The sequence below is a fragment of the Diabrotica virgifera genome, chromosome 5 (assembly GCF_917563875.1).
Source record: "Diabrotica virgifera virgifera chromosome 5, PGI_DIABVI_V3a".
Classification (NCBI taxonomy): domain Eukaryota; kingdom Metazoa; phylum Arthropoda; class Insecta; order Coleoptera; family Chrysomelidae; genus Diabrotica; species Diabrotica virgifera.
Genome location: NC_065447.1, coordinates 203,162,893 through 203,739,608, shown reverse-complemented (window position 1 = coordinate 203,739,608; position 576,716 = coordinate 203,162,893). Strand labels below are relative to the sequence as shown.

Sequence of the window (576,716 nt, the reverse complement as noted above, 5' to 3'; positions counted from 1 at the left end):
GGAATTAATAGCGATTGTTTATAACCTCAATCTTAAAATGTCAAATGTTGAAATTTAAACGTAAAAAATATACTAACCCATTGTTACAGTTAAAAATCCTTTAAACATTTTTCGAATTTAATTGTTGATATAAATTACAATGACTATTTTATTAAATAAACAAGTTTAAGTAATTTTATTTGCTAATAGGTATATTAAAAGTGCCATGCACCACTCGAATCAAACTTAAACCCGTGAGTAATGACCCGCGAGTAACTTCAGCCCGTGAGTAATGAACCATTACTCACGGGTAAAGTAATGGGTGTTATTATCTATTCAAAAACAGCGAATAATGAGCATATTATTAAACGGTCGTAGAAAAATTATATTAATTTTATAATAATCAATAAATTTTGTGGTTCGATCAGAAAAACACAATTTTATGGTTTGAGATATACTTATTTATTCAATATAGTCTCCCTGAACATCAACACACTTGTTCCAATGAGATTCCAATTTATGAATTCCATCCCTGTAGTAAGAATCTATAAGGGCTGCAAAATAAGTTTCCAAAGCTGTAATGGCCTCTCCAGTTAATGAAAAACGCTTTCCGCGTATGAAGTTTGTATGTATTGAAACAGATGAAAGTCGCTATGGGACAAATCTGGTGAATACGGCGGATGCTGCAACAATTCAAAGTTTATTTCATAGATTTTAGCCATTGTCAAAATGCTCATATGACACGGTGAATTGTCCTGATAAAAAATGATTTTTCCTTCTGCAAACCAGGTCTTTTTTCACGATTTTTTTTTCTTCAGCTGGTCCCAAAGTCTTCAGCCAGTCGTACCGTCATACCGTCGTACAAAAAATTGGCTTGTGTTAATTCTTACTTTAAATGTAGCTTAAGTGGACATACGACGTCGTTTGGTGTTCACGAATATAAAAAATATACCCTATTGTAGGATTAAAAAGAATTAGTAGGTATATTATAGGTCTGGATCCCGCGTATGAAAAAAAGTTGATTAATAGCAAGCTGAAAATTTGTTAATAGCTTAAGGGTGTCTAGTCGGACAAACTTTGATATATGGGAACACTGGAACAGGGGAAGTTTTAATTGTGGAACAGGTTAAAAATTTGGAACGGTCAGATCACGAAAACGGCACATGTTAATTTGTCCGACAGAACAGACTTAAACTCTCCGAACAGAGATTAAACTCTTATGCAAAAATCAGACTACTATTTATCACCAAATGGGCGTTTCAATGAGTGGAACATGTAGAATATGTCAAATGACAGGAATTATGACGGGTGATAAATAGCAGTCCGATTTTTGCATGAGAGTTTAATCTCTGTTCAGAGAGTTTAAGTCTGTTCTGTCGGACAAAATAAATGTGCCGTTTTCGTGGTCTGACCATTCCAAATTTTTAACTTGTTCCACAATTAAAACTGCCTCTGCTACAATGTTCCCATATATCAAAGTTTACCCGACTAGACACCCTTAATCTATTAACAAATTTTCAGCTTGCTATTAATCAACTTTTTTTTTCATACGCGCGATCCAGACCTATTACTTTTATCGCATACTTTTCATTTCGTTTTTATCACTAACAGCCTTAATAATATTAGTCTGGGCTGATTATCGGAGAATAGGCCATTTTTGGGAAAAGTTATTTACCAGCAATTTTATTGCTGGAATCGAATTATAAGATCCTATATATTAATAATGTAGGTATGCAAAGTCATCAGATAGTGTGCTACTTTTTTTATAAACAAAATGGCGCCCGAAAATCGTGTTTTTTTCAATTATTGCTCTAGAACTCCGAAGATTTTAACTTTACAACAAAAACACTCAGATAAAAATTCACCGTGATTAAATTCTGCATAGAGACGTGTTTTTCCCGATCTGCTCCGACGAAAATTTTCCTCGGAAAATGCGGGTTTTCCCAACAAAATCTTTAATTTTCAAATAAAGTTTTAGATAAGTGATTATTTACTAATAATTAAATAATTTGGTAACTTAAAAGCCTTCTTGGTTTAGATTATAGTTCCAGAAGCTGGTGAAAGTTAAACGAATATTTTAGCAACAATTGAATTGTTAATTAATAATTTACGGCCGCAATAATAACCAAAATAATTATGATGCACTGATCAAACTTTGAAATCTTATAAAGATGAGATGCTTATTTAACATTTTGTCGACAAAATATAAATTTTTTATTTTTTTGCATAATCTTTAAATGTTTAAAAAAAATAGTTATAAACAAATTAACGTTTCTCAGAAAGTTTTTATTATATTATAATTTTAAAAAATAGATAAAATGCGCATTTCAAATTTCTTGAAAATGAATGCTTTAAAACTTTTTTGCAACCATTTGCAAAAAAGTTATGAAACAGCAAAGTAAACATACTATTACTACGGTGTTAATAATTTTTTTTAATTCTTTCAAAGGGTAGAAGTGAGTTTAAAGTACAAGCTAATTATTTATAAAACAATATCGATTATCAGCTTAATGGTTATATTTTAATTAAAGATTATAAATATATTTTTTTGTAATTTACACGCGCGAAAGTAGAATAATACAGTACCGTAGCTACCCGCCCACATACACAACTCGCGCGAGTTTAAGCGTGTCAGTCGCTTCGAGTAAACATTTTATCTCCGGCTCTGCATCAAGCCCACTTCCGCGCAAAAAATTACAAAAAAAAGTATTTTTAATCTTTGATTAAAATATAACCATTGCACTAATTTTTGACATTCTTTGTGAGTAATTAGATTGTACCATAGACTCACTTTTAAGCTTTGAAACAATTAAAACAAATTAAAAACAATGGAGATATCGTATATTTATTTTGCTGTTTCCTAACTTTTTTGCAAATGGTTGGAAAATTGTTTTAAAGCATTCATTTTCAAGACCTATGAAATGCGCATTTTAAGTATTTTTTAAAATTAGAATATAATAAACATTTTTTAAGAAATGTAAATTTATTTATAACAATTTTTTTAAACATTTAAAGATTATGCAAAAAATGAAAAATTTATATTTTGACGACAAAATATTAAATAGGCATCACACCTTTATAATCTTTCTAAGTTTGATCAATGTCTCATGATTATTTTGGTTGTTATTGCGACTGTAAATTGTTAATTAACAATTGAATTGTTGCTAAGATATTCGTTTCATTTTAACGGGCTTCTGAATTTGTAATCTATACCAAGAAAGCTTTTATTTCACCAAGCTATATAATTATTGATAAATAATTACTGGCCCAAAAAATTTATTTGAAAATTCGAGATTTTGTTGGGAAAACTCACATTTTCCGAGGAAAATTTTCGTCGGAGCAAATCGGGAAAAACATGCCTCTATGTAGAATTAAATTGGGGTGAATTTTTACTTGAGTATTTTTGGTGTAAAGTTAAAATCTTCGGAGTTATAGAGCAATAATTGAAAAAAATACGATTTGTCGGCGCCATTTTGTTTATAAAAAAAGTAGCACACTATCTGTGGACTTTGCATACCTATATTAATAATATATAAGATCTTATAATTCGATTAAAGCAATAAAATTGCTGGTAAATAACCTTTCTTTGTACTTTACTAATTAGACCAACGTATTATAACTATTTTTTTTTTCAAAATTTAAAGATTATGCAAAAAAAAAGAAAAAATTATATTTTGTGGATAAAATATTAAACAAGCATCTCATCTTTATAATCTTTATAAGTTTGATCAATGTATCATGATTATTTTGGTTATTATTGCGATCGTAAATTGTTAATTAACAATTGAATTGTTGCTAAAATATTCATTTAATTTTCACCGGCTTCTGGAATTACAATCTATACCAAGAAATCTTTGATGTCACTAAGTTATTTAATTATTGATTAATAATTACTTACCTAAAACTTTATTTGAAAATTATAGTTTTTGTTAGGAAAACCCGCATTTTCCGAGGAAAATTTTCGTCGGAGCAAATCGTAAAAAACATATCTCTATGCAGAATTTAATTGTGGTGAATTTTTATTTGGGTGTTTTTGTTGTAAAGTTAAAATCTTCGGAGTTATAGAGCATAATTGAAAAAAATACGATTTGTCGGCGCCATTTTGTTTATAAAAAAAGTAGCACACTATCTGCGGACTTTGCATACCTATATTATTAATATATAGGATCTTATAATTCGATTCCAGCAATAAAATTGCTGGTAAATAACTTTTCCATGAATTTTAGCAGAGTTTGAATATTAGCAGTTTTGTACAGAATAACAAACAATAAAACATTGTTCTATGTATTTAAACAAACGCTTCTATACAGAACAACGTCTGAAAGCAATAAATATTAAACTGTTCATTTATTTACTGAATACTTTGTGTGAAACAATTATTCTACAAGAATGAATAGAAATAAAATATTCTATTTTATTTAGTTAGCACATTGTATTTATACTGAATAAAAGAAATATTATTGAAATCAAAACAAAATAAGTATCAATATTTACAGTTGAGTCCGCGAGTCTTTACCCGTGCGTCATCATTTAAAGCATACGAAATAAGTCGGAAATCTATTTCACGCAACAACATCTGACAGAAATTGGCTACTGTTCCGATTACGGGTTTTATTATAAAATTTGACGTTATCAAATATGTAGAATGTCAAATGTAAGTTTTGCTTCAAAATTTTTGTGCAGAATTACAGCTACATTTGAAGTAGCTTAATAAATTCTTTTATTATTATTGATTAATAAATAAATAAACAATTTATAAAAAAATTCAATAACATATTTTATTTTTTTGTTATTTTATTCACTTTGACGGAAATCTAAACACAATCATTTCTTTACTTTGTGAATGACGTTAGCTTGTATGTTTTAAATATTAATTGCCAAAATATAATTACAGTCGGAAAAATGAAAGAATAGGGCTTTTCATTCACAGTCATTTGTTTCGAGCGTCTGTCATGTGTCACATAATATTACTATATCTACGTCATACGTTATTGGTATATACCAATGATATAAACCAAAGACGTATGACGGAGATATATTAATATTATGTGGCACATGACAGAAGCTTGAAACAAATGACAATCGATGAAAAGCCCTATACGAATGAACGATCACATCAATCACTTATTTTGTATTTGCTGTCTTTTTCTATAAATAACAAACGTTTGATATAGAAAATGACAGCTAATACAAAATAAGTGATTGATGTGATCGTTCATGGGTATAGGGCTTTTCATCGATTGTCATTTGTTTCGAGCTTCTGTCATGTGTCACATAATATTAATATATCTACGTCATACGTCTTTGGTTTGTATCTTGTTTGTATCTTGGTATATATCAATAACGTATGACGTAGATATATTAACATTATGTGACACATGACAGAAGCTCGAAACAAATGACTGTGAATGAAAAGCCCTATTCTTTCATTTTTCCGACTGTATTTACCTTAACATTTCAAAGCCCAATATAAAACTAGTTGTGATAACAACTGTTTGTGTAATATAAAGAAACTTCAAAACGCAAAAATTCGACAAAAACCGCAAAAAATTCAATTGACTGACAGCCACAAAAGTAAACAAAGCAGAAACGTCAAACAAATTGTGCTTAAAATATGAAAACATACCGAATCGTCTTTTTTTTATACATATCTCTTTTCAATGCACTGAGTCTAGATGGTTCATAAAAATAACATGTGTTTTTACTTAATAACAAACGGCAGCTGGTTTGTCATGAGTTGCATGCGTGGAAGAGAATGATGCTAGATAAAAAGTATGTGTTTTATCTCGCCAGGTATTAAGGACGCACGGGTAAAGACTCGCGGACTCAACTGTATATGATGCAGTTAAGAAAGAGCAACTCCGATAAAAGTATTGTCTTTTGTCAAAAAAAGGTAATTAGTTGTACAGTGAATTGAGAGAAAAAAGTACGCGGATATTAATGAGCTACATAGTAATACTGATTTGGATACATTCGTAAATAAACTTTGATAGCTAACTTTAAAAAATCCAGAAATAACATGGAATTTAAAAAAAAGTCACTAAAAAGGGGGGGTCATGAGTTGCAGTTGCGACGTCGGTATGAGGGGGGTCAACTGTAAACGACGCTTTACGACGGAAGGGGGGAGGGTATTAAAAAGTCCAAAATTTTTACGACATATTGTATGGATGTTCTCCAATATGGAATAAATGAATGATTTTACAAATTGATATAGGATGTCCAACGATAAGTTATAGTTTATTAGGAATTTTTTTATTCTTTGAAAAGCGGACCTATATTCTGCGGACCCAGATACCAAGAACCAGGTGCTTTGTTTTGTGAAAATTTTATTATGAGGATTATATTTAATTAAACATGGTTCAAACGTTTCTATTTTATTTACGGATAAAAATGTCTCTCGCTAAAAGATTTAACATCTCGTGTACCTTCTTTATTACATTCTCGTTTGTTTTTTGAAAGATTGTTCATAGAAATATTTCATATAAATACTTTCGTCTTAAAATTCTAATTGGTTTGCAAAATTTAATAATTAAATTGGAATTTGGCGAGTTCATTAAAACTCTTAAACATCATTTAAAAGAAAATATATGAAAACTTTGTTAGCTACGTACAAAAGAGAAAAAACTGGGTAGAATTATTATTCTCTTCTGTTTCTACCATATTCTAATTATTTTGAACGAGACCATAAACTATTTTTTAATAATTAACAAAGAAAAAACACAAAACCCTTTCTTGATAATTTCTCAGAATTTATGAATACCTACAATGCCACAATAAAAAATACCATTCTCTCTTGTATAAATTAAATTAAGACGCTGCCGCTGTAGTTCTCGCCAGAGAAACCTAATTACAGAAATGTAGTAAAGTAATTAGAAATACGAGCTACTACATAAACTGCGAAGCACAAACATGTAATCGATAAATCCACGTACTAATCTATTTTACTGACTTGGCGAATAACAAAAATTTTCAAATCGGGAACCGATAAAGCACTTCCAATCAATTTAGAGAATAGAGTTCGACTGCTTTTCAAACTAAAATAAAATTCCCAACTTAACGTTTGCAGCACCAACCGATGACAGTTTAAGATGTCTTTTAAGATTAAAATCTTGTTTTCATCCGATGTAATTTGTGTCCGAGAGAAATTGTGTTATGTTTCCGGTCGATAGTCGTTTTTCTTGAATTAAGAAATGTGGCTGTTAAAGGAAAGTATTCATACGAATTATATAGGACACATTAATAGCACAGCTAACAAAACTAAAAACAGACAGATAAGTACATACTCAAAATATTGCTGGATATGGAGTGGTAGTTTCAACGAAAATATACAGGACTGTAATAGACGAACGGTTTACCTTTGAAAATATGCTTATTACCCACTATTTTTTTTTGTATTTCTACCGCGCTATCGCGCCAACTCTTTTTTATTCGATTCTATATTCTTCAAAGTTTCAATATACATATATTTTTTGTTGAAGTTATACTCCTTTAGGCACGAGGGTAAATTTTTACATTCCCTGGCGCATGCGCACACCGACAGTATGGTATTAGTCGCTCAAACGTTATACAGGATCTGATTGGGTGTTAAAATCATCTGTCAATAATTGTTCAATATGGAGATTATGGATAAAAAAATCTTGTGTATATTAGTTTTTAGTGTTGTGATGGCAGAGAAAAAGCAAGTTTATAATTGTAGTGACTTTAAATAGTTTTTAAAAGCGACCGGTACGTAATAATTGTAAATGTTTCAGTATCCTAATAAAAAATTACATAAAAAAGGTACTATTTGGAAAATTTAAAATGAATCTACCAAAATAGTATGTAATGCTTTGATTTACATAATTTGATTACCATCAAAATTTCTACCGATATTCACCTAATATATTGTTATTCCACAAAATATTCCTTTAATTCCACAAAAATAAAACTAATTTGATTAAATTCATAGAAGTAATAAACAACTGTCAAAAAGTTTATGGTGTAAACGTTCAGTTGGTGTATATTCCCACATGACAGATACGCGAAGGTGACGCAATGGGAAAGAACTTCGATTTTCGATCGGCGGGAAGCGTGTTCGATCCCCAATGCAAGTTACTATTTTATTTTTTTTTATATATATTTTATGATTGTAAGTATATTATTATATAATTTTTTTAGAAAATACGTATTTAGTTAAAATTTTTGGCAACAATTATTGTTCAAAAATCATTTCTTTGTGGCATTTTTCAATGTGTTTGTGTGTGTTTTATTCTTTTATTTTTTTAATTTTTGGTATCGTTTTAATAAAAAAATTTGGGAAAATAGTAAGTATTAAAATTAGTTTAATAGTTAAATTAAATATAAATAAACTGTTTAAAGTATATTGATTTCGTTGAAATCATATAATAGAAGTATTACATAAGTAGAACTTCTTACGTGCGTACAAAGTACACACATTCTTTTTTTTTATTTTCCAAGTGGGCCGGAAATTGTTATTAAGAGCATAGGCGCAAAATTGCGTGCCAATGCGTTTTAAATGCATTCATTTTTTTTTCGAATCCTGAGAAGACTAGTAAGTTTCTTTGGTAATAATGCAATTAAAGATTGCATTAGGTTGCCGAGGGTCTGGATATCTTGTAAATTTTCTGCAAGAACGGTTGTATCGTCAGCGTATCTGATGATGTTGATTACTTCTTCGCTTAGTATTTAGTCTTATTATTTAATATTTAGTCAATATTTAGTCCCTCTTGTCTGTCATTCAAAGTCTTCCTAAAGGTTTCTTCAAAAGTATATGTTAAAAAGACTGGGTGACGAAACACAACCCTGTCGAACTCCACGTTTGATGGGTGGGTTTTCATTACGACTATCTTCAATTTGGATAGAGGCTACTTGGTTGTAATATCGAAAGGTAATCGAAATGTGTATCGTCTTGTACTCGGACGAATTCTTTCTCTAAGTCGATGAATGACGTTTAAACATAAATGTTCTTTCGGAACTCACACATTTTTTGTAAGAGAACGCAGATACAAAATAGTGCCTCTCTGGTTCTTAGACCATTTTTAAATTCAAATTGCTCAATTACCCATACTACTTTTGCACAGAAGGAATACTCGGTTTTGTATAATTCATAAAAGTGTCTCAAGTGTGTGGCTCATCAAACTGATTATTCCAAAATTGCTGCATTTGGTGGGCTTTTCTTTGGTAATGTTATAGACACTAACTATAACCAATATTATATAACCAATGATCTGATATTTTTGTAGAGGTTTTTTATAGAGTTTTCTATTCGTTGATGGTTCTCTTTTCGTTTCATATATTCGTTATTTTATGTTTATCTGAGATGTTGCTAGAGAAGAGAAGAAAAAAGAAAATATGGTGAAAGTGGGTTATCAGAAAATGGATGTGAATGGGAGACAACTAAAATGGGATCACATGCAGCAAAAGCTAGTAGAAATGAAGGAGAAAGATAGCAATGCAAAAAACTAACAGCAGGACACGAAACTGGAACCAAGATGACGACTAAGCAAAGCAAACGAACAAATGAGAAGGAAAATGAACAGAAAGTTAACATGCATAAAATAGACTTGAACGAAATGCAACGAAAAGAAAACAGTGATAAAGAAAAGCAAGAAACAGAAGAGGAAGAAGAAGCAGAAAAAGAAGACGACGAAACGGACTCTCGGGTGCAGAGAGCTGATAACTCACTCACCTTAAATCTCAAAATCAAAGAAACTGAAACGAAGCAAACCAAGACCATAATAACCTTCCATCCCAAAAACCGCTGTAGAATTGGAGCCTGGAATGTCAGGACAATGCTCCAGACTGGCTCAAGTAGAAAAAGAAATGACAGTTAAATTTACATATATTGGGCTTATCTGAAATACGATGGCCTGGACAAGGAGAGAAGACAACATCAAATAAGAGTGTACTACTATTCTCAGGAAATGACATAACCAATCATAGAAAAAATGGAGTCGGAATACTTGTAAGCGAGGTGGCCAAAAGAGGCCGAATTAAATGGTATCCAGTGTCAGATAGAATAATAGTGGCTCAGTTCAACTCGCTTATATAAGGAAGGTAACCATCTGCAATGCTATGTACCTACAGAAGTAAGTGAAGAAGAGGATAAAGAAAAGTTTTATCAAGAGTTAAATGAAGTTATGAAGGTAAACAAAGGAGATATCATCATAGTTATAGATGATTTGAATGCGAAAGTAGGTCAGTATAATAATGAGGCAGAAGCAAGTATGGGAGTGCACGGGCCGGAGGAAAGAAATAAAAATGGAGAAAAACTCATAAAATTTAGTTTAGAAAACAATATGGTAATTGGAGGAACGATATTTCCACATAAAAAGTGTCACAAGATAGCCTGGGTATCACCTGATAAGAAAACAGAACATCAAATAGACCACATTCTGACTAGTAACAAATGGAGAAGCAGTCTACTGGATGTAAGGAAAAAACGATCAGCAGATGTAGGGAGTGACTACCACCTACTATTGCGGGAACTAAAAGTAAAAATTAAGGCGAAAAACAGCAATAAGCAACTCCACAGATGCAAGAAATACAACATACAACAATTGAAAGATAGCGAAACTCATAATGAATGGAGTAATAGAATAAAACTGAATTCAGAAACCATAAACAACATGCAGATAAGTGTAGAAGAGAAGTGGGAATCGATTAAACTTGCCGTACATCAAAATGCGCAGGAAATCTTAGGATATCATGAAGAAGAACGGAAAGAGTGGATAAGTGAAAAAACCTGGAAACTTATTAGAAAAAGAAAGGACCTCAAAGCCACATTAAATAGAGCACAAAGAAGTGACGACAAAATTAAAATAGCCCAAGAATATGAAGCTGCAAATAAACATGTAAAAAAGAGTGCTAGAGGAGACAAGAGAAAATGGGCAGAGGGAATGGCTTGAGCAATAGAAAAAGCAGCAGCAACAAATAACCAAAGAGAATTATATAGAAACACCAAGCGTTTGGCAAAGAGGAACACAAACAATAACAAACCACAAGATTTTTATATTCACCATTGGCGTGCATACGGGATGTATCTAAATTTTTTATACACGTATGCACACGCCAATGGTGAATATAAAATTCTTAATTGTATGTCAAAAAATGTGCAATAACCACGTCTTAAAACCCACCAAATTTCATTTGCATATCTTAACCGGTTTTACAGCGATAAATAAATCGTCAGTTTGTAAGAAAAAATTTAACATCCCGTATCTCGGAAAAGAAACATGTGCGGACATACGTTTATAAGCAAACTGTCATTATTTTTCATGCAGTATTACCCCTTAAAGTTTGTCGCACTTATTTAGAAACACCCTGTATTGATGAAGAACATGTCTAGTTGTTAAAGTACCTAACTTTTTTATTATCCAACATAAGCGAATAAATCACAAATCGGAATGTTAAGGCTAACTTGGGTTACAGTTGGGTTAAGGCTATGTTGGGTTTTAATTTCAGTATTGTATAAATGCTAGAATATTCCACAGGGTGATGCAAACTTTGAGAAAAAACACAGTTTAATTCGTACACCCGATATACAATGAAAATTTCCATTTTTATCATCAATATTAATACAGTGGAATTGTTAAAGAATCAGGCTATAAGATATTAAAAAATCACTTAAATCGGCCAACAGGTTTAGGAAATACGAGACAACAAAAATGATCAAATTTTTAAGTGGGCGGATTTCTATGCACGCAAGTTTATAAGCAACGAGCAAAAGTACGTGTTAACGATCAGCTGTCAAAGGAAATTAAAATCAGACGTGGGGTGAGACAGGGATGCGTGTTGTCGGCAATTCTTTTTAATGCCTACTCGGAAGAGATCTTGACAAAAGCTCTTGAGGTTGAAACAGCTGAAATAAAGGTAAATGGAGTTCCCATTAATAACATTAGAGATGCGGATAACACTGTCATCTTAGCCAAAAATATTGGGGATCTACAGAGGTTGGTGTCCAGAATACTTACGGCTTGGACAAGACGGAGAGTTTGGACAAGAATACGATCTAACAATGAATGCCAAGAAGACAAAATTTATGAGAATATCGAAAACTCTTAAGAGATAACGAGAATCTCTTCATAAACGGATTCAATGTCGAACGAGTCAACCAATATGCATGTGGATCTTGGAACAATGACCCACTCCACAGGTGATTACTTCCAGGAAATCAAAATCAGAATAGAAAAGGCTATAGCAAAGTTTAACAAAATGAGAAAAGTGCTCTGCACAAGACAAGAGATCTGAAGTTATGGCTAAGAGTTAGGTTGGCTAGGTGCTACGTTTTCCCGACTTTGGTTTATGGAATGGAAGTTTGGACCTTAAGTGCGGCATCAATTAAGAAACTAGAATAGTCCGAGCTGTGGGTGTACAGAAGAATTCTGAAAAAATCGTGGACAGAACACGTCCCAAACAAAGAGGTTCTGAGAAAGATGAATAAATAAATGGAAGTCTTAAATACAATCAAAACCACAAAATTGGAATATCTCGGACATATTATACATGGAGAGAGATACAACCTGCTCCAACTCATTATGAAGGGCAAGATCCAAGGAAAAAGAAGCATAGGGAGAAAAGAGAAGCAACCTCAGAGAATAGTACGGATGTACATTAAATAAACTTTTGAGAGCAGCCGTATCCAAAGTCCGAATAACTATGATGATTGCCAACCTCTGTTGCAGAGATGGCACTTGAAGACGAAAAAAGGCATAATTGAACTGAAAAAATGCCATTTTCAAAATCCTAACATAAAACTAATCAATTTTTAATTTTGCAAAAACAGAATTTATCGTTTGTTTCTACTCGCAAATGACATGAATGTATCTGCTCTGTGAATTCAGAGAGAATGCAGCTTTCCCCACTTTTTCGAATTTTGCCACTGCACACCCACAACTCGCGTCTCATCACTAATTTGGGTTAGTGTATATTGGTTTTAACTTATTAGAACATAACATAATGACTTGTTTTAGTTACATTTCTCATATGTAAAATTTACCTTCTATGAGGTCCCCAGATTCTCCATTAAACTCCAAATAATTTTATATATCCCACGACACCTCGAATGAGTGAGGCTGCGAAAAACCTGGCCATTTGGCAGTGTCCGTTGTCATAAGCGATTAACTCTGAATTTACGTGAAAAACATAAAAAGCGTTTTAAAGCTTCCACATGTTTTTCTTTTGTTAGCTGGCTTTTCCATGGACGTCGAATAAAAGCATTTATGAGATAAAGTGAAAAAATTCCACAAAATTATTCGAAACAAAAAGAGCAAGAGGGAGTTTTAAAATTGTTGAATTTTATGAACGTGTATGGCACCAATTTTTTATATTGTGCACCTAAAAGTCTTGTTTGCCGTGTGTTTTGTTGGTTACTTTATAAAGGGAAGTATGATGTTCGTGCATTTTTATCCATGATTTAACTAAATTCAAAATATATTTTTATATAAAACGAAAGTTGGGAATCAAAATGGTTTTCATGCGGAAAGAAAATATGCTAACATGCTTCATCTAAACCAAGGTATAAAAATAAACTGCCGGAAACCCAATTTACAATTTTTAAAAAGTATAATATCAAACCACTGAAAAATAAAACTTTATGAAAGCAGTTGTTATTGGGAATAAGCCATAATTTTATGAAATAAGCTTATTTAATGTTTCAATTTTCGTCTGGAGAAATAGTCCAGATTGTATCGCCGCCCCCGTTAGGTAAATTATTCCGATTTTTTTTTTCACAAACTTACCCAAAAAGAGTTCCTTAAAACAAATCCACAGGGTGCCAGGTGGTACCGTGGTCGAAAAATTGTACGTTTTGTATATTGTCAAATATACAATGCAGTACTTTTTATGTATACTGTCAGATACACAATTTAATCGTCACCAATACTTTCTAGGAACACAAAGATATTGATAAGTATACAAGGGAAGAACCTAGCAGAGGTGAAAAATCCCTAATAGACTATGTGCTGATAGAAAAAGAAAATAGAAGGAAAATCGCCGATGTAAGAGTAAAACGCGGTCCAGAGATAGGTAGTGATCATTATTTACTCGTGGCAACAATAAGAGACGAAGTAACAGAGGATTACAACCAAAGAGCAATAACAAAAGAATTTAGCACAATCAAATCATACAGATTAAGACACAAATCTTTAGCCAACAAATATGTAAATGTTTTGAACGAAGAATTAGGAAGGAAAAAATGGAAAAACTTACAAGTGGACCAGATGTGGTAAACATTCAAAAACACAATTATAAAAACAGCAGAGAGAGTTTGTGGAATACACAAAAGCAACAGTAAACAGAAGTTAACAGCATGGTGGTCAGAGGAAATCAGGAGACACACACGCAAGAAAAAGGAGATGTGGAGAAAATATTTAGGTAACCGAATAGAAGAAAATTATAAACAATATAAAGAGCAGCGGAAAAGAGTTAAAAATATAATAGTAGCAGCAAAACAAAAGTCCTGGAAAGATTTTGGAGACAAATTAGAACATGATAGCAGAAGCAATCAGAAATTATTTTATAAGGTCATAAAAGGAATAAGAGGTAATAAACATAAAGAAGTAACATCAATAAAAGATCAGAATGGAGATCTACTGACTGATGAAGTGAGCATTATGAGAAGATGGAAAGAGTATTTCCAGAAATTACTACAATACGAACCACACAGCACAAGTGGAGAAGGTGAGGAAAGAACGGGCGAGCAAGAAGTTGACTTTATACCAAACATTACAATGGATGAATTAACTGACGTGATTAGGAAGATAAAAAATGGAAAGGCACCAGGTCATGATAAAATTACGGCAGAAGTGATCAAAAACATGGGTGATATGGGATTACAAAAGTTATTAGAAATATTTTAAATGATTTGGAGAGACGAACAAATACCTACAGGCTGGGAAATTGGTCTGATTGTACCTATATATAAGAAGGGTGACAACAAGAATTGCAACAACTATAGAGGAATAACTCTGTTAAGTACAGTGATGAAAGTTTATGAGTTAATAGTAGAGAGTAGTCTGAGAAAAATAATAGAACCAACATTAGAAGAATCGCAAAGTGGTTTTAGACCTAGTAAATGTACACAAGATCACATTTTTACGTTAAACGATATAATAAATAAAAGATTATCTATGAAGAAAAAGACGTACCTCAGTTTTCTTGATATGGAAAAAGCATTCGATAAAGTACCTAGATCAAAAGTATGGAAAAATCTGAAGAACCGAAACATACCAGAGAAACTTATACGGGTAACTAAATCAATATACAGAGACACTAAAAACCGTGTGATAAGTAAAAATATGATATCCGACCAGTTCAAAACAACTGAAGGTGTAAGACAAGGGGGAAGCTTGAGCCCGTTACTGTTTATTACGTTTATGGACGAAATAATAAAAGAAACAAAAACAAAAATCAGACCACTACACATAGGGTATAGAAATCTGAAAAGCACAGATATAGCAGATTGTACATTTGCCGACGATGTAGTAATTTTAGCAGCGACTGAAGACGAGTTACAAAAAAGCGTAGAAACATGGAACACAGTTTTAAAAAAGTATGGTATGACTATGAACAAAGAAAAATCGAAGGTAATGGTAATAGCCAAAGAAAGAGAGGATGTACATGTTCAGATAGATGATACAGAGATTAGACAGGTACAAACATTTGAGTACTTGGCCACTTGGGAGTAACCGTTGAAGAAACAGGTAAACAGGGAGCTGAGATTAATAAAAGAATTGATAAAGTGAATAGACTGTACCACGCAATAGGAAAAACAATTATTAACAATAAAGAAGTATTGAAACGTACGAAAATAAAAGTATGTAAGGCTATATACAGACCAGTACTTACATACGGATGTGAATCCTGGGTACTAAATAGACAACACAAAAGTAAGATACAGGCAGCAGAAATGAGGTATCTACGCAGAGTTCAAGGAGTCACTAGAAGGGATAGGGTAAGGAATAACTACAGAAGAGAAGAACTGAAAATCGAGACAATGATGGAGTATGTTGAAAAAAGACAATTAAGTTGGTGGGGGCACTTACAACGACTACAGAAAGAAGTACCAGTTAAAAAGATATGGGAAACGAAGGTGCAGGGGAAAAGAAGTAGAGGAAGACCGAGAGAGAGATGGAACGAAGTGATGGCAAGGATTCTTGACAAAAAAGGAATATCATGTAATGAAGCAAAGGCTATGGCACAGGACAGGAAGCAATGGAAGATATTTGTGCACTGTTAACAGAGCACACGTTAATACCTACACCCAAGAGGGTAGAAAGTCTAAAGATTATATATAGTAAATTAAAAAGGTTTGAGTTGTGGTGTTACCGTGGTATACTCAGAATCCCGTGGACAGCACACATATCTAACAAACGTGCGCTGGAGACCATGCACAAAGAACGAGAATTAATCAACATCATCAAAAGAGAAAGCTCCAATACTTCATATATTGAAAGGACTTAAATATCGCTTACTCCATAAAGTCGAAGGAAAACGCTGGGCCTGAAGAAAATTCTGTCTGCATAACGTTAGACAATGGAAACATTTCATCAGCTTGTTAATACGACGATAGCCAATACTTAAAAACAATCACGGCACACAAAGAAGTTGTTTTCTACGACAATGCGTACAAAACTAACAATATGTACATAATCTTTTAACATACCAAATACCCATGCCACGTAATAAAAATAAATATTTCCGTACTTTTTCAAAGGTTACTGCACGTCAGACGTTTATCGGTCTGTGGAGATATAATATCTTTGAATTTTCTATCAAACCTCGACATCTTGGTTTAACACCTCCAAAACAGAAATAACTGACGGTATATATCGTGTTCAAAAGAGAGAATAGTTCAACCCAATTTTATTGAGATGTTTTATCCGTGACGTGTTTCCAGTCGTACTCAAAAATTGCATCTGCAGTAAATCTTCTTTGAATATTTTATTCAAATATTCATTTTTGAAAAATGTGAGTTAAGATGCAATCTGCAGATTCAATACAGCACTTGAAAATTTCGTGTAAGATGATTTCCGTTAGATAAAGAATGTATTGAACGGATGCTTTAAATTCTGCCTGTGCATTCTGGATTTGGTCTCCGCCAATATATAGGTATAGAGTGGCGCCTTGATTTTATAAAAGAAAATGGAACGTGGATATTGTATATTATATTATGTTACATAAATCTTATATGAAAAGTAGGCATTTGAAATAAGTATAGATTCAATGATTTTCCAACTTTTACTTCAATTAATAATTCCTAAGGTAAAATTATGATTCAATTGATCATCTAAAACTATGGAATGCAATGGTTGAGCTGGGCATCCCTAAGAAACTAGCTGCGGTAACGAAAATGTATGTAAGTAACCCCTTTGCACAAGTTAGAACGGAATGGGACGTTTCGATGCCGCCGGTTCATCGCCGTCATATCTCGCATTTCCTAGAATTCCTAATTAATACTAAAAATAACTAATAATTGTAACTGTCGAAAATTCGGAAATATATCAGATAGCGATAGCGATTAATTGACTGGCGATGAATCGGCCGGCATCGGCATCGAACTGGCGGCATCGAAACGGCGGCGATGAAACGTCCTAGACCCAGTTAGAATATGGGGAAAACACCAAATGCTTTCTGCGTAAATTTTGGACTGAGACAGGTAAATCCGTTGTTCGCATTGTTATTTAAACTGGCCTTAGAATGTGTCATGCGAAAATTTGATCCAAAAATCAAACCAGAGATAGCGAGCAAAGATCCTACACTCGTCTTTGCCGATGACGTAAATGCAGTAGCACAATGCACAACATTAGAAGTTAAACATATTTTCTCGAGCATTAAATATCGGTCTAAAAGTAAGTGAAGACAAATAAAATACATTAATGTTTCAAAACAAGAACGACGACGATAAGACAAAATATACTAGAACCGATAATAACTTAGAAGCGGTTAAAGAATTTAAATATACAGGAGCAACAATCACCAATGACAATAAATAAAAGTAAAACGAGAAGTTAACACACGAATAATGGTGGAAAACAGATCTTCTTTGAAGGAATGAAAAAGAGAAGAAAAATTTGCTGGTGTGGCAACGTAAAATCCTTCGAGTGATATATGGCCCTTGCAGAGATAGCGTGACAAACAAGTGGGGATGCAGACACAACAACGAGCTGTTCGGAAAGAGAAATTTAGTGAGAGATATAAAGGCCAACAGACTAAGATGGACATGATACGTGATTTGCAACAACGACAATAGCCTTATAAACAGTGTGTTTTGGGAAATATGTACCAGATGAAGGTCTGTAGGACCGTTTAGGAAAAGATGGAAAGATGCAGTCGGAGAGGATTTGGAGAAAGTGGGAGTGAGACAATGGGAAATAGTGGCAGAGAACCGACAAGTATGGAAGGCAATAGTAAACGCGGCAAAGACTCGTGAAGACTTGTAAAGTGATGTGATGCAGCAGTTAAAATCTTGGTTTAAAACTACTATTACCGGTGCTACAATGCTTATTTATGTTTCATTGACAACTGGCGGACCTTCGATAGCCAGTTATAGCCGTATGGATATAACATACAACTACATAATCTCAAATCTCTACCGGAATGAAGAAACAAAGTTCGCCACGGTTGTATCTGATCACCGACCCTATTCAACATAAACCATAAAATCCTTTATAAAAGGTATATTTGTTAGAATCCCTAAAAAGGGCTACATCACCGAACAGAACTAGTTTTCGATCGGATGACCGATGATCATCAGTTATTACGTGAATCTAGCGTAGTCTAGTAGTGAAAAAGCTATTCGTCATCCTAGCCCTCCAGAAAATTTGGTACAGTTATGGCCCTGGTAGAGGAATATCAGGCTATTCCCCAGATTGCGAGCAGTCGTTGCTGCAAGAGGTGGACATACCCGCTATTGAATTGTTTTGTTTTGTTGTTAATTTTGTTTTGTTTTGTTAATTTTAGTGCGTTTGATATTTCTAATTAAATAAACCTTCAAAGCAGTGTTTTTATTTACAGCTCTTACAAGAAAAGAGATATTCGGATAATTCAAAAAACAAAACCTTAGTGATACCTCCAGGATAATACAAAAGGAGTATGAAACAAAATCAGCCCTCCAATTTTTTCACAGAATTTTTTAAAGTTAGGAGAAAAAACAACGCTTTGATTCACCCCCGTATAATGCCATCTAAGCAAAAAAAAATTATTACCGGAATAGTGGAGTCGCTGAAGGTTTTCACCTCCGATTTCGTTGAACCTTCATCCATCTTCATGAAAGTTGGTGAGCAGTTAGAAGATGCTTCAGGGAACAAAGGTGACATGATGCCAACTTGCGCTTTTACCCTGGGGGTGGATGCCAGCCCTTCTCGGGGGTGAAATTTTTTTTTATTAAAAATAATACCAGAAATCGATAGAGATGCAACTTCTAAGCAAAATTTATTATATAGGGTGTCCCAAAAGTAGTGGAACGGTAGAATATTTCGCGAACTAAACATCGGATCGAAAAACGGAAAAATACGTGTTCAATCATTTTCAAAAATCTATCCAATGACACCAAACACCAACCCCCACTACACCCCCTGGAGGTGGGGTGGGGGGTAACTTTAAAATCTCAAATGGAAACCCCTAGTTTTTCTTGCAGATTTGGATTCGTTACGTAAAAGTAAGCAACTTTTATTCACGACATTTTTTTGAACTGTGGTTAGATGGCGCTATAATTGGAAAAAACGATTTATCCTGATACCATAGGTAAATTATAGAAACGGTCTAATTTCTCGAGAAATACAGTTCAAATGAGAAACCAAAAAACAGGTTTTTAATATTTTTCGAAAACCTATCGATAAACACCAAAAATGACCCGCCATCCCACCCCCTGGAGACGGGGGGGGGGGGTAAATTTAAAATCTTAAATAGCAACCCCCACTTTTTATTGCAGATTCGAATTCGTCATGAAAAATTAAGCAACATTTATTCGAAACATTTTTTAAAATTGCTGATAGATGGCGCTAATAAATCGTATTTTTACAATTAAAGCGCCATCTATCAACAATTCTAAAAAATGTTTCGAAGAAATGTTGCTTAATTTTTCATGACGAATCCGAATCTGTAATAAAAAGTGGGGGTTGCTATTTAAGAATTTAAAGTTACCCCCACCCCACCTCCAGGGGGTAAGTTGGAAGATCATGCTTTAGGTGTTATTCGATAGGTTTCCGAAAAGTATTAAAAACCTTTTTTTAGGTTTCTCATTTGGAAGTGTATTTCTCGAGATATTAGACCGTTTCTATAATTTACCTATGGTATCAGGATAAATCGTTTTTCTCAATTATAGCGCCATCTATCCACAGTTCGAAAAAATGTCTTGAATAAAAGTTGCTTACTTTTACGTAACGAATCCAAATCTGCAAGAAAAACTAGGGGTTTCCATTTGAGATTTTAAAGTTACCCTCCACCCCACCTCCAGGGGGTGTAGTTGGGGTTGGTGTTTAATGTCATTGGATAGATTTTTGAAAATGATTGAACACATATTTTTCAGTTTTTCGATCCGATGTTTAGTTCGCGAAATATTCGACCGTTCCACTACTTTTGGGACACCCTGTATAAAGTTATTAACATAAATCAATACTTTTTGAGTTATTAAATATCAAAGATTTTATTTTTTCTTTAAGAAAAAGCATGTTTTAAAGCTGTTTTTCACGTATTACTCAAAAACTATAACCTTTTGTAAAAAAGCTATTATTACCAAAATTAAAGATAATAAAAACTTTATTACACTCCCCACTTACAGAACTAAACTAATGTTATTTCAAAGTGAGTTATGGGTAATTGAATGTATATTTTTTTCGACTAGTACTCAAATCTAAGTATTCAAGCTTACATAACGGGAAACGATTCATTTTATATAATATACTTGTTAAGCACTTGTCAAAGCACAGAATACCTATCAAATGAGCTCCAGTAGAAGTTAATAGCATCAAAATTAAGCAAGTTATGATGAAAATTAGAGAACCCTTTCGATTTTAGGAAAAAGTGAAAAATAAAACATACGCCATTTCCACAAAAATTAAAATTTGTAGTAATCCTCACAAGAATTTTTTTAGGTTGACATAGTTAATGATTTCAACAATCTTGACCGGTTTAGATTGCATATTTTTGAAAAAAAAAAGATATAATTTAAAAAAATCAGAATTATTAAAATTATCGTACTTTTCATTTTCTTTTGATAATAACTCCAAAAATACTCAATATACGTAAAAAATCATATATAACCAAATTTTATTTTTTTCTGTTCCAAATAGTTTATCCATTTTACTATTTCCGTAGAGTAAAAAATAACCGAGATAGAAACGTTTAATATGTCAATTTTGCTGCGAGAACGATGTAACCGGAGCAATTTAACCTTTTATTTTTAAAAAAGTAAGAGGTTTAAAATACTAATTTTGACGTATTTTAATAGCTCTTGGAATCAACTTTTAACTAGTTTTTAGGTGAACCTTATATCTTGAAAATTAACAGAGTTATTTACAAAAAAAAAAACAATAACATTTTTTGGAAAAATTTTTAAAATTTTTCCAAATTTTTCCAATTTTTTTTTTTAATTTTGAAACATTTTTGGTGCATAAATTTTAATGTTATCAACTTGATCGAGGGCTTATTTGGATATTTCTATGAACTTTGACAAATGTTTAATAAGTTTATGTTATAAAATGCACCATTTTCCCGGTATTTAAGCTTGAATACTTAGATTTTTGTACTCGACGAAAGAAATATACATTCAATTACCTATAACTCACTTTTAGTTAACATTGAAAGGTTTTTCTAGTAAGGAGTCTACTTGATTTTTTATTGGCCTCAGTTTTGATAATAATAACTTTTTTGCAAAAACTTACAGTTTTTGAGTTATTTATGAAAAATCGGTTAAAAACATACATTTTTCTCACGAAAAATTAAAATCTTTGATCTTTAATAACTCAAAAAGTTTTGATTTATTTTAATAAATTTATATAACAAATTTTGCTTATAATTTGTCCCTGTATCGAATTGTGGGGTTATTTTTAATAACATAATTTTCACCCCCGAGGAGGGGTGCAATCCACCCCCAGGGTAAAAGCGCAAGTTGGCACCATGTCACCTTTGTTCCTTGAGATATCCTCTAACCACTCACCAATTTTCATGCAAATCGATGGAGGTTCAACGAAATCACAAATGCAGTCACCTTCAGTGACTGCACTAGAATAATAACAAACGACATCAATATATGTACAGCTGGTTCCTAAAAAAACTGATACGACTCTTAGTAAGATTTGATCATTGTGAGCAGTGTATGACTGGTCTGACATTATTTATATTTATTATGACAGACAAATAATAAAACAAACAAACAAACAGCCATTTTTTGAGGTTGAACACGAAAAGTTATGTGACAAATTTTAAGATTTGGCAGTGACAGTGACAGCATGTAAATAATAAGTATTTATTCTTCAAAATACACTGCTCAATTTTCTACAAAATACGCTTTAAGAGTCGTATCAGTTTTTTTTTGGAACCATCTGTACCTGCAAACTGATGCAAGAATCTTGAAAATCGGAGTACAAATACTAAAGTTATAGATTGTCAAACTTAATCAAAAATTTTGGGTAACGGAATTTTGTGCCGGTGAGTGTATTATAAAAACAATTATACAATTCTCTACATTTGGTTTATGTACAATTATTATGTTGGAAAGTTAATAATACACGAGATTCAATTCAATAATTGGAGTATCCCCGTATCAAAAATTTTGCCCCTTAACTCGGAAAATATCGACCGGACGAAAAAAATTGTGAAAAAGAAATTGCAGGAAGTGGCGAAGATATTAAGCAACACCGGTTCTCCTCTAAAATCAAGATGGCGTCTAACGCAACGGCGGAATTTAGTCGCGATTTTAAATTTACACTACTTGTGATCCCCCTAATGGTTAGAATAATAAAATTTCAGGCAGCTCGCCGTGCAAGGTCAAATGCTATCCCGACTAAACTATAATTTCAAAAATATTGTAAGCCACCTTTGTTAGTAAATATTTTTGATCCGATGCTTCTGCGGTAAACGGCTTGATCTCATTCGTGGAGAACGTGTTGGAATTGTAATTTACAATATTTTCTTAGGTATATCCACGTTATGTCCCATGGTCAATATCGATTCTAATATTGAGTAATGGGTCCATAAGGTAGATAGTAAGTGATTTGAATTTTCGGAAAGCTGTTTACTCTACTGTCAATTCCCCACTCCAAAAATAGCGAAAATACCTTTCCCTATGTTTTATTGCGATTTTTCCGTCGGTAACTTTCATGGAGTTAAATTTTCAATATACCTATCATCTTCAGACATTTTCTTAAAAAATATTTAAGGTCGCTGCATATTATCATGCACGTAGCGTTTCCAGCACGTAGCGTGTAGTTTCCGAAAAATATGATTAAACTGGTTTTAAATATGAAAAATTCACACCGTCTGGAACGTATCGTATCAGACACCTTTCAGTAAAATCAGATTTTTCGGAGACTACGCTACGTGCTGGAAACACTACGTACATGATAATATGCAGCGACTTTTACTGAACGAAAACGTAAGGTGTCTGATACGATACGTTTCAGACAGTGTGAATTGTTCATATTTAAAACCATTAAATTATATTTTTCGGAAACTAAACCCTACGTGCTGAAAACGCTACGTGCATGATAATATGCAGGTACCTTTAATCTTGCAGTTTGTCAGTTTGTTTAAATATTGTGAACTGTCAAAGCGTATGTATTTGACTTGACATTGTTCGTTGCGTATGTGCCACCTTCGACACAGAACGTCATCTCGCAATCCTATTGGTTCAAAATCTGTATCATAAGGAAGGTCATTATGATACAGGTATTGAAATTGTAATTGTTATATTAAAGTATGAGAGTAGAAAAAATTATTTATAAAATAACAATAGAACTCACAGTTCAAAATAATAATTCTGCCGGTCAATGAATATTAAAACATTGTAATAAGTTATTCAATGTATATTCCCTGTTCTAGTAAAATCCTAATTCTTAATGTAACTGAAAAGGAAACAAAATTTTGTCGCATTCGAGATTTTCATGCATAAGAATATATTTACATAAAAATGAAAAAGTTAGCATGTACCTATATTTTTCTTCGCCATTTAACGAATTTTCTGTCTTTGCAGGTATATCCTAAGAGAGACATAACAAACATCGTAGAAAGCAGCCATTACTTGAAGATCGGAGCTTGGTGTCGAGCTGGATCGTCAACGGGAGCTCAAACGAGGGGAAAATGTAAAACAGCGAGATGGGTGAAACCATTCAGATGTTTAGGTGAGTTGTTGCCGGGTTTTTAGATTGTTTGCTTAATGCCCGTTATAAACAATGATTTTAAACTGGAACAGTTTGTTTTAAGGGCGTATTATTTAACCATAATGTTTGAAAATAAAAAAAATAAGTCAATTATATAATCAACACTTCTATGAAATGTTGAATTATTGATAGGTTTGGTAATAGCTTCTGAACTAAATTAACGCATGTTAAATAACAAAATTCACCAAAAACTTGATACGTGATATTTTATAAGCAGTATTATTATATGTGGTTCCAAAGAAAACAGACTCTAACTATTGAAGTTATCTGAGTGATGTATGTACATTGTAGATTTCAAAGAGCTCATCTGACCTCGTAAATCTTTTCACACTGTGACCTGAAATACACTGCGGTGCAAAATAATCGATCCACTAAAAATTTGGTCATTTTGATGTTTCAAATTTCCTAAACCTGTTGTCCAATTTAAGCGATTTTTTATCACGTTATAGCCTTATTCATTGACAATATCGCTGTAATAATATTATTGCTTTACAGTCAAACTGTTATTCTATACCGGGTGTACGAATCAAACTGTGCTTTTTTCTCAAAGTTCGCGTCACCCTGTGGATTATTCTATCATTTATAAAATACTGAAATTAAAACCCAACTATAGCCTCAGGTTTTCTAAAACATTTTGTCTTTCGATTCATTCGCTTATGTTCTTCTTCTTCAGGTGCCATCTCCGCTACGGAGGTTGGCAATCATCATAGCTATTTTAATTTTTGAGGCAGTAGCTCTAAATAGTTGTTTTGAGCTACATCCAAACCATTCTCTCAGGTTCTTCAGCCATGAAATTCGTCTTCTTCCGATGCTTCGTTTGCCATCTATCTTTCCTTGCATTATGAGTCGTAGGATGCCATACTTCTCGCCCCGCATCACATGTCCGAGATACTGTAGCTTTCTTTCTTTAATTGTAAGTTCAACTTTCTTCTCTTTACCTATTCTTCTCAGTATTTCATTATTCGTAACTCTATCTACCCAGGAAACCCTCATAATTCTTCTATAGGTCCACATTTCAAAGGCGTTAAGTCGTCTTATTGTCTCTACATTTAACGTCCATGATTCCACTCCATAATATAGTACACTGTAGAGGTAACATTTTGTTAGGCGTACTTTAAGAGCTAATGTTAAATCTTTGCTACATAGGACCTTTTTCATTTTTATAAAATTAGAACGTGCTTTTTCGATTCTGACTTTTATTTCTGTAGTGTAGTCATTATTTTCTGTTATAAGTGTTCCTAGGTAAGTGTACTTTTTTACTCTTTCGATCTGCTGGCCCTCTACTATCAAGATTTCGTTAATATTATGGTTGTTTTTACTAATTTTCATAAACTTCGTCTTCGCTTATGTTGGATAATAAAAAAGTTAGGTACTTTAACAACTGGCCATGTTCGTCATCAGTACAGGGTGTTTTCTAAATAAGTGCGACAAACTTTAAAAAGTAATTTTACATGAGAAAATAATGACTATTTGCTTTATAATCATATGTCCGCAAACGCTTCGTTTCCGAGATAGGGGATGTTCAATTTTTTTTACAAACTGACGATTTATTTATTGCTTTAAAACCAGTTAAGATATGCAAACCAAATTTGGTGGGTTTTAAGACGTAGTTATTGCACATTTTTTAACATACACTTAAAAATTGTATATTCACCATTGGCGTGCGTACGGGTAATATTATCGGTCATAATACCCGTTTGGGCGCCAATGGTGAATATTAAATTCTTTCAAAAAATTTCTAAAATTTCTTGCCAATGTTGCACTTTGCTGGGATATCTTCCTAATTTGACGTAATGCCCCTGATGATGCTAAGTTAGCGAAAGTATACTTTGGCCAGATTTAATAAACTACACCTGAGAGCAAAATAATCGACTCACTTGCTGAATTGTACACGTTGGAAGTCTCAAATTTCCTAAACCTGTTGTCCGATTCGATTGGTTTTTTTAGTGTGTTACAGCCTTATTATTTAAGAAAATCGATGTAATATTATTATTGCTAGACAGGTAAAGGTCATTTTATACCGGTTGTAACAATCATAGGGTGTTTTTTCTTAAACGTACCTAACTTTTTTATTATCCAACATAAGCAAATGAGTCAAAAAAGAAAATGTTAATAAAGCCTAAGCCTACAATTGAATTTTAATTTAAATATTTTTTATATACTAGAATACTCCACAGGGTGTTCCGAACTTTAGGAAAAAACACAGTATGATTGTTACACCCGGTATAAAATGACCTTTACCTGTATAGCAACACTAATATTACATCGATTTTCTTAAATAAGAGGGCTATAACATACTAAAAAAATCACTCAAATCGGACAACAGGTTAAGGAAATTCCACGTGTACAATTATTCAGCAAGTGAGTCGATTATTTTGCTCTCAAGTGTAGATGCTCGAAACCTGCCTTTTATTCCTATAGATTCCAATATTACACATGATTGTTTTTCTTGATGGCTCCAATAGAAGTGATGTTGCAGGACTCGTTGAAGCTTGTGATTTTAATTTCGTCTTTATAACCAAACAATTCCTTTTCCAAAAAACTACACCATATACGCATTCAAGGCACTAATGTCGGTCATGTTGTAAAAAACAATCATAGGCCACCGTCGCGCGTCGGGTCATGCGTTATATGCTGTATGTTCTTACCATTTTATCCATAGTATCTACACCGATTACCTTCTGAAATTGTCCATTTTATAATTCTCAAGTGTTTCTCGAAAGTAAATTAAAATGATAATAATATGAAATCCCGATGAAAACGATGAAATCGTTTTTCCTAGTTTTGGAGACGTTTCAAGTGTAGACCAAATATTTCGCTATGACGAACTACCGCATTTATTATATTTTGTATTCTTGTGCATTGCTTTTTAATAGGACGGTATTAGTGTAGGAAACAAAGGTTGAACCTTGCAAAATGGACACAAGTCCGGTTTTATTTTTTTTCTGGTATATCAAGGGGTGCTTATTATAAGACTAACTTTTTCTGAAAAAATTTCGCCCCGGAACCTCCCTTTTCACCCCTTTAAAGGGGGTAATTTGTGGTTTTTGCGGAACGTAGCCCTTCCTGTAACTTTTACAAAAAATTTTTTTTATAGAAATATGAAGAGGACTATATTTTTTACGATTTATTTCCAACACCATCGCTCTATCATCCACCGTTTAGCGGGGGTGGCGCCCTAAAATTGACAAGTTTTTAAAAAAGATGTTTTAAAAAAATATATATTTTTCCCTAACTGTAACGGAAATTAAGAATAAATCCTGCGGCAATTATTCACAAATAATTGACTGATTTTTTCGTATAGGTTTTACTTAAGGGTAATTGCCCTTTTTTTAATTACAGGGTGTTACATTTTAAAAAACCTCTTTTTATACCATCTGAACCGTTTATGCTAGAGTAAAAAGACTTTCAGCGATTACCCATGTACTGGTGCTATTTACAAATTTGTATAATGCACCCCCATTTTTTCCCCGGAACCACCCCAAAAAAAAGAAGAATTAATAAATAAACTGATTTTCTTGGAATCCTTCACACACAATGCCCTTTATTAATATGCTTCATACATCATTTTGTGGACGTTATTATTACCCATGCATGGACACCAAAAGCAATTTCCTAGTGCAACCCCTGAAGCAAAAAAAAATAAATAAAATGGGGGGTTGAAAATTTTTTTCGTTTTTTGCTTTTTGATCCATATGGGCATATGCTTCATCAATAGTGCTTTTCAAAAATATATATGGTTATTGCAACATCTCTGCGAAAACCACCCCTATCCTTGAAAATATACTGCAGAAACTACCCCTATCCCTTGTCGAACATGTTTTTACGATTTTCTCATTACCTATGTATTCTTTTTAAACAAAACTTATACAAGGTTAAAGACCACTATTTACTCTAAAAATTATGTCCTATTCATTTTTTCGTATAAGCAACCGTTACGGCACAGTGGCGCCGTAAACCTCATATATGCTTAGGCGGGCTCCAGGTTTTGTTTTTTTTTTCATCTGTTCGTTTTATTGATAAAGTACTTATGCAAAATAAAACAACACAGTGTAACCTACAAATTATGACTTTTGCACATTTTACATTCTTTGCTCCCCAAAGCCACAGTGGTGGCCCAAAATAAATTTTTGCATATTTTCGCCACCTACATGCATTTTATTGCATTAATGCTACCTTAACAGCACAATATTTACCCTTAGGTGGTCGCTACGCAGTGGCGGATCCAGGGAGGGGTGATGGGGTGATCACCTCCCCCCTCTCAAACCAAGTGATATTATATTCAAAGATTATAAAAATATTCATTTATTTTTATAGAAATTTAACCAATTGGCACCCCCCTCTTAACGATGCTGGATCCGCCACTGTCGCTAAAGCATAAAAAGTCATTCTTATAAAAATAATATTAATATAGGTATTTCTATAAAAATAAATGAATATTTTTATAATCTTCAAATATAATATCACTTGGTTTGAGAGGGGTGGGGGTGATCGCCCCCATCACCCCTCCCTGGATCCGCCACTGCTTAGCGACCACTTAGGGGTGAATATTGTGCTATTAAGGTAGCATTAACGCAATAAAATGCGTGTAGGTGGCGAAAATATGAAAAAATTTATTTTGGGCCACCACTGTAGCTTTGGGGAGCAAAGAATGTAAAATGTGCATAGGTCATGATTTGTAGGTTACACTGTGTTCTTTTATTTTACATAAGTACTTTATCAATAAAACAAACAGATGACGAAAAAATAAACAAAAACTGGAGCCCGTCAAAGCATATATGAGGTTTACGGCGCCACTGTGCCGTAACGGTTGCTTAAACGAAAAAAATGAATAGGACCTAATTTTTAGAGTAAATAGTGGTATTTAACATTGTATAAGTTTTGTTTAAAAAAAAATGAATAGGTAATGAGAAAATCGTAAAAACATGCTGGATAAGGTATAGGGGTAGTTTCTGCAGTATATTTTCAAGGATAGGGGTGGTTTGCGCAAGGATGTTGCAATAACCATATATATTTTTGAAAAGCACTATTGATGAAGCATATGACCATATGGATCAAAAAGCAAAAAACAAAAAAAAAATTTCAACCCCCCATTTTATTTATTGTTTTTGGCTACAGGGGTTGCACTAGGAAATCGCTTTTAGTGTCCATGCATGGGTAATAATAACTTGCACAAAATGATATATGAAGCATTTTAATGAAGGGCATTGTGTGTGAAGGATTCCAGGAAAATCACTTTATTTATTAATTCTTCTTTTTTTTGGGTGGTTCCGGGGAAAAAATGGGGGTGCATTATACAAATTTGTAAATAACACCAATACATGGGTAATCGCTGAAAGTCATTTTACTCTAGCATAAATGGTTCAGATGGTATAAAAAGGGATTTTTTAAAATGTAACACCCTGTAATTAAAAAAAGCGCAATTACCCTTAAGTGAAACCTATACCATAAAATCAATCATCTATTTGTGAATAATCTCCGCAGCATTTCTTTTTAATTTACGTTACAGTTAGGGAAAAATATATATTTTTTAAAAACATCTTTTTTAAAAACTTGTCAACTTTGGGGCGCCACCCTTGCTAAACGGTGGATAATAGAGAGATGCTGTCGGAAATAAATCGTAGAAAATATAGTCCTCTTCATATTTCTATAAAAGAAATTTTTTGTAAAAGGTATAGGAAGGGCTACGTTCTGCAAAAACCATAAATTACCCCCTTTAAAGGGGTGAAAAGGGGGGTTCCGGGGCGAAATTTTTTCAGAAAAAGTTAGTCGTATAATAAGCACCCCTTGATATGCCAGAAAAAAAAATAAAACCGGACTTGTGTCCATTTTGCAAGGTTCAACCTCTGTTTCCTACACTAGTATCATATGCGTACCTGATGTTATCTATGCTGGTTCCGTTAATCTTGATTCCACTTTGGACCTCGTCTAGTGCTTCTCTGAATATAGACTCCGAATGCAGATTAAATAATAGCGGTGATAAGACGTAACCCGGTCGCACTCCTCGTCGGATTTGTATATCTTCGGAGGTTTTGTGATCTATTTCAATTGTTGATGTTTGGTGCCAATTCAGTTCTGAGATAATTCGCAGGTCTTGCTCGTCAATTCCAGTTGTTCTTAGAATTTCGATCATCTTTTGATGGTTAACGCAGTCAAATGCTTTTCGATAATCAATAGAACATGCATACACATCTACAACCATGTCTTTATATTGCTGTTTTAACACATTTAAGGCCAAAAGAGCTTCTCGTGCTCCCAATCCGTTTCAAAATCCGAACTAAGTATCACTCATCTTAGATAAGGCGAAAACGGCGGGTTCGTTGGAAAAAATATTCCCATGAGATTTTTTTGTATAATTACATTCGTGAGACATCCCAGAATAAGGTTCAAGAAGTCGCCCACGCGAAAAGTGGTCCAAATTTTTTTTAACAATTTTTTTAATCAAATTGCAAAAATCTATATTTTTGGCCAGTACAAATTTTTGATAGGTTTTTTGGACCATTCTGGATAAAAAAGATCTCTTGTAATTTTTCTCTAAAGTTGATGGTTTTCGCGTTATAAGCAATTTAAAATTTGAAAAACGCGAAAATGGCCATTTTTAAGACTTAATAACTCGGTTAAAAATTATTATTATGAAAGTCAGAAAATGACTAAATCAAAGTTTAAAGCCCCCCCCCCCTACATGGTCCTGAAGAAATTTGTGTCATTAATTTTTTACTAAGCCGTTATTTTTAATTATTAACAACAAGCCGTAAGATCATATTGACGCGGCTGTAAATGTGAGTGCGAGTAAGATTCCCCATTGGACTGCCGGAATGGCATCTCTCTCGCACTCACCACAGACGGCCGCCTAATACGTGCAGGGCTAATTATTATTACGTAAAAATAACAGCTTAGTAACAAAATAATGACAAAAGTTTCTTCAGGATCTTGTAGGGGGGGCTTTTAACTTTGATTTAGTCACTTTCTATATACATAACACCAGTTTATAGCGTCCTGCGCCTTCCGGTTCCTATTCTCCAGCCGCGTCGATCTGTCCAATCTCCTGGTCGGAGATCTCTCTCAGACATGGCTTTCTGGATTCCACTTACCCAGGTTGTTTTCGGTCTGCCCCTTTTCCTTCTTTCCGGGGGTTGCCATTCCATTATTAGCTTTGGGAGTCGATGTTCCTCCATTCTTTGTACATGGCCATACCAACAAAGTTGTTTTTGTTGGACTTCTTCAATTATGTTTGTTTTTCTATTCATAACATCTCGTACCCGTTCATTCGTTATATGTGAGACTCTGGAGATGCAGGCCGATCTTCGCCAGAAGTCCATTTCCAGTGCAAGCAACTTCTGTTCTGTTCGCTTATTCAGTTGCCAGGTTTCACATCCATACAGTACCACGCTTTTAAAGATGCTATTATAAAGCTGTGTTTTCTTTTCTTTTGATATGGTTTTTGACCAAAGTAGCGAGTTCAAAGCTCCTATTACCTTCTTTCCTTTCATAATTCTTTCCTTTATTTCGAATTCTGTCCTTCCACTTTGTTGGATTCTCGTTCCAAGGTATACATAATCAGAGCTTGGCTCGATAACCATATCATCCTCTAGATGTAACTCACTTTTCTGTCCTCCTATACACATATATTTGGTTTTCTTCATATTAACGTATAGGCCCCATTTTTTGTATTCTCGAAACAGCCGGTTTGTCATAAATATTAGATCATCTTTATCCTGGGCAATCACCACCTGATCGTCAGCAAAATGCATTGTGTATAATGTTGAGTCGTCGTATCCCCATTCCAGAACACGATTTGCGCCACTTATGCAAGACCTCATTTATATAGATTTTAAACAGTGTTGGCGATAAGCTGCATCCCTGTCGTAGTCCCTTATTCACCATGAAGCTATTGGATAGTCTGCTGTTGATTTTTATGTTTGCTTGGATATTGTTATAGAATTGTTGCACTGCTTCTATTAAAGTTATATTAATAGGGGATTTTTCCAGGACTTGCCATAATTTACAAAGTGGTACGGTATCATATGCCTTAGTTAGATCAACGAATAGTAGATGTATTTCTCTGTCTCTGGCTACTTTTTTTTCAGCTATTTAGTCACTTTCTGACTTTCATAATAATAGCTTCTAACGAATTAATTAAGCCTTGAAAATCGCCATTTTTTGTTTTTTTCAATTTTAAATTGTTTATAACTCGAAAACGATCAACTTTAGAGAAAAATTACAAGAGACTTTTTTTGTCCAGAATGGTCCAAAAAACCTAACAAAAATTTGTAAGGGCCAAAAATATTGATTTTTGCAATTAGATTAAAAAAAATGTTAAAAAAAATTTTTACCACTTTTTACGTAGGTGATTTCTTGAACCTTATTCTGGGATGTCTCACGAATGTGATTATGAAAAAAAATCTCATGGGAATATTTTTTCTAACGAACCCGTCGTTTCCGCCTTGCCTATCTGGAACTCACACTTCTTTTAAATTCGTGTGTGGATGATTCTGTGAAAAGTTTTCAGGACATGAGACATCAAGCTTAATATTTCGATAATCATCGCACTGTGAAGAATTGGATTTTTTCGGTAATGTTACGAATGTTGATTTTAGCCAGTCTGATGGTAATTTTCCTGTGTCATATAGATTATCAAAGAGTGCCGTTATCAAGTCAAGACTTTTATTTTTGTTGTTTGACGGTATAAAGAAAGTAAATCACTGGAATCATATTGAGTCTAAATCGAATAAGATAAAATAATTTTCTCGAGAAACATGTTTTCATTTCAAACTAGGTTACTTGTCGGACCATCTAGTATTGTAAAGTTTTCATTGCCATGATAAAAGCATTGTTATTGCATATCTAATTCATATGCACCACTTGAAAGGGTCGATTAATGTGTATTTTTCTGTCAGACGCAGATATCAGAGGTTATTTTAAAATTAAGTTTCGTAATAAATTACCTTTCCTTTTACATATTCCGCTGATGTTTGTGTAGAAAACTTCGTCTGTCAAAAACAGAAAACGTGAATGTGATCTGCATATGTTATCAAGATTTTATATAAAAATCAATACAAAGCCTAAATCACTGCCAATATAACAAAGATTTTCGTTTCTGTACAGATATATTTTTTATATCTTAAGAGCTTAGGCGCAAAATTTGGTTTCAATGCTTTTTAAATGCATTCATTTTTTTATTCATTTTTTTTTAACCATGAGAAAACTAATAATATGTATTTTTGAAAAATTTAAACGCTGAATGAAATATTACATATTGACCGAGGGTACAAAGTCCTTGAAAAGTTCTATCAGCAAAATTCAACTACATCTAGTTTTGAGAGATCAAATCTCAGACGACTGGACTAAGTAGTCAAAACTAATTAAGGATGTAATTTTTCAACAAAGGAAAGTTAGTTAGCACAATTTGTATAGTTTCATATTATAAGTAAAAAAAAAAGAGTGTGTGTACTTTGTATGCACGTAGAAGTTATACTTCTATTTTTATGATTTCAACGAGACAAATATATTTTAAACTAATTGTAATACTTAAAATAATACCAAAAATTAAAAATAACGTTAATACGTCATTTTTATGAACTGGAGCCAGTGGCGTAGCTGACAGGCCCGCAGGGCCCGACGTTGGGAGGGGCCCCTTAAAGCCTTCAAGCTTAATACTTCTACTTTCTTTAAATTGGAGACCAAAACATATTTTCCTAATAAGCATCAAAATAGGGAATTTGGAAGGAAGTAATGAAGCGGGTAATTGACGTAACTCTCACTCTTTTCGGGTGCAATTTAGCGTTTCGTAGACATGTTGGTAGTTTAGATGAAAGTGAATCACAAAAATTTAATTTTTTGTCGGTGGTTCTTTTACTTTACTAGCTAAATATGATTCTGTTTTGGCTAAATTAATCGATAAAAACGATAACTTAAAAACAAATTACTTGTGCCCCCAAATACAAAACGAAGTTATAAATTTGCTGGCTCAAGAAACTGAAAACAAATTGATGAATTTAATTAAAAAGAGTTCTTTTTATTCAGTAATTCTTGATACCACTCAGCACTCAAGATATTTCAAAGCACGATCAGTTTAGTTTTATTGTCCAATATTTAAAAATAACTTGAGATGAAAATAATAATTTACCTTCCAAAGAAGAAGTTGTTGAAAGTTTTTTGGGATTTATTTGCATATTAGACCAAAGTGCAGAAGGCCTTGTAAATGAAATTTTAAAATTTATACAATCAAAGCACCTTTCCGTACACAACTGCAGAGGAAGGGGTATGATGGGGAAGGAAATTCAGGCGTACAAAGGCGCATAACTGACATTGAAAAAACATCTTCCTATATTCATTGTGCATCCCATAATCTGAACCTTGTGTTGAATGATGCCGTTGCTGGTGTACAGGAGTTGGTTTTTGTAGGATATATTTAAAAGATTATGTTTTTTTTAGTGCGAGTATTAAAAGATGTGATGTACTATGTACTATTATGACTTTGGATTCATCGCATTTGCCAACACTAGAAAGGTTATGTGAAACCCCGTGGTCATCTAGACATGATGCTGTTGTGGCTTTGCGTCGAGCTTTCCGACAAGTAATGAAATCTTTAACTAAAATTTCATTGCTATCTAAAAAACGATGAAAAATTAGAAGCTAATGCATTATATTAGAGCATATGAATAATTTTGAATTTGTCGTTAACATTACTATTCAATCTACAATACTTAAATTTATTAATCTAATATCAAAACCCCCTCTGTGGCTCAGTGGTAAGAGCACCTACCTTTGGATCGAAAGGTCCGAATGGTCGTGAGTTCGAATCTCACCAGGGCAGGGATTTTTGGTTTATTATAAATTAATGAATGAAGATAGTTTCTGTCCTTGTGGGATCGGTACTCACCGGAGGGACCGCAGACGTTCGGATACAATTAGCGTCTCTTTGCAAAGACAATGACGTCGACTTTGCAAAGTAACAAGACACTTACTCAACACACACACTACACATGACACCAAGTACCTCATGTTGTGACTGGCTAAATGACATAAAGTCCATGCCATTAAAAAAACTTTTGCAATCTGAAACGGCAGAGTTAACGGACGACCTTCAACTTTTTGAAAAAAATCGTGATAATCTTCGAGAAATGAGAAATTCAGTTTCCGACACTTTAGAAAAAGCGGCAGGAATAGTGGGGTATTATACCGAAATTTAGAAATAAATGGATAAAACTTATAAAAAAAAATTACGATGAGCTCAGCTGAGACGAAAAAATAACTTGTAGCAAAAAAGTTTTGAAGTTAATGTTTTCAAACAACTTACTAATAGGTTTGTGGGATTAAGATACATGTTGGTATAATAGGTTTCCATGTCTATTCCCAAAAAATCTACTGATGAATCTACTAAACACTAACTGATGAAGACTTTAAAGAAATGTCAAATATTATCATTTACACATATTTTAGTAATTATACTGTTATTAGTTGTCGTTATGCTTATAATACGGGGGCCCACAAAAATTGTCGCGGGAGGGCCCACAAAAACTGTCGCGGGGGCCCCCAATCTTCAGCTACGCCACTGACTGGAGCGTCGCCGCAATTGCTTTTCTCGAAAAGAATCGTATAAACTCTAAAAAAACGTCGTTTTTCGGCCAAAAATGTATACTATAATTTTTTCATGGGCTGTATATAGCCTTTCGAGTTTCTGCTGTAGGTTGTAACAAAAGTAAGAAAACTTCTGTTGGAGTGAAAGTAAAAAGAAAGATATACTCCAACAGAAGTAAGGAAAAAGAAGAAAGAAAAGAACCGGTATAAAAATGAAGAGAGAATGTGGGGTGTGTAAAGAAAAGGGTGAAGTGACTTCTACGTTGAGAAGCCGCAATAGGAAAAATAAAAAAAAATACTACTAAAGTGCAGTAGTACTGAAGAAAGGGGAATTAGAAGGGATAGAAGTAGAAGTGGGACGAGACAGAGGCAAACTGAATAGAGTTGGCTAGCAAGAGATGCAAGAAAACCACTTGACACTCAAGGATGGATACGGCTCGTTTGCATGCCTGTCGAAGAACAGTAGCTCTATATAGATAGTAATGATGACTAAAAGATGAAATAATAAAATAAGAATAATGTACTGAAAATGAATGGAGATGAATAATGACTAAAAACGAACAAAATAAATAAAACTAACTAATCATGGGCGCCATGAAAATGATCTTCGATCATTTTCCCAGGTATCTTACACTGCATTCAAATATTAAATATATTAAACCTGTAATAGTGAACATAAAGGAATAATAAAATAATTGATATACAAAATAAATACATATTTATTAAAAATAACTACTAGATTTTTGACAATCTCTGAGTTACACAAAGTGTATATCATGTGACTCTAACATGACATAAGTTATACAAAAAGTTATCTCTAAGATAACAACAATAATGTTATCTGTTACAAAATTACAGGTATAAGTACCTCTCACTAACATATAGGGTACAAAATTACATAAGTCTTCTACCAAATGGTTATAGTACGCCCGCTACGTACAACTAAAGGAAACTGACAAAGATGAAAATACTACAAATAAATAGGCCCAAGCCTCACTAAGAGAAAATACCATAATGAATAAATAAAATTAAATATACAAATGAATAAAGTGATAGTAATGAAGTAATTAATACCGAAACGATGACCTAAATTAACCGAGAAAATTCAATGAAATAAAGTAACGACGAATTAACCGAACAATCGAAATAAAGCGAATAACAAGAAAATATTTGGGAAACAAGCAAGTAATATTACCAAAATGAATTTACCCGAATTACATAAACCAATATCAAAGCAATAATAAAGTATTAAAAACCTAATTTTCTCTAGGCTTATTCCTGTGCACAAGAAGTTACCGTAGATACAAAGTTTGGGAACCAAATAATCTAATATACAAATATGTCAAAAAAAACCAGAGGTAACCTAAATCTGGAAAAAAACATAGTGTATTTAACAGATAGTCTGAAATATAAAAAAACCAATAGTTACTAAAACACCTCACTAAATGTTCCCAAACGAGGTTGCGGTTGCATCCTAGAAAATGATGCACCAGGATGGTGCGACCCCATGACTCCTGTAGGCCCAGGTGCCAAGACGAAAATTGAGCTGGAACGCTCCCATAGCTTGCTCCCAAATAGACATACTCCCAATGGTGACTTGGCCGTGGCTGCAGTGGTTTCCCTAGGTGGTCAAAGGGCTACGGTTTCATGTTAGGGTTTCTTCCAAATGGCTAAAAACATTCCCAGTTTTATTTCCCATTTTAAACATGAGCAAAAAGTAAAGGGAAGAAGAAATACTTTTTAGAAGCAATAGTATAGAAAAACCGGCCATTAAAAATGGAACAAAAAACCAATCTCAGGTAACCTTGAACTATTTTAAGTGTGAAGACATGAATAAATGACATTGAAATGATTTATTTGAGAAAATATCTGTAAAAATATATTGAATTTATAAAATATTGGATGTTCAATAAATTTAAAACCTACAGAGAAATGGTAATTATTTCCAATATTAATTTGAGGTCTTCAAAAATGTTTGGTTATGTAAAACCAAAAACCCCATTAATATAAAGATCCATATAAAGATAATATAAAGATCGAAATCATCTACACCCTTCCCTTAATAGATTGACTAAGAAAGTTTAACAAAGGGACTAATATTTTAAATATTCCACAACAAAAAACACATGACGATGGCTAATAAAAAAATTATTACAAAAAAAAATAAATCTCACCGAATGATTCCTATTAGGCTCCAACAGGAGTTGTCACACACATGTCTCCCTAACTCCAGACAACCCTTGCTGGTAACTTTTTACTTTAAAAACTGGATCGATGTTATAAAATAGGGTGTATGGAACTCATCCGCCATTTCATGGTACCAGTACCAAGTACCAAACCAACCCACTTAGCAGCCACAAACCAAGTGACGAACGAGAGACGTTTCTCCGCCAAGGTGAACGTCAAATTCTCTCAGAACAGGAAATAATTCTCGATAAGTAGAGTACGTTCCATCACCGAGGTATGACGTCACCTCAGTAGTCCTATACGAGAAATTAGAGAATTTAAATGGAGACCGAGGGAAAATAATTATAATAATAATTAAAGAGCTAATTTCGTAACGTGACCGTTACAATGTATTTTCGTCAAATTTTAAATCACTAACCCTAGAAGGACCAAGGAGGGTTAAAAAGTGTCCACAACATTGCATTACATTCGATTTCCTAAATACCTTTGTTCCTAAAAATCTCAAATAATTAGTAGTTGTCGGCGTACTACTGTCCTATTAGATGGCATAATTAGAATTTGTGTAATTTAATTCATTTCCTCATACTTTTATAAAAACTTGACAGTGGACTCTAAATAATCCCCTTGAATACCTTCAACACCATCCCAAAATGGAAAGGGACGATATCATTCATGTGTCAAATTAGCAAAATCTAAAAGAAAAAAGGCCAATAAGTGGGCAAAAACAACCATAGTTTGTTCAAAATGCAAGTATGTATGCGGTAAGCACAGCAAGAAGCCAAAAATGTTTCTGTATCCTACGATGATGCCAATTCCACTGAAGCCGAAGACTCCGGGTAAATTATAAATTCGTATCTTTTAACTGTTCCACTAATGTCTAGGAATAATAAAAGTGTTATTTTTAAATCAGTTTAAATAAATAAACACGTTTTTGATTAATTTATGTGTGGACTTTTATTGACCCTCCTTGATCCTCGCTGTTTCTACTAAAAGGTTGGTCGTGCGAGGGTTAAAAATGGTAAATTCTCGATAAATAATGTTAATCCGTCATTTTTTTGACGAACTGGGGCGTCCCAGCAATTGCTTTTCCCTTGAGGAATCATAGAAAATCTAAAAAAACATCAGATTTTCTACACAATTTTAATAGAAGTATAACTTCTAACGTGCGTACAAAGTACACACACATTCTTTTTTTTTTTCTATATTTATAGGTCCAAAAATATATTTAAAAACTATTTAAAAAGTCAGTACAAGTATAAACTCACTTTTGTTTCGGTTCTGACAACTTTCAAAACACAACTTAACAACCATAACCATAATAATAAAAATTACTTCACACTTTTTAACCACCGCCACCATATTGAATAATTTTTGACATGTCATTGAAATACCCAATCAGAGCAAACGTCTAACGTATGTGCGCGTAGCACCAACAATTTTGATGAATTCGCGCACATTTACATTCAATCGCGCCTAAAGAATTATAACTTCAAAAATAAAAAGATGTAACCTTCAGTCAAGGAACTACTAATTTGTAAGCTACAATCAACATTGGGAGTCAATACTTAATCTACAGCAAACGTTTCCATTAACTCTAGCCAGCTCAGATATTTTCGAAGGTATATGCGATTTCAACCTACGCTGATACACTGAAACAAACTAAATAATTCAAAATATAGGTACAGCTGGTTTCAAATTCAGTGGCGAGCAGTACCTACCACGAAATATTTTATTGCGTAGGCTTAGACAATAGAAATGGCAAATGGCAGCTCTGCAATGGCATTGCAATATTAAACAATTTAAGCAGAACTAAAAATTTTATATTTGAAACTCCAACTACAATTTGTACAATAAATCAAATTTTCTTTTATAAAGATTGCGTCATCTTTAAAATAACAATTATATAGTCATTAGACGTATTAAAAACTATTTTATAGAATGGAGACCATTACGTGTAGTAGGAGTAAACAGATGAGATTGATACGAGAATCCAAAGGCAGAGTTTACCAAGTGTAAATATTTACAAACACTGTTTCCTGAAGATAATTTAACCAATATTAAACAGAGTGTGAGCGAAGCTACTGGAGTATCTGTAAGCATAGGATAGTTAAAAGGATAAAAAAATAATTAAGAAAGAATAATTTAAAAAATTTAACAATCGAATATTATGTTAACAATCGCAGATTCAAATAATTGACAAAAAATTCCAATTACAACATCTGCTAAACGGTAGGCAACTGTGACAGACTTGAGGGACTATAACAAGCATTTTATTAAAAAAACAATTTACCATGTTCATGAGACTGAAGGTTGTCGTGTATCATTGAAGCTTTTTCGAAAAAGGCTTGAAGGCATACGAAAGTATACGAATGGACTGGAAGTGTGAGTTCTTTCTACAGGATTATAAGTGATTTGTGCACTCGACCTCTACGTCTTAGACAATATTAAATACTACAGAATTGAAGGTAAGCCAATTGTTGATGAAGCCTATAATTACATGCAGGATACACCAGGCTGAACAGCTGTTCAAAATCATTTCAAATGGAAGTAGGTTGGTTATCAGTTGTCATACACGGTGTTGAGTATAGATAATTTTGCCCACTACCATGAATGCAGATGATTACGAAAAATGGTTAAAAGAACTTGAATCATTTGGAGCTTGCAGAATTTGTTGTAACTGACAATATTCCATACAATCATCATCATCATCATCAACCTGTACGCGTCCACTGCTGGACATCTCCCTCAGCTCTTTCTATCTGACCCTGTCTTGTGCGGCTTGCATCCAGTTACTGTTAACACGCTTCAGATCGTCGGTCCATCTGGTTGGTGTGCATCATCTGCTCCTTAATACGTTTTGACCATCGGATTTCTATAGTCAGTCTCACCTTGACGTTACAGTACAAGGAACATAGGCAATGCAGTCCTTTTGAGAGTTTTTAGCGCGGTGATACCGATTTTATCAAAAATAATTTGTATTCGAATATTAGAGAGATTAAATTAAAACGTTTTTAGAAAGGCAAAATACAATTTTAGGATTCATATGCGTTTAAGTTTATTTGATATACTATAGTTATTGCGCATATGAATCCTAAAATTGTAGATTGCCTTCTAAAACAGTTTTAATTTAATCTCTCTAATGTTTGATCAAAAATTCTTTTTGATAAAATGGGCATCGCCGCGCTAAAAATCTCATAAGGACTGCATTGCCTATGTTCCTAATACTGTAAAGTCAAGGTGACACGGACTATAATAATAATAATAACGGTCCTGCCAAATTCTTCTTCAGCGTTTCGATTATTTTGACAGCGTCTGTTGCCTTTTTTCTAAGACGTATTTCTTCGTTTGGAATTCGGTTTCTCAGGGAGACACCCAATCACCGCTCACCGACACCTCTCCAGAAGTGAGTCCATTTTGTACAAATTAATTGAGCACCTACTAGAGCTTTTTAGTATTATTGTACCGGGTGTCTCAATAAGAATGGCTCTCGCCCATATCTCAGGAACCGTTTATAGTACAGCCTTGAGAAAAAAATATTTATAACAAAAGTTGCCTCGGGAAATGCTTGGAAATTATTTTCATAATTGTAGGTCCACCGCTAGAGAGCGTAATTGAATAACAAAAATTTAAAAATCAAAATTTTACAAAATTTACCTAATGAAATGGCACTGGAAATCAAATCATTGTATTCTTCATAAAATTCTGCGCATATTTGATTTCACAAGTTTAAGTCTACCTTTGCAAATAAGAGGTGGGGGTGAGTGGGAACCTTCTTATGAAAAAATGGCTGTAAGTTCGGTTCTGCTAAATCGAATTTTGCTTACTTGGGCTTATTCAAAACAGCTCTTGTTCGTCAATGTAAGTGTCTTATTTTCGAAATAGCCTAATAAGTAATATGCAAGCTAGGAGGCGTTATTTAATTATTTTCAGAAACCTAGTTTTCTTTGGAAAATATTATATTCAAGTATGCATTTTAGTACTGTATTACAAAATTAGACCAAATTAGCAACATAATACCGAAAACCGCATATCGATACCTTTTTTCTATCTAGAGATATCTTAAGAAATGTGTAAATTTTAAACATAACTGTTACTGTCACCGGTAAACGAGATTAAGGAAGAGTAGTGTGCTATGGAAAAAACAAATAAACATTTTCCAGATGTAAACGTATGTAATTAATTAAAACAACAATAAGAAAAACAACACTATAAAATATAACAAAGAAAAGCAACTACTTACTTAGTGGCGACCTAAATGTTCAAATTGTTGCCCATCATTTTCGATGCAGGCATTTGCTCTTTCAAGAGTAGATTGAACAGCAGTCTCAATTTCTGCTTTCGCAATGCTTTGAATGGCGTTTCGTATTCTCTAGATTTTAGATCATGATGTTTTCTCGCGTAGTGGGCCTATGGCAAAAACAAGGTCTTTAATCCGTCCGCATAAATAAAAGTCTAAAACAGTTAAATATGTTGCTATTCAATCTACTCTTAAAAGAGTAAATGCTTGCATCGAAAATGATGGGCAACAATTTGAACATTTAGGCAGTCACTAAGACCAAGTAAGTAGTTGCTTTTATTTCTTTGTTATATTTTAGTGTTGTTTTTCTTATTGTTGTTTTAAGTAATTATATACGTTTACATCTGGAAAATGTTTATTTGTTTTTTTCCATAGCACACTACTTTTCCTTAATCTCGTTTACCGCTGACAGTAACAGTTATGTTTAAAATTTACACATTTCTTAAGATATCTCGAGGTAGAAAAAAGGTATCGACATGCGGTTTTCGGTATTATGTTGCTAATTTGGTATAATTTTGTAATACAGGATTAAAAATGCATACTTATATTTAATATTTTCCAAAGAAAACTAGATTTCTGAAAATAATTAAATAACGCCTCCTAGCTTGCATATTACTTACTAGGCTATTTCGAAAATAAGACACTTACATTGACGAAAAAGAGCTGTTTTCAACAAGACCAAGTATGCAAAATTCGATTTAGCAAAACCGGACTTACAGCCATTTTTTCATAAGAAGCTTCCCACTCACCCCCACCTCTTATTTGCAAAGGTAGACTTAAACTTGTCAAATCAAATATGCGGAGAATGTTATGAAGAATACGATGATTGGATTTCCAGTATCCTTTCATTAGGTAATTTTTGTAAAATTTTGATTTTTTAATTTTTTATATTCAATTACGCCCTCTAGCGGTGGACCTACAATTATGAAAATAATTTCCAGGCTTTTCCGAGGCAACTTTTGTTATAAATATTTTTTTCTCAAAGCTATACTATAAACGGTTCCTGAGATATGGCCGAGAGCCTTTCTTATTGGGACACCCGGTACATTAGAAATGTAATATTCAGATTCTTATTTCTGTATATTGTTTATATACAGCGATGATCGCGCTAATAACCGGCAAAATAACGCAAAAGATAGAAAACATAATACATTGTGCAATAAAAAGAGATGAAACTAGTATAGGTGTAAATTATTGATATAAACGTATAAGATTACATTAGATAGTTTTCACCTTTAGACGTCTGTGACAAGAGTATTTTATAAAATTCTTCTGTCACAGTGCCAGTTGTCATACTCCCCCGATATGTCTAAAGATGGGAAACTATGTAATGTAATGTTAATTTATACAATAATAAAAATGTGTACCATTTTTATTCGGCTGCAATACGAAGGAAAAACAATCTTACTTTTTAATTAGAATAAGGAGTGCAGCCAGTCCCTTTAACTGCAGTTTTCTGCTCTTATTGGAGCGTCATCAGAAGGAACGTAGGCACTGTTCTCCTTAATCCAATCAAATTGCATCGAAAGGTTTTCCCAAATATTGCAGCCAAAGTGATGGACCATCACTTTGGCTGCAATATTTGGGAAAACCTTTCGATGCAATTTGATTGGATTAAGGAGAACAGTGCCTACGTTCCTTCTGATGACGCTCCAATAAGAGCAGAAAACTGCAGTTAAAGGGACTGGCTGCACTCCTTATTCTAATTAAAAAGTAAGATTGTTTTTCCTTCGTATTGCAGCCGAATAAAAATGGTACACATTTTTATTATTTTATTTTCGTATTACTCAGTAGAGAAACTATGGTGCATCTTTCAGTTCCTAGCCGGCTGCAGACGGGGGATTTGAATTGCAAGGTTTAGAATTCCTTCCCTATCGTCTTTACTGCAGCATCCATATGACTTGCAAATTGTAGAAGTCTTGGAGGCGTATACATGGGGATGTACCAGTAAGTTTTCAATTTAAAAATCTTTTAGTGATTTTTGATATTTTTCAATATTAATTATTTGCTATTAGGATTGAAAACTTGCTTCGTATTATTGTTAATTTATACGTTTATATCGATAATTTTCACCTCTACAAGTTTCATCTCTTTTTACTTCACAATCTATTATGTTTTCCATTTTTGCGTTATTTTGCAGGCTATTGGCGCGTTCATCCCGGTATATTGATATTTACATTACCGTCAGTCTTTCTAATTGTGTTAATGGAAAGTACTATTAGACCAGTGCAGATAGCTCTAAAATGGACCAAAAAAATAAAAAATTAATAGCAGGATAAAACCAATTCCAAATGAAAGTACACATATTAGATAACATGTGAAACATTTTTCACCAAATCTGGATGAGAGGAACATGGGTTGGGGGAGCATTTTTAGGGGTGAAAACGATTAATTACGTTTTGCGGCAAAACGGCACATCCTATCGAAAAAAGTTAAATCGCAAAGTTGTAGGCAATAAAAAGATCTACAACTTTTGTAAATAAACATTTTTCACATAACCTCAAAATATCCGAGAAAATCGGAAAATTCAATGCTTTTGATTTTATTTTTTTTTCTCACTGAAAAAAAAATTATTTTTTACCAAATATGGTGGAAACTTACCTCTTTCTGTCCCAAACAGGCTGTAATTTTTCTGTATAAAAATTTTTTAAAACTCTTGTTTTTTATGTCTAAGGGAAAATGTAAGCATTTTTTCAATTGAAAAATCTCCCGAAATTTTTTTAGCTTTTTTAAAGAAGTTGGCATTTTTTTTGTTTATTGAAACCTCTATTTTCTGAGGGTGTAAAAAAATATATACGTTACTGTGGAAAATTTTGTCACGAAAGGCAAAAATCGGAAATTTATTTTCAACCTCTCACCATTTTCAGATTCTCAGACGTAATATAAGTTGCATAGCGAGCAGGAACCAACGAACCTCTGTTAAAAATTTACTACACTTAAGGACGTTGTCTGTGATTTTTAATTTTGTGAATAAATTATGGTTAAAAAAAATAAAAAACACGCTTTTAAAGCACTAAAAATTTAAAAATAAAATATTACTAGCTTTAATTTTAAAAGATATTTTTAAATTTTTAGTGCTTTAAAAGCGTGTTTTTTATTTTTTTAAACTATATTTTTTTTAAAGGTCGGCCTACTTACCTAGAAACTACATTTTTTTTAAAACTTTTTTCTCATGAACCAAATTAAAAGTCGCAACAACTTTTTTAACGAAAAAGTTTATTTAATACAAAAGAAAGTAATTATTATAATTTTAATGGCCAATTTTTCATCAATTAATTAAGTATTTGCTTCTTTGATGGCATTTCTTCATCACATTCGGTTATGCTTACAGATTCTGCAGTTTCCTCTAAATCTTCTAGACCATCATGGTCTTCGTCTACATTTTCTTCATTTGGCGTTGGCTTCTCATCCCTAATGGCATCATATTCATTAATATAAAAAAATATGGTTTTTCAACATTGGAGCATTTATCAGAAGTACAATTTGAACATAAATTGGTACATTTCAAACCATGCTTTCGGCACCCACATTTTTGACTATTGCATCCAGTCTCACAGCTGCAGCAAATACTTTTTAGTAATATTTCTGGAATTAATTCTGCATTTGTGAATATGGGCACAATGCCACGTTCATGTTGCTTCCAGCCCCAATTTGTTGCCGTCAGTTTGTTACCCATCCAAGATTGAATCTGATGGTATGCTCTGTAACAGTGTTGTTCTGCTGCGCCTTCAGTTGGTGGGAGATTAGCTAGTTTAAAAGAAGTTTTTACTCTTGCTAATTGGTATTTGTTAAATCTTAATTGATTCAAACTTATATTTTCATTTCTACATTTATAAATTGATAGAATTAATTGTAAACCATTTTTGGCCATATTTTCTTTATTTGCATCTTTTTTGTAGAAAATATTGGCTAAATGTGACAAGTTTTTATTGTCTAATAATGCTTTCACTATGTTTTTTGCCATAAATCAAGGTATTTAGTTATTAGAGCATCATCATTATAATTTTTCTGACAACTTTTATGAATGCATATTTGCAAATTTTTTGTGTCTACTGCCAAATCTTTTTTTACCAGACTCCACTAAACGTTTCAAAGAATTTTCTTTTATTTTATACAACTGCTTATTATCTGCCTCATTGCAGATTATACAAACAGATTCTTCCATATCCATAGTGATAATCTACAAATACAAAACCATGATTTTACAATTTTCTCTTTGAGTAAAACTAAATTTGCTTGTGCAAAAGAAAGAAATTATTGTTTGTTAATATTGTACTGAAGTACCTATTTCTAATTTATTTTGAATATATTGTATTAAATTATTATTAAAAATTTGTTAATTTAAACAAATAAAAAAATTTCAGGTTATTTTAGTCATACTATTTATGAAAGAAAATGATAATATTTCATTGGTTAATTGAGAATAAGACACAGGTAGTATTTACCTTTTTATGTAGATTCCACAATTTCCTTTAACCTTTAACTACCCGCGCATAAGTTATAACATAACTACACGCGTGGCGTACTTTGTACGCCACAAGAAAATACACTTAAACACAGCGGATTTGTTTAATTTTTTTTTAAATACACTTAGTTGTTTGTTATAAACCTTATTCGGCATCAGTGAATACTTGGAGTTCCTTTTCAGTAAGCCAATTGGGATTTATAACTGGAATCATGGAATAACTGGATTCCATGATAAATAAAATTACTAATAAAACATTTTTTTAAATGTGATTTTTTACAGGAGAAAAAGTATTGTTTACAAAGAAAAATATTTTTTTTGCCATAATGGGGTAATGCCATAATGCCGTAATATAATCCTGGGGTATATTGTCCACCACCGGAAACAACAAATAATAAAATGTAAATTACGATCTTTCCAGAACGCCGATTATAACAAAACTAAAACCAAATTGTAAAGCACATTCCAGTGATAGGTTAGAAAAATAAGCAAGGTCAAAAATTAAATTTTTAAATATATTTCCAGTAGAATTCTTATATCTGGCGTACAAAGTACGCCAGCGCGTGTAGTTAAAGGTTAAAATAAATAAATTTGTCACTAAATGGGCTGCACCTACTCGCTATACAACTTACATTACGTCTGAGAATCTGAAAATGGTGAGGGGTTGAAAATAAATTTCTGATTTTTGCCTTTTGTGACCAAATTTTCCACAGTAACGTATATATTTTTTTGCACCATCAGAAAAAAGAGGTTTCAATAAACAAAAAAAATGCCAACTTCTTTAAAAAAGCTAAAAAAATTTCGGGAGATTTTTCAATTGAAAAAATGCTTACATTTTCCCTTAAACATAAAAAACAAGAGTTTTAAAAAATATTTTTAAACAAAAAAATTACAGCGTATTTGGGACATAAAGGGGTAAGTTTCTACCATATTTGGTAAAAAAAATTTTTTTTTCAGTGAGAAAAAAAATAAAATCAAAAACATCTAATTTTTCAATTTTCTCGGATATTTTGAGGTTATGTGAAAAATGCTTATTTACAAAAGTTGTAGATCTTCTTATAACCTACAACTTTGCAATTTAACTTTTTTCGATAGGATGTGCCGTTTTGCCGCAAATCGTAATTAACCGTTTTCACCCTAAAAGCGCTCCCCCAACCCATGTTCTCCCCTCATCCATATTTGGTGAAAAATGTTCCACATGTTATCTAATATGTGTACTTTCATTTGGAATTGGTCTCATCCTGCTATTAATTTTTTATTTTTTTTTGCTATTTACACTGGTCTATATATACATACCCAAAAATTTAATAATAAATATATAGAATACAGAACCTTTCTATTTAGCTACCCATATAATAAAATATAATATTTTACCTAGCGTAAATGATATGTTTCATAATATAAAACAGCATTCATACTAAATAGCGCATTGCAATGTAATCAGAGCGGCACAATAAATTTATAAATTTGTCACATAAATAATCCAAAGCATCGACTACCCGGGCCTAAAAGGGATTAACGAATGGTTGATATCCCCGGGAATTCGAATAATGTGTCCCTGAAATTGTGAGTTTTGTGAAAGTGTGACGTGAACTAATGGAAAAGGCGACTCTAGGAATTAGTACAATCAAGAAGTAGCACTTGAAATTTGATATTTGTCCATGCATCGGATAAAGTATGTGATAAGAAATATGTGTATAGAGTTTTCCCTTTTTTTATCCTTTTTATATTATCGGTTAACTGTTACACACAAGCAGACTTATATGGAATCATCTGATATTTCTTATTTCAACCGAATTTAACAAAAACAACATACGAAATCAGACAATATTTATTTTAAAGCAATTTTGTTACCAATACAGAAAATTAACTATTTAGATGGGAAATAAGCCACAATTAAATTGAAAAAATAATTTTATTAACGTTTCGACGCCCAAATCGGGTGTCTTTGTCAAAATACAAAATACTACTGAATATTTAAATACACTCACCGGCACAAAAAACCGCCACCCCAAAAAATGGGTAATTTTTAATGTCTTGTATTTCCTAAACCTGATGTCCGATTTAAGTAATTTTTTTAATATGTTATAGCCTTATTCTTTAACAATATCGCTGTAATAATATTGTTGCTAGACAGGTACACTGTCATTGTATACAGGGTGTACGAATCAAACTGTGTTTTTTTCTCAAACTTTGGAACACCCTGTGGTATGTTCTAGCTTTTATAAAATACTTAAACTAAAACCCAACTATAGCTTCAGGTTTTCTTAACATTCTGTTTTTTGATTAATTCGCCTATGTTGGATAATAAAAAAGTTAACCACTTTAATAACTGCCCCTGTTATTCGTCAATATAGGGTGTTTTTAAATAAGTACGGCAAACTTTAAGGGGTAATTCTGCATGATAAAATAATGACAGTTTGCTTTATAAACGTATACCCGCAAATGCTTTGTTTCCGAGATAGGGGGTGTTGAAATTGTTCTTACAAACTGACGATTTATTTATTGCTCTAAAACGGTTTATGATATGCAAATGAAATTTGGTAGATTTTAAGAGGTAGTTATTGCGCATTTTTTGGCATACAATTAAGAATTTTATATTCACCATTGACGTGCATACGGGATATATCTCAAATGTTTATACCCGTATGCACGCCAATGGTGAATATAAAATTCTTAATTGTATGCCAAAAAATGCGCAATAACTACCTCTTAAAATTTACCAAATTTCATTTGCATATCACAAACCGTTTTGGAGCAATAAATAAATCGTCAGTTTGTAAGAACAATTTCAACACCCCCTATCTCGGAAACGAAGCATTTACGGGCATACGTTTATAAAGCAAACTGTCATTATTTTATCATGCAGAATTACCCCCTAAAGTTTGCCGTACTTATTTAAAAACACCCTGTATTGACGAAAAACAGGGATAGTTGTTAAAGTGCCTAACTTTTTTATTATCCAACATAAGCGAATGAAACAAAAAACATAATGTTAAGAAAACCTGAGGCTATAGTTGGGTTTTAAATTCAGTATTTTATAAAAGCTAGAACATTCCACAGGGTGTTCCAAAGTTTGAGAAAAAAACACAGTTTGATTCGTACACCCTGTTTACAATGACAATGTACCTGTCTAGCAACAATATTATTACAGCGAATTGTTAAAGAGTAAGGCTATAACATATTAAAAGAATTACTTAAATCGGACATCAGGTTTAGGAAATGCAAGATATTAAAAATGGCCCATTTTGGGGGGGGGGGGCGGTTTTTTGTGCCGGTGACTGTATATACTAAATTTCCCATCTAAATAGTTAATCATAAAAATGCCTCAAGGAAATAGCTTCAGAACAACAATACATAAAAATTATAGAAAACAATAAAGTCTTGAAACAACAATTTAAAACTATTAGGCCTGGATCCAGAGTACCAAAACAAAAAACTTGAACATACTACGAAACTATTTGGTCACATACTATGAAAACGTGCCATGTATTTTAGTCTAAGAGCTAGTGAACCCTCCGACTAACGGTCTTCCTGTAAGGCTAGAAATTTGTATAATATTGTATATTCATAGCACACCAAGCTAAAAACCGTGACCTGGCAGACATCAGCCCTGCACGTGTATTTACCAGGTACGTCGAAAAGTGCATAGTTTAGGGGAAAAATAAACTTTCTCCTGTAAAGTTTAAATTTAAGTATGTATATGTTTGAGTAAGTCATTTAGAAGAAATGTGTACAATGACAGGCGATTCTGAACAGCATAAGACCTTGCCAGGCGAGGGGAAAGATAGGGGTTTTTCCTAAAATTATTTTTTTTGCATCGAACAAAGTTTTTTTAGGGTTTTTGAATCATTCCGAACAGAAAAGGTCTTTAGTGACTTTTCTCTTAGGTTAATAGTTTGTGACATAATAAAAACGATTAAAAATTTACAAAATCGCGAAATCGGCCATTTTAACCCTGAATCGGACATTTAACTAAAAATTTAAAAGTTGCCAAGGTAGGTAGATATTCTTTAAACATCAATTGATGAAATCCCGAAGAGTTTTTTGCAATACAATATCGAAAACCCCTTTGTTTTTTAATTGTTAATCAAGTGGGCGCGACACTGTAGTATAAGTGAGGACGTTTGAGTTTTGCATAAATTCATTATCTCGAGAATGGGTTTGAAGAGAAATTCTCAGACAGGTCGATTTTTTTTTAATTAGGCTTTTTTGGCATATATATAATACTAGTGACGTCATCCATCTGGGAATGATGACGTAATCGATGATTTTTTTAAATGAGAGTAGGGATTGTGTGATAGCTCATTTGAAAGGATATTTAATTCTTTATTCAGTAATATAAACATTAACATACTTAAAAAAACTAAGTTTTCAATCTAATAGCACATAAAACATCATCCAAAAATGCTACTCTATATCCTACCAGATTGAAAACAATGGGAACCTTCTTGGTAACACCTCCAAGGCTTCTACAATTTCCAAGCCATAACGGATGCTGAGACTAAGGAAGATGGGGGGAATTTTACAATTTATAATTCACGTCCCATCTGTTCAGCGCGGTAAAGTTCCAACGAGAATGATTCCCTTCGTATCCAATCAGAGTAAACATGTAAATCAAAATGAATAACCTCGGTAGAGGTGCTTGCTGCACTCTCTGATTGAACTGGAATAATGATGCGGCTGTGGTTTTGTGTTGCAACGAAATTGAAAATGGTTATTCATTTTTGATTAACATACTTATTTATACAGGGTGTACAAAAAAATTTTTTATTAAATTAATTTACACAAAGAGAAGATTTTTTTTGGTACACCCTGTATAAATAATTAAATATAAATAATATAAATATAAAAATATAAATAATAAACTTTTTTTCATCTTTTGAAAAAAGTGTTTTTAATTATTAATTTACAAATTAATTAATTTGACTTGTTTGTATAAAAACAGTACGTGACGACGAATGCTAGTTCCGTAAGTTTTCATCAGTTTCCATGTTACATTAAACATTTTCAGTTTAGTTGTATTTAAGAAAGTTGAAACTTATGTGAATATATTAAAATGTAAACAGCGTATGTTTAATTTAAACAGCATAGGACTTTGTTACAACACCAGCTACATGCATGTGTGGCTTCTAATGCACAATCCCGAAATGTTGTGGTTCGGGTAAGGTGTATTACAGTAGAGATTTTGGGAAGTGTTGCAGAATATATTGCAAACTTTGTGGATTATAATGTTAAATCATAAATAAGACAACTTATGTATGTAAAACGGTGATTGTAAGTAATACAATAATTGAAGTACCTACAAATAGTATATTGTACAACAAGTGAGAAAAAAGACATATTTCTCACGAGCGCAGAAGTTTGTTGTTGCAATTCAAGCGAGGGAGAAATATGTCATTTTCTCATGTGTTGTACACTGTACTTTTTCTATGGATGCAGTTTTGTGAAAAGTTCAAACTTCAAAATTAAATCATTTAGGCGCTTTTGGGTATATTATATGCATAAATTGAAATAAAATACACAATATTCTTAAAATTTATATACGTTATTTATTTAAAATTCTAATTAACAGTTATTTTTGAACAGTTTTAAAAGGTAAGTCCTGATAAGTTTTGCTTCAATACCTTTTCTTTGACAACTTAAATTATTGTGTTTGCATTGTGTTTGTTACCATGGAAACGGCGATCACATTTAGGATAACCGGCGTAGAACCAGTGAGAAAAAATATTTCTCACTGCGATGGCCGACTTTTCTCACTGTCTGAGAAATTGTTCGTTTTAAATGTATGTAAGTAGTGAGAGAAGTTGCACATTGTATAGCATCCATAGAAAAACATATATATGTTCAATCACTGTCACAAAAAACGGACAAACCCATAATGTTATAAGTAGGTTATACAATTAAAATTATTTTTACTTTGACATTTCTGTTTATTGATTGTAATTAAAGTGCTTTATTTTATTGTTTCTGATTTTTCGTGTGGCTAAATTGTCATTTACACCAGGCGTTACGCGCTTCAAAAAATTATCACAAATGACAATTTCACTATGCTGACACATCAAAAGGTGAGCTAAATTTTTTATGAAATAATTTGTGAAAAAAATTAGAATTTTTTTTCCTATTCGTTGCGATATCTCTACAACTATGCATTAAAATAAATTTCGGAGACAATAAAAAAGTTTTGTGATTAAATTTTCTATTGCATTAATTACAAATTGCAAATTACAAAATAATTAGTATTTTTGCAAAATTAGCAAAAACCATTTAAAAAAGGTTGTCAAAAATCATTATTTTTCAATGATCTTTTTCGGATATTTAAAAGCATTATAGAATCCTCAAAATTTACCCAGAAAATATTTTTAATATAGAAAAACACTGCACAAAATTTCAGCATACTTAATCAACTAGTTAAAAATCGCAAAATAATTTTGCAATCTAAATTTTTGAAAAAAAGGTATTAATTTTCAAAATTAGGCAGAGTCAACAGAAAGATATTATACTTGATTTTTTTACACTTGTATAAAAGAGAATACTTTCAAATAAAATTGAAATCATTACAATCTGTTGAATAGCAGAGCCTGGGGAATTTTTAAACAACTGTAATAAACCTATACCGAAAGTTAAGTGAAAGACGCGTATTTAAAAAAAATGTTAGGATTGGTTAATTAGTTTCGAAGTATGATCGATTGAAGTTACAAAAAAAAATACAAAAAAATGTATACAGTTATTCTTCTTCTTTATTATCATCCTCAAAGTCTTCATCACCTATTGAAAACGCTATATCATATTCTAGAGTTTCATCATCTCGTATCAAAATTTATTTCAAAATCAGAATTGTTGGGAATATTTAGAAAAAAAATTATAAAATGTATTTAATTTTTTTGTTGGCAATGCATAATTTTGAAATTTAATTAACTTTTTTTCAAAAATTTCTATCGTAAAATTATTTTGCGAAAACTATGGGCACAACTACTTTCTCATGGGCACAACTCAATCGTATGAAGGATTTTCAAGATATAGAGGCACAAACTCGGAAAATTATAAGATTTACTGTGTATTCCAATTCCCTGAGTTACTGGTTATCTGGCAACATGTAGAAGTTTGGACCAAAGAAAAGTACTAGGAGTCTAGGATTTTTTCCTGGCTATCCAGTGGCGACCTTTTCTTTGACCTTGACCTTCAACGGACGTCATCTTCTAGAGTTTCGAGGGTTTTCGGCATTAAATTGATATAAACAGATAACTCATGGGTTTTTGGGATCGCTAAACACGAATATGCCATCAGAATTGACCTCCGTAGGACGTGGTGTCCAGGGTCACTCCAAGGGACGTCATCTTCTAGAGTTTCGATGGTTTTCGGCATTTAATCGATGCAAATGAATTACCGGAGGGTTTTTTGAGGTTGCTAAACACGAATATGCCACCAGAAGGTCAATGAAAGGCGCTCCTGGAGTTTCGAGAGTCTTTGGTACTGCATTAATGCAAACGGATTAGTTATAGGTTTTTGGAATTGCTGAACACGAATACGTGATCAGCACAGACTCAGCAGCACCTGGCGCCTAAGACAGGTTATCGTCTGGAGTTAAAAACCTAAGAGTAATCCATTTGATTCCTTCATTTGATTCCTCCGAAACTCCAGAAGATAACTCCTGAAGATAACTAATCCGTTTGCATTAATGTAGTGCCAAAGAGCCTCGAAACTCCAGGAGCGCCTTTCATTGACCTTGGAAACCAGCTGCTCCGGGAGTCGGTTCTGGTGGCATATTCGTGTTTAGCGACCTCAAAAAACCCTCCAGTAATTCATTTGCATCAATTAAATGCCGAACACCATCGAAACTCTAGAAGATGACGTCCGTTGAAGGTCAAGGTCAAAGTAAAGGTCACCATTGGATAGCCAGGAAAAAATCCTAGACTAGTAGTACTTTTTCTTGATCCAAATTTCTACATTTTGCCAGATAACCAGTAACTCAGGGAATTGGAATACCCAGTAAAGCTTATAATTTTCCGAGTTTGTGCCTCTATATCTTAAAAATGCTTCATACGATTGAGTTGTGCCCATGAGAACTTTTTATCAGGATGCTTCAAAGAGTATTTTCCCAAAGTATGAACGAAATCCACTGGGACCTAATTTCCATAAGGTTTGTGCGGGGTACTTTTGCATTAAAAATTTTTTATCAATTTATCTTTTTAAAATTTTACCAATAATAACTAAGAAATTGCTTCTTCTTCTTCCTGCTTCTCAGATATCCAGGTTGTCACTCCCATCTCTTCTTTGGTCTTCCTGTACTCCTTCGGCCGTCTGGTGATCTGTCTCGTGCTATCTTTACCAGTCTTTCTTCTCCCATTCTGCTTATATGACTATACCACTTTTTTAAAACGTTTTTATATACTTGGCTTGGTCTTTGTCACTATCTCCATAAATTTTGTAATCCATTTTAAACATAGTTCTATGTTTCCTAGGCACCTGAAATTTTCAGAATAACTCAGAACTAGCTAACAATGCAATATTATATCTATTCTATACTATTATATGGAAAAATCGATTTTTTTAATTTCAAACTATTTTAAAAATGTTACTAATGCAATGACATTTAAATACCATTTTAAAGTACGTTAACGAATCGATACATGGTAGCTCAGAGGCAGAGTGGTATACTGGATATCGAGAGGTCCTGGGGTCCTATTTTCGAATTCATTCGAGCATATTTCGCATACGAAATTAGAAGAATTTCGCTTGAAATCCGGTGTCTTGTATTTTCGAATACTTCGTGTACGAATTTTTTCGTATACGACGACTAGAATGGGTATGAACCATTCGAATCGTGATGCTCGTATACGAATTATTGTTGTCATTTCAAGGTCATTTCAGTTGTCATGATAGTTTTAGCAGATAATAGTGTTAATTGTGTTGTTGTATACAATATTTTTACATTGAAATTTATTTTCAATGGCTGGTTTAAATAATTCGTTAATAGAAAGAAAGATGTTGTACGATTATGTCTAGAAAATATAACCTAACCTAACTTTATGTATGCATTTTAGCATTGGATCTAAGCTCCAAACTTGACATATGACACCGTTGCCATATCCTCAATTTTTTCATACTATCACATTACATAAAGGTGCATTTAAAAAATCGCTTTGAAGTAAAGTTTTGAAAAGTAAATAGTAAAATATCAGTGTAAATTCTGGATACAAAAATAATATTAAACAAAATAGCACACTTTCTGCGGACTTTGCAAATCGATATTACTAATATGCCTATGCAATCTTAAGATTCGATTACACTTAAAATATCTGCTAACGCCCGGTTTCATAATCAACTTAAATAAAGGTTACTTTAAAGTTGACATTTACCCATATGATTTGCATTGATAAAAGTACCAACTTTAAATTTAAAGTCCACTTTAACTGATTATGAAACCGGGCGTAAATAACTTTTCCCAAAAATGGCCTTTTTTATACTTTGTTCAGACTATAAGTCGTTATCTTTATACACTAAACGTTCTTATACAATCTTATTCTTGTACATTATACCCCAGTATATATAACAAATATAACATTTTGTTTTTAATACTGCGATTATACCATTGATGGAAATTATACAAGAAATAGACAAAAAAAGTATGGCAACATCGTGACTCTTCAGATGACAAATAAGTTCAATGTTATATCGAATTTGCAGTGTTGCCGGTGCAAATTTTGCTCGTATACGTATAACATTTCGAAGGACGTTCAAAAATACACATTCACGTTAGTGTACGAAATTTTTCATTCGTGTTAACTCGTATGCGAAAATATTCGATTGAATTCGAAAATACGACCCCTGAGTTCGAAACCCGTCTGTTACGTATCTTCTTTTATTTTTTTTTAATAAATGATTAAAAGTTAATATAATTAAAATTCATGTTTTATAAGTTAATTATTATATATAAATATTATATATACCATTTTAAATATTTTCTTTGATTTATTTAAGTTTAAATCCGCTAGAGAAATAATTATGCCTCTAAAAAAGTCGATTACAAAATTCTTTTTTCTATTCTCATACTATAATATTATATTAAATATGATTTCACTACCTGTATCATAATGAACTTCAGGACGATACAGATTTTCATTACGATACAGATTTTTAACCAATAGAATCGCGATATGGCATTCGCGATGAAGGTGGCACACGCGAGGTGACCAAAATGGCGAGTCAAATACATACGCTTTGACAGTTCTCAATATCTAAACAAACTGACAAACTACTTAACTTATTTGCGTTACAAAATTAATAAATTTGAATATATTTTTTGTTGTGAATGATCATAGAAAAAATCGTGTACCTATACAACTTGCATTTAATTATCATTGTGAAGCTCGTACTCTGTACGAAACTCGCCGCTAGTCGGCTCGTTTCGTATCCCTCATATTTTTATTTAGCGTATGGCTTAAGTATATCACAGAATATATTTAGATTTATGCATTATACAATGCATCACAAACAGATGTCCAATTTTTTTATATATTCGATTGACCCTTCGGTTGCCATTACAAAGTCTATAGGGTCGCCTGTGTATGCTCTGCGTGGGCAGTCCTGAACAATGTGACTGATCGTCTGTCTTGCAGCGCCGCAGTCACAAGAAGGCGAGGGGAGTTTACCCCATCTGTGGAGGGAGTCGGCGCATCTTCCACAGTTTGTTCGAATTCGATTAAGGGCTGCCCAAATCTTACGGGGACGTTCAAATTCGCCAGGTTTCCCTATGATGTCCGGTAGACTATGGTAATGCGGATCTGTCCTACTTTCCCAATCTTCTCTCCATCGGGTATTTAAGTCAAAGTTGGATTGCTGCAGCGCTTGAGCAGATTGTAGAGGGGGTAACCTGGATCGGAGACGGTTTCCAAGAATATCGGGGATGTCGTTGTGGACTAGAAGCTGGCGACTGTCCATTATTTTGTTATATTCTTTAACCAATGCATGTTCGCGGCGTAGGTTGGGTGGTCCTATATTACTAAGGGTAGGTAGCCACATTGTAGGGGTGGGCTTAATTGTGCCTGTTATCATACGCATAGTACGGTTTCCCTCATAGTCGCTTCATAATGTCCATCATTAAATGCTCGTTGCATAATATACTATTATGACATAGAAATTGAAACAACAAAATAGTTTATAATTTTATAATGGGTCCTATAAATAATGAAAACGTTTTATTATAAAAAGTTCTTTTTTATAAAAGTGTAATTATTTTCTTTTCAGTGTCCAGTCATTTATGTTCTCTATATTACAGCTTTGCCTGAGGTCTGTGCTACGTTGACTGTCATATCTAATGATTTTCCTTTGATATCTCGTACTATTTTAATTTCGCACGTTTCGATCAGTCTTTTTGTCCTTGTGGTGTCAAGTTTTGTTTTCGCAGTGTAAGTCATAATTTGGCCTAAGGAATTTGAATAGCTTAAACATAAAATAGTGGATTAATAGTATATTATTCAACGAGCATGTAATGATGGCTATTACTCACGATGATGAAGTTTGCGACACGAGCCGTAGGCGAGTGGCGTAATTCATCAGAGTGAGTAATAGCCATTACATGCGAGTAGAATACTATACTTTTTCTACGACCTTTTTTTTTATTTTAATTAGTAAAAAAATTAATTATCAACTACTCGAGATTTAAATTATAATAATTTACAAAAATACCTAAATGCTATTTACCCCTAGTACATGGCTGAATAATTGGTTGCCTGCTATTACCAAATTCTTATTTATTGTAAAAATACAACTAGAAATAGTCAATATTAGTTCTATTCGTTTCCGAAAAATTATAAGCTTAAATTTGTACCTACTGTCAATGAATCTAATAAATAGGAAATGGCTGTTGTCGTTGGACGCATTTCATATATTATATAGTTATAATGTATATTTACATTTAACTATATTATAACTATACATAATATGTTATAAATAACATATTTAACACAATATAACTTAAAAAATAAACAAAATATTAGTTATAAATTCCAATTAACATAAACAAACTGCGCTAATGTCACTGTCACTAAAATAAATGATAAACGTCAAAATTTTTAGTAAACAAGATATAAACGTAAAAAATATACTGACATTTTTACAGTTAAAATTCCTTTAAAAATTTTTCGAAGTTAATTATTGATATAAATTACAATAATTATTGTAATAAATAAACAAGTCTAAGTAATTTCATGTCCAGTTTATACACGATTAATATTAAAAGTGGCATGCGCCACTTAAATCTAACTTCAGCCCGTGAGTAATGACCCGTGAGTAACTTCAGCCCGTGAGTAATGAATTATTACTCACGGGTACAGTAATGAGTGCTATTATCTATGAAAAAATAGCGAATAATGAGCATGTTATTAAACGGTCGTAGAAAAAGTATTTAAAAAGTTGTCAAGCTTTGTCAAGTTGTATTTCATGGTTGCTTTTAAACGATCTTCGTGCCATTTTGTGCTTTTTTAGTTTAAATCAATGGTGTATTTTATTTGTACTATTTTCTAAAATACACAATCCGGTCTACAGCCAAAACCGTGACACTGAGTTACTAATGGAAGAGACGACTAGATATATTGATTATAGGGACTCGAAATTCCCTTTCTAATATATTGTAGCTAGTTAGGGCTCTATAGACCCTTGAATAGAGTTTAGGATGTCCACACTAACCACTTCTCCAAAGTTAATCCTTTATCTCTCTATTTCCACTCATCCACTCATGGTCATTTAGTCGCCGTCAAATATCGTAGAAACTTACGGAGAACATTCCTACATATGCTTTTGAAGCTTCAGAAAGCTTAGTTATCATTGGTTTTTAAAACGATGTTGGTGGTATTGTTAAATCTTCTTTTAACATCTAAAAATTATAAAATTCACGTGAAATTTTAAAGTTGAAAATAATAGGCACGGGGTTTACCTCTAAAAAGACGTTTAGAAATCTTTTTATTCGATATTTTTAAAAGTTCTACTGTGTTTTTTTTTATTTTTCCAAGTGGGCCGAAAATTGTTACAAATTGTAACAAATAATATAAACAAAACACTTGGAAAACTTAAAAAAACACATTTGAACTTTGCAAAAACATTGTAACGAATAAAAAATGTTTGGTGCGATAGAAATGCAAAAAAATGTCGTTTTATGCTGTGCGGGGTAAACCGCTCGCATTTTTAGTTCAGATCATCTCTTCTTTTACAAACTGGACAAAGATTCCAAAAATTGAAATGTTAACATGTTTATGTAAAGTGCAAAGAATTCTAAATCGGAATGTATAAAAAAAATACCTACTTAATACTAAACCTGTTGTAGAATTTGTGGTAGAATTTGGCGATAGTGTTTTTGTACAATACTAAACCTGTAGGAGAATTTGGCGATTTGGCGAGAGTGTTCTTGGTGTTCAAATGAATTTCCGGTATTATCCTACTGGGTTTAAATTACAGTTTATAAGCATTGTGATATAAAAATATTTTAACTTATTTGAGCTTTTACAAACTCGATCTAAAGTTGCTGTTGTTTTAAATAGCACGATACAAGAACGGAATTCCTAAATTGTTGTTAAAACGCGTATTCCGGTGGTGTGGTTGACGGAATTAATAAAAAATAAGTGTAACAACGAACAGTAATATATTTATTTATTTTGGGTAAACAAGCGGTGTTTTGCTTATATCTCGAAAGAGGGTTGTTTGTTAGCGCGAGCGAGGGTGTGTCTGCATCGTTCGCATACTGTGTAGAGACTGACTTTCGGACCACCAACTATTGTGTCACCTGGTTTTGCGGTTTTGCGATAATGGCCAGAAAGGGCCATAAATTACTGCATCTGCCTTTTAAAAGATGAGAACCTTTTTGTATTTTAAGAAATTGACATAAAGAGTCTGGCGATATGACATCGTAATCCATTAGGGTTTCCTTGAAAAAAACATTAATTTTATACAATCTGTTTAGGGATACATTTTGGTTTCTCGAAATTAACGGCCCTTGTTGGCATATGCTTTGTATATTACATATAAGTTTTAAATGACTAATGTTGTTTCGTTTTGAGAAAAGTTATTAAAAATTAAGAAAATAAAATTAGCAAAAATAGTAATGAAAGGGTATCGCTATACGCGTTTTCCCGCTTTTTGCAAGTATGTATTTCACATGATTTTGAAAGATTATTCATAATATTAATTATACTGAACAATATTGGATATTCCGAGGCTTCACATGGTTTCTTTGAGCAGTATTGTACAATTTGTAGGTTGCTAATCTTGCCAATCACCCTCCAAATTTTACCCAGGTTTGGGACTGACTTTGGTAACCGCAAAGCTACTCGACCCACCCCGCAATTACCCTAAGTCTTACTCCCAAATACGGTCCAGAAAATAGTAAGTCCCAAACAACAAGAGAAACATTATAACGAATTACAACAAGTAGTAGACCAAGTCAGAGAGAAAATGATATGGGGAATTGTTCGAATAAGCAACCAAGTAATACGCTGAACAAGTAATTGGACTTCGTGAGTCGTAGGTTTTCACCCAAAGTAATCGAAAATAGAACCGAAAGTTGATATTTGAACTCTTCGTGTAACTTTGCGTCGATTGATATACGATTTTACTAATTTTGAGTCATTTTTACTAAACTTTGGGTCATCATTGTTTAAACAGAAACGACTTCAAAACCGGAACTAAAGATTCAAACTCAACTTTTTAATACGCTTCGATTGATGTGTTACATGTACTATTTCTGCGACTATAATGGCACTTCTGGTTAGAACTCTTTAACCGGAAATTATATAAAAACCAAAATTTTACATTTGTTCTCATCGTGCTAAGGTACGTCGAATGATATATTGCTTATACTACAGTGATGAACGCGCTAATAACCGCCAAAATAGCACAAAATATGGAAAACGTACTAAGTTGTGAGATAAAAAGAAATGAAACTAGTCGAGCTGGGAAATTTAGCGATATTAACCTAAAAATTTACATTATATTGATTGTTTTCCACCTTTAGACTTATCGGACGAGTTTAGCAACTGCCACTATCACAGTGACAGTTTAAGTTGACATACTCCACTGATACGTGTGAAGGTGGGAAACAGTCAATATAAATTTTTAGTTTAATATCGCTAAATTTACCAGCTCGACTAGTTTTATTTCTTTTTATCTCACAACTGAATACGTTTTCCATCTTTTGCGCTATTTTGACGGTTATTAGCACGCTCATCACTGTATTCTCGACTATAAAATAGTACTTACAGTTGCAACTCTAAAACGGGAAGTCTGATTTCTCCCGAATAAAACCGTCAAATTTCTCATCTTTAATACCATCTTTGGATTATAAGCTTTCATTCGACACCTCATTTGTCATTCTATCTGCATTAATAACGTATGAGTTGTATTCGCGGATGGACAAACAGACGGACAGACAGTCATGAAACCGGAAGTATATATCCGTTCTCGTCTTGCGAAAGCGCGTCGAATAATATACCACTTGTACTATTCCGCTGACTTCAAAACAGTACTTTTGGTCGCATTTCTAAAACCGGAAGTCCTAGGCCAAAATTCTCACCTTTAGTACCATCCTTGGAATATAAGCTTTCATTTGACACCTCATTTGTCATTCTACCTGATATAATGACCGAGGAGTTATATTCGCGGTCGGACGGACAGACAACCTAGGTCAAATTTCTCACCTTTAGTACCAGCCTCGGATTATAAGCTTTCATTTGACACTTTATTTATCATTCTACTTGGTATAATGACGGAGGAGTTATGTTCGCGATCGGGCGGACAGACAGCCTAGGGCAAATTTCTCACCTTTAGTACCATCCTTGGATTATAAGCTTTCATTTGATACCTCATTTGTCATTCTACCTGGTATAATGACGAAGGAGTTATATTCGCGGTCGGACGGACAGACAACGTAAGTCAAATTTCTCACCTTTAGTACCATCCTTGGATTATAAGCTTTCATTTGACACCTCATTTCCCATTCTACGTAGCATAATGACGGAGTAGTTGTGTTCACAGACAGACAGAACGACGTGGATAATTCCAAGTTTTCACATTTTTTAAAAATTGGGTGGAAACAATAATTAAGCAAAAATATAGCGAGAATGTTAAAAGCGGAAATACAGAACTGATGATAAACATCTGCACGAATGATTATCGTAGAATAAACAACACATTGACCAATACACATTTACATGCATAATAATATATTCAACAACACCCGTGTACGAAGATCTATGATAGATTATGTTATAACCAACAGAGATATACATCTATCGAAAATATTCGACGTAAGATGCTTTAACTCAGCAGATGTAAGAATCATCATGAAACACATCACACCCAAGAGAGGGACAGTAACATAAGCAACACTCGAGAGTCGAAGGAGTAAATACGAAATCTATGGAACAGTTATACAGAAAAGGAATAGAATAGCAGATAATATCAAATATAATATAACGTCGAGGAAAGCTGGCAAAACCACAAAAATAACATAATTAACGCAAAAACAAAAGCACTTGGAGAGGGGTAACACTAACATGTCAAAAAGAAAACCTCATGGTTTAAAAAGGAAGTGAAGACAAAAATGAAGAAAAGAAGTAAGCCTTTTTACAATATAAAACACAACAGGCCTACAACCACTACGAATCCGAAATAAAACCAATACTTTAGTAAGATGGAACACAACTTCTATGGAACACAAAGGGAAATATGAAGAATGATCAGAGGACAAAGAACGAAAGATGAGAACGAACTAATAAACACGAGATACATTCAGAAGGAAATATGGACATACTACTTTCCATCCTTATTTGCTGGAGATTACGATAATGAACCACCAACACCAGAAGTGACGATAAAAACGAAATAAACATTGATAGGGAACAGGTAAATAAGCTTTTTGGCACTTTCACGGGTGGCTCTGAACCATTAGCTCGTAGACCGAAGTATTTTGTAGCTGATGCTTTTGTGGCAAGTGCATCAGTTTCATAGAGTCCATACCATTGTAAAACTGATAGCCAGTCTGTCGAGTCCAGCATGAGGCTGTGAGAACCTCATGACTGTTTGGTTATCTGTGCGAGCCCCATGACTGCTTGTTTATCTGTGCATATATTGATCCACTTCAGTTTGTAAGCCCTCATGTTAATTCTTTTACACACTGCAAGATTGACAAAATCTCTGCCTGAAATAGGGAGATATATTAGTCTAGTGATAGTCTGATAGAAAAATTTAAATTTCCACCACTACCGAATATACCTGCACCTGACCTTTCTTCAGTTTTAGATCCGTCTGTATATCAGGTATAAACTTGCACTCTTGGATGAGTATTTCCTCTTTACCATCTCTTTCGTGAGCAAATAATGTCCATTTGGCTTTACTCACTGACTTCAGGCCTATATCGAGTCCCATATGGTCAGAAATAATCATCCATCCAGTATCCCCAATTTCATTTATAATGATACTATGTCATGGTCTAACTAGTAGGTTGCTCAGGTTTTCTTGAAGTCTATAATATCCCATTCCTTTCTTCCCCTTATAATTATTAAATTTAAAATCGCATGAACGGCACTTTGACAAAAAAAATCACTTTGAAAAACTTTGTTATAGTTCGTTTCTACGAAAAAATTCTTTGAGTTGAGCACTTCGTTAGTTTTTTTCTTTCCTTTCTCAATTTTCTTTTTTATTTCTTAACTTTTCACATTATTTTGTTAAAATGTATATCCGTTTTATAGCGCATATGAACTAACACATATGAAAATGACACTAAACTAAACAAAATGGTGTATTTATATGATTGTATAAACGAAATTTCAAGTATTTAAATTGAGTACCAATTAAAAACACTAGACCAACCAATAATTTGTAATGGATTTTATAATGAAAACAATGTTTTATTGGTTTTAAAATATATAAATTGCATTATTTCCCCAATTAACCGTTTATTAGTTCAAAAAACAAGCCAACGCAGTAGCGTTAAATTTTCAAATTATAGTAAATCTCAAACAATGTCGGTTTAGGAGGCACGAGCATTATTAAATATCAGCGCAAACAATGTAGGTTGTGCCGCAGGGAAGAGAAAACCACGAGATATGTTTTGTGCTATTGTAGTTCCAGCTAGATTGTGGTTTAACTCGATTTCGAGAAACTAATAGCAACAAGCCAGTGTCCTCGAAGTTTTGTTCCCTTGTGACCAGACATTGGCCTTTAGTGTTTAACACGAATTACAAAAGCAGATTTGATTCGAGGAATTATTGATCTATCTTTAAAAAATGGTTAAGTTATCTAAGATTGGTATTATTAAATTAACTAACCAGAGGCTTCTAAGTTTTTTGGCTACCCTGAAATTAAACGCACGAACTTTGACACTTTTTATAATAAATGTGTGTTATATTATATACCGAATGAACTAAAAGTGTGGAAACGAGTCTCTTGCTATTTACCACTTCAAATGGATAGCTACAAAAGTGTCATCTACTCTGATGGCCATAAACAAAACATGAGTCGATAGAATCGGTTTCTTACTTTTGAGCTGTCGAAATTAGCAACAACAACTTTGTTACAGCATATCTTTGCATCGTCAGAGGCTCGGTCTGAACTAACTCACACCCAGCCGGGCGAAGAATGCCTCCTACTATTTCCCACTTCAAGTGGATAGCCATAAAAGTGCCATGTACTCAGATGGCCATAAACGAAATATTGTAACAAATAGGATGCTTACTCAGAAGAAGGGGTTGGGGGGTCGATATGGGACTTAACAGAAGTTAGATAGAGCAAACAGTCAATCGGACTTTGCGAACGGCTCTCAGTGTTTTAGTCGGAAGCTGGACGTGGATACGTTTTAGGGGATAATGGAATGGGAAACGATAGATACTTACAGATGTCCTTTAACTTTTAGAAAACAGGAAGATCTCTGATAAATTTTTACATTGGCGCCTTTCAGGACCTTCATGGACTATTGGGCATAACACTTGATAAAGAATTCCTCTTGCTTCTAAGAGGTTGTGACTAATAAGGCTTTTATTCTGGCCTCTTCTCACTAAAACTTTTCGAGTGATTAAAACTTTACATAAGATAACCTATTTTATAGCAAATAAAACAAAACAAATCCATTTAAGTTGTTTATTGTTGTAAGACTTTATTGCCACCGATTCATAGACAGAAGGTTTGATGAATTGTGCTCTTGTGCCATATATTTCGCTTTAAATGCATGCAAGCGACAGCAAAGTTTTGCTAGAAATCTTAAACTTTCTTGCAAATTTTGATAGCTCAAAAGTACTGAAAACGTTTCTATAGAATCGTGTTTCGTTTATGGTTATCAGAGTAGACGGCACTTTTGTAGCTATCCGTTTGAAGTGGTAAATAGCAAGAGACATTCTTCGGTAGGCTGATGATGAGATATCAGGAACGAGCATTATTAAATATCAGAGCAAACAATGTAGGTTGTGCCGCAGGGAAGAGAAAACCACGAGATATGTTTTGTGCTATTGTAGTTCCAGCTAGATTGTGGTTTAACTCGATTTCGAGAAACTAATAGCAACAAGCCAGTGTCCTCGAAGTTTTGTTCCCTTGTGACCAGACATTGGCCTTTAGTGTTTAACACGAATTACAAAAGCAGATTTGATTCGAGAAATTATTGATCTATCTTAAAAGAATGATTCATTTATCTAAGATTGGTATTATTAAATGAACTAATCAGAGGCTTCTAAGTTTTTGGGCTATCCTGAAATTAAACGCACGAACTTTACGTGTCTCTTGCTATTTACCACTTCAAATGGATAGCTACAAAAGTGTCATCTACTCTGATGGCCATAAACAAAGCATAATTCGATAGAATCGGTTTCTGTACTTTTTAGCCCAATAAATGACCGTTTTGGAGAGTAATTTCCAGGGGCAACTTCGAATTGCATGAAAATTTGGATTTAGGTTCTACTTACCCTCCACTTCAAAGTTGAATTTGTGCCGTTGGTTGCTTTTACTTGGGTGGTGACATTTACCCCTTCTCGGGGGGTGAAAAACGCGTATATAAAATAAGGCCGGAAATAGATAAATTGACTTATTTTAAGCACCTTTTGTTCTATATAGTTTTTTACGTAAGTCAATACTTTTCGAGTTATTCGCGATTTAAAATGTTGATTTTTCGACAAAAAACTACGTTTTCAGACCGTTTTTCCAAAATAACTCAAAAAGTAAATATTTTATCAAAAAAATATATTTAGCAAAAGTGTAGCCTATAAAAAAACGAAAAAAATGGTGTACCACTAAAGTCTACAAATTGAGTAGAAGCAAAGTTGTAGCTCATGAAAAATACGTTCTTATTCGTCTAATTCCAAATCGAATAATTCAACGCGAAATCACCGAAAAAAGAAGCGTTTTTCGGGAAAACCTTATTAACATTTTTAAAGTATCGAAAAAAGCTTATTACTTGTTTTTACAAAAGTTGACAGCATCAAAAATAAACGAGTTACACTGAAAAAAAAAGTTGGCCCCTTTTTTTTGGTAAAAAAAATCGTGAAAACCTCCCTCTATTTAGCACCCTAAATGAAATTAATCGTTTGGCTTTACCATCTATTTTAACTGTATGTGTATTGTTTATATGATCTGTAAGTTTAATTGGTTTGAAGTGCTTATTTTTGAAAACATTTGGTTTTATAGTAAAAAAAATTTTCTAAAAATTTTTGAAAAATTTCATTTTTTCAAAATAACTTAAAAAGTATTAGTGATAAGAAAAATCTTAAAGAGTAAAAAAATGTAGGTTTTGCTATTATAAATATGCTATTTTCATTTTGTTTCTCCGTAAGACAAAAATTGGTTAAGATATGGCTGTTCAAAATTTGCATACACTCGTGATTAGTGACTCATTCAAGCTTTCTCAATTATAACCCTTTCAAAAATAAACACTTTAAACCGGTGAGACTGATAGATCATATAAAAAATAGATAGGTAAGTAAATTGTTTGTAAAGCGGTAGCGATTAGTTTCATTTGGGGAGCTAAGCAAGTCGAGATTTTCATGATTTTTTACAAAAAAAAAGAGGGCCAACTTTATTTTGAGCGTAACTCGCTTATTTTTAATGCTAAATCTTTTGTTAACAATTAAAACAAAGCTTTTTATAAACACTTTAAAAAAGTTTAAATGGGTTTTCCCGAAAGGTGCTTAAGTTTTCGGTGATTTCACCTTGAAATATTCGATTTGGAATTAGACGAATAAGAACGTATTTTTCATGAGCTACAACTTTGTTTTTGTTTGATTGATCGACTTTACCGATACACCATTTGTTTGGGTTTTTTATAAGCTACACTTTGGCTAAGGATATTTTTTTCGATAAAATATTTACTTTTTGAGTTATTTGCGAAAAACCGTCTGAAAACTTAGTTTTTTTGTCGAAAAATCAACATTTTCAATGGCAAATAACTCGAAAAGTATTGACTTACGTAAAAAACTCTATAGAACAAAAGTTGCTTAAAATCAGTCAATCTATCAATTTCGGGTCTTATCTTGAACGTATGTTTTTTCACCCCCGAGAAGGGGTGACTGTCAACCCCCAAGTAAAAGCAACCAACGGCACAATTTCGACTTTGAAGTGGAGGGTAAGTAGAACCTACATCCAAATTTTCATGCAATTCGGAGTTGCCCCTGAAAATTAGACGCTATCGCCGAATTTCCCGTTCATTTACTGGGCTATTTGAGCTGTCGAAATTAGCAACAATTTTAAGATTTCAGAAAAGCTTTGCTGTTGGCTAGGTGCATTTAAAGCAAAATATATGGCGCAAGAACACAATTTATTAAACCTTCTGTTTATGAATCGGTATCAATTCTTCTTCTTAAAGTTCCCTCTCCTATCGGAGGTTGGATATCATAATGGCTATGGTCACTTTGTTTGCTGCTACTCTGAACAGTTGTAATGAACTACAATTAAACCATTCTCTAAGGTTCCTCAGCCAGGGGATGCGTCTTCTTCCTATGCTTCTTCTTCCTTGGATCCTTCCTTGCATAATAATTCTCAGCAACTCGTATTTTTCTCCTCTGGTAATGTGACCCAAATATTCCAGTTTTCTAGTTTTTATACTCTTCATAATTTCTAACTCCTTATTTAAACGTCGTAGCACTTCAACATTGGTAATCCTTTGAACCCACTGAATTTTCAATATTCTTCTATAACACCACATTTCGAACGCTTCTATTCTTCTTATGTGTTGTCTCTTCAAAGTCCAAGCTTCCATTCCATATAGCAATATAGAAAATATGTAGCATCTTAGAGCCCTCAATCTGAGAGGTAACTGAAGGTCCTTGTTTGTAAGCAGTGTCTTCATTTTTATAAATGCTTGCCTTTCAAGCATTTATAAAAAGATACCTTTTCGGTATCAATAGAGTCTTACACCTTTGTTTCAGCATATCCTTGCATCGTCAGGTGCTCGGTCTGATACAAACTCACACCCAGCCGTTCGAAGAATGCCTCCTGCTATTTTCCACTTAAAGTGAATAGCTACACAAGTGCCATGTACTCAGATGGCCATAGACAAAACATTGTAACACATGGGATGCTTACTCAGAAAAAGGAGATATGGGGTCGATATAGGACTTAATAGAAGGTAGATAAAGTAAGCACTCAATCGTACCAGCGAACGACTCTCAGCGTTTTAGTCGGGAGCTGGGCGTGGACTTGATAACGAATTCCTCTTGCTTGTAGGAGGTTGTCACTGATAGAGCTTTTATTCTGGGCTCGTCTCACTAAAATCCATTTAGTTTGTTTATTAAAAAAAATCAACCTACTTATTGTTTAAAGCATCGAAAACAAAAATGGATAATATGCTTTTAAAACGTTGAATATAAATGGATAATTAATTTTATGATACTAGAAGTAGTGAATTAGAATCTATTTTACCTTTCTTTAGAACGAAATTAATAAAAACCACGAGATATGTTTTGTGCTATTGTAGTTCCAGCTAGATTGTGGTTTAACTCGATTTCGAGAAACTAATAGCAACAAGCCAGTGTCCTCGAAGTTTTGTTCCCTTGTGATCAGACATTGGCCTTTAGTGTTTAAAACACACATTAAAAAAGCAGATTTGATTCGAGGAATTATTGATCTATCTTAAAAGAGTGGTCAATTTATCTAAGATTGGTATTATTAAATAAACTAATCAGAGGCTTCAAAGTTTTTTGGCTGTCCTGGAATTAAACGCACGAACTTTGACACTTTTTATAATAAGTGTGTGTTATATTATATACAGAATGGACCAAAAGTGTGGAAAAATGTCTCTTTCCATTCCCCGCTTCAAGTGGATAGCTACAAAGTGCCATCTACTCTGATGGCCATAAACAAATCATGGTTCGATAGAATCATCTCACGCGATACTCATTTACATCTTAGTCTAAGAGCTAGTGAACCTTTTGACTAACGGTCGTCCTGTAAGGCTAAAAATTTGTAGAGTGATAATTCATAGCACACCAAAGCTAAAAACCATGACCTGGCAGGCCTCAGTGGTGCACGTGTATCTACCAGGTGAATCGAAAAGTGCAAATTTAGGGGGTAAAATAAACTTTCTCCTGTAAGGTTTAAATTTAAGTATGTGTTTGAGTAAGTCATTTAGAAGAAATGTGTACAATGACAGGCGATTCTGAAGAGCATAAGACCTTGCCAGGCGAGGGGAAAGATTAGGGGTTTTTCCTAAAATTATTCTTTTTGCATCGAACAAATTTTTTTTAGGCTTTTTGAATCATTCCAAACAGAAAAGGTCCTTAGTTATTTTTCTCTTAAGTTAATAGTTTTTGTTAATATAAGCGATTGAAAATTTTGAAAATTGCGAAATCGGCCATTTTTAACCCAAATCGGACATTTATCTAAAAATTTCAATATTGGCAAGGTACGCAGATATTCCTTAAACATTGATTGATGAAATCCCGAAGAGTTTTTTCAATAAAATATCGAAAACCGCTTTGTTTTTTTTAATTGCTAATCAAGCGGGCGCTACACTGTAGTATAATTGAGGACGTTTGAGCTTGCATAAATTCATTATCTCGAGAATGGGCAAATTTGAAGAGAAATCCTCAGACAGGTCGATTTTTATTTTTGAATTAGGACTTTTTGGTATATATATAATACTAGTGACGTCATCCATCTGGGCGTGATGACGTAATCGATTATTTTTTTAAATAAGAGTAGGGGTTGTGTGATAGCTCATTCGAAAGGTTATTTAATTCTCTATTCAGTAATATAAACATTAACATAATTATTTATACAGGGTGTACAAAAAAAATTTTTCTTCTATTTGTCAAATTTAATCAAAGTTAATTTAATAAAAAAAAATTTTTTGTACACCCTGTATAAATAATTATGTTATTGTTTATATTAGTGAATAGAGAATTAAATAACCTTTCAAATGAGCTATCACACAACCCCTACTCTCATTTAAAAAAATCATCGATTACGTCATCACGCTCAGATGGATGACGTCACTAGTATTATATATATGCCAAAAAGTCCTAATTTAAAAATAAAAATCGACCTGTCTGAAGATTGCTCTTGAAATTTGCCAATTCTCGAGATAATGAATTTATGCCAACTCAAACGTCCTCACTTATACTACAGTGAAGCGTTCGCTTGATTAGCAATTAAAAAACAAAGGGGTTTCCGATATTGTATTGCAAAAAACTCTTTGGGATTTCATCAATCAATGTTTAAAGAATATCTACCTACCTTGGCAACTTTGAGATTTTTAGATAAATATCCGATTTGGGGTTAAAAATGGTCGATTTCGCAATTTTCAAAATTTTCAATCGCTTATATAACAAAAACTATTAACTTAAGAGAAAAATCACCAAAGACCTTTTCTGTTTGGAATGATTCAAAAAACTTAAAAAAAATTTGTTCGATGCAAAAAAAATAAATTTAGGAAAAACCCCTAATCTTTCCCCTCGCCTGGCAAGGTCTTATGCTCTTCAGAATCGCCTGTCATTTTACACATTTCTTTTAAATGACTTACTCAAACACATACTTAAATTTAAACCTTACAGGAGAAAGTTTATTTTACCCCCTAAATTTGCACTTTTCGATTCACCTGGTAGATACACGTGCACCGCTGAGGCCTGCCAGGTCATGGTTTTTAGCTTTGATGTGCTATGAATTATCACTCTACAAATTTCTAGCCTTACAGGACGACCGTTAGTCAAAAGGTTCACTAGCTCTTAGACTATCTTGAATAGTGTTCATAAATGAAATAATATCTATTAAAAATATATGCCTTTTCATAGAGAAATATTTAAAAAAAACTGATACCGTTACTTAATTTTAAGTCGATGCTCGAACTAGAAGGATTCGTTTCTACTGCGATTTGTTTTCTTAGATGATATTAGCGGAATAAAGTACTTACTTGGGAAATTTTTACAGAAATTAAAGTTGTACGGAGTTATTCTATAAAATTTAATAAAATAGACGAAAATTAGATAAAGTATAGTTATATAAATGGTGATTAGACAAGATTGAAATAAATATATTAAAACCTTAGTGTAGTTGTGTTTGGGAGTATTCAATACGTATCTTCAACAAACGTTGATCATTGTTTTAAACAAGTTCAGGCAGAAAACTGCAGAATTTGGGAGAGTACGATAATGTTCTGCTTTCATAATTTAATGATTAAAATATTTTGTCGATAAAAGAATACTAATGAATATTTTTTATTAACATTTCAGAAGGTCCATTCCAATCAGACGCTCTTCTAGTACCTGAAAACTGCATGTTTGACCATATCCATAATCAAAGTAACTGTTGGACGTTCGGGCGCTGGAACTCCACAGCTGGAAATGCCTGTCAAGAGAAAGGACTTCAGCTAAGATCGTTCGCCATGCTCCTACCATGTGGTATCTCGTTATTCAGTGGTGTTGAGTTTGTCTGTTGCCCAAAGCATTTTAAAGGTGTGTACATAATAAAAGTCTTTTATATAATGAACTTATTTTATAAGAAAGTAATATTGATTCAATAAAATTGTGTTTTGACTAGGAAAGTTTTGGGGTAGTTCTGATTTCTTTCATTGTATATGGATTTTGGGCTGCTGAGGTATTGTATATGAGGTGAAGCGAAAAATTTCAGCTTTTTTCCGCTTTTTTGCTCAAATCTCGAAAACTATTAACTTTTAGTAAATGGTCTGTTAACAGAAATTAAAGTACTTAAAATTATCTACAAATATAACTATTTACTTTTTTGTTCAGACGAACCGTTCGGTCTAAAGTACAAGTTAAAAATTGCCAATTTGTAACGGTCTCGGCAAAACCCACTTTTTACATTCCAAAACTTTATTTTTTATTAGAATGCTGTCATTTGATAAATTTCTCCTAGTTTTCTGTACAAATAATAAATGTTAGTTCATAGGTATGGTATGTCTCTTCTGATAGCTTCCATGAGTCCATTCCGTCCTAAGAGGCCGGGAATGTCTCTGCTTTTCCTTTAGAGCCACAGAAGATTAGGCAAAGATGGAGTCACAGTTTCAGTTGGTGTGAACATTTCCTTCGGATCGGTTATCTTGATGTCTGATAAACCTTGAGGTTTTGTCCTTTAAAATGAATTAGTTGAACAGCTCCCTGACTTCCATAAACCTCAGGCGCCAGTTTTTTTTATCCGAGGAATGGATTGCTTAGGAGCTACTGCATGTTTTGGTGCAATACAAGAAATGCCACATGAAAAGTGTGGTATTTGTCGATTGTATGTACGTTAAAATCAGCGTTATCGTATACCTGCTGTGTAAAACACGGCAGGTCAATTTTCTGCGGATCGCCTGCGAATGCTGACACTTCCAGGCGAACAGCTTCTGTATAGGATGAACAAAACCACAAAGAGGAAACTACATCAACCTATTTTCTTGAGCCATACTTTTTGTAGAGAAACGGCCAACCCAACTATCTGGGCCTTACTGCCACTAAAAGACTTTAAGCAAGCGCGTTGCTTATCTGGAAGTGTCAGCAATCGCAGGCGATCCGCAGAAAATTGACCAACCGTGCTTTACACAACAGGTGTACGAAAACGCTGATTTTAACCCTTTCTATGCCAGGCCTTAATTTGCATGTTGGTTCCTCAATCCCAAAGGTTTTTCATGCTTAGAGTCCCATTGCCTTATGTATACGTCGCATATAAATAAACAAATAAATGATCAAAACATGTTTTTTAATGAGTTTTTTTTTAACCAACTTAAACGTTTTCTTTTCAAAAGTACTCATCAGAGAGCAACTTGAAAAATGTAACTAACTTAAAAAAAAAATAATGTAATGTAAATTAACATTAAAAGTTTTCTTTTGTGTCGTACTCCTCAAAACATGACGCTACGCAAAGGCCGACTCCGCATCTTGCACACATGTATCTCGACTCGCTTCTTTTTTTTCTGGTCTTTTCTGTGGCTACAAACGCTTCACCTTCTAGCAGCTACCTATGAGCGTTGCCACCAGTGCTACAATATAGCATATATCTAAAATATGTGACAAATATATACGGCAATGGGTCCGCATGACCTGTCTTAGGTGTCAATATTTTGAGGCTTTGGGAACAATAATGTAACATTTTCGGACATACTTCTACGGCATTGGGACACCAATAAGTCTAAAATTTTATAAGCAACGCATATTTTTGGGCTTTGGTAAATTGAGACCATAACACCTTGAACGTATAGGATACGGCGGCTGGGAATACAGACCCACTTTTTCAAAAACATATATTTGCAGCGTTGGGACAGAAAGGGATAACGTACATACAATCGACGGATACCACACTCTTTACGTCATGGGTGGCATTTCTTGTATTGCACCAAAACATGCAATAGCTCCTAACCAATCCATTCCTCGGCTAAAAACTAAACCCGCACCGCACCTGAGGTTTATGGAAGTCAGAGAACTGTTCAACTAATACATTTTGAAAGGACAAAACCTCAAGGTTTATCAGAAATCAAGATCCGAAGGAAATGTTCACACCAACTGAAACTGTGACTTTATCTGTGCCTGATCTTCTGTGGCTCTAAGGGAAAAGCAGAGACATTCTCGGTATTTTGGGATGGACTGGATTCATGGAAGCTGTGAGAAGAGATATACCATATTCATATTATGAACTAACATTTGTTATTTGTACAGAAAACTAAGAGAAATTTATCAAATGACAGCATTCTAATAAAAACGTAAAGTTTTGGAATGTAAAAAGTTGGTTTTACCAAGAGCGTTAAAAATTGGCAATTTTCAACTTGCACTTTAGACCGAACGGTTTGTCTGAAAACAAGTAAATGGTGATGTTTGTAGATAACTTTAAGTACTTTAATTTCTGTTAACAGACCATTTACTAAAAGTTAATAGTTTTCGAGATTTGAGCAAAAAAGCGGAGAAAAGCTGAAATTTTTTGATTTTCTCGCGATTTTTTCAATGTTCCGGCAAGAAATTTTGTCCGCGGGCCTTATATTCGGATTCAGCAGCCCAAAATCCATATATAATGAAAGAAATCAGAACTACCCCAAAACTTTCCCACTAGGGAGCTCGTAGAGTACAAATTGACTGAATCATATGATGAAATAATAGAGCAATGTTTAAAAAATTTTTCTACAAGTAATTAAAAAAAACATCAAATCTAATAGGCTTGGTCAATTGCAATATAATCTATACAGAAGTTAAACCGAAATTTTTTTATCAGAATAGAAGGGAGTACTTTTCATATATATTAGGGGAACTAAACAGCTAACCATTTTGGGCCAGCATTTTGCCGGTCTTGAGCGTTCTCTTTCTCCAAATTTCTGAGCCCTAATGCCTGATATTTCCACTGTAGAACAATATTGTCCTCTCTTTTGCGTTTTCCTTGCGGATTCCATTTAAATACTCTACTAGGTTATCAACTTTCTAGATGCCCAAACCACTTAAGGTCGCGCCTTAATATTCTAGCTCTGTCGAAGATAGTACAGGTCTACTACGTCTAACTTTCTCCTTTCTTGAGTTTTTAAAGTTCACACTTCAGTTCCAGACGTTACTACAGAGTCCTGGAATGCTCTTCCAATCCCAATCTTTGTTTTCTTGTTATATGTCATCCCCATCATACCGAATTTACTTTCATTTACTTTCTTTCCTTATCTTATTCGATTTCGTATTTAATTTCGTTTTTTCCTCGCACATATGTTGTTAAAATTTCTGCTAGATGTTTAAACCATTTTACCTTTACCTGTATAGCATTCCAGGTCATTGTCAAACACAACCTGAAAATTATCGTCAAAGTTGAACACTAAATAAATATTCTATTTTTAAAAATAAAATAAAAATTTTATTTTCAATTCAGTTGCAATGCGAAGGCAAAACAATCTTACTTTTCAATTAGAATACGGAGCGCAGTCCAGTCCCTTGAATCGCGATTTTCGGCTCTTATTGGAGCCTCATCGGAAAGAACGTAGACTTGTTCTCCATATCCCAATTGATCCGTACTGAGAGGTTTTCCCACCCATTGCAACTGAAGTGAAAATATTAGGTGACTAGCGTCATCTGGCAATTAAAAGATGAAGTTTTCGATCCTAATAGCATTATTAATAATATTTAGAAAATATTAAAATATTACTAAAAGATTTTTAAATCGAAAACTTATTGGTCCATTTCCTTGGTAACACCTCCAAGGCTTCTAAAATTTGCAAGCCAATTGGATGCTGAAGCGAACAAGACAAGAGGGAATTCAAAAAACTTACAATTCACGACCCCGTCTGTTCAGCTGGTAAATTCCAACAGAAAATTGACCTAGTTACTCGAAGGAGTAAAGACCAATATAAAAATAAAATAAAAATTTTATTTTCAATTCAGTTGCAATGCAGTTGTTTTTATTTTATTTTTATATTGGTCTTTACTCCTTCGAGTAACTAGGTCCATTTTCTGTTGGAATTTACCAGCTGAACAGACGGGGTCGTGAATTGTAAGTTTTTTGAATTCCCTCTTGTCTTCTTCGCTTCAGCATCCATTTGGCTTGCAAATTTTAGAAGCCTTGGAGGTGTTACCAAGGAAATGGACCAATAAGTTTTCGATTTAAAAATCTTTTAGTAATATTTTAATATTTTCTAAATATTATTAATAATGCTATTAGGATCGAAAACTTCATCTTTTTATTCTATTTTTTTTTTCAAACTTATGTTCAGTCCCTTTCTTTATATTATATGCTCTGGCATATGTAGCTTCTATTCTAATCTAATCATGGCTTGGCCATATACGAAGTAAATGCTGTTTAAGTAGCTGTCGCGCACTGGTATCCCCACCGGCACAGCTGCTTCTTCACAGATATAAAACTCTTTCTAAATAAAGATTAGATAATAGAGGGTGTAGGCTATATCCTTGTTTTAACCCTTTAGTTGGAAACATAACTTATTATTAACACGGATGTAGGTCTTGTTGTTGTTTTAAACTTCAAGTTCGTGTAAAGTTTTCTAATATAATTATAACCTTGATACTATTATATCAGACGCCTTTTTTAAATCTGTAAAGTGTCGTTTTCCTACGATATATTGTTTAATTAAGAGATTATCAACACAGGATCTCCCGGACCTGAAACCATTTTGGTCTTCACTTATTTTTAGTTCCCTTGCTATTTCAAGTATATTCTTGAAATTATTGTTCATTACATTGAAAAGTTCACAGGCTTCAAGTCTGTAGTTCACAGGATTCACAGGGAGTTATTTTTACGTATTATGTCCATCTCTTTAACTTTTCGTTAGTATTCAACACCAGTTTCCCATTTGCATTTTTCGATACTCCCGGTTTTCTTTTTCTATTGTGAGTTAATTAGTTAATTTTGTGTGTGCGTGTTAAAACTCTCATATCTTTTCTGGTATTCTTCTATTTCTGCGCATTGTTCTTTTAAACATTATTGTTTGGATTGCTTAATTTTGTATTTTATTTGTTTATCCACCTTTTTCTACATCTGATTATCTTAATTTTTATGTTGGCGGTTGTTTCATTAAATCTAAAATGTCCTCCGTCGTCCATTATTTGTTTTTGTACCTGGTTGGTGTCAGAAGTTCTTTTTGACTTTTATCAGTTTCTTTATTAATATTCATTTTGTATCCGTTTCAGTATTTTGCAGAGTTTATTCTTTAACATTAATTCTTTAGATACTTCATTTAGTTGTGTTTTATTTACTTTAGATAATCTCTTGATTTTTTACATTTCTCTTCTCTTGATCTGCTGATGACTTGTACGTGTATTGTATTCTCTTTGGCAGTTTAAACAATATATTAGCTTTAACAAAATTGTTGTTTTGGAAATTTGGAAATTCAATAAGCTTGTCCCTGTATCTGGCTCCCAAACCGTATCCTCCTCTGCATTCTTCTACTTTTTCTTCCCCAACCTTTGTATCCTTGATAAACTTTCATAGAAAGTTTCAATATTGCTCTCTGGTTTGTCCGCAGATGAAGCATAAACTTGTATATTTATTTTGGGTTTTTTCTGGTTCACTATTCACATATATACTGCCAAATGGTACCTATGGTTAAAATACTGTACACCTGTGACAACTAATCCATCCAAATCGCAATATATCTCACCTGAAACAATTAGCCACCATACACAAATCATTACTAAAGACATTTTAGTAGCAACTGTGTGTAAATCACTAACCGGGAATCGTTCCCGATTTACAAATGATTGCGGTCTCTCTATAAATACATCTGCCTATTGAAACACGAATTCGCTGGCTCGGAATACATGATTACTTTGAGTTTTGATTGATTTACGTCATTAGGGTGGATGCGTTTCTCGCTCCAAATACATCGTATCAATCTTAAATGGGTTATTTATTGAGGAACACTAGATTTTATGGCGCGTTAATCCCGATTTTGGGTATCAAAGGCGTTTATATTTATAAAGCTATCGATCCATCAAATTTATAATTTTACACATCTCAAAAATGCCAAAATTGTTTTATTAACTGTTATAGAGTTCCAAACGTGCTGTATATATTGAGTTGTGCATTATTGGTAAGATAATTTATATATGAATTTAAACAAGAAGAAAGCTTGCAAATGTACCAGTAAAATATATAAACCCAGACACAAAACATACAAGAAAATACAATAAAAATTATTTAATGGAATGCAACGCGCTATTGAAAATAAAGGTATTCTTAATAATATCAGAAAAAGAAGGAAATATCATGTGGGAAGTAGTGAAAATTTTCAAATCTTGATTAAATATGTAGAAGAATTTTATAACAACAAACTAGGCGGTCTGACAACTAACCCCCTTTGCCGATATTAGTTCAATCACAATAAATAAGTGTCGTTTCTAGAAAGTCTAACCTTTTTTAGGCATACATGTCAAATTTTAGCGCGATGCGACTATCAGTGTATTTTTGATAGATACATAAATTTGAAGTATTTGGAAAAATGACGCATATAGACTAAAACGATTTTCGATCTCTCACATTATTATGGATCTCTCACATTATTAAGCTATTCTGGATGACCCACCAATACAGTTACACCGGAAAATGTGAACAAACTGGCAGAGGCAACAAGAATTCGTAAAGAGTGCAGTAGTCATATTTTGAGCCAAGTTTTGTAGACTCACGTAATCATTTATATAAAAATAGTCTTCTCGCTAAAATTTTAGAAAACCTACTAAAACTGCTGAAAGAATATACTTCTGTAACTTTCGTTAGGATATAGGGATACCTTGGTATTTCCGGTAACATCAAGGCCTATTTTTCCTAAAGAGGAAATCTTAAATGGATCAAAAATAACTTGTCTAGATAGAAGTGATCTAACAGCTACACGCAAGAAAAGTCTAAAACAAAATTGTGATATTGCCGATTATGACTATGTTTTCTGCAATAGAAGCAACAATCCTGACTTATCTACTGAGCCTCTTGACCTCAGAAGTTACCCCAATAAATATAAAAATAAATTTCATGCTTATAGACGTCTCTAATCATGACACTGTTAAGATATACCTATACGCTGTGAGCTCGTACGTAGAGGGGATATTTACAAATTCGCGAGCGCCAGTAGTGACAAGTCTGTAAACGTTTACCGGAAATTTGACATAAATGTCAAAGTGATTAATTTAAAATTAAAATTAAAAACATTAATTATAAAAAATATTAGTTGGTCAAAGCTGTGGTATATATTTTTACCTTAAATATACTTACGTTTTAAATACTGGATTTAAGTTTTTTTACTGTTCCGTAATATGTAATTATAAATTAATCTTAGCGCCATCTATACGATAATTGTGAAAGTATCCGAAGTAAGAAATTCATATTTTATCAATAGAACGTCAAAATGATTAGCAAAATCTTAAAAAAAATCGATTATAATTTAATTACTTTTTTGCGTTGTAAATATTAAGCGATAACAATTAAATAATAAATTTAAAAATTACCGGTGAAAGTTGAATTAGTAATCTGCTAGGAGCGCCACCAGCGAAGCTCAGAGCGTATAGACTAAAACTATCCGAATCAGAACTTTGTAATTGCAATGGTTATGCTGATGATATTAATCATTGGCTTTTTGGATGCAAAAATAATGTTGCAATTAAGTATTTGATGCACACTCTGGAGCAAAAACAAATACCTTTTCCACCGAGTCAAGCTTCTATCTTATACTTGTCTCTACAATACTATAAAATAAAACAAACCATCTGGGAATTTTACTTAAAAGGTTATCGTCAGGTCACGTGATTTTGCTCTATCGAATAGAATCCCTGCGATCGAGGACGCAAACAGCTGTTGATATACACTCTTTCTCACACTGCAGCTTACAGCGCTCTTCATTCACATATACGCGTAATTTTTTTGATCACTTGGCAGGCAGAAAATCTCACCAAAAATCCTGTCTGTTTTAGAATACATTATATATTTTTAATATCAAAAAATACCCTCTCAAAATAGCAAGTTCACCTCCCTGTCCGGAAAGAAAGTACATAGGTATACATGTATAGTTGTATATTTTATACTGGTTAATAGTATGTATAGATTCAGATACAATCCACTGAAGTTCAGATGCACCCTCTGAAAATAATCTTGGGGCGCCCATGCAAGCATTTTGCAGAGTTAAAATCCCTCACAAATCGCCTCGCTTGTTTATTTTTTTTATATTTGAATATTTAAATTTACATTTAAGTCACCTCAAAGATATTTTTTTAATCACAATTTTTACCCTTCTTTAACTTTGGGGGGCATTTTTGGGGAAAATGACCACTGTCATCCAGCCAGACCGGCATTTTTGTACATATATGTTATCATCGAAGGGTTACCTGAAAATTTTTCAGATTGCCTCAAATACCTACGTAAAACTGTCTAAGATACCTCTCAGATCATAAAATTTTATATGCCTTTTTAGCATTTTTTCTTCTTTCATTCTTTTTTCTTTAAACAATATTTCAGGAAGTTCCTTTTTATTTTGTTAAGTTGACTTTGACAGAACAATTTTGAACGAAAAAAGTCAAAGACAAAATATCTACAGCGACCGCAATATCCGCTGAACAGTTACAACTCAAAGAGAACATACCGAAACTCAAATATTTGTCACTCTAATAGGAGCTACATATTATCAAGGAACAACGGACCATCTGAGGCCCCGTCTTTCGCTTGTCCTTTTATGTTTTCAATTGCTGGGGTTGTCGTTCTTTGGCTCGTCAAAATAAGTGAATTTTATTGAAGCAATAAAATAGTCTGGTGAGCTTAGACATAAAGATAGAGCAATTTCAGGAGAAGTTATATATTTTATGTGGGTCTGTTCCATTTACGAGTCGCTCTACTTAAAAATACACTGGGAGCGTGCAATCCTGGTTTTTTTGTTTTATCCCTTATTTTCAGAGACTATATTTAATGAAAATTGTAAAATCATGTCATATCGTTTACTTTATTCCAAGAGATGCATATAAATGTGCGAATTATGCATATAACATTTTTATTTACCACAGAATCCCTTATTTAGTCATTACATAAAAGAAGGTTGGTTTTAAACTAACCAAAATCCAAGAGGATTTGACAGAGATTTGATGTATCAGTGAATATACAGATAAGGGTGTATGTCGGATTAATTTTACTCGGCGGTTGAATAGATAGCAGTCGTTCGTTTGACTACGAAAATATTTTGTCGGACTGATGTGTCTTTAGTGTGTAAAGTTTTTAGCATAGCATTTTATTAAAAATACTTTTTTTTCGTAAAATTAATAATAAAAATGGTTTCAACTTAGCGGGACATATTGTATATCTTACATTGAATTTTCATTATTTTTCAAAACACTTTTTGAGGTTTGATTTGATTCAATGTCTTATTTTACTAATGAATCATTTTAATTTTAGATAATCTAAAACCAAAGAAGCCTGTGGATCTAACAATTTTGAAGAAGGAACAAGAGGCATTTGATACCGTAGATGATGATGACGATGAAGAGTCTGAAGAGGAAATCGATAAAGACGATCTCGAAGACCTTGCTGACGAAACTGAATTGTCTGATGATCCAACCATTGATGACGAAGATGATGATGACGACGATGATATTTATGATGAAGACATTGATTGGGATACTACTCCTTCCAGTACTACCGCTGGGTATAAATCTACAGTACCTTCGACTACTCCAAGTACTACCACCACTGAGAGAACTACTACTATTGCTACTCCTGATCCATACTTTACTCATTTTGATCCCAGGAATGAACATGAAAGCTACAAACAAGCACAGGTAGGGCTACTTTGGCTTAGTTTATACAGGGTGTAACAAAAATGCAGGTCATAAATTAAATCACATATTCTGGGACCAAAAATAGTTCGATTGAATCTAACTTACCTTAGTTCAAATGCGCATATAAAAAATGTTACAGCCCTTTATATTTACAAAATTAAAATCGTTTTTATTCAAAATATCGAAAAATATTAGGGATGTTTTATTGAAAATGGACATGTGGCATTCTTATGGCAGGAACATGTTAAAAAAAATAACAGTGAAAATTGTACATCCCATAAAAATTTTATGGGGGTTTGTTCCCTTAAACCCGCCCAAACTTTTGTGTAGTTCCATTTAAGTTATTATTGTGGTACTGTTAGTTAAACACAATGTTTTAAAAACTTTTTGCCTCTTAGTATTTTTTCGATAAGCCAGGTTTTATCGAGATGCGGCTTCTTTTTTAATATGTTTACATACAATTTTTATGGAGGTTTTGTTCCTTTAAACCCTCAAATGTCTGTATTCGTTCCAATTATACTATTATTGTGGTACCATTAGTATTTAAAACTTTTTTGTCTCTCAGTATTTTTTCGACTATTTCACTCATCTTAAAATTTTCACATAATCTGACCAATCACAAACCAAAGACAGCTTGTGTTATCGCGAAAACACCAACTGTCTTTCAATTCTGATTGGTCTATCAGCTTCGTGTTTTCAACGACGTAACCATGGATACCGATCGCAAAGCAAAGTTTGACGTTTGCCAAAAAAATTATTGTAGCTGTATACGTCAAAATGAGTCGTTTCGGTGGTACTTCAAACGAAGTTATAAACCAAAACATTGAAGAAAATATACCGAGTAACACAAGAAAATCTAAATCTTATATATGGAGACAATTTATGATATTCTGTGTGGATCGCAACTACAAATTAGATGCAGAAAATAACAACGAAAGACTAGCATTCATTCTAAAAGACTGGGCCTTCAACATGCGAAAAATTGATGGTAGTGATTACAAGGAGAGTGTTATTAAAACCATATGGAACACTACTGGAAAATTGGTACAAGAAAAATATTATTATTAAATTCCTTCCTCTCATTCTACTGAATTTTTGACCTATCACTTTGTTCGTGAAATAGTCTAATAAAATACCACTCGTGATTTAATTTATCTTATAAGTCTGTCTTTTATTTCTAAACTCAACTGAGTTGCTTAAAGAAAACACCACTCGTCCTACGGACTCGTGGTGTTTTCAAGCAACTCAGTTTCGTTTAGAAGTAAATCGACAGACTTATCGCGAAAATTGAATCACTAGTGGTATTACTATTGATAAGCGACAATTTATCAAGATGTGGCTTCTTTTTAGATATATTTCAAAATATACGTAAAAATGTAAATTATAAAGAAATTTTCAGATTATTAACAGGTCCCTATAATCATATTTAACCATATACAAATATGTGGTGGATTCGACAAATATTCAAAATATCTAGAAAAACACTGGCTTATCAAAAAAGTACTAAGAGGCATAAAAGTTTTAAAAACTCAATATAGAGTGCCTAACACGATCAAATTTCTTTTGGAAGTCAATAAAACAACAGTATCTACAGGTATATTACGACATCTTTGAGCAAATACGTTCATCCCAAACAATGCTTCTCTCGTTCCAAACCCGTTACGAAAACCAAACTGTGTGACAGAGCGAGGCCCCATTTTTCCGTTGCGCTGCGTTGCGTTACGACGTCGCAACGGAACAACGCATCGGGACGTGGCCCCATTAATGCGTTGCGCTGCGTTGCGTTGTCGCAACGGAACAACGCATTGGAACGAGGTCCCATCAGTGCGTTGCGCTGCGTCGCGTCGATCAGTTGCGATGTTTCAACGGATCGACGGACAATGGTGTTCTTGGATGGCAGGTGTGGCATACAATGCGTTGTTCCGTTGCGACGTCGCAACGCAACGGACTAATGGGGCCTCGCCTTAGGTATTCCCAACATTTATTATATAGGTATAAGGCCAAATATTACCTTTAGAAAAAATTTCAATAAATAGCTTAACAAAATGATGGTTCTATAATCAGCACAGATTTTTGCTGTTGTCTTCTTAAGCTCTCTAAACTTAAACTCTACTAAGTAATTGTATTAAATGAATCGAGTGTAAATTACAATAACCAAATGTTTAAGATAATAATTTCTTTTAAAATGATCCTTCTTACCGGAATATAAAGTTTTACTTTCCAATATTTTGATGGGCACGTGTAGCATACCTACTTGTTCAAATTCCTCATAAAGCAATTGCAATTAACAAGCGAATGTCTGAATATTCAGTTGAAGATATCTTCGTATGAATAAATTACTTCGAGAACTATCTACAAACATGGAGAAACGTAGATTAATTAGATATTGCACTTAGAATATAGATAACTAAGAACTGTCCAATTACCGGTGATTGCATGACATGTAATACTTTATAATTAGATGCATTGATAAGGAGTAGCCTGCTTACGTTCAATTTATAAGATTCCCTTGAACTATTTGGATAAATACTTATACATAAAGTCATAAAGGCAATAATTGGCATTTCATGTATACCTATGTGTTCTTAATAAATGCTTGATTTGATATATTTTTTTTAATCATGCTTGCCGGTCTTGTGTAATAATCTCCAATTGTTGTATCCCCATCTTAAGTAGATCACTCGTTACAGCATCCTTCCATTTTCTCTTGGATGACCAACTGACCTTCTGCAATCGGCCTTCTCTCCTAGAAGCTTATATTTAGTAGTGTAACATTCAAACCAGCGTTAGTATTTATATACGACTTTATTAATGTATTTATACAAATTTTCTTTACAAATCTCTAGCTTAAACTAAACTCAAATAAAAGAGCGCTCCGGTTAAATAGCAAATAACGTTATTCTCGATCATTCCAGACTACGCCACCTCTAGCTATTGTGTGACCTTCCACATACCGCACGTCTTTCTCCACCGATTCCACGTATATCGTGCTTCCGTCAGAATGTTCTGGAGATGGAACCGTTTGGAACTGCTACTTGCGGCCGGTGATTCATTCTTTTGCTACATTGCTCCCCTCTTAAGATCTGAGCGTCCCGATCAGCAACTCTAGATGAAGGCCCAGGATGGCGGAATCTACACGACCCTCCAGCTCTGCATACACCCTTTAAGAAGAAATAACAGTCTACTGTCTTTGAAGGGTACGACATCTTCGGGTTCATGCAACACACAGTAATTCGTACGCCAGTTTCTCTGAAGATCACTTCAAGCATGCTTCTCACAATCTTCCAATCCAGATTTTCTACTGCATGGCCTATTTTTGGTAAAGCAAAATCTTTTATGTCATAATTACACGCGATTTTCTTCAAATTAGTTCAAGCACGCCATATGTTCTCGTAGCTTGGCGTCTCCGTATATGACTCCCTGGTCACCATATACAGCAAAGATCGAGGACCATATTCCAATCCCAGTACTCTTCCAATTTTAGGCTGCTGATTTCTTAACTCGTCCAGGCGGCCGAACTTCCTATTGAATACGGACGAAATTGCTTTAGTCATCTCGAGGTCTTGGGCAACACAGTGGGCTAGAGAGACGTTTTCTGGAACACTAAATAGATCTTGCTGAACTTCTGTTGTCACGCCGAATCTAGCACTCTTTCTCTCTGCGTAATTTGACATACATTCCTTAAAACTTGGCCTGTGATGCATCTTTCATCTCCTGTTGGAGGACTCGGGCTTCTTCTGTTTCATTTGAGCCAGCATATGGTGCAAGACGATTTATGTGAATCACTTTTGGTTTACCGTTTGGCAACTTCTTAATTCTGTATATTACGTCATTTATTTTCCTCTTAACTTCATACGGACCTTCTTTTGTATCGGTTATCATGCTGTCTAATTCTTTGATCTTCTCTTCTACGGCTAAAACTACTGCATTAGCTGAGGCTAGAACTTCGTGTTGGTTACCATAGTCTCTAGTTGTTTGATCTTCTCTTCTAGTATTTCTTTATTGTCGTTTACACTTTTTTGTATCTTATCGAATGTTCCAGAAACTTCTTCGAATTTCTCGTTGTTCTGTCTACAAACTTCTTCAAGTTTTTCGTTGTTCTGTCTACAAACCTCTTTAATTACTTGAGAAGTCTCGTCAAATTTTTTAGCAACGTTTTCGAATTTCTCGTCGCTTTTTCTACTAACTTCTTCAAGTTTGTCGTTGTTCTTTATAGAAGTTTCGTCGATCTTTTGAGAAACGTCTTTAATTATTTGAGAAGTCTCGTCGAATTTCTCATTATTCTTTTTAGAAGTTTCATCGATCTTTTGAGAAACACTTTCGAATTTCGATAAGAGCTGACTGGAAGTGGAACGTTTTTGGGTCATCTCCATTCTTCTTGAGGACCTCCTCGAGTCGTGCTTTCAGGACTTTCTTGGACCCAGTGGCATCTAACTCGTACTCTTCTAATTGTTCACGGAGCTGTTTTACGAAAGTTCTTCTAGTAACATCTTTGGTCGGCACACACGTACTTTTCAAAATGTCTTAAAACTTTTTTCGAATACCGAACAATTTAATTATTCCCGACGAATAAAGTTCAAAAGTCTTTTAATTTATTTACACTCCACACCGACACCACTGTAACATTCAAACGAGCGTTCGTATTTATATACGACTTTATTAATTTATTTATACAAGTTTTCTTTACAAATCTCTAGCTTAAATTAAACTCAAATAAATGCGCTATCCGCTTAAATAGAAAATAACGTTATTCTCGATCATTCCAGACTTCGCCACCTCTAGCTATTGTGTGACCTTCCACATACCGTACGTCTTTCTCCACCGATTCCACATATATCGTGCTTCCGCCAGAATGTTCTGGAGATGGAACCGTTTGGAACTGCTATTTCACCATTTGATCTTAGTACATGTCCGGCCCATCTTATAGGCATGTTTTCACCCATCGTAGAATGGTTTCTACGACGGTCGCTAATTCAATACTTTTTTTCCATCTAAAAAGAGCACGACGTCTCTAAAGAAGTGTTCACTTCAAAAACTTATTTCGTTTAAGCAATGACGGTCGCTAATTTAATACTTTTTCCACATCGAAAAAGTGCAAAACGTCTCTAAAGCAGTTTTCACTTCAAAAATTAGTTCGTCGAAGCAATGACGGTCGCGATGACGATCGTTAATTCAATACTTTTTCTCCATCTAAAAAGGGCACAACGTCCCTAAAGAAGTTTTCACTTCAAAAATATCTATTTAAATTCCAAGACATCTTGAACAGAATCTACATTTTATTTATTTTGTAGGAACGACTTGAAGAAACCCACCGTGAGAAAGTCACCAGGGTGATGAAGGACTGGTCAGATCTGGAAGAACGATATCAAGATATGCGACAGACCGATCCAAGAGGTGCTGACGAATTCAAACAGAGAATGACTCAAAGGTTCCAACAGACTGTGCAAGCTCTCGAAGAAGAAGGTGATGCTGAGAAGCACCAATTGGCAGCCATGCATCAGCAAAGAGTATTAGCTCATATCAACCAAAGAAAGAAGGAAGCTATGTCATGTTATACCCAAGCTTTGAATGATGTACCACCAAATGTAAGTATAGTATACATTAATTATGAAATCAATATTGCATAGGATTGAAGATAATGAAATATTCTAAATATACACTCACCGGCAAAATTAACCGCCCACCTTGTATTTCTTTCAATTTGCAGAAATTGTCAATCTTGGACCACATTTTATGAAAGATAGGGTGAAAACTACATTTGAGGAAAAGAAAACAATAACATTATTGAAAAAAAGTCGTTTCTTAAGGGATGTTTAGCAAAAATCCAATGTTTAAAAATCTTAGAAGAAAATTTAAACAAACATAATTTTTTTTAGCCTATTCCTCGACAACTAATGGCCATTAGCATGGTACAGTGGATTTTTTTCCAATTAGGTACCTACTGTAATGTGTAGTGTGTTGAGTAAGTGTCTTGTTACTTTGCAAAGTCGACGTTATTGTCTTTGCAAAGAGACGCTAATAATTCAGTGGTCGTTTGCCAAAAGCAGATATGTCCATTTTTGGTACTTTTCAGGAGAGCAAATTCAAATTTCCACGGCGCGACGGCCATAAAATTACAGTTTTTTCTAATATGTGAACTCACATAAATAACGTGTGATCCAAAATTATTGTCATCATAGGTGGCTCTGAACGACATAGATAGCTATACATAAGGTTTGTTCCAACTAGATACAAAACCGTTCTTGAATCGTAATAACGAATAATTATGCGCAGTAACACATTTTTCGTTACTGCGCGGTTCACGAACTGTTCAAGAACGGTTTTGTATCGAGTTGGAACAAACCTAGTGCATGTCTATTATTAGCAAGAAAACTTAACTTAACAAGAAAAGTTAGGTTATGTAGAGATGTTGGTGGTGGACATAATATACAGTATCTTGTTTGATTTTTTTTTATTATTGTTACTTATAATTTTGTTAATTCTTTTTATTTTTGATTAAAGTTCTGTGTTAAAGGTTTTGACTGATTTTTTATGTTTTATAATTAATTGTGCCGGTGAGTGTACTACCTAATCAACAAAACTATAATTTTTAACTTACAATAATTGTTGGACTTTTAAAAACAATTTTTTTTATACTTACCTTTTTCATACTTTTAGACTCATCGTGTTCAGAAATGTCTTCAGAAACTACTCAGATCACTCCACAAAGACAGAGCTCACGCCATTAGCCACTACCGCCATCTTTTGGCTAACAGCATAGAAGCTGCCGCACGAGAACAACCAAGAACACTTGAACGTTTAACTGATATTGATAGAACCGTTAATCAAAGTATGCAGATGTTACAGAGGTATGTTTCATTCTATAATGGTTAAAATAACTTTATAACCTCATGTCCGTGTAACAATTTTATGTTCTCCTTCTTCCTGGACCTCGCTTTCCAAATATTTTCCTTGCAGGATGGCTCCAAGAGGGCATATCTTACAAGGATGAAGATGAGGCTTTTCCAATGCGCGCCCTTATCTCCTGGTTGTTGGTCCATTCTTCATTTATGGTGCCGAAACAGTTGTATGGCATCACTCTTTCTACTGATGTTTGATTGACGTAGAGTTGACATTCTGTTATCTTTTTCTTGCTAATTTTCGTGATGGTTGTCTTTTTTACGTTTATGTTGAGTCCATATTGTTGACTAATATGTCATTTTGTTCATAAGGACTGGTAGGTCTTCTAGGTTGTCCGCAAATACTGTGGTGCCATCTGCATATTTTATGTTATTTAGCCGGTACCCGTTTATTAGAATGCATTTTACAGTTGCCTGCAAAGCTTCGATAAATAGAGGAGGCAAGATACAGCCTTGTGTCACTCCACGCATGATTTTCACATATTCGGTGTGTTCGCCTTCAACTATGAGATTTATAGTCTGATTCCAGTAAAAGTTTCTAATTATTTTCAAATCTTGGTTAATTCCTGCTTCTTTTAGTATTGGAATCACTTTGGCTTGCTGTTCTCGATCAAACAGGATATGCGTACGCATTTGACATATCTGCATTTCTGGAACAAGACTTTTACTGAAAACAAAGTTAGTTCAGAAAGCCACTGCGCATTCGCTAGGAAAAATATTCTGATTCGGATTTTTTGCACAATCTTACTCAAAAAGGACTCCTTTTAACAAATTTGCATGTTGCCAGGACCAAAAGTGGTCAAAAATTTTTTAAACGTTTTTTTTTGTTTTTTTTTCTAAAATTATATTATTTGCATGGAAAAAAGTTTTTTTAGGTTTTTTGGATCATTCCAAACAGAAAAGGTCTTTAGTGACTTTTCTCTAAAAATGATAGTTTTTGACATATAAGCGATTACAAATTGAAAAATTGCGAAATCGGCCATTTTTAACCCTCAAAAACTATGTGAAAAACTGAAAATTTTAATGTTACCAAGGTAGGTAGATATTCTTAAAACATCGATTGATGAAATCCCGAAGAGTTTTTTGCAATACAATATCCAAAACTCCTTTGCTTTTTAATTGCTAATCAAGCGTGCGCGACACTATTTTCCACCGACAGTATGGTGCAAATGAAAGGAATAAATTCGTTATTTCGTAAACCGGCGACTTTAAGGAAAAATCCCGAAAAGGTCTATTTTTATTTTTAAGTTATGATATTGTGGCATATATGGTATACTAGTGACGTCATCCGTCTGGGCGTGATGACGTAATCGATGATTTTTTTAAATGAGAATAGGGGTCGTGTGGTAGCTCATTTGAAAGGTTCTTCAATTCTCTATTCAGTAATGTAAACATTTACATAATTATTTATGCAAGGTGTCCTTCTACCTCTTTTTTTGTCAAATAATTTAATTTAATAAAAAAATTTTGGACACCCTGTATAAATAATTATGTAAATGTTTATATTACTGAATAGAGAATTGAAGAACCTTTCAAATGAGCTAGCACACGACCCCTATTCTCATTTAAAAAAATCATCGATTACGTCATCACGTTCAGATGGATGATGTCACTAGTATACCGTATATGCCACAATATCATAACATAAAAATAAAAATCAACCTGTTTCGGGATTTTTCCTTAAAGTCGCCGGTTTACGAAATAACGAATTTATTCCTTTCATTTGCACCATACTGTTGGTGGAAAATAGTGTCGCGCACGCTTGATTAGCAATTAAAAATCAAAGGAGTTTTGAATATTGTATTGCAAAAAACTATTCGGGATTTCATCAATCGATGTTTAAAGAATATCTACCTACCTTGGCAACATTCAAATTTTCAGTTTTTTACATATTTTTTGAGGGTTAAAAATGGACGATTTCGCAATTTTTCAATTTTTAATCGCTTATATGTCAAAAACTCTCATTTTTAGAGAAAAGTCACTAAAGACCTTTTCTGTTTGGAATGATCCAAAAATCCTAAAAAAAACTTTTTTCCTGCAAAAAAAATAATTTTAGGAAAAAAACAAAAAAAAAAAAACGTTTAAAAAATTTTTGACCACCTTTTGGTCCTGCCAACATGCAAATTTGTTAAAAGGAGTTCTTTTTGAGTAAGATTGTGCAAAAAATCCGAATCAGAATATTTTTCCTAGCGGATGCGCAGTGGCTTTCTGGACTAAGTCCTTCTCGTACCAATAGCAGGTATGAACCCGAAGTGGTGGGGGGAAATTTTGCTTCATACACCTTGTAAATTTTCATGTGGACTGTCATTGGAAACAGTTGACTCTTAAGGCTTATCCTACGGTGTTCATTTCATTTTGGAAGTGCAATAAACTCAGACTTCAGCCATTCTGTTGGTATTTTTCCAGAGTTGTATTTATATTATCTTTGTGATTAATGCTATTGATTCGTTGTTCACTAGTTTGAGTATTTCTACTTGTATATTATCGCTACTTGCTACTTTACCATCCTTTACGTTATTGCGGAATAAAATTTCTGCTACAATATTCTCGGTCCATCATTTATCTCTTCTTCTAGCTCAAAGGTGTTACCTCATTGGTATTCAAACAGTTTCTTTAGGCACTTTTTCCATAATAATATTCTTATTTTACTCTTGTCCAAGCTGATGTTTCTTGCTCATTTAACGTGACTTGGATCCCTATTTTCGTGGTTTCCCTTGTGGTTTTCTTTTTGGTAATCTCTTTTGTAATCTGATTAAATTTCACTCGGACTACTCCAACCAGTGGACCGCGGTCCGTTTTCACGTCTGCTCCCCGATAAGTATTGGCAGATGTGAAGCTGATTTAGAAATTGTAGTATACTCGGTTCGCTAAACTCAGACACAACTGGTTAGTGACAACTAGCTAGTAACACAACTAGCAAGTGATTTTGCCAATTTCGTAAAATTGGCAAAAAAAAATTACTAAATAGTTAGTAATTGTGCGAATTTTGGCAAAATTGGCAAAAAACAAAAAAAAATACCTACTAAACTCATTAGCCAGTTGTGTTCGAGTTTAGCGAACTGACTATAGCATAATATATACCAATATGTGCTAATAGGGATCTGTGTATGAGGAATATTTTGTTTTATTTTACTTAAATGTGAATTTCTTCGTATGAATGTTATATTTCCCGTAATGTAACATAAAACGTCGTTTTTGTGGCATCTTTTGATTTGTCAGGTGCATCTACCTACATAATCTGATCAAACGAAAAAAATTAATTACAATATTTATGTTTTAGATACCCTGATTTGGCAGCCAAAATTGGGCAACTCATGGACGATTACATCCAGGCTTTAAGATCAAAAGATGAAACTCCTGGTTCTCTATTGGCTATGACATCTGATGCTGAACAGGCTATTTTGGACAAATACAAGTCGGAAGTTGCAACCAAACAAGCCGAACGAGAGCGTCAAAGAATCCAAGAAAAGGAAAGAAAAGAACAAAGAAAGAAGGAAAAATCAGAGCTAAAAGAAGAAAAGAAGCGAGTCGAAGAAGCTTTGGGTAAGAAAATCAGCAATTTTGATGATGAGGATATGGAAGATGAATCGTTGCCTGAGGAAAAAACATCCGTAAGTATAAAAATAAATTTTAAACCTCTTTCAAAGCAAAGCTGATTGTTATTTGTTATCAAAATTTTTAGACCACATCTCTACCTACGTCAGGAATTACTTTCTCTGAAATAATGAGCAACTCAATAACAGCAACTTCTGAGAACCACAATGTTGACGATGCTGCAGTGCAGGAAGCTGTAGAACAAGTCGCTAAAGCTGCCAGTCACAGACAAGACATCATAAGAGTAGCACATGTAATGAGCCACGATATTAGTCACGGTGAACCTGTAAGTATAAAATAAATATTTTATTTTTACCGAATTATGAATATTGTTAGAATTTAATATTTTTACTGGGAATAGTGTGACTAGCGCCAGTGAGTATGGCCTTGGCCTTCGATAGTTCGATTTGGCAACAAAGCACAAATATGTTTCTATATTAAACTTTCGGGATTCTTTATAATTTGACGAATATTAAGAATGTGTTCTCTTGTTCCCATATCTGAAACGAATCCGCATTGTTCTTGGGGAATCTGTGGTAAGAGAATTGATTTTAATCTTTCATTGATGATGGTGATAGGATATTATTGCTACTGCATGGTGCAAGGTAATTATTGCAATCTGTTATTGATCTCTTTTTTATATGGGAATAAAAGAGAGCGTATCCCAGTCATTTGGCCACTTTCCAATATTCGAGACTTCATTGCAGATTCTAACCATAACTTCCATCCCTGTCTCTCCCATTTCTTCGAGTGTCTCAGCTATTATTCCATCTTCCCCTTCCGCTTTTCTGAATTTTAGTCATTTTTAGCCTCAATTTCTGATTTCAGTAGTGGAGGTTCATTTTCATAATTTCTTTTCTCTGTATTATTGTCTGGGTCGATGTTAGAGAAAATAGTATTTCGCAATATTGTTTTTACACCGCTACGATACCTTTTGGGTTTGTTGTGGTATGTCCACTATTATCTTTGATTATTATCTGTGCCTGAGGTTTCAATTCTCTCTTTAGATATTTGACTTTTGGTCTCTAGATTCTTGGCGGGCAGCATGTTCTTCTAGTTGTGTACATGTTTTTAATATATTTATTTTTGTCCCCTCTGTACAAGTGATTTGTAGTTATGTTTAAAGTACCTATCTCTATTTCTCTTTTTGATTGAATTTGATGTGTCGCTTGTAAGTTTTCGTCTTTCTTCTACAAGGTTGAGGGTATCTTCAGTCATCCAATGTTTTTCCTTTGTATTTTTTCTTTGGGGTTTGTGTTATTGATGACTTCAATGATCCACTAATCCACTTCTTTATGTATTCCCACGTTTTGTACATTTTGTACATCCCATGTTATCAATTACAGTTTTATTAGAAATCTGGTTAATAATTTTCCAAAGGGTTACAGAAATAAAAATAGGTACGTTGTTAAAATATTTATTAAAACTTTAAAACTTTATTTTTATTAATCAGAAAAAACATTCTCAAACAGGAAATACAGACTTTACTACAGGAATGACAATAATAAAAAAATTATAACTTTTATATGACTTTTACGAATATGTACAAAAAATATTCAAACTTTATTGAGCAGTGTATTTCAAAACAAGATTGACCTACATATTTCAAAATTATGTAGCTGTCAGATGTCATTCCATATTATTTAATTTACACATTATTAGAGCTTTATTTTTAAACAAATAATACTTAGATAGCTAGAATAACAAAACAAGACAAAGGATATTCAGATATTAAACGTTTTACAATCATTATTTTTTCAAAATTTTTACCATATTGAAAGCAATCTATAAAAAATATTAAAAAATTTTCACCAACTGCAATTGTAAGTAAAAAAACATTTCCTGGTGACATCACACTAAACAAACATTTCCGTGTGTCATTCAATAGGTGGGCGGGGCAATCTTCAATTATTGACGACGACAAAAGGCTTTAGACAATGGGAAACAGGACAAAAGCTGAAACAAAACCAGACATCTCATCTGGGACTTCAAATAGAGGATAACATTTTACCAAACTTCAAAAAAAGGGAACAGAACATCCACACAAAGCCGGTCATTATCTAAGTCGAGGTATCCATTTCATGGGCTTTTCATTTTAAAAATCCAATAAAGGAAATTTGATTTCTCCTAACCAACTATGAACGAACAAACGAAATCACTACTTGAAACCAATTATCAAAACTAGTAACTACAGTCTGCCCGTAGTATCAGATCAAATCAAACAATTGCGCATCCATTTTAGATGTTTCTTTGATCGCAATCTGTCCGGAGTTCCTCTTGCGGTGGTAAAATTGAAACTGACTTTCCCCTTAGCGCTGCAACCTTCACCGAAAACTCTTAACTTGTCCTAACTGCGGACTTGCAAGCCAAATTCGTCCTTAACGCCGCAAAATCTACAAAAACTTATTTGTTGGGATCAGGCCAATGCATAATTTATAGGAGAAGTAGGTATTTGTATCTACGCGTTAATTAGACAAGAAAGGAAAGGTTTCAAGCTTATGTTAGTGGAATGTTTCTTTATGTTGTGAAATAATTTGTAATATTTAGAAGCAGAGGCGGTTCAGAACATTTACGATAGGATCAACTTCACAAAATAAATTAGAAAAATAGATATTCTCGGAGACAGGATATAAAACTAATGTTGGTTTTTTCAAACGTTACACAATAATAAATTTTAAATTTTTATTTTTTATTTTAGTCAAGTTTATTTTGTATAAATTGTTAGCATATGATTTAGTGTACTCATTATTCATATGTTTTATTTTTTAGACATATTCTGTACGACGAGAGATATTTGCTCGCAAAGACGGCAAGAGCGTGTACTTCACATTGGCGTTCGCAGGAATGGCATTAATGGCAGCCTTAGTGGTAGGAGTTGCGGTAGCTAGACGCAAAACAGCCAGATCTCCCCAGAGCCAAGGCTTCGTCGAGGTAGATCAAGCAGCTACACCAGAAGAAAGACACGTAGCCAACATGCAAATCAACGGCTACGAAAATCCGACTTACAAGTATTTTGAAGTTAAAGAGTAAATTGGTGTGTTAATTTCGATCTTTCGGAGCGTAATTTTTGCCTGGCAGCACATTTTAGGTATTATTTTCTAAAATGGCAATGTTGTTTCTCAGTAAGTAAATACATACTCAAGTTTCTGCTTTTGTTCACAACTAAAAATGTTTCTAAGGAAAATGATTGCAGTATTATTTGATATTAACTTTGATATTTTTTCTTTGTAAATAATTTGGCAGAATTGTAGTTTGTCAGTACGCGTTACTTGCTGGGAGCCACCATTGTACCTTTGTTAAGTTTGATATTATTTTGATGCTACTGGGAATCTAATCATTCCATTAATTGTGTGTTACTTGTACTTAAATAAGCAACTCGATAATAATTCTACATATGCAAAATGAGATATACATATTTTGAACAAAAAAAAATTATGAAAACTTAATAGGAAGTAATAATTTTTGCATATGACAGTCCAATGTTTAAACGTATTCATTTATATAGCGAAATATATCGGGACGATGCCCTAACAGACTAACGCGATACTAGGTAGACATTGAACAGGTGTATCGTCCGCGATATTTATATTAGTTGCTAGATGTATATGGTACCCTCCATATTTAATACCTAATGAAAAATTAGATTATAAAAAATGCATGTTAATCGACAAGCTTTTGTACAGTCGTTTTATTTTTGTTATTGAATTTATCAGCTTTATTCACTAATTATAATTTTATTACTGAGCTCACGAATATCACTGTCATAGCCATATTTAGCCCTAAGCATCATTCAACATTAAGTGCCATAATGACATATTTTTTCAACATAGTCCAATCTAAATCCTCTACATTTTACATTTAAATATTACTTTAGTTTTTGCAGTAAACCTAACCTAAAATAAACTACACAATTTGACACTAAATTGACACTTGACAACTGACACAAAAACTTCTTCCATATTTTGATAAAACAATTCCCTTCTGTAACTCAAAGCAATAACATGGTATTATAATTTTATATAGTAACTAGGTACATTGGCACTAATATTCTTGAGTCTCACTAACAGAAGAGGTCAATGGCCGTCTATATGTAGCACAATATTAAGTCACACCTTCCGAGGATAGAAGTTAGGGACAGATATGTTTAAAGATAAAGAGTAGATAGAGATGTATTCTGAAATGATGGAAAATGATAAGTGGTACTTTCTGGGAGGTTGTATCGGCGGCGATGGATGATTACTTACAAGTATTGTTATTTTCGTTAATTACTGAGTACCTATTCTTTTCTTTCTCTATCTTATTCAAGCAAGAGAAAATAAATAGTAAAACGCAGTGTTAGAGAATTATATAGTAGATGAAGTAACGGGATAAATAGTTTACAATTATGTGGGAATAATCCTTACCTAACCTAACATAACCTTAAATAGATAAAGTAAAGACTTTGATGGTATCGTTCCGCCAACACAAGGGAAACGGATCTCAAAATAAGCATAAAAATGACCAGATATCTATAAGAAAATCTATATAGAAGACAGGCTAGGTTATAGTAAATCGAAATCTTTCTAGAATAACAGAAGACTATGCAAAATAGACCAATTTATTGTTGACTTATTATAAATATTACTGATAACGGTTTGCCATCAAAGGTTCGATTTGTTAAGAAAGTTTTATTTTCAATATTCATAATAATAACATCGTATGGCATTTTTGTCGGAGAAATTCTTTCGGGCAGGTTCCAGCGCCACTGCATCTTTAACCCTGTTTGAAGTAACTAATAGTGTCGATGCACACTAGCCCAGGGGGACCAACGGCTTAACGTACCCTCCGAAGCACGGTGAACGGCTCGTATCATTTTTAGAAATGAAAATGTCGTTGTTTGTTCCGAGATTCGAACTCGTGCGCTCTGACTTATGAAGCCAGTAGCTTGCTGCTGAGCTATATGGTCGTTCACTTCAATATTGATATAATACCATAACCATAAATATTGTAAAACTTAGTTGAAGCACCAGCACCGAGTGAACATCATTTTAATGCCATATTTGTGAAACAATAATGATTGTGAAAAAATCTACTATTACTGAACCTAAAAGAATTGTAGAGACATCAGAAGGAATGATCAAATGTATGTGTTTAAAATTAGTAATAGTAAAAATCTGTTTACCGTTTTAGTGGGCTATTAAATTTTGTAAAAAACTGCAAATATGATATGCAGCTGTCAAATAATCGTACCCATACCCATACAAATAAATAGAACTATACTCCGCCCCACCTTGACTTTGCAGTATAAAGAACATAGGCAATGCAGTCCTTATGAGAGTTTTTAGCGCGGTGATGCCGATTTTATCAAAAAGAATTTGTAATCGAACATTAGAGAGATTAAATGAACACTGTTTTAGAAAGGCAAGCTACAATTTTAGGATTCATATGCTTTAAGTTTATTTGATATAACTATACTTATTACGCATATGAATCCTAAAATTGTAGATTGCCTTTCTAAAACAGTTTTAATTTAATCTCTCTAATGTTTGATTACAAATTCTTTTTGATAAAATCGGCATCACCGCGCTAAAAACTCTCATAAGGACTGCATTGCCTATGTTCCTTATACTGTAAAGTCAAGGTGGGACGTACTATAGAACAAAGTTATAGTGCAGGTCAACTGTCAGATTTTTTGGCTTTTTATAACTATCTTTTACAACTATAAGCCCCCTTCTATGGTCTTGGTACTTGCGATTAATGCCGTAAAGTATGTGCAAAAGAAAAGTGTGCTGATATTCTTTACTGCGCACTTTGGAGAGGGTTTGTCATTATAAAATGATTTAAAACTCATACCCACAAAATACCTATATTCCCACCTATGTATTTTATCTACTGGCATGAAAATATAACAAAAATGCATACATATACTAAATACAGAAATAAAACCATCAGAACAACCACAAATTGAGCATTTTTGGATTAATATATCAATAAAAGCAGCAAGGCGCTACATAATTTGTAGCGCCATCCATATACATACTGGAAATACAAATGCAAATATTGCATTTATCTCAAAACTTCGTTTTTGGGCTCAGGCCACTGTTGCTCTGATAGCCTCAAAGATAGTTACTGAAAAAGCAATTAAGGAATCAAAAGTGCTTTCAATGATGCTCTTAAGTCAAAGGTGAAATATTCGGTTGACCCAAATGATATACACATCAATTATATAATTAAGAACACGTTTTCCTGGACTTTATCAACTTATATTTCATATAAACTCTTTCAAACGAAACCTGATTATCCCAGATTTGTCCAAACTTATCTACAATTACATTGAGCTACCATAGGCTTAATCAATCATTTAGGTAAAAATTCTGAGTACAAATTGAAGTGAAACTAAATGAAACATATAGCGGAAAGCTATATATCGTAGACTAAAAGAATTTTAAAATTACAAAAAAAAACTAAGTCTACTATCAACTAGCAAAGAAGTAAAATATTTGATCAACACAAATATTGAAGTGTACATAAATAGCGTACATAAATATTGAAGTACATCGAGATAAACTATATGTCTTGTTTGAGCTAACTGAAGATTGGATAAATGATTAAGTAACAAGATATTGTATGGTAATATAGCACCGGTATTCTTTGTTGATTTGTTAAAATCAAAGATAATGTATTTGAATCCATGATATATACTCATACCCGTGCAAATGTTGGAGGGATTCAAAAAAGTGACAGGCATAATATTCAAACGACGTGGTTGTCGGTTTGAAATGTAAATATTCAACTTAACGAAAATAACAATACTGTATGTATATTCAAGGTTGATTGCAATAATCATATTCTGTTTAGTTAAGAGTCGATGTTTTATGTTTTACTCTAACCATTTGTAGATAAGACACCCATTCACATTATTAAAGCTTTTTACCCTCTAAGAGAAAATATGACCACAGTATTCTATGTGTTTTGATGACAACATTTGAAAGATGCACATAATTATGTACTGTATATTTGTAAGTTTTAAAAAGCGTGTTTTAAGTCTAAGCACTGTGTTGTGTCACTCGGAACTAGTGCTTAAAACATAAAGGAAATTACTTGGAATGTCTGAAGGTATAAGCACTAAATCTGCTACGATTCCAAAACAGTATAAATACTAATTTGAAATCAGAGAAGACATACAAAAGTTGCCAAGCGTAAACTAAACATTAATTACTAAACAACAATAACTTTATTTACTACATAATTTTTTACATTACTTATATCTAAATGGCCATCCTTTGCGAATGATAAGTTACATATAAATGCTGACCACTAATCACCCCAGGTAATTCAAATTAGCACAAAATTTATTGATTCCTATTAGAGATAAAAATTGATGCGGTCGGTCAGTGTATGCTGTTCTACCAATTATATTAGGACAAATGTGAATATTATTCAATAATCGCTCACAAGATCATCTAATGATCATCTATCGTCTATACCAGTATATTATTAACTATACCAGTATTTGCCAAAGGATCTTCAATTACAAAGCAACAATACAGCTTATACAGCAATACCAGGAATTCGAAACATAGGACGTGAGAAGATTCATTATAAACAGCATTGATTGATTCTCAAAAATTAATCTCAACAACAGAAATATCTTTAGAACAGTAAGGGAAAGATGATGATGCAGAAGTAAAAGACTTTTAGATTGGTGTTTATAAAGCTCATTATATAACTACAAGTAATATAGTTTGAACAGGTAAGCTATGAGGTTACCAAATGCAGCCAATGCAGAATTGAATGAAGGAAAGGTTTAAAAAAAGGTTGTAAAAGGATTCAAGCCAGTGTTGTTGTTGATTGATGTTAAACCATATAGTATTTATACTGAAAATTGGAATCCAAGTGTTGTAAAGGGTTTTTTCTTGGTGGGTAAGTCATCAGTGTTTAAGGGAGCTTTTCAATTGATAGCTTGAATCGATAAAGTACCTTTCTCTTTGTGTTTGCCACTGTTTAAAATCACTATCAGAAAGCTAGGATATACAAAAAGCGTGTTTGATGTGCATATTTAGTATTTTCCCAACAATTTTCATAAGAAAAAAATTGTAAAATATTTTTACCCAATATCATATGTAACTAACTGAATTTCCTATTATTCTCTTTTTTGAATAAAATGCTGTGTTATTTCTATTAGTACCTTTATCTACCTAATCTTGATAGATTAGTTCATTTAGGATAGTTATTATATGTTTTGTGGCCATGTAATTTTAAATTTAATGTAATAAAAACTAACTTATTATTTTATTGTGTCTTTTAACTCCTTATGCCAATTATTATCAATTAGGTATTTTAACAAAAGAATGGTTAGTATCCACATCGTAATTATTCCTAAGAAGCAAAATGTAAAAGAATGCTTAGAAAACCGTGAAATTGTAATGAGACATGCTTTGAAAGTATTCCTACGAGTAATCCATAATAGAATTTACAGAAAGCTGGACCATGAAATTAGTGATAACCAATTAGGCTTTAGAAACGGCATGGGAACCAGAGAAGCATTATTCGGTAAAAATGTGCTCATGCAAAGAAATCTAGACATGAACCAAGACATGTAGGTACACATACTTTATTGATTTTGAAAAAGCATTTGACAAGGTCCAGCGCGATAAACTAATTAATATATCATAAAACCTCTACTGGAACCAGAAAGTCGAAGTAAGAATTGAGAATCAAATGTAGGAAGAAATAGAAATTCTTCGGGTGTAAGACAGGGCTGTGTATTGTCATCACTGCTGTTTAATACATATAGCGAAGCCATCTTCCAAGAAGCTTTAGGAGAGTATAAGGATGGGATGATCATAAATGTTGAAATCCTTAAAGATATAAGATATGCATATGATACTGTCATATTGACTTCAACTCTACAAAGTCTGACAAACATATTGGAACGGCTGAACGAAAGTGTACCATATATGGTATTAAAATGAACTTTAAAGAAAACAAAATTCATGGTCACTACAAAACATCCAAAAGACGAGACACTCCGTATTAATAATATCCAGATAGAAAGATACATATTTATATATCTAGGAATATTGGTTAGTCAAAACGCAGAACAAATACAAGAGATTAAAAGCCGTATAGAAATAGCGAGGCAAAATTTGTGAAAATGAAACATCTATTATGTAGTAGAGACCTGATAGTCCAGAAAGCCACTGTGCATCCGCTAGGAAAAATATTGTGATTCGGATTTTTTGCACAATCTTACTCAAAAAGGACTCCTTTTAACAAATTTGCATGTTGCCAGGACCAAAAGGTGGTCAAAAATTTTTTAAACGTTTTTTTTTGTTTTTTTCCTAAAATTATTTTTTTTTGCATGGAAAAAAGTTTTAGGTTTTTGGATCATTCCAAACAGAAAAGGTCTTTAGTGACTTTTCTCTAAAAATGATAGTTTTTGACATATAAGCGATTAAAAATTGAAAAATTGCGAAATCGGCCATTTTTAACCATCAAAAACTATGTGAAAAACTGAAAATTTGAATGTTGCCAAGGTAGGTAGATATTCTTTAAACATCGATTGATGAAATCCCGAAGAGTTTTTTGCAATACAATATTCAAAACTCCTTTGTTTTTTAATTGCTAATCAAGCGTGCGCGACACTATTTTCCACCGACAGTATGGTGCAAATAAAAGGAATAAATTCGTTATTTCGTAAACCGGCGACTTTAAGGAAAAATCCCGAAACAGGTCGATTTTTTATTTTTAAGTTACGATATTGTGGCATATATGGTATACTAGTGACGTCATCCATCTGGACGTGATGACGTAATCGATGATTTTTTTAAATGAGAATAGGGGTCGTGTGCTAGCTCATTTGAAAGGTTCTTCAATTCTCTATTCAGTAATATAAACATTTACATAATTATTTATACAGGGTGTCCAAAATTTTTTTATTAAATTAAATTATTTGACAAAAAAGAAGTATGACACCCTGTATAAATAATTATGTAAATGTTTACATTACTGAATAGAGAATTGAAGAACCTTTCAAATGAGCTACCACACGACCCCTATTCTCATTTAAAAAAAATCATCGATTACGTCATCACGCTCAGACGGATGACGTCACTAGTATAACTTAAAATAAAAATTGACCTGTTTCGGGATTTCAAAGTCACCGGTTCATTTGCACCATACTGTCTCATGTCAGTGGAAAATAGTGTCGCGCACGCTTGATTAGCAATTAAAAAACAAAGGAGTATTGAATATTGTATTGCAAAAAATTCTTCGGGATTTCATCAATCGATGTTTAAAGAATATCTACCTATCTTGGTAACATTCAAATTTTCAGTTTTTCACATAGTTTTTGAGGGTTAAAAATGGCCGATTTCGCAATTTTTCAATTTTTAATCGGTTATATGTCAAAAACTATCATTTTTAGAGAAAAGTCACTAAAGATCTTTTCTGTTTGGAATGATCCACAAAAACCTAAAAAATCTTTTTTCCATGCAAAAAAAATAATTTTAGGAAAAAAACAAAAAAAAAACGTTTAAAAAATTTTTGAAGTTATACTTCTTTACCGGCGATAGAGGGTGATTTTTTATATGTTAAAACCTATCAGCCCGGCGCATGCGCATTATAACTTTGTTCTGATTGGATGTTCAAATGACATGTCAAAAATTATCCGATATGGCAGCTGTGGTTTGGAGGTAAAGGTAAAGGTAAACAAATGTATAATATATTAGTTTTATTGTTGTGAGGACAGAAACAAAAAAGTTTATAATATTGTAGTGACTTTTAAATAGTTTTTAAAAGCAACAGGTACGTAATAATTGTTAATGTATCATGGGTATAAACCTACCTATTTGATCTGCCAAAATACATAGTATGTAATACTTTTATTTATATAATTTGATTACCATCAAAATTTCTATCAATATTCACCTAATATATTGTTTTTTTACTCTATGTTTTGTTGTATTTTTTCAACTCTAAATCATTTCAATTCAAAATTAAAATAATTTGATCAATTTTCAAAATATCACAAGTTTAATCCGTTTAGTTAGTCGATCTTCGTAAATAATGACACATAGTGTCCGTGGCTAAGCGGAGAAGGCGAATGAATTCCAATACCAACCGCTCTTATCAGCGCTGGTTCGAGTCCCAATAGAAACTTTCTTTTTTGTTTTTTTTTAATACATTTTATGATTGTAAGTATATTTATTATATAATTGTATTTTCAAAAAATACGTATTTAGTTAAAAAAAATTTCGACAATTAATGTTCAGACATCATTTGTGGCTTGTTTAATGTGTTTGTGTGTGTTTTATTCTTTTATTATTTTAATTTTTGGCACTGTTCTAATAAAAAGGTTTGAGAAGTAGTAAGTATAAATTAGTTTAATATTTAAACAAAATATAAATAAAAAGTATATTAATTTCGTTTAAATCATATAATAGAAGTATAACTTCTTACGTGCGTACAAAGTACATACACATTCTTTTTTACCACCTTTTGCAGGGATGGTTTAGTCTCAGTTCTAACCAAGTATTTAGAGCTACTGTAAGTAAAATAAGAATCGCCATGTTGATATCCGCAACCTTCGATAGAAGATGCTACCTTAAGAAGAAGAGGCCAATTATTATAGGTAATGCCTAACGTAAACATCTACGAAAATCTAAATAGAATAACATGTAATCCAACATGGTTTAGATTCAACAAAGAGGTAAAAAATTTCTAAAGTTAAGAAATCCAGAGAAACTAAAAATAATGATCAAAGTACCTATTACTGAAACAACGAAGGTTTGAAAGGAAGAAAAATTAAACAGGTGGGCGGAATATTTCGAAGATCTCTTAAATACAGACCAATAAGAGGAACTAGAGGTAAATCAGAATTGGAAAGAAGATGAAGAAGGCACGTCTGAGGAACCAACTTTGAATGTAGTCAAAGAAATAATAAGACCTAAAAAATAACAAAAGAGCAGGAGAAAGTGCTATCCCAGCTGGGGTTTTTAAGGAAGGGGGCGAAAGATTGAAAGAAAGAATCTATTTCTAGATTTAGAAATATTGTTCTGAATTTCGGCAAATTGCAATTCTCATATCTTTCAATGGTCACGTACAAAGCAATATAGTTTATTGCCGTTACCATAAAAATTCGTCAGACTGGAAAATATTAAGTTTATAGATATGAGATGATTCACTTGCCGAACATGCCTATTTAGAAATTTACGTTCTTAAATTTAAACACACAACGTAAAAGAATATACCAATAACAGATTTTTACATAATATCAGACGACAAGTTGCCCCCCCCCCCCGCAAGCTTCATGCTGCGGGGGCCTTTGTTACGCCCCTGTTTACTATTGTTATGTCATCTCATCTCCGTATATTGCGTTTTTGTTTGGTTTATTGTTTATTGTATCTTTTCGCTTCTTCAAATTTCTGGAAAACTTTTTCTAGATGTTTTTGCGTTCTAACTAGTACATATCATCCCATTATCCCCGTACTGCTTCTTAATATAGAAAATAGGTAGCTATGTATTTGTGCTCATACTCGATTTGATTTTCTTACCATTTTTCCTAATAATAGTTTGAATAAATTCGTTGATTGCGGATCCCCTTATTTTAAACCTCTATTCACTTTGAACTGCTTGGAAAATCTGAGTATCACTAGCCTTATAAGCTTTTCTGGTATATAATATTCTCACGGTCTCATATAGCATTTTTATGGAGTCGTATTACACGTTTTGTAATTTTAAGTTTTGTTCGTAGTTATTATTTTGAAAAAATTTTAACATATTTTTTCAATGATCAGTAGATTTTCTTCCTGGTGTAAACCCTCCCTGGTATTTTCCGATCACTTTTTTATCATAATTCATTAAACTTTTCCTAATACTTTTTGCAAGTAGGTACCTATTTTATATGGACTCCTTCTAGTAATGCTGTATCTCTCATCCTACTTCTCGTACTCCGTTTTGTCGCCTTTTTTTATAGATAGGACAAATTATAAGAGCGCTATTTCATTTTTCGGCATCCCTTCCTTTTGCCAAACTGTTAATGTCAAGCGGAATATTAGGTTTTCTCTTTACATTTACAAATACATAGTATTTCTATACAATTATCGGCAATTGTTTTCAGAGGCGGAACAGAGGCCCCCGTAGCATGGGCTATCAATATTGCATCGTCTTCATAACAGAGTATTTTTACTTCTTTGTTTCCCACTCTGTATCCTCTTCCTTTGTTGATGCTGTTGGCGATTTTATTCATGGTTAAATTGAAGAGAATTGGGCTCAATGAGTCCCCGCCTTATTCCGTTGCCTATGTCTATAGATCCTGAAAGTTGCCAATCTATTCTACAGGAACTTCTCTATCATACAGAAGATTGATTACATGTTTGAGGCGGAAATCATCTTCCAAAACGGACGGTGTACGGTGGACTACAACTTTTGTTGAATATTTTTCGAGTTACTGCGAGTGAAATTGTTTATTTTTCAACAAAAAACACGTTTTTAGCCGGAGATTCGCAAATAACTCAAAAAATTTTAACAAATAAAATATTATTCAAAAAAACATTTTTAGCAAAAACTTAGCTTATAAAAAACAAAAAAAAATGGTCTATTCATGAAGTCAATCGACACAGTAAAAGCAAAGTTAAAGCTCATGAAAAATTGTTCTTATTCGTCCATTTCCAAATCGAATATTTCAAAGTAAAATAACCCAAATATAAAGCACTTTTCGGGGAAAACTCAATAAAATGTTTTTAAATGTTTAAAAAAGCTTTACTTTTTATAAAATTATCTAGGATCAAAAACTAATCGAGTTAAGCTCAAAATAAAGTTGGCCCACTTTTTTGGTAAAAAAAAATCGTGCAAATTTCCCCCTGTTTAGCACCTCAAATAAAATTAGTAGTTAGCGCTTTACCATTTACTTATGTATTGTTTATAAATATGATCTGTGAGTTTAAGTTTGACCGGTTGAAAATTTTTATTTTTGAAAAAAAAAAGGTTTTTTTAGTAGGAAAGGGTTTTTTTATTTTGGAAAAATGCCCTTTTTCAAAATAACTTAAAAAGTATTAGTGATACAAAAAATCTCAAATAGTAAAGAAATGTAGGTTTTGCTTTTATAAATATAATGGTTTTATTTTGTTTTTCTTTAACACAAAGATATGGCTGTTCAAAATTTGCATACACTCGTGATTATTGACTCGTTCAAAAATGAGGTCTTTCAGTGAAACTTACAGATCATATAAATAAAGTTAAGTAACTTGTAAAGCGGTAATGATTAATTTGGGGTGCTAAATAGGGGGAGCCTTTCACGATTTTTTTACCAAAACAAGAGATTAACTTTATTTTGAGTGTAACTCGCTTAGTTTCGATGCTAGAAACTATTATAAAAAATAAAAAATAAAGCTTTTTTTTAAAAAAGTTTCAATGAGTTTTTCCCGAAAAGTGCTTCATTTTTTGGTTATTTCACGTTGAAATATTCGATTTGGAATTTGAAGAATAAGAAGAATTTTTCATAAGTTACAACCTTCTTTTTATTTTGTCGATAGACATCATTTTTTTATAAGCTACATTTTTGTTAAGAATATTTTTTAGATAAAATTGTTGAACAATAAACATTTTCACTAGAAAATAATTTAAAAAGTAGGTATTGACTTATCACTTCGGTGCGGTGACACTGAAAATTGCACGGAATCTCCGTATTTCACGGTCATTTACATATAGGTACGTTTTTCTTACACAAGTCGTATTTAGTAACTTTTTAAAGAGGACCCCATTTCCAATTCTGCGGGGGGTCCCCGACGGAGTTTGTTACGCCACTGATAGTAAATATATCTAAATGAAAATAGCAGAGGCAGTCCATAAGTAGTTTTGAAAAAGTGTCAGAAATCGAATACTTAAGAGTAACCATAACGACCACGAGAAAAGAAGGAAAAGAGATCAGATCAATAATCAGTTTTTATTGCATCTCTGACGAATTTCTTAGTCTACGCCCCTGATATGACATTAGAATGCCAGTAGCCGGATTCCTAATGTTCCTAACACGGTAGATCTTAATTTAATACAAGAAACGAGAGGAAGATAAAGATAAAATCTACTACATAACCTTAAATAAAGTCAAACGTCACTCTGTCCTGTCAGTTAACAGTCAACTCAAATTGTTTAAAAACATTTATCAGGTGCAAAAATTTGAATATTTTAACCGAATCTATTTATTTTCAAATTGGTATTTACATAATTAGTACAAAGTGCTTAAGTCCATAATGTTAAATACAATTTTAAAACAATTACAATTACTCAAAGATCAAGAATTGTATTCAAATATGTGTAAAGTTGTAAGTATTCCAGCATGATATATAATTTTACAATATGTGTTAATAAAATATAAATTTTAGTGCGAATTAGCCTTAACTTTAGCAGATCAAAAACCTGATATTTTCCATTTACCAGTGAAGTTACAAATAACAGTTTATTATGCTGATGCATGTTTTCACACTCAAAAATATATCCAGGCAGAAGCATTATACAGACAAGGGCTTCAGATGAGAAAAAACTATGTAATGAAGTCCAAAAATGCCAGCAATAAATTAGATAATCAAACCGCTGTTTTAAGTGATACTGATATAAAGTACCAAATTTATTTGTGCTGCATGGCTCTAAAACAAAAGAATGCTGCCTGTGAAATATTACAGGTAATTATAATTTTTATTAACACCTTGGCTGTGTTTAGACATATTTAAAAACTTACGTTGAGTGCGTTTCAAGGCATAACTGTCTGATAGTAAACCTTTGCCACAGTGTGTTACAACACAGTTGATGCAGCTAACCGTTAGTGTAACACGAGTCTATTTGTCTCGTAAGGCAGCCAAGGTGTTAAGTATTTGAATGATTCAATTTTTTCCAAATTAAAACGTTCCTTTTTTGTAGCACTGGTTTTCCATACTTTTTTAAGACCTTGTTTTCTACTATATTCATTTTATTATTTTTGGCAGCTGATCATGTTCAATTTTATTTAGTGAATATATCGGATAGCTCAGTGTGACTAGCGGCTGACCCACACTTCACTTCGCCATGAGGTATGTGCGTTCAAGCCCAGCCCAGGCCATCGGAAAAACAAAAAGGCTAACACGTCAGTATAAAATTCTAAATATGAATCTGGCACTTAGACTGGAATATGCGGGCATCTGATCAACCTATGAGGGAGCAGTACTGCAAGGGATAAGGGCTTGCGGCTAGGTGAAACTCCCCCATAGATCCCTACCGAAGGGTGTTGACGCCTAAGAACGGTGTATACATACATATATTGTATCTTATTTTTTATAATGAGTTAACGATTAGTTAATTTAGGCATTTTCTGCTATTTAAAAATAAATTTTTCTCAATCACGTTACATGTTATTGTATGCTCTCTCAGGCATACATACAAAACATACGAAAAAGTTTATATTTTGTCCAGTTTATACAAATGCTTTCTACCAATCTTGTATTGTTCCAATCTTGTATTGTGTGTAAAAGGACTCAAGAGTCGTACATGTATAAGAAATACAAAAAAAAATCGTAAAAAAAATATTTATTTTGAATGAAAATCAACAAAACAATTGCATTCACGGACATTACATAAATGAATTTTACATTTACTAAAACTAATGTGTGTCTTTTATACCTTGCAGCTGGCTTGGCTCTGGTCAAATATGGGCAAATGATCCACACCATAAAAATGAATTTCTCTTAATGTCGTTTGTTCCATCTTCAATTTTTTAATGGTTGGTGGTGTACAAGATCCATTAGTGCTTGATGGACGTCCTAACTTTTTTTATGGGTATCCCTTGATGGTATTACTTGATCAATATTGCTTACCTTCTAAATCAGAATTATTAACAAATATGAGTTCTGTAATTCATCTTCGCTCGTAACTTCGATATCTGACAAATTATTGATAATATCAAGAAGTTCAGCTTCAGTTAGTGGCTTTCTAGGCATGTTGTCGAAATAAGAAATCTGAAAATTTAACTACCTTTGAGTCACCATGTTCATTTAAAAGAATACATGATTTTTTGTATTAAATTATATGAAGTATCTAATATTTTTCATGTTTTTGTACATACATGTAAAAACTAACAACTAAGTACCTATAAAATAATTTTTAAATCAGATTTTAACTTAATTAATAAGTTTAAACACAAAGGAAATATCACAAATTGATAAGCCCAAAATATGTGTTACCATGCGCTATTTATAAACCAAACTAAGCTATTAGGAACAAGTTTGTCAGGTACTGTGACTAATACAATGGACAAAGACGATGTTTGCCTAAAGGATCACGGTGATTCACCATAAAAAATGTGAAATAGCTATTGTTGGCGATTATGAAAAGTTGATGTTTGTTTAAATGAACATGGTGACTGGAAGGGTTAACTAATCTTAAGGATCAAAGGTACTTAATTAATATGATCATCCTGGGGTTGACATTAAGTGTGCTTGTATTTGGGTCCAGAGCCACCTGTTGTAGTGCTAAAAAGCATCTCTGCGAACGTAAAAAAGCCTGGATCCAAAGCCAGCGCAACTCATACTGGGAGGTTATACCTAGTCAAACACATGTCAAGATTTATATAGGACAGACATGTGCTAGTAGGGATCAATTGTTGCTGAAAATAAGCATAAACCAGCTCACAGTCATAACAGGTTTCCTCACTGGGCATGCGCCAGTTAAGGAGAACCTGTATACAATGGAGCTGTTGCATGGAGACTTGAGCTACATATTCTGTAACAGAGAACCTGAAACAGTCAGCGGTACCTTGCATGACTGCGAGGCATTGGATCGCAGGCTGCACACACTTTGAGACAACGAAATGACACAAAATATATATTGCACCCACCAGACCTGTATAAGCTAGTACAGGGTTCCAGAATTCTGGAATGGGTTTCATAAAACAATGGAATATGTACAATAAGCCAAGTACTGTAGTATGATTGGTTCATAATAGATGACTTTCAGGGGACAAAATCTCTAGAATCTGACAGACTAGGTAACCAAGCCAGTTTACTCTGGGTGCCTGGACATACTGGTATTGAAGAGAATGAAAAGACTGATCTACTTGCCAGGAGAGGGGCAAAAGAAACATTCATAGGCCCAGAGCCTGTCATTAACATAGCAAGAAGCACAGCAAAAAAAAACAATATCGGACTGGGTGGAAGATGAAATATAACATGAACAAATAGGTCTCGAACATTCGAAGCTTTTATGTGTGAACCTTCAAAGATGGGATCCAAAGATCTACTAGATATGAATAGAAATAATCTGCTAATCATTGTAGCTCTCCCAACAGGACACTATTGTGTTAAGGGGCACATGAACAAAGTCAGACTAACAGAAAGTGGAAATTACAGATTCTGTCAGGCTAATGGTGGGGTTGTGGGACACGTTCTGTGTAGTGATGTAAGAAGAGAATATTCTCGAGAACGAGAATATTCCCTTAATCGTGCTAAGACAATACATAAAAAGAAAAATAAAAAACGGAAAATGTGGATACGGCTTTTCTAAGTAAACGCGAACAATGAGTAATTTAACTATGGAAATATTGCTAGACAATTCTTTGTTTAAGAATTTTACAAGGATGTCTAAAAGTGATTTCGAACTATTAATAAATATGATAGGACCAAGAATAGAGAAGAAAGATTAAACATGAGAAACGCAATACCAATCTCAACAAGATTAGCAATTGTTATTTATATATACTAACAGTTTTAGTTTAATGTATTTATTCAGGGTGCACTACTCTTCCATTTGTCTCATAGTTCCAGAAGTATGCCAAGTTCCACAACTTTGGACGTAAATGTACTGCATTAATAAACCTTATTGTGATTTCATTGGACCACATATTCATCTTTTCTTTGTATGTTTTGACAAAACCAAATTAAATTTCAACAGAGCACAGGAAATACAGAGCAACATGCAAAATTTTCACAGCTGTTCGACTTTATCGGCAACGCATCAGGCACTGCAATAGTGTTCAAATACCATTAAGATTTCGGCCACGTGGCTCAGTCAAACGGCGATATTTTCATTAGATTGCTGTAATGTTGCCAGAAATATACCAAATATATATTTTCGGCAACATATTGCTTCAAAAACTAGCCCATCTAAATGCCCCTTTAGACGTAGACCAAATCCATGACTGAGCTGACGACTGGTGAAAAATAAAATCCCACAACTTCTCAACAGTACATTGAAATATAGAATGTAGATGACCAGGATGAGCTAATGATAGAAATAGATTCTGAACCTGAGGCCTCATGTTTTTCTGATTAAATCACCACATCTATTATTTGCATTATTTGTTGTTAAGAAGAAACTTTAATTTTTTTATCAAATAAATTTTGTGTTCTCTGTTGTTTTTGTATTTGGTTTATATATAAAGAACACTGTTGTTTAGTCTCATAATTTTGTATATAATTTCATGATTTTTAATACCTTATTTCATCTTCAACAATATCCCTAAGTGCGCCATAGGGTTCATTCTCAGAAAATTCTCCATATCGAGAATATCTAGAGAATATTCTCTGATTTTTCATTCTCGAGGATTTTCCAACACTAGTTCTGTGTCCTACTTAATAGAAGTCATTTAAAGCCACAATAGATTTTGTTAAAAAAAGGTGGTCTGAAGGGGCAACTAACCTATAAATGAGCCATAATAGACCTCTGAGGTTGACTGGAAAGGTGGTTAAGTACCCAGTCATATTAAATCTAACCTAACGTAAGAGAATACTTAAAGAAATGTATTGAAGTTATACAGGATGGGATGCAATACAATGAAGTGATAAGTCCAGATTTAAATGTGTGTTGCAGTCTACAACAACGAGTAGACAGTAGAAGGAAAAATGAAGCTTTTCATGGTCTCAAGAGAAAAGTCAAATTTTCATGTGTATGTCATGATCTAGGGCAGCATGTAGTCTAAAATTGTGGGAAAGTTGCATTTTATTAATGGATATATGTAAATACAGGCAAATATTTGAAGATTTCAGAAGAATCCCTTTTATCGATTATGGCAGTTTAACATCAGTGGTAGATTTTGCTTCCAACAGGATGGTGCAGCTGCCATATCTAGAAAAAGGCCATACCTAAAATTGATTGAAGATCATGGAATACCACTTCTGGAAAAGTCCCGACTTGTCCCCAATAGAAATTATATGGCGTGAAATAAAAAAAAGCATTGAGGAAGCATTCTGCCAGGTCCGTCAACAAATTAAAGAAAAAATTGCAATTGGATTCACTTACACCAGAATTTTGCCAAAACTTTGAAAAAACTATGCCTCAAAGAATTTTGGATGTAATTAAAAAAAAAGGGATGTTACTCAGTGGTAAACTTTCACATCTTTTTGTTGATACATATTACATATTGTATGCGTTTTTAATTTCTTGTTATTCTGCTTACTTAGCTGATTTCATTATTTCAAAAATATATATGTTACGGTAAATGTGATTAAAAGGGAATTATTAATAATTACCGGTTACTATTAATACAACCCGAATAGCTAGGTAAAAGTAATAAATATACCAGAAATAATCACATTGACCGGTTATTATTAATAAATCCCGTATTCAAACGGTAAACGTGATAAATGTTGAATACCAATAAGTTCTTAGGAGCTTGTGGGGTGGAGGGTTTACTTATTACATGTCTATACTAAATTTACAATCAAGATGCAGTAGAAATAAACAAACCAAGACACGTTAAATGTTACTAGGAGTAGTCCTGAATCATAATTTACATTGTAAATCCTAAATCATGATTTCCAAAGTTTATACGTTCTAAATTATGATTCGGGAGTGCTCCTAGTAGAATTTAACTTATATTGGCTTGTTTATTTCTACTGCATCTTGATTGCAAATTTAGTATAGTTAGGTTTTTTGATTGATAAGTTCTGTTTAACTGTCTAAATATATTGCCAAAATACGAGTTTGTTAATACATACTTATAGTCTAAGAGCTAGTGAACCCTCCGACTAACGGTCGTCCTGTAAGGCTAGAAATTTGTCTAGTGATAATTCATATCACACCAAGGCTAAAAACCATGACCTGGCAGGCATCAGCGGTGCACGTGTATCTACCAGGTGAATCGAAAAGTGCAAATTTAGGGGGTAAAATAAACTTTCTCCTGTAAGGTTTAAAAAGTATGTGTTTGAGTAAGTCATCTAGAAGAAATGTGTACAATGACAGGCGATTCTGAAGAGCATTAGACCTTGCCAGGCGAGGGGAAAGATTAGGGGTTTTTCCTAAAATTATTCTTTTTGCATCGAACAAATTTTTTTTAGGTTTTTTTAATTATTCCAAACAGAAAAGTTCTTTGGTGATTTTTCTCTTAAGTTAATAGTTTTTGTTATATAAGCGATTGAAAATTTTGAAAATTGCGAAATCGGCCATTTTTAACACTAAATCGGACATTTATCTAAAAATTTCAATGTTGCCAAGGTACGTAGATATTCTTTAAACATTGATTGATGAAATCCCGAAGAGTTTTTTGCAATAATTTCTAGCCTTACAGGACGACCGTTAGTCGGAGGGTTCACTAGCTCTTAGGCTATTATTACATGTCTAGTTAGGATTTTTGATTGATAATTTTGTTTAAGGGCATAGGCGCAAAATGTTTAATGTGCTTTAAATGTATTTATTTTTTTCGAATCCTAAGAAAACTAATAAATTTTTTTGAAAAATTTAAAGGCAGAGTGAAAGACTTCACTTACTGATTACCGAGGGCCGAAAGTCCCTGAAAACTTCTATAATGTTTATTTTAATAAGTTACAGTTATTTTTAATTGCAAATATTTTATTCAAAAGAAATTTTTTATTATGATGGACTTGAGACCTTCGGTAATAACGTAATCTTTCATTCTGCGTTTAAATTTTTGAAAATACTTATTAGTTTTCTCATGATCCCAAAAAAATGAATACATTTAAAACACATTGAAAATTTTAACAGGCGACATTTTGCGCCTTTCCCCTTAAGTGTTTAACTGTTTTTACTTACTAAATGTCTAGTTAGGTTTTTTTATTGATAAATGTTGTTTTAACTTTGTTACCAAATACAAGTCTAGTTAAATAGGTTTTTTTGGTTAATAAATGTTGTTTAAGTGTTTTAATTTTGTTACCAAATACAAGTCTATTATTACTTGTTTGTTACCAAATATAAGTCTAGTTAAGTTTTTGATTGATAAATTATGTTTAGGCGTTTAACTTTATTACCAAAGTCGAGTCTGTTTTTACTTATTACATGTCTAGTTGGGTTGTTTGATTAATAAGTTCTGTTTAAGTGTTAACTTTATTACCCAGTTTCCAAAATGCGTTTTTATTACATTTACCAGAGCTGTTAGGATAGTATTAATAATAACCGGTTAATCTAATTATAAAGGCATTATTAATCACATTGACCAACTGCTAAAGTTATTATTAATACAGACCGGATTTATCACATTGACCGTAACATATATATAATTATGGGAATCCAAAAATGTTGTCCAAATAATTAAAACTTTTGAGACTTTTATTCTTGTTCTCACAATTTAATTTTCTTTTCAATCTAACATTGTACATTCACTTGTATCTTCTTTTCTTGTCATGGAATAATGTATTCGGAAATGATTTTATCCACCTTTGTATGTAATAAGCTAAGTTCAAAATTTGTACACTTATAGAACTTTGAAAGACGCTTCCTAAAAAAAAACAATGCATTCGGTTTATTTATTTATTTGCCGCTTAACCATAAGTGATAGAGGAGTCGATTTTAAACAAATACCCTTGTCATTTTTATATAAACATTTTTGCGTGTTTTATAATAAACACTCTTTCTATGCAGCTTTTATTTCTGAACTTGCACTCCCCCCCCCCCCCTCCTATTAACACTTCGAGCGTCCTTTTACGGACAAAGGATTTTTTTCTTTTTTATGCATGTTGACTTGAGACATGAGGGTATTTGTTTAAAAACGAGCCTTCTATCACTTATGGTTAGGAGGCAAATTTGTTAATAGCTTAACAGTGTTTAGTCGGACAAACTTTGAATGTATGCGAACACTGGAACAGGGGAAGTTTTAATTGTGGCAGGTTGTTTTTAAGTTTATTCAATAGAAAACTTTATACACTCACAGACAAAAATATTGCATATTTTATTTTTGAAGTATATCTTTTTCCTTTTAAAATTTTTTGTACTTTTAGTTGCTAAATAAGTTGAGCTGAACTATCCTACGTATATTTATTGTCAAGTAACTTGCATATTGCAGAGTCACAACTAAGAGAAATTAATTTTGCTTATAACATTTAATTAGAAAAAGAAAAAATAACGACAATAGAACAATTTTTTACGGCAACATTGTAACAATTTAGTACCTAGTATTTCCTCCTCTAGCTCTAATGAGTGCCTGCATCTTTCTAGGTATGCTTCGCAGAATATTTTGGATGGTGTCTTGCTGAAGTGGATTCCATTCTTCCTGTGCAGCAATTCTTAATTCTGCAATTGAGTTGGGAGCTGGATTTCTTGCTCGTATACGTCTTTTTGCTCGTATATTTCTCTATTATTAGCGAACCAACTCTAGCACAACACACTAAACTGCAGAGATTACGGTGGGCAGGGCACGTGGTCCGCATGCATGAGAGTAGAATCCCCAGAAAATTGCTGAATGCAAGAAAGCAGGGAAGAAGACCTAAAAAGAGATGGGAAGACGAAGTCGATGAGGATGCCAGGAACTTTCTGGGAACACGTTCATGGAAAAGAACAGCGGCAAATCGAAATGATTGGAGAAGCTTATTGAAGGAGGCCAAGGCTCGATTTGGGCTGTAGTGCCATTGGATGGATGGATACGTCTTTTTAGGATGTCCCGTATATGTTCTATATTCTATGGGATTTGCATCAGGGCTCATTGGTGGCCAGTCTAGAGCCTCAACTCCAACATCCTCAAAATATTGTATGACTGTTCCTGCGGTATGTGCACGGGCATTATCATGCATTAGCACAAAGTTATCATACCCAATGAAGCCGGCATAAGGAAAAACATGCTTAAAGGATGTTCCGTATGTACCAGTCAGCATTCATTCCAATATTCACCTCAATAAGCTCCGTACGACTCTCCCAACTAATGCCACCCCATAGCATGATAAAACCGCCACCAAAACTAACATGTTGTACAAGATTACATTCTGCGAAACGTTCCCCAGACCTTCTGTATACTCGATCACGTCCATCTGGCTTCCATAATTGTATCCTCGTTTCATCTGGGAAAGGAACTCTTCTCCATTGATGTTCGTTCCAGTTAACGTGGGCTCTAGCAAAGTACAACCTTTGAGTTTTATGCCGTGGTAGAAGTGGAACTCTGGCAGGCTGTTTTGGATTCATACCAACCTCTTGAAGTCTTCGAGTCACAGTTTTGGCACTTACATTAACTTGTCTTGTGATCAGTAACTCATTTTTGAGATAAGAAGCTGTAAGTGTACGATTTCGCAAAGATATAAGTATTAAATATTGGTCATCTCTTGGCGTTGTACATCTTTTTCGTCCTTGACCAAGTCGCCTTTTGTATTCCCCAGTCTGATTGTATCGCTTTACTATACGAGAAACAGTCGACTGATGGATATTCGCTATCCACGCAATATCTTCTTGTCTGTAACCCTCATTTCTTAAAGTAACAGTTCTAGCACACACTACCTCACTTAAATGTGGCATATCAGCAAGAAACCTGCAGAATCGAAAAATGAAACTCTCCAACTGACATATTCTAACTGACAATTCAACAAAACAAGAATTGTCAAGTTGCCAAAGCACACTTTCCATACTATGCAATGTTTGTTAATTTGTTACATTATTGCATATTCAGTTATGAAGACTATGTTTAACCATTTATTTACCTCTAATAAATTAAAATACATCAAATAAATAGATAAATAAATAAAAAAATACATTTCAAAGATAAAAAATAAACAAATAATAACGATTGAAGATCAAATGTGCAATATTTTTGTCCATGAGTATATAATATATGAAAAAATGTTTGTCCGACAAATATGTTGGGCATTTTAATAAGTCCGACATGTAGAACATGTCAAATGACAGGAATTATATTGGTGGTAAATATCAGCCTGATTTTTGCACGAGAGTTTAATGAAAGGGTAACAAATCAATTGGAAGTTCTGTCCGATAAAATACATGAGACGTTTTCGTAGTCTGACGTTAGAAACCTGTAAGCTGTTCCACAATTAAAACTTCCCCTGTTCCAGTGTTCCCGTACAGTACATCAAAGTTTGTCCGACTAGACACCGTTAAGCTATTAACAAATTTTCAGCTTGCTATTAATAAACTTTTTTTTGGTACGCGACATCCAGGCATAAAATGATTGCCAACTTTAAGCTGTGATATCTCGGCAACCATTAGGTTTTGGGCCCAGCATAATTTTGCGAATCTGCTATTTTTTTGACCCTTTTTTGCAAAATTGTTATGCAAAAACTATTAAACCGATGTTGTCTGAAGCCATTTACTTGTGGCATTTTTATGATTAACTATTTATATGGGAAATAAGCCACAATTAAATCGAAAATATTTAATTATTTTCCAAACTAGTGCGGAAACTGATACTTTCACGCACGAGACTGCCGTTGACATAGCGGTGTTCGGGCAAGCAGTCGAGTGCAGGGAAGACACTTTTCGCCTGAGTTAGAAACAATATTTTTTCTAGGGCCGAACGTTTGGGAAAAAGCCACAAAAAATAGAGTTATATCAATTTTTATTTAGAAGTGAAAATACACAAATTAATTCTTTGACAAGGTTGTCAAAACCCAACTTTCAATATAATGGGTTACCACGACGACCATATTGGTTTCCATGACGATGATTCAATACCATTGTAATTGTCTACTGATCTGACTTTTAAATGTTATGTCAAAATAATTTTATTTCATCGACTTATCGCGCTAATTTCATTAAAACATGAACACAATAGGATAAATTTGAAATAAATTAGTAAATAATATCCAAATATTAGTTTATTGCATGTATTATAATATATTATAATGCCATATTACAAGGTATTTTACTTTCCCGCACGCCGTGCGGGAAAATTTACTTTCACGCACGCCGTGCGAGAAAGTGCAACTTTCGGAAACATAATGCGTGCGTGGAAGTGTCTCTTTTAGCACGGCCGTAGAAAAAAATAATTTTATTAACGTTTCGACGCCCAAATCGAGTGTCGTCGAAATACAAAATACTACTAAATTAAACAAAAATGTTTTTGCTAAGTAAAATATTCTTCCAATAATTTATTTAATCTGACTCTTTTATATATAATATATATTTATCTGCCAATATAAATGAGTTAGATTAAATAATTATTAGAAGAATATTTTACTTAGCAACAACATTTTTGTTTAATTTAGTAGTATTTTGTATTTTGACAACGACACCCGATTTGGGCGTCGAAACGTTAATAAAATTATTTTTTTCAATTTAATTGTGGCTTATTTCCCATATAAATAGTTAATTATTAAACCGATCTTAACGACGTTTAGGCAGCACACGTTTCCGTCTTATTTTAAAGTTTTTTTTCTAGGCGGAATATGAAGGCTATAAGTTATGTTTAAAGGGTCGAAAAATTTTAAAGGAAAAACTCATTTCTTTTGCACTTTTTCCCAATTATTACTATTTTTAAACAACAAACATTAAATTTTCAATTTCTAACTAGTTGAATATGTAAAATTAAAAACTGAATATTTTAGTTTTTTATAATTTTTTTTTGTAGGAGCAATATTTTGTATATTTGTAGGAACAAAGTTATAGGCGAAAATACGGACGCAAAAAGCAAAAGTTTTCGATTTTTTCATAAATGTCCAATTAAAAACAGATCTCCCTGGACTATTTGTTTTACTTCTATATTATTAACTATCAATTTCCAAGAAAGAAACCATTACTATATAAATAATAAACGTTTTTTTAATTGAAAAACATTAATTAATTTTTGCAAATAGTTGAATTTCCAGTTATTTCAGGAAGGTGTATGCCAATTGTTTACGACCTATGATGGTAGAGAACACACATATTGCCAGATTTTTGTAGAGCGATGGTTTCCAGCGTGTTGATTACTGCTAAAATTCAGATAGAAAATAAAATTAAATGCGATCATTGATAGTTTTAATGATTGATATCGTAATCCAGTGTACTTAGAATATCAGAGCAATGTTATACCTTATTTTTAAAGTTGTCCTCACAGTACTTGTTATATTTTTACTCCTTTTTATTTATATTTATCTGTTATTTTTAATCTATATATATTTAGCTCTTTATATTTTAAGATGATTCTTGCTAGACATCGAACTCCAAAAGTAAATATGGCTCTTGGAAATATTTATAAAGAAGTTGGGCAAGAAAGAGCTGCAATAACTTGTTTTAAAGAAGTTCTGAGAGAGTGTCCTATGTCGTTAGAAGCAGTTGAAAATCTTTTGAAAATGGGAGTTAAGGTAAGATGAACATTTTACTTACTTATCTGTGGCGTTACACAGCACATTCTGTTTGCCATTTACCACATCCCAATCCTCATTTCTTCTTGTTGTATATTATCTTCTTCAGTGAGGTGTATTTTTTCCATTGCCGTTTTTATTGGTCCGTTTCACTGTAATCTAGAATCTAGAGTAGAACATCACCTTTTTCTCCTTCTATTTGGTTTCCATTTCGTGGTTCTCGGAAGTATTCTTGGCTCGTTCATACTTCGCATATGTGAAAATTTTAGAATAAGTAGTGGATAGTCCAGGGATCAAAATCTATATGATGTCGAAAGGCGCTTTTACCATGGAGGTGGTTGCCACCCCATCTCGGGGGTGGAAATTTTTTATTATATTTTGACCACAAAAGTTGATAAAAACATTCATTCTAAGCAAAAATGTTCTATACATTTTTTTGATAAAATTAATAGTTTTCGATTTATTGGCTATCGAAAGTGTTAGTTTTATAATCAATTACCTTTAATGGGAAATAAGCCACAATTTTACCAAGAAAAAAATGATTTTATTAACGTTTCTATTTTTATTATTTAAATTTTATTAATATATTTTTATTTTACTTTAGTAGTATTTTGAATTTTGACAACGAAACCCGATTTGGGCTTAGAAACGTTAATAAAATCATTTTTTTGGTAAAATTGTGGCTTATTTCCCGTTAAAAGTAATTGATTATAAAAATGCCACAAGAAAATAGCTTCAGAACAACATGTTAGTTTTATATCGAAAAAATCAGAATTAAATAACCTACAATTTCATATTGAAACATTTTTTCGTATCTCTGATGCTAATCGTTCTATTCTGAAGAAAATGGCATTTTTTACCAAACTACAAAAATTCGTTATTCGCTTTTAACTCCAGTTTTTTAAAAACTATCAGTCTAAGCCAGTCAAACTTCTACAATCTATTAATAATACATAAATAAAGAAGAATGAATAAGGCCAATGACTAAAAATACCGCTAACTTACATTATTATGCTTCCAGTTAGATTTCTCCTTTTTTTTTTCAAAAAATATATTGATTTTTTTTAACCGAAAGTTTTTTATTTTTTATTTTAGAAAGCTGGGTAAAAAAGAATTTTGTAGGTTTTTACAAGATCTATAAGCCTATTAATATTTAATATTTTTAAAATCGTCAGTAACAAAAAGAGGTGACTTTTAAAGGGTTGGTAAAGGTGGTTTTTGCATGTTATTACAAGTTTTAATTGTCAATAGCTCACTCAATTTTTGCAAACATGGTTCTTGGGAATTAAACAAGCTATAATTTCATTTTTAAACATTTTTTCGTATCTCTGATGCTAATCTTTCTATTTCGAAGAAAAGCCATTGTTTTCCAAACTACAAAAATTCGTTATTCGCTTTTAACTCAATTTTTTTTTTAAACTAATCATTCTAAGCCGGTGAAACTTCTAGAACCTATTAATAATGCATAAATAAAGAAGACCAAATGAGGGGTCTAAAAGCAAAACCAGCAATCTCCACTTTGACAAATTTTTCAGGAAATAGAATTTTTTAATAAAATTTTAGCGTTTTATTGAAGATTGATTTTGTTTTGTTATTTATATTTATTTGTACATTGGCTTTAGTTATGCAAAAAGAAAACTTAATTATTTACATTAAATTTGAAGTAATTAACAATTTAAGTTTGGAGATTTCTGGTTTTGCTTCAAACACTTGGAGATTGCCGATTTTGCAACAGAGAAAACAATATATGAATTCAAAAAACACACATCTTCCTTGAAACTAAATTTTTATTGAAAAAATTTTAAAACAAATATTTATGGAACAAAAAATTTTTAAACAATTAAATCTGAAATTTCATCACAAGCATCAGGTTCTCCTTCAATATGTTCAATAGCTCCTTCATTTTCTTCGGAATCAATAATGTTTTCTAACATATCATTATTCCTATTTAAAGCGTTATGGTAAAACCAGTGATGTGGGTAGTGGGTAAACCAGTGATGGGATCCCACATCACTGGGTAAAACTCAAGATTTTCTAAGTTTTTCATCCACTTTTCTCCAAAATGTTTTGTTAGAAGTTTATTAACGTCTCGAAGTTTTAAAAGGTTAACCTTAATAGCCCCCAATTCAATAATACCAGGATTAATCATCCTGATATTTTTTCCAGCCTTACAAACACTTTTTGGTTGTCCAATATCGCTTCAATAGTGCGGCTCTCCCCGTACCAAAACGTTTAATCCATTCGTCAAAGACTGAAGCATGTTATAGGCTGTGCGCTGTGATTGGTGAAAACGGAGATTGCTGGTGTTGCTACTCACGCACCGATGGAGATTGCTGTTTTTGCTACTAACCCTATTTTTTGACGTTAAATATTTACAAGATATTGGGGGTTTTGCTACATAATATTTTGTGAAGTTGTAGAAATGAACACAAAAATATAGATGGCAGCAATAACTCAATTTAATGAAAATGTGGAGATTGCTGGTTTTGCTTCTATACCCCTCAAATAAGATCAATGACTAATTTTAATTAGGGTGGTGATTAGGAGGTTGCTTCCGATCACTGAAAAAAATAGGGACTGATATTCTTTTCATTATAAGTCACTTAATTTTTGAGCCATTCGATTCATTCTGTAAAAATTGCGAGGTTTTGTCCTATTTGAAGCTTCATTACTTGGACTATAGTTCCCTAATGTATTTCACAGTTTGTCCATTAGTGTTAATCTGCAGCTTCTTCTTCAAAACAGAATTTTCGTTGTATTTATTCTATTTTCCATTCTTTTCCGTGTAACCCACGTCTCTGAGCCATAATATGAACAGCTTTCCACTATTGTCTTAAATATTCGGTGTTTTTAAGCCAAGAGTTGCGTCTTCTTGGTTTTGCCTTCGATTATAAGTTGGAGCAGTTCGTACTTTTGATTTCTTACAATGTGGCCAAAATATTGTGTTTTCCGTTCTTTTATGATAACCATAAGCTCTCTTTCCTTGTTCATCCACCGCAAAACTTCCGCATTTGTCCGCATATAATTAATGTAGGATATTCTGAGCATTTTACGGTAACACCAGAGTTCGAATGCTTGGATTCTTTTTTGTGTTGCTTTTGTCATTGTCCAGAGTTCAACACCATAGAGCAAGGTGGAGAAAACATAGCACTTAAGTATTCTAGTTCTCCATGAGATACCTAGCTGGCGGTTGCATAGAACTTTTTGCATTTCGTAAAACACTGAACGTGCCTTTCCAGACCTCTAGTGAGTGGTCCCAAGTTTCATCAAGATTACTTCCAAGGTACGTTATTCTTGTTACTCTTTCCAGATCTGTTCCGTCGACATTAACCTTCACCCTTCTGTTTTGGTGCTTGCATCGTTTTTGTCTTCTTTGTATTTAATGTCATTCCAAATTCTCTACAGGCTGTCGTTAATAGTTCCATTAGGCGTTGCAATACTTCAGTATTATCTGCCAAAATGACCGTGTCATCAACGTATCGCAGGTTATTTCTACATTGCCCGTTTATAATTATACCATCCGAGGTGCCTTCTAAAGCTTTCTTAAATATCTTTTCAGAGTAAACGTTGAACAGCAAAGGCTACAGGACACATCCTTGTCTTACTCCCTTCTCGATATTGATTTTTCCAGATGTTTCGCTTTTTATTCCGATTTTAGCCTTTTGTTCTTGTATGGTAGAGGTTTTAATTGATCCTTAATACTCCAGGGAAATAAGCTAGAAATACACCATGTTCGGAACACTCAAAGATCCAGGTAGCTGACTACTTTTTTAGTTATTGTGGACCTGTAGGAAGAAAACCTACCTGTTTCCTGTCTAGAGTTCGCGTCCGTTTTTTAATTAATAACAATTTAGTGCAAAAATCGCCATTTTTTCGATTATTTCCACCCCATTCAAAAGCTAAATAGTTGACATAAAATTACAAAATTTAATTTTTTAGAACATTGAAAAACCTTTAAAATGCCGAATTTTTAAAGTTAAAAAGTTAATTTGTTACTACACAAACTGCAAAATAAGTGAAAATCGTTATTTGTTAATAACTTTTACTAAAACTACCTTAGAACTTTAGTGTTTCACCCAAAGTTGGGTATTGGGGTACTTAACAAACCCTCAAATTTGAGACCGATCCATTAATTAGTTTAAAAGTTATTCTATTTGTTTATCCCAGAGACCTTTATTTTGCAATAACATAAGACAGAAAAGAATGAACATAGGGCAATTCTGCGTATGCCAAATTAAAGTAGAAAAGTGTTACTATCAAAATGTACTAAAAAAAGATAAAAAATTGTCTAATATAGTCAAAAATCCTAATGCTAATTTTTTGAAATTTTTTAGTGTATAAATATTTAGAATAACTTTAAACATATTGTCCTTAGAAAAAATCATTTTACATATTCGAAAAGCTGGTATTTTACACGAATTTTTAAAAATGTAGTTCAATTGGTGATTAGTCGTGGTAAGTGAAAGGGGAGCCGGGAGCCGACAAATGCACTTCAAAAACTAAAAAAGCCAACTTAAAACTACTATCATTTTCTATATTTTGGGATCTACTGAATATATTTTGATCTTTCTTTTTTTAATTTGGATGTAATTTTTCTGTACATTACAAATATTTAATTTGTCTAGACATTTATTAATTAAAAAACAGTCTAATTTGTTTAAACAATTTTTGAAAAATAATTTTTTCACAAAAATCTATGATTTTAATCATACTATCATTATTAATCATAGAAAAAGTTAAGGTATATTTTAATAAATAAATTATCTTCAATAAATAATTATCTAATAAAAATAGTCTACTAGTCTACTTTAACTTTTTCTATGATCATTAATGATACTATGATTAAAAAAATAGATTTTTGTAAAAAAAATATTTTTTCAAGAATTCTTTAAACAAATTAGACTGTTTATTAATTAATAAATTTATAAACAAGTTGCATATTTGTAATGTGCGTAGAAATTACATACCAATTAAAAAAGAAAGATCAAAATCCATTCAGTTGAACCGGAGATACAGAAAATTGTATTAGTTTGAAATTGCTTTTTCGGTATTTTAACTCGGTGGATTTGTCGATTCCCCCTATTTAGTAACCGTTTGAACTACATTTTCGAAAAATCGTAGAGGATGCTGTAAAGGTACAATGTTTGTGCGAATTTTTTAACAAAAAATACAAATCCCATTCTTTAAAATGGCATCAATGAGATTCCTTAATTATTATAAACAAATTAGCTGTGAATTAAAAAAAACACATGGCTAACTTTGTCTCAAATGAACCCAGGCTAAATTTTTTTATTTGAAAATTTGTGTTAAAATACTAGCTTTTCGAATATATAAAAAGATTGTTTATACGGACAATATTTTTAAAGTTATTCTAAATGTTCATAAAATACAAAATTTCAAAAATTTGGCATTAGGATTTTTGACTAAATTAATTAAAAAAAATAGTAAATCCTTTATAAAAGGTATATATTTAAAATCCCTAAAAAGGGCTACATCACAATCACATAACTAGTTTTCGACTGGTTTACCAGTCATCATCAGTGCTTACCTAAAATGAATATAACCTGATAAAATAATGCAACGATATTGAAATTTTGACTAAGGTTAAAAAATCTGTCGGTTATACTCACGTGAAGTTTACATGCTAACCACCAAGATATAGTTTAACAAAAAATATGTGGGTCAAGGGCCTGTATAAGTGGTCCGTTAAGGAAACATCAGTTAAAAATGCCAATTAAAGCATGGATGTTTAAAATATTTTAATATTATGCCCCAGGTAACATCTGAGCTGTGGTATGACTTGATTACATGGTGAAAGTCTGGTAGCAAATGACAATGAAATAGGTGGAGACCTCAGAACGATGACAAGACAAATGGCAGTTCCACAGGAATTTTAAAAATTAGCCTGTCATATTTAAAGACTATGGTGTACAACTTGTTAAAATTAGAAATGATGTAACAACACACTCCATTGTGAGAATCATCATTTGAAATTCAGTAAACTAAATGATGTAGTTAAAAATGTATTTGCTTTTACTGTTAGTGGAGGTGGATAGGCAACCTACATTACACAAATGTTATTACATATTCGATAACTGAAATCAGTAATAAAATCTTTTTGTAAAAAAAAACCTAAGATTTAAAAAGCAATTTTGTGTTTATTTAAAGTTATCGAATTTATTTAACTTATTGACAACTGTTGGGATTTGTGTAAATTTAAAAAAAATCACAATGGGGTGACTGAGGTGTAAAAATGTCTTAAATAATCTAGGGGGATGTATCATTAAGAACGCACAACCTCAAACTTAGGCGACTAATTCCTGAAGACTTCGCAGGCTGTCCGGATCCCTAAGGGTCCAAAAACCAAAACCGTCGTAAGATGATGACAGTAGGGGCTGGGGGTATGAAACGTCTGTGAGGAAGGTAATGAGAAAGGAACATAAACGGGACCTAGAGAGAAAATTAGACTTTTGATTTGGTTTTACTATAGATAAGTGTTATATGTTGGTAATGACAGATTGAATAGCTAGGGTGAGAATAGTGATATGTAGAAATATGAAGGTGAATTGTATGTATATGAAAATTTATATAATGTGTATGTCTGTGGATGATGATGTCAGTAATTTATATGTATGTTATGGATATATAAAAGTGGTTTGATGGCTGAAGATGAAAAAAGGATGATTATGGCTTGTACCAGATGAATTATACGTGTGAATGTGAACTAAGCAGTAGAAGGAAGGTGAAGTAATATTGTAAATGTGTTAAGAAAAAAGTTGTCGATGGAGTGGTTGGAAGTCACGATTGAATGAAACATGTCGATTGACACAATTCGGACTTTTTGTTTTTCTTTGATTATTTCTAGGTCCTCGTATAAGTCTAATTTTAAGAAGTTTTTCTGTGGAATGTTGTGAAGTAGAGCGACATCATCTGGTATATTTAAAGTATGATTTTTGTTAAATGTAGTAATGAAACAAAGACTTACTCACAATCATTTAATTATACTTTGACGACCGGTTTCGATCTCTACATTATTCAGATCATCTTCAGGTCGGCGTTACAAGTAGTTAAATGCTACAAGTAAAGAAAACCAGAGTTAGAACATTGTCTGGTTGCACAAATGTTAATATGATTTTTGTGTTTGAGATGTTAAGAAAAGGTAGAGGTATTCTCTCTTTTGGTGTGTTCAAGAGAGCGGGAAGCAAGTGATCTACAAGTTCTTCCTATGTAAGTAGCGTCACAGTCAGAACATTGTAGTCTATAGACACCACTACGATTCATGTAATTGATACTGTCTTTGGAATTTGATAGAGATTGTCCTAAAGTGTTGGATACTTTAAAAGAATGTTGGTATCGTTATGTTGATTATTGTTTATTGATCATCTCAGGTAACTCAAATACAGCTGAATTATTACTTTCTAAAATTAACCAAATCCACCCCAATATTAAATTCACCATGGAATTAGAGTCATCCCAATCAATTAATTTTCTTGACCTCACTATTACCAGATTAAATGACCATTTCGATTTTAGTATCTTTAGGAAACCAACACAGACTGAAAATGTCATACCACTATCCTCTAATCACCCAATGTCACACAAACTTGCCGCCTTTCACAGTTACATACACCGCCTTGAAACCATTCCCTTATCACAATCCGATTACAATAAATAATTAAACAGATTGCGTCAAACAGCCTTCAACAACGGTTACGATCCACACATCATAGACAAGCTCATTCATAAAAGACAGCTTAAAGTCTTACGACATGCTGCGTTCCCTAGGGATTCGACATCCAAACCTACTTATGCTTCTATACCCTTTCACCAAGATAGACTATCTGAGGATATTTCAAATATTATCAAAAGATCAGTAGACAACATCCAAATTTCTTTTAAAGTATCCAACAATTTAGGACAATCTCTATCAAATTTTAAAGACAGTATCAATTACATGAATCGTAGTGGTGTCTATAGACTACAATGTTCTGACTGTGACGCTACTTACATAGGAAGAACTTGTAGATCACTTGCTTTCTGCTCTCTTGAACACACCAAAAGAGAGAACACCTCTACCTTTTCTCAACATCTCAAACACAAAAATCATACTTTGAATATACCAGATGATGTCGCTCTACTTCACAACATTCCACAGAAAGACTTCTTAAAATTAGACTTATACGAGGACCTAGAAATAATAAAAAAAAAACAAAAAGTCCGAATTGTGTCAATCGACATGTTTCATTCAATCGTGACTTCCAACCACTCCATCGACAACTTTTTTCTTAACACATTTACAATATTACTTCAGCTTCCTTCTACTGCTTAGTTCACATTCACACTTATAATTCATCTGGTACAAGCGACAATAATTCTTTTTTCATCTTCAGCCATCAAACCACTTTTATCTATCCATAACATACATATAAATTACTGACATCACCATCCACAGACATACACATTATAAAAATTTTCATATACATACAATTCACCGTCATATTTCTACATAGTAGCAATCTGATTCTCGAAGCGTGAACATGTACCGTCATTAAAAGCGCTAGAGAACTTCCTTATCGTAAAACTACCTAATTAACTAGTAATTATCTTATCAGCATCAAAAAATTGTTAAAGTGAAAAGTAACAAAAACCAAGTGATTAGTGAAACAAACAAAAGAAATATGTTTCCTTCGGGGAACTTATTAGGATTTGATAATAATGGCCAACCAATTTATCAACAAATGAATACTATACAGGATGTCCCAACAATAAATAACCAGAACCAGTCAAACCAAACAGCAGTAAAACCGCAAGTACCATTTTTGTATTTTAATCAAACACCATCTAACCAGATAACAAATCAAATGTCATGCTCAAACCAAATACCTATTCCAACCCAAATAGCTATACCAAACCAAGTACAATTTCCTAGTCAATCAACTGCACAAAATATTCAAAACACTCAAAACCCTATTCAGTCACAATACACAACATTATCCACAAACCCTCAATGCTCACTCTCATCAACACAAAACACCAATAACTACACAGATAGCGATAGCGACATAGAACTTAACGAAACAGAAAACCAAAATAAACATCCTTGGCAAGAAGTTGCCAATAAGAGAAAAAGGATGAAAAGACAAACAACTTCAGAAAAGTCCAACCAAATCCAAACACAAAACAGATTTGATTCCCTCTCAAAAGAAAATCTAGATGAACAAACAGACAATTTATCAAATACACAAAACACAAATATCACCAAAAAAGATCCCTCACCGCCACCAATCTATATTTATGGAGTTACTGACTATAGTGCTATGATAGCAAACCTTTCAACTGCAACTGCGGCAGAAACCTATTACACCAAAACCATTTCAAATAATACAGTAAAAATTAACCCTACAAACTCAGACACCTACAGGACACTCATACAGCACCTTAGAAAAGAAAACATTGTACATCACACTTACCAACCGAAACAAGAGAGGGCCTATAGAGTTGTCATAAGAGGATTACACCATTCAATACCCACAGCAGATATCTCGCATGAATTAAATAATAAGGGTTTTAAAGTTCGCAACATAATTAATGTTAGACATAGAGTTACCAAAGAACCATTGCCCTTATTCTTTGTCGATATAGAGCCAAACGAAAACAACAAAAACATATTTAACCTACAAGTCCTACGAAACTGCATAATAACAGTAGAACCACCTAGAATAAAAAATACAATAGTTCAATGCACAAGGTGTCAAAAATACGGGCATTCAAAAAGTTACTGCCTAAGGCCATTCGCCTGTGTTAAATGCGGAGGATCACATGACACAAAAACCTGCAAAAAAGCACGCGACACACCAGCAACATGTGCCTTATGTAATGGCAATCATCCAGCAAACTATAAAGGATGTGCTATATATAAAGACCTAGTCAATTCGAAAAACAAAAATATAACAAGCAGCATTCCTATACCTAGAGTTGCAAGCCTAAATAATAATAACACTAATGCTCACCACATACACCAATCACATGTAACATATGCTCAAGTTGCAGCAACTAATACTTCTTCACAAGACAACAACAATAATTCAGACCTTTCAAATAAACTTACAGAGTTCCTCAACGAATTTAAAAATATGTTTGCACAATTGATAAACCAAAACAGCATGATACTAAGCATGCTTACAACAGTGATAAATAGAACGTCGTAATGGCTAACTCACTTAGAATAGCAGAGTGGAACGCAAATGGTCTAACAAACCATGTGCAAGAAATTATACTATTTCTAAAATTAAACAAAATAGACATCCTACTTATATCCGAGAGTCACACAACTGAGAGGTCTTTTATAAAAATTCCACACTACTCTGTCTATTACGCAAACCATCCAGATGGAACAGCCCATGCTGGTTCAGTTGTAATAATTCGTACAGCTATAAAACACTACGAACTTGCTCCATATATCACCAACAAAATTCAGAGTACTATCATAAAAGTACATGCGCTCACCTTTCCACTAACAATAGCTTCTATCTACAGCCCACCACGCCACACCATCAATCTGGAGGAATACAGAGAGTTTTTTGAACAACTTGGCTCACATTTCCTAGTGGCAGGGGACTGGAATGCAAAACATACAACCTGGGGAGCAAGACTGATATCTCCAAAAGGCAGAAATCTATTAAAGATCATACAAGATAATAACCTGAAATACCTAACAACTGGTACCCCCACATACTGGCCCACTGATAACAACAAAATTCCTGATCTGTTAGACTTTGCTATAACTAAGGGAATACCTGAAATACACAGCGACATCACCCCCAGTTTTGATCTCCATTCGGACCACAGTCCCATCTTGATTACCTTAAGTACCAATATAATTTGGAAAACTCCTGCACCAAGGCTATGTTCCAGTAACACGAATTGGGTTCAATTCAAAGAAGAAATAAATGATAAAATATCTCTTGACATTCGACTCAAGCACAAAAACGATATTGAAGAAGCTGTAAAATATTTAACGGAACAAATACAACAGGCCGCTTGGAAAGCTACTCCTGTAAAGGAAAAAACCATCGATGAAAGGTATAGTATACCCCTCCATATTAGAACACTAGTAGAAGAGAGAAGAAGAGCCCGTCACAAATGGCAAAGAACAAGAAACGCGATAGATAAAACAAATCTTAACAGACTCACACACAGACTTCATTCCGCTATCCAAACAGCCAAAAACGAATCCTTTGAAAGATATGTCACAAACCTTTCTCTTGACGACAACTCTCTTTGGAAAGCCACAAAGAAATTCAAAAAGCCGGTAGTAATGAAATCACCAATTAGAAAAAATGATGGAGCCTGGGCTCGATCAGATATAGAAAAATCCAACAGATTTGCAGAACATCTATCAACCGTCTTCTCCACCCCAGAGGCCAACGATATTAACGACGAGAAAATTAGAGACTTCCTCAATGCACCCTGTCAGCTATCATTACCACTAAAATACTTCTCACCAAATGAAGTCCGTAACGAAATCAACCTGCTTAACCCTCATAAAGCTCCAGGATTTGACCTCATAACTGGCGAAATCTTAAAAAAACTCCCAAGAAAAGGTGTCGTCTTAATAACCATTATTTTTAATAGCCTCCTGAGACTATGTTATTTTCCAGTGCAATGGAAGTATGCACAAATTATAATGATACCTAAACCTGGTAAACCTCTAACTGAAGCCAGTTCGTACAGACCAATAAGTCTCCTTTCGACTTTATCAAAAGTATTCGAAAGGTTAATCCTTAACAGAATAGAAACAATAATACCTATAGAAAACCTTATCCCAGATCATCAGTTTGGTTTTCGCTCAAATCACTCAACCATACAACAGTGCCATAGATTAGTCAACAAAATAAAAGAGAGCCTAGAAGGGAAACAAATATGTCTATCAGCATTTCTCGATATACAGCAAGCATTTGATAGAGTGTGGCACGAGGGTCTTCTCTTTAAAATAAAAACTCAGCTAACTGACCAAATCTACCTCCTCCTTAAATCATACTTGTCCGACAGATACTTCCAAGTTAAATACGAAGGTACTCTATCCAACTACCACCAAATAAAATCCGGAGTACCTCAAGGCAGTGTACTTGGCCCATTCCTTTACCAAATCTTCACTGCTGATATTCCTATTAGCGAAAATACACTAATGGCAACATTTGCGGATGACACTGGTATACTAGCATCAGACATCAACGAAATATTAGCATTTAACAAATTGCAAAATCATCTCAATGAACTAGAAGACTGGCTTAAATGCTGGAAAATAAACGTCAACACAAACAAGTCTTGTCAAGTAAATTTCACAAATCGAAGAATTAGATGTCCACAACTACACCTAAATAATTCACCTATACCAATAAAAACAGAAGTAAAGTACCTGGGCCTTCATCTAGACGAAAAACTTACTTGGAAATCACATATTGCAGCCAAACGACGACACCTCGACCTAAAAGTTAAAAACATGAGCTGGCTAATCAACAGAAGATCGCAACTTTCATTAGAAAACAAACTGACCATCTATAAAACAATACTCAAACCAGTGTGGACATACGGAATCAAGCTGTGGGGCTGTAGCAAACCATCCAACACCAAAATACTACAGACATTCCAGTCAAAAACTATTCGTATGTTAGCTAAAGCCCCATGGTATGTGTCAAACCAAACCCTTCATGCAGACCTCAACATCCCCTTCATCAATGATGTGATTGCTGACCACTCCAGAAGGTACATGAATCGCAGCGCAGACCATCCAAACCATCTCATAGATGAATTATTCAACCCCCCACTGGTTGACAGACGTCTGAAAAGACTTTGGCCAGAAGACCTAGCTGCTAGGTAAATTCCAGAGAGTCGTCAATGGACGACACCTGCCACAAGCCAACAACATACATTATATTTACTTATTACTGTATTGAAGTAGATTGTAAATAAGCAATAAATAAATAAATAAAAAAAAAATATTTCTACATATCACTATTCTCACCATAGCTATTCAATTTGTCATTACCAACATATAACACTTATGTTTAGTAAAACCAAATCAAAAGTCTAATTTTCTCTCTAGGTCCCGTTCATGTTCCTTTCTCATTACCTTCCTCACAGACGTTTCATACCCTCCAGCCCCTACTGTCATCATCTTTCGACGGTTTTGGTTTTTGTACCCTTAGGGATCCGGGCAGTCTACGAAGTCTTCAGGAATTAGTCTCCTAAGTTTGAGCTTGTGCGTTCTTAATGATACATCCCCCTAGATTATTTAAGACATTTTTACACCTCAGTCACCCCCATTGTGATTTCTTTTAAATTTACACAAATCCCAACAGTTGTCAATAAGTTAAATAAATTCGATAACTTTAAATAAACACAAAATTGCTTTTTAAATCTTAGGTTTTTTGGACAAAAAGATTTTATTACTGATTTCAGTTATCGAATATGTAATAACATTTGTGTAATGTAGGTTGCCTATCCACCTCCACTAACAGTAAACGCAAATACATTTTTAACTACATCATTTATAGTCTTTAAATATGACAGGCTAATTTTTCAACTTCCTTTGGAACTGTCATTTCTGTCTTGTCATCGTTCTGAGGTGTCCAGGTCTCCACCTATTTCATTGTCACTTGCTACCAGGCTTTCACCATGTAATCAAGTCATACCACAGCTCAGATGTTACTTGGGGCATAATATTAAAATATTTTGAACATCCATACTTTAATTGGCATTTTTAACTGATGTTTCCTTAACGGACCACTTATACAGGGCTTTGACCCACATATTTTTTGTTAAACTATATCTTGGTGGTTAGCATGTAAACTTCACGTGAGTATAACCGACAGCTTTTTTAACCTTAGTCAAAATTTCAATATCGTTGCATTATTTTATCAGGTTATATTCATTTTAGGTAAGCACTGATGATGACTGGTAAAGCAGTCGAAAACTAGTTATGTGATTGTGATGTAGCCCTTTTTAGGGATTTTAAATATATACCTTTTATAAAGGATTTACTATTTTTTGTATTATATGGTATACAGCCAACTACAGGAAAACTTTTTCCTTGTGGATTTTTAAATTAATTAATTTTTTTATCTTTTTTTAATACATTTTGATACTATCATTCTTCTACTTTAATTTGGCATACTCAGAATTGCCCTATGTTCATTATTTTCTGTCTTATGTTATTGCAAAATAAAGTTCTCTGGGATAAACAAATAGAATAACTTTTAAACTCATTAATGGATCGATCTCAAATTTTGAGGGTTTGTTAAGTACCAAAATACCCAACACTGGGTGAAACCCTAAAATTGTAAGTTAAATTTAGTAAAAGTTATTAACAAATATCGATTTTCACTTATTTTGCAATTTGCGAAGCAACAAATTGGCTTTTAACATTCAAAAATCGGTATTTTGAAGCTTTTTCAATATTCTATAAAATTAAATTTTGTAATTTTATGTCAACTATTTAGCTTTTTAATGGGGTGCAAAAAATCGAAAAAATCGCGTTTTTTGCACTAAATTGTTAATAATTAAAAAACGGACGCGAACTCTAGGCAGGAAACAGGTAGGTTTTCTTCCTATAGGTCTACAATAACTAAAAAAGTAGTCAGCTACCTGGATCTTTGAGTGTCCTGAGAAAATCCTTATTTCTCTGGACTATAAGTATTTGTCGTCGATATTACATGACCTTAAAATATCTATTAGTTTATCATGTTTCACCAGGTCAAAAGCCTTCTGAATGTCTATAAAACTCAAGTATACATCAGAATCGATATCACTACATCTTTCAACTACCACACATATTGAAGAAACTGCTTCTCTTTTTCCGAAGCCATTCTTAAAACCAAATTTAGTTTGACCAGTGTGTTCGTCTAGTTTATTGTATACTCTATTGTGTATTATTTTTAGGAAAAGCTTCAGCATATGATTCATCAGGCTAATAATCCTATTTATTCAGTTTTCTACTTGATAATAGTTTGTAATAAATTTTAGGGAATTGAGGTTAATTCACTAATGCTACAAGTAACTTCTGAAATCACTTGGTTGAATCAGTGGATCAAAGCTCAAGCTCAGCTTAATGTAAAAGACTTTGCAGGTGCTATAAAGACTTACAAAAATATGGACATGTATGGGTTGCTAAAGGACAACACTGCGTTACTAGTTAGTATGGCACATTGCTATCATTTTATGTGCGATGATGCTAAGGCAATTTCTATATTACAAAAGGTAAGTTTTACTACCAATATCTATTATTATAGTCACAAAGGGGAATGTTTTTGAATATTCAAAACAAATTTTTAAATGAAATTAACGCAGCATTAACCTTTCTTGTATCATGATTAGTACGTTCTTTAACGGTGAAATATTGCAAACCTCTAAAGGATACCGCACACATCTTATGGAAAATATAATGTCACCCAAATTCAATAAAACTTACCTGAATAGATTCGTTTCAATTTAACGGTCACTTTTTATCATTGCGCCAACTCTTAATTATGATTAATTGCGGCGCAAATTGCAATTAAAGTTTATCAAAATCATATTTTCGAAGTCCATAAAAGTGTCAGTTACAATCACTATTACTCTGGGTGCTATTCAATACAGCTTAAACCCAGCGGGACCTAAAAACGGATTAGTGAAACTATTATACTTTCCTACTTCTCACCAAATATTTACTTATTATATATAGACAAAGCCAAAATGGCGGGTTCGTTGTTTAAAATATTCCCATGAGATTTTTTTGCATAATTACATTCGTGAGACATCCCAGAGTAAGGTTCAAGAAGTCGCCCACGTGAAAAGTGGGCCAAATTTTTTTTAACAATTTTTTTTAATCAAATTGCAAAAATCAATATTTTTGTCCCGGACAATTTTTTTGTAGGTTTTTTGGACCATTCTGGATAAAAAAGGTCTCTTATAATTTTTCTCTAAAGTTGATTGTTTTCGAGTTATAAGCAATTTAAAATTGAAAAAAACGAAAAATGGCGATTTTCAAGGCTTAATAACTCGGTTAAAAGTTATTATTATGAAAGTCAGAAAGTGACTAAATCAAAGTTTAATGCCCCCCCTACAAGATCCCGAAGAAATTTTTGTCAGTATTTTATTACTAAGCTGTTATTTTTAAGTAAAAATATTGAGCGCCATGCACGTGGTAGCCGGCCGTAAATGCTGAGTGCGAGAGAGATGCCACTCCGGCAGTCCAATGGTGAATCTTACTTGCACTCACATTTACGGCCGCCTACCACGTGCATGGCGCTCAATATTTTTACTTAAAAATAACAGCTTAGTAATAAAATAATGACAAAAATTTCTTCGGGATCTTGTTGGGGGGCATTAAACTTTGATTAAGTCACTTTCTGACTTTCATAATAATAACTTTTAATCGAGTTGTTAAGCCTTGAAAATCGCCATTTTTCGTTTTTTTTTTTCAATTTTAAATTGCTTATAACTCGAAGATGATCAACTCTAGAGAAAATTTATAAGAGACCTTTTTTATCCAGAATAGTCCAAAAAACCTACAAAAAGAATTGTCCGGGCCAAAAATATTGATTTTTGCAATTTTATTAAAAAAAATTGTTAAAAAAAATTTGGCTCACTTTTCACGTGGGCGACTTCTTGAACCTTATTCTGGGATGTCTCACGAATGTAATTATGCAAAAAAATCTCATGGGAATATTTTTCCCAACGAACCCACCGTTTTCGCCTTGTCTAATAGGCGTTCGTTAAAAATTATCAATAGTGAGTGGTTCGCCTGTTTAAATGTTGTGGAATACTAATCATTTTTTATTATTTATGTATGGTAGGTATACATAAAATCTGTAACTAATTTCGATTAAATAATGCATTCATTTTCACACCACCATTGAGGTAAAATGCAAGGCGCGTTTTTTTGCAAGGTGTCATTAATCCATGTTGTCATTAATTATTAAAAATATATATAAAAAAATTAAAACCCTAATTGTGGTATTCCAAAAGTCAACCATTACTGATTCAAATGCACGTCTCTATTAGGAGCGTCTAAGACAGAATGTAATAACTGTGTTGATGGATGCCTTACATTTTCATCATGCCTTGCATACCCTAGATACCATAATACACTTGCAACATGAGCACAGCATCCAACAGTTCGTGCACCAGTTTTGCAAGTGCAGTAGTAGCCGTCGATTGGTATATTGTCACCGTCATTTTCTTGATGGAGTGGTTGAAAAGCTATCCATAATTGAAACGCCCTTACTAAATTTTTCGTCCTTACTATTGAACAGGTTTGTAAACTTTAACTCAGTTTTCCCGAATCATGGTTTTTGCAGTTCGCCCTTACTCTTCCAAGCTCCTGATATGTCTAAATATTTTGTACCAGTGAGATTTTCATGTAAGAAAATTGGACCGATTGTTTTTTTCATAGGAGATGCTGACCAATAGAAAGCTACAGAAACAAAAATTACAGCGATAATTTTTGATAATATTCCGTCGTCAAGCATTACTCCAGATGCCCTTCGTCATTACGCAAAGATGAACATTCTTTAACAATAATTAATGTTTTACAACTTACCAAGAAACAGGTTTAGCAAATATTCAGGTGAAGATATCAATAAAATATCAGTTAAAATTATTTAAAAAGACAGTTTTATTCATGAAATAATCTCAGCGAATTACACTCGATCTCTGAAATTGTTATCGAATTGTTGCCCTCGTGACACTTTGACATAATTTCACTCCCCTTCGGGTCGTGAAATTAAAACTGTCAAAGCGCCACTTGGGAAACAAATCGATAATTTTAGAGCTCTCGTGCAATTACTACTGATTATTTCATTCATAGGAGATTCTGACCAATAGAAAGCTACAGAAATCTAAATTAAACTGATAACTTTTTTGATTATTTCATTCATAGGAGATTCTGACCAATAGAAAGCTACAGAAATCTGAATTAAATCGATAATTTTTGATAATCTCCCGTCGTTAAGTATATTACGTCAGATGCCCTTCGTTGATACGAAAAAATACATTCAGTGACATTAATGACAATTAATGTTTTAAAAATTATAAAAGTGATGACTTTCAATCGTTAAATATTTATAAAAACTGTGTGTTTAATGGTACTTACATAAATAAATTACAATAAAATTTTGGTTTTGAATAGTTTTATTCATGAAATAATCGCAACAAATTGCACTCGACCTCTGAAATTAATATAGAATTTTTGCTCTCGTGACACTTTGACATAATTTCACTCGCCTTCGGCTCGTGAAATTAAAATTGTCAAAGTGTCACTCGGGAAAAATTCAATAATTTCAGAGCTCTTATGCAATTACTACTGAAAATTTTTTGCTCAATTAGAAATCCAATGAAATCAATTAATTTGTGGTCATCTGATTGAATACAACCAATAAAACCAACATTATACTGAAAACAGATCCCATGGGCTGTTTTCAGTAGTAATAACCCAAGGACATTGATAATTGTTCGAAAAAATTTTATAACAGATGTCGAAAGCTTGTTGCTTGGAAACAGACCGACGCCGTAGGCGGAGGTCTGTTGCCTGTAAGCAACAAGCTTGAGAAAGTTGTTAAAAAAATTTTGAGCATTTATCAATGTTCGAGGGTTATTCGGATAGAAAATTTTTTGCTGGTTATGAAAAAAAAAATACAGAGCAGAAACAATTTATTTAAATGTGCAATTAACAAAGGAACAATTAGAAAAATTTATTTATTTTACTTTCATTTCCTTATAATACTTTTCTTGTAAAAGCTTACTTGTTAGGTTCCACATGGTTTTGACAGTAGCTTCTTTAAACTCTGTACCATCTTTTCTTCTCATGTTCACAGCCCAATCCTTTAAAATCGACGCCAATTCTTCCACCGTCCGAATTCCATCTAATTCATATTTTCTATCATTGCAAAAGTCCATAAACGCTTTCCATACAAATTTTTTACTGTAAACAGTATTCTTTGGTATATTTGATTCGATAATTTCATTAATATTCTCATCAGTATTACAACCAAATCGTGACATTTTGAAATATTGAATATTTGAAATGTCAAAATCGAAATGAAACGAAATGTAGATATCCATAGCTACATGATTGAGTGAAAACAGCCCATGGGATCTGTTTTCAGTATAATGTTGGTTTTATTGGTTGTATTCAATCAGATGACCACAAATTAATTGATTTCATTGGATTTCTAATTGAGCAAAAAATTTTCACTCAATCAAGTAGCTATGGATACCTACATTTCGTTTCATTTCGATTTTGACATTTCAAATATTCAATATTTCAAACTGTCACGATTTGGTTGTAATACTGATGAGAATATTAATGAAATTATCGAATCAAATATACCAAAGAATACTGTTTACAGTAAAAAATTTGTATGGAAAGCGTTTATGGACTTTTGCAATGATAGAAAGTATGAATTAGATGGAAATCGGACGGTGGAAGAATTGTTAATTGCACATTTAAATAAATTGTTTCTGCTCTGTATTTTTTTTTTCATAACCAGCAAAAAATTTTCTATCCGAATAACCCTCGAACATTGATAAATGCTCATAAATTTTTTAACAACTTTCTCAAGCTTGTTGCTTACAGGCAACAGACCTCCGCCTACGGCGTCGGTCTGTTTCCAAGCAACAAGCTTTCGAAATCTGTTATAAAATTTTTTCGAACAATTATCAATGTCCTTGGGTTATTACTACTGATAATTGCCCGTCGTCAAGCATATTACGTCAGATGCCCTTCGTTGCGACGAAAAAATACATTCAGTGACATTAATGACAAATGTTTTAAAAATTATAAAAGTGATGACTTTCAACCGTCAAATACATATTTATAACAACTGTGTGTTTTATTGTACTAATTTGTACTTACATAAATAAATTACAATAAAATTTTGGTTTTGAACAGTTTTATTCATGAAATAATCGCAACAAATTGCACTCGATCTCTAAAATTAATATAGAATTTTAGAGCTCTTGTGCAATTACTACTGATAATTTTTCTGCAATTCCTGTGTATACGACCGGCAAAAATTGGTTTAATGAGTTTGAACTTGGTCGCACGTCCGTTTTTGATAAGTCACGCTCAAGTTCCCCGAAAACGGCTACTGCGGAGTATAACATGACAAAAGTACACAATCTTGTATTGGAACACCGCCCATTGAAGGCGAGAGAAATAGCTGAAACAGTAGGCATCTCAAAAGACAACTGGACTTAGAAGACGGTTGTGACTTTTGTTATTTTGACTGCCCTGGTCTTCTCCATTCTACTTCGTCATTAGTTCATCCTTTTTCTCTTTAGTATCCACTTGATAATACCCAGTACATTTTATTGACTTATATTTCATTAAATGTTTTAGTGTCTTCGATTAGATCCCAACTTAATCAATGGAAGAGATTTACTGTCAACCTTATTAGCAGCATCGGGTACAAAGGAACATATACGAGCTTTAGAAGCAATGACCCCGACCATGGACATGTCAGCATGGAGCGCGGAACATTGGGTGGTTTTAGGAAATTATATGTATGCTTTGAAAAAATACGACAAAGCTGCTTATTTTGGACAACAGGCATGTTTGCTTGATAGAAGAAATATAGAAGCACTACTTTTAAAAGCAAATACTTTGTTGCAAATAAAAAAATATTCTGACGCTGCTACTCATTGTACTGAGGCATTACAATTATGTAATTATAGGTATGTATAATAAAGGGCCTAGCCAGGTAAGATGATGAAAAGTGCCCCCAAGTCAATTCGAATTCCATATAGGTCAACGTTTAGCATATATAGTGAAACTAACTTTCTGAAATTTTTAGCCCCCTAGGTGGTCATGTGACCCACCTAGAGCCTAATTAGGGTTTTTATTTTTTATCTCAGCCGCATCGAGAACTAGCGAAAAACTTTAAATAAAAAAGTTGTAAGCTTTAAAAAATTCTGTCCGAAAAATATTTATTTTAAATTTTTATAAGGAAATTTAAATTTTAGAACGATTTTAAAATTTTAAATGAGTATAAAAAAATAACTAAGACATTCGTTTTCACGAAAAAAATATATAACGTGTATTTTTGCATAATGTTTCACCCTGAATTTTTTCAAATTTTTAAAATTGGTGAAACGCACCCTTAAAAATAAAAAACCGCATTTTTTGGTTTTTTTTTTCATTTTTTGATACAATTTTATACATATTTTTCAAAAAAGGTAACACCGTCACTAGAATAGGTAAAAAACTGAAAAATAATTGGGGTTTGCTTAATAAAAATTTTTTGTAAGGCCATCCAGTTTCAAGATACAGGGCGTTGAAGAAAACAAAATTGTACACATTTTTTACGATTTTGTCGAAACTACTGGCAACATTGTAATAAAATTTGGCAAGTTTTAAGAGGTAGTTGTTGTACATTTTTTGACATACAATTAAGAATTTTATATGTATCATTGGCGCTAATAGGGGTAATGGTCTGAACTTTTTAAAGAAAAAGATAGTACGCCACTGACATATTTCAAATTAACAATCGTTTTTGAATTTCTCGTTCAATTTGTGACAAAAATCTATTTTCCTATTTTTTCATACGACGCGCCATTTTTATTCAAAAAATAAAACATCTTAACCCTTACAAAGTATTCGAACTTCTATGAAATAAAATATTAGTAGTTTCTACATCTACATCTCGTACATCATCCATTATAAAAACTAATTCGAATACTTTGAAAGCGTTAAGATATTTTATTTATTGTAGCAAAACGGCGCAAATTGGACGAGGAATTCAAAAATGATTGTTAATTTGAAATATGTCAGTGGCGTACTATCTTTTTTTCTTTGAAAAGTTCAGACCATTACCCCTAAGCGCGCCAATGATGAATATCAAATCCTTAATTGTATGTCAAATCATGCACAATAACTACCTCTTAACACCCGCCAAGTTTTATTACAATATCCAGGAGGAAAATAAACTTCCTGTAGCTGGCTGTATACCATAAATCACAAAAATACCAAGTTTCTTGTAAAAGGTATATATTAAAATACCCTAAATAAGGGTCACAATACAAAACGTTTTCGGATTAAGGAATCCATCATCAGTGTTTAAAAGCCCTAAAATTAAGTATAACCTAATTAAATGAGATAAAAGTTAAAATTGACAGAGGTTTTCAAGAACAAGAGGTCATACTTACAAAATTTGCATGCCTGAGCCACCAAAATGTATCGGGTAAAAACCCTTTAAATGTAAATAATAAGGATGTTTTACATATTTATATAAAATTCATTGGATGGTATAGATAAACCTGGATGTTACCCAGGGCAACACAGGACTCTCTCCACGTGGTTGGAACTTTTTTTGGAGAAAACCTCACATATTGGATTTCAATGGCCAACTGACAAGTGAATTCAAGAGCAACCCAAAATGACATCAAGAACTGTCAATGTAACCTAGTTGTAATATTACTTCAGCCACTTTTATTACAATGTTGCCAGTAGTTTCGGCAAAATCGTTAAAAATGTGTAAAATTTTGTTTTCTTCAACGCCCTGTATCTTGAAAATGGATGGCGTTACAAAAAATTTTTATTAAGCAAACCCCAATTATTTTTCAGTTTTTCACCTACTCCAGTAACGGTGTTACCTTTTTTGAAAAATATGTATAAAATTGTATCAAAAAACGAAAAAATGCGGTTTTTTATTTTTAAGGGTGCGTTTCACCAATTTTAAAAAATTGAAAAAATTCAGGGTAAAACATTATGCAAAAATACACGTTATATATTTTTTTCGTGAAAACGAATGTCTTAGTTATTTTTTTATATTCATTTAAAATTTTAAAATCGTTCTAAAATTTAAAATTCCCGACAAAAATTTTAAAAAATTTTTTTTCGGACAGAACTTTTTAAAGCTTACAACTTTTTTATTAAAAGTTTTTCGCTAGTTTTCGATGCGGCTGAGATAGAAAATAAAAACCCTAATTAGGCTCTAGGTGGGTCACATGACCACCCAGGTAGCTAAAAATTTAAGAAAGTTAGTTTCACTATATATGCTAAACGGTGACCTATATGGAATTCGAATCTAGTTGGGGGCACTTTTCATCATCTTACCCGGCTAGGCCCTTTACTGAGGCATTACAATTATGTAATTATAGGTATGTATAATAAATTAAACCGCTTATATGTACACTAAACAATATATTAAATAAACACGTCAATACTATGAAGGGGGATGATCCGTACTAAAGATTTCTAATTTTTTTCGAATCTTGAGAAAACTAATAAGTATTTTTGAAAAATTAGACGTAAAACGAAAGATTACATCAAAGTCTCATAGAACCTAGTACATCGGATACCACTGTTCCCTACTCTAGCAAGTACTTTGGCCCTTATTGCGTCATTATCTCTAACTATCACATAGAGAGCCTAGTGTTCTATATTTTCAGTGAAGAAAGAGTGGGAGCTGGAGTATATGGAGGAAGACCAAGGCTAAGCCTTAATGAAAGCCTAGGTAATTACTCCACCATCTTCAAAGGAGTTAATAAAGAGGGACCGCAGGGACAGATCTATAAAAATTATATCTGATAGCCAGGCGACACTAAAGGCACTGGAATCGAACTGGATTGACTCCAAGCTAGTTTGGAATTGTCTTTAGCATATGATTCGGATCGGAAGAGTAACGAAGTATGCTTACTCTGGATGTCTGGACATAGTGGTATTGAAGGGAACGACAAAAACGGACCTACTTGCCAGAGGAGGTGCAAAGGAAACATTTATAGACCCAGAACCTTTCGTTGTCTTAGCAAGAAGCACATCCAACCGAACGATATCGGACAAAGGCTTTCATAAATGAACCTTCGAGGAAGAGATCTAAACATCTGTTAGATATGAATATGAATGATTTGCGTATAGTAGGTCTAATAACAGGACACTGTCGCCTTAAGGGATACATGAATAAAAAAATAGATCCACAGAAATTGCGGATTGCAAATTTGGCAGGGCGAACACTTTCTCTGGAACTGCCAGTATTGGATAGGGCTTGATACATTTGAGCATTATCAACTCGAACTCTACCACTTCGTACAAATGTCACCGTAGACTATAACAGACTATATTAAAAAGGCTGGGCTGAAAGGACAATTTTAACCTAGAAATGAGCCATAATATACTTCTTAGGCCAAGTGAAAGGGTGGTGAAGGGCCCACTTTTATTAAACTTAACCTAACCTATATTTTGGATTCTCTCCCTCCTTTCCTTCCGTCTCCCTATCATTTTTTTTTAGCCTTTTTTCTATTCGAAATGTCGAATAAAAGCCTTTCCCATTTCTCGCCATTCATCTCTGTTGTGTGTGAGGCGTTTCCACATTGGTCCTGCGACTCTTCTGATGTCATCGCTCCAGCGCATTTGAGGTCTTCCTCTTGGTCTCTTCGCTTCGTACAGTCGCCAGTTTCCAACTTCCTTGCTCCATCTACCATTTTCGAGACGTTCGTTGTGTCCAGCCCATTTCCATTTTAATTTAGCCGCTTGTTCCACGGCATCCCTTACTTTTGTTTTGTTTCGGGTTGCTTCGTTTGTTTGCCGATCTATTAGTGAGATACCAAGCGTCTGTCGTTCCATGGCTCTTTGAGTTTTTCTAATCTTGTCCATGTTCATTTTTGTGAATGTCCAGGTTTGAGCTCCGTAAGTGAGAACGGGAAGGATACAAGCATCGAACACTTTGGTTCGAAGGTATTGTGGTATCTTTTTGTCTTTTAGTATATATGAGAGTTTTCCGAATGCAGCCCATCCCATTCTTACTCGTCTGCTTATTTCGGTAGTTTGATTTTCTTTGTTTACCTTGATATTCTGACCTAGATATATATATTCTTTTACATGTTCCACTTTTGTTCCTTGGATGGTTATCGTTGGTTGATCATCTTTGTTAGACATTAGCTTAGTTTTGCTCAAGTTCATTTTTAGTCCTTTTTTTAAGGATTCTCTATGAAGCTCATCGATCATCACCTTCAGTTCTTTCCAGCTGTCGGCTATTAGTACCACGTCATCTGCATATCTTAGGTGGTTTAAATACTTTCCATTTATCGAGAGTCCCTTTGTTTCCCAATTTAATGATTTAAAGATGTCTTCAAGTGCGGCAGTAAATAGTTTTGGAGATATGGTGTCTCCCTGTCTTACTCCTCGGTTGATTTTGATTGGCCTAGTTTTCATGTCGTTATCCATCGTGACTACCATTTCAGCATGTTTGTATATATTATGTATTAATATCCTATATCTAGAATCGATTCTGCTATTGACCAGTGCTTCCTCAATAGCCCATAATTCTATGCTGTCAAAAGCTTTTTCGTAATCTATAAATGCTAAGCAGATTGGTAAGTTGTACTCGTTAACTTTTTCCATTAGGATCTTTAGTGTGTGAAGATGGTCGCATGTACTGAAGCCTTTTCTAAAACCGGCTTGTTCTGCTGGTTGATATACATCGAACTTTGTTGTCAATCTATTTGTAATTATTTTTGTTTTTTTTTAATCATATAATAATATAACTAGCTGTCTCCCCTTCCACACCCTCGAAAGAACATTTTAAACTTTTAATTTTCTTTTTTAGTATATCTTACCTACTTCTTTTAAATGAATTGTTCTCTTTTTTAGGCATGATATTCACAAATGCTGTGTTGAATCCTATATCCAAAGTAATAGGATTAGAGAAGCTGAATCGGTGGCAGTAAATGCTTGCAATCAAATGAATTTTAGTGCACAAGCATATTGTGTAAGTGTGGCCTTAGTTTATTATTAGAGAGATATCGCAAAGGCTAACGTTAATACCGTGTCAAGACGTTAATAAGGGATAACGTTCTATTTCAACATAGGCATCAAGAGAGTTATCGCAAATTGTCTGGGGCGGGGTTTAACGTTATTATTATGACAACCGACGTTTGGGAGTAAATGTAACCTAGAAATTAATGTTTAGGAATACTATAAATGTTTTTTATTGAAAAATGAATTTGGATTCTGAGCAGGTTGACTTGCATTTTAATTTCAATGATTTAACCAACAATAAATATAAATAATCAGTATAAAAATAATATAAATTATCTGAATAACAATATCCTAACCACAAAAAGTAGTCTATTGTAGACAAAATAAGAACACGTTTTTCTCTACACAGGAAACACGATGATTCACAGTTTTTACTTTATAAAATATGTATTCTATAAATTATTTTTATGTTTCATCTCAAATGTCAAATTAGCGTTAACGTTATTACCGTCCCTTATATCGACCTAAATAGCGGGACACGTTATACGGTATTAGCGTAACATTCAATTTGCGCTTGCGTACATGTCAAAATAGCGTATTCCGCTATTAGCGTGCGATAAAAATGCCTTTGCGATATCTCTCTATTAGCCCTTTTCTCTCATTTCACGAATTGTTCGCTAACTTTGATAGATTATGTATTGATGTATATCATGTAACGTTGCCGGATTGTGACGGTAGTAGCGAATGTAAATAATTATGAAATAATCAAAATATGAGAAAGTCTAAGTTTCAATCTAATAGCACATAAAATATTATTTTATATTCCACCTGATTAAAACTATTGGGACCATTTTCTGGTTACACCTCCGAGGCTTCTAAAAACACAAGCCATAACGAATGTTGAGACTAAAGAAGATGAGGGAATTTTACAATTTATAATTCACGTCCCATCTGCTCAGCGCGGTAAAGTTCCAGCGAAAATGGATCCCCCCGTACACCGATTGGAGTGAAAATGCAAATTAAGAATGAATAAACATTTTCAATTTCGTTACAATACAAAATACAGCCGTATTATATTTTAGTTCAATCAGAGAGTGCGGCAAGCACCCCTACCGGTTTCGTGACTTGTTAGTCTCTCGTCAGGAGGTGTATTAGACCTGGATCCCGCGTACCAAAAAAAGTTTATTAATAGCAAGCTGAAAATTTGTTAATAGCTTAAAGGTGTCTAGTCGGACAAACTTTGATGTACTTGAACATGGAACAAGGGAAGTTTTAATTGTAGAACAGGTTAAAAATTTTAAACGTCAGACTACGAAAACGTTCCATGTATTTTGTCGGATAGAACTTCCAATTGATTTGTTACCATTTCATTAAACTCTCATGTAAAAATCAGACTGGTGTTTATCACCAACTGGGCATTTTAATGAGTCCAACACGAACAACATGTCAAATGACAGGAATTATATTGGTGATAAATAGCAGTCTGATTTTTGCATAATAGTTTAATGAAACAAACAATCAAAGTGTTGTTCTGAAGCTATTTTCTTGTGGCATTTTTATAATCAAGTATATTCAAATGGGAAATAAGCCACAATTTTACCTAAAAATGATTTTATTAACGTTTCGACGCCCAAGTCGGGTGTCGTTGTCAAAATACAAAATAATACTAAATAAATAAAAATGTTGTTGCTTAGTAAAAAATTCTTCTAATAATTTATTTAACCTGACTCATTTATATCGGCAATTCAGACACGTATTATAAAACAATCAAAGGTAACAAATCAATTGGAGGTTCTGTCCGACAAAATACATGGGGAGTTTTCATAATCTGACGTTCCAAATTTTAAAACTATTCCACAATTAAAACTTCACCTGTTCCAGGGTTCCCGTACATCAAAGTTTGTCCGACTAGACACCTTTAAGCTATTAACAAATTTTCAGCTTGCTATTAATCAACTTTTTTTTGGTACGCGAGATCCAGACCTAAACAGGGTCTCCCCGAAAATAGTGCGTTCCTTAAAGGTATAGGTAGAAGGCCCAATGTAGAGCAAAAAAGTCTTATAACATTCTTTTCTAAAATGATCCGTTTAACCAAAAAACGAAAATACATTTTGATATGAAAATTGAAGTCTGGCAACAACGTGCCTTTCAAAAATTTAAAAATAGACAATCACAGTTAAAAATAGTAGGTTTGTAGGTCAATTGTATCTGGTAGATAAAGAAATGTAAATATCAACCACTTCTGCAGGGGTCTAGTGTTTACATTTTTCACCCTGTTCGTGGTCGTAGTCGTCCTCTCACATCAAACAAGAGGTTATTGGCATTTTGTCATTGACAATATTTTGTTATTGACATTGGATATTTTGCATAATTGGTTATCTAGTTTTATATATTACACCATTCTTAGGCGTCAACGCCCTTCGGTAGGGATCTATGGAGGAGTATCACCAAGCCGCAAGCCCTTATCCCTTGCCGTACCGCTCCTCCATAGGCCGATCAGACGCCAGTTTATTCCAGACCAAGTCGTAGACTCTATTGAGTTTTATACTACGGCGTTGGCCTTTTATTAATTTCATGACCTAGCTGAGGCTCGAACCAGCGATCGCAAATCGCAAATCAACTAAACTTGTCGATCGACTGCGCCTCAGCTAACTGGACCGTCAAGACCGACTATGTAGTTTTATTCTTTACCAAAAGAACCGGTATTTCTTATTTTTTAACAAGTAGGTATTTTGGGAATTAAACAAAAATATTATATCAGTAACTTTGTAAAGGCTTCAGAACGGGTAAAGGGTGCAATATTTTATGAATTACCCAGAACACTAAATGGAGAGGCCTATCAATTTCTTGTAAAATATTTATCCGGTACTTCTTGAAGTGCATTTGCAAACACGACGTGAAATCTGGTTTCTTCACGACGGAACCCCAGAGCTGTGAAAAATCTTCTGCATACCACTTATCCTCATCATTGAATTGGTAGGAATTGACTCATTATGTGGCCACCAACGAAGTCCCGAATTCAATGTACTGGATTTTTATTTTTGGGGACATCTGAATGTGTATGATAATCGACATGAAATAACAGAAGAAGCTGAATTCCAGGAACGCATTTTTGATGCTGCAGAAACTATCCGACATAATTTAGTTAATTATGGCATTACTAACAACTAGATTTATTATAAAAATTATTGTCAATTAAGTACAAACATCTAATTTAATTTTAGATCACAAGTAAACAAACTACTGATAGTCCGGGCATAATGTAAAAAACTAAATTAGAATTATTAAACGTTGTCTGTTGTATTTAATTTCCACTGTAAACTATTTAATTCAGTTAAAACCCGTTATATTCAAAATCTTGTATTCAACACCTTTAAAGCTTAATAAATACATAATACTAGTTTAGTAAAAAGATAAAGTGTTTCTTATTGTAAATAATTGACATTTTATCAATTCGTTTAAAATTATTCCATATTTCAATAGATTTCAGAAAACATTTTAGATACAAATAATTTTTCCTAGGTGCATTTACATTTTAGTAATTAAACCATAGTTTCCTTAAGTAAAAGTTATAATTTAGCTATGTAAAATTTCGAGTCTTAATTATAAAACCTTAATTAATCCAGATAATAGCAAAAATGACACGTTATTAAAGCAAAAAATAATTATATTGCAGGTAGGTACCTACTGGTGTCAACAACCTCAAAAATCACACCTCAAATAGTAAATCAATAAGGGGTTGGATTAGGTTAAATTTCCACAGTCATAACACGTTCTTCTACAACACGTTGCCATGTCATTTGAATTTATGAAAATAAAAATTCACGTATATGGAGAACAATGTAATTTTTTTCTTGAAAACGGTTAACTTTAGAAAAAAATGTTATAGGACTTCTTTGTTCTAAATTGTGTATTATATCCATAGCTTAAAGGAACATAGCTATTGTAGACTTAACAGAAAAAATTAATAGATGGAGTGAATACATAAGAGAATTGTTTGAGGACAACAGAAATAACATTGACAAGGTAAATGGTGAAACGGGACCTGAAATCCTAAAATGTGAAGTAGTAATGGCACTTAGAAATTCCAAAACTGGAAAGGCAAATGGTCCCGATGTGGTTCCTACTGAATTACTAAAGCTCTTAAATGATGAATCAATAGGTATAATATTGCACTTATTTAACACAGTATACAATACTGGTATTATACCTCAAGAGTGGCTGCTGTCTACATTCGTTACACTGCCAAAGAAATCCAATGCAAAAGAATGTTCAGAACATCGAACAATATCTTTAATGAGCCATCTACTAAAGATATTTCTAAAAATCATCCACAACCGAGTTTATCAAAAGTTGGAGTCAGATATCAGTAATACACAGATGGGGTTCAGAAAAGGACTAGGTACTCGAGAAGCTCTCTTCGGTTTGAATGTTCTTACATAAAGATGCCTAGACGTTAATCAAGAAGTACATGCATGTTTTATCGATTTTGAAAAAGCGTTTGACAGAGTACGCCACGATAGGCTAAGAGACATTCTTGAAAGAAAAGACATAGATAATAAAGATCTGCGAATAATTCTCAACTTATATTGGAATCAGAAAGCTAACATCAAAATAGAAAACGAGATATCAAAAGCAATAGAAATACGTAGAGGAGTAAGACAGGGATGTATTTTGTCACCACTGCTATTTAATGTATATAGTGAAAGCATCTGTCAGGAAGCCCTTTTGCAAGCAAATGAAGGAATCGTAATCAATGGAGAGGTTGTAAATAATATTCGATACGCAGACGACACTGTACTAGTTGCAAGAACAGTAGAAGAATTACAACGATTACTTACAAACATAAATATTGCTTGCAACAATTATGGCATAAACATTAATATCATAAAAACCAAGTATATGGTCTTCAGTAAAATCATGACACAACCAGCACATATTAGTATAAACGGCATTCAAATTGAAAAAGTATCAAGTTATAAATACTTGGGAACTTTAATAAACGAAACTGGAGACCAAAACAATGAAATAAAAAGACGTATCGAAATTGCCAGGGCCACCTTCATAAAGATGAGAAAATTCTTCTGCAACAGAGATATAAGCATCCCTCTACGATTAAGAATGCTAAGTGGCTACGTATTTAACACGCTATTATACGGTGTAGAGGCCTGGACTCTCAAACAGAACAACATAAAAAATATTGAAAGTTTCGAGATGTGGTGCTACCGTCGAATGCTGAAGATAAGTTGGGTTGATAGAATCACAAATCTTGAAGTAATACGAAGGATAGGAAGAGACCCAGAAATTTTATTAACGATAAAACGAAGAAAACTCGAGTATTTGGGTCACCTGATGAGAGGTCATAAATACGCATTACTTAAAAATATAATGCAAGGAAAAATAGAAGGAAAACGGAATCCAGGCCGTAGAAGAATGTCGTGGATGCGGAATTTGAGAGAGTGGTTTGGCTGCACCACTAATGAACTTTTTAGGTCAGCTGTAAACAAAGTCAGGGTAGCCTTGATGATTTCCAATCTCCGATAGGAGTGGCACAAGAAGAAGAAGAAGAAAGGAACACACTATTTTCGGGGGCACCCTGTATATGCAGCTTTCTCTGAACTAGAGTAATCCCCGACGTCCAGTCACGAATTGCAACGAACATCTTCTAGAACTCCATAAGAAAGCCCTGAAATTAGTGTATCCACCACCACAGAAAGAACCCAGTACCTTTTACTCTCTCACATATACTGGCAAGATAACAACAAAAATAGCCAGATACATAAAAAAGAAAGGAATAACACCAGCATTCAGAACTAACAACAACTTAAGCAAATATATTAAGAACAATAAAAGCCGAAAGAGAAAGCAACTACAGAGTGGTGTGTACAAACTAACTTGTGGTGACTGTCCGAAAACGTACATCGGTCAAACTGGCAGAACTTTTGACAAACGGATAGCAGAACACAAAAGGGTTTTCAACAATAGAAAAACAGACACTTCTACATACGCACTTCACCTTCTAGATCATAATCATTCTTTCAATGAAGAGTTTCAAATTCTGCATATCCAAAATAAAGGCCTTAAGCTATCTTTTTTAGAATCTATGGAAATTAATAAACTGAAAAATACAGATATAATTCTGAATGACCAACTCGAGACAAACAGCTCCCCACTCCTCAACCTCTTCAGTTAGAGACTTAAAAAGGCAAACACATTGCAAATTATATCACTTGAAAAAGGCACTCTGCCGAAACAGCTGTAGTCAGATAGTTGTAAATAATAAATTTTGTGGAAGTATAGAAAACAAAAGTTTTCAGTGTTTTATTGTGAGATTATTATTAAGGGTTTATCTTTGAACAATATTTATGTTTTAGTTGCACGCATCTGTATTACTAAAGGATCCTATGGCTTCCAGTAGAACCGTCAGAAAAATTTTAGAGAAAGCAGTAGCACAAGATAAAACAGGAATCACGAATGCATTGCCCATGTTGGTCGAATTCTTGGAAAGCGAGCAGCAGTACGGTCCAGCTTCGCACTTATTACTAAAGCACATAGAAACTCATAAACCATCATCCAGACTTCATCAGCTCTTGGGAGATTGCTTTGTTAATCTCCAAAAAGACGACGAAGCATTCCATCATTACACACTGGCGTTGAAGTTAGATCCTACAAATCAGAGAGCTACAGAAGGCTTGAACAATATCGGTAGGAGCTTGTCGCTAAGTAAACGAGATAGTTACTACACTTGTGTCGGAGGTGAGACTACTTATAACTCCCAAGTCACCAACTCGTCCGACCCTGATGTTGATGTTGAAAGTGTAGATCCTTGGCAACGTGATATTGAAAGTTTTGACGAATGTTAAAGATGTACTGATTATGTAAATTTTATTTTGTATATTTGATAATTATCAATACTTTATTGTTTATATTAAACTATGTTTTTTATATTATTATTATACATTAATTTTGCCATTAAACTATCAATTTATATGTGGAATGAAATTATTCCTCTATCCATAAGTGTTAATACGCTGCGCGTCAGAGAAAACGGGTCACCAAAAAAATTTAGGAAATTTTATATTTTTTTATATATTCATCCATATTTCTTTAATTTGTTTTATGTTAATTAAAATAAATGAACTACTGCGTGAACTGAGAAGTTGGACCGAGCTTTTCAACAGAATAAATAAATTCGCAAAATCTATTAAATAATAATATTCTCAGAACTCATTATAGACGAGGCAACGAAGCATTAAACCTAGGAATTTTGTGCAGTAAGATGAATCGTTATGCAACTTTTTGCATTCGATTCGAGAGAGTGTCAGGCAATTTTGTGAACTAAATTGATCTCCGGCAAAAAATTTTGCGCATGAGAAAAACCATCTTTAAAGTGCATTTCGAAGAGATGGAAAATAAAAAATTTAGGACTCGGGAAATATTGACGGAAATGAGTTAAATTTTTATACTTGGGGGTTTTGGAGGTTACTGAACACGAATTTTATGACGCGATGGTCTCCGAGGTACCTGGTACCCAGGGTGGAACTCGTCGCCTGAGAAGACCGAATAATTCGCGGGACGATCGAATAATTCGCGAAATGAAGATTGGATCGAAAAATTGAAAAATACGTGTTCAATATTTTTCAAAAATCTATCGAATGACACTAAACACGACCACCCCCTGGAGGTGGGGTGAGAGTAACTTTAAAATCTTAAATAGAAACCCCATTTGTTATTGCAGATTTGGATTGCTTACGTAAAAGTAGAAAAGATATAATGTAGAAATAATAGCTTTACAAGAGACAAAACAATTGGAGACAGAAATAGTAGAAATAGAAGACGTGGTATTTTTTAAAAGCGGGGGACAAACCAGAAGGTTGGGAACAGGTTTTATAATACAGCGAAAATGGAAGGAAAGAGTAATGGCATTCCAACCAATATCAGATAGATTATGCACAATAAGATTAAAAGGGGACAAACGAAACAAGTATAATAAATGTACACGCACCGATTGAAGATGCCACAGAAAAAGAAAAAGATGAATTCTACGAGCAATTGGAAAGAGAATATGATAAATTACCAGGGTTTGACATCAAAATAATAATGGGAGACTGCAACGCCAAAGTCGGAAGAGAGAATATATACGAACACATAATAGGGAAATATAGTAAGCATGAGGTGTCGAACGATAATGGCCAAAGAATAATAGGCTTTGCAACAGAAAAGCAAATGGTGATAAGAAGCACACAATTACGACGAAAAGATATATATAAAGGCACGTGGATTTTCCCTGATAAAAAGACAGTAAATGAGATAGACCATATTTTAATAGAGAAGAAACATGCAAACAATGTAATAAATGTAAAGAGCATGAGAGGAGCGGAATAACTCGGACAAAATCGAGCATAACATAAAGAAAAACAATAAAACAAAAGAAAAAATTGGAAAAAAATTCAATATAGGACTACTAAAAGATAACAACACACAGAAAAAGTATGAACAGGGAATAACCAACAGACTAATCAGGGAACAAGAAACGTCAAACCCAGAAAAACAATGGGAAAATGTAAAAGAATCTATTATATAATTTCTATTCATTTTCTATTTAAATGTAAAAGAAGCAATCTTGAACACAAGTAAAGCAATCCTAGCGAAAACCAAAAGAAAACACAAAACAAAAGATTGGTAGGATGAAGAATGTCAAGAAGTAGCAGAAGCAATAAGAAAGGTAAGACTCAAAAATCTCACAAATGACGAAGAAAGCATTAGAGAAGAATACAGAGAATTGAGAAAAATCATGAAAAGAAAATGTAGAAGCAAAAAGAGAAAATACAACGAGAACAAACTGAAAGAAATAGAAGAAAAATTTCAAAAAAAAAGAAATAAGATCATTCTACCAGGAAGCAAAAAAAAATGGAAAGAGGATATCAAAAAAACAACCCATACATGAGAGATGATAAAGGGATGTTGCTAATGAGCCGTAAAAGATAATGGGAAACTGGCAAAACTATTTCACAGAACTGCTAAATAAGAGCGAAGTACAAAAGGAAACAAACCATGAAATTGAAGATGATCAGATAGCAATAGAAATACCCACAGAACAAGAAATACAGAGCTTGAAAAATAACAAAAGCCCAGGAATAACAGAAATATCGGCCGAAATGATAAAATCACAAGGGAAAAAACTACAGAAAGAGATATATGACCTGATAAAAAGAATATGGGAAGTAGAAAAAATGCCAGAAGAGTGGACCATAGCAAAGGATATGCCCTATACATAAAAAAAGGTGATAGAATGCTATGCGAAAACTACAGAGGAATTGCACTATTAGAAATAGTTTACAAAATCTTAGCTACGGAGCTAGAGAGCTACGGAAGACTTGAACAATATCGGTAGGAGCTTATCGCTAAGTAAACGAGATAGTTACTACACTTGTGTCGGAGGTGAGACTACTTATAACTCCCAAGTCACCAACTCGTCCGACCCTGATGTTGATGTTGAAAGTGTAGATCCTTGGCAACGTGATATTGAAAGTTTTGACGAATGTTAATGAGGTACTGATTATGTAAATTTTATTTTGTATATTTGATAATTAATTATCAATACTTTATTGTTTATATTAAACTATGTTTTTTATATTATTATTATACATTAATTTTGCCATTAAACTGTCAATTTATATGTTAAATGAGATTATTTCTCTAACTATAAGTGTTAATACGCTGCGAGTCAGAGAAAACGGGTCACCAACAAAATTTAGGAAATTTTATATTTTTTTATATATTCATCCATATTTTTTTAATTTGTTTTATGTTAATTAAAATAAATGAACTACTGCGTGTACTGAGAAGTTGGACCGAGCTTTTCAACAGAATAAATAAATTCGCAAAATCTATTAAATAATTATATTCTCAGAACTCATTATAGACGAGGCAACGAAGCATTAAACCTAGGAATTTTGTGCAGTAAGATGAATCGTTATGCAACATTTTGCATTCGATTCGAGAGAGTGTCGGGCAATTTTGTGAACTAAATTGATCTCCGGCAAAAATTTTTGCGCATGAGAAAAAGCATATTTAAAGTGCATTTCGAAGAGATGGAAAATAAAAAATTTAGGACTCAGGAAATATTGACGGAAATGAGTTAAATTTTTATACTTATGGGTTTTGGAGGTTACTGAACACGAATTTTATGACGGCGATGGTCTCCGAGGTACCTGGTACCCAGGGTGGAACTCGTCGCCTGAGAAGACCGAATAATTCGCGGGACGATCGAATAATTCGCGAAATGAAGATTGGATCGAAAAATTGAAAAATACGTGTTCAATATTTTTCAAAAATCTATCGAATGACACTAAACACGACCACGACCCCTGGAGGTGGGGTGAGGGTAACTTTAAAATCTTAAATAGAAACCCCGTTTTGTTATTGCAGATTTGGATTGCTTACGTAAAAGTAGATAAGCAACGCTTATTGGAGACACTTTTTAGAATTGTGGATAGATGGCGCTATAATCGGAAAAAACGATTTTTTCATGATACTGTGACACTATTTAGTCCGCTCACGAATTGGCCTATTTCTTCCCGAAGCTTCTCGGCGTTACGAGCCTCGACCATGGTATTCGAGACGACCGCTGCCGAAGTATATATAGAACCGAGATTCGAGCACAGGCCAGTCATTCATTCATCGAAGCACGTCGCGTAATTTAATGTATTCGAATCGAAGATATGAAATGTATTTATTAGTTATCGGAATTATTATGTTTAGTTAATTAAATCATAAATTTGAGTTTGTAAATAAATTAGATGTGTTAATTGGTGTTATTTGTAATTATTAAAATAAATAAGTGATGTAAATAAAATAAGTAAGTCTTCCTTTATTTAAATTAAACTTAGTGCCTAAAGATATAAATAAATAAAATAGAGTCAACCGCGTAACAAATGGTGCAGAAGTAGGGATACTTGAAATAAATAAAATTAATTCGCGTAAATACAGTGTGGAATCTTTAAAAATAAATAAAATATAAATCGTAATAAATAAAGTGTGTGATCATGTCTACCTTGTGTAAGCTAAAAATTGCAGACCTGAGACTTGAATTGGAAGAAAGGGATCTGAGTTCTACTGGGAAAAAGGCTGATCTAGTCGAACGTCTAAAGAACGCTCTTCAGGAAGAGGGTCAAGATCCAGAAACCTATTTGTTTGAAGACAATCATGCTGCTTTGATTTCGTCAATTACATCGCGTTAGAGAACAAAGTTTCGACAGACATTACGTCGTTGGAGACCAAAGTTTCTAGTGAAATCTCCCAAGTTTCCTCGGATGTTTTGAAAGTTTCGACAGACATTACATTGTTAGAGAGCAAAGTTTCTAGTGAAATCTCCCAAGTTTCCTCGGATGATATGAAAGTTTCGACAGACATTACATCGTTAGAGAAAAAGGTTTCTAGTGAAATTTCCCAAGTTTCCTCGGATGTTTTGAGAGTTTCGACAGACATTGCATCGTTAGAGAAGAAAGTTTCGGGTGATATTTCATCCCTTGACAGCAAAATGACTAACGAGATCTCTAGAGTCACTTCGGATTTTGACGACAAGATATCGTCCATAAAATCTACTTTTGAAGAAAAGATCAAGGAAATAGAAAAGAAAATGGAGGAAACGGAAAAAGTAGACAAAGGTATGGAACCCATCTTAACAGACATTAAAAATGATGAAACCAAATACAAATTGGAGCCACGGTTGATAGTTGAAGGGAGTGTAGGTCATGCTCGTGTTAAGGTGCCAAATTTCGACGGAAAGTCATCATGGAACAACTACATGAAACAGTTCGAATCGGCGGCCAGAGCGAACGGATGGTCCGAAAAAGAAAAAGCTGTAAACCTCACTATTGCTCTTCGAGGCGACGCTTTGGATGTCCTCCAGACCATAGCCGTAGATGACAGATGACTTCGAGCAGCTGAAAAAGAGACTGAATATGCGATACGGGCACGAACATTTAGAGCATGTCTATCAGTCGCAGTTTAAAAATCGAAGACAAAAGAAAGATGAAGCTCTTCAAGAATACGAGGTCGATATTGCCAGGTTGGTACGATATGCATATCCAACAGCTCCCGAAGACATGATGGAAAAGTTGGCTGTTCAAACATTTATTGATGGCCTTCGTGATCATGAAATGCAAAGAACACTGCGATTAGCTCGTCACAAGACGCTTATCGATGTCTTATCTGCCGCTCTCGAATACGAATCAGCTACCCAGGCCTCTGGTGGATACAGTAAAGTGAGGACTGTGAAAGAGGAACAGGATGAGGACAAACTTGACCAGCTTGTTAATATGATGAAAGACCATAAGGTGCTGGAACTGTGGTGAAATGGGACACGTACGGAGTTCGTGTAAGTACCCTAGGTACAATAACAATCAAGAGACTCACCAGCAGGAAAACTAGAACGGGTCGGCCTTAGGGGGGCAGCTTCGACCCGCAACTTTTCCAAAGACCCTCTCATACTAATAGCTTCTTTGAAGTGTCGTGAAGATAGTGTATATGTGGATGGAGAAATAAATGGTAAAAAGTATACATTGTTGGTGGATACCGGAGCGACCAGGACCATTATGCGACTGCGGACTGCCACAGGTGAAAACGCCAACACCCATGGAGAAATCCAGATACAATTAGGGATTGGAGCAGAAAAGTTCGTCCATACTGTCATAGTTGCAGACATCGAAGAAGATGTTTTATTAGGAATGGACGTAATGAATTTGCATGGATTTCAATTGGATTTTAAGAATGGGGTAATCAAAGTTGGCAACGAGGAGGTATTTCTTCATCCACATGATGACAGAACTGTGCTAGCAGCCATTAAAGAAGTGCCTGCGAGGAGTGAAACGATCATCGTAGCGCGGCTACAGGGAACTGTAGAAGAAGGAACGCCTGTTATGATGGAGCCATGGAACCACGACGAGGAGATTGGCCGAGGAATCATAATTGGAAAGGAATTGGTTACTTCTGCTAAAGAAATTCACGTGAGATTGATTAATGTCAATGACTATCCAGTGACCATCAAGAAGGAGACAAAAGTAGGAACTTGTATACCCGTGACGTCCATAATCCGTCAGACGACAACACCAGATAATTCCAACGACAAGTTCGACCAAATGGTTGCAGTTGCAGGCCAGTCTCTAAACCAAGTGGAAAAAAGGAAATTAAGGGAATTTCTTCGGCAATATCGTGACATATTCGTACCGAAAGGAGGAAAGGAAGAACGACAGTTGTCAAACACAAAATTGACACTGGTACCGCTAGACCAATTCGTCAAACAGCTCGACGATTACCACAGGCGAAGAGAGAGGAAGCTGAAAGGATTGTTCAAGAAATGAAGAAAGACGGGGTGATAGAAACTTCTACGAGCCCATGGGTCTCTCCGGTGGTCCTGGTCAAGAAGAAAGATGGAACTACGAGGTTCTGTGTGGACTACCGTTTGTTGAACAATGTTACCAAGAAAGATAGTTATCCTCTGCCTCGGATCGACGACACGTTGGACACATTGGCTGGAAGTAAATTGTTTTCTACGTTGGACTTAAAGTCTGGATATTGGCAGGTAGAAATGGATCCAGTGGACGAAGAGAAGACTGCCTTTACGACAGGATCTGGATTATGGGAATTCAACGTTATGCCGTTTGGACTCTAACGCTCCTGCGACATTTGAGAGGCTTATGGAAAATGTGTTGAGAGGGTTATCTTGGAAAACGTGCCTGGTGTATTTAGACGACATAATCGTTTTGGGAGAGACGTTTGAAGACCACCTGAAGAATTTAGAAGACGTTTTTAATCGACTTAAAGCTGCCCAGTTAATGTTAAATCCCAAGAAATGCCAGTTATTTCAAAGTAAAGTCAATTATTTAGGTCATATAGTCAGCAAAGGAGTGGCCGTGGATAAAGGAAAAATCGATTCCATTAAGGAATGGCCTGAACCAACTGATAAACATCAAGTGAGGAGTTTTCTGGGACTATGTACTTACTACCGGAGATTCATTAAGAAGTTTGCAGATATTGCTAAGCCATTAACGCGACTTACAGAGGAAGCAAGGGATTATTGCTGGGATGGAGACTGCCAAACGGCCTTTGAAACTTTGAAGAGGCATTTAATTACAGCGCCAATATTAGGGTATCCACTGCCAGAAGGAGAGTTCATCTTAGATACGGACGCAAGTAATGTGGGAATTGGAGGAGTGCTGTCGCAGATTCAAGGAGGACAGGAACGAGTCCTTGGATATTTTAGTAAAGTGCTTTCAAAACCTGAACGAAATTATTGCGTCACGAGAAGAGAACTTCTAGCAGTAGTAAAATCAGTGGAAACACTTCTATCAATACCTCTACGGAAGGAAGTTTCTAATCCGAACTGACCATGCCGCCCTTAAATGGTTAATGCAGTTTAAGAATCCAGAGGGTCAGATAGCCAGATGGATTGAACGACTTCAAGAATATGATTTCAATATCGAGCATCGGGCCGGAGTTAGCCACAGGAACGCTGATTCTCTATCTAGAAGACCGTGTCCAGCAGAATGTTCCCATTGCAACAAAACAGAGTCAAAGGAAGCAGCAGTACTAAGAACAACAGTGGTCAACGACGAGTGGACGCCTACCAAGATCAAGGAAGAACAAGAAAAAGATCCAGTTTTACGGAAGATTCGAAAATGGAAAGAAGAAAATCGTCGACCATCTTGGCAAGAAATATCAATCCTAGGCTCAGTAGCTAAGACGTATTGGGCCCAGTGGGACTCATTTATCTTGGAAGACAGCTTGCTTAAACGAGTAATAGAAAATGATGATGGTTCAGTGAGAGGAACGCAGTTGGTGATTCCAAAGAGCAGAGTAGCCGAAGTACTTCGTCAGTTACACGACAGTCCATCAGGAGGGCATTTTGGTGTAAAGAAGACCCTTCAGAGAATTCGGGAACGATTTTATTGGATGAATAGTTCCGACGATGTGAAGGACTGGTGTAAGAAATGTACTACCTGTGCTACAAGTAATGGACCCTACTGGAAAAGGAAGGCTCCTATGAGACAGTACAATGTTGGAAGTCCGTTTGAAAGAATAGCTTTGGATATTGCCGGGCCATTTCCAGAAAGTGACAATGGATGCAAATACATGTTGGTGGTAATGGATTACTTCACGAAATGGGTTAAGATCTACGCAATTCCAGACCAGAAGGCCGCCACTATTGCAGATGTGTTAATCAAAGACTGCATCAGCCGATTCGGAGTGCCTCTGAAGATCCATAGTGACCAAGGAAGGAAATTTGAGAGCGATCTATTTCAGGGAATTTGTGATAGACTAGGCATGAAGAAGACAAGAACTACGGCCTATCACCCGCAATCGGATGGAATGGTGGAGCGTATGAATAGGACAGTCGGCAAGTATTTGACAAAGATGGTGTCCAATCATCAACGAGACTGGGACCAGTACCTTCCATTCTTCGCAATGGCCTATAGATCTGCTGTTAATGAATCAACTGGCCAAACACCAGCAAAAGTCCTATTTGGACGTGAGATGCGTCTACCCTGTGATCTAGAGTTTGGATGTCGACCTGGAGAAGATGTTGCTGGTGAGGATTACGTGAATGAATTACGAAGAAGAATGGACGATATACATGAGTTGGTCCGTTCTAATCTTCAGATCGCTAGCGACCGAATGAAGAAACGATACGATACCCAAGCCGAGAGGGGATGTTTCAAGGAGAACGACAAAGTCTGGCTTTATAATCCAAAGAAGCGAACAAGTTGTTCTCTCAAGTTGCAGCAGTTCTGGGAAGGTCCGTATCTCATTGTCAAGAAAATTAATGACGTTATCTACCGAATAAGCAAGATTCCTAAGGGAAAGCCGATGATAGTCCACCATAACCGGTTGGCGCCGTACGAGGGAGACCACGACGTAGATGAAGAAGTGGAAGTAAACCAAGTTCGAGAAATACCTGACCTCACGTTCGAGGAGTTCATGGGGGCCTATGGAGGTACCGGTAAAGCGAGACATGGTGTTACCAATGAAGAAAAGCGAGATCTACTCGCACTTCCCGATGACTATTCACTGGCCCATACCATCCCGGCCAGTATCAAAGACGCACGAGGGTTGGCATCCGCCTTTCGAAGGAAGTTTGGTCGAGTTGCAGAACTTCAATGCCAACTGCCAGCTCCTGGCAAAGCATTGAAACTCCAAGATGCATCACGTTACCTATTCTATCTGGTAACAAAAGACACTATCCATGACCAACCTACCTACCAAGATGTATGGGATGCATTAATTCAATTGAGAGAGCACGTGTTGGAGTCCGACGTGCAAAAGTTAGCCATGCCAAAGTTAGAATGCAGCCAGTTAGACTGGAGAATTATCCGAAATATGGTAGAAGAAATTTTCCAAGACACCGAGGTCCAGGTGTTAGTCTGTTGCAATCCGCATAGTTACTGGTGCGGAGAGAAGACCGTCCCCTGTCACTTTTATACAACTGGGAGTTGTAAGAGAGGGTCCAGTTGCAGATACCAGCATCCAGTTCCAGTCCCGACAAGGTTCCAGGAGGAACCATCTTTTAAGGAGGGGGCAATGTGACACTATTTAGTCCGCTCACGAATTGGCCTATTTCTTCCCGAAGCTTCTCGGCGTTACGAGCCTCGACCATGGAATTCGAGACGACCGCTGCCGAAGTATATATAGAACCGAGATTCGAGCACAGGCCAGTCATTCATTCATCGAAGCGCGTCGCGTAATTTAATGTATTCGAATCGAAGATATGAAATGTATTTATTAGTTATCGGAATTATTATGTTTAGTTAATTAAATCATAAATTTGAGTTTGTAAATAAATTAGATGTGTTAGTTGGTGTTATTTGTAATTATTAAAATAAATAAGTGATGTAAATAAAATAATATAAGTAAGTGTTCCTTTATTTAAATTAAACTTAGTGCCTAAAGATATAAATAAATAAAATAGTAGAGTCAACCGCGTAACAAAGGTAAATTATAGAAACGGTCTAATATCTCGAGAAATACACTTCCAAATAAAAAACCAAAAAATACGTCTTTTATATTTTTAAGAACCTATCGAAAACATAAAACACGACCCTCCACTCCACCCCCAGGAGGTGGGGTGGGGTGTAACTTTAAAATCTTAAATAGGAGCCACCATTTTTTATTGCAGATTTTTTATTGCAAAAAATATTTCGAATAAATATTACTTATTTTTTCATGAGGAATCCAAATCTGCAATAAAACATGGGGATACCCATTTAAGATTTTAAAGTTAACCCCCACCCCACCTCCAGGGTGTGGAGTGGAGAGTCGTGTTTGATGTTATTCGATAGGTTCTTGAAAAATATTAAAACGTATTTTTTGGTCTTTTATTTGGAAGTGTATTTCTCGAGATATTAGACCGTTTCTATAATTTACCTATGGTATCACGATAAATCTTTTTTCCGATTATAGCGCCATCTATCCACAATTCGAAAAAATTTCTCATATAAAAGTTGCTTATTTTTACGTAAGCAATCCAAATCGTAATAACAAATGGGCGTTTCCGTTAAGATTTTAAAGTTAACCTCAACCCACCTCCAGGGGGTGGTCGTGTTTAGTGTCATTCGATAGATTTTTGAAAAATATTGAACGCGTAATTTTGAGTTTTTCGATCCAATCTTCATTTCGCGAATTATTCGATCGTCCCAGGCGACGAGCTCCACCCTGGGCACCAGGTACCTCGGAGACCATCGTTGTCATGAAATTTATTCACTAACCTCCAAAACCACCAAATATAAAAATTGAACTCATTTCCGTCAATATTTCCTGAGTTCTAAATTTTTCATTTTCCATCTCTTCGAGATGCACTTTGAAAATGCATTTTCTCATGCACGAAATTTTTTGCCGGAGATTAATTTAGTTCACAAAATTGCCTGACACTCTCTCGAATTTAATGCAAAAAGTTGCATGACGATTCATCTTACTGCACAAAATTCCTAGGTGTTGGGCTTTTTAGTGCTTCGTTGCTTCGTCTATTATTTACGAATCAACGAAGCTTTGCGAAATTGATTGTTTTGAGAACTGTGTGAACTATTGTAGTGTTCTAAAGAGTTTCTGAGATATGTTACTGTTACACTGGCCTCCTCACAGTGAATTGTATAGCTTAATAATGATGGAAAAATATCGAAAGTCTGTTCAGATTGTTACATTGTTGGAAAATGGAACAAGCCAAAGAGATGTCTCAAGAGAATTGAATGTTAGTCATCCAATTGTGCAGACAGCTTACCAACGATTTCTTGAGAGCGAGTATCATCAACGGCGACCCGGCACGGGGGCAAATAGGAAGATAACACTCATAAAAGATTACGGTCTCCTATTGCTGCATTGCGAAACCAGCGCGAACGTTTCCACTATTCGACAAAGGTTGTAACGGGTAGCTATTTGAGGACGACAGGCTCAGTAAAACACAGTTTAAAAACAAAGTAAATATATTTAAGATATTTATATACAGTTTAAAACAAATAAAATAAAACAATTCCGTCTTCTGCAAAGGAGAAACAATATCAAACTTTATTACAGTCATAATAGCAACATTAAAATGATACGGTAAACAATACAATATAATACAATAACAACCTCGCTACGTTAAATCAACATAGCCCTATATTCCGATCCGCATTTCACTTTAATGCGGCGCGTAGTCACTCGTTCCTCGCTACTACCGCCTCCTGCGATAACGGTCATGGCAAAACTCCACTGCACCACGGTGGCGTTCGCCTAGGCATAGTTCCACCTCACAAACGGTGCATCTTTCCCATCCAGTTAATGCTAGTTCAGCGCGCTAGCAACGACTGATGGACTGATTTTCTCATTCTCCTGGCTCGCCTTAAATATGCTCTCGATGCCACTACTCCTTCTGTTTCCACCAGCGGTGCTATGCGCCAACACGGCTGCTCCTATGGTTGTTTTTGGTCGACCGGCACATCGCTGGCATCACATCATTACAAGGTTAACAGAACAGGGTTTGATAGCTTGTAATTTGTAATACAGCAATGGGGCCATTACGTACTGTTGCTCACAAACGACGCAGACTTACATTTGCCCGTGAACACGTCAATTGGACAATAGACGATTGGGAAAAAGTATTGGCTACGGATGAGTGTAGAATTTGTAGTAAAGATGGTCGAAATAAGGCCCACGGAAGGGCTTGAGAACGTTATGCTGCTTGCACTCGGTCACACCGGGTTGCGAATTTACAAAAGCTATACTAATTTAGTCATGGGGGCCACTGAATTCGAGTAGGTTTTGTATGCAGAATATTACTTACATATTCTATACTATTACGGTCCACAAATTAACTGTATTAGTGTAGGATTTGTAAGCGAAATTTTTTATTATTATTGAGTACATGTCTATACTGTTTCAGTCATGGGACGTATAAATAAAGATTTATACGTTTATATAAAGACTAAGATACAATCATCAGATATCAAATTTTATTAATAGTATACGAGGTATGTCAAAAATACGATTTTCTCTCAAGAGTAAAGCACCTTTATTTTCCACAATAATTGTTATTATCGAAAGTTGTTTGGAATTAAAAATTATGTTCTAATGCGCAATTACATTCTTCGAATTGAATTTTTTTTTTTTGGAAATACAAAATATCATTTTATTTAAGTAAGTATAATAACTCCGAAATTATTAATTTTACCAAAAAAAGTTATTCTTTATAAAAAGTTTTGCACGTTCTACAAAATAAGCGTCAATCATAATATTTCACATTTTATCAATTTTATACGGGGTATGTCAAAAAATGAATTTCGTCAAAAAATGAAGTACCTTTATTTTGCACAATATTGAAAAATTTTATTATAAAAAGTGGTTCAGAATTAAAAAAACATATACGAGTACACAATTACATCTTTTAAATTGAAATATTGTGAACTATAAAGGTACTTTACAACGAGATTCATATTTTTTGACAAACCTCGTATAAAATTTGATAAATTATGGTTGTATCTTAGTTTCCAGACCATACAAAACTTTTTATAAAGAATAACTTTTTCTTTAAAATGTTTTCGTAAAACTAATAATAGGAGTTATCGTAATTAAAAATGATGTGGTGTATCTGTAATTTTTCTTTCAATTAGAAGAATGTAATTGCATATTAGAACATTCTTTTTAAGTCCAAACAAATTTTCGTAATAACAATTTTCAATCTTGTGAAATATAATATAAAGGTACTTTACTCTTAAGATAAATTCATATTTTTTGTCATTCCTCGTATCCTATTGATAACACTTGATATTAGATGATTGCGTCTTAGGTTTTAGACGAAGCAGAACTTTTTATGAAGAATAACTTTTTTTCATAAAATCAATAATAAAAAAGTTTTCCATATGGTTCCAACTTACAGGGACATACTGTATATATTCGTAAATTAGTAGTTATTAATTTGTTTTTAATTTTTAATCATATCCAAATATATATCGTTCATTTTAATTTTTATAATAGTACATAATAATAAATCCACTTAAGTAAATACTTGATTAATTTTACTTACATGACTGAAACAGTGTAGACATTTACTCAATAATAATAAAAAATTTCGCTTACAAATCCTACATACAATAATGGCATAACCCAGGCATCCAAAGTGAAAGTTATCCTCCAACACCAAATTTTTCTATATGGTCCACATAATGTTCAGAAAAAAGTCACACCATTTTGAGCGTCGGGTTTGCAGGGGAGAGGGGGGAGAAATCGGTAAATTCGTAGTTTTTTACGTCTTTCGTCGATATTTTTAAAACTATGCGGTTTATCATGAACAACCTTTTATACAAAAATGTTCTACATTAAATTTGAAATAAAAAAGATCCTATGCATAATCCTTCTAAAATGAACGGTTCCAAAGTTACGGAGGTAGTATAGTATAATTGGTCCAAAAAAAGACCTAACCCAGACATCCAAAGTAAAAGTTTTCCTCCAACACCAAATTGTTCTATAGGGTCCACATATTGTTCAGTAAAAAGTTATACCATTTTGAGCGTCCGGTTTGGGGGGAGATGGGGTAAAAGTCGGTAAATTAGTAGTTTTTTTACGTTTTTCGTCAATATTTCTAAAACTTTGCTTTAGCGGAAACAATGTTCTATACAAAAATGTTCTACATAAAATCAAAAAAGGTCCGATATATAATTGTTATAAAATCAACTGTTCCATAGTTACGGAGGGTGGAAAGTGGAAGTTCTCGATACTTTTTAGATTATTTGGGCAATTGATGATGATTTTGTGTGGTGAGGTTGACGTTTCTTCAAGGGCTTATAACATACCATCAGCTACTGAAATAGCAAATTTTATTTACAAAACACAATTCTGTTAAAGAAAATTTCTTTTATCAGTAATATTATAAATTGCTCAAAAAATATAAAAAGTATCGAGAACCTCAACTTTTCACCCTCCATAACTCTGGAACCGTTTACTTTATATAACAATTATGTATAGGACCATGCTATTCTTTATCGAGAATTTACCATTTTTAAAGTTTTTAAGATTTCTCAAAAATACAGCACAATATCGAAAGGCTATAATAGTCCATGAAAATATGATGAAATAAATTTTTTTTCAGAAAATCTACGTTTTTTTTGAGTTTATACGATTCATCAAGGGAAAAGCAATTGCGGAAAGGCGACAGTTCATAAAAAATGATGCATTACCATTATTTAATATTGTTATGAAGCTATATTTATTTGTGGCATTTATGTAATTTACTATTCTAATTGGGAAATAAGCCACAATTTAACTTGAAAAATAATTTTATTGACATTTCGACTTCCACTCCGGAGGTCGTTAACTAAATACAAAATAAAATCATTTTTCAAATTAAATTGTGGCTTATTTTCCAATTAGAATAGTAGATTAACGTTATTTATCAAGAATATCCCATTTTTAATGTTTTTAAGATTTCTCAAAAATTCAGAAAATCGAAATAGTCCATGAAAAAATGATGGAATAATCTTATTGTAGACAATCTACGTTTTTTTTTAGTTTATACGATTCATTAAGTGAGAAGCAATTGCGGAGAGGAGAGTTCATAAAAAATGACGTATTACCATCATTTATGTAGAATTTGCCATTTTTAATGTATGATTTCACAAAAATACAACTGAAAATCGAAAAGCTATAGTCCATGAAAAAATGATAGCATAATTTTAGTAGAAAATCTACGTTTTTCTGAGTTTATACAATTCATTAAAAGAGAAGCAAATTCGGAGAGGCGACAGTTCATAAAAATCGACGTATTACCATTGTTTATCGAGAATTTACCATTTTTAATGTTTTTAAGATTTCGCTGTCCATGAAAAATTATGGCATATTTTTAGTAGAGAATCTACGTTTCTCTGAGTTTATACGATAAATTAAGGAAGAAGCAATTGCGGAGAGGCGACAGTTTACAAAAAATTACGTATTACCATTATTTATCGAGAATTTACCATTTTTAATGTTTTTAAGATTTAGCAAAAATACAGCAGAAAATCGAAAGGCTACAGTCCATGAAAAAATCATGCACAATTTTTCAGTTTCTACAATTCATTAAGGGAGAAGCTATTGCGGAGAGGCGACAGTTCATAAAAAATGACATACAGTCGGAAAAATGAAAGAATACCCATGAACGAACATATAAAACACGCTGTATTTTCCTGTCACCGTGTCACAAAGAAAATTTCCAGTGCAAGTACATGTAACAATAATTATTACATGTACTTGCGCTGTGCAATTTTTTGTGTGACACGGTGACAGGAAAATAAAGCGTGTTTTATACGTTCGTTCATGGGTATTCTTTCATTTTTCCTACTGTACTAACATTATTTATCGAGAATTTACCATTTTTAATGTTTTTACGATTTCGCAAAAAAACAGTAGTAAATCGAAAGGCTACGAAAAAATGGTGGAATATTTTTAGCAGAAAATCTACGTTTTTCTGAGTTTATACGATTCATTAAGGTACTAGTACACTTAAGAAGACCAAAATAAATCATTTTTTTCAAGAATTTTTTTCTCAGAACATTTAATAAAAATGAACATAAAACTTTTTACATATTATAATATCTAACTCTTAGAGAGCACAAAAATATATCTTTTTTCATTTATGCACGTACACTAATATTGTAGAGGGCGTAAAAGTCGAGGTCTCGAAAAATGATGGCGGACAGTTAATCTCAGGATTGGGATATCTGAAACAAAAAAGTCGAACTGCATTTGAAAAAGGAAGGTTTTTTACGTGACAATTTACCACAATTTGACCAAAAAATAAATATTTTTTAACCATTAAAAACTAAAGAAAAACTGGCGATTTTTTCACAAATTTTTTTCAAATTTCCGTAAGATTTTTTTTGCGGAATTTTTCACTAACGGTGGCAAATTGTCACGTAAGAAATCTTCCTTTTTCAAATGCCGTACGATTTTTTTATTTCAGAGATCCCAATCCTGAGATTAACTGTCCGCCATCGGAACTACTTTTTTTTCGAGGCCTCGACTTTGGCGCCCTCTACAATATTTTCTCATAAATGAAAAAAGATATATTTTTTGTATTCTCTAAGAGTTAGATATTAATATGTAAAAAGTTTGATGTTCGTTTTTAATAAAGGTTCTAAGAAAAAATATCTTGAAAAAATGCTTATTTTTGGTCTTCTAAAGTGTACTAGTACCTTAATTAAGGGAGAAGCAATTGCGGAGAGGCGACAGTTCATAAAAATGGACGTATTATCATTATTTATCGAGAATTTTGCGTTTTTAATGTTTTTAAGACTTCGCGAAAATACAGCAGAAAATCGAAAGGCTATAAAAAATGATATATTTTGAAAGGAAATGAAAAGGATATATATTTATATGAAAAGTATATATATTTTTAGTAGTAAATCTACGTTTTTATGAGTTTATACGATCCATTAAGGGAGAAGCAATTGCGGAAAGGCGACAGTTCATAAAAAATGACGTATTACAATTATTATTTATCGAGAACTTAATTTTCAATGTTCAGAAGAGCAGAAAATCGAAAGTCCATGAAAAAATGATGGAGTAAGTTTTCACTGCGGGAACCGGATATATACGTAAAATGATTTCGTGCCCGTACAACGGGAACCGGATAAATACGCGTAACCTTTTTCGGCATTCGCTGAGGCAACCGTATGAATCAGGGCCCGGATTACGTACACTCGATACGCATCGTATTCGCCATGTTTTACCGTAGCGCCTTATGGGAAAACATGGCGGATACGATTCGTATCGAGTGTTCGTAATCCGGGCCCAGATATTGTTTGCGTATTGTATGTTGCCTATAGAAGAGAGTTAGACATATTATATCAAAATTTAAAATACTTTTAAAAATTTTATACTTTACTGCGAGAGCCGTATAAATCCGCACCTTTTTATACAGGCACGCACTCTGGAGGATTTACTTGTAAAATCTTAGGATTCCCCTTCGGTGTATTTATGCAGGATAGTGTTTATCAACTTATTTAATTTTAGTTTAAAAATTCAGTTGTGCGAATTACAGCTGCTGATAAACCTATTATTGACTTTGAAAGAAGTACAAGAGCGTTATGATCGGTAATTTAATAAATACAACAATAATAGTAAATAATCTGAGATTTCTGGGTTGCATTTTCAAGATTTTGTTATAGTATTTTTACTACAAAAACGTTATTACGTAGGTCAAAATTTTTGACGTAAGAGAACTGTCAAAACATTAGAATGTGACTTTTCATTATTACCGTATTTATAATAAACATAGCAATAATGAAAAGTCACATTCTAATGTTTTGACAGTTCTCTTACGTCAAAAATTTTGACCTACGTAATAACGTTTTTGTAGTAAAAATACTATAGCATCAAATTATTGCAAATGAGGGCCGAAAATTGCAGAACATATTATATCCAGTTTTGCCACTCCTAATAAAAGTGGGAAAAATCTTCAAAAACAAAATTTTGAATCAATTGTATAAGGTCTATTACGTCCACAAATTATTAATTTTCAAGAATCTAACAGCAACAGATTAACAGTTACTTCTACAAAATTGCAAATACAGTCCTGAATACACTGTATTGATACACTGCGCGAACCGTATTTATACGCCATAGTACTACATCGACTGACTGCGGCAACCGGATTGATCCGGTTAGACCATACTACTTTTAAAACTAGCCGCAGTGAAAAGGTTAAGGGAGAAGCAATTACGGAGAGGCGACAGTTCATAAAAAATGACGTATTACAATTATTATTTATCGAGAACTTAACATTTTCAATGTTCAGAAGAGCAAAAAATCGAAAGTCCATGAAAAAATGATGAAGCAAGTTTTTTTGTAGAAAATCTACGTTTTTTGAGTTTATACGATTCAACAAGAGAAAAGGAATTACGGGGAGGCTATCTTCTTCATGTGCCGTTCTCGATTATCGAGCGTTGGCTATCAAATTGGCTATAGTAATTTTGTGGACGGCAGCTCGGAAAAGGAATGCAGAGGATCTGTTAAACCATTCTCTCAGGTTTTTAAACCATGACGTCCTTCTTCGACCTGGCCCTCTTCTTCCGAGGAGGCTATACTTCATCAAAAAATATTTTCTAGTGAGAATTTACGATTTTTAATATTTTCAAGATTTAGCAAAATACAGCAAAACTTCAAAGGTCGTGAAATAATGATGGTATAACATTTTCAGTAGAAATCTACATTTTTTGAGTCTATATGATTCTGCACGTTCACTCAGTGGTACAGTAACCTTCCACCACAGTGATATTAATTTATCTAAACTCTCTTGTGCCCTAACATGCGATTACTTCCAAACAAATGGTTAGCTTTGATGATGTTAAGATTCGTCGAAGGGAAAGTAATTACACTAAACGGTAGTTTAGCATCTGTATTACTTTCTACAATTTCTCGATAGTTGGCTTTTGATATTTCGACCTTTACTTCGTCTACTTCTTCGTTCATCGTAATTCTTATCCATTGGTTTAAAGTTTATGGTTTCTCTCTTAGGTGTCCTAGTAGGATGAGCTCCTGTACAGCTTGTCCTTGTTTCTTTCCTTCCAAGTCCAAACTTGTAAAATCCTGACTATCAATATGTCTTTATCCCTCCCAATATAATTCTTATCGTGCTGCAATTAAATATCTATTTCATACTATTTGAGCTCTTTAGCTATTTCTAAGTCGGTCAGACGGCTCAGTCGATCGACAAATCTAGCGGATATACGATCGAGGTTCGAGCCCCAGCCCGGTCATTTGAAAAATAAAAAGGCTAACGTCGTAGTATAAAATTCTATATAGAATCTACGACTTGGTCTGGAATAAACTGGTGTCTGCTGGGCCTATGGAGGAGCGGTACAACAAGGGATAAGGGCTTGCGGCTTAATGATACTCCTCCAAAGACACTTTGACACCTAAAAACGGTGTATATATATAGCTATTTCCAACATATATTTGCTGTGGCCAATATCGTTCTTATGTTCCATATGTTTATTTCTAGTTCTTTATATTTTTTTGTTTTCGTCTTTTCTCTTTGTTTTCTTCATTTCATATTTAGTTGTCTTGTCCATTACCAAATAAAGCGCATAAAAAGAAATAAAAGAAAATCATTAATCTAAAAGTAATTTATTATAAGTGTTTAGTAGCTAAAATGCCATATAAAAAAATCTACTTTCTTGCTTATTCTGCTCTACCTATACTTATTTCTCATCCTTCTCTACATTTCGATAATCTGAAAAAAAAACAAATAATTAAAAACAAATAGACATTAAGTACATCATCATTTAATAATAAAGGAATGATGGGATAATTGAAAAAATTCTAGGTAATAAGTTAAAAATTGACGAAACGTTTTTGAAGATTGTGAGTTTTTCCCAATATTCTCTCAACGCACACTTTTCCTTTACTTGTAAGCACTTTGTTAATATTATATAAAGAAACTAGTTACCCATCTTTCCATCATCTCCACCATCTTCCGATCCTTGACTTCGTTCAGCTTCTGCAGAGCCTGGTCCTGCTTGAGGGGAACCATACATCTGTCCATCTTGAGGTGGCGGTAGTGGCTGTCCCTCGGTTGAAGGTGGAGCTCCATGTGGACCGGGACTTCCTGGATATGGATGACCAGGACCAGGTCTACCACCAGCATGAGGTGGATATTGCGGATATTGTTGATGATAATAGCCGGGATGTGGAGGATATTGGCCGCCCGGTGGAGGTGGACCCGGTGGTGGATATCCGCCTTGAGGATGAGGATAGGTTTGCTGTTGGGGCGGATAACCCGGGTAGCCTGGATGAGGTGGCCTAGGTGGCAAGGGCACCGACTGCGGATTTGGTCCTGAAATTTTCATATTTACAGTTAAAAGCAATCTAAAAACGTCACTTAATTTAATATACCTTGCGGCGGATACTGTTGAGCATATTGTTGCGGAACCTGTGAAGGTGGCATCATGGGATTCTGGTGTGGTGGTGGTCCTTGAGCTGAAGGTGGATGAGCTGGATTTTGCTGCATATGAGGAGGCATGGGGCCATGAGGACCTTGTGGAGGCACGTTTAAAGGAGGTCCGCCCGGTGACGGTTGTTGTGGTGGATGATGAGGTGCACCAGCCTAAAAATGTTTGTTAACAAATTAAGTATAACAATAAGGATAAGTCCGGTAGTATACATTAGTGTGTATTGTGGTTTAAAGTTATATGTGGTATTCGTTAAATATTAGTACAAGTTAGTAATGAATAGTCCAAAATAATACCATAACAAACTTAACTGTATACATACACAACTACTTATAAGTATGCGACCTAATATTTGTATAAAATATATACATAAAATGAGATCCTTAAAACGATATACGGTTATTACTGACTAAGGGTACGAACAGCACAAGTGAGTCGCGGTCGATGTCGACATTCATGTAAAGTAAACACATTGTACTGAATGAAAGAGAACAGAGCAGATAAGCTGCGAGGTTTAGCGCGATTCCATCTAGGAGGTTTACATCGACGCTTTTGAAAATCAACTGCGTTTGTTTTTACATGGATGCCTACTACGATGCTTCCCTGTGATTGGTGCGTTTAAGGCCAAGTTGTCATTCCCCTGCCCGTGCAGCTATACCAAGTGCGCTGCGGTACTCGAATTGCTACCTATAATCTATTTTGCGTATTCAGTTCATTTTTGAATTTCAAGCGTTAAATATAAGGGAGGATCTGATAGCAATAATTGTGCAGCCTCACTTCCGTATTGTGGGACAAGACTCACAGACAACATCGTAACCGGCATATTCTTGAAAAGGAGTGGAAGAAGATAGCAACTCAACTTCGAACGAGAGGTAATTAATAACGTGCAAAAGCACAATCTTTTTGTCATTCAAATTTCATCAAACTACACTCGGGTGCAAAAAAATCGATCCACTGAAAATTTGGTCATTTTTGATGTCTCGAATTTCCTAAACCTGTTGTCTGATTTAAGTGATTTTTTAATATGTTATAGCCTTATTCATTAGCAATACCGCTGTAATAATATTATTGCTAGACAGGTAAAGTGTCATTGTATACCGGGTGTACGAATCAAACTGTTTTTTTCTCAAAGTTCTCATCACCCTGTGGACTATTCTAGCGTTTATAAAATACTGAAATTAAAAACCAAATATAGCCTCCGGTTTTCTTAACATTCTGTTTTTAGATTCATTCGCTTATGTTGGATAATAAAAAAGTTAGGTACTTTAACAACTGGCCATGTTCGTCATCAGTACAGGGTGTTTCGAAATAAGTGCGGCAAACTTTAAGGGGTAATTTTACACATGAAAATAATGACAGTTTGCTTTATAATCATATGTCCGCAAACGCTGCGTTTCCGAGATACGGGATGTTCAGTTTTTTTACAAACTTACGATTTATTTATTGCTTTAAAACCAGTTGAGATATGCAAATCAAATTTGGTGGGTTTTAAGACGTAGTGTTGCACATTTTTTGACATACAATTTAGAATTTAATATTCACCATTAGCGCACAAACGGGTATTATGACCGATCATATTACCCGTATGCACGCCAATGGTGAATATAAATTTCTTAATTGTATGTGGGTCATTCCATTTCAAATCACTCAATTTTGGAGCAAAAAAAATTATGGACCTGCGATTTGTCTGAAAATTGGTATATAGCTTCTGCGGGACGTAAAAATAAGATATTTAAGGTCAAAAAATCTTCTTCTTCTTTTTTTCTCAAAATGTTATTTTATGCGATTTTACAGTGATTTGGTGTTTATTTATACAAATTTGCATTTTCTATCGTAAAGTATCAATGGAAAACATAATATTTTAATGGAAGGGACTCAAAATAGTCATTATATGGCATTATAACAAGTTACTTTGATTCAAAACAAGCTTTTGATCAAATTTTATAGTGTAGAAAACGTTAAAATACCGTTTTTTACATTTTTCTCCATTCCCAAAATACATCATAATCGATTTGGCTGAAAATTTGCCCACAGATAGACAAAACATAGGATTTTAAGTGGTGAGAAGGATTTGAATTATATTACAATACCAAAAAAGTTACATGCAATATTATAGTCAAAAATATAGGCGTCTACTGTAAGTACAATTAACTCGAAAATATCGACCTCACGACAAAAATTGTTAAAAAGAAATTGTAAATACGATTTATTTGGAACAATTTCAGTTCCTACCATTTTTGTCGAAAAGTTAAAAATGGCGGAGATATTGAGCAAAACAGGTTCTCCTTTAAAATCAAGATGGCGGCTAACGTAACGGAGGAATTCATTCGTGATTTTAAATTTAGGCTACTATTGACTCCCCTAAGGATCAGAAAAATAAAATTTTGGGCAGCTCGGCATTCAAGGTCAAATGCTATCCCGACTGGACTAATATATACTTTTGAGTCTGATATTAATGCATGTAATTAAAGTCCTATCTTTTGGCTAACTGTGGGCAAATTTTCAGCCAAATCGATGATGATGTATTTTGGGAATGGAGGAAAATGTAAAAAACGGTATTTTAACGTTTCTTACACTATAAAATTTGATCAAAAACTTGTTTTGATTCAAAATAACTTGTTATAATGCCATATAATGACATTTTTGAGTCCTTTCTATTAAAATATTATGTTTTTCATTGATACTTTACGACAGAAAATGCAAATTTGTTTAAATAAACACCAAATCACTGTAAAATCGCATAAAATAACATTTTGAGAAAAAAAGAAGAAGATTTTTTGACTTTAAATATCTTATTTTTACGTCCCGCAGAAGCTATATACCAATTTTCAGACAAATCGGAGATCCAAAATTTTTTGCCTGAGTGATTTGACATGGAATGTACCATGTCAAAAAATGTGCAATAACTACGTCTTAAAACCCACAAAATTTTATTTGCATATCTTAACTGGTTTTAAAGCAATAAATAAATCGTCAGTTTGTAAAAAAAATTGAACATCCCGTATATCAGAAACGAAGCGTTTGCGGACATAGGATTATAAAGCAAACTGTCGTTATTTTCTCGTGTAAAATTACCCCTTAAAGTTTGTCGCACTTATTTAGAAACACCCTGTACTGATGAAGAACATGGCTAGTTGTTAAAGTACCTATGTAACTTTTTTATTATCCAACATAAGCGAATGAATCTAAAAACAGAATGTTAAGAAAACCTGAGGCAATAGTTAGTTTTTAATTTCAGTATTTTATAAACGCTTGAATAATCCACAGGGTGATGCGAACTTTGAGAAAAAAACACAATTTGATTCGTACACCTGGTATACAATGACAGTTTACCTGTCTAGCAACAATATTATTACAGCGATATTGTTAATGAATAAGGCTATAACATGGTAAAAAAATTAAAAAATCACTTAAATGGGACGACAGGTTTAGGAAATTCTAGACATCAAAAATGACCAAAGTTTCAGTGGATTGATTTTTTTGCACCCGAGTGTACTTCACTTGACAGTGGTCTTAGCTTAGGGTTACCATACGTCCGGACAGTCCGGATTTGAAAGACATGTCCGGATTGGCGTCCGGATATGAGAAATGTCCGGATTTTTTTATTTACTAAAAAAAATATTAAAAAAAAACATATTTAACAAATTACTCGCAAGATCTCAAACATGCAAATTTTATTACGGTTACAATTGATAGTTCAAACAGAAACGAAATCAAATTGACTCCGGTATGTGTTCCTTATTTTACGCAAAATGAAGGTGTCAACGTGAAACTTTTATTTTTTGATGAATTTCCGGGTTAAACATCTGATTTTTTAGTAGAACATGTTTTAAAATGTATTAAAAAGTACTCAGTTGATTCAAAAGTAGTTTGCCTTTGTGCTGATAATACTAATATGTACTAACTTTGGTGGTGTCAAAAGGCAAGGGCAAGGATATGTTTTTTTCCTTGAACTACCCCTGTCCGGATTTGGCCTTAATAAATTATGGTAACCCTATCTTAGCTCGACCTAGCAGCGCAGATAACCTCCTTGTTATGTGTTGTCGATACCGACCGCAACTTAACTAGTAGCATCCACCGCGATCTCCACCTCCACCCACTTGTTCTGTTCTTACCCTTAGGTACTTTATAGCGTTTCAATTTCAAAGTATTAACATTCCTTGAAATTCTTGATTGTACTATCGATATTTCTGGGACTACGTCTTATTTTTAAGTTTCCCCATATGATTAATTTTGTCTGTGTGTGGTTATGTTCCCACGAAACCAACTGCGTAACCATATCTGCAATCTTTTTTAAGCACCCATACCAAGAATGTGTACATTAAGAGATCCCAGACGCCTATATTTCATAAAACCTTTATTTTTGCTGTGGCAGCTGACGCCAAATAATAAGTTTAATCAGCACAGATTTGTGGCGAAAGTCACAAAAATGCGGTATATTTTAATTTCTTGTCACTTTCGTCAAAACATAAAAGATAGAAAGATTTTTTCTTGTCTTCCTAGGGTGAAATGATCACACCAGTCTTTGTCAATGTCATCAATCCTCTTTCTTCATCGTCTTTTTGCTGACGAAAAAAGAAATTCGGCTTGAGGGTCACTACCACTGGCGAAGCGTCCATGTAACCACTGTTACCATTGGTAACAGTTAAAAATCTTGCAAATAAATATGTATTTTATGACGATGAATAATTCCATTTATTATTTTATTTTATTTTTACCAATAGAAATATATTATTATATTATGTGTTAATAGTACCTAATTCAGTAAATAGCCAGACACACGAAAATATTGGCGAGTTTATGTGACTCAGTTGCACTTTATTACATTCTGTTACCAGTATCATTTGTGCTGACAGTGAATGGTTATCTCGCTGTCGCTCGGGCGGCTCGGGACCGGCTAGTACTAAAAATTTTGAAGGAGCGATGGGCGTAAGCGCGCTGTGTATATCAGTAGGGCTGTTACCAGATTTAAATTTGCTAACAGTACCTATAATAAAAAGTGTGCGTGCAGTTCACCATGGATGAGTGTCGCTGCGTAATCGATCAACTACTTGAAAAGTAATTTTGATTGAAAAATAAAATGAGATTATTGAAAATGAAAGACCTATTTTAAACAATTTAAGAAAGGAATTTAAAAAATTAGCTCGATATTTTAAATTTAGTTGGTACAGTGAAAATCCTTGGTTATGTGGTTGCAAGAAAAATAGACTGTATTGTTGGCCATGTCTTCTGGTTTTTACAGAAAAATGGGTGGACCAGAGAGTTTTAAAAAAGAGACATGAAATTTCTCCGTTACCTACATGTAAGATGTATACCCAATTTGATTCAGTTTGGCAAAACAAGAATCAAAAGTTCTCTTAACCAAGCATTTAAAGCAAATATTGCTAAACATATAATGAGTTTGTTAAAAAAATAGATAGGTACTCGTATATCCTTAGCTCACTTATAATAGATATGTACCGTATGTTTTTTGGCCGAACAAGAATTAGCGTTTCGTGGTCATTTTGAGGGCGACGGCTCTGACATTCGAGGCAATTACAGGGAATTGTTAACATTATTTGCCAAAAAAGAACAAAAATTTTGCCAACATCTAGAAACATCAACTGTTTTTTCGAGAGTTTCAAGTGATATACAAAATGCGGAATGGGACGTTTCATCGCCGCCGTTTCGATGCCGCCGGTTCATCGCCAGTCCATTTCATCGCCGGCCGTTTCATCGCCAGTTAGTTAGTTGATCTTGTATTATGGGAGATGACACGACACGACGTTAAATTCAGTTCAAAACTTATGACAAATTAATAGATAAAAAATATTATTATATTAATTTACTGTTCTATTTCTACTTCCCCTAAATTTGATACTAAACAGTATTAAATTTGAAGTGTTAAATTATATTTTATATTATAAAAGTTTAAAAGTCTATTAAAAGATTAAGTATGGCAACGGGAATGGTCATATCTCGCATTTCCTAGAATTCCTAATTGATACTAAAAATAAATAATAAATGTAACTGTCGAAAATTCGGAAATATATCAGTTAGCGATTAACTGACTGGCGATGAACCGGCGGCATCGAAACGGCCGGCGATGAACTGGCGGCGTCGAAACGGCGGCGATGAAACGTCGTAGACCCTACAAAATGATATTATTGAAGCTATATGTATATACATTTAGCCATATCTTCATTTTTTTAAATAAGATTTTTTGCATCTGGTTTTGGTAACACTTTAGAAAAAGTCACGCGTCGCCACTGGTCACTACCCTTATTTTTCGTCACCACACAAGGCTTCAAAAGGCGAATGACTTTCAATTCACCACTGGCTGATCATGCCATGTAAAATTTTTTTATTTAGCTAACTTGTGTTAAGAGTTTGTCGGTCAGATGACTCAGTGGGCTGAGGCGCTCGGTCGACAAATCTAACGGATTTACGATCGAGGTTCGATTCCCGGCCAGACCATTGAAAAATAAAAAGGCCAACGTCGTATAAAATTCTATAGAATCTACGAATTGGTCTGGAATAAACTGGTGTCTGATTGGTCTATCGAGGAGCGGTACGGCAAGGGATAAGGGCTTGCAGCTTGGTGATACTCCTCTATAGATCCCTACCGAAGGGCGTTGACGCCTAATAATGGTGTATATATGTGTTAAGAGTTTTATGGTTGATTAGCGACACATTTATGTAATTGATTTCATGACTTTACATTTTAATTATTAAGGAGTTATATATTTTTTAAGGATATCAATATTTATTGATATCCTCAAATAATATCATATTAAAATTACTTGAAGGATCTGTATGAGGGAGTAACAACTAGTGTTAGGAGAGGTGTGGGAGAGACCGACAAGGCTCAGTTCTTAGTCCGTATATATTCTCATTAGTATTAGATCAGTTAACAGCGAAACTACAGGATAACATTTCCCGGTGCTTAATGTATGTTAATCGAGAATAGTGAAGGGGACAAACTCTTGAGGAAAAAGGTTTAAAACTTAGTAGGACGAACAAAGAGTAAGTATATGGAAATTTTGTTTAAAGATGGAATTATTACAAATAAAATGATATTTTTGGATGGTGAGATGATTGTGAAAAATGGGAGTTTTAAATACCCAGGATCGGCATTACAGAGGCATGCGAAAATAGATGGATATGCATGCAATAGAATTCGGGTGGGATGGATGAAATGGAACGAAGCGAGTGGTGTGTTGTGTGACAGACAAATTCCAATGAAGCTGAAGAAAAAATTCTATAAAACAGCCAAAAGACCGACTATGATGTACGGAAATGAATGCTGGGCAGCTAAAAAGAAAGAGGAACAGCGAATGCATGTGGCGACAATGAGCGGATGGATGAGTGGAGTAACAAAAAAGGATACAATTAGGAATGAATATATTAGGGGACGTCTAAGGGTGGCACCAATTGATGCCAAAATGAGGGAGCATAGGTCAAGAAGGTTTTGTCATGTTCAACGTCGAGACGTTAATAACCCTTGTTAATTCAACGAAGCATTGCTGAAATGCGAGTTCCTGGAAGAAGCAGGAGAGGAGCACCAAAGAAGACCTGGGGGAGACGTTTAGGCAGGCCATTGGGTAAAGGAGATTGATGTTGATATGATCCAAGATAGAAACTTATGGAGAATGCAATTAGGGAACCGACCCCGCGTAGGGATAATGGCAAAGAGAATGATGATGATTAGAAGATATTCAGGATAACAAGTTGCAAAATAGTAGGTTATCCATTTTTTATTCTAAAACTTTTTCTGAACTTTCCATAACTTTTTCAGATGTAGTTTTTTTGGACCTCTCCAACAAAATCAGGCAGTCATACGAAAAACACTTTACTAACTTAAAGGTACGTTTGATGACAGAATATTTCTTTTTTTAATGCACACTCCTCTAAAGTTGGCTGTTACAATTGAAAACTCCTCTCTGTCTTCGCTGCTCTTATTAGCTGTTCAAAATTTAACCCTGTCCATTGTAGGATGTTTTTTAGCCACGATAGTCTTTGCTAGTTGTCTCTTTCCCTCGCTCTTGTTTTTCACTAGTAGTTGAGCATATTTTACTTATTATTTCTCAGTGTGTGCCCTACCCTAGTATATTTTCCTAACTTCCACTGTGTTGAAAAGTACTCGTTCCTTGCCTAGTCTATGCAGTACTTCTTCATTTAAAGTATGCGATGTCCATCAAATCTTGCGGATCCATCGGTAGGACCAAATTTCAAAGGCTTCCAACTTATTTGCGGTTGATGTTCTAAAAGTCCACGTTTAAGCATAAACGTAGTCGAGTTTTATTTGAGAATCACACAAGAGTCTTTTGATTTTTGAAGTAAATACTTCTTATCGCTCGGTATGCCTATATGTTTTTGCACGGACCCCAAATAATCTCATGCGTGCCCCAGATGCTTGCAGCAACCTTGCGGTATACATAAAATAAAATAAAACAAAATAAAATAGTCGTTATTTTATTCATCATAAACCAGTAGTTTTATTATTAAAATATAATTATAATAAAAATGAAATACAAATACAAGACAGTAATGAAAATGTTAATGATGAATAAATTCTAATTTATAAAACTAAAATCATTAAACAAAATTAAAAAAAAAAAAACAATTCAGTAATAACCAGACATAAAATGCCATTAACCCACATAAAATAGTAGCATGCTATATGTTCTTAGTTCTATTCTATTTCTAGATTAGGATTTAGACTACTATCGATCCAGCATCCTAGGTACTTGAACTTGTTGACATGTTCTAAAATGTGTCCGTTTATTATATATTTTGATTTTCAGATTGACATCACTTTGATTATCTTAATATTTTTATACCGAATTATGATCGTATCATCGGCGTATGTGCTGTTGATATTTACGCCGTCCTTGAAATTATCCAGTGTCGCTTTAAACAGAAACTCGGCATATATATTAAAAAAAAAACAGGTCATAAAACAAATCCCCCACAACTCATCTTCTAATCTCTCCCTCAGCGGATGTGGAACCTTCGATCTTAATTCTGAGTCCTGATTCTATTTCATTTCGATGTCGAAATTTAAAAGCGACTAGCACATGTCAGTTTGCAATCGCTAGCGATTCTTATTAATTTTGATTTTAGTTAAAACTGGGGATATTTACTCTATTATTTTGACACTGCTCAGAATTTGGGTTGGCCCTCTTGTTTATTGGCTACACAATGTTTGTTGCATGTTTTTTTTACATTACATCTTTCATTTGAGTTGATAAATCACGTTGTGAACATTCTCACTTATATTTCGACTCGAAATCAAAGTTAAACCGCTTGATATATCGAAAATTAATGACGTCCCTAGTTAGGTCAACTGAAATCCATAAGAAGCGGAAAGTCGCATTTCGACGTCGCCATATTAATTTCGACGTGTTTTGCGTCGAAATGTGAATTAGAATTAGGGCCCTGGTATTTTGGTAGCAGTACAAGTTTTTTTAGCAACTTAATGTCCTTCCCATCTAAACCGACTTCTTGCAAACATTCTAAAAGTAGGTCGTGTCTTACGCTACCAATTATATTACATATTATATCTCTGTTGGTCGTAGGATTTTTGGATAAGAACTAGTAAAGTGAGGGCTTTCTTCGTTCCCATGCCTGCTCTGAATATTTAATTTAATTCTATATCCAGTATATATATTAAACCAAGTATATATTAAACTTTCATTAATAATTGGAAGAATGTTTCAAGATTATGAACGTTGTTTGAAATGAAATATCAAGTAATAAAATGTTATTCTATGGATACGCCCACAGTATTCTGCCCAAAAGTTTAAATTTCTTGGCCTACTCCAATTAGGATTTGTCTCCATGAACTGTGGTTCCAAATGCCGAAAACGTGGTCATGAACCTTTAAAAGCGTATACTGTTCATACAATTCGGTATTACTTACTTTCGTATTTAACGGTTTTTGGCATCGCTGGTCGATGTCAAAGTGGCGGATCCAACATGACATAAAGAAATTAAAAATATCAATCAAAACGCAGTATTTTTTCCAAATTTAGTGATTTAAGGTATTTTTAAAATAGCTGATTACAAATCTGAAATTATTATTTTTAAACAAAATGGCGTAAAGAAATTGAAAATATTAATCAAAACGCAATATTTTTTCGAAATTTGATGTTAAAGAGTTTTAAGGACGCTGATTATAAACATAGTATTGTTTTTTTTTTTTGAAAAACAAAATTGCGAATTCAATATGGCGGAAAGAAATTATATTATTTTAAAAGCACATTTTTTTTTAAATTTCATAATACATATACGAGATTTTTGAAATTGTTGATTACATAAATACAACTTCTTTTTGAAATAAAAACAAAATAGCGTATCTAATATGACGGCAATTGAAAATACTAATTTAAATGCATAATTTATTTTAAAGTATGATAATTTAAGGGTTTTGTAAGATCTATGATTACGAATCTGCCATTCTCAGAAAGAAACAAAATAGCTAATCTAATATGACGATTTTTTTTAAATATGGAGATATATAACAAACGGATACTTTTTTGAAATGTGACAGTTAAAAACTAATTTTATGTAAATGTAACGTTACATTTACTGATAGCGCCATTTCACATTTTTGTATTCAAACAACTCATATCAGTGCAAAGGCAGTTAAACCAATGTGATTCTGATTCTGTATCTTATTACTATACATTTTGGGATTAATAAACGTTAATAGCAGACTTGTGTACTTTTTGAATGTATTTTTACAAAATTTTGATGATTTGTAGTATATTTTTACTGTTTATTCATAACAAATTTTATGCATAGTTATAAAATTTTTAGAACTTTTTAGGTCAGCTGTAAACAAGGTCAGGGAAGCCTTGATGATTTCCAATCTCCGATAGGAGTGGTATAAGAAGAAGTTATAAAATCTTAAGCGAGAGGGTCATGGTTTGAAATTTTAATTTTTTTATTATTTTTAACTTGTGCATAGCTTCAAGAATACCCCCTAAAAATTTCAGATATATCGGAGTAAAATAACCAGATATACAGCACATTAAATATTCCTACCTTCGATTCGCTTTGCTGTTTCGCGCCAACACGTTTAAGCGTAGTGAGAAACGTTCAACAATTGTTCCCCTTCTCTTTTGCAGCGATTCAGAAGTATATTCCGGTGTGCATTACTTTACGATTTGACAGGTAAACACAAAGATGAAGTTGTCAAGACACGTTTTTCTCAAAACTGTTTCTTCAAAGACGGTGGACATTGTAACCAAAGACCAAAAACTACTCGACCAATACACCTGAAATTTTGCATAGATTTTTTTTAGATATTTCTTGAGGTAACGATGTCGAGATATATTTATTTTAAGCTTATTTTTTGTTTAACAATAATAAATATGTTGACTTTCACCTTTTTGTTACAAATAATTTCGTTTTCTTTTACTTCCGAGTGATATCATCAAAAACTCAAAAATCATTAAAAATAAAAAAATTCGACAGTGTTTCATCGAGAAACTTATGAGCTAATAAAATATTTTTGAATCTTTTGTTTCACACGATCCAGTGACGAGTTCTGATGTCCACCGCAAAATCCATTTTTTTGCAGGTTTGCCACCGTTGGCTTATTTTTTAAAATCTTTGTATATACTTGGCTTGGTTGGTGTCACGGACTCCGCAAATTTTGTAATCCATTTTAAAAATAGTTCTAGGCTACCTAGACACCTGAAATTTTCAGGATAGCTTAGAACTAGCTAACAATGCAATATTTAACTGCTATTATACAGGGTGATTAATTATTAGTGGGGTGAAGCTCCGTAGATCCGTTATAGTAATAGATAGCGATAATACTTTTTTTTTCTCTGATTCTGGCTTTGGTTTAGAACTAGAACCTTTAGCCACGTAATTGTATAACTTAGTACTAAGTCAGGGGAGTAATGTGTAGTGTGTGTGTTGAGTAAGTGTCTTGTTACTTTGCAAAGTCGACGTCATTGTCTTTGCAAAGAGACGCTAATTGTTTCCGAACGTCTGCGGTCCCTCCGGTGAGTACCGATCCCACAAGGACAGAAACTATTTTTGCGATAATACTTAATAACAAAAATTGTAGCGAACTTTGAGCTTCACATTACAAAATTAGCTAGAATGTTACAGGGTGTTCGATAAAATAGTGGCAGACCAAACTTATGTTTTTTTTTAAATAGAACATCCTGTATTTTATTTTATATTCGAAATCCTCATAACTTTTCGATTACAAAAATATAAAGGTTTGGTATGTTATACGGGGTATTTATAAAGTTATAACCAATTTTATATGAAAATAGGTTTGGTATGTTATACGGGGTATTTGTAAAGTTATAACCAATTTTATATGAAAATCGTAGCAAGTTTAACTACCTGTATAAATAAAAGCAAGCACAAGGTCAATGATTTATTGACGTCATATTTTTTTATTTATTGTCAAAATTTTCATAAATGTTTGTTTTGCTAATTTTGTTTATATTGAATACAGGGTGAGACAAAACGCAAGTACATTATTTTCTCAGTAATTTTAAATAGAATACCCTGTATTTTATATCATTATCGAAAAGTACCATTACCATACTATAATTTTTGTATAACATTCCCTATGTGTAAATTTATTAGTTTTCGAGATATTTTCATTTTTCAGAGCAAAATTATTAATAATTACGGGTCTAAATCTTTCCAAATTTTAAGTAACCCATGACTGAATAATTGTCTAAAACTTACAATTTACGATTATTGATTATCAATATGTAATCAAAGTTGGCTACAATTTTTGTTATTAACTTTTATTACTATCTATTACTTATAATGGATCTACAAAGCTTTACTGACCAATCACGCTGTATGGATAAATCATTTTTTTTTTTAATTTCAAACTATTTTAAAAATGTGACTACTGCAATGATATTTTAAAGTACGTTAATAAATCGATATCTACAAATTGATGGTGCCTAAGTGGCATTAGACTGCAGATCGAGAGGTCCCCAGTTGGAACCCGACTGTTGCGTATCTTTTTTTACTTGTTTTAATAAATAATTAAAACTTTATATACTTAAAATTATATATACCGTTTTAAACAACAGTGGTATTTGGTATTTTAAAAAATACTATTTTATACTAGTGTAATTTTTGGAATCATAATTATAAATAACAGTTAATACATCTACTAAAAATTTATATTTTATATGTTAATTATTCTTTTCAAATATGTTGTGCCCTACATAAATATGTACATGTACAATAACAAAACCGTGATATTATAAAAAGTACTTTTTCTACTCTATGCCATATTATGTATAAGTTTTTAGTTTGTGAAAACTGTCATTATAGATAGCAGTGCGTGAAGGATTTAAAGTGTGCGTGAAGTAACAATATATTTTAAATGGGATTTACTTTTCGCACTGTTTTTAACTTTCGCGTTGTCATGGTCGCAATCCTTATCTTTCGCGTTGTCATGGTGATGACAGTATGACCAATGAATTACAACAAAAGTTTTGACAGTTTTGTGGTTTGAAAGTAGTTAGAATTTTTAAATGTCAAAGTTCTAAAAATTGTAGAATACAAATGAATTCCAGTGACGAAGAGTTACAGTTTTTATATTTGTTTATCGTAGATAAAATATTGTATGAAACTGTACGTGAAGTACTTTTTGCGAACTTACGTGATTTATAGCACTCACTCCGTTGTCGCTCGTACTCTAAATATCGCGTGCGTTCGCAAAAAGCATACTTAACGAACTGTTTCATAAAATAACTATTTTTATTAGAGTATAATTTTTGGAATTTTAAGCATTTTATCGTTAAATCGTTTATCGTTAAATAATTTTATATTCTTTCCTGTAAATAATAAAAAGGTTTTATTATAAAAAAGTTCTTTTTTATAAAAGTGTAATTATTAATATTTTTCCTTGAAAAGCATTTTGAATATTCTTTGAATTGTACTTCATAAGCTTATTTAATTTAAAAATAAAATAATTATTGTACCATAGTTAAAAAAATCAGAAAAATGTGCTGGAAATGTTGATTTCAAACCATAATACTCTCCCCTTAAGCCAACTTATATCTTAAATTAATAAGTACATAATTGAAAAAGAAGAATCTGCTTTACAGCAATAACATTGATGAACTACAAAACGTTTTACAGGGTTTTCAATATATGCGTTCTTTTTAACTTTCATTGCCGACCAAAATAACGTCGCACATGGCTCACTTGTAGCTGAGCTATGAATCAGAATACATCCGGTCTGACCCTTACTCCCACATATTGTGACTCTATGATCGTATGAGAAAAAGACTGTAAACCTGAAAATCCCTAGATAAAAAAATGTTTACCTTATGAACACGTTTTCAGCATTTGGAATCACAGTGGCGATGACTAGTTATAGACTACACTTAAAACATTTTCTCCTCTTTATTTAAATCCACTTTGCTTCATTAACATATCATTAAATTATTTTAAATTTAGTTTCAAAACTACGAAAAAACCATTTAAATTAAAAACATGCTTCTTTAGGGTACCCGTTTCCAAAAATCAACTAACCTGATGTGGTGGTGGAGCATGTGGGTGCATATTTCCACTACTGTGAGGTGGTGAAGGTTCGTGTGCAGAATGCATAGGTTGTGTGGGTGGTGGTGGTTGATGGTGTTCTGGATGAGCAGCTGAAGGATGGGCATAGTGTGGTTGGCCAACTGGATGGGGAGACTGTTGGGGATGGTCCATTGTTGTTTTTTCCGCTTGGGGTGGTGAGGGACCGTTTGTCACGGATGGTGCAGGAGGACCTTGAGATTGGTCCATTTTGTCGGATTGATCTTGTTCCATGGGCTGTTGAGAAAATATTCGCATTTTCAAGATGTACAAGTACTACATTATATCGAAATAAAAAAGGTTTGTGTTGAATGTACCGGGTGTCCCAATAAGAATGGCTCTTGGCCATATCTCAGGAACCGTTTATAGTACAGCTTTGAGAAAAAAATATTTATAACAAAAGTTGACTCGGGAAAAGCCTGGAAATTATTTTCATGATTGTAGGTCCACCGCCAGAGGGCGTAATTGAATATCAAAAATTAAAAAATCTAAATTTTACAAAATTTACCTAATGAAAGGGCACTGGAAATCCAATCATCGTATTCTACATAAAATTCTGCGCATATTTGATATCACAAGTTTAAGTCTACCTTTGCAAATAAGAGGTGGGGGTGAGTGGGAACCTTCGTATGAAAAAATGGCTGTAAGTCCGGTCCTGCTAAATCGAAATTTGCATACTTGGTCTTGTTGAAAACAGCTCTTTTTCGTCAATGTGTAATGTGAGTGTCTTATTTTCGAAATAGCCTAATAAGTAATATGCAAGCCAGGAGGCGTTATTTAACTATTTTCAGAAATCTAGTTTTCTTTGGAAAATATTAAATATAAGTATGCATTTTTAATCCTGCATTACAAAATTAGACCAAATTAGCAACATAATACCGAAAACCGCATGTCGATACCTTTTTTCTATCTCGAGATATCTTAAGAAATGTGTAAATTTTTAAACATAACTGTTACTGTCACCGGTAAACGAGGTTAAGGAAAATTAGTGTGCTATGGAAAAACAAATAAAAAATTTTCAGATGTAAACGTATATAGTTATTTAAAACAACAATAAGACAAACAACACTATAAAATATAACAAAGAAATAAAAGCAACTACTTAGTGTTAGTGACTGCCTAAATGTTCAAATTGTTGCCCATAATTTTCGATGCAACCATTTACTCTTTCAAGAGTAGATTTAATAGCAACAGATTTAACTGTTTTAGACTTCTATTTATGGGGACGGACTAAAGACCTTGTTTTTTGCCGCTAGGCCCACTACGCGAGAAAACATGATCTAGAATCTAGAGAATACGAAACGCCATTCAAAGAAATTGAGAATGCTGTTCAATCTACTCTTGAAAGAGTAAATGCTTGCATCGAAAATGATGGGCAACAATTTGAACTTTTAGGTCGTCACTAAGTAAGTAGTTGCTTTTATTTCTTTGTTATATTTTATAGTGTTGTTTTAATTAATTTATATACGTTTACATCTGGAAAATGTTTATCTGTTTTTTCCATAGCACACTACTTTTCCTTCGCCTCGTTTACCGGTGACAGTAACAGTTATGTTTAAAATTGTCACATTTCTTAAGATATCTCGAGATAGAAAAAAGGTACTGACATGCGGTTTTCGGTATTATGTTGCTAATTTGGTCTAATTTTGTAATACAGGATTAAAAATGCATACATGTATTTAATATTTTCCAAAGAAAACTAGATTTCTGAAAATAATTAAATAACGCCTCCTAGCTGGCATATTACTTAATAGGCTGTTTCGAAATTATAACTCTTACATTGACGAAAAAGAGCTGTTTTCAACAAGACCAAGTGTGCAAAATTCGATTTAGCAGAACCGGACTTACAGCCATTTTTTCATAAGAAGTTTCCCACTCACCCCCACCTCTTATTTGCAAAGGTAGACCTAAACTTGTGAAATCAAATATGCTCAGAATTTTATGAAGAATACGATGATTGGATTTCCAGTGCCCATATATTAGGTAAATTTTGTAAAATTTTGATTTTTCAATTTGTGATATTCAATTACGCCCTCTAGCGGTGGACCTACAATTATGAAAATAATTTCCAGGCTTTTCCCGAGGCAACTTTTGTTATAAATATTTTTTTCTCAAAGCTGTACTATAAACGGTTCCTGAGATATGGCCGAGAGCCATTCTTATTGGGACACCCGGTACATAATTAAAACTAAATGTAATATGAACCTACTTCAGATTGATTAGTTCCATTTTCCTGAGTAGTGGGAGAAGTAGCGTGACCATTTTCCTCTGTTTTCGGTTTAACATCATCTTGAATTTGTTTGCTTTTATCTCTCTTTATTATATCATATTGTCTTTCGACCATTTTCTGGAAGGTATCTTCATCTACAGCTGGCTTGCAGTGCTGAAATTAAAAAAAGTTTATACCCACTATTTGTGTCAGTAATTTAAGGCAGATCATAAAAAGAAAGAACAAAACAAACAGATGAGTGACACTCAATTCGGATTTCGAAACGGATTGGGAATACGAGAAGCTCTTTTTACCTTAAATGTGTTAAAAAACGATGCAGGTTCATGAATCTAGATGTATATGCATGTTTTATTGATTATCGAAAAGCATTTGCATTTGACTGCGTTAACCATCAATAGACGATCGAAATTCTGAGAACAACTGGAACTGAAAAAACAAGACTTGCGAATAATCTCAGAACTATATTGGCACCTTCTTCTTCTTTAAGTGCCATCTCCGCGGCGGAGGTCGGCAATCATCATAGCTATTCGTATTTTAGAGACGGCTGCTCTGAAAAGTTCATTTGATGTACATCCGTACCACTCTCTCAGGTTGCGCAGCCACGATATTCTGCGTCTCCCTATGCTTCTCTTTCCTTGAATCTTTCCCTGCATAATCAAAATTGTAGGAAGCTGTATCTCTTTCCACGTGTAATATGTCCGAGATATTCCAATTTTCTTGTTTTGATGGTATTTAGAATTTCCATTTCTTTATTCATCTTTCTCAGAACCTTTGTTTGTGACGTGTTCTGTCCACAATATTTTCACAATTCTTCTGTACACCCACAGCTCGAATGATTCTAGTTTTTTCATTGATGCAGCATTCAAGGTCCAAGCTTCCATTCCGTAAAACAAAGTCGAGAAAACGTAGCACCTAGCCAACCTAACTCTTAGCTCCAACTTCAAATCCCTTGTGCAGAGCACTTTTCTCATTTTGTTAAAATTTGCTCTAGCCTTTTCTATTCTGATTTTGATTTCCTGTAAGTAATCTCCTGCGGAATTGATCATTGTTCCAAGGTATGCATATTGGTCGACTCGTTCGATATTGGATCCGTTTTTGAAGAGATTTTCGTTATTTCTTTGAGTTTTCGATATTCTCATAAACTTTGTCTTCTTGACATTCATTGTTAGCCCGTATTCTTGTCCAAACTCTGCTATTCTGGTCACCAGCCTCTGAAGATCCCCAATATTTTCAGCTAAGATGACAGTGTCATCCGCATATCTAATGTTGTTAATGGGAACTCCATTTACCTTTATTCCAGCTGTTTCACCCTCAAGAGCTGTTTTCAAGATCTCTTCCGAGTAGACATTAAAAAGAATTAGCGACAACACGCATCCGTGTCTCACTCCACGTCTGATTTCAATTTCCTCTGACAGCTGGTCGTTAACACGTACTTTTACTCGTTGCTTATAGTATAAATTAGATTGTATAATCCTGAGGTCATTGTAGTCCGGCTTCTTTGATTCCAGGACATGCATTAATTGTTCATGTCGTACAGGCACCTTTGTATAAGTATGTTAAGTGAAAAAAGAGCTTCACGAGTTCCCAGGCCTTTGCGAAACCCAAATTCTTCTTCTTCTTTAAGTCCGTCTCCTATCGGAGGTTGGAAATCATCACAGCTATTCTTATTTTACTGGCGGCTGCCCTAAATAGGTCGATGGAACTGCAGCCGAACCATTCCCTCAGATTTCTTAACCAAGATATTCTGCGCCTACCAATACTTCTCTTACCCCTGATTTTACCCTGAATGATCAGTCTCAGCAGCGAGTATTTGTCACCTCTCATAACATAGCCAAAGTATTCAAGCTTTCTTCTTTTCACAGTAAGTACAACTTCACATCCTTTTCCGATCCGACGTAAAATTTCGGCATTCGTCACGTGGTCCACCCAAGATACACGTAGCATTCTACGGTAACACCACATCTCAAAAGCTTCAATGTTTTTAATGCTGCCCATCTTGATGGTCCATGACTCAACTCCGTATAATAAAGTGGAGAAGATATAACACCGCAGCATACGCACTCTCAGATCAAGATTTATGTCACGACTACAGAGAAATATTTTCATCTTGTTAAATGCTGATCTAGCTATTTCTATTCTTGCTCTTATTTCTTTTGTTTGATCGCCTGTATGATCCAGGCAAGCTCCAAGGTATTTATAGGAGGATACTTCGCTATAAAAATTAAACAAAAGAGGAGACAGAATACACCCCTGTCTTACTCCTCTACATATTTTGATCTCCTCGGTCATTTCATCATCTACCTTGACTTGTACTGTTTGATTCCAATACAAATTAGTTATTATTCTAATATCTTTTCCATCAATGTTCTTTTCGATTAGAAGTTGTCTCAGTCGGTCGTGTCGGACTCTATCGAAGGCCTTCTCAAAGTCTATAAAGCAGGCGTATACATCCTGATTGATATCCAAACACCGTTGAAATAGTACGCCCACACCAAAGAGCGCTTCCCTCGTACCAAGGCCGTTCCTGAAGCCCATTTGTGTTTCACTTATATCTTCTTCAAATTTGCGGAAAATTCTATTATGAATGATTTTTAGAAAAACTTTAAGCATATGACTCATCAAGGCAATCGTTCTGTAATCCGAGCACTCTTTTACATTTGATTTTTTAGGTATTAAAATGAATGTGGACCTTAACCAGTCTTGTGGTATTATTCCAGTATCATATATGTTGTTAAATAACTCTAGTATCATGTTCATCACTTCTCCATCAATAAGTTTTAATACTTCAACCGGTATTTCATCAGGCCCTGGTGTCTTACCATCCTTGGTGTTTTTTAAAGCATATTCCAGTTCTTGTTTAAGTATCATTAAACCCTTCATTTCTTCTCGTTTCACTGTTATTAATTCTCTTTCGTCGTCAAAAAGTTCTTTTACATATTCTTTCCATCTTGTGAGTTTTTGTTTGAAATCTATTATAATCTTGCCTTCTGAATCATTCACCATTCCACTATGAATCTTCTTCTTTGTACCAGTCATTTCTCTGATCTTCTTATGCATGCCGAAACTATCGTACTTTCTCTCACATTCCTCAATATCCTTGCATTGTTCTGACAGCCACTTTTCTTTTTCCTCTTTGATCATTCTCTTTATGGTTCGATTTATTGCATCATATTGTTGTTTGTTTTTGTTCTTATAGGCACGTCTCTCATCCATTAAATTAAGAATTTCTTCTGTCATCCATGCCTTTCTTTTAGTTCTCTCAGTTCGTTTAGGAGTCAACGTCTCTTTTACAGCTGTTGTTAGTGCTGCCTTTATCTGTTTCCAATTATTTTCAACTTCTTCGGAGTTCACAATATTAATTTCTTTCAAGTTTTTATTAATTTTTTCTTTTATGTCTTCTCTTGTTCTTGTATCTTTTAGTCTATTGAAATCTATTCGAGTCGTTTTTTTCTTTTTTAGTTTCTTCAATTTTATGTTTAACACAGATACAACCGGATTGTGGTCAGAGTAAATGTCCGCACCTGGGTAGGTCTTTGTTGATAGTATAGAATTTCTAAATCTGTGGTTAACCAGAATGTAATCTAAACCCAAATTGCGTATCATTAATGTCTATGTCCAGTTTATGATATATTCGGTTATGGATGACTTTCAGTAGCAACTTTAGCACATGGGACAACAAACTAATGGTGCGGTAGTCGCCGCATTCCCTTGCGTTTTTCTTTTTAGGGAGGCAAATAAAGATCGACGTCAACCATTCTTTGGGTAATGTGCCTGAGCTATAAATTTTGTTCAAGAGTACCACTAAAACATCAATTTTAAAATAATTTTTAAAAGGTCGATAGGAAGCATGTCAGGTCCTGGGCTTTTCCTGTTCTTCATTGTTTTTAACGCATGTATTATTAATTTCTTCCTTTGTAATATCTGGACCTATTTCTCCTGAAGTAAGTTCTATGTGTTCCAGGTACCCTCTTTCATCATCGAACAGTTCATCGATGTATTCTGCCCAACGTTGTACTTTCTCATCGGTCTCTGTTATAGCAACCCCGTGTCTATCCAGAAGTGCACCGGTGAGATTTTGTTTTCTTAGTCCAGCCACTTCTTTGACTTTATTATGTAGGTTACATAGATCGTATCTTTTTTTGGAGGTCCTCGATCTCTTTGCATTTCTCTTCAAAGTGTTTTTCGTTTGCCTGCTTTATCATCTTCCTTATCTCGTGGTTAATCTCCCTGTATTTATTGTCATATTTGTTCTTATATTGTCTCCGTTGTTCCATCATATTCAGTATCTCGTCGTTCATCCATTCCTCTTTTCTCCTTGTGGAAGTCGTCTTTAGTACATCTTTACAAGGTTCTAGTATGCAATGTTTTAGTTGTTCCCAGTGCTCGTCAATGTCATTGGTGTCTATGTTCAGCTCTCTACAGTTCGTATGCAGTTCCTGTTGAAGACATTCTTTTACGTTGGGTTCTTTAAGCTTGCTTATGTCTATTGTAGCAGTTCTCTGATGTCTTTTAATATTTTTAAGTGTGAGGCGATAAGTGGGTTGTGATCTGAGGCCACGTCTGCTCCGGGATATGCTTTTACGGCTTTAACAGCATTACGGTATCTTTCGTTTATCATAATGTTATTGGCACCAAAAAGCAACAATTGAAATAGAGCACACACCATTAAAAGATATACGAATCTGACAAGGAGTGCGACAGGCTATTATTTAATCTGTATTCGAAATCTATATTCAGAAGCATTAAACGAGGTCCAAGGTGGAATCAAGATTATCGAAACCACCCTAGACAACATCAGGTACGCTGATGATACCTTCCAATAGCAAGCAACGCACAAGAACTACAAAATATAATAAATGTGGTAAAGATACCAATAAAAGTACATTTATATTCCAAGGGACAAATAATAGAGCAGGTAACTTCCATAAAATATTTGGGAGCAAATGTCAATAGCCGATGTAATCAATTTTTTTTTAAGTTATACTTCTTTAGGCGCGTTGGGAGTAAATTTATATGTGCGCGAATTCATCAAAAGTCTTGGTCCTGGGCGCAGCTTAAACGTTATACGGGCTCTGATTGGGTAATTACAATGACTTGTCAACAATTTGTTCAATATGTCGGTTATTTTATCAATATGTCAATGGTCATGGGTAAACAAATTGTGTGTATATTAGTTTTTATTGTTGTCTAGTAGGTAATGCTTTGATTTACATAATTTGATTACCAACAAAATTTCTACCAATCTTCATCTAATACAGTAGAGCGTCGATTATCCGAACTAATTGGGCGACATGGGTGTTCGGAAAACCGATTTGTTCGGATAATCGAACTAGATTGATATAGTCATACATTTTTATCTACAAAGTGACTAAAAGCCATATTTATATACCTACATATTTATTTATATCTTGATAATGACAAATAGCAATTAAACAAAAAAGTGCAGTCTTTGCAACAACATACTTTGGATACAATATTGAAGAAAATTGAAGATATTTTAAGCGTTAATTACTAACGCTTGCTCGGTACTCGAGTGCGGGGCGCGGGAGTCGAGAGTTCGGATAACCGGTCGTTCGGTTGATCGACGTTCGGATAATCGACGCTCTACTGTATATTGCTTTTTTAGTCTATATTTTGTTATATTTTAATTCCACAAGAATCAAACAAGTTTAAAACGTTTAGTTGCTATATCTTCCCGCATCATTCATATGTCTCGGTAGATAAATTCTGCGTGCGGCGAGTTCAAAATCTAACAACCTGATAGACGCAGGTTCAATCCCTAATGCAAATTTTTATTTTTTTAATTTTTTTATACATTTTATGATTGTAAGTATATTTATTATATTTTTTTTTTAAAATATGTATTTTGATAAAATTTTTGTCAACAATTGTTATTGTTTAGAAATCATTTCTTTGTTTCATTTTTTAATGTGTTTGCGTGAGTTTTATTCTTTTATTTTTTTAATTTTTGGTATTGTTTTAATAAAAATTTTTGGAAAGTAGACTACTTTCCATCATTATGTCCATCATTACTAAGTAAGTATTAAAATTAGTTTAATATTTAAATAAAATATAAATAAACTGTTTAAAGTACCTATATTGATTTCGTTGAAATCATATAATAGAAGTGTAACTCCTTACGTGCGTACAAAGTACACACACATTCTTTTTCAAGAATCGAACAAGCGAGGAAAACACTCATACTCTGGGCTAATTAGCAAAATTCATGGAAAAGTTATTTACCAGCAATTTTATTGCTGGAATCGAATTATAAGATCCTATATTTTAATAATATAGGTATGCAAAGTCCGCAGATAGTGTGCTACTTTTTTTATAGACAAAATGGCGCCGACAAATCGTATTTTTTTCTATTATTTCTCTATAACTTCGAAGATTTTAACTTTACAACAAAAACACCTTAATAAAAATTCACCGCAATTAAATTCTGCATAGAGATATGTTTTTCACGATTTGCTCCGACGAAAATTTTCCTCGGAAAATGCGGGTTTTCCTAACAAAAACTCTAATTTTCAAATAAAGTTTTAGGCAAGTAATTATTAATCAATAATTAAATAACTTAGTGACATCAAAGCTTTCTTGGTATAGATTGTAATTCCAGAAGCCGGTGAAAATTAAACGAATATTTTAGCAACAATTAAATTGTTAATTAACAAATTACGATCGCAATAATAACCAAAATAATCATGATACATTGATCAAACTTATAAAGATTATAAAGATGAGATGCTTATTTAATATTTTATCGACAAAATATAAATTCTTCTTTTTTTTGCATAATCTTTAAATTTTGAAAAAAAAAATAGTTATAATACGCTGGTCTAATTAGTAAAGTACAAAGAAAGGTTATTTACCAGCAATTTTATTGCTGGAATCGAATTATATGATCCTATATATTATTAATATAGGTATGCAAAGTCCGCATATAGTGTGCTACTTTTTTTATAAACAAAATGGCGCCGACAAATCGTATTTTTTTTTCAATTATTGCTCTATAACTCCGAAGATTTTAACTTTACACCAAAAACACTCAAATAAAAATTCACCCCAATTTAATTCTGCATAGAGGCATGTTTTTCCTGATTTGCTCCGACGAAAATTTTCCTCGGAAAATGTGGGTTTTCCCAACAAAATCTCGAATTTTCAAATAAATTTTTTGGGCCAGTAATTATTTATTAATAATTATATAGCTTGGTGAAATAAATAACAATTTACAGTCGCAATAACAACCAAAATAATCATGAGACATTGATCAAACTTAGAAAGATTATAAAGGTGTGATGCCTATTTAATATTTTGTCGACAAAATATAAATTTTTCATTTTTTTGCATAATCTTTAAATGTTTAAAAAAATTGTTATAAACAAATTAACATTTCTCAGAAATTGTTTATTATATTCTAATTTTAAAAAATACTTAAAATGCGTATTTCATAGGTCTTGAAAATGAATGCTTTAAAAAAAATTTCCAACCATTTGCAAAAAAGTTATGAAACAGCAAAGTAAATATACGAATTCTCCGTTGTTTATAATTTGTTTTAATTGTTTCAAAGCTTAAAAGTGAGTCTATGGTACAACCTAATTACTCACAAAGAATGTCAAAAATTAGTGCAATGGTTATATTTTAATCAAAGATTAAAAATACTTATTTTTGTAATTTTTAGCGCAAACGTAGGCCTGATACAGAGTCGGAGCTAAAATGTTCACTCGAAGCGACTGACACGCAGCATACATTATTTATTAAAAGTGTACATCACGCGACCGGTCGTCGCTCCGAGTGAAAATTTTAGCTACAGTACTGTGTTACTCTTGTTTCGCGCGTGTAAATTACAAAAAAATATATCTATAATCTTTAATTAAAATATAACCGTTAAACTGATAATCGATATTTTTTTGTAAATAATTAGCTTGTACTTTAAACTCACTTCTACGCTTTGAAAGAATTAAAAAATATAAATACAGTAGTAATCGTATGTTTACTTTGCTGTTTCATAACTTTTTTACAAATGGTTGCAAAAAAGTTTTAAAGCATTCATTTTCAAGATATTTGAAATGCGCATTTTAGCTATTTTTTTAAAACATTTAAAGATTATGCAAAAAAATAAAAAATTCATATTTTGTCGACAAAATGTTAAATAGGCATCTCATCTTTATAAGATTTCAAAGCTTGATCAGTGTATCATAATTATTTTGGTTATTATTGCGACCGTAATATTATTAATTAACAATTGAATTGTTGCTAAAATATTCAATTTTCACCAGCTTCTGGAACTATAATCTAAACCAAAAAGGCTTTTATAAGTCACCAAATTATTTAATTATTGGTGGATAATTACTTATCTAAAACTTTATTTGAAAATTAAAGATTTTGTTGGGAAAACCCGCATTTTCCGAGGAAAATTTTCGTCGCAGCAGATCGGGAAAAACGCGTCTCTATGCAAAATTTAATCACGGTGAATTTTATTTGAGTGTTTTTGTTGTAAAGTTAAAATATTCGGAGTTATTGAGCAATAATTGAAAAAAAATACGATTTTCGTGCGCCATTTTGTTTATAAAAAAAGTAGCACACTATCTGAGGACTTTGCATACCTATATTATTAATATATAGGATCTTATAATTCGATTCCAGCAATAAAATTGCTGGTAAATAACTTTTCCCAAAAATGGCCTATTCTCCGATAATCAGCCCAGACTATCATGAACATGAAAACATTTTTTACAAGATCAGACCTTAGTCTAGTGCTCAGAATCCGAATGATCAGATGTTACGTTTTCTCTTGATGTATGGCTATGAAAGTTGGATAATGGACTCTGAAACAGAAAAAAGAATAGATGCCTTTGAGATACAGACGGATGCTGAGAATTCCATGGGTACAAAAAGTTACCAACGGTGAGATACTTCGGCGCATGAGTAAACAAAAAGAATGACTAAGCATAATCAAAGAGAGGAAAATACAATATTTGGGTCATGTGTTGAGAGCTGAAAGATATGAATTACTCCAAATCATATTGGAAGGTAACGTACAGGGCAAAAGATCGGTAGGAAAAAGACGTCAGGACTCGTGGCTGAAAGACTTGAAGAGACGGTTTGAATGTTCATCCGCAGAAATCTTTTGTGCAGCAATTTCCAAAGCTATAATTGTCTTTTGGATCGCCAACCTTCGAAAGAAGATGGCTCAAAAAGAATAAGTGAGAATACGGAATCAGATAGTCGTTAACTAAAAATAATTTGTTATTTAAAAATATATTTTTTAAGGATTAAACTAATAATTAGAGAAGACAACATAAAACAATCTGAAGTTCTAAATATATCGGCGTTACAAAGAAAACGAACAAACAATAACGCAAAAAACGACTTAATATAAGTAAAAATTAAGATAAACCTTGACACAAAAAAAAAAAGAATGTGTGTGTACTTTGTACGCACGTAAGAAGTTATACTTCTACTACATATTATGTGATTTTTAAGACAATACCAAAAATTTAAAAAAATAAAAGAATAAAACGCACACAAACACATTGAAAAATGACACAAAGAAAAAATGATTTCTGAACGATAATAATTGTTGGCAAAAATTTTAAATACGCATTTTCTGAAAAAAAAAAAAAATTATATAACAAATATACTTACAATCATAAAATGCATAAAAAAAATAAAAACTTGCATCGGGAATCGAACCCGTGAATTTCGGGGCGCTTTGATTCGTAATCGAAGCCTAGACTCACTCGTCCAATTCCACATTATTTGTCATGTGGAAAAATAGGGTAACTGAACGTTTTACTGTTTGACAGTTGTTTTGAATATAATTAAATTATGTAGTTTAAATTTTGTGGAAGAAAATATTAAAATATAACAAAACAGTAAGAAAACAATATATTAGATGAAGATTGGTAGAACTTTTGTTGGTAATCAAATTAAGTATGTAAATCAAAGCATTACATACCTACTAGATAAATAAATCTACGCCAAAAAATCATAATTTAAAAATAAAAATCGGACCTAATTTGGGATTTCTCTCTAAAATCCCCATTCTTGAGAAAATAAATGTACAGTAGAGCGTCGATTATCCGAACGTCGATCAACCGAACGACCGCTTATTCGAACTATCGACTCCCGCGTCCCGCACTCGAATACCGAGCAAGCGTTAGTAATTGACGCTTAAAATATCTTCAATTTTCTTCAATATTGTATCCAAAAATAATTATGTTGTTGCAAAGACTGCACTTTTTTGTTTAGTTGCTAGTTGTCATTATCAAGATATAAATAAATATGTAGGTATATAAATATGGCTTTTATTCACTTGTGGATAAATATGTATGACTATAAATATGTATCAATATATTGTAGTTCGATTATCCGAACCAATCGGTTTTCCGAACACCTATGTCCCCCAATTAGTTCGGATAATCGACGCTCTACTGTATTTTAACCTAATCCAAATGTATGATACAATATGATTATAATAAAAACTACTTACTAAATTAGAATGAGTTTTCCTTGTCCAAAATAGTCCAAAAGTCCAAAAATATAGGTATATGAAAACTATTTAAAAAGGCAGTATAACTATTAACTAACTTTTGTTTGTTGTTTCTTTTCACACAAATTTTAAAACGCAACAACCATAAATAATCTAACTACAGCTGTGCCACAGCCGCCATATTGAATAATTTTTGACATGTCATTTGAACATCCAATCAGAACAAAGTTATAATGCGCATGCGCCGGGACCATAGGTTTTAACATATAAAAATTCACCCTCATATCGCCGGTAAAGAAGTATAACTTCAAAAACGATTTTAATGGAAAATGCTTTAATTCTCTTGTTTTTTACAATGTAGAAACTTGAAACTTTTACGGTTTGTAGCTAATGATATGAACTATACATAATTTCACTTTTTACGTTAATTGTTTACGTTATGCTTCATAAGTAAACAATAAAGTTTCAAATTTTGAACGCTCATATATTCGTTTATATAAAAATCGGCACTTATTCCTATCAAATTTCAATACGATACGACACAAAACTTCAACCAAAACTCGAATTAAAAAAATTCGTGTTTTTATCGTAGTCTTAGAAAAACCACCGGTAGAGACGTTTTGTGCTACAATTAACATTAGAATTAATTTTGGCGTATTAATTAATAATTAAACGCTTTTCTTTCTCAATCGTTTGGGTCAAATCTTTGGACGTTAATTTGACTGCCTTTTCTTCAATGCAAATGACTAAAAATTTGCCGACATATGCATTCGCGGGAACAATACACGAATAGTCAATAAAAAAAATTGTTTATTAATTGTTTAAATAAAAAAAAAAACGATTTTAACGGAAAATGCTTAAATTCTCTTGTTTTTTACAATGAAGAAACTTGAAACTTTTACAGATTGTAGCTAATTACTGTAGATAATTTTACTTTTTACGTTAATTGTTTACGTTATGCTTCATAAATAAACAATAAAGTTTCAAATTTTTTGCCGATTCTGACGACTTTTCATGTTTGTACATCATATGTTTGATACATACTTTAATAAACATGACGATATATTTTAATGTTTGAAAAGTGTAAGACTAAAAAGTAAAAAATAAAAAAAATATAAAAAAATCAACTAAAAAGCAAAAAATAAAAATAATTGAAAAAATCCAACACATTCGTCAAAGAAAAGCGTGGGGCGAAAACCGTTTATTCGATGAAGACGCGCCACGCTTTTCTTTGAGGAATGTGTTAGATTTTTTCAATTATTTTTATTTTTTGCTTTTTAGTTGATTTTTTTATATTTTTAATTTTAGTCACCCGTAACTAAACAAAAGCGTTTCCTAAAAATTTTTTTTTATATTTTTTTATTTTGCATAATATTATTATAGTTACACCCGAGAAATCAACTTGAAACCATAATAATGGTGCCAGTTCTTATATTTATGTAATTGCATCGCAAATTCCATTTTGGAAATTTTTGTGGTTTTGAGTTATTTTTCGGTTGTAACTACAATGATATTATGCAAAAAATTATGTTGCCTTGCAGATTTAAAATGCGTTTATCTCGAAAACGGTTGAGTTTAGCAAGATAAATGTAGTATACCTTTTTTATTTAAAAATATTCAGAGAATAAAAGTTTTGATTCAAAATGTATGTGGTTATTAATGTTAGTAATTGACGCTTAAAATATCTTCAATTTTCTTCAATATTGTATCCAAAAATAATTATGTTGTTGCAAAGACTGCACTTTTTTGTTTAGTTGCTAGTTGTCATTATCAAGATATAAATAAATATGTAGGTATATAAATATGGCTTTTATTCACTTGTGGATAAATATGTATGACTATAAATATGTATCAATATATTGTAGTTCGATTATCCGAACAAATCGGTTTTCCGAACACCTATGTCCCCCAATTAGTTCGGATAATCGACGCTCTACTGTATTTCAACCTAATCCAAATGTATAATTACAATATGATTATAATAAAAACTACTTATCAAATTAGAATGAGTTTTCCTTGTCCAAAATAGTCCAAAAATATAGGTATATGAAAACTATTTAAAAAGGCAGTATAACTATTAACTAACTTTTGTTTGTTTCTTTTCACACAAATTTTAAAACGCAACAACCATAAATAATCTAACTACAGCTGTGCCACAGCCGCCATATTGAATAATTTTTGACATGTCATTTGAACATCCAATCAGAACAAAGTTATAATGCGCATGCGCCGGGATCATAGGTTTTAACATATAAAAATTCACCCTCATATCGCCGGTAAAGAAGTATAACTTCAAAAACGTAGCACAAGGGAAACCCAAGAATATCTTCTATCATCAATATCTTGTAAATAAAATGACAAGATAAAATCACATAAAACTAATAATTCTTATAGTAAATAAGTATACATACTTTTTTAAGTTCTTCTTGAAACTGTTCACTGCTCTCAATAAATTTTCTCTTCTTGGCTTCGAATTTCTCCTCGATCTGTTGTAACTCGGCTTCCAACTTTTTCTGATGCATCGTCAGCGACTGAACCTGTCGTTTCAACACTTGCATACGACCAGTTGTAACAACTGATCTAACATCTGGTACGACACTTTCGGAGAATATTTCGTTAATCAGACGGTGATTCCTCGAGTATCTGGCATACGCCACATGTTTGACTGAGTATCCATCATCTTGATCTAAAAAATACAATAATAATTGAAATACGAAATAATTACTTGATTTTTTTTGAACATGCTAGTGAATGGCAAAGAAATATAAACAACGTTTATTGACTTCGAAAACGCCTTCGATAGTATAAACAGAGAGCAAAATTAGGAAAATATATCGCCGCTGCCTACGAAAAGTATAACTCCGAAAAATGCGGCGAAGAGTCGAACTTTCAATGAACGCCGCGAAAAATATTGTTTTCGATTATATGATTGTGAAAATTATAATCCCTAATAAAGTGTTAGCGAAAAAATTTATTTTTTGAAGAGTATCAGCAAAAAACATCAGTTTTGTTTGTGGATCCACGAAAATTATAATTACTAAAAATTCTCAGAAATAATTCTTTTCGTCGGCAGAAACAGAAAGGGAAATAATTGTTTTCGTCGGCATCTATTATGAACTAAATCTTTTCGTTATAAATATTTCGGAAGTTATAGTCTTCGCGGACACGCATATAAAAAATAATTGTATCGCCAACACTTATCAAAGAGTTATTATTTTCACTGGAAATGTATTAGGAATCACATTAATCATAGGTACCAGATTATTCTAGAATAGAGCCAGACTGTAACATGCGGGAGAAATGGTAGAAGATATAGCTATACAAAGCGTATAGACGGAGAGGCAGCGCTGAAAAATCTCTTTGAATTTACTAAAGCTAAATTTTTCACAGTTGATTACTGTGATTGTGTAGAGAAACATACTGCGGTCGGTCAAGCGGAACGTAGAACACGGGTTACTGAGAGGGTATCAAAGTTGCTTTCCTACGAAGGTAATTAAATTCATTTACTAAGGCTGAAAATCAGTACACACATTCTAAATTGAATATAAATAAGAGTTATTACAGTCGGTATAACGGGACAGAGCCGGTCGGTCGACCCCAATGAATGTACAGGGTTATTTACTATATTTTGACCCCCTTGTAAACTGCTTTATTTACAGAATTAGAAAAAAATATAAAATACAAAAGTTATTCGATTTTTTAATTATGATTTTTTGACATATATATCGTACTAGTGACGTCATCCCCTTGGAGGACAATTTTTTTGGGCATCCTGTATAATTAATCATGTTAATGTTTATATTACTGAATAGGGAATTGAATAACCTTTCAAATGAGCTAGCACACGGCCCCTATTCTCATTTAAAAAATAGTCGATTACGTCATCACGCCCAGATGGATGACGTCACTAGTACGATATATATGTCAAAAAATCATAATTAAAAAATCGAATAACTTTTGTATTTTACATTTTTTTCTAATTCTGTAAATAAAGTGTTTACAAGGGAGTCAAAATATAGTGAATAACCCTGAACATTCATTGGGGCCGACCGACCGGCTCTGTCCCGTCATACAGCTGACCGACTATAATATCTTTTATTTATATTCAATTTAGAATGTGTACTGATTTTCAGCCTTAGTAAATGGATTTAATTACCTTCGTAGGAAAGCAACTTTGATACCCTCTCAGTAACCCCTGTTCTACGTTTCGCTTGACCGACCGCAGTATGTTTCTCTACACAATCGCAGTAATCAACTATGAAAAATCTAGTTTAGTAAATTCAAAGAGATTTTTCAGCGCTGCCTCTTGGACTAGTAGTTAACAAGGATGTGCATTGTCTCCGACACTATTCCTAATCATAACGGATTAGATCATGGAGAAAGTAAGCGATAAAAAATAAGTATAAGGTGGAACATTTGTCTCCTAACGGAACATGCAACCATATATAGAAAAAGATCAACAAGCTTGCGAAATACTCCAATATGATGGGCCTTAAGATAAATACAGAAAAAAAAAGAAACTCTTAAAAAACAACAGAGAAGAAACTAAAATTAAAATAAATGGAAGACAAATAGATCAAGTGGATAACTTTACACCTGTAGTTTTCTAGGAAATACTAAAAGTGATTTAGAACAAACACTAGAACAGTGGAGACAAGTTCTTGAAGAAACAAGGCCTAAAACTTAGAAGGCCAAAAAAATCTAGGAAATACTAAAAGTGATTTAGAACAAACACTAGAACAGTGGAGACAAGTTCTTGAAGAAACAAGGTCTAAAACTTAGTAGGGCCAAAAAAGAGTATTTGGAATGTTGATTTAAAGATGAAGTTAGGTACTACAAATAAAATGATAACTTTGAATGATGAAATGAATGTGAAAATAAATCATTATTTTAAGCAGGATAGGATCAGTATTACAAAGTTGCAAGATGCATGCACTAGAATTAGGGTGGGATGGATGAAGTGGAAGGAAGCCAGATGTGTCCTGTGATAGGAAAATTCGAATGAAATCACAGGGAAAATTATATAAAACTACCATACGACCAGCTGCCATGTACGGAACTGTATTTTGGGCAGTTAAAAAGAAAGGGAAACAACGAATGCATGTGGCGGAAATGAGAATGATTAGATAGATGGGCAGTCAAAAGAATAGATGATAAAAAGGAAGACCAAAGAAGATCAGGGTGAGACGCTAGACAGGACATATGGTTAAAGGGGTTGCTATTGGTATTACCCAAGATAGAAATTTATGGACAACGTAATTAGGGAAGCCGATACCGTATAGGAATAAAAGCAAGGGAAATGATGAGTCTTAAATAAAAAAGTTTCCCATAATAAGTGTCCAACTCAAGTAGACACGCTGTATATAATAATACATAAATATAATATACTACATAATATTATATATCATTGAGTAGACAGCTCAAATAAACCAAGCGTCTCGGGCAGACCCTGATGATTACGACTACAGCCGAATGTGAATGTGAAGCGGATATACCATATTATTTATATTTATTTATATGTATAAATATTTACCAGAAAATTAATATTTAAACTATTTTATTGAAAAAATAAATAAATACAAAGTGAACTGTAACTTAATATTACATTAACATAAATAAATAAAATTTATTTATTTGATATTTCAATTTTATGTTGACGTTTAGTTGCGTCAAACGAAAACAAGTTGAGTTGGCGTTTCTCTGTCGGAAGAAAATAAATATTTAAAGAAGGCTTCTGACGTCACAATGACGACTTTGCGAATTTATAAACGAAAAGTTTTCGTTGAAAACAGAAATAGAATGAGGTACTACGTGAAATAAAACATAATATTCTAACAATAATTTAATAATAGGAAACTTACCGTCTTCATCTTCTGCGGGTTGAATCTCGATTCTTCTATCAGCGGCTGCTTGCTGTTTGGATGACGTGCTTTGTCTCTCGTGGGTTTCTCCATCTGTACCTTGTGTAACTGAAATTAGTGCAACGAAAATGTGATGATGACAATGGTGATGATGCAGTAGCGTGATCCAAGCATATATATACACCAACACAAAGCTCAAAGCTTTGGCAAGTAAATACATACCAAACGATAGGAAAGTGCTAGTTTGCTAGAACAAATCAATTTAACTATATATATTTACATGAAACAATGAGTATATCAAAACACTCATTCCTTCCAAAATTAAAGCAACTGATTTTGGAGTAGCTGGATACACTTTTCATGGTTAATTTCACATGCTTATTTTTTCTTCCCTTACTATACATTTACATTTTGTATTATTTATTTCCCCATTTTTGTCTGTGCTCTATTTAGTTCTTCTCCCGACATTGCGCTATCTTCATTGGACGTTAACAATCAGTCTATCCCCAAAACCTTATTCAGAATAAATAATTCCAATGAAGTTTTTTCGGTCCACACGATTCTATCTGCTACATCTTTTTCATAACTGTTTTTTACAAATTGTATTCATTTATCAAATTCTTTGTCTTGGATTTCTGATAACTACCATGTACTTGGCCTTATCTTCGTTGAACCTTAAGACCAATTTCTCTGGCCTGCTTTCAAAAAGAATAAAACCTTCTTTCCCATCTCTGGAGAATTATACAATTGTGTTGACATCGTCAGACAAAGCTAACAGTACCTTCGCTCCCTGGGCAGCGAAGCCATTTTTTAATTCTGGTTGTATTTTCCCAACTGCGTGCTCTAAAACAAAGTTGAATAACAAAGGGGACAGTGGATCGCCTTGTCCTAGACCCGTTTTGATTTGAAACTCATCATGAATTCTGCTCACATATCTATAGTGCAGTCACTGAAGATGGATATGAGCTATTACCTCCGATTTCGTTGAACCTCCATATATTTACATAAAAATTGGTGAGTGGTTAGGATATCTCAAGGAACAAAGGTGACATGGTGCCAACTTGCGCTTTTACCCTGGGGGTGGATGCCACCCCTTCTCGGGGGTGAAAATTATTTTATTGAAAATAACCCCATAATTCGATAGAGGGAGAAATTCTAAGCAAAATTTAGTATATAAAGTTATTAAAATAAATGAAAACTTTTTGAGTTATTGAAGATCAAAGATTTTAATTTTCCTTGAGAAAAATGCATGTTTTTAACCGATTTTTCATCAATAACTCAAAAACTATAAGTTTTTACAAAAAAGAAACAAAATAAACCCTTTACTAGAAAAACCTTTTAGTGTTAACTAAAAGTGAGTTATAGGTAATTGAATATATATTTTTTTCCGCGAGTAAAAAAGGCTTAGTATTCAAGCTGAAATAACGGGAAAATAATGCATTTTATAACATACACTTATTAAACATTTGTCAAAGTACTTAAAAATATCTATCAAATGAGCCCCCGAACATGTTGATAGCATTAAAATTTATGCACCAAAATTTTTTCAAAATTTATCTTTTAAAAATTTTTCCAAAAAGTGTTATTGTTTTTTTTTATAAACACCGTCTATTTTTACGATATCAGGTTTATCTAAAAACCGTTTGAAAGATAATTCCAAGGGCTATTTAACCACGTTGAATTTAATCTTTTAGACAACTTACTTTTTTTTAATAAAAGGTTAAATGGTCCTGGTTGCGTGGTTTTTACAGCAAAATTTAAGATTTAAACGTTTCTATCTCAGTTATTTTTTATCCTAGGAAATAGTAAAACAGGCAGAATATTTGGCACAGAGAAAACTAAAATTTGGTTATATTTAATTTTTTACGTATATTGAGTATTTTTGGAGTTATTATCAAAAGAATATGAAAATTAAATAATTTTAAAAATTATGATTTTTTTTAAATTATATCTTTTTTTTTTTAAATATGCATTCTAAACCGGTCAAAATTATTGAAATCATTACTTATGCTAATATAAAGAAGTTCTTGTAAGGATTACTATACATTTTAATTTTTGTGGAAATGGCGTATGTTTTATTTTTCACTTTTTCCTAAAAAATTCGAGAGGGTTCTTTTATTTTCATCATAACTTGCTTAATTTTGACGGTATTAACTTGTTCTGAAGCTCATTTAATAGGTATTCCGAAGTACGTTAATAAATGATTAGCAGGTATATTTTATACTTAGCATCGTTTTCCCGTTATTTAAGCTTGAATACTTAGATTTGAGTACTCGTCGAAAAAAATACACATTCAATTGATAATAACTCACTTTTAACTAACATTAGTTTAGTGCTTTAAGTGAGGAGTGTATTCAATTTTTTATTGTCATCAATTTCAGTAATGATAACTATTTTGTAAAAGCTTATAGTTTTTGAGTTATACGTGAAAAACCGATTTAAAACATGCATTTTTTTACGAAAAAATAAAATCTTTGGTCTTTAATAACTCAAAAAGTATTGATTTATATTAATAACTTTATATAACAAATTTTGCTTACAATTTTTCCCTCTATCGATTTATGGTATTATTTTTAATAAAATAATTTTCACCCACGAGAAAGGGTGGCATCCACCCCTAGGGCAAAAGTGCAAGTTGGCATCATGTCACCTTTGTTCCTTGAGGTATCCCCTAATTACTCACCAATTTTCATGAAAATCTATGGAGGTTCAACGAAATCGGAGGTGAAAACCTTCAGTGACTCCACTACTAGGCTAATCCTACCAGCTTTTTGGGTACCCCCATTTCTACCATTTTCTTCCACAGTGTATCCCTGTTTACACAGTCATACGCTTGTTCACAATCTACAAAAATTTTATGTACATTTTTGTTGTATTTCCAACTCATCATCATCTTTGACTTTTACAACTCTTCGTGAGTCTTTGTCGCGTTTACTATTGTCTTACATTGGTTCCGATCCTGTGCTACTATTTCCCATGGTCTCACCTCCATCTTCTCCATGTTTTTTCTCACTGCATCTTTCCACCTTTTGCTAGGCCGTCCGCCGGTCTTCTACGGTCTGGTCTTTGCCAAAACACATTGCTAATCAGTCTGTCGTCATCACTCCGTACCACGTGGCCTGCCCATCTTAGTCTATTGGCTTTTATGTATCTCATGTTCCCCTGCCCGAAGAGTCTCTTAATTGATTGTTGTATCTGCTCCTCCATTCATTTGTCACACTTTCCCTGCAAGGATCATATATAACCCGCATGATTTAGCGTTACCATACTAATAGTTTATTGATTTCTTTCTTTCTCAATGTCCATGTTTTTCTTCCGTATATCACTGCTGGTCGTATTATGGTCTTATACATTTGGATTTTGGCACGTCTTGAGAGAAGCTTTGACCTCATTAGATGTTGAACGGCAAAGAAAGATTTATTCCCCGCTAGTATTCGTGTTTCAACCTCCCGTTCTCTTGTGTTATCACTGTTAATTGTTGTTCCTACGTATTTTAATTATTTGACTACCTCAAAATTATGATCGTTTATGGTAACATTTTGTCTTATTCGCAGGCGTTCCTTGTAACGTTACAAACGTCACATATTTGCTATTTTATTTTTAAATAATTATTTTACTATATTTTCTTTAATATTTCATTCGTAATAATCTTCTTCTATTTGTTTTACCCGATTTCTTCTTTAAAAACTCGTTGGCGCCCTCTTTTGTTATCCTGTATCTACTATATCTCTTGTCACCTAACATCTAAATCATCATACTGAACGTACTTCATATATCCTTACTCTCTAGATATCTGTCTTTCATTACGGAACATGCTTACCCATATTTCTGTACTTGGTCGTCATTTCAAATGTCGTTTTCAATGACAGTGACTACACCCATATTTCATACACAAAGGATTTTGAGTGGCGGTAAAATTAATTTCACTATAAAAGCCAATTACAGGCTGATAATAGATTATTCATTTCCAGACTTTCATATTCTCTTGGGTTAAGTTTTGTTCTAAGCCTGTATTAATTTTTTATAGTCATTTGTTTCTATACCTAACCTCGACTCTCCACGTGTCATGGTATCTTAATTTTGAATATTTTATTTCATTTCATTTATTAATATGCTTTTAGTAATCAAATTATTTGACTAGTCCCCGTCAGTTATAATTTTATTTTATTCCTTTGCTAATTGCTAGTTTTTGGATACTATTTGGCAAAGGTACATTTTGGTTTTTACTTCTTGATGTTTGACACGTGTTTATCTTCTAGTTTTTGGAAATGAATCAAACCTTTCCCTCTTCGGGAACCTAAGCCTCATACATCACCGGTGATGCAACTTTAAGGCCAAGAATGACACAAACAAGATGCATCTCCACTAGACTGCAGTGACCAACACCACCAAGACTGTATCTGCAGGGGCCTGAAGCCACAACATCTGCCCAGATCTACAAGTCAACAGCTGTACCATTCGACATCAAGAAGTTACCATCGAACCAGTACCACAAGCCATGCATAAGTATAATCCAAGAATTGTTAGTTATTATCCATATTTTTATTATATCTTTATTGAACAATAAACATGATTAGTTAAAATATTGTTTTGTTTGCTTTCATTCTGAATTTTCATAGTTCGTATTTAACATTAGGACAAGACGAACACACACCTTGGAAGACTGAACTAAGCTAGGGTGAACGATAACTATTATCATGTAATGATTGAAGTATTATTTTCGAATGTTATTTCGATTATCCGGGGTAGTCCATCGTCTTCGCTTAAGCTTTTCTTGACAAGAGCATGTATTTAGTTTTTTCTTCGTTTATTTTCAGGCAAATGTTTAGTGTTGCTTATTCAAAGTTCGAAACTATATCCTAACTTCCAGTGTTATCTGTGCTAGTGCATCTACGTCATCTGCAAATGCGAGAACGCTCCTCTGGCAATTATGTCTGGTTTGACTCTAGTATAGATTTTTCGCATTGCATATTCCAATGCTAGATTAAATAGTAACGGGACAGCGAGTCTCCCTGCCCGAGTCAGGTGTTTACGCCGAACGTCTTTAAAGTTTTGCCTCCTATTTTAATTTGTGCAAAGGAATTGCTTACACACATTCGCGCAACATCAGCTTCTTTGGTACGCCTAGCTCCATCATTGCACTTCACAGTTTTAAGCGATCTATGGAATCATATGCTTGTTTGAAGTCTATGGAGATCTGGTACGTCTTTATTATACTCCCAATGCTTTTCTAGCATTTGTCTGATAGTAAATATTTGGTCGATTGTTGATCATCCAACTCTTTTCTACAATAGGGAACTTCCATACATTTTTAAATTTTAAAATAATATTAAAAAACATAAGGTAACATGATCTTAAAACGCTTGCATGTAAAAAAAAACAAATATTTTTAACCCATACGCTTATTACGAGGCTTTGAAAATGCTATAAAATTCAAATTTCTTAGAAGGCGCTTGAACGTCCTTCTATTGGTCTGACGTCACGGACCACAACCGGGCTATGAGTCAAGCCCGGTTTAACGCGATTAGAGTATTACGGGAATTGTATATATTTTAATCGTATTTAATTCGAAATTACTAGATATTATTTTTATATTCTTCCATAATTTTACAATCAGTTTATTTAGTTTCAAAGTGAAATTTATAAATCTTTAGAAATTGGTACCTTCTAAAGTGCTTAAAACGCATAAGTAGATACTATTACTCACGAGGGTTTTTCAAAAGAAAGCGATTAGGCTATTCTGGGGATTGTATAGTACATTTTAATCGTCTTTAATTGAAATGCTAAGGGTAAGTTTAATTTAACTGGACCAACTTGGGGATTAAAAATACAAAATCTTAAATATTTACTAATTAATGTAACAGATTTTGCAAATATTCTCAAAGCATCTCTTTCGCTTATGCCGAAATCATCTCCAAGAGACATAAATGTGTGTCCTGTTCTTTTAGTTAAAAATAGATGCATTGTTTGTGTTTTACAATATATTTCTATTAATTGAAACGTACACAATATGGCTTCTGTATTGTAACTACATCACTGTAGACTTCAGAGACAACATTTTAAATTGTTTTGCTTCCTTTTTTTTCGCATCTTCATCACAAGAACAATCACTTTCATTTTACCAATAGTCATCACTACCATTATATTCACTATTATCTTCAAATACAGAATCAGAAATTCAAATACGTCCTGATTCACTTTTTGGATCTTCAAATAATGTTTGCAAGTCTTTTATAGGTGAAGTTCATGCATCCTTATTATGTATTTTCAATGGCGACAACCCGACTGTAACACTCCTTTGAAATTTACACTGAATCTTTATCTAGAACAGAGTTAGATGTGGAAGCTGCATCTTCAAGAAGCTGACGTTTAACTCTTTTAAGGGCTGCTTCCCTCATGGGCTCAGAAAAAGTTCGTTTTCTGTCTGGTTAACAATCAAATAAATGCGGGACAACACCTGACTTAATAATTTTGGGACCACCCATAATATTGAATTTATATAGTTATCCATGTCTTGTTCCAGCTGCAACAAATAGACAAGTTTAAGTAGGCACATTTCATGAAACGACACCTACCTAATATTTTTTCTTGAAATAGAAAATGTCTTATTAGTATTAGGTACCTAATTAGTTAAATACTCACATCGAAATGATCCTCACAGACATAAAGACCTTTGCTACTTTGTGAAATATCCTTTTTATCTCGCCTGCATGCCTTTAGCCATTTCAATCGACGTTTTTGGTTCTACTGATGAAGTAAAAAAATATTTGTTGGATGTTCTGGCAGTTGTGCTTTGGCATTCCGGCACTATATAGTTCTTATGTTGCGCAGATTTGTTTTCCATTTTGATAAAGTATATTATACACTAAATACAATAATATAGACACCGAGCAAACAAGACAGTTATTCGACACGAACAACTAGCAATGGCAAAATGCATTCAATGTAATAGCTCACCGAACGAGCGAACGAGAACACTGTGGTTGGTGACGTCAGACCCCAGCTCGCGCTCTTGAAGTTGTTTGAAACGGAAATTTTGGGCGCGGAACTATTATCAGTTGTTGTACGTACATACACTATTCATTGTTAAGATGTAATATTTTAAATATAACATTTTTAAAAATTAATTCACAATTTTATGCAAAAATATTTTTATGTGCAAGTTCCCTATTTGGCGCAAGAAAGAGATCTGGTCTTGGAAAAAAAAGTCGGAAGCCATACTGGTAATTACCTAATATTTCTTCTGCGCACAGAATTAATTTTTACAGTAGAATAATCGACATAGCTTTGTTGGTTGTATGAATTAATGATATTTCTCTACAGTTCTTACATAAATGTTGTACCTCCCTTTTTGTGGACGGGTACTATGTGGTTTTCCCGCCAATCTATCGGCATTTCTTCTCTTTACCACATTTCATTTATAAGGTGATGTATTTGTACATGAAATTGTTCTCCCTCTTTCTTAATCAATTCCGCATGAATGCCATCTGGGCCGGGAGCTTTGTTATTTATTAGTACCAATAGTGCTACCTTTACTTCCTCGGGCACTTTTAACGCTATTTCGGGTTCTGCTGATCCCTATCTAATCTTGCACTGTACTTAAAGTCAGAATCCAGAATGTTGTAATTGTAATTCTTAACTCATCTTCTCTCCGGAGGATCACAGAACAGCATCCAACACATTCTTCTAGTGTCTATCCGTTATCGAATGTTGGCAAACATTCTGGGAATAATTTTATTTGTTGCTTCTCTGGATATGCAAATATGAACAAAGGAAAGCTGAGCATGTGTGTTGGACGTTGCAAACCAGGATCTTAGGTTTTTTAAACAGGATGTTCGTCTTGTGCCAACTTCTCTCTTACTCGGGTAAGTTGTTGACACTCGTTCTACCATTTTATCATTCTAGGTCATACTTCTTAATAATTTCGGCTACTTTGTTCATTAAAAGGTGTAAAGCGCCCAACAAAAAATTATTTTATATTATAATTCAATCTATTCCATTTATTTATTATGTGTGCAGCTATAGTCCGTACATTGTTTGTAAATAAATGCTTTAAAATGCTCTAATACAAAATTGTTACTTCAACACATCAAAAAAGATCCTTAGATACCTACGAGCAAAGATTATGTTACATAGGTTAGGTTAGGTAAAAGGTGTTACTTGGTGTTTGTAGGTTATTAATAAAAAGCAAGTGATATTAATTGTGGTGATGACATGTTAACAGTGACTAGTGAGGTGTGTTTTTTGGAATTAGAATAATGAGCTTACCAGATTTTCCTTTATTCTTTGCAGCAATATAGGCAATATAAGCTGGTGAACTATGATAGGTTTTTAACGTTTTTTCGTATTCAATCTAAAAAAATTAGTCTATTAGGTTTACTGTTGCAACAATAAATGCCTAATTATAATAATAAAACTATTTATTCTCCTTACATCCAGCCAAGAGGAGGAGATACTTCAGCGATTTATAGATATTGGACCGGAATACCATGGACACGTCACAAACAAAGAGGTTCTGAGAAAGATGAATAAAGAAATGGAAATCTTAAATACAATCAAAACAAGATAATTGGAATATCTCGGACAAATCGATGGGTTTTTGACAAAACATCGTAACCGACAAAACGCACATTTTGCAGGAGACGACTTTTTCTTCTACCGACTTTTTGGTTAACATAATTAAAATTTTGAAACTATGATAAATTAGTACATAAAAAAAATATTAATTTAAGAAAAAAAACTGTAACAACATTATTTTATTAAATTATGTAACATACGATACTTTCTTAGACCTTGTCTGTGTAAATTTTAGTTACAGCTTGTCGAAAACATACGATAGTTTCAAGGTATCAATCTATAAATGAATATTCATAAATAACGTAAGTATCTTAACAGAAAAAATATTATTAATAATAAAAATCGACAAAGAAAAATAAAATTTAATACGTATATTAATCTGTGACACTGTACTAAATGATGTTCTATTCAAAAAAATCTCAAAAATTTAATTCAAATGATACGACGTCCCAAAAAATGTAATTTTTGAAAACTTCGTAGTTTTACAGAATTACTACCACTTTAATAGGGTATTAGTCAAGTTTGAACAGATATTATAATTTTATAGGTGATTTTTAAAGCTTAAGATGTAATCTTTAAAATGTACTAAACTATTTTGCTTTAGACATGAAATAAACAACTTCTTTTTGAGAAGATTAAGAAAGATGAAAAAAATGTAATACAATAACCCAAAAATACCAGTTAAAAAAATGTCTGTACAAAGTCATCAAAACCTTTTTCTGTACAACTTACCTAAAATACATTTAATAACAAGCTTAAAAATTATAAATGTATTTTTTTAAGCTCTTATACAGTATGCCTGCGTAACTTGGAACCTATTGATAACTTTTTATTACGAGTTTAAAAAAAACTATCAGATATTAAATTTTATTAATTTCATATGAGGTATGTCAAAAAATATGAATCTTGTTCAAGAGTAAAATAGCTTTATAAATATCGAAAATTGTTAATAAAAAAAGTTTTTTTATTTATTAGCTAATGCCTCGACAACTAATGGCCATTGGCATGGTAGGTACTGTGAATTTTTGCAGTTACCTAGTGTCATGTGTAGTGTGTGTGTTGAGTAAGTGTCTTGTTACTTTGCAAAGTCGATGTCATTGTCTTTGCAAAGAGACGCTAATTGTATCCGAACGTCTGCGGTCCCTCCGGTGAGTACCGATCCCACAAGGACAGAAACTATTTTCATCCATTAATTTATAATAAACGAAAAATCTCTGACTCTGGTGAGATTCGAACTCACGACCATTCGGACCTTTCAATCCAAAGGTAGGCGCTCTTACAATAAAAAAAAGTTGTTTGAAATTAAAAACTATGTTTCAATATTCGTTGTATATTGACTCCCCTACATTTGCTTCAGGTTTCAGTGAACTTACTATAAGTTGATATATTTTTATTGCAAATATAATACTTAATTATGATATTTGCACAAAAACAACTAAAAAGCATAAGTTATATCATTATCAAACTAGTAAATTAGACTTAAAATTCTATTAAAAAAAATAAACCATAAAAACAAGTATTAAAAACTTACCGCATCTATTGAATAAGCGGATTTATCAAAACTACCACTATTTCCTTTTAAATTGTTCTAGCGAAATAAAATTTGCACTGAGTTCTAACACATTTAAGATAACACTGAGTAATCCTAACGGTCATTTTGGTCACTTAATCTTATCGTAAGCGGCAAGATACGCAAACGTAACCGACAAGATTTATGGCGCTTACTATCATCTGTCGGTACTACCTTGCCGTTTACGATACCAAAGGCACAAAATGAGCTTCAAATGCGGTGGTTACGATAAAAATTAAATTCAATTTTAGATACTTAGGACGTTAATATGAGAAAAATTATTTTGAATTAGCTGTAAACTATCGTAAGGAACCATTTAAGATAAAAATCCCATTTTCGGAAAATTGATGTTTACGATGCTTTGTCAAAAACCCGTCGAAATATGGAGAGAGATACAACTTGCTCCAACTGATTATGCAGGGTAAGATTCAAGGAAAAGAAGCATAGGGAGACATAGAATATCATGACTGCGCAACCTGAGAGGATGGTACTGATGTAAATCAAATGAACTTTTCAGAGCAGCCGTCTCCAAAGTCCGAATAGCTATGATGATTGCTGAACTCCCTTGCGGAGATGGCACTTGAAGAAGAAGAAGTATGAAGGTATGCCAAACAAAAAATTTAAGCATGGATGTAAAACTAATAACTTAAAAGCCAGAAAAGACCAAGGTCAATAATTATTAAAGTTTACCTTTTCTTGTTCATATTCTTCATGGAACTCATTCTTGCCATCTTCAGGAAGATCCCTCCACATTTGTCCAATAATTTTTCCTATTTCCCACAGTTTCAGGTCCGAATGTTGAGCCTTCACTGCATCCCATACCTTACGACTGTACCGCATGTATGGCATTAGCGGTTTTTCTGGCGCTTTCGGCGGTTTGGGTGTCTTGGACTCATTTTTCTGAAAAAATAAATCAACGTGGAATGAAGTAAACACTTCTGTTGTATGTAGGCATATGAATTTATTAAAAATTCTTAAAATTTATCCACAAGGGAGTGGAAGTACAAAACATTTTCGGTCAAACTGACCATCATCAGTGTAAACGTCCAGTGTACAAGTAATTGTAACTAGCAACTTCAATAGGTGTAAAAACCTCTAAATTACATTATTGTTACATTCTATATTAAAAAGTAGTCGACATAAAGTCGATGTCTTAAGGTTTTTGAAGATCACATGTGAATGTATTTCATCCTTGCTCGAAAATTGCACAAGGTACTTGTGTTCTAGTGAGAGGTTAACGACCAACTAACTATTATAAATGTTTAATAATTTTTTTTTTAATTTGGCAAGTATGCATGAGGTAAAAATATTTTCTATTCCATTTTTTAAGCAAAAATCGTTGATCTTCATTTGGCTGTAACTATATATTCAGGGGTGGCCAAATTGTGGCTCGCGAGCCACATGTGGCTCTTTAAAGGATTATTTGTGGCTCTTAATAAATGTACCTGAATTACTTTTAAATTTTTATGTTTCAAAATGTCTTAATTTACTGACAACAAATAAAAGACTAAGTGTAACATCAGGAGTGTAACAAGGAGACCCTGTATCAACGTTGCTATTCAAATTTGACCTTAGAATATGTAATATGTAAAATATCATCTGAGCTGACAGGGGGATTTGCGAATCGAGGATCAAAACCATTGTTGGCCTTTGCTGATGATTTAGATGCAGTCGCTCATTTAAAAAAGAGACGTGATAGAGGTGTTTTCAGAACTCGAGGAAGAAACAGGTAGTCTGGGCCTTCAAATAAATGAAGAGAAGACGAAATACATGCTAGTAACCAAAAATCCAAGACCAAGAGTTAGGCAGAACATAACTATTAATGACCACAACTTCGAAGTATTAAAAGAGTTTAAATATCTAGGCGCGGTAATCACAGATGTCAAACACAGATAAAAAGAGGTATCAGCAAGGATAGCTACGTGGAATAGATAGAGCATTATACATACTCCCTCTTATCATTATTAAGATGCTAAAAAGACGGTCTAAATTAAGATTGTAAATGTCAATTATTCCCATTATTACATATGGAAGTGAAACATGGACTCTACATTAGCGGGAAATAAAGATGCTGCTGGTTTTTGAAAAGAACGTTCTCAGAATGATATTTAGCCTTCAAAGATATGAATCGACAGAAGAGTGGGGAAGGTGCCGCAAAGCTGAATTGGTGATTGTATGGTAGGTACTGAAAACATCGTCAGGCATATGAAAGCTAACCGGATAAGATGGGCAGGTCATGTGGTAAGATTAGAGGAAGACAGAGTGTTAAAGACAGTGTTTTCTGATCGACCAGACGGTAGAAGAGAGAAAAATTTAATACCTTTTTTGCACTTTTTAAATAATTGTTTAATTGCGGCTCGCGAAAAATTTCAAATTTTGAAAAATGGCTCGGACTACCAAGGACCTTGGCCACCCCTATATATAATGAAATATATGCACAGTAACAACTCAGAACTCTGGCACGTATCCATTACGTTGGTGCTCCGTGTAACTGCTCCAATGGATACGGCATTCGATCTTCTAGATATAAACCGCCACCGACTGGATCGCCGAGGGTGAACGCCGCTCCGGGAGCACCAACGTATCCACTATGTGGAGCAGTTACACGGAGCACCAACGTAATGGATACGTGCCTTTATATTATGACCCCAAAAATTGGGTAAACTAGCTTTACCCGGATACTTTGCGTATTATCCAATATGGCTGGATAAAAGGCAAAGGAGATTGATAACTCTTGATTTATACGGGTATTTCTAGATCTATCCAAAGTCAAATGGATAAAGCAATGCATTTTAAACATTGGTACAAATAACACTACTTACATTTAAATTGTATTTGCTTTCTTTTCTTCATCTAACAATAAAACACTGAAAACGTTTGTTTTCTATACTTCCACAAAATTTATTATAACTATGTGACTACAGCTGTTTCGACAGAGTGCCTTTCTCAAGTGATTTAGCTTACTATGGGTTTGCCTTTTTAAACTCTTTAACTGAAGAGGTTGAGGAGTGGGAAGCTGTTTGTCTCGAGTTGGTCATTCAGAATTATAGCTGTATTTTTTTTTAAATTTATTAATTTCCATAGATTCTAATAAAGATAGCTTAAGGCCTTTATTTTGAGTGTGTAGAATTTGAAACTCCTCATTAAAAGAATGATTATGATCTAGAAGGTGAAGTGCGTATGTAGAAGTGTCTGTTTTTCTATTGTTGAAAGCCCTTTTGTGTTCTGCTATGCGTTTGTCAAAGGTTCTGCCAGTTTGACCGATGTAAGTTTTCGGACAGTCACCACAAGTTAGTTTGTTGACACCACTCTGTAGTTGTTTTCTCTTTCGATTCTTATTGTTCTTAATATATTTGCTTAAGTTGTTGTTAGTTCTGAAAGCTGGTGTTATTCCTTTCTTTTTATGTATTTGGCTATTTTTGTTGTTATCTTGCCAGTACATGTGATAGAGCAGAAAGTACTGGGTTCTTTCTGTGGTGGTGGATAGACTAATTTCAGGGCTTTCTTATGGAGTTTTTGGAGGCCCTGAAATTAGTCTATCCACCACCACAGAAAGAACCCAGTACCTTCTGCTCTCTCACATATACTGGCAAGATAACAACAAAAATAGCCAGATACATAAAAAAGAAAGGAATAACACCAGTTTTCAGAACTAACAACAACTTAAGCAAATATATTAAGAACAATAAGAGCCGAAAGAGAAAACAACTACAGAGTGGTGTCTACAAACTAACTTGTGGTGACTGTCCGAAAACTTACATCGGTCAAACTTTTGACAAACGGATAGCAGAACACAAAAGGGCTTTCAACAATAGAAAAACAGACACTTCTACATACGCACTTCACCTTCTAGATCATAATCATTCTTTTAATGAAGAGGCCAATGAAGGGATCAAATTCTACACACTCAAAATAAAGGCCTTAAGCTATCTTTATTCGAATCAATGGAAATTAATAAATTAAAAAATACAGATATAATTCTGAATGACCAACTCGAGACAAACAGCTCCCCACTCCTCAACCTCTTCAGTTAAAGACTTTAAAAATGCAAACCCATAGTAAACTAAATCACTTGAGAAAGACACTCTGCCAAAACAGCTGTAGACACATAGTTATAATAAATTTTGTGGAAGTATAGAAAACATAAGTTTTCAGTGTTTTATTGTTAGATAAAATGAACTTCCATCAAGTAACGGTCGAATCCATCCTATATGGACAATCGGTGCTGTTTTTGTAACAATATAGGTTCCGGTACTCAATGTTCCGGGGGGTCTGGGGAGTGTTCATACGGGGGGCCCACTTCCGGGAAAACTTTTTAAATTTAGCCTCAATAAGGGCGTTTTAAAGCTGTTTGGGAGCAAGGCAAAAATTCAAAAATTTGTCTATAATTTTTTTGTTTTTTTTTTTATTTTTTGTTCCAAGAGGTACCGGTACGGCGTACCGGCGCGTATCGTCACAAAAACAGCACTGTGGACAATTATTAATGAAACACCCTGTATAAGTAAAAATGATATTAACAAATACAACAAAAAAAGTGACAAAATTGCGATAAAACTTACAGCAGTATTTTTTCCGATTTTTTGGGGCACAAATCCAGGATGTCCATTAGTTGAAGCAACAAATGGATTTGTCTCTTTCTAAAAATAAAACCAACAGTAAATTTTCAAGTTTCTATCTTCTTCTGTCTAACTTACCGCTGTAGTCGAACTAGCTCCTCCTGAAGCCCTTAATCTCTCTATAAAAGAAGTCAATTAGATTGAAATAAGATTTTGGTGGAACTGTACATATATGTGCAAATGAAAAACGGGCTTGGTGATGATAAACGAGTTTACGACAATTAAAAATTATATTAGTTCAAGAGGGGAAAATAATTACAAAAACATTGAAGCGATAAAATTACTGAGGTAATAAAATTTAGAGTATTCCAACAAGTACTAAAAGGTATGCTCTTAACGTTCATCCTAAATCATGCACAAAAATAAACCACATTAAATCTTTTAACGAACTTACCAGATTCTGAAATACTCTACAGCAAAAATATACTTAAGTACTGACTAAAATTTATCTGAGTTCGTATAATTTAATCAAAACTGAAAACATTTACAAAATTATGAATAAAACATAATAAAAGTCAGTACTAAATAATTATCTTTCTCGAGGTATTTTATATTAGTACAACTATAATGTAGTATGCAGCCAAGGCTTTTGATATATAGCCCAGTAAATGACCGTTTTGGAGTTTAATTTTCAGGGGCAACTCCGAATTGCATGAAAATTTGGATTTAGGTTCTACTTACCCTCCACTTCCAAGTTGAATTTGTACCGTTGGTTGTTTTTACTTGGGGGGTGATAGTCACCCTTTCTCGGAGGTGAAAAAACGCTTGTTTAAAATAAGCCCGGAAATGGATAAATTTACTGATTATAAACAACTTTCGTTCTATAGAGTTTTTTACGTAAGTCAATACTTTTTGAGTTATTTGCGATTGAAAATGTTTATTTTTCGACAAAAAAACTACGTTTTCAGACGGTTTTTCGCAAATAACTCAAAAAGTAAATATTTTATCGAAAAAAATATTCTTGGCAAAAGTGTAGCTTATAAAAAAACGAATAAAATGGTGTATCAGTAAAGTCTATAAACCGAGTAAAAGCAAAGTTGTAGCTCATGAAAAATACGCTCTTATTCGTCTAATTCCAAATCGAATATTTCAACGTGAAATTACCGAAAAATTAAGCAATTTTCTGGAAAAACTTATTAACATTTTTTGAAGCGTTTAAAAAAAGCTTTATTTTTATTTTTTACAAGAGTCTCTAGCATCAAAAATAAAAGAGTTACGCTAAAAAAAAGTTGGCCATTTTCTTTGGTAAAAAAATCGTGAAAATCTCCCTGTATTTAGCACCCTATATAAAATTAATCGTTACCAAAAATCGTTTAACTATAAAACCAAAAAAATTTGGTTTTGCAGTAAAAACAAATTTTTCTAAAAATTTTGGAAAAATATCGTTTTTTCAAAATAACTAAAAAAGTAGGTATTATGAAAAGAAAAATCTGAAAGAGTAAAAAATGTAGGTTTTGCTGTTATAAATAATATGCTTGTTTCATTTTATTTTTCTGCAAGACAAAAATTGGTTAAGACATGGCTGTTCAAACTTTGCATACACTCGTGATTAGTGACTCGTTCAAGCCCGTTTAACTATAACCCTTTCTTCAAAAATAAGCACTTTAAACCGGTGAAACTGAAAGATAATATAATAAAGAATGTGTGTGTACTATGTACGCACGTAAGAAGATATTCTTCTATTATATAATAGGTAATTTAAACGAAGTAAATATACTTAAAAGGTTATTTGTATTTTATTTAAAAATCAAACTAACTTTCTTATCTACCACTTTCAAAAAATTTTTATTAAAACAACCAAAAATAAAAAAAAATATGAACCGCCCGGGGGAATTGAACCCGCAACCTTCTAATCTCAGAGGTCCATGTCACCAGCCCCCCCTTTTTCAATTTGAGGGTCAAAAAAAAGCTCATTCGTTTGTATTGCGTTAGTACTGGATTGTATCACCCTTCATTCGTTTGTACTGCCCCCACCCTTTTAAATCTGCCTGGAGGGGCTGGTGACATGCCATCCCCCCCTTTTTCGATTTGAGGGTCAAAAAAAGGTTCATTCGTTTGTATTGCGTTAGTACTGGATTGTATCACCCTTCATTCGTTTGTACTGCCCCCACCCTTTTAAATCTGCCTGGAGGGGCTGGTGACATGCCATCCCCCCTTTTTCGATCTGAAGGTCCGGGATGGGTATGTTCGTTTGTACTGCGTTAGTATCGGATTGTATCGTCCTTATTTTGTTTGTACTGCCCCCACCCGTCTAGATTGGCCTGGGGGGGCCAGTGACATGCTACCCTCTACTCTGCACTTTTTGCCTTCTGAAAGTCGAAAATAGGCTATTTCGTTTGTACTGCGTTAGTACTGGATTGTATCACCCTTCATTCGTTTGTACTGCCCCCACCCTTTTAAATCTGCCTGGAGGGGCTGGTGACATGCCATCCCCCCTTTTTCGATTTGAGGGTCAAAAAAAGGTTCATTCGTTTGTATTGCGTTAGTACTGGATTGTATCACCCTTCATTCGTTTGTACTGCCCCCACCCTTTTAAATCTGCCTGGAGGGGCTGGTGACATGCCACCCCCCCCTTTTTCGATCTGAAGGTCCGGGATGGGTATGTTCGTTTGTACTGCGTTAGTATCGGATTGTATCGTCCTTATTTTGTTAGTACTGCCCCCACCCGTCTAGATTGGCCTGGGGGGGCCAGTGACATGCTACCCTCTACTCTGCACTTTTTGCCTTCTGAAAGTCGAAAATAGGCTATTTCGTTTGTACTGCGTTAGTACTGGATTGTATCATCCTTCATTCTTTTGTACTGCCTCCACCCTTTTAAATCTGCCTGGAGGGGCTGGTGACATGCCATCCCCACCTTTTTTAATATGGGGGTCCGGAATGGGTATGTTTGTTTGTACTACGTTAGTATCGGATTGTATCGCCCTTATTTTGTTTGTACTGCCCCCACCCGTCTAGATTGGCCTGGGGGGGCAGTGACATGCTACCCCTCTAATCTGCACTTTTTGCCATCTGACGTCGAAAGTAGGCTATTTCGTTTGTACTGCGTTAGTACTGGATTGTATCACCCTTCATCCATTTGTACTGCCCCACCCTTTTAAATCTGACTGGAGGGGGATGCCTTTTTTCGATCACGGGGTCCGGGATGGGTATCTTCGTTTGTGCTGCGTTAGTATCGGATTGTATTGCCCTTATTTTGTTTGTACCGCCCCGACCCGTCTAGATTGGCCTGGGGGGGCCAGCGACATGCTACCTTCTACTCTGCACTCTTTGCCTTCTGAACGTCGAAAATAGGCTATTTCGTTTGTACTGCGTTAGTACTGGATTGTATCACTCTTCATTCGTTTGTACTGCCTCCACCCTTTTAAATCTGTCTGGAGGGGTTGGTGACATGCCATCCCCCCTTTTTCGATATGGTGGTCCGGGATTGGTATGTTCGTTTGTACTGCATTAGTATCGGATTGTATCGCCCCTATTTTGTTTGTACCGCCCCCACCCGTCTAGATTGGCCTGGGGGGCCAGTGACATGCTACCCTTCTACATTTAAAACAGGGGAGGATTAATGCTAGGAGTAAGGACACAAAATTAGCCAAAACTATTATAGTAACACCGCGGGTGTAAAATTTGGTAAATTCGTCAAAAATGTAACGAATTACATTTTGAAACTGAAAAACAGGCTTGCAAGCCACTCTCCATGAAGAATGGAAAATTACACCCTCAGATGGATCTCGGAGTAGTTCTACGCTACCGATTTGAAAAATGGTACATGTATTTGTTGGAGATATTTTGAACACCATTTTCGATCAGAAATCAGAGGAGCGACCTTGCCTTTTCCTCCCAGGAAGAAATTTATCCATCCCCTAAATAAATTTTACAGTTTTACACGCTATCGATATGAAAATGAAAGATCTCATGCGGCGCATTCCGAAATGCACTCTTCGTTGTACAATTTCAACCTCTCTGTTGAAAACTTTTCAATCGTTTTTAAAACCATTCATTTTGGAACAAAGTCGTAGGGAAATAAAATAAAGATAATTGAATTTTTTATGATATACGACTATAAAATACACTTAATAGGTTTTGCATAATAATTTTGCAATCTAAATGTTTTTAAAAAAGTTAAAAATTTTTATAAACTTTCTGAACAAAAAGTAGACCATTATTTAGAAGTTTGCTCATTTTTTTGCATATAAAGATACGCCCTACCTATCTAATACACTTTACAGAACTTAAGTTGGTTTATTTAATCGGCCTCAGTAATGTTTTAAAGTTATACACAATTTTTTGGCTTATAAACAAATACAGTGAGGACGTTTGAGTTAATAAATACGAATAAATTCATTTTTCTGTTATTTATCAAATAAACATTTTTTTCTGTTTTAGGACAACAGTAAAATGTATCTCGAATTAACTAAATTAAATACTTTCTTCTGTTTGTCTCAATTAATTAAAAAAAAAATTGGGCACCCTGTATAAATAATTATGTAATAAATAGAGAATTGAATAATGTTTCAAATAAGCTAGCACACGACCCACATTTTCGTTAAAAAAAATCATAGATTACGTCATCACACCCAGATGGATGACGTTAGTAGTATGATAGATATCCCAAAAATTATAATTTAAATATAAAAATCGACCTGTTTAGGGATTTATCTCCAGAGTTGCCCATTCTCGAGAAAATGAATTTATTCCAACTCAAACGTCCTCACTATATTTGTTTATAAGCAAAAAAATTGTTTATATCCTTAAAACAGTGCTGAGGCCGCTTAAATAATCCGATTTTAATTTTGTAAAGTGTATTGGATTGGTAAAGTACCTCTCGATATGTAAAAAAATTAGCAAACTTCTAACAGGTCTACTTTTTGTTCAGAAAGTTTTTAAAAAATTTGAACTTTTCTAAAAAAATTTAGATTGCAAAATTATTATGCAAAATCTATTATGTCGATTTTAATAAAATTTGGTGGACGGATTGAGTATGTTGTAAGAACTTTCTAAGTAAAATACGAAGGTTCTAAGTGCAACCAAAGTGGTTGAAAAACATTGAATAAAAAGAGGCTTATTTTGCCCTCTTATTTTGTATTTATTGCTATTTTGCAGAAAGGATAATCATTTAAGATATTTTATAGCAGTCGTGTCGTATATCATACAAAATTCAATTATCTTTATTTTATTTCCCTATGACTTTGTTCCAAAATGAATCGTTTTTAAGTTACAAGCAATGAAAGTTGAAAAAAATCGATGTTTTTCGAAATTTTTAAATATGTAAATTTTTTTAATAATGTTCCAAACATATTTGAGAAGGAGCGTAAGTCAATTTTAATTACTGAAGTTGTTACCTAATTTTATCTGCAAAAATCGGAATGCCACCTCTCACATCCACCTCAAAACAGATCCGCCCTGGTGTGGAAGCACGCCAAATAGAATTCTATTTTAGTGACGTCACGTTGCCAAGCAACCGTCGATTCTCCCATTAGGAAATTCTATTTTGTGACGTCAGCAAAATAGAATTCTATTTGGCGTGCTCCCACACCTGGTCTATACAGCGATAATTCCATAGTAGAAATCGAAAATTGCAATGTCATTGTTTATTTAATAGGTCAGTTTGGCATTTAATATACTTGCAAATATTTTTCTATAAAAATGTCTCGTTTTGGCACTGAATCTGTAGAGTCAATTAACACGTTGACGGACAGTGCGTCAAATGTATAAGCAAGTTTTTGACACTATATTTATTTTACAAATAATGAAATACCTACAGAAATTCTGAATCTTATTGCAGTCATAAATGAACAATACAAACCTTTCTAGAAAACAAATTGCCAGAACATAGCAGCTGCAATTATTGTTATCTGGTCTCTGACATTAGATGGTAAGAAAGATATTGATTGTGGGAACTTTTCATTTAATGTTCCAAATACATACTTTTAATAATTTTCGATTCCAATGAATTCTGCCGTATGTATGTTTCAGTTAATCAGTTATCCAGAGAGGTTGAAATTGTACAACGAAGAGTGCATTTCGGAATACGCCGCATAAGATCTTTGATAATCATATCGATAGCGTCTGAAACGGTAAAATTTATTGAGGGGATGGATAAATTTCTTCCTAGTAGGAAAAGACAAAATCTAGAAGTGTTCAAAATATCTCCAACAAATACATGTACCATTTTTCAAATCGCTACTACTCCGAGATCCATCTGAGGGGGTAAATTTCCATTCCCCATGGAGAGTGGCTTGTAAGCCTGTTTTTCAGTTTCAAAATTTAATTCGTTTCATTTTTGACGAATTTACCAAATTTTACACCCACGGTGTTACTATGTACAATGTTTGGCTGATTTTGTGTCCTTACTCCTAGCACTAATCCTTCTCTGTTTTAAATGTAGAAGGGTAGGGGTAGTACAAACAAAATAAGGGCGGTACAATCCAGTACTAACGCAGTACAAACGAAATAGCCTATTTTTGACATTCATATGGCAAAGAATGCATAGTAGAGGGGTAGCATGTCACTGGCCCCCCAGGCCAATCTAGACGGGTGGGGGCGGTACAAACAAAATAAGGGCGATACAATCCGATACTAACGTAGTACAAACGAACATACCCACCCCGGACCCCCACATCGAAAAAGGGGGGATGGCATGTCACCAGCCCCTCCAGGCAGATTTAAAAGGGTGGAGGCAGTACAAACGAATGAAGGGTGATACAATCCAGTACTAACGCAGTACAAACGAAATAGCCTATTTTCGACATTTAGAAGGCAAAAAGTGCAGAGTACAGGGTAGCATGTCACTGGCCCCCCCAGGCCAATCTAGACGGGTGGGGGCAGTACAAACAAAATAAGGGCGATACAATCCGATACTAACGCAGTACAAACGAACATACCCATCCCGGACCCCCAGATCGAAAAAGGGGGGATGGCATGTCACCAGCCCCTCCAGGCAGATTTAAAAGGGTGGGGGCAGTACAAACGAATGAAGGGTGATACAATCCAGTACTAACGCAATACAAACGAATGAACCTTTTTTTGACCCTCAAATCGAAAAAGGGGGGATGGCATGTCACCAGCCCCTCCAGGCAGATTTAAAAGGGTGGGGGCAGTACAAACGAATGAAGGGTGATACAATCCAGTACTAACGCAATACAAACGAATGAGCTTTTTTTTGACCCTCAAATCGAAAAAGGGGGGGCTGGTGACATGGACCTCAATCTCAGTGCTAACGCATTTCTAACTACTCCATCGAGACACTGGAAATAATTATGTAAATTTCTGATATAATTACACAACACGGCGACATATAGTGTAAAAATGTTATGCTTACATAATATTTTATTAATCCAAAAACACAAGAATTATAATAAACAATACATTTCTTAAAACCACTAATATCTTTTAATGACTTATTTGCACGGTTACAGATACATACATACCTATCTTGAAAGATTAGCAACATACTGTCAGAACTACATACTGTCAGTGTGCGCAGGCGCGCGGTAAATGTACAATTTTACCCTCAATCGATTCGTCGCTAAAGAAGAATATCTTCAAAAAATATATAAGTAAAGTAAATTGTTTGTAAAGCGGTAACGATTATCTTCATTTGGGGAGCTAAACACGGGGCGATTTTCATGTTTTTTTACAAAAAAGGGGGCCAACTTTATTTTGACCGTAATTCGCTTATTTTTAATGATAGAAACTTTTATAAACAATTAAAATAAAGATTTAAATGGGGGTTTCCCGAAAAGTGCTTAATTTTTTGGTTATTTCACGATGAAATGTTCGATTTGGAATTGGACGAATAAAAACGTATTTTTCATGAGCTACAAATTTGCTTTTGCTGGATCTATAAACTTCACGAGTACAAAACTCTTTTCGTTTTTTTGAGCTACATTTTTGCTTAAAATATTTTTTTCGATAAAATATTTATTTTTTGAGTTATTTGCGAAAAAGCGTCTGAAAACGTAGTTTGTCGAAAAATAAACTTTTTCAATCGCAAACTCGAAAAGTATTGACTTATATAAAAAACTATATAGAACGAAAGTTGCTTATAATCAGCCAATTTATCCATTTCCGGGCTTATCTTGAACGTATGTTTTTTCACCCCCGAGAAGGAGTGACTGTCACCCCCCCCCAAGTAAAAGCAACCAACGGCACAAATTCAACTTCAAATTGAAGGGGAAGTAGAACCTAAATCCAAATTTTCATGCAATTCGGAGTTGCCCCTGAAAATTACACGGTATCGCCATATTACCCGTTCATTTACTGGGCTAATAATATTTTTTAACTATTTATTAGTTTTAATACAGCGTAATTTTTGTTAAAAGGCTTTGTATAAAAAAATCCTAAATGACACTAAATACTTATACAGATTGAACAAGAAATTAAGTTTTCACCTTATAATTTTCGTGATTTTGCACAATGCGTATTGAAAGTATGTAATTATGTTTTTTTAATATTCAACTCTGATAAAAGATTGAAAATGTAGTGGGGAACTAATATATGTGCATCATCAGTATTGCCAAATATAAAGATGTCTAATTGTGATTGTACTTAAACTGTCTACTTTCAATGTAGAAATCAAAATATATGACTGAGCATAGGACATAGATGGTTAGGACACATTCAACGAAAAATGAACCTAATGACACTAAGTCATTGACTTTCACAAAGAAGAATGCAGCATTTGATATGTGATACTATCTACTCGAGATCATCTAGATAGAAAAGGCACCAATTTTTGTAGAAATAGCAGAGAACAAAAATTATCAGTGACGATTAAACAATAAAACCGAACTGGAAAAACTATTGTGATGGTCTGCTAATGGAGCAAATACAAACACACACTGCCCATATAGTAGCGAATTTGGAAATAACAGAAGAGCAGAACCAGAATAATGAATTAACATAACCACCCACAATACATCGAATAATGGATGCCATTGAAAAACCATTGTAGATTTTCGACAAGCCTATAACAACGTCATACATCGACATACGGTCCATCGACATATGGATCGGAGACATGGACCATCTCCAAGGCAGATGAAAACCTTCTGCTTATATTTGAACGAAGGATCCTGAGAGGCATATTCGGCGGCATCTGTGAAAATGGTATTTGGAGGAGGAGGTACAACTACGAGGTATACCACAGATATAAACATATATTATTTGGTGGTAAAGACGTAGTATCTGTTATAAGAATAGGAAGACTAAGATGGGCAGGACATGTAGTAAGAAACTGTTAAAATTAGCTCAATCCACTATGACTCATACAGAAGCACAAGTATGAGTCCCAATCCAACTGATAGGCCCCTTCAAGATAACTAAATGGCTAACACAGAGAGAGGAGCTGGCTCCTATTCTGTTTAACATGTGTTACCGGCCAAACCCGATTTCAGGACAAACAAGTTTGTCCTATCGCGCGTAGGCAAACTAGTTTGTCCTAGGCCAAACTAGTTTATCCTGATCTAAAGACGCACACTTCAGGCCAAACTAGTTTATCCTGAAGTGTATGTTTTTATATATCAGGATAAACTAGTTTAGCCTAGTCAAAACCAATTTAATCTAGTCGAAAGTAATTGATTACAGACTGGTTGCTGATTTAAACGTAAGTTTAGAAGACAGTATTAAGAGTTGTAAGACTTTTAAGTATTTAGAGTAAATGATAAACCGAGATGGCCGGAGCACAGGTGGCCGAAAAGATTACTGGTCTGGGACCCGCGGGAAGGAAGACGGAGACAAAGACCTGCTGTGAGATGGACAACTCACATAGGAAATGCTATGATAGATAGAGACCTCAGAGATGGCGACTGGGATAATAGAGTGCCATGGAAGACGAAAACGGCAAACTCATAATGGGAAAAAGCCAAGAAGAAGAAAGTAATTCAGCGAACTAGTACTGCTTAATATGAATAATAAATTGAATAAAATACTTTGTTCTTAAAAAAAATTTTCATTAAAATTATAATTATTCGTAACAAACAAACAATAATATTGAGTTATATTCGCGGTCAGACGGACAGACGGACAAACAGCCTAGGTCAAATTTCTCACCTTTAGTACCATCCTTGGATTATAAGCTTTCATTTGACACATCATTTGTCATTCTACCTGATATAATGACGGAGGAGTTGAGTTCACGGACAGACGGACAAACGGACCGACAGACGTACGTGGATAATTCAACGTTTTCACATTTTTTCAAAATTGGTGAAAACAATATTAATTCGTACTCGATTTTATTCGTAAGTGTATCTTTTATTTTAATTTTTGGAGAAAACCTCATGCTTTTATTGATTATTTTTTATATTATTTAATTATATAAGAATATATTGATTTATAGCATGTATCAATATCTTCATTCGATGTATCATATGATACAATATATCGATGTATAATTTTTTTGCCATCCCTGTTGGGACGTGATTTGGGAATTCCCCGCATGTAAAAGTCCTTACATGTTGGCTAAATTACTTTCGACTCGGTTAAATTGGTTTAGAGTAGTCCGTACTAGTTTATCCTGAAGTGTGAGTTTCATTATATCAGGATAAACTAGTTTGACCTAGGACAAACTACACTTGAGAGCAAAATAATCGACACACTTGCTGAATTGTACACGTTAGAAGTCTCGAATTTCCTAAACCTGTTGTCCGATTCGAGTAATTTTTTTAGTACGTTACAGCCTTATTATTTAAGAAAAGCCATGTAATATTATTGTTGCTAGACAGGTAAAGGTCATTTTATACCGAGTGTAACAATCATACTGTGTTTTTTTCTTAAAGTTCGGAACACCCTGTTGAATATTCCCTGTATACATAAAAAATATTTAAATTAAAACTCAATTGTAGCCTTAGGCTTTATTAACATTCTATTTTTTGATTTATTTGCTTATGTTGGATAATAAAAAAGTTAGGTACGTTAACAACTAGCGATGGCTTTCATCAATAAATCCTCATTTTCTGCTTAGTTTAATAAACAAGCCTAAAGTAGGCTATGAGAAATTAACAATTTAATGGATGTCAAATGGTTAACAGTCAAAAAGTGTCTGGTTTGTTGTGAAAATTAGTAGATTTATTATTTAAAGTTTCAATTAAGTCCGCAGTTTGTTTTTGTTAATTGGTGGAAATGGAATGCGCTACAAGGAATTTGACTCGCGATGAGTGTGTTCAAGCAGTGATCTTACATAGCGAAACACTAAGCTACCATGCTATCGGCTCCTTATATTGGTAACAATTTTTTGCTAATGCACGATAATGCAAGATCTCACTTCCACGAACTGTAACCGAATATTTACAACAGGTAAATCTGCGGGCTTCGCATTAGCCATCGCATAGTCCAGATCTTAACCGGATCGAACATTTGTGGGACATAACTGGCAGAAGACTACGACAGCGTTTGCCACCTCCTAGAACCTTACAAGAGGTAGAAACAGTAGCTCTCGAGATTTGAAATGACATTGATTAAGACCGAATAGCATACCTCATTTGTAATATAAAAGTACATATCTCTTTTATTATCGAACATAAGCGAATGAATCAAAAAACAAGATGTTAAGAAAGCCTCAGGCTACAATTGAGTTTTAATTTAAATATTTTTTATATGCTAGAACAGCGGTTCTCAATCTTTTTGAGACATGTACCACCAAATACTTTTTATTATTTTTGGTACCACCAAACTGAAATATGTACCTATCTAGCTAAGTGATCTAATTAACTGTAATAGTGGTGCTGATGTTGGCTGCTTTTGCGTTTTGCGTACCACCTCAAATGATATGTACCACCAGTGGTACATGTACCACAGATTGAGAACCGCTGGTCTACGGCCTTGAGGATGACCCTTAACCTGTATTTGAAGATTTGCATTTATAAGGAGCTGCCAGTTGGAAACAAATATACTTTAAACAACAAGACATGTGGCAATTTAGTAATACCAAGGTAGCAAACTGCAAAATATGCAACTATTTTAAGATGAAAACTTGGATTTTAAGTTCAATCTGTCGAATACCTAAATTTTAAAAATACTTTTACACAAATGAATTTTGATGAGTATTAATAAATGAGTGTTATTATTAAAAAGTAATTTCGCAGTTACCTTTCAATATGTTGAAAGTCATGGGCGCACCTGCCGACAGCAAATCTGAACAACAAACACAAACGAAGCAATGAGCTCTAATCTACAGAATACTACAATCATTTTCAAAAACATATCGCATTAATTTGGAAATAAACTGATCATTTCATATATTTTTGTTTATTTAGCTTAATGCCTCGACAACTAATGGCCATTGGCATGGTACAATGCCAATGCCAAAGTGATTATGCAATCAGATATCTACTGTATTGATTATTTAATATATAAATCATTAATATGAATTAGATATTGAGTTAATATTTACTCACTTAAACTTTTGTGAAATGAAATAAAAATTAAATTATATTTTGAAAACCATATTGAAAGCTTTGAATAGCAAATACACCAGTACATTAATAGGAATGGAGTTAAATTCTACGAAATACTCATTATACCTTTTATTTTCTATGTCCAATGTGATATTAAGAAGCCATGACTTTCTTACACATGGGTCCGGGGAAGGGTTGCCAACCAAAATGGTCTGCCACCAAAAATTAGAAGAAATATGAGGTTTTCAAAGAATATGAAACATGGAATATCTTGACAGTGTTAACCACTACAGAATAGGAGCAAATACCAGATCTCTACAACCTCTGACTAAATTGTATCTTTCATTAAAGATGGGAACTATTAGACGAAGAGGCAGCGCTGAAAAATCTATTTGAATTTACTAAAGCTAGATTTTTCACAGTTGATTACTGTGAGTGTGTAGAGAAACATACTGCGGTCGGTCAAGCGAAACGTAGAACAGGGGTTACTGAGAGGGTATCAAAGTTGCTTTCCTACGAAGGTAATTATTTCCATTTACTAAGGCTGAAAATCAGAACACACATTCTAAATTAAATATAAATAAAAGTTATTATAGTCGGTCGGCCCCAATAGTCGATTGACGAAATGAAGCATTTTGGCTCGCAATTTTTTCGTCCAGCATGGATTTACTTGAAATTTTCACAGAAGGTAAGGAATAGTCCAAGGATCATTTTCTATATCATGCCGATATGATACGCTAAAACCTTGGGGGTAGTTGCCACCCCATCTCGGGGGTTTTTTTGAGAATACCTCGAAAAATATGCATTTAATAAAAAAAACTGTAGATATTAAAATTGTATCTTTTAGTAACACAAACCAAATTCTTTTCCAATAATATCTTTAAGACTAATACAAACCGAGATCCGGCATGTTAAAGGTTAGCTTTTTTCGTCAAATGCATAATTTGAAATATTCAAAGCCAAATGGGAAAAATTTGCATTTTTCGAGGAAAACTTAAATAATCTTTTTTCAAGTATACAATTAGACCTTTCAAAAAATAATAATAAAAAGTTTGTAGCATGAAAATTAAGCGACTTTAATCAAAAAAATGTCGGTACCTGCTTTTCTCTACGAAAAAATCAGTGAAAACAACCCGCTAACTACCTTCCTAATTCAAAATTGGTCTTCATCTTTCTGTAGTTCCTTTTATATTTATATTATCAATACACTCAAGGAATTTGACCTATTTAAAATGCCTAATTTTGGAAAAATATTATATCTCACTGTGTACTGATTTTCAGCCTTAGTAAATGGATTTAATTACCTTCGTAGGAAAGCAACTTTGATACCCTCTCAGTAATGAGACCCCTCAAAAATGATTTTGTAGGATTTAGAAAGAGTTAAAAGACTTTGTAAATTAAATTCCGTAAGATGCCTTAGATTTTAATTGGGGCGGGTTTAAAGTGCTCGAATAAGGGGGTGTTTTCTGGTAAATAGAGGTTTTAAACAGCTATATCTGGCTAACTATTCACTGTAATGAAAATATATGCACAGGGTAATTTTAGTCATTAAAGCTACAATTTAGTAGTATATAATTTTTTTCATATCTTCAGTATTTTCGGAGATATTTTGAAGTAAAAGGTGAAAAATACCAAATTGCAAAAAACCATTTTTTCTTTAAACTCCAATTTTTCCAAAATTAGGCATTTTAAATAGGTCAAACTCCTTGAGTGTATTGATAATATAAATATAAAAGGAACTACAGAAAGGTGAATACCAATTTTGAATTAGGAAGGTAGTTAGGGGGTTGTTTTCACTGATTTTTTCGTAGAGAAAAGCAGGTACCGACATTTTTTTTTGTAAGTCGCTTAATTTTCATGCTAGAAACTTTTTATTATTATTTTTTGAAAGGTCTAATTGTACGCTTGAAAAAAAATTATTTAAGGTTTCCTCGAAAAATGCAAATTTGTCCCATTATTTGGCTTTGAATATTTCAAATTGTGCATTTGACGAAAAAAGCTAACCTTTAACATGCCGTATCTCGGTTTGTATTGGTCTTAAAGATATTATAGGAAAAAAATTTGGTTTGTGTTACCAAAAGATACAATTTCGATATCTACAGTTTTTTTTTGATTAAATGCATATTTTTTGAGGTATTCTCAAAAAACCCTCTAAAAAAGTCAATTTTCTCGTCGAAAAACTGTTATTTTCAAGTGCGAATAACTCGAAAAATATTAGTTTTACGAAGAAAATGTAAAAAACATTTTTTTCTTAGAATCACTTTTTCCATCGAATTACATGGTTAAAATGTAATAAAAAATTCCCACTCCCGAGATGGGGTGACAACCACCCCCAAGGATTTAGCGTATGACAGCGGCATGATATATAAAATGATCCTTGGACTATTCCCTACCTTCTGTGAAAATTTCAAGTAAATCCATGCGGGACGAAAAAATTGCAAGCCAAAATGCTTTATTTCCTCAATCGACTATTGGGGCCGACTGACCAGCTCTGTCCCGTCATACAGCTGACCGACTATAATAACTTTTATTTATATTTAATTTAGAATGTGGGTACTGATTTTCAGCCTTAGTAAATGGAAATAATTACCTTCGTAGGAAAGCAACTTTGATACCCTCTCAGTAACCCCTGTTCTACGTTTCGCTTGACCGACCGCAGTATGTTTCTCTACACACTCACAGTAATCAACTGTGAAAAATCTACAGTCGGAAAAATGAAAGAATACCCATGAACGAACATATAAAACACGCTGTATTTTCCTGTCACGGTGTCACACAAAAAATTGGCCAGCGCAAGTACATGTAATAATTATTGTTACATGTACTTGCACTGGACAATTTTCTTCTTCTTCTTCAGTTTATTGGCCTCCACCTACTTGGGTATTTGGCCAGCTCATCGTCTCGGAACAAGGGAAAAATCCCTTATTCACTTACAATTTGGAGTTAGTACATTGCACAATTTGTTTCTTCTTCTTCTTCTTCTTTAGTTAACTAGAAATTTTGGGTGGTGTGGGACAAACATGACAAGATAAAAAAAAAATTCACGCTAGGGGCAATCTCTCTTTCCTTGTCTAAGGGGGCAACTGTCTATCAATACACAATCTTCTTTTTCTTCTTTGATTTAGGAGAAATTTTGAGTTGGCATGGGACAAATACAAAAACTTAACTTTTTTTTTCAACGACATTAAACTTTTTTCTCTCAAGGGCAACTGCCGACTACTACACAATCTTATTCTTCTACTTCTTTTTTAGTTTACTGGCAATTTTGAGTTGGCATGGGACAAATTCAACAAAGACACAAACTTTGCTCTCAGGAGCAACTGCCGACCATTACACAATCTTATTCTTCTATTTCTTTTTTAGTTTACTGGCAATTTTGAGTTGGCATGGGACAAATTCAACAAAGACACAAACTTTGCTCTCAGGGTTAATTGCCGATCATTACACAATCTTATTCTTCTATATCTTATTTACAGGCAATTTTGAGTTGGCATGGAATAAATACAACAAAGGCACAAACTTCTCTTATACAGGGCAACACCTGACCATTACACAATCCCATGTTGTTGCCTCAGATAGGTATAGTGAAAGACCCAGGTGATTACAGAATGTTTATATAGAAACAAAAGATTATATTATTCGGTTATACGAATTATATTTTCACGTGTACTTTTGACATATTTTTCAAATTATTTATAATATATTTATTTATACTCATAACTTAATTTTGTGTATATTCAAAAAATGTATTAAAAGTTTAATAAGAACCAACTGCGGTTTATAAAGAAGGGTTGTAAGGGATATGGGTGTTGGGCACCCATTTTTAGCTAATTCATTATATAAATCAAAATTTTGCACAGTATTAATAGGGCATTCACGAATCACATGTTGTACATCTGCTAATTGACCACATTCACAATAAGGATGTTCTACTATCCCCATTTTAAATAGGTGATTTGGAACCAAACAGTGACCTGTACGCATTCTGATAATAGTTGTTATATGTCTTCTATCTATGTAAGGAACATTGAGATACCAAGGACTATTTTTGAAAACTGGTTGTAGCTGTTGATACCAAATACCTTTATATTTAAAAGATTCCTTCCACTCTTTTAAATTCATCCCAGTACATTTTTTTAAAAAAGGGAAAATAGTCATCTTTCTCCACCTTTATGTTTACTGGACAATTGAGACAACGACCTACATTAGCAAGTGAATCAGCTTTAATATTTCCTAATACTCCGGAATGCCCTGGGATCCATGCAATGATAATATCTAAATTAATATTTTTTGCTTCTAATATAAGTCTTTTTGTCATTCCTGAACAACCATTTACTACCTTTAAATTTCTTTGTGACAATTTTCTTTGTGACACGGTGACAGGAAAATACAGCGTGTTTTATATGTTCGTTCATGGGTATTCTTTCATTTTTCCGGCTGTAGCTTTAGTAAATTCAAATAGATTTTTCAGCGCTGCCTCTTGGTCTATATCTATACTGGTATCAGAAGAGGAGACTACATATTATTATCAATAATAAAAAAAACCGAAAAGACACCAGAAGAAGATAACATTTATGCAGAGATGTTCAAATGAATGACACCTCAAGCGTCCATGTCAAATATAAATAATAGAGAAGAAACACCATCTGAAAATTCCTCATTTAAGATTATAATATGACAAATGTGAAGAAGTCAATCCATGTGAAGAAGTCAATCCAAGACTCAATTTGGTTTTAAAAATGCAATGGGTACAAGAGAAACCATATTATACTTCATGCAATTCATAACTAAAAAATGTTATGACCTCTGAAAGGGCATCTTTATATGGACAAATAAGAAGAATGTTGACACAGTGGACAATAAAAACATAGATTTAACTCTGTAAATATTAAAGTTTTAAGTAAAAAAGTCTATGGGTATTAGATATTTAAGGAAATATGGAATTTTATTAATATTATTATATATTAACCACAATGTAAAAATTTTAAGAGGACTTTCTCATAAATAATTTTCAAAAAATAATTTGTTTTGTTTTTTTTACATAATATTATATGCACTCAATCATTCAAAAATTACCTCCTAAAATTTACATTAAAAAAAGTGATGTATTTTTAGATATTATACTGCTAGGGGATTACTGTGTATGATTTTTAGAGTGACACTTGCTTTATTTTCTCTAAATACTTAAATAATTTCTGTATTTTCTCGATATAAAATTCAAAGTTGTAAAAAGTGCCTCAATCAGTTCATTGCAATGTAAAGGCAGTCGAAGTAATCTTCATTTTAGAAGGAAAACTAAAAAAAGACAATTTAAAGGTAATCAGTTTACCGCAGAATGTAATCCTGACTTATCAAGTTCCTCTTCGAAAAAATTAAAAAGAAGCGACAAATTGCAACCTCCTACAGGGACTCAAAATATGTTTAAAATAAATCAGAGAAATGTATTTGTAATGAGAGGTCTTGGCTTGAAAACATTCACAAGTTTGATGGATATTTCTTCAAATTTGTTGATCAATCTATCTACAGCGGTAAGTATTTTTAGCAGACCAAAAGATCTGTTTAATGTCTTTTACAGGAATTAAATTGAGGATGGTGACAGCAAAACATATACAAATCTAATAGATAGCAAATTGGAGTGAATTCTTCATACATTATTAGAGGAAGAAAGAAAAAAGAGGGAAGAGTAAGAAAAAATAAACAGAAAAAAGCATTGACTTTCAATGAAGGTCCAAAAACTTATCTGACCATTATGGACCTGTGGGTATAAAAATTGGCGAAATAGCAACGGCCTGGTTGTTAAAAGTTGATGAAGCCCACATCTCACAAGCTGGTAGGAGTAGTGAACAGTCAGGAGAGCACCGAAGCCAAAAGAAAAAAGCTTTGGCAAGCCATTTACAGCAATTGAATTGGTCGTTTCAGAAATCTGACATGTCCAAAAAAATCGATTTTCATTTTTTTGAATTTTTACTACCCTTACCCTTAGTTACAGAGTCACATGTTTCAGCAATCCTTATAAATTGTATTTGACACCATTCTCCCTATTGACATTTTTATTTTTGTAAACTTGTGAATCCTGAGAATAAAGCCTTTTTCTATTCTATTCAAGAAAAACTCGACCCGATTTAACATTCTAAATGAACCTAAAGAGTGGAGAAAATTTTTCTGTATCAAGAGAAACCCGGCAACCCCGAGATGTTTTTTGTCCTTTTCCACAACTTTGCTTTTTTGGACATGTCGGGTTTCTGAAACAGGAATCGGTATTTAAATGTAAAAACCTTTTATTCAATATTATTATGATAAAAAATGTGTTTTGTCAAACTACCATTATTCAACTGGTAGGCCACTTTTCTCTGAATCTACTGGACCAATTCTAATAAACCAAAAACAAAACTAGACAACAAGCCTCCGAAACATTAAAAACTAACCCTGCTTTCCTATATATGGTTGAATCAACCAAAAAATATGACATTTTTTCAATTTGTCCAAAAATATTTCCAGAAAAATATAACAAACTATGCATTTTAAAGGCTTATTGTCTAGTTTTGAGTCTGAAGAAAAGAATCCATTTTGAACTTTCCGAAAAATTTTTACAGGAGGTCCCTAAAGTGCCCTACAGTAAAAAAACACACTTCTTGCAAGACAACATCTACGGCAGCAAAGAAAATTAAAATCATCAAAAAATTTTTTTGTATGTATTCAGACTTATATTAATAGTATCCAAAAGAAATTTTGTTAATAAATGTAATAGTTTCTTTAAAAAGAATCTTAAAAATGTGACTTTAAAAAAAATCATGAAAAGTCCTCTTAAATACTTTATTTTGATGTTTTGGCCTGCAAATCCTTAGCCAATTTGAATATACAACATTTAACAATAATAAATAACGTTTAATCAATTGTAAATAATGTAGTGATACATTTCTGAAAACTGTAGTATATCAGGCTTCTTAAAGATATACAAAATAAATAAAATTAATCATGCTTTTAATGTAATAATAGACTTCAGATGCATACTGTAAAACTTTTATCCAAATGGCATCTTGATCAATAATACACATGCGACCTTAAGCTTAATTAGAATACAATTCAACTAAATTTACACTGCTGAAAAACTACTGATAATCAAAATTATTCTGAAAAATATATTAGTACACAATACGTAAATAGATGCTCTTACGATTTGAAGATTGAGTATTTGTGACCTGCATTGCCACTTGCTTGTAGTTGGCTGGAAGTGCCATTGTTGTGAAGATCTACAAAAGAATATAACATTGAATTTTTCTTTTGAGTGATTGATCAGTCTACAGTGGGTGGTCAAGTTATTAGGGACACTACATATATTTCTTACTTTAAATTGTTTATTAAACTTTAGATTAGGTCTAGCTTGCTACCTTTGCCTTATCTCCCTGGTAATAATCCCCTGTATCCCTACTTAGTCTGAACGGTGGTTGGTGGTTAGTCACCTTGAACGACCTGGGTGTGAAAAGTTTTTTTGCCCTTCCCTCCCTTTGATTGTTCGATTGGATTTGTAATGGTCTTGGTGTATGGTAGGATTGGTTAGGCGTTGATTTTATGGGCGCAGTTCCCAAAGGCCATAAAAGAAGAAAGAAAAATTGTTTTTTGACAAAAAAAAAATTGTGTTCATCTCTGTATTTTATATAGTACCTACTTCTTCTGGTATGACTAATGACCTTTCAAATTTTTGATAAGCAGTAAACTGGTAGACTTCTTATGTTTGGAATAATAATTGCTGTTGCATCTCAGTTGGTTGTTAGATCTGTTGTTATCACAGTGAGGCTTAAAATATTTGCAAATCGTTTAAAATTTTTTTAAAATTGCTTCTGGCTAGGTTTTTATGTCCAATAGATTTAACAGATTAAGTAATATTTGTTATTTAGTTATTTTTGTTACATTTAACCCTTTCACTGCTGAAAGCGTGATATCGCTTCCTCAGAGTGTTTCATAAAAAGCGGATGGCCCAATCTAGCGGCCCATGTAAATGTGACTTCAAATATAACCTATATGTTCCGGACAGGTCTACATTCCTATATTAATATCGCAGTGAAAGGGTTAATGACAAGATTTTATTTAAACAAATATTCAAAATAAAATTTTTTTTTGGAAGTGCAAAATTGCAGACTTGTTCAAGGGAAAATTAGAGAAAGAAGTTATTACAGCAATCTACACTTTCCCAGAGCGTTATAGCAACTACTGCAGGTGTTTAAAAGTCAAACTACTTATTATTTAATTAACTGCAGTTAATCAAATAATAATAATGGATTCAAACGCAAACGAGGCATTGGAACCAAGTCGTGTTGGAACATGTGGCAGGAAAAGGATTGCCATTCCTTATACTGATTGTAAAATAGGGATATTTGTCTCGAAAATCATAAAAATAGTGTGGCATATCTGATTACTATGTTTATTAATGAAGGAACTAATGTTTTCAGAAGAACAACCCGACAACCACTGACCGAAGAGAATCTGGAGGTCTATGAAAAAACCACGGCTTACTGAAGGTAAGTATGTACAACTTTTTCTATCGAATATAGTTCTTGGACAGTGAAAATTATCATTTTTACAGGTATGCTTACTTGACTAATCAACATTCCAGATTTTGGTCGACAAAAGTAAGTTAGTCTTACTACATCCTAGGAAGCAGTTCCATCCAGATTGCATTGTCGAGAAGGTTAAACATCCGGTTAGTGTTAAGGTGTGGTTTGTAATCTCGGCCAAGGGTATGGGATGCTTATAGGGTGGAAGGGACAGTTATACAGGACCAGTATAAGAGAGTACTTGAAACTTGGCTACTGAAAACTCAAAGAATAGTTCCATGGTGAAAAAAAAATACATTTTTATGCACGATCCTGCACCATGCCATAAGACCCAAAGAAAATATTGCAGCAAGTGGGAGGTAACCAAACGGGCAATCACCAATGATGTTATCATGGTGAAGAGGCCGTTGAATGAAGCTCTTATTAAAGAATGGCATCACATCTCACAATGTGATCATAACCCAAACTTAAAAAATAATACAGAATCTTGTATTCAGAGCAAGCTAAAGCACTAAATATTAAAATTAGCAATTTTATGTTACAACTGTTTTTGCGAAAAAATAAATGGTTTTACTAACAAAACTCAGTTATTGTGACAGTACCACACTCTCTTATACAAAAGATAAATGCAACCCTTAAAGCCAATTACTTGGTAAAAAAATTCAGTTAAACTAGAAAATTGAAAACATTTTACTGTCCCTAATAATTTGGCCCCCCACTGTAGGCAGTAGTTTGATGATATTGGTACATAAATAACTCCCAACAGTATTTCTGCCTGTTTCGCATCAATTTTCCTTATATGATATAAATACAGTGAAATTTTAAGAAGCTTTGTATTGTTTTTTAAAGCATAATTGCTAAATTGTAAACACAAACTGTGATTAGAGATGAAAGAAAAAGGGTCACTCACCTTAAACTTGGGCTATCAAAAAATACTGTATACTTAAAATACACTAAAAAGAACAGTTTTTTAAACGAAGTTAGTAATTAAGAACTTAATTAATTAGGACTTATGTCTAAAATATAGTAGCCATAACTCTGAAATCCAATAAATTTCTACGAAATTTCTAAGTTTACAAGCGTTTCTATCTTGTCAATGTCATGTCAAAAACACAGTCTTCTTCTTCTTCTTGTAGTTTCATGGCCTCCACCTTAGACAAGAAAAGAGAGAGGACGAGAATCCTATGACCAAAAGTGAAGCCAAACCGACACCAGAGATTTTGATCATCGACGTATCTTTGGGGTATTGCATAGCCACCTTTACTTAACAAGCCATGAAGAGAAAAAGGCAACATCGCAATTGATGACCTGCGTAGTCCGACTTTCGGACTACCGCTTTTGAAAACACAATTTTAAAGTAGAAATTCTGGTAAAATTTATAGTATTTTTTGAGTCGAACAAGAAAATATTATTAATTAGAAGTTTGTACAAAATAAAATTAAAAGTACTTCCTTGTAAGTAACGTTTATTATACAAAAAAAAAACCAATAACAAGAATATACATGGGATTAATTTTTTTCGAATCCTAAGAAAACTAATGAGTATTTTTCAAAAATTTAAACGCAGAATGAAAGATTACGTTAGGACCGAGGGCCGAAAGTCCCTGAAAACTTCTATGTTTATTTTAATAAGTTACAGGGGCGAAAAATTAAGAAAATTTAGTGTGATTTTTAGTTTCAAATATGTCATTCAAAAACAACTTTTTATTCATTCTAAGGGACTTTCGGCCCTCGGTAATAAAGTAATCTTTCATTCAGCGTTTAAATTTTTCAAAAAGACTTATTAGTTTTCTCAGGATTCGAACAAAATGATATTGCATTTAAAATACACTGAAAATTTTGACAGGCGTCAAAATTTTGCATTTTGTTCCTTTCCCTTTAAAGTTTTTCGCACTTATTTAGAAACACCCTGAATTGATAAAGAACAAAAATCTAGTTGTTAAAGTAGCTAACTTTTTTTATTATCCAACATAAGCGAATTAATCAAAACAAAACAGAATGTTATTAAGAAAACCAGAGTCTATAGTTGGGTTTTAATATATTATTATTATTATACAAAAAAAACCAATAACAAGAATATGTGTAAAATACTTTATTTTAAATAAATAATATCTTATTTTAAATTATATACAAATATCGCTAGAAAAAACTATAACAACAATTTCTCACATGGTTTGATGTGAAGTGTTGGGGTTTAGAGTCGATAACTTTCTTTTTTTGTTATTCCCCTTAGCATTACTTTTCTTTTTATACTTTTTTGAAAATTCATCACTTTGATGGATGCTATTTTTGTTTTTTGTATAATTATTTAAAACAATATTACACATAATTTTTATAATAGCAGAATAAACTTTGAAGGCATTTTCCCCACATTCACACTCAAATTCAAAATTTAAATGAAAGCCTTCATGTTGTAAACTTTTCATTACCAAACATGAACAGCTTCAGGTGACAATTGTGCTGCAAAAATAATTTTTCAAGATTGGGACTAGTTATAGTCCCAATTTCAGGCTATAACATATTAAAAAAATCACTTGAATCGGCCAACAGGTTTAGTAAATATAAGACATCAAAAATGACAAAAATTTTAAGTGGACGCATTTCTATATGCACGTAAGTTTATATAAAAATATATTATACTATAAAATATATTATATAAAAATATATTATATTGAACTAAAATCATCTTAATACATACCTTTTAATATTCTTTATAATTTGGAGTACGAAATATTGTAAAATGTTTGAGTTTTTCTGTAAATACAGTGAATATTATTTAAAAACATTTAAAAATAAATGAGAACTGTCAGAATTAACCGGTCTACGCTTAGATGTTGCCAAGTTTCAACTTCATGGCTTGTAAAGTAAAGGTGGCTATGGGTATTGTTATGCATTGAGTATTTAAAATGAAAACACGAAATGTATTTAAAATGAAGAATTTGTGTACGGTAAATGTTTTATTAAGTTGCTCATATTACGTACATATGTTTTAATACATACATATGTTTTATTACGAATTTCAGATGATGATTTACTTTATTTTTTATGAAATTTTAACCTTCAACGAACACCCACCACTGGCAACCCATTGTTATTTTTGACGTGACCGCCATGTTTTTGGTGACAAACAAACCAAAAACTGGCTTCACTTTTGGAACGTGTGTGTTAAACATAGATATGTAAAGAAAATAGATCAGGCTAGTCATATGCCACTCAATGCACCGGGGTGTAACACCCTTAGACAAGGAAAGAGAGAGGACGAGTAATCCTATGACCAAAAGTGAAGCCAAACTGACACCAGAGATTTTGATCATCGACGTTTCTTTGGGGTATTATGCATTGAGTATTTAAAATAAAAACATGAAATGTATTTAAAATGAAGAATTTGTGTACGGTAAATGTTTTATTAAGTTTCTCATATTACGTACATATGTTTCAATACATACATATGTTTTTATTACGAATTTTAGATGATGATTTACTTTATTTTTTATGAAATTTTAACCTTCAACGAACACCCACCACTGGCAACCCATTGTTATTTTTGACGTGACCGCCATGTTTCTGGTGACAAACAAACCAAAAACCGGCTTCACTTTTGGAACGTGTGTGTTAAATGAGTGTTACTCGTCCTCTCTTTTTTCCTTGTCTAAGGTAACACCGATATCAAGTACGGTGGTCTAGCTATCTTTGTCTGTCGTGCGAGTGTGAGCGTATCTACCAAGAGGTGGGAATAACGGAACGACAGTGACACACAGGCGGCGGCCATCATATGCTAGAGAGAGAAAGCTAAGCACCGGTAGAGAGAGATAGATAGACCACCGACCGGAACTGTTCCGCGTTACGCTATTTTTCGAACTGGCCTAATCTATTCTGTTATATCTATGGGTTTTAAATGAGTAGGTTTGTTCGTAGTACGATCCAATCGATCAGCAACCGTTGCCAACCATCAGACGCATGCGCAGTTAACAGTTAGCGCTGCGCAGTTAACAGTTCGAGTTCGTAGACTACGAACGCGCTTGCGTCTGACGGTTGGCAACGGTTGCTGATCGTTCTACGAACAAACCTAGTGTTACCCGTTACCCGTTCTCTCTTTTTTCCTTGTCTAAGGCCTCCACCTCTTAGGTACTTGGCCAGTCCTCGTATTTAGACTTACTGGAACGGAATCCTCTTTTCAAAGGGTCTGGATTTTTCCATATTCCCTTCTTTAAATTCATTGTGATATGATTTTCAAATAACTATTTTTATTTTATATTTTAATTTGAAAAATTGTTAAAAACCTTTAAATACTTAAGGTTTGGTCATTAATAAATAATAATGACATAATAAATATAATGACATAACAAGGACATAACAATGACAAGAAAAAAGAAGACCCTTGTCAGATTCACGAATTTATTCTTATTTTTCCTTATTATTGGAATCAAATGGACTTTGCCCAACAAAAAAGTTACAATGAGCCGAAAATATTTTATTTCATAAGGTCAAAGTAATATCCTAAAATAAATAAGTAATAAAATATTCTTCTTTTGTAATTTAATTCATACACCCTACCATAAAAATGAATCTAAATTTGTAAATCATAAAAGAAGAAGAGTAACGAAAACTAAACAAATTTACAGGTTAGAAAAATATAACCTAACATTATTACCACTGTCGCACTGTCACTAGATATTTGTAGAGGCACGTTTTTATTAAAATTAAAATGGCAATTGAAACTGAAACACAGGACAAACCGAAAAAAATAAAATCAAACAAGAAAAATAAACAAAGGAAAGATATTGTCAGTTTTGAAGATGAGGTAATAAACAAAGATAGAGCTACAGAAGTGTTAACAAAAATTAAATCAGAGGAAAGTATTGTTGAAAATGAAGATATATTCCAAGACAAAACTATAAAAGGTAAGAAAAAGAAAAATAAAACAAAAGTTCAGATAGAAGATCATAGTATACACGATGATTCCGAACAGTTGAATGTTGTATCAGAAGGTTCTGACAAAATATCCAAGAAGAAAAAGAAAAATAAAAGAAAAGTTCAGGTAGAAGGTGACAGTGTACAAGATGATTCTGAACAGTTGAATACTGCGTCAAAAGCTTCTAAAAAGAAAACGAAAGCAGTTAATAATGAAATAAGCGATGTTAATCAAGATACAGACAAAATATCCATGAAGAAAAACAAAGACAATTCCAATGAGGTGAAAGAAGAAGATACTACCAATACATTAGAAAATTCTACAGAAAATACAGAATCTAAAAGAGCTAAGAGGCGAAAAAAACATCTGGAGTTACAAGTTGCTAAAAAATTGAAAGCCACACTAGTCACACAAGAAAATTGTCTTAATTATCTGTCAAAATGGAAGCATAGCAGAAGTGAGTGGAAATTTGAGAAATTGAAACAGATATGGCTCTCAAACAATCTGTTTGATTCTGCAAAGATTCCTGAAGAGTTTTGGGCAACAACATTAGAATACTTTACACAATCTAGGGGATTCGTTAGAAAGGTAATATTAAGAGATGCTCTAAAGTTAATTGAAAATGATAAAGCAGATGAGGACAATCCAGACGAGGAATATCAAAGCAAGTTAAAGAGAGCACGTGATATTGTACAGAGTTTACAAGAATAAATATTTTAGATCAATTTTTGTTTTATTTTTAATTTGATGCTTATATTTCATCTGTGAAAAATTTCACTATACAGTCAACTCCCGTTTATCTATGAGTGGTTTATCCGTGACTTTGTAGAAGCTTTATTTAATATTAATGAAAACCTATTTTATAAACTAGATCTAGGTATGTATTATCTTTACTACTATTATAAAAATATACTGTTTCAAAGAAAATTCTAGTTTATTCCCAATAAATACATATTTATACATATAACATTCTATTTTCTACTATAACACTCAACCCCATGGATAAATGCTAGTTGACTGTATTTTATTTGACACACCAAATTCCTTTCATTTATATCTACTACTATGTAGGTTTACTTTCCTACTAACATTTTACATGTTTTTATCTGGGGCCATATTAATATTACTCTCCTTTGCATGCATGTTTTGCCTATCTGACCCATATTGTCTCCTGTCATATTTTCTATATCCAGTAACTTAACATCTGTATTGGCATATTCATATTTCTAAGTTGAACATCTTCTTTTTGTGTACACATGACTGTCTATTTTTTCAATGTGCCTCCAGTAAGTTGTCATTCCATCATTTTCATGGTTTTCCCACTGATTGTCTTCCTAATAGTGGAGTCACTGAAGGTGGATATGAGCTATCACCTCCGATTTCGTTGAACCTCTATCGATTTGCATGAAAATTGGTGAGTAGTTAGAGGATATCTCAAGGAACAAAGGTGACATGGTGCCAACTTGCGCTTTTACCCTAGGGGTGGATGCCACCCCTTCTCGAGGGTGAAAATTATTTTATTTAAAATAACCCAATAATTCGATAGAGGGACAAATTCTAAGCAAAATTTGTTATATAAAGTTATTAAAATAAATCAAAACTTTTTGAGTTATTAAAGATCAAAGATTTTAATTTTTCTTGAGAAAAATGCATGTTTTTAACCGATTTTTCATCAATAACTCAAAAACTGTAAGTTTTTACAAAAAAGTTATAATTATAAAAATTGAAGCTAATAAAAAAGGAAATAAATTCCTTACTAGAAAAACCTTTTTGATGTTAACTAAAAGTGAGTTAGAGGTAATTGAATGTATATTTTTTTCGGCGAGTAAAAAACTCTTTAAGTATTCAAGCTGAAATAACGGGAAATTGATGCATTTTATAACATAAACTTATTAAACATTTGTCAAAGTACTTAAAAATATCTATCAAATGAGCCCCCGAACATGTTGATAGCATTAAAATTTATGCTCCAAAATTTTTTTAAAATATATCTTTTAAAAATTTTTCCAAAAAATGTTATTGTTTTTTTTTTAATAACTCCATTCGTGTTTACGATATTTTGAAAGTTAATTCCAAGTGCTATTTAAGCACGTTGAACCTAATCTTTTAAACCCCTTATTTTTTTTTAAATAAAAGGTTAAATGAACCCGTTTGCATGGTTCCCACAGCAAAATTTATGATTTAAACGTTTTTATCTCGGTTATTTTTTACCCTATAGAAATAGTAAAACAGGTAAAATATTTGGTACAAAAAAAACTAAAATTTGATTATATATAATTTTTTACGTATATTAAGTATTTTTGAAGTTATTATCAAAAGAATATGAAAATTAAAGAATTTTAAAAATTATGATTTTTTAAAATTATATCTTTTTTTCAAAAAATGCTTTCTAAACCGGTCAAAATTATCGAAAACATTACTTATGCTAATATAAAGAAGTTCTTGTAAGGATTACTATAAATTTTAATTTTTGTGGAAATGGCGTATGTTTTATTTTTCACTTTTTCCTAAAAAAATCGAAACGGTTCTTTTATTTCCATCACAACTTGCTTAATTTTGACGCTATTATCTTGTTCTGAAGCTCATTTGATAGGTATTCCGAAGTACTTTTACAAATGTTTTGCAGTAATATTTTATACATTGCATCGTTTTCTCGTTATTTAAGATTGAATACTTAGATTTGAGTACCTACTCGTCGAAAAAAATACACATTCAGTTGCCAATAACTCACTTTGAACTAACATTAGTTTAGTTCTTTATAGAGGAATGTATTCAATTTCAGTAATAATAACTTTTTTGTAAAAGCTTATACTTAGTTTTTGATTTATACGTGAAAAACCGATTTAAAACATGCATTTTTTACGAAAAAATAAAATCTGCGGTCTTTAATAACTCAAAGAGTGTTGATTTATTTTAATAACTTTATATGACAAATTTTGCTTATAATTTGTCCCACTATCGACTTATGGTATTATTTTTAATAAAATCATTTTCACCCCCGAGAAGGGATGGCATCCACCCCCAGATTAAAAGCGCAAGTTGGCATCATGTCACCTTTGTTTCTTGAGGTATGCTCTAATTACTCACCAATTTTCATGAAAATCGATGGAGGTTCAACGAAATCGGAGGTGAAATCCTTCAGTGACTGCACTATTAGGGAACCATATCTCGCTGCCTTTACTACTCTATTTGTTGTCATTTGGCTTATGTGGTCATTCCATTCTACTCTTATGTTTCTTACCCAATTATTAGTGTTCTCCACCTTTTATCTCTGTCGTATATCTGTACTTCTAGCTCTGTCCTATACTGTCTTACAAACGATTTTTCGAAGAGTTTTCATCACTGCTATTTCTAGCATTCTTTTTGTCCTCTGTGCCAAGTCACGTTCCTGCTGCGTATGCCATTATTGGTCTGATGATTGTTTTGTAAATTATGCGTTTCATTTCTTTTCCAATATTTTTATTTCTCCATATTGTTTCATTCAGGCAACCTGCGGCTCTATTTGCTCTATCTACTTTATCTTCCACTTCTATTTTGAGTTATTTTCTTTCAAAAAATTTTCCTAAGGTTCTATCCTATGTTTGTCGTGGTCTTCCTCTCTTCTTTGCGTTTTACCTGCCAAATTTCTATAAATTCTAAGGTTGATTCTATTTCCAAATCTTCTCTTATTTGAGTGTTCCATAGTCTCTCTTTTGGTAACTCCTCGAAATCGTCTAAGGTATTTCATTTCTACTGCCTGTATTTTACTCTTCTGCCGTTCTGTTGGAACCCACAACTCGCAACCAAAGGTTAATACAGGCCTACTTATATATTGACTTGAACACATTAATTTTTATTTTTCTTGTTATTTCTTATTTATTTATGAATTTATTGTTCATTGCAGAGTATACTGCCGTCCTAAGAAAGAAGGCAGTATCTCCACAAATGTACTTAAGTTTCGAGATAATGCAGATTTTAATTAACGGGCTGAGCCACCATAAAAATATTTATGGATTTCAGAATTGTTTAACTGCGTTGTAGTTCTTTTTCATATCATTGGATAAGTTTATTTTTTTATAAGATATTTTTATAAATTTTAATGAAAATGGCGGTTACTGCTTTGAAACAAGGTATGTTATTACACACTTCCTTAAAAGTAATAAAAGTAGTCAAGCAGTTGCTAGATTAAAAAGCAGTATCTCCATTTTTTCTGTAGGAGATACTGCTTTTTAGGCTTGTATAAGATACTTACTGCCTTTTAACTAAGTAATGCGTAACAACAAGTTGAGTTACTGCAATTCTAATAGTATACCAGACCCAGGAATGAAGGCTTACTGCTTTCTAACTTTGTTAGGTATATTAATAATTGTGTAATAACCCATATAAAAGAGCAAACTCGAAAATTGTAAAAATTGCCTGGTTATTGCTGGTTATTGCCTGGTTATTGCCCAGTATAGGTTCATCCATTTTTGAATTATATTATTAATTTCAGTTTCCTCTCTTCTAATTGTATTAGGTATGCCTTATTATATGGTATTATATGTAGGGAATATGTTACTTATTAGTGGCGGAAATAGGGAAAATTCCAAAATTATAGAAAAAAAATGAAACATAAAAGTAGGTATATTAGCTCAAATGAAATTTAAACCATAGCCATAGACAAACATTCAATCCAATAAACACGCTAGTTAGAAAAATTAAGAGAACTTAATGTAATATTTATTATTAGTATGTAAGTCATTATATATGTCTTTTGTGTAGTGTGGGTGTGGGTTAGTAGCAATTGTAACAACAATTGCTACTAATAGGTATAGTTAAAAAATGTTAAAAGCAAATACTACATTTTGGACTTTGCCTTTGTTTATAGAAAAGGGCCGGTTTCACGTATTTTTCGGTACGTCATTATCTTCATTGGCTCTACAACCCATGGTGGGCCTTGGCCTGTTCCAGAATCGATTTTTCATTCCTTCCTATTCCTCGAGTTGGTTTTCCAATTTCACACTCCTAACACTCTCAAGTCGTCTTCTACCTGGTTCTTAAATCATGCTCTGGGCCTGCCTCTTCTCCTCACTCCATCCGGTCTCTGGCTATAAATATGTTTCGACACCTCCGCCTAATTAATTCTCTCCAAGTGGCCTAGCCACCGCAGCCTGTTAATTTTGATAGATCTACCAATACCTACTAGACTCACTAGAAAGGTGGTAAAGTTCAAAATTATAGCGTCTACGCCATAATCCGTTTTCCTCCACGCCTTTATACAGTATGTCCCTGTAAGTTGTATCCATATGGAAAACTTTTTTATTATTAATTTTACGAAAAAATTTATTCTTTATAAAAAGCCCTGCATGGTCCAAAACCTAAGATTTTACCATCAAATATCAAATTTTTTGAATATTATACGAGGTATGTCAAAAAGTTTGAATTTCATTCAAGAGTAAAGTAGCTTTATTTTTCACAATATTGAAAATTGCTATTATGAAAAGCTGTTTGGAATTAAAAACTATTCTCTAGTAGGCAATTACATCCTTCTAATTGAATTTTTTTTTTTTGAAAAATTATGGATACCTAACTAACATTATTTTCAGTTATTTCAATTCAGATTAATTTATTATTAATTTTACGAAAAAAAGTGATTGCTAATAAAAAGTTCTGCATGGTCTAAAACCTAAAATACAACCATCTTATGTCAAATTTGATTAATTTTATACGAGGTAAGTATGTCAAAAAATATGAATTTCGCTCAAGAGTAAAATACGGTTATTTTTCACAATATCGAAAATTGTTATTATGAATTGTTATTTAGAATTAAAAACTAATTTTCAGTATGTAATTACATCCTTCTAATTGAAATATTCTGAGCTATAAAGGTATTTTACTTTTGATCTAAATTTATCTTTTTTGACATACCTCGTATAAAATTTATAAAATTTGATATAAGATGGTTGTATTTTAGATTTTAGACCATACAGAACTTTTTATTAAGAATCTTTTTTTTCGTAAAATTAATAATAAAAGAGTTATCAGAATTGAAATACTGAAAATAATGTTACTTACCCATAATTTTTCAAAATTTTTTTTTTCAATTAGAAGGATGTAATTGTATACTAGAATATAGTTTTTAATTCCAAACAACTTTTCATAATAGCAATTTTCAATATGGTGAAAAATAAAGCTACTTAAGTAAATTTAAGAGTAAATTTACTCTTGAGTGAAATTCAAACTTTTTGACATACCTCGTATAATATTCAAGAAATTTGATATTTGATGGTTAAATCTTAGGTTTTGGACCATGCAGAGCTTTTTATGAAGAATCACTTTTTTTCGTAAAATTAATAATAAAAAAGTTTTCCATATGGACACAAATGATTTTTCGATACGTGGGTACCTATTTTTTATTAAATATTCCTCATATGATTTGAAAATGTAATATTTTTTGAAGTTGTACTTCTTTAGGCGCGTTGGGAGTAAATTTATATGTGCGCGAATTCATCAAAAGTCTTGGTCCCGGGCGCAGCTGAAACGTTATATGTGCTCTGATTGGGTAATTACAATGACCTGTCAACAATAATTATTGTTCAATATGCCGGTTATTTTATTAATACGTCAATCAATGGTTATGGGTAAACAAATGTTGTGTATATTAGTTTTTATTGTTGTGAGGACACAGACAAAAGCAAGTTTATAATTGTAGTGACTTTTTAAATAGTTTTTAAAAGCAAGAGGTAGGTACGTAGTACGTAATTGTAAATGTTTCAGTATTGTCATAAAAATTACATAGATACTTACCTACTTGGAAAATGGGAAATAGGTATTACCTACCTAGTAGGTAATGCTTTGATTTACATAATTTGATTACCAACAAAATGTCTACCAATCTTTATCTAATATATTGTTTTTTTACTCTATATTTTGTTGTATTTTAATATTTTAATCCCACAAAAATCAAACTAATTTAATTAAATTCAGAACTGTCAAACAGTAACACGTTCAGTTCGACTATCTTCACATATGACAGATATGTGTAGATGGGTAAATGAGTAGAGGCTTCGATTACAAATCTAAGCACTCTAAAATGCGCGGGTTCGAATCCCAATGCGAGTTTTTATTTTTTTAATACATTTTATGATTGTAAGTATATTTGTTATATAATTTTTTTTTCAGAAAATGCGCATTTAGTTAAAATTTTTGCCAACAATTATTGTTCAGAAATAATTTCTTGTGGCATTTTTCAACGTGTTTGTGTGTTTTACTCTTTTATATTTTTAATTTTTGGTATTAATTTAATAAAAATTTTGGAAAGTAGTAAGTATTAAAATTAGTTTAATATTTAAATAAAATATAAATAAACTGTTTAAAGTATATATGTATATCAATTTGGTTGAAATCACAGAATAGAAGTATAGCTTCTTACGTGCGTACAACGTACACACACATTCTTTTTTTCACTTTCTTTTTCTAGACTGGGGTATTTGTATATGTATGTATTTATGGCGATTAGTGCTTGCATAAACTTAAATGCGCGTAAATAAAAATAGATATCGATTTTATTTATTATGTATATAACTTAGGTACATAAAAAAAAAACAAATGAAATAGAGAATGCGGAAAAATCCCCTTACGAACAATTCACACATCCACTACTTCGGGCTGGGAAAAATTTTTTGAATAGAATCGAAGATCCAAACACCAGCTCTTAGAAATGTGTTTCGCCCTCTTCAACCTCTATGGGCTCATCGGTGAAGATGAGAGGTTGAATATCTTCAGACACATTCCAATCAAAAAACAACATTCGAGACCTAGACATAGCAGGAACGTAAATCTACGCCCAACCTGACAATGCCATTCTCAAGTTTTAATTCCCTAATTACTTTAGAGTAAGTAAGATAATGTTTATGAAAAAACAAAAGATGTAGATCTTTGAAACACACTCAGTGATCAAAATATCCACAGGTACTGGTTTGGACGACCACTCGTACGAAAACAAACAAATGAAATAGAGAATGCGGAAAAATCCCCTTACGAACAATTCACACATCCACTACACTTCGGGCTGGGAAAAATTTTTTGAATAGAATCGAAGATCCAAACACCAGCTCTTAGAAATGTGTTTCGCCCTCTTCAACCTCTATGGGCTCATCGGTGAAGATGAGAGGTTGAATATCTTCAGACACATTCCAATCAAAAAAAAAACAACATTCGAGACCTAGACATAGCAGGAACGTAAATATAAAACTTAGGTACATATTTCCTTCATAATTTTCTGTATTTATATTATAGGTACACTCTTGGTTAAAAAAGAACTATTTACCATAACTAATTACTTAACGAATCCCAAGTACGCTATCAAAATTTATTTCAGCGGTCATTAAAATCATAGCCAATTTTATCGACCTCATTAAAGTGAGCTGAAGACTGACTGGCTAACCCATATAAATAAAATATAGGACATCCGGCGGCGTCTGTCCCTGTTTATATAATTTAAGGATAAAATTGAGTGATGTAAAAAGCTCTTAAAAGCCGATTAAAAGTTTATAATCTGGTCAAGTTGGCCCAAAAAGATTTGTATGGTTACAAAAATTCGCATAGAGTTAAAAATTGGTACGAATGTTCGAAACACCATTATAAATGAAATATGAAAAGTCTCCATCAATCGCATATCTGCAAAAAAAGTTATTCAGGATCAAATGTCGCGAATTTGGATTCTTTACGTCTTTTCACTTTTTTCAGCCAAACGGTAAGTTTTATCATTTTTTATTATAAAAATACATCAGATAAAAATTTTAATTTATAGAATTATCTAGGTACATATTATATAAAAATAGCTAATATACTGTTTCTGCTAAGAGTCAGCGTTTCGGAGATATAATTAAAAAAGTTGAAAAATCTTAAGTACATATAACTTATTTGTCCTAACACACAAAAGAAATCAATCCCTCACTTTATACTCCAGTGTATATAAAGCCCCAAATAATTGAAAAAGTTAAACCGAAATTGGAAGAAGGTCCACTCGTATGGAATACGGATGGATCTAAGATATATCAAAGGGCAGGAGTGGGAGTTAGTGGGCCCAATTTCAGGCTAACCAAATCTCTTGGAAACGCCTTAACTATCTTTCAGGCAGAAATTCATGCTATAGACAATTAGTACCCAAGAATGTCTCAACCGAGACACTCGTAGGGCAAAAACCTTTATTTTATCAGACAGCCAAGCCGCCTAAAATACTCTAATGTCATTTACTTGTGAGTCAAAGTTAGTTTGGGTCAAAATAACTTTGATGTGGGTGCCACGTTACAAGGGAATTGCAGGAAATAAGGAAGCTGACAGCCTAGCAAGAGAAGGGGCTAATATCCCATTCTGTGGACTATCGAAAAGCCACATCAGAGAGGAACTCCGGAACCTGGGAATTCAATCAACTACAACTATACTGGATCACCAGGACAAAAAGGCAAGCAAAAAGGCTCATAAATAAAAGTGTATAGCCCACTGCAACAAACCGCCTTATCGAAATGAGTAAAAAAGATATAATGGTCACTGGCCTTCTCACTCGCCACTGCCCTCTGAGATATCATCTCAAAAAAAAAAAATGGACAAATCAGATAGTCAGGACTATCGTTTCTGTGACAACGAAAAAGAAACAGCAGAACATATACTATGCAACTGCGTAGCACTGTTCTGCAAAGGACTAAAATTCCTAGAAGATGTCACACTACGATGGCTAAAGTGTAAAACCTATTAAGTCGAATTTTATAAATTTTACAGGAGAGACAAAAAACTGATTACTTTTTTTAATAAGGCGTTCCCGTTTTGGTGTTAGCGATATAAAAAATTATAATTACACCTCTTTTTAATGGTATGCAAGTACATTAAATTGGATTTGATTTTTCAAAAAAAAATCGACTTACGAGGTTTTGTTGTATTTTTTTTAAATCATTTTTCAACTTGCGATGTTTTGACATGAAAAGTATTATCTGGTTAAGGATTTTAATACAATATTTTGTTTAATTAGATGATTAAAAAATATTAATGAAACAATACGAACACAACTAAAAACTTTATTCGACAGAAATACAAAAAAAAATAAAAAAAAAGTTTGAGTTAGTGAGATAAGTTGTCGTAGAATAGCCTAAAATCTTCTGGAATATAGTTTTTTAATTCTTGAAGATGTTTAAATTTATCAGGCTTAATTTTTAGAGGAGCGTTATGCAATTGGGGTATATCCAAATTATCTTGAATTGCTCTTGTACGCCTTGGTAATGGTGTCCAATGGTCCTGGTATAATAATTTATACTCAATCGCACCATCACAACGGTATGCCAGTGCTCTAAGATCAGTTACTTTAGGATCTCCCTTAGTATTGCCAGGACGAATTGAAGAAAATGTTTTGATTACCGAGTAATCTTTAAAAAAGGAATAATTTAAGTAGTCAACTTCATAAGGATCTTTTGCCTTAGCAGACCTACAAATGTCAACATAGCATCCCGGTACATACACGACACGATTTCTAAGTTTACGCTCAATACACGCGTGAATCGAGTCACACTTCATTTGAGTATGACCCTTTTCTAGATAATATTGAAATATTTCTACACCTGATGTTCTTGATAAGTAAGAAAGAGCATTCGAAAGCGTAACATTTCGAGTTTGGTAGCAGCATCCGTCGCTGAAGCAAACAACGGATTTAGTAGCAGGAGATAAATTTCTTTTGATATAATCTATGATAATGGAAGTGAACTCGTTTGCTTCAACCCCACCTGAACCCTCATGCCATACATAGTAATGGCCTTTGCCAGTGGATAAATTATAGAAGCTATAGTTGTGAACATTTAGCTTCATTTTATAATATGCAGCTGATACTTGTAATCTTGGTGCTGTTAATATTGCCTGTGCATCCATAGTCAAAACAAGTTTACTGTTGTCCTTACTAGCCTCTTCTTTTAGTTTTTCCTTTTCAGCACGAGCTAAATTTTTTTTCTCCAAATGCTGCTGAAACTGTTCATCATTTATTTTGCCGACAGAATACCCAGTGCAAGTGTCGCACTGATCTTTCCTAAAAAATAAAAATTCTTGTAACAAAAAAAAAAACGTTTTCTATTGTCCTGTATGCTTAACTTACTTTGGCTTAAATAAGGCTATACGTTGCTTATCGAGCTCCTGACGAAAAGTTGTATTATTCAGTTTGGCTATCTTTGCAGTCACACACTCATTGGTATAAAATTTGTATAGTTCATTAACGCTGGTCCACTGTGTATCTAAATACAATTTATTAGTGTCTTTCCTACAGTAGTGGCTCTCCATTTTTGGAATTTTCTCTAAAAACTGGATTAGGAAGGCTTTATCTTCGGATATCTTGCCTTTTCTTGAACTCTTTGTAGTTTGAACTGCAATGTTTTGTTCTCCTTGACTAATCCAATTTTGCACACTCCATTCGCCTATACCTAATGTTTGCAGAAACATTTTCTTGCATACCCGTTTTCGAGAATTAGATTTCTTAAGGAAAAAAATATACGAAGTACTTCGTTGCTTTTCTGGAGTAACTGAAATGCAATGAAGGTTTGTAAAATGTGATTTACGGAAACAAATTTTTATAAATACCTGTTCGATGATACTTCACCGGTTCTTTATCTACAAGGCTGGTAACATAAATTTTCTTCTGATTCCAGTCCAAATTTTTCCAAAACATATTGAAAATATTTTTTCTGTCGTCGTCTTCAAAAATATTGCAAAAAAATTTTAGAGATCTTTGCGAATTCTTACATTGACATGGAGGTCCCATCTTTCGCTCGTCTCGTTCAATTTTTTTATACTTGTTGTCATCTTTATCTAGTTGACAGGATTGGTATGATTCTCCCTTCATTCTTTTCAGTTTATTTTTATTTCGTTCCCAGTTTAAATAATTGACGTCAGATTTCCTTGATCTTTTTCTCATTATGGGCGATGTTACTGTTTCTGTCTCATTTAGTAATTCATTTAGCGACTGGTTATGTGTTTCTTCATCTGATTCATTGGACTCGGTTGATGCCATATATTCCGATCCACTATCTTGGAAAGGTTCGCTATCGGAATTTTCATCTTGAAAATTTGGCATATCAGTGGTTATGTTTACGTTATTTGATACCGCTGATGGTGGTTCCTCGACCACGCTATTAACTTCTTGAGGTTCATCTGAGCTGCTACTCTGTATTGTACTGTAAAAAACATCAAATTCATAACCAATAAATTATTAAAATATGAAATTAAACTAAATTAAGAATACCTATCTTAAAAATTTAACAATTATTTTAAGAACTCAATCATCAGAAGATTGATAGTACATAGTTGAATTCATTAATAATTAATTTAACTATTGATAAGAACCTGAGTTCTTGAAACATTTGTCAAGATTTTAAGATAAGTATACCTAATTTAGTGGAATTTTACATTTCAATAGTCATAACAATCACTATAAAATTCATAACCAATATTTTCATAATCTATTTTATAATTCAATGGCATAACGTTAACTCTTATAATTCACGTTTGCATAAAAGTATTTTATAAACAATCATTATTTGCTTTATTGTAATTTACACCATGCCCTACTTTTTCAGTGAGAAAGAAAGCAGACTTAACCTCAAACGATAAATAATAATAAAAATATAAGAAAAAGGCAAAAAATCACTTACCCATCTGTATCAGCTTGCAACACTAAATTCAAAATTGTTTTTCCACGACTACAAGACATATTTTTCAAAACAAAACAACAAAACTGCGTTTATTCACAAGAGTGAAACACAAAACCTAAAAAAACACTTGCCGCATTCCGGTAAAACCTCACAACATTGTATTACTACATAAAATATCCGAGCAAATGTAAATATAAAAAACTCGTAAGTCCTACTTAATAGGTTTCTGCTTTACACTTTTTGCTAAAGAGTTTTTACTAGTTTTTGATAGATGTCACTAGAGGTCTTAAGTTGAAATAGACTTTTATGAGGATTTGTAGTTGAATAGATAGCAATATATAAAAATTATTGGTAAATTAATCCCAAAACTGGAAAATTTTGACTTACGAGGTTTTGCACTTTAGCCATCGACTAGTGCCATCTTATAAGTCACCTATGATGCTAATCGACTTCATCAGAAGTATAAGCATCCTAGAGTTTAACTAGATTAAGGTATGCACAAAAGATCTCTAGGTATAGGTTGAAGTGCGGAGAGGCTGCATAGCCTTAACGGCCTCACATAATCTAATCTAGGCAGGGCCTGTCCTGAGCACCATGCATTTTCCTTGTTGAATAATGCAATTCGCATTTCGCAACAAGTTTCATTGAACTGCATCCAACTGCAAGAATTTGGTAGATTTTTTGGTGGACTTTTTACTGCTTCATAGCCTTGCCTAATAAGCCAGCACAAGCCGGCATTAGTATAGGTACATACGTGGGTGGTCCATAGTACACTAAGTATCAAAATTAACGCACCACCTTAAAAATGGGACCTTTTTGATGTCTCGTATTTCCTAAACCTATTGTTCGATTTTAGTGATTTTTGTAGTATTTTATAACTTTATTCTTCAATAATACCAATGTAATAATATTATTGCTAAACAGGTAAGTGCCATTGTATACCATGTGTAACAATGATAGTGTGTTTTTTTCCTCAAAGTTTGGAACACCCTGTGGAATATTCTAGCATATATAAAATATTTAAAATAACACTCGACTGTAGCCTTAGGCTTTCTTAACATTTTGCTTTTTGACTCATTCGCTTATGTGGGATATTAAAAAAGTTAGGTACTTTAACAACTAGCCATGCTATTCATCAATACAGGGTATTTCTAAATAAGTGCGACAAACTTAAAATACTTACTAAGGGGTAATTCTGCATAAAAAAAAGACTGTTTGCTTTATAAACATATGTCCATAAATGCTTCGTTTCCGAGATACGACTTTTGAACTTTTTCTTACAAACGACAAATTATTTATTGCTCTAAAACCGGTTGAGATAGACAAATGAAATTTGGTAGGTTTTAAGATGTAGTTACCAGCCGGGGATTGTAGTCTGCGGTAGTTGGGACTAGTTCCCTCCTCCTGCGGATTGCAAACCCACGGGGGGTTGACCACGACCCATCTGGCGCGTCCCAATGGCTGATAGGGTGAGCCAGTGAGAGGGGGAGGTGCGACATGAAGTTCCGGACTTGTCGGAGAGCATGACGCTCCTCGCACACTCGCTGGTAAGATTGCTAAATAATGTGGGCTTCCACAGAATAGGCACCGCGGATCATGTGGTAGCACAGTTTAGGGGAGGCAGCTGACCTGTGCTTTGAGAGGATGAATGACGAGGACCCGTGTGTCGCGGGAGGAAGGACCTGGTATCAGCCCAAATCGTGCGACACATGAGCCCTTCCATGAGAGAGTGAATGACTGCTATCATACCGTGCCTGGCAGACGGGTGGTTGTTGAGGAAATGTTTGCCAGGTGTGGGGGCTTGCCTTAACCGGCCGGCCAAGTGGAAGGTAACCACAATAAAAATCCCCTCAAGCTAAGGTGGAACAGCATAAGCCGAAGGTTTGGCGTAGTAGAGGATGCTCCTACGGGACTTAGGGGTTGCTAAGCCGCTATTATGCGAACTCCGGGAAATGGGCGAATCCCTGGTTTTATTAGCCTTCCTGTGTTAATGCGGGGCTCTGGCACAGGTGACCAAAACTTCCCTAGCTACTCGTGGGATAAAACATGGACCAACAAAAACAAAATAAAAAAAAAGAGGCTGAAGTGATCTCGGACTCGGACGAGTCCTCCAGCTCAAGCACTGTCGTGGACACAATAAAACACGACAGTGAAGCATCAGCGGGAACTCAAGGAACCGCTGATACAATCACGACAGGGGCTGAAAGAATGGACCTGTCAGACAAAAAACGTTTGTCTGGGGCTCAGAAGAGGAAACAGACAAAGGAAAGAAAAATGGCAGAAGGGACGTGGGAACAACGACCACGGAAAAGGATGCAGAGGAAAGAGGGCTCTTCTAGACCTGCTATCGGGACAGACAAAGGACCCGATAAAGAAAGTAAGAAGAGACCCCGAGAGTACTCTGCTACACCACCCCAGGTCTCCAAAAAGACGAAGCAGGCTCCCAGACCTGCTGACTCTTATACAGAGGCCGCACAAAGACTCAGGATGGCGATCATAGATCGACGACATCCTGAGGTAACACTGGATCAGGCTCAAGCTGACCTGATCCAGAGTAGGATTGCGGATGCAATGGATGAAGCTCCTTCGGGGAGCAGTAATCCACCGCAGTTCGCCAGAACTACCTTTAGCGGAGGCGTCTTATGGATTACCCCCGCTAATGAACACACCAAAAACTGGCTGGTAGGTGCAGTGGAACGGCTGGGCCGTTTGTGGGAGAACGCGGATTTGACGGCTGTCGAATCCAAAGATCTTCCCAAAAGACCCAAAGTTCTTGTGTTTATACCAGGCCAGACACAAGAAGAGGGAGTTATCCGAACACGACTGGGGCAACAGAACCCAGAATTAAGAGTGGGAGGGTGGCTCCTTCTAAACAAAAAAGTAGAGAAGGAAGGAGTACTCCTGGCCTTCTCTATAGACGAAGTGTCCTTCAGGGCCCTCGAGAGGAACCGTTTCCGAGCTTATTACAGACTCGGAATGGTCATCTTTAGAGTCCTTGGAGCAAAAGATGGAGGGGAGAATCAGAATCCTTCAAATTAACTTGCAGCACAGTAAGGCTGCTTCGGCTGCCCTTACGGCTGCAAAAAGGGAATTCGATGTGGCCCTTATTCAGGAACCCTGGGTGAACAGGGGAAATATTATGGGGTTAGGGGGAGTTGGAGGGGAACTCATATATGACAGAACCTCCGAGGTCCCTCGAACCTGCATTATTATCAAAAAGAAATTTAACATACTGCCGTTAACAAATTTTTGTTTTAGAGACTTGACGGCAGTCAAGATAAGGCCGGGGAAGGGAAGGGTGTCAAGAGCGATTACGCTCGCATCGGCGTACCTTCCATATGATGCACCTGGTTCTCCTCCAACTAAGGAAGTGGAGCAGCTGGTAAGAGACTGCAGGGGATCCAGAACCCAGCTGATCATCGGCTGTGATGCTAATGCACATCATACAACGTGGGGAAGTACGAACACGAATGTAAGAGGTGAATCTATACTCGAATTTGTCATGGAAAACGAGCTGAACATAATAAATTCAGGTAATAAACCGACTTTTGTGACTAGGGCTCGAAAGGAGGTCATAGACATAACGATAGCCACCAACTACGTTAGCAATAAAATTACAAATTGGCGTGTGTCTGATGATGCGAGTTGCTCGGATCACAGACACATACAATTTGAAGTAGGGGAAAAAACATGTACCCTAGAAACCTATCGTAACCCTAGGAAAACTAACTGGGAGGCTTATAAAGCAGACCTGGAATATAGTTTAAAACAGACTAAGGATACGATAAGAAATACAACAGACCTCGAAATGGTTGTGGAGCAGCTGCAAGACACAATCATCTCGGCGTATAATGACAACTGTCCTTCAATCAATAAGGAATCCAACAGGAAAGTGCCCTGGTGGAATGAGGGACTTAAAGAATTAAGAAGGAAAGTTCGTAAAAAATTCAACAACGCAATGAACAAGAATATCAGTTGGGATGAATACAGAAAGGCCCTAACTGAGTACAATAAAACTCTGAGGAAGCAGAAAAGAGAATCATGGAGAAGGTACTGTGAGGATATAGAAAGAACTCCAGAATACGCCAGACTCCATAAGATTCTCTCAAAAAGACCTCAGAGCCCGATATATACTCTCCAAACAGAAAACGGAGAGTACACAGAAACAGGGGAAGGAACTATTAGAGAACTGCTGAAAGTCCACTTCCCCGGTTCCCAAGTTACAGACTTAACTTTGGAGAACTGCCAGAAATCAGAACTAGATACCCCTCTGTGGGCATCCAAGGAGAAATGGCAGGCAGCAAAGAAAGTAGTAACTGGGGAAAAAGTAAAATGGGCATTACACTCATTCGAACCTTATAAATCGCCAGGATTAGATGGGATTTATGCAGTACTGTTGCAGAAGGGATCCGACCTTCTGGCAAATAGAATATGTACAGTGCTTCAGAGCAGTTTGGCTCTAGGATATATTCCAAAGGCATGGAGAATGATCAGAGTAACTTTTATACCAAAACCTGGAAAAACTGGACAGGATGGGGCAAAGTCTCTGAGACCAATAAGTCTATGTCTTTTCTGCTTAAGACGCTAGAAAAACTGCTAGATAGGCATATACGGGATGGCGTATTGGAAAACAGACCGATACATAAGAACCAGTATGCATATAGAGCAGGAATGTCAACAGAGACAGCATTACATCAGCTTGTAGAAAAAGCTGAATATGCTCTCAAGCACAAAGAGGTACTATTAGCGACCTTTTTGGACATATAAGGAGCGTTCAATAACATATCCTTAGAAACAATCTCAAGAGCATCGAGGAGAAAAGGGATCGATGAAATTTGTTGCAAGTGGATAGACCACATGCTACAACAGAGACTCGTATATACGTCCATTCTAGGGGAGAGCATTATCGCCCAGGTCCGACGAGGGTGTCCGCAGGGAGGTGTTCTGTCCCCGCTAATATGGAACCTTGTCATGGACGATTTGCTTGAGTCCCTGGAATTGAACGGCCATGAAACCCTGGGCTATGCAGACGACTTGGTAGTCCTTGTTCAGGGAAAATTCCAAAACATAGTAAGGGAACGCATGCAACAGGCCCTTAATATTGTCACCAAATGGACCGAGGAAGAAGGGCTGAGAGTCAGTCCTTCCAAAACAGTCACAATTGCGTTCACCAGAAGAAGGAAGCTGGAGGACTTAGGGCCTCTGATCCTTAATGGTGAACAATTGGAGCTGTCTAAAGAGGTAAAGTATCTAGGGGTTATACTGGACCCAGAACTTACCTGGAACCGACAGCTTGAAAGAGTAATTAAAAGAGCGGAGGCGACATTAATGCTGACCAGACGCACACATGGAAAAACATGGGGACTCTGTCCGAAAATGGCGTACTGGACATATACAACGATAGTGAGACCCATGATAACATATGCATCCTTGGTATGGTGGACAAAGATGCAGCAAAGAACCGCTATAAACAAGATAAGCAGGATACAAAGACTTGCATGCTTGGGAATAACGGGAGCAATAAAAACAACACCGACGGCGGCACTGGAAACCCTGTTAGACCTACCCCCTCTTGATATATTTATCAAAGGGGAAGCGAGGATGGGAGCAAACAGGCTGCAAGGAAAACCAAGGGATAAATACGAGAACCTTGGCCATAATCAGATTTGGAACTATGGTGGGGTAAGTATATCTGATACATACACTGACCACATGGTACCAAAATACACATTTAATAGGAACCTCGGAATAGAAATCAATGACCGAAGGGAATGGAACAGCATCAGTAGCAAAATCAGAGGATCGATCTGGTATACAGACGGATCAAAAACCGATGAAGGCACTGGAGCCGGTATTTTTAGTGAAACAGAGAATGTAGGACTCAGTTTCTCACTAGGAACATACACAACTGTGTTTCAAGCGGAAATGTACGCAATTCTGCAGTGTGTCGCAATGAACAACTTGAGGGCCTATGAAAATAGACGGATCAATATACTCACAGACAGCCAAGCATCACTGAAGGCACTAATGAGCCCGAAAGTGACGTCAAGGCTGGTATGGGAATGCCGGCAAGAACTGGAAGAACTGGCCGAAAGAAATAGTGTAACTCTATTCTGGGTGCCAGGACACACCGGGATAGACGGTAATGAGAAAGCAGATGAGCTGGCAAGGAACGGTTCATCAACTTTATATTTTGGCCCAGAACCTGCTCTAGGAGTACCTAAAACAATAATTAGGGGACAAGTCAGGGAATGGGTCAAAAACAAACACAAAGAATACTGGGGGAACGTACCTGGTCAGCGACACGGGAGGCCCTTAATAAGGGAACCCTCAAAACGGAGAGCTGAGGAACTAATAAAATTACATAGGAGTCAGCTCCGCATAATTACAGGTCTTCTCACGGGTCACTGTGCCCTAAAAGGACACCTGAATAGAATTGGGCTGTACGAAGGGAACCTTAACTGCAGACTGTGCAATAGGGGAACTGAAACAGCACATCATGTACTGTACGAGTGTGAGGCTTTGGATCACAAAAGGCAGGCTATTTATGGACAACCAAAATTAAGTCCAGCAGAATATGCCACCCAACCCATGCTAGGGATGTACAATTTGGTACGTGGAACCAAGCTTGTGGATTGGGTGACATAAAAGGTAGGATGGTTGGCACAATAAGCCCATGAGGCTGCAGTGCCATCGGAGACATATGTCAGACGACCTCCAAAAAAAAAAAAAAAAAAAAAGATGTAGTTAGAAATTTAAGTAGAAATGTAGTTGTAGACATTTTATATTCACCATTGGCGTGCATTAACACGGGATATATCTAAAATGTTTATACCCGTATACACGCCAATGGTGAATATAAAATTCTTAATTGTATGTCAAAAAATGCGCAATACCTATTAAATTTCATTTGCATATCTTACCCACTTTTAGAGTAATAAATAAATCGTCAGTTTGTAAGAAAAAATTCAATATCCCGTATCTCGGAAACAAAGCATTTGCGGACATATGTTTATAAAACAAACGGTCATTATTTTTTCATGCAGGATTACCCCTTAAAGTTTGTCGCACTTATTTAGAAACACCCTGTATTGATGAATAACATTGCTATAGTTGTTAAAGTACCTAACTTTTTTATTATCCAACATAAGCTAATGAATCAAAAAGCATAATGTTAAGAAAGTATAAGGCTATAGTTAGGTTTTAATTTTAGTATTTTATATACGCCAGAATATTCAATAGGGTGTTCCAAACTTTGAGGAAAAAACACACTATCATTGTTACGCCCGGTCACAGTATAAAGAGCACACAGTAGAACTACTCTCCGAAAAATTGGAAGTAAAATCTGTAGTCGCGCATGGCGACCGCGCAATGTTCTTAGTCGCTTTTGCCCCACTCTTGCATTGCTAGTCGCATAGAAACCTACGGATTTTAACAGAGAAAACCCGCATCCACTACTGGTGAATTACCAATTGCGTACTGCCGGTATTACTTCTTGAGATCAAAGCGCCGACAGAGGAGTGGTTTTACTGTGGAACCTCTATATACTGTGACCCGGTATACAATAACACTTACCTGTTTAGCAATAATATCATTACATCGATATTCATCTTGAAGAATAAAGAATAAAGCTATACAATACTAAAAAAATTACTAAAATCGGACAACAGGTTTAGGAAATACGAGACATCAAAAATATCCCATTTTTAAGGTGGTGCGTTAATTTTGATGCTTAGTGTATTTAGCCTCTCCGCCCGATGGGGTCATTATTGCAAAAAAAATCTACTAATACTAAATCTACTGTATATTATTTTAGACGGCCTATGTCAAAATCTCAGCTGAATTAGATTCGTAATTTTGTTTTGGCCGCGTGTGGAAGCGAGCGTATCTGAGGATTTTACAAAAATGAAAAAAGAGCAGTGATTTCATTCTTCTTTTTGGAGGGGAAACTGCACAGTGAAATCAAAGAGCGCTTGAATGCTGTGCACGGTGACTCTTCTACTTCGATGGCGACTGACAAAAATTGGTTTATCGAGCTTTCAACGTGGTCGCGCGTCGATTTTTAATAAATACCTAACGCTTAAGTGCTCCGTGAGTGGCTATCACGGAGCATAACGTGAAAAAATAGACCGTCGACTAAAGGTTAGCGAGATATCTGAGACAGTCAAAAGATCGCGTGAGTCATCTCCTGTATGAAATTTTGGGTATAAGAAAGCTGCCGGCGTGATGGGTGCCGCGTTTTCGCACTCAGGTCAACAAGCACCGTCATAAGAGCAGTGTCTGGGGCTACTTTAGCCTAATCTGAAGGAGTTTCTACGTTGCTTCATAACCGTCGACGAAACTTGGATCCACCAGTACTCACCAGAAACCAAGGAACAATCGACACCTTGGACGTGACCCGGTGAACGTGCTTCGAAGGAGGCGAAGACTGTCCTACCGGCCGGAAAGGCGATGGTCACCGTTTTCTGGGATTCACAAAGTGTAAACTATATCAGCTTCCTGGAAAAGGGCAAAACGGTCTCAGGGCTTTACTATACCGCATTATTGGGTTGATTCGACGCCTAATTACATAAAAAATAGTCCAATTGGGGAAGAAAAAAGCTCTTCTACCATGACAAACGCACCGGCTCACACCTCCGCCGTCGCCATGGCCAAACTGGTCAACTTGGGCTACGAACTACTGTCCCATCCACCGTCCCAGGCAACCAAGTGACGTCAATAACGTCGAGGAAACGTCAGTTTTTGGTTGAATATATACACGTGTTTGAACATTACGTCGTATAAACGTCTTTTGTAGGTGATTTTAAATACGTAAGATTAATGACGTTAAAATACGTTTAAAAACACGTTTTTATTTCAGACAGCGCAAGTCTGACGTCTAACTCCGTTTACGTGCGTTGTGTGGTAAAAATAAGACTTTTGGTGTTTTGGTGTTTATGTTCTGATATTTATGCCTGGTTGCACCAACAGATCTTAAGTTCCAGATTAGCTAAGCTCTACTTATAAATAGGGCCTCCTTGATCCTTGGGCCGTATCACTTACGTTGCACCATAATTTTAGATTCTTACCTTATTATCAATTATATTTATTATTATATTATGGTATTCTTATTGTAATATATTATAATTATATTATATTAATTCTTATGATATTCTCGACTTAAGCTTAAGATCTGTTGGTGCAACCGGGCATTAATGAACTAATTATTATAATGTGTTGTTCAAGATTCTTTTTGATTTAATGGACAGCGTTACGTTAAATTAAGATATTATGCTGGATAATTTGTTAATAAATTATTTATTGGTTTATATGTTGTTTCATTTTTGACACAGTAAGTACCTATACCTATATAAAAAGTGAAAGTTCTATAATGTTGCATTGAAGGTAATTATTGTAATTTGATTGTAATTCTATGCATTTTATAAAGTCTCATTTGGTTTTACTTTTAGCCTATAAGCTAAATTTAAAACAGTTAAATGAAAAATTGCAATACCAACAATGCCCATACGAATAATTATTATTGTATATTTTTAAAACCATAAAATAAAAAATCATCTAAAAAACGACATAAAACCTACGTTTTTGATATCACGTATCTAAAACGTGATAAAAATGACGTCAGTTATAATGAAACATATTCACTTGACTTTCGACGTCGAAAAAACGTGATAGACTGACGTGGTTAGGTGATAATTATGACGTCTTTTCAACGTTTCTGTACGACGTCTTTTCGACGATCTGTACAACTTCTTTTTGTTCCCAAACTTGAAGAAGTCACTCATCGGCTAGAGATTTAAGTTGAATGATAAGTTCATCGCCCCCATGCAAGCTTACTTTGCAGACCCCAAGAAAACGTATTTTTCAGACGGATTAAAGAAGTTGGAGCATCGCTGGGTCAAGTGTATCGAGTTAAAAGGAGACAGTGTTGAAAAATAAATCGACATTTTTCCAAAATTTTCGATATTCCTTTTACGCCAGTCAATGGGAGCAAGAATAGGACATTACCTCCGAATTCTATCCTACTGCATGGATTTTAATGAAATTTTGGGCCTAGCCTCTACTTATCTCCTAATTCAAAGTCTACCCTATGCCGATGTGTGCTTTTATCTTGGGGGTGGTTCCCACCCCTTCTTAGGGGTGGAAAATTTTTTGGTTAAAATTAACACGGAATTCGCTAGAGAACCTAATTCTAAGCAAAAACTGTTCTATAATTTTTTTTGAAAACTCAATACTTTTTGAGATATTCGTGGTTGAAAATTGGCCATTTTCATTGAAACATAATACCTTTTCGAACGGTTTTTTGCGAATACCTTAAAAACTATGCATCTAACTAAAAAAACTATATTAAACATTTTTGTAGGTTATAAATAAACAAAGAGACACTTGCCTTCATAAATCTTCTAGTTATAATACAAAAGAGTTATATTATGGTAGGTAGGTGAAAATAGTTTGTTTTTTGGTACATTTTCAAATTGCTGTATTTAATTTGAAATAACAGAGAAACGGTCGATTTTAGGTATATAATGCTACTAATACTTTTGTAGTGCTTGAAAAGACCTTTAAAGGTCCATTACATTAAAACTAAGCGAGATATGCCGCAAACAAAATTGATAACTAATGTATTTTAAGAAAAAATGAGAAGTAATTTTAACCCCCATCCACCAAAATGTAAATGCATCGTTTTCCTTCTACAATACCTTTTATTTTAGTGTTATTTCTATGTTCAAAAAGTTGGACGGGTTTAAAATGAATGGTTTTTGGAAAAAAGATCAAATTATAGAGCGTATTTTTAAATTTTCTTAAAAATCTTCCTTTTTCTCCATGTAACTTGAAAATGATAAGAGATACAGTAATGAAAAATAAAAAGAAAGTTTAATCTGAAAAAGCCCTACATTTTTGTGTGGTATCTTTTTTCGTATCTCTTATCTTTTTCGAGTTACATGGAGGAAAAGGAAGATTTTTAAGAAAATTTAAAAATGCGTCCTATAATTTGATCTTATTTTTTTCAAAAACTTTTTCACTTTAATCCAGTCCAACTTTTTGAACATAGAAATAACACTATGATAAAAAGTATTGTAAAAGGAAAACGATGTATTTAAATTCTGATGGATGAGGGGTTAAATATACTTCTCATTTCTTCTTAAAATACATTAGTCATCAATTTTTTGCAGAATATCTCGCTTAGTTTGAAAGTAATCGACATTTAGTATTGCTCATTTTAAAGGTCTTTTCAAGCACTACAAAAGTTATTAGTATCATTATCGACATATAAATCGACATATCGATTATATAAAATCGACAGTTTATCTGTTATTTCACGTTGAATACACCGATTTGAACATGCAGCAAAAAACAAACTCTTCTTACCTACCGTATCCCTCTTTGTATTTTAACTAGAAGATTTATGAAGGGACGAATCTCTTTGTTTTTTTATAACCTACAGAAATATTTTATATAGTTTTTTTGTTAGATGCATAGTTTTTAAGGTATTCGCAAAAATCCGTCCGAAAAGGTGTCATTTTTCAATGAAAATGGCCAATTTTCAACCACGAATAACTCAAAAAGTATATAGTTTTGAAAAAATAATTATAGATCAGTTTTTGCTTAAAATTAGGTTCTTTAGCCTCTTCCGTAGCTATTTTAACAAAAACATTTTTCACCCCCGATAAGGGGTGGGAACCACCCCAAGATAAAAGCACACATCGGCATAGGGTAGACTTTGTTTCTTGAGCTATTCCCCACTTACTGTGAAAATATCAAGTAAATCGATGTAGTAGGATGGAATTCGGAGCCAAATACTCTCATTGACTGCCCTATTTGGAGGCTGAGTACTTATCGGACAGCCCTAGTAGGTATTATGTAGTAGTGGCTATTGTACAAATGTAATTAGTGCGAATTTTTTTCGAATCGATAATAGATTATTGTAATTTTTAATTGTGATATTTGTAATTAAGTGAGTTTTTAAGTTACATAAAATTAGTTAAATCTCGTCGTGCTTCATTAACCTCTGAACCTACATAACAACGTAACAATATATTTTTGATATGTAAGAAGTTCTTAAAGTTGGCAGTGTGCACTGACATATATTCTGAGCTAAAGACAATTATTCCAGATCTTATGTATTCCCGAAACCTACATTCCTCCGCTGTATACGTCATTGATTTGTTTTGGAGTTAGCCCAGTTGGCGCCTCATCTCCACCGTTCCGGCGCCAAAAGGGCCGGAGAGCGGCGTCGGGTCCACGTCCACATTCAATATTTTAGAGCCGCTTCGGAAAGGAGACAGAGCTTTATACTTTTTATTAGCGACGTAGCTGTAAATATCGTTTATTTTCGTATTGACAGTATTTAAGAAACTTAATAAGAGTACTTGTTAGAAAACTAATGATAGTCAGGGCTGATTATCGGAGAATAGGCCATTTTTGGGAAAAGTTATTTACCAGCAATTTTATTGCTGGAATCGAATCTTATAATTGTATATATTAATAATATAGATATGCAAAGTCCGCAGATAGTTTGCTACTTTTTTTATAAACAAAATGGCGCCCGAAAATCGTGTTTTTTAAATTTTTGCTCTATAACTCCAAAGATTTTAACTTTAGACCAAAAACACCCAAATAAAAATTCACCGCAATTAAATTCTGCATAGAGACGTGCTTTTTCCGATTTACTTCGACGAAAACTTTCCCCGGAAAAAGCGGGTTTTTCCAACAAAATCTTTAATTTTTAACTAAATTTTTAGATAAGTAGTTGTTAATCAATAATTAAATAACTTGATAACGTAAAAGCCCTTTCCGTATGTATTATAATTCCAGAAGCCGATGGAAATTGAATGAACAGTTTAGCAACAATTGAAATGTTAATTAAAAATTTACGGTCGCTATAATAACGACAATAATTATGATGCATAAGAATAAATATGATTTTCTCATAAAAAGACACTATACCTATCTAATGTACTTTATAGAATTAAATTGGACTATTTAAGCGGCTTCAGGAATATTTTAAAATTATAAACAATTTTTTGGCTTATAATCAAATAGAATATCTCCGGAAATATTAAACTAAATTAAATAGCGAAAACGGTATTCGAAAGACAGCGGCAGGATGCTTTTTTTAAAAGAAAAAACGTTTTAATTATGATTAGTGGTTCCTGAGATACAACCGGTCAAAGTTGACCGAAATTTACAGCAAAGATATAAACAATAGGATCCTAATTTTCAAACCGTCACCTTTTTATTTTTGTCCTCTTTCTTCACACCAATTTTCATATCTTTAAAATCCTCATAACATATATTATTATAATAAAAACTATCGATAATACGTGTGAAAATTGCCAAAAATAGCAAAATTCCAATCAAAAATTAGGTTGGAGAAAATGTAACCCTCATAGTTCAAAATCGGTATACGTTAAAAAAAAATGCATTTTCTCGGCTTCCCATGGAGCAATTTCCTTCATTCTTTTTTTGTTTCCAAGTAACTTGAGTAGAGCCATCGAACTAACGCATTATTAAATGTCAAACTTGCTTTTGTTTTGTTATAATAAATTAATTTATTTATTATAACACAATATTTTAATTTGTTTAAATAATTATACAGCTTTCAAATGAGAATATTTATGTTTTTAACTTTAAAAGGTACAATTGTAGTAAGTTTATCTAAAAAAAAAGCCTACAACTGGAAAAAATATGTAATTTTCGGTTCTTATAAAAAAGTTAATCTATTATAACAAAGCAAAAGCAAGTTTGACATTTAATAATGCATTAGTTCGATGGCTCTACTCGAGTTATTAGGGAACAAAAAAAGAATGAAGGAAATTGCTCCATGGGAAGCCGAGAAAATGCATTTTGTTAACGTATACCGATTTTGAACTTTGAGGGTTACATTTTCTCCAACCTAATTTTTGATTGGAATTTTGCTTTTTTGGCAATTTTCACACGTATTATCGATAGTTTTTATTATAATAATATATGTTATGAGGATTTTAAAGATATGAAAATTGGTGTGAAGAAAGAGGACAAAAATAAAAAGGTGACGGTTTAAAAATTATGATCCTATTGTTTATATCTTTGCCGTAAATTCTGGTCAACTTTGACCGGTTGTATCTCAGGAACCACTCGTCATAATTAAACGTTTTTTCTTTTAAAAAAAGCGTCCTACCGCTGTCTTTCGAATACCGAATACTTTCACAATTTAATTTAGTTTAATATTTCCCGAGATATTCTATTTGTTTATAAACCAAAAAATTGTTTATAATTTTAAAATATTCCTGAGGCCGCTTAAATAGACCAATTTCAATTCTGTAAAGTAAATTAGATAGATATAGTGTCTTTTTATGAAAAAATTATAGTTATTCTTATGCATCATAATTATTGTCGTTATTATAGTGACCGTAAATTTTTAATTTACATTTTAATTGTTGCTAAACTGTTCATTCAATTTCCATAGACTTCTGGAACTGCATTATATACGGAAAGGGCTTTTACGTTACCAGGTTATTTAATTATTGATTAACAACTACTTATCTAAAAGTTTAGTTGAAAATTAAAGATTTTGTTGGAAAAACCCGCTTTTTCCGGGGAAAGTTTTCATCGAAGTAAATCGGAAAAAACACGTTTCTATGCAGAATTTAATTGCGGTGAATTTTTATTTGGGTGTTTTTGTTCTAAAGTTAAAATCTTTGGAATTATAGAGCAAAAATTGAAAAAAAAAACCGAATTTCGGGCGCCATTTTGTTTATAAAAAAAGTAGCACACTATCTGCAGACTTTGCATATCTATATTATTAATACATACAATAATAAGATTCGATTTCAGCAATAAAATTGCTGGTAAATAACTTTTCCTTGTATTTTGCTAATTAGCCCAGAGTATGAATATTTTAAGGTAATGGATTTTGACAAGAGCTGTGAGTCATATCGATGCGTTCCATTATTTTTTTCTATTTAGTGTCCACTCGTTTATACCCAGTAGGTACATTACACTTTTTGCTGATCTCGGCACTCCTTATTCGGTCTCTTAGCGTGTTTCCTGTATTAGTAGATATTTTCTTAGAGTATTATCATTTTTACAGTTCCCAACATTCCCTGTGTTTTAGCTGGTCTGGTCTTGTTTCTGATGCGTAAATAATTATTGGTCTTATGCTGGTCTTACAGATTCTTGAAATGATACGATCCGTTCACCGTGCTTCGGAGGGTACGTAAAACGGTCAGTCCTCCTGGGCTAGTGTGCATCTTCTTCGTCATGTAGCTTCATATCATAGCTTCTTCTTCTTCTTCTCTTGCCCTTTAATTCATCCAATTTTGAACCCCAGTTTCAGGCTTCCCCAGTTTCCTCCATTCGCTCCTGTTTCGTTCTTTCTGTTTCCAGTGCGTTCCTCCTATCTTTTTAATGTCGTCTCCCCATCTCATCTGGGGTCGTCCTCTTGCTCTCTTTCCTGTCCATGGTCTCCATTGTTATATTATGCTATTTTACCTATTGTCCGTTTGTCTGGCGTTATGACCTGCGAATTCATTTTCGTATCTTCGTATAATTGACCTGGATTGCACGTAAGGACGTATTTAAGAAGCTCCAGTGGGTACCATTTTAAATATTTGCAAATTTGGATGTGAGTTATTGACGTGGTATCTGTTGAAGCCGTTTTAGCATACTGATCTGAGAGTTCATTGCCGGGTATACCAATGTGAGATAAAGTCCGTATAAAGATAAGCTTAGTGTTTAATGTAGAAAGGTGGTGGTAAGAGTGCTGGATATTTTGGATAAGGGGGTGATCGGTAAAAAACTCCTGCATGCATAAAATGGAAGCTATAGAGTCTGTACAAATGGTTCGTGAGCTTGTAAGATCAACCTGAAAGACACTATACAATTCTCCAGTATGTACGCTGCACAAAAGAGGAATAGAAGAAGCACAAATGAGATTGTTTTTAGAGGTAACTGAACAGCCAACCCCCAAATCAATTTTGGAAGAATCAGTGTATAATATTTGATAGGTAATAGTTATTTTCCTAACAAGTGCAGAAAGTCATTCTTTTCCGCACGCGACTGCAGTTTGCCGAACGACGCGAAGCGGGAGTTCGGCAAGCAGTCGAGTGCGGAAATAGTATATTGTGCAACAAGTGCAGAAAGGTACTAATTTCTCACGAGTTTGAAAAGTTGCGGTACGAGCGCAAGCGAGTGCCGCAATTCAAACAAGTGAGAAATTACCTTTCTGCACGTGTTTCACACTATACTTTTTCTACAAGCACAGTTTTTCCTAAAAATAAAAATCACTATGTGATAAATTTTAAACTGTATTTAATTAATACCTACTAATCAATTTAAATTCCTTATACCTAAATAAATTGCACAGAAATCAGTTAAAAAATTAATGCACTGCCTTAATTTGTTTAAATTTAAACAATTATTACACATTATTGACATTATATTTATGCAGTCACGGATTTACACAAAACCTACTTCATTCGACGTCTCTTGCACAGGTTGCTAAATCCTTATTGGTTATTTGATAATTATAAAATGTTTAATAAGAATAAAATTGTAAAATAAAACAGTTGTAACATCCATAATTTAGTTTCTATGCTATAGTTAAATATAATAATTGTCTTATAGGTTATATATTTGTCTAAAGTTTAACCACGGATGTAAACAGAATATAACGTTACTCAGAATGCGGTAGTCCACGGATGTAAACAGAATATAACGTTACTCAGAATGAGGTAGTCAACTGTGCAGAAAAGAACTTTGCGGCACAGAAACGTCACTTTGCGGCACAGAAACGTCACTTTTCTGCACACTAATGTCAAATATCTTATACTGTGAGAAAATATCAAGTTTGCTAACATAAAACCGTGCAGAAAAGTGCACTTTTAATAGTGGTTGTAGAAAAAAAGACTTTCTGCAAGAGTTAGGAACAATATTTTTTCTAAGAGTCTTTAAAAAATTACCAAATCTTAATCAATTAATTTAATTAAGAGGAAACAGTAGCGATCAACAGGTAGCAAAAACGCGTTCCAAGATTGCGGCTGTAATTTTGAATATTTTTCGAGATATTTGGCACACGTATTCGTAATAAAATAAAAAATGGCGGTACAGAGCTTAATTTAAAAAATATATTAATATGTGGAAATTACTCTGTAATTAAATACAATATTAAAAAAACGAGCCTGTACCGCCATTAAGAAGAACAAAAAATACACTTTCTTCAAATAAATTTTTTTATCCGATGCCTAGATTTTGTGTCATTTTGGAACTACTAAAAATTTTTATTTCACTATTAGTTCCAAAATGACACAAAATCTAGGCATCGGATAAAAAAGTTTATTTGAAGAAAGTGTATTTTTTTGTTCTTCTTAATGGCGGTACAGGCTCGTTTTTTTTAATATTGTATTTAATTACATAATAATTTCCACATATTAATATATTTTTCAAATTGGGCTCTGTACCGACATTCTTTATTATATTTCGAATACGTGTGTCAAATATCTCGAAAAAATATTCAAAATTACAGCCGCAATCTTGGAACTCGTTTTCGCTACCTGTTGATTGCTGCTGTTTCACCTTAATATGAAAATACATACACAAATTAATTCTTTGACAAGGTTATAAAAACCAAACTTTCAATATAATTAGTTAGCATGACGACGATATTGGTTTCCATGACGATGATTCAAAACGACTGTTATTGTCTACCGATTTGACTTTCGAATATTATGTCAAAATAATTTTATTTCATCGAATTGTCGCGTTAATTTCATTAAAACAGGAACACAATAAGATATATTTGAAATAAATTAGTAAATAATATCTAAATATTAGTTTATTGCATGTATTATAGTTACTTTAAGGCCATATTAACATATCTAAATTAACACGCGTGCGGAAAAGCAAAAACCGTGTGCGGAAAAGTAACACGCTTGCGGAAAAGTAACACGCCTGCGGAAAAGTGAAACTTTCTAAACTAAAATGCGTGCGCGAAAGTAGACATTTTTGCAGGCTCGTAGAAAATACTGATTATTGTGTATAATTAAAAAAAAAATGCATTTATCATAAGTTTGAGTTCTTTATAGGCGTTTCATGTTTATTGAATTTTGTTAATATGTAATGTGTTAGTTTGAGGGGAGGTGCATACTCCAAGGAGGAATTGGATGGAAGGGGAAACAACAGGGCCGTAAGTACGATGTTGGGGGCCCCGGGGCAAACGTGATGTGGGGCCCCCCTATCGGGGGTCTGGGGGTTTACCCCCCAACGGAAGGTGAGGTCGGGAAAAATGTTTGATATTTAACCCATTGAAAACGCATTTTAATTCATTCCATGACTGAAGTTTCTTTTATTAGGTACTTTGTCAGAACTAGACTTGAAAGGCACTTCAATTCATAAGCAAGGTTTGAACAATTGTTTCAAATGATGAAATCACAACAAGAAGAGAATAAATTATGAACATAAAGACAAGAAAGGGCTTTATAGAGACAAACAAGTCAAATACAAGCAATGAAAGAAGAATGAAAGAATAAACGACAAATGGAAGATAATAGGCTATTAGCAGAAAGACAAGAAAACGCTTTAGAATTTAAAAGAAAAACAACAAAATGAACAGACGGTAAGACAAAATGAGATAATATAATAAAACAATAATAACAACAGAAATAAGAACAACAATACGAAACAATGAACAATAAGAAGAAAATTTCTTGAAACTTTAAAACCGAATTGAAAAATATGAAGATATGAAGGTTTATTTAGAGAAAATGCAGGAAGAGGTAAACCAGATTGCTGAGGAGATACAGAAAATTGAAAAGGCGGAAGAAAAATTCGAGAATACGTTAAAATTCGATATGGAAAAAGTGGAACAAAAATTGAAGGGGATAGGAACATGTAAAAAAGGAGGAGACCGTCGGGAAGTAATTGTATATAGCTCTAATGAGAGCAGAATCCAATTTGGCGGGGATATTAGAAAACGACATCTGGTACCTTTCATTAAAATCTTACAAAACAAATTCCAACATTCAGATTTTCGAAGCCTGCAAAGAAATTATAAGAAGCCTAAAACACGGGGCTTTGTGGTTTGAAAGCGAAGAAAATGAGGTGACTTCATGGAGATATTTTGAGACAAAATTTTTTATAATGGTGCAGGTGATACTTTGAAAAGTTTATTTGACCTCGTTAAAATTTATGCACTGCCAACCAAACGGGTGACCCTGCGGGGCCCCCCTTAGGCAGGGGCACCGGGGCACTGCCCCGGTTGCCCCAATGGTAGTTACGGCCCTGGGAAACAATATTTGGAATTTTGACAGTAAATATTTGTAATATTTTTTCAATATTAACAAGCGTATATTTTAAGTATGTAATCCTATGATTATTTTTCTTTTAAAACCGAAGATAGAAATTTTTTAAATCAAGCACTCACCCATATTAATTGGATATTGGCTGAATGTAATCAAAATGTCTTAGGTACTGGCACAAAGAGTTTATCATGAAAGATTTCCGCAGCGCCCATTATATTATCTAACAATAGAAATTTCGAGATTCTAACGGATCGATTTAATCTTATTGGTGATGTTGCTTAGGAAGAAAAACAAACACAAAAACGATTGTTACAATAGAAATTGAAATACAATTTTGAATTGTTTTTATAAAAAGTTCGGAAAATTAAATTCTAATATATATGATAAATATCAAAAAGTAACCTGTAAGGTTATGTGTTAAACATCTACATTCAAAAAATAATATGCCATCGTTGTCACATCCAATTGTATCACAAGTATAAAGTGATTATTTTGGGCGGGAATAACCTTTTGGCCATGAACACAAAGAAAAATTAATAAAGATATGTTTTTGATTATGTCGTAACAGGACGCGAAAAATGTCTATGCTACAAAAAAAACCCATTTTCTCTCTACAAAATTCTGAACGTGACGTTTGTACTATCAAATTCTGTTTGTTTTGTATGTTTATGTATTGTCTTACTATGTATTACCTATGTCTTTATGAATTATCTGTTTATTTATTGGGTGTTGTATACATAATAATATGTATTGCGTGTAATTGTAGATTATGCATCTATAGTCTGTGCATATTATCGGAGAATAGACCATTTTTGGGAAAAGTTATTTACCAGCAATTTTATTGCTGGAGTCGAATCTTCTGATTCTATATATTAATAATATAGGTATGCAAAGTCCGTAGATAGTGTGCTACTTTTTTATAAACAAAATGGCGCCCGAAAATCGTGTTTTTCACGAAAATTCATCGTAATTAAATTCTGCATAGAGACATGTTTTTACCGATTTTCTTCGACAAAAATTATCCTCGGAAAATGCGGGTTTTCCAACAAAATATTTAATTTTCAACTAAAATTTTGGGTAAGAAATTGTTTATCAATAATTAAAAAGCTTGGTAATATAAAAGATCATTCGTATTGATTATAATTCGAGAAGCCGATGGAAATTTAATGAACAGTTTAGCAACAACTAAATTGTTAATTAAAAATTTACGGTCGCTATAGTATCCACAAGAATTACGATGCATAAGAAGAACTATGCTTTTTGTATAAAAAGGCACTACTTATATCTATCTAATGTACTTTACAGAATTGAAATTGGACTACTTAAGCGGCCTCTCAGGAATAGACAGAACGCTTCTTATAAAAGAAAAGACGTTTAATTGTGATAAGTGGTTCCTGAGATACAATCCATCAAAGTTGACCGGAATGTACGGCAAAGATATACACAATAGGATCATAATTTTCGAACCATCACCTTTTTATTTCGATCCTCTTTCTCCACACCAATTTTCATATCTTTAAAATACTCATAACATATATTATTATAATAAAAACTATCGATATTACGAGTGAAAAATGCCAAAAATAGCAAAATTCCAATCAAAAATCAGGTTGGAGAAAATAGAATCTCAAAGTTCAAAATCGGCATACGTTAAAAAAATGCATTTTTTCGGCTTCCCATGGAGCAATTTTCTTCATTTTTTTGTTCCCAAGTAACTCGAGCAGAGCCATCTAACTAATGCATTATTAAATTCAAAGTTTTAATTCAGTTTTTAATTTGTTTAAATAAAGATTGTTTAAATAATTATACAGCTTTTAAATGAAAATATTTGTGTTTCTAACGTTAAAAGCTACAGGTAAGTTCATCTAAAAAAAAGTCTACAACTGGAAAAATTGTGTAGTTTTCGTTTCTTATAAATAAATTAATCTATTATAACAAAACAAAAGCAAGTTTGACATTTAATAATGCGTTAGTTACATGGCTCTACTCGAGTTACTTGGGATCAAAAAAGAATGAAGAAAATTGAAGAAGAACTCTATTCACCCACTTTATTCGTAGGATTCTCTGATACACCCAGATCTAACTGTTCAAAATAATTTATAAAATTGTATTTCATGTGTATTCAAGATTCTTTGTGATTCTATTTTGTGCAAAAAACCTTGTTCCAATTTAATTTACTAACTCTAGTTTTTTTATATGTCATCAATTTCCCAGTCCTAATTACCGCAGTGAAACAAAATTAGATATTTGATGTGTATGCTTTAGTCAATATCGACATAATAGTGCTGCATTATCACATTAACTCCAAATTGGACGATTTATGAGGAGCGTTATGTACAGATATTAAGCGACGGATTTGGCTTTATTGTTTGCTGTTAATAGAGCACAATCCATTACTTATACCAAGTGTTCCTTGCTTGTTGCCACTCTTGTGATTCTTTGATTGATAGATTTTTTACTGAATCTAAAAAATACTTATTTACTTACTTAAGCCGTCCTCTTGTACCTTACGGTGTCAAGGTAAGTGGAGAAATCAGACGCCTCCATGCCTTTCGGTCAGTAGCTAGTCTTTCTGCTTCTCTCCACCCAATATTTCTTTTTACGCAACCTTTTCCAATATTTGCATTTCACGTTATTGCTGGTCTGCCTCTTCGTCGTTTGTTGTTAGGTGCCGCTTTCCATATCTTCTTTATAGTTCTACCTTCACTCATTCTCGCCATATGTCCGAACCACGATAACTGTTTCGTTTTAAGTCTGTCTAAGGTCCTTCCAACACCGCACGTTTCAAGTATGTCTTCTTTTCTTATACAATCACGTCTGGTCACCCCGGATACCGCACTTAAATATCGCATTTCGCATGCTTGAATTTTACGACGGATATTGTCGTTCACTGTCCACGTTTCACTACCGTAGAGTAGCACCGGATCGTATACAGTTTGAAATACTTTCATTTTTGTTTTCAGGCTTACTTCTTTCTTCCTAATAAAACCTTTGTCTTTGTGCATAGAATAATTTTGTTACACTAATTACCCTGCTGTTTATTTCTGGTTCTATATTTCCTTGCCCATTCATTGTTGATCCTAGATGCTTGAAGTCCTCTACTTGTGTAATGGTCTCATTATTCAGCTTTACATTTATATTTTTTCTAGTTTTCGATATTATTAAAGCTTCTGTTTTTTCAATATTTATTTTCATCCGAAATTTCTTAAAGGCTTCATTCCAAACATTCACATTCACTTGCAAGACTATTTTCTGATTTTTCCACAATTACCAGGTCATCCGCATATATCAACTCTGACACGTAAACTTGTTGAAGTTTATACACCCCAACCCTAGTTCTTTTTACCTTACCCCTGCATTCTTTTGCAATTTCGTCCATTAGAGTGATGAATAACAAAGGACTCAGAACACCACCTTGTCTTACACCTGTCCTTGTGTAGAATTCTAGAGATGAATGATTCTTTATTCTTACATTATTACGTGTACATTTATATTATATACTCTTGATTGCTTGGATTAACTTCGGATTCACATTTCTACGGTTTAATATTTCAACGTGACGCCCGATCAAATGCTTTTTCCAAGTCCACAAAATAGAGAAACAACTTACTGTTATGCTCTAGGGCTTTTTCTGATAACTGTCTCACCGTGAATATGAGATCGGCTGTACCTCGCCCTGGCCTAAAGCCGCATTGGCTGTCATCCAGTGTGGCTTCGATGTTTTCTCGCAGCTTTTTCTCTAAAAAATAATATTGATTTATTTATCGTATGGCTTTAGATACATGATGTTTAAATATAAAATATGTGGGCATATTATTGATCCAAAATGATGGTCACCATAGGGGGCTCTGAAGGACAAAGAGCTATACAGCGCATATCTTGTTAGTTTAGGCCAACTTTGCCTGTGTTCAAATATACTTGTCAGTTTTCGTCATCTTTGACTTTTCAAGTTTTTGAAAACAAAATTATTACTAAAAATGGTTTTCAGGGATCAACAAAAGCGATTTGAAGACTCAAGATCTCAACCGAGATGGTTTTGAAGACTTTGTTGAAAAATTTCCCAATTATGACCTCTTTTGCAGAACTATTCTTTGCGTTGTAGAGGTTTATAGAGAAACGGGAAGCGAAACTCACAAACCAAGGGCAGACAGGCCTAAAGTGCGAACTGAAGAAAACATCGAACTGGTCAGAACAGTTATTCTAGTTCAGCCACATGCATCAATTCGGCATTTATATCAACAGGTAGATCTTTCATGTGGAACTTGTTGGCGTATTCTTAAGCAAGATTTACATTTTCATCCATATCGTTTACAAGCCTTCCATGAAATCACCCTAAACGACTATCCCCAAAGGGATAGTCGTTTTGAACATTCTCATTACTTCTTTATTTGTTCGTCTCCTCCAGGTTTTCTCTGCTATCTGTATACCTCCAAAAATCTTTCTCAGGACCTTCCTTTCCCATATATGTATCTTCTCCTCCTCTTGTTGATTCATTACCCACGTTTCGCTCGCATACAACACTGTTGGCCGTATTATCGTTTCGTACATTCTGATTTTCGCGTTTATTGATACATTTTTTGCAATTAATATCGTGTTTAAGGCACCCACATTACCCACAACTCGACTTCCCTTCAATAATCTTTTATCTATTTCTTTTTCTTCCCTTCCAGTATTGGTTACAGTCACTCCCAGGTATTCGAATTCTGATACTTCCTTAAATTTATATTCATCTCCTTCTCCTTTCATTTTTATATAGTTATTCTCTTTATTTATATCTCCTTTCATTACCATGTATTGTGTTTTTCCTTGGTTGATTCTTAATCCATACCTTTTTGCTTCCGCTTCGAACTTTTGGAATATTTTTTGGAGATGTTCCTTTGTTCTTGTTAGGATGACTAGATCATCAGCGTAAGCTATAAACTGCTGTCTGTTGTTAAATATGGTACCGCTTGTACTAATTTTTATCCTTCTTACTATGTGCTCTAGTACCAAGTTAAATAAGTCTGTGGATAGAGGGTCACCTTGTTTCAGTCCTTTATTCACTGTGAATTGTTTTGAAAAATTTCCTTCCACTGTTATCTTGTTTTTTGTACTGTTGAGCGTCATTCTCACTAATTTAACCAGCTTTCCTGAAATACCCAAGGATCTCATTGCTTTATATAGCATATCTCGGTCTACTGAGTCGTAAGCCTGTTTAAAGTCAATGAACAACATGCGTAGTCCCAAATTTTGTTCGTAGCTGTTGTTCTGTATTAGTTTTAATAAACATATTTGATTTGTTGTTGATCTTCCTGGTCTAAAACCTCCTTGGTATTCTCCAATGATCTTATTTACCTCCTTTTGCAATCTATTTCGGATGATTTTTGCAAGTATTTTATAGGCCACTTCTAATAGCGATATTCCTCTATAATTTTCGCAACTTGTTTCATCACCTTTTTTGTAGATTGAACAGATGAGTGCATTGTTCCATTGTTGCGGCATTTCCTCTTTTTGTCAGGCTGTTAATATTAATCGGAAAATTTTTTCTTGCAGCTTTTCTCCTACTGCTTTAAAAATCTCTGCCGGAATTCCGCTTTCTCCAGCGCTTTTGTTATTTTTTTGCTTCAATATTGCTTCTTTTACTTCTTGTAATGTAGGTTCTTCTTCGCGTTGTTGTTCTGTGTTATCCTTTTGATGTTGTTTTATTTCCTGGGGTTCTGCTTGTTTATTTGCATTTAATAGTTCTTCAAAATACTCTGATCATCTGTTCAATTTTTCTGTTGTTTCTCTTAAAAGCACACCGTCTTTACATCTACAGTAACTTGTTTTACTCTTTGCAAAACCTCGGGATTTTTTTTGCAGAGCTATTCGTTGCGTTGTAGAGGTTTATAGAGAAACGGGAAGCGAAACTCACAAACCAGGGGCAGACAGGCCTAAAGTGCGAACTGAAGAAAACATCGAACTGGTCAGAACAGTTATTCTAGTTCAGCCACATGCATCAATTCGGCATTTATATCAACAGGTAGATCTTTCATGTGGAACTTGTTAGCGTATTCTTAAGCAAGATTTACATTTTCATCCATATCGTTTACAAGCCTTCCATGAAATCACCCTAAACGACTATCCCCAAAGGGATAGTCGTTTTGAACCTTTGATGTTGATAACCTTCTGAAATTGGTTTCTGAACAATCTCAATAATAAAGCTGATGTACTAGTATTGGGAAAAAACCTTTTTTAGTGACTAATGGTGGTTTTATCTTTCTAAATACACAAATTCTCAGAATGTGAGGATGCGGAGTGGAGATAACCCTCATTATTTTATTGAAACGCCTTTATAACCACAGAAACTTGGGTTTGGGCTACCACTATGAGCAAGCGACGTATTTTAGAACCCATAATTTTCGAAAGGATTCTAAATGTTGAAATACACCGTCAAGAAATTTTAATTTCATTTATATTAATAATTGATGGATGAAGAAATATATATATATAACAGCGCTAACAGGCCTTATAGGCCTACGGCTTCTAAATTCTGGATAATGTTTCTCCATTCTTTTCGGTCCTCTGCACTCTTTCTCCAGTCTTTCACCCCGATTTCTTCTAAATCCCTCTCTGCAGCCTCGAACCATCTCTTTCTTGGGCGACCTCGTCTCCTTTTTCCCAATGCTCTGTCATTCAATATTCGTTTGACGTTTCTACTTTCTGGCATTCGAGTAATATGTCCCAGCCATCTAACTCTTTGGGCTCGTATTTTTGTCGTTATTTTTGGTCTCCCACACATTCTCATTACTTCTTTATTTGTTCATCTCCTCCAGGTTTTCTCTGCTATCTGGATACCTCCAAAAATCTTTCTCAGGACCTTCCTTTCCCATATCCCTATCTTCTCCTCCTCTTGTTGATTCATTACCTACGTTTCGCTCGCATACAACACTGTGGGCCGTATTATCGTTTCGTACATTCTGATTTTCGCGTTTATTGATACATTTTTTGCAATTAATATCGTGTTTAAGGCACCCACATTACCCACAACTCGACTTCCCTTCAATAATCTTTTATCTATTTCTTTTTCTTCCCTTCCAGTATTGATTACAGTCACTCCCAGGTATTCGAATTCTGATACTTCCTTAAATTTATATTCATGTCCTTCTCCTTTCATTTTTATATAGTTATTCTTTTTATTTATATCTCCTTTCATTACCATGTATTGTGTTTTTCCTTGGTTGATTCTTAATCCATACCTTTTTGCTTCCGCTTCGAACTTTTGGAATATTTTTTGGAGATGTTCCTTTGTTCTTGTTAGGATGACTAGATCATCAGCGTAAGCTATAAACTGCTGTCTATTGTTAAATATAGTACCGCTTGTACTAATTTTTATCCTTCTTACTATGTGCTCTAGTACCAAGTTAAATAAGTCTGTGGATAGAGGGTCACCCTGTTTCAGTCCTTTATTCACTGTGAATTGTTTTGAAAAATTTCCTTCCATTGTTATCTTGTCTTTTGTATTGTTGAGCGTCATTCTCACTAATTTAACCAGCTTTCCTGAAATACACAAGGTTCTCATTGCTTCATATAGCATATCTCGGTCTACTTAGTCGTAAGCCTGTTTAAAGTCAATGAACAACATGCGTAGTCCCAAATTTTGTTCGTAGCTGTTGTTCTGTATTAGTTTTAATAAACATATTTGATCTGTTGTTGATCTTCCTGGTCTAAAACCTCCTTGGTATTCTCCAATGATCTTATTTACCTCCTTTTGCAATCTATTTCGGATGATTTTTGCAAGTATTTTATAGGCCACTTCTAATAGCGATATTCCTCTATAATTTTCACAACTTGTTGCATCACCTTTTTTGTAGATTGAACAGATAAGTGCATCGTTCCATTGTTGCGGCATTTCCTCTTTTTGTCAGGCTGTTAATATTAGTCGGAAAATTTTTTCTTGCAGCTTTTCTCCTCCTGCTTTAAAAATCTCTGCCGGAATTCCGCTTTCTCCTGCGCTTTTGTTATTTTTTTCTTCAATATTGCTTCTTTTACTTCTTGTAGTGTAGGTTCTTCTTCGCGTTGTTGTTCTGTGTTATCCTTTTGATGTTGTTTTATTTCCTGGGGTTCTGCTTGTTTATTTGCATTTAATAGTTCTTCAAAATACTCTGATCATCTGTTCAATTTTTCTGTTGTTTCTCTTAAAAGCACACCGTCTTTACATCTACAGTAATTTGTTTTACTCTTTGCAAAACCTCGGGATTTTTTTTGCAGAGCTATTCGTTGCGTTGTAGAGGTTTATAGAGAAACGGGAAGCGAAACTCACAAACCAGGGGCAGACAGGCCTAAAGTGCGAACTGAAGAAAACATCGAACTGGTCAGAACAGTTATTGTAGTTCAACCACATGCATCAATTCGGCATTTATATCAACAGGTAGATCTTTCATGTGGAACTGGTTAGCGTATTCTTAAGCAAGATTTACATTTTCATCCATATCGTTTACAAGCCTTCCATGAAATCACCCTAAACGACTATCCCCAAAGGCTAGCTTTCTGAAATTGGTTTCTGAACAATCTCAATAATAATGGTGATGTATTAGGCAAAACTTTTTTAGTGACGAATGTTGGTTTTATCTTTCTAAATACACAAATTCTCAGAATATGAGGATGCGGAGTGGAGATAACCCGCATTATTTTACTGAAACGCCTTTATATCCACAGAAACTTGGAGTTTGGGCTACTATAAGCAAGCGACGTATTGTAGAACCCATAATTTTCGAAGGGATTCTAAATGCTGAAAGATACCGTCAAGAAATTTTAATTCCATTTATATCAATAATTGATGGATGATGAATTAAAAGAAGGATATTTTCAGCGAATTCATACAACGCTTGAAAATTTGAATTTTATTATGGACTTTTTTGTCAATAGCGTCATAAGTTTAAATAAGCCTATTATATTCCTCCCTCGATTCTGTGATTTGACTCCCTGCAATTTCTTTCTGTGGCCACATTTAAAAAATTCGATTTTTATAACTCCTGTAGTGGATTTGGAAGATCTTAGACAAATAATAAAGAATCATATTAAAGAATTAAATAATACTCCGTCGGTCCTAAACAGTGTTATAGACTTAATGAGAAGAAGAGTTACGATATATAGAGATGTTGGTGGTGGACATATACAGCATCTTCTTTGATTTTGTTTAATATTGTTACTTATAATTTTGTTCACTTTTTTATTTTTGACTAAAGTCCTATGTTAAAGGTTTTGGCTGATTTTTTTTATGTTTTACAATGTTATCTAATAAAAAATAATTTATAAACAAGTGATACAAATTCAAATTAAAACAAGGCATACGTAATTTTTTGTTTGGATAGCTTTGATGAAAATAATTGTAGATAGCTCTTTAGAAATGAGATAAAAAGTTACAAACAATCAAAGTTATTTAGACAATCTATCGAGGATGGTGTTACTAACATAAAAGCGTTACCGCTTTCATGATTACAGTGCACGAAAACGGTGAAGCAGCTCAGAGAAAACTACCAACCTATGCAACATCGCAACATGTCAATAAATGTAGAAGATGTTAAAAGAAGAGAACTAGACTACTTTCGTTGATTCAATGGCTAAGGCTTTTACCACCACCAGAGGGCTTGTCATTCAAACACAGGATGTGTTAAATGCGGCAACAGTCACAGAAGTGATGCACGCAAAATAGAAAATTGAAAAATGACAATTTACGGCACCGTAAGAGCAGTAAAATGAAGCGCGAGAATGGGTCCCGCGTAGTGGATGGCCAGACTGAGCTGTAAAATATCACGCAGCAACATCGAACGGACCCATCTTCGGCGTCGTGTCGCAAGCGAATAAACCTGGGTCCAAATTTGTAGCTTATCGAGCCACAACAACGACCAAAACACTGTATTTATATTTCGCGACACGCCGTAATTTACATCCCCGTCTGGCTATGCTTTTTACTGCAGCTACTGCCGCTTCATTTTACTGCGCTTACTGCTCTTACAGCGCCGTAAATTATCGCTTGTCTGGCCGTAGCCTTAGGGCAAATAAAGGTCCTCTACTCAAAATACTTAAATAAGTTTTATTACATTACAGTAAGATGGGACGACCAGTTTCGCTGTTTACATGTTTTACAGCATTGTCAGGCCCACAAGAGACTTAGGCCCGGTTGTTCAAACGCTAATCAAGAAGTTGATTATAATTAAGTCCCCTTAACAACCATCAAATAACAACATCCCTCATTCGTACGTCAATCAGGTGATTGTAATCAATTATGTTAATTATCAATATGATAATTAACATTAATTGATTGATTAATTAATTATTAATTATTAATTAACATAACAATTATTAACATAATTGATTAATAAATCTCATAATTGTAATCAATTATGTTTTCAGCAACACAAACAAAATTGACATTGACAGTTGGTGACAGTAATTAAATATTTGATAATGATCAGTTGATTCCATTTTTGATTAGCGTTCGAACAACCGGCCCTAAGGCTAAAAAACATATAAATATTGTGTGTAAATGCAATGATGCTAAAGAGTGTTTATGTTGCAGTTCAAGTGGATTCTCAGTTAGAGTTAACTATTCCTAGTTCGAGTCAATTCCAACTAAAACGAGCAGCAAGAGTTGATGTGAAAAATTTAATTCAACTTTTACTAGTTGAAGTAGACTCTTCCTAACTCTTGTTAGTAAAAGTAGATCACGGGAAACATATAAGCAACTCTTACTAGTTTGAGTAGACTATTTCTGGATCGATTCAGTAAATGTAGATTATACGAGTATATTCTCACGTTCACGTGATTTTTTGATGAGTGTGACTCTCTTTGTTTTGATCGTCGTTTCAACTATTTATCACGATGTTAACATATCCAGTGACATTTAATTTCTAGAATCGGTTGTGTGAGTCAACTCTTACTAAATGGAATTGAGAAGAGTATACTTTTTCTAGTTGAAATCTACTTTTACTAGTACATGTTGAATAAAAATCTTCATTTTATATTTATAATCAACTTTTACTAAAACTAGCCGTTTGAGTTGACTCGAACCAAGAATAGTCAACTCAAACTGGATAATCAACTTCAACTGTAACATATATAACGATACAAACACTTATTAAGGTACTACAGAGGACTTTATAAGTTAAGTATGGTTGTACTGTAAGTTAGAGTTGATGTGGGGGCCTCTAAAAATCTACCCGATCTTAAGACAAAACTCCCGAGATTTCAAATTAAATAAAAGCCTTTGTACTTTTATCTTCTATAATTAGCTTTAAGTAAAAAGAGTTAGCAGCTTGGAAAATTATTAAATGACGAAAAATTAACTGTATATCTCTAAAATAGATAGTTCTAACACACAGCGTATAATTAAAATGTTAGTAAATACCATAATCCGGAATGTCAAACGTGCATTACAGTATTTCTTGTCGAACTTATTATTACCACTACACGGTATCTTAAAAAGGTTCCCTATTTACCGGCGGTGCAAAAAAACCACGCACATCCAACCGATATCAGTGATATTCTTCTGAATACTAAATCTTTTACGACGCTCACTGCACGAAAATTCCCGGTACCTACACCAAGGTTAAATTCTTCCCACCGTATAAGCGAAGGTTTTTGTATATTCAACAACACAACGACGCAATTATTATCAAAACAGAACGTATATCTGAGTAGAAGAATGTGTCCATTCAGCGTTTTTGAAACTCCTAATATAATAACTATTTTTGACTATAGGGTGGTGCTTCAAACCGGAGAACAATTAATCAAATATTTAAATGGCTCGAACAGTTGACTTAAAAATTTTAGGTGTTGACCAGCTTTACTCAGTAGCTTTACTGTTGACTATCTGAGTCTCAGACTCATATATACATAGTTAAATATAAATGTACAATGTAACTTTATAAAATACGTCCTCTGATAATAGCCAATACCCAATTATTACATTGACAGTACATATCAATGATATTACATATCGACGTACCTTTCACTTAATGTTTTGATTTAGTTTGTTTGCAAATGAATCATGACGTTTCTGCAAAGGTATAACGGAACAACTATAATCAGACTATCTAGTATTGCATTTTTCCAACAACTGCCATAGTATTTTCTTTTTTTACATACTGGAGTCCGTTAATATATGTAATTGAAGAACCAATTTTCATTTAACACAAATACCTTTCTAAATGATTCCATTAGTTCAAGCTACCAAACTTAGTAAATATTCATTTAACAACCCTTGTTATTCGGCTGACATTTTGCAGGTAATTTACCTGTACATAAGATAATACAAAGCAATTAATCACTACCCTGCCTAATTTATACTACGTTTTGATATACTATTGTTTGGGAGTTTGGATGTGGTTTGGAGTTAAATTACTGGATACATGAGCTCGTACTTTTTAAGATATATGATGATATGTAATAATAAGAAACAACATGTTTGTCCTTTGTAAATTTAAATATGTTCTTTAGACGTAATTGATCATAGATGTAGTAATAATAAACTAGATATAGAACTTGGTATATGTAAATATTTTGAAGTCGAGTCTTTTAATCCTTAACTACTGACGTGGATGTTTCCAGAGCCGGATTTAGGGCAGTGGAGGCCCCTGGGCAGAATTGGTGTGGGGGCCCTACGTCCGACCATTAAAAAATGTGGATCTACTTTTATAAATATCTATATTGTTAAATAATAAAAAATACAAGAACTGTAACTTGTTATACTTAGTAAAATATTAAAAATAAACATAGTATGACTGAAAGACTTACCGGAACATATTATGAATAAAGTATAATTCTCTACACATAGTAAGATGTATGGTAAAAGCCCGGGTACTTTTCGAGATTTTTAATTTAAAATTCCTTGATTATGTCGGACATGTCTAGTTGCTATAGACATCGTGATCAATGCTCATTATAGAGAGATGATTCAAACGCTTTTGGCCCATTATAGACCGAAGTTAATTTTTAATTAACTTAAGTTTTGAGAATGACCTCTCCCAACTACAGTTAGTTAGCATCAGAACTAAATAAAAACGAAGTGTCACCTCAACGTTTGGAAAAGTATCATTCACATGCTTTTCTTCTAGCAGTCGGTACATTTGAAAAGTTCTTTGCTTATATTTAATGAGCCGATTTCCTCTTTAAATGGATTGAAAAATTCTACAAATTGTACTAGTTCGACACCTAGGATTTCATCTAAATAATTGCTATAAATGTCAGTAAGCTTTAGTGAGTGAGCTTCAGTTTCCAAAGGGAGTTAAATTTTCCAAATGATGTAAAAATCCAAAATAATTGGAATGGATAGATTCATATGCAGAAAGCCTCTGACTTAATAGAGGTGATGAGGTGATCTATAATAGCGATAAAATTTTGAGTCCTAAATTTCTCTGATGCTGTCATTTCAGTCTCTTGAGATGTTCCATAATCCAGTGGAGTCAGTCGAAAATTCTGTGGTCGTTTTCTATGTGACGAATAGTCTTGACTTCCACTTACCATCGCGCCTTGAGTTTCATATATTTCGAAAATGCCCATGTCTTGACTGTATAATTTGTTTAAGTGATCTAAGTGCCGCCACCCCTGAATTAAGGGCAACATTTGGATCTTGGAGAATATGACTTGAGCTATTTGTTTTCTCTAAGATTTCATTCCAAAATATTGCAAATATTACTGTTTCCAGTAAACACATTCGATTACACAAACCATTTGTATCGCTACGAGTTTTAAATTGTTACTCACCGTCTTCTGAAATTTTGGATAATTCTTCTTTAATCTGATTATAACCTTTAACTAGTGATTTGGCGGCATCACTTCTAAATAACAAAAATAAGAAATCAAATAATGCTGTGGCAGCAGGACAACACTCAGATGCAGCTTCTGCAACTAAATTCTGAGGTTGGGCGGCACCAGTGTTTGCATAAAACAAAAATAAATCTATGTGAATAATTTGTTGATATTTTTTTACGTTTGAGGCTTTGTGGGGGCTCCCGGAATGTGGGGGCCCCGGGCAGCTGCCCAGCCTGCCCTCCATTAAATCCGGCCCTGGATGTTTCACGACGTAGATTCATTCTAACATGCGGTATATCATACCGTCGCCTATTCTTCTTTGTTTTTAATACGAAATTGTCTTATATCTGTAGAATAAAATACTGCTCCAAATAAAATAGACTTTATTTTTTCAAGATAGTTATGAACGCATGCATATTTAGAAAAATGGTGGAGGTTCTTACAAAATCCTTTAGAACCGGATTACAAGAAAAATTTGAGTATTGGTAACTAAAAAATAGTAAAGTCATGTTGAAAGCACTTAAAAGTAGAAAAATTGAATGAACTTGATGTCATACTAATAGCGAAACAATACACTGGACTGATTTTAACTATAGAAACTTAAACACTCTCAAGAAGTACGTGATACGGCAAGAAAACTTTACGTTAACGTAACTCAAAGACTAAACCATACTAAAACTGCAGCAGTTGGGAGCAATTACACACCACTTAAAGGTACATATATGGTGTTCTAGGAACCTTTTATAAAAGACTTTTTGCAAAAAAAAAATATATTTTCGGTGCGGTACGACATGCCGCATGTCAGTGGTTAAGGGTTAAAATTTAGTGCTCATGCTATCCGCTAGGTGAAAAAAAGAAGGTAAAAAATATAAATAATGTTTAAAATTTCAGAGATCCTTTTCAATTTCCTATATTCCTTTTCCAATTTCCTATATTCAGCCAAGTTTAATTTTCAAATTCTTGGCACCTTATTTTTTTCCCGCTGAACAAAGCGCTTCTTGACGGGCTTCAATTCTCTGTTAATAAGATAATAAGGAGTTCGATCTCTAGGTTATGTATTAGAACTATATGTAATTAGTGTTACGCTACTCTCCTCCATACTTAACTCTAAAAAAATGAAGTTGATCATAATCAAGTATATTGATTGTGTTTTAGTGTAAATAGCGTTAGTATAAATAAATTAAAAATAAGTGTAAATAAATTATAATAAAAACTAAATATAATAATTGTAGAAATCATCTCTTTGCAGACGAGAGGCCTGAGATAGAAGTCGTTCAGGAAAAAGTGATAGATATTAACAACTTATCTGGTCTCGAGATCACAATTGAAGAAATTACTAGAGCAATAAATACCTCGAAAGACGGGAAAGCAATTGGACCTGCTCGAATTCCTGTTCAGTTACTCAGATTTTTAGATGAAGAGGAAATTACGGTACTCCAACGATTTTTCAACCAAATCTATAAAAAAGGAGAATTCCCTGTTCAATGGCTTGTATCTACCTTTATCCCGTTGCCAAAAAAGAACAACGCAACAATGTGTAAAGACCACCGACTGATAAGTCTCATGAGCCATTCTTTAAAATAATTCCTCAAAATTCTTCACTACAGAATCTCCACAAAATGCGATAAGGTTATCGGTTGCCCACAATTTGGATTTAAAAAAGGCCTGGTTACCAGGGAAGCACTAGTTGCAACCCAAGTGCTAGCTCAGAACTGCTACGATCAAAGGAAAGATGTAATGATGTGTTTTATAGATTATGAAAAAGTCTTCGATCGAGTACAGCATCATAAACTCGTACATATACTAAAACAACTCGATATAGATCAAAAAGACATTCGTTGCATAGAAGCTCTTTATATATAATATTGGTTTTCAACGTTCTTTACGTCTTCCGATTTCCAATCTCCATCTCGTTCTGTTATTCCATACATCGTCCTCGAGTTCTCTGTCCCTGATTTCCCTATCAACTCCTTCTCTCCAACTTCTTCTAGGCCTTCCTGGTCTGCGCCTTCCTCTTGGTTGCCAATCGAGGATTTGTCTTGTTATTCTATTCTCCGGCATTCTCCTTAGGTGTCCGTACCAGCTGAGTTGTTTCGTCCTGATGTCGTCAACAATAGTATGTGTAACCTCCATGATTTCTCGGACTCTCTCGTTTGTTATTCTGTAGCGTCTAGATATTCCCGCCGAACGGCGCCAGAAGTCCATTTCTGTTGCTCTAAGAATTTTCTCTGTTCTGTCTTTTAGGGGCCAAACTTCGCATCCATATGTTGTGATGCTTTTTATTATAGTGTTATATATTCTTCTTTTATTTTCCTTAGAAATATTTTTATCCCACAGTACGCTGTTCAGTAAGGGTATGTCTGACCTAAGGTATGGACCTAAAGTATGGCCTTTCATTCCCTGTATATTTCGTTCCTTAATAGCTGCATCTAATTTTCCGTCTTGAGTGATCTTTACTCCCAGGTATTTTTAGCCTTCACATAATTTTATTTCTTTATTTTCCTCTACTCGGAGGCTATGTTGGTCTCCTCCGATACTCATGTATTCAGTTTTTTTCCATATTCACTTCTAGGCCCCACTCTGTAAACTCCTCTAATAGTTTTCGCATCATGTAACTAAGATCTTCAGAGTCCTGTGCGATAATCACCTGGTAATCCGCAAAGCACAGCGTGTACAAAGTTGAGTCCGTTAGTAGTATGCCCATATTCGTACATTTTTTCTTCCATTTGTTGAAAGCTGCTTCGAGGTATATTTTGAATAGTGTTGGTGAGATACAGCATCCTCGCCTTAGTCCTTTAGTTACTGTGAATCCAGGTGTTATGAGATTTCCCGTTTTAATTCTTAGAAGCACTTTACTGGAATCAAACAGCTGTCGTCAAGGTGGATAATGAAATAACACAAGCTCAAAAAATTCTCAGAGGTGTAAGACAGGGATGCATTCTCTACCCACTACTGTTCAATTTATATTCAGAAAGTATCTTCCAGGAAGCTCTTGAGGAATGCGAAAGCGGCATCAACGTAAATGGTACCTGGGTCAATAATATACGATATGCGGATGACTCGGTCTTAATAGCAGACAATATAAGACCTCCAAAACCTTCTTAATAAAATTGGAGAACATAGCGAGAACATGAGACTTAGCATCAACATAAAAAAGACGAAGTTCCTTATAATCAGCCGTCAATTATGTCAATATCAAAATGCAAGACTAGCCTATAACAATCAAGATGTAGAGCGCGTAAGAAAATTTAAGTACCTGGGAACCTGGCTATATGAAGACTGGATGTCGGATATGGAAATTAAATATTGGATAGAAAGGACCAGAAGTGCATTCATGAAATTCAGAAACGCCCTTACGAACTCTCACTTTGACCTGAACCTAAGACTAAGATTCACGGGCACTAAGACTAAAACGGCATACCCGGGGCACCTAATTAGATATGAAAGATACCAGTTCTGTAAACTTTAATTGAAGGAAAGATCGAAGGAAGAAGGGGAGTGGGCAGGAAGAAAATGTCATGGCACCGTAATGTAAAACAATGGAAAGGGCTAAGAAAAATAGAAGACCTAATACATACTGCAAGGGATAGAGAAAAATGGTCAAACGTGATCGCGAACATCCTTAGTGGATTGCATAAGAAGAAGAAGAAAAATCATATCAATAGTTGTTTAATGCAAATATAATATAAATTCCAATATAATTCGATTGCCCTATGTCCGAACTTCTCGACGGACAATGTGAAATAAATCTAAATGATGAAGTGTATGAATTATTGGTAGTTAATAAAACCTATATTTGATGTAATTTCACACTTACTTACGTACTACTTGATTAGTAAAATATTCTAATTAGACTGAGAACTCACAAGATTCCGACCCCATATTTATAAACTCAAAAATAAACTACAATTAATTAAAAATGTTATTGGCTTTTGCATCGTAACTAAACTTTTGGACAAATGCTTACCTACACAAATTAGTTCAATTATAGAGGAAATTCTATTACAATTATACAAAGTGAAATTAGAAAATTTAAATTAATATGAGATTACAAATTAAGCATTTAATTTGTGATTGCACAATAGTAGGTATAGTTCGTTCGTTCAGCTATGACTCGTTATTCAGCTCAGCTATTCGCAGAATCTGACAAAATATTCAGCATAATATTTTAATACAGGGCGTTTGGTAGGTCGATGGAAATTTTTTAAGGGATAATAGGGGACGCCATTTGCGACATTTTTTGCTAATAATGTATCGCTCAAACGGTTTCCGAAATAAAGTTAAATTTGTCAATATTCGAAAATAAGACTGCTCGTCTATTTTATTTTTAAAAATAATTACCTAAGCGAGATACTTCCCTGACATACAAAATGCCTTACGTATTACTTGCTCAGATTGCAAAAACCCTTCGTTGTTAATGCAATTCCAAACACAATTCGGATGTCAAAACAGTAAAACGCACCTTTCATACGCATACAATAACCATGTTTATAAACCAAAATAAACCACTTCATAGCAGGTAGATTGTTTGTTGGCGTAGCAGGTAGATTGTTTTTTGTTTGTTATGCGTTCGGAGAATGACGATAGCTGATAGAAATTGTATGCGAAGGGTCAGTGTTGTAGGTTTACATTTTTATTCCACTCGTAAAACAGGGAGGTACTACGCCTAGATTCTAGATAATTTTTAAACGTGAAATAGACGGTTGTCGAATATTGACAAATTTAACTTTATTTCGGAAACCTTAACAGTTTGAGCGATACATTATTAGCAAAAAATGTTGCAAATGGCGTCCCCTATTATCCCTTAAAAAATTTTCATCGACCTACCAAACACCCTGTATATTCATTGTCAGAAACATACAACACAAAAGTTCCTACCTCCCACCATAAATAACCCAAATAAACTTACTATTGCAGACTTATTATCTTATAGAGAGAAAGATACCTACTGAGAAAAGTATATGGCCCGGTGCAAGAGGAAGACGGCACATGGAGAATCAGGAGAAATAACGAGGTTAATGAACTGAATGAAGGGTATGATATTGCAAGATTTGTGAAAAGTCAAGATACGAAAACGACAAAGAAGATATTAAGTACAGTGGAAGCCGGTAGGAAGGTGAAAAAAAGGAAGGCCCAGGACGAGATGGTTGGATGACGTGAAAGACGACCTGAAAACCATGAATGTAAGACAATGGAGCAGAAGGGCACAAGAGAGATCTAAATGGATGGACATAGTCAGACAGGCAAAGACCCATCCAGGGTTATGATGCCAAAAGAAGAAGAAGAATTGCAGACTTATTTCATTGAAAAAAGAAGAATAATCATAAATAATAGGAGTGCATATTCATTAATACTTGGAGTCTTGGACATTAAAGAAAGATGTTTCAGACAGATTATGTAGAAGCCTTCGAATTAGAGCCTGCAGAAGGATATATTATTAAGAATAAGTTGGGTGGATAGAGTTACGAATGTCGAGATGTCGAGATGAATGGGTAAAAAGAAAGAGAGGTTTTAAATACAATTAAAGTTAGAAAACTGACATATCATAAGAAGCGAGCGTTATAACTTGTTGAAATTAATAATACAATGAAGAATAAAGTTTGGACAAATGCCAGATGCCAAATGCCAAATGCCAATGAATACAAAGAAGTTGGACAAATGCCAGACGAATGGAGAAGCAGTATTACTACCTGTCTACAAAAACAAGGGAGATATACAACAATGTACAAACTACAAGGCTATAAAACTGCTTAGCCACACAATGAAAATATGGGAAAGAGTAATTGATAGACGGATACGTGAAGAGACCGAAATATCCGAGAATCAATTTGGCGTTATGCAGAACAGATCAACAAGAGATGCAATTTTCATTATAAGGCAGTTGATGGAAAAATATAGGAGTAAAGAAACAAACGCTCATATGGTATTCATTGATCTTGAGAAAGCATATGATAGAGTTCCTCGAGAGATTCTGTGGTGGGCACTCAATAAGAAAGGAGTCCCTGGTGAATATGTAAAGATTGTGAGGGATATGTATGAGGGAGTAATGACTAGTTTTAGGACAGGTGTGGGAGAGTCTGATAAATTTCATGTGAAAGTAGGATTGCACCAAGGCTCGGTGCTTAGTCCGCATTTATTCTCATTAGTTTTGGACCAGATAACAGCGAAACTACAGGGTAACATTCCATGGTGCTTAATGTATGCTGATGATGTCGTGTTAGTAGGAAATAGTGAAAGAGACTTAGAACAAAAACTGGAACAGTGGAGACAAGCTCTCGAGGAAAAAGGTTTAAAACTTAGTAGGACAAAGACAGAGTATTTGGAATGCTCATTTAAAGATGGAGTTACTACAAATAAAATGGTATCTTTGGATGGTGAACTGATTGTAAAAAGCAATAGTTTTAAGTACCTGGGGTCGGTATTACAGAGTAATGCAGAAATAGATGGAGATGCATTCAGTAGAATTAGGGCTGGATGGATGAAGTGAAAGGAAGCGAGTGGTGTGCTGTGTGACAAGAAAATTCCAATGAAGTTGAAGGGAAAATTCTATAAAACAACTGGAGTGACAAAAAAGGATAAAATTAAAAATGAGCATATAAGGGGAAGTCTAGGTGTGGCACCAATTAATGCCAAAATGAGAGAGCATATGTTGAGTTGGTTTAGTCATGTTCAACGTCGAGACGTTAATCACCCAATACGAAGAATTGCTGAAGTGCAGATTCCTGGAAGGAGTAGGAGAGGAAGACCAAAGAAGACGTGGGGGGTGACAATTAGACAGAACATGCTGGTAAAGGGGATTAATATTGATATGACCCAAGATAGAATTGTGTGGAGAAATGAAATTAGGGAAGCCGATCCCGCATAGCGATAAGGCAAATATAATATTGATGATGATGAATGAAGAATACAAGGTAGAAGGAGTCGTGGAACAAGACGCAATGGTTAAACAATTTGAGAGCTTGGTTTAACTGCACTTCTGCTGATCTGTTTAGAGCAGCGGTATCGAAAATGCGAATTTCCATGATGGTGGCCGACATTATTAGAGGATATGGCACACAAAGAAGAATATATTCCTTAATTGTTATTAAAAACTTATTTATGACACCATTTGTGTACTTGTGGAGAAACTAAAAGTCCTATAAGTTCTTATGAACAAAATCACGTATTACAATCAACGACATGGACTCAATATAAACGTATAGAAGACAAAGCTCATGATACTTAGCAAGAAAAAGATGACAGAAGATCAAGTCTTCGTCAACCAAACCCGAGTAGATAAAGTGACGTACTACAACTACCGTAGCACTATAATAAATGAAGAATAGACAAACAACCAGGAGGTAAGAGCGCGCAATGGAAAGACTAGATCCACCTTCAACCAGATAATGGCCTTCTTATAAGAGCCACAACCTCTCTTAGTAGAAAAGTAATAATGCTGCGATACCTTGTCTTCTTTGTCCTTTTTTATGGTGATGAATTATTGTGGATGTTGAACGAAGATATGTGCTGAAGATTGGAACAATTTGAGATATCGCTATATCGGAAAACACCTAAGATCCCGTGGACTGACCGAATTACAAATGAGGTCCTCAGAAGAATAAAGAAGAACCGAGAGGTACTGACCACAATTAAATTTCGAAAGCTACAATTCCTAGGAAAGCTATAGTTTGGACACATTAACGAAATTAATCCAGATGTTCCCTCCTCCTACAAGTCATTCTCGAAGAAAAAAAAAAAAGAGAAAGCGAGGACCAGGAAGAAGAAGAAGAAGAAGAACATACTGGTTAATGAACAGAACTTGGTTCAACACAACAACTGTGTAGCTTTTCCGTGCTGATGCAGACAAGATAAAAGTTGTCAGATTCTAGGAAAGCTACGGTTTGGACACACTAACGAAATGAATCCAGATGTTCCCTCCTACAAGTCACTCTAAAAGAAAAAAAAAAAAAAAAAGAGAAAGCGAGGACCGGGAAGAAGAAGAATATACTGATCAATGAACCTTAGAACATAGTTCAACGTAACATATGTGTAGCTTTTCCGTGCTGATGCAGACAAGTTTCATAATGATCGAAAACATTCGTCATGATCAGGCACACAAAGAAGAATAAAACTATCCATTTGTAAATATTAATCTATAATCAATTATAAAATTCTAAAAATAAACATTTAATTACTGCAGTTTTAGTTTGTGAATAAACTGCATGTGAATATTTTGTTGTGGAAATATTGACTATGAACGTTTGGTTGTATAGTAATTTTCAGTCACTGCTAGACGGCCCAAAGTAACAAAAAATAATTACCAAATTTACTGACAGAGACAGAAAGTTGGGACTACAGAAAGTTGGGACTGGGATTAACGAACCGAGTATATACATATATATTTTACTTCTACCCTTACATATATCTTCTACATGAAAACATCCTACGGATCGCACGCTTGGGAGGTGAAGAAAAGAAACAATTGGAGCAAAAACAGCGTGATAATTTTTCTGATTCAAGCATACCCTAAAATATTTGCTATCGATAAAAAAAGGAAAACGGCATCCTAAATTTGTAAAGGGATAATATCAGCATTCCATTTTAAGTTCTATAATAAAATTTTTAACAACTGTGAAAAAAAATTACTGAAAATAAAAATAATTTTATTTTGTTTTGAAAAAGTTGGTTGCGTTATAAGAAAAAAATTGGTACACTGCAATATATTTTTTCGAAAGGTAGTTCACTTTCCGATTTCGTACTTCTTTTAAAATTGTTGTTTGTTAAGTTATGAAATATTATTTTGGACCTTAATATGTCATTGTTTACGGTCTACCTCATATTGTGCCTTTAATATTGATTTTAATGAAAAATCATATATTCTTATAAATTAAAAGGATCCATATTGATGTCTAATGGTAGGGGAGCCCAAGCGGGGATTTTTGCAGTTACTCGAGCGCGTCAGATTATCATATGGGGAGAAACTTGGTACCCTGCAGATATACCTCTACCATATATTGGCTCTTAACACAGGGAAGTTTGTTAAGGGGGGCCCGAAAAAAAAAATGTATCCTTAAAACTACTCGAAATTGTCAGATTAAGATAAGGTAAGTTAAGTACATGCAAAAGAGTGTATATTTCAAAAATCTGACGATTTGAGTGGTGCGTAAGGAAATGGGCGAGTCAAAAAGTTTCACAAAAAAAAAGCAAATATTTCGCGAAATGAACGTCAGATCGAATAACTAAAACAAACGTCTTCATTATTTTTCAAAAATCTATCGAATGGTACTAAACATGACCCCCACGGAGAGGGGTGGGGGGTAAATTTAAAATTTTAAATACAAACCCCGCGATATTTCACAAAATGAACATCAGATCGAAAAACTGTAAAATATACTTTCAAAATATTTTTGAAAAATCTATCGAATGGTACTAAACACGACCCCCCAGGTCGAGAGTTACGACCTGGGCTGCAAAGCCTCTTTGACAAGGAATAGATTCCGAAACATCAGGTGTCAGAGGATGGCAAGAGACTCGAATTGAATAAAAACGAAACGATTATTTTCTTTTTTGATTAAAGATTAATTGTAAAAATTTTGGAACACTCTTGTAAAAAATGCCACTTTTGCATTTATGCCGGTGTGATTTCACAGCCACAATGTATGTATATAAACCATAACATGTGTAAGTTATAGGTTGATGCACTTTTGTCGGTTAAATAATTAGAGCACTCTGTAAACTCAGGAGAACAGTTAATATCGTTTATTGACCTCTTTAATTACATATATACGTTAATTAAATAATTAGTAAATACACTACTAGACTAGTTTGTTGTTCGTGGCTAATTATATAAAAGGTTACTCCGTAGCTCGAGAGTGAAATTTAATTAATGTTGTAGGTCACAGTCTACAAAAAATGTTTTGCTAAGTTACATATTGGCGAACTCAACAAATATATTAATAATATTATAGATCTGGATCCCGCATACCAAAAAAAGTTGATTAATCTCAAGCTGAAATTTGTTAATAGATTAACGGTGTCTAGTCGGACAAACTTTGATGTATGAGAACACTGGAACAGGGGAAGTTTTAACTATGGAACAGGTTAAAAATTTGGAACGTCAGACTACGGAAACGTTCCATGTATTTTGTCGGACGAAAATTCCAATTAATTTCTTACCATTTAATTAAAATCTCATGCAAAAATCAGACTGGTATTTATCACCAACTGGTCATTTTAATGAGTGGAACACAAAGAACATGTCAAATAACAGGAATTATATTGGTGATAAATAGCAGTCTGATTTTTGCCTGAGAGATAATGAAACGGTAACAAATCAATTGGAAGTTCTGTCCGACAAAATTCATGGGGCTTTTTCGTAATCTGACGTTCCAAATTTTTAAACTGTTCCGCCATTAAGACTTCCCCTGTTCCAGTGTTCCAGTACATCAAAGTTTGTCCGACTAGACAGCGTTAAGCTATTAACAAATTTTCAGCATGCTATTAATCAACTTTCTTTTGGTAAGCGGGATCTAGACCTATTATAGTCAGATCAGCATATAATCGAAACAAATAAGTATTAAGAAATACTTACTTAAAATAAATTAAGAAAAGTTTTGTGATCTCTATTATAAAAACACTATACATACTTCGTTTGAAAATTATTGATAACACAAATTTTATGACAGCTAATAATTCTCAACGTAATATACACTCAACCAAACTTATATGGAATCATCTGATATTTTTTATTAGTTTAAGCCAATTGATGCAAAATTAAATTTTCTTCCATCGCATCTCTCATGAGCCTTCTTCTTCTTCTTCTTCTTCTTCTTCTTCTTCTTCTTCTTCTTCTTGTAGTGCCTATCCGTTTCGGATGTTGGCGACCATCATGGCAATCTGTACTTTGCACACTGCTGCTTCAAAAAGACTTGTGATTGTTGTCATGAGCCTAACTACAGGTTATAGAATCAAATGAACATACCTACGAGGTATGAAAGTTGATTAGATGCAAATTAAAGGATTTTTTTTACCGATCATAATTCCTCACAGAACATGACCCTTCCTCTTTTATATTTAAGAATAAATCTGTCAGTTTCCGTTCTTGTTTTTCTTCCTCGCCCTCTAAGTACACGAATAGCACACTTTTTCAATTTCCAATGTTCCAGTTTTGGTTTTGAAGAGAACAATTTACGTGATCAATCTTGTGCTGCCTGGTTAACTTGGGATCCCGTAACTTCCTCCTGCTATATAGTCCTTGGGCACGGCAACTCTTCTTCTTATCGTTTCAACTAAAATATTTATAACTATAGCTTCCAAAAGCTGCAGGTTTCAAATATATATTGATTCCATATTCCATATAAGTTTTGTTGAGTGTATAGGTATACCAGTAGAGAAGAATTTCACATTTTTTGTTTGAAATTTTCTTGGTCTAAAGGTTGCAGTAATTTTAATAAAATAATAATGCGGGTTAACTATATATTAACTAATGCTTGTAAAGTCTATTATGTTCCAATGTAAAAGCATTCGTAAACATACTTAAAAGCAAAACAAAGCTATAAATTGTGAACTTGTGCCTAATTATAGTCGATAACTGTAAGTGTACAAGATTTAACTAATTTCTTTGTAAAAACGTTATGAATTTAATATATTGGGACCGTTTGTTAATTCTATTATAAACAATTTCTCGTTATCAGTGGTTTCACGTTAATTACACCTGTCTTGATACAGACCCATATGCCTGTTTTTGCAGGTGGTCAGGGTCGGATCCTTTTTATTACAGAGAGTGTTTATTGAAATTAATCAACAATGGAAAATAATGTTATCACAATACAATCCAATATCCAACATCAACAAAATGTCTCTCAAACATATTCTTTACCAACTTCAAAAGTTGTTTCCTTTTAAAAAGAACGCGATCATTTTTAATGCATTCTTCTTCTTCTTTAAGTACCGTGCCCAAATTTTTAGGCGTGGGTAGCTTCCATAACAATTTGCCGATATCGTTCTCGATCTTGTGCGGCATGTAACAATTGATCTGCTGATAAGCCAGTCCATTGGCGAAGGTTTCGGAGCCATGAATATTTCTTTCGACCAATTCCTCTTTTTCCGTCGATCTTTCCATTGAGTATTAACTGCAGCATCCTGTATCTGCTACCTCTCATTATATGCCCCAGATATTCAAGTTTTCTCTTTTTTATCATCTTCATTAAGTCACCTTCGCCTTGACCTACTCTGTTTAAGACTTCTCTGTTTGAAACGCGTTGAACCCAAGATATTCTGAGCATTCTACGATACGACCACGTCTCAAAGGCTTCTAATTTGTTCATCATGTTAACCTTCATGATCCAGGTTTCACATCCATATAGTAATACAGGATACACATAACATTTTAGGAACTTGATTCTTAGTTGTAAGTTCAGCTGAGAGTTGCTCAGAATAGATTTAAGTTTCATAAATGCTCCTCTTGCAATTTCTGTACGAGTTTTAATTTCTTCATCCGGATTTAGTGTCTCGTTTATCCAACATCCTAGGTATTTAAAATGGTTAACTTTTGTTATTGATTCATCACTGACAATTAGTTGCATAGGGCCGACGTCTTGTTTACTAACCACAAGTAACTTTGTCTTTGTTGCATTTATGTTAAGTCCGTTATTGGAGCATTCTCTAGTGACTCGATCAATAAGGAATTGAAGATCTTCGATATTTTCAGCCATGATCGCGGTGTCGTCTGCATATCTAATGTTGTTAATAGTTTCTCCCCCGATTCGAACTCCACATTGTCCTTCCAAGGCTTCATTAAAAATTATTTCTGAGTATACGTTAAACAAAGTTGGGGATAACACACAACCCTGTCTGACACCTCTTTGAATGCAAATTTTGTCTGTTTCTTTGCCGTCTACCAGAATAGAAGCTTCTTGATTCCAATATAGATGTTGTAAAAGTCTCAGATCTTTATCATCTATTCCAATCATTTCTAGATATTCAAACAACCTATCATGTTGAACTCTATCAAACGCCTTCTCAAAAGATGGCATTAATGCATTAGACAATACCAAACTCCAAGAATACCTTATCCCCTTGGAAAATATAATTCAACCCAAAAATATTATATTCTGCTCTCGACTGTCCAACAATCGCATCTGTATGTACCTATCTAGCAAACAACTGGTAGAAGATTTCATGACCAACAGTGGATACATTGAAATCCAAGGCAAAATTGTTCGAGCTAGGAAATTAATAACACCAGCAGAGAGTATTGTTCTCTCCAACGTATGCCCCTTCATACCTCATGAAATACTAATCAACGAATTACAAAATATCGGTTTAGTACCGGTTTTACCTATGACATTCTTAAAAATCAGTGCCACCTTACCTGAACATAACCATATTCTCAGCTTTAGGAGACAAATATACATCAGTCCCCACAATTTAACACTTCCGGAATCATTTCTACTTGAGTTTGATAATACCTTTCATAGGATTTTCATATCACAAGATAGTTTGGTCTGCTACAATTGCAACAAGCCTGGTCACAAAGCATCTCAGTGTTCCGTATCAACAGTTCTAGAAGATCAACATTCAAATGATGAAAAATCTTTACCCAGCCTAGGTAATGCAGCTTCGCAACAAACACATACACCATCTGAAGAAATGTTAATTTCCCACGTTTCCACCAATGAAGATTCCCAACATGTACATCAGTATTAGAAGAACCAACGTTAGCATCCCACGATTCAAACACAACAACCCCGATAACACACATTGTTCAAGAATCTAACTCTCATAAGCGCACCGTTGATGATATAATTTCACCTGAAATTGAGTCTTCTTCAGCAGAATGCAAGTCGTTCCCTGAGCCTAAAATTCTTCCAAAAATCAAGAAATCTAAAACTGTTTCAACGGAAAGTAGTAGTAACTCTATATCACTGCTACTAGAACCCGCAAAAACGTACATTGAAAATTCTCCATCTTTCGTTCTTGATTACAACCAACTGGATATGCTTCTAACTAACATTACCGGCTTTGCTGATCCCTTGAGTATCATTCAAGAATACACAAAAGATTACACCGGTCTAATTGATATTTTCTCAAAAGTATATCCCCACTTAAAAGACAGAAGTATAAAGCGAAAATTAACGTCAATTAAGAAGAAAATTTATGCCAGAATTGGTAAAGAAATTTCTGACTCTGACAGTGACACTTCTCAATTATGTCAAAAATAACATTCGCATCATTACTTCAATGGAATATTGATGAATTTTTCTATCACCTCGCTTTTCTCCAACTACTTATTACTGAGCAATCACCTGATATAATATGCTTTCAGATTCCACCATACACTCATCAGAACTTTTTGCTTTATTCAAAGCCCTACAATACATTAACAGCAAAAACATCTCCTACAGTGTCATTCTTACCAATTTCCTCTCCGCAATTAAAGCTATGCAAAATCTCTACCCGAAACATCCCATAGAGAAGATGATAAAATTGGAACTTCAGAAAGCTCAAGAAAATCTCAGAACAGTAATCTTCGTGTAAATATCTTCGCACATTGGTATCGAAGGTAATGAACTGGCAGATGTAAGTGCTCGCGATGCTATTGGTAGTGACGAATCGGAGGTCGAATATCGGAGTGCGGTAAGTTATTTAAAAGCCTTTTTCAAAAATAAAGTGTTAAGTTCGTGGAACCAGAAGTGGCAAAATTCTGTTTCGAAACTAAAACTGGTTAAAAGTGACATTTCTCCGTGGCAACTGACAGCAACAAGCAGAAAATCCCAAATAATCTTAACACGTCTGAGACTGGGCCATAGTATGTATACACACGAACACCTATTCACAAACAGCGAAGCTTTAAAGTGTTCCGTTGGTAACGTAGTAGACAGTATAGATAATTTCTTAATTAATTGTCCTATGTAAATATACTATTGAAAGACGTCTATATGGCATTCCGAACAGCTTGCAAACGTTACTAGGAAAGAACTTTGATTACAGAAAACTAATAGGGTAGTTATCTCGTATCAATATGTTGTACAAAATTTAATCATGTAAGTACCAGATATTACTGATATTAATTTGTATCTATTGTAAATTGTAACTGTTATGTCGCTAATATCCTTCGGGAGGATGCGGCTTTGTTTTAAATAATAAAAAAACTCCACACGGAATAATCAAATTCACGATGTAATTGTCGATGCTAGACATAAAAGTAATATTCTTGATGTAAAATTCGTGAGAGCAGTTAGTTCTTCCACTCTATCTTTTTCCAAACATAAAATTATTCACGAAATATCATTACCTAGTGAGAGAACAAAATCAGGTTGAGAATATCATTACAGATACTTAACACGAACGAAGCATTGGGACAGTGGAATATCGAGAAAGAAATGCAAAATGACAAAATCAGAGGAAATTACATACAAAAATATGAAATAAAACAACATTTAAACATAGTTGACCAGAGCAAAGAAAGTCCAGAGATGTCGAAAGACTGTGGCAATAAATGGAAAAATCAATTACAGATACAGCACAACTAATAATAAGAAACAGCAGGACGAGAACAACAAAATGATTTGATAAAGAAAGATAGAAAGTTTGATAAAACAACAGACTAACTAACAACAGACAAAGAAAACTAATTGAGGAGAATTTTTTTTTATCATTTTATTAGGTGCAAATTTACAATCTACTCTAATTACAACACAGAGTATTTAGCAAATAATAGCAAACAGTCTTGAATCCTGGCATGCTTTGGGCACCATCCATCGATGGTTTTCCAATACACCTAATCAGTTAAGTCCTCTGGCCATGTCCTTTTCAGTCTTCTTCCCACAAGTGGCGGCTGGTAGATAGAGTTGTTGAATAGTTTGACTTTCATGAGCGAAATTTCTTTCTTGGGCTTTGTTTGCGTATAGTTTAATAACGTCTTCAATGAATGGTATCCCAAGACCATTATGGATAGTTATATTGGAAACGGACCATGGTGCATTCGCTATCATGCGCAGCGTCTTTAATTGGAAAGTTTGCAGTATTTTAGTGTTGCTCGGTTTGCTGCAGCCCCATAACTTTATACCATAACTCCATATCGGCTTTAGTATAATTTTGTATAGTAATATTTTATTTTCTAATGATAACTGGGATCTATTACCTAGCAACCAATACATTTGTCTGACTTCTAAGTTTAGTTGTGCTTTCTTGGTTTTGATATGGTTCTTTCATGTCAGCTTTCGGTCCAAATGGAGTCCCAGGTACTTGACATCTGATTTTAAGGGGATAGGAATGTTATTAATATGAACCTGTGGGCAGTCGATCCTTCTTGTTGTGAACGTAATTTGTAAAGACTTTTCACCATTTACTTTAATCTTCTATTTTGTTAACCAAGTTTGAAGTGAATTTAAATAGTTTTGCAATTTGTTAGAAGCTCTATCTGGGTTTTCGTCTGATGTAAGAATTCCTGTATCGTCGGCAAATGTGGCCATAGTAATGTCATCATCAGCAGGTATGTCAGCAGTGTAAAGGAGATAAAGGAATGGACCGAAGACACTACCTTGAGGTACTCCGGATTGTAAAGGGAGAAAAAAAAATGGAAATACGAACAACAGCAATATGAAAAAAATAAAACGGAATAGAGAACAGTCAAATAGTCAAGCATTTTATAAATCGGTGTCAAACAAAAAGTGAGGCTTCAAACCAAACTGCGTGTCTTTACTCAGGAAAAAAAATTATGAACTAATAATCAACGAAGAGGAGCTGCTCCAAGCATGGCAAGAATATTTTAAAAATCTACTGAACATACACCAAGAGGAAAAATATGGAGAGGATTTATATCTTAGAGTAGAGATAGAGGACCCAAAGATAGACAAAACATTGCAAGCAATTCACAAATTGTAGAAGGCAAAACGTTCAGGCTCTGAGAATATACCGACGAATTCTATAAGTACGGAGGACAAACTTGAGATGAAATGAGAACAATAATGTCGAGATCAAACAGATATATGTATAGGGCTAGCATCGCAACCCAAGAGATTAAATCCCAATGTCTAAGATGGGCTGGCCATGTCCATAGGCCCTCTAATAAGAGCTTTACTAAGTTAATCTTTTTTTTTTTGACTAAGTTGGAACGCTCTTAGCTGACTAGGGAAGATGTCCCTAGTACTGTTGGACTCAGACAGGAGAGGAGAACACGCCAGGGCACACAGACCAGAGTATGGTCCATGCGTCCCGCGTGCCCCCCATAACCAGCCGCCTACCAACTAAAACCACCCCCTCTTCCGACCCTACAACAGTCAACTATGTGCAACCTGGAATAACATATGCACAAGCAACGCAAGAAGTTAACCAGCAAGCCTCCAACCAAACTACTACACAACATATTATACCAAATCAAACTAATAACTACACAGATATGTCAGAACTGAAAGACATGTTAAAAAAACTAACGGAACAAATGAGCACTATGCTCAACCTCCTAACCATGATTCTCAACCAGAAATGACTCAGTTACTGAAGCTAGTATTATGGAACGCCAATGGCTTAAGTCAACATGTAGAAGAATTAAAACTATTTATTAACACACAAAAAATTGACATAATGCTGATTACAGAAACTCATTTTACATCCAAAAACCACATTAATATTCCACGATTTACAACTTATCATACGCAACATCCCAACGAAAAAGCATATGGAGGCACTGCAATAATAGTTAGTAATAAACTAAAGCCGTACGAAATACAAAAACATGAATGCGACTATCTACAGGTCACCAGCATTGTTGTGGAAGATCAACTAGGCCCACTAACAGTATCAGCTATATACTGTCCGCCAAAGCACAATAACAAAACGGAACAGTTTGAAAATTTCTTTAAAACATTAGGAAATAGATTTATAGCAGGAGGAGATTTTAATTCTAAGCATACTACCTGGGGATCCAGAATTATTACCACAAAAGGCAGAGAACTTCTTAAAGCTATAAATGCGACCAATGCAAATTATCTCACCACAAGGGAACCAACTTACTGGCCTACCGACAATGCAAAAATACCTGATATACTCGACTTCTATATTGTTAAAGGAATTAATGTTAAATTGGAAAAAGTAGAATCTTGTTAAGATCTACCCTCTGACCACTCTAGCATAATCGCGACATGGTATGCACAAATAACAAACAGTACTCAACAACCATCACTATACAGTAACAAAACAGACTGGAGCATTTTCAAGACTAAACTAGATGAACTAATTGACATAAACATCCCACTGAAAACAGAAAGTGACATCTACGCAGCAGTAGAAAATCTTCAGAAATCTATACAAGAAGCTGCTTGGTATGCTACCCCTGACTGCTACCAAACAGAATTTAAAGAGCATTGCCCAACTGTAACAAAGGAAATGATTGCTAGAAAGAGAAAAATAAAGGAGGAGTGGCGAAGAAAAAGAACACCTGAGAACAAGACAAAATTAAATAAAATCACCAAGGAAATTAAACTACAATTGCACAATATCAAAAATAATAAAATACAACAATATCTTACAGGTTTATCAGCAAACGCAGATAGTGAATATTCCCATTTTGGGCCCTGTGAGGCCCCCTTTGGGGTCGACGCCCCTAGGCAACTGCCTACTTTGCCTATTGGTTAATCCGGTAGTGACTCTAGATGCTGATGAGGCGTAGTCGTTCCCCTTGAACTCTTTTCTTCTGCCTGTCATCTATAATAGAGTGTCAGTCATCCAATTTTTCTTTTCTGCCATTTTCGGTAGCAGGTAGTGATTTAATATTTCTCTCCCAATGTTTTCTAGGTGTTGATTTATGTTTTCACATCATTAACAACTACTTCTTACAGATAAGTATGTTGTTCTTCAGATATTCAGAAATTCTATAGTAAGAAAAAAATTGGCCACATCTAATATAGGTCTCGTTGTTTATCATTAAATTTTTCATCAATAAAACAGACTTCAAAGACAAAAATCGACCTATCGAAATACCAAAGGGCCCGGCCACATGAATGAGATGAACGCAAAATCACATGATGCCCAAAAGTCCGGAGCGTCATCCTCGTCGGTGGTGCGGCATCTGAATATCCAAGCGAGGCCATGTGGCGCCAGTTGTAATCTTGTTCTCGTTGAACCATCATCTCGCTCGCAACACTATTCCACGGTTTCTCCAGCATCCCTAGCGCATCTTCCGGTCGTGAGTATTGCTCCGTGAACTTCCGCGTCCCGATAAATTTGATTGTTAGTTTAGTGTCTCGAAAGTTCTTTGTGATTTTATTTGTAACTTAATTTTAGTTCTGGATTAAGGAATGGTAAGACTTTATGTTTTATTACAGAAAATTACTTCAGTTGTTTAAATTTTATTAGTTATTAAAAGGAAGAATTATATTTAACATTTCTTTTTAGAATTTATTTGTGAAGCTAAAAAGGTAATTTGTTCCAATATATGTATTTATTTGTTTACGTATCTTGTTATGCTATGTATTTTCCGGTCTACTCTTATTCCGGTATATTGTATTCTTTTCTTATTGTGTCCTGATTTTTGATTTTCTTCTCTTTGTTACTTGAAATTCGATGAACTTGAAATCTTTCATCCCTTCACTGTTTTATTTGCCTTCAGTGTTTTATGGCAAGTATTAAATTTATTTACTTTAGTTTTTTTGCCGATACTATAGTATATTTCACGAATTTACGACTATTTTGGATTAAGGATGAAAGCCAGTGGCGTGCTGGACCTTTTCAAGCGGCCCGGTGATTTTATAGGAAAGCGGCCTCCCATCCTCATGTTACCTTCTATCATCAGAATTTTTTATTCATTATTTATAATGAAAACTTATTTGACCGGCCTCAAGAGGCCGCGGCCTCTCGGTGATTGCACCGATTCATTTATATGGCCAGCACGCCACTGATGAAAGCTTTGACTTAAACGATTCGCTGTGCTGAGAAAGTTAATAGTAAATTCTCCGAATATTTGAAGCATTAAAGCAACTGAAGCTTGTCGAAGGCAAGCAACAATACGGTTTTAACTGATACATTACCGATACATTACATTAATTAAGAGAAATACAGGGTGGGACAATGAAATCAATCCACCTCGATATCCAGTATTTATTAGATTTTAAGGAAATGACAAAGCAGGTCGATTTTTGTTCTAAGGGACATCTTTACGATACATACACCTGTCATTTGTCAACCCCTTGCTTCCACATATAATACCATAATAATAGGGAATATACCATGTGCGGCACATCATTAGAAAGGCATTTAGATGGAGTATTCAGACATAATGGTTGTCCACGTTATTTTTGCTATATTTGCACCGTCTTTGCAAAAAAGTCTTAATTCATTTAAATTACAACACCTCTTAAAAATTAAATGTAACGCCTATGGTTTGATCATATGTCTAATATTTTTTCTGTCACATCAAAAGTAAATTAAAACAAAATTAGTAATTTGATATTGACAGTTGTTTAACATTATTGATAGTTAATGGTAGGGGAGCCCAAGCGGGGATTTTTGCAGTAACTCGAGCGCTTCAGATTATCATATGGGAAAAACCTGGTACCCTGTAGATGTACCTACCTCTACCATAATATTGGCTCTAAACACAGGGGAGTTCGTTAAGGGGTCGCCGAAAAAAAATCTATCCATGGAAAAACTCGAAATCATCAGATTAAGATAAGGTAAGTTAAGTACATGCAAAACAGTGTACATTTCAAAATTCTGACGATTTGGGCGGGGAAATGGATGAGTCACAAAGTTTCACAAGAAAAAAGCGAATATTTCGTGAAATGAACGATAGATCTAAAAACTAAAAAATACGTGCTCAATATTTCTCAAAAATCTATCGAATGATACTAAACACGACTCCCCACGGAGAGGGGTGGGGGGTAAATTTAAAATTTTAAATACGAATCCCGCTCGGTCCAACGGTTGTCTTTCATTCTTCCTATGTGTCCTGCCCAGTTCGATTTTAATATGGCAATATTTTGGATTCCATTTGTTACTTTTGTTCATCTTCTTATTTTCCACTAGATTTGCGATTGGTGAGCTTAATGTTGAACAATCTCCGTTCCATAGCTCTCTGAGTCACTTGAAGTTTGTGGACTATGTTGTTGTTAAAATCCTATGTTTCAGTTCCATATGTAATAAATACAGATCGAAGGTTTTTGCTTTTAAAGTATTTGGTAAGTTTGACTCAAATACTGTTTGCAGTGGACCAAATGCTTGTTATGCTAAAGAACATCCTCTATTTAAATCTGCGAACTATACGCACCCTGTAGTTAAATCTAGAGTACAGCAACAACTAAAAAATTTAAGATTTTAAAAGTAATTCAAAACATTAATTATTTTATTTAAAAACATGCTCATTTTTCGTCTAAATTTATCGTACTAAAGACTTTAGGTGCATGCAATACAGACACACTGACCTAAGAACAAGTGAAATGTTCCATATCTTTTAGAGTCACGACTGCTTTACCTTCTCATTAGAACGGAGCACACTTTGCAATTAACAAAAGCAAGTACACTTGGTGATTTTCATTTTTAACAATCATAATTTTTACGGTATGCTATCTTCCATTTACTGATTATTAAAAGTAAGCCTTTAAAGGTATTTATAATGAGTATAAAAGTCTTTAGAATGAAAAATATATACGCTATAAGTGAATGGCTGAATGTTTAATTGATGGGAAATAAAAAATACTATACTTAGTAAAAAAAAAACAAAATTATACAGGCCAAGTCGTCTGGCCGTTGAACGGAAAAACCAATGTTGAATCTGCCAATCACGATTATTTTAAGACCAAATTTCACGCTTTACTACTTTTCGCAGAAGCGAATGCTACCTGCATTTCTTGTTTATCTACTGCTACTATTACTGTACTGTCATCAGCAAATTTTATATTGGAGATTTTTCTACCTACCACCATTACTTCAACAAACCAACCTTCTAATACTATCTTCATCTATTTTCCACAATTATTGAATAAGTCTGTGAGCGGCCGTGGAGTAACGGCATATTCGCTGGCCTCATACGCCAGTGCACGTGGGTTCGAGCCCTGCCAAAGACAAACCATTTTAATTTCCAATAATGACACGAGCCGTCTCACCCTGCCTCGGAGAGCACGTAAAGCCGTCGGTCCCCTGGGATATCGACTACCCCCTGGGATAGTACATCGGCACTAGGTTAAAGATGTAAATGGCGCCGGAACTGTCCGAAAGGATCTCCCGGCAAAAATGCCATACGATATTATTATTATTTACTTACTAATGAAGTAAAAACCTCACATGTAGGTAGGTGGTATATAATTTATTAAAAAAAAAAAAATTTTTTTTTTTTTTTTATATACTTTTTATATATTTATTATATATATATCAATACTTACTAATGAAGTAAAAACCTCACATGTAGGTAGGTGGTATATAATTTATTAAAAATTTTTTTCTAAAAATGATCCAAGATGGATAAAATCACAAACGTTTTCGGACCAATACTTACTAATGAAGTAAAAACCTCACATGTAGGTAGGTGGTATATAATTTATTAAAAAATTTTTTCTAAAAATGATCCAAGATGGATAAAATCACAAACGTTTTCGGACCAATCAGTCCATCATCAGGTGGTAGAAAAATAAATATATAATATACTTTTTTTATATTTAATAAATTATATACCACCTACCTACATGTGAGGTTTTTACTTCATTAGTAAGTTTTTATTATGGTATACAGCCAATGAGAGGAATCTTTTCCTTTATATATTATTATTATTGTTATATTGAATAAGTCAGGGGATAAAAGACATCCTTGTCTAACCCCCTTCTCTGCTCTGAATTGGCTTGAGAATCTCTGTTATCATATTGAACTGGTATAGATTTTTAATAAGTGTTAACCCTAACCAAGCAAATTAGCCACAATAGAAAGAGCAATGAAAAGAGCTATGCTAGGTATACGACTGTCAGATAAAAAGAGGAACGACTGCGTAAGTTCAAAAACAAAAGTCGAGGACATAACAACAAAAGTTGCCAAACTTAAATGGAGCTTTGCAGGCCACACTCATCATAATCATCAGCCCATAGTCGTCCACTGCTGAAGATAGTCCTCCTCGATAAACTTCCATTCAGATCTATCCTGCGCTGCTGCAATCCAGTTGGTACAAATCCTCTTTATGTCGTCAGTCCATCTTGTGGGTGGTCTTCCCGCATTTCCCAGGCCACACTGCTAGACAAAAAGACCAACGTTGGAATGCAACAATACAACACTGGAGACCTTACGAAAGTAAACGACCGAGAGGAAGACCACAGATGAGGTGGGTTGATGATATTAAAAGAATAGCCGGAACAAATTGGAAATATGTTGCTCAGGATAGAGACCGATGGAAGGAGTTGGGAGAGGCCTATGTCCAAACGTGGACGATAGAAGAAGAACAAGAACGGAAGTTTTTAAACTGTTTTTGATGATATGCAACAATAGTTTACTGGCATGTGTTATTGGTGACAATGTACGCTAGTTTTGGATGTGTAGGCCACGAATGGATGCAAAAAGGAACGAAAAGAAATGAATGGACACACCTAAGGGAGGCTTATGTACATCTAACGATGGATGGAATATCTATCGATGATAACGATGGCGGTAGTTTTTACTTCTAGTAGTGGCTCCTTTTGTTTAGTGTAAATACATCTCTTTCTGTAATCCAAAAAATCATGTTTTATTTCTTTCGCAAACTTACTCTACTTTATCATTAGTCCAGGGTAATAAGGTTTTTTCCATGACACTTGAACAGCCAGGGTACTGAAGCGTTTTTTCGACAGGGCAAAGAGCAAATTGTAACTAGTTCCTGCGTAGGATCTGGCGGCCATTTTTATTTATAAACAAGTAAGTGTCAAAAAATGGCATTTTTCAATTTTTTTTCAAATCAATGGAAAACAGAAAAACTTATGGTTTTTTTAGTACAAATATCTTCGAGATTATGGAAAATGCTTTAAAATGACGTATTACAAAGTTTGACATACTCATTTATTGTTAATATAATTGCGAAAAAAGGTCGGAATTGCAAAAAAAAATATTTTCGCAATAACTGATGTAAAAATTAGTGTAAAGCTTTGAAATTTTTGTCAAATAAGGGTTCTTTGGTGCTTAATATGTGATAAAAATTTCAAAGCGATTTATTCAATTGTTTAAATTTTATTCAAATTGTTTATCCCAGAGAGCATTTTTTTTGCAATAATATAAGTCAGAAGAAAATGACGTTAGAACCATTCCATAGGTGTCAAATGAAAGAGCATGAGCTATATTTTCAACTTGGTTTAAAAAAAGTGAATAAAAAAATGCATTTATTAGTAATAAATAATTATGTATGCAAAAGTATCGTAAATCTTTCCTTATAAACTTTTTATTTTGTTATATAAGAAATTATACATATTTATTACAATTTTTTATCAATTATGATATAAATAACATTGCTTGGTAGTTGTGCACTTGAAACAGGGTAAAGAAGTTAATTTTTTTGGAAAAAGTTATTCAAAAAGTTTATAAAGAAAAATTGACGATAATTTTGCATAGTATTTATTACTAATAAATGCATTTTTATTCACTTTTTTAAATCATGTTGAAAATGTAGCTCATGCTCTTTCATTTGACACCTGTGGAATGGTTCTAAGGTCATTTTTTTCTGACTTATGTTAATGCAAAAAACATGCTCTCTGGGATAAACAATTTGAATAAAATTTAAACAATTGAATGAATCGCTTTGAAATTTTTATCACATATTAAGCACCCAAGAACCCTCGTTTGACAAAAATTTCAAAGCTGTACACTAATATTTTTACAACAGTTATTGAGAAAATATTTTTTTTTGCAATTCCGACGTTTTTTTCGCAATTATATTAACAATAAATGAGTATATCAAACTTTGTAATACGTCATTTTAAAGCTTTTTCCAAATTCTCGAAGATATTTGCATTAAAAAAATCATAGGTTGTACTGTTTTCCGTTGATTTGAAAAAAAGGGGGAAATGCCATTTTTTGACAGTTAATTGTTTATAAATAAAAATGGCCGCCAGATCCTACGCAGGAAATAGTTATAATTTGTAATAGTTATAATTTCTTGAGTACCCTGGCTGCTGGAGTGTCACGAACAGGGTATATTTTTGTCTTATTACCCTGGCCAACATGTCCGGACATATAGCCAGGGAGGTAGTGTCAAATTTAACCGGAGCATTTTAGCATGGCTGTTTTCTTTTTATTTAGTTAGGTGTTCCAAAGCTTATTAACAAATTATGTGTCAGCTAGTCCAAAACCGGGGATTTTAGCCAAGAAAAGGTAAAATGAGAAACTTGATGAAAAAACGCTACAACTTATATGTCAAATATTTATCTCCCTGACTTACGTGTATAATAGCCAAGAATACTTAGCTACTGACTTTCACTCAGACGACTCGGGTTCAAATCCTGGCCCTGAAAATCTTTTTTGTTTTTAAAATTGACATTTTGATTTGAAAAATAATTATTTTTTGATAATACATACCACGTTTTTATTATTTATAAGACACAATATAAAAAAGTCTGTATGCCTTTTATAGAATCGTAAACTTTGCATTTGATCATATATATTCAGCTGACGCTTTTTTCTTACAATCTAAAATTCATAAATTAATGATTTATACTTTTTAATCTTTGCCAAACTACATAGTTCAAGAATATTTTTTTGTTATTAACTAGCTGACCCGGCAAACTTCGTACCGCCTTAGAACTAAAAAATAATGTTTAAAAGTTAAATATGTACCTAAAAATTACCAGAGAGCCAAAAAATTCTCAAAAATATTGCGTATACTTTTTTTCTAATAAACAATATTGTTTTTGTGGTGTCTGCGTAAATAAGGGGGGTGGGGGCAACCTCTTTTTTCACTTGGGGTCGTACTCGATTGGTCGTACTAACTGAGGAAGCTTTAGGGGATTATGTACAACAACTTTGTTTATTAAGGAGGTCAATCATAATAATATTATGATATTATCATATTATGATCAATGCATAGTTTACGATTCTATAAAAGACATACAGACTTTTTTATATTGTGTCTTATAAATAATAAAAACATGGTATGTATTATCAAAAAATATTTATTTTTCAAATCAAAATGTCAATTTTAAAAACAAAAAGATTTTCAGGGCCAGGATTTGAACCCGAGTCGTCTGGGTGAAAGCCAATAGCTAGGTACTCTTGGCTATTATACACATAAGTCACGGAGATAAATATTTGACATATAAGTTGTAGCGTTTTTCCATCAAGTTTCACATTTTACCTTTTCTTGGCTAAAATCCCCGGTTTTGGGCCAGCTGACATATCATTTGTTAATAAGCTTTGGAACACCTAACTAAATAAAAAGAAAACAGCCATGCTAAAATGCTCCGGTTAAATTTGACACTACCTCCCGGGCTAATATCATTTATATAATTTCGGCCCAATATCAGGCTACGTCGTTTCGATCTTTGTTGGTGAGCCATAAATCTTCGAAGGTACACCGATGAGGACAGTTTCAGCATGTAAAAAGATGTTCCATATTCTGTATTTTTTCACAGTCAAAGTTCACATTATCTTGTATATTTTCCCCCATTTTGCCAATTTATTTTACTGGGGCGACCCTCCTTCTTATGCTATTTATATTATTCTGCGTTTTAAACTCCACAGATTGGCCGGACAATTGAATCTAGAGAAGAGGAAAATACTCGGGCGGTTCATCCTGCACTGTTCCAAGAAAGCTTTTCCTGGACTTAATTAAGTAGCTTTCGTGGTGTTCGAGCTTTGTATAGCTCTTTGTATCCACGATATATTTAATTTTATCTAGCACTCTGCAAGTAGTGTAACATAACAGTGTAACATTGATGTGTATCAATAACACATCATAGTATGTGTTACATAATTGGGTAAAATTCGGGTACTTTTCGAGATTTTTTAATTGAAAATTCCTTGATTATGTCGGGCATGTCTAGTTACTTTAAGACATTGTGTTCAATGTTCATTATAGAGAGATGATTCAAACGCTCCTGGCCCAACATAGACCGAAGTCGATTTTTAATTAACTTAAGTTTTGACAATGATCCCTCTCCAATGCAATTAGTTAGCATCAGAACTAAATACATATAAACGAAGTATCACCTCAACGTTTGGAAACGCATTCACATTTTTTTCTTTTGGCAGTCTGTACATTTAAAGTTTTTTACTTTAATGAGCCGATTTCCTATTTAAATGAATTGAAAAAATCTACAAGTTGTACCAGTTCGACACATAGGTTTTCATCTAAATCATTGCTATAAATGTCGGTAAGCTCCAGTGAGTGAGTTTCAAATTCATTGGGAGTTAAATTTTCCAAATGATGTAAAAACCCCAAATTGGAATGAATTAATTCATATGCAGAAAACCTGTGACTAAAAAAAGAACTTAACTGATCTATAATAGTAACATTTTAGGTTTGTTCCAACACGACGAAGAACCGTCATGTAACGATCACGTTACTAGATAATTAACGTTCCATGGGTTACATGGGAACTAAATAATACGTTCCATGGTACTGCGCAAGACGGTGATCGTTACATGGACGGTTTCTAGTTGTGTTGGAACAAACCTTTTGATTCCTTAATTTCTCTGATGTTATCATTTCAGTCTCTGGAGATGTTCCATAATTCAGTGGAATCAGTCGTATATTCCTTAAGAGAATATAAATTGATGAAATGATTTAAGTACCGCCGCTACAGAATTAAGGTCAATATTTGGATCTTGGAGAATACGCCTTGTGCTCTTTGTCCTCTCTGAGATTTCAAAATATTGCAAATATTCCTGTTTTTAGCAAACACGTTCGATTATACAAACTATTTGCATTGCTACGAGTTTTAAGTAGTTGCTCATAGTCTTCTGAAATTTTGGATAATGCTCCTTTAATCTGATTATAACCTTTAACTAGTGCTTTTGCTGCATTGCTTCTAGATGATCAGTATCACTTCTAGTAGTATTTACTTTTAGAAACAATACTATTTCTGCAATGGTCGGCGTTGCTGTCGCTTAAAGACTCAGCTTTTAAACATTCGATTAACAAGTTGTATCTATATGTAGAGGAAGTGAAAAATACATACAGTTCATATAGTTTTTCTAAGAAATCAAGTAATGCTATGGCAGCAGGACAACTCTCAGCTGCAGCTTTTGCAACTACATTTAGAGAGTGGGCGGCACACGGAATCCACGTCTAGATATTATGTTCTCTAATTTTAGCTTAAACACCATTGTATTTTTTCACTCATAACTGACGAGTTGTCGTAGGACTCTCTCGTGCAGTTTTTCAAATCGATATCTTATTTTTGCAAGAATGTCATTAGAGAATTAAATATATCTTCTGCTTTATGACCGTGATTTGACAAAAATATGAGAAACCTTCAAACAGGAGTGCAACCTTCCATGTAACGAAATATCACACTTAATAGATTGACAAAAATTATTCTATGTGAATAATGTGCTGATTTTTTTATGTTTGAAGCTTTGTGGGTGCCCCGGAATGTGGGGCCCCCAGGCAGCTCTCCAGCCTGCCACCCCTTAAATCCGGCCCTGGTTCTGCAAAACCCGCTGCTTTTTATAGATTTGTGAGTTGAGTCGGTTTCATGCACCTCGTTACTATCCTGCATATCTCAACTTATTTGGTGTGGGCAGATCTGCTCCAAACGGGGTAGGCATATTCAGCAGTTGAAAAACACAGTGTCTGTGCCGTTGTTCTTAAGACACCAGGACATGCACCACATTTACTTCTCGTTAGCTGTGAGTAAAGAGTAAATGAGTATGCTGTTCCTAGTTGTTAATTTTCCAAACCTTTCCCAAACCGTTCCGATTGCTCTGTTTTCTTCTGATATTGTTTATAAGCCTACATAACATAGCCCAGTCGGGATACGATTTGACCTTGCATTAGGAGCTGCCCCAAATTTTATTTTTCTAATCTTTAGGGGGGGTCAATAGTAGTAAAAATTTAAAATCTCGACTGAATTTGACCGTTGCGTTAGCCGCCATCATCTTGATTTTAAACGAGAACGGTTTTTGCTCAATATCTCCGCCATTTTGAACTTTTCGACAAAAAATATAGAAACTGAAATTGTTGAAAATGCGATTTTCTATAATTTCGTTTAATATAATTTTTTTCGTGCGGTCCCTATTTTCCGAGTTATGGGGAAAAAATCAGTGACAGTTAAAGCATAATTATGGATTTATTGAATTATCTCGTTTATTATTACTTTTACAACAAATTTTGATCTATACAAAAATAAAGAGAAATAAATTTTGTACAATTTTGATCTCTTTCATTTTTTTGATAAAATCAATATTTAAGGTAGTACGTATGCGGTAAAGGCGCAAGCGTAAGACCCGATTGATCTTAAAGCAATTGTTTTTGTTCAATATCTTCCCCATTTTCAACTTTTCGACAAAAAGTGTAAGGACTGAAATTGGTGCAATTACGATTTACTACAATTTTTCGAGAGAACCAGTGGCGGGTCTAAGAGGGGGTTAATGGGAAAATTCCCCCCAACGGGGTACAAAATTAAAAAAAAAATTGTTGAAATATTAAAATATGTTAGCTGACATGAAACTTAATTATCGACAGACAAATTCAACCAATAAAACCCATTAGTTAATAAAATTAAGTGAACTTAATGCATATAAGTTATTATTTATGTCTTCTATGTATGTACTTAGTTTGGTTGGTGTTTCATTGGAAGTTTCAAAAATTGTATAAAATATAATTCTCTTTATTTTTGATTATGTACAATTATGTCGTAAAGTTAATAATAAATGAGACAATTCAATAATTATGCTTCTCCTCCGCTTCCACTATTTTCCTCCTTAACTCGGAGAATATTGATCGCATAAAAAAACTGTGAAACGGAAATTGTAGGAAATTGCGTTTCCAACAATTCTAGTTCCTACCGTTTTTGTCGAAAACTTGAAAATGGCGGAGATATTAAGCAACAACCGTTCTTCTTTAAAATCAATATGGCGGCTAATGCAACCGAGTAATTCAGTCGAGATTTTAAATTTACACTACTAGTGATCTCCTCTAAAGGATAGAATTATAAAATTTGGGGCAGCTCGGAAAAAAGATTCAATTCAGTAATTATGCTCCCCCCATTACTTTTTACTATTTTCCCACTTAACTCGGAAAATATCAACCGCGTGAAAAAATTGTTAAAAATAAATTGTAGGAAATCATATTTGGAACAATTTAAGTTAAAAATGGCGTAGATATTGAACAAAAGCAATTGCTACAAAATCAATCAGGTCTTACGCTCGCGCCATTACCGCATACATACTACCTTAAATATTAACTTTAGCAAAAAATGAAAGAAACTAAAATTGCGTAGAATTCAATTCTCTCTATTTTTGTATAGGAACATTTTTGTCGTAAAACTAACAATAAACGAGATAATTATGCTCTATTTATATATAACTGTCACTATTTTCCACTATAACTCAGAAAATATCGATGGCACGAAAAAATTGTATAAATAGAAATGATAGAAAATTACATTTTCAACAATTTTGGTTGTTATACTTTTTGTCGAAAAGTTGAAAATGACGGAGATAATGCGCAAAAACGGTTATCGTTTAAAATCAAGATGGCGGCTAACGCAATGGCGGAATTCAGTCGAGATTTTAAATTTACACTACTATTGACCTCCCCTAAAGATTAAAAAAATAAAATTTGGGGCAGCTCCTAATGCAAGGTTAGGCCTGTTATTCGTCTAACCCGACTGGACTAACAACGTTCTCTCAGATTTATATTTCAGCTAAGCATTCTTTTTTCTTACCAAAGAATACAGGTACCTACATACTTTGTAAGTTTATTATTCTTTTACTTCTTTTTGTTCAAATTTAGATTTATTCCTCAGGTATTGATTCTTTGCAACATATTTCCGTTCACTTATCTTTTCACTTACGTGGTCTTCCTAATTTTTGCATTATGTATTTAGACTGAAGTTTCATTGGGCATTCATTGACCAACATGTTAGGAATGGCGGTTGTTGACAAAATACCGGTTTTTGGTTATACCGGTTTTTTTACCTACGGTTTAACCTGGCGGTTATAACTGGTCAAAGAAACCGGTTATTCCAAAATAGTAGTCAAAATTTTAGTCAATAGCCAAATACCCAGTAGGTTACAATTACATTGCTCTCTAGTTTGCAATACTTCATACGAATCGATATCAGTCATCAGTGTTGTCAAATCGGTTTCAGTCAGCTTAAACTTTCTCATTCGCGTGCTAGGGGCGAAACATTTTCCATTTTTTCTCCGAATGCATTATTTTTTCCACTTATTCGGTTTTTCACTGGTTATTACTTTAAAAAGAAAAAACCGGTCATAACCGGGACAAAAAAACAACCGGAAAAACCGATTATTGCGGAGTAAAAAAACCGGTTTTAGGTTATAACCGGTAGGTGAAAATATTCGGTGAAGGTCGAATCTACTGCCAGAGGGGATCCGAATAAAAACTATGGTTTAATATAATTTTTCCAAATATTACCTAATTGGTTCATTACTCGTATTATATTTCATATATTTGCACGCAAATAAGGGGATTGATTACATTTGCATGCAGACATCGGTTTTTATTATTGCTATTAAATTAAATTATGCAGTAACATGCACCGACATGAGATAATCCCAAGAGCATACTCACATGTGTGTTGCAAAAGTTATCTAACACAAATTCGTTTTTGTAATTATTATTGGAATAATGTTTCAAACATGCATTTTTATGCGTCGTAGTATTGTTTGTTAAATCGGACATATAATATTCATATTACATATTCCTATTTTTATAAAAACTAACAGATCTGTTAGTTAGTAAAACATTCTTAGAAGATGTCTTTTTTCATAATAGGATAGAGTGTGTCTGTAAAGTCGGGTCCATCGATATTTCGCCCGTCGGCAAATTCAAAGAGATAATATTTGTATGTTATGAAATTCGAGTAAACCGATGTCCCTTTACCTAGGCACATGCCGGTATTTTTACAACCCAGTTACTCATCGTAAATCAATCAGTTTAGCACTTAAAAATTTATACTTGGGGATTAGTACAGTTAAAATTGTTAGACAATTATACTATTAAGCAATATAATTGAAACTTTTTTCTACTTTGAAGGAAAAAAGCGAGTTCATTAGCGGAACGTAATTCAAAATTATTCTGCAAATTACATTTGATACAATATTTGATTAAAATATCTCATTTTTGATGGTAAAAAATATATTAAATACATATATTAATTTGTCTGGACTAAAGGTGGTAAAAGATGGCCTGAAGTTATATTTTTGTTTGAATTTGCCGACGGGCGATAGATAGATGGTGTCAACTTTAATAAAGTTCAAATTTCAACCTATATTACTCGTAGACAAAATATTGTTTTATATTTAAAAATTTAAACATTTTTCCACGAATTCAAGAAAAAGAAAGTAATTCTGGGACGATTAGGTAAGTACTCGTATAGTATATTGTACAACAAGTGAGAAAAGAGAAATATTTCTCACGAGCGCCGCAAATCAAGCCAGGGAGAATTATGTCATTTTCTTATGTGTTGTACACTGTACTTTTTCCATGGATGCAGTTTTGTCAAGAGTTCAAACTTAAAAATTAAATAATTTAGGTGCTTTTAGGTATATTATATGCATAAGTTGAAATAAAATATATACACATGTAGGTATTTAATATTATTAAAATTTATGTACTTACGTTATTTATTTAAAATTCTAATTAACAGTTATTTTCGAACAGTTTTGAAAGGTAATTCCTGGTAAGTTTTGCTACAACTTACAACACATTTTATTTGACAACATTAATTGTGTGTATTGTACATGTTACCATGGAAACGGCGATCGTATATGGAAAACCGTAGGAGAACCCGTGAGAAAAAATATTTCTCACTGCAATGGCCGACTTTTCTCACTGCATGAGAAATTGTTCGTTTTGAATGTATGTAAGTAGTGAGAGAAGTTACACATTGTATAGCATTTATAGAAAATAATTTTTTATAATTATTCGAAGTTAATTTGTTTATAATTAAGGAAGGTACCTAATTAGTCTCGTTTTAAAAAGAAATATTAAACGTTTTATTATTCAACGCAAAATCATTCAGAATAAAATAAAAATTTGAATTTATTGGAAAAATATAATTTTAATTGTTTAAAAAAATTACATTTAGTGGAGTCAATGAAGGTTTTCACCTCCGATTTCGTTGAACCTCCATCGATTTTCATGAAACTTGGTAAGTATGTAGAGGATACCTCAAGAAACAAAGGTGACATGGTGCCAACTTGCGCTTTTACCCTGGGGGGGGGATGCCACCCCTTCTCGGGGGTGGAAATTATTATATTAAAAATAATACCACTAATAGATAGAAGGACAAATTATAAGTAAAATTTGTTATATAAAGTTATTTCAATAAATCAATAGTTTTTGAGTTATTAAAGATCAAAAGTTTTGATTTTTCCTGAAAAAAATCCGTGTTTTAAAGCAGTTTTTCATAAATAACTCAAAAACCATAAGTTTCTTCAAAAAAGTTGTTATTACCAAAATCGAAGATCATATAAAAATAAATAAGCTCCTTATTCGAAAAATCCTTTATTACATATACAAAGTGAGTTATATGCAATTGAATGTATATTTTTTTCCGCGAGTACTCAAATCTTAGTATTATTCAAGCTTAAATAACAGGAAAACGATGTACTTTGTTAAATATAGATATTAAAAATTTTAATAAAGTACTTAAAGGTAACTATCAAAAAGCTATATAAGAAGTCGATAGCATCAAAATTAAGCAAGTTATGATAAAAATAAGAGGACCCTTTCAGATTTTTTAGAGAAGAATGAAAAATGAAACATACGTCATTTCCACAAAAATTAAAATTTATAGTAACCCATTTAAAACTTTATTTATTTTAACATGAGTAATAACTTCAACAATTTTGACGGGTTTAGAATGCATATTTTTGAAAAAAGATACGATTAAAAAAAATTAGAATTTTTTAAATTTTCGTGAATTTCATTTTCTTTTGATAATAACTCCAAAAATACTCGATATACTTAAAAAATGGTGGAGAACAAAATTTTAGTTTTAACGTTATTTAAGCTTTTTCTTTTTTTAATATTTTTTTACGACAAAAAATAACCGAGATAGAAACATTTAAATCCTAAATTTTACTGCGAGAACCATGTAACCGGGGCCCTTTCACCTTGTATTTAAAAAAAAATAAAGGATTTAGAAAATTATGTTTAATACAGTGTTATAGAACTTTTACTTAGATTTGTAATGGTTTTTGGATAAAAAAGTTATTTTAAAAAAACCAATAACATTTTCTTTGAAAAAATTTTATAGCGGAGATTTTGTATGTATACAGGTTGTGGGAAGTCCAATTAGTCGTTTGTTGTAGGAGATACAAAAAAAGTTTATTTAGGTGAGATTGGGGCATAGATAATATCAGAATTTAAATACATTTCCAAATATACAGGGCCACCCATATTGAGAGGGTGAAACAAAATTATCTTTTGTTTAATGGAACACCCTGTATATTTTTACATTTTTGGATTCTCCTCTATGTTTTATTTCTTAAAATATCAGGTTTTGTGATGTTATACGAAGTAGTTTAAAAGATAATTACGTTTTTATTTTCAAATTTCATAGCAATATTCACCCCCTGTATAATCGTAGTGATTTGACATCAGAAAATCAATTTATGTTCAAGTGATTTTTAGTATAATCTATTATTGTTAAAAATTATTAATCTAGGCAAAACGTTTAATTTTAGCTAATACAGGGTTGGTCGAAACTGAATGAGTGTTTTCTCAAAGTTTGAGAGTATGAGTTTTCTCAAACGGAGCAGCCTGTAATGCCTGTAATGAGCATTGTAATGAAATGCTATTGTATGGCACTTTATTATTTCCCACCGGGTCTAGGACGTTTCATCGCCGCCGTTTCGATGCCGCCAGTTCGATGCCGATGCCGGCCGATTCATCGCCAGTCAATTAATCGCTATCTGATATATTTCCGAATTTTCGACAGTTACAATTATTAGTTATTTTTAGTATTAATTAGGAATTCTAGGAAATGCGAGATATGACGGCGATGAAATGGACTGGCGATGAACCGGCGGCATCGAAACGTCCCATTCCGTTCCCACCATGCCAGTGAGAACTGAATTTATTTTTGAAATCCCTAACTTTATGTCTTTAATTATTTTAAATATTGTAAACGATTAAAAAACAATCAAATTAAATTGAAATGAATAACCAGTGTATATTTTCCACATTTACTTCATATTTAACGTAGCCTGTACCATAACATTGCACAGATTATTATCCCTGTATAGCAACGATATACCATGAATGTGAATTCATACTTGAGAAATGTCCTATATCCAGTCTCACAAAAAAAAGGGATTCTTCAAACATAATATATATGCAGACAAAATCAGCCAAAGTGATTTGCGATATCTAATTAAAGGCCGTACCAAGTTGGTTTTGTTGAATATAGCATGAAAGCACGACGATACTTTAGTGATAAGCGTATTTTTCGTAGTAGCTATAGTATGTTGTTTTATATTATGTATTACCTATATTAAATTAGTTTTAGTATGTTTCGTTTATCTAAAAAAATGGAAAACAAACAAAAATTCTGTTTTTTTTGTAGTTCTTTTTTCGTATAGATATTGTTTTATATTGTAGTAAATTGAATTTAGTTTTAGTATGTTCCGTTTGTTTGTAGAATTATATTTAATTAGATTTGATTTAATTACTAAAATAAATAAATTTTCAATTATATTTTATGTATTTGTGGAAAAGGAAACCTAGCATTAGCGGCCACATTTCTATAACGGCCAATTGTTTTCTATTTTTAGTGGCCGTTATTGTCAGGTTTTACTGTACCAATAATATTTTATTAAATTATGAAATATTATTTAAATAAAAAATTTATAAACTTGATAAAAGAAAGTTTGCTTAGAATTTACTCCTCTATCTAATTATGGGGTTATTTTTAATAAAATAGTGTTCACCCATGAGAAGGGGTAACATCCACCCCCAGGATAAAAGCTCAAGTTGGTATCACATCATTTTTGTTTCTTGAGGTATCCTCTAACTACTTACCAATTTTCATGAAAATTGATGGAGGTTCAACGAAATCAGGGGTGAAAACCTTCAGTGACTGCCTTTTTGGAAATATAAAAGATTAATTTTTTTCGTGATGTCGATTTGCTAATTTTCTGATTTTTGGTTACTATAGGGTTTAAACAATTAATAAAAATTATAAATCATGCACATAAATGTAAAAAAATATTTATTTTACTTAATTAAACGAGATTGCTTGAGCCAGAATGCTGAAATGTGCATTTTTATCATTAAAAAAAAAGGTGGATTTCACCCCTAAAATGCAGAAAGCGCAAGTTGGTGCCATATCACTTTTGTTTTTTGAAGTATCCTCTAACTAATCAACAATTTTCATGAAAATCGATGAAGGTTCAAAGAAATCGTGGGTGAAAACATTCAGTGACTACACTTTCAGAAATATAGAAGAATAAGGTTTTCGTGATTTTCGACTTGTTAATTTTCGGATTTTTGGTTGCTATAAGGTTTGGCAAATTAAAAAAAATGTAATTCATGCACATAAATATAAAAAAAATATTTATTTTTCTTAATTAAACGAGATTACTTGTGCCATAATGCGGAAATCTGCATTTTTTACAATTTAAAAAGTAGGGGTGTATTACACCCCTAAAATGCAAAAGCGCAAATTGATGCTATATATCTTTTATTGCTTGAGGTATCCTCTAACTACTTACCGATTTTCATGAAAATCGATGAAGGTTCAACAAAATAGGAAGTGAAAACTTACAGTGACTGCACTTTCAGAAATCTAAAAAATAATTTTTAAAAAAGGGGTGTATTTCACCCCTAAAATGCAAAAAGCGCAAGTTGGCACTATGTCACGTTTGTTCCTTGAGGTATCCTCTAACCACTCACCAATTTTTATGAAAATGGATGGAGGTTCAACGAAATCTGAGGTAATAACTCATATCCACCTTCATTGACTCCACTAATTGTATATTTAATTATATTGTTATTAAAACATTGCATATGTGTAGTATACGCAAAAGTAAATGCAGATTACAGAACAACACAGACACTTACCCTGTATTTAGGCGTCCTTTTTCATTTATTGAACGCTTGGATTTTTTTTGTTTCTCCCCCAACACGTTCCGACTAATTTCATTTCATTTCACTTCATTTTAGAATTATTTTTAACACTCACAGACAATGGCTGTTCAAGCTTGGGACAAGCGGTATCTTTTATTGACGTTTTGACTTTGACCAGTTATTTAACGAATTTAAGTTTTTAATTTTTCTATATTATCATTTATGCTTGGGCCAAGCCAAGACAGGATATGAAACAATACATGGGGGATTAGGCTTTGGAACTAGAAATGAAGCTTGAGATGACATGCTTAAATTAGTAACAGCATCGGATATGGCAATTGCTAACACATTCTTTTAAAAAAAGAGAAACTCAACTTATTACCTACAAAAGTGGACAACATTAATCCCAAATAGACTACTTCATGATAAGGAAAGAAGACATACGTGAATGCAAGGACTGTAAGGTAATAGTTAGTGAGACAGTAAGCCAACAACATAAGCTGCTTGTTCTGGACATCGAAGTAAAAAACGAACCTAAACAAAAATATGGGAGAGGACCACAAAAAGTCAAGTGGTGGATGCTAAAAGATGAGAAAGAAGGTCTATTCAGGGAAAGAATAGTAGAAATATTATGTTGGAACATGAAAGGAAGCCCTATCAAAATTTGGAGAAAAATGGCCAATATTATTAGAGAGACGGCTATTGAAATACTTGGGAAAACGTCAGGAAAGAAGTTTGAGGATAAAGAGACTTGGTGGTGGTCAAATGAAGTACAAGGAAAAATAAAAGAGAAGGGAAAATTATATAAAAAGTGGCAAGAAACCAGATCGAACATAGATCTTCAAAACTATATGGTCGCCAAAAAGGAAGCGAAAGTAGCAGTAGCAAAAGCTAAAGCAGAAAAGTATTCAAACCTACACGATCAACTTGATATCAGGGAATGCGAAGCAAAGATATATAAAATAGCCAAACAGAGAACAAAAAAGCAAGAGATTTTAATCAGATTAGATGTATCCGAGATAAAAAGAACAAAATACTAATTCACGAAAAGGATGTCAAAAAGAGATGAAGAAAGTATTTTGACAGTTTATTAAATGAAGAATTTGACAGACAGCCAGGGGAGTTAACGGAGACAGTAGCAGCAATGGTTACCAGAATAACAAACGAGGAAGTGGCTCAAGCTCTTCAAAAAATAAAGAAAGGAAAAGCAGTCGGGCCAGATGATGTTCCTGGGAAAGTATGGAGAGCATTGGGAGAGACAGGAATAAGTTGGCTAGCAGGTCTATTTAATAGAATTATGGAAGTTGGACAAATGCCAGACGAATGGAGAAGAATTATATTAGTACACTTCGCGTCAAAAAAAACTGGTACAACTCTTATAACCGAAAATCGTGTTTTTCAAGTTGTGTAAGTTGATCTTGTCACAAGTGTCATTCCAATTTCTAGGGCAACGTTGTCAGTTCAACGAAAATATTATATCAAACTAGGCAAAAACGGGGCTGTGCGACAGACCGCATTTTTTAATATACTAAAAACTAAAACAATTGTAATTTTCCGTCATCTCAATTAAGTATCCATACATTGATTCGTGTTTTATTATAATTTATGAAAATATTTCAATTCAAAAATAATAATAGATAATAAATCTTGACATGACTTTAAATTATTATGTTTAATGTCAAATCGAGAGGTGTGATTGGTTTATCGTAAATTGTAGGACAAACCTGCATTAAGTTTTGTAGAATAAATAAAACACACTGGAAAAATTAAAAATTTAATTTGAAATTAATACAAAATGAATAACTTTTACAGTGAACAAGTGTGTAATTTAAATATATGTATTACAATTCGAAATGTACAACATTTTAAACGTTATTTTTTTGTATTTAGATTTAGTGCAATTCCGTTATCTGTGATGGCAACAACGAAGTAATTCACGAACAATAATTGTCAGTCTGAACACAGGTTTACATTGGGAAAAAAAAGTGTACCAGTTTTACATGACGCGAAGTGTACCTGTCTACAAAAACAAGGGAGACATACAATAATGTACAAACTACAGGGCTATAAAACTATATGGGAAAGAGTAATTGATAGACGGATACGTGAAGAAACCGAAATATCCGATAATCAATTTGGCTTTATGCTGGGCAGATCAACAATAAATGCAATTTTAATTGTAAGGCAACTGATGGAAAAATACAGGAATAAAGAGACCAACGCTCATATGGTATTCATTGATCTTGAGAAAGCGTATGATAGAGTTCCTCGAGAGATTCTGTGGTGGGCACTCAACAAGAAAGGAGTCCCTGGCGAATATGTAAATATTGTGAGAGATATGTATGAGCGACTAACGACTAGTGTTAGGACAGGTGTGGTAGAGACTGATAAATTTCAGGTGAAAGTAGGATTGCACCAAGGCTCGGTGCTTAGTCCTTATTTATTCTCATTAGTTATGGACCAGATAACAGCGAAACTACAGGGTAGCATTCCATGGTTCCTAATGTATGCTGATGATGTAGTGAAAGAGACTTAGAACAAAAACTGGAACAGTGGAGACAAGCTCTGGATGAAAAAGGTTTAAAACTTAGTAGGACAAAAACAGGGTATTTGGAATGTTCATTTAAAGATGGAGTTACTACAAATAAAATGGTATCTTTGGATGGTGAAATAATTGTGAAAAGCAATAGTTTTAAGTACCTAGGATCGGTATTACAGAGTAATGGAGATGCATGCAGTAGAATTAGAGCTGGATGGATGAAGTGGAAAGAAGCGAGTGGTGTGTTGTGTGACAGAAAAATTCTAATGAAGCTGATGGGAAAATTCTATAAAACAGCCATAAGACCGGCTATGATGTACGGAACCGAATGTTGGGCAGTGAAGAAAGAGAAACAACGAATGCATGTGGCGGAAATGAGAATGCTTAGATGGATGAGTGGAGTGACAAAGAAGGAAAAAATTAGAAATAAGTATATTAGGGGAAGTCTAGGTGTGGCACCAATTGATGCCAAAATGAGAGAGCATAGGTTAAGATGGTTTGGTCAAGTTCAACGTGGAGACGTTAATCACCCAATACGAAGAATAGCTGAAGTGCAGATTCCTGGAAGGAGTAGGAGAGGAAGATCAAAGAAGACCTGGGGGGAGACGATAAGGCAGGGCATGGTGGTAAAGCGGATTAACATTGATATGACCCAAGATAGAATTGTGTGGAGAAATGCAATTAGTTTAATCTTCTACAAACTTTCTACTTAATCGTTCTATAGTACCTTTTTAAATCCATGTAAAACTCTCAGCTTTTGAGCATGAACAAAAAAGCAATTGGAATTCGTCAGTCCTAGTCCTGGGAAGACGGTATTTGAACTCTTCGTGTAACTTCGTCGAATGACATATGATTTCACTGGTTTTGAGTCATTTTTGACAAACTTCCGGTCATAACTTTTTAACCGGAAATGACATCAAAACCAAAAGTAAATATTCGAGCTCGACTTTTCAATACGTATCGATTGATATTCTTTAAAGGTAAAAATATTGCAAAACCTCTATATTTTAAAGAACCGCTCGGATTGACATGAACTTTGGCATACATATAGCTAACAAGTCAAAGAAAAAAGAGATATTGTGCCGATGTGTGCTTTTGCCCTAGGGGTGATTTTCACCCCCATTTGGGGTGAAATAAGTCCGGATATGTTCGAAATAAGTCCGGAAATAGATAAAATGACTAATTCTAAGCAACTTTTGTTCTTTAAAGATTTTTCACCAAGTTAATACTTTTCGAGTTATTTGTTCGTGAATATGCTAATTTTTCTACATAATTACCACGTTTTCGGACTGTTTTTCGCAAATAACTCAACAAGTAACTATTTGGTCGAAAAAAAATTCTTATCAAAAATACAGCACGTAAAAAAGTGAAAAGCATGGTGTACATATTAGGTCACTATATCTAATAGAAGCAGAGATATAGTTAATGAAAAAGGTTCATATTCGTAAAATTCCAAATCGAATATTTTAACGTGCCATAACCAAAAAACAAAGCACTTTTTTGGGGAAAAATAATTTTATCTTTTTTAAAGTGTTTAAAAAAATGCTTATTTTTGTTTTTAAAAAAATTTTTTTAGCATCAAAAGTAAACAAGTTACGCTCAAAATAAAGTTGGTCCCTTTTTTTTGGTAAGAAATCGGGAAAATCACCCCCTAATTAGCATTTCAAATAAACTTAATTGTTACCACTTTACAAGTTTTTTACTCGCGTATGTATTAGTCATGTGATCTGTAAGTTTCATCGGTTCAAAGTCCTTATTTTTGAAAGAGCTGTAGTTCAAAGAGCTTGAACGATTTACTTATCACGAGTGTATGCAAATTTAGAAATATATCGAATCTTAACCAATTTTTGTCTTACAGAAAAATAAAAAAATAAAAATATTCAGTAAAGTAAAGCCGACTGTTTTTATTGTATAAGATTTTTGGTATCTCTAACAATTTTTAAGTTATTTTGAAAGAAAGCATTTTTTTTTCAAAATTATTTTTTTAAATTTTACTTTAAAACCAAATTTTTTCATAAATAAGCTCTTTGAATCGATGAAACTTACAGATCATATAAACACAACATAAGTTAAGTAACTTGTGAAGCGGTAACGATTAATTTCATTTAAGTTGCTAATTGAAGGGGTGATCTTCCTGATTTTTTCTTGCCAAAACAAAAGGGACCAACTTTATTTTGAGCGTAACTTGCTTACATTTGATACTAGATTTTTTTTATAAAAACAGAAATAAAATTTTTTATAAACACTTTAAAAACGTTGTAATGTGTTTTCCCCAAGAATGCTTCATTATTTGGATATTTCACATTGAACTATTCTACTTGGAATTTTTCGAATATGAACCTATTTTTCATAAGCTATAACTCTGCTTTTGCTAGGTATAGAGACCTAATATATACATCGTTTTTTTCACTTTTTTATAGGCTATAGTTTTGCTAAGAATATTTTTTTCGACAAAATGCTTACGTTTTGAGTTATTTGCGAAAAACCGTCTAAAAACGTGGTTATTTTGTTGAAAAATGAACATATTCACTTGCAAATAACTCGAAAAGTATTGATTTGGTGAAAAAACTTTATAAAACAAAAGTTGCTTAAAATTAGTCAGTTTATCCATTTTGGAACTTATCCTGGACATATATTTTTCACCCCGAGATGGGGTGAAAGTCACCCCATGGCAAAATCACACATTGGCACCATATCACTTTTTTTCTTTGACATGTTAACTATGCGCATGCCACATGTCAATCCAAGCGGTTCTTTAAAATTTACAGCAAAAACCGTGAAAGAATGTATGTGTTATAGTCAAAGCCCGAATTTCAGGCACTCCTAGGTTTGACTAGCCAATCCTCAGGTCTGACTGACGGTCTTAGTCAAAGCCCGAAATAAATTACAGTTTGCGGCCTTTGACTAGTCAAACCTAGGAGAGACTAAGTAGGTCAGGCAAAGGTCGAAATTAAATTTTATGAAATCGGGGTTTGACTAGTCAAACCCCGATCAGCTAGTAAAGTGTCGTAATTTGTTAGATTGGATTTAATAAAACGTGTTTTTTTGATTTTATTGTTTATTATTTTTGTATTGTCGTAATTAAAATACTAAAAAAATGTTTATTCTCACATGTTGAGGAATTATGGCGTTTAGAGTTGCACAATACGTTAGACCTTTTTTAGACATAATTTTGAAGAGCCTTTCTTATTGCAGTAGCATTTTATAAAGTCTTGTCCTCCAAATGTATAATCTTTTGTACCAATTTCTCTTAGAGACAGCTTAACGTCTGGAACATCTTCGAAATTAAGAAAATTCTCTTTGCACTTTCCGATTTGATTTCTTGAAAAAGTGTGTTTATTGATCCGTATTTCGTACCAACTCTATATAAACCATCAATTATTTTATCTTGTATGATATCAAAAATATTTCGAGCATCTCCTTTGGCTCTATCAAAGCTGGGGATAGGTATTGTTACAGTTTTTCCGATTAAATTGGAGGAAATTTTTTTTCACTTCATTGTTTCATAACATTAGTCTGGGCATGAAGACCTTCAATCGCCTTTCCTTTATTTATTCTAATCTTTTCTGTCTGTGCACAACGCATGTATGTAACTTTTCTTTTAAAACATTCATAGTATGCACCAAGTGTGCTGTCAGCGCACACAACATGTACCACCTGATTACAAATTATGCACGCATGTGCGTCAGAGCTCTCTTTTTGGCAAATACAACAAACCACATCTGAAGAACTAATCTGAATTGTTTGACAATTTTCTTCCTCTCCTAGTGACAATGGTCCTGGGGCTTCGTTAGTATTATGGTGATCCTTAGTTTTTCCTCCGATTGCAATATCTCCTTTCACAGTTGACGATGACATTCCCATTCCATATATTTGCGCTAAACACACTTTTTTCAAGAAATCTAATAAGATAATGCAAAGAAAATTTTCATAATTTCGAAGATGTTCCAGAGGTTAAGCGGTCTCTACGAGAAATTAGTACAAAAGATTCTAAAATTGGAGGACAAGGGTTTATAAAATGCTACTGCAATAAGAAATGCTCTTCAAAATTATGTAAGTGTAAAGGGTCTAATATATTGTGCAACTCTAAATGCCATAATGCCTCAAAATGTGAGAATAAACACTAATTTTAGTATCTTAATTACGACAGTACAAAAATAATAAACATTAAAATTAATAAATCACGTTTTATTAAACCTAATCTAACAAATTACGACCTTTTCATAGCTGATCGGGGTTTGACTAGTCAAACCCCGATTTCAAGAATTAAATTTCGACCTTTGCCAGACCAACTTAGTCTCTCCTAGGTTTGACGAGTCAAAGGTCGAAACTGTAATTTATTTCGGGCTTTGACTAAGACCGTCAGTCAGACCTGAGGATTGCCTAGTCAAACCTAGGAGTGCCTGAAATTCGGGCTTTGACTATAACATATGTACTACTGTACTATCTTTCCGACTACAGTTTGTCACTTCTCTTAACAAATTTTTAACCGAAAGTGATATAACCCTTAGTCTAATATTTACTCTCGTCTTGCTAAGGGGCGTCGAATAATATATTCTTCTTCTAGTTCCATGACCGTTTTCGATCGTTGGATATCATGTTGGCTAGTTAGATTTTTCAGCCATGATGTTCTTCAGGACCATGTTTACCTTGGACCTTCCCCTGAATGTAAAAGATCATATTTTCTAGGGTGTCTCATAATGTGACCGAAGTATCCTAGCTTGGAAAAATAATATATTGCTTGTATGATTTCGTCGACATTAAAACAGTACTTCCGGTTAAAACCCTGCAGCTGAAAGTCCGAGGTTAAAATATTTTACATTTAATATCATCCTTGGGTTATAACCATTTATTCTATACCTTATTTGTCATACTATCTATTCTAATAATGGAGGAGTTATGTTCACGGTTGGACAGACAGACATAATTAATAATTGGATTTGGATTATTTCATTCAAAGAAGATTCTGACCAATAGGAACCTACAAGAATAAAAATTACAGAGGTAATTTTTTTCGATAATTTCCTGTCGTCAAGTATGACGTCAGATGTCCTTCGTTGCTACGCAAAAATGAACACTCAGTGACATTTATGACAATTAATGTTTTGCAACTTAACCATGAAGCTAAAATAGAACGCCATTAACAGGTTTAGCAAATATTCAGGCCAAGATAGCAATAAAATATTAGTTAAAATATTTAAAAAAACAGTTTTATTCATGAAATATTACATTTGACCTGTTAAAAATTACCGATTTGTTTTGCCCTCGTGACACTTTGATATAATTTAATCATTAAAACTGTCAAACTATCACTCGGAATACAAATCGATAATTTTAGAGCTCTCGTGTAATTACTATTGATTATTTCATTCATAGAGATTCTGACGAATAGAAAGACCATTCTGCAGAAATAACAATTACAGCGATTATTTTTTGATGATTTTAACTTCCAATCGTATAGTAAGATATTTGATCACGTGTTTAATTCTGTCCAATCAGATTAAAATTATACTGAGAATAATTATCTACTGTAGAAAATTACCGATAGAATTTTTTTAAGTAGATTGTTTCTGTTTAATGGCAACCAGTTTCCTAGTTTTGACAACTAGCCCAGTAAATGACCGGTTTGGCGTGTAATTTTCAGGGGCAAGACAGATTTGCTTGAAAATTTGGATTTAGGTTCTACTTACCCTATATTTCAAAGTTGAAATTGCGCCGTTGGTTGCTTTTACTTGGGGGGTGAAATTTACCCCTTCTCGGGGGTGAAAAAACATATGTTTAAAATAAGTCTGAAAATGGATAAATTGACTAATTCTAAAGGCTGTATGACACTATGCATTTTCTTGTATCATTTCTAATATCGTTTCTGATATGTCAAAAAAATGTATAGTGTCATACACAGATACAAGAAACGATATCAGAAACGATACAAGAATTTGTGTCAGGCACAGATTCTTGTACAATAACTGCGCCAATTTCTGCGCAAAGAGCAAAAACGTAAAACCTGCTGGTAAAACTTCTAAATGTCATAATGGCGGCTGAAAATGAGATCATATGATTTATGTCTTGATGAATTTATTTGTGTTTTGTAGGTATTATTTATATATATTTTATTGATACTTAATATACCGTTTGGTATGGACTCCTGTTCTACTAATAACCATATATTTAGAATAACTTTGGGTTTCATATTGCATAATTTTTTAATAGGGGAAAATACAATAGTTCCAATTTGGATCAAACTGAAGATAATTATAATGCAAATATTTTAGCATAAATATGAAAACACAAATAATCAACAGTCAACGTAAAAATTCTAGTTATTATAACATTAAAATATTTGTTTTTAAAAGTTTATAAATTTTATAAAATCCTTAAAATCAGCTGTAGACGCAGTACTACCATACCAATGTAACGTGACAGGGTGACAAACAAAATTTCGACCAATCACGTGCCGAATTTCATACAGTTTTCGATACAAGAACTTGCATAGTGTCATACAGGGCACAAATGTACGTACAAGAAATGATACAAGAAAATGTATACAAGAAACGATATCAGAAACGATATTAGAAATGATACAAGAAAATGCATAGTGTCATACAGCCTTAAGCAACTTTTGTTTTATAAGGTTTTTTAACTGCTTTAATACTTTTCGAGTTATTTGAGAGTGAAAATGTGCATTTTTCAACAAAAAAAAAAACACGTTTTCTGGCAGTGTTTCGCAAATAACTAAAAAACTAAGTACTTTATCGAAAAAAATATTCTTAGAAAAAATGTAGCCTATAAAAAAAGGAACAAATTGGTGTATTCACTTGGACTATAAACCCAGAAGAAGCAAAGTTGTATATCATGAAAAGTACGTTCTTACTCGTAAAATTCCGAATCGAATGTTTCAAGCTGAAGTAACCAAAAAATGAAGCACTTTTCGCAGAAAACTCATAAATACTCTTTTAAAGCGTCTAAAAATATATTTATTTTTATTTTTCATAAAAGTTTGTAGCATCAAAATTATGCGAGTTGCGCATAATAATGTGCGCATGTTATAATAAGTCGTGAAAGTCTCCCCCTATTTAACATGCCAAATGAAATTAATCGTTACTGCTTTACCATTTACTTTATATATGTATTGCTAATATGATCTGTAAGTTTGACCGGTTTGAAGTGCTTATTTTTGGAAAAATTTGGTTTTATATTAAAAAACTTTTTTTTTTACTTTTGGAAAAATTACACTCTTTTCAAAATAACTTCAAAAGTATTAGTGTTACGAAAAATCTCAAACAGTAAAAAAATATAGTTTTTACTCGCATAAACTCTACGTTTAAATTTTATGTAAGATAAAAATTGGGTAAGATATGGCTGTTCAAAATTTGCATACACTGGTGATTAGCAACTCGTTCAAGCCCTTTTAACTCAAACTCTTTTAAAAAATAAGGGATTAAAAAAATATATTTACGTACTCTTATTGCCCTTAGAAAAACCTACAAATTGTTTTTTTTAGCACTTTATACATAGCCCCATACAGGATGGGGCATTAGTGCGAAGAAGTCCAATTACTCGTTTGTAGTAAGAGATACGAAAAAAGTTATTTAGATAAAGTCGGGGCACAGATAGGACCATACTCTAAATATATTTTCAAATATACAAGGCCACTCGTATTGACAGGGTGACACAAACCTATGTTTTTTAAATGGAATACTCTGTATATTTTTGCATTTTTGGATTCTCCTTGATGTCTTTTCTCTTAAAATAAAGGATTTTGTACTATTATATGAGATAGTTTAAAAGATATTTATCTATGGTTTTTGTAATTTCGTTGTAAGTCCATAACATATTAGGATACATTTATATTTTAAAATAACTTACATATAAAATCAGAGTTTGTAGTGAATTTTGAGAGTAAACTAAATGTAAGACCATATACTTACCATGCCGGGTTAGTATAATAAGGTTTATTTTCCTGGTTTTTCCCTCGTGACTTATTATGAGATCACTAACACGAGAATTTTGATCAAATACTACAATTTTTACTACAAAAGTTAAAGTTGATTTACAGAGGAAAGGACTATCTTCCAATAAAGTTGTCGAAGCAACGCAACTCATAAATATTGGCAGTATCATTTTAGTCATCGAATTTATAATGTATAATTCAAGCAATTGAACTCCGTAATTATGTTAATGTTTACATTACTGAATGGAGAGTTGAATAACCTTTCAAATGCGCTACCACACGAGTCCTATTCCCTATGTAAAGATAAGGGGTGGGGGAGTGGAAGGGAGGGGGTTGACAAATGACACATGTATGTACCGTAAAAATGTGTCCCCATTAGATCAAAAATCAACCTGTTTCGTCATTTCGTTAAAATCTAATAAATACTGCCAAATATCGAGGTGGACTGTTTTCTTTGGCCCACACTGTATACACAATGTAACTATTCGAATTTTTCTTCTCAAGGGGTCATTTTTATAACGGTAGAAATTATGTGGCAAAAAATTTAATCAGTAAAGGAATCTAAGTTTAATGTGACCGTATAATTAGATAATTCCAAATTGCTTGAATTTACAATTATATGATTTTTTATCATAGGGGTAGTTTTCACCCCTAAAAAATTAAAATCAACTAACGGCAGTATTCACATTTTGAAATAAAAGGTAAATATAACCTAAAACCAAATTTGAATGCAAATCAGTAACGACATGGTATTCAATTACATTGTTTGTTTGAATTGTAACTATTCTAGGGGGTGAAATTTAAGGGTTAAACTGTGACAAAATCTTAAACTATGTTATTTCATGTTAATTGACACTCCTCCATTTCATTAAAATATGATTTGAATCAATTACCCGCTTTAATTTACAATTATATGATTTTTTTATAATAGGGTTTGTTTCCTCCCCTAAAAAATAAAAAGCAACCGACGACACAAATTCAATTTGAAGTGGAGGGTCAGTAGAGCCTAAATCCTAATTTTCATGCAATTCGGTGCTGCCCCTTAAAATTACACGGTATCGCCGTATTTCCCGTTCATTTACTGGGCTAAACTGTCACATTTAAAAAATATCCATAATATACGTATTAAAAATAATCTTACGAATATCACACGACAGTAAGAGTAAATAAGAAAATAATGCTTCATTTTTACTCAAATTTGTTGTCATTGGGCAGTAGCCACTCGAGCCCTGCAGGCTCTCGTGTCTATTGCAAAACAACAAATTTTCGAAAAACTGTCGCATTATTTTCAATTTATTCTCACTCTCTTGTGATACTATACCCGATAATTTTTGATTATTTTCCGTCGTCAAGTATTACGTCAGATGCCCTTCGTTACTACGAAAAAAATGAACATTCAGTGACATTAGTGACAATTCGTGTTTTACAACTTGTCAAAGAGAACACTAGGAACAGGTTTAGCAAATATTGAGGCGAAGATATCAATAAATTATTAGTTAAAATTATTTAAAATCAGTTTTATTTATGAAATAATCTTATTAAATTACACTCGAACTATTAAAATTTATCGATTTGTTTTGCCCTCGTGAAAATTTGCCATAAAACAATCAAAGTGTCACTCGGGATACAAAACGATAATTATTACTACTGATAATTCAAAGTTTTTACATTTTGATGTTGTAAAATGGGCAAAAAAATATTTCGTCTCCAAGTACTAGCTTAAAAGTGATTCTAATTGTTTATGAGTTAAAAATAACGTGCAAAACGATTATTCGTTATAAAAATGAATTTATAATTTTTTTTGGTGCACCTATCATACTTTACTCGTAGAATTATCATTTCTTCAATATTTTATGTCTTATTATAGTATAGTATAGTTGATCCAAAAGATGGCATAACCCAGACATCCAAAGTGAAAGTTATCCTTCAACACCAAATTGTTCTATATGGTCCACACAATGTCCAGAGAAAAGTCACACCATTTTGAGCGTCGGGTTTGGGGGGGAGAGGGGGGAGAAATCGGTAAATTCGTAGTTTTTTAAGTTTTTCGCCAATATTTCTAAAACTATGCGGTTTTGCATGAACAACCCTCTATACAAAATTGTTCTACATTAAATTTGAAATAAAAAAGGTTCTATGCATAATCTTTCTAAAATGAATGGTTCCAAAGTTACGGAGGTAGTATAGTATGACTGGTCCAAAAAAAGGACTAACCCAAACATCCAAAGTAAAAGTTTTCCTCCAACACCAAAATGTTCTATATGGTCCACATATTGTTCAGTAAAAAGTTACACCATTTTGAGCGTCCGGTTTGGGAGGGAGATGGGAGAGAAGCCAGTAAATTAGTAGTTTTTTTTACGTTTTTCGTTAATATTTCTAAAACTATGCTTTAGCGTAAACAATGTTATATACAAAAATGTTTTACATGAAATTTAAAACAAAAAATGTTCTATACATAAATGTTATAAAATCAACTGTTCTAGAGTTACGGAGGGTGAAAAGTCGGGGTTTTCGATACTTTTTATATTTTTTGGGCAACATTTATGATATAACCATACCAAAGACCCAGACATCCAAAGTGAAAGTTATGCTCCAACACCAAATTTTTCTGTATGGTCCACATAATGTTCAGAAAAAAGTCACACCATTCCGAGCGTCAAGTTTGGTGGGGGGAGAGGGGGGGAGAGGGGGAGAAATCGGTAAATATAAAAAGTATCGGAAACCTCCACTTTTCACCCTCCGTAACTCTGGAACCGTTGATTTTATGACAATTATGTATAGAACCTTTTTTGTTTTAAATTTTATGTAGAACATTTTTCTATAGAACATTCCTTACGCTAAAGCATAGTTTTAAAAATATTGACGAAAAACGTAAAAAAACTACTAATTTACCGACTTCTCCCCCATCTCCCCCCAAACCGGACGCTCAAAATGGTGTAACTTTTTACTGAACAATATGTGGACCATATAGAACAATTTGGTGTTGAAGGAAAACTTTTACTTTGGATGTCTGGGTTAGGCCTTTTTTTGGACCAATTATACTATACTACCTCCGTAACTTTGGAACCATTTATTTTAGAAGGGTTATGCATAGGGCCTTTTTTATTTCAAATTTAATGTAGAACAATTTTGTGTAAAGGGTTGTTCATGCTAAACCGCTTAGTTTTAGAAATATTGACGAAAAACGTAAAAAACTACGAATTTGCAGATTTCTCCTCCCTCTACCCCCCAAACCCGACGCTCAAAATGGTGTGACTTTTTTCTGAACATTATGTGGACCATATAGAACAATTTGGTGTTGGAGGATAACTTTCACTTTGGATGTCTGGGTTTGGGTCTAACTATACCATACTATTATTATGTTATTACAAAAAAAATATCCTTTGACATAAACAATTTAAACAACTTTCAAACTAATTTATGGATCAAGCAAAAATTTTAAGGAGTTTATTAAGCACTCCAAATCTTTACTTTGGGAGAAATCTCAAAAGGGCAATTTAGTTTTTATAATCGTTCTAAACAAGCCTTATTTTTAGAGCAAGTAACTAATTATTTGTAGTTTTTAGAGAAAGTAACTAATTTAAAGACTTTTATAATAGGCCATTTTGAAAGTTTTTCTATTTAATATTGATGATATTGTGTACAATGTTTAGGTTTAAGGATAAATAGGTACCAATATTAATGTAAAAATTCGTCGAATACCTGGCTATTGAGACGTCAAGAGAACAAAATATTTCCCTGCTTTCGCAGTATACCCACGAGATATTAAAATTTTCCGTTATATTGATTATATTTTCAACATTCTTGTTTAGGATCTCTGTCCTGCATTTTTCATAAATATCTAAATACTTCATTAAAAAAGTTAGGTACCTATCTGTGCGTGGCACAAAAGGTAATATTGTTCTGAAGCTACTTTCTATAATTAACTATTTTGATTGGGAAATAAGCCACAATTAAATTGAAAAATAATTTTATTATCGTTTCGACGCCCAAATCGGATGTCGTTGTCAAAATACAAAATTTTACCAAATTAAACAAAAATATTGTTGCTTATTAAATAATTTATTTAATCTGACTCATTTATATCGGTAATTCAGACATTTATTATACATTTTAAAGTAGAAGACTTTAAAATGATATTGCCAATATTTATGAGTTGCTGAAAGACTTTACTGAAAGATAGTTCATTCGATTACACGAAATCAACCCCAACTCAAAAATATCCGCCACAAAAAAATCATAGCATGTGATCTGTCTTTAAAAAGGCAACAAAAAGGCAACGGTGACAGTAATATTCTAGTGTTAGAGATTCCAATTATACTTCTACTTTTAAATATATAATATGTATATGTCTGAATTGCCGATATAAATGAGTCAGATTAAATAAATTATTAGAAGAATTTATTACTAAGCAAGAACATTTTTGTTTAATTTAGTAATATTTTTTTTGACAACGACATCCGATTTGGGCATTGAAACGTTAATAAAATTATTTTTTCAATTTAATTGTGGCTTATTTCCCAATCAAAATAGTTAAGCACAAAAAGTAATAAATAAAAAAAGAGTGTGTGTAATTTGTACGCACGTAAGAAGTTATAATGTACTTCTGTTATTATAATTTCAACGAAATAAATATATTTTAAACAGTTTAATTGTATTTTTATATAAATATTAAACGAATTTTAATACTCAAAATAATACCAACAATTAAAAAAAAGTATAGCTACAACATGAGGTTTTCCCAAGCGGTCAGTCACCCCTTTTTAAACCTGTATCATGATCCCTAAAAAAGTACATAATTATGCATCGGTACATGTAGAGAAACCTACAACAAAAATTAGCAACCCCCCACTACTAGCACAGCCGCTGTCATCTGTCGATCTAAATTTCGTAAACAATATGGCAAAGAACAACATGAAAATTTACAATTTTGCTAAATTTTAGTAATAATTCATTATAATCCAGTATTCTAGTATAAATTAAGAAATATTTCGACCTAATATACCATAAATAATTCATAAAAATATGTCTCAAATTAGCATGACAGTTAATTCGTCTCCCACCAAAATTAATTGTTTTGACAGATTATACAAATAATATTAAGATTGTGTTTTAATCTTCTTTTCATTATATTTTAATATTTATTATCCTATTCCCGACCAAGACAAATCGAAAGACACAAAAATTATAATAGAATATACTTACTTACTAAAAACACCAATATATACATATGTATGTATATTTTTAACACTTTATTTGCATTTTATTTATTTAGCGTATGGCTCACCACAGTTTTTGTGTATAAATAAAGAGGACAATACATCGTAAAATTCATCGTAATAATTTGTACAAACAAAAATTCACTTGACAGATATATTCACTGGACTTCTTAGTCGCCACTAAAATATTTGCACTGATATACTGTTGTGATCTGCTTTCTATTACTTTTATTTTAATTGAGTATTTATTTAATTAATTATTGAATTGACGCAAATCATACATAAACAATTAATAAAAAGCGAAATGAATTTCGACTCAATTCAAGCTTTCTGCTTAACCCAGGTATAAACATACCAAAAGGCACCGCCAGGAAAACATTCCACTTTGCGGTTCAGAGAGCCCATATGAAACGAGTCTTTGTACTCTATGCAGAGTATGGCATTAACAAAATAAGAAAATCTACGGTTTCGTTTTGATTAAAATCTGTCTTCCTCCATCCCCCGATAGTACTATTTCTAGATCTACCTCTTGTCAAGGAGGCTGTAAGGAAGACATATTTTTACCATTCCGACCGTATATTGTCGATATAAATTAAAATAATTTATATCGCAGTATGGATAGAACGCCCTCTAACGGGGAATAAGCGAAATGAATTTCGACTCAATTCAAGCTTTCTGCTTAACCCAGGTATAAACATACCAAAAGGCACCGCCAGGAAAACATTCCACTTTGCGGTTTAGAGAGCCCATATGAAACGAGTCTTTGTACTCTATGCAGAGTACAAAGTTTCGTTTTAATCAAAACGAAACCGTAGATTTTCTTATTTTGTTAATGCCATACTCTGCATAGAGTACAAAGACTCGTTTCATATGGGCTCTCTGAACCGCAAAGTGGAATGTTTTCCTGGCGGTGCCTTTTGTTATGTTTATACCTGGGTTAAGCAGAAAGCTTGAATTGAGTCGAAATTAATTTCGCTTATTCCCCGTTAGAGGGCGTTCTATCCATACTGCGATATAAATTATTTTAATTTATATCGAAAATCTACGGTCGGAATGGTAAAAATCTGTCTTCCTTAGAGCCTCCTTGACAACAGGTAGACCTAGAAATAGTACTATCGGGGGATGGAGGAAGACAGATTTTAATCAAAACGAAACCGTAGATTTTCTTATTTTTTTAATTAATAAAAAATCTCAGGGTGCCTTTTTGTCATAAAAATTAACTAAAATTATCTTAGGTTATACTTATCCTTTCTCATGGCTTCAGTATCTCTTAGTTGATCCTTATCGGGATAAAATAGGAAAAGGAAATAAATAGAAAAAACATAAATAAGCACATACAAATACCTTTATTATCAAAAGCAATGCTCTTAAAAATCTATCAATTAATACTCCAGGCTGTGGGTGAAAGAACGTGATAAAATTCAGGAATTTTTGAAACCTATCAGGTGTTGTAAAGGACGATGCCAGGAATAACTTCTACTAAAATGTAACCAAAAATATTGTGCGCTTCTTTTTTATTGCGATTTTCATTTGTTAAATTTGCAATTTTTAATGATTTTTTATTTTGCAGCTTAGGATATTGATTTTAGAGAAAAACTTTTTAATATAAAGTTGTAGTAAATTAAAAAACCTACAATTTGAGGTATAGTAAGTTTAATTTCGTTAATTGGTTATTGCAAAACAGCCTGCGAAAGTCCAAAATGGCCGTTTTTTACAATTGCATTATTTATTATACAAATAATTTTTTTCTATTTTTTAAAGCTTTAAAATAAATATCTTTCAATTCCAAACATAAAAAAAATTGTAAAGCCAGATTAACGAATTTGTTGCTTAGATATTATAAATTGTTTATCCCAAGAGGTCAAATGTCGAAGGCTATAACTTTTTGAAAAAAAATCGTAGAGAGTTATTGAAACATCCAATCTCCTTCTAAAGAGTTATGTTTTTATATTCTGATGTAAATAAATGCGTAAAACATTTTTAAACCTCTAATTTTTGGGTTTGAAAATAAGGGGGCAAATTTCGTCATAAACATTTAGAGCTGAAGCGGCCCTGTACATCCTATGAGTTTTTAACTTACAGATTATTGTTGCTGAAGATAAAAAGAAGATTTATAAAAAAATAAAAAATTTCTATGCCCAACTGGAGCCGAGATAATTTTTGAAGCGGCCCTGTACATCCCATGAGTTTCTAACTTACAGATTATTGTTGCTGAAGACGAAACGAAGATTTATAAAAAAATAAAACGAAGATTTAAATCGTAGTGCCTTTATTTATAACAATTAAGAAATTATTTTACAGTCATTGACTAAAGAAAGACTATATTATCTTAAAATAAAAATTATTATAAAATATAATTACATTTAATTATTAAAAATTATTTTTAAATTCGGTGCTTTTGCAAGCGGCCGAATTTTGCAAATCGCTCGGAAAATTTTTACGTAACTTGTATTAAATTTTGACAGAAAACAATTTAATAATATTACCATTATAATATACAGTCTATTTGCCACTGTATTTGTTTTTCTTGATAAACTTTTATATGTGAAATCCAAAACGAATTGTCACTACAAAAAAAAGTTTTATATTGTATACTATAGTAAGAAGTAATATTATTATTATTTTTTTTATATAACAATGAAAAAATTAAAAATATAGTTATATATTTCATATATATTGTTGTGATCTTACTTTTGAAATCTAATGATGTTCTCAGATGTAATTTATCTTAATTAATTAATCAATAATTATCTCATTAATCAAACAGATCAAGTACCAATATAGTGTCAATCTCAGGGCTAAATTATAATATCAATTACTTACTTTCGTGGCTTTAAAGTATTTCTCAGTGGATTCCTAATCGGGATAGATAAAAGAGAGTAAAATAATACACATATACGGATTTCAATTAGAAATTATAAAAATCGTTTATTTTATCTAAATGGCAATAACTGCTTAATATTTCTTATATCTTATCTTTCTATCTTTATTTAATACAACAATTACAAAAATGGGAATCTTATTTCTTTTTGTCTCCAAATTTATTTTATTTATAATGAACTATTATGATTTATCAGTAATAAATTGATTTAGGGTTTGATGAAAATTTTTTAATAGTGATTGTGTAGCTCAATTTTCAATGTGTTATTTAATACACAAACCATACATTCATGTCATAACAAAATAGACTGACCTTTACTGATGATTTCACAATGTCTTCACACGTTTCCAAACACGTTTCCAAATGTCACAAAACACGTTTCCTATTGGCTTTGTTTGCGATCCAAAAACTCGTCCAAGTCTTCCAGTAATGCCTCTGGTCCTTTGAAAACTAAGCCTCGTACAGCCCTCGTTCCTGCCTTCTCCTGATGCCGTGTTCTACCTTTTTCAAACACTTCAACAAAAACCGGGATACTCTAGACTCAAGGAATTATATACTATCTCGACTCGGTCTATCACTCGCTCCACGATATCTTACTTTTTATTTTTTTAAAGACAAAACTAACCAACCCGGCGTTTCACTTTTTTGTACACTCCTCTCGAAAACTCTGGACTTCGCCTCTCGATCGCTCAAAACATACTGTCCTTCTCATTGCTCATTCATTCTCCTCCTTCCAAATACCCCTTCCAGCATTCAAAAATCAAACAATCCAAAGCAACTTTCAATTATCCGTATTTACCAACACAAACTTTCCTTTTTCTAAATATCTTAATGGATTTCAAGAAAAAATAATATTCCCCATTTCAATTTTACTTTCCACATTAACCCTCTTTACAAATTTAATAACCTATTATCTTATTTGCTAGAATATGAATTATCGGTGGTTATTCACACCTTTCCATGAACACTTTCTTTTTAAACATCACTCTAATTGTTTACTTGAGTCGTATTGTTCCTGGGGTTCGTAAACACTTCTGCGAAACACTTTCTTAAAAACTACCTATACATAATTTGTTTTATACAGGGTGTTCCAAATTTACATGCCCGCGGTCGAGAAAAACGAAAACCTTTATTTTTATTTGAATTTTAAATATAACTATAGACTTTTATTTCTTATGTCAAATAGGAATATAACAATATGTATCATTTTTGTAATATTATTTTTTCCGAAATGAAATTTCACATATAAATGATTATCAAGAAAAGCAAATACAGTAGTAAATAGAGTGTATATTATAATGGTAATATTATTAAATTGTTTTCTGACAAAATTTAATACAAGTTAGGTAAACATTTTCCGAGCGCGCGGATTTGAAGCGAGCCGGGCGATTTGCAAAATTCGGCCGCTCGCAAAAGCACCGATTTTAAAAATAATTTTTAATAATTAAATGTAATTATATTTTATAATAATTTTTATTTTAAGATAATATAAGTCTTTCTTTAGTCAATGACTGTAAAATAATTTTTTAATTGGTATAAATAAAGGCACTACGATTTAAGAAAAAAAAAACAATTATCTCGGCTTCAGTGGGTTGTAGAAAATTTTTATTTTGTTATAAATATTTGTTTTGTTTTCAGGAACAATAATCTCTAAGTTAGAAACTCATAGGATGTACATGGCCGCTTCAGCTCTAAATGTTTATAACGAAATTTGCCCCCTTATTTTCAAACCCAAAAATTATCTCGGCTTCAGTTGGTCGTAGAAATTTTTTATTTTTTTATAAATCTTCGTTTTATCTTCAGCAACAATAATCTGAAGTTAGAAACTCATATGATGTACAGGGACGCTTCAGCTCTAAATGTTTATAACGAAATTTGCCCCCTTATTTTCAAACCCAAAAATTAGAGATTTAAAAATGTTTTACGCATTTATTTACATCAGAATATGAAAACATAACTCTTTAGAAGGAGATTAGATGTTTCACCAACTCTCTACGATTTTTTTTCAAAAAGTTATAGCCTTCGACATTTGACCTCTTGGGATAAACAATTTATAATATCTAAGCAACAAATTCCTTAATCTGGCTTTACAATTTTTTTTTATGTTTAGAATTGAAAGATATTTATTTTAAAGCTTTAAAAAATAAAAAAAATTATTTGTACAATAAATAGTGCAATTGTAAAAAACGGCCATTTTGGACATTGCGCAGGCTGTTTTGCAATAACCAATTAACAAAATTGAACATACCATACCTCAAATTGTAGGTTTTTTAATTTACTACAACTTTGTATTAAAAAGTTTTTCTCTAAAATCAATATCCTAAGCTGCAAAATTAAAAATATTAAAAATTGCAAATTTAACAAATGAAAATCGCAATAAGAAAAAAAGCGCACAATATTTTTGGTTACATTTTAGTAGAAGTTATTGCTGGCATCGTCCTTTACAACACCTGATAGGTTTCAAAAATTCCTGAATTATATCCTGAAATCGACCTATTTTTTACCCACAGCCTGGGGTATAAATCCTGTGGGCATAATTGTCCAAATGAAACTTTTACCATATAATTAATCTAATTTAAACAAATATTTATCGCTTTGTTCCTGATACCATTTATAAAATAAGCTAAACAAACAAATTTAGGTATTTGCAAAACTACTTATAGCTCCTATTAAATTATTGAAATGTTGGAACCTTAATTCATATGCTTTTACGCAAATATTTTAACTTCTGATTATAAAAAACATCTATCACATAAGTTATTGACTGACCTTTTTGATTCACACACAATGATGTCTCCTCTTGACCCAAACAGCTCTTCCTTGTTGATTATGTTAGGCTAGCAATCAAAGCCCTCTCCGTTATCAGCATCAATCCAGCAGCATACCAGCAACTATTTCTCCAAACACAAGCAGGCCGCTTTTGACCAGTACTCGTTCAATAAACTCCAAAACTCTCTCCTCTCTTTCTCTCAATAATAATCTCCTGAGACCCAAGTATCTTTTTTACTTGGTGTCACCAATAATTTTAGTAACGATAAATCTTGTAATTTACTCTCTTGGACTTTACAGAATCAAAGAGGTTTTTCTTCTCAATTTGATTTGTCTCTCGTTCCACTTTTCAGCTACTCTCCACTATCAAACAACCACTAGTACTTGCTTCTGAACTATACGCGAAAACTTTCGACTGCCTTTCTCGGATGCCGACCACACAATAATTTTTCTTTTCGAAACTGTCTCAACATTCAAACTTCCCTTTCCCCATTTTAAATTGCCAAGCCAATCAGAAACATTTCTCTTTCCACATTCCTCTCTTTTCATTCGAAAAACCCAGGCATTCTTTCAAACAATACTTCTACTCATCCTAAACACTTTCCGGAAATTATTCAAATACTCTTGTGCTTAAAACAAACAGCCTTAAAATTCCAAATCTCTCTACCTTTATTTTTCTAAAAACTAATAATTACAACTACCTGTGGATTTTACCTTCCCGTAACAAACAATCTTTTTAAATTATAATCCGAAATAAATTGTCATTTCACTTCACTGTATTTACAAATGTCTTTAAGTCTTCAGGGAAAAACTCATTAGGGAGAAACCCACTGCGTAAAAGCTACCTTCTACTAAATAGCTACAAATCAATATACAGGGTGTATCAAATTTATGTGCCCGCGTTATAATTAAAAATTTAAATTTTTACTCTATCTTTGATTGATAAAGTGATACATAATAATACATATAGCTTGAACTTGAAAGATTTAGCAACTAACTTCATACGGTCGTGTGCCAAAGTTCATACTGTCGTTTTTATTAAAATTCACTCTCAACAATTTCCCCAATCGCACCTAAAGAAGCATAACTTTAAAAATATGAAAAAGCTTTTGCAGATTATTTTAAAAAGACGTGTAGTTTTTTTCTAATTCTTTAGCAAGTACATTAATAACAACAAAGGTAAATTTTATGATTACGATCTCAGTAAGATCAACAATAGAAATTATATATTAAAAAATAAAATAAGGGAAGTTAAACCCGCATAGGGGAAGCTCAAAGAGGCCGATGATATAATGATTTCCTTACATATATGTAATAAGAGTTACGGAAATGACGTACTCATAACTTTGTAGCAATTATTGTCATTACAATTATTCTGGATAAATTAATGAACTACGACATTGACCTCTGGCTTTCATATAATTGTGCCGTATTATGCTTATGAAGTTGTCTGTATAGGTTTACCGAACCTTAATACTGGTAATACACGCATCGACAATGCTTAGGGATAACTCGAGAGTCTTAATAACAAAATTATTATTCTCGGATAAGTTTACTGGTTTTGCATTTGTTTTTTTTTGTAATATTTGCTAGTGATTGTAAAGAAAACTCAAATAAAGTTTGATAACAATGAAAAAAAAACCTTTCTATAATTCCAAAATTTATACTAAAAATCTAAAAATAATTGATGGATTCGACCGTTACTTGATGAAAGATCATTTTATTTAACAATAAAACACCGAAAACGTTTGTTTTCTATACTACAGCTGTTTCGACAGAGTGCCTTTCTCAAGTGATTTAGTTTACTATGGTAAAGTCTTTAACTAAAAAAGTTGAGGTGTGGGGGGCTGTTTGTCTCGAGTTGGTCATTCAGAATTATATCTTTATTTTTTAATTTATTAATTTCCATAGATTATAATACAGATAGCTTAAGGCCTTTATTTTGAATAATGCAGAATTTGAAACTCTTCGTTAAAAGAATGATTACGATCTAAAAGGTGAAGTGCGTATGTAGAAGTGTCTGTTTTCCTATTGTTGAAAGCCCTTTTGTGTTCTGCTTTCCGTTTGTCAAAGGTTACAGTCACCACAAGTTAGTTTGTAGACACCACTCTGTAGTTGTTTTCTCTTTTGGCTCTTATTGTTCTTAACATATTTGCTTAAGTTGTTGTTACTTCTGAAAGCTGGTGTTATTCCTTTCTTTATTATGTATCTGGATATTTTTGTTGCTATCTTGCCAGTATATGTGATAGAGCAGAAGAAGGTACTGGGTTCTTTCTGCGGTGGTGGATAGACTAATTTCAGGGCTTTCTTATGAAGTTTTTGGTTTAAAATTTTATCAATTGTTTGTTCGTTATAGCAATTGTTTACTGCTATTTGTTTAAGAGGCTACAGTAGCGAGCAACAGGTAGCAACAAACGCGTTCCAAGATTGCGGCTCTAATTTTGAATATTTTGTCGAGATATTTGGCACAGATATTCGTAATATAATAAAGAATGGCGGTACAGAGCCCAATTTCATAAATATGTTAGTACGTGGAAATTACTCTATAACTAAATAAAATATTGAAAAAAGGAGCCTGTACCGCCATTAAGAAGAAAAAAATAATAAACTTTCTTCAAATAAACTTTTTTATCCGATGCCTAGATTTTGTGTAATCTTGGAATTACTAAAATTTTTTATTTCTAACAAGAAATCGAACATATTATAACTAAATAACTAATTAGGCAACATAGAGAAATTATCACTGTCTTTTTGACAAACCTGCGTCAGATTTTCTCTAATTTGTTCTGTCATCTTTATCGATATCTGTTCAGTGCAGTAGTGTAGTGTGTTAATTTAAGAATTCGTTTATTGATAGTTAATTTATTATATTTTTGTTGTTGTATAAGTTGTTGGCCTCTTTGAAATAATAGATTGTTGTTAATTGTGTTTTAGTTCTATGTAGGTAGGTAAGTATATTTTACGTAAAATTATTTCGGATTCTAATGCGAGTATAAAGTTTTAGGGGGATTTTTTTATTTTTAACATATCAATAGTTTAACGAAATGGGAAAAGTTAATCAAACGAAAAATAAAGCGAATCATTCCAAGAAAAAGTCCATTAAAAGCCGTGCCAAAATTATGAGAACACCGAAATTGGAGCCACCACAAATTTTAATAATGTAAGTACCTATGAGAAGAAGTAATCTACTGTTGTCATAAATAAAAAAGTGTCAAAAGTTTTTTCCCATGAAAATGAAATTCGTAATAAATCTATGTTTAGGTACAGAAATCCTGACTACAGTACAAATGCCAATTTTTTTTAGGTAGGTATTCATAGTCCTGTCGTTAGGGGGGTACAACGGCCTCCTTTATTCATTATTCAGATCTTTATTCTTTGGCACTCTATGAACTAAATAAAATAAGACGGCTCTCGTTTCGCTTCACAACGAAATTATTATTTATTATTATTATTTCGTGCAAATACCTATGTTAACATATAATTTTCACCCATTTTGGTTTATTTTTATAAATATTTATTTACTAATAACAAAATTGTTTTCGGTTACTTCCATTTAGCGCGCCTATGAGTTAAATTGTCAATAATATTAATCTTAGACAATGTCAAAGATCACCACTGTTGCCAAAGTTTATGATACTATCTCCCGAAGTTATATTTTATTGCTACCTGTTGATCGCTACTGTTTACTCTTAATGATGTTCATTCTATTTCGAAGTTATTTTTTGACATGGGAATTTTTGTCAGTCTATGTATCATGCTATGGTAGGCTGCTAATTTGTGTTGTGTAGGATGGGATGATGAATTGTGTATAGTTATGTCAGTATGGGTAGGTTTATGATATACGGAGAACTCATATTTGTTGTGTAGTCTGTGTAAAATAAAACATTTTCAATTGTCCAACAACTCCAGACAAATTTCATTTGACGTAAAAAATGTTTTTCCTAGTGTTTCTCCTACAGAAACTTTTGTTCTAGTTAAAAATATTCTACACCATAATAGTACAAATCCGATCATTGCATCTGAAATTTTACACCTTCTTGAAATTTGCATAAATCAAGACTATTTTGAATTCAATAATCAAATATACACAAACAACAGTACAGGACCTATTATGGGTAAGCCTCTAAGCCCATTGCCATCAGATATATTTATGAACTAGCTTGCAACAACAATTTCTAAACATCCCGTATTTAAACAGTTCTTATATTGGTGGAGATACGTGGATGATATATTACCTATAGGTCTGGATCCCGCGTATGAAAAAAAAGTTGATTAATAGCAAGCTGAAAATTTGTTAATAGCTTAAGGGTGTCTAGTCGGACAAACTTTGATATATGGGAACACTGGAACAGGGGAAGTTTTAATTGTGGAACAGGTTAAAAAATTGGAACGGCCAGACCACGAAAACGGCACATGTATTTTGTCCGACAGAACAGACTTAAACTCTCTGAACAGAGATTAAACTCTCATGCAAAAATCAGACTGCTATTTGTCACCAAATGGGCGTTTTAATGAGTGGAACATGTAGAATATGTCAAATGACAGGAATTATGACAGGTGATAAAGAGCAGTCTGATTTTTGCATGAGAGTTTAATCTCTGTTCGGAGAGTTTAAGTCTATTCTGTCGGACAAAATAAATGTGCCGTTTTCGTGGTCTGACCGTTCCAAATGTTTAACCTGTTCCACAATTAAAACTGCCCCGGTTCCAGTGTTCCCATATATCAAAGTTTATCCGACTAGACACCCTTAAGCTATTAACAAATTTTCAGCTTGCTATTAATCAACTTTTTTTTCATACGCGGGGTCCAGACCTACTATGCTTTACAGGAACTAACAGGCAACTTGACCAGTTTCTATCATACATTAATTCACTTTATAGTAATATTAAGTTTACAATAGAAACAGAATTCATAAACTTTCTAGATGTAACAATTACCAGACTACACAACAAACATGAGTTCTCCGTATATCATAAACCTACCGATACTGACACAACTATACACAATTCATCAGCCCATCCTACACAACACAAACTAGTAGTCTACCATAGCATGATACATAGACTGACAGAAATTCCCATGTCAAAAAATAACTTCTAAATCGAACTGAACATCATTAAACAAATAGCAGTAAACAATGGCTGTTAGTGTAGGAAACAGAGGTTGAACCTTGCAAAATGGACACAAGTCCGGTTTTATTTTTTTTCTGGCATATCAAGGGGTGCTTATTATAAGACTAACTTTTTCTGAAAAAATTTCGACCCGGAACCCCCCTTTTCACCCCTTTAAAAGGGGTAATTTATGGTTTTTGCAGAACGTAGCCCTTCCTGTACCTTTTACAAAAAATTTCTTTTATAGAAATATGAAGAGGACTATATTTTCTACGATTTATTTCCGACAGCATTTCTCTATCATCCACAGTTTAGCAAGGGTGGCGCCCCAAATTTGACAAGTTTTTAAAAAAGATGTTTTTAAAAAAAATATATTTTTCCCTAACTGTAACGGAAATTAAAAATAAATGCTGCGGAAATTATTCACAAATAGATGATTGATTTTTTGGTATAGGTCTCACTTAAGGGTAATTGCCCTTTTTTTAATTACAGGGTGTTACATTTAAAAAAACCCCTTTTTATACCATCTGAACCGTTTATGCTAGAGTAAAAAGACTTTCAGCGATTATCCATGTACTGGTGTTATTTACAAATTTGTATAATGCACCCCCATTTTTCCCCGGAACCACCCAAAAAAAAGAAGAATTAATAAATAAAGTGATTTTCTTGGAATCCTTTACACACAATGCCCTTCATTAATATGCTTCATATATCATTTTGTTCAAGTTATTATTACCCATGCACGGACACTAAAAGCCATTTTCTTGTGCAACCCCTGTAGCCAAAAACAATAAATAAAATGGGGGGTTGAAATTTTTTTTTTGTTTTTTGCTTTTTGATCCATATGGGCATATGCTTCATCAATAGTGCTTTTCAAAAATATATATGGTTATTGCAACATCCCTGCGCAAACCTCCCCTATCCTTGAAAATATACTGCAGAAACTACCCCTATACCTTATCCAGCATGTTTTTACGATTTTCTCATTACCTATTCATTTTTTTTAAACAAAACTTATACAAGGTTAAAGACCACTATTTTCTCTAAAAATTAGGTCCTATTCATTTTTTTCGTTTAAGCAACCGTTACAGCACAGTGGCGCCGTAAACCTCATATATGCTTTGACGGGCTCCAGTTTTTGTTTATTTTTTCGTCATCTGTTTGTTTTATTGATAAAGTACTTATGTAAAATAAAACAACACAGTGTAACCTACAAATCATGACCTATGCACATTTTACATTCTTTGCTCCCCAAAGCTACAGTGGTGGCCCAAAATAAATTTTTTCATATTTTCGCCACCTACACGCATTTTATTGCGTTAATGCTACCTTAATAGCACAATATTCACCCCTAAGTGGTCGCTAAGCATAGGCGGATCCAGGGAGGGGTGATGGGGGCGATCACCCCCACCCCTCTCAAACCAAGTGATATTATATTTGAAGATTATAAAAATATTCATTTATTTTTATAGAAATACTTATATTATGTTAATATTATTTTTATAAGAATGACTTTTTATGCTTTAGCGACAGTGGCGGATCCAGCATCGTTAAGAGGGGGGTGCCAATTGGTTAAATTTCTATAAAAATAAATGAATATTTTTATAATCTTTGAATATAATATCACTTGGTTTGAGAGGTGGGGAGATGATCACCCCAATCACCCCTCCCTGGATCCGCCACTGCGTAGCGACCACCTAAGGGTAAATATTGTGCTGTTAAGGTAGCATTAATGCAATAAAATGCATGTAGGTGGCGAAAATATGCAAAAATTTATTTTGGGCCACCACTGTGGCTTTGGGGAGCAAAGAATGTAAAATGTGCATAAGTCATAATTTGTAGGTTACACTGTGTTGTTTTATTTTGCATAAGTACTTTATCAATAAAACGATCAGATGACGAAGGAAAAAAAAAACAAAAACTTGAGCCCGCCAAAGCATATATGAGGTTTACGGCGCCACTGTGCCGTAACGGTTGCTTATACGAAAAAATGAATAGGACATAATTTTTAGAGTAAATAGTGGTCTTTAACCTTGTATAAATTTTGTTTAAAAAGAATACATAGGTAATGAGAAAATCGTAAAAACATGCTCGCCAAGGGATAGGGGTCGTTTCTGCAGTATATTTTCAAGGATAGGGGTGGTTTTCGCAGAGATGTTGCAATAACCATATATATTTTTGAAAAGCACTATTGATGAAGCATATGCCCATATGGATCAAAAAGCAAAAAACAAAAAAAAATTTTTAACCCCCTATTTTATTTATTTCTTTTTGCTACAGGGGTTGCACTAGGGAATTGCTTTTGGTGTCCATGCATGGGTAATAATAACGTGCACAAAATGATATATGAAGCATATTAATAAAGGGCATTGTGTGTGGAGGATTCCAAGAAAATCAATTTATTTATTAATTCTTCTTTTTTTTTGGGTGGTTTCGGGGAAAAAATGGGGGTGCATTATACAAATTTGTAAATAGCACCAATACGTGGGTAATCGCTGAAAGTCTTTTTACTCTAGCATAAACGGTTCAGATGGTATAAAAAGAGGTTTTTTAAAATGTAACACCCTGTAATTAAAGAAAGGGCAATTACCCTTAAGTGAAACCTATACCGAAAAATCAGATAATTATTTGTGAATAATTGCCGTAGGATTTCTTCTTAATTTCCGTTACAGTTAGGGAAAAATATATATTTTTTAAAAATATCTTTTTTAAAAACTTGTCAACTTTAGGGCGCCACCCCTGCTAAACGGTGGATGATAGAGAGATGGTGTCGGAAATAAATCGTAGAAAATATAGTCCTCTTCATATTTCCACAAAAGAAATTTTTTGTAAAAGTTACAGGAAGGGCTACGTTCCGCAAAAACCACAAATTACCCCCTTTAAAGGGGTGAAAAGGGAGGTTCCGGGGCGAAATTTTTTCAGAAAAATTTAGTCTTATAATAAACACCCCTTGATATACCAGAAAAAAAATAAAACCGGACTTGTGTCCATTTTGCAAGGTTCAACCTTTGTTTCCTACACTATGTAGCGAACAAACAATTAATAAAATTTTAAACCAAAAACTACATAAGAAAGCCCTGAAATTAGTCTATCCACCACCGCAGAAAGAACCCAGTACCTTCTGCTCTATCACATATACTGGCAAGATAACAACAAAAATAGCCAGATACATAAAAAAGAAAGGAATAACACCAGCTTTCAGAAGTAACACCAACTTAAGCAAATATATTAGGAACAATAAGAGCCGAAAGAGAAAACAACTACAGAGTGGTGTCTACAAACTAACTTGTGCTGACTGTCCGAAAACTTACATCGGTCAAACTGTCAGAAACTTTGACAAACGGATAGCAGAACACAAAAGGGTTTTCAACAATAAAAAAACAGACACTTCTACATACGCACTTCACCTTCTAGATCATAATCATTCTTTTAATGAAGAGTTTCAAATTCTGTATATTCAAAATAAAGGCCTTAAGCTATCTTTCTTAGAATCTATGGAAATTAATAAATTAGAAAATACAGATATAATTCTGAATGACCAACTCGAGACAAACAGCTCCCCACTCCTCAACTTCTTCAGTTAAAGACTTTAAAAAAGCAAACCCATAGTAAACTAAATTACTTGAGAAAAGTACTCTGCCGAAACAGCTGTAGTCACATAGTTATAATAAATTTTATGGAAGTATAGAAAACAAACGTTTTCAGTGTTTTATTGTTAGATAAATATCTAAAATGTAACAAAAACGTTCGTATCTGATCTGGTATAATTACTATTATCTCTTATTACAATAAGTAGCCTATATCCAAATTGGAGATCGTTGTACTAAAAAAACTACCCATCAAACGTGGATTACGACAGGGTTGTGTTTTGTCACCGTCTTTTTAATATATACTCTGAAGAAATCTTTAGTCTGAAGTCTTAGAGAGACGTTGGATGACAGACAAGAGCGAGTAAACTTAGGTGGAGAAGCAATCAAAAATATCAGGTGATATAATAGCCGTTATTGCAGAAAATTTACAAGATCTGCACAGGCATTGGTATATCTAGTCAGTGAAGCAAGTTACCGGATTAGGTAAGGCCTTAAAATTAATATTTCAAAGACAAAGTGGATGGCAGTTGGACAAAATAATATAGATCAATGTCTACTTTCTCTTAGTGAAGAGGAGGTTTAAGGTGCCTTCTTTTTCTTGATGTGCCTATCCGTGACGAATGTTGGCGATCATCATGGTAATCTGTATTTTATCTGCCGCAACGCGGAAAAGCCGCACAGATGTTGTGTTGAACCAAGTTCTGAGGTTCTTTAACCAGGATGTTCTTCTTCTTCCTGGACCTCGCGTTCCAAATATTTTTCCTTGCAGGATTGCTTGTAGGAGGGCATATCTGGATTAATTTGGTATAATATCGCACCCTCAGTGCAAGACTGCAGTAAGTCAAAATAAGTAAGTTTCGAGATAAAGACGATTTTGTTTATTTTCGTGCTAATATCGGTGAAATAAGACACAAGTTTTAAGAAAAATTAACATTTAATTATGATTTTGAATGCTCTTCAGCCTATATTACATTAACCAAAAATAGAAATTTAAATAAAATAATATTAATGCAAAAAAAATTAGGAATTTCAAAGTTACAACACTTTTGCACGGAAAAAATTGTTAATCGAACTACACATTTAGTATTAGAATTTCAAAGTTACAACAGTTTTGCACGGAGAAAATTGTAAAAAGTGTAGACACATTTAGTTTTACCGTAAAACCTGTGTTACCGGCCACCTGCCAACATCGGCCACCTGTACTAACGGCCAGTTTAAAAATTCCCCAAACCAATTATGTATATCTAGACTACAAAAACTGGCAATACCGGCCACCTTTCTATATCGGCCAATAGTTCTTTCATTTTTAGTGACCATTGCTGACAGGTTTTACCGTAGATGTTGTCCTCTTCTCGTACATCATCTTGTGCCAAAATATTTTTATAAAAACTATGGTGGGCTTCTGGTATCATACCCGAATGGCATAAGTATACCAAATCTTTCTTTTGGCCATTTGAATTTTTGGCTGTTCTTTGGCAAGTTTTCTGGGAATAGAAATTTTTGACCTCTCAGTATTGTCAATACACAAGTTTTAAGATAACTGTTTTTCCTTTCATAAGAAAAAATACTTTTTGGTCGTAAATAATTAGTCTTAATTTATGTGGTTTTAATCCAATCTAACAAATAAATGGTCAAATGACATCGCACACATCTTATGGAAAATAAATATAATTTCACACAAAGGACATAAAATTTACATGAATAGATTGGTCTCGAAAATCTTTGTTTATTATCTCAGCCGTTAATGGATTACGTAGACGCGCTGTATATTAAAATTAAACACCACAGATACAGATATTAAAATAACAAATATCTTACTTTTTTCATTGCTTGTTATCTAATCCGTTGCAATGTTACATTACTCTGTTACACTAGAGTTACAACAGTTTTGCACGGAACTTATGTTCAAAAACGCAAAATAGTTAAACTGTTATTGTTGTAATATTTAGCCCATTAAGCATTTGAAAGTTACTAAAGTTTTACAGGGGATAGATATGCATGTTTACAATCAAATTCCATGATTACTTCATTTTCATAAAATTTTGAGTTACTGCAGTCTTGCACTGAGGGTGCGATATGTCCAAATTATTCCAACTTTCGAGATTTGATGGTAGTTGTTACCTCTCGGTTCTTCCCCATTCTTCTAGGGACCTCCTCATTTAGTCATTTATAACCCGGTCAGTCCACGGGATTTTAAGAATTCTCCTATCTAGCCACAACTCAAATGCTTCCAATTCTCAGCACACATCTTCGTATAAGTTCCATGATTCAACACCATAAAAAAGGACAGAAAAGACGTAGCATCGCAGCATTCTTACTTTTGTGACAAGAGAGACGTTGTGGCTCGTGAAAAAGACCCCCATACGGTTGAGATGATCTAGATTTTTCGATGCGAGATTTTATCACTTGGATATTGGTCCATTCTTCATAAATAGTGCCGAGGTAGTTGTAGTACGTCACTCTTTCTACAGTGGTTGATGTAGAGTTGACATTCTTTGATCTTTTTCTTGCTAATAGAACGTGTAAACCAATTTACAAGCTGAAATATACAAGCTTATAAATGATAGCAATGTTTAAGAGGCTATAACTTCGTTTTTCAATACCATTTATACCAGCGGACAACTACCTAATGGTTGCTCTAATTCACTGTTTATAACTCTATCTAAGAAGACAACAGCAAAAACCTGTGCTGATTATAGAACCATAAGTTTGTTAAACCACTTATTGAAAATTTTTCTGAAGGTAATACATGGTCGTATCTGCAATAAATGCGAGGAATACCTGAATGACACACATTTTGGTTTCCGTAACTGGTTTGAAACGAGAGAGGCACTGTTTGGAATGAACGTACTTGCTCAAAAATGTCGAGATATATCTGTAGACATATACTGTTGTTTTATTGACTTACAAAAGGAATTTGATCGTGTTTAGCACTTTATATTGATCGAAGCTCTAAAAGACATTGGCTTGGATGGCAGAGATGTTCGAATAATTGTAAATTTATATTGGAATCAAACAACATCAGTTTTAGTAGATGGTGTGGAATCACAGGCTCTTAATATTAAAAGAGGAGTGCGGCAGGGATGCCTCTTGTCACCCCTGCTTTTCAACGTTAAAGAATTTTCAGAAAAGCACTTTCTGAAAAACAAGAAGGAATACTTGTGAACGGTGAAGTCATCAATAATTTGCGATATGCGGACGATACAGTACTCCTAGCTTCTACTCAAGAATTTCTGCAAACACTACTTGATAGTGTCGTTGAGAGTTGTAGGGAGGCAGATCTGGATTTGAACATACGGAAAACCAAAATACTCGTAATAAGTAAACAACAGCAAATAAAACCGTCTCTATATGTAAATAATACCAAACTTGAGCAAGTTGATAAAATCGTTTACCTTGGACAGCAATTGAATTGTAACGCAAAAAGTCACGGCACAATTAGATCTACGATAGAGCAGGCTAGAGCAGCTTTTAGAAGGATGTCCAAGGTGTTATGTAACAGAGACCTAAAATTGGCATTGAAGATCCGCCTACTTCGCTGCTACGTGTTCTCGGTCTTACTTTACGGTGTCGAGTCCTGGACCTCGATTTTTGATCCTTCGCTTCGTTATCGAACTCGACTGTGAATAAAATCGATCTAAATCGCCTTGAGGCTTTCGAAATGTGGTGCTATAGAAGAATTTTAAAAGTTTCCTGGGTAAAGAAGATTCGAAACTCCACAATACTAGAACGTCTCAGCAAGACTACTGAGATCATAAAAAGCATCAAGCAGAGAAAGTTGGAGTATTTCGGACATGTAATGAGAGGTCCAAATATAGGTTGTTACAAAATATCATGCAAGGAAAAATAGCAGGCAAACGCAGTCCAGGACGAAGAAGAACCCCATGGTTGAAGAACTTGCGAGATTGGTATGGTGTTGATACAAGCATGCTATTTAGGGTGGTAGTGAATAAAATTAGGATAGCTATGATGGTAACCAACATTCTGAAAGGACATGGTACATGAAGAAGGGAAGAAACCAATTTAAATACCAGGACAGCTGGTTAACTATAAATTGTGATTCTGATGAAGAGATGATAATCAGGGTCGAAATATTACGGCAGGATTTTATGATCTGGAAACCAGTTTTATGTAACACAAAACCTATCGATGCATATTCGCAAGAAAGTCCTGAAATGTAATGTGTGGTCTATCTTATTATATAGTTGTGAGACAGACATTAAAAACTACAATGCTTAACAAATTAGAAGTATTCGAATTGTGGTGTTATCGACGGATACAAAAAATATCGTCGGTTTCGCACATTTCTAATGAAAATGTTCTTAAAATGATGAATTTAGCACGTCTGCTCAACATCATAAAGAGGAGAACAACAGAATACTTAGATCATATAACTAGATAACCTAAATACCACCTACTTCGCCTGTGGCCAAGGAAAAGTGGAAGGAAAGAAATTGATTAGTCGAAAGTCAATGACAACGTTCATTGAAAAACTAAGCATTATGGTATGAGGTGCTATACGTTTGGGAAGCAAATCAACTCTAGTTCTTATTAATGGTACACTGACAGTTCGACGATATATTGGTGAAGTACAGCAACCCGTATGTCATAGGAATAATCTGGATGAGTATTCCGCAATATGATATATACCAATTGTTTAATTCACGATTAGTTTACCGTGAATATACGTTGCTAAAAAATATTACTTTAGCAAATTAAAATAATATTCGACGACACTTTTCTATAGAACTCTTCATTGATTGCTATACGTGTTTACAGATCTAAGTTTTGCTCGCTACTACTTACTACTGAAAATACAAAACGACTCCCCACCAGAAATACCTGATGGTGGGAACACAAAATGTCTATTTTGTCCTACACAATTTCACTTTGGAAAAAACGTAATTAACTAATCGTCATCACTGTCCTTCTCAGAAGTTGACAATATCGCTTGCCTCGCATAACTTTCCAAATACCTACTTTCTAAAGAGGATTATGAATACAAATGACAAATGTTACCCAGAAATATGGGTAAAAATGAATGTATTTTAATCTTTTAAGAGATTTCTGGAAAATAATTTACCCAAACTTTGGGAATGGTCTGATATGAATTTACATCGTAAAATAAAATAAAAAAAACTAAAATTAACTAAACTATAAGGAGACGAAACACCAATTAATTCCATTAATGCCTCATAGAGTAACTGAGTTTATAGAAAATCAAGGAGAAGTCACCCATTTTTCATTTTTTTACGAAAATGACGTTGCTAATTTGTTTATAATATTATCAAATAATAACAATATTATAATGAATACTTCCATAAATAAATATTTAAAAAATATTTTGTCATGTTAGAGGTAAAACTCACTAACTACACTTTCAGAAAGTGGAGTAAAATCGATTTAAAGGAACAAATTGTTTTTTAAATTCACCTGTCTTGATCATTGGAATTTTTTAATGCAATTTTAAAGAGTAAATAAAAATATATATTTTTTATTTATTTATTCACGGGCAAGCCCTATTCAGATATAAATGTTACAGTGTTCTAAATTATCATAATATCATAATATAACATAAATTATCATAATATAACATAAAAAAGTGGTTTGAGAAAAAATAATTCTATGAGTAGTACAGTTACAAAAAAGAAAAAAGATAGCATATATGTCAGTACAATTACAAACAAAAGATAAGACATAAATCAATTCAGAAATGTTCCAAAGTATAAGGGTTTTGATACATACAGGTCATGTAACAATCACAATACAAAAGCTCTGGCCGAAAGTATTAAAAAGTTAGGGAAAAATATGATTTTTAAAGCGGGAAACTGATATGTTAAAAATTTCGAGGTTATTTAATGAGTTAGCTAATCGAAGAGTTCTAGGAATAAATGTGTTGTAAGAATAATTGAATCTATGAAAAGAAACATAAAAGGTTTGCACCTGCCTAGTCGAACGACTGGGGACAAATATAGATATTTTGGAGAGAAGCTCGGGGCAGTTACACAGCCCGTTGATAATTTTAAATAAAATTATTAAGTCACTTTGTTTTCTGCGTACCACAAGAGGAGGTAAGTTCAGTATGCGCTCTAATGCAGAATAGTCGTAGTATACATGCATCTTAGTGGCAGTAAATCTCAGAAAATTGTGTTGGACAGCCTTAAGTTTCACTTTATGAGTAAGGGGGACCAAATTGTGGAACAGTAATCAAAGTGAGATCTAACCAGCCAAGTATTGTCACAGGAACTATTATTTATTAAATATTAGGTTAATTTTTGTACTTGATGAGTTTTTTAAATGAACACAATAATTGGATATTGTGAAATTAATGAATTTGTCTTCATAAAGTATGAAGACTTCGGTATTCAAATTGAAAGAAATAAGTAACAAACAATGTATTATAGTACAAAAGTTAAAATTAAAACAGATTATCTAACCTCTAAGGGAACTGCGAATTTACACAATAAGTCGAAAAAAAAAATCTTGTGAATCCACTTTTAATTTCACTCGTCTTCTTCACTTTCGCTATCAGATATTGATAATTCTGGAACTCGATCTACGTTTATTTTTACTAACGTATTGTTTGAAAAATCACCAAGTACCGATTCGGCGCTGCAGATTGTAAAGAAAAATTCACTAAATACAATAATAAGTTTTTAATGAGTTTTACTTGAAACCGAAATTCACAATAACGCGCTTAGTGAATTGTACCATAAATTATTATCTCGCAATTAGAAGGCTTTAAGCACTTGGTGACTTTTCCACGACTGGATGGTACTGTATTGAGTATAAATATAAATTGATAAAAATGTCTAAATCTCAAAAAATGCACTTAGTAAGTTTTTCCTCTAATTGGGGTGACGCATCTTTTTTGGCCATCAGTATATATTAAACCAGTTAGCCGAACCTGAAATACCAGGGCCCACACTAGCTGAAGTAAAGTCCGCAATTTCGTCCCTAAAAAACCATAAAGCCTCAGGCCCAGACGGCATACAGGCGGAACTAATAAAAAAAGGGGGAGAAAAACTACATCTTGAGATATACTATCTTATAAGAGAAGTCTGGGAAAGACAAGAAATACCGAAACACTGACATGAAGGCCATATAATACCTATTCACAAGAAGGGAGACAAACAAATATGTCGGAACTATAGAGGAATATCGTTAATTAACACAACATACAAGATTATATCCATAATACTGTTTAGAAGACTAACTCCATACGCAGAGGAAATAATAGGCGACTACTAAAGCGGATTCAGACCGGGAAGGTCGACCATAGACCAGATCTTCGTCCTACGCCAGGTTTTGGAAAAAAACTGGGAATTCAACCACGATGTACACCAAATCTTCGTGGACTTCAAACAAGCTTACGATTCTGTTAGCAGAGAAGCATTGTGGGAGACTGTGGTAGAAATGGGAGTACCTGGAAAGCTGGTACGATTAGCGAAGGTGAGCACGGAGAACGCTTCCGCACGAATCAGAATTGGCAGCACCACGTCTGAGGAATTCCTCATTGACACCGGGCTTAGACAAAGAGATCCTCTCGCCCCCCTGCTGTTTAACTTCGCACTGGAAGATGCAGTAAGGAAAGCTCAGCCACAACTGACAAACGGATTTGCCGCACAAGGATCAAAAATACTATTGGCCTTTGCGGATGACTTGGACACAATTGCACAATCCGCCAGAGATGCAAAAGAAGTTTTCACCCTATTCGAGAACGGAGTCAAGGAAGTTGGTCTTAAGGTCAACGAGGACAAGACCAAGTACATGGTGGTTACGGAGAACCCAAGAGCAAGGGTTAGACAAAACGTAACAATTAATAAATAAAATTTTGAAGTCGTCAAAGCATTTAAGTACCTGGGAGCGATCATAACATCTGAAAATAAATATGAAAAGGACGTGGCAGCCAGGATTATTGCAGGAAACAGGGCATATTACTCATTAAGGACCCTACTTAAATCAAAAATACTCTCAAGACCAGCAAAAATAAGAGTATATAAGACAATAATTCGTCCCACAATAACGCATGGAAGCGAAACATGGACTCTGAATCAGCGGGAAACGACATAATTACTGGTACTTGAAAGAAGGATACTGCGGACTATCTATGGGCCTTGCAGAGAAAAGACAACAGGAGAATGGAGAAGAAGACACAATGATGAACTCCAGACAATATATGGAGATGAAAACATAGTACGCTACATTAAATCAAACAGAATACGATGGGCGGGTCACGTGCTAAGATCAAGTGACGAAAGACACTAAAAGGCCCGATGGAAAAAGGTCAGTTGGTCGCCCAAGAAAGAGGTGGAAGGACGCAGTAGCTAGTGATCTACGCAAAATGGGAGTACAGCAATGGGAAATAGCTGCTCAGGACCGACAACAATGGAGGGAAATAGTAAACGCGACCAAGACTCCCATAGAGTTGTAGAGCCAAATGATGATGATGATGATGATGAAGTATATATTAAAATATAGGGTCTAGGACGTTTCATCGCCGCCGTTTCGATGCCGCCAGTTCGATGCCGATGCCGGCCGATTCATCGCCAGTCAGTTAATCGCTATCTGATATATTTCCGAATTTTCGACAGTTACAATTATTAGTTATTTTTAGTATTAATTAGGAATTCTAGAAAATGCGAGATATGACGGCGATGAAATGGACTGGCGATGAACCGGCTGCATCGAAACGGCCGGCGATGAACCGGCGGCATCGAAACGTCCCATTCCGTAAAATATACGTTAAAATTTCGGTTTTAAGACAACAATCTTTGTAAATACAGAAATTATGTATATTCTCATTTATAATTCAAGCTCAAATTTTTTTGTAACACCACTGGTATGACTGTTTCCATGGTTTTCCTATTGTCTACGCCATACACCATTTCTTAGAATTTTCACTCGATTTGAATTTTATCGTAGATGCCGTCTCTATGTAAAGCCAGAGAAGACTTTTACACTTTTTATCATTAAGTATGCGCCTCAAATTTTAGACATGGCATTTCAGAATAGTAGATATTGAGAGCTCACTTTCACTATTGACTTTTAGTCTAGGCGCCAAATAGAGGTCACCGTTTCCTTTTCAATTCTGATGGACAAACTCAACGGTTTCTTATGGATTTTTGGCTGCTGACTACGAATTTCGAGGGTGGATTTCGATCCGAGTGGTCAAAAAATTGTTATAAACAATTTAATTGTTTATAAGGCTCTGGCTCATAAACTAAAAGAGATAAAAAAATATTTCAAATAAAATTTGTTCCTTAATAAAAAACGAAGAAAAAAAGGTTTACTAAACTTAAATCCAACAATTAGAACTCAAGATATTGTAAAATTAGTGCACAATGCAAATTGCAAATTGCAAAATAAGTATTTTTCGAAACTTTATCGATCGTAACTCGGCTTCTACGCATGCAAATGAGCCTAGAATAGGCCTCAATTTAAAGTTTAATTAATAGGGTTCCAAACAAAGTTTGTTAAATTACTTTATCTTCATTTGTTTTCAAGTTATACTCTTTTGTAGTTATAATTGTCTTAAAAAAATTGTACATTAATTTGTTTATAAGGGTTTCAAGCAAATTTAAGCCATAAACATTTATATTATACTTTAATTAACAATAATGATAATGATAATGAAAATATCTTAAGTTCTAATTGTTGCATTTAAGTTTAGTAAAACGTCTTTTTATTCGTTTTTTATTAAGGAACAAATTTTATTTGAAACATTTTTTATATCTTTTAGTTTATGAGCCAGAGCCTTATGAACAATTAAATTGTTTATAATAATTTTTTGACTACTCGGATCGAAATCCACCCTCGAAATTCGAAAATCAGCGGCCAAAAATCCATAAGAAACCGTTAAGTTTGTCCATCATAATTGAAAAGGACACGGTGACCCCTCTGGCGCATAGACTATTTTCCCATTGGCTATTCATTGGATTTATGATAATCCAAGTAACTTGCTGACGTTTAGGAATGGCCCAATTTCAAATCGGCGGTTTATTGATCTAAGTTTGATTGTTCGAACATTATTTATCACTGTCATCATTATAATATTATAACACAATCTTTTATAGACATGATTCGCCATTATGTGCAAAAATAAAAACATTCATAATGTTCTAATTTCATCCCCTCTGCTAGAAAACCATTTACACTACTAATATGGATAACTATGAATGGTAGGCCCTTAGAGGTTGGTTTCTTTAAACCAATTCAAAATTCTTTTACAAAATTCTTAAAGCTGTTTTTATGTTTTTACCTTTCCAAACTCTTCCTACGGAATGACCTTCATCAATCCTTGTTTCATCAAAATAATAAATATTCTTATTTTCTCCTCTCCCTTCAAGACAATTTTTTTTCTGATTCAATAAGCATTGACTTTCTACTAAGTTTATGTATTTGAAATATTTTTTACTAGTTGTTTTACTCGTCGCCATGCGACGGGGGATACAATCAATTGCCCCCTACAGACGCCGCACTCAATTTTTTTATATATTTTACTATTTTATCGTATCTCCTCGAAATTTTTCTGACTTTTATGTGCTATTAGATTGAAAACTTAGTTTTTGCTAGCAGTTGCCGCTAGGACATTCCTGCCATTTCGTTCGTTGCAATCCGTGACTGCACGCCGGGGTTCGTCCTAGTTGGGTCAGAGAGAGCAGCATATGTGCCTCCTGATGAGAGACTAATAAGTTTCGAAACCGGTAGAGGTGCTTGCTGCACTCTCTGATTGGACTAGAATAATGATGCGGCTGTAGTTTCGTGTTGCAACGAAATTGAAAATGGTTATTCATTTTTAATTTACATGTTAACTCTGATTGGAGTACGAAGGGAACCATTCTCGTTGGAACTTTACCGCGCTGAGCAGATGGGACGTGAATTATAAATTGTAAAATTCCCTCATCATCCTTAGTCTCAGCATCCGTTATGGCTTGTAAATTGTAGAAGCCTCGGAGGTGTTACCAGAGAAGGTTTCCATTGTTTTCAATCTGGTAGGATGTAGAGTAACATGGAGTGATGATAGATAGATTTGGTGTTGTTTTATGTGCTATTACCCTTTGATTTTAATTTTACCCTTTGATGCAATTACAGCTTCTACGCGTCATGGTATGTTCTGAAGCGTTGCTAAGTTTGGGTTGTGATGTGGGAACATATTAAGAGAAGCAAAGTATGAAATACCACAGTTAATTCTACAAGGGAAGATCGACGGTAGGAGAGGAGTCGGCCGCAAACAACTGTCCTGGTGAAGGAATATTAAGGAATGGACATGAATACACAAGACACCAATGCATAGGTTTTGCAGATGACTTGGTGTTTCTGACACGTTCAAGAATAGAACTTCGAAAAATGTTCAAACAATTTGAAGAAGAAGCTAGAAAATATGGCCTGAATATTAACCAAGAAAAAACCAAGTGTATGGAAATGAGAGGGAAAAATGCAGAAGAAAATAAATGGATCACTCTAACGACGAATGACAGAGAATATAAATTTGAGAAGGTAACTGAATTTGAGTACCTTGGAGTAACCGTTACAAATAGAGGAGACGAAGAGAGAGATATTGATAAACGGTTGTTGAAAGCTAGCAAAGCAGTAGGATCATTAAACGCACTGTTGAAGGCCAAAAACGTGTCCAGGGCAGCCAAAATTCGAACTTATGAGACCATAGTGAGACCAACGGTGATGTATGCATGTGAAACTTGGACCATGAATCAGAAACAAGAAATAAAGCTAGAGATTTGGAAGAGGAAAATCTCGAGAAAAGTTTTTGGTGGTATCAAGGAAGCTAACGGGGAATGGCGCAGAAGAACAAACCAGGAGCTAATGCAGATATATAAGAGACCCAAAATAACACAGAAAATCAGGGCGCAGAGAGTTAGATGGTTGGGACATGTTTCACGAATGCCACAAGAAAGAAACGTCCTAAGAGTTTTGTTAGTAGGAGAACAAGGGAAGAAAAGAAGAGGGAGACCACGAAGGAAGTGGTTGGATGCCGTCCGGACTGACATAGAAGAAATGGGTACAAGAGACAGGAGAGAACAAGTGAAGGACCGGAAAAAGTGGAAGAATATAGTCAAGACTATCGAAGCCAAGGGCCTCTAAGGCCTGTAGCGCTGTTATATACATATACATGAATACACAACACAGGCGAGCTGTATCACGCCGCCAAGAACAAAACCTTAGTTTTGAGATAGCCAGTAAATACGCACTTTGGTGTATGGCATGTTAAGAAGAAGAAGAAGAAGAAGGGTTGTGATGTCATTCTTTAGTATGCGCTTCAATCAACTGATGATAACATATTTGTGACCCCCACAGAAAAACGACAACCAAGAAGACGAGCAACCACACGGAAAAAGGGCATCTCCAAGGCGACCAAGGCAATTTCGGAAAGAAATTTAAGAAAAGAAGACTGTCACAACAGAAAATGAGTGGCTATTGGAAAGGGAAATGCATAAAACGCTATAAAACCAATTTCGTATATTATAAAAATACAAAAATATGTGTAGTGTCCCTAATAATTTGGCCACCGAGTGTAATTGTTATTTAATTTTGTAGTTTTATTCCTGATGAACTTGAAAAAATAAATATTCAACGAAATATCGAATTCAACAGAAATAAATTATACAATTGGATATAGGAATTGAGTCAATACTCGCAATCTTAAGTTTGTATTTTAATAGTTGTTACATAATCATGGGGCAACTGGTTTCGAGTCTTACAATTTATGACTCATCTTCAAGCCCAGTACATGGAGTCTTCACAATACAAACTACAAGCTAAAATCACAAAAAGAGACAAACATGTAAATATACATATATAAAAAACTTAAAAGCAACTGTGTCTTGGTTTAAATTACATACAATAAAACCAAACAACTGTATAGTATTGAACTTAATAGTCTATAGATAGAGTGTATACTGAGACATTTTGCCATTGGGAGTGACCAATCTGATGAGAATTGCTTGGTATATAATTTAATATAATATACTACCATCAATCCTTAAATAGTTAAGGGTTGATGGGGTCTTGACAAGATGGTATGTGATCAAAAAACATAAAGTTTGGATGTTCGTGGAAGTCACCAGCCCCATCAAAACAGCTGACTAGTCAAATAGATCTTAGTCTCTAGGAGACTAAGAGACTAAGAGGTATTTGACTAGTAATAATAATAATATCGTATGGCATTTTTGCCGGGGAGATCCTTTCGGACAGTTCCGGCGCCATTTACATCTTTAACCCTGTTTCAAGTAACTAGTGCCGATGTACACTAGCCCCGGGGGCCCGACGGCTTTACGTGCTCTCCGAGGCACGGTGAGACGGCTCGTGTCATTATTGGAAATGAAAATGGTTTGTCTTTGGCAGGGCTCGAACCCATGTGCACTGGCGTATGAGGCCAGCGAATATGCTGTTACTCCACGGCCGCTGACTATTTGACTAGTCAGCTGTTTTGATGGGGCTGATGTCTAAGAGACTAAGAGCTATTTGACTAGTCAGCTCTTTTGATGGGGCTGGTGACTTCCACGAACATTTTAAGCTGTAGGACGGTTTCCGTAACTGATATGTAAGTACATACCTATTACTACAAACTTTATGTTTTTTGATCACATACTATCTTGTCAAGACTCCATCAACCCTTAAATATTTAAGGATTGATGGTACCTAGTATATATTAAATTATATACCAAGCAATTCTCATCAGATTGGTCACTCCCAATGGCAAAATGTCTCGGTATACACTCTATAGACTATTAAGTTCAATACTATACAGTTTTTTGGCTTTATTGTATGTAATTTAAACCAAGACATAGTTGTTTTATGTATATGTACATGTTTGTTTCTTTTTGTGATTTTAGCTTGTAGTTTGTATTGTGAAGACTTTATGTACGGGGCCTGAAGATGAGTCATAAATTAATTGTAAGACTCGAAACCGGTTGCCCCATGATTATGTAACAACTATTAAAATACAAACTTAAGATTGCGAGTATTGACTCAATTCCTATATCCAATTGTATAATGGTTTCGCATTGGCAACCCTTTCATCATTAGAAATAAATTAGTTTCAATCTAAGCCACAGACCGCAATTCTGATATTTCAACTCTATTGTATAGCCTACTAAATCGATGAATAGGTAGTGTATATTCTGTTTGTTTTCTAATTTATTACAGTTCTTTGTCCCCACTAAAGATGCTTTAGTTGAAATGTAAATCATTCCCCGCTAAAATATTTTAATAAACTACTTTCTCAATGCTTTTTTGAAATTGTCTCATCTAACTATCTAACGGAGGACACGACCGTAAATCACGTGAGTCATAATCAAACTGAGACATCCCCTAAAGTTACACAACCCGAGACTTGGGAAAATTCTTTACGGTAAATAAGATTAAATGAGTTTCGGCGCTTTGGGGAGAAAGACCCCGGTGCAGACTCGATCTCAGACAAATCAATTAAGCGTATGGGACATCAAGCTGCTTTAGGGTTTCTATTATAGGTTTCTGCTGGTAAAAGCTATTTCTCGTAAATAACTTAGTTTCCACAATTTTGCCAATAAAACAGTCATTAACAGAACGAATCAAAATTGTTCCGCCTTATAAGTAATCAAATTATTTGTTTAGTATCAAATCTAGATTAATATTATTATGTAGTGAAAAAAATAGAAGAAAAATAAAAAAAAAAAGATCATTCTACCAGGAAGCAAGAGAAATGGAAAGGGAGTATCAGAAAATAGCAAAAAGTGCTTTATTCTAGCTTAAATATTTATTCTTCGATTCCTTTAGTTATTTTATTTTAACTGTTGTTTCAAGGTATCCCGAAAGAACGCTTAAATTATAATCAATTCAGCTCATTTGTTCTACCAACTTTTAAAACTGATTTGATTCAGTTACTCTACTCTTCATAATGGTTCCTTTGTATACTACTACTTTCCCAACTGCTTATTTTATTTTTTTCCGGCTATAACTAATATTATATCACCTGATAAGTTTCATAATGGTATTTTTAAATTTTATATTAAAAAGTCACGCATTTTTTAAATGTTACCTTTGTTCATTTATTTTAACTTTATAAGAACATTTTCGTAAGTGATAACATTTTTTTTGTTACAGAAATGATTCTACGGAAAATGGTAAAAGAACAAACCATCTGCGTTTTCATCATTATTGCTTTAGCAGGTAAGAACATTATGATATTAGTTGACAAAATTAACATTTCTGTATATTATACGAGTACTATCGATTTACAACTTTCTCCGTCTTCCGATATACATTCTCCATTCCTCTCTGTCCGCACATTGATCTACTTACAGACCCCTTCCATCCATGGCTTTGTTTATTCCTGGCTGCCAACTTTTTCTCGGACTACCTCTTCTTCTTCTACCTTGCGGTTTCCAGTTTTGTACATGTTTTGGGATTCTGTCCTCATGCATTCTTTGTAGGTGACTAAACCGTCTTAGTTGTATTTCGTTGATTTCGTCATTTATTGTATGTGTTACTTTCATGATGTCTCGTATCCGTTCATTGGTGCCATATTCTCTTCTTGATCTTCCTGCAGCTGTTCTCTAAAAATCTATTTCTTTGACCTCTAACATTTGTTTCGATATTTCCTTCATATTCCATACTTCGCAGCTGTGTTTTAATGCTCTTCACTACGGTGTTATGGATCTTTTTCTTGTTTTGATGGTTTATCTGCTTCCTGCCCTGAATATTTCGTTATTTAATGGCTCTGTCCAGTGTTCCGTCATTCGCGATTTTCATATCCAGTTATTTATATTTAGAGCTCGGGAAATATGCACTTAAAAAACTCCAAAATATGCATGCAAATATGCACAAAAAACAGTTGAAATACGCACTAAAACATGCTTTTATGCATTAATGCGTATAAATAAAAACGCAGTTATCCTTGTATTGAAGGCCATGTTAAACTCAAACAATGTTACCTACGTCATTATATTCATTTATTCTTTACAATCATCATCATGATCATCATCATCATCATCATTGTTTATTGTATTATTTTTACAGTTAAAATTATATATTAATAAATGTTTTTCTAAATTTTCTAGAGAAAAACTCTGCCGTCTATGTGACGATAATTTTTTATATGTGAAAAAATTTCTTTCTATTTTACATGAAGTTAACTGAGCAAAGTAAAAATTTCAAAAACTTTACAATTCCCCATTTTAATAATATTATTTTTTTGAATTATTTTTTAATATCCCTAATTTTTCTTTAACACCATTCAGAAGGTGGTTAATTTGTGCATTATTTAATGAATTGATATTTTCAATACTTTGGTCTAATCAAAAATGTATATCGCTTTTCTTATTTAATAATTGATACCACAATATTAAACAGTTGGTTTGGATATGTGCCAAATTGCGTTTTAATAACAGTTTTTTTAAACATCCATACATTTTTACAGCACCTGAGCTATCTACATCGAAACTATAAATGACGTCTCTAATTCCCTCAAAATTATCGCATATGAAATTTACAGAATTTAACCATGTCATCCATCTAGTTATTACAGGTTCATGTATTAAAGGCACATTAGGTAAACGATTTTATACACCTGTACTCGCAGAGGGACTTTAATTTTTTTTTTATAATTGATACAAGGGTATTGACTATTGGAAATTCTGTCCTTACGTTTCTGCTACTCTATTTAAAGCGAGTGCTAAACAAGTAACGTGTATCAGGAAATATTATTAAATGTTCTACAGCTTTGATTACATATGTCGGACGCGCAGAATCATTTAAAAATAACAAAATTTTTTTCTGTTGGTATCGGTTGAGGTAAAAAAAATGTTTCTCTGACATTCGTCTACAAATCTACAAAAATATTTATTCTACATTGTTAACAAAGGTAAGCAACATATTTTTAAAATAAGCATTTTACTAAAAATCCTGTTTATAATCTTTTGTAATTAAATAACATAAAAAATAATAATTATTCTGAAGCTATTTTCTTGTGGTCTATTTTACAATTTACTATTTTAGTTGGGAATAAGCCACAATTTTATTTTATGATTAAGTTTATTTGACGTTTCTATTTCCACTTCGGAAATCGTTATCAAAATACTTCTTCTTCTTCTTGTGTTTATCTTTATGCGTATTACATTACATGTCATAATTATTTCAAAATATTTTACTGGATTTGTACTTTATGTTCTGTTTTAAATAAAATGTAGCAATAAAAATGTTATTCAAGTAGTGATTCATTAAAAATAATAAAATTAAAAATGTTGCGTTTACATAACGTTGGAAATTAATGGGCTAAAAAATTCAGGTTTGTAATCTACGAGTATACTTTAAATGTAAAATAAATACCAAACTTAGTTTTCTCCTGGTCCTCTAAGTTTTCAAAATCAGGGTTAACCTCCACTAAAACTTCACGCCATACATTCCTTGTCGCATTTTTGTCTTTATACACATCCCAAGTTTTGTTCCACAACACTGGTCCACTTTGTACCAGTGCAATTAAAAATTCCCCATCTATATTGTCTGCCAATATGTACGTGTCACTGGATTCACTGGTACTACACGACTAACTGTCGGTAAGTATGGATAAACTAATTTATGCCCGTGGTTGACTGATAGCACGGCACGACACGACCGCCGTCCATTGCAGTGATATTGGACGACAGGCGAGGAGCAACGGCACGACAATTATTCGTGGTCGTCATGTGTGAAAGGCTCCGTACATTGCTGTATTGAACTAATGGAATGTACGACTAACTGTCGTTACGACCGTTTGTCGTGACGACCGAAGTCTTAAATTATGAAATTGGCCTAAGTTAGTACCTTCCGATTTAAATGACGTGCGCAAGGACGTAATAAAAATTGTGACTTCTCTCAAAGGTAAAGCTTTGCACACCCGGCTATTCAGAATCGTTTGTGAAGATATGGGCTCGTTTCACCAAAATATTCTTTATTACACAGAGGTCAGGTGGTTATCCAAAGGAAATATATTGACAAGAGTTCTGGAACTGAGGGCTGAATTTTTATTGTTTTTACACTATGCAAAATCTAAATATGCTTATCGTTTTTCTGACTATATTGTCTCTTAAAATTAGCATTTTTGGCAGATCGTTTTAGTCGCCTAACAATTTGAACAAGAACCTTCAAAGAAGAGAAGGGAATATTTTACAGCTGAAGATAAAGTAAAAGCTTTTCACGAAAAATTTTGTTTGTGGTTAACTTCCCTGCAAAACAAAATATTTGAGTCTTTTCCATGTGTTCAGAAGATTTTACCGAATTAAGTAAGAGTACCTTTTAGTACTAGAATACCCCACAATGTAATAACCCAGTGTCAAAAATGCTTAAAAGTTAAAGACAAAAAAGTTATGCGATAAACTAACCGTTGCCCTATCAGGGACGTCTATGACCGGTACTAAATATTCGCAATTGATGAAATCGATTTGTCTCTGGAAGATAAATGGGTGTATTAGTTTTTGTTTTTATAAATAGAAGCGTTCTGGAGGTATTTACAAAAAAACTAATTACAAGACGGCATCTTCAACGAGCTCTAGCTCCATTAGGGAGAGTTTTCAGGCTAGGTGAATTTGGTTAAATTTTCTTAAAATTAACTGAGGAGTCTTCGTTTGTCAAGAGGGTTCCTGGACACCGGCACTTTTAATTTAATATATCTTCATAAAAAGCAATCCAGCGGAGTAAAGTCTGCCAACCTAGCTGGCCATTTTATGACTTCCCTTCTCCCAATACATTGATTTGAATTGAATTATTTTTATCCACAAGGAAAATTTCCTGTAGCTGGCTGTATACCATTAATTACAAAAAATTGAAGAGAAATCTTCTGTGTAAAAGGTATATTTATTTTAAAAACCCCAATAAAGGGCTGCAATTACAAAACAGAACGTTTTCGCTCTAAAGAGAGCATCATCAGTGTTCTTTGCCTAAAATAAATATAGGTTGACCAAGATAAAAAATAAGGTTATACTCACAAGCTCTACATGCTAAGCCACCAAAAATACGTGGGTTAAAACCCTTAAAATGTCGACTAAAAGTCTTACATTGAAATGTTATATACTAAATCCTGACGATGGATGAAATTAATATAAATACCCTAAGGCAATATATTATGACTATTCCACGAAGCACGTGGGTGGTTGAGTGGAATTCTCTGTCTTCACAAAGAGAAAGGTGAAAGCCAACTAAATTACAGGCGTAAAAACATTTCTGGCTGATGACAGTTACGGGACAGACAGTACAACTTGAAGTTTTGTTAATAATTGTTATATAGTTAGGTACTTAAAAATTATTTGTAGTAAAATTCAATAATAACAACAAACATCGTGTGCTGGTATTAAAAGTATTCCATATAAGCTAACATGAATACTATAAGGAGTGAAAGTAAAGTTATTTAAAACTAATTGTCAGCGGGGTTCAAATGTACGTATTTAGTAAAGATAGGCAGCCAACCATACATGCGTTGATTTTTTAAAATAAAGATATTACTTTAGTTTTAATAGTTATAGAAAAGGATAATATGTCCATATATGCTCAGATGCATCAAGGACAGAGAAAATAGGTAAATTTTTTCCAAACTATTAAATATGATGAAGGCAATGTATAGGTTGTATGGTCCTTTTCATGAGCATTTTTCAGTGCGTCACAAATGATAGAAAAAAAGGTAAGTCCGCGATAATACACATTTATAACATTTATTCTAACATGACAATTTAGTTAAATCTGACAGTTGTCACATTTTATTTGCAATTTGGCATAAAAACAAATCAATTGTGTTTATTGCATTTATAAAATGGTATTTTCTTTTATCTGTATAGTCAAATAAATTGTACAGATTATATTCGTAGATATATTATATAATTTGTAAATAATTTTTTTTCGATTATAGCGCCATCTATCGACAAGTAGAATAAATGTTATAAATGTCTGTAATCACCGACGTGACGTTTTTCTGTCACATACAATTTAATGCGTTAGAAACAAATCGAAAAACTGTGACGCACTGAAAGATGCTCATGAGAAAAAAATAGTTTATATATTCCTATAAGTAGTTATTTGAGATTCAACATAAAGATGTTTGATGTAACAGATTGAAATGAGAAAGTGTATGATTAACTATTTAGATAGGAAATAAGCCACAATTAAATTGGAAAAATAATTTTATTAACGTTTCGACGCTCGGGTGTCGTTGTCAAAATACAAAATACTACTAAATTAAACAAAAATGTTGTTGCTAGCAATTGAGTAGTATTTTGTATTTTGACAACGACACCCGATTTGACCGTCGAAACGTTAATAAAATTATTTTTTCAATATAATTGTGGCTTATATCCCATCTAAATAGTTAATCATAAAAATACCACAAGGAAATAGCTTCAGAACAACATTGAGAAAGTGTATAGTCAACAAAGTTATGACTAGTGGTAGAACGGTTCTACCACTAGTCATAACTTTGTTGACTATACACTTTCTCATTTCAATCTGTTAAATCAAACATCTTTATGTCGGATCTCAAATAAATACGTATAGGAATATATAAACTACAACCTATACATTGCCTTCATCATATTTAATAGTTTGGAAAAAATCTACTTATTTTCTCTGTCATTGATACATCTGAGCATATATGGACATATTATCCTTTTCTATAACTATTAAAACTAAAGTAATATTATTGTTTATATAGGGAGATACATCCCTACATAAACAATGGTAATATCTTTATTTTAAAAAATCAACGCATGTATGGGTGGCTGCCTATCTTTACTTAATACATTTATTTGAACCCTGCTGACAATTGGTTGTAAATAACTTTAGTTTCACTCCTTATATTATTCATGATAGCTTAATATGGCATACTTTTAATCCCAGCACACGATGTTTGTTGTTATTATTGAATTTTACTACAAATAATTTTTAAAACTAGTAGCTAGTGTACCTAACTATATATAAATTCACAAAACTTCAAGTTGCACTGTCTGTCCCGTACTTTCATCAGTCAGAAATGTTTTTACACTTGTAATTTAGTTGGCTTTCACCTTTCTTTTTGTAAAGACAGAGAATTCGACTTAACCACCCACGTGCTTCGTGGAATAGTCATATAATGCCTTAGGGTATCCTTATTAATTTCATCCATCGTCAGGATTTAGTATATAACATTTCAATGTAAGACTTTTGGTCGACATTTTAAAAGTTTTAACCCATGTATTTTTGGTGGCTTAGCATGTAGAGCTTGTGAGTATAATCTAATTTTTTATCTTGGTCAACTTTAAAATTTTTTTACCTTTGTCTTCACTAATCATGGTTACCTATACTTATTTTAGGCAAAGAACACTGGTGATGCTCTCTTTAGAGTGAAAACGTTCTGTTTTGTAATTGTAGCCCTTTATTGGGGTTTTAAAATAAATCTACCTTTTACACAGAAGATTTCTCTTCAATTTTTAATATAATTTGTAACTGTTGTTCACAATTTACAGTATTTTAACAGCAATGTTACTCACATATGTTGAAAAACATATTGTGACTGACAAAGGGTTAATTAATAAAATTCGACTTTGCACCAAGTGTCGTTATTAAATTAATGGGCTTATACTTTAGACATCAGTTTGGCAATTACTTTAAAACAGGTTCTCTCTTAAAATACTGTTTTACTTTTCATATTAGACGTTAAAAGCACTCGTGGTAAAACGTTTAATCCTCCTTTCGGAAAATTCTTGATATTCAAGAATTACCACTCGCCTTTTCGAAGGAAAACTCTGAAAGGCACTTAGTTTAATTGGCACAAAGCAGGATCTAATCCTGTTGAGGACTAATTTCAGTACGAATTATTTCCTTTAGTTTGTCGGTACTATTGGGTCGAGAGACATTAGGTACTTTTGATATAATACTCGTATATTCCCACAAAAAGAAATCCAGTGGAGTAAAATGTGTCTACCTAGCTGGCCGTTCTACGAATTCTCTTCCCAATATATTGATTTGGAAATATTTCGTTTAAATACTTATTGTTATTACGTATATTTAATTGCGTATTAGAATGTAATATATATGTATTTCGTTTCGTTTTAATATAATTTGTAACTTTGTTCACAATTACCAGTAATTTTAACTCATGTTGAAAAACATACATTGTGACTGACAAAGGGTTAATTAATAAAATTCGAGTTTGAACTACGTGTCGTTATTAAATTAATGTGCCTATTAGTATATTATTTGACGGTTTTTGCTGTAAATTTTAAAGAACCGTTTGGATTGACACGAAATTTGGTATACGCATAGCCAACATGTCAAAGAAAAAAAGTGATATTGTGCCGATGAGTGCTTTTGCTCTGGGGGTGTTTCACCCCTTCTCGGGGATGAAAAAATATATGCCCAAAATAAGTTCGGAATTCGATAAACTAACTAATTCTAAGCAACTTTTATTCTATACAGTTTTTTCACTAAGTCAATATTTTTCGAGTTATTTCGAGTGAATATGTTCACTTTTTAACAAAACAAACACGTTTTTAGACAATTTTTCGCAAATAATTCAAACAGTAAGTATTTTATCGAATAAACTATTCTTAGTAAAAATATAGCTGTGAAAAAGTGAAAAAAATGGTATATACACGAAATTTCTAGACCTAGTAGAAGCAGAGTTATAGCTATACATAGCTAAAGAAAAATGGGTTCATATTCGGCAAATTTCAAATAAATATAATATTTCAACGTGAAATGACCAAAAAATGAAGCACTTTTTGGAAAAAAACTCATTAAAACTTTTTTAAAGAGTTTGAAAAGCTTTATTTCTATTTTTATAAAAAAAGATTCTAGTATCAAATGTAAACAAGTTACGCTCAAAATACAGTTGGTTCCTTTTGATTTGGCAAAAAAAAAATCGGGAAAATTATCCCCTAATTAACAACTTAAATAAAATTAATCGTTCCGCTTCACAAGTTGCTTTATTTATATTGTATTTATATGATCTGTAAGTTTCATTGATTCAACGTCCTTATTTTTGAAAAAAATTGGTTTTAAAGTAAAATTTTTAATTTTGAAAAAATCCTTTTTTCAAAATAACTTAAAAATTATTAGTAATACTAAAAATCTCAAAGAGTAATGAAATGTACGTTTTGGTTTTCTGGATATTTTAGATTTTTTGTTTTCCTGTTCAACAAAAATTGGTTATGCTATGGCTGTTCAAAGTTTCCATACACTCGGGATTAGTGACTCGTTCAAGCCATTTTAACTACAGCCTTTTCAAAAATAAGCACTTTGAACCGATGAAACTTACAGATCGTATAAAGATTAAATAAGAAAAGTAACTTGTGAAGCGGTAACGATTAATTTTATTTGGGATGCTAATTATGGGGTGCTTTTCGCGATTTCTTTTACCAAAAAATAAGAGGGACCAACATTATTTTGAGCGTAACTCACTTACTTTTAATGTTAAAAGTTTTTTTAAAGAACAAAACTAAACCTTTTTTAAACACTTTAAAAAGTTGTAATAAGTGTTCCCCAAAAAGTGTTCCGTTTTTTGGTTATTTCTCGATGAAATATTCGATTTGGAATTTGACGAATAAGAACCTACTTTTCATTAGATACAACTTTGCTTCTACTAGGTCTACAGACTTAATATATGCACCATTTTTTTCAGTTTTTTTATAAGTTATATTTTTATTAAGAATATATTTTTTTACAAAATACTTACTTTTTGAGTTATTTGCGAAAAACCGTCTAAAAACGTGGTTATTTTGTTGAAAAACTAACATATTCACTCACAAATAACTAGAAAAGTATTGACTTAGTGAAGAAACTCTATAGAACATAATTGGCTTAGAAATAGTCAGTTTATCGAATTCCGAACTTATTTTGGACATATATTTTTTTATCCCCGAGAAGGGGTGAAACTCACCCCCAGGGCAAAAGCACATATCGGCACAATATTACTTTTTTTCTTTGACTTATTAGCTATGTGTATGCCAAATTTCATGTCAATCTAAGCGGTTCTTTAAAATTTAGAGATTTTGCAATATTTTACCGTTAGAGAACGTACTATATACTTTAACCATCAGTTAAGTAATTACTTTAAAACACGTTCCCTCTTAAATACTGTCTTACTTTTCATATTAGACGTTAAAGGCACTCGTGGTAAAACGTTTAATCCTCCTTTCGGAAAATTCTTGATATTCGAGAATTAACACTCGCCTTTTCGAAGGAAAACTCAGAAAGGCACTTAATTTAATTGGCACAAAGCAGGATCTAATCCTGTTGAGTTTGATTTTATTGACTGCGAAGGTCAAGAATAAATAAATACCCTTTTACTAGCCATTGTATAAGAAATAAAGACTTTTAAAGTTCTGATTCTTTTTAAGATGTAGCAGAAACTCGAAGCGGGCGAACTGGGACCGTGGTCGTTTCGGACTATCGAACATTTGTGTAATAAAATTTTCTCTGAACTACAATCTTCTGAACTCTCTGAAGGAATTCGTGAATTGTTTTTATAACCTTTAGGGAGGTAATCACTAAAAATGGTTGACTGACATCGATTTATAATTAGGGGTCGACAAGACAAGAATTCTTGTCTTGACAACAGCTTCTTGTCTTGTCTTGAGAAAAAATCAAGAAATTTAAAAAAATCTTGTCTTGAAGTTTTCTTGACATCTTATATCTTGTCTTTAAGAAATTTCAAGATCTTGAAATTTTTTGATTACCCGATCCGCTGTTTCCCCGGCAACCTTTTTATTGCGTTGCGTGCTGACACGGCCTCGACATGCCGAACTGCATTTGTTTACTGACTAACGAAAAATTGATGTGTAGTTGCATGCTTAAAATAAGCATTATGTATGGTGTATGGTTCGCATTTCGCATATACCTATTCTAAACTTAGCTCTCCAGTATTTCATAAAAATTATGGAACCAAATCGAAACAGTTAGACATCGAAAAGGATTTTGATTATTTGGAGGATGCGATCGAAGTATAAAATGATAAAAATGATACTGCTCTAGATTTAAATTCTCCTGTAAGTAAAAGTAAATACCTCTTCAAAAAAGATCAAACACTCAGGGGAAAGGCAACTTAAACTTAACAGTGTTTGCGAGGCCATAAATAATTGTAAGATGACTATGCCAAAATTAGATGTGCCTACAAAATGGCATTCAACTTTCGAGATGCTAACATGGGGTTTAAGTGTAAAAAATGCTTTAACTACATTTTGCGACATCGAAAATCTAAATAATTGCAAAATATTAGATAAAGAATGGGTTCTGATTTGTAAATTTTGTCAGTATCTGAGAAGCTTTAAAACACTTCAATACTCGAAGGGGAAAAATATTGCACACTCCCATTAGTGGCAATTGGGGTAAACTTACTTTTAGACAAACTGGAAATATTTTCAATCTGCCAGAGATAAAATAAAATAAAGTATTCAATAAATTAAAATATATTATATGTTATGTTAAAATAATGTTATCTATTTCACAAATAAATACGTTTTAGAGTTTTCATTATTAGTCAAGATATTTCAAGATTTCTTGTTTTTTTTTTGACAATAAATCTTGGTATTGACATAAAACTTCTTGCCTTGTCTTGAAATCTAAAATTACTTCTTGTCTTGATCTTGTCTCGAAATCAAGACAAGATCAAGACAAGATCTTGAAATTTTCAAGAAGTTGGCGACCCCTATATACAGGGTGTAACAAAAATACAGGTCATAAATTTAATCACATATTCTAGGACCAAAAATATTTCGATTGAACCTAACTTACCTTAGTACAAATGTGCACATAAAAAAATTACAGCCCTTTTAAGTTACAAAATGAAAATCGATTTTTTCGAATGTATCGAAAACTATTGGAGATTTTTTATTGAAAATGGACATGTGGAATTCTTATGGCAGTAGCATCTTAATAAAAAATTATAGTGAAATTTGGACACCCCATAAAAATTTTATGGGGGTTTTGTTCCTTTAAACCCCCCCAAACTTTTTGTACGTTCCAATTAAATTATTATTGTAGTACCGTTAGTTAAACACAATGTTTTTAAAACTTTTTTACCTCTTAGTACTTTTTCGAAAAGTCAGTTTTTATCGAGATATTTCGAATATTTGTCAAATCCACCACATATTTGTATATGGTTAAGTACGATTATGGAGACTTTGTAATAATATGAACATTTATTTATGATTTACATTTTTAGAGATATTTTAAACCATATTAAAAAAGAAGTCACATCTCGATAAAAGGTGCCTTTTCGAAAAAATACAAAGAGGCAAAAAAGTTTTAAAAACACTGTGTTTAACTAATGGTACCGCAGTAATATTTTAATTGGAACGTACACAAACATTTGGGGGGTTTTAAAGAACAAAACCCCCATAAAATTGTTATGTAAAGATATTGAATAATAAGCCTCAACTCGATAAAAACTGCCTTATCGAAAAAATACTAAGAGGCAAAAAAGTTTTAATAATATGAGTTTAACTAATAGTACCACTATAATAATTTAATTGGGACGTACACAAAAGTTTGGGGGGTTTAAGGGAACAATATCCCCATAAAATTTTTATGGGGTGCACAAATTTTACTATAATTTTTCTTTAAGATGTTTCTGCTATAAGAATGCCACATGTCCATTTTCAATAAAAAATCTCCAATAGTTTTCGATATATTCGAAGAAATCGATTTTCATCTTGTAACTTCAAAGGGCTGTAACTCTTTTTATGTGCATATTTGTACTAAGGTAAGTTAGGTTCATTCGAACTATTTTTGGTCCCAGAATATGTGATTTAATTTATGACCTGTATTTTTGTTACACCCTGTATAATAGGCCTGGATCCTGCGTACCAGAAAAAAGTTGATTAATAGCAAGCTGAAAATTTGTTACAGCTTAACGGTGTCTAGTCGGACAAACTTTGATGTATGGGAACACTGGAACAGGGGAAGTTTTAATTGTGGAATTGTTTAAAAATTTGAAATGTCAGATTACGAAAACATCCCATGTATTTTGTCGGAAAGAACATCCAATTGATTTTGTGTTACCCTTTCATTAAACTCTCATGCAAAATCAGACTGCTATTACTAACCAACATGATTCCTGTCATTTGACATGTTCTTCGTGTTCCACTCATTAAAATGCCCAGTTGGTGATAAACACCAGTCTGATTTTTGCATGAGAGTTTAATGAGATGGTAACAAATCAATTTTAAGTTCTGTCCGACAAAATACATGGAACGTTTTCGTAGTCTGACGTTCCAAATTTTTAACCTGTTTCACAATTAAAACTTCCCCTGTTCCAGTGTTCCCATATATTAAAGTTTGTCTGACTAGACACCTTCAAACAAAGACCTCCAGTGGCCTCTCAGATTGAGAGCTCAATCAAGATGCTACATATTTTCTATATTGCTATACGGAATGGAAGCTTGAACATTGAAGAGACAACACATAAGAAAAATAGAAGCGTTCGAAATGTGGTGTTACAGAAGAATATTGAAAATTCAGTGTGTTCAAAGGATTACTAATGTTAAAGTGCTACGACGTTTAAATAAGGAGTTAGAAATTATGAAAAGTATAAAAACTAGAAAACTGGAATATTTGGGTCACATTACCAGAGGAGAAAAATATGAGTTGCTGAGAATTATTATGCAAGGAAGGATCCAAGGAAGAAGAAGCATAGGAAGAAGACGCATCTCCTGGCCGAGGAACCTTAGAGAATGGTTTAACTGTAGTTCATTACAACTATTCAGAGCAGCAGCTAACAAAGTGACTATAGCCATTATGATATCCAACCTCCGATAGGAGAGGGAACTTTAAGAAGAAGACTAGACACCGTTAAGCTATTAACAAATTTTCAGCTTGCTATTAATCATCTTTTTTTTGGTACGCGGGATCCAGGTCTATAAGATATTTTTAAAGAGAGACAAATTATGTGACTTCTGTTACATACATAATTTGAAAAGCTCTTCTATTCCTAATACTTTTACAGATTTTACCACATTTTGAAAAACTTCATTTCTGTATTCTTTTCTTAAAAATGCGAAATCTGTAGTTTCTGTAATTTTCCGGGTTTGGCCCCGGGTTAAATAGTTTTGGTTTTTAGAAAAAAACATTGTTTTGAGGACGTTTCGGCAAAGTCACATTCAGTGACGGTTTAAGGCATCATGGGGCCCTAGGCGGCCATAAGAAGTAGGCCCCTTTATATCGACCATTTACTTAAAACAAATTTACAGATATTTATGTTGTTTTGGGAAGTAGTTATTGTGTCGATATGTGATTTTGCCCTGGGTATGAGTGCCACCCCTTCGGGGGTGAAAAAACATACATTCAAAATAATGGATAACTGATTAATTCTAAGTAACTTTTGTTCGATCGAGTTTTTTCACTAAATCAATACTTTTTGAGTTATTTGCGAGTGAATATGTTCATTTTTCAACAAAAAAAAAAAACACCTTTTTAGACGGTTTTTCGCAAATAACTTCAGAATTAAGTATTTTATCGAAAAAATATTCTTAGAAAAAATATAGCATATACAAAATTAAAAAAAAATGGTGTATGTATGAAGTATGTAGACCCAGTATAAGCAGAACTGGAGCTAATGAAAAGTAGATTCTTAGTCTACAAATTCCAAATCAAATATTTCAACATAAATTACCAAAAAATGAAGCACTTTTCGGTGAAAAATCATCACAACTTTTTTAAAGTGTTAACAAAGTTTTATTTTTGTTTATTTTTAAACAAGTTTCAAGCATCAAAATTGAGCAAGTACAGCTTTAAATAATGTTGATTCCTTTTTTTGGCACAAAAATCTTGAAAATTTATGAAAATCTTAAAAAAAATTATAAGTAGATTATTTATATGATCTGTAAGTTTCACCGATTCACAGTGCTTATATTTCAAAACATTGGGATTTAAAGTAAAACAAGTTTTTTGAAATAACTTAACTTTCAAAATAACTTTCAAAATAACTTAAAATTTATTAGTGGTACCAAAAATTTTAAAGAGTAAAAAATATAGGTTTTGATTTTCTGAATATTTCAGATTTATGCGTTTTTGGAAGATACAAATTGGTTAAGATATGACTGTTCAAAATTTGCATACCATGGGTAGAGAATTTTTCATTTATTAAAAATTAATAAATGAAAATAGTTTCGATCCTTGTGGGATCGGTACTCACCGGAGGAACCGCAGACGTTCGGATACAATTAGAGTCTCTTTGCAAAAACAATGACGACTTTGCTAAGTAACAAGACATTTACTCAACACACACACACACACACACACACACACACACACACACACACACACTACCCACTACACTAGGTACCTGATTGGAAAAATCCACTGTACCATGCCAATGGCCATTAGTTGTCGAGACATTAAGCTAAATAAAAAAAATTGCATACACTCCTGATTAGTGACTTGTTCAAGCCCTTTCTACTACAGCCCTTTTATAAATAAGCACTTTATACCGATAAAACTTACAGAGCATATAAACAATACATAAGTAAAGTAGCTTGTGAAGCGGTACGGATTAATTTCATTGGGATACTAATTAGGGGGTTATTTTCACCAGTTTTTTACCCAAAAAATGGGATCAACTTTATTCTGAGCGTATCTTGCTTACTTTTTATAATAGATTTTTTTTTTAAAACAAGAATAATGCTTTTTTAAAACATTTAAACAAGTTATGATGAGTTTTCCATGAAAAGTGCTTCATTTTTTGATTATTTCACGTTGAAATATTCGATTTGGAATTTGACGAATAAGAACCTACTTTTCATTAGCTACAACTCTGCTTCTACTAGGTCTACAGACTGCACACATACACCATTTTTTCAATTTTTATAAGCTATATTTTTGCTAAGAATATTTTTTCGATAAAATAATTACTTTTTGAGTTATTTGCGAAAAACCGTCTAAAAACGTGCTATTTTTTGTTAAAAAATTAATATATTCACTTGCAAATAACTCGAAATGTATTGACTTGATTAAAAAACTCTATTGAACAAAAGTTGCTTAGAATTAGTCAGTTTATCCAAGTCCGAACGTATTTTGACGGTATATTTTTTCACCCCCGAGAAGGGGTGGACTCAACCGTAGAGCAAAAACACACATTGGCACAATCTATCTATCTATCATAGGCCTCCCCTTCGCTCCTCCATCTTTCTCTATCCTGAGCCATGTGCATCCATTTTGAGCCTCCTTGGTGTTTTAGGTCATCTACCCATCTCATCTGTGGTCTTCCTCTCTTTCGTTTATATGTCCATGGTCTCCATTCTGTAATAATTTTATTCCATCTTTTGTCCTTTTGTCTAATCGTATGACCGGCGAATTTCCATTTTAGTTTAGCTGTTTGACGAGTAGCATCTTTAACTTTTGTGATATTTCTTACCCAGGAATTCCTTTTTCTATCTGACAGTCTTACGTTGAACATTTGTCTTTCCATTGCTCTTTGTGTTTTCGCAATTCTGTCCATATTCGCTTTTGTGAACGTCCATGTTTGTCATCCATGTTTGAAAAATCCATCGAATGGCACCAAACACGACCCCCACGGAGGTGAGGACAGGGTTACTTTAAAATCTTAAATAGGAGTCACCATTTTTTATTGCAGATTTGGATTCTTTTCGTAAAAATAAGAAACTTTTATTCGAGACATGTTTTCGAATTATGGAGAGATAGCGCTATAATCGGAAATAACGATTGTTGGAAATGAAAAAATTAAATTAAAAAATGGAAACTCCCCACTAAAATGGAACACTTTACTTAACTTTTTTTGGTTTTAAGACCTACACTTCACAACCCAATAGGTCGCTATAACGCTCGAGTGACTGCACATTTAGCATAATCTCCTCCGCTACTATTATTATAAACAACATTTATAGATTAAGATTAAGTTTCAAAATTTTATTTCAAAATTTTTTGAAAACGATTTTGGGAATAGATATTCAAACATCAAAATATAATAAAATATATAATTTTCAATACAATTAATTTGGTTTAATCAAAATTAAAAAATATTTAAGTGTAAAACGTGTGACTTGCTAAAAGCAAATAGTTTAAGAACCACCTACCCCATAATCCTCTTTAAAATAATTTACAAAATGGCAACCGTACACTATATTCAATGATTACGTCATTGAAGCATTATAAAAAAATTAGCCAATGCGCATGTTCAGCTGTTTTGAAATTTATTAAATTAATTTTTATAAAATTAGTGAAAAGTACACTAGACGCGCGCTGTATATAACCCTATTCCACGAACATACACCTGTTTTGGATTACTTCAACCACGAATATTTTACTGTGCAAAATAAGAAGAACGAAAATAAATTGCAAATTACATTGTTGTTTATTGGAATAATTATTAGCGCCATTTACTTTGGTACTTCTTATGTTGCACAGTAAAATATTCGTTGTCGAAGTAATCCAAAGCAGGCGTATGTCCGTGGAATGGCCCATACTTAATTTCAGTTCCATTTAGTTTTTCGAAATAAACGAGAGTGGCAAGTTGTCAATTTTGGTCGTTTAAAATTTGTGAGGCGCTCTAGTGCGATGCGACAGATAGAAATACGATTATCTGAAACGACCCGTAGTCCCTTTGGGGTAACTTTTTGAGCGGTAATCCACTCTTTAAATATTTAGATAGCACACTGCAATCAAATAAATCTATTAAAGCGATGCTCTTCACCCACACAATTTAGAGGTTTAATTGTATTTGCAATCAATAAACAGTCCCCACGATAATTCATCGATACATTTATAATTACCGAGAACGGCAGTTCTCGTCAGTAGCGCACAATACCCCTACACGCGACACTATAATATTTATATTATACACGAAATTTTCGATTTTCTAAATCTGACTAAATTGAAAATTGGGCCAAATTCCATCTTAAAGTTTAGGAAAAGACTCGCCCAACCATATGTCAACTCTCCATTTTGGTCCAAGGGTGTGGATTTTACGGCCCTTCCATTTAGGGTCTCTTCAAAAATTTTAGTCCGACTATTGCCGCTTCTGATAGTACCTACTGATCATTACCTGTCCAACGCATATCTATTGAAAATTGGTTATATCATTCAAAAGTTACCGAGCTCAGAAATATGACTCAATTTTTGTTTAAAAAGGGGAAAATGTTTGTGGATATGTATATATGTAGGTATGTATGTGGAAAAGTTACACCGATCTGAATTTTTTTCTGTATTTCAAGAGGGTGTCAGGGCTGATTCAGAACAGTTTGTGACTTTTAACCATCCATAAGCCAGATATAGGGCTAGGTAGTTACAAAATGGCATATTTTTTGGGCGTATATATCTTGGGTTCAAGGAGGGGCAGGAAAACCGGAAATACACCAAATCAATAGCGTTGAGTTAAGCTTTCATATGGTGCCTAAGCGGTCAAGATCATATCTACACACGGCTCAGTATTGCCGAAAAACTGAAAAATTAAACTTTAAAAATTTTGGTTTTTCGACAGTTACTCAAAATTTCAACCTACGAATTGCGCCAATAACTGAGCGTTTGTAGGAGGACTCTAGACGCGTCTAACGGTGTATACCTCATATCTGGTAAAATTCGAATTTTTAAGTTATAGACTTCATAATTATGATCAAATCTATTTTTTATGGGAAAAACGGATTTTCAAACTCAATAATTCCTGTAATACCTTCAGTTATCATACTTGACCTTGGATGCGTCAGATACTACTTGTCAATATGTTTCAAACTCATGTTTAATGATCAAAATCGGTTAAGCAGTTCAGAAGTTATAGAGCTACAAAAGTATAATCCATTTAACCATTATCGCCGAAATGGTTTATGTAGTTGTAGTGGTTACGACGCTAAGTTTTATCGGGCAATCTGAGTTCATTTGCCGGCCATAATTATTAGGATGGCTGGTAGGTATATGAACTCGGATTATCTTATCACAAGTCTGGTGTCGTAACTACAGACCATTTGGGAGAGAATGCGACAAAGGCGACCATTTATAACGCTTAACGTGTAATCGAGAAACATTACATTCAACTTCATACATTTAATTTATAAAAACTTTGAAAAACTCCTAATAGGTACAAGAATTAAACACCGCAAACCCCGTAAAAATGAGTGGCGCATACAATATTCCAGCTGCAAAAGAGTTGATATGAAATTACGTGGCGCGAAAATGTATTTTTATTTTGATGGAAAATAAAATTCTAGTTTTATTTTGAAAGATTTTTTCCATAACATTTGCTAAATTTGAAGTAAAACGCACCACATCTCCCTATATGAGACCACTATAAAGAAGCTCTAGGGTGCCTCACAACTTCGCTACACCACATCTCAATATTTAAGCCCACTGTTAATAATTAATTGTAAAGAAGCTCGACAGTTTTCCTTTACGTTTTACAGCACTTGTAGATCCCTAGACACAAGCTTTTGTGATAAAATTGACTTACTAATAGGTTGATTATTTCGGCATGCTATCATATTTTACTTTAAATCAATAAATAGCCGGTGCTCAATAGGGCACATAAATGCATATTACATGGTTCAAATAACATTTTATTTATTAAATTATTACATTATTTATTAACATGTAGGTGTTACTAACGAAATCGGAAATCATTTTCAATATATTTAAGATTTCTAAACTGGAGTTTGGAGTTAAATTTACGGTTAATTTCCATATACATAATATAATCATTAAACACCTTGAGGAAAAAATAAAGAGGGAAGAAAAAGGATAATTTTAAATAATGCCTGTTACAAAAGGACTACTCGGCAAAAAATACCAATGTTAAAATCCTGTAACAAGCTTAGGGAGAGACTGGAACAACGAAGACGACCCTAGTTACGAAAAAGGCAAATTATTTTTGGGGCTTGGAATATTCAAGGTCTTTCCAATAAAATAAATGAAGTATACTCTGTTCACTGAACCCATTCCCGTCTGTCTAGTAAATCTAATATTTCATTTTTTGCTACGTCGATGAAGTGGCTGGAAGTATCTGTACAAAGGCACACGTTCTCATAGCAATATTAATTATTGTAACTTTTAGAAAAACATTATTTACATACAGTTTATTAACAAAACATACTGTATTGGGATACACTGCATCTTAGTAATCATCTTATTAAGACAAATTCTTTAATAATTAAATGCCCTTGGTAAAAACAAATACGTTTGTTTTTAATAAATACGATTGACCTACATTACCACATCAATGCATGCGGTTTTGATACAAGGTCAGTTTGAAATAATAATTAGTATATGTTATTTTTAATCTAGTCTATTCAGCAGTTTTAGTATCACTCTCACTTTTGTTTACATAAGAACAATAAACACGGCAATCCACTTTTAGATATACTTTCACGGAGAAAAGATTAGTCAATTCGTAGTTGAGATCCCAGCGGGTAACATCGCATCGATTAAATATTATACCACCAGCTACTTACCGTTAATACTCCAACGTACAAATAAATGTATGCACTGTGAGTATTATTTACTTCAACCCTTATGGTCGGGGGTAACCACCCCTTAATTATCTGAGGTGGCTCAGAAGCTAGGAGCCACCATATGGCGATCCTGCCAGGATAGTGGAACAACAGGAAATACAACCAGGAATATTCATAGCGAGAGCAATTATTTCAAGTAATAATCCGTACAACAAAATTTTAAACACAACCTACGAAACAGTAAAAGTAGAGACAAACGCAATCAAAACATTAGACATTAAATTATTCAACATATATAGACTGATCAACGACAGTAAGGATAGGAAAAAGGAATTACGGGAATCATTGAAGTTAGACATTCCAGAATACATACGCGATAAGTTAGTATCTTTATGTGAAGATTATTCAGATATATTCGCCCTAAGGCATGACATGCTAACATGTAACAACTTCTACGAGCAGAAACTGAGAGTTAAAGACCAAACTCCGGTATATATTAAAAACTATAGGACACCTCATGCACAAACAGAGGAATTAAACCGACAAGTACAAAAACTGAGAGACCAAGGAATAATAGAACCGTCCACATCAGAATACAACAGCCCAGTAGTGCTGGTACCGAAAAAAGCGATAGATGGAAATATAGCATGGAGATTATGCATAGATTTTAGACAACTGAACAAGAAAATAGTCACTGACAAATTTCCTTTACCAAGGATAGACTCGATACTAGATCAACTAGGAAGAGCAAAATGGTTTTCAGTTATAGACTTAATGTCAGGTTTTCACCAGATACCATTAGAAAAATCATCGAGAAAATACACATCGTTTAGCACAGAAAATGGAGCATTTCAATTTACCAGATTACCTTTTGGATTAAATGTAAGCCCAAATAGCTTTTCAAGGATGATGTCAATAGCATTTTCAGGATTAACACCAGACAAAGCATTTCTTTACATGGACGATATAGTAGTAATAGGAATATCCGAAAAACATCACCTAGACAACCTGAAAAAGACATTCGAGACATGTCGAAAATTCAATTTGAAACTTAACCCAGGAAAATGTGAATTTTTTACCTTCATCAATTCAAACAAAAATTTGAGTATTTTTTTTGCAAGTGGGAGCTGAATCTTACAAAAGAAACATGAAAGAAAATTTACATGCTATCGAAATGAAAGTACAGCCAAACCCGCTTATTAGAATACCTCTTAAAGGAATATCCTGGTTTAAGGAATAGAAATTTGAGGTCCCGAATCGTTTTTACTAGCGTCCAATGATCGGAAATTAGAATATCTCAGTTATAGGAATACTTTTGATTGACACGAAGTCTATTCCAATAAGCAGGTTCGACTGTGTAGACATATATCTTGGAGTGGAATATTTTTGCGGATAGTAGTTTCACGAAATAAAGTTTCTAAGCGTTACAATTTATTTTGTGATTCTTTATCTTAAAGAATGCAGCGCTGGCCTTCTTTATACGTATTCTAATTTCTTTGCTCATATCCCAGTTCTCAGTTGGATTACAACCAAGGTAGGTGATACTGTTAGTTCACTCTAATTCTTCACCATAAGCTGTTACTACTTCCGGTTGTATTGGCGTCTTAATGACAACCATCACCTTGGTCTTTGCGGTGTTTAGCTTGAGTCCATATTCATCACACGTTGTGGTAATCCTATTAATCAGATGTTGAAGTTCTTTATAATTACTCGCAATTAACACCGTGTCGTTTTTCTTGCTGTGCAAGGTATTTTCAGATTCACATTTCCAATAAGTACTTCAATTCTGTTCATTGCCCCACAAACTAATAATAATAATTTATGAAACCATCGTCCATAAAATATGTATGTAAATTCATTTGAGTGAGCTGGCGTGATTTTGCCGACAAATTTAATTCCGGACTGTAGCGGTGCGTTCCGGATTTGGTCAAAAGCGCGCGCACGTACATAGGATGGGAGACAAAAGATGACTGAAATTATGAAAGTAGGTAAAGCTAGAGCTATAAACTACATAAAAATCAAAATTTTATTTTGATTAACTGAGAAGTTTTCTTTATTGGAAAATGCTTTATGCCCGCGCTTAAAAGAACAATGTCAAAATTAATGAATCAGAATAATAACTGATACTATATTCTAAATCATCATGTTATATTCTAAATCAGTATTTTGTAGCTGTTGTATATTATCTAAACCACCTGAAGCGAGCAATAATTTAATTGGTAACACATGGAATATAAAGCAGTTGCTCATCGGAAATTCAACTGTCCCTACATTTTTTATCGGAAACTAATAACCGTTACGTTCGATGAGACAGCTCTAAAAGAGTAGTTAGCTTTACCGGAATATAAAGCGTATAAAACCGGAATAAAAAACAAATATTGCTAAAGGCAAATTGGTATATTTTTTTAATGGAAAATTGTCAAAACAGGGAACTAAACATGTAAATGATAACCGCTATCTGAAAGTTTGAAAATAATATATGTTTTGGCTTTTAGCAAACCAAATGGAAAAAATTTAATAATAATAACTTACCGAGATTTTCTTAGATTTTATTCGTGTTGTTAAATGTTGAAGCACTATTTTCGGTGGCATTAAGGAAAATGAAGGATGGGATAAAAGAAGGGAACTTACCGAAAATATGTTGTCTGGTATCGTCAATTTGTCTCACGGAAAACACACAAAAAATCAAATTAAAATTGTCAAAGTGTACTATACGTTCCGACCGTATGTCTGTTAACGACTGACTGACTTAACATAAAGGACAGAAGATTATGCTTACTTAGAACTGTGTTGCCAAGACGTTCCCGAATTAAAATAAATGAAATATATATTCATATTGGCGCAAACATAGCCCCCGCCCTGAAAAACCCATTTTTCAGCCAAATCTGTATGCAATTTGTGCCGAAAACACAATAAAAAAAAACTAGTTCCAAATAAATACTCAAAGGACCAGGCATAAATTAATATACCAAAATTTTCAGAGTTAATTACCGTAACTCAAAAAAAAAAATAATCGAAAAAAAAATAAATAAATTCTAATGAAAAATACCTATAACTATATACAAAAGATATTACTGTAAATTTATTGATTCGGAAGAGGGCATAACTTCAAAACTGGTCGTGTAAATGTCCCTTTCGAAGTTTTCACAGTAACATTTCTAACAACTCCGTCTTTACCCGGATGAACCTCAGTAACAATGGCCAACGGCCAACAAAGTGTAGGTACATTGTCTACCTTTAAAATAACAACTGTTCCGATTTTAACATTAGGCAAATCTATATTCCATTTTTCTCTAGTTTGTAAGGTAGTCAAATATTCCAAACGCCACCTTTTCCAGAAATCTTGCACCATTCGATCGATTAACTGGAACCTATCTAACCGGTTTATATTTAAATCTGTTAAATCGTCGGCCGGCAAACTTCCTAACGGTGTTAAATTTAAAAAATGTGATGGAGTTAATACCGATATTTGAGATGAATCAGTTGGTCGACGACAAAGAGGTCTCGAATTTAAGATTGCCTCTATTTGAATTAATAGAGTATTTAACTCTTCATATGTTAACAACTGATCCCCTATGACCTTATAGAGATGCGACTTAGCGCTCTTTACATTACTTTCCCAAAGACCCCCGTGACTCGGACTTTGTGGACTTATAAATTTCCATTCCACACCGTTCAAATTTAATTCACATAACAGTGCATTTTGATATTCTTCCGAACTAGCAAACCGATTAATTTCACTTAAAACCGTTTTCGCACAAACAAAAGATGATCCCTGATCAGAATACAAAACCTTGCATGGGCCCCTTCTTGCTAAAAGTCTTTTAAATGCTTGCATAAAATGTGGTGTGCTTAAAGAACTCACCAATTCTAAATGAACCGCTTTTGTGCTTAAACAAACCGCTAATAAACAATACGATTTATGAACCGCCGCATTACGTTTTTTACCTAATGTAATATTTATTGGCCCAAAATAGTCAACCCCTACGTGTAAAAAGGGTTTAGTAGCAGTAACCCTCGATACCGGTAAATCTGCCATGAGCGGTGTCAAAATTTTCGGTTTATTTCTAAAACAACGATTGCATTTAAAAACCCGATTTCTTATAAGATTTCTTGCCCCAAGAATCCAATACTTTTGACGCAATAAAGCTTCAAGCAAATATGCCCCCGTATGCATATAAATTATATGATAAAAATCAACAATCCGTTCAACTAACGTTTCTTTTCCCGGTAAAATTAGTGGATGTTTTCCCGAAAAACTAAGGGATGAATTATTAAGTCGTCCCCCCACCATAAGTAAACCGTCTTGTAAAAATGGCCGTAATTTCTTAAGCTGTGTTTTACATTGTTTGTTTTCTTTTATCATTTTTATTTCAGTTTCAAAATGTTTTAACTGAATTAACTGAATTAAATAACATTCTGCTGTTCTTAGCGCAGTAGCCGTAATTAATTTTTGCACAGGAATTAATTTTAACAACATTAAAACCCGAACCGTAATCCGTAAAATTTTATGCCAGCTAGAATGACGTTCAACCAATTCAAGTAAGGGATGAATTTTTTCACCCTGCTTCTCCTCCTCAATAACCAAAACCTTAACCTCCGAAATATCCGATTCTAATATTGAAGAAGGCCAGTCCGATTCCCGTAATTTTATCCAACTAGGACCTTGTAACCAAAGTTCATGATTTATTAATTGTGAGGGTGTCAACCCTCTTGACAAGCAGTCCGCGGGATTATTTTTACCTTCAATATGTTGCCATGAAATATTAGGAAGGTTTTCTTTAATTTGCTGCACTCGATTAGCTACAAACATATCTTTGGTATTTGCCGAAGTTAACCAACTCACCACCGTGGTCGAATCAGAATACGCAACTAGTTGTGAAATATGAGTAAGTTTGCTATAATTTTCAAATATTAATTTCAGCAAAGATGATAACAACAAAGCCGCGCATAATTCTAGCTTCGGAATGGTCATGGTCTTTTTTAAAGGTGCACATCTCGATTTTGCAGCAACCAGTCTCACACTCACTTCACCGCTAGAATTTACAACCCTTAAATAAACTACCCCACCGTAACCGTCTTGACTTGCATCCGCAAACCCCAAAATCATAATCGGAACATCCCTCATGGCTCCTACATGTCTAGGGACCTCAAATTTTGAAAAATCTTGCCATTCATTGCATACCTTTTCCCATGATTTTTTAATCGTATCCGGGGGTGAGTCATCCCAACCCAATTTTAGTTGCCATAACTCCCTGATCATTAACTTTAAATGCAAAATAAATGGAGCAATCAGACCAATAGGATCATAACATTTTGCAGTAAGAGATAAAATCTTACGTTTTGTACAATTTTTATCGGGGGTGGTTAACCTATAGTTCAAAACATCCCTCTGCGGATCCCATTGCATCCCTAAAACTTTAGTCTCCGATTTAAATGTAGCCGAATTTTGTAAACGTTTTTCCAGCGGAATTTCTGATAACAAATTGTCCAAATTAGTCGACCATTTAACTAAGTCAAAACAACCACCTTTGAAGAGCTTTACCGATTGATTATATAATTCTTTAGCTTCAATTTCGTCCGGAACACTCGTTAAAAAATCATCCATATATAGCCCCGAAGAAATATATTTTTTAGCTAAAGGATAATCTTTGCCATCTTCATTTATCAATTGCTGAACCGTCCGTAGCGCTAAAAAAGGTGACGACCTTAAACCGAACGCAACCACCGTAAATTCATATGTTTTTATTTCCTCGTTTGGATCAAATCTCCATAATATTCTTTGAAACCGCCAGTGATCTTGTACTAATTTTATTTGTAAAAACATCTTTTTTAAATCCGAACTCAATGCTACTGGAAAAAGCCGAAAATTTATTAATAAAGTGCATATGTCCGCCTGCAGTTTAGGCCCGCTATGCAATAAATAATTCAAGGAGACATCACTGTCTGAAGGGCAAGATGCATCCAATACGATACGTATAGGTGTACTTAAACTCTCTAATTTTATTACAGGGTGATGACTAATATAATAGGATAAGTCACAATCTTCTTTTTCCAATAATTTTAAGTATCCTTGATCCAAAAAATCCTGCATAATTTTATTGTAATCCGCACGCAAGCTGTCCGATTTTGTTAACCGTTTTTCCAAGGTTTTTAACCGATTTTCCGCCGAAACCCTTGAATTTCCCAAATTTTTTGGTGAACTTTTAAAAGGTAATGCAACAGTAAACCGGCCCGATATATCCCTGGAAACCGTGGTTTTATAAATATTCTCACATTCTATAGCGTCTAAATCCAGAATTTCCCGTTTTGGAACCTGCTCTAATTCCCAAAATTTTGTCAAAATTTGTTCAATCGATGTTTCTTCCCTTAAAGTGAGCAAATTTATGGGAGTGGAATATTCCGTATCCACCTGACCCATAATAACATACCCGAACGTTGTTTCTAAAGCCGCCCCTAAACCTGAAGAACTCAAAATCCGATTACCGCCGAAAAGAATAGGAAAAAACTGCGCACCGATTATGCCATCGATTGATTTAGGTTCAAAAAACTTATCGTCCGCTAATTGTAAATTTTTAAATTCCGATAAAGTTTGCAAATTTAATTTCGTTTTTGGCAATTTATCTGTAATATGATCAATAACTAAAGCTTGAACATCGTATTTTTTAGTCTGATCAAAACGCGAAGCGATAATAATGTCCGTTACTCCCCTTACCGACTGAGAGTTTTGTCCCAAACCTTGTACCGAAGAATTAATTTTTGTATATCTAAGACCTAGTTTTTTACAACATTCCGTGGTCAAAAGATTACACTGACTACCGTTGTCCAAAATAAACCGCGCCGTTGCATTTTGTAAAGGACTATTTAACACACATACCGTTACCGTTGCTAATAGAACCGTTTTTTCCTGATTTCTACTCAAAAAACTAGAATTTTGAAACGCACAATTAACTGAACCCGAATTGTGGTTATTGGAACCCGTTTCTGGAATACCGACACCAGAATTTGGTTGATTATTTTGATTATTTTCTTTCGCACCCCTTATTTCCGGTTTTCCTGCGCATAAAAGAAAATGATGATTCTTGTCACACTGGGCACACGGTCTTTTTAAGCACTGTCTTACACCATGTGACTGGGAAAAACACAGAAAGCATAAATTATTATTTTTTACCAAATCGTACCTTTGTGTAGGATTCATAGCCTTAAATTTATCACACCTACCCAAAAAATGTGACGATTTTTTACATAAAACACAAAAAGGCATTCTGTTATTGTTTTTATTCTCATGCTGGCTTACAAAAAATGATTTCGAATTTTTATTTTTATGATAGCTACCGGAGCTAGCCTCTTGTGAGTCACTATTATGCAAAATTTTTGTTTGATCCTTAACAAATTTAATTAAATCCGTGTAAGTAGGAATAACCGTTCCGCGCATGTGATTTTCAAAAGATTTTACCGTTTCCCTGTCTAGTTTTGAGAGTGCATGATAAAGTAAAATAAAATCCGTTAAATCCGGGACATCCAACTTTTTTAAGGCATTAACCGAGGCGTCAAAGATTTCTAAAAAACTGTTTAGATTTTTTTCAGATTCCGATTGCAAGGATTTAAAATTAAAAATTTGTTGTAAATAAGTGTTTGCTAACAACCTTTTATTATGATATTTTTCTAAAAGTGCTTTCCATAACGTGTCATAATTATCCCCAGAAGTAGCTATTCCCGCACAAATACTAAGGGCCGATCCCTTTAAATGTGAAACCAAAAGCCGAGCCTTATCTGCATCCGTCAGCTGGAAATTATCGTGTACCAATAGTTTGTAAATCGAATAAAAAGTTTCCCATTCCTTTGGTTCTCCGTGGAAATCTGGAATAGTGATTTTTGGCAAAAGACTGTGTACATTACACTGTTGTTGTGTACTTTGCTGTAAAGTTGGATTTACAATATTGGTGCTTGGTTTTAATTTTGTATAAGCCGCCCTTGCTTCACAACACATTTCGTTAATAACAGACATCACCTGAAAATCTGGTTTATAGTTTTCATCAACGTCAAACCCGACTGCGTTGATTTCATCCGAAATTTTGAGAATTTCTGTCCTTGTCGAATCCATCGACTGATACAAGTTTGTGAATTTTTTAATGGTGTTATCCGTAGTTAAGTTTTTCGATAAGTCATATAAAGTCTGAATGATTGTATAAAGCGTTTCTTTTTTAGCCGTTAATATTTTAAATTGCCTTTCGTAAGTAGTCATTGTTACCGAAATCAATCCGCAAAATCAGAAAAAAAACAAAGTCTACTTTAAGAAAACTGTAGCATATAACAAACCAGGTCTGAGTATAAATTTTGAATAAAATTAATTAATTATAGAGATTTGTTAAAAAACAAGCCTTCCGGGCAGTTATTATGCAAACTCTTTATTTTGTTTAGAACCGTGAATCAAATTTAGTATTTGTTTACAAAATAATTTTTATTCATACATCCGAATTTTTCCGTAACCGATTGAGTCGAAAAATATTCACGTTTGACAACACCGCAAATATTTAAAAACCTAACTTCTTTCACGCCCGAAGCCCAAGTTGTTCCGAGAAACAAAAACGATACAAATACAAAAATCAGCAAAAAGTTATCACAGAGTTTTTTTTTCGATACGTGCCGACATTAAATTTTACCGAACAATTTGTTTCTAAATAAGAATATTATTATTTAATAATACAAAACTAAGCAAAGCAAACTGTAAACCTACGCTGAATATCCGAGCTCGAAATTGACCAAATTATGTTTTGGCTTTTAGCAAACCAAATGGAAAAAATTTAATAATAATAACTTACCGAGATTTTCTTAGATTTTCTTCGTGTTGTTAAATGTTGAAGCACTATTTTCGGTGGCATTAAGGAAAATGAAGGATGGGATAAAAGAAGGGAACTTACCGAAAATATGTTGTCTGGTATCGTCAATTTGTCTCACGGAAAACACACAAAAAATCAAATTAAAATTGTCAAAGTGTACTATACGTTCCGACCGTATGTCTGTTAACGACTGACTGACTTAACATAAAGGACAGAAGATTATGCTTACTTAGAACTGTGTTGCCAGACGTTCCCGAATTAAAATAAATGAAATATATATTCATATTGGCGCAAACAATATAATTGTTGCGTTAAATTTTTAAAGTAAAGTAAATAACTAACAATGGGTATTAAGTATTTGTTTATGGTTAATACCAGATATACTGCATTTGATAAACTAATGGATACGTCCGGACCACCGGCATGGTTTTTAAAAAATGGAAGAAGAAAGTGAGAAACAGACAAGAAGAGGAAGAGAAAAATGATCAAAGTCGTAAAAAAGTAGAGATAGAAATCATAAATAGTTTATCTCACATGCAAAGCAAATTATAAGCAGTATGCTTCTTTTCATGAGCATTTTTCAGTGCGTCACAAATGATAGAAAAAAAGGTAAGTCCGTGATAATATACATTTTAGTGACATGACATTTTAGTTAAATCTGACAGTTGTCAAATTTTATTTACAATTTAGCATAAAAACAAATTAATTGTGTTTATTGCATTTATAAAATGGTATTTTCTTTGATTTGTATAGTTTTTTAAATTGTTCAGATTATATGCGTAAATAATATATTATTATATAATTCGCAAATTATTTTATTCTCGATTATGGCGCCATCTATTGACAACTAGAATAAATTTTATAAATGTCATCGATGAAATGTAATCACCGACGTGCGTTTTTTTCTGTCACATACAATTTAATGCGTTAGAAAGAAAACGAAAAACTGTGACGCACTGAAAAATCCTCATGAGAAAAAGCATATACATAATATGATACGTATGATACGATTAATATGATGTTGATTAATACTAAAACAGTAAAATGTTTAATATAAAGTTATAGTGTAAGCCCATAAAAATAGGTCTTGGTCGATTTCAAACTGATATGTGTTAATACCATGTAACTATATTATGCTGATGTAATATCTCTTTACATACTTTATATCAACTATATTAAGGATATTGTTATTTTAAACTAAAAAATCAATAAGCATTTTACTGTGAAAACACATAATAGTTTAAAAACCCAGTTATTAGCAAATCTTTGGATACAATATCAATTTTCCTGTATAGTATCTTTACTACAAAAACGTTATTACGTAGGTCAAAATTTTTGACGTAAGAGAACTGTCAAAACATTAGAATGTGACTTTTCATTATTGCCGTGTTTATAATAAATATAGCAATAATGAAAAGTCACATTCTAATGTTTTGACAGTTCTCTTACGTCAAAAATTTTGACCTACGTAATAACGTTTTTGTAGTAAAAATACTATAACAGCATTACCCTTTCAATGGGAACCTCAATATTAGTCTAAAGCAGCGATTCTCAATCTGTGGTACATGTACCACTGGTGGTACAATTCACTACTTGCGGTGGTACACAAAACACAAAAAAAATTAAAATAGTAGTACTTAGTAAGTTTTCATAATACACTCTAAAAATACAGGGTGTAACAAAAATACAGGTCATAAATTAAATCACATATTCTAGAACCAAAAATAGTTCGATTGAATCTAACTTACCCTAGTACAAATATGCACACAAAAAAAAGTTACAGCCCTTTGAAGTTATAAAATAAAAATAGATTTTTTCCAATATATCGAAAACTATTTGAGTTTTCTTATTGAAAACGGACATGTGGCATTATTATGACAGGAAAATCTTAAAAAAAATTCTGCACCTCATAAAAATTTTATGGGGGTTTTGTTCCTTTAAACCCCCCAAACTTTTGTGTACGTTCCAATTAAATTATCATTGTGGCACCATTAGTTAAACACAATGTTTTTAAAACTTTTTTGCCTCTTAGTAATTTTTCTAACAAGTTTTTATCGAAATATTTTGAATATTTGTCAAATCCACCACATATTTGTATACTGTTAAGTACCATTATAGAGACTCTATTAATATGAAAGTTTATTTATAGATTATAGATTTTATAAGTATATTTTGAACCATATTAAAAAAAAAGCTACAAAAAGAAGAAGGCAAAAAAGTTTTAAAGACACTGTTTTCAACTAATGGTACCGCAATAATAGTTTAATTGGAACGTACACAAACATTTGGGGGGTGTAAAGGCACAAAATCTCCATAAAACTGTTATGTTAACATATTAAAAAAGAAGCCTCATCTCGATTAAAACTGGTATATCTAAAAAATATTAAGAGGCAAAAAAGTTTCAAAAACATTGTGTTTAACTAACGGTACCACAATAATAATTTAATTGGTACATACACAAAAGTTTGGGGGGGGGGGTTTAAGGGAACAAAACCCCCATAAAATTTTTATGGGGTGCACAAATTTCACTATAATTTCTTTTTAAGATGTTCCTCCCATAGTCATGCCACATGTCCATTTTCATTAAAAAATCTCCAATAGTTCGATATATCGGAAAAAATCGATTTTCATTTTGTAACTTCAAAGGGCTGTAACTTTTTTTTGTGTGCACATTTGTATTAGGGTAAGTTAGGTTCAATCGAACTATTTTTGGTTCCAGAATATGTGATTTAATTTATGACCTGTATTTTTGTTACACCCTGTATATGTGGTACCAAAAATAATAAAAAGGACTGTAGGTGGTACATGACTCAAAAAGTTTGAGAACCGCTGGTCTAAAGCATTAAAATTAAATCTAAATTGAAAGGTATTTAACGTTTGCGTTTGAGAAATTTCCAAACCAAGCAAGATCAAGCAAGGAGCCTTTGTTTTTCTTATAATCAAATTCTCAATAACGGGTAGCATACGAAAATGTAATTATTGGAAAATTGTATTAACCATTGGCGTAACATTTTCTGAAACATAAGGTACTGATTTTCATTATTTTTAAATGGTATCTGTATAACACTAGTTATATATTTTTCACTGTAAAAAGTTATTCAGTTGAAATATTAGATGAGACTCTGGGTAAATTAGCAAAATACAAGGAAAAGTTATTTACCAGCACGTTTATTGCCTAAATCTAATCTTATGATTGAATATATTAATAATATAGGTAAGATAGTGTGCTCTTTTTTTATGAACAAAATTGCGCCCGTAAATCGTGTTTTTTCAATTATTGCCCTATAGCTCCGGAGATTTTAACTTTACACTAAAAACACCCAAATAAAAAGTTGCCGTAATTAAGATTTGCATAGAGGCATGTTGTTTCCGATTTAATTCGACAAAAATTTTTCTTACAAAATAGGGGTTTTCCCAACAAAATCTTTAAATTTTAACTAAAATTTTAGATAAGTAATTATATATCAATAATTAAAACTTGGTGACACAAACATTTTTTTAGTATAGATTATATTTTCAGAAGCTAGTGGAAATTTAACGAATAGTTTAGCAACAATTAAATTGTTAACATGTTGACGAACAGAACGTCTATAGACGTCTAATTTACATTGATGTAATGTGACACAACGTCTATATACGACATTTTTAAAATATCGAGTTGTGACAAAAAATCGGTGTCAAAAAATAACACATTAAGGACCGGTTGTTCGAACGCTAATCAAAAATGGAATCAACTGATCATTATCAAATTTTTAATTACTGTCAATGTCAACTTTGATTGGGTTACTGAAAACATAATTGATTACAATAATGAGATTAATTGATCAGGTAATCAATTATGTTAATAATTGGTATGTTAATTAATAATCAATTAATCAATCAATTACGTTACTTATCATAATGATAATTAACATAATTGATAACAATCAACTGATTGGCGTACGAACAACGGATTTTGTTATTTGATAGTTGTTAAGGGGACTTGATTATAATCAACTTCTTGATTAGCGTTCGAACAACCGCCCCTTCATCTACAGATGCATGTGAAATGTGGCACTATGTCCATGGTCGCCGTCCACATGTCGTTTACACAAAATGTTAAAAAAACTCTTTGTTTTCATAAACTATAAGCGCTAAAAGAAATTCAGCACTTTCCCTATTCTACTCTGCAATATGCATAGTGTCACAACAGTTGCTTATACATTTGACGCCGCCAACGTGTTAATTAATTTTCGGTCACAATAATAACCATAATAAATGTGATACACCAGAATAACTATGAATTTCGTATAAAAAGCTATTATACCTATCTAAAATACTTTACAGAATTAAAATTGGACTATTTGGGCAGCCTCAGGAATATTCTAATGTTATAAACATTTTTTTTTGGTTTATAAACAAATAGAATATCTCTGTAACTACTAAATTTAATTCAATTTAGAAAATGGTATTGCAAAGGATGTGACGGGACACTTCTTTAAAAGAAAGAGTTTAATTGCGATGAGTGGTTCCTGAGATAGGGCCGGTCAAGTTATAAACAATAGGAAGGTAATTTTAAATGATTATCTTTTTATTTCGGTCCTCTTCTTACATACAAACTTTCATATCTTCAAGAGACTTATAACATATATTATAATAATAAAAATCATCGGCATTACGCGCGAACAATACCAAAAATACCAAAATCCCAATCAAAAACTAGGTTGAAGAAAATGGAATCTCAAATATCAAAATCGCTACACGTTAAAATAATGTATTTTCCGGCTTCTCATGGTAGTCCTGTCGCCAGGGGGGGTACAACGGCCTCATTTATTCAGATGGACTTACCCAAGTTTTTTTCATGTATTTTGACCAGTAGAATACGAATTTTTTGGGTAACAGTTGATCCGGATGACGATAAGATTGTTATTGACCAAGAACTTGAGGAATTACATAACCGCGATCTCTCGCAAAACAAAACATTTTTTGGTATTTTTTGGGTCATTCTAAGCAAAACATGTTTCTACAATTTTTTTCGTAGGATAGCTAGTTTTCGAGATAACCGCGGTTGAACTTTCAAAAAATCGAAAAATTGTAATTTTTGAACCCGAATAACTTTTGATTAAAAAATAAAATAGCCAGTCTGCTTACCGCATTTGAAAGTTTAAGTCAAATTGTATCGGTTTTAATTATTTGCATTGCTAAAACTTTATTTTTTTATTGTTTAACAAAGCTATAAACACATAATGTTTCCGTGCCTTTACATGCGTTTTAACGCATGCTACGTAGAAATAGCCTCGATTGCACTAGTACCTATTCTACCTACTCGTTCGATTTTAAACGAGAAATCATAGAAAACATCACTCACGCACTAGGTGTTTGTAGCTTTGTTTAACAATAACACAATAAATTTTTAGCAATGCAAATAATCAAAACCGATATAATTTGACTTGAACTTTCAAAGGCGCTAAGCAGAATTGCTATTTTATTTTTTAATCAAAAGTCATTCGGGTTTAAAAATAGCAGTTTTTCGATTTTTTGAAAGTTCAACCGCGTTTATCTCGAAAACTGAGCATCCTACGGGAAAACTTGTTAGAACATTTTTTACTTCGAATCACCCAAACAATACAAAAAAAAATGTTTTGTTTTGTGAGAAATCTCTGTTATGTAATTCCTCAAGTTCTTGGTCAATAACAATCTTATCGACATCCGTATCAACTGTTACCCAAAAAATTCGTATTCTATGGGTCAAAATACATGAAAAAACTTGGGTAAGTCCATCTGAATAAAGGAGGCCGTTGTACTCCCCCTGGCGACAGGACTATGGAGCAATTTTCTTATTTTTTTTTATTTCCAAGTAACTCGAGTAGAGGCACCTAATTAACGCACTAATAAATGCCAAAGATGCTTTGGTTTTGTTATAATAAATTAATTTATTTATTATAACAAAATTTTTTAATGTGTTTAAACAAAGATTGTATAAATAATTATACAGCTTTCAAATGAGGATATTTGTATTTTTAACGTTAAAAGGCATATTACACAAAATATAATAGACATTCTATAAAGACCATTAATCGGCTGAGAGCCAATCATGCTTTTACGCCATCTTACATGCATAGAATCGGCTTGTCAGATACTCCTAATTGCACTTGTGGCAAAATCGGAGATCTAACACATGTCATATTAGAATGTCATTTAAAAATAAATAATATAAACGACCTTTATAAGGAATTAAAAAATTTAAAAGGGTTTTTACCAATAAACCTTAATACTTTAATATTTACAAATGATATGGAAATTCTTCTCTAGCAAATTGACAGACAAAAAGCAAAACAACTGGGTCAGAAATAAAACAAAAGTCAAAGACGCAGGCCAACATATAGCCAGGCTAAAATGGAGCTTCGCAGGTCATAACGCTAGACAAACGGACAATAGGTGGAATAGCACGATACAACAATGGAGACCATGGACAGGAAAGGGAGCAAGAGGACGACCCTAGATGAGATGGGGAGACGACATTAAAAAGATAGGAGGAACGCACTGGAAACAGAAAGCACTAAACAGAAGCGAATGGAGGAAACTGGGGGAAGCCTATGTTCAGAATTGGACGAATTAAAGGGCAAAAGAAGAAGAAGAAGAAGATGGAAATTCTTCATCTCATTTATAAACATGTTAAATTGTGTAAATACAAGTTGTAAATGTAATATTTACCTACTAACTGGGCATAATTTGTTAATGTGGTTTGAAAAAACTAAAAAGAAAAAAAAAATAATATATGAAAACACATAGTAAAAGAATAATAACAAAACAAAAATAAAAAAATAAAAAAAATGAAACAAAAATAAAAAATAAAAGAAAAATAAAAAAAAGAAGTAAAAAAAAGTGTAAGTAAAAAAGTTAAAAAAAATTAAAATATATATTAAAAAAATCACAGTAAAATAATTAAAAAAACAAAAAAAAAGCAACACAATGTGCCTATGTATCTAAAAAATAATATTGTATTATGTACTTATGTTATGAAATAAAAAAATTATGACTATGAATCTGCAATCAATCACAAACAAGTCTGGCTAATTGGCTCTGCCCAAGCCATTTTTCAAAAAAAAAAACGTTAAAAGGCACAAGTGTGGTAAGTTTTTCTAAAAAAAGTCTACAACTGCAAGAAATATGTAGTTTTATTTGTTATAAATAAATTTATTTATTATAACAAAACTAAAGTCTCTTTGGAATTTAGTAGTGCGTTAGTTAGGTGGCTCTAGTCGAACTATTTTAGAATAAAAAAAATGAAGAAAATTGCTCCATGGGAAACCGAGAAAATACATTTTGTAACGTATACTGATTTTGAACTTTAAGATTCGTATTTTTAAACCTAGTTTTTTATTGGGATTTTGATATTTTTGGTATTTTTCATGCGTAATACCTATGGTTTTTATTATTATAATATATGTTATGAGTCTCTTAAAAATATGAAAATTTGTATGTTAAAAGAGGACCGAAATAAGGACCGAACTAAAAAGCTAATGGTTTGAAAATTACCTTCCTATTTTTTATTCCTTCGTCGCAAATTTCGGACAAATTTGACCGGCCCTATCGTAGGAACCAATCATCGCAATTAAACTTTGTTTCTTTTAAAAAAGCATCCTGTTGCGCTCTTTCCAGTACCGTTTTCTTAATTAAATTCAATTTAAAAGTTGCCGAGATATTCTATTTGTTTATAAGCCAAAAAATTATTTGTGACTTTAAAATATACCTGAGGCCGCTCAAATAGTCTAATTTCAATTCTGTAAAGTATGTTAAATTGGTATAGTGCGTTTTTATACGAAATCCATAGATATTCTGGTGTATCATTATTATTATGGTTATTAATGCGACCTTTAATTATTGTTAATTAACAATTTAATTATTACTAAACTATTCGTTACGTTTCTACCGGCTTCTGGAAATATAATATATACCAAAAAGCTTTTATGTCACAAGTGTCACAAGTTAATTAGTTATTGATAAATACTTACTTTCCTAGAATTTTAGTGAAAATTAAAGATTTTCTTGGAAAAACCCGCATTTTCCGGGGAAAATACTTACTTTCCTAGAATTTTAGTGAAAATTAAAGATTTTCTTGGAAAAACCCGCATTTTCCGGGGAAAATTTTCGTCGAAGTAAATCGAGAAAAACAGGTCTCTATGCAGAATTTAATTACGGTAAATATTTATCTAAGTGTTTTTGGTGTGAAGTTAAAATCTTCGGAGTTATAGAGCAATAATTGGAAAAACACGATTTGGGGACGCCATCTTGTTTATAAAAAAAATAGCACACTATCTGCAGGCCTTGCATACCTATTTTATTAATACAGAGAGAGTCTGTAAAGTGGAATAAATTCAATATCTCAAATACTAATTGTTTTTTTGGAAAATGCTCAGACCCGTCGATTAGTATTTCAAATTGTCCTTTTTGACATTCAATAATAATGTATACAGGGTGTCCCAATTTAGAGATATGACGTCATCGTCGATTTTCTTAAATGGCAACACTGTCATTTTGATAGCTAATTTGATAGGGTTTGTAAAGTTATACATAGCTGCAAAATATCAAATTTTTATTCTCTACCATTTACAAGATAATAGAAAATAACAAAGTTATATCTGTAATTTGGAATATATTCAATAATTAAAATACTAACTGTTTTTTTGAAAAATGCTCAGACCCGTCGATTAGTATATCAAATTGTCCTTTTTGACATATAATAATAATGTATACAGGGTGTCCCAATTTAGAGATATGACGTCATCGTTGATTTTCTTAAATGGCAACACTGTCATTTTGATAGCTATTTTGATAGGGTGTGTAAAGTTATACACAACTGCAAAATTTCAAATTTGTATTCTCTACCATTTAGATGATAATAAAAAATACCAAAGTTATGAAAAAGAAGTAATCAACTAATAATTGAATTTAATTATTTCAATAAATTAAGCAAAAACTCATAATGTTGCCCTCAATTATTGTCAAATTGTCAATGGGCAACGTTATGAGCATTTGCTTAATTGAAATAAATAAATTCAATTATTATTTGATTACTTCTTGTTCTTCATAACTGTGTTATTTTTTATTATCTTGTAAATGGTAGGGAATAAAATTTTGAAATTTTTCAGATGTGTATAACTTTACACACGCTATCAAAATAGCTATCAAAATGATAGTGTTGCCATTTAAGAAAATCAACGATGACGTCATATCTCTAAATTGGGACACCCTGTATACATTATTATTATATGTCAAAAATGACAATTTGATATACTAATCGACGGGTCTGAGCATTTTTCAAAAAAACAGTTAGTATTTTAATTATTGAATATATTCCAAATTACAGATATAACTTTGTTATTTTCTATTATCTTGTAAATGGTAGAGAATAAAAATTTGATATTTTGCAGTTATGTATAACTTTACAAACCCTATCAAATTAGCTATCAAAATGACAGTGTTGCCATTTAAGAAAATCGACGATGACGTCATATCTCTAAATTGGGACACCCTGTATACATTATTATTGAATGTCAAAAAGGACAATTTGAAATACTAATCGACGGGTCTGAGCATTTTCCAAAAAAACAATTAGTATTTGAGATATTGAATTTATTCCACTTTACAGACTCTCTCTGTATATACAATCATAAGATTCGATTCCAGCAATAAAATTGCTAGTAAATAACTTTTCCCAAAAATGGCATATTTTCGGATAATCTGCCCAGATTACGAATGTAGAAGAATTATACTCAGAACCGTTGAAAGTAGATAAAGGATTTCGACGGGAGTGGTCTGTTACCCACCAAGAAATTGGAACAGATGGAAGTAAAAATTGAGAACTATATCCATAGTCTTTTGTTTGCCGATAATTATCAAATAATTTTAGCAGAAGATAAAGACGACACCGTCTACCTACATGATAAAAAAGCTGAAAGAAAAATTTGGAAGGTACGATTTGGAAATTAATAAATAAACGCACTACAGGGTCACACTGCAAACACCACAGAAAACCTGAAGGTAAATCACAACTCAATAAAACTTTAACAAATACAAGATCAGCCCAGACCTAAATCCAATTGAACATTTGAGGGATACGCTGGTAAGATGAATTCAAGGTGACTCCGCCCAAATAACCTACATGTGCTTATTACATTATTTATTATTCAGATAATATGGGACGAAGTAGACCAACTTACTACTACTATCGGCTTACAGCGTTCTCTGACGCCTACCGACACCTAACCGCCATTCTTCTCTGTTTAAACATAGACCTGGAGGGATTTCCCTTTCCTCTAGTTCTTTTTTAGTTCCCTCCCTCCAGCTTCTTCTCTGCCTTTCTCTTTTCCTTCTCCCTTGTGGTGTCCACGTCAAATTCTGTTTAGGATTCTGCCATCTGGCATTCTCTGTACATAGTAGTACGATACTAGTTGTTTTGTTTTATGTCATCAATTATTGCATGCGTGACTTCCATCATTTCTTGTATTCTCTCATTTGGTATCTGCTCTCTTCTTGATTTGCCTGCTGCTCTTCTCCAGAGGTCCAGTTCTGTTCGTAGTACCATTTTATCTATTCTTTGTTTCATTGGTCAAACTTCACTTCCATATACACTTTTAAGTATGGTATTGCATGTGAGCTGTTTGTTCGCTTTTGATATTTATTTGGTCCCACAAAATGACGTTCAACATGGATATGGCTTTTCTAACGTTTATGTTTCTGTCTTTTATAGCAGCATCAAGTGTTCCACCTTGAGTTATTTTTATGCCCAGGTACTTGTATTCATTACAGTGTTTAATTTCTACACCATCGTCTAATGTAATGTACTGCTTTGACCCTCCAATATACATGGCTTCGATTCTCTTGATGTTGACTTCGACCCCATTTGTTATATGTACCCTTCTATTAGCTTCCACATCGTATAACTAAAGTAGTCATGATCTTAAGCAATCAGAATTTGGTCACCAGCGAAACATAAAGTGTAATAGACCAACTTCATGTTCAAAATTTAATTATCACAATGTCAAGACGTATGTAAGTTGTTATAAAAGCTCGAGGAGGAAAAATTAGGTTTTTAATGACAAAATAACATCAAAATTATTGAGTTATAACTGTTTTTTATCAACAAATACTTTTAGATTAACTATTTATATAGGAAATAAGCCACAATTAAATTGAAAAAAATAATTTTATTAACGTTTCGACGCCCAAATCGTGTCGTTGTCAAAATACAAAATACTACTAAATTAAACAAAAATGTTGTTGCTAAGTAAAATATTCTTCTAATAATTTATTTAATATGACTCATTTATATTGGCAATTTAGACATATATTATACATTTTTAAGTAGAAGACTTTAAAATGATATTGCCAATATTTATGAGTTGCGTTTCTGGGACGACTTTACTGAATGATAGTTCATTCGATTACATGAAATCAACCCCAACTCAAGAATATCCGTCACAAAAAATCATAGCATGTGATCTGTCTTTAAAAAGACAACCAAATGCAATGATGACAGTAAAATTCTCGCGTTAGAGATTCCATAGTAATGGATAATGATAATAATAACACGCACGGGATAATGAACATAGAGTTCAGTGAGAGATTCAAGTATAATCCTGAAAGAATCAGATAGTAAAAAGAGAAAAATCAAAGAAGCGGCTCTAATTATGCTAAATGAAACCAATTGTGTCGCAAATTTCTCGGTAGAATGCAGTAGGATGTGGTTACCCATACTGAAAGAGGAAGTCAATAGAAAGAAAATACCATGATTAGTAAGTCAATAACATATCGAGTTAGTACATATTTTATATTTTAGTATTACTTATTGTATATCTATGTATTATTAATAATTTAAACATATTAAAGTCAGAATTTGGTATTAGTTCCTTTAGAGAAAATTAAATGTAAGACCAAATACTTACGATGACAGGATAGTATCTCGAGGTTTTTTCCTGGTTTTTCCTCGTGATTTACTATGGAATCTGTAACGCGAGAATTTTACTGTCATCGTTGCATTTGGTTGTCTTTTTAAAGACAGATCACATGCTATGATTTTTTGTGACGGATATTCTTGAGCTGGGGTTAGAGTTTCACGATATTCGATAAATATATCGATATTGTATTGATATCGTATCGAAAACCAATACGATACCGATACAATACATACCTTAGAAATATTAATGTCGATACGATACTCACTATCTGAAATCAATACAATAGTCTTTTATTGTCGATACGGTTGCCTCGATATTATTGAAAATATCGATATCGAGAAAAAAAAAATAAAACGCCACAATTGTTTGATTATATTTTGTGGAATAGGTATTTAGATCATAATTATTTACATAAAATTATAAGTGATCTGCAACCCAAGCATCAGCTGTTATATTATTTTACACGTAAGTGCCTGAACTTGAAACTCTTGAATTGTGAGTAAGTGACTATTATTATTACACTGTTTATATCATGTGGCATTTGCGGCAATATTATTGAAGTGAGTGATGAACAAATGCTGAATTGCGATTTATTCCGAATTTCCGGGGATTTCCTTATCGTTTCAAAAGCAGTTTTTAAACTATGCAGAATTAGTATCGACGTTCAAAGAAGTATTCAGCAATATTAAATTTTTATAAGAATCTATAAGTTATAAGAAGTATTCGTAATATTTTTAGAATAATGTCCATTTGCCAAGCATGCAAAAGTGGGCATAGAGCCTACACAGCTCAGATCTATAATCCTTTTTATGTCGATATTTTATCGAGTATTGTATCGATATCGTATCGAAATCAATATCAATACGATATTTGTATAAAGCCGGACTCAAACGACTCGTGTACTTGGCGAATAATCGTTTCTTGCGTTACTTGCTATGTCTTTTGGGAGGGTTACTAGAACAATTCTTTGACAATTAATAGTAGTATTAACATTATTATTATTATTAGTGTTTGACAAATAGTACAATAATTGTACTAGTAGGTAACCCACTCACACAGCATTGCCAGTATACGCAAGTGAAGATTATTCGCCAAGTACACGAGTCCTTTGAGTCCGGCGTAAGACAATATTGCCGATATCGATACTCGATGCGATACTTCATTGGCATAACCAATACAATACCTAATACTTAAAAAGTATCGATAATGTATCGTATCGTGAAGCTCTAGTTGGGGTTGATTTCCTGTAATCGAATGACTATCTTTCAGTAAAGTCGTCCCAGGAACGCAACTCATAAATATTGGCAATATCATTTTAAAGACTTCTACTTTAAAAATGTGTACTATATGTCTGAATTGCCAATATAAATGAGTCAGGTTAAATAAATTATTAGAAGAATATTTTACTTAGCAATAACGTTTTTGTTTAATTTAGTAGTATTTTGTATTTTAACAACGACACCCGATTTGGGCGTCGAAACGTTAATAAAATATTTTTTTTAATTTAATTGTGGCTTATTTCCCATATAAATAGTTAATCATAAAAATGCCACAAGGAAATAGCTTCAGAACAACATTAAAATACTTTTAGTTTTTTCGATTTTCAAATCATGCCAAATATTTTTATAAATAGGTAAATCATTTTTTCGCATAAATTGTGTTTCTTATTTACATTTACTGTTCCTTCTTAAATCTACTCCCAATCTTTAAGTGCCATCTTTAAAAATATATCCTCTTCTCTATAACATAAACGTAGATCTAATTTTTTGTACCCGAGTGGATGCTTTAGGGAAATGTTTTGTGAGTCTCAGGACGCTTTCCTATCTATATCAAAGTTTTCCACATGTGAATGTTTTGTTATACTTTGTTTTGTAGTTGTGCACTTTGAAAAGATTCTGGCGATATTTCTCTGGCAAAATAGTCATCCGAATTGTTTGGTGTTCCCGTCAGATAAAACCTATATTTCTTTATATACGTCTTTTTCTTTAAAAGCATTAAGCTTAAATTTAATTCTTACATACGGTACAATGCGTAAATCTTAACTAAATAGGTATTAACATTTCCTTGGCTGCAGAAGGTTGAACTTTAAACTTGTTTAGTGGCGGAGATTTTTCGTGTTTTCATTGCAACGATGAAAGCTTGCTGGATTATTTAAAATAATGACACCAAAATTGGTCGCCAGCAATCATTGATGAAAGAAAGTCATTACCGTTTTGCTTTATTTCCTGAGTAGTTCAGAGAAATAAGGAAAAAAAATATCCTGTTGGTGACACAACCCCCTCCAGGCCGAAACCAAATTTTTTTAGTAGTATGGACATCTATATTAATAACCTATATGTTTTTTTTTGGCCCTTGGGAGCTATGCCCATTTAACCTATATGTTTCCTGCAGCCGATTTTGATGATATACATAGATATAAACAAATGCAGATCAAAAAACGGTAAATTTTCGCTTTTTTCGTCTATAACCAAAAAGTTAAGTATTTTAAACAAATTTGAGAGTAATAAACTCATAAATCGTATAAAAAACTTTAATATGGCGTTCGCTGAATATGCTTATCCTTATTGGTTGCTTAGAAAATTGCAAAATAAATCATAAATTTTGAGTTTTTATAAATATTCATAACTTATGTAAAAATTTACTTAGAACGTTCTTATCACACGGAATGCTGGGAATTCTGGTGCTTAAATCATACCCTGAATTCCAAAGCAGTTGGTCAAATAGTTTAAAAGGTATTTAATTTTTTTATCCCAAATTAATTTTTTTTTGCAACGCTATAAGTCAGAAAATTATGAAGTTACCCTAATACTTTGGATAGTTTATGAAAGAAGAAGATTTATACTATTAATTTAATTAAAAAAAATGACAAAAAGTAATTCTAAATACTGCAAAATTATTTTGCAAAAACATGTGAATTAAAAAAAGGGGGGGGCTAACTTCGTCCCTATTTGTCCTAGGACAATTGTTTTTCTTTCTAAATGTGTATAAAAATTCAGTCTTTCCAAATATGAAAAAATAATTTTTATACGGGTAACGGTTAAGAAGTTATTCCAATTGTTTATAGTAAGCAAAAAATCGACGTGTTTTTGCAAAATAATTTTACACTGTTTAAAATTACTTTTTGTCATTTTTTTTAATTAAGTCAATAGTATAAATGTTCTTCCATAAACTGTCAGAAGTCTTACTGTAACCTCATAATTTTTTGACTTATAGTGTTGCCAAAAATGAATTTGGGATAAACAAATTAAATAACTTTTAAACTATTTCACCAATTGCTTTGAAATTTAGAATATAATTTAAGCACCAGAAGTCTCAGCAATTCGTGTAATAAGAAGGTTCTAAGTTAATTTTTACATAAGTTATGAATATTTATAAAAACTCAACATATAGACATATTCAGCGAACGCCATCTTTAAATTGTTTAGGAAACATAAAGGTTATTAATATAGATGTCTATACTACTCAAAAAATTTGGTTTCGGCCTGGAGGGAGATGTGTCACGAGAAAAATCTTATATCTCTGGACTAGAGATGCGGCTGAGATAAACTCATTTGCAAGCTTTTTTGGTCCTCTGAAAAAAGAAGAGGACCCATTGCGCTCAAACTTTGCTCTAACCTAGTTTGTGTACGAAACTATGGACATGTCCTATACTGACAACATTTTGTGAAATTATTTTGATGGAAATTAGATGATTTTCTCTAATCAAGCATTCCATACGTGTTGGAAGGTAATTAACTATGAGCGGAACAAAACAAATAGTTCACATAATATAACAACCAAATTATCTTGTAACATTTTCAATAACTTTTTTGTTGAAATTGCTGAGTATATTATAAAAACCCTTCCTAATACACTAAACGACAAACTCTTGTACTGTCAAAACTTCCCAGGTCCATCGAGTTCTTTTTTTTCTATCTCCAACTACTCAACAAGAAGTATCGGAGGTTATAAATTCATTAAAAAATTCAAACTCTTTGGATACAAATGAGCTAAACGCATCTTTTATAAAAACACTTGTGAAATAATTAAGTACTGAATCTTTATATTAACACATCTCATTAATAACATTTTTTTAATCGGGATATTCCCAACTTCACCTAAATACTCCAAAATTGTTCCTATTTTAAAAAAGGGCGATCGAGATCTTGTAGAAAATTATAGACCAATTTCTATCGTTTCCATATTTAGTAAAATAATCGAAAAAATTCTAAAGCAACGCCTAATATCGTACTTTGAAACCAATAACTTTTTTACTAGTTCACAATATGGGTTTAGAAAGGATCGTTCCACAACACATGCACTCTTAGATGTGGTGAGTGGCATAGTTGATGGCCTGGAGAAGAATAACGAAAGTGTCGTAACGCTGTGTGATCTTTCAAAGGTCTTCGACTGTATTTCTCATGATATCTTACTAAAAAAAAACGGCATTTTTACGATATCAGAGGTGCTCCTCTGGAACTAATTAAATCGTATCTAAGGGATAGATACCAAGCAGTCAGTTACAGAAATTATCTCTCTGAATTTAAGCATGTAAAGCATGGAGTTCCACAAGGATCAGTTTTGGGCCCTCTATTATTTATTATATATGCTAATGACTTGCTCAATTTTATGGCTCCATGTAAAACAGTATTATTTGCAGATGACACTACTTTTATTTTTTCTGACAAAAGTCGTTCTCTTTTAGAAACCACTTCTACCTATGTAAATTCTAATGCTCAATCATGGTTCGCAGCAAATAAATTTAGACTAAACGACAACAAAACTCAAAATTTAATCCTTTCATCTAATGCATTCTAAGGTAAACCTTCTCAAAGGTAAACTTTCTAGTACTATATTTTTACTAAGACAATTAAAACTTCTTACATTTGGGTCATTGTGTGATCAGATGAAATGATCAGTGTGACGTTTATAAATACAACTAATATAGAACTTTTCAACGCTTCTTATTTGATTCGAGCTTTTGTCATAATATGTCGTATATTAATATTATACTCGGATTATACGACATATTATGACAGAAGCTCGAAACAAATGAGAAGCGCTGAAAAGTACTATTGGAGAACGTCACTTGAGTCATCACATTTATTTTCAAGACTAATCTGACCAAACATGACTTTCAATTGAACAAGAGTATATAGTATATATCAGGTAATGGCACTATTATAGAATGCCAGTGTTTCTCAAAAAAATCTTTTGATGTCTTTTCTCTCAAATATTAGCTGATGCACGAATGCCGCTCATAAGCTCCGAGTTTTAATGTGTGTACATTTAATTCAAGAAAAACTGAGCAAAACGCGTTTAATAAACACAATGGTGTAAACGTAATATACGATAGGTATTAATATACCTGCAATATCAAAAAGACGTTCAAAAATGGGGAACCGTTCTACAAAATAGAGTAAAACTTGAAATTGAAAAATAAATTGATATTTGGACAACTTATATTTAATGATCGTTGATCAACACAATGATCGTTGAAAATGCAAGGCTGTCATGACTAGAGTTGCACAAGGTTGACTTGAATGTTTGAAATTGACTTAAGTTTGACATAATTTCAAGTTAAACTCAAGTCAATCCTTCTGACAAATATTTCAAATCAAGTCAAACTAATCAGTGGTTACAAGTTTGAAAATTCAAACTGATTGTCAAACTAGTTTGAGTTTGAAAAATAATTTATTTAGTAGATATACTTTTTTGTCGAGATAGAAATGTTAGTTGCCAATTAAGATAAAAAAATTAAAAATACAATGAGTCCCATATAAAAATAACTTGACACGAGAAGCGATTCAAGTCAAAATAAAGTCATAATTTCAAGAAACTGATTCATTTACGCCTAAAATTCTTAAGTTTCGTTTTATCGGTAATCGGTGATAATTCTATGTATTCTATTCTGGTCTTACTAAATTAGAATAACAATACCGTTGGATGTTTTTTTTTATCATACCAAGTGTAAATTAATTTACTTCAACACTTTATGAAGGAACAACAAAATATATGTAATATATTTTTGTTAGAGTGGGTTCATTGGAATGAGAAATAAACACGATGCGCAATATGATATTCAAACTTCAAACTGTTTGAAGAAGTTTGATTTTAAGTCTAACCTAGATATATCAAAATAAAGTCAAGTTTGTTGAGTAAAACCAAACTAGTTTCACTTGATGCATCTCTAGTCATGACTAAACTGTTACAAATAAGATTAAAAAAAGATTCACTATGAACAGTTCGGCAGTTTAAGTGTTAAAAATATATTTAGGACTTTGCCAGATTTTTACTACGCAACATTTACGGTCTCTACTGTGTAAACCACATCCACAAATCCCACAAATTTCTTGTTACTTTCAATCTCCGTTGTTATTAACCTTCTTCCCGTACCAGAACGGCATATTAAAACCTGTTGATACGTCTTCTCAAAACGTATAATGAAAAATTCTGTGTTGCCATATTTACCACATTGGCGGTCCTATATTGATCTGAGGTTGACAAATTAGAAAATATTTCGTTATGTTTGTCTACTAAATATGAATTTCTTTTAACATTTTCTTTAACTTTTTCATTTTAATTACAAGCAAAATAGCAATTAATGATAAAAATAACAAACGAACATAGTAGGTATATTGCAATTGACAAATGAAATACAGATGTGGACAAATATGACAACTACTACTATCGGTTTATAGCGTTTCCGACGCCTTCCGACTCCTATTCTTCTCTGTTTAGACCTGGAGGGATTCCTATTTCCTCTAGTTCTTTTTCAATTCCCTCCCTCCAGCTTCTTCTCGACCTTTCTCTTTTTCTTCTCCCTTGTGGTGTCCACGTCAAAATCTGTTTAGGGATCCTGTCATCTGGCATTCTCTGTACATGACCGTGCCATTCTTCTCTCTCCAGACCGGTAGGGATTTCTATTTTCTCTAGTTCTTTTTCAATTCTCTCCCTTTCTCTTTTTCTCTACCTTCCTCTTTTCTTTCTCCCTTGTGGTGTCCGTGCCAAAGTATGTTTAGGAATGCTTTCATCTGGCATTCTCTGTACATGGCCGTACCATATTAGTTGTTTTGTTTTTATGTCATCAATTATTGTATGCGTGACTTCCATCATTTCTCGTATTCTCTCATTTGGTATCCGATCGCTTCTTGATCTGCCTGCTGCTCTTCTCCAGAAGTCCATTTCTGTTACTAGTAACATTTTCTCTGTTCTTTGTTTCAGTGATGATATATGCGATTACACTTTTAAGTATGGTATTGTATATGAGCTGTTTGTGCACTTTAGATATTGTTTGGTCCCACAGAATGCCATTCATCATGGATATGGCTTTCTACCCTGTATGTTTCTGTTTTTTACAGCAGCATCGAGTGTTCCATCTTGAGTTATCTTCATGACCAGGTACTTGGATTCATCACAGTGTTTAATTTCCACTCCATCGTCTAATATAATGGACTGTTTTATCCCTCCAATACACATGGCATCAGTTTTTTTAATGTTGACTTCGAGACCCAATTTGTTATATTATTCCATTAGCTTTCGTGTCATGTAACTCAAGTCGTCATGATCCGGAGAAATCAGAATTTGATCATCAGCGAAATTCCATTATACAAACTTTGGACTGCGTTGATAAGACCATGTTTAATGTTGGTTTGCTGTAGGGTTGACTATAGTTTGCTGAGGGGCACACATATGCTTTGTGTAAGTCTACGTACACCAGGTGAACTTCTTTATTGACAGCTGGTTTTTCTCAATAATTTGAGTAATAGAGTACAGGTGGTCTACTGTGAACCACCCAGCTCTAAGACCAGCTTTCTCATACATCCTACTTATTGTGCTGTTACCGCAATTCCTCCGTAATTTTCACACTGATCCTTGCTGCCCCCCTTGGGGATGGTTGACATGATAGATAATTTCCATTCTTTTGGTACTTTGGCATCGTTTAAGCAGTCTTGGAAAAGTTTTTGTAGCTGCTCCAGGAGTTTGTCTGTATCGGCTTTCACTAATTCTGCAGGGATGTCACCAGGACCAGGGGTAACGGGTAGGAATTCCTTTGGAGTCTCTTAGATTCTATTGGATAGTCCTATCGAGGAAAGTGAATCAATCCCTGCCCTCCACAGATTCTAGGTTAGCTAGCACCTGTTAAGAGTCCCTTGTCCAGGGTCACGGATGAAGTCTAGAACGGCATCTAAGGCGACGAAGAATAATTTTGGTAGGGTGAAGGTGGCGGAGTTGGCAACCCTTGATTTTAGGGATATTCTAAGATCAGAGTAAGTGGGACTCTCTAGCTATAGTGGAAGCAACTCGCATAGGAGAAGGATCCTCTGATGTAAAATCCCTGGCCCTCAGGGTTGGGGGTTAAGGCACCGACCTACTCCTCGGTACTTATAAAACACATCATCATCATCATCATCATCAACCCGTACTCGTCCACTTCTGGACATAGGTCTCCCTCAGCTCTTTCCATCTTTCTCTGTTTTGTGCGGCTTGCATCCAGTTGCGGACAATACGCTTCAGATAGTCAGCCCATCTGGTTGGTGGTCTTCCTCTGCTCCGTAGTGCTTCTTCTCGTGATCTCCACTCGACAATACGTTTTATCTATTGGTTGTCTGACAATCTGGCGACGTGTCCTGCCCAATTCCACTTGAGCGACGCGATTCTTTCGACGGTGTCCGTTGTTTTTGTTCTACGACGTATTTCTTCGTTTGGGATTTGATCCCTCAGGGAGACACCCAACATCTGGCGCTCCATAGCCCTCTGAGTTATGCGAATCTTGTTCACTACTTTTTTTGTGAGTGTTAATGTTCCCGCTCCATAAGTGAGTACAGGCAATACACACTGGTCAAAGGTTTTCCTTTTCAGGCATATGGGTAAGTCCGATTTAAATACATAGCTCAGTTTACCAAACGCTGCCCAGGCTAATTCTATGCGACGTGGGAGCTCGCACGTCTGGTTATCTCTTCCTAACCGAATTTCATGTCCCAAGTACTTATAAGATACAGTCTGCTCAATATCCATTCCATCAAAAACAATATTACGATTTAGCACTAGATTAGTCATTGTTTGCGTCTTTTTGATATTATTCTTTAGTTCGACCTCTAAGGAAGCCTGATATAACTTGTTTTTCGCAACATTATTATTGCATCATTCATACGATCGGCTATAAGGACGATGTCATCTGCTAATCTCAAATGACTGAGCTTCTCTCCATTTATATTGATACCATATTCGTTCAGATCTGCCTTCTTAAAAGTGTGTTCTAAAAGGGTTGTGAACAGCTTTGGTGAGATGGTGTCTCCTTGCCGTACTCCTCGCTGCATACAGAATTTATTAGTTTGTTTTATCATGTTACTGTAGCGATGATCTATTCGGCATTCTGTTAATGCTTTCAACATTTTCTGCTGGTTATGGTATCGAACGCTTTCTCGTAGTCCACGAATATCAGTGCCAATGGTTTGTTGTAATCCGCCGACTTCTCTATCAAGTTTTTTATTACCAGTAAGTGGTCGTTAAGTGCTATATTCGGATCTAAGCCCAGCTTTTTCTCTAGGCTGATAGAAGTCTAACTTAGCCTCCAGTCTTTTTTTGATAATTTTTGTATAAAGTATATACAGTGAGTACGTAAAGGTTGGAATAAATTCATTTTCTCGAGAACGGACGATTTTGAAAAAAAATCCCGAAACAGGTCAATTTTTGTTTTTAAATTGTCACCTTTTGGCATATGTATCATACTAATGACGTTATCCATCTGGGCGTGATGACGTAATCGATGATATTTTTAAATGATAATAGGGGTCGTGTGATAGCTCATTTGAAAGGTAATTTAATTCTATATTCAATAATATAAACATTTACATAATTATTTGTACAAGGTGTCCAAAAAAAGTTTTTTTTTAATTTAATTTATTAGCATAAAAAGAAGAATAAATGTAATTTATTTAGTCAAAAATACATTTTACTGCTCTCAGAAAACAGAAAAAAATGTTTATTTGAAAAATAATCATTGCTTTTCGCTTAAATTAAATGTTCAATCTGTCAAGAGGAAGGTGGGTGGCGCTTTAATATTGAATTTAGGCAAAAAACAATATTTATTGGTCAAATAAACATTATTTCCTGTTTTCTGATAGCACTAAAATGTATTTTAAGTTCAATAAATTACACACATTCTTCTTTTTATGTCAATAAATTTAATAAAAAAAAAATTATTTTGGACAACCTGTATAAATAATTATATTAATGTTTATATTGCTGAATAGAGAATTGAATCACCTTTCAAATGAGCTATCACACGACCCCTATTCTCATTTAAAAATATCATCGATTACGTCATCACGCCCAGATGGATAACGTCACTAGTATGATACATATGCCAAAAGGTGACAATTTAAAAACAAAAATTGACCTGTTTCGGGATCTTTTTCCAAAATCGTCCGTTCTCGAGAAAATGAATTTATTCCAACCTTTACGTGCTCACTGTATATATATGTGTGATAGCAGACTGACAGGGCGGTAGTTTTTTTTAGATCTGTTATGTCACCTTTCTTGTGCAATAAAACAATGACTGCATTGTTCCATTGGGAAGGGGTAAAACACATAATGTTAAAAAGCCTAACCAAAGCCTCGGATAAAAAGACACAAATCAATAAAAGAAACAGGAGACGAGAACGCCTATATTGAAAAGAAAGGAAACAAACCGCTTAGGAGCCATGACTGATTGAATACCCCAAGTAAGAAAACAAGATATAAATTATATAAACCCAAGATACAAAATATCGGTAAGAAAGAGAAGCAGAGGCAATATTAGAAAAAGATAGTCACGAGAACACAGGAAATTGTGAGAACAATCTGAATTACAAAGTATTCCTAAAAGAAACAACTATTTTATTCTTACTACATGCTCACCAACACTATTTACCTTATAATAAGACCAAAATATAGGTCACTATTTTACTTCAAGCAATCTTCCTAAATTTCCATATTTGCGGATTTTCGGCCACAACTTAATAAAACAGGATTCGAAGTTTTCTAACACACAATGCTGTTGAATGCTCGAAAGCTTACTCTGAAAATGTTTATCTACCTTGTCAGATGGTCATGTTCGCACACCAATAGCCCTGTGAGTTTCGGCTCCATTTCAATTAAGCTCCTAGTAAAATTACGCTTGAGATTTCGTAACAGGTAACAAAATTAAACTGAAATTCAAATACAAACATAGGTTGTTTGTAGTTAGAAATACCATGGGAGAAGAAATAGAATTTTACATGTAAAAAGTAAATGGGCCTATAAATTTAAAGACATGAATATAGTACATAATATGTCTATTACCTCCAAAGATATAACAATGAACAATTATTATTTTTTAAAAGAAAAAAAATCTCTCTATTATTTTATTACCCTCTTTGAATAGTTCCGTTATTCTTTACCCCTATGCCGTCTCTTGCGCGTTTTGTATTTTGTTTTAATATTTTTTCTTCCTTTTGTCTCAGAATTTTTGGGAGTCAGATTGGGGTTTTTTCTTCTTAAAGTTACATCTAATATCGGAGGTTGGATATCATAATGGATATGGTCACTTTGTTGGCTGCTGCTCTGAACAGTTGTAGTGAACTACAGTTAAACCATTCTCTAAGGTTCCTCAGCCAGAAGATGCGTCTTCTTCCTATGCTTCTTCTTCCTTGGATCCTTCCTTGCATAATAACTCTCAGCAACTCATATTTTGCTCCTCTGGTAATGTGAGCCAAATATTTCAGTTTTCTTATTTTTATACTGTTCATAATTTCTAACTCCCTATTTAAACGTCGTAGCACTTCAACATTGGTAATTCTTTGAACCAACTAAATTTTCAATATTCTTCTGTAACACCACATTTCGAACGCTTCTATTTTTCTTATGTGTTGTCTCTTCAATGTCCAAGCTTCCATTCCGTATAGTAATATAGAAAATATATAGCATCTTAGAGCCCTCAATCTGAGAGGTAACTGAAGGTCTTTGTTTTGTAAGCAGTGTCTTCATTTTTATAAATGCTTGCCTTGCAGTTTCAATTCGGACTTTAATTTCTTTACTTTGGTTATTTTTGTCATCAACCAAGGTTCCCAGATATTTGTATGTCTTTACTTTTTCTACTTAGGTTTGCTCTAGTATTAACCTTTCATTTCCATGTTGTGTTTCTGAGACAATCATACATTTATTTTTTTTCTTGTTTATTTTGAGTCCATATCGAATGCAGTAATCGTTAATTCTTTTTAACAATTCTGGTAGCGATTCCAGGGTGTCTGCCATTATAACGGTGTCATTCCGATTCCGTCATTTAGTTCCGCTATCGCTTCTTCAAATATGGCTTCACTGTACACGTTAAACAGTATCGGCGTCAGAACACAACCCTGTCTTACCCCTCTTTTTATATCAGTATTCTCGGACTCTTGTTCTTCTATCTTTTTATTGGCCTTTTGTTTCCAATACAGATTGATGATAATTCGTAAGTCTCGTCTGTCTATATCTCTAGAGTGGAATAGATATATGCTTTATTGCCACTGAAAATTAAAGAATTTTATGGACAAACCTTAACATAGAGTCACAAAAAAATAAATATATAACAATAACAAATACAATTTTCTGAAATTAGATAAATCGTCAATAAAAAAAATATAAACAAGTTAAAAAAGTGAAGCAAAAAACAAAACACAAATAAAGGAACACAACATTATGCAACATATAATAAAACACAAATAAAGGAACTAATAAGTTTAAGCTGCTGTATGTGACATCCAAATATAGATAAATATAATTTAGTTAATTGTACATTACTATAATTTCTAAGTTGGTCATTAAGAAACTCTTCTACTGAATAATATAGTCTTTTAGATAAATGAGCTTTTGTCATTTTTCGGAACTTGAGGAAAGATGTTGCAGATTTAAGTTGTAAAGGAAGATGGTTGTATAGTTTTTTTGCGGAATATAGTATATATTTATTTACTAACTAAGAAGACGGGATCGGTAAATAAACATCAAAAGTTGAATTTCTGGTGGAGTAGTCATGATGAGGCCTTGCTGAAAAGACATGCAGGTGTTTACGAATTAAGCAAACAGTTTCTAAAATATACAAAGATGGAAGGGTTACAATTTCGTGATCTTTAAATTAACTTTTGCAATGGGTTGTTCTTCTGAGGCCAAACAGATATCTTATTGCTCTTTTTTGTAATCTGAAAATAAAATAAAATTGGGCAGCTGTACTAGACCCCCAAAAAGGAAGATCATATCGAAGATGAGACTCGAACAAAGAAAAATATGTATGTTATTTTAGAAGATGCTAAATTGAGTTCCTTCGAAACAGATCTTATGGCATAGCAGGCTAAGGCTCTGTTTTTCAATAATTCAAGGTTTTTGGGGTTTCGATCCCTCGGTTTTCCGATTCTGTAATTTTTATGTTTATTGCCATTTGTTTTATTTTATTTTTTTTTCATTTATTTTTTCAACATTCTAACAGTAATTAATCAAATAAATCACATCCTTACATCACATGATTTTATGTCACCCCTAACCTTCACAAGATGCTTGTATAAATTTGACAGCTGTCGAACTATTAGTTTATGAGATATAGTATTTTGAGTGGAGCAACTTATGTTAGTTAAACAAAAAAACAGATAAAAATGAATTCCATGCCAATAAAGCATTGCTTTTTGGCGAAAAAAAATAGCCAAAGCTTGGCTTTATAATCATTATTCGGAGTCTGCACCAGAAAAATCAACTGTTGAGAACTGGTTCGCTAAGTTTAAACGAGGCTAAATGAGCACCGAAGACGATGCAGGCAGCGGACGGACGCCTCAAATAGGCTGTTACCGACGAAAACGTCAAAAAGTCCACAAAATACTTTTGGATGACCGTAAAGTTGTTCGAGATATACGAAGCAAGTTTTCAATCCTAATAGCAAATAATTAATATTGAAAAATATCAAAAATCACTAAAAGATTTTTAAATTGAAAACTTACTGGTACATCCCCATGTATACGCCTCCAAGACTTCTACAATTTGCAAGTCATATGGATGCTGCAGTAAAGACGATAGGGAAGGAATTCTAAACCTTGCAATTCAAATCCCCCGTCTGCAGCCGGCTAGGAACTGAAAGATGCACCATAGTTACTCTACTGAGTAATACGAAAATAAAATAATAAAAATGTGTACCATTTTTATTCGGCTGCAATACGAAGGAAAAACAATCTTACTTTTTAATTAGAATAAGGAGTGCAGCCAGTCCCTTTAACTGCAGTTTTCTGCTCTTATTGGAGCGTCATCAGAAGGAACGTAGGCACTGTTCTCCTTAATCCAATCAAATTGCATCGAAAGGTTTTCCCAAATATTGCAGCCAAAGTGATGGTAATGGGTGGCTAGCGCCATCTGGCCGTAAAAATACGAAGCAAGTTTTCAATCCTAATAGAAAATAATTAATATTGAAAAATATCAAAAATCACATAAAAATGGTACACATTTTTATTATTTTATTTTCGTATTACTCAGTAGAGTAACTATGGTGCATCTTTCAGTTCCTAGCCGGCTGCAGACGGGGGATTTGAATTGCAAGGTTTAGAATTCCTTCCCTATCGTCTTTACTGCAGCATCCATATGACTTGCAAATTGTAGAAGTCTTGGAGGCGTATACATGGGGATGTACCAGTAAGTTTTCAATTTAAAAATCTTTTAGTGATTTTTGATATTTTTCAATATTAATTATTTGCTATTAGGATTAAAAACTTGCTTCGTATTTTTACGGCCAGATGGCGCTAGCCACCCATTACCATCACTTTGGCTGCAATATTTGGGAAAACCTTTCGATGCAATTTGATTGGATTAAGGAGAACAGTGCCTACGTTCCTTCTGATGACGCTCCAATAAGAGCAGAAAACTGCAGTTAAAGGGACTGGCTGCACTCCTTATTCTAATTAAAAAGTAAGATTGTTTTTCCTTCGTATTGCAGCCGAATAAAAATGGTACACATTTTTATTATTTTGTTCGAGATAGCTTAGACTAAAGATATCAACGGAAGGTGTTGGATATATTGTACATGAAAATTTGGGAATGCGAGAGCTCTGTGCAAAGTGGGTGCAAGAAGAGCTCACAACCGATCACAAACAATCGGGAAAGTGTTTGAAGCTCTTCAATCATAATAAAATCGAATAAATGTTTTGTCGATATATTACAATGGATGAAACATCGCTCCATCGTTTCACACCAGAATCCAATCGACAGTCTGCCGAGTGGACTGCACGTGATAAACCGACTCCAAAGCGTGGAAAGGCGCAACAGTCGGCTGGCAAGATTATGGCATGAGTACTTTGGGATGCGCGTGGTATAATATTCATCGACTATCTTCAAAAGGGAAAAACCATTAACAGCGACCATTACATTGTGATATTGGAGCGTTTGAGGAACGAAATCGAGGAGATTATTATGTGACCGGCATCGGAGAAGAGCAGTCAAAGTTTTCGTGAACAGTTCATAAGCAAGTACCAGTGGTTGTTAGATAGTGAAGAGTGTAGCTGAAAAGTGGAACGAGAGACAGATCAAATTGAGATGAAATACCTCTTTGATTCTGTAAAGTCCAAGGAAGAGAATATTATTGTGAGAAAGAGAGGAGATAATTTTGGAGTTTTTTTAACGAGTACTGATTAAAAGAGGCCTGGCTCGTGTTTTGGAGAATTCGTTGCTGGTATGCTGCTGGATTGATGCTGAGAACGGAGAGGGCTTTGATGGGTAGCCTAACATAATCAACAAGGAAGAGCTGTTTGGGTCAAGAGGAGACATCATTGTGTGTGAATCAAAAGATTAGTCAATAATTTATGTGATAGATTTTCTTTATGTTCAGAAGTTCATTTTTTTTGAGTAAAAGCATATGAGCTAAGATTCCAATATTTCAAAAATTTAATAGGAAGTATAAGTATTTTTTGCGAATACCTAAATTGGTTTGTTTAGTTTGTTTTATCAACGTTATCAAGAACAAACCGATAAATATTTGTTGAATTAAAATTAATTTATGTGGTAAGAGTTTCATTGGGACAGTTGTTATGCTCACAGGATTTAATTGGTAGATTTTCAGAGTATTGCTTTTGATAATAAAAGATATTTGTATGTGCGTATTTATGGTATTTCTATTTATTTCCTTTTCCTATTTTATTCCGATAAGGATCAAATAAGAGATACTGAAACCACGAGAAAGGATAAGTAGAACCTAAGATAATTTAGTTATTTTTTTGTATGATAAAAAAGGCACCCTGAGATTTTTCTTAATTTTTATGTATGATTTGCGACAATTGACTAATTAATTAAATAAATACTAATTATTATAAAAGTAAGAGAAAGCAGATCATAACAATACAATCAAATATTTTAATAATACTCATCTTACTCTTGAGGAAGACAAATCCAAAGACACAAAAATTATAATAAATATATTTACTAAAAACACTACTATATTCTTTTCACACCTTTTCTTGCACTGATATATTTATACATAACTTGAAAGATTTAGCAACTAAACGCCATACTGTCTGTGTGCGCATGCGCGCAGAATTATGAAATTTTACTCTCAATCGCGCCTAAAGAAATATAACTTCAAAAAATATCAACTAAAATCACTAGCCAGTTGTGTCTGAGTTTAGCAAACCGACTATATTCTCCAACATTCTGTACAATCGGTTAAGTACGTACGTGAAAGAATTCTTTGGTGAATATCAAAGCTGTTTTAGGAAAGGTAGGTCCACAATTGACAAGATTTTTGTGCTACGTCAAATCTTAGAAAAATCGATGAATTTAATACTGATACATGTTACGATAGCATTGCCAGCTACCTCCGGTGGCTTGCCACCGCCATGTACACATACGCTCCCACCTTAACTTCCATCACTATCGATGCGTACTTGAGATGAATCACTTGCAACCGTATAAACCAACGTTCGCCACAATAGAGAGGAGAGTTTCGTATTGATCTCAATAAGAACTCCATTGGCCTTGTCGTAATATTGTGAATAAGTATTGTCGGGTCGCTGTCCCGTTCCTTACCGGATAGAGTATTGATCGATTCGTTCACCTCTAACCCAGAATAAGTAGTGATTATTCTTTCTTCTTGATATTTGGGTACTGACTAATATATCTTACTTTTCGTTTCAATTTGTCGCCTTTACATTCACCAGGATTGGTATTTTATTTTAATTTATGCATATAAGTCCTTTTATTTTGATATTTATTTATTCGAATGCATTTTTATTTCTTATTATTTGACCTTGCCTGCTTCTCGTCATCGTGCTAAAGTTTTTATGGTTTTACGTCTCTAAAATTTATTTTAAACATTTTTTAAACACCATCTTAGTTTTTATCTCATCGTAAGCTTATTCTCATATTATTAAAGTGGCTGTGTTAACCATAAAAATAATCAGAAAGTGTAAACTAAAATTTATTACTTTAATCTAAAAATGGGTAGAGTTTTACTTACAGCTCTCGCTATGCATTTTTTAATCCTGGCTCTGGATTTCCAAAGAAATGAAAACAAAGATAATGGAATAAAAATATTAAAGGGCAGCTGTTGAAACTTTTTTAGTTATATTCGCTAAATGAGGTTTGAATAGAAATTACGTTAAACTACTTTAAGGAATATCTAGCCTGTTAAAATTGTTCGTGGTAAAATTGTGTAGCTATTTTCTTGAGTCATCAGTCATCTTCATCTTAATGCAATTTACTCGTAATATTTATACTAGGAACTAGCCGCAATTTTACTTTAAAAGTTTATTTTGACGTTTAAATTTTCACTTCGCAAATAATGTTTAATTTAGTATGTGTTTTGTTAGTTAACTTTAATCCATTATTTTCTATATTCTTCTTGTTGTTCTTAGTTTAAGACGATTTCTTGATTGGTTTATCTTTCATTGCAAGTCTATTATCTAAGTGTCTATTTCTAAGTGTTTTGTTCTTAATTGAGTACAATAAGACAGTGCACAAAGTAGGACATGAACAATGAATGCATGTCCCGAAATTAAAGAACACAGGCTACAAGAACCTTAGGATTCTATCGATTTTATACTAAATGCAGCGAGCAGTCAGAGAAAATTGAAATCAGACGTGGAATGAGACACGGATGCGTGTTGTCCCTAAATCTTTTTAGTGCCTACTCGGAAGAGATCCTGAAAAAAGCTCTTGATGGTGAAATACCTGAAATAAAGATAAATGGAGTTCCCATTAACAACATTATATACGCGGACAATACAGTCATCTTAACCGAAAATATTGAGGATCTTCAGAGGCTGGTAACCAGAATAACAGGTCTGACCATGAACGTCAAGAACATAAAATTTATGAGGATATCCCAAATAAATAATGAAAATCTTTTCATAAACGGAACCAATGTCAAACCGGTAGACCAATGAATACTTCCAGGAAATCAAAATCAGAATAGAGAAGGCTAGAGTAAATTTTAAGAAAATAAGAAAAGTCATTTTCAAGTGACTAAACAAGAAATTTGAAGTTGGAGCTAAGAGCTAGGTTGGCTAGGTGCTACGCTTTGTAGACTTTGGTTTATGGAATGTAAGCTTGGACCTTCAATGCGGTATCAGTGAACAAAACTGGAATAATAAATTCGAGTTGTGGGCATACAGAAGAATTCTGAAAATATTGTGGATAGCACAGGTCATTCACAAAGAGGTTCTGAGAAAGATGAATAAAGAAATGGAAATCTTAAATACCACAGTATATCTCGGACATATGACACGTGGATAGAGGTACAGCTTGCTCCAATTGAATATTCCAGGGAAAGAATCCAGGGAAAGAGTAGCCTTCTTTAAAGTCCGAATAGCTATGATGATTGTCAGCTTAAAGAAGAAGATTGCTCATTCTATAATCTCTTTCGACGGATTTGATCCGACTTCTTTGATCATATCATTCATAAGAACGTTAAAGAGGATTAGGCTGAGCCTATTCCTCTGTTGAAGATATCTGTTGAAACGTGAAAAGCTTCTTGTTTGTTTTTATGAAACTTCTGTTCCCGATGTTCCTTTAACAATTTCAGAACATTGGCAAGCCTTACTTTATTATATTCAATAGCTATTCCGACTAATTGTCTGGTGATGAATGTCGCATCTATGGTAGATTTATTATTTCGGAATCCCTAATGTTCTTTATTAATGTTACTCTGTGACACTTCTTCTACCAAAATTTTTGTAAATAGTTTTACAAAATTAAATTCAGCTACAAATTATTCAAAGATCCCACATGTATTTTGTTTAAAAATAACAAGCTTTACGGAATAAATACTTCGAAGTCGTTACCAAAAAATCCATCGTTAAGGAATTGATGTAAAAAAATACCATAAAAAATTGAATTTGCATTAAAAGCTTGGGATGATACCGTTTTTAAAAAGTTACATAAAAAAGTCCCAATATTCACCTAAGATCTAATTAATTTTATGGCAAATTTTTTACTAGAATTTTTCAGAAGAGCTTGGTTTCATTTTCTGATAAAAATCAACTTTTGTCTGAATTTCATGCGAGATTATATGAACACATGGGATTTCTAGTTCAAATTTTTGCACAGTAAATAGTCAGAAAAATGTCTGTTGACTTCAAATGTATATTTCGCAAATAACATACGTACTATTCGAAACCCTAGCAACCCAAAATATTAAATTTTTAAAGGAGAGCGAAAACCAGATATTTCCTTTGATTAATTCTGAGTATGTTTTTGATTTTAGTTAGTACTTACACATTAAATTTTTGTATCAATATTTTACATGTTACAAAATACAACTGGGCTACAGTAAAATAGGAAAAAGATTTGTTAAAAGAAACTATCAACTAAAAACGACATTTTAATTCGAAATATACCCGTGTTGAGCTGGCCCCCCCCCACTTGCAAAAATTAAAAAACAAATAGCCCTGATTTATGAGCTATTTATGAGCTCTCATATTCCGCAAACTAAAAATTTTGAGCTCGTTCCACAGAGCAGGAATTTAATACCCTAGTAGGGGGGGCTGAGTCAGCCCCCCCCACTACTTAAAAATAGGAATATTGAATCGGTTTTTGCGGCAGAATTACGAGCTATTTATGAGCTCTTGAAATTATATAGTTTCGATTTTTGAGCTCATCCCCTTCACCCCCAAACAACCCTTTAATTGATTTAACTTAAGAGAAAGATGCTGAGAAAACTTAAAGTATATCGTATTGCGAATATAATTCCTATAGCTTATGTACTCTAAAAATAAACTATTAAATCAAGAGCATTTCGATTATTGAGCTACAACCCCTTCGCCAGAAAACCACCCTATCTTCCCGGCTTAAGAGAAAGTTGTATTTAAAATGCGTTAAACTAATTATTTGGCGACTACATATCATTTAATAATTTATAAGCTTCCAAATTACGCGCATTTAGATCAGTAAATTGCAATTTATTTTGTATAGTGCAGTCACTGAAGGTAAAAATCAACGATTACCTTCAATTTCGGTGAACCTTCATCGATTTTCACGAAAATTGGTCAGTGGTTAGAGGATACGTCAAGAAACAAAGGTGCCATGGTTACCACCTTGCGCCTTTACCCTGAGGGTGGATACCGCCCCTTCTCGGGGGTGAAAATTATTTTATAAAAAATAAATGCACAAATCAATAAAAGAACAAATTAAAAGCAAAATTTATTATATAAAGTTAATAAAATAAGTCAATACTTTTTAAGTTATTAAAGATCAAAGATTTTAATTATTTGTGAAAAAAATGCATGTTTTGAAAAGGTTTTTTGTAAATCACTGAAAAACTTTAGTTTTTACAAAAAAGTTAATAGTAGTTTAATTCGTATAGCTTATATTCTAAGAATAAACTCTTAAATCACGCGTCTTTCGATTATAGAGCTACAACCCCTTCGCAAGAGAACGACCCCATATTCCCGGCTTAAGAGAGAGTTGTTCTTAAAATAATTTAAATTAATTATTTGGCGACTACATATCATTTAATAATTTATGAGCTTGCAAAATATACGCATCTCAATTATTGAATTGCCATTTTCTTTCTATAGTGCAGTCACTGAAGGTAAAAATCAACTAGTACCTTCGATTTCGGTAAATCTCCATTCATTTTCACGAAAATTGGTGAGCGGATTTTGATACTATCAACTTTTTCTGCATCTTATTTTTCATAGGTATTTCTAAGTACTTTGACAAGTATTTAGTACCTAAGTGTTATAAAATGCATCATTTTCCCGTTATTTAAGCTTGAACCCTTAGATTTTAACAGTCGCGGAAAAAATATATATTTAATTACCAATAACTTACTTTAAATTAACATTAAAGGGTTTTTCAAGTAAGCAATTTATTATATTTTTTATTAGCTTCAATTTTAGTGATGAAAACTTTTTTGTAAAAACTTACAGTTTTTGAGTCATTTATGAAAAATCGCTCTAAAGCATGCATTTTCTTTCCAAAAATTAAAATATTTGATCTTTAATAACTCAAAAAGTATTGATTTATTTTAATCACATTATATAACAAATTTTGCTTACACTTTGTCCCTCTCTCGATTTGTGGGGTTATTTTTAATAAAGTAATTTTCACTCCCGAGAAGGGGGTGACATATACCCCAGGCTAAAACCCCAAGTTGTTATTGTCAATTCGTGAAAATAAATGGAGATTTACCGAAATCGAAGGTACTAGATGATTTTTATCTTCAGTGACTGCACTATAGAAAGAAAATGGCAATTCAATAATTGAGATGCGTATATTTTGCAAGCTCATAAATTATTAAACGATATGTAGTCGCCAAATAATTAATTTAAATTATTTTAAGAACAACTCTCTCTTAGCCGGGAATATGGGGTCGTTTTCTTGCGAAGGGGTTGTAGCTCTATAATCGAAAGACACGTGATTTAAGAGTTTATTCTTAGAATATAAGCTATACGAATTAAACTACTATTACCTTTTTTGTAAAAACTTAAAGTTTTTCAGTGATTTACAAAAAACCTTTTCAAAACATGCATTTTTTTCACAAATAATTAAAATCTTTGATCTTTAATAACTTAAAAAGTATTGACTTATTTTATTAACTTTATATAATAAATTTTGCTTTTAATTTGTTCTTTTATTGATTTGTGCATTTATTTTTTATAAAATAATTTTCCCCCCCCGAGAAGGGGCGGTATCCACCCTCAGGGTAAAGGCGCAAGGTGGTACCATGTCACCTTTGTTTCTTGACGTATCCTTTTCGTGAAAATCGATGAAGGTTCACCGAACTTGAAGGTAATCGTTGATTTTTACCTTCAGTGACTGCACTATACAAAATAAATTGCAATCTACTGATCTAAATGCGCGTAATTTGGAAGCTTATAAATTATTAAATGATATGTAGTCGCCAAATAATTAGTTTAATGCATTTTAAGTACAACTTTCTCTTAAGCCGGGAAGATAGGGTGGTTTTCTTGCGAAGGGGTTGTAGCTCAATAATCGAAATGCTCTTGATTTAATAGTTTATTCTTAGAGTATATAAGCTATATGAATTATATCCGCAATACAATATATTTTAAGTTTTCTCAGCATCTTTCTCTTAAGTTAAATCAATTAAAGGGTTGTTTGGGGGTGAAGGGGATGAGCTCAAAAATCGAAACTATATAATTTCAAGAGCTCATAAATAGCTCGTAATTCTGCCGCAAAAACCGATTCAATATTCCTATTTTTAAGTAGTGGGGGGCTGACTCAGCCCCCCCCACTAGGGTATTAAATTCCTGCTCAGTGGAACGAGCTCAAAATTTTTAGTTTGCGGAATATGAGAGCTCATAAATAGCTCATAAATCAGGGCTATTGGTTTTTTAATTTTTGCAAGTGGGGGGGGGGCAGCTCAACACGGGTTCGAAATATACAGTTTTCTTCCAATTTTTAATACGTTATTTACCGGAAACTATGGCATCTCCTTGTCACACGTTCGAATGATAACTTGTTTACAGGACCATGAGGTTTAATTTTTAATTGTGACATATCGATTCGCTCCATCTACCGGTTCCAATATTACAGTCTTCTGAGAAAAAATATGATGCATAATGAATTTTCTCGGTGAGATAGACACAAAAATTAATTTTTTTGGGTTAATATATTTTTGATCGAAATATGCGATTTATTAATTGGTTTTAAAAGAAATAAAATAATATATATCATATCTAATATGTTTCAGATTAAAAAAAATAGGTTTGTTCTAGATACAGTTTCAAACGGTTTGAAATTATCAGAAGCATGTGCATTTGTTTGATGGCGTTCAACTATAAATACAAATTACTAGTTAGAAACTACTAGTGGGGCATTCTAACAAAAGTAAATTTTGATTTGTAAATTAGCTTCAAATGGTCAAAAGAGTTTGATGATTTTGTTCAGATTTTCAGTTTGTGACTTGCATAGTGTAATTAAGATTATAAATTTTAAATAAAAGTGATATGTTCTGACTATTGCTTACCATTACTAACTTTTATAATATTAATTTTCAATAAATCTTGAAAAGGACCCCGCACAAACCTTATGGAAAATAGGTCCCAGTGGATTTCGTTCATACTTTGGGAAAATACCCTTTGAAGCATCCTGATAAAAAGTTCTCATGGGCACAACTCAATCGTATGAAGGATTTTCAAGATATAGAGGTCCAAACTCAGAAAATTATAAGATTTACGCGGTATTCCAATTCCGTGAGTTACTGGTTATTTGGCAACATGTAGAAGTTTGGATCAAAGAAAAGTACTAGTAGTCTAGGATTTTTTCCTGGCTATCCTATGGCGACCTTTACTTTGACCTTGACCTTCAACGGACGTCATCTCCTGGAGTTTCGAGGGTTTTAGGCATTAAATTGATATAAACAAATTACTCATGGGTTTTTGGAGTCGCAAAACACGAATATGCCATCAGAATTGCCCTCCGGATGACGTGGTGGCCAGGGCCACTGCAAGGGACGTCATCTTCTAGAGTTTCGATGATTTTCGGCATTTAATTGATACAAATGAATTACTCGAGGGTTTTTTGAGGTCGCTAAACACGAATATGCCACCAGAACCGACTCCCGGAGCGCCTGGTTTCCAAGGTCAATGAAAGGGGCTCCTGGAGTTTCGAGGGTCTTTGGTACTACATTGATGCAAACGGATTAATTATAGGTTTTTGGGGTTGCTGAACACGAATACGTGATCACATTGTGCCGTAGGCACAATGTGATTTGTGGGTCGGATCTGATAGTGTATTCATGTTCAGCAACCCCAAAAACCTAAGAGTAATCCATTTGATTCCTCCGAAACTGCAGAAGATAACCTGTCTTAGGCACCAGGTGCTCCTGTGTCTGTGCTGATCACGTATTCGTGTTCAGCAACCCCAAAAACCTGTAACTAATCCATTTGCATTAATGTAGTACCAAAAACCCTCGAAACTCCAGGAGCCCCTTTCATTGACCTTGGAAATCAGGTGCTCTGGGAGTCGGTTCTGCTGGCATATTCGTGTATAGCGACCTCGAAAAAAGCTCCAGTAATTCATTTGCATCAATTAAATGCCGAAAACCATCGAAACTCTAGAAGATGATGTCTCTTGCAGAGACCCTGGCCACCACGTCATCCGGAGGGCAATTCTGATGGCATATTCGTGTTTAGCGATCCCAAAAACCCATGAGTAATCTGTTTATATCAATTGAATGCCGAAAACCCTCGAAACTCTAGAAGATGACGTCCGTTGAAGGTCAAGGTCAAAGTAAAGGTGGCCATTGGATAGCCAGGAAAAAATCCTAGACTACTAGTACTTTTGATTGATCCAAACTTCAACATGTTGCCAAATAACCAGTAACTCACGGAATTGGAATACCCCGTAAATCTTATAATTTTCCGAGTTTGGCCCTCTATATCTTAAAAATCCTTCATACGATTGAGTTGTGACCATGAGAACTTTTTATCAGGATGCTTCAAAGAGTATTTTCCCAAAGTATGAACGAAATCCACTGGGACCTATTTTCCATAAGGTGTGTGCGGGGTCCTTTGGATACTTTATGAAAAACGTATTCATAATAATATAACCTTAAAATTATAAATAAAAACAAACAGAACTTTTAGTTGACATTTCATGTTGGTATTTGGTATTTTCTCCGATAAAAAAAGCGTTCTATAGCAAAAACAGTTTGCTACCATTTTGTGGATTGAATAAGCGCGGTCAAGCTGTGCAACGATGTGACGTTTGAAACGTTACAAGCTGGCTTATGGGTGGTCAAAAGTCACAAACTACACCGGTTCTGAATCGGTCCTGACTCCCTCTTCAAACACAGAAAAAAAGTTCAGATCGGTTTAACTTTTCCAGCCACATACATACATATCCACAAACATTTTCCCTTTTTTAAATAGAAATTGAGTCATATTTCTGAGCTCGATAACATTTGAATGGTATAATCGATTTTCAAAATTAGACATGCGTTGGAAAGGTAATGATCAGTACTATTAGAAGCCGCAAAGGTGGGAATTAAATTTTCGAAGTTTTTGGGAGTTTTGGGGACGAGAACGAAAAACAGGCCCTAAATAGGAAGGGCCGTAAAATCCATACCCTTGGACCAAAATGGATAGTTGACATATGAGTGGGTGAGTCTTTTCCTGAACTTTAAGATGGAAGTTGGCACAATTTTCAATTCCGTCAGATTTAGAAAGGTAGGGAGGTGTGGGTGTGCGCCACTGGCGAGAACTGCCGTTCTCTGCTAATACACAACAATAATTAGTTTTACGAAAATCCCTTTTAGGTACAAATTCCACTATCCATTATTATCCATTTATATATTTTCCATATTTTATTTTGGACCTCCCAAATATTTCATTACATTCATTTAAAGATACAACAAAAGTACGTGCTCATTTCCCCTTTCAGCCAAATAGGACACAAATTTATTTTTAAAATCTCTTGCTCATATCTACATCTATGTATAAATGGCCGTGCTACCATCAATCTCGGTAAAAAAGGACAAATATAATGTTATTTAACGACATGCACGTTCCGTTTAGACCCAACGGAGCGCGCTTAAAGCCTTCGAGGTTGGAATCACTGACCCATTTTTCAGAACAAACTTCATTAGTTATGCAGATAAACTTTTTAAATTGTAATAAATGATAGTCCGAGCAAATAGGGTGTAAAAGTAGGTTTAGTGTTACTATATTATTTATAATATACTAGCTGACCCGGCGCACTTCGTACCGCCTTTGAAATAAATTAATAATGTCCCAAAGTTCAAAAAATAAAAATTACCAGAAAATAAAAAAAAAATACTTAAAACATATTACGTATTACCCAACAAAAGTATCAGTAGTAATTGCACAAGAACTCTGAAATTATTGAATTGTTCCTGAGTGACACTTTGACAGTTTTAATTTGTCAAAGTGTCACGAGAGCAAAAATTCTATATTAATTTCAGAGGTCGAGTGCAATTTGTTGAGATTATTTCATGAATAAAACTGTTCAAAACCAAAATTTAATTGTAATTTATTTATGTAAGTACAAAGTACCATTAAACACACAGTTTTTATAAATATAATATGACGATTGAAAGTCATCACTTTTATAATTTTTAAAACATTAATTGTCATTAATGTCACTGAATGTATTTTTTCGTAGCAACGAAGGGCATCTGACGTAATATGCTTAACGACGGGATATTATCAAAAATTATCACCTTAATTTGCATTTCTGTAGCTTTCTATTGGTCAGAATCTCCTATGAATGAAATAATCAATTTAATTCATTCTGATAAGCAATATTTTTTGCCGTGCGTAAATATAAAACGATGGCGGTTTATCACACAATTATTAATTTTCCTTGCCCGAAACATGGACACTCAAAGTTTATTCCGCAAACTCTCAAAAAACTTTTAAAAACGTCACTACTACGCTCGATACATACATAAACAAATCTATTGCTGTTTACTGAGTAAGAAGTGACACCGGTAGACGCCTGGTGGGGATTACTGGTTTAGTCATAATTTGTCAATTATCGAACACGGTTAAAAATTATTAAATTACTAATATGGCTATTAAAAAATAGGGGTAGGTGATAGAAGTGAGAAAATTAAGTGGTGTATGGATTTTTAATTATTTTCCTTCTTTTGACATCATAACCATGGATGGGTCTTTGCCTGCCTTTCATTTAAATATTCCTTTTGTCCTTCTTATCCATTATTTTACATTCATAGTTTTCAAGTCGTATTCTACGTCAAACAACCATCTCGTTCTGGACCTTCCTTTTTTTCGACTGCCTGTTAGCTTCTATTGTAATAGTTTCGTTATTGTCTTTGTATCTTCTTGTCTCTAGGTATACCCCAGCTATTATAGCCGTCTTTACTTTTCACAAATCTTACAATATCGCACAATTTATTTAATTCTAATTCGTTAATTTCGTCGATCTTCTACAAAATTCCCACCGCCCCCGCCCCTGCCACCGCAGGGAAACGACAAATTTGCTTAGGTCATCATATGATAAAATGCATAGTTTGCGAGTCTATAAGGCATACATACATACATACATACATACATACATACATACATACATACATACATACATACATACATACATACATACATACATACAAACATTCATTTTTATTTATATAGAAGAGGCAATATTTAAATGGCTATTAATAATAACGGTTGGAGATAGAAAAGTGATAATTGAGGGTTGAATGTATATTTTGGTTTTACATCATAAATATACCAATCAGTATTATACAAACCATCGAAAACATCTATTTTTATAATCGAATATAGGCAAAGATAAATGGAAACCTAACGCAGTTTATACCAGTACAAAGCGGAGTCAGACAAGGTGACTCATTAAGCCCACTGCTCTTTAATATAATAATGGACGAAATAATAGGAGCAGTACGTAAAGGTCATGGTTACAGAATAGGGAACAAAGAAATCCAAATATTATGTTATGAAGACGACGCCACAATAATCGCCGAGACAGAAGACGATCTCCAAAGATTAACACACATCTTCAATACAACAGCCAAGAAATACAATATGATAATATTAGCAGAAAAACCCAAATGTATGACAACATGTAAATACCCACTACGATGTAAAATCGAAATTGATGGGAAAATAATAAAGCACGAAGCAAGGTTTAGATATCTGGGAATATATATATATATATATATATATATATATATATATATATATATATATATATATATATATATATATATATATATATATATATATATATATATATAACCAGTTACGGAGATGTACCAACAGTTACGGAGATGTAACATACTAACTCCAAAACAACCTAACCCTCCAAGATCTATAAGAGACTATCGTCACGCTAACTGGACTGAATTCCAAAATTTCATCACACAAAATCTTCCTATGTTAGGCGAACTCGATACTAACGATTGTATCGACATAAGTGCAACACAAATTGAGAACCTCATCACCGAGGCTATCACACACGCAATTCCACTTAAACAAATAACCTATACATTACCGGCACTTCCACTTCCACAATACATCATAGCCAAAATCCAACAAAAAAGGCGTCTTCTACGCCAATATAAGGCCAACAGAAATCCACTAATCAAAACAGAATACAACCGAATCTGTGCCAGGATAAAGAGAGAGATATCCGACCTAACGGCTCGCCGGTGGGAGGATGCTACCTCAAAACTGGACTACAGGGACGAAAGTAAATTCTGGAACAAACTCAAAGTCCTAACTAAACAAAAACTATCTCAACCATCTCATCTGTTGGTCAACAATCACATTGTCAATTCCCCAGAAGGGAAAGCTGAAGCATTCAGAAATTCGCTTCAAAACAACTTTCAAACTCCAGACAACCCAAACTTTGATCGCTTATTTAAACTCCACACAGAATACATAGTAAATGTTACTCTCAACTACCACGTTCCAGTCTATGATCCTATCATGGACCCCCTCACAAACAGGGAAACGGAGAGCTTTTGCCAAATAGGTAAAAACAGCGCTCCCGGACCTGATGGCATCAACCGTAGGTGCCTCAAGAAACTTCCTGAGAGTATCATCCCTCTTGTAACTAAAATATTCAATGCATGTCTCAAAAACAGCCACTTCCCTACTTCTTGGAAAGTGGCCAATACCATCATGCTTTTGAAAAAAGGCAAACCCCCAACCGACGTGGAATCCTACAGACCAATCTCTCTAATAAACACTCTGGGTAAAGTTCTTGAGCTAATCCTAAAAGAAAGGCTCAATAACTTTCTCGAAACCCACAACATCACCCCAAAATTTCAATATGGATTCCAGTCCGGTAAATCTACTAAACATGCATTAATAGATTTCACAAATAAAGTTACTCAAACCATCAACGATGGTTCATTCGCCATAGCCACATTCCTGGATGTGCAGAAAACTTTCGATCAGGTCTGGCACGACGGACTTGTTCGGAAGCTTCTGGACATCGGGCTACCATTACAATTTACCAAAATTGTACACTCATACCTCCACAATCGAACTGTCAGAGTGAAAATAAGCGATCAAAAGTCTACCCCCTTCACTCCACAAGCTGGAGTTCCCCAGGGTTCAGTCCTAGCACCACTGCTGTTCATCATCTACAACAGTGACATCACAAACCAAAATATCCCAGGCACTCGGCTGTTTCTCTATGCAGACGACACGGCTCTGCTCACGACAACTTTTCGATACAACCCATTACTCATCCACAGAAGAGCCCAGGCTCTGTTGGACGCGGTCGGGGATTGGTGTTGTAAGTGAAGAGTCACGCTGAACGCGAACAAAACAACAACAATTGTGTTTCGCGCCCCTTCTGTGTCAGCAAAAATCATCAGAAATGAAGACGAACCAATACCCACTGTGATTGATGGGAGAAAGGCTTGTTCTCAGCCCGACTGCGACCTACTTGGGAGTACTGTTTAACAGGACTCTTAACTGGGACGCAGACCTAAAGGCAACTTTAGATAGGGTAAGGAACAGAGCCAGACTTCTCAACCCTCTCTCAGGACGGATTGGCAAGACACACAACAAGACTCTCTTACACACTTACAAGACCTATATTCGACCCGTCATTGAGTACAAAGCATGCCTCTACTCTCTTTGCGCTAGAGCTCAGAAAGAGAGGTTGTTGCGAGTGGAACGGAGAATCTTGCGTAGATGCAACTACGAGCACTGGAGATATCCCTCAAACGAAATCCATAACCTCTCAAACATCCCCACAATTATCGAGAGAATAAACTCTCTGAACAGGAACTTCACAACCAAAGTAATCAACGATCCCCCCTCCGACACACAAGAATCTCTCAAATGTTCCTGTTCATCTTCTGGCCACGTATTCTACTACGCAAAGCCCAATCGGAAAAAGATTCACCCACCGTCTGCTCTAAGGCAAACATGCATTGACGAACTCCCAGTAGAATACGAAAACATCCTCGAGGCTACCCCGTTAGCCTACCGCACCCACCTTTAACTTATCCTATTCCCTACCCCGAACAGGGAGAAGTTGGTTTTTTGCGGTTTCCCAACTTCATTGCACAATTATACCTGTTCGACCCAAGAAAATAGCCGCAACTATTTTCATCACTCGAACGCTCACTGTCCACGCTGCGCTCAAAAGCCACCTCCTGACCGCCGACGAGGGACGCAGGCCTGCCTGTCGTTGTACAATGGTTTCTAGGGAGATTGGTCGAGAGCAAAGCACGGACAGTACACGTAAATGTCAATGGAACCAACATCAACTCCATCAAACTTTCGTCTCTGTTGTCTTGTAGCCACTGGTCACCACCGTCCGGCATAACCCAGGAACACCAGGAACCCACACTTGCCCCAGTGCGTTTTTCGGACTGTTTGCTTTTGCTACCACTTTTTCGTCACAATACATTCACTACAAACCCTGAAGAGGACAAAATCCTAAACGGGGACACTCATTGTAAGCATTTCTACAAAGCATTTTAATCTTTACACGCAAATCGATACATTGAGTTGTTGTTGTTGAGATGTTGAAGAGGCAGTATGACAACAAAGCTTAAAAGCTAGTACGGGATAGCGGGATACCTTAATGACACAATCTGGAAGAACAAACACCTAAGACAAGACACAAAAGCAAGAATCTATAAAGCAGCAATTAGACCTATATTGACATACACGGCGGAGACAAGACCTGACACATCTAAAACGAGACGACTACTAGAAACAACAGAGATGAAAATGCTCCGACGAATATCAGGGAAAAGTCTGTTGGATACGGAGAGAAATGAAAACATAAGAAGATCATGCAATGTAGAAGACAAATGATAAATGGATGGGTGACAAAACGGAAACAGGAGTAGAACGAACACATTAGTAGAATGGCAGAGGATAGGATAGTACGAATAGCACGAGATAAGTCACCAAATGGACGAAGACATATTGGCGACCAAGAAAAAGTTAGTGCGATAACTTAAATAATTTAGGAGGCTAATATTGAACAAGGAACAGGCTTTAAAACCTACATACAAAAAGGAAGAAAAGAAGAAGAAGGTTTTACATCATACAAAATTAAGAAAAACAGTTTGTCCAAAAAAATAAAAAATAATTATGGGGGGGGGGGGGCTTTCACTTAAGTTGGTCGTACCAACTCAGAAACCTTCCCGGGATCATGTTCAACAACTTTGACTAAGGTCATCATGATGAAATGCATAGTTTGCGAGTCTATAAGGTACATACATACATATATACAAACATTCATTTTTATTTACATAGATTATAGAAAGAATAAAAAACCACTGAACGCCGTAAAAATGAGTGGCGCACATGATATTCCAGATACACAAAAGCTGATATGAATAATAGGTGGCGCAAAAATGTATTTCCATTTTGATGGAAAATAAAATTCAAGTTTGATTTTGAAAGATTTCTCCATAATATTTGCTAAATTTAAAGTAAATCTCGCCACAAAAATGTAACTTTGATAGAGTTTGCATTTTGAAGATCTTTTGTGGCGCGTTTTACTTAAAATTTAGCAAGTGTTATAGAAAAATCTGTAAAAATAAAACTATAATTTAATTTTCCATCAAAATGAAAATACATTTTTGCGCCACGCAAAGCCGCGCCCTCACTGGTAATTTTTTACGTGCTTATTGAACTTATGGTTCGTCGCAAGAATGTGCGTCGCAGATTTAACTGGTCGAAAATTTGTTTATCGTTCGTTGAGTGCGTATGCTCATGTTGTGTGGAGTTAATATAGCAGCGTCCACAAATCCTTTGTCTTCGCTCAAAAATCGACAACCAATGGATCGTGTCTCGAAAATTCTTGCGTCTGATTTATGCGACGAAGACGTTTACATTAGCACAATTTACCTCGAACACGCAAATTTTTATCAGTGAGTACGCGGCTTAATATTCATATCAGCCCTTTTTTAGCTGGAATATTGTGTGCGCCACTTACTTTACGGCGCTTAGCGGTTTTTAATTCTTGTATCAGGAGTTTTTCAAAGTGTTTTTATAAATTAAATATATGAACTTGAATATAATGTTTCTCTATTACACGTTAAGCTTTATAAATGGTCACCTTTATCGCGTTATCGCCCAAATGATCTAGTGGTTACAACACTATACTTGTGATAGGGCAAGCGAGTTCATATCCCAGCCATTCCAATTTTTTTTTCAATAGAATTCTTTGTGTGCATCGAATGTACACTATATCTTTTTCCATTCGGAATAGATTGAAAAAATATATTGGGATGGCTGGCAAATGAACTCGGATTACCTAATCAAATTTAGCGACATAACCACTAAAACTAGGCCATTTGGGAGATAATTGTTACGTGGATTATACGTTTAGATCGACAACTTCTAAACAGTTTAACCAATTTTTATCTCTAAACATGAGTTTGAAACGTATTGTCAAGTAGTGTCTGATGTATCTACGGCCAAATATCACAACTGAAGGTATCATAGGATTTAGTGAGCTGAAAAACCGTTTTGCTTGCGATCTTGCTTGCGACACTCTCTGATTGAACTGGAATAATGATGCGGCTGTAGTTTCGTGTTGCAACGATATTGAAAGTAGTTATTCATTTTTGATTTACATGTTTACTCTGATTGAAGTACTAAGGAAACCATTCTCGTTGGAACTTTACCGCGCTGAGCAGATGGGACGTGAATTATAAATTGTAAAATTCCCTCATCTTCCTTAGTCTCAGCATCCGTTATGGCTTGCAAATTGTAGAAGCCTCGGAGGTGTTACCAGAGAAGGTTCCCATTGTTTTATGTGCTATTAGATTGAAAACTTAGTTTTTTGCTAGCAGTTGCCGCTAGGGCATCCCTGTCATTTCGTTCGTTGCAATCCGTGACTGCACGCCGGGGTTTGTCCTAGTTGGGTCAGAGAGAGCAGCATATGTGCCTCCTGGTGAGAGACTAATAAGTTTCGAAACCGGTAGAGCTGCTTGCGGCACTCTCTTATTGAACTGGAATAATGATGCGGCTGTAGTTTCGTGTTGCAACGACATTGAAAATGCTTATTCATTTTTGATAAATTTAAAATGTTGAATGGGTTGCAAATGTGAGTTCATTTTGAATGAAGTAAAAGACAGACGTACTCGCAATCCTTTGTTGTTTTACTCCGACGACCAGTTTCGTCTAAAATTTGCAGAGTATCATCAGGTCAACGGTTACAAGTAAACTAAATGATGGGGTTACAAGGAGTGATTTCTAAAGTCTTCAATAACATGATTTCTTGTTTAAATGCATAATTTGAGTTAGGTTTTCGCCTAATATGACCTAAAGTAGAACTGAACGTCAACATGTGAACTCTTCGTGTAACTTTGCGTCGCGTCGATTGATATACAAGTTTACTAATGTTGAGTCATTTTTTCCAAACTCTCTGCCATAACTTTTTAACAGGAAATGACGTCAAAACCGGAACTAAATATTTAGTGCGGCCGATATGTGAAACAATTGCACATTTAATGATACAAGCATATAATTTGGACCACATATACTACACATATAAAGGTTCAAATTTAGATATGATGCCATCTCAGATTTTGCTTTTTACAAAAATGGCGGGCGTTCAAAATGGCGGCTATACTTATGTGTTTAATAGTACCATAACTTTTGAACGAAAAGTCCGATTTCAACCATATTTGGTATATAGGTTTTTTTTTTTTATTTACAAGAGGGATGTGGTGAACCGGAAGAATCGGTTTACCAGAATTCTGTGTTTTTACTGGTTGTTTATGTAAAAATATGTTTTTTTTTTCAAGTTTTTCTCTCGTATATATTAATTTTTCAAAAAGGTAATACCGCAATTGAAAAGAGCGTGAAAATATTTTGTAGAAAATATTTTGAACTTTGTAGTTATGTTAATTACCATTTAATAAATGCATAACGTATCTTCATAGGTACCTATTATATGTGTGGCAAATTCGTGCAAACATTATAAGAAATATTGTGGATTTAATGGTAGAAGCATCTAATTTTAACCACATATACTACACACATCAAGGTTCAAATTTAGATAAAAGGCCATCTCAGATTTTACCTTTTACAAAAATGGCGGGCATGAAAAATGGCGACTATATATATGTGACTTATAGCACGATAACTTTTGAACGAAAAGTCCGATTTCAACCAAATTTGGTATATAGATTCTTTTTTTGATCTGTAAGACCAAGGTCTTGAACTGGAAGAATCGATTTACCAGAAGTTGTGTTTTTCCTGATTTTTATGTAAAAACATGTTGTTTTTTTACCAATTCTTTCACCCTGTACATATTAATTATTCAAAAAGTTAATACCAGCGTTGAAAAGAGGCTAAAAATATTTTTTAGGAAATATTTTGAACTCTTTAGTTATGTTAATTACCAAGTAATAATAAATGCATTACGTAACTTAACATGTACCTATGAAACTATGTGCGGCGCATTCGTGCAAATAATGTAAGAATTATTGTACATTTAATAGTAAAATCATATAATTTGGACCACACACACTACACATACAAAGATTCAAATTTAGATATGAGGCCATCTCAGATTTGGTCTTTTACAAAAATGGCGGGCATTCAAAATGAATCTACCGCACATAGGTACATGTAAAGATACGTTATGCATTTATTAAATGGTAATTAACATAATAACTAAAAAGTTCAAAATCTTTCCTAAAAAATATTTTTACACTATTTTCAATGGCTGTATTACCTTTTTGAAACATTAATATATACAGAGTGAAAGAATTGAAAAAAAAAAACAACAACATATTTTTACATAAAAAACAGTAAAAACACAACTTCTGGTAAACCGATTCTTCCGGTTCAAGACCTCGATTTTACTCATCAAAAAAAAAGAAACTTGATACCAAATTTGGCTGAAATCTGACTTTTCGTTCAAAAGTTATCGTGCTATTAGTCACATATGTATGGCCGCCATTTTGAATGCTCGCCATTTTTGTAAAAGGCAAAATCTCAGATGGCCTCATATTTAAATTTGAACTTTTGTATGTGTACTATATGTGGTCCAAATTATATGACTCTACCATTAAATGTACAATAATTCTTATAATATTTGCACGAATCTGCTACACATAGGCACGTGAAGATACGTTATGCATTTATTAAATGGTAATTATAATTAACATAATTAAAAAGTTCAAAATATTTCCTAAAACATATTCTTACGCTGTTTTCAATAGTGGTATTACCATTTTGAAAAATTAATATATACAGGGTGAAAAAATTGAGAATAAATTATTTACATAATATAAAATAGTTTTACATAAAAAACCAGGAAAAACACAACTTGTGGTAAACCGATTCTTCCAGTTCACAACATCGATCTTGTAAATCACAAAACGAACCTACGTACCAAATTTGGTTGAAATCGGACTTTTCATTCAAAAGATATCGTACTATTAGTCATATATGTATAGTCGTCCATTTTGAATGACCGCCATTTTTGTAAAAGGCAAAATCTGAGTTGGGCTCGTATCTAAATTTGAACCTTTATATGTGCAGTATATGTGGACCAAATTACACGCTTGTATCATTAAATGTGCAATTCTTATAATATTTGCACGAATCTGCCGCACTAATTCGAGCTCTTTTCAATACGCGTCGATTGATATATTCACAATATCTGCGACTATAATGTGGAACTTCTGGTTACAACTTTTAAACTTGAAGTGATATAAAATCCGGAAGTATATAATATATTTGTTCTTGTCTTGCTAAGGCGAGTTGAATAATATGTCGTTTGTACTATTTCGTTGAATTTAAAATACTATTTCTGATTGAATTAATATTAAATATTACTAAAATACTAAAATATTACTAATTATTATATTATAACTCTGGAACCGAAAATCCGAGGTCCACTTTCTCACCTTTAATGTCATCTTTGGGTTATAAGCCCTCATTTGATACCTCTTTGGTTATCCTATCTGTTCTAATAACGGTGGAGTTGTATTTATGGAGGGACTGACAGATAATTCAAAATTTTTATATTTTAATGTTTTATAATGGGTGAAAACGATAAAATAAAAATGTTCTAGACTCAAAAGTTCAATTTTTTTATATGTTATCGAACATACCTTTTCCATTTGGGTTTAAAATTTTGATGCATTAATCAGATTAAAAGGAAAATATTTCGTCCTCTGCCTGAACAAACAATAATATAGGCCGGTGCGATCAATCATTTCCCATTAATATTTTTGGGCTTTGTTTAAACGCTTTAAGGAACTTAATTAATTACAAACAGATTAAGTGGATGTTTTTGTTAGTTAATAGGGGTTCATAGAGTTTAATCCTTCAATTTGTCTTTTAGAATTTAAATTTTAGGGTACAAAATGAGTCACGCCTCTTTAATTGATGAAGATAAGCATTGCATTAGTTAGTACAGTCTTTGGTAGAGTCTTTGTCAGCGTCCTTGTCATGTACGTCATCAGTAAAGCTCGGATTATCCGCAAAATGACTTCTTTGCCTACTTCTCTATTTTAATGTGTGTTTTTTGCACAGCTTGATTTTTTTTCGTAAACTTTGCCCATTTGTGCCTGTTTTTTGTGACTTCAAATACCGCGTTTGCAGGGCGGTTCTAGTAACATGGGGTGGAATGGGACCGCCAGCCAAGCGCTGGCATAAGGTGTACGTTACAAACGTCGCGGTCGGCTAACCTGCAGATATGTACAAAGCCAAAGACACTTTTATTCTTGGGTTTGTATGCAGGGACGCCGGCAAGAGGGGTCAGGGAGGGTCCGCCGACCCCCCTGGATAACAGCTTAAGATAAAACAAGGTTATTGATAAAGGACATCGCACACATCTTATGGAAAATATAATGTCACTCAAATTCAATAAAATTTATACCAATAGATTCGTTTTAAATTAACGATCAAATCTTATCATTGCGCCAACTCTCTATTTTCAAAAAAAAAGAGCAGAAATTGATATAAATAAATCTGAAATCAAATGGGTAGGTACATAAGTTAGAGAGAGAAAAAATATTTTAAAATACCCAGATTTTCGGTACTCCATAAATCAGCGGATTAGTTTCACTAATCCGCTTAGGCCCAGCGGGATTTAAGTTGTTATGAATAGCACTCAGAGCAATAATGATTGTAACTAACATTTTATGGACTCCAAAAATGTGATTTCGATAAACTTTAATTGCAATTTGCGCCGTAATTAATCATAATTAAGAGTTGGCGCAATGATAAGAATTGATCGTTAATTTAAAACGAATCTAATCGTATAAATTTTATTGAATTTGAGTGACATTATATTTTCCATAAGATGTGTGCGATGTCCTTTAGACAAGATCGAAGGAGATTACAGTTTTTATTTAACGATTAATCTTTTTATGTATTATATATGATTCTTAAAATATAAATTTTCCTTGTCCTTGCATTCATTTCTAGAATAGAAAAGCAACTTAAAGATTTTGACCCCACCTAAATTTTTTTCTGGCGGCGGTCCTGTTTGTATGACTGCGGACCTTAGGGTCCATTCGCCTATCTAACCGATTTTGTTCATTTTTACATAAATTTCAACTACTCTATTTTACACATATGGTTATTTTCCTTCCCTAGATATTAATAAATTACAACATCATATCATTATTATTATTCATCATCATCATCATCAGTAGCTCGACAACCCTTTTTGGGTCCTGGCTTGTTCTAGGATTTTCCGTCATTCTGTTCTGTTCCTTGCTTTGTTCTTCCACTGGGTAATCTCAAGTGTTTTAAGATTTTTAAGATCTTGTTCCACTTGTTCCAAGTTTGGGTCTTCCCTTTGACCTTCTCCCTACTGGTCTTTTCTTCATTATATGTTTTGGTGTTTCGGTCTCCAACATTCGTTTAACATGGCCCATCCAGCGCAGACGTCCGATCTTTATGGATGTTATGACGTCGGGTTCGTTGTATGCTGCGTATAGTTCAAAGTTATATCTTCTGCGCCATACGTCATTTTCTTTCACCTCCTTATATATGTGTCTAAAGATTTTTCGTTCAAACGTACCTAATAAGTTCTCATCGCTTTTCGACAGTGTCCATGTCTCTGATCCATATATAAGGACCGGTTTTATCAGGGTTTTGTATATTTTGCATTTGGTTTTTCTCGTGATGTTGTTAGATCTTAGATGTTTAATGAGTCCATTATATGTTTTATTAGCAATATGTATTCTTCTCTTAACTTCTTCGCTGACATTGTTATCTGCGGTAACTAGTGAACCTAGATATGTAAAATTTTTTACGCTTTCGATGTTATAGTCTCCTATTGTCAGATTTTGTAGGTTTCTTTGGCCTGTCGATTTGCTGGCCTTCATGTATTTGGTTTTTATTTCATTAATATTTGGGCCACTGTTTTGTGCCGCTCTTTCTATAGCATTAAATGCTTCTATCATTTCTCTTTTGCTTCTAGCTATGATATCAACATCATCTGCAAATGCCAATATTTGTACACTTTTTGTTATTATTGTTCCTCTGGTGTTGACTTTTGACTCTCTAATTATTTTCTCTAATGTGATGTTGAATAGAATACAGGATAGGGCCTCTCCCTGTCGTAGGCCCGTTCTAACATGGATTGTATCTGTTAGTGCGTTTTGAATTCGAACCCTGCTTTGTACTTTAAGTGTTCCTTTTACTATATAAATGAGATGAGTTGGAATATTAAACTCTTTCAGGGCGTTGATCAGAAATTCTCGATGGATACTATCATAGGCACTCTCAAAGTCAATGAAGAGATGATGTGTTTCTATATTAAATTCACTAGTCTTTTCCAAGATTTGTCTCAAAACGAAGATCTGATCTATTGTGGACTTCTGCCTGCAGAAACCACATTGATATCCCCCAACTATTTGTTCCGCATATGGTCTCAATCGCTCATACACAATATTTGATAGTATTTTATATGCCACAGGCAGTAGCGTTATTGCCCGGTAGTTTTTACATTGATCTCCCTTTTTATCTCCCTTTTTGTGTAGTGGAATGATTACTCCGGTATTCCAGTCTTGTGGCAGTTGTTTATTATTCCATATGTTCACTATAAGTTCGTGTATCGCATTTAATAGGGAGTCTCCGCCTTCTTTTATTAATTCTGCGCTAATGTTGTCCAATCCAGGTGACTTGTTGTTTTTCAATCTGGTAACTGCTTCTTGCATTTCAGCTACTGAATGGGGGGTTGTTTCTCTGGTATCTGTTTGGTCCAGTATAATTTCATCGTATAGTGAATCTCCGATCTATTTAAACATATGGTTATTTTCCTTCCCTAGATATTAATAAATTACAATATCATATCATTATTATTATTAATATACATTAATATTTTACTTCTTGTTCGGTATAACGTTATTCATTTTATTCAATTATTTTTTTTGTATCTTTATTGTCATTATTTTTGTTTTGGTTTTTTTTTTTTTTTTTTTTTTTTTTTTGTTTTCCTTTTTATTACGGTAAGACTAAAACCCGATTCAACATCTCGGAGGTTATTGGTCTTCTTAATGGTTCATTTTTTTTAATACTTATTACAATGTTTTTACATTCTTTTTTACGATATTTATATGTTTCTAAATACAGATAGTTAACCATAGTTACTCATATTTTCAGTTTAATATTTTTAATATGCTCACATAATAAAATGACCTTTTGTGGATTATTACTTTGATTTAATAAGCACTTTAAATTAATTGGATGCATGATATCCTTTAACTTATAAATTTTGTCCAAAAAGATTTTTACTTGAGCTTGTATTAGAGAGCAATTTAATATTTGATGCTCTGCGTCTCCTATTTCTCTGCAGTTGCAATATGGATCGGTTTTTAAACGAATTTTTTCGAAGTTTTTAAACGAAGACCCTTACACACCAAAATCTATATATTTTTTTAACTAAGTTAATGGCACTGGCATAGCCAAAAGGCCAGCCAAAATCTATAAGAATCGTGCAAACTGTTTCCGAGATAATTGCGGCGTTTCATACTCAAAACTCAAAACTCAGTCTGTATATTATAACATGAATTCAATAACTATGGATTCAAACCAAAACATATGTTTTAATAAAAACTTTACACATATTTTCTAATAACAGTTTCTCAGCGCTCTAATATTCAAAATTACCGCACAAAACTCCCAAATTGATCTTATATCTTTCAATATGCGTTGTATGAATATTTATCAAGCGTTTTTGTTTTAGAGTTCGCTAGCAGCCTCTATTTATCCCACTCCAGCGTCACCACGGATCCCGGAAAAAGTTTAGCAATTTCATGTAAGGATAAAGGAGGGCAGCCAGTCATGTGGAAAGGGCCCAAGGGGAGTCTCAGCGCCAATACGAAGCCAAAAATACAAGATACTTCTATAGGAAAATTGCTAATTTTTAGCCCGACGAGGATTCAGGATACGGGCAATTACACGTGTAGTGTAGTCAATAACAAGAATGATCATAGTGTGTTTTCCTTAATAGTCGAAGGTAAGCGGTTTTTCTAGAAAATATTGTTGTTTTATCAATATATAATTTATAATGTTATCTTAACGATATGCTATTGACAATTACAGTATTTTTATTAGTAGCCCAGTAAATGAACGGGAAATTCGGTGATACCGTGTAATTTTCAGGGGCAACTCCGAATTGCATGAAAATTTGGATTTAGGTTCTACTTACCCTCTACTTCAAAGTTGAAATTATGCCGTTGGTTGCTTTTACTTGGGGGGTGACAGTCACCCCTTCTCGGGGGTGAAAAAATATACGTTTAATATAAGACCGGAAATGGCTAAATTGACTGATTTTAAGCAATTTTTGCTCTATAGAGTTTTTTACGTAAGTCAATACTTTTCGAGTTATTTGCCATTGAAAATGTAGATTTTTTGACAAAAAACTACGTTTTCAGCCGGTTTTTCGCAAATAACTCAAAAAGTAAATATTTTATCGAAAAAAATATCCTTAGCAAAAGTGTAGCTTATAAAAAACCCAAAAAATGGTGTATCAGTAAAGTCTATCAATCAAATAAAAAGAAAGTTGTAGCTCATGAAAAATACGTTCTTATTCGTCTAATTCCAAATCGAATATTTCAAGGTGAAATCACCGATACATTAAGCACTTTTCGGGAAAAACCTATTTAATGATTTTTAAAGTGTTTATAAAAAGCTTTGTTTTAATTGTTAACAAAAGTTTTAGCATTAAAAATAAGCGAGTTGCGCTCAAAATAAAGTTGGCTCTCTTTTTTTTTTGTAAAAAATCATGAAAATCTCGCCGTATTTATCTCCCCAAATGAAATTAATCGCTACCGCTTTACAAACAATTCACTTACCTATCTATTTTTTACATGATCTGTCAGTCTCACCGGTTTAAAGTGTTTATTCTTGAAAGGGTTATAATTTAGAAAGCTTGAATGGGTCACTAATCACGAGTGTATGCAAATTTTGAACAGCCATATCTTTACCAATTTTTGTCTTACGGAGAAACAAAATGAAACTAGCATATTTATAATAGCAAAACCTACATTTTTTTACTCTTTAAGATTTTTCTTATCACTAATACTTTTTAATTTATTTTGAAAAAATGAAATTTTTCAAAAATTTTTAGAAATTTTTTTTTAATATAAAATCAAATGTTTTCAAAAATAAGCACTTCAAACCAATCAAACTTACAGATCATGTAAACAATACACATACAATTAAAATAGATGGTAAAGCCAAACGATTAATTTAATTTAGGGTGCTAAATAGAGGGAGGTTTCACGATTTTTTTTACCAAAAAAAGGGGCCAACTTTTTTTTTCATCGTAACTCGTTTTTTTGATGCTGTAAACTTTTGTGAAAAACAAATAATAAGCATTTTTTTTGATACTTTAAAAATTTTAATAAAGATTTTTCCAAAAAACCCTTCTTTCTTCCGTGATTTGGCGTTGAATTATTCGATTTGGAATTAGATGAATAAGAACGTATTTTTCATGAGCTACAACTTTGCTTCTACTCAATTTGTAGACTTTACTGGTACACCATTTTTTTCGTTTTTTTATAGGCTACACTTCTGTTTAATATATTTTTTTCGATAAAATACTTTTTGAGTTATTTGGGAAAAACAGTCTGAAAACGTAGTTTTTTTGTCGAAAAATCAACATTTTAAATCGCGAATGACTCGAAAAGTGTTGACTTACGTAAAAAACTTTATAGAACAAAAGGTGCTTAAAATAAGTCAATTTATCCATTTCCCGCCTTATTTTAAACACGCGTTTTTTCCCCCCGAGAAGGGGTAAATGTCACCCCCCAAGCAAAAGCAAACAACGGCACAAATTCAACTTTGAGGTGGGGGGTAAGTAGAACCTAAATTTAAATTTTCATGCAATTCGGAGTTGCCCCTGGAAATTACACTCCAAACCGGTCATTTATTGGGCTATAGGTAATTCTGACTTCATAGAACGGAACTATAAGGAAATATATCTTCATAGAACTTTATGTATCGGAAAATCATCGAACCAATATGTGAAAACAAGACACTCTTGTTTTCAAATTGGATATTGACGTCTGGTATTAGGAACATTAACCCCCATTCCTACTCCTTTTGATATTTTTGATCCATTATTTTAAAACGTAGGGTTAGCGCTTATAATTTAGTTTTCTCGTAAGTTACACTTGGTTATGATAATATTTTTAGTTTTAGATCGAAACCTTCTTTATGTCTGTGGGCATTTTCATAAATTACGTTGTTCCAACCCAGAAAATAGAGTCACGTGGATAGGTGGATAGAGTCTAGATTGTCGAGGTGTTATAAAGAATCGAAAAAGCAAGAGAGGTTTTGAATACAAATAAAGTTAGAAAATTGCAATATCTGGGACATGTCATGAGGGCGGAGCGTTATAACTTGTTCTTTTTCTTCTTCTTCTTCTTCTTCTTCTTTTTCTTCTTCTTCTTCTTCTTCTTCTTCTTCTTGTTCTTCTTCTTCTTCTTCTTCTTTTTGTATAGACATGACTCTGTCTGTTTTTTCAATGTGCCTCTAGTAAGTTGTCGTTCCATCGTTTTCGTGATCTTCCCACTGATCGTCTTCCTATTGGGGAACCGTCTCTCGCTGTCCTGACTACCCTATTTGTTGTCATTCGGCTTGTGTGGTCATTCCATTCTATTCTTCTGTTTCTTACCCAGTTATTAATGTTATCCAACTTGCATCTCCGTCGTATATCTGTACTTCTAGCTCTGTCCCATAGAGTCTTACTATCGATTTTTCGAAGGGTCACTGTTGGTCGAATGACTGTTTTGTAAATTCTGCACTTCATTTATTTTACGATATTTTTATTTCTCCATATTGTGTCATTTAGGCAACCTGCGGCTCTGTTTGCTCTATTCACTTGATCTTCCACTTCTGTTTCGAGTCTTCCGTAGCTAGATAGTGTGATGCCTAGGTATTTAAACTCCATCATTTGTTCTATTATCTGACCTTCCAGCTCCAATTTACATCTTATTGGATCTGCTATTATAACCATGCAAATTTTCTGGCGATTATGTTGAATTGGTGCAGCATACGTTGTAAATCATTTTCACTTTAAGAGATTAGTATTGCATCGTTCGCATAGCAGATTATTTTAAGTTGTATTTCTCCCATTTGGTATCCTTTTTTAGTTTTTACTTTTTTTATTATTTCGTCCATGATCAGGCTGAACAATAAAGGACTCAAGGAATCCCCCTGTCTTATCCCATTGCCGGCTTCAATTGGGTCAGTTAGTTCATCTTCCACTTTTACTTTGTTAAAGGTAATAATAAAAGGAAGAATACAGGGTAGAAGGAGTTGTGGAAGAAGACACAATGGTTAAACAGTTTGAGAGGTTGGTTTAACTGCACTTCTGCTGATCTCTTTAGATCAGCGGTATCGAAAGTGCGAATTGCCATGATGATTGCCGACTTTCTTAGAGAAGATGGTACATGAAGAAGAAGAAGACAGAAAAGTTTAGATGCCCAGGCAGCTTGCCATATTCTAGACCCTTAGCCCATGTAAGCCTAAAGCCACGTTTTAGAGCTATTCAGAAATTAAGTGCCCTTTTGGCAACTTCACTATTGCCTTTTACTTGGTTTGTTTTGTTCTACCAAACCAGCGAAGTACAAGTAGGTACCTAGTTATGGGTCTGACAAGTGTTATACAGTGATGCGTGCGCTATAACCAGCAAAATAACGTAAAAGACGGAAAAAATAATAGGTTGTGAAATAAAAGGAAATTAAACTATTAGAGGTGGAAAATTTAGCGATAGAAACCTATAAATTTACAATATATTGAGAGTTTCCAACCTTTAGTTATATCAGAGGAGTATGTTAACTAAATCTGTCACTATCAGAGTGATAATTGCCAAATTTATCCAATACGTTTAAAGGTGGGAAACTATCAATATAATGTAAATAACGGAATGGGACGTTTCATCGCCGCCGGTTCATCGCCACCGTTTCGATGCCGCCGGTTCATCGCCAGTCCATTTCATCGCCGGCCGTTTCATCGCCGGCCGTTTCATCGCCAGTTAGTCAGTTGATCTTGTATTATGGGAGATGACACGACACGACGTTAAATTCAGTTCAAAACTTATGACAAATAAATAGATAAAAAATATTATTATATTAATTTACTGTTCTATTTCTACTTCCCCTAAATTTGATACTAAACAGTATTAAATTTGTAGTGATAAATTATATTTTATATTATAAAAGTTTAAAAGTCTATTAAAAGATTAAGTATGGCAACGGGAATGGTCGTATCTCGCATTTCCTAGAATTCCTAATTAATACTAAAAATTAATAATAAATGTAATTGTCGAAAATTGGTCGAAAATTCGGAAATATATCAGTTAGCGATTAACTGACTGGCGATGAACCGGCGGCATCGAAACGGCCGGCGATGAATGGGCCGGCGATGAACTGGCGGCATCGAAACGGCGGCGATGAACTGGCGGCGATGAAACGTCCTAAACCCGTAAATAAGTATAAGTTTCTATCGGTATATTTCCCACCTCTTCTAGTTTCATCCCTTTTTATTGCACAACAAAATTATTTCCGTCTTTTACGTTATTTTGTTGAGGAGAAATAAAGCTGCAGGAGAAGATAGGATTGCCACAGATATGATATTAGAAGGAGCTAAGGAACTCATTGCAATTGTAACTAAGCTTATAGACAGTTGTTTACACCAGGGCAAAGTCCCTAAGAGCTGGAATAACTCTAAAGTAATCTTATTACACAAGAAAAGTGATAATCGAAGGTTGGAAAACTACAGGCCTATCAGTCTACTGTCACACCTGTTTAAAATACTCACCAAAGTCATAACTACCCGACTAACAAGGAAATTAGATGCAACCATATGAACAGGCAGGTTTTAGAAAAGGCTATTCAACTTCCGATCACCTGTTAACCGCAAAAATATTAATAGAAAATGTAACGAATACAAGTTTCCAGATTTTATAGCATTTGTAGACTACGAAAAATCTTTCGACACTATAGAACACACGGCCGTAATAAACGCAATGCAAAATTGTAGAATAGACAGCAGATATATTAACTTAATAAAAGAAACTATGAACCAAGCTACAGCTACATACTACCTAAATGAAAATGAATACACGAACCCTGTACCATTAAACAGGGGAGTCAAGCAGGGAGACTCTCTATCACCCAAACTGTCCACCTTATATAGTTTTGGAGGACGTGTTTAGAAATCTAAATTGGAAATATAAGAGAATAAACATCAATGGTTGCTACCTCAGTAATCTACGATTTGCGGATGACATAATCCTGATAGCTACTGACCTACAAGAACTGCAAACCATGTTTTCAGAACTACACATAGAATTTTCTAAAATAGGACTGAAAATGAATTTAAACAAAACAAAAGTCATGCACTCCGAAGAAACCGTGACAATAATAAACGACAAAGTTATAGAAAAAGTTGAAGAATATATATACTTAGGACAAAAAATAATACTAAATAGGGAAATTCAAACGGAAGAAATAAAAAGAAGAGAAAAGTTAGCATGGGCAGCATTCGGCAAACTGAACTATATACTCAGAAATCAGCAAACTCAACTACATCTTAGATCTAAAGTTTTTGATGCATGCATTATTCCGATATTAACATATGGGGCACAAACATAAACAATCACAAAAAAGAATATGAACATACTCAGAGTCACTCAACACGCGATGGAAAGAGCAATGTTTGGCATATCACTTAAGGATAGGAAAACAAACACATGGATAAGACAGAAAACCAAAGTCACCCAAAATTAAAATGGGAATACGCTGGACATGTAGCTAGGAGAGATCTAAACAAATGGCACAGAACAAAACTATTCTAACACAATTCATAACAATTCTAACCTAGAGACCATACCAACAAAAAAGACCCAGAGGAAGACCTCCTATGAGATGGACAGATGATCTGAAACGAACTGCCGGGAAAAATTGGCTACAAGTAGCGTACAACAAAAAAAAAACAATGGAAAGGAAGACTTGAAGAGGCTTATGTTCAGATGTGGACGTGAATGGCTAGACGAAGAAGAAGAAGAAGACGTTATTTTGCCGGTTACTAGCGCACTCGTCTCTGTATATGACCGATAAATTATTGTAGGTTTCAGATCCCATTTTTGTAGGTTTCCTTTCTAGGATAACTTTGAGATAGCTGTAATCTTCCAAGTTTTAATATAATTGTTGCTTTCATATTATTTGTCAATGAAAAAGGGTCGATTTATGATTATTATTTATTGAGACTCTTTTTAGAAACAAGGTAGTTACCAAGTTTAAGACACTTTGTATGCGATCAGCAAAATTACTTATATAACCACTATAATTTAATCGTCTGCGTATCTCAGGACACAAAATCTTTCTATTGACCATAGAGGTAATAAAGACTCCTACTTGAACTTCTTGGAACTAAACGAGCGTTATTTCCAATCCCGAAAGATTTAACCTTGACCTTCAGGCCATTAGATGAATTAAGCTACTCATTGATCTGTTGTCGGGACCAAGCCCGGGTAAAGGAGAAGGGTTGAAACGAAATGCTAGCAGCTTATCTAAAGAGAGCAAAAGTAGGCCTTTCCGTTGATTTACAAGAAACAGAAAAAAACATTAAGAGCTAGAAGTAGACAAGCACATAATAACAATGGACATACAAAGATATATGTGCAAATGTCAAGACGCTGATGCGCACACAAATCCAGGTTGAATGATGATGAGTTGTCGTTATGTTTTTATTACGGGAGCCCACAAGAATTGTCGCGGGGGGAGCCCACCAATCTTTAGCGACGCCACTGGGACAGAACGTCTATAGAGGTCTAATTTTCATTGATGTAATGTGACATAACGTCTACAGACGTTGCATTTTTACCTATCCTACTTTGAAAAATACATAATATGGTGTCACAACACTTGCTTATACATTTGACGCACTGTCCGTTAACGTGTTAACGAACTCCCCTGTATTAAGATCCAATATATGGTAGAGGTACATTTACAGGGTACAAGGTTTCTCCCCATACTACTATAATAAATCTGACGTGCTCGAGTAACTGCAAAAATCCCCGCTTGGGCTCCCCCACCATGAATTTTATGACATGTTAAGCTTCACAATCCTACAATAGGGGAGTGCATATAGATTTTCACTTCGGAAAAAATCAAACAAGATATAACTTTTTGTAATTTCATTAAGAAATGTTAAATAAACAACATATCAAAAAGTTCTACTTGAGAAGTGGGTGGTTCATTTTTTATTAAACAAATGAACTGCGAAAATAGATGTCTTTTAAAACAACTCCGAAAATATTAATTTTTGAAAAAAACTAACTTGGCCATTGAAAAATTTAGAAAATTTTACAAAAAAAACCCATATAAAGATTTTTCTAAAATTAAATCTGTAGCTTCTATAATTTTTTATTTATAACGCTAAAGTCACCCTTCTCACAAACATTGGCGCACTGTAAACTAGCGCACGGTGAAGTGCACGGTTGAGTTATTTTAATGTAATTATTTAACTTATCGATCCAATGAAATTTTACAAATTGAACATAAAAGAAGAATAAATAAGCTATCTTAGAGTTATAATAAAAATAAACAAAATGTATGGGCATAAGTACGGTGTGTGCTGAAAGTGAGACTTACATGAATTTTGTTTAAAAATGATTTAAAAATGTTTAGCTAATACAATTTTTCTTATAAAACTCTAAATTTTGCACAAATTACCTTTCAATCATCTTACTAAACGATGTTTCATTCAAAAAAAATCTCAAAAATTTAATCCAAATGATACAACGTCTCAAAAAATGTAATTTTTGAAAACTTCATAGTTTTAGAGAATTAACACCATTGTAAGGCGGTATTACTCAATTTTCAACAAATTTCTTACATTTTTATAGGTATTTGTTTAAAGCTCAGGATGTAGTCTTTAAAATGCACTAAATTATTTTACTTTAGAAATGAAATAAACCATTTCTTTTTAAGAAAATTAAGGAAGATAGCAAAAATATAATATAAAAACCGAAAATTACCAGCTAAAAAATGGTTATACAAAGTGATCAAAACTTTTTTCTGTAAAACTTATCTAAAATACATTTAATAATAAGCTTCAACAATAATAAATGTTCAACCAAAAGTTTTTTTTAGCTCTTATACAGTATGTCTGCGTAACTTAGAACCTATTGATAACTTTTTTATTATCAGTCTTACGAAAAAAAGTTATTCTTTATAAAATACTCTGCATCGTATATAATCTAAGATGCAATCATCAAATATACAATTTTATTAATTTTATACGAGGCATGTCAAAAAATATGAATTTCACTAAAGAGTGACCTTTATAATTCACAGTATCGAAAATTGTTATAAAGAAAAGTTGTTTGGAATTAAAAAATATGTTTCAGTGTTCAACTATATCATTCTAATTAAAATATTGTGAATAATAAAGGCACTTGACCCTTAAGAAAAATTCATATTTTTTACATACCTCGTATAAAACTGAAAAAGGTTGATATCTGATGGTTGTATAATAGATTTTAGACCAGTTAGAGCATTTTATGAAGATACCTTTTTTTCGTAAAATTGTTAATAAAATAGTTACAATAATTGTAATAACCTGATGATGGGTATTCGTAATTTGAGAAAAAATTGAAATTTTTTTTCGATTAGAATAATGTAATTGTATATTAAAACATAGTTTTTAATTTCAGACAACTTTTCATAATAGCATTTTTTGATATTCTGGAATAAAAAGGTACTTTACTCTTTAAAGAAATTCATATTTTTGACATCACTCGTATAAAATTGATAAAATTTGATATCTGGTGGTTGAGTTTTAGATTTTTGCCTATCCATCCTATAAAGAATAACATTTTTTCGTAAAATTGATAATAAAAAAGTTTTCCATGTGGTTCCTAGCTACGCAAACATACTGTATAAGAGCAAAAACAAAATAGAAACATATTTGATCAAAGTAAAATGATGAATTCAACGATATTTTTAAAATTATTTATACAATCCAATTGTTATTGTTTAAACAATTAATAAACAATTAGTGGCCAAATCTGCGAGTAGAACTTTTTTACTTTAACGTGTATGTAAACTAACAAAAAAGTTTTAGAAAAATATAAGCTTGTTTGAAGTATTCCGAAACAATGCATGTTTTGATTCTAATTGCACTCCCCTACAAAGGTTAAATTGAAAACGAGAACATAATATAAAAAACTGTATGTGTATAATAAATAACGAAAGAAATGTATTTCTTTGAATTTTGTAACAATGTTGAGTGGAATGGAAATATTGTCGTTTATGCCTTTTCAAATCCAATTTCCTTTATTACTTTATTATATGACTTTCCATCTCAGAATTTGTATTATTACGGTTCGTAGCTTTAAGAAAATACCTACATTAATTAAGGAATGTACTTCAACGGTGAATGATTAAAACTTACTGTTTTAAGCTGTTAATTTTATCACTGTTTTATGTCAGCACCTCAGGGGAAAGATGTGTTATGCCACAAAATCTAAATTTGACGAGACAGATACTTTAAAATTCAGTAATTGTTTAAGACATTGTAAATAAGCCATGTATAAAAATAAATTTATTTTTTATTAGTATTTATACTTAATACACCCTAGTACACTTCATGCATTATGCCAATCCCAGTGCTGTTAGTGTGATGACTTAAAAAATGCATTAAAGGATCGATATATTCAGTGGCGTAGCTGAAGATTGAGGGGCTCTCCCGCGACAATTTTTGTGGGCCCCCTTATTTTAAACATAACGACAACTAATAACAGTATAAGAAAATATGTGTAAATGACATTTTTTTAATTCTTTAATAAGTTTTCATCAGTTAGTGTTTATAGATTTTTTGGGAATAGACATGAAAACCTGTTGTACAAATTCTACATATCTCTTAATCCGTCAAACCTATTAGTAACTTGTTGCAATATTATAATACAGTAAAACTTGTCAATAACGGTCACTAAAAATGACAGAACTATTGGCCGATATAACGATATAAAAAGGTGGCCGCTAATACCAGGTTTTGTAATCCACAAATTCTGGTTTTCTTTAACTTTACTTCAAAAACTTTAACTTCAAAACTGTTTTTTATACGCGTTAAGTTATTTTTTCGTCGCAGCTGAGCTCATCGTAAATTTTTTATACGTTCTATTCGTTTATTTTTAAATTTCAGTATAATACCCCACCATTCTACTATTCCTGCTGCTTCTGTTAAAGTTTCGGAAAACTAATTTCTCATTTCTCGAAGATTATCACGAGTTTTTTCAAAAAGTTGAAGGGCGACCGTTAACTCTGCCGTTTCAGATTGCAAAAATTTTGATGTTAGATTAATAAAGTTAAGTATTTTAGATTGAATAGTAATGTTAACGGCAAATTCAAAATTATTTATATGCTCTAATAATGTATTATTATTAGACAATTATAAATATAAAGATTTCATTATTTGTCGGAAAGCTCGACGCAAAGCCATAACAGCATCATGTCTGGATGACAACGTATGGGTTGTTGTCTAAAGTAGGAATACCTTACTCAACAAAATGCGTCCATTGTACATATATTAATAATTATGATCCTTTGCAGGCTGACATCTCAGTTTTGACACAGGAAGTAGCAATAAGGGGAGCAAGTAGAAAATTAGTGCAGTCACTGAAGGTTTTCATATCCGATTTCGTTGAATTTCCCATCAATTTGCATGAAAATGGGTGAGTGGTTAGAGAATACTTCAAGAAACAAAAGTGACATGGTGCCAACTTGCACTTTTACCCTGGGGGTGTATGCCACCCCTTCTCGGGGTGAAAATGAATACTTTTTGAGTTATTAAAGTTAAAAAATTTGAATTTTTCGTGAAAAAAATTCATGGAGTAAAGTGGTTTTTCATAATTAATTCAAAAACTATAAGTTTAAACAAAAAAGTTATTATTACCACAATTGAAGATAAAAATTTGAATAGATTTCTTAATTAAAAAACCTTTTAAAATTTATTAAATGTGAGTTATCGGTGATTGAATGTATATTTTTTTCGGCTAGTACTCAAATCTAAGTACTCAAGTTTAAATAATAGGAAAACAGTGCATGTTATAAAATATAGTTACTAATACTAAACACTTGTCAAGGTACTTAAGAATACCTATCAAGTGAGTTCCAGATGAAGTTGATAGAATCAAAGCTAAGCAAGTTATGAAAATAAGATAACCCTTTCGAATTTTTTAGGAAAAAGTGAAAAATAAAACACGTTATTTCAACAAAAGTTTAAATTCACAGTAGTCCCTTTTCTTTATTTTAGCATAAGTAATAAGCTCAAAAAATTTGACCATTTAGAAAGCATATTTTAAAAATATGATTAAAAAAATCATAATTTTTTTTCGTAAATTTAATTTTTTTGATAATAACTCCAAAAGTAATATAATCGATATACGTAAAAAATGATACAAAAACCGAATTTTACTTTTTTATTTAGCAAATGTTTTACGTTTTTTATTATATTTGTAGGATAAAAAATTACCGAGATAGAAACATTTAAAACATAATTTTTTCTGCGAGAACCATATAACCAAGGACTGTTAACCTTTGCTCGTTATTTAAGATTGAATATTTAGATTTGAGTACTAGCCAAAGAAAAATATACACACACCGGCAAAACTGACGATTGATATATTGAATATTTTCTTACAAACTGACGATTTATTCATTGCTCTAAAACCGGTTGAGATATGCAAATGAAATTTGGCAGTCATTGCGAAGTTTTTGACATACAACTAAGAATTTTATATTCACCATTGACGTGCATACGGGTACATTTTAGATATATCCCGTATGCACGCCAATGGTGAATAAAAAATTCTTAATTGTATGTCAAAAAATGCGCAATCACCTCTTAAAACCTACCAGATTTCATTTGCATATTTTAACCGGTTTTAGAGCAATAAATAAATCCTCAGTTTGTAAGAAAAAATTCAACATCCCGTATCTCGCAAACGAAGCATTTGCGGACATATGTTTATAATGCAAACCGTCTTTAATTTTTTATGCAAAATTACCCCTTAAAGTTTGTCGAACTTATTTAAAAAATACCCTGTATTGATGAAGAACATGGCTAGTTGTTAAAGTACCCAACTTTTTTATTATCCAACATAAGCGAATGAATAAAAAAAGAAAATGTTAAGAAAGCCGAAGCCTACAACTGAGTTTTAATTTGAATATTTTAAATGGGTCTACCCCAAAATCCCGACAGCTAAAATCCCGACAGCCACAATCCCGACGGCCAAAATCCCGACACGCCAGAATCCCGACAGGCCAAAATCCCGACAGGCCAGAAACCCGACAGGTTTGATAAGTTTCTTTTTAACATTTATTTCTTGTTTTTTGTTTATGGTAATCTGTTTTTTATTTTTTGTTACTAAACAAAAGTATTTTGTATTAAAAGTATTAAACAAAAGTCGGAATTTTGACTTATACTCTGGGCTAATTAGCAAAATTCATGGAAAAGTTATTTACCAGCAATTTTATTGCTGGAATCGAATTATAAAATCCTATATATTAATAATATAGGTATGCAAAGTCCGCAGATAGTGTGCTACTTTTTTTATAAACAAAATGGCGGCGACAAATCGTATTTTTTTCAATTATTGCTCTATAACTCCGAAGATTTTAACTTTACAACAAAAACACCCAAATAAAAATTCACCGCAATTAAATTCTGCATAGAGATATGTTTTTCACGATTTGCTCCGATGAAAATTTTCCTCGAAAAATGCGGGTTTTCCTAACAAAAACTATAATTTTCAAATAAAGTTTTAGGTAAGTAATTATTAATCAATAATTAAATAACTTAGTGACATCAAAGATTTCTTGGTATAGATTGTAATTCCAGAAGCCGGTGAAAATTAAACGAATATTTTAGCAACAATTCAATTGTTAATTAACAATTTACGATCGCAATAATAACCAAAATAATCATGATACATTGATCAAACTAATAAAGATTATAAAGATGAGATGCTTGTTTAATATTTTATCGACAAAATATAAATTTTTCTTTTTTTTTGCATAATCTTTAAATTTTGAAAAAAAAATAGTTATAATACGTTGGTCTAATTAGTAAAGTACAAAGAAAGGTTATTTACCAGCAATTTTATTGCTTTAATCGAATTATAAGATCCTATATATTATTAATATAGGTATGCAAAGTCCACAGATAGTGTGCTACTTTTTTTATAAACAAAATGGCGCCGACACATCGTATTTTTTTCAATTATTGCTCTATAACTCCGAAGATGAGTTCGAGTTTGGCAAGCGAGGCGAGAGGTCGTGTGGCAGGTGTATTGGCGATAAGGTAATTTCGAATTCGAAACCTATCACAATAAAAACACCGGTTTTTTAAAAGACCTATCGTTATCGATAATCGTTAAACTTAAAAAGCGTTCTTGTGCGAAATAAAAATAAACTTCTAAGTGTATAATAATAATATTTATATTAGTGCTGAGGTTAACATTTAATTTAAAATGGCCAGTGGCGGAACAGGAACAATCCGAAAGGAAACCTATAGAAAGAATGAAGAACTATCTGATAGTGGCGACGAAGAATCTAAGAAGAAAAAATATAAAGAAGATAAATTATATTTTGAAAAGAGTAACCTGACGAGACGAACACCGAATAAAAGCAACGACACAAATGAAGAGATGATAAAAATGATGCGGGAAGTTATGTGGAAAAATGATGAAATGATGGCAGAAATAAGAACCATACGGAAAGACCAAAAAGAAACGATGGAATATATTAAGGAGCTGAAAGAAAAAAACGAAAAATTGGAAGAAGGTTTAAAAATGGCAAACAATAGAATAGAACAATTGGAAAAAGATAGACGGAGAAATAATATAGTATTAAAAGGCCTAACACTAGATGCTACCGACGGAAAGCCTGTAAAGGAGTCAGTAGAACACTTCATAGGAAGAAATCTGAAATTAGAGGTCAGACTGAGAGGAGCGGTGAAGATCGGCGACCAAATCTTTGTAGCAGAAATGGAAAACCTAACGGATAAGATGAGTGTACTAAAAAACAAAGGAAAACTGAAAAATCTACAGGGACAAAAGGTGTATATAGAATCAGATTTAACAAGATAGGAAAGGGAAATACAAGCAAAAATTAGGAAAATGGCAAAAGAAGAAAAAGACAAAGGTAATACTACGAAGATAGGATATATGAAACTGGAGATTAATGGAAAGGAGTGGAAATGGGACCATAATAAAGAGAAACTTATACTAACTCACAGAAATATCGGGGAAGGGACTTCAAAAAACTAAAAGAAAATAATGAGACCGGACCCACAACAATGACAACCAAGGCAATGAATGGGAAAAGCGATAGGGAAAAAGATGATGCAAAGGTAAACAAGGATGAAAATAGGAAAAAGGGGAAAGCTAGATTGCAGAAAAAAGGAGAGATAAAAATGGGAACATGGAATGTGAGAAGCATCAATGGAAAAGAGGAATAACTGGTAGAAGATATGATAAAACAAAAAATAGAAATACTAGGAATAACAGAAACGAAGATGAAAGGAAAAGGTCTTAAGAAAATACACAAAGGATATTGGTTACTTTGGGTAGGAGCGGATACAAAAGAGAGAGCAAAAGAAGGAGTCGGGATAATAATTGCACCGAATAGACTACAACACGTTATAGAAGAAACATATGTTAACCAGAGAATATTATCGGTGAAAATTAAACTGATGGACGAAGAAATATGGACAATAATAACAGCCTACGGAGTAAATGAAGATGCAAGAAAGGAAGAGAAAGATAAATTTTTCGAGGAGCTCCAAATGCAAATTGATAATGGGGAAGAAAACATAATTGTAATGGGAGATCTAAACGGTAGAGTCGGAAACAACAACAGCGGAATAGAGGAGTGCATGGGAAAAGAAGGAGAAGAAATGCTAAACAGAAATGGTGAAAGAATAATAGAAATATGTATGGAGAATAAACTAGTTATAACAAATACAAAATTTAAACATAAAGAAGTACACAAATACACGAGAGTACAAGACAGCAGAAACGAAAAATCAATCATAGATTACTTTTTGGTAAGCAGCAACAAATGGAAAAGAGTACAGGATACGAAAGTGAAAAGAGGCTCGGAGATTGGCAGTGACCACCATCTAGTAATAATGAGAATGAGAACAACAGAGGAAAAAGAAGAAAAGAGAAGAAAGGTAGTAAATGAAAAAATAAAAAGTTACAAATTAAAAGAGGAAATATATAAGAAGAAATTCCAAGAAAAATTAGATAATACTTTGAAAGGTAGGGCAAAAAATACAAATATAGAAAAAAAATGGGAATATCTAAAAACCAGCATAATCAAAGCAGCTGAGGAAACTTGCGGGAAAGCAAAAATAGCAAACACTAACATGAGGAGAACAGAATGGTGGACGGAAGAAATACGAGAGAAAATAAAGAACAAAAAAGACAAATGGAAAAGATACCTAAGCACAAAACACCCGGAAGATTACGAAGCATATAAAGAAAAAAGGAAAGAGGTTAAAATAGCGGTGAAAGCAGGAAAGGAAAGGCCATGGGAGATATTTGGACAAAAAATGACAAAAAATTATAGGGAAAACCAAAAACTCTTCTACGGCGCATTAAAACAACTCAGACAAAAGAAAGAGCACACGATGCCGAATATAAAAGACAAGAATGGAAACGTACTAACAGAAGAAAAACAAATAATGGAAAGATGGAGAGAACATTTCAAAGAGCTAACTCATGTAGACAAGGACAACATAGGGGAGATACAAGAAAGGAATGAAGAACAACAAGTGGAATCCATAACAAGAGAGGAATTAGAGAAAGCAATAGAAAGAGTAAAACTGGGCAAAGCACCAGGCAAGGATCATATCACCCCGGAAATGATAAAATTCATGGGGACAGAGGGAATGGATAGCATGAAAGAACTAATGAATGATATCATAAATAGAGCAGAATTACCAAAGGACTGGAAGAAAGACATTATATTACCAATACACAAAAAGGGAGACAAGAGAAACTGTAATAATTACCGAGGTATCACCATATCAAGTATCCCTGGGAAGGTATTAGCAAGAATACTAGAGACAAGAATAAAAACACAAATAGAAACAACTATGGAAGACACACAGTGTGGATTCAGGAAGGACAGAAGCACGCAAGACCTAATATTCACATTAAGACAAGTAAGTGAGAAGGTAATCAAGAAAAATAGAGAGATACATATGTGCTTCATTGACCTGGAAAAGGCGTTTGACAGAATCCGAAGAAAGGACGTTTGGAAGACACTGACAGAAAGGGGAGTCGACAGACACATAATAGAAGTAATAAAGGATATGTACAAAAATAATACAAATACAGTAAGAACCAATAACGAGGAATCCAGAGAATTTTCTACAAGTCAAGGCGTCAAACAGGGATGCGTGCTGAGTCCACTGCTATTCTCAGTGGTACTGGATGAAGCGATAAAGAAAGCCAAGAGAAGAATGAGAAAACTAACATTAGGATACTGGCAAATGAAACAGACTCAACTATCGGAGCTACTATTTGCAGACGACATGGTATTGATAGCAGAAAACAGAGAAGACTTACAGAACAATCTTGAAATCCTAGAAGAAGAACTATCAAACATAAATATGAAAATTAATACAGAGAAAACAAAAACAATGATAATTTCAAATACGAGGAAGACACACGCAATAGAATTAGACGGGAAACAACTAGAGCAAGTGGAATATTTTAAATACCTAGGAGTAATAATCGAATCAAATGGTAAACAAGACATGGAAATAAACGAGAGAATGGGACGAACAGGAAGCTTATTTAACACTATGAAAACAACATTTTTTGGGAAAAAAGGGATACCGGAAAAAGTAAAAACGGCAGTCGTTAAATCAGTAGTTAGACCAACAATCATGTATAGCAGCGAGACATGGACATTGACGGGGAGACAAAAATCCAGAGTCAATGCTATGGAAATGAGGTTCCTGAGGAAAATAGCAAACAGAAAAAGGACAGACAAAATACGAAACGAAACAATTAGACAAAACCTAAAACTAGAACCAATCAATGAAAAAATAGTAGAAGGACAACTTAGATGGTTCGGGCACGTGTGTAGAATGTCGAACGAGAGGCTAACAAAACGAGTGTTCGAAACGAGAGTGCAGGGGAAAAACAAAAGAGGGAGACCAAGAGTTATGTGGGTAGATGAAATCAGGAAAGAAGTCGAGAAGAAGGGATTGACATTGGAAAGTGCAAGAAACCTAGCGCAAGATCGGAAAGCATGGAGACTACAATGCCAAACTCAACTCCACCAGCCTTACACCTAAAGGTAGAAAGGCTTAGGACTAAGTAAGTAAGTAACTCCGAAGATTTTAACTTTACACCAAAAATACTCAAATAAAAATTCACCCCAATTTAATTCTACATAGAGGCATGTTTTTCCCGATTTGCTCCGACGAAAATTTTCCTCGGAAAATGTGGGTTTTCCCAACAAAATCTCGAATTTTCAAATAAATTTATTGGGCCAGTAATTATTTATCAATAATTATATAGCTTGGTGAAATAAAAGCTTTCTTGGTATAGATTATAAATTCAGAACCCGGTTAAAATGAAATGAATATTTTAGCAACAATTCAATTGTTAATTAACAATTTACAGTCGCAATAACAACCAAAATAATCATGAGACATTGATCAAACTTAGAAAGATTATAAAGGTGTGATGCCTATTTAATATTTTGTCGACAAAATATAAATTTTTCATTTTTTTGCATAATCTTTAAATGTTTAAAAAAAATTGTTATAAACAAATTAACATTTCTTAGAAATTGTTTATTATATTCTAATTTTAAAAAATACTTAAAATGCGTATTTCATAGGTCTTGAAAATGAACGCTTTAAAAAAATTTTCCAACCATTTGCAAAAAAGTTGGGAAACAGCAAAATAAATATACGATATCTCTATTGTTTATAATTTGTTTTAATTGTTTCAAAGCTTAAAAGTGAGTCTATGGTACAATCTAGTTACTCACAAAGAATGTCAAAAATTAGTGCAATTGTTATATTTTAATCAAAGATTAAAAATACTTTTTTTGTAATTTTTAGCGCGAAAGTAGGCTTGATACAGAGCCGGAGATAAAATGTTCACTCGAAGCGACTGACACGCTTAAACTCGCGCGAGTTGTGTATGTGGGCGGGTAGCTACGGTACTGTATTATTCTACTTTCGCGCATGTAAATTACAAAAAAATATATTTATAATCTTTAATTAAAATATAACCATTAAGCCGATAATCGATATTGTTTTATAAATAATTAGCTTGTACTTTAAACTCACTTCTACGCTTTGAAAGAATTAAAAAAAATTATTAACACCGTAGTAATCGTATGTTTATTTTGCTGTTTCATAACTTTTTTGCAAATGGTTGCAAAAAAGTTTTAAACCATTCATTTTCAAGATATTTGAAATGCGCATTTTAGCTATTTTTTAAAATTATAATATAATAAAAACTTTCTGAGAAACGTTCATTTGTTTATAACTATTTTTTTAAACATTTAAAGATTATGCAAAAAAATAAAAAATTTATATTTTGTCGACAAAATATTAAATAGGCACCTCATCTTTATAAGGTTTCAAAGTTTGATCAGTATATCATAATTATTTTGGTTATTATTGCGACCGTAAATTATTAATTAACAATTGAATTGTTGCTAAAATATTCGTTTAATTTTCACCAGCTTCTGGAACTATAATCTAAACCAAGAAGGCTTTTAAGTCACCAAATTATTTAATTATTGTTAAATAATTACTTATCTAAAACTTTATTTGAAAATTAAAGATTTTGTTGGGAAAACCCGCATTTTCCGAGGAAAATTTTCGTCGGAGCAGATCGGTAAAAACACGTCTCTCTGCATAATTTAATCACGGTGAATTTTTATTTGAATGTTTTTGTTGTAAAGTTAAAATCTTCGGAGTTCTAGAGCAATAATTGAAAAAAACACGATTTTCGGGCGCCATTTTGTTTATAAAAAAGTAGCACACTATCTGAGGACTTTGCATACCTATATTATTAATATATAGGATCTTATAATTCGATTCCAGCAATAAAATTGCTGGTAAATAACTTTTCCCAAAAATGGCCTATTCTCCGATAATCAGCCCAGACTATTATGCGAGGATTGTTGCATGTCGGGATTTTGGCCTGTCGGGATTCTGGCGGCGTGTCGGGATTTTGGCGTGTCGGTGTTTTAGCCGTCGGGATTTTGGCTGTCGGGATTTTGGCTGTCGGGATTTTGGCTGTCGGGATTTTGGCTGTCGGGATTTTGGGCGGCACCCATTTTAAATATGCTAGAATATTCCACAGGGTGTTCCAATCTTTAAGGAAAAACACAGTATGATTTTTACACCTGGTATAAAATGACATTTACTTGTCTAGCAGCAATATTATTAAACCAATATTTTTAAATAATAAGGCTACAACATACTAAACAAATCACTCAAATCGGACAACTTTAGGAAATACGAGACATCAAACATGTCCCATTTTTAAGGTGTTCCTTTAATTTTGCCGGTGGGTGTACTTCCAATCACCTATGAAATAACACACTTTTAATTAATTCTAAAAGGTTGTTCAAGAAAGGAATCTATTAAATTTTTAATTATCTTCAATTTTGGTAATATTAACTTTTTTGTTAAAACTTATTAGTCCAGAAAGCCACTGCGCATCCGCTAGGAAAAATATTCTAATTCGGATTTTTTGCACAACCTTACTCAAAAAGGAGTCCTTTTAACAAATTTGCATGTTGCCAGGACCAAAAGGTGGTCAAAAATTTTTTAAACGTTTTTTTTTTGTTTTTTTCCTGAAATAATTTTTTTTGCATGGAAAATTTTTTTTTAGGTTTTTTGGATCATTCCATACAGAAAAGGTCTTTAGTGACTTTTCTCTAAAAATGATAGTTTTTGACATATAAGCGATTAAAAATTGAAAAATTGCGAAATCAGCCATTTTTAACCCTCAAAAACTATATGAAAAACGGAAAATTTGAATGTTGCCACGGCAGTTAGATATTCTTTAAACATCGATTGATGAAATCCCGAAGAGTTTTTTGCAATACAATATTCAAAACTACTTTGTTTTTTAATTGCTAATCAAGCGTGCGCGACACTATTTTCCACCGACATTATGGTGCAAATGAAAGGAATAAATTCGTTATTTCGTAAACCGGCGACTTTAAGGAAAAATCCCGAAACAAGTCGATTTTTATTTTTAAGTTATGATATTGTGGCATATATGGTGTACTAGTGACGTCATCCGTATGTGCGTGATGACGTAATCGATGATTTTTTTAAATGAGAATAGGGGTCGTGTGCTAGCTCATTTGAAAGGTTCTTCAATTCTCTATTCAGCAATATAAACATTTACATAATTATTTATACAGGGTGTCCAAAATTTTTTTATTAAATTAAATTATTTAACACAAAAGAAGTAGAAGGACACCCTGTATAAATAATTATGTAAATATTTACATTACGGAATAGAGAATTGAAGAACATTTCAAATGAGCTACCACACGACCCCTATTCTCATTTAAAAAAATCATCGATTACGTCATCACGCCCATACGGATGACGAGACTAGTACACCGTATATGCCACAATATCATAACTTAAAAATAAAAGTCGACCTGTTTCGGAATTTTTCCTTAAAGTCGCCGGTTTACGAAATAACGAATTTATTCCTTTCATTTGCACCATACTGTCGGTGGAAAATAGTGTCGCGCACGCTTGGTTAGCAATTAAAAAACAAAGGAGTTTTGAATATTGTATTGCAAAAAACTCTTCGGGATTTCATCAATCGATGTTTAAAGAATATCTTACTGCCTTGGTAACATTAAAATTTTCCGTTTTTCATATAGTTTTTGAGGGTTAAAAATGGTCGATTTCGCAATTTTTCAATTTTTAATCGCTTATATGTCAAAAACTATCATTTTTAGAGAAAAGTCACTAAAGACCTTTTCTGTTTGGAATGATCCAAAAAACGTAAAAAAAACTTTTTCCATGCAAAAAAAAATTATTTTAGGAAAAAAACAAAAAAAAAAACGTTTAAAAAATTTTTGACCACCTTTTGGTCCTGGCAACATGCAAATTTGTTAAAAGGAGTCCTTTTTGAGTAAGATTATGCAAAAAATCCGAATTAGAATATTTTTCCTAGCGGATGCGCAGTGGCTTTCTGGACTATATAGTTTTTGAATTATTTATGAACAACCGCTTTATATTATAGGTACATTTTTTTCACGAAAAATTCAAATATTTGATGTTTATTAACTTGTAAAATATTGATTTATTTTAATAACTTGTTATACCAAAAATTTTGCTTAAAATTTGTCCCTGTATAGATTTGTGGGGTTATTGTAATAATATAATTTTCACACCCGCGAAAGAGTGGCATCCACCCCCAGGGTAAAAGCGCAAGTTGCACCTTGTTACTTTTATTTCTTGAGATATCCTCTAAATACTCACCAATTTTCATGCAAATCGATGGAGCTTCAACGAGATCGGAGGTGAAAACCTTCAGTAACTGCACTAATTTTCCACTTTCACCCCTTATTGCTACTTCCTGTATCCACTCAGGTGTCATCCTGCAAGGGCTCATAATTATCAATATACAATCTATGCATTTCACAGGAGAAACTCCACATTATTTATGACGATAGTTATTCGGCTCTAGGTCTTAGTCTATAATATGCTCTTAAAATGGGTATCGAACAAGTTCCACAGTCATAGGTAATTAAGCCGAACCTGATTATTCCATCATTTTTGCACGCGAACAAGAACGACAGTTTTCAACCCACACACTTCCGTTTTGCTTTATTTTTGTTCGAAGAGACTTGCTCGTCGAATAAAACTGTCGAGCAATAACACAATTTGTGGGCCCATCTGGAATTATTGAAGTCTACATTGAAAAATCCTGTTTTTTATATAACTACCAAAGTCTCATAAAAGGCATGTCGTATGTCGATATCGAACTGTATACACCTTACCCATTTATAAAACTCATGTATAATGCTAGACTCGGCGGTCACAAGCACTTAAGTCATTTTTTTATGAAAAATACATAATCTCGCAAAGTAACCAAATTTGTGTAATACACCAACTGGAATAAACACCCAAGTCATATACCGCTTATATATCAAAGTATTTTATGGTGTTCTTTACAACCCTTTATTTTTATTTCATAACGGTGGCTGTAATAAACACTTAACTCGACTTAAGTACTTTTACTCAGTCATAACAAATATAATGAGTTCGATGTGAAACGGCGTTCTAAACCACTTATGTAGACATAGGTATTTATGCTCGTCAAATTTGTTTCTAAAATATTATATTATTAGTGACATAAGTATTAAATACATGCAGAGTCTGTGTTTTTCGTGATGATATTGATATCCACAGTCGGTTCTTCTCATTTTGTTTATACCAGACACTTGAGTTTTGGGGTGAATCTTCGTTTTAAAACCATTTTCAATTATTAGTTCCGATAAAGTTGACGGCCTGATCTGGTGATAGTTTTATTAGTCTGAAATTTATTTCTGTTAAATAGTGAAATGGATTTAAATAGTAAAATTTACAAGTCTTAGAGGTAGACAGATATTGGAGCTAGTTTCACAAACACTAGTTTCGGATACACCTGAACCTGGTATGTATTATTTTTGTTGACAATATTTTTTTCATCTATGGTACGTAAATAGTGTGCAGTAAATTCTTAAAAAATTGAAAACTTCTAGATGTAGATGTTCCATTGGTGTAGAAATGTTAAAGTAAAGGGAAAACGATGTAACTATAATTAAAAACCGTTTAAAGGATGAAGTTGATTTTGATTACAATAATATTAATTTAATTGGATTACGGACATTATTCTTAGAATTTACGTACCAAAGATAAGAGGGTGCTTTTACGCTTCTACCAATTTCTATCATTTGAATGTATGACTTGCATTTAAATGAATGATCGTGAAATGTTTTAAAAAATTCAGTAGATGATTTTATAAAGAAAAATATTATAAATCCTTTAAATTTACTATCAGATTTAAAAAAAAATGTATCTAACTATTAGAAGATCCCTGGTGCAAGCGTAAATAACACATATTTTAATTTGTTTTTGATACCTACTTAATTGAATTTTCGTTTCTTATAGTTAATCAGGAAGACTTAGTAGCAAAACCTGAGCCAAGTACATCGGGTATCCAGAAATCGTATATTCCAGAAAAAAAACTTGAAATAAGTGATGACTCAAGTGACGATTCTGTTACTGACCCTACATTTGTACCTGAAAGTTCTAATGGTGTCGTAGGGCATACACAATTGGAAGTTAATTACGTGCATAATCCTCCTGAGATTCTTTCTTCTTCCGATGATATTACACAACCAGTTACAGTTACAGAAAACAGAAAGAGAAAACGAGAAAGAAAAACTAAATACGGCTATACAAGTTTATCATCCACATGACTGGATGCAACTGATTCGTACAAGCAGTAATAAATTTAAGGTTGTTAAAATGCAACAGGCTGATTTCTTTGATTTTGCTGCTTTGCTTAAAGGTCCTCTTATTATGCGAAAAAAAGATTGCGGTGGTAATAATTTTAAGTGGTTTGATGTTAAATGGCTTTCTTACGGACGCGATTTCGGTAGTATTAATTATAAAACATCCCTTCAGCAAAATGTGCCGTTCAAAACTATTTCTCATAAAGAACAACAAGACAAACAAGAAATTTTATATTTCAGCCGATTACGGACCAACAGTTGGCAATAAGTGAAGAAAAAAAGCGAGATTTAATTTTTTTGCTACCTTTAATACCGGAATACTTTCATCACTTTTACGGAAAATCTAAAGATTGCTGCCGATGTTAGAGACGTAGATCCGGACTTGGACAGAGACGAGAGTGACTTATAATAATGTTTATTTAATAAATATTGATTTTGTATATTGAAGACTTAATAAAAATTGTTACTTATAGTACCTTTTTTGAATTGTAAGTATTTAGGTTCTATAAATACTATCTGCCTTAACCACTTAAGTCAACTTTTCCAGTTGAACATAATAACTTAAGTCAGTTATTTTATTGTTTAATCATAATGCATTAATATGGATAGCACAGTTGAAAGGCTCATAAATAATATCATACAAATACATTATAAAAGAGAATATGTGCCTTTAAACTTTTTCACCAGAAACTTTAAACCTTCCCCTGTAAAATTTTTCTTAATTTCAATTTAAGACTTAAGTGTTTATTCCTTCCGGGTCTAGAATGTATGTTTTGCTACGGATATTGTTAATTTTTAAGTATTGATGTGTCTGGTATTTTGTTTTCTATCTATCACAACTTTGTCCTCCCTTGACTCACACTGATTTAAATTTTTTATCAACTTACCGGATTTTAGTAAAAAGCTACTTAATATATTTATTTTAATAAAAATGAATAGTGACGTAACACACAAAGACGTTGTAATATGAGAAATCAGTTAGTAGATACTTCAAATATTTTATTACAGAATCAAATAGTAAAGCAGACTCTGAAGAAGAGTTAGGTAACGATGAAGAATCTGAACCGGATTTTTCACCCCCAATTCATCATGAAAATCGCCTTCCTACTTCCCATAGGAAAACACATAAATCTCACAGACCTAAACATAGACAACCAGTAACTAGTGCCGAAGGTAAAATTATTGTATGGGTCTGTTTGCTTTTATTTTATGTTCAACCCTCTGATACTTCATAGTTTAGAATTTTGCATAAATCAATAATAAACTATAAATGTTTGATCTAGTTTAGAGAAGCAATTCTAAACAGTCTAAACGAATAGACGTATTTTCCTTTAAATGTTATTTAGATGTGAATAATCATTTTAATACACCATCAAACATTTCTATATTTAACTACTTTAGCCCCAAGAAAAAAGTTTTTTATTATTTTAATAATATTTTCTATTTTCTCTCCTCATTTGTGAAAACAATAAACGAAAATCTATAAAAAAATTATTTAACACATATAATATGACAGGTCCAGCATAATGGACATCAGGACTTAGCTTTTATATAATTTAAGTATGAAATTGTAAAAACATTCTGGTTCAGAAGAAATACACATATTATACATTTTGCATTTTGTACAAAAGAATCTCGCCTTCTTAGTGCATCCAAGAGGTTTAGGCAACGCGATAAGAATTTCTATTGCTGACAGAGCATATTGGCAAATAGTCATTACTGGTTTTTTTACATCTATAGGCAGTAACTGGAAAACTGTAGACTTTTTACAGGAGTTATGGGCACATCACCTTCAGATGTCTCTGGTTCTCTTGAAATAGACGCACTAGCTTGTCTCCCACTTGCAGGATTATTACCACCTAGAGCTAGTGACCTTCTAACATACATCTTAAATTCCTGTAAATTCATTTCCTTTGATCAGTATCGCTATCTTCACTAACTAAAAAATCGTTATCTGTCAATATAGCCTCCAGTTCACGTTCCATCAATATCCTTTTACTATTTGTAACTAAACTTAAAAAACGTGAGTATGGTAACATATTTTGTTAACTCAGAGCCGTGCGGTACATCCTTTCAATATGATGCAAGTCTTCGAAATGTCGCCTCTTAAATATTATTGAAACTTGACTTTTATTTTTATTAAATGCAACTACACAAAATGAACTAAAACTTTTATTTTAAAACCAACACGTAATTTAAATTAAATGAAATATTATGTGTTGTTCTGAAGCTATTTTCTTGTGGCATTTTTACAATTTTAACTATTTAGAATGGGAAATAAGCCACAATATTATTAAAAAATGATTTTTATTAACTTTTCGACAACGGCACCCGATTTGGGCGTCCAAACGTTAATAAAAATCATTTTTTAATAATATTGTGGCTTATTTCCCATTCTAAATAGTTAGAAATATTATGTATTAACATTAAATAATATTTACAAAAATTTCAATTTTATTTTCCTGACTATAATTTTGGTAAATTCGTCAGATTGGTATAGTCTAAAGTAGAAGCTAGTGAGGACTCTTGAAATGAGTGCTATTTTTTTAGTTTTGTTTGTCTTATGGAGCTTCGTAAATAATTTTTTAAATTTTTAATTTCTTTCACCACTAGCCGCCGAGACAGGGAGTGTTAATAAAATTCTTAGTGATAAAACTTATTATTATAGTTCCTATGTTTGTATTTTATTATGTTGTATGTTTAATTTGCAATGTATATTAATTTTATAATATATTGGTTTTGTTTTTTATTCTAATTTTGCTCTAATGTATTAACCTGTTTTTTAATATTGACGATTTATTTAATTTGAGAACATTGTATGTGTTATTGTTATTTTTTTGACTCTATGTAAGCTTTGTCTACAAAAATTGTAAAAGAATTTGTAATTTATGGAAGACTATGTACTGGGCCTGATGATGAGGCAACGAAAATGTAAGCCTCGAAACCGGTTACTCCACATTTTTTAACATCAATTAAATACAAACTCAAAGATTGCGAGTATTGACTTAATTTATATCCATTGGTATAATTGACTCGCATTGGCGACGCTTTCATGATTTATCTTCCTCTGTTAAGAGCTCATCCACAGATTTTTCTTAATCAAATTGACGCTTTTTTTTTCTCCTGGTCCGAATTTTATTTTCAGCTGAAAATTCGAATTTATATTAAGATTTTCTTCAATTTCATTAGCAGTAATTTTCGTTAAGTCATAGCCAGATTGTCTGCGACTTTTCATTTTTTACACAATCTGGCAAATTTATAGTTACTTGTTGCAACATCTTCGAGACTGAATTTATATGAAATAAAATATTATGCCAAAGAACTACACCGCATATAAATTTATAATTTCTAATATTTTTTGCTAATCCTAGTGCTTTAACTTTAGTTTCTGATTTCTCAATATTTGTTGACTTCTTCTATTATTTCGAATGTGGTATCATATATTTCACAAACTTGAAATCTTAAAACCTTAAATGTTTCAATGCATCTATTTGACTTGACCATCTAGTATCACTCAACGGTTTTAGAGTTGTGAAACATGTTTTTTCAGAACTTCCCAACGCTTTGTATAATTAGAAAAAAGGTGTACAGTTCTTGCGTAATACAAAAAGGGTTGTTGTTTCTGTAGAGGAAGACGCTTTCATCACTTCTAAAACTAAGATTAAAGAGTGGCATGCGCAGGGCACGTAAAACGCCCTCTGATATTTTTCAAGTGTTCTATTTTGCACACCGTATCTTATTTCTATGATTATTTTTATGTATTTTGATTTTACTGATTATGCCGCCTCCCTTATGATGCCGCCTGATGCGACTGCCTCACCGCATCATAGCACCGCACGGCCCTGTGTTAACTAAGTCCCAATGTCCAAAATGCTGGACTAAAAGTTTAGAGGACCCCTGACGTGTCCAGTTGTAATTATTTCCAAATATATATCTACCACAAATACGTCCAATCATCAAGTAACATACATTAAAAACAAGCAATACTGTAAAGTACAGAAAAACACAACAACTTACTGTATTTTTGTGGAGCCACCATGATAACTTAAAACATTTCACCACATGTAACAACAAACTACCGAGGTAGACGCTGTTGTCAAATTTTTCAAACGAGTAAATTTGACTGATAAATAGGAAGTCCAATATGCTGCAATATAGGACGCAGCGATGCCCAACCCGAATAGTCATCGTGTAATAAATTAGTAAACATTGTCCAGCTGGCTGGACCTATATGGACTTAAACAAGCTAAAACTAAAATTAGTTTATATTCTAGTTTTCTGATTCGATTGTCGGTATATTCTTATTATTGACTTCTTCTATCAGTCTGATAACTAAAGCCTGCTACATTCTGTTGATAGGTGTGCTATACATATTTCTTCATTGAGTAGGATAAGGGATGCTTCTTTGATATTTCTCTTTTTTTTTCATGTCTGTTTCTTTCGTGATTATTAATACATCTTTCCATTGTACTCTGTGCTCATTACCTCAGGTATATTCGCATATCTGTGATTTGTCGAGGTCCCTGTGTTTGATGTATGTCTTATGTATGTCTTATGCTCGGAACACCATCGGAGCCAACAGAAGATTTGATCTTAGCGGTACCCAATTTTCTTCAATCTGCCATCAATATGTACGTATATCTCATTTGATTTGATGTGTCATTAATTTGCTTAATATATCTAAAGTTAATATTTCTGAGGTTGATGTGTATTATTGTATTATTATTCGTTGAACTGTATTACCCTTATTTGATTTTTCAACTTTTATATATAGACCAGGGCAGATCTGTTTTTAGGTGGATGTGAGAGGTGGCATTCGGATTTTTGCAGATAAAGTTAGGTGACAACTTCAGTAATTAAAATCGACTTTTTCTCCTTCTCTAATATTCCAGGAACATTAATAAAAAATTAAAATATTTAAAAATTTACAAAATTATCGATTTTTTTCTATTTTCTTTGCTTATAACTTTAAAACGATTCATTTTGGAACAAAGTCATACTAAATGAAATAAAGCTAATTGAATTTTGTATAATACGCCTGGTTAAAAATGTCTTAAAATATTACCCTTTTTGCAAAATTTATTATTATGCAAAATCTATTAGGCCGATTTCAATGAAATCTGGTGGACGGTTTAAGTATGTTATAAGCATTCTCTAAGCGCATTACGAAGGTTCTAAGTGCAACTAAAGTGGTTGAAAAACATTGAATAAAAACAGCCCCCTTATTTTTTATTTATTGCTTCTTTGCAGAAAGGATAATATTTTAAGACATTTTTAACCAGCCGTATATTATACAAAATTCAATTATCTGTATTTTATTTCCCTACAACTTTGTTCCAAAATGTAGAGTTATAAGCAAAGAAAGTAGAGAAAAATTGATGTTTTTCGAAATTTTTAAATATATTTATTTTTTTATTAATGTTCAGGGCATATTTGAGAAGGAGCATAAGTCAATTATAATTATTGAAGTTGTCACCTAACTTTACCAGCAAAACTCCGAATGCCACCTCTTACATCCAAAGATAGAGGTTTTTTCACAGATCCGCCCTAGTCTAATAGTGTTCTACGCTGCATATCCAAGGGCATTTCTAGTGGGATATTTGCTTTCCTGATTTATATTTACCATTTTCTCAGCTCTATCGCAGTTTTAACATTCCAACCTATTATGCATTGTAAATTTCAGTACACATATTTAGATTTTCGACAAATGCTATCTTGGAAAATATTTAAACGTCTGATATTTCGACAATATCGCATTATTATGCTTAATTTTCTTACTTGATGCTATATTCAGCTTCACAATGTGCTTTGTTTTTGTACTTAGTCCATTCTCATGCTAGTTTTCGTCAAAAATATATTAGAACCACTTTTTATATAGAAAAATATTAATTATAAAAACAAGTAGAAAACGTTTATAGTTCCTTTCAAAAGCTTTACAAAAAAAATTATTTTCAAACAGAAAGTTTTGGTTTTAAAAGCAAAGCCGCTTTTCTTTAGTTTTTCAAAACTTTATAATAGTACAGATTTTTATGGAAAGACAAAGTAAATGCCACGACAAACTAAAATACAAAGTTCAGAGGGTTGGCAGTTTGGAGTAAGATCATTTATTTTTTATTCTTTTAAAACTTTTTTTAACAGATTTTTAGTTTATAAATGTATAAAAAATAAAACGCCTGTTTTTCTTTAATTAAATATTTTTTGTCTATTTTAATTGCTATCAATTTGTATTGTTGTTTTTATTACATGTATTTTTATGGCAAGTACACACAACTCGTAAAAAACTGTGTATTAAGTATAAAATATACAGAGTGGGCCAAAGAAAAGAGTCCACCTCAATATTTGGCAGTATTTATCAGATTTTAAGGAAATAAAAAAACAGGTCAATTTTTGATCTAAGGGGGACACACCTTTATGGTACATATATCTGTCATTTTTCAAGCCCCTCCCTTCCACTTTCCCCACCCCTTATTTTTAAATAGGGAATAGGGGCCGTGTGCTAGCTCATTTAAAAGGTTATTCAATTCTCTATTCAGTAATATTGACATAATCATTTGCACAGGGTGTCCAAGAAAAATTATTGTGAATAAAATTAATTGACAAAAAAAGAAGAATGTATGTAATATATTTAACTCAGAATACATTCTACTGCGGACAGAAAACAGAAAAAAATCTTTATTTGATAAAAATAAACATTGTTTGTTGCTTAAATTCAATATTCAACCTACCAAGAGGCAGATGGATGGCAGCTTGAACATTGAAATTAAGCGAAAAGATCTATTTATCAAAAAACATTTTTTTATGTTTTGTGACAGCAGTAGAACGTATTTTGAATTAAATCAATTACATACATTCTTCTTTTTGTGTCAATTAATTTAATTAAAATAATTTTTTCTTGGACACCCTATATAAATAATTATGTTAATGTTGATATTACATACGACCCCTATTCCCTGTTTAAAAATAAGGGGTGGGGGGAGTGGAAGGGAAGGGGTTGACAAATGACAGATGTATGTACCGTAAAAATGTGTCCCTCTTAGATCAAAAATCGACCTGTTTCTTCATTTCCTTAAAATCTAATAAATACTGCCAAATATCGAGGTGGACTCTTTTGTTTGGCCCACTCTCTATAAATGACTGAAGGGAAAGATACCAAAGAAAGTTTCATGGTAATTCGTTGATGTTTCATTACTACAAACATACTGATAATAAAATAACCATAATCGTCACTCAAGCTTAATGTATATGTCAAATGAAAATTAATTCATTCGTGGATCCATTTGGATAAATTCTTCCAACCAAACGCACTTGGATGACTAACCTGAAATCGAAGTAATCGAAATTCTATTTGAATTTCTATATTTCACTATGAATAAGATAAATAAATGCACTGATAAATAAATGGATAATATTTAAATTATTTTCTGTGATGTGATAATTCTGAGAACTGATACAAAATCAAATAAAATGCCTGAAAAAGTAAATGACAAGCTAAAAAATATATAGGTATTAAAATAAACATGTATTTTATATAAAAAATAGATATCTGTTCTACTTAAATTACGTCCATAATAATAATATGACCGCGTCAAAAGGCACAGTAGAATTTTTTATAGTGTCAGTAGAAATACACAATATGTGATTCGAAAGCGTGGACAAAAGTGTTGAAAAATATTCTAAATATAAAGTAATAAAAAACCAGTGAAGTTCAAAATTTTTATTAAGTAGAATTAACTAGTATAGTTTCCCTAGATTTCAGATAAAGGGTTCGTTTGACACCGACACCACAAACATCTTTTGTTACTGTGGACTAAATGTTTCTTACACACTCTGTCTTATTTGCTTTGTTTGTTCTTGATCCGTTTTTGTTCTACGATGTACAAAATAATTGGTTACTCCTGGCAGAACACCGCATGCAAGGAAGATATTAAGAAAACTTTAATGTCTCCCTATACTTATTGTTTTGCCCTTCTTAGCTCCCATCGGATTCTGCTCACTCCACAAAATCTACGACTCAACGCAAAGTCGCTTATCGCGATAGTGTCTCACACATCTGGGAGGTGCACGAGCAGAGTTTAACAAAATTGTTTCAATTTAATTAACAACAATACATATTGATATTTTTATAATCTTTATTTATATATTTATATTCTCGACCCAGTCAAGATAGTTACAAATTACTTTATACTGATTACATAGAATCTTCGCGGCTCAATAACATTATGGGAACATCAAGCGTTTTTAAGTGAAAACTGTAGTAGATTCAATGTTATCAATTTGACCCAACAACTTCAATATAAATGTACAGAAATTAGAATTTTTATGCAAAATATATAATCATAAGTTTGAAAATAGCGCGCCACAATAAAGACAATAAGAATTATTTAATAACACTAACTACATTTTTCAAATCTGAAATAAATTGCAATTACAACGAGCCCTGACACAACGAATTCGGGTAATAATTGGATATTTACATCTGTAGTAGTACGAGAAGTAAAAATTTAACAGCATTCTCTATCGTTATAATATAAAGAAAGCAAAACATTGGGACGACATGCTGTATACATCTCTATTAGGTCTGGATCCTGCGTATGAAAAAAAAGTTGATTAATAGCAAGCTGAAAATTTGTTAATAGTTTAAGGGTGTCTAGTCGGATAAACTTTGATACATGGGAACACTGTAACAGGGGCAGTTTTAATTGTGGAACAGGTTAAAAATTTGGAACGGTCAGACCACGAAAACGGCACATTTATTTTGTCCGACAGAACAGACCTAAACTCTCCGAACAGAGATTAAACTCTCATGCAAAAATCAGACTGCTATTTATCACCTGTCATAATTCCTGTCATTTGACATATTCTACATGTTCCACTCATTAAAAGGCCCATTTGGTGATAAATAGGAGTCTGATTTTTGCATGAGAGTTTAATCTCTGTTCGGAGAGTTTAAGTCTGTTCTGTCGGACAAAATACATGTGCCGTTTTCGTGGTCTGACCGTTCCAAATTTTTAACCTGTTCCACAAATAAAACTTCCCCTGTTCCAGTGTTTCCATATATCAAAGTTGGTCCGACTAGACACCCTTAAGCTATTAACAAATTTTCCGCTTGCTATTAATCAACTTTTTTTCATACGCGGGATCCAGACCTATATTGGCATATTGATCTAAAACAGTCATTGCAGTCACATTGGGAACTTCAAAATAATAATTGGTGTAAATTGGTTGACTTATACTATAATCACAATAAATATGCACGAGAAATAAATAAACCAACACACGTTGAATGTTTCAAGGAGCACTCCCAAATCATAATTTACATGTATGTATATAAAGTATATATCCCAACAGAGTTGGGATAAAATATGGAACCAAGCAAATATCTTTGAAACGAAAAGAACAAAGACATCTGATGCCATATTTTTTGTTACTACTCCACTTTCGGTTTCACCGGAAATACCCTTAACTTATTTACTTTAAATGGGATACCCTGTATATTTTTGCAGATTTTAAAAGAACTTGTTATTTTTAATTCATACATACCAAGTTTGGAAGAAAAAACTATTAATACTAATAATTAATACTAATAACTATTAAAACTATTAATAAATCTCTTTACAGTTAAAAAATAGGTTAATTTATTTACGTTAGACCAATGATATTAAAAATAAAAAAATAATTTCAAATATTTAAAATGTTTGATGTTCACCTCCTGACAACGTGCAAGCCTATAAATAAATTTGTGAGTCACTTTTTGCAAGATCTCTCCACGTATTAGTTCACATTCATCAATTATTCTTTGTCTCAAATCCTGCAAGCATGTTGGTCGCCTAACGTAAACACGTGATTTTAGATAACCTCAAAGACAAAAAATCTAGCGGGTTGAAGTCCAGAAAACGAGCGGGCCACTTTATGAATCCTCTACATCCAATCTATCGATTTGGAAAATTCACTTCCAAAAAAAATGAAAATTCACCATAACCGATTATCATTAATATTTCAATACGATCTTTTTCACTTAAATAAACCATTTTTAATACAACTTATTTCTGTCAATTAGTTCAGTAACAGTTTTACCTACTATACTAAATTCAGATAAGTCATGCAGTGCATGTAAACAACAATTTTAGTCTTATATAGATTATTATAGATGGTACTCGTTTATTTCCTACTACGTTGTATTAATACAAAAAATTATCTACAGACACTTTTTAACAACTTTTTTCTACCAAATTTGGTATATATGAATTAAAAATAATAAGTATTTTTAAAATCTACAGGAATATACAGGGTGTCCCATTATTAAATAAGTTAACGGTATTTCCGGTGAAACCGGAATTGGAGTAGTAACAAAAAATATGACAACATATGCCTTTTGCGTCACTGTACTTGCGTGCAAAGTTTCATAAATATTATTCTTTTCGTTTCAAAGATATTTGCTTGGTTCCATACTTTATCCCAACCCAGTATACATTGTTAATCCCAAATCATGATTTACAAAGTTTATACATTGTAAATCATGATTCGGGAGTGCCTCTCGTACCATTTAACGTATCGTGATTTTATTATTTCTAGTGAATCTTTATTGTGAGTTTAGTACAGTCATGAAATTTTTTTTCTTGCCTCTATCTATTATACCATATATACAGGGTGTAACAAAAAGGTAGGTCATAAATTATACCACATATTCTGCGACCAAAAAAAGTTCGATTGAATTTAATTTACTTTAGTACAAACGTGCACATAAAAAAATTCATAATGAAGTTATGGTAGGAACATCTATAAAACAGATGACAGTGAAATTTGTGCACCTATAAAAATTATATGGGGGTTTGTTTCTCTAAATCCCTCCCACCCAAATATTTGTGAACGTTCGAAATAAAATATTATTGTGGTACCATTAGTTAAACCCAAAGTTTTTATAACATTTTTGCCTCCTAGTACTTTTTTGATAATCCAGTTTTTATAGACATTAACAGTTTACGACTTTATGCTGAAAATTTTAGATTTCACATCAGATTATTTTCGGAAAAATTTTTATTGTGCGGTCTACGTGAAATACAATGCCGTAAATTCTAATTAAAATGAAAAGTAAAATGAGACAATTTCATTTATTATATATGACAGTACCATTAAAACTAAGTCACCGTCTTTCTTGTACAGCCTATCTGGTTACATCAGCAACTACTTAAACAAAAATTACCTTTTTTTATACTATAACTTATACTAAAATCACAATAAAGATGCAGTAGAAATAAACAAACCAAGACACGCTGAATGTTACGAGGAGCACTCCTGAATCATGATGTACAATGTATATACAAGGTGATTCAGTAAAACGGTACGATTTGACAACGCTGCTGACGATAAAATCGACGTATACGTTGTGAATCTAGGGAGTGGGAAGTTTAGTTATCATGGAGACGTGGTCTGGTAAACAACGTGCATTTGCTGTGAAAGCTTATTACAAAAGTGGTGAAAGTTTTGTGCGTCTACAACGAGCATTTCGTTTGCACTACCATTTGCCGCCCCGCGCTGCAGTTCCGTCCAACATGGCTATTAAGACTTGGCTTAGGAACTTTGAAAGTAGTGGTTCAATATTACAGAAAAGAGGTGGCAGTGTCAGAACTGCTCTCACACCGCAGAATATTGAAGCGGTGCCAAATTCATTACATAATGTTGTCGCAGGGATCTTCGAGGACTCGCGTGTAATGCATTTGGCACCGCTTTAACCTTTAAACGCCCAAGGGTGGATAAAAAATGTCCACCTAATGCGTATTCTCTTATAACATATTTATTACGTCTTCTAAAATTTTTCAAAAATTATTTATTGTTAACAAGACAACCCTTTATCGAATGTTAATTTGGTTCTACCGATATTTTTAAAAATAAAAGCAATATCTTCAATTCAAAATATGGGTGGGCACAAAAAGTCCACCCTTGGGTAAAGGTTTCTATATAATTACTCGTTGGCAGAAACATAATGCACATAATTATCGACGTATAATTACATAATCGACATAATTATTCGCCATACTAATGAGGACGTAAAGGAAGAATGTCAAAAAATCGACAAATCTGAGTTACTGGCTTTTACTGGTATGTTAATTTTGATGTACATCGTAATTTGGTTGTAAGGTTTGTACATCGTTTATATTAATATTTTAGAAGATGCTGTGTTTACTATGCATAAGATTCTTTCCATTTCTTCTGTTTAATTCATTTTCTAACGTTTGTAACAACTCTCAATAAATATATTGGCTAATTTCGAGGTGGATATTTTTTACCCACCCTTGGGCTTACATGGAACCTACAAAAGGTTGGGCGTTTAAGGGTTTGTTCTGTGATGTGCGAGCAGTTCTGACACTGGCACCCCTTTTTTGTGATGTTGAACCACTACTTTCAAAGTTCCTAACCCAAGTCTTGTAACTTGGTCTTGTGAACGGGACGGCAAATGGTAGTGTAAACGAAATTCTCGTTGTACATGCACAAAACTTTCACCACTTTTGTAATAAGCTTTCACAGCAAATGCGTGTTGTTTACTAGACCACGTTTCCATGATAAGTAAATTTCTCACTTTCTAGATTCACACCGTTTACGTCACAAGCTCGTGTCTACTCTATTTTATCGTCCGCAGCGTTGTCAAATCATACCGTTTCGTGTTTTGGTTTGTTTATTTCTAGTACATCTTTATTGTGATTTTAGTATAGAATAAGTTATTTATTTTCCACTTACATTTTAATTGGATTGTAAGAATTTGTCTCGCTTTCACTTAAGAATCCACAAACGAAATGTTCCCACTTGTTTGAGCGATCTGTGTATTCATTTTTGCTTTTTATTTTCGTTACAATGAAGCAATACTGGTCTAATAGTTAACATAGGATAAATAATACACTTTTCTCAATTTACAGACACTGACACAGCTTTAAACACTGAATCGAGTACTTTCGATCACCCTTATACTCGTTCTTCTCATTCTGGACGATCTCATAAACATGCATCTGAAGGTAAACAAACAAGATTAGATGCAGCATCGCTTATCTAATAATACACTTGACACCCAAATTTTCCAAAAAATTTAAAAAATGAATATAATTCACATTTGATTTGAAAAATATCAAGACAAAGTCTTGTATTCAGATTCACTAATTTATTTATTTGATACTAAAATTGTCTCTTAATGAGTCCTTCGCCAATAACGATTTTTTGCCAGATGTACATATATTTCATAAATATAAATACTCTTTGTGTATCATGATATATCCATCTGTATAGCTTTACTTCGAATCTGCTTTTACTATCAATTATTTTTATCATTGTGCTGTCTATTTATGTTTTTGGATATTATTTTCACTTTTCTTCTCCTTCATGTGCCATCTCTGCTAAGAAGGTGGACAATCATCAGGGCAATTGACGACAGAATTGTGTGCTTAATTTCTTTCTGTATTTTTTTCCTCCATAACAATAAGCAATTGCATATTGGTTAGGGATTCAAGGCATGTAGATGATGAGATACTTTCTATATTTTTCTCTCCTGTGATGTAGTGATATTGAAAAAGTAACTATTGTTACAAAGTACTCGCTACTTACGAATACCGGAAGTAACGATTACTATACGAAGAGGCAAATCGTTATTTTAATTACTCTGATTACTTAGTTGCTTCGTACCAATCGTATCAGAGCGAGCAACGACTATTGGATCTACTTTGATTACTCTGATTACTTCGTTACTTCATACCAATCGTATCAGAGCGAGTAACGACTATTGTATCTACTTTGATTGCTTTGATTACTCTGATTACTTAATACTTCGTACCAATCGTACCAGAGCGAGTAACGACTATTGTATCTACAAGCAGCACACTTGATTACTTTCTACCAATAGTATCTCAGCGAGTAACGGACGGGACCGGTATTTTACGAGTGTTATCGAATATCGTTATCGGTATGAAGCGTTTTAAGGGTGTGAGGGTGAGGAGAAGATAGAAGATGAAACAGAGGGAGGTATAATGGTATACGTAAAATATGTAATGTATGTCATTAAAAAAGATCGAATGCGAGAACACTATATTTTTATCTAGATCTATATCTAACCTATACAAAATACCTAGCTAGGTACTGAGAAATACGATTCTCGATACGATTACCGGTACTCAAATACAAAAGTAACAAAAGTAATCATAGTAATCAAAGTAACGAATAGTGTAAATGATTACTTTATACAAAAGTAACGATTTGTAACGAAGATTACTCGAAAGTAACTATAATCAACATCACTACTGTGATGAGACTCTGGATGGTATTTATTGACATAAGTATTCTTTTTCTTACTGCATCTATCCGTTCTAGATGTTGGCTATCAGCATGGCTATGCTAACTTTGCTTGAAGATATTCGAAATAGTCCAGTTATAGATGTAATGAACCACTTTCTCAGGTATTAAAGCCAAGATATTTTTTTCCTCCTGATTCTTTCTTTCTAAATAAATTACCTTGAAAAATGAGTTGCAACAGGGCATACCTCTGTTCTCATTTTCTCATAACATGGCCAAGATATTCTAATTTGTGTTCTTTCATTATGTTAATAACTTCGAATTCCTTGCCCATTCTACGTAGGACCTCAACATTATATACGATTCTCTCATGAAATTTTTAAGATGCGTCTCTATACCACATCTCGAAGGTCTCTAGATTTTTTAAAGAAGCTTCAGAATCTGTCCAAGCCTCTACACCGTATAATACCGTAAATAACACATAATAGCATCTGATTACAGAGATTTTTTTACCAAATGGTAAATCGTGACTTCCAAAAACCGACTTCATAACTTGTTTCTCTAAGCATTGTTTTATTTTAGTAGAGTGCTCCCCTTGACTGTCTATGGTACCAAGGTATGTGTAGCTATTTTCCCTATTTATCGCTTGTTGGTTAGGTTAGGTTGTTATTTTTTGTATTATGATCCAGTAAATATTTTCTACTTCTTTATAATATGCGCGACATTGTTGTTTGTAAACCATCCAAACTATCTGCAAACCTACTGCTTCTTCGGCATATTTAATGTTGTTTTAACACAGTCCGTTGTCGGAATAAGTATAGATTTATTAGAATTTACCTTCAATGCCTTCTTGGTCGCAATCTTTCCATATAGAATAATGACTCCAGTATTTGCCTTTGTGTGCCACAGTTATTAGTTTGATATTTATTAAACCCACTCTTGGTTAATGTTGTGCCCCGTAAGTTTTGTCAACGAAAGAGTTTGTTAACTACTCTTTGACTTTCGTCGTGTACATTCTATGTTTAACATCGGGTCTTTAACTAGATCTGCCAATTTTCTTGGTCTACCAACGCTTATCATTGCTTTTTATATGATGACACCAAGTATGTTGTAGTATGCAGTGTGAAAATCTACTAAGGGTTGATGTATTTCAATATTAAATTTATAGTATTGGTCAGTTTTTCCTTTCAATTTTCCTTTGTTTCCCAATAATTTTCTTATTATTTCCTTTGTCCATGGTCGCGGTAGCTAGGAGTTTACAGGATCGTATATTATGTTACATTAAGTAGCGGGATGACTCGGTAGTTGTCGCATATCATCTGGTTTTTCTTTTAGATTATGTTGATTACAGTCATGAAATGTTTGTTTTTATCTCTTAATTAATTAAAATTAATCAGTTTATTTTATTTTATTTTATTTTCTTCATTTGTTTCGTGTTTTTTATTTAACTTTTATAAGGTGTCAAGTGCATTATTCTCCAATTGTTTCAGCGTTTTGATGGCGAAATTTGATGACTTGATAAGGCGAAACCGACGGGTTCATTGGAAAAAATATTCCCATGAGATTTTTTTGCATAATCACATTCGTGAGACACCTAAGAATAAGGTTCAAGAAGTCGCCCACGCGAAAAGTGGTCCAAATTTTTTTAAACAATTTTTTTTCAAATTGTAAAAATCAATATTTTTGGTCCGGACAAATTTTTTTTAGGTTTTTTGGATCATTCTGGACATTGGCCATCGGCCAATGGCCATTTTTAAGACTTAATAACTCGGTTACAAATTATTATTATGAAAGTCAGAAAGTGACTAAATGAAAGTTTAAAGCCCCCCTACATGATCCTGAAGAAATTTGTGTCATTAATTTATTACTAAGCTGTTATATTTTTAATTATTAACAATGAGCGGTAAGATCGTATTGACGCGGCTGTAAATGTGAGTGCGAGTAAGATGCACTATTATTGGACTGCCAGAATGGCATCTCTTTCGCACTCACAATTGACGGCCGCCTAACACGTGCATGACGCTCATTATTATTACTTAAAAATAATAACAGCTTAGTAAAAAAATAATGACAAAAATTTTTTCAGGATATTGTAGGGGGGCTTTAAACTTTGATTTAGTCACTTTCTGACTTTCATACCGAGTTATTAAGCCTTGAAAATCGCAATTTTCGTTTTTTTCAATTGTAAATTGCTTACAACTCGAAATAAATCAACTATAGAGAAAAATTTTAAGAGATCTTTTTTGTTCAGAATGGTCCAAGAAATCTAAAAAAAATTTGTTCGGGCCGAAAATATTAATTTTTGCAATTTGGTTAAAAAAATTGTTTAAAAAAATTTGGACCACTTTTCGCGTGGTCGACTTCTTGAACCTTATTCTGTATGTGTCACGAATGTGATTATGCAAAAAAATCTTATGAGAATATTTTTCCAACAAACCAGCCATTTTCGCTTTGTCTAGACGTTTCTCAAAACACAATCAAATTTCTACATAACTAAAAATGTTTAGAACACTGAATAAGCAATTGCAACAAATAGTACGCTGTAGAATAGATGCATTTGACCTGTAGTTTTAGTGCTACCATATTCAGAGAAAAACTAATAAAATTATAAATCATAATATATCCAGTCCATATTACTGTGAACTGTTGAAATATACATATAAAGCCTGCTTGTTAAATTCAGTTTTCCAGTATTTAATCTTGATTACTTTGTTCTCTCTTGACAATTAAAAGTTAAAAAACGTGGCTTGAAAAATATTATGGCATGTCCTTGCCAAACTATTCACTAGATTCCTGCAGGACGCAATAACACTGATGATCTAAGACTGATGATCTAAAACGTTGTCATAGAAGTTGGATGCAAGAGTCACAAGATCGAAACAAATGGAAAATTATGAGGGATATCTATGTCCAGCAGTGCACAAGCGAAGATTGAATGATGATGACAGTACGAGCACGTCTTATGTCTCTTCTTGATGTTATTGCGGATTTGTATATATAGTTTTTCTCTGAACGCTTTATGGTCAAAGTAGTTTCATGGTTTTACATAGCTTAAAGAGAAAAAGTAGTAACTTTTGTTTTAGTTATAGATATTATTTATTTAATTATAGATGGTTTTAGAATAGGTTCATGTTTGTAATTTACTTTCCTTAGAATTTCTTTCCTAATTCTTTTAAGGGGGTAATCGCAAAATATTGGTCCAATGTTATTTAACTACATTTATTTTTTTCGAATCCTGAGAAAACTAATAAGTATTTTTGAAAAATTTAATTATTACCGACGGCCGAAAATCCCTTAGAATCAACAAATAATTTCTTTTGAATGAAATAGGTATTTAAAATTAAAAATCACACAAAACTTTTTCTATTTTTTGCACCCCTGTAACTTAAAATTAACCTTATAGAAGTTTTCAGGGACTTTCGACACTCGGTAATAATGGATTTTTCATTCTGCGTGTGAATTTTTCCAAAACATTTAGTTTTCACTTATACTCTGGGCTAATTAGCAAAATACAAGGAAAAGTTATTTACCAGCAATTTTATTGCTGAAATCGAATCTTATTATTGTATGTATTAATAATATAGATATGCAAAGTCCGCAGATAGTGTGCTACTTTTTTTATAAACAAAATGGCGCCCGAAAATCGTGTTTTTTTCAATTTTTGCTCTATAACTCCAAAGATTTTAACTTTAGACCAAAAACACTTAAATAAAAATTCACCGCAATTAAATTCTGCATAGGGACGTGTTTTTTCCGATTTACTACGACGAAAACTTTCCCCGGAAAAAGCGGGTTTTTCCAACAAAATCTTTAATTTTTAACTAAACTTTTAGATAAGTAGTTGTTAATCAATAAATAAATAACTTGGTAACGTAAAAGCCCTTTCCGTATATATTATAATTCCAGAAGTCTATGGAAATTGAATGAACAGTTTAGTAACAATTAAAATGTTAATTAAAAATTTACGGTCACTATAATAACGACAATAATTACGATGCATAAGAATAACTATGATTTTTTTATGAAAAGATACTACACCTATCTAATTTACTTTACAGAATTGAAATTTAACTATTTAAGCGGCCTCAGGAATATTTTAAAATAATAAACAATTTTTTGGTTTATAAACAAATAGAATATCTCGTGGAAATATTAAACTAAATGAAATTGTGAAAACGGTGTTCGAAAGACAGCGGCAGGAGGCTTCTTTTAAAAGAAAAAACGTTTACTTATGACGAGTGGTTCCTGAGACAAAACCGGTCAAAATTGACCGGAATTTACGGCAAAGATATAAACAATAGGATCATAATTTTCAAACCATCACCTTTTTATTTTTGTCCTCTTTCTCCACACCAATTTTCATATATTTAAAATCCTCATAACATATATTATTATAAAAAAAATTATCGATAATACGTGTGAAAATTGCCAAAAATAGCAAAATTCCAATCAAAAATTAGGTTGGAGAAAATGTAACCCTCAAAGTTCAAAATCGGTATACGTTAACAAAATGCATTTTCTCGGCTTCCCATGGAGCAATTTCCTTCATTCTTTTTTTGTTCCCTAATAACTCGAGTAGAGCCATCGAACTAACGCATTATTAAATGTCAAGCTTGCTTTTGTTTTGTTATAATATATATTAATTTTTTTATAAGAACAGAAAATTACATATTTTTTCCAGTTGTAGGCTTTTTTTTTAGATAAACTTACTACAAGTGTACCTTTTAAAGTTAAAAACATAAATATTCTCATTTGAAAGCTGTATAATTATTTAAACAATTTTTATTTAAACAAATTAAAATATTGTGTTATAATAAATCAATTAATTTATTATAACAAAACAAAAGCCAGTTTGACATTTAATAATGCGTTAGTTCGATGGCTCTACTCGAGTTACTTGGGAACAAAAAAGGAATGAAGGAATGGGAAGCCGATAAAATGCATTTTTTTAACGTATACCGATTTTGAACTTTGAGGGTTACATTTTCTCCAACCTAATTCTTGATTGGGATTTTGCTATTTTTGGCAATTTTCACACGTATTATCGATAGTTTTTATTATAATAATATATGTTATAAGGACTTTAGAGATATGACAATTGGTGTGGAGAAAGAGGACAAAAATAAAAAGATGATGGTTTAAAAATTATGATCCTATTGTTTATATCTTTGCCGTAAATTTCGGTCAACTTTGACCGATTGTATCTCAGGAACCAATCGTCATAATTAAACGTTTTTTCTTTAAAGAGAAGCGTCCTGCCGCTGTCCTTCGAACACGGTTTTCACAATTTAATTAAATTTAATATTTCCCGAGATAGTCTATTTGTTTATAAGCCAAAAAATTGTTTATAATTTTAAAATATTCCTGAGGCCGCTTAAATAGTAAAATTTCAATTCTGTAAAGTAAATTAGATAGGTATAGTGTCTTTTTATGAAAAAATCATAGTTATTCTTATGCATCATAATTATTGTCGTTATTATAGCGACCGTAAATTTTAAATTAACATTTCAATTGTTGCTAAACTGTTCATTCAATTTCCATGGACTTTTGGAATTATAATACATATGGAAAGGGCTTTTACGCTACCAAGTTATTTAATTATTGATTAACAACTACTTATCTAAAAGTTTAGTTGAAAATTAAAGATTTTGTTGGAAAAACCCGCTTTTTCCGGGGAAAGTTTTCGTCGAAGTAAATCGGAAAAAACACGCCTCTATGCAGAATTTAATTGTGGTGAATTTTTACTTGGTGTTTTTGGTCTAAAGTTAAAATCTTTGGAGTTATAGAGCAAAAATTGAAAAAAACACGAATTTCGGGCGCCATTTTGTTTATAAAAAAAGTAGTACACTATCTGCGGACTTTGCATATCTATATTATTAATATATACAATCATAAGATTCGATTCCAGCAATAAAATTGCTGGTAAATAACTTTTCCCAATAATGGCCTATTCTCCGGTAATCAGCCCAGACTATTATTAGGATTGGAAAAAAATGTATGCAAAATAGCATTGGACCAAGATTTTGCGCCTACTCCCTTAATAAGAAATTATAATAATAAATAATGACAAAACAGATTATGAACAAAATACATCTTTAAACAAATAGGATTGTTAACAATAAGCAAAAAAATATCATTCATTCATCATTTTCTTGGCATTTATTCTGAAGGCATGTCTGGTACTTTATATACTATACCCTTATGTTTGTACCATACCTTTATGTACATATCTTTCTATTACATTTTTCTCCATAAGTTTATATATTGGGTCATACCGATAATAAACCACGTCTATAGATATGTCTTGCGTAAGTGTCTCCTACATGTCTTCTTTCATCTTCCTGTTCTAGTTCTTTAAAATATTTGATACTCAACGATTATTCGTATCGGATGACGATCAATTCGGCGTTAAACATGCTCTATCTTGAGTTATGTTTTCTCGTATTGGCAATACTTAATGTCATATCTAAAATTCCACTAATACAGGGTGTTTCATTGGGAAAGTAACATACGTTAACTGCCGAAAGAGGACACTTAGGCGGTCTCAAAAATACCATACTTAATGGGTCTTACTCCATTAATAACAAAGATACTGACTGTTTTATCTATTTTGCCACTTTCTTAATGGGTTCATAACTTTTTAACCACACTGTATATTTATTTTATATTTCGCACGCAAATATCGTTTAAGGTGTACAATAAATTAAATTATTTACTACCTTTTAAACAATTAAATCAAACAATTTTTAATCTTTTTCATTTTACTCAGTTTTTGAGTATTTAGAAACTGTCTTTCGGTCCTTTTCCTAGACGAAGAGAAGGTAAATGCGTGGCCTAAGTGTCCTCTATTTGCTTTCTCCTATTTTCGTCGTCTCTACGTGATTGTATATTGTAAAATCCGGAGATATGGGATGCAGCCAGAAAGCAGTTTATTAACGAAAAGTCTTAGATTTAAAATATTGTTTATTGTATTTTATTTCAATTATTCTAATTGTTTAAAAGGTAGTAAACTTTGTATCTGGGGCTTTTCGTTGTTTTCCTCGTAATACGAGAGATGTCGCTGATTTGCGTCTCAAAAGGTGGGTTCATTGCATCGCGATGTTTTGCCTTAAAAGAGGCAGAATGTTTATATTCCCTTCAGAGTTGTGACTGCATAATCTTCACTGATGATGCATAAGGATGCTGAAATAGTTGCTATATGGAGATGGTAGTCCAACTCTGAATCGAATATAAACAAAACCTGCCTTGAACCCTTTTTAATCTTTAAATTATTTACAATTATAAAAAATCCAGGTCCGGATTAAAAAGAATTGGAAAAATATTCCAACCCAAAAACAACACCCTGTACATTAAATTTTTTTAAAATGGATTTTTCAGTTGAAAAGAGGATGAAAAACTAAATTTAGTGGTATACTTTGAATTTTTGGCAAAATGATTTTTCTGGTCAAATTTTGAATTTAAATTCTGAAATTATGTGAATTTCGAGAGCTCTAAGTAGAAAAAAATTGAAATACAGCTTACAACTTGTCAACCGCACTGTATATTCATTTTATATTTAACACGCGAATATTCTTTTAGGTGTCCAATCAATTAATTTATTTACAAATAAAAAAAATCCAGGTCCGGATTAAAAAATATTGAATAAATGTTCCGACCCAAAAAAAACACCCTGTATATTAAATTTTTTTAAAATGGATTTTGCATTTGAAAAGAGGCTGAAAAACTAAATTTAATGGTATACTTTGAATTTTCGACAAAATAATTTTTCTGGTAAAATTTTGAATTTGAATTCTGAAATTATGTGAATTGCGAAGCTCAAAGTAAGAAAAATTAAAATATGATTTAATTTTAATTAATACCATTATTTAATCTAAATTGGTAAAATATTAACATTTTGACACATAACAATAATTTTTGATGGTGCTAATTTTGAATAAGTACTTTAGTTTTGAATAGTTATGCTGCACATGTTCTCTGTTTTGTTATAATTTTTAGATACTTTGTTGATTAAAGTGATGCATTCTTTATTGACTCTTTATTATTTATTCATTATTTAAAGATGAATATTCGCCATAAACTATTTGTCACAGATAATAAAAAACACTCAAATGTTTTAACATTTTACCAATTTAGATTAAATAATGGTATTAATTAAAATTAAGTCGCATTTTAATTTTTTCTACTTAGAGCTCCCGCAATTGACATACTTTCAGAAATCAAATTCAAAATTTTATCAGAAAAATCATTTTGCCGAAAATTTAAAGTATACCACTAAATTTAGTTTTTCATCCTCTTTTCAAATGCAAAATCCATTTTAAAAAAATTTAATATACAGGGTGTTTTTTTTGGGTCGGAACATTTTTACAATATTTTTTAATCCAGACCTGGATTTTTTATAATTGTAAATAAAATAATTGATTGGACACCTAAAAGAACATTCGCGTGTTAAATATAAAATAAATATACAGTGCGGTTAACAAGCTGTAAATTGTATTTATTTTTTTTCTACTTAGAGGTCTCGCAATTCACATACATAATTTCAGAATTCAAATTCAAAATTTTATCAGAAAAATCATTTTGCCGAAAATTCAACGTATACCACTAAATTTAGTTTGTCATCCTCTTTTTAACTAAAAAATCCATTTAAAAAAAATTGAATATACAGGGTGTTTTTTGGGGTCGGAACATTTTTACAATATCTTTTAATCCAGACCTGGATTTTTTATAATTGAAAATAAAATAATGGATTGGACACCTAAAAGAATATTCGCGTGTTAAATATAAAATAAATATACAGTGCGGTTAACAAGTTGTAAGTTGTATTTAATTTTTTTTTTCTACTCAGAGCTCTCGAAATTCACATAATTCAGAATTCAAATTCAAAATTTGACCAGAAAAATCATTTTGCCGAAAATTAAAATATACCACTAAATTTAGTTTTTCATCCTCTTTTCAACTAAAAAATCCATTTTAAAAAAAATTTAATGTACAGGGTGTTTTTTTCGGTCGGAATATTATTCTAATATTTTTTAATCCGGGCCTGGATTTTTTACACTTGTAAATAAATTAATTTATTGTACACCTTAAAGGATATTTACGTGCCAAATATAAAATAAATATACGGTGTGGTTAAAAAGTTATGAACCAAATAAGAAAATGGCAAAATAGATAAAACACCCAGTATCTCTGTTATTAATGGAGTAAGACCCATTAAGTATGGTATTTTTGAGACCGCCTAAGTGTCCTCTTTCTACAGTTAACGTATGTTACTTTCTCAATGAAACACCCTGTATCCCACTAAATTTTCGATTTTCTAAATCTGACTGAATTGAAAAATGGGCCAAATCCCATCTTAAAGTGTAGAAAAAGACTCTCTTATCCATATATTAATCATCCATTTTGGTCCAAGAGAGTGGATTTTATGGCCCTCTTCATTTGGGGTTTGATTTTCGTTCTCCTCCCCAAAACTCCCAAAAATTTCAAAAATGTATGGTAGATCTCTGCGACTTCTGATCACAGTATTGATCATCACCTTTCCTACGCATGTCTAATTTTAAAAATTGGTTATATCATGAAATATTATATCAAAAATGAACTTTGAAAATTTTTGTTTTCCAACAATTACTCAAAATTTCCACCTAGGAATTACACCAATAACCCAGCGTTTGTAGAAAGACTCCAGACGCATCTAACGGTGTATACCTCATATCTGGGAAAACTCGAATTTTTAACTTATGGGCCTCATAAATATGATGAAATTCATTTCCGATGTGAAAAACTTTTTTTTAAGCTCACTAAATCCTATAAAACTTTTAGATATCTTATAGACTGGGAGATATTATACAGAAATTCAGCCACGATTTTCTAAGTCCTGCCTTTTGCAATACTGGAAGGGTAGACGATGTACTTACAATCTGTGGAAACATCCACAAATTTCCTGTGACATTTTCCTGTAAAAATGAGATTTTCCCAAAAAATAAAAATAGGGTTTTGCGATGAATTTCTAAGTCCTGCCATATCCGTAGATAGACAGGATACTATCGATTTTATGAAGAACATTTTTTGGGCAGGAGGGTTGCAAACGGGCTAACAGAGTATATATGTATACAAACATGTAAGGAAAATAATGAAATTTTCATGATTTTCTAGGTCCTGCCAACTAAATAAACTAAACATATTTATTTCAAAATGCTCAAAAAAAAATATTGGCATGACGTCTCCTAATGTTTAAGTATACTTGTCCCTTGGAAAATTCTGCGGAAAATTTTCACCCTGATTCCGTGATTTTCTTAGTCCTGCCTTTAAAAAGTTATAATACTTAAATACAATCAATACCTTTTCGGTACTCGGCAGGAAGGTTAAATGGTTCTTGTAAGACGGCAGGAGTCCTAGATTTGTAAGAAAATTCGTGAAAAAGTCAACGATTTTCTGAGTCATGCCATTTTGCACATGTTTCAAGAATCTTAATATAAGTCTATTTACAAAGAGGCAGGATGGTTTTATGGTTATTTTGTATACAGGGTGGGGCATTAGTGTGACAAAGTCCAATTACTCGTTTGTCGTAAGATATACAAAAAAGTTATTTTGGTAAAACATGGGCCACAGATAGGACTATGATTTAACAGTATTTTCTAATATACAGGGCTACCCGTTTTGACAGGGTGACACAAATTTATGTTTTTTTAAATGGAATACCCTGTATATTTTTACATTTTTGGATTCTACTCGATGTTCTCTTTAATAAAATATAGTGTTTTGAAATATTATACGAGGTAGTTTAAAATATAATTACGTTTTTTTGTTAATTTTGTAGGAACATTCACACCCTATACATATTGTTAGTGATTTGATATCCAAACTTTTATTAATTTATGTTTAAACGATTTTTAATATTGTCTACTATTGTAAGTTATTAATAGTATACCAAAATGTTTAATTTTAGTATACGGGGTTGGTTGAAACTCGGAATGAGTATTTTCTGAGTTTTCTTAAATAGGACACCCTGTATTTTAGTATTATAATAAAATGATATTTTATGGTACCTTTTTATTTTTTAAGCATTTTCTATACCATATTTATATACTAATTTCGGCAGTAAATTGATACAGACAGATTACTCAGGTGGTTTTTGGGGTTTCTGAACAAGAGTGTCACATTAGAACAGATCTTTACCTAGTGCTCGGGGTGACTGATATACACGCCATATTCTTAAATTTCGAGGCTTTCAGACACTAAAGTAATGCAAGTAGATTACTCGAGGAGTTTTGTGGTTGTTGAAGATGAATACGCCATCAGAATCGACCTCCAAAAACCCTCTAAATTCGAGATCAGTCACCCTGGGCACCAGGTGCTCAGAGGGTCGGTTGTAATGTCATATTCGTGTTTGGCCATCCCAAAAAGCCTCGAATAATCTGTTTGCTTTAATTTATTGCCGATATCCCACGAAACTCCAGATGACGTGCCTTAGCAGTAACTCTGGGCACTAGGTGATTCGGAGGTCGGTTCTGCTTGCGTATTCGTAACTCCATAAACCTCCCAAATAACAAAATGTTGCCCTTAATACACTGATTTTGACAGGTTTATGCACTTTTGGATGCATGTTATGCACTAAAATGCAATTTTCACCCACTTTTATATTGTACACCTTTTTCTGATGTTATCCTGAACACAATGCAAAAAGTTGCAAGTAGATAGGTGCTGTATTTAAAAATCGATTTATTCTGGTGTTGTTAGTGTTAGGACATTTTGCTATTAAATATAGGAAACAATATCAGGACAATATCTACAATCCTACAATATCAGGAAAACCAGTTGAGTGCGGCAACTTAGCGCCTGTTACATGCGTGTGTATATTGTGGGAAGTAAGAAGGCGGGATAAAATTGCTATGCAACAAAAATATATTGATAACAAAAAACAACGTTTCATGAAAATAAAACACGGCTAAACAAATCTTAAAGTCCGCCTACCAATGAAACGAGTGTGATTCATGCTCATAAAACATTTTTATTTTCGGAGAGTCGCATAAATGGCCGGGCGTCTATTTGTTTAGTAGTGTTTTATTTCCATGAAACGTGATTTACGTTTCATGTTTCTTTGATGTGAGGCCTGCCTAAGGGAGCTAAAGCTCTTTACAGATGGCGCGTTGTAATTAGTTTTTTTATATCTCCAGAACGCTTCCATTTCGAAAGACAAAAACTGGTCCGCCTTTTTTTCTTCCAGAGATATACTGATTCCATCAATTGCGAGTATCTAGTACCAGTTAGAGGAATCTTTTTTGTCTTTCCCTTTTAGGTATTTTTGACACTAGATTATTAAATTGTGAGGTATTCTAGTACTAAAAGGTACTCCTGCTTTAAGTCAGTAGGATGCACGGTTTTCTGGAAAAATCCATTTTAAAATTTTTCGTTTGTTGAATTTGAAAAAAATTTAAAATAGTTAAAAAAACGGTGTATTTGCCGACTCAAAGCAAGAGTAACTTTTAGTACTAGAATAACTCATAATTTAATACTCTACTCTCAAAAATGTCTAAAAATTTAAAGACCAATAAGTTATGAGATAAAATATCCCTTGATCTACCCAAGACGGATGCCTATGACCAGTACTAGAAATTCACAATTGATAAAATCGATTCATCTCTGGAAGAGAAATAAACGTAGCAGTTTTTGTTTTCCTAAATAGAATTTTTCTAAATTCTTTTAAACTCAAAAAACCAAAAAACGAAAAATTTTTCAAATCGATTTTTCTAGAAAACTGCGTATTCTTCTGAGTTAAAGCAAAAATACCTTTTAGTACAAAACTATCCCAGAATTTAATAATACAGTGTCAGAAGTGCTTAAAAGTTAGACAGAAAAGTATTAGATAAAATATCCGTTTCCGTACCCAAAACGGACCCCTATGACCGGTACTAAAAATTAACAATTGAATTGACATTTGACAATTGACCTCTGGAAGATCAATAAGTGTACCAGTTTCCGTTTTTCCAAATAAAAGCATTCTGGAGCTATTTTAAAGAAACTAATTACAATAATTCGATATGCTTCTTCTAGACGAAGCATATCGAAGTAGAGGTCGTCCGCCAACCAGATGGTCTGATGACATCAAATGAATCGACAGAAATTTGATGCAGACAGCACAGGACAGAAATGCATGGAGAAGACTGAGGGAGACCTATATCCAGCAGTGGATAGATCCGGGTTGAATTATGACGATCATGAATTACAATACGCCATCTTTAAAGAGCTCTAGCTTTCCACGGAAGCATTTTTGAACTAGGTGAATTGAGTTAAATTTTCTTAAAATTATCTGAGGAATCTCCGGTTTTCGTTTATTATGAGAGTTTCTGGATACACTGTATAATATAATGGGTAGGTAAATTCCCTACTATAACCAATAAATTGTAAAAATTGTTTATTTACTTTTATTGCGTTTACTTAGATAAAAATATGATCTAATCACTTAAAATAAAGATGTTACAGTTTGCTATTAGATTTGAAAAGTGTGTAAAAATTCCGAGACATTATTCAGGAAAATAATATTTAACAGGATACGATTGTTTTAATGATATACAAATTAATTTTTTGTATTATTCATCTTTGCGGTTATCCTGCCAAGTTTTAAACGGTTTTAGATTAGTGTTTTTAAGCATACTCGACATGGCATGACTCAGAAAATTGTGGTGATATGAATATGTTTGTATAACACCCTGAAATAATTTTACAGACACACAATTTAAATTTTTTTATACGAAATAACTATACAACCATCCTGCCTCTCTGAAAATATATTTATATTAACCTTCTTGAGATATGTGCGAAATGGCATGACTTAGAAAATCGTGTAATTTTCCACGAATTTTCTTACACATTTTTTAACTATATATATAGTAAAAAAGGTGTAACTAAACATTCTGCCATTTTGAATAATTTCTACTGAAATTATTTATTTTATAACAAAATTTATTTTATGACTTAGAAAATCACGGAACCAGAGTGAAAATTTTATACAGAATTTTCCAAGAAACAAGTGAAGTTAAACATTAGGTGACGTCATGCCAACATTTTTTTTGGTAATTTTGAAATAAATATGATTATTTTTATTGAGTTGGCAGGACTTAGAAAATTATGAAAATTTCATTATTTTCATTACATATCTGTATACTCCCTTAGTCCTTTTACAACCGTCCTGCCCAAAAAATTTTCTTCATAAAATAGATAGTATCCTGTTATTCTATGGATATGGCAGGACTTAAAAATTCATCGCAACTCCCAATTTTTTTTTCATGGAAAATCTAATTTTCACAGGAAAATGTCACAGGAAACCAGTGGATTTTTCCACAAATTGTAAGTACCTTCTCTAACCTTCCTTTATTGCAAAGGGTAGGACTTAGAAAATCGTGGTTGAACTTCTGTTAATATCTCCCGGTTTATTATTCGGTCTTCAGTACATCAGATACTACTTGTAAATACCTATCACACTTATGTTTAGTAATCAAATTGTTTAAACTCTTTAGAAGTTATCGAGCTTCAAAGCATAATCCATTTAACTATTATTACCGAAATGACTCGTATAAGGTTATAGTGGTTACGACGCTAAACTTATCGGGCAACCCGAGTTCATTTTCCAGCCATCACAATATTGTTTTTCAATCTATTCCGAATAGAAAAAATCTTCGATGAAAACAAAGAATCATTTTGAAATAATAAATATTGAGACGACTGAGATATGAACTTGGATTGCCCTATCACAAGTTTAGTGTCGTTACCACTAGCCCATTAGTGCGATAATGAGACAAAGGCATTTATAACACTTATCGTGTAATCGAGAAACATTACATTTAAGTTCATACATTTAATTTATAAAAAAACTTTGTAAAACTCCTGACACAAGAATACGAAACCGCTAAACGCCGAAAAAAAAAGAGCGAAGAACATAATATTCTAGCTACAAAAAAACTGATATGAATATTACATGGCGCAAAAATGTATTTATCTACTCTATGTCACATTATGTATAAGTTTTTAGTTTGTGAAAACTGCCATTATAGATAGCAGTGCGTGAAGTGTTTAAAGTGTGCGTGAAGTAACAATGTATTTTAAATGGGATTTACTTTTTCCCACTGTTTTTTGGCACACTTTCATATAATCAAATATCCTTAACTTTCGCTTTGTCATGGTGATGACATAATGAGCAATAAATTACGACAAAACTTTTGACAGTTTTGTGGTTTGAAAGACGTCAGAATTTTTAAATGTCAAAATTCTAAAAATTATAGAATAGAAATAAATTTCAGTGACGAAGAGTTACAGTTTTTTTATTTGTTCATCATAGAAAAAATATTGGATGAAACTGTTAGTACTTTTTGCGAACTTACGCGATGTACAGCACTCGCTCCGTTGTCGCTCGTGCTCTAAACATCTCGTGCATTTGCAAAAAGCATACTTCTCGAACTGTTTCCTAAATAACTATTTCATTTTGATAAAAAATAAAATTATTGTTTTATTTTGTAAGATTTTTCCATAGTATTTGCCATATTTGAAGTAAAACCCGCCACAAAAGAGTATCTTTGATAAAGTTGGCAGTTTGAGGTTTTTTTGTGGCTCGTTTTACTTCAAATTTAGCAAATACTACAAAAAAATCTTACAAAATAAAACTAGAATTTTATTTTTCATCAAAATGAAAATATATTTTTGCGCCACGTAATATTCATATCAGCCCTTTTGTAGCTGGAATATTGTGTGTGTCACTACTTTTTACGGCGTTTAGCGGTTTTTTTAATCTTGCATGTATTTTTAACTAGTGTTTTTGCTGTCATGATGCGACAGGCAAAATCACGAGGACAAAAAACTAACAAAAGAATCAGAAACAAAATAAGAAGAAAAACGATTGACGTCAATCTAAGGGAGTATAACTGTTTGTATCTGAAAATAGAATTGTTGTTTTTAGTATCTTCTTTACAATTACATCACATTTTCTAGCTTTTTAAACCTTCCTTGGCCTTCTACAAATGTTTCAAAATCAAATTAGCCAAAGCGGTTCAGTCATTCTGGAGCCGTTATAAAAAAGATGTAAAAATAAAAGGTCGTTTATTAAGCGATGTTTAATGTTTATATATCCACAAATGTTCCGGACAAACTGCACGACGTGTCGCATTAGGCTTTCATAATATCAGAATATACATTTTTTTGTCAACCCACTTATCTACTTTAACATCACAGAGAACGTCCCTTCTCGCCAGTGGTGCACAACCCTCGTGCATGCGACATTATATATTATATTAAAAATCCCAGAGAACGGCAGTGCGCGCCAGTGGCGCACAACCCCGGTACATGGGATACTATATATACACGAACTTTTCGATTTTCTAAATCTGACTGAATTAAAAATTGGGCCGAATTCCATCTTAAAATTTAGGAAAAGACTCGCCCATCCATATGTCAAATCTCCATTTTCCATTTTCATTTCAAAACTCCTTCCCGTTTAGGGTCTGTTTTTATTTCTCGTCCCCAAAACTCCCAAAAATTTCAAAAATTTTAGTCCGAACTTTACGGCTTCTGATAGTACTCATCATTACCTTTCCAACGCATGTTTAATTTTGAAAATCGGTTATACCATTAAAAAGTTATCGAGCTCAGAAATATGACTTAATTTCTATTTAAAAAGGGAAAATGTTTGTATGTAGATATGTGGGTATACCCTATTCCACGAATATACGGCCCTCTTGGATTATCTCGACAACGAATATTTTGCTGTGTAAAATAAGAAGAATGAAAGTAAATTGAAAATTATTACATTGCTGTTTACTGGAATAATTATTAGAGCCATTTACTTTCGCACTTCCTATGTTGTACACTAAAATATTCGTTGTCGCGATAATCCAAGAGAGTTGTATACTCGTGGAATGACCCATTTGTGTGTATGTGTGTGGAAAAGTTACACTGATCTGAATATTTTTTCTGTGTTACAAGAGGGGGTCAGGGCTGATTCAGAACCGGTGTAGTTTGTGACTTTCGATCACCCATAAGCCAGCTATAGGACTGGGTAGGTACAAAATGGCATATTTTTTGGGGGTTCTTATCTTAGATCCCCTTATTTGGGGATCTTAGGTTCAATAGGAGACAGGAAAACCGAAAATACACCAAATCAATACAGTTGAGTTAAGCTTTCAAATGGTGCCTAAGCGGCCAGAATCAGACATAAACACGGCTCAGTATAGCAAAAAAACTGAAAAACTAAACTTTAAAAATTTTGGTTTTTCGACAATTACTCAAAATTTCAACCTACGAATTGCGCCAATAATTGAGCGTTTGAAGGAGGACTCTAGACTCGTAGCGTTTAACTCGCTACAACTCTGTTCCAGTTTAATATCTTTTTCTAAATTTTCGACATCATATATTTCTCACCTTTGTGAAGACTATGAAAGCAACTGTAGTGTTTCAGTGTTTTCTTCATAAAAGTTATGAATTTAAAAAATCAAAGGTTCAGATTCGTGAATAGCAAAGTTAAATCACAAAAAGTAAGTGACAAAATTTAACATTTATCTATTTAATTACGTTTATGTTAAACCATAGAGTTCAACGAAGTTTTTTGGGGCGTTTTAGATCTAGATGTTTTATAGAAAGAATATGGTGCAACTTTTAATTTTAAGAAAAACGTGGTTTATTTTTCTTATTTTTAGGGAAAAAATGCGATTTTGATAATGTCCTTCCACCTAAAATTCAAAATAAACTTGATTTTCGTTTTCAGCACCATCAAATACCTGAAGTAAGACCAAATTAGGCATTCACCACCAATGATCAGTATATCGAAAAATTAGCGGTATTTTGGGGATTTATAACGTCGATGGTAAAAGTTGCACCATTTGTTTTCTATAAAACATTTTGATCCAAAACTTTCCAGAAAACTTTTTTGTACTCACGTTTTAAAAGGAGTTTAATTTAAAATCTATATTTCAAATTTTGTCAGTCGAATTTTGCGATTAAACATTGCAATTCACGAATCTGCACCTTGTACTTTAAAAGATTCATAACTTTTACTGGAATAAGACTAAAAGCTTAAAGCAGAAACCATTGCCTTCAAAAAAGTGAGCGATATATAGTGTAGAAACTTTAGAAAAAAAATATTAAAACGGACCAGAGTGGTAGCGAGCTAAACAAAAAAAAAAGTGATATTTTTTTTAATTTTTAGGGTGCAATTGCAATTTTGACAATATTCCACCACCTAAAATTTAAAATAAATTTTATTTTCGTTTTCATCACGGCCAAAAACATAATCTAAGACCAAAATTAGCCACTCTCCACCCATGGTCAGTATCTCGAAAAATAAGCGTTATATTGGGGATTTCTAATGTCGACATTAAACGTTGCACTATTTTTTTTTCTATAAAACATTTTGACCTAAAACTTACCAGGAAACTTCTTTGTACTCTCTATTTTAACACAAACGTGACTAAGAAGCTAAATTTTAAACTTCGTCATACAACTTTTGCGATTAAACTTTGCAATGCACAAATCCGCACCTTTTCGTTTCAAAAAATTCATAACCTTTATTAGATAAGAATAAAAGCTTAAAGTAGGTACCGTTGTCTTCAGAAATGTTAGAGCTATACACTGTAAAAATTTCAGAGAAACGTATTAAAATGGAACAGAGTTGTAGCGAGGTAAACGTAAAAAACGTGATTTTATTTTTTTTTATTTTTGGGGTAAAATTGCGACTTTGAGAATGTTCCCCCACATGAAATTTAAAATAAACCTCATTTTCGTTTTCAGCACCATCAAAAACATACAGTATGACTAAAATTGGCCATTCACCTCTTCGTGGTCAGTATCTCGAGAAATAAGCGTTTTTTTGGGGGTGTTCCGCTCGTCTATTAGCCCTTTAGCTTTAAATTTTTTTCTAAATAGAATCGTTCTAGATGCATTTAAAAAAACTAAATAAAAGACATCTTCAAAGAGCTCTAGCTCTCTTTTGAACCATTTTTGGACTGTGATTTAGGTTAAACCTCAATATTTTGAGCCCAAGAATCTACAGTTGCTAAAATATTTCCAATTATTAATGAAACACCCTGTATACTAGAAAATATTGATGAATTATGGACAAAGCCAAACACTTTTCCTTTCTAAATTTGATTAGAAACTTGAACGACTTTAAAAACAATTTATCTCTACATACTAAATATCTCTTTTTTTATTCATTTCAGATGCTTTGCAGTTTAAAGACACTCCCGAAATTCAACGTGGTAAAGAAGGTGATAATGCCACATTACGGTGTGAAGTCAATAGACCGTACAAGATCAGTTGGCAACTAGATGAACATGAAGATGAAGTAGGTAAGAATAAGAAATAAAATTAAAAATTAGACTTAACTATTCAATAACGTGACGAAACTAAAAGACTAACCAGTAGGGACTATCAAAAAGGAACAATCAATATCATACGATGTAAGAGGTGGTGGTATGAAGATGTTGAGGATTAAAGATTTTCTCTGGAATACTTAATATTGGTTCAGAATCGATAATGCACATAAAAGAGAACAACACCAACTGGGAAAATAACAGCTTTTCTATTAATATGCAAATAACCTAAAAATCATATTAAAAGTTTTTCTTCATCTGCTTATTAGGTGCTTCTGCCTGTTTCTGTTTTCTTGGATTGGACCTTCATGTTATATTGTCTTTTCATCCTTTCAAAGTTTGATTCACATTTCTACTTAACAGCGATTAATCTCTTGTCATCTTGACTAACGGATCATCTGACATTCTACTTTTATGATTGCTTAATTCTTCTTTCTTACTTTTATTTATTTCAGATGCTTTGATATTTAGAAACACTCCTGAATTTCAACATGATCTAAAACGTAATAATGCTACAGTACGGTGTGAAGTCAATAGACTAGATAAAATCAGTTGTCAACTAGGTGAACATGAATATGATGTAGGTAAGGAATAAAATTAAAAATTATTCTTATTAGTCATTGCAAAAATACCTGATCTACTCGACTTTCACATTGTTAAAAGAATTAATGTTAAAAATACCAAAAGTAGAATCTTATTACGATCTACCGTCTGACTACTCTAGCGTAATCGTGACATGGTATGCACAAATGAACTAATTGACCCAAACATTCCATTAAAAACAGAAAGTGACATCTACAAAGCAGTAGAATATGTTCAGAAATCTATACAAGAAGCTGCTTGGTATGCTACCTCTGACTGCTACAAAACAGAACTCAAAGAGCATTATCCAACTGAAATAAAAGAAATGATTGCTGGAAAGAAAAAATTAAGGAGGAATGGAGAAGACAAAGAAGACCTGACAACAAGACGAAATTAAATAAAATCACCAAGAAAATTAAATTCAAATTGTATAATATTAAAAATAATAATATACAAGAATATCTTACAGGCTTATCAGCAAAAACACTAGAAGACGACAAGAAAAATCAAACATCCGCAAAAACAAAAACCACGAATAAGGAAAAAAATTGTAAAAAAGGGAAAATGATGTAGAAATAATAAGCAAAAAGACGAAGCATTCGCAAATCACCTCACTAATGTATTCCAGCCACATTATATGGAAGATGGCGATACAAAGGAAGAAATAAATGTCTTCCTGGAATACACCTAGCAGATGGACTTGCTTATAAAATAAAAGCATCACTAAAGTGGTTAGAAATACTATCCAGTATGAAATCAATCTAAAGAACCTCCAGAGTACGACGTGATCAACGGGAAACTAAATAAAGCTTATTGACTATGCTATGCTTGTGTAAGTCACATCATCATCATCATCATCATTTCTCAACCTCTTGCATCCACTGTTGTTGACTATAGATCTCCTCCATATTCTTCTATTCTTCTCTATCTTGCGCGTTCTGTATCCAATTTTTCACTGTTTTTCTCAAGTTATCCATCCATATTTTTGGTGGTCTACCTCGGTGTATTTTATCTTATCTAGGTCTCCACTCTACAAGTTCTTTGGTCCATCTATTAACATTTAAACGTGCTACATGTCCAGCCCATCTCCATTTGGCTTGTGTAATTTTTTCTATGATATCTGTCACTTTGGTCCTCTCTCTCACTATCTTAGGTGGTACCATATCTCTTCTTGTTTTTCCCAACATTGCTCTTTCCATTTTTCTTTGGATTATTCTCAATTTATTTGCAGAATATTCAGTCAAAGCTATGATTTGAGAACATTATGGTATTACTGGTAGTATGCACTGGTTGTAAACATTTTTCTTCAAGCAAACCGGTAGCGTTCCTTTTAGAATATGTCGCATATTGCCAAATGCTGCCCATCCCAAGCCTATGCGACGCTGGATGCTGTGTAAATCACACTGTACATATAATAGTTATTTATGAAACAGTTTGTGAAGTATGATTTTTGCGAACGCACGCGATGTTTAGAGCACGAGCGACATCGGAGCGAGTGCTATACATTGCGTAAGTTCGCAAAAAGTACTTCACGCACAGTTTCATACAATATTTTATCTACGACAAACAAATAAAAAAACTAACTCTTCGTCACTGGAATTCATTTCTATTCTACAATTTTTAGAACTTTGATATTTAAAAATTCTAACTTCTTTCAAACCACAAAACTGTCAAAACTTTTGTTGTAATTTATTGCTCACACGTCATCACCATGACAACGCGAAAGTTAAGGATATTTGATTATATGAAGGTGTGCCAAAAAACAGTGCGAAAAAGCAAATCCTATTTAAAATACATTGTTACTTCACGCACACTTTAAATCCTTCACGCACTGCTATCTATAATGACAGTTTTCACAAACTAAAAACTTATACGTAATATGAGATAGAGTAGATAAATACATTTTCTAATTTTTTTTTTACTTTTTTTTAGGTACAAAGTACATTCCAATCGGCGACGGACTTCTCATTATTAACGTCACTAGAGCAGATAACCGAATATTTGTCTGTGAAGCCCTTAAATCTTCGACAGGACAAGTAATCGACAAAAAGATTCATTTTGTTGTTGAACGTAAGTCATATTAAATTTTATCTATTTTTATATGAAGGGATATAAAATAATGCAAAGGCAAAAATAAGAAGGATAATTTTGGTCCTTAATAATAATATATTATAAAATAATAAAAATATTGAATGGGTTCCATATTAAATGTAGTAATGAAACACATACTTACTCACAATCATTTAATTATACTTTGACGACCGGTTTCGATCTCTACATTATACAGATCATCTTCAGGTCGGCGTTACAAGTAGTTAAATGCTACAATTAAAGAAAACCAGAATTAAAACATTATCTGGTTGCACAAATATTAATAGAAAGCCAAATTCGAAAAAATTTTTGAAATAAAGGTTTGCAACTGTTGACATTTCAGAATATTGATACATACAAATGCACACCTATGAGTTAAAATGCTCATAAGCATATATGAGCAAATGGGTGCATGCAGTTTGTGAATATTTGTTGAAATTTAAATTTTTTAACTATTAAAAAACAAATTAAAACATTAAGCAACCTTAAATATGCATCCCAACTCAAAATAATAATAATAAATAGATAGTAATATTGTTCAAACCTACTCACATGCCGTTACAAGGGATGCGTTGTCACTTAGTTGTTATCATATTAATTCGTCCAACTTATGCCAATTGGTTTGCTGGGAGAGTTATACGGTAAACAGACATGTTACTCAGGTCAAAACAAAGTAAATTTTTTTTTATTCAAAAATTTTTTTTTATTCAAAAAATTTTACTTTATTTTGACCTGCGTAACATGTCTGTTTACCGTATAACTCTCCCAGCAAACCAATTGGCATAAGTTGGACGAATTAATATGAGAACAACTAAGTGGCAACTCATCCCTTGTAACGGCATGTGAGTAGGTTTGAACAATATTACTATCTATTTATTATTATTATTTTGAGTTGGGATGCATATTTAAGGTTGCTTAATGTTTTAATTTGTTTTTTAATAGTTAAAAAATTTAAATTTCAACAAATATTCACAAACTGCATGCACCCATTTGCTCATATATGCTTATGAGCATTTTAACTCATAGGTGTGCATTTGTATGTATCAATATTCTGAAATGTCAACAGTTGCAAACCTTTATTTTAAAAATTTTTTCGAATTTGGCTTTCTATTAATATTTGTGCAACCAGATAATGTTCTAATTCTGGTTTTCTTTAATTGTAGCATTTAACTACTTGTAACGCCGACCTGAAGATGATCTGTATAATGTAGAGATCGAAACCGGTCGTCAAAGTTTAATTAAATGATTGTGAGTAAGTCTGTGTTTCATTACTACATTTTATAAAATAATAATTTGGCCCGTAATAAGTCTAATACCCAATTAAACCTAATACATCAGTCTAATCTGTACTTTGTCAACAGCTTTTCTAAAGAGATTCGTTGTTGTGATGACTCCATACCACTATCTTTCCATTATTGTTCCTTAGCCAGGAAGTAGGCCTATGACCTGGAGTAATCCTTCCTTCAATCTTTCGTTTTATTATTAATTTTAGGAGTCCGTGTTTATCAATTTTTAAGATGTGGCCAAAATATTCGAGCTTGCGTTTTTTCTTCTTCTTCTTCTTCTTCTTCCTCTTTGTAAGCAATTCTGTTTGTTCATTGGCGGATAGATACCTCTATTGAAGGTTATCACTCCATCTTTTGCGCGGTCGACCGATATTTCTTCTACCGATTGGTGATTTATCTCTTGCTATTTTGACCACACGTGTCTCCCCTTTTCGGCTTATGTGGTGATTCCATTCTTTTTTTCTATTTAGTGTCCATTCGTTTATACACTGTACGTTACATTGTCTTCTAATGTCTTCACTCCTTTTTCGATCTTTCAGCCTATTTCCTGTAATTATTCTCAGTACTCTCATCTCTGCCGATTCAATAGTCTTTATGTTATAAAGACTATAGGGCTTTTCATTCACAGTCATTTGTTTCGAGCTTCTGTCATGTGTCACATAATATTAATATATCTACGTCATACGTTATTGGCATATACGGCATATACCAATGATACAAACCAAAGACGTATGACGTAGATATATTAATATTACGTGACACATGACAGAAGCTCGAAACAAATGACAATCGATGAAAAGCCCCATTGAAGGGTCTTGATCCTGATGCATGTATCATTATTTGTCTTGCACTGGCTTTATAACTACTTGACTTCATCTCAGTGTTAGCATGTCGGTTTCGCCATATAGCGTTATTGAGACATCCTGCCAATCTATTTGCTTTTTGTACTTTTTGTATTTTACTTCCTTTACTTGTTCAATACTAATGCAATCAATTTTTTTTACATCTGATTGGTTCTTTACTGATTACTATTGTTTTAGTTTTCTGAGACGAAATTGTCTTATTGAATTATTTTGCTCTCATGTTAAATTTGTGGACTAATCTTCATCTTGGGCTATAAATTTTGCGTCGTCTGCGTAAAGAGTATTTTTACCATTTTATTTCCCATTCTGTAACCTCTTGGCAGCGAGAACAGGGCGAGAACTGCGGAAATCCTAACCGATCTAGTAGCAGCAGCAGAACAAATGGGGTTACATTTAAATCAAAATAAAACCAAATTCATGGCGACTAACACAAACACGAGTGCTGGAAATGTTGACACAGATCTAATCATCAATGACCAAAACTTCGAAGCGGTCAAAGAGTTCATATATCTAGGGACATCGGGTTACCCCAATAATAACACATCTGAGGAAATAAAAAGGCGAATAATAATTGCAAACAGGTGTTATCATGGTCTATCGAAGTACTTATCTAACAAACATATGTCTCAAAAAACTCGTATAAGGCTGTATTTTGGTAGGCATTTTGGTAGGGGGCATTGATAGTCCCCGTTCTCACATATGGATCAGAGGCATGGACACTAACTAAAACAGATGCTACGCAAGATATTCGGAGCAGTCTGCGAAAACGGAATATGGAGGCGTAGATATAACTTTGAACTGCAAAATATCTACAAGCATACGTTTGGTGGAAAAGATATGATCACTGTAATTAAGCGAAACCGCCTGCAGTGGGCAGGATATGTAGCCCGGGCTCCTGAATCGAACATGATAAAAAATATTCTAACAGCTCAACCCGTGGGAATGAGAAGACGGGGTAGACCAAAGTTGGGGTGGATGGACGGGGTAACACAAGATGCCGAGAAGATCGGAGTCGGCAACTGGAAAATGCAAGCAAGGGACAGAACAGAATGGCGTAGAAAGCTTGAAAAGGTCGAGGCCCTCTAAGGGCTGTAGCACCAAGATGATGATGATGATGTCTTTTGGTATTTTATTTCCTTTACTTGTTCAATACTAATGCAATCAATTTTTAATTTTACATCTGATTAGTTCTTTACTGATTACTATAGTTTTAGTTTTCTGAGATGAAATTGTCTTATTGAATTCTTTTGATCTCATGTTAAATCTGTGGACTAATTTTTGCAGACTATCTTCATCTTGGGATATACATTTTGCGTCGTCTGCGTAAAGAGTTTTCTTACCTTTTTATTTCCCATTCTCTGTCCTTTTCCTTGTTGACTTTTTTGATGATTTCATCCATCATTAAATTGAAGAGCATAGGACTCAATGAGAGTAAAAGGGCTAGGACAGTTCTAGATATTTTCCCAAGTAAAATCCAATAAGAAATCGCTAAGGTCCATTCTGGACCTTATTCCTAATCGCTGGACCACGAAAGGAAGCCCTAACACAATTTGGACAAAAATGGCCAATATTATTAGAGAGACGGCTATTGAAATACTTGGGAAAACGTCAGGAAAGAAGTTTGAGGATAAAGAGACTTGGTGGTGGTCAAATGAAGTACAAGGAAAAATAAAAGGGAAGGGAAAATAATATAAAATGTGGCAAGAAACCAGATCGTACATAGATCTTCAAAACTATATGGTCGCCAAAAAGGAAGCGAAAGTAGCAGTAGCAAAAGCTAAAGCACAAGCGTATTCAAACCTATACGATCAACTTGATATCAGGGAAGGCGAAGCAAAGATATATAAAATAGCCAAACAGAGAGCAAAGAAACCAAGAGATTTTATTCAGATTAGATGTATCCGAGATGAAAATAATAAAATACTAATTCACGAAAAGGATGTCAAAAAGAGATGGAGAAAAGGATGTCAAAGAGAGATGAATAAAGTATTTTGACAGTTTATTAAATGAAGAATTTGACAGACAGCCTGTGGAGTTAACCGAGACAGTAACAGCAATGGTTACGAGAATAACAAACGAGGAAGTGGCTCAAGCGCTTCAAAAAATAAAGAAAGGAAAAGCAGTCGGACCAGATGATATTCCTGGGGAAGTATGGAGAGCATTGGAAGAGACAGGAATAAGTTGGCTAGCAGGTCTATTTAATAGAATTATGGAAGTTGGACAAATGCCAGACGAATGGAGAAGCTGTATATTAGTACATACATACCTGTCTACAAAAACAAGGGAGACATACAACAATGTACAAACTAGAGGGCTATAAAACTATTTAGCCACACCATGAGCATATGGGAGAGAGTAATTGATAGACGGATATGTGAAGAAACCGAAATATCCGATAATCAATTTGGCTTTATGCAGGGCAGATCAACAACAGATGCAATTTTCATTGTAAGGCAACTGATCTGATGGAAAAATACAGGAATAAAGAGACCAACGCTCATATGGTATTCATTGATCTTGAGAAAGCATATGATAGAGATCCTCGAGAGATTCTGTGGTGGGCACTCAATAAGAAAGGAGTCCCTGGCGAATATGTAAAGATTGTGTGTTATATGTATGAGGGAGTAACGACTAGTGTTAGGACAGGTGTGGGAGAGACTGATAAATTTCAGGTAAAAGTAGGATTGCACCAAGGCTCGGTGCTTAGTCCTTATTTATTCTCATTAATTTTGGACCAGATAACAGCGAAACTGCAGGGAAGCATTCCATGGTGCCTAATGTATGCTGATGATGTAGTGTTAATAGGAAATAGTGAAAGAGACTTAGAACAAAAACTGGAACAGTGGAGACAAGCTCTGGAGGAAAAAGGTTTAAAACTTAGTAGGACAAAAACAGAATATTTGGAATGTTCATTTAAAAATGGAGTCACTACAAATAAAAATGCTATCTTTGGATGGTGAAGTGATTGTGAAAAGCAATAGTCTTAAGTACCTAGGATCGGTATTACAGAGTAATGGAGAAATATATGGAGATGCATGCAGTAGAATTAGGGCTGGATGGATGAAGTGGTAAGAAGCGAGTGGTGTGTTGTGTGACAGAAAAATTCCAATGAAGCTGAAGGGAAAATTCTATAAAACAGTCGTAAGACCGGCTATGATGTACGGAACTGAATGTTGGGCAGTGAAAAAGAAAGAGGAACAACGAATGCACCTGGAGGAAATGAGAATGCTTAGATGAATGAGTGGAGTGACAAAGAAGGATAAAATTAGAAATGAGTATATTAGGGGAAATCTAGGTGTGGCACCAATTGATGCCAAAATGAGAGAGCATAGGATGGTTTGGCCATGTTCATCGTCGAGACGTTAATCACCCAATACGAATAATAGCTGAAGTGCAGATTCCTGGGAGGAGTAGGAGAGGAAGACCAAAGAAGACATGGGGGGAGACGATAAGGCAGGGCATGTTGGTAAAAGGGATTAATATTGATATCACCCAAGATAGAATTGTGTGGAGAAATGCAATTAAGGAAGCCGCCCCCGCATAGGGATAAGTCAAAGAGAATGATGATGAGGATAGGCAGACGAGGAATCGTCTTGTGCCCTCACCTCCATGTGACCTGACACCCGGTGATCTCTTCCTATGGAGCCTTCATAAGGACCGCGTTTTTGTAAGAGGACTACGCACCCTTCCCGACCTCCGAACTGCAATTGAAGAAGAATTTGAAAATCTTGAAAATCTTCACATGCCTCTTCGGACCTGCCTCGTCGTTGCGAAACGTTGCCGTAAACGCATTGATCAAAATGAGCATCAATTTGAACACTGACTGTAACCTTTTCTCGAATCCGTTTTCTAATTTCTTTGAATAAATTCATTTTTATGCTGCATTTTCTCTTCCCTTAATGCAAATTTGTTGCCTCACTTATGCCGACCCCTGTATTCATGGCTCAATGGTATTTAACCTCCTAATTTTAATGGTTTTGAAACACAGGCTGTGCATCAAACAGAAAACTGAAATTAATGCAATATTATGGCTCAGACAGTTGTCTTTAACTATTAGTAATAATATCAATCTATTGTTCTAGATAAACCTGTACCAATAACAATACCACCAGATCCAGAAACAGGAGGTAAGTAGAATAATATTTTTATGTACTAAGTTTTAGGCCAATAATTATAACCAATACAACAAAATAATTTAATTTGCCCTAATTTAATATAATATTACCTCCAATTATTTATTATGTATGCTAAATGCATACATACTAGTGCGGTAGATTCGTGTAAATATTATAAGAATTGTGCATTTAATGATAGAAGCATATAATTTGGACCACATATTCTACACATTATAACGTTTAAATTTAGATGGGAAGCCATTTCAGATTTTGCCTTTTACAAAAATGGCGGGGATTCAAAATGGCGACTATACATATGTGAATAATAGCACGATAACTTTTGAACGAGACTTCAGATTATCAAATTTGGTATATAGTTTTTTTTTTGATGTATAAGATCGAGGTCTGGAACCGGAAGAATAGGTTTACCAGAAGTTTTGTTTTTCCTGGTTTTTATATAAAAATATGTTGTTTTTTTTTCAATTCTTTCACCCTGTATGTATTAATTTTTCAAAAAGTTAATACGGCCATTAAAAAGAGCGTAAATATATGTTTTAGGAAATATTTTGAACTTTTTAGTTATGTTAATTACCATTTAATAAATGCAAAACGTATCTTCACATGTACCTATATGCGGCAGATTCGTGCAAATATTATAAGAATTATTGTGCATTTAATGGTAGAAGCATATAATTAGGACCACATATACTACACATATAAAGGTTCAAAATTAGATACGAGGCCATCTCAGTTTTTGTTCCTTTTACAAAAATGGCGGGCATTCAAAATGGCGACTATACATATGTGACTAATAGCACGATAACTTTTGAACGAGATAACAGATTTCAACCAAATTTGGTATATAGGTTCTTTTTTGATGAATAATATTGAGGTGTCGAACCGGAAGAATCGGTATGACAGAATTTGTATTTTTACTGTTTTTTTTTTGTAAAAATATGTTGTTTCTCTTTCAATTGTTTCACCCTGTATATGCTAATTTTTCAAAAAGGTAATACCGCCGTTGAAAAGAGCGTAAAAATATTTTTTAGGAAATATTTTGAACTCTTTAGTTATATTAATTACCATTTAATAAATGCATAACGTATCTTCACATGTAGGTACCTATGTGCGGCAGATTCGTGCAAATAATAATATAATAATTATTGTGCATTTAATGGTAGAAGCATATAATTTGGACCACACATACTACACATACCAAGATTCAAATTTAGATATGAGGCCATCTCAGATTTAGTCTTTTACAAAAATGGCCGGCATTCAAAATGAATCTGCCGACTATAGGTACATATGTGAACATACGTTATGCATTTATAAAATGGTAATTAACACAACTGAAAAGTTAAAAATATTTCCTAAAAAATATATTTCCACTCTTTTCAATGGCGGCATTACCTTTTTGAAAAATTTATATATACATGGTAAAAGAATTGAAAAAGGAACAACATATTTTTACATAAAAAACAGTAAAAACACAAATTCTTTTACACCGATTCTTCCGGTTCAAGACCTCGATATTATTCATCAAAAAAACAGCCTACATACCAAATTTGGTTCAAATCTGACATCTGGTTCAAAAGTTATCGTGCTATTAGTCACATATGTATAGTCGCCATTTTGAATGCCCGCCATTTTTGTAAAAGGAACAAAAACTGAGATGGCCTCGTATCTAATTTTGAACCTTTATATGTGTAGTATATGTGGTAAAAATTATATGCTTCTACCATTAAATGCACAATAATTCTTATAATATTTGGACGAATCTGCCGCATATAGGTACATGTGAAGATACGTTTTGCATTTATTAAATAGTAATTAACATAACAAAAATTTAAAAATATTTTTTTAAAAATATTTTTACGCCCTTTTCAATGGCGGTATTAACTTTTTGAAAAATTAATACATACAGGGTGAAAAACACAACTTCTGGTAAACCGATTCTTCTGGTTCAAGACCTCGATCTTATACATCAAAAAAAGAACCTATATACCAAATTTGGTTGAAATCTGAAGTCTCGTTCAAAAGTTATCGTGCTATTAGTCACATATGTATAGTCGCCAATTTGAATCCCCGCCATTTTTGTAAAAGGCAAAATCTGACATGGCCTCCCATCTAAATTTGAACGTTTATATGTGTAGAATATGTGGTCCAAATTATATGCTTCTATCATTAAATGCACAATTGTTTCACATATCGGCTGCACTATAGGAAAATGATAAACATCTACATTAAATTTCGACTTGAGCTTACCTTGTTTTACTTTCTTACACTGTAAAAAGTCCGAATACAACAAAAAGTTTATACATTTATTTTTTCTGACAGATATAGGCCTGCCTTCGTGTCAAATAATTATCTATGTATCTCTGCAGTAATATTGAATGGAAAAACGGTTTTTTAAGCTCACTAAATCCTATAATAACTTCAATTGTCATATTAGATCTTTGATGCATCAGACACTACTTGTAACTACCTTTCAAACTCATGTTTAGTGATCTAAATCGGTCCAGCCGTTTAGAAGTTATCGACATCCAAAGGATAATCCATTTAACCTTTATCGCCTAAATGGTCTATAAGGTGATTACAACGATAAATTTGATTGGGCAATCCGAGATCATTTTCCAGTCATCCCAATATTTTTTTTTCAATCTACTCCGAATAGAACAAAATCTAGTGTACATTCGATGGACACAATTATATTGAAAAAAGTAAATATTGGGATGGCTGGGATATGAACTTGGATCTCTATCAAAAGCTTAGTATCGTAACCACTAGCTCATTTGGGCGATAGTGCGACAAAGGTATTTATAATGCTTAACGTATAATTGAGAAACATTTCATTGAAGTTCATATATATTTAATTTATAAATAACTTTAAAAAACTCCTTATACAAGAATAAAAAACCGCTAGACGCCGTAAAAAAGTAGTGGCGCATACGATATTCCATCTATAAAATAGTTGATATTTCTGGGACAAAAATGTATTTTCGTTTTGATGGAAAATAAAATTGTATTTTTATTTTGAAAGAATTTTCCATAATATTTACTGAATTTGAAGTAAAACGCGCCATAAAAGAGCTTCAAAATGCAAACTGTATCAAAGTTACTCTTTTGTGGCGCGCTTTACTTCAAATTTAAAAAATATTATGGAAAAATATTTCAAAGTAAAACCAAAATTTTATTTTTCATTAAATTGAAAATACATTTTTGCGCCAGTAATATTCGTATCAGCTCTGCGGTTTTTTATTCTTGTATATTATGCCATTTAAAGTACATGACTTTAAAATGATATTGTCAATATTTTTGAGTCAATGTATATTACACCATACTTGACGTATTACACTACCCTCTAGTACAATTGATGATGTACTTCAACTAAAAGAACATTTTTTTAATATAATATTTTCTATTAATTTGCTCTAACTTTTACAGAACAACCTTCTCTGTGGGAACAAGACGAAGTAGTTTATGGATTTTTGGGGGAAAATGTTAATCTTACATGTGAAGTCGAAGCCGAACCAGCCCCTCGATTTGAATGGAAAAGTGCGAAAGGACAGAATAAAATAGGACGCTACTTAAATGTCGGCAGCCACAAATCACTTTTACAGGTTCGTCTTATGTATAATATTAACGTGATATTTTACTAAAAATGCTTATTATCATAAAATAGGCTCTCCCGTATTAGACCTGGATCCCGCGTACCAAAAAAAAGTTGATTAATAGTAAGCTGAAAATTTGTTAATAGCTTAACGGCGTCTAGTCAAACTTTGATGTACGGGAACACTGGAAGTTTTAATTGTGGAACAGTTTAAAAATTTCGAACGTCAGATTACGAAAACGTCCCATGTATTTTGTTGGAGAGAACATTCAATTGATTTGTTACCCTTTGCTATTACTGACTGTAGAAATCTGTAAAAATCAGACTGCTATTACTAACCAACATGATTCCTGTCATTTGACATGTTCTTCGTGTTCCACTAACACCAGTCTGATTTTTGCATGAGAGTTTAATGAAATGGTAACAAATCAATTGGAAATTCTGTCCGACAAAATACATGGAACGTTCTCGTAGTCTGACGTTCCAAATTTTTAAACTGTTCCACAATTAAAATTTCCCCTGTTCCAATGTTCCCATACATCAAAGTTTGTCCGACTTACACCGTTAAACTATTATCAATTTTTCAGCTTGCTCTTAATTGACTTTTTTTTGGTACGCGTGATCTAGGTCTATATGTATAAATTTAGAATGGTATATTAAAGTATAAGTGAATATTGAGATCTTTAAAACACGCGCGATTTTTCGAGCACGATGGCGCAGCCGGAGTGGTCGAAATAGAGCTTCTTCTTTTCTTCTTCTTCTTCAGCCGGTTTGCATCCACTCCTGGACAAAAGCCTCCCCATGAGTTCTCCATTCTTCTCTTTTTTGTGCTATTTGGTGCCAGTTTCTCCCCATTTTTGCTTTGATGTCTTCTAGCCATCGTTTTTGTGGTCTCTCTCTATTACGACTGTGCCAGCGTGGTCTCCAATGTACCTACAAGATTTCTCGTCCACCTTTCGCTGTTTTGCCGTGCCACGTGTCCTACCCAGTTCCATTTCATATGCGCAATTCTTCCAATTACATCTTCCACCTTCGTCCTATTTCGCACGTCCTCATTTCGTATATGTTCCCTCAAGGGCACTCTTAACATAGCTCTTTTGATTCCCCAAATTTCATTAAAATCCATGCAGTAGGATACAATTCGGAGCCAAATATCCTCACTGACTGCAATATTTTCACATTCATTGAAAATATTAAAATTTTTGAAATATTTGATAAAATTGACATATTTTATGTGAAAAAAAAATTATAGCTAGTAAATAATATTAAGAAATATCTTGAATTATGCTATTCTTACAGGTTTACCAATATGTATATTATTTGACAAACCAAGTAAACCACATCTAATTTTATGTTGACGTTTTTTTATACATAGATAGAATTTGTTATTTACTTTTTTTTAGCTAAAAATGACTAAAGAAACTCCAGACAAGTACCAGTGCACGGCAAGTAATAAATATGGCAAACTAAAAAAATTCTTTGATCTTCAAATTGGTACAAGGCCAGTTCCACCTGAGTGGATTGAACTTAAAACTGCTGGATCTGATTCTTTGGAGTTGGTAGTAAATGTTCCAGAACCGGATGAAGATACCATTGCGAATAACATGGAACCACATTGGATAAATATATTTTACAAAGTGACTGATTGGCAGAGTGAAGGCTCGACTGAGGAATGGCAACAACAAGAATTTAATATCACTTTAGGTAATGTATTAATTTCTCTAAGTGTCTAATAGCGTTACAAAGATTATAGTCCTAAGGTTTTCACGTCGCAATTTTTACAGATTAGATCGATTTGCTTGAAAATTTAAGAATAAATCCAAGAATCAAGATGTATATATGTTGCCGAAAGGCGCTTTTACCATGGGTGTAGTTACCAGCCCATCTCGGGAGTGGAAATTTTTTATTATAGTCTGACCACAAAAATCGGTAAAAAAATTAATTCTATGCAAAAAATGTTCTATACTTTGTTTTGATAAATTTAATAATAGTTTTCGATTTATTCACTATCTAAGGTGTTAGTTTTACATCGAAAAAATCAATGTTTTTAATATAATCAGTTTTCTGCTAATAACTCAAAACTCGTTTTATCAAAACAACTCTAATTAAAAAAAAGAATGCGTGTGTGTGTACTTTGTACGCACGTAAGAAGTTATACTTCTATTATATGATTTCTTAAAAATAAATATATTTTAAACAGTTTGTTTTAATATTTTTTAAACACCAAACTAATTTTGTGCTTACCGCTTTCAAAAAAATAAAAGAAGAAGTATAGGATTGTACTGGATTCGAACTCAAGACCTCTCGATCTCTGGCCGAATGCTATACCAAATAGGCTACGAGGACTGTGTCTGTATCGGTTCGGACGTACCTAATGACAATTCACGGAAACAAACAGACAAAGTGAATAAATATACAATAAAATGTTTTAATAATACTCATCTTACTCCTGAGGAAGACAAATCCAAAGACACAAAAATTATAATAAATATATTTACTAAAAACACTAATATTATATATTCTTTTCACACCTTTTCTTGCACTGATATATTTATACATAACTAGAAAGATTTAGCAACTAAACGCCATACTGTCTGCGCAGTAAATGCGCGCAGTATTATGCAATTTTACTCTCAATCGCACCTAAGGAAGTATAACTTCAAAAATGTACCTTGAAAAAATAAACAAAATGTTTTTTTTTAATTTGCTTTAGGACTATTAGCAACCGAGCTATACCTTCTTTATTATAGGTTAGCTCTTCTTCGTCAAATGCTAAATTTTGGAGTGTCAAAGTGAAAACACGGGAAAACTAGGCATTATTCGAGGATAACTTATAGAAACTAATTTAAAGTATTTAAAAAATCTATCTTCAAAAATAAAAAAGTCCCTATATCCAAAATTGAGTGACTTATGATGAAAAGAAAGTCGGTTCCTATTTTCTTCATAGAGAAAGTGAGCGGAAACAACCCCCTAATTACAACCACATAGTAGTTTTTACCCTTAATTCGCTTTATATCGCTTTTAAATAAAAATGGCGGATTTTTGAAAAAAAAACGTTGTTGACTTTTTTATTGACACACCCAGTATATTTTTTTTGTGAATTGAAAGAACAGTCATTTACCTATTCAGCGATATAACGTTTTTTAAAATCGGTTGTCAAATGACTGAGCAATTAATTTTTAAAATGAGAGAAGTGGGAACACCATTGCAGGTTAGAAAAAATCAGGATAGGGTCGTGGAATCTTGGTAGTCTTACAGGTAAGAGTCTGGAGTTAGTGGATGCGCTCAAACGAAGGAGAGTCCAAACTGCATGCATTCAAGAAACTAGGTGGAAAGGCCAAAGGGCGAAAGAACTAGGTGAAGGTTACAAATTGTGGTATGCAGGGAGTAGTAACACTAGAATTGAAGTTGGTATAATTGCTGATAGTGAAATGAAAGATAACGTAGTGGAAGTTGTAAGAACGAGTGATAGAATGATGTCAGTGAAATTTGTAATTGATAAAGAGGTATTGAATGTTGTGTGTGTGTGTGTATGCTCCTCAAACAGGTCTGGGTGAGAATGAAAGAAGAGATTTCTTTGACCAATTAGGAGACACCCTGAGTGATATCCCGTCAGAGGAGAAAGTTATAATAGGAGGTGATTTCAATGCACATGTGGGCCAATCCAAGGCAGGATACGAAGCAATACATGGGGGGTTAGGCTTTGGAACTAGAAATGAAGCTGGAGATGACATGCTTGAATTAGCAACAGCATTGGATATGGCGATTGCTAACACATTCTTTAAAAAGAGAGAAACTCAACTGATTACCTACAAAAGTGGACAACATCAATCCCAAATAGACTACTTCATTCATGACAAATTCATGATAAGGAAAGAATACATACATGAATGCAAGGACTGCAAGGTAATATTTAGTGAGACAGTAAGCCAATAACATAAGCTGCTTGTTCTGGACATCGAAATAAAAAGCGAAACTAAACAAAAATATCGGAGAGGACCACAAAAAATCAAGTGGTGGCTGCTAAAAGATGAGAAAGAAGGTCTATTCAGGAGAAGAATAGTAGAAAAAATATGTTGGAACATGAAAGGAAGCCCTAATTCAATTTGGAGAAAAATGGCCAGTAGTATTAGAGAGACTGCTATTGAAATACTTGGGAAAACGTCAGGAAAAAAGTTTGAGGCTAAAGAGACTTGTTGGTGGTCAAACGAAGTACAAGTAAAAATAAAAGAGAAGAGAAAATTATATAAAAAGTGGCAAGAAACCAGATCCGACACAGATCTTCAAAACTATATGGTGGCAAAAAAGGAAGCGAAAGTAGCAGTAGCAAAAGCCAAAGCAGAAGCGTATTCAAACCTATACGATCAACTTGATACCAGGGAAGGCGAAACGAAGATTTATAAAATAGCCAAACAGAGTGCAAAGAAAGCAAAAGATTTTAATCAGATTAGATGTATCCGAGATGAAAATAATAAAATACTATTTCACGAAAGGGATGTTAAAAACAGATGGAGAAAGTACTTTGACAGCTTATTAAATGAAGTATTTGTCAGACAGCCTGTAGAGTCAACGGAGACAGTAGCAGCAATGGTCACCAAAATAACAAACGTGGAAGTGGCTCAAGCGCTTCAAAAATAAAGAAAGGAAAAGTGGTAGGACCAGACGATATTCCTGGGGAAGTATGGAGAGCGTTGGGAGAGACATTAACAAGGTGGCTAGCAGGTCTATTTAATAGAATTATGGAAGTTGGACAAATGCCAGACGAAGGGAGAAGCAGTATACTGGTACCTGTTAACAAAAACAAGGGAGCTATACAACAATGTACAAACTACAGGGCTATAAAACTGCTTAGCCACACCATGAAAATATGGGAAAGAGTAATTGATAGACGGATACGTGAAGAGACCGAAATATCCGAGAATCAATTTGGCTTTATGCAGGGCAGATCAACAACAGATGCAATTTTCATTATAAGGCAGTTGATGGAAAAATACAGGAGTAAAGAAACAAACGCTCATATGGTATTCATTGATCTTGAGAAAGCATATGATAGAGTTCCTTGAGAGATTCTGTGGTGGGCACTCAATAAGAAAGGAGTCCCTGGTGAATATGTAAAGATTGTGAGGGATATGTATGAGGGAGTAACGACTAGTGTTAGGACAGGTGTGGGAGAGACTGATAAATTTCATGTGAAAGTAGGATTGCACCAAGGCTCTGTGCTTAGTCCGTATTTATTCTCATTAGTTTTGGACCAGATAACAGCGAAACTACAGGGTAACATTCCATGGTGCTTAATGTATGCTGATGATGTCGTGTTAGTAGGAAATAGTGAAAGAGACTTAGAACAAAAACTGGAACAGTGGGGGCAAGCTCTGGAGGAAAAAGGTCTAAAACTTAGTACGACAAAAGCAGAGTATTTGGAATGTTCATTTAAAGATGGAATTACTACAAATAAAATGGTATCTTTGGATGGTGAACTGATTGTAAAAAGCAATCGTTTTAAGTACCTGGGATCGCTAGTACAGAGCAATGGAGAAGTAGCTGGAGATGGATGCAGTAGAATTAGGACTGGATGGATGAAATGGAAAGAAGCGAGTGGTGTGTTGTGTGACAGAAAAATTCCAATGAAGCTGAAGGAAAAATTCTATAAAACAGCTGTAAGACCGGCTATGATGTACGGAACTGAATGTTGGGCAGTGAAGAAAAAGAGGAACAACGAATGCATGTGGCGGAAATGAGAATGCTTAGATGGATGAGTGCAGTGACAAAGAAGGATAAAATTAGAATTGAGTATATTAGGGGAAGTCTAGGTGTGGCACCAATTGATGCCAAAATGAGAAAGCATAGGTTAAGATGGTTTGGTCATGTTCAACGTCGAGACGTTAATCACCCAATACGAAGAATAGCTGAAGTGCAGATTCCTGAAAGGAGTAGGAGAGGAAGACCAAAGAAGACCTAGGGGGAGACGATAAGGCAGGACATGTTGGTAAAGGGGATTGACATTGATATGACCGAAGATAGAATTGTGTGGAGAAATGCAATTAGGAAAGCCGACCCCGCATAGGGATAAGGCAAAGAGAATGATGATGAGGTGCAATGTGGAAATCACATAACATAATATCAAGTTGCTTAGTTATGTTATTTAGTTATGTGATATACACGTTGCACCCCGCATTTTAAAAATAATTATTCAGTCATTTGACAACCGATTTAAAAAAACGTTATATCGCTGGATAGGTGAATGACCGTTCTTTCAATTTACAAAAAATATACTGGATGTTCCATTAAAAAAAAGTCAACAAAGTTTGTTTCAAAAATCCGCCATTTTTGTTTCGTAATTAAAAGCGATATAAAAAAAACTGAATCCATTCAGACAAAACTTTTACTAAAATAAAACATTTCAGCGAAAACCACATATTTCTATCTTGAGCCGTTTAGAAGTTATAGGCAATTAAAATGTGGGAAAATATAGGTGAACACCCGGTATATTATAAAAGTATCGTTAAAAATTTAATTATTAATAATTTGTAATTTCACAAGATGTATTTATCATATGCGTAACTTCAAATTATTGTAGTCGCCAAAAATGTCAGGTGACAACACTAGGTGTCATGCACAGAGCGAATATAGTATTTATGAGAATTTCAACAACAAGAAAGTTTACAAATCATTAATCGTTCTTTCATAGTTCCCGAATTATTCCCGATATAGTCCAGGGTAATAAGGATTTTCTCGGGACACTCAAAGATCCAGGTAGCTGACTACTTTTTTAGATATTGTAGACCTATAGGAAGAAAACCTACCTGTTTCCTGCCTAGAGTTCGCGTCCGTTTTTTAATTATTAACAATTTAGTGCAAAAATCGCGATTTTTTAGATTTTTGCACTCCATTCAAAAAGTAAATAGTTGATATAAAATTACAAATTTCAGTATTTTAGAACATTAGAAAACCTTCAAAATGCCGATTTTTGAAACTTACAAAGTTAATTTGTTGCTACGCAAACTGCAAAATAAGTGAAAATCGTTATTTGTTAATAAATTTTACTAAAACTACCTTAAAACTTTAGTGTTTCACCCAATGTTGGATATTGAGGTACTTAACAAACCCTCAAAATTTGAGACTGATCCATTAATTAGTTTAAGAGTTATTCTATTTGTTTTTCCCAGAGACCTTTATTTTGCAATAGGATAAGATAGAAAATAATGAAGATAGAGCAATTCTGAGTATTCCAAATAAAAGTAGAAGAGTGATGGTATCAAAATGTATTAAAAAAAGATAAAAAATGATTAACATAGTCAAAAATTCTAATGCCAAATTTTTAAAATTTTGTAGTTTATAAACATTTAGAATAACTTTAAAATTGTTGTCCGTAGAAACAATCTTTTTATATATTCGAAAAGATAGTATTTTAACACGAATTCTCAATTAAAAAAATTTAGCTTGGGCTCATTTGGGACAAAGTTAGCCATATGTTTTTTTTAATTCACAGCTAATTTGTTTATAATAATTAAGGAATCTCATTAATGCCATTTTAAAAAAGCGGATTTGTATTTTTTCTTAAAAAATTTGCACAAACATTTTACCTTCACAGCACCCTCTACGATTTTTCAAAAATGTAGTGCAAACGATTACTAGGGGGAACCTACAAATCCAGCGAGTTAAAATACCGAAAAAGCAATTTCAAACGAATGTAATTTGCTGTATCTCCGGATCAACCCAATGGATTTTGATCTTTCTTTTTTTAATTGGTATGTAATTTTTACGTACATTACAAATATGCAATTTGTTTATAAGTTTATTAATTAATAAACAGTCTAATTTGTTTAAACAATTCTTGAAAAAATATTTTTTTTACAAAAAATTATTTTTTTAATCACAGTATCATTAATGATCGCAGAAAAAGTTAAAGTACAATTTAATAAATAAATGATTTTTATTAGATAATTATTTATTGAAGATAATTTATTTATTAAAGTATACCTTAAGGTGAAACAGTAGCGATCAACAGGTAGCGAAAACGCGTTCCAAGTTTGCAGCTGTAATTTTGAATATTTTTTCGAGATATTTGGCACACGTATTCGTAATATAATAAAGAATGGCGGTACAGAGCCCAATTTGAAAAATATATTATTATGTGGAAATTACTCTGTAATTAAATACAATATTAAAAAAAGGAGCCTGTGCCGCCATTAAGAAGAACAAAAAAATACACTTTCTTCAAATAAACTTATTTATCCGATGCCTAGATTTTGTGTCATTTTGGAACTACTAATGAAATAAAAAATTTTAGTAGTTCCAAAATGACACAAAATCTAGGCATCGGATAAAAAAGTTTATTTGAAGAAAGTGTATTTTTTTGTTCTTCTTAATGACGGTACAGGCTCGTTTTTTTAATATTGTATTTAATTACAGAGTAATTTCCACATATTAATATATTTTTCATATTGGGCTCTGTACCGCCATTATTTATTATATTACGAATACGTGTGCCAAATATCTCGAAAAAATATTCAAAATTACAGCCGCAATCTTGGAACGCGTTTTTGCTACCTGTTGATCGCTACTGTTTCCTCTTAACTTTTTCTATGATTAATAGGGATAGTATGATTAAAATCATGGATTTTTGGAAAAAAATTATTTTTACAAAAATTGTTTAAACAAATTAAACTGTTTATTAATTAATGTCTAGACAAATTACATATTTGTAATGTACAGAAAAATTACATACAAATTAAAAAAGAACGATTAAAATATATTCAGTAGATCCCGAGATATAGAAAATGATAGTAGTTTTAAGTTGCTTTTTTTAGTTTTTGAACTCGTGCATTTGTCGACTCCCAGCTCTCCCTTCACTTACCACGACTAGTCACCAGTTAAACTACATTTTTAAAATTTAGTGTAAAATACCAGCTTTTCTAATATGTAAAATGATTTTTTGTACAGACAATATGTTTGAAGTTATTCTAAATGTTTTTAAACTACAAAATTTCACAAATTTGGCATTAGAATTTTTGACTATATTAGATAATCTTTTTATCGTTTTTTAGTACATTTTGATAGAATCAGTTTTCTGCTTTCATTTGGCATACTCAGAATTGCCCTATCTTCATTATTTTCTGTCTTATGTTATTGCAAAATAAAGGTCTCTTGGATAAACAATTAGAATAACTCTTAAACTAATTAATAAATCGGTCTCAAATTTTGAGGGTTTGTTAAGTACCCCAATACCCAACTTTGGATGAAACACTAAAGTTCTAAGGAAGTTTTAGTAAAAGTTATTAACAAATAACGATTTTCACTTATTTTGCAATTTGCGTAGTAACAAATTAACTTTTTAACTTTCAAAAATCGGCAGTTTGAAGGTTTTTTAATGTTATAAAAAATTTAATTTTGTAATTTTATGTCAACTATTTAGCTTTTGAAAGGGGTGCACAAAATCGAAAAAATCGCGATTTTTGCACTAAATTCTTAATAATTAAAAAACGGACGCGAACTCTAGGCAGGAAACAGGTGGGTTTTCATCCTATAAGTGTACAATATAACTAAAAAAGTAGTCAGCTACCTGGATCTTTGAGTGTCCCGAACATGGTCTATTTCTAGCTTATTACCCTGGTCTAATATCCAATACAATCATGCCAGAATAATTAAATACTAAAGGCAAGACAATCCTAACCAGTAACCGCACATGTTGTTTGTCTTATTTGAATTCTCGCTGAGAATTGGGACATATGGTTGAAGCAAAACGGATGTTGTATTGAAACATAATACGAAGAGATTCAATACGTAAGTGGATTGTTTCATATAAGAAAGAAAGAATCCAATTTATATCTTAAGCACATGTTTATAGATTAAAAACGGTGAGATTTGTTTCCTTTTGTTTGTCATGTAAATAAAAGAAACATATCGGGGGTGAAAAGAACATGAACTCTTCGTGACTCATGATGTTTATTTACATTAATTGACAATAATAATATACAGGGTGTCCAGAAACTCTCCTGAGAAAAAAAGTCCGGAGATTCCCCAGATAATTTTAAAACAATTTAACCCAAATCACCTAGTCCAAAAATGCTTCCTAAGGGAGCTGGAGTTTTTTGAAGATGGCGCCTTGTAGGTACTTAGTTTTTTTTTAATACCTCCCGGACGCTTCTATTTAGAAAAACGAAAAGTGGTATGCCTGTTTATCTTCGACGGATAAATCGATTTTATAAGAGGGAAGTTACATAAAATTTTAAATTCGAAAAAAATGTTATAAATCACAACAGAGCATAATTTAAAACATGTATAAAAAATAAAAAAGTTGTTTTTGTTTTCCGTTTGGCCCATAAAGACGATTCTAAATTCAAATTAAAGCAACTAGCCTAAAACGCGTCGTGACGTCATATTGCCCGTCCGGAATAAGAATGACCTAACTACAAAAAGCCACATTTCTCAGGAGAGCAAAAAAAAACGATTTTTAAATATTTAAAATAGGGATTAAATTAGGAGTAATCGTTCAGGAGCATCGGTATGACGTTTGTTGTTACAACGCTGGCTTATATTTTTATCTTTAATGGTTCGAATTTCTTTAAATTAATTTAATCCCTCCATTTCAACCCTTTCTACAGTTGCGTCATTCTTTATCTAAATTTTTTTCAATATTTAAAATAGTGATTAAATAAACAGTAACCGTCCGGAACATCGGTATGGCGTTTATTCTTACAATGATGGCTTTTAGTTTCATCCCCATTGGTTCGAATTTTACTATCTCAATTTAATCTCCCCATTTTCAGCACTGTCTACAGTTGTGTCATTCTTGATCTTAAAATTTTTCTGTACAAAAAAACTATTTTTAAATATTTATTATGCCGTTTATTCTTACAGCGATGGCTCTTATTTTCATCCCTATTGGTCCAAATTTCATTATCTTAATTTAGTCACCCCATTTTCAACCTTATTTACAGTTGCGTCATTCTTCATCTGAAGCAAGGTCTAAAAGGGTGCTTATTTCAATAACGACGTGGCTCAGCACACAGTTACAGTTCTGTCGCTTTTGTATCATCTGTATACAGTATTTTAGAAGTTAATTACGCAATTAACAGGAATTGATAAAATTTGCAGTTACGTCATTCTTATTCCGGACCGGCGATATGATTATATGTTTACATTTTGCACCGAGAAAGTAAACAAAATTGTATATAATTTTAAATTAGACATTATTATAAACGTCAGGAGAAAATACAGTTATGTGACATTACAAGTGTTTTGATCGTTTGAACTATTCATAGAAAACTTCTTGTACTTTTCCAAATTGGTTTTATTTTCCATAGTAAATCTTCTTTCCTTTCCTTCAAAAACTGTATCAAACTCCAATCTCAACAAACTGGTATATGATAAAAGATAAAGGCAGTTTTTGTTTATATTCGATTCAGAGTTGGACCACCATCTCCATATAGCTATTTCAGCATCCTCATGCCTCCTCAGTAAAGTTATGCAGTCACAACTCTGAAAGGGATATAAACAATCTACCTATTGAAGGGAAACGATCGCGATACAATGATTCCACCTTTTGAGACGCAATCTAGCGACATCTCTGGTATTACGAGGAAAACAACGAAAAGCCCTACATACAAAGTTTACTACTTTTTAAACAATTAGAATAATTGAAATAAAAATATAATAAACAATATTTTAAATCTAAAACTTTTCGTTAATAAACCGCTTTATAATAAAAAATATTTTAAATCTAAGACTTTTCGTTAATAAACCGCTTTCTGGCTGCATCCCGTATCTCCGGATTTTACAATATATAATCACAGAGACGACGAAAATAGGAGAAAGCAAATAGAGGACACTTAGGCCACGCATTTACCGTCTCTTCGTCTAGGAAAAGGACCGAAAGACAGTTTCTAAATACTCAAAACTGAGTAAAAAAGGAAAAGATAAAGGCAGTTTTTGTTTATATTCGATTCAGAGTTGGACCACCATCTCCATATAGCTATTTCAGCATCCTCATGCCTCCTCAGTGAAGCTATGCAGTCACAACTCTGAAAGGGATATAAACAATCTGCCTATTTAAGGGAAACCATCGCGATACAATGATTCCACCTTTTGAGACGCAATCTAGCGACATCTCTCGTATTACGAGGAAAACAACGAAAAGCCCTAGATACAAAGTTTACTACTTTTTAAACAATTAGAATAATTGAAATAAAAATATAATAAACAATATTTTAAATCTAAGACTTTTCGCTAATAAATCGCTTTCTGGCTGCATCCCGTATCTCCGGATTTTACAATATATAATCATAGAGACGACGAAAATAGGAGAAAGCAAATATAGGACACTTAGGCCACGCATTTACCTTCTCTTCGTCTAGGAAAAGGACTGAAAGACAGTTTCTAACTGGTATATATTATTACAATCATAGAAAAAAGTGTTGTGTGATTTGGTAGAATGCGATCTTACCCTTCAAAAAATATGTCACGTATTTCAGCACCTGGAAAATTGGAAAGATACTACAAATCTGGCCTCCACATAAGTGGTCTGTAGCTTCGACATGATAGGTGTGAAATTTTAAACGTTCTTGCTGTTGATTGGATAGGAAGGGTAGCGTTATCTAGCCTCCACGCTAGGTACACCATAGCCTCCATACGGTACTTCCAATATTTAATATTATTTTATTCAAGTGGACAATAAAGGTAAAACACAAACAACTTTTGTTTCTTAATTATTTATTTATACAATAATGTGACATTTTACATAGAATTATGAGTATTTAATTTCGATTAAATATATGTTTACTTGTTGAATTTATCGGCTGCACACAACAGCTGTTCGGCCATTAGACCCAACAACAAAACGCGAAATAAAATGTGTATTTTAAAACAAACTGTTGGATAAACAGTACCTACAATCAGAAAAACTTACCTTTAAAAAGGTACTCGATTATGAAATAACAAAAATATCAAAAACACGACTGAATATCAGCTTTTTATGGTGACACAAACTAAACACAAACACCAAACACATCACATAACCGACCATATAAAATAAGTGAACGACAACGAACGAACGAACACGAACACAGATTACAGATTCACAGATAGCGCAGGATTTGTCAAAAGTCATGTTCCACCAATCACAATGCCGACATCAGCGCCTCTGACTAAACGGAAGGAAAATAACAACGATTACATGTTTTTTATTAGAGTTAGCGGGGCATGATTACAATGACATACGATAAATGTCATTAGAATATAAATATTTTTCCCTTATTCCACGACGATAAGCTGGCCAAATACCCTAGTAGATGGAGGCCAATGAACTAAAGAAGGAAGGATAAGAAGGATATATTACCTAAATATAACCATAAACATAACAATCTAGTAAAACTATGTGACGGCACGGGCCGTATGACCAATCTAGTAAAACTATGTGACCCCACGGGCCGTATGAACTATTTTAAATTACAGAAGATTTTAAATTTGTTATATCTAAGTTATTATGAGTTTTTGAAGCGTGAAATTATGGAAATCTAATTTTTAAAACTAAAACTAAATCTAAAACAAAACTGAACATTATTATGTAATAAAAAAATGTGCAAGTTCCCCATTTCTAGTATCGGTCATAGGCGTTCGTTTTGGGTAGGGCAATGGCTATTTTAACGCATAATGCGACATTGTAGGACTAGAAGGTACTCTTACTTTAAATCGGTTGGATGCACCGTAGAAATAAAGGTTATTTATGTATATTAATATAAATTATTAAACACAGTAAGAGACAATAATCGATAGAAAATTAGGAAAATGTAAAACAAAGAAGTTGTTACATTATATAGCATGTAACAGTATTAAGTACCTACATAATTCTGTAGAAATGAATATTCGAATAATACAACGTTGCAAAAACGACGAGCAGACCTATCCTCGGAATGTAGGGGGTGATGTACACAAGAGGTATAAGTATAGAAGAAGTAGACCCCTGACGTCAAATGGGTCTTGTAGAGGTGAAAATGGTGAGAAGTAGAAAAATACGTGTTCCTTGAAATTACTAAAGAATTTGCTGGCAGAGTTGGATGGCTAGGTGGCGTAGGGGCCTCTGTAGATATACAAGAAATCTAGAAGTGCCTATGCATTAACGTATTATATTACAGGCCCATCTGGTTTCTGGTAAATTGCAAAACATTTGTTTATATGAATAAAATAAAATTGTATTTAATACAACTCATTGTCTAATCTCCCCATTTATCATAATTTGTTACAAAATATATACTTAACGCCTTACGTTTTTTACTCACCTTTTCACCGCTATCTTCTTATTTTTCATTTCAACCTCTCTCCAACACTCTCACCCCTCTGACGCCAGGGGAGGCTTTTCTGTACATCTACAGAGGCCTCAACGCGATCTAGTCATCCAACTCTGCAAGCAAATTCTTTATTCATTTCATCGAACCCGTATTTTTCTACTTCTCACCATTTTTACCCCTACAAGACCCCTCTGACGCCAGGGGTCTACTTCTTCTACAGTTATAATTCTTGTACATCACCCCCTGGTCTACATCCCCGGAGGTTACTTCTACAGCCCCAACGCCACATACCTAACCATCCAGTTGTCTTCCATATTTGATTTGAAATTCTCACAAGTATAGTAGGTACTCATGCTGTATACAGGGTGTCCAGAAAAATAGTGCGTTCCTTTAAGGTATGGATAGAATACACAATTTAGAACAAAAAAGTCTTATACCATTTTTTTCTAAAGTTAACCGTTTAAAAAAAATTACATTGATTTCCATATTTGTACTTATATTTCATGTTCAGAAATCTTATTCATCTGGCAACATCGTAGGCACTACGAAATAATAACAGAAGAACTCGTTTGTGATTTACAGTATAAAATAATCCAACCTAATAGTACTTATGGATTTACTATTTTACTAAAATTATTTTTTGTTAAATGTATTGAAATACCTATTGGATATTTTTATACATCTTATACAACGAATTATACATCTTTTAACATAAAAACACATCCTTTACGTATCTGAACTAGTATTATGTATTTAGTAAGCTTTAAATGTGTTGAATGCTGAGAGCTTTAACTGAATTACGTTGGAGTTTACAGTTAGTCCAGAAAGCCACTGCGCATCCGCTAGGAAAAATATTCTAATTCGGATTGTTTGCACAATCTTACTTAAAAAGGACTCCTTTTAACAAATTTGCATGTTGCCAGGACCAAAAGGTGGTCAAAAATTTTTTAGACGTTTTTTTTTGTTTTTTTCCTAAAATTATTTTTTTTGCATGGAAAAAAGTTTTTTTTAGGTTTTTTGGATCATTCCAAACAGAAAAGGTTTTTAGTGACTTTTTTCTAAAATTGATAGTTTTTGACATATAAGCGATTAAACATTGAAAAATTGTGAAATCGGCCATTTTTAACCCTCAAAAACTATGTGAAAAACTAAAAATTTGAATGTTGCCAAGGTAGCTAGTTATTATTTAAACATCGATTGATGAAATCCCGAAGAGTTTTTTGCAATACAATATTCAAAACTCCTTTGTTTTTAATTGCTAATCAAGCGTGCGCGACACTATTTTCCACCGACAGTATGGTGCAAATGAAAGGAATAAATTCGTTATTTCGTAAACCGGCGCCTTTAAGGAAAAATCCCGAAATAGGTCGATTTTTATTTTTAAGTTATGATATTGTGGCATATATGGTATACTAGTGACGTCATCCGTCTGGGCGTGATGACGTAATCGATGATTTTTTTAAATGAGAATAGGGATCGTGTGGTAGCTCATTTGAAAGGTTCTTCAATTCTCTATTTAGTAATGTAATTATTTACATAATTATTTATACAGGATGTCCTTCTACTTCTTTTTTGTCAAATAATTTAATTTAATAAAAATTTTTGGACACTCTGTATAAATAATTATGTAAATGATTATATTACTGAATAGAGAATTGAAGAATCTTTCAAATGAGCTAGCACACGACCCCTATTCTCATTTAAAAAAATCATCGATTACGCCATCACGTCCAGATGGATGACGTCACTAGTATACCATATATGCCACAATATCATAACTTAAAAATAACAATAGACTTGTTTCCGTATTTTTCCTTAAAGTCGCCGGTTTACGAAATAACGAATTTATTCCTTTCATTTGCACCATACTGTCGGTGGAAAATAGTGTCGCGCACGCTTGATTAACAATTAAAAAACAAAGGAGTTCTGAATATTATATTGCAAAAAACTCTTCGGGATTTCATCAATCGATGTTTAAAGAATATCTACCTACCTTGGCAACATTCAAATTTTCAGTTTTTCACATAGTTTTTGAGGGCTAAAAATGGCCGATTTCGCAATTTTTCAATTTTTAATCGCTTATATGTCAAAAACTATCAATTTTAGAGAAAAGTCACTAAACACCTTTTCTGTTTGGAATGATCCAAAAACCCTAAAATAACTTTTTTCCATGCAAAAAAAAATAATTTTAGGAAAAAACAAAAAAAAAACGTTTAAAAAATTTTTGACCATCTTTTGGTTTTGGCAACATGCAAATTTGTTAAAAGGAGTCCCTTTTAAGTAAGATTGTGCAAAAAATCCGAATTAGAATATTTTCACTAGCGGATGCGCAGTGGCTTTCTGGACTAAGTGGAACTTAAATATACCAGATAATGTATCAGTAATTTGTCTACTTGTGAACTAAAATAATTAAGTTGTACTTACTTGAAAATAATTATCATACCTAATAAATATGCAAAGTAACCCACTTTCACGAACACATGCATTCAGACGAGAAATACAGGCAAACAATTTGAAAGAAATGATTATAGTATGCCTCTCCATTTAGTGATCTGCCATATATAATCAACATAATAACATAATAGATAATGCATTCACGATTCGAAAACATTTTCGGCATTGACACTAAACAGGATTCTTTCAAACTATCTGGTACTATCTGTTTACATGGGACTGTCTACGTTTAAATTTTCGTACCTCACATAGTTGACACATTTTAATTTGCATACCAGAATGTATTTTAATTTTTTGGTCAAACGGTTGCATTTAGAAAAAAATGTTATAAGAGTTTTTTGTTCTACATGGTGCCCTTTACCTACACCTTTAAGGAACGCACTATTTTCCGGGACACCCTGTATATGATATAGTTGAATGAATTATTATTTAAGGAAATTACAAATCTTTATCCTTTTTCAGATACTTATACATTGACGAAGCTCAATTCCAGCACAACATACGACATCATGGCCGCAACGAGAAACGTAGCAGGCCTCAGTGCTCTCTCCAACATCACTTCCTTCAATACCACTGCCGGTGTTGAGTCCTCCACCGTTCAATCTAATACGGCAGCAACATTTAGTTTAGCAATTATTTATATAAACCTTTTAGGAATCCTAAGATTAGCTTAAATATACATCTAATGTGCGAGATAGAATTTAATTAATTAATTTAATTTTCAGGAAAGTACGCCAGGCCACAAATGTTGAGTATACCAAACAAAATTTGATTTGATTTCTTTACTTCTTCTAAAGGTGTCTATCTTCTAGAAATGTTGGCGACCACATTAACCTATCTTATTCTATTCACAGCAGCTCAGTTAAATATATCAGTTGACGTTAGACCAGTCCACTTCCACATTTCAAATGCCTCTATTCGTTCCATGGCATCTTCTGTAAGGCTCCAGTTCTCTACTCCGTAGAGGACACTAAAGACGTAAGACGTAACATCTAACAATTCTTATGCGTATATTGGTATTTAGAAACGTTGCAAAGAATCTTCCTAAGACTGTTAAAAGAGTTTCTGGCTTTTTCAATACGAGTTTTTATTTCGTAGCTAAGATCCCAAGTAGGTATCCTTGCAGCCCAAATAGCATATTTTATCCCCTCTTTCTAACGGTGTATCGCTTATCGTAATTTGGGTCTTTGTGTTGGCGTTTTTACTAATGCTCATTACTTTTGTCTTCTTATAATTTAGTTTAATGGTGTATTTGTTACATGTTTCTACAACATCCATCATCCTAAGAAGCCACTACGCACTATCTGCCAGCAGCATACTATATCGTCTGCATATCCAATATTGTTCATAAGTTGGCCAATTCGTCAAAGATGTGTTTTTAGCTTTTATTTACACTACTTACAGCTTCAAAAGATTTCTTTACACTGTTCTTTAAACAACGTGTTTTAACTTTTCTAATAGTTTTTATTATCTCTCTCTAGACACTGATAGGTATGCGGCGTAATCTTTTCGAAAACTATAATATTATTCTTCAAAAAGCATTTTATAGTGGTCAAGTAATAAAAGCCTCATTTTACAATTACGAAGCATTGGAATGCCAAATATTAAGCGACATATAAAATTCTGAAAAGAATATTATCATCATCAATATTATCATTCGCCAGTTTGAGATTTTAATTCAAAAGCTCACTAATGAAAATCAAAGGGGGCTCGCCTACAAGTTATGTCAACACTTCCCCAGTGAATACAGCATTCTAGAACACACACCTAATGATCAACTAATTGTAATTAATTTAATTAGAGCATAATTAAAACTGCATTATGTTATTAATTTGGAATTGTAGGTAATGTAGGTCTAATGGCGCCTGAGTTGGGTCGATATATTGCGTTACAAAATAATAATTTCATTTTTCAAAATACATACTTGGTATTGATGATATAATGCATGCGTCCTCATTTAACGCAATTTAACTGCGAATAAAGTTAGTCCTGGATCCCGCGTACGAAAAAAAAGTTGATTAATAGCAAGCTGAAAATTTGTTAATAGCTTAACGGTGTCTACTCGGACAAACTTTGATGTATGGGAACATTGGAACAGGGGAAGTTTTAATTGTGGAACAGGTTAAAAATTTGGAAACGACCCATGTATTTTGTCGGATAGAACTTCCAATTGATTTGTTACCCTTTCATTAAATTCTCATGCAAAAATTAGACTGGTATTTATCACCAACTGGGCATTTTAATAAGTCCGACACGTAGAACATGTCAAATGTTCTGACAGGAATTATGACAGGTGATAGGTGGCAGTCTGATTTTTGCATTAGAGTTTAATGAACTTCAGAAAAGAGCTCTTAGAATAATGTATAAAATGAAATTTAGAGATTCTTGTAGAGGCATCTTTAGACAAAACAATATTCTTACAATTCCTGGTCTGTATATATTTTCGTGTATAATGTATTTACATTGCAAAATTTATGAATTTAATAAATTTCAGTTTAACCATGTTTATTCAACAAGATTCAGAGACCATCACTTTATGCTTCCACAACATCGTTCTGTTTTGTTGGAAGGTAGCACACATTATGCAGCCATAAGTTTCTTTAACAAATTGCCAATAGATATACGAATGAATTTACATCAGCCAAACTTTCGGAGGTGTGTACATCAATACATTTGTGAGCTAGAGCCATATTCTAAAAATAACTTTTAAGTATGTTTTGTCTTATTTATTAATTTATATACTTTTGTATATACTTTTTGTATTTACAATTTATATACTTTTTGTATAAACTTTGACTTGTCTCATACATGTACTTTGTACAATGTCGCATGTGATGAATAAATTTGACTTGACTTGACTTGACTTGAAAGGGTAACAAGTCAATTGGAAGTTCTGTCCGACAAAATACATGGGACGTTTTCGTAGTCTGACGTTCCAAATTTTTAACCTGTTCCACAATTAAAACTTCCCCTTTTCCAGTGTTCCCGTACATCAAAGTTTGTCTGACTAGACACCGTTAAGCTATTAACAAATTTTCAGCTTGCTATTAATCAACTTTTTTTGGTACGCGGGATCCAGGCCTAACTGTAATTAATATATATCAATTCAGAGCGAACCAGTAAAAAAGTGACAATTAGCGCCAAATAAAAAAGAATGTTGTTCAATGGAATATAAACTCGATAAAAAATATATAACATGACATATTGTTTTCATTTAAAAACTGGTCCCAATAAAAAATTACTATTGCACTAATCCAAGCATCTACTTGAAACTTGACTGTACATGTCAATTATTCGCCCAATTTTTACATATTGAAGCGAAACATGGACTTTATATCAGCGGAAAATAAATATGCTGTTGGAAATAAGGAAAGGTCTCAGTATGATGTTTGGTCCTCAAAGAGATGAAGTAACAGGAAAGTGGAGAATATTGCTAATTTAGCCATAATACTAAATTGGGGACTCTGTATGGTACCGAAAACATCGTCAGACATAAAAGCTAACCGGATAAGATAAATAGGTCATGTGGTAAGGTTAGAGGAAGAGAGAGTGTTAAAGACAGTATCTTTTAAGAGGTCAGATGGTGAAGATCATCATCATCATCATATATCATACATCTCCAAGTGGAGCAAAGGGCATCTTGCGGTGTTTCAAGTAGCATGAGGAATGATGGTGAGGTTGCTAGTCCCACGCATCATCTGTTGAGTTCCGTCCAATTTTGTTTACTAGTTTTCTCCATTCTCTTCTGTTTTTTGCTATCTTTTTTGCATCGTTCCATGTTAAATTATTTTCTTTGAGTTCTTCCTCTATTGTTCTTTTCCACGTATAACATGGTCTACCCATTCTTCTGTTGCCTTGAGCATTGTAATGCAGAGCTTGTCTAGCAATATTTGTTGCTGGTTTTCGTAAGGTGTGTCCTATCCACTTCCATTTCCGTTTTTTTATTGTATGTTCTATCCTTTGTTTATTTGTTATTCTCCACAATTCGTCATTAGTAATTTTGTTTGGCCAAAATATTCTCAGTATAATACGTAGGCACCTGTTAATGAAGGATTGTATTTTCTGAAAGAATTTTTTATGGTGTTTCCATGTTTCTGCTCCATATAACAGGACAGACTTTACATTAGTTTCAAATAATCGTAACTTTGTTCTTCTGCTGATGTTTGTCGAGGCCCATATCTTGCGCAAAGAGTTGAAAGCGTTTTGTGCGAAGCTTATTCTTTGTGTTATGTCCTTTTCTGTGCTTCCTGTTGTGTTTAGCAGACTGCCCAAATAACAGAAATCTTTTACTTCTTTTATTTGTTTCCCTTCCAAATATATATTGTTTCCGTTCGTTTCCCCATTTGATAGTATTTTCGTTTTTTTTCGGATTTATTTTTAAGCCGGTTGTTTTTGCTATGTTGTTCAATCTGGTGATTTTGTTTTGCATGTGTTGTCTGTTTGATGTTATGAGACATATGTCGTCAGCGAACTCTAGATCCTCTAGTTTTGTAAATGGTGACCATTGTATACCTGTTTTTTATCTTCAGTTTGTTTCATTATCCAATCTATGACTATTATAAACAATGTCGGTGACAAGACACAGCCCTGTCTTACTCCTTTTTTGATGCTTATTTGTTGGGATAGTTCCCCTTCATGTTCAACTCTGGCAAAACATTCGTCGTAGAAAAGCCTTATTACTCTTATATATTTGTCTGGTATTCCATAGAGTTTTAATATCCTTCACATCATATTACGATTTATTGAATCAAACGCTTTTTTGAAGTCTACAAAGTTGATATAAACTTCCTGATTCATTTCTGCTGATTGTTCCAGGATGATTCTTAGGGTATTTATATGGTCAATACAGGAATTGTTCGATCTGAATCCTATTTGGTTAATTCTTAATTTTTCATTTATGGGATCTTTAATTCTCTCCAATATTATTCTGGCCATTATTTTGGTAGCTACAGTGAGAAGATTGATTGGTCTCCAGTTTTCGCATAGTGTGAGATTTCCTTTCTTTGGTAGCTTTATTATAACTACTTCACCCCAATCTTTTGGTATCTTTTCCTCGATCCAAATTTTTTTAAATAGTAAGTAGTACATATCCACTGAGAAGTTTAAGTGTGATTTTATCAGTTCTGCGGGAATTCCATCACCAGCCGCTTTGTCGTTTTTTAAAAGGTTTATAGCATACCTTATTTCGTCCTTCGTAAATTCGTCGTTTCTTATGATTAATGTTTCGTTTCTCTCAGTGTCTTCCATCTATATTTGTGATTCAATTCCTTCTTCATAGAGTTCTGCGAAGAATTGTGTCCATCTTTGGGCAATTTCTTTTTGACTTGTGAGTGTTTCTCCTTCTTTCCCCATTAGTTTCGTTCTTTGCTGGCTCTTCCCCCCTTTAATTTCTTTGGTTATTGCGTAAAGTGTCCTTGTGTCATGCATTATCGCTGCTTCCTCTGCTTTTTCTGCCATTTGTTCCATATACAGCCTTTTATCTGTTCTGGCTTGTTTTTTAATTTCTTTATTTTTTTCTGTGTATTTTTCCTGCATTTCTTTTTGTTTTATCGGGTTTGTTGTTTTGATCAATTCAGTTTTGATTGCTCTCCTTTCCTTGATTTTTGTTTTAGTGTCCAGCGTTATCCATGGTCGATCAGCTTTCTCCTTGCACCCTAATATCTCTTTCCCTGCTTCCATGTACGCGTTTTTATATATTTCCCATATACCTTCAATGCTAGATTTTCCTACTGATGGTGAAGATCAATAGATGAAAAAGATGTCAGGATGATGTTGCAGCCAATTTATATAGGATTGAAATACAACCATGGGAAATGGAAGCGCAAGATCGTAGAAGATGGTAGGCTATAGAGAATGCGGTGAAGACTCACCCCGAGTTGTAAAGCCAGTTAAAAAAAAGAAGATATTTTGTCACCCACGTCTCTGAGCCATACAGGGAAAAGCTTTCCACTATTGTCTTAAAGGTTTGTTGTTTAGTTTTGTTTGGAATATTCACTTATTCCAGGGAAGAAGGGGTCTTCCTTCATATATCCTTTCTGCAGATATATTTTTAGTAGACTCTTTTCACTGATCATTCTTGTGGCATTATTTCCATTTGTTCTTCCTGTTTTATCCTAACTGCCCTTATCTTCGATTTCAGGTCCTCCATACCTATATCAAATATCATATCCCGCTAATTGTGACTTCTTATGTGCTGTACTCTTTTACATAAACCCTGAAAACTTTTCTTCGTATTATTCTCATCTACGTGGCTAATTATTATATCGGTTATAAGAACCCAAGTTTCAGCTCATGGAGCACTTCAAATCTTTCTGCTGCTTTGTTAAATTTGATTCCTGATAATCTACTCAACAACCGATAGCTGCCAGCTGTGATTTAATTCCTCTTTAATGAAATGACTGTAGTTTATCAGCGGATACCAAAGTCTTTAAAATTGGACCACTACCATCTAATGTGATATTTCAGCCGATAGCAAATTTTCGCGCCCGCTGCCACTTCATCCTCTCATCTTTTCAGTGGTCTTTCCTTTGGTCTTGCGCCCTCTACTTTATTATCTAACGCTCTTTTCGGCAAATTTTCGGTCTCCATTCTCACTACATGACCAGCACATTGAAATATCTAAAGTTTAACGAATTCTGAGATCGGTGTCTCTTTAAATACTTGCTAGAATTCATGGTTGGAGCCAGATCTCCATACTCCGTTTTCGTTAATCTATATGATCATATGTATGTTCAAACCTACTTACTTACTTACTAGCCAACGCCCACCCTTGGCATGTTAGCCATTAGGTGGCGCGCTGATAGACGAGCCGCTTCTCGTAGGCGATCTTCATCCTCCTCGGGTGGGTCTGTTATCAGGGCTGGGCACACTGGCAGGTGAGCAGCCTCCATCTGGGGCTGATTGCATAGTGGACAGTTGTCATTTTCGCGGACGCCGATGCGATGTAGATGGGAGGCCAGATAGTCATGCCCCGTAGTTGTTCTGAACACGGCTACACTAATGGGTCTCGGCAAGTTGCGAGGGATTGGTGACTCTATTAGGTGGGCCCAAAATTTTCCAGCACCGGCTTGTATTTTCTGCTCTTTTATCTTCGCTTTGATTCCTCTTCTAATGGTGGACTTTGCTGATGTGTACGATTGGAAGCTAAGGGGCTGTGGAAGAGTAGTGTCTTCTTTTGCAAGTTCATCCGCCGCTTCATTCCCTTCAACTCGGCATGACTAGGGATCCATTGTAAAGTAATCAGCCACCCTTTTTCCAGCAAGTTCGATAGCTGGACGCGGCAAGATATTGTTTTGGCACAGTCGGTATATCGATCAAGAAGGCAACTTTTTGGGGTGTTGGAAATTCTCATGATTTTTAGCAGCTTCGTGTATAGCAGCAATTTCGCCGTGGTAGTTGGTGAGAGGGGCCCCCACAGCTATGGAGCCTTTGGAGAACGTTGAGACATATCCTGCTCCTGTTCTTCCCGAGTCCGGCATCAAGGAGCCATCGCAGTAGATGTGGAGCCACTCATGCGGTGGGTACTTGGTGTGTATCGTCTCTAGGGCGGCTTTCCTTAGGACAATGTCTGGCGATAAGTGCTTCGGGTCGTTATGGTTTTCAAGACGTAGTTCTGTGTTTGGTAGACAGCGGGCCAGTGTAGTTTGTGCTGGGAAGGGGGCGGCTTCCGACAGGTCCAAACCTACATGTTCAAACCTACATTATAATTAGATTCTTTATTTCATTTCGGTTTAGAGATGATCCCTTACGTAGGTTTCAATCTCTCCAGACCTCATCAGAAGGGCTATATGATCAGCTCGGATCAAATAGCTACTGTGATGAGGTCTGGGGAGATCTAATCGTACGTAAGGAGATAATTGATCATCTCTGAACTGAAATAAAACATAAATATATTATTTCTAATCAATTCCAAGTACAAAGTTGGTAATTTTAAATAAAAACTTTAAATTATAATCAGAACAGTTATTTTTATATTCACTGAGCAGCCTGTAGAATAAAAACTAACCACATTTTTAAACATTGTCTAATCATCTAATGTTGCTGATCATTTAAATACATATTAAAAAAAAACTCAGTTGACTAAATTGTGGTATCTCAAATCATTATGGACTGGCCTATATTCTAAACTTGAAAAGGGGAGAAGAAAAGAAGTGATATAATATTTTGGATGTCACAAACATAAGTTTGTCTTTAAGATCCCAGGTGGTTTATCTTTCAACGAAGTAATAGCTGTGTACAATATTTATCGTGGGTGACAAAGAAAGTCATCAATCACCTTTGTTTACAAGTGTAAATCATTATCCTTTATAAGCAGCTGTGCCAAAATGTTAGGTAACTTTTATAATCGAATTCTGTTTTTAAGCTATCAATTTTATTTGTTCCACTAATTTAGACCTTTATTCGTATGAATTCTAAGATAAATCTTGATCTAGAAATAAGATCTAGAATAGAACAGGCCAGAAAATCCTTTGAGAAAATTTCAAATTGGTATGTCACTCACGAATAAAACTCTAAATTTGACAACGTTTATCAAATTGCTAAGTTTGGTTGATTCTTCTCTATCCATTTCAAACGAGGAGCCTTAAAACATCAACTGTAAATAAATTAGAGGCCTTTTAAATGAATCTACTGGAGAATCCTTAAGATTTCATGAACATCGCATACCTCAAACTAAGAAGTGTTGTATGGAATGGGCAATGAATAAAAACTTTTCAACGCAGTGAAACTTTTCCTTATCTAGTATGCTCATAACCATAACGAATTCTTCTTCTTTTTGTGTCGCGCTTGTTTTCAAGCGTTGGCTATCGTCGTATTAACAAGCTGATGAAATATTTCTCGATGTCAGCCATATCAAACAATTCCTCGCCCGTTCGACCTGTCCATTGTCTAATGTTACGCAGCCAGGAGAGTTGTTTTTTTCCAACCCAGCATTTTCCTTCGATTTTGCCCTGGATTATCAACGGGAGTAAGCGATATTTAGGTACTTTCAATATCATCATCATCATCATTCAACCCGGATCTATCCACTGCTGGATATAGGTCTCCCTCAGTATTTTCCATGCATTTCTGTTTTGTGCTGTTTGAATTCGTTTTATGCAGTTTTTGTCGATCCTTTTTATGTCATCAGACCATCTGGTTGGCGGACGACCTCTACTTCGATATGCTTCTTGTCTTGGTTTCCAGTGTATTATTCGCTGTGTCCATCTGTTGTCCGACATTCTAGCTATGTGTCTAGCTCAGTTCCACTATAGGGTCATAATTCTTTCTATGGCATCCGTCACTCCCGTTCTCCATCTTATCTCCCTGTTCGTAATTCGATTCCGACGAGAAATGCCTAACATTGAGCGTTCCATGGCTCTTTGGGTAACACAAATTTTATTTCTTACTTTCTTGGTTATTGTTAAAGTTTCTGCACCATAGGTAAGTACTGGTAACATACACTGATCAAAGACTTTTCTTTTGAGACACATAGGCAGTTCTGACTTAAAGATATAGCTCAGCTTGCCGAATGCCAACCAAGTGAGTCCTATGCAGCGGCTTAGTTCGCACTATCCTTCCTATGCGTATCTCATGTCCTAAGTACTTATAAAAGGTGATATATTCAATAGGCATGCCATTTACTGAAATCTCTTCGCTTAACATAGGATTTGTCATGATTTGTGTTTTTGTATGGTTGATTTTTAATCCAACTTGTAAGGCCGATGCCACATTATGCGTTTTGACCGGATGCGTTTCCGCCGCATCCGGTAAAAACGCATAGTGTGACAGATTGATCCGGTTGCGTTGAAAACGGATGCGTTTTCACCGCATCCGGTCAAAACGCATAATGTGGCATCGGCCTAAGGAGGCTAGGTATAGTTTCTTCAATTGCGATACTGCATCATCGATGCTGTCAGCAAAAAGAACAATATTGTCAGCGAATCTCAAATGACTAATTTCTCCGTTGATATTAATTCCTTTTTCACTCAGATTTGCGTTCTTAAACATATGTTCTAAGAATGTTCTAAACAATTTTGGCGAAATTGTGTCTCCCTGTCGCACTCCCCGTTTTATGTTAAATGCGTTGGTCTTTTTATCTACCAGTCGTGCCAGTTTCACGCTTGCTGTCGCATTTTGATAGATGTATTTAATCATGTTTATATAGCGATGATCTATCTATACAACACTCTGTTAAGGCTTTTAGCATTTGTTGATGACTTATGGTGTCAAAAGCTTTTTCGTAGTCAACAAATATCAGGACTAATGGCTTGTTATATTCAACAATCTTCTCTATTAATTTCTTAATTACTTGTAAATGATCATTCGTGCTATATCCTGCTCTAAAACCTGCTTGCTCTTTTGGCTGATAAAAATCCAACTTACTTCCTAGTCTATTGGTAGTAAGTCTTGTGAATAGCTTATATACTTGTGACAGCAAGCTAATGGGTCGGTAGTTTCTAAAGTCGTCGATATCTCCCTTCTTATGGAGTAAGACGATTTCTACGTTGTTCCACTGCGTCGGTGTTATCGCTTCCCACAGGCATTTATTGAATAATTTAGCAAGTGCCAGTAAAAGTGTATTTCCTCCTAGTTTTATGCTTTCAGTCATTATTTTGTCTTCACTTGGGGATTTATTGTTCTTCATCTTTTGAAGCGCATTTTTAACTTCACCCATAGTTATGTTCGGCATTAACTCTGAGCCTTGATTCTCTATTTTTGGTAAAGGGCGTCTTTCACCGGATTCACTTGTTTCATTAAGTTGTCTGTAGAAGTCTTCTACTGTTTTCACTATTTCTTCCTTATCAGTCACAATGTCGTCTTGTTTATTTCTTAACTTATGTATGTTCTTTTTTCCTGTGGACATGTTGTGTCTTAGAACTTTCAAAATTCTATTTTCCTCTACCAGCCTTATCACCTCTTTCATGTTATGTTGCCTTATGTCTTTTCGGATTTCTTTGTTTACTGCTTTACTGAGTTGAGTAGTTTGTCTTATAGCTGTCCCTCAGCCTCCTTATTTCTTCTATAAGATTTTTAGTGTTAAGACTTATTTTTTCATGTTTTTTCTTCATTTCATTATATTATGACCGAAGTACTCCTTCCTCATTTTTATGACGTTGATCAATTATCGCTCTTTGTGTATGGTCTCATCGTTCGTTGGGTATGTGTGCTGACCGTTTTAAAATTGACAACTCGAACGTTTCCAATTTGCTAAAATTCATCATTTTTGATATCCATAGAACAAAACGAACCAGATGTAGCACCTCAATACTCTTAGACGTGTGGTCAATGACAAACTTCCACTGCACAATACATAACACCAGCTAATAAAGCTTTTTCGTGCAAGTTCTATTCTGGTCTAAATTTCCTGATCACTTTCAACCCTGCAATCAATTCAGCTACCTAGATATCTAAAGTGTTCCACCCTTTCCAGAATTTTGTTATCTAGTTTTAGTTCTGAGTCTTCGATATTAATTTTTTTAACCACTATCTGTTTTGTTTTGTTTTTTGAGTTGATTGTTAAGCCCTTTGGAGTAGGTACATTCATTGTTTACAGCTTTCAAAAAGGTTTGAACGTCTTCTAGACTCTCTGCCATTATGACACTATCAGATGCGTATCTGACGTTATTAATGGTTTTACCACCGATTTTAACGTCTTCGCGACGAATATTTAACACTTCCTCAAAATTTGGTTCGGTGTAGGCATTGAACAATGTCGGTGACATAACACCATAATGAATTCCACACCGTAAAATATAGTTTTCTTATAATTCGGAAGCCCAGCTTATAGTCTGTTTGATATGTCATCAATCATAAATTCTTCTTCTTTTTCTTCCAGCTTCCCTAACTGGGTCGCGCCTGTTCCATCTTCGGATGCTTCCTCATATATTACCCTTCGGATGACCAAGGGGGGTAAATTTGGACCCCAGCGTATGTTTTTCTTTAATATATTCAAAAGTATTTTCAATTTTTAACTCATAATTTTTTATTTGACTTTAATATCATTCTAGATATCCTCATATTTTGAAATAAAAAAATTCCCTATATTTTACGCATAAAAAATATATTCTGAAGTTGATGTTTAGTAAAATACCGTCTATTATGTGTAATTCCAAGTATTTTGACACTGCGCGTTCTCAAAATCTATTTTTAGAATGTGGTGCCTCTTGATGTACGAATCATGACATTCCTGTCTGCTACAGTTAGTCAGTATTATTACAGGCGTATATTATTACAGTTTCTTAGTATTTTGTCTACATATAATATCTGATATGGCCCGCAAATATCTTACTGCGGCTGAGTTACAGGAAATTGTTACTGCTAGTGATTTTTATGATAATATAGAAGATGAAATAGTATCAGAAAACGAGGATGTAATGTTAGATGAAGATTTAAATGCAGAAAACATTCATTCCAGGTCATTTTTGACCTGGGGTCATTTTTTACCCCCGTTGGTCATCCGTGTAACAAAAAAAGGTTGGTCATGGGAAGGTCAAATAGTCATAAATTAAATAGGTTAAAAATATTTCAGTCAATTATAACAGTTTTAAATGAAATCAGGCACAGCTGCTCAGGAATAAACAAAACCACCCTGGTTAGCATCAGAAAAGCTGCATATTGCAGAAGAGATGGTATTTAATAAAAATAAAATTATTTAGATTATAGGAAATTAAAACATGGTTTTTAATAAATTTATCACGTCTTATATTTAAAATGTGCTGGAAGTTCTGTGGTAAACTGTCCCAAGAAATTAACTAAGTATTTAGTGAGATAAGGGCGTAACTTACATTTTGAGGACGCCGTCAATATATTTGAATCATCATCATCATGACATCTACACTCCTAACGGAGTGAGTGTGCCCCTTTTTGGGCCCTTCCGAATCGTGTGTCGCGAAGAATCAATCCGCATGAACATGAACATTTTGGTTTTACAATTGGTTGCGTGACTTGGCATCCTCTACAATTTTTCTCCATTTGTTCCTGTTTTTGCTTATGGTTACCCATTCTCTAACTCCTAACTTCTTAAGGTCCTCGACTATCTGGTTCTCCCATCTGGTTTTTGGTCTTCCTCGTGGTCTGCCTGATACAGGTCTTCATTAAGTAATTTTCTTCATAACTGCTTCTGGATGTCTCCTTTTGAAGTCTCATTCATCAAAGTCTCTGTGCCTTGATAAGTCAGACGATGTCTTCTCCTTTCAAAAGTTCTCTTACTTCGTGATTCTTCAGATTTCTAAATTCATTATTACCTAAGTTTGGTGGGCCTGTTATCCTTCGAGTTATTTTTTTTCTCTAGGATCCTCAATATTTCTTCATCTTTCTGTGCCAGACACATTACTTCAGTACCATACTGGTCTAATTGCTGCTCTGTAAATTTTCAGTTTAGTATTCTAAATAAGCTTCTTATCTTTGAGGAAGTATTTCCAGTAGGTTCTGTTTTCTGTCTGGATTCTTTCATTGGTTAGGTACTATGCTTCTATCATTAGTTCCATTAACTCATCATCATAATCATCCAGGATTTTGCGTCCACTGCTGGACATAGGCCTCCCTCATTTTTGTCCATTGTGCTTTATTTTGAGCACTTTGCATCCAATTTCTAGACATTTTCTTGAGATCGTCGGTCCAACGAGTAGGTGGTCTTCCGCTACTTCTTTTGTGTAATCTCGGCCTCCACTCAAGTAATCTCTTCGTCCATCTCCCATCACTGATTCGGGCGACGTGTCTTGCCCAGTTCCATTTCGGAGTGGCATTTCGGGAAATTACATCGGTAACTCCTGTTCTTCGTCTTAAGTCTTCATTTATAACTCGGTCACGAAGCGATATACTCAGCATTGACCTTTCCATTTTACTCTGGGCTATTTGCAGCATTTTAGAAGTTGTAGCTGTCAATGTCAAAATTTCGGCACTATAAGTCATCACAGGCAACACACATTGGTCAAATGTTTTACGTTTTAAAGAAATTGGTATATTGCTTTTAAAGATGTCTTTGAGTTTCCATAGGCTGCCCATGCTAAGTTTATTCTTCTTTGTAGTTCGCATGTTTGGTTGTCTCTTGTAATCTTTATTTCGTATCCAAGGTATATGTATTTTTCCACAAGCTCTATTTCGTTGTCTCCAATATTGATATTTCCGCTTGGTACTAGGTTTGTCATGAATTTTGTTTTTGGAGATGTTTATTTTAAGACCTACACTGGCACACACTAACTGAAGTTCATGTAGCATTGTACATATCTCCTTAAGGTTGTCAGAGAATAAAACTATGTCGTCTGCGAATTTCAAATTTGTTAATCTTCTACCGTCAATATTCAGGCCTCGCTCTTCCCAGTTAAGTTTTTTACAAGCATATTCTAGTACTGCGGTAAACAGTTTAGGCGATAAGGTATCGCCCTGTCGGACTCCTCTGCCGATTGGGATATGATCCGTGTTTTTATGTAGTTTCACCGACATAGTTGCGTTCTTGTATGTATTGTAAATTAACCTTGTGTATCTGTAGTCAATTCGGAGTGCTTCCAGAATTTTGTCAAATTCTACCGTGTCAAAGGCTTTATGGAAATTTACAAAAGCCAAAACGAGTGGTCGATTGTATTCGATAGTGTTTTCTATTACCGTTTTAATGCTCTGTAGGTGATCATTTGTTTAAAATCCGGTAGGAAATCCCGCTTACTCCATTGGCTGGTAGAAATCAAGTTTTTTCTCAAGGCGATTCGTTACTATTCTTGTAAGGAGTTTGTATAAGTGACTAAGAAGGCTTATAGGTCTGTAATTTTTTAATTCATGGGGATCTCCTTTTTTGTACAATAGAATTACTTCAGCATTGTGCCATTTGTCGGGTATATTACTATCTAAAAGGCACATGTTAAAAAGGTTTTTTATTTTCTTAAGAAGACAAGTGCCTCCGATTTTGATTGCATCAGTAACTACAAAATCCTCGCCTAGAGATTTGTTATTCTGAGCTTTTCTTAGGGCTAGTTTTATTTCGTCGATTGTGATTTCCGGTAGCAGTTCTGATCCTTGGTTGACAATGCCCTTTTTCCTTGTTAATATTTCTGGTACTTGATCTTCCTTGCTATTTACTTTGTGTTGACTTGTGTACAGCAATTTGTAGAAGTCTTTCAACTATTTTAGGGGTTTCCTCTCTGTTGGTTGTAAGATGACCATTTCTATCTTTAATCTTTATTATCTGCATTATCCCCGTTCTTAGTCTTCTTCTCAATACTATCATACTTCTATTGTTCTCAATGGTATGTTCGATTTGTTCTTGGTTGTATTTTCGAGTGTCTTGTCTAATAGCTTTGGGTATTTCTTTATTTAATTTTTGTAGTTCGTTAGCTTTAGTTTCCGTGTCGCTTCTCATTTCTCTCCATTAACTACCCCAAGATATTTAAAATGTTCTACCTTTTAAGCACAAATTATTTAATAACGCTAATTTCTACAAATGAGTTTGTATCCAATAATAGTTTCTGTATTTTCCATTAAAGCGTTAATTTCTTGGGGCATTTTCTGTTCTGTCTAATAAATAAGATTGTTATCATGCACGTACAAATTTTATTTAAACTGCAATAATAACTAGGCCTTTGATAAATAATTTCATGCAATAATTCAACAGGACCACCAAAAATTTGTAAAATGTTATGGTGGTCGTCAATTTTTACAATTACAGATAAAAAATGAGTTGAATTTCCTAGTGCATATTAAAGGTGCATGTTTGTCAAGAAAAAATAAATATAAACGAGCCTTTCTCGTAAACGTCTGAAACACGCACTTTTTGTAAATTCGTATATGTATCATTATGAGAAAAGTTTGTGGATTTTTTTGGAGATGTTATGATGTTGATTTTAGCCAGTCTGATGGTATTACAGTCTATTAAAAAGTAGTGCTATTATACAGTCTATAATACTTTACTTTACTTTATTTTAAATATTTTTGAAAAAGGCTCATTTATATAAATATACAGGGTAGAGAAAAAGTCTGGCAACACGGTAATTTCTCGGAAACCGCTAAAACGATTTTTATAGATTTTGGTGGGAACGTGTCTTCTAATGCTGCCGATAATATTATAGTGGTAATTACAATGTTTGTCAAATCTTCCGTTTTTTCTGAAAGTCTAATAAACTTTCTTGTTTCAAATAAAACATCATGTATATTTTTTTCGTTTTGAAATCCTTGGGAAATACTGATTATTTTTCGTGTTATATTACCTATATAACCCCAATACACAAAAAGGGTAACAAGGAAGACTGCAAGAACTATCGCTGTATTACTGTAACCAGCACCTTTAGCAGATTATATGGGAAAACTTTAAAAGCTCAAATAGAAAATGAATATGCACCTATAGAGATCGAACAACAAGCAGGATTCCGAGCAGGAAGATCCTGTATCGACCACATCTTCACGCTCAACCAACTCAATGAAAAAAAAGTAGCCAGAGACAGAGAAATACATCTACTATTCGTTGATCTAACTAAGGCATATGATACCGTACCACTTTGTAAATTATGGCAAGTCCTGGAAAAATCCCCTATTAATATAACTTTAATAAAAGCAGTGCAACAATTCTATAACAATATCCAAGCAAACATAAAAATCAACAGCAGATTATCCGATAGCTTCATGGTGAATAAGGGACTACGACAGGGATGCAGCTTATCGCCAACACTGTTTAAAATCTATATAAATTGAGGTCTTGCATAAGTGGCGCAAATCGTGTTCTGGAATGGGGATACAGCTAAACGACGACTCAACATTATACACACTGCATTTTGCTGACGATCAGGTGGTGATTGCCCAGGATAAAGATGATCTAATATTTATGACAAACCGGCTGTTTCGAGAATACAAAAAATGGGGCCTATACGTTAATATGAAGAAAACCAAATATATGTGTATAGGAGGACAGAAAAGTGAATTACATCTAGAGGATGATATGGTTATCGAGCCAAGCTCTGATTATGTATACCTTGGAACGAGAATCCAACAAAGTGGAAGGACAGAATTCGAAATAGAGGAAAGAATTATGAAAGGAAAGAAGGTAATAGGAGCTTTGAACTCGCTACTTTGGTCAAAAACCATATCAAAAGAAAAGAAAACACAGCTTTATAATAGCATCTTTAAAAGCGTGGTACTGTATGGATGTGAAACCTGGCAACTGAATAAGCGAACAGAACAGAAGTTGCTTGCACTGGAAATGGACTTCTGGCGAAGATCGGCCTGCATCTCCAGAGTCTCACATATAACGAATGAACGGGTACGAGATGTTATGAATAGAAAAACAAACATAATTGAAGAAGTCCAACAAAAACAACTTTGTTGGTATGGCCATGTACAAAGAATGGAGGAACATCGACTCCCAAAGCTAATAATGGAATGGCAACCCCCGGAAAGAAGGAAAAGGGGCAGACCGAAAACAACCTGGATAAGTGGAATCCAGAAAGCCATGTCTGAGAGAGATCTCCGACCAGGAGATTGGACAGATCGACGCGGCTGGAGAATAGGAACCGGAAGGCGCAGGACGCTATAAACCGGTGTTATATATATATTACCTATATGGCCGAGAGCTGTGAGACATTTTTGAGTAGGTATTTTAGGCAAGCTGAAATTTTTTCAGGTGACTCTTCCATGATAGTCTAATACAAAAATGCCGGTCTGGCTGGAGAGTAGCGGTTATTTTCCCCAAACATTCCCCCAAAGTTAGAAAAAGGGTAAACATTGTTATTACAAAAAATATCATTGGCGTGACTTTAAACTAAATTTAAATATTCAAATATAAAGAAAATAAACAGGTCAGGTGATTTGAGGGCTATTTAACCCTGCAAGATACTTGCATGGGCGCCCCAGGATTATTTTCAGGGGTTGCATCTGAACTTCAGAAGATTTCATCTGAATCTGTACATACCTACTATTAACGGGTATAAAATATACAACTATACATGCATAGCTATGTACATTCCTTCCGGACAGGGAGGTGCAATTGATATTTTTACAGGGTATTTTTAATATTAAAATTAAATATTCTAAAAAAGACAGGTTTTTTGTGAAATTTTCCAACTGCCAGGCGATTAAACAAATTACGCTTGCATGTGAATGAAAAGGGCTATAGGTAATTATTCAACACCTAACGGAAATGGATGGATACTAACAGATTTTGCCAAGAAATTAAAAAATATTAAATTTAAGCAGAGTTTTGTAAAATTTTTAATTGAACATTGGTCTACAGATGGGAAGGTGCCTTTTATTGGCAATTTGTTAATAAATTTCAATTATGATTTATGTTATTCCTATGTTGTAAATAATGATGGTATAGAAATGTCGATCGACGATAACATGACCTCCGAAAATCACGAAGAAACCGACAAGAAGATAGTTCATCACGTATGTAAACTTAATACATTAGCAAAGACCAATGTTCTTATTAAAACTTCTGATACAGATGTTTTAATAATTATGCTTGGAAACATGGATCATGTCCAAAGTGACGATCTGGAGATTTTTATTGAGTATGGTACTGGAAATTCTAAAAGGTGCATAAATATAACGAAGCTACATACGGAATTAGAGCCATCTTTATGTACGAGTTTGCCTGCTTTTCACGCATTAACCGGATGTAATTATAATTCGTCTTTTTTTTTCAAAAGGGACCGTTTAAAATATTAAAAAAAATTAATTTATCAGAAAGCATTAACGGATCTTGGAGTTGCCTACGTTACCGGTACGCGCGATGAAATTTTCGAAACTTTGGAAGAATTTGTGTGCGAAATTTATGGTACAAAAAATTTATCAAATATCAACACAGCACGATTTCAAACATTCTGCGGAAATTATAAGTCGAATAAGAAAAATAAGCCTTTTAAGGAAATATTGAAAAAGTGTGATCCATCTACTTTGCCTCCGTGCAAAGCCGAATTGAGACAACATCTGCTAAGAACTCAGTATAGCACGAGAATTTAGCGAATCGCATATTTGCAAGTCCCTAGTTCTTTAACACCTAACGGAAATGGATGGATACTAAATACAGATAAATTAGATTTTAATTGGTTTGAGGGAGATTGTTTGCCTCAATCAGTTTATGATGCTATAGTTCATCAGCGAACCAAAGAGAATTTCAGATATATTGCTGAAGGTAAGCTTACATACATGTTCTTTTTATAACTGAAATCTTTTTTTTTTAGTTAACTTAATTTTCTGCTTCTTCGTGTGCCTCATCCTTTCATGACAATGGCGATCATCACTGCCCATTATATTCTGTCTGCAGCGATTCTGAAGAGTTCTATTGTTGTTTTTAACACTCCACTACTTTAAATTAGTCAACCAGGATATGCATCGTTTTCCCGGTTCTTAACACATAATTAATTTGGTTTAAAGTTTTATACTTTTCCACCTATATTTTTATAATGATAAATTTGTCTTTTTCTATCATATTTGCAAAATCTATTGTATAGTACGTATTATTTTCCTTTTTAATAAAAAGTTACTTAAGAAACTATAATATATAATAATTACTCTAACGTTTCGAGGCACAACAACATGGGTATCGCCAGATTACATGATTTTTCTCGAGCGAACGGACTCGCTCAGCTACAATATAGGGAGCAAACAGCTATCGGTATACGCTCTTTCTCACACTGCTGCTAGCTTACCTACAGCGCTTTTCATTTACATGCTCACGTAATTTGTTTAATCACCTGGAAGTTGGAAAATGTCTCCAAAAAAATCTGTCTTTTTTAGAATATTTATTTGTAATATTAAAAAATACCCTGTCAAAATAACAATTGCACCTCCCTGTCCGGAAGGAATGTACATAGCTATGCATGTATAGTTGTATATTTTATACTCGGTAATAGTATGTACAGATTCAGATGACATTTTCTGAAGTTCAGATGCACCCCCTAAAAATAATCCTGGGGCGCCCATGCAAGTAGCTTGCAGAGTTAAAATCGCCCTCAAATCGCCTGGCCTGTTTATTTTCTTTATATTTGAATATTTAAATTTACTTTAAAGTCACGTCAATGATATTTTTGTAATAACAATATTTACCCTTTTTTAACTTTGGGGGGATTTTTGGGGAAAATATCCGCTACCCTCCAGCCAGACCGGCATTTTTGTATTAGGCTATCATGGAAGAGTCACCTGAAAAAATTTTAGGTTGCCTAAAATACCTACTCAAAAATGTCTCACAGCTCTTATGCTAATACCTAAATGCCATAATTTCGAAGTTATTGCTACATTTATTAAAAAAAAAATTTTTTTAGACAAATTATAAAAATAAATTTTTTAGGTCCGTGTAGATATTATTTTAGATTCTTTGGATCATTGGGGACAAAAGAGGTCTTTTGTAATTTTTCTCTAAAGTTAATAGTTTTCGAGTTATAAACAATTTAAAACTAAAAAAAATTGAAAAATTACGATTTACAAGGTTTAAAATTAAAAACACAAGTAGAAAAATAATTTTTGAAATTTCGAAGTACCTTAATTCAAGCTCAAACCTTCTTCTATCAGTAACCATATAGTGGAGTCACTGAAGGTTTTCACCTCCGATTTCGTTGAACCTTTATCGATTTTCATGAAAATTGGTGAGTAGTTAGAAGATACTTCAAGGAACAAAGGTGACGTTATGCCAACTTGCGCTTTTACCCTGGGGGTGGATGCCACCCCTTCTCGGAGGTTAAATTTTTTTAATAAAAAAAATACCAGGAATCGATAGAGGGGCAACTTCTAAGCAAAATTTGTTATATAAAGTTATGAACATAAATCAATACTTTTTAAGTTATTCAATATCAAAAATTTTATTTTTTCTTATAAAAAATGCATGTTTTAAAGCGGTTTTTCACGTATTACTCAAAAACTATAAGCTTTTGCAAAAAAACTGTTCTTACCAAAATTAAAGATAATAAAAAATTTAATACTCTCCACTTAAAGAACTAAACTAATGTTATTTCAAAGGGAGTTATGGGTAATTGAATGTATATTTTTTTCGACGAGTACTCAAATCTAAGTATTCAAGCTTACATAACGGGAAAACGATGCATTTTATAGAATATACTTGTAAAGCACTTGTCAAAGTACTTCGGAGTACCTATCAAATGAGCTCCAGTAGAAGGTAATAGCATCAAAATTAAGCAAGTTATGATGAAAATAAGAGAACCCTTTCGATTTTTTTAGGAAAAAGTGAAAAATTAAACATACGTCATTTCCACAAAAATTAAAATGTGAAATAATCCTCACAAGGATTTCTTTAGGTTAACATAGTTAATGATTTCAACAATTTTCACCGGTTTAGAATGCATATTTTTGAAAAAATATACAATTTAAAAAAATCAGAATTTTTAAAATTATCGTACTTTTCATTTTCTTTTGATAATAACTCCCAAAATACTCATATACGTAAAAAATGATATATAACTAAATTTTAGTATTTTTTGTTTTAAATACTATATTCATTTTTCTATTTACCTAGAGTAAAAAATAACCGAGATAGAAACGTTAAAAATTTCAATTTTGCTGCGAGAACCATGTAACCGGGGCCATTTAATCTTTTATTGTTAAAAAAATGAGAGTTTTAAAAGATTAATTTTGACATTTTTTAATAGCTCTTAGAGCAAACTTTTAACTAGTTTTTAGGTGAACCTAATATCTTAAAAATTAACGGAGTTATTTACAAAAAAAAACAATAACATTTTTTGGAAAAAAATTTAAAAGATACATTTTGAAACATTTTTGGTGCATAAATTTTAATGCTATCAACTTGTTCGAGAGCTTATTTGATAGATATTTCTATGAACTTTGACAATTGTTTATTAAGTTTATGTTATAAAACGCATCATTTTGCCGGTATTTAAGCTTGAATACTTAGATTTGGATACTCGACGAAAGAAATCTACATTCAATTACTTATAACTTACTTCTAGTTAACAGAGAAAGGTTTTCCTAGCAAGGAGTTTATTTGATTTTTTATTAGCCTCAATTTTGATAATAATAACTTTTTTGTAGAAACTTATAATTTTTGAGTTATTTATGAAAAATCGCTTAAAAACATGCATTTTTCTCACGAAAAATTAAAATCTTTGATCTTTAATAACTCAAAAAGTTTTGATTTATTTTAATAACTGTATATAACAAATTTTGCTTAGAATTTGTCCCTCTATCGAATTGTGGGGTTATTTTTAATAAAATAATTTTCACCCCCGAGGAGGGGTGGCATCCACCCCCAGAGTTGGGGGTGGATGTTGCGCAAGTTGGCACCATGTCACCTTTATTCCTTGAGATATCCTCTAACCACTCACCAATTTTCATGCAAATCGATGGAGGTTCAACGAAATCAGCGGTAATAGCTCATATCCACCTTCAGTGACTGCACTAATAAGAATTTTTGGCACGTTTTATTCTAAAACATTGTTTTTTTAATTATTATTAATGAAGCGCATATGAGAGGACGGGTGATCGGGCTGCATTAATAACTAAAAGACAATGTTTCAAAATAAAATAAAACCAAATTGTTTATCGGTATCTGATAAAATAAGGTTTGAGCTTGAATTAGGGTACTTTGGGGTTTCAAAAGTAATATTTTTTACTTGTGTTTTTGAACCTAAAAAATCGCCATTTTCCGATTTTTTCCGTTTTAAATTGTTTATAACTCCGAATCGGTTGACTTTAGAGGAAAATTACAAAAGACCTTTTTTGTTCCTAATGATCCAAAGAACCTAAAATAATGTCTGCCTGGGACGAAAAAATTGATTTTTATAATTTGTTTAATTTTTTTTTATAAATGTAGCAATAACTCCGAAATTATGGCACTTAGGTATAGGTAATATAACACGAAAAATAATCAGCATTTCCCAAGGATTTTAAAACGAAAAAAACATACAGGATGTTTTATTTGAAATAAGAAAGTTCATTAGATTTCCAGAAAAACGGAAGATTTGACAAGCATGTAATTACCACTATAATATCGACCTCACTTGAAGACCCTTACCCACCAAAATCTATAAAAATCGTTCTAGCTGTTTTCGAGAAATTACCGTCTTGCCAGACTTTTTCGCAACCCTGTATATTATCTATTCACATACAAAATTTTCTACTAAAAGTTTGTTTTTGTATTTTATTAGGATAAGATGTATATATTTTAAATATTGCTTTAGATGTAAATGTATATGTTTAATGTTTATAAATATTATTTAAATTAGGCAATAAGATTAATCTTTTGTGTAAAATTTCAAAGACTGAAACGGATATGTTTAAAAAAAATTGATTTCATTTTCAGTTTTAAAAATTTTTAATATTTTGTTATTAATAATTCTGTTAAAAAAAATGTGGAAAATGATTTTTGCTACGTGCTTTTGTAATGTGGCCAAAAGACCTAACTTTATATTCACATTTCATAAAAATTATTTAAATTTGAATACATGAAGTTAAATTTTTTTGTACATTTTGCACAATATCTAAGAATTTGTAAATAAAGAGCTTATACTACCAACGTTTTGAAATTACGAAAATATACAATAATTTTTCTGTTATATTAAAGCTTTACTTATTCTCGTCTTACAAGCTAAACAGTAGTACAAATCTTTAATTCTATATTTATTTATTTATTAATTTTTCAATATCATCTTCAAATTTCTAAAAAGATGATAACAACCCAAAACTTGCATATTGCAAAATTAAAAGAACAAGCAAATACGGTGGTCAAAATCTGCAGACCTCAAAAATATCATAAAAAAAAAGAAATAATATAAGTTCAAAGAGGTCAATCTGAATACAAAACATGCATAAGACCAGTCCCACCAGAAACCATGGTTGAAAGATGATGAACGAAAAGACTGATATAAATAATTAAGATGAATCTGTTCTTCACCATCCAGCCCATTGCGTCTACTGATGGACATAGGCCGCCCTCATTTTTGTCCATTGTGCTATATTTTGAACACTTTGCATTCAATTTCTTGACATTTTCTGAGATCGTCAGTCCAACGAGTAGGGGGTCTTTCTCTACTTCTTTTGTCTAATCTCGGCATCCACTCAAGTAATATCTTCGTCCACCTCCCATCACTGATTCGGGTGACGTGTCCGGCCCAGTTACGTTTCAGGGTAGCAATTCGGGAAATTACATCGGTAACTCCTGTTCTTCGTCTTAAGTCTTCATTTTTAACTCGGTCATGAAGCGACATACTCAGCATTGACCATTGACCAAGAAATATATAAGTTCAAAGAGGTCAATTTTCTTCTTCTTCTCGTTGTCCTTATGCCCTATAAGAGCGTCGGACTTTGGTATAACCTATCCATCTTTTACTCATTTCTTCCACGCCTTCCGGTCTCCTGCCATTTCCTTCATCTGTTGCACTGTTTTCCCTCTATTTGCCCCGATTTCCTCGATTTGTTCCATCCACCCCTTCCTAGGTCTGCCCCTTCTTCTTTCCCCATGTCTTTTGGCATCTGTCACCTTCTTTACTATTCTGTTCTCGTTCATCCTAGTTATATGTATAAACCAATTAAGTTTTCTTTTTTCAATTTTTTTCTCTGTTGGTTCCTGACTTAGCACGTTTTTGATGTTTTCGTTACTTTCCCTATCCATCTTCGTCTTTCCAGCTATTTTTCTCAGCTGCTTCATTTCTGCTGCATTTATGGCACTTTCATGTTTTTTATTTGTGACCCATGTCTCGCTTGCATATAGAAGAGTTGGTACTGTGATTGTATTATATACTTGTATTTTTGTTTCCTGGCTGATTTCTCTTTTTTCCAGTATCGTATTATTAATCGCATAGTATATTTTCGTAGCTTTCTTCGTCCTATTTGCAATTTCTAGGTCTAGCTTTCCGTCATTCGATATTATCGTGCCCAGGTACTCGTAGGCCGTCACCCTCTAAAATTCTTGTCCTTTATAGAGCACTCGTGTTTAGCCTTCAATTTCCTGCTCCTGCTGACCTATTTTCATCGTCTTGCATTTGCTGATGTTTATTTCTAATTTAATTTTCTCTATTTCCTCAGTCCACACATCAATTAGAACGACGTCGTCAGCATACAGTAATCCTTCTATCATAACTGGTGTTAGGTGCGTGTAGCCTATTATTGTTTTTAGGTGGTTTGTTTTTCTTTTTACATTTTTAAATAATTTGTCCATAATTATGAGGAATAGGAGTGGGCTTAGGCTATCTCCCTGTTTTATTCCCTTGTTCATCCTAAATTCTAGTGATCTGCTACCTCCCATTTGCACTTTTCCCACCACTCTGCTGTACATACTTTGAATTATCTCTAATAGTTTCCTCGGTATTCCCAGCTCCTCTACAGTATTCCAAGAGGTCAATCTAAATATATACAAAACATGCATATGACCAGTCACACCAGAAAGCATAGTTGAAAGATGATGACCGAAAAGACTGATATTAATAATTAAGATGAATCTGTTAAGAACAATGAAAGTAACTTGGCTAAATATCAGGCAAAGAAACAAAAGCATAGTGATAGTCAAGGAAGTCTAAGAAGAAGATGGTAGTAGACGGTGGTAAACGAATAGATATTGATTGATTAACTGGAGTAACAAGGGATTTAACACAAGCAAGATCCAGACCACCAGAAGACTCTTTAAAAAAGATAGCGGGATGGCTGGCAACCAGAGTCACAAAATTTGTGGCTTTATATCAGACTCTAATAGCCTTAAGACAAAATATAAAACCAGAGATGAAACTTTTTATTGAAAATATTTAAAGACCTGATGCTGCTTTCAAGGCCATGCCTCTCTGCATGATGCTGAGTTTCTTTTTGAACCAAGACCTTATTTCTACAGGTTTTTAAATCTTTTTAACGCTTTGCTGTTCTCTCAGGCTTACCTTTTACATCTTTTCAATAATTAATAATCCTTAATTCAAAAGAGACATAAAATCAATAAGACGATTTATTTAATACTATTCCAAATGCTTGCTGCACAATGATTATTAACACTTCTAGGCCTGCATCCCGCGTACCAAAGAAGTTTATTAATAGCAAGCTGATTAATAGTATTTGTTAATAGCTTAACGGTGTCTAGTCAGACAAACTTTGATGTACGGGAACACTGGAACAGGGCAAGTTTTAATTGTGAAACAGTTTAAAAATTTGGAACGTCAGATTACGAAAACGTCCTATGTATTTTGTCGGACAGAACATCCAATTGATTTGTTACCCTTTCATTAAACTCTCATGCAAAAATCAGACTGCTATTACTAACCAACACGATTCCTGTCATTTGACATTAAAATGGCCAGTTGGTGATAAACACCAGTCTGATTTTTGCATGAGAGTTTAATGAAATGATAACAAATCAATTGGAAGTTCTGTCCGACAAAATACATGGAACTTTTTCGTAGTCTGACGTTCCAAATTTTTAACCTGTTCCACAATTAAAAATTCCCACTGTTCCAGTGTTCCCATACATCAAAGTTTGTCCGACTAGACACCGTTAAGCTATTAACAAATTTTCAGCTTGCTATTAATCAAGTTTTTTTGGTACGCGGTATCCAGGTCTATTTATATTTTCGTAATTTAATGCATGTTTTAAGCGATATAAAATGTACCTAAATTGATGTATAAAAAACTTAATATTGAAGTAAATCAAATAGGCCAGATAAGAATGAAAAAACCTGAAAAAATCTTATACAGCCAATTGAACATTTTAAGAGGTATTCGGGGGATAGTTGATGGCAATTTTGTGAAGACGATAGCTGATCTTGTTTTGTTTCCAAACTCAAATACATAAGCAGTTGACCGAGATAATGGCAAAAAACCCCTATTTTTGCAGTAATTTATAAATATTAATAACTTTGTTTTTTGCATAGTGACATGTGATACAAGTACTTCAAATCATGAAAATTAATGAGTTATTGAAAAGTGCTACATCACAGCTAGATATTTTTAGTCCAAAACTAAACGTATATTGTATGAATTTTTCAAACTTACATAAACTTACAAGATTTTCGAAAAACACAAGAATCTGTTGTTTGTATTATGTAAGTGAATATACCTATCTAATAAAATCAAAACATCTGTTTGTAAAAATTGATATTAAAGCTTTTACTTTTCATTGAGCAAAAACAATTACCTACCTCTGCTTTAGTTACCTACCAATTTGGTTTACAGATTTACTTTAATTTTAATTTAAAAATAAATTATATATTTAAGTAAGATGTATTTATTTTTAAATCATTTCAAATAAACTTTTTTTTATGTATTTCACACCATATCATCAAAACATAGGTATGTATGCAATACCTACAAGAACTTTAATATTAGATATTTAAGGGTTGGTACCTACTGGAAAAAGTTAAATGTTCTAAAATTAAAATAAAACCATCTAGAAAAATTATAAACCGATCGATTTAGAAAATATATATATTACTTATAAAATTTGGTTATTGTAGGATGTAAAAATAAATACAACTTATATATTGTACTAATTAGAATAACATGTACTTGTTGTTTTATAATTGTTAAAAATAAATATTTTTATTGTCGTAAAGCCTTTTTTATTTATCAACAACACGATAGTAGATAGTGTCAATTTACTGTCAATGGACATCGTAAGTCTTGACGTCACAAACTTGGGAGGAGCTTATATTTGACTCAAAACAATTTTGTTTATAATGTTAAACACTCATAAGGAATTTTTAATTTATTGTTTACGTGGTTTGTGTGACAAAATAAGACTTTTCATTTAGGTATTTAGTTAAAGAAACGTGTCAATTAAGAGAATTTTATTCGTTTTTGCCCAGGTGAGTTAATTTAATGCAATGATTAGAACGTAAACAATTTTGAGGTTATGTTTATTTTCAACCACTAAGGAATAAAAACCACCTGAGCAAAAACGAATAAAAATCTCTTAATTAACACCTTTCTTTAACGAAATACCTAAATGAAGTCTTATTTTACCACACAAAGCACATAAATGAAAAATTCCTTATGACCATTTAACGTTACGAACAAAATTGTTTGGAGTCAATATAAGGTCCTCCCAATTTTGTGACGTCAGACTTAGGCTGTCCATTTACGACTGAATTCCGCCGCCATATTAGCCGCCATCTTGAACTTAAATGACAACCGTTCTTGCTCAATATCTCCACCATTTTTACGTTTTTGAAAAATGTGGTGAAAACTGAAATTGTTGCAGATGGAATAAATATTCAGGTACGGAATTCGCCTAATAATTTAATTAATTGAATTTAATTGATTTTTACCAAAGGCATGTGCCATTAATTGATGAGAGAGAAAAGAAAGGTCATTAGATTTTAAATTAGGAGACATTTGGTGTATTATGTAAGTCATAGGGTGATCTTACAGGATCAGGTGATTAGACCAATAATGACATACGCGGTAGAAACACAATCAGACACAGAGAGGACAAAAAGATTGCTTGAAGCAGCGGATATTAAAACCATTCGAAAAATCGATGATAACACACTATGGAACAGAGCTAGAACTACAGATATACGATAGAGATGCCAGGTGGACAACATTAATAACTGGGTAAGAAACAGAAGAATAGAATGGAATGACCACATAAGCCGAATGACAACAAATAGAGTAGTAAGGACGGCGAGAGACGGTTCCCCAATAGGAAGACGATCAGTGGTAACGCCACGAAAACGATGGAACGACAACATACTGGAGGCACATTGAAAAACATGAAGAGTCATGTCTATACAAAAAGAAGACGATACAGAACGATTTCTTAAAAAAAAATAAACTTATAGGGGCTCACCCGGTCTAGGATAGTCGCCACGGTTACAATACAAGAGGTTTTGCAATAATACATTTAGCAAAGGTTTTGCAACAATTTTAAGTTCTTACCATTTCCTCGAAAAGTTGAAAATAGCCTAGATATTGAACAAAAATAATTTCTATAAAACCAGTCCCCGCACAATCTTACGCATAGATACGTACTACCTTAAATATACGACAAAAACTATGGCGAATAAGACAAAATGTTACTACTCGTATGAACGATCATGACTTAAAAGTGGTGAGAGAATTTAAATATCTAGGATCAACATTCAACAGTGACAATATAAAAGAAAGGAAAGTTAAAAATATGAATAATATTGGGAAATATATGTTTCTTTGGAATGAAAAGAACAGATGAAAGAAGGTCTGTATGACGGCCTAGAAAAAGGTGGAAAGATGCAGTCACATATCTACAGACAATGGGAAACAGTGGCACAGGACGGACAAACACGAATATAGTAAACGCGGCAAAGACTCACGAAAAGCTGTAACGCCATTGATGATGACGATTTACAAAGATCCAGTTGACAGGTTATAACTTATAAAAGCTTACAGGTTATAAAAAAGTTTTGATAATAATTTAGTAGCCAGGTTATAAAAAATTTTGGTAATAATTTGGTAATAATAGATCCAGCTGACAGGTTATAAAAAAGTTTTGGTAATAATTTAGTGAAATAATCATAAAGCTCTCGTTAACTGAAATTTTTTATTATGAAACGATATTACATTCCAAATAATAACATTACATAAATATGTGTCAATATAATCTACAAAATATGCCTAAAGTTACAATTAAAGTCATGTAGAAAAGCTTTCTTTATGTTAACAAATATTGTAAATCTAATATGTTAGCGGATAAGGAGTCTAATACTCAAAATCTTATTGTAGTGCAGTCACTGAAGGTTTTCACCTCCGATTTCGTTGAACCTTTATCGATTTTCATGAAAATTGGCGAGTAGTTAGAGGATACCTCAAGGAATAAAGGTGACATGATGCCAACTTGCGCTTTTACCTTGGGGGTGGATGCCACCCCTTCACGGGGTGAAAATTGTTTCAAAAGAATACCATACATCGATAGAGGAACAAATTCTAAGCAAAATTTGCTATATAAAGTTACTAATATAAATCAATCTTTTTGAGTTATTAAAGATCAAAGATTTAATTTTTTCGTAAAAAATGCATGTTTTAAAGCTGTTTTTCACGTATAACTTAAAAACTATAAGCTTTTACAAAAAAGTTATTATTACCAAAATTAAAGATAATAAAAAATTGAATATATTTCTCATTTAAAGAACTACACTATAGTTAATTCAAAGTGAGTTATGGGAAATTGAAGGTATATTTTTTTCGACGAGTATGCAAATCTAAGTATTCAAGCTTAAATAACGGGAAAAAGATGCATTTTATAAAATATACCTACTAAACACTTGTCAAAGTACTTCGAAATACCTATCAAATGAGCTCCATAAGACGTTCATAGCATCAAAATTAAGCAAGCTGTGATGAAAATAAGAGAACCCTTTGGATTTTTTTTGGAAAAAGTGAAAAATAAAACATCGCCATTTCCACAAAAATTAAAATTTATAGAAATCCTTACAAGAGTTTCTCTATATTAGCATAAGTAATGATTTCAACAATTTTGACCGATTTAGAATGCATATTTTTGAAAAAAAAAAGATATAATTTAAAAAAATCAGAGTTTTTCAGATTATCGTAATTTTCATTTTCTTTTAATAATAACTCCAAAAATACTCTATATACGAAAAAATTATATATAACCAAATTTTAGTTTTTTTTCTGTATCAAATATATTACCTTTTTTACTATTTCTGTAGGGTACCAAATAACCGAGATAGAAACGTTTTAAGCGTAAATTTTGCCTGCGAGAACCATGTAACCGGGCAATTTAACATTTTTATTTCTAAAAAAAATTTGGCGTTAAAAGATTAATTCAACGTGGTTTAAAAGCCCTTAGTTTTAGCTTTCAAATGGCTTTTAGACGAATCTCATGTCTCAAAATTAACGAAGTTACTAAAACAAAAATAACATTTTTTGGATAAATTTTTAAAAGATAACTTTTGAAAAAATTTTGGAGCATAAATTTTAATGCTATCAACTTGTTCGTGGGCTCATCTGATAGATATTTTTAAATACTTTGACAAATGTTTAATAAGTTTATGTTATAAAATGCATCATTTTCCCGTTATTTAAGCTTGAATACTTAGATTTGGGTAGTCGCCGAAAGAAATATACATTCAATTACATATAACTCACTTTTAGTTAACGCTAAAAGGTTTTTCTAGTATGGAATTTATTTCATTTTTTATTATCTTCAATTTTGTTAATAATAACTTTTTTGCAAAACCTATAGGTTTTGAATTATTTATAAAAAATCGGTTAAAAACATGCATTTTCTCAGGAAAAATTAAAATCTTTAATCTTTAATAACTCAAAACGTTATGATTAATTTCAATAACTTTATATAACAAATTTTGCTTGGAGTTAGTCCCTCTATCGAATTATGTGATTATTTTTAATAAAATGATTTTCACCCCCGAGGAGGGGTGGCATCCACCCCTAGGGTAAAAGCGCAAGTTGAGATATCCTCTAACCACTCACCCATTTTCATGCAAATCGATGGAGGCTCAACGAAATCGGAGTTAATAGTTCATATCCACATTCAGTGACTGCACTATTGAAGGTGTTTACATAAAATAGTTTGTGGGCGACCGATTTCGGCATTCTCGTTCAAATTCAAATTCAAATTAATATTCAAAATATCTTTTATTAAAAAAATTGTAAACAACACACTTATAGCAAATTGCCACAATTGAATAATAAGTGTCTAATATACATACAAAATTACAATTACAACTACTACGAGTTAAAATGTGTGATTTAAAAACTCATACACAGAATATGGTTCTAAATCCAATAAAATGCTTTTTATTTCAGTTCTAAATATATTAAAATTCTGTTGCAATTTAATTCTAACAGGTAATTTGTTAAAAAATTTTATACACGAATATATAGGTCCTCTCTCTGTTGCGACTAGATTATGTATAGGGAAATTGAGCCCTACATACCTAGGGTGGGTATGCTGTGTTTTGGCCCAGAGTGTGTAAACCTATCCCTATTCTTAAACAGGAACAGTAAATACTCATATATATAAAGCCCTGCCACCGTTAATAATCCTTAACTCCTTAAATTTTCCCCTACATGTCCTTCGAGCTTTTATCTTGAGCATTGTTCTTATTGCTCTTTTCTGAGCAATGAATACTCTATCAACATCAGTTCCTCCGCCCCAGAAAATAATACCATATAAGCACTGAGTAGATGTTTGCAAAATAAACTGTCTTAAGGTGATGTAAATTCTAATACTTAGACATTACTCGTAATGAATAACATGCCGTGTCGATTCTTTTGCGAACAACACCCAGATGCTCTGAGCAATTCAGATGTTGATCGATGTAAATACCCAAGAATTTTGTATTTGTTGTTAATACAACAGTTTGATCATCCAACTCAATCTCCTCTGGAATTATCTCATTATTTTGCTTTGTGTGAAAACAAACACAGTTAGTCTTCTCGGTATTTAAAACCAATTTATTTTTTAAGAACCAATTCTGAGCTGTTTTTAAGTGATCTGAAGAAATACTCAGAAGATCCTCAAACGTTGATGCTAATGTTAATAAGTAAGTAATATACTAAGTTAATAATTCTTTAAGGGCCTGACGATGGCATATTATAAACTGTGAATGCCGAAACCGGTCGCCCAAAAACTGTTTTAAATAAACACCTTCAATAAGATTGTGAGTATTAGACTCCCTATACCTTAACATATTAATCATGTGCTTACACTAGCAACAATTATTTCAACAATTGTAAAACAAATTTATAAAGTTTGTGTAAATATTCCGATACAAAAGTACAGTTACATTTTATAATATCTACCTCTACGATATATTATGACGTTTAAAGTATAATTCTTTGTTAATATTTGTAGCTCTTTGTTAATATTGTAGTCATCGGATAGTGATATGGTAAGAGAGGTATGTTCGGGAAATTCTGTCTTAATTACATTATTGTGAACATTCAGTCTGTAGTTTTTTTTATACAAATCACTCTTTTTAAATGTACATATGTACTACGTAACAAAATCCACCAGACCCTTTTTATATAATAGATATAATTTCTGGAATCTGGAATCCTTAACTTCTTTATTATTGTTGTTCTGAAGCTATTTTCTTGTGGCATTTTTACAATTTTAACTATTTATAATGGGAAATACAATTTCACAGTTCAAATTTATTTTTTATTGAACAAGACATCGTAAGTATTAAAGATTTGCTTTTCGGAATGATATCAAATTCTGATTTTGATCGAATTATTTTTAGTTTACACATAATTTATCAAAATTCATATTAGAAACAAAGAAATATACATTTAAATAAATTTAATATTCTTTTAGAACAAAATAGTATACATACTTTTGATAACCTAAATAGAAATAATGGGTGCGTTCGGACGACCATAGCGGCTGGCTGGCAGCAGAAATCGGCTGAGTGGTTGCATCCAGCCGTGATAGGGAAAGCTTAGTAAATCTCTCAGCGGCTGGCTTCCAGCGGTGACGTCTGACAGCTACTGCTGGCTCAGCTATCCAGCCGCTGTGGTCGTCCGAACGCACCCAATGACATGTTTGCGACAGTTGTCAATCTATCAAATAGACAGTTAAATGCAACGGAGAATTTGGTATTGTCAAAGGGTTTAAACTATGCTGTTACTCATCCATCTATTCCAAAATTAGACATAATTAGTTCAGTGGAAAAAATATCCCAGTGTTTACCAACTCATGAAAAAGAACAGTATAGGGTACTACGTAAACTTGAATTGGAAAAGACAAATAAAATTGAACGGCACATCAGTAAAGAGGAAATGAAAGCTTTAAAAACTTTAAAAACTTAAAAAAAACTCTATAACGATCCTACCAGCGGATAAAGGAAATGCACCTGTAATAATGGATAAAATACAATATGAGGACAAAATTACAGA

At 33.4% G+C, this 576,716-nt stretch overlaps 5 protein-coding genes and 1 long non-coding RNA gene across 10 annotated transcripts; 4 read left to right on the top strand and 2 right to left on the bottom strand.

Moving 5' to 3' along the window:
• The first annotated feature begins 17,587 nt into the window (after positions 1 to 17,587).
• Positions 17,588 to 101,330, top strand: LOC126885570 (amyloid-beta-like protein). Its single transcript, XM_050652159.1, has 9 exons — positions 17,588 to 17,755; positions 24,170 to 24,317; positions 72,580 to 72,801; positions 82,181 to 82,563; positions 87,855 to 88,148; positions 89,221 to 89,411; positions 92,743 to 93,073; positions 93,145 to 93,342; positions 95,826 to 101,330. Exons 1-9 carry the CDS (start codon positions 17,588 to 17,590, stop codon positions 96,084 to 96,086), a joined length of 2,196 nt encoding a protein of 731 aa, XP_050508116.1. The 3' UTR covers positions 96,087 to 101,330.
• LOC126885260 (uncharacterized) lies at positions 36,856 to 38,342 on the bottom strand. The gene is made up of 2 exons (XR_007698362.1): positions 38,111 to 38,342; positions 36,856 to 37,606 (listed from the first exon to the last, which is right to left on the bottom strand). It is a non-coding gene; the product is annotated as an uncharacterized LOC126885260 (long non-coding RNA).
• A 6,810-nt stretch (positions 101,331 to 108,140) lies between the features above and the next one.
• On the top strand, positions 108,141 to 153,233 carry LOC114324188 (anaphase-promoting complex subunit 7). The gene is made up of 7 exons (XM_050651745.1): positions 108,141 to 108,358; positions 108,419 to 108,715; positions 120,344 to 120,508; positions 135,533 to 135,766; positions 140,889 to 141,223; positions 146,136 to 146,253; positions 152,618 to 153,233. The coding sequence occupies exons 1-7, from the start codon at positions 108,287 to 108,289 to the stop codon at positions 153,104 to 153,106; spliced, it is 1,710 nt and encodes a 569-aa protein (XP_050507702.1). The 5' UTR covers positions 108,141 to 108,286; the 3' UTR covers positions 153,107 to 153,233.
• Positions 153,234 to 172,858: 19,625 nt separating this feature from the next.
• LOC114324189 (uncharacterized) lies at positions 172,859 to 243,674 on the bottom strand. 5 transcript variants are annotated; one of them, XM_028271945.2, is made up of 14 exons: positions 243,470 to 243,674; positions 241,182 to 241,257; positions 233,700 to 233,744; positions 221,694 to 221,734; positions 221,559 to 221,636; positions 217,690 to 217,899; positions 215,121 to 215,205; positions 206,853 to 206,960; positions 203,403 to 203,677; positions 190,476 to 190,649; positions 188,222 to 188,503; positions 173,643 to 173,853; positions 173,197 to 173,583; positions 172,859 to 172,980 (listed from the first exon to the last, which is right to left on the bottom strand). In XM_028271945.2, the coding sequence occupies exons 2-14, from the start codon at positions 241,243 to 241,245 to the stop codon at positions 172,949 to 172,951; spliced, it is 1,992 nt and encodes a 663-aa protein (XP_028127746.1). In that variant the 5' UTR covers positions 241,246 to 241,257; positions 243,470 to 243,674; the 3' UTR covers positions 172,859 to 172,948. The 5 variants fall into 5 exon arrangements, with proteins under 5 accessions (XP_028127746.1, XP_028127748.1, XP_028127747.1 ...); XM_028271947.2 differs by having other exon boundaries at positions 206,853 to 206,945; XM_028271946.2 differs by having other exon boundaries at positions 206,853 to 206,951; positions 243,470 to 243,673.
• A 3,525-nt stretch (positions 243,675 to 247,199) lies between these two features.
• Positions 247,200 to 248,195, top strand: LOC114324190 (uncharacterized protein C7orf50). Its single transcript, XM_028271949.2, has one exon. The coding sequence runs from the start codon at positions 247,264 to 247,266 to the stop codon at positions 248,179 to 248,181; it is 918 nt and encodes a 305-aa protein (XP_028127750.2). The 5' UTR covers positions 247,200 to 247,263; the 3' UTR covers positions 248,182 to 248,195.
• Positions 248,196 to 312,269: 64,074 nt separating this feature from the next.
• On the top strand, positions 312,270 to 557,173 carry LOC114324192 (hemicentin-1). Its single transcript, XM_050650522.1, has 9 exons — positions 312,270 to 312,441; positions 375,504 to 375,569; positions 456,186 to 456,458; positions 513,510 to 513,638; positions 516,177 to 516,314; positions 522,567 to 522,611; positions 526,047 to 526,222; positions 527,616 to 527,916; positions 543,414 to 557,173. The coding sequence occupies exons 2-9, from the start codon at positions 375,506 to 375,508 to the stop codon at positions 543,623 to 543,625; spliced, it is 1,338 nt and encodes a 445-aa protein (XP_050506479.1). The 5' UTR covers positions 312,270 to 312,441; positions 375,504 to 375,505; the 3' UTR covers positions 543,626 to 557,173.
• The last annotated feature ends 19,543 nt before the right edge of the window (positions 557,174 to 576,716 follow it).

Excerpts from the sequence above, each read along its gene's own strand:
- LOC126885570 (XM_050652159.1), top strand. The coding sequence starts at position 17,588 with ATGGGGAAAACACCAAATGCTTTCTGCGTAAATTTTGGACTGAGACAG. Across the intron at positions 88,149-89,220 it reads TGAATGATGTACCACCAAAT|ACTCATCGTGTTCAGAAATG; the intron begins GTAAGTATAGTA and ends TCATACTTTTAG. Across the intron at positions 93,074-93,144 it reads TGCCTGAGGAAAAAACATCC|ACCACATCTCTACCTACGTC; the intron begins GTAAGTATAAAA and ends CAAAATTTTTAG.
- LOC114324188 (XM_050651745.1), top strand. The coding sequence starts at position 108,287 with ATGTTAAATACAATTTTAAAACAATTACAATTACTCAAAGATCAAGAA. Across the intron at positions 108,716-120,343 it reads CTGCCTGTGAAATATTACAG|ATGATTCTTGCTAGACATCG; the intron begins GTAATTATAATT and ends TTATATTTTAAG. Across the intron at positions 120,509-135,532 it reads TTTTGAAAATGGGAGTTAAG|GGAATTGAGGTTAATTCACT; the intron begins GTAAGATGAACA and ends AATAAATTTTAG.
- LOC114324189 (XM_028271945.2), bottom strand. The coding sequence starts at position 241,245 with ATGGCACTTCCAGCCAACTACAAGCAAGTGGCAATGCAGGTCACAAAT. Across the intron at positions 215,206-217,689 it reads AAGAATATGAACAAGAAAAG|ATTGAATACGAAAAAACGTT; the intron begins GTAAACTTTAAT and ends TAATTTTTTTAG. Across the intron at positions 203,678-206,852 it reads ACCCGCAGAAGATGAAGACG|ATCAAGATGATGGATACTCA; the intron begins GTAAGTTTCCTA and ends TGTATTTTTTAG.
- LOC114324190 (XM_028271949.2), top strand. The coding sequence starts at position 247,264 with ATGGCAATTGAAACTGAAACACAGGACAAACCGAAAAAAATAAAATCA.
- LOC114324192 (XM_050650522.1), top strand. The coding sequence starts at position 375,506 with ATGATTCTACGGAAAATGGTAAAAGAACAAACCATCTGCGTTTTCATC. Across the intron at positions 513,639-516,176 it reads TGAACATGAAGATGAAGTAG|GTACAAAGTACATTCCAATC; the intron begins GTAAGAATAAGA and ends ACTTTTTTTTAG. Across the intron at positions 527,917-543,413 it reads AGAATTTAATATCACTTTAG|ATACTTATACATTGACGAAG; the intron begins GTAATGTATTAA and ends ATCCTTTTTCAG.